General features: G+C 37.4%; 4 protein-coding genes, 1 long non-coding RNA gene and 2 pseudogenes across 26 annotated transcripts; 2 read left to right on the top strand and 5 right to left on the bottom strand.

The window, feature by feature from the left end:
• Positions 1-18751: 18751 nt before the first annotated feature.
• On the top strand, positions 18752-57807 carry ACADL (acyl-CoA dehydrogenase long chain). The gene is made up of 11 exons (XM_032354668.1): positions 18752-19039; positions 24300-24455; positions 26503-26640; positions 28193-28357; positions 34008-34074; positions 36431-36595; positions 37250-37351; positions 38338-38451; positions 48800-48927; positions 51124-51210; positions 56976-57807. The coding sequence occupies exons 1-11, from the start codon at positions 18963-18965 to the stop codon at positions 57067-57069; spliced, it is 1293 nt and encodes a 430-aa protein (XP_032210559.1). The 5' UTR covers positions 18752-18962; the 3' UTR covers positions 57070-57807.
• A 16069-nt stretch (positions 57808-73876) lies between these two features.
• Positions 73877-211865, top strand: KANSL1L (KAT8 regulatory NSL complex subunit 1 like). Of its 7 annotated transcripts, none has more exons than XM_032354659.1 (17): positions 85976-86864; positions 89320-89432; positions 92906-94022; positions 108972-109113; positions 117145-117342; positions 121385-121506; positions 139619-139823; positions 188312-188477; positions 191329-191436; positions 200310-200438; positions 202094-202168; positions 203247-203365; positions 204130-204254; positions 206207-206258; positions 207505-207617; positions 209193-209361; positions 210200-211865. In XM_032354659.1, exons 3-17 carry the CDS (start codon positions 92935-92937, stop codon positions 210428-210430), a joined length of 3042 nt encoding a protein of 1013 aa, XP_032210550.1. In that variant the 5' UTR covers positions 85976-86864; positions 89320-89432; positions 92906-92934; the 3' UTR covers positions 210431-211865. The 7 variants fall into 7 exon arrangements, with proteins under 7 accessions (XP_032210551.1, XP_032210553.1, XP_032210552.1 ...); XM_032354658.1 differs by lacking the exon at positions 85976-86864 and adding an exon at positions 88784-88915; XM_032354660.1 differs by lacking the exons at positions 85976-86864; positions 89320-89432 and adding an exon at positions 73877-74046.
• Positions 89816-92936, bottom strand: LOC116597037 (annotated as a pseudogene).
• LOC116597223 lies at positions 105764-116738 on the bottom strand (annotated as a pseudogene).
• LOC116597224 lies at positions 193617-200312 on the bottom strand. The gene is made up of 2 exons (XR_004288503.1): positions 194160-200312; positions 193617-193944 (listed from the first exon to the last, which is right to left on the bottom strand). It is a non-coding gene; the product is annotated as an uncharacterized LOC116597224 (long non-coding RNA).
• A 614-nt stretch (positions 211866-212479) lies between the features above and the next one.
• RPE (ribulose-5-phosphate-3-epimerase) lies at positions 212480-228643 on the bottom strand. Of its 4 annotated transcripts, XM_032354665.1 has the most exons (8): positions 228406-228514; positions 227705-227735; positions 222808-222848; positions 222214-222293; positions 217317-217456; positions 216792-216926; positions 216008-216094; positions 212480-213697 (listed from the first exon to the last, which is right to left on the bottom strand). In XM_032354665.1, the coding sequence occupies exons 5-8, from the start codon at positions 217452-217454 to the stop codon at positions 213575-213577; spliced, it is 483 nt and encodes a 160-aa protein (XP_032210556.1). In that variant the 5' UTR covers positions 217455-217456; positions 222214-222293; positions 222808-222848; positions 227705-227735; positions 228406-228514; the 3' UTR covers positions 212480-213574. The 4 variants fall into 4 exon arrangements, with proteins under 4 accessions (XP_032210556.1, XP_032210555.1, XP_032210558.1 ...); XM_032354664.1 differs by lacking the exons at positions 222808-222848; positions 227705-227735 and having other exon boundaries at positions 228406-228643; XM_032354667.1 differs by lacking the exons at positions 222808-222848; positions 227705-227735; positions 228406-228514 and adding an exon at positions 228554-228641.
• Positions 228644-232004: 3361 nt separating this feature from the next.
• UNC80 (unc-80 homolog, NALCN channel complex subunit) lies at positions 232005-460316 on the bottom strand. 13 transcript variants are annotated; one of them, XM_032354642.1, is made up of 65 exons: positions 459720-460316; positions 458710-458758; positions 455870-456026; positions 454224-454525; positions 445300-445423; positions 442366-442439; positions 435829-435968; positions 412881-413142; positions 411658-411792; positions 409301-409517; positions 408484-408660; positions 407190-407458; positions 405735-406103; positions 400713-400859; positions 396558-396705; positions 394394-394542; positions 392051-392217; positions 391205-391303; positions 387559-387773; positions 386274-386380; positions 384028-384124; positions 374983-375155; positions 357003-357215; positions 353493-353664; positions 350523-350656; positions 344203-344368; positions 338838-339041; positions 336729-336829; positions 327065-327265; positions 320103-320210; positions 317905-318043; positions 308224-308405; positions 307576-307707; positions 305387-305573; positions 304647-304778; positions 302865-303008; positions 299976-300076; positions 298888-298974; positions 294994-295177; positions 291174-291268; positions 289460-289549; positions 288651-288752; positions 286517-286697; positions 284661-284929; positions 282651-282785; positions 281045-281183; positions 280068-280164; positions 275209-275379; positions 272038-272130; positions 270568-270603; positions 270006-270224; positions 261503-261703; positions 259217-259340; positions 258112-258237; positions 256776-256899; positions 255840-256049; positions 252507-252691; positions 251767-251932; positions 250269-250448; positions 246633-246771; positions 244092-244148; positions 236779-236860; positions 235761-235872; positions 234970-235169; positions 232005-234153 (listed from the first exon to the last, which is right to left on the bottom strand). In XM_032354642.1, exons 1-65 carry the CDS (start codon positions 459809-459811, stop codon positions 233887-233889), a joined length of 10056 nt encoding a protein of 3351 aa, XP_032210533.1. In that variant the 5' UTR covers positions 459812-460316; the 3' UTR covers positions 232005-233886. The 13 variants fall into 13 exon arrangements, with proteins under 13 accessions (XP_032210533.1, XP_032210539.1, XP_032210536.1 ...); XM_032354648.1 differs by having other exon boundaries at positions 353529-353664; XM_032354645.1 differs by having other exon boundaries at positions 387565-387773.
• Between the last annotated feature and the right edge of the window lie 29240 nt (positions 460317-489556).

The following is a 489556-nucleotide window of genomic DNA, read 5'->3' as shown; positions in this document are numbered from 1 at the left end:
AATGTTGTGTAACAAAGAACTACAGAACTTCAGAAGCCTACAAATAAGCATTATTACTCACATGCCTGGGGTCTGCTGGGAGTGGGCTTTAGGAAGGCTCTGATCCTTCTCAAGGGCTTTCATGGCACAACAGGAGAGCAAAAGAGGAATCAGAAACACTGAAGTCTTCTTGAGGCTTTGATTCACTTTCTCCTAATTCTATTGGCCAAAGAAAACCACATGGGTTGGGGACATAAAATTTCAACTTTTTATAGGAGAAACGCTGAAGTTATAAACTAAAAGATGTAATATAAAGAAGGATGAAGAACTGAAACCACTGACACAAACAATCTACCACACCCATGAATATCCCATGGGCAGAGAGGGAGAAAGATGATATTCCAAGGAAAACATGAATGTTATTAACGGAAGAAGTGTGGATAGATTCTCGTTAGCAAAGTCAACAGATGACCACTTCTGTCATGATAAAATACAAACTCACACAGAGTGTTTGATTGTGGGAATGTAAAGAAAGCAATGTTTGACAAATGTTAGAAGTAGAATCATTAGTATTTGAGGACTATATTTAGAAGTGAGAGAAGTTGGCCCACAGATTCATACCAAAGTAAACTAGAGAACATGACACATCAGACTTGGGAAGGTTGCACAGGAAGGGGAATGAAGGAAATGGTAAGTTTGGTTTTAAGCCTATGTATTGACTGGTGAAGAAAAAGAAAAGAAAATTGAAGTGGAAAAGGGATAAATGGAAGACAGTTCATCTAGCTGAGTCTGAAATATAAAAAGTCCAGAATTTTCAGAAGGTGTACTTTTAATTTAATCTCAGGTCTGTATAGCCAACTCTTCATCATTTTTATTCCAAAGATACCTTCTGGTATCTTACAAGATGAGTTTCTAGAAAAATCATTAGCATTTTATTTCTATTGACAAGAACAATTATGTTCCACCAGTATCATAATATCTTGAAGGGCCCAAAATCATGTGATGTTTTCAGGATAGCAGTAAGAAAATATTTAATTCAATTCAATTCAGTGTTCATGTCATGTTTATTTTATTAGTGTCTGATTCCCTTTAAATGAGAAATTAGGGTAGGGATTTTATTGTGAATCTCTATTAACCAGGATTTTTTTTTAACCAGAACATCTCTAAACTATGACCATCAAGATAAGTGGCAATCTGATACCACCTTTTTAAAAATAGATGTCTTTAGTTAGGATAGCTTTCTGCATTTTACAGTTAATACCCTAAACCATATCTTGTATCAGATTTTCTTTACTCTCTTCTGCAGGTGTGATTACAGTCTCTTCTTTTTAGTTCTACCCTCAAAGCAGTAGATCAACTTTCTTCTAGAGAATTCATCATTACAGGTAGTTCAGAGAGATTAAGAGGAAGAACATGAGAAGCAGAATCACACAAGCTGGGATACTTGCTAGTTATGTGACTTTAGGGGAATGACTTAATCTTTCAGTGCCCTGGTTGCATCAAAATACTTCTGCCTTTCATGTCTCATCAAAGAGATATCAAACCCAGATGCCTTCTTTTTTTTTTTTTTAAAGATTTTATTTATTTATCAGAGAGAGAGAGAGAGGGGGAGAGAGCAAGCACAGGCAGACAGAATGGCAGGCAGAGGCAGAGGGAGAAGCAGGCTCCCTGCTAAGCAAGGAGCCCGATGTGGGACTCGATGCCAGCACGCTGGGATCATGACCTGAGCCGAAGGCAGCTGCTTAACCAACTGAGCCACCCAGGCGTACCCCCAGATGCCTTCTTAATCAGCAAAGTGAAAATCAGAAAAATATCTTCATTGGTAAAATCAATGACTTGCTCATCATTGTAATCATTAATCAAATATCACTGGGAAAATTAGTGGTGTTACAGATACGTATTGGCTAAAATATATCAGAGGTGCTTCCCACACTAAACAAAGAGCTAGCTTTTTTTATTTCATAGTTTGAACAGTTTTGTCCTTGCTTGCAAATACATGTCTAATAAATATCTGTATAAGTGGTAAAATTTTGTCTGAGGTTTGCTTTTATTATAATCTGCCATCAAAGTATGAGGAAATAGACAAGATTCACCCACCTCAAACTCTTCCATGTTCACTGTTATCTGACAAAAAGAATCTTAAGGATTGTATGTGGCCAAATAGATTAAAGTCCATTTGCAACAGTAGTTACATTGAGTAAATATTTTTTAAAATAAAGTATAAGCAATTAGTTTCTAGTTTCAAAAGTCATAAAATGAAGAAGCCATGTTTAGTAACCCCCAATAATACTAATTTTAGATGGTGAGCCAGTATTTGCTGCTATTGTAATTTTAAGGGACTTTACTGGCCAGCAATTTAAATATATTATTTGTGATCAAAGTTCCGTACAACAGGTAGTGTAAATTATTTTTGTTTTTAGGAACCAAGCAAAAAATACATATGGCTAACTTCATCCCTTGACTACATTCTTGTTTAAGTTCTAAAATCTGGGGATGCCTGGGTGGCTCATGCAGTTAAGCATCTGCCTTTGGCTCAGGTCATGAACCTGGGATCCTGGGATTAAGCCCCACGTTGGACTCGTTACTCAGCGGGGAGTCTGCTTCTCCTCTTCCTCTCTCCCTTCTTATGCTCTCTCTCTCTTTCTCTCTCTCTCAAATGAGTAAATAAAATGTTTTAAAAAAATAAATTCTAAAATTTGGAATCACAAGAGTAGGGTAAAAACTTAATGGAATGAGTTTTTGCACAACTCCCAGAGACCAGGAAAATTGCCTTCCATAATAGGAAAAAAGTTCAGAGGAATTAAAAAAGAAAGAACTCTTATTTTTCCCCACAGGAGTTTAATTATTAAACTCTGGGGATGTTTTTCATACAATTTTAACTTGGCAATTAGTACATTAGGAGATAGGCAACCTCTAAAGTAATTTTATACAGTATTGGATCAAGGTATGTATGTCTTATGTACATTAAATAAACATTGAGAAACACAGACCTCATTTAATTGAGTGAACCTTCAAATCTAGTTACCTTCATATTTACATCTTGCTTTATATATCATGAAGATACTTTGCTAAATATCCCTGAAGGTAAATACTTAAAATTGAGACACTGGGACAATATTTATCAGTTCTCTGACCAACAGTTTCAGCAGGTAATGTGCTAGAATTTTCATTAGCTGCAAACTAATGTAGCATTAGATAACCTGTATTTCCCCTAGAAGTAGCTAGGTGAAAATTTCACAATGCAAATGTAATTTGCATCTAGGCCATAGGTTCTAAAAATTCCATTTTGAAAGACAGACAGTTGAATGTTAGGAGGCTTCAGCTATCCTCCAAATGAGAAGGTTAAGAAGAAAATATTTTAAATGTTTTAAGGATAATTGTGTTTACTATAAGCCAGCTGATTTGCAAACATTTCATTTAGCTTCACCAACAATCCTCTGCAGCATCATTATTTCAGTTGAGAAAACAGATCTGGGAGAAGCAACCTGCCCAGGGTTCTACAGATAGTATTTTCCAGAGTAGAGAGAGCCCATTCGCTCTTCTATAGTTTCTCTTTACTTAACATACTCTCTATCTCTCTCTCTTCTGTCTTCCCCTCAAGGTCTCCTATTCCCAATCTCCTTTTCAAAATTAAAGTTCAGGATAATTAAAATAGTAGGTAATTACCTCATGAACAGGTACATGACTTATCTCCATTGCACAATCAGCATCTAATTTACATGTTTTGGTTTACTATTTACTTCCACAGGGTTAAGAAACATGTTTTGTTCATTTTCCTCAATGAATGACTGAATGGACAAGCAGACAAATGGAAAAGAAAGTCTAGAAATACATCCAAATATAAAGGGAATGCAAATGATACAGATGCATCAGTAGAAAAGATTATTATTCCTGTGAAAATGTTTAGTCACCTGAGGGGGGGAAAAATGTATCATTATGCCAAAATATGTTTTTAAGAGATATCAAAGATTTACATATGAAGAAAATGAATCTATAAAAATTCTAATAAAAACCATGGAAGAAATTTTCTGTGATTACAGATTGGGGAATTCTTTTTTTTTTTTTTTTAAAGATTTTATTTATTTATTTGACAGACAGAGATCACAAGTAGGCAGAGAGGCAGAGAGAGAGAGAGGAGGAAGCAGGCTCCCTGCCGAGCAGAGAACCCGATGCGGGACTCGATCCTGAGACCCCGAGATCATGACCTGAGCCAAAGGCAACAGCTTAACCCACTGAGACACCCAGGCGCCCAGATTGGGGAATTCTTATCTATTCCTTTAAGACACAGCAGTTCTTTGCTAGTTAATAAAATGGCATTACACTCTTTTTTGGGGAAAATGTATGTTTATGTACATATGTACCTAGAGTAAAGGGAGTGGGGGTGAGCAGGTAAGTAAAACTGTGAGAAAGGGGTGATAATTCTTCTTTTTTTTTTTTTAAAGATTTTATTTATTTATTTTGACAGAGAGAGATCACAAGTAGGCAGAGAGGCAGGCAGAGAGTGAGAGAGGGAAGCAGGCTCCCCGCTGAGTGGAGAGCCCCATGCGGGACTCAATCCCAAGACCCCGAGATCATGACCTGAGCCGAAGGCAGCGGCTTAACCCACTGAGCCACCCAGGTGCCCCAAGGGGTGATAATTTCTTGAACAGCAGACAGACGCCTCTCTTAGTCTGAAGGGAACAATGAACAGACATGGTAGTAAACTTGAGAAGGGACATGGAAAGTTGAAGGAGTTCCCAGAAGATGAAGGTTAAGTGCAGGACTGCCAATTTCATAAAAATAAATAACATTTTTAAGGGGCACCTGGTGGCTCAGTCAGTTAAGCACCTGCATTTGGCTCAGGTCATGGGATGGAGCCCCATGTCGGGCTCGGCAGGGAGTCGACTTGTCCCTCTCCCTCTGTCCCACTCCTGCTTATGCTCTCTCGCTCTCTCTCAAATAAATAAATAAAATCTTTAAGTAAATACATAAGTAAGCAAATAAATAAATAAATAAATAAATAAATCTCTTGATATAAATGCATAATTCATGGTCCAGATGGTTCAGTCCGTAAGCTGGCACTCATCAATATTAGTTTGTAATTCTAGATTAATTTGACTAAATATTTTCAATTAAGTTTCCTAGCCTCTAAGAAGTGTATGCTAGAGAAGCAATCTTCCCAGTTTAAGATGAGACTTTAGCAGAGATGCTCTCAGTCGTGATATTCAGGTCTCTATAGGAATTATGCCAGATTTATCTACTCAAAGCTTTAAAAAATTGTCAAATTTAGACTTGGTCTAGTTACTATAGCAAAGGGTGTGTGTGTGTGTGTGTGTGTGTGTGTGTGTGTGTGTGTGTAAACACATACATACCGGTGATTCATCACTTACATATAATACCCAGAACTCAACCCAACAAGGACCCTTCTTGATGCCCATCACCCACTTAGCCCATCCCTTCACTCACCTCCCTCAACTCTCTGTTCTCTGTATTTAAGAGCCTAAACGGTTTGCCTCCCTCTCTGTTTTTATCTTACTTTATTTTTCCTTCTCTTCCACTATATTCACCTGTTTTGTTTTTTAAATTCCATATGAGTGAAATCATCTATTTGTCTTTTTCTAATTTATTTATTTCACTTAGCATAAAACACTAGTTCCATCTACATTGTTGCAAAAGGCAAGATTTCATTCTTTTTGATCACTGAACAATATTCCATTGTGTGGGTATAGATGTGTGTGTGTGTGCGCGCGTGCGCACACATGTGCGCGCGCCGTATTTTCTTTATCCATTCATCTGTTGATGGACATCTGGGCTCTTTCCATAATTTAGCTAATGTTGATAGTACTGCTATAAACATTTGGGTGCATGCACACCTTTGAGTCAGCATTTTTTATTTTTTTAAAAGGTTTTATTTATTTATTTGACAGAGAGAGAGATCACAAGCAGGTGGAGAGGCAGGTAGAGAGAGAGAGAGAGGAGGAAGCAGGCTCCCCACTAAGCAGCGAGCCTGACGTGGGGCTCAATCCCAGGACCCTGGAATCATGACCTAAGCCGAAAGCAGAGGCTTTAACCCACTGAGCCACCCAGGCGCCCCTGAATCAGCATTTTTAAAATTTTTTTTATATTTGAGAGAGAGAGAAAGCATGAGCAGGGAGAGAAGCAGAGGGAGAAGCAGGCGAAGTAGGGAGCCTAATGGGGGGCTCAATCCCAGGATCATGGGATCATAACCCGAGCCAAAGATAGTCACCAACCAATTGAGCCACCCAGGTACCCCTGAATCAACATTTTTGTATCCTTTGGATAAATACCTAGTAGTGGAATTGCTGGATTGTAGGGTAGCTCTATTTTTAACTTTTTGAGGAACTTCCAAACTGTTTTCCAGATTGGCTACACTAGTTTGCATTCTCCCCAACAGTCAAAAGGGTTCCCCTTTCTCTCTGTCCTTGCCAAATCTAATTCCTGAGTTGTTAATTTTAGACATTCTGACAAGTGTAAGTTGGTATCTCATTGTGTGGTTTTTTTTAAAAAGATTTATTTATTTATTTGAGAGAGAGAGAGCAGGGACAAGGGCAGAAGGAGAGGGAGAGAAGAGAATCCTTAAGCAGATTCCCTCCTGAGCACAAAGCCCAATTCAGGGCTCAATCCCAGGACCCTGAGATCATGACCTGAGCCAAAATCAAAAGTTAGATGCTCAACTGAGCTACTCATGTGCCCCTCTCGCTGAAGTTTTGATTTGCATTTCCCTTACGATGAGTGATGCCGGGCATCTTTTCATGTGTCTGTTAGCCATCTGAATGTGTTCTTTGGAAAATGTCTATTCACATCTTCTGCCCATTCCGTAACTGGATTATTTGTTTTTGGGGGGGGGGGGTGTTGAGTTTGATAAGTTCTTTAAAGTTTCATTTATTTATTTTAGAGAGAGAGAAGAGAGAGCTTGAGCAGGGGGAAGGCAGAGGGAGAAAATCCTGATTCTCAGACAAATCAGCAGACTTCCCGATGAGACTGAGGCAGGGCTCAGTCCCTGGATCCTGAGATCATGACCTGAGGTGAAATCAAAAGCAGGATGCTTAACTGACTGAGCCACCCAGGTGCCCCAAGTTTGATAAGTTCTTTATAAATTTTTGATACTAGACCTTTATCAGATATGTCTTTTGCAAATATCTTCTCCTGTTCTATTCCTTGGCTTTAGTTTTGTTGATTGTTTCCTTTGCAGTGTAGAGGCTTTTTATCTTGATGAAGTACCAATAGTTCATCTTTGCTTCTGTTTCCCTTGCCTCTAGAGACCTGTCTAGTAAGAAGTTCCTGCAACCGAGGTCAAATAGGTTGCTGCCTGATCTCTCCTCTAGGATTTTGATGGCTTCCTGTCTTACATTTAGGTCTTTCATCCACTTTGAATTTATTTTAGTGTATGGTGTAAGAAAGTGGTCCAATTTCTTTTTCCTGTATGTCGCTGTCCAGTTTTCCCAATACCATTTGTTGAAAAAAACGGTCTTTTCCCCATTGGATGTTCTCTCCTGCTTCGTCAAAGATTAGTTGACAATACAGTTGTGGGTCCATCTTCTGTGTTCTCCATTCTGTTCCATTGGTATATGTGTCTGTTTTTGTGCCAGTACTATACTGTCTCGATGACTACAGCTTTATAATAGAGCTTGAAGTCCAGAGTTGTGATCCTTCCAGATTTGCTTTACTTTTTCAACATTACTTTGGCTATTTGGGGTCTTTTCTGGTTCCATACAAATTTTAGAATGGTCCCAGCTCTGTGAAAAATGTTGGCATTATTTTGATAGGGATTGCACTGAATGTGTAGATTGCTTTGGGTAGTGTAAACATTTTTAACAATATTTGTTCTTCCAATCCATGAGCATGGAACATTTTTCCATTTCTTTGTGTTTTTCAATTTCTTTCATAAACGTTCTATAGTTTTCAGCATACAGATCTTTTACCTCTTTGGATAGTTTATTCCTAGGTATCTTATGGTTTTTGGTGTAATTGTAAATGCAATCAATTCCTTGATTTCTCTTTTTGCTGCTTCATTATTAATGTATATAAATGCAACAGATTTCTGTACATTGATTTTATATCCTGTGACTGCTGATTCATGTGTCAGTTCGAGCAATTTTTTAAGTGGAATCTTTCAAGTTTTCTATATAGACTATCATGTCATCTGCAAACAGTTAAAGTTTGGCTTCTTCCTTGCCAGTTTGGATGTCTTTTATTTCTTCTTGTTGTCTGATTACTGAGGCTAGACTTACAGTACCATGTTGAACAACAGTGGTGAAAGTGGACATCCCTGTCATGTTTCTTCCTGATCTTATGGGGAAAGCTCTCAGTTTTTCCGTTGAGAATGATATTAGATGTTGGTCTTTTGTTTATGGCCTTTGTGATGTTGAGGCATATTCCTTCTCTCCCAACTTTCTTGAGGGGTTTTATCAAGAAAGGATGCTGTATCTTGTCAAATCCTTTTTCTGCATCTATTGAGGGGATCATATGGTTCTTATCCTTTCTTTTATTAATGTTGTGTATCACACTGATCAATTTGAGGGTACTGAACCACCCCAGCAGCCCAAGAATAAATCCCACTTGATCATGGTGAATAATCCTTTTAATGTATGGTTGGATTTGATTAGCTGCTGTCTTGATGAGAACTTTTGCACCCATGTTCATTGGAGACATTGATCTGTAATTCTTTTCAGTGGGGTCTTTGTCTGGCTTTGGGATCAAGATAATACTGGCCTCAAAGAGTGAGTTTGGAAGTTTCCTTTCCATTTGTATTTTTTGGAACAGATTCAGAAGAATAGGTCTTAACTCTTCTTTTAAGTGTTTGGTAGAATTCCTCTGGGAAGCCATCGGTCTTGGAGTCTTGTTTGTTAGGAGATCTTTGATTACTGATACAATTTCTTTGCTGGTTATGGGTCTTTTTAAATTTTCTATTTCTTCTTGTTTCAGTTTTGGTAGGATTTTATCCATTTCTTCCAGACTGTCCAATTTATTGGCATATAATTGTTCATAATATTCTCTTATAATTGTTTGTATTTCTGCAATGTTGGTTGTGATCTCTCCTCTTTCATTCATGATTTTATTTATTTGGGTTCTTTCTCTTTTCTTTGTGATAGGTCTGGCTAAGTGTCTATCAATTTTGTTAATTCTTTCAAAGAACCAGCTCCCAGTTTTGTTAATCTCTTCTTTTTTTTTTTAATTTCCATATCACTTATTTCTGCTCTAATCTTTATTATTTCCCTTCTTCTGCTGGCTTTAGGCTTTATTTGCTGCCATTTTCCCAACTCCTTTAGGTGTAAAGTTAGGTTGTGTAGTTGAGCCTTTTCTTGATTCTTGAGGAGGGTCTGTATTGCTATATACTTCTCTCTTGTGACCTTTTTTGCTGCCACAGGTTTTGGACTGTTGTGTTTTCATTTGCTTCCATGTATCTTTTATTTCTTAATCCTGGTTAACCCATTCCTTCTTTAGTAGGATGTTCTTTAGCCTCCATATATTTGTAGACTTCCCAATTCTTTTTCTTGTGGTTGACTTCAAGTTTCATAACTTTGTGGTCTGAAAATATGCATGGATGATCTAATATTTTTGTATTTTTTGAGGCCTGATTTGTGACCTAGTATGTGATCTATTCTGGAGAATGTTCCATGTGTACTCAAGAAGAATATGTTTTCTGTTGCTTTAGGATGGAATGTTCTGTCTGTTAAGTTCATCTGGTCCAATATGCCATTCAAAGCCTTGTTTATCTTCTGCTTAGATGATCAGTCCATTGCTGTGCGTGGGGTGTTAAATTCCCTGCTATTATTGTATAATTACCAATAAGTTTCTTTTTTTTTTTTTTAAGATTTCATTTATTTATTTAACAGAGATCACAAGTAGGCAGAGAAGCAGGAAGAGAGAGGAAGGGAAGCAGGCTTCCTGCTGAGCAGAGAGTCCGATGCGGGGTTCGATCCCAGGACCCTGAGATCATGACATGGGCTGAAGGCAGTGGCTTAACTCACTGAGCCACCCAGGCGCCCACCAATAAGTTTCTTTAAGTTAGTTAATTGATTTATATATTTGGCTGCTCCCAAGTTGGGGGCATAAATATTTACAATTGTTAAATCCCTTTATTATGATACAATCAGTAGTCTTTGGTTTAAAATCTAGTTTGCCCAATATAAGTATGGCTGTCCCTGCTTTCTTTTGATGTCCATTAACATGAAAGATGGTTCTCCAGTCCCTCACATTTTTTGAGGGAGAGAGCATGGGGATTGAAAGGGACAGAGGGAGAGAGAATCTTGAGCAGTCTGCAGTATGCAGCCTGACACAGGGCTTGATCTCCTGACCTGGGCCGAAATCAAGAGCTGGATGATTAACAGACTGAGACACTCAGGTGTCCCTCACCCCCTCACTTACTTACTTTCTTTCTTTGTTTTTTTTCTCCAAATAGATTAACTTTTTAAAAATTAGATTAACTTGGGTATGTTCACAAAATGAAATGTTATACAATAGAAAAATGAATGGATTACAACTGCATCGAACATGAGTGATTCTTAGAAACATAATAACAATTATAAAAAGAACTGATAATAAAAATGTTTATATATGCATGTATAATAATTTTATTTTTAAATTTTTTTAAAAAAAATTTTTATTATTAACATATTATCTATTATTTGTTGCAGGGGTACAGATCTGTGATTTATCAGTCTTACACAATACACAGTGCTCACCTCAACATATACCCTCCCCAGTGTCCATCCCCCACCCACTTCATCCCTCCCACCTCCTCCACTCCAGCAACCCTCAGTTTGTTTCCTGAGATTAAAAGTTTCTTATGGTTTGTCTCCCTCCCTGGTTTCTTCTTGTTTCATTTTTTCCTCTCTTCCCCCCAGAATCTTCTGCCTTGTTTCTCGAATTCCTCATATCAGTGAGATCACATGATAGTTGTCTTTTCTCTAATTGACTTATTTCGCTTAGCACAATACCTTCTAGTTCCATCCACGTCATTGCAAATAGTAGAATTTCATTTTTTATGGCTGCCTAATATTCCATTACACACACACACACACACACACACACACACACACCCCACATCTTCTTTCTCCATTCATCTGTCAATGGACATTTGGGTTCTTTCCATAATTTGGCTGTTGTGGATATTGCTGCTGTAAAAGTTAGAGTGCAGGTGCTCCATCTCCTCGCTTTCAATCTGGAGATGTCTTTGGGTCTAAAATGAGTCTCGTATAAGCGGCATATCGATCGATCTTGTCTTTTTTACCCATTCTGACATCTTTTGTCTTTTGATTGGAGCATTTAGTCCATTTACATTCAGAGTAATGAACTTAGTGTCATTGTATTACCTGTAAAGTCACTGTTCTTATAGATTATCTCTGTTCCTTTCTTGACTTTGTTGCTTTGTTCTCTCTTTCCTGCTGAAAGAGTCCCCTTTAATATTTCTCATAGAGTTGTTTTAGTGTTCACAAACACCTTAATTTTTGCTTGTCTTGGAAATGATTTCTCTCTCCTTCTATTCTAAATGACAGCTTTGCTGGATAAAGTGTTCTTGGCTGCATATTTTTCCCATTTAGCACATTGAATATATCCTGCCACTTGAGTCTGGCCTGCTAAGGTTCTGTGGACAAGTCTGCTGCTAACCTATGTGTCTACCCTTGTAGTTTAATGAACTCTTGTCCTGAGCTGCTTTCAGAATTCTCTCTTTATCTTTGCATTTCCTAAGATTTACTATGATATATCTTGGTGTTGACCTGTTTTTGTTGATTTTGAGGGGCATTCTCTATACCTCTTGGACTTAAATGCCTATTTCCTCCCCTACATTAGGGAAGTTCTCAGCTTTAATTGTTCAAATAGACCTTCTGCCCCTTTTTCCTGCTCTTTTTCTGGGACTCCTATGATACAAATATTACTGGGCTTTGTGAAATTGCTGAGTTCCCTAAGTCTCTTCTTTTCAGCTTCATTCTTTTCCATAATTTTATCTTCTGTATTACCTATTTGATCCTCCGTTTCCTCCATTCCCATTGTGATGACATCTAGCTGATTTTGCTTGTTAGTTATAGCATATTTTACTTTGGCTTGACTAGTTTTTAGATCTTTTATCTCTATAGTCAGGGCTTCTCTGATGTCTTCTATGCCTCTTTCAAGCCCAGCTACTATTCTTTTGACTGTTATCCTAAATTCTTGTCAGATATATTGCTTATATCTGTTTTGAGCAAATCCCTGGCTGTTATTTCTTCTTGATATTTTGGGAAGAATTTCTCCATCTTGTCATTATGTCTAAGTTTCGGTCTTTTGCATATTATGAAACCTTGTTATATTCTCTACTCTTGAGAGTAATACTACTTAAGAAGGAGTCAGATGAAGTCCAGGGCCTGGCATTTCGAGAAGTGTTTCTGGCATATGCTGTGTGTGCTCTGCTGTTCTGATTACTCTTTCCCAAAAGTTAATCCTTTAGTACAAAGTTCTTCCTTGTTTGCAGTGGGGAGTGTCTGGATCTTGAACCACTTGTGCTTCATTTTATTTATTAAGATAAGCCAGGGCATAAAAAACACCTGATTCAAAGAAAATAAAAAGGAACAAAAATGCAAACAAATGGACAAAGAACTATAAGCCTGATTCCAGAGAATAAGAAAGAAGTGGGGAGGGGGGGAGCTTGATCCAAAAAACAAGAAAAGGAAACAAACCAACACATAAACAAAAAAACTACAAGACTGATTAGAAAAAAAAAAAAGAAGAAGAAAATAAGATAAACTGAAAGTATAAAAGATTAAAAATTTAAAAATTTTTAAATTCACAAAAAAGGAAACCTATTTCTACCAGAACTGAAGCTGACACTTGGAAGCACTCTCTGATCAGTAGACTTGTTATATGTTGAGGGTATAGGTCTTCTGAGGGACAGGCCTGCTGCTCTGGCTCAGTCAGACCTGTCCCAGTAAAGATATACCTGATGAGCACAAGGGGCTGGGGTTTGGTACAAATGACTCCAGCCTCCAAGGGAGGTGCTGTGTTTCTCTTTGAAGTCCAACCATGCTGATGGCCAGGGAGTGAAAAATGCTGTCACCTGTCCTCTCCACCTTGGGGAGAGGAACTCGTGGCTACTGCCCTCATAGAAAAGCAAACAATCTCCTCTCCTGTGTCCAAAGCTTTTGTCAGATCCCTGCCCTCAACTCCTGTGTCCACCCAATGACACACCCAGTGCCACAATTAGTTTCTCTGGCCAGTGGCCAGGATTCAAAACTTCAAATCTTAAATGGCCTGGCAAGGTGCAGACCCACTCCTCTTCCCCAGAGAAGAGACTTGAAGTGCATCCAGAACCATTCTGGACCAGAAAAACAGTCACATGGTGTGTGCAGGTTGGCTGGAGTCCATTGTGATGCACAGCAAAAAGCTCTGACCAGGTTAACCTCCCTCAGTGCATACCTTTGCCCCCTGCTGTTGAAAGCCACTCAATGGCTCCTGGCAGCCCTTATGTCGCTGGAGAGGCAAAATACACTCTTCCAAATGTACTCCAGGAAGGGGAATGTTTTCTCCCAGTGAGACCCAGAGGATCCCCTCACGGCATCTTATTGTTTGAACCCTATGCAGTGCTCTCTCTCCTGCTCTCTCTCTCAGGGACTTCATTTTGCAAAAAGGGATCACTCCCCTTCACAGCACCATGGCTTCTCTCTCTCCCAATTCACAGCTCTGAACCTTGCATCTGCCATGTTCTCTCCCTCCAACAGTGCAGACTGTTTTCTTAATCCTTAGATCTATTTCCCAGTTGTTCAAAATGATCTGATGCTGATCCAGCTGTGTTCAAGGAACAAGGCAAGCTCAGGGTCTCCCTACTACTCTGCCCTCTTAACACTTAAGCCCTCCTGTTTTTCACAAAGGACATATATATGCTTAAAAAAGGGGGGCGTCTGGGGGACTCAGTCCTTAAGTGTCTGCCTTCAGCTCAGATCATAATCCCAGAGTCCTGGGATGGAGCTCTGCGTTGGGCTCCCTGCTCAGTGGGAAGCCTGCTTCTTCCTCTCCCATTCCCCATTTGTGTTCCCTCTCTCGCTGTCTCTCTCTCTGTCAAATAAATAAAATATATTTTTTAAAAGGGACATATAGGGGGCACCTGGGTGGCTCAGTGGATTAAAAAAGGGACATAGATTCAGACATATATTCTTAGAGAAATCTTACCATAAGGGCTTATCTTACTCTCAAAAAAATCATCTATGCAGAGGAATTATTCCATATTACACAAGCAAAATGGCTTAACAATCTTCCTTCTGATACTGTCCAGGCTTCCTATAACAGCATTACCTACTCTTAGATTTATTTAGTCTAAGACTATAATATATTAAAATGTGTATAAAACTTCTCTACTTAATTAGATCACTTCCGCTTTTCATGAGAGGACTTACTTCTTCTAATGACCTCCCTATAAAATAAAGAACAGAGCAGCTCTAGAATATAAATTTTATGATCTTTTTCACATTGAGCAATGATTTGTTTAAAAATGTCTATCACTAATATTGTTATTATGAATGTGGCCCAGAGGGGATAAATTTAGAAGGAAGATTTCCAAGCTTGAAATTTAAACAAATACACTCTTAATCCTGACAATTAGATTTTCTGCAAAAATTGTTTTGGCTAAGATACTTAAGTTACTTTTTTTTTTTTTTAAAGAAAATGTTCCAAAATGTAAAATACCAATTGATTTTTCCCTCTTTAAGGGAAAAATATATATATGTATATATATATATATTTCAGGCAAATTTAGAAAACAAATTCCAAAGGCACCTGGGTGACTCAGTCTGTTAATCTTCCAGCTCTCAGTTTTGCCTCAGGTCATGGTCTCATGGGTTGTGGGACTGAGCCCGCATGGGGCTCCAAAGGGAGTCTGCTTGTTATTCTCTCCCTCTGAGATTTTATCTTGTGTAATGTTGTGCCCTCAACATTCTTCTGAGAAACTCGGAACAAGTATTTACAGAATAAGAGAACTGAGAATGAATAAACTTTGCTCACCTGGGCCTGGCTTCTATTTCCTACCACATCAAATTTAATCTCCTTGATATATAAATAATATATAATTTATATATTTTTTAAATTTATATATATATAATTTATGTATATATTATATTATTATAATATATTATATTTATATATATTATATTATATTTATATATATTATTTATATGATAATAAAAATACTGACCAACAGTAACTGAACTGAACTGGACAAAAGTAACAAAACTGAATGGCGACAATGCAGCAAACCTCTGTGTAATATCCTTTACATAAACACCAGAACATTTAATCTCCACAATGACAGCAGACAACCCGTAAGGAACAGAGATTTAGGATTAAACCCGGGTAGTCTCATGCCTAAATCTATACAATAAGCCCTATGTCCCAGGTTCCCTCCCAGCTATTACCTATCGGCTGAACCTGAATTCCTACTTCTTCCCAAGATACATTCCCCAGTTGGACTGGTTTCTTTACTGTTAAGTATTCTTAATTTTATTCTAAGCTCCTCTAATAGCCTTCCTAATTTTGTTCTAAGCTCCCTTCTGTTAACTCCCATACCTCCAAATTCAAAGTATATGCCCTAACTGGAATATTCCCTGATTACTCCAGCCCTAATTTACATTTCAATTATGTCTGACATGAGATTAGTTAATAAAAGCATGCCATGGAAAACTCTCAAGTAAAAAAATGGGACTTATTCCTGCCAGGGAGCTATAAATTACTCCAAGCATTCATGAAACATTTAGTAATTTGACTAAATTAGCTCTGTATTTAGAATCACCTTTATTCTTATTCCGCAAAATCAAACATATTAACTTTATGAAACATTCTAACTTTCCAATGGAGAAACCTGTTGGACACCATCTTAACCAAGTTAAGATATTAAAATTAAGGTGGTTCATGGGACGCCTGGGTGGCTCAGTTGGTTAAGCAGCTGCCTTCAGCTCAGGTCATGATCCCAGCGTCCTGGGATGGAGTCCCACATCGGGCTCCTTGCTCAGCAGGGAGCCTGCTTCTCCCTCTGCCTCTGCCTGCCATTCTGTCTGCCTGTGCTCGCTCTCTCCCCTTCTCTCTCTCTGATACATAAAATCTTTAAAAAATAAAATAAAATAAATAAAATTAAGGTGGTTCAAATTATCCTCACCAAAAATGGGACAAACTAGCATCAGGGATGGTCTGATGCAATATATTGAGAAGGATGTCACACTACTTATATACCCATTCTGCCATAAGGAAAACTCAAAAACCAAACTAAGTTATTTCTAAAAAATACTTGGCTTTTGCTCTTTAAAAAAAAAATGTTAATGTCAAGATTTATCAGACAAAAGGAGCTGTGCCAGGTTCAAGGGTATTAGGGAGACAAGATAACAAAGTATTCTGCATTGGACTTGTCAAAAGTTCAGAAATAGCCAAAGCAAAACCAGTGAATCACTGAAGTAATTAGTAGAAGTTTTTTCTGCGCACACAAAGAACAGTTCACAAATGGGAAATATTTGAACCAAAACATGGAATGAGGCCCTGCGGTATATCGTTATAAAGCAGCTTAACAGTAGACACCCCCCAACCAGTGTCACTTTCCAGTTTCAGTTGCCTGTGGTCATCCCTGAAGGTCAATAGTAGCCTAACTCTACATTACAATGCCTCCTGTCACTCACCTTACCACATCTCATTACATAGGAATTTTAGCATTTCACAACTCATTGACTTCACTGCCTGCTTGCTTCAGATAGCTCCCCCATAGTTCTGCCCTGGCACCTTCCCTTCCTCTTGATAGGAAAATGAATTTTTATCTTTTTCAAGTCTTCTGCATCTGAAATTTCACTATTAGAGCCAATTATTTGTGTTAAAAAAATTTTTTTTGTCAAATTGATTATCAAAGGCCATTATTAAAAGTCACCATCATCTGAAAATGTAAGTATATTAAGTGGAGGAGAATAAAAACAGCTAACACTTACAGAAAGTCGTATGCAAAGCCTTGAGCAATGGTGTCCTAGTCCGGGTCACAGATGTGGTCCTGGTGGGGTGGAGGCTGCAGAACTTGCCAAGGCAAGGTGGGGGATGAGAGGTGGCTCCTCATCACTAACTGGGCTTCTTGGTCCAAGACACGAAGATAAAGTTCTCGGGGTGGCTCAGTCGGTTAAGTGTCTGCCTTCAGCTCAGGTCATGATCCTAGCATGCTGGGATCGAGCCCCACATCGGGCTCCCTGCTTTTTGGGGAGTCTGCTTCTTGCTCTTCCTCTCTCTCCGTCCCTCTCCTCGGCTTGTGTTCTCTTTCTGTGTCAAATAAACAAATAAAATCTTGAAAAAAAAAAAAAAGAAGAAGAAGCAGACAAAGTTCTTGGAGTTCTATTCTTCTCCCCGCCATTAAGGAGTCTGAGATCATCAACTTTTGGGGGGAGGTATGTCTCTCTTTATAGATTGGGCCCATACAAAAGGAAACCTGTGCTGGCCGGTGGATTGAGTTCAAGACATTTATCACTCTCCAGAAACACAACAGCCAAAGTTGGTTCTGGGTGTGCTCCAAGGAGAACCTGCCTCTGCCATGTGCAGGGCCCACCTCTCCATGGACACAGGGCACTGAGGTTCCCAGGAGATCATCAAGCCCCACACCATCTCTTGAAATACAACAGGCCTCTGTCTCTGTGCTGGCATGCCTCACCCCTGCCCACAGAAGCTCGAACATCATCTGGACCCAAGAAGCTGCTGAGGATAACTGCTATCGACAACCGCTACACCTAGACCAAATGTTGCACTGCCACCCAGGCCAACTTTGCCAAGGTCGCCTTTTATGCCATCTCCAAATCTATAGCTATCTCACCAACACACCCGTAGTAAGAGACCCTGTTTACCATGCCTCCCTATCAGTTCACTAGACTGCCTAGTAAAGACCCACAGCACAGTCTCTGTGCAGAGGATCCAAAATCCAGCTGCTGCCACCACACAATGTTTTTATACAAGGAAATTAAAGTGAATCAATCAAGCTTGTAAAGCAAAACAAAACAAACACTGGTGAGATGTGCTAACTATCCAGAACCCTGGACCTCATCATCAAATATTACCGCTGCCGCGGTTCGTCTCACACCACACTGAGGCACACTGCCTCCGTAGTATTTTATTATTATCATAATAACTAACATTATTATCATTTTTATTTCATTTATTATTATTGTTTTTCAGGGGCTCAGCAAGACCCTGCAGAAAAAGGTCTGTTATCGCCCCATACTGGCAGGAACTTGATCAGCCGATGATCATCTGGAAAAAACAATAGTCTGAAGCTAGTAAGTACCCTGGCACAGCCTCCTCATGGTGGTGGTCCCTAAGACACCCCCCCACCCCCACCCCCCAGGCATCGAGTCTAGAATTTTGGCAAGCCTGCACGGAGCCCTGAGCTCCCCCTGTCTGCTAATATCGTTCACATGCTTCTGTTTGGAATGAACGTCCCCCCCTCTTTTTTAATTCTTGATATTCTGCAATCAGTTAATGTGGGCTTGATTTCCAACGCAAAACCTCGTTTTCGGGCCTTTTTATCTCCTTCACTATTAGAATGGTCTCAATGCCCTGCCTTACCTCCTTAGAATTCCACGCCGCCAACTACTTGAGTTCAAAATCCTTCACAGATTCCCTACCCCTAAAATACCAAGTCCATACATTTCAACAGCTCAGACTATCACTCCATTGAAATGTCAATTATCAAGCCGTATTTGGTAAGTTGAGGGAAAAAGGGAAAGGGCAAGACGGGAATCCCGATCAGAGACGACTCGGTTGGCGGCGCCCCCAGAGAGGAGTGTTGCAGTCTCCGACACGCTCCACCCGCCCGCCCGCCCGCCCGCGAGGAGGCGGGCTCCGGAGGTCGAAGCTGTCATCAGACTTCGACTCCTCAAAGGCTCGCGGGACGCTTCGCAGGGCCCGACCCAGCAGGCCGGTCCCGCGGAGAACCGAGCCGCCCGCCCCCGGCGCCGGGGTCTCCGAGAGTCGCGTGCGTTTCCCCGCCGCCCTCCGCCGTCGTCCCCGCCATGGCTGCACGCTGGTTCCGCGGCTCCCTACGCCGGTGGGGCTGCCGCTGCGCCCTGCCCTCGCGGCCGGCCGCGAGGTGACTGCGGGCCGGGGGGCTCCAGCGGAACTGCCCGCGCGGGCTGCGGGACTGTGACTGGGCGGGAGGAGAGGGGAGGGGAGCGGAGGGAGAAGCGGGGAGGGGAAGGAGGGGTGGCAGAGAAGGGGCTGAGGCACTGGGGAGGGTGGCGGGGGGCCTGGAACGCTGCGGGCCCGCGTCGGCGCGGTGCGTGAGGGGCGGCGACCTGGGCGGTGGGCGCGGGAGGCTGCGGGGGTGGGGCTGGGCCTCGACCTGCGGCGCGCGGAGTCGGGGTGGGACCGACCTCGACCGGGGCGAATGTGGGCTTCGGGTGTGTCCCAGGGGTCGCGGGAAAACCCAAAGCGGGGTTCGCCGAAGGCTCATTCTCCGGCCCCCGTCTGGCGTGTGGGATTGTAGCACCCGCCGTGGGGGCGCGGGGGGTGGGGCGCCGCGCCTGGCGAGGGACTCGGGCTGCTGCCTCTGGCCTTAGAACCTTGGCGAAGGGCCGCGGAGCAGTGGCCCAGGCGCTTGCAGGGTAGTGAGTCTGGGGCTGGGGCTCCGCGTCGCAGACCTGGAGAAAGAAAGGGTCAGGCGTCCGCGATGAAGCCTGCTGGCGAGAGTGCCCCCGAGAAGGCAGCCCAGGACTGCAAAGACCTGACGTCCGCCCCACCAGACAGTGCCACTGAGCCTTATTTAGTAAATGCTTTAATCAATTAAATCAGAAGAGTAGATAGTTTGTCAGTGGCTCTGTGATTATTAAGGTGGTGTTTATGAGATCAAAAGCTTTAGATACGGACACATAAAATCCATCGGATGAACTGGAAGCGTCCAGGATTCACTATTTAGGGAGTAGGACATGAATGGTAAATTAGCTCATTACAACATTGGTGGAACTCTCAGGTGCTGTGGGAGTGGAAAAATAACCTGTTCCTCCTGAGGACCGTTGGGAAGACTTCACTGAGGAGGTGACTTGGCTTTAGGACGCACATACTTTTCTGAGCTCTTCCCCAGAGTTTCGTAAGACTGTGACTTTCAATTTTTTGTTATCGGGACTCTCACACTCCTAAAGTTAGAGGACCCCCCAAAGATACTTTGTGTGTGTGTGTGTGTGTGTGTGTGTGTGTATGTGAGGGTTGTACCTACCTATATTGATATCAGTGGATAACTACAAAACAAATTTTACAAATGTTTAGTTAATTAAAAGTAACAATAGAGGGTGCCTGGGTGGCTCAGAGGGTTAAAGCCTCCGCCTTTGGCTCGGGTCATGATCCCAGAATCCTGGCACCGAGACCCACATCAGGCTCTTCTGCTCAGCGGGGAGCCTGCTTCCTCCTCCTCCTCCTCTCTCTCTCTCTCTACCTGCCTCTCTGCCCACTTGTGATCTGTATCTGTCAAATAAAATCTTTTTTTTTTTTTAAGTAACCATAGAGATTACGGTAAGTGAAGTAAATCAAACAGAAGGATACTGTACGATTTCATTTATACATGGAATTTTAAAACAACAAATGAAAAAAAGAACTCAGATACAGAGAAAAAATTGTGGTAGGGGGGAGGGTGTGGAAATGGGTGAAGGGGGTCAAAAGGTACCAGCTTCCAGCTCTAAAATAAGTCATGGGAGTTTAATGTACAGCATGGTGACTGTAATTGGTACTGTATATATATTTAAAATTTGCTAAAAGAGTAGACCTTAAAGGTTGTCATCACAAGGAAAAAAATTATGTGGTGATGGATATTAACTAGATTTATTGTGTTGATTATTTCACCATATATAAAAATACTGAATCATGTACATCTGAAACTATATATATCAATTATATCCTGACAATAAGTAAAATAACAACCCATGATGTGTTACCATAAATATCATTTTTAAGAACAGTAGCTTTTAAAAAAAAAAAAAGAAAGAAAGAAAAGAGACATCATTTACATTGTCTGGCTTCGTAGAAGACATCTCAGTTCTCATATCTGTTTCTGCATTACGTGTATTGGGATAAATTATTATGGCTGAAGTACAGAAAGAAAATCTCATAAATTCTGAAAAAGGAGGACCTGAGGGACCCTCTGAATAGGTCAGGGACTACAGTTTGATTATAGCAGGCTTCTTAATGTGCAAGTGAATTATTCAGGGAATTTGTTGAAATACAAATTCTGATTCAGTAGATCTGGGGTGAGGTCTGAGTTGGTGTATTTATAACCAATTCCCAACTATCACTGAAGGTGCTGGAGGAGACTGTCTCCCTTTTATAATGTAAATGATTAAAAAAAAATAATAGAACTTGGCCTGTTAAATTAGAAGTTTATTTTTGTTCAGTACAGATTTCCTGGTCTTTATAAGGAAAAAAAGGGCCAGTGTATTCAATAAAATTTTCTTGGTCTTCAGGAAGTGGATGGTCCAACATACTGACTGTAAACTGTCTTGATTTTCTTCCACGTATTCTCTCTTAAACGCTTTTGACTGACCTGAATTATCTTTATTTTTCCTGGCACTTCTTTCACTCTCTAGCGTCTTGGTTTATTTTACTTCGAGATATTCCAAAGGTTTCTTTAAGATAATATGGGATATAAAATTTTACAATAGAGGGAGACTGGAATATAAATCCCACCCTGTTATTTGCTAATTATGTTGACAAATGATTCTGTGTTTCAGAGCACCCGTTTCCTAGTCTCGGCACATTTTTGTCTTGAGGGAAAATTTGAAGTATGGAAAAGCTATGTGGACAAATGTGTGCGTTATAGTTTTGTTAATACTAGCAGGAAATTGGAACCAATCATTTTGTTGGATTTCTTTTCCTTTACTTCTTGCTGTTCTTGGTCGCTTGGAAGAATGAAGAGGTAGACCAGACCTGCGGAGTCGTGGGCAGCAAAGCAAGGTTTACTGACCAGTAGTGAAGTTTATTGAGTGACGGTACAATGCTGCTACTGGAGTTTCTGAGTCTAGGGGGTTTTATGGGCTTGTTGGAGGGCTGTTGTAATCTGATTAATTAAGTCTCCCTGCACCTGGCATCATCAGGTTTTTTTGTCACATGGGAAAGAGTGGAGGCTTCCTTCTGAAGTATTGTGAAATCCTTTCAAGTGTGGTTTCCTCTTAGGGCGGAGTTCCCTAGTCCCTGCTGCCTTTCTTCCAACTATCCTTCATCAATTTCAGTTACGGGATAAAGTAAACTTTGGATGTCTGTTTGATAAAACAGTGTAGTGATAGGCAAGACCCCTGCACGTGTTGGTGCTGTTACCTCTGACTTCATCTATTACTGTTTTCACTCAATCTACTTTGGGCCTCCTTGCCCTTTCTAGCATATACCAGGTACCATCCTGCCTGACACCTTTTGCTCGAATTGTTTTCTTGTCCTAAAATTCTTCTACTCCCAAAATCTGCTTGGCTCTCCACCTTGAGGTGTTTGTTCAGATCTCATTTTTCTAACTTAACCTACCTTGATTGCAGGATTTCCCTCCTGCAGGCGTGTCCCAGCCTTGTCCCAGACACACACTCTGAACCTTGCTCCACTTTTCTTTTCCATAGAACTTACCACCTTCTCCTTTATTCTATAATTTGCTTCTTTATTATTTATCGTTATTCAGTCTCCCCTTCTAGAAATGGGAGCCCCAAAACAAGAATCTTTATTTATTTTGTACACTCTTGTAGCCCAAGGTACCTGAACAGTTCTGGTGCATAATGAGTACTCAAAAAGTATGTGTTGACCAAATGAATGAATGAGCCGTTAAAAATAATGATTTGAATGACTGAGTAGTAACCATGAAGGCAAAAGGCAGACTTATATATAAAAATTGTAGCACTGCCTGTTCACAGCCAAAGATTACCATTTGAAAAGCTTCTCAGTTATATTAATAAACTTCACTAAAAGTTGCATATGAAAGATAAATCTAAAGCAAAATGACAGAAAATGCATATTAAGTGTATTACTTAGCTTATGCTGTCATAACAAAATACCGTAGACTGGATGGATTGAACAACAAACTTATTTCTCATAATTCTAAAGGTTGGGTAATGGAAGATCACAGTGCTAACTCTCTCTTCTTTTTATAAGGCCACAATTCTCTCAGATTAGGACCCTCCTTATGACCTCATTTAACTAATTACCTTCTCAAAGCCCCGTTTCCGAATACAATCACAGTGAGAGTTAGAGCTTCAACATGTATTTGGGAGTGACACAATTCAGTCCATAGTATTAAATAAAAATACATAAGCTAAAACAAAGTAATCCATATCTGGCGGCAGCATTGGGGGTGGGGGGGGTGGGGGGGGGTGGGGAAGGGGAGGTTGAGACAACCTAATTGCCGGTAAGCAAAACTACCTTTTAAACAAAAACACTAAGGAGAGGAGGGGGAAGGAAGGAGAAAAGAAAAAAGAACGAGAGGAAAACAACAACAACAACAACAAAAAACAAAAAAAAAACACCACGTTCCATCTAAGGAGGAGAGAAACTCCAAACAGAATTTCATGCAAAACAGAAAAACAACCTTTACTAAAATTTGCATATAGGATAAAAAGCTTTTAGATATGAGTTTGAAAATATGCAAAGTGATACACAGATTTTCACACTCTTTTAGGAGTGCCTCAAGGGGGAAATAAACCTGAAAACCACTGACCTAAAGGAACTACAGAGCAGTCTTATCTTAAGGTTAATAGCAGGGACAAGGAGAAGGAAGGGTCCGTTTTTGAAGATCTTGAATAATTCTGTGTTAATCCTTACAGAGATTCATGGACTTTTTAAAAAATTTTCACCAGGTTGCCCTTAATATGGCTATAACATCCCATAGTTTATATCTTACATACCTGCCATTTCAAATTGTATGATTCTGAATGAAATATTAATTTGGGTTCTGGAAAAAATGTTAATACTATCTTAAACATCATAGTAACATGAAAACATCAATATTATTCTATGGTGGTATTTGAGTTTTACATAATTTAATTCACATCGTGTGACAACACTGTTTTACCTCAGTTCAGACCTGTGGTTAGTCATTGACACTATGTCCTCACTATGGGTTTGAAAGTGAAGAGTGAGTTGAATAAAGACAAACTATTTGATTTCATCTAGATGAGGTAGATCCTATCAAAAGTGGTAATATTCAAATTTGAGCAGATCTATCAAATTTCAGAGCCTTTCTACCTACTTCTGTAGTGTGTCTGGGTCGGGGGGGGAGAAATCAGTGTTATGTGTTCAGTAGAAATAACCTTCCATGCTGTTTAGCGGCATTAATTTGTATATGAAGAGTAACAAATCACTTAATTTTCTTAATGTATATGTATATTTTTTAGATATTCTCATTCTGGAGGAGAAGAACGTCTAGAAACTCCTTCTGCTAAAAAATTAACAGATATAGGAACTAGAAGAATCTTTTCTTCAGAACATGACATTTTCCGGAAAAGTGTAAGGAAGTTTTTTCAAGAAGAAGTGATTCCTTACCACGCAGAGTAAGTGGCACGTTTTCTTTTAAAGGAATATGCGTAAGGGGAACAATAAGAACCACTTCTTAGATAGTGCTGCAAGTTGTTCTACAGAAAATATACTGTGTTAATTGCTCTATTAACCTTTCGCTCTCTTAACTATAATGCTGTAATACTTAACTGTGTAACCATAAACTTAAGGATTCTTAAGAATTCTGAGATTCTTAAGCTAGTCCAAAGCTATTTAAATAAATTTTAAAATATACAATTGAAAATAAGACTATTTTGCAAATTCGCAACTCATTCTAAGAGTAGTAATACTCTTAAATGTCAATTAAGTAGCTAAATAATTAATTACATATTTTTTTCCTGCTTCATTAATGAATTAAAATATATAAAAGCTTAGCTGGCCAGCATAATGCAAATCTTGGTTGGCAATTGGCCACCTTAAAGTATTTTATTACTGGGCTGTTTATTGATTAACTGATTAGTTACTGATCCTGCTTTGTTGACCAAAAACCCATCATTTCTATGAAAATAGAATTTTGCTCTATTTCCAAAATTCAGTCACTGTCAGCACTTTACTACAATTAAAATGTTTTTTTTAAACACTGTTGGGGCATACCTAGGTGGCTCAGTTGGTTGAGCAGCCCACTCTTGATTTCTGCTCTAGTCTTGATCTCAGGATCAAGCCCTGCCCACCCCCCCATCAGGCTCTGTGCTGAGCTTGGAGCCTGCTTAAGACTCTCTCTCTCACCCAACATCCTCCCCCACCCTGCCCCTTATATGCTCTTTCTTTAAAAAAATAAATAAATAAATACCTTCCATTGAGACTTGATTAATGCTTTCTCAGTAAAAATGACCAAAACTAGCTAAACTTAATGTTAGCACTAGTCTTTGGTGAAAAGCAACTTTCTTTAAAAACAAAGAAGGGCCCCTGGGTAGTTCTGTCAGTTAAGCTTCATTCAGACTCTTGACTTCTGTTCAGGTCATAATCTCAGGGTCCTTGGATCAAGCCCCATGTCGGGCTGCTGCTGAGCATGGATCCTGCTTAAGATTCTCTCTCTCTTGGTCCATCTGCCCCTCCCTCTGCTCTACTGGCATGTGCACACTCTCTAAATAAATAAATAAATAAATAAATATCTTTAAGAAAGAAAGTAGGAAAAAGTTTTGCTCTAGGAGATTCTTTTTTGTTTATTGCCTTACTGATTTGAAACTTCGTTCCAGAAAAATTGTTGGTGAGGATTTGAAGTAAAAATGGTAGAAGTTGACAAATTTTAGGTTACTGATAAAACTATTTCCCAAGGTAATTTAGGCAATGATTACATCAAAATGTACATGGCAATCAAACTCTTTTCATTTAAAATTTCTTGAGGTATCTGTGTATAGCTTTAATCAGCATCTGCAAAAATATACCTCATACTTACCATAGCTAAATACCACTTAAAAAAATAAAAACAAAAGTTCTCAGATTCTTTATCTCCGACTTGCCATCTCTTTCCTCATTATCATTTTTTCCCCATTCTCATTTTTAAAGAGGAAAAGCAGAGGTTGCACAATCTTACGCAACTCTCTAATCTTTTCAGTTCATTTGACAGCTTAGCTGCAAGATGTTTCTGTTTTCCTGTTGTTCCTCCTTAAACTTAAGATTGCCTGCTCCTGTCACCTTTTTTCTTTGCTCATCCTGGTAAATTCAGCACGTTAAGGAAATATACAGAGGCCAGTTGCCTTTACAGGAGAGTTGGGCAAATTCCCATGACAACGTGGCACAACTAAGATTCCGTCCTAAGGGTACCAGTTGAGAGAAACTGTCCCCATGAATATCAGTGGATGTAATTTGCAGGTCCGATGAATAGTCAAGGGAGGAGAGTCGGGCAGGTGAGAAGTAAGGAAGACAGCAAGGAGGAGGAACGATAAAAGAGTCAGATGCAAATAGGAAGTGATGGCCAATGTCAACAATAATTGCCTCAAATGAAGGGAACATTCCTGAGCAATATCATTCGTAAGTTCAAATTATGATCATTAAAGTAACGGGAAAGAAGTTTTTCTGATTTTAAAATGTTGCTGTTTGCAGATGGGAGAAAGCTGGAGAAGTGAGTAGGGAGCTTTGGGAAAAAGCCGGAAAACAAGGACTGCTCGGTATCAATATTGCAGAGCGTCATGGTGGTGTTGGTGGGGACCTTTATTCAGCAGCTGTTGTTTGGGAGGAACAGTAAGTATGCAGACATTGGAAGTGGAGTCTTATTTGTTGCTCACTTTCCTGAGAAGAGGATGAATTACGCTTTCTAATCTTAAATATTGAGAACAGTGTAAAATGTGAATGAATAAACCCTTCATGTGCTCTTGTGCATTTTTTTTTTAATGTGGGAAGATAGGCAGATGCCCTTTAAATTGTTAAAATAGGTGCTGTTGAAAATTAAAGAGAGCCCTTCATTTTTAATTGCTTCATGTTTACTTTTCTTCTTTTAAAAAGCTATTTGGGAAAAAAAAAAACAGTAGAAAAATATTTCCATCAAATATACTTAAAGTTTAAGAAGAAATCTGTATGAGAAGAAATACAGATTTCAGTTGATGAATGGGCACAGAATTTGACCCAACAGTTCATCAAAACAAAATTCAAATAGGTTCTTTTGGATGAAAAAAGTTCATCCTTATACCAATCAAATGCTAATTAAATTAACCTGGAGGTGTCATTTTGAGTGTTTGCAAAAGTCGGTGAAAATTCAAAATCATAATATGCATTGCTGACAAGGTTGAAAATGAGATACTCGTGCTATTAGTGGCCTTATCAATTAGGACATCCAATACTTTGGAGATTAAAAATGTGGATACATATAAAAAATGGAAAATATTTCTGCTTTTTTTTTTTTTTTTTTTTTTTTTTTAAAGATTTTATTTATTTATTTGACAGAGAGAGAACACAAATAGGCAGAGAGGCAGGCAGAGAGAGAGGAGGAAGCAGGCTCCCTGCTGAGCAGAGAGCCCGACGCGGGACTCGATCCCAGGACCCTGAGATCATGACCTGAGCCGAAGGCAGCGGCTTAACCCACTGAGCCACCCAGGCGCCCCAATATTTCTGCTTTTTGATCTAGGATGCCACTTTGGGGAATTTATCTTAGGGATATAATTTTGTAGAAAAAAGAGGAGCTGTGTGCAGAAATCATCATCATGTTAGATCATAGTCTTCCAAATACGGAAGTAATCTAAATATCTGGTAGTGGGAGAATGAATAAGTAAATTCTATCACATAAACAATTTTGAATATTTTACAACTATTTCAGATTATTCTTTGATAGCTAGGTTAGAAAGAATGGCTGTTTCGTGTCACATAGTTAAAAAAAAAAAAAAACAGTTAAGTACAAATTCACACCATGTCTGCAACTATGTTAGAAGATATCCTTATGGAAAAGGTAATTTGCCAGAATGAAAATAGTTGCTATGTTAGGGTAATACAACTGTAGGTGATTAATACTTTTAAATATTTTATCTTTTAATTCATTAGACAAGTATTCATGGAACTCTATTAGAGTACTATTAATTGTGTTAGAGTCAAAAATTAAAAGATTAATAAAAGCAAAGAGAGAACATTTTCAGGAACTTCCTACGTTTGTGCAGAGACAGGCTATTACCATACAATGTGATAAGACTTAATAATTTTTGTTGTTTATTGTTTGTTATTATTTCATTAAAAATCAAAAAAACTGAAAGCAGAACAAAATAATTATTTTGTGCTCTAAATTTTCTTTTTCTTTTTTCTCTTTAAGAGCGTATTCGAATTGCACAGGCCCAGGTTTTACTCTTCATTCAGATATTATCATGCCCTATATTGTAAACTATGGCTCAGAAGAACAGATTAAACGGTTCATCCCGCAGATGACCAGTGGGAAATGTATTGGTGCCTTAGCAATGACAGAGCCTGGGGCGGGAAGGTAAAGCAGCATTCATTTGGTTTTAAATTTCTGGAAGCACTGCCCAACAGCAAATATTTTCTTATGATTCACTTCATACAAACCTTTGAACAATACGGAAGGAGGAGTACAAATGTGAACACAAGCAACCTTAAGTAACTTCAAACTCCAGTAGGAAAATAAGACCTTATCATATGTGAGTAATAATAAAACATTTATAATATATGCCATTTTGAGATATTGATATGAGGTAATAGCCTACCAAATAAAAGGGTAGGATATGAGTTGAATTTGGAGCATGGTGAATTTGCATTTGAGGTGACATTCACATGGAAATGTCCAGAAAGCTTTTCGAAATAGGTGTTTGGAACTCTGGAGGTGGATGGGGGTGCAAAGAATTGACGCAATGGGAACGAGTAAGATCATTTATTCAGTCATTCGAAGGTTACTGACTAAGTGCCTTTAATGTGCCAGTAGTGAACAAAACAGACATGTTTGTTGTGCTTACTGAGGAGAATGACAAGAAACACATAAATAGTAGATCCCTAATTATAAATTGTGATTAAGTACTATGAGGGGAACATGGTGCTGTGCTAGAGACTGTATGAGACTGTATGACTGTAGAGCATGTATGTTTGTTGGAAGAGGGAAAAATGAATTTAGATATGAATGTCAGAGAAGACCTATAAAACGTGGTTATATGTAAACTGAGGTGTGACAGCTTTGTAATATAACTTAAAGTTTGGAATTGTAATACTTCCAGTTTTGTTTTTCTTTTTCAAGATTGCTTTGGCTATTCTGGGTCTTTTGTGAATCTGTACAAATTTTGGGATTGTTTGTTCTAGTTCTGTGAAAAATGCTATTGGTATTTTGATAAGGATTATAGTAAGTCTGTAGAAAATTCTTTAGATAGCTAGTATAGACATTTTAGCAATATCTCTTCTTCCATTCCATGAGCATGGAATGTCTGTCCATTTCTTTGTGTTGTCTTGAATTTCTTTCATCGGATTACAGGTCTTTCACTTCTTTGGTTAAGTTTATTCCTATTTTATTATTTTTGATATGGTTGTACATAGGATTATTAATTTCTCTTTCTGCTGCTTCATTATCAGTGTATAGGAATACAGTAGATTTCTGTACGTGGATTTTGTATCCTGCAAATTTACTGGATTCATTTATCAGTTTGAGTAGATTTTTGGTGGTCTTTCAGGTTTTCTGTATATAGTATCCCGAAATTGGCAAATAGTAAAAGTTTTACTTCTTCCTTGACAATTTGGATGCCTTTTCTTTCTTTTTGTTGTTTGGTAGCTGTGGCTAGGACTTCCAGTAATATGTTGAGTAAAAGTGGTGACAGTAGATAACCTTGTGTTGTTCCTGACCTAGGGGAAAGCTCTCATTTTCCCCCATTAAGTATGTTCACTTTAGGTTTTTCATATAAGGCCTTTATTATGTTGAGATATGTTCCCTCCGGACCTACTTTGTTGAGAGTTTTTATCATAAATGGATGTTTTGTGAAATGCTTTTTCTGCATCTGTTGAGGTGATCATATGTTTTTTATCCTTTCTCTTATTGATGTGACATAGCACATTGATTGATTTCTGAATACTGAACCACCCTTGTATCCTGGGAAGAAATCCCACCTGATTATGGTGTCAAGCCAAATATGGGGCTTGATCCCAGAACCTGGAGTTAATGACTTGAGCCAGAGGCAGACGCTTAACCATCTGAGCCACCCATTCATTTTGAAAGTATCTTGTTGAGGATTTTTACATCTGTTTTTATCAGAGATACTGGCCTGTTGTAGTTCTCTCTCTTTTTTTGTGATGGTGGTGGGGGGTGTCTATCTAGTTTTGGTATCAAGGTAATACTGGCTTTATAGAATGAATTGAGAAGTGTTCATTCCTCTTTTATTTTTTGGAATAGTTTGAGAATAATAGGTTTTAACTCTTCTTTCAATGTTTTATAGAATTTGCCTGTGAAGCTGACTGGTTTTGGACTTTGGTTTGTTGGGAGTTTTCATTATTGATTCAATTTCTCTGCTGGTAGCTGGTCTGTTCAAATTTTCTTTATTTTCCTTCTTCAGTTTTGGTAGGTTATATGTTTCTAGGAATTTATTCATTTCTTCTAGCTTATCCTCTTTGTTGGTATATAATTTTTCATAATATTCTGTTACAATTTTTTGTGTTTCTGTGGTGTTGGTTGTTATTTTTCATTTCATTTATGATTTTGATTATTTGGGTCATCTTTATTTTATTTTATTTTGATGAGTCTGGCTGGAGGTTTATCAATTTTGTGATAATTTTTCAAAGAATTTTTCAAAGAATTAGCTCTTGATTTCATTCATCTGTTGTGTTTTTTATTTTTAGTTCCTGTATCATTTATTTCTGCTTGATTCTTCCTTCCTTCTGCTCTTTCGGGCTTTTGAGTGTTTTTCTTTTTCTGGCTCCTTTAGGTGTGAGGTTAGGTTGTCTATTTGAAATTATTCTTGCTTTTTCCAGTAGAGTACTGCTATAAACTTCCCTCTTAGAACCACTTTTGCTGTGTTCCAAAGATTTTGGACTGTTGTGTTTTCATTTTCATTTGTGTCCATGTGCTTTTTGATTTCCTCTTTGATTTCTTGGTTGACCCATTCATTGTTTAGTAGCATGTTATTAACCTCGGTGAATTTGTGCTTTTTCTAGATTTTTATCCGCATGGTTATTTCCAGTTTCATAGTGTTATAGTCAAAAAAGATGTTTGAGGGGCGCCTGGGTGGCTCAGTGGGTTAAGCCTCTGCCTTTGGCTCAGGTCATGATCTCAGGGTCCTGAGATCAAGCTCCGCATCGGGCTCTCTGCTCAGCAGGGAGCCTGCTTCCCCTCCTCTCTCTCTCTCTCTCTCTGCCTGCCTCTCAGCCTACTTGTGATCTCTCTCTCTGTCAAATAAATAAATAAAATCTTTAAAAAAAAAAAAGATGTTTGAACTTTTTGAATTTGCTGACATTTGTTTTATGGCCTAATATGTGATCTGTTCTGGAGAATGATGGCTGCCTTACATCCAGGGTATTCTGATACCAGCTGTGTGATTGTGGGCAAATCTCTGTGCCCAAATGTCTGTATCAGTGATACTTATTTAATAGGGTTATGGTGAGGGTCTGAATTCTTGGTAATACTACGTAGTATATTTTAAGACCATTTTTCATATTTCATATTTACCATTTAAAAGTTTTTTTTTAAAACCACAAGCTGAGTTGTGTCATTACCTTTATTACCTTTGATATGCCCCTATACAGAAGAATTACTTCAATAAGCCATGTGTAGACCTTAGGAACTAATATTTCATATTGACTTACGATGAAAATTATGTTAGAATACAATAGCATGCAGCTTTACAATGTTCTTTATAATCATCTCTTCTTTTACTGAAAACCAAATTAAAAGTTTTAGGTCATTTAACTCATCTTTCAAACAGGTGGCCTTGTTTCCAATGTCTGGTGTCCCCAGGATCACCTCCAGGTTCAGTGATTTGCTAGAAGTCACAGGATTCAGCTTCTAATTGTATTCACTGTAATTTTTTTCAGTGAAAGAATACAAAACAGAATCAGTAAAACTAAAAGCCTCATGGACTGAAATTCATAGAAAACCAGGAGCAGCTTCCAAGAGCTCTCTTTTAATGGAGTTCCATAGGACGTGTTTAATTCCTTTAGTGACAAGTTCTGAGAATACTTATGAAATGTTATCCACCGGGGTAGGTCATTAGACACTCAGTACCCAGAATTTTATTGGAAGTTGATCACATAGATAGTTTGTCCGGCATGTGGCAAAAGTTGAGATGCCAAAAAGCAAACAAGTGTTTAACATAAATCATTATTTGTTCAAACAGTTTAGGTACATAGTGCATTACTCTTCTCTGATCTGGGAATGGTGGGAACCCTCCTGCCAAATTCATAGTTACCAACCAAAAGCCAAACTTATAATCAGGCCTTTTGAAGGATGCAGCCTGAGACCTATTTATTTATTTGTCAGACAGAGAGAGAGAGCACAAGCAGGGGGTGAGTCAGGCAGAAGGAGAAGCAGGCTCCCTGGTGAGCAAGGAGCCTAACACGGAACTCTATCCTAGGACCCTGGGATCATGACCTCAGCTGGAGGCAGAAGCCTAACCGTCCAAGCCACCCAAGTGTCCCATTTGAGTGCCTGTTATATTCAAATATATTCAAATATATTCAGTATGCTATGTGAAGGGCATATAAGCTTGATCTACAGCATGTTCTCAGAAGGTTTGAGTCTGATAAGTGGGGTAGGCAAGAAAGAGAAGATCTTTTTAATTAGTCACTGAAATACAAGATAAATGCTGTAAGAGAATGTGTTCTTTTCCTATGATTTCCATAACAAATTACCCCAAACTTGGTGGCTTAAAAAGACAGAAATTCATTCTTTCACAGTTCTGAAGTCCTGGTGTCCAAAATTAGTATAAATCAGCCCAAATCAAGGTATCAGTAGGGCTACACTTCCTCTAGATGTTCTAGGGCAGAATCCATTCCTTGCCTCTTCCATTTCCTGGTGTCTGACACCATTCCTGGCCTTGTCATCTTATCATTCCAACCTGCTTCTGTGGTAACATTGCTCCTTCTCCTCTGTGTGTTTAATCTCTGTCTGCCTCTCTTTCACAGGGACATTTGCGTTTAAGGTCCCTCCATCAGATAACCCAAGATAATCTCCCCATCTTGAGATCCTTAAATTAATCTCTTCTGCAAAACCCTTTTTCTATGTAAGGTAACACTTCACAGGTTCCAAGGATTAGGATAAGTGATGTAGATTCTTTATACATGATGTTATTTTTGTAGGATATTTACAAAAAATTGGAAACTACCCAAATAAATTGTTCTAAAAAAATCATGATAAATCTATACAATATAATTCTATGCTGATGATATAAATGATCTTATGGAAAAGCATTAGATCTTATTTGGAGGTCAAAAGCATATAATTTTATAAAAATACATACATGTGTGTATCTGTTTCCATTGAAAAAATGATGGAAGGTTGTATTTTTAGAAATGTTTATTCCAGGAGATAAAATTGTTTTCAATTTTTTCTTTTTTTTTGGTCTGGAATATTGTCTGTGCCTCTCATATTTCAATTGTGAACATTTGTTTATTTTATATTAAAAAATAATCTATTCTGCTTTTAGAGCAGGCTTGTTAGAGGAAGCATTTGAGACATAGTCTTTTAAATAGCTAAGTTTTACACTTGATCTTAGCCAAAAGGCCGAGAAGTGGTTGACTAGCTAAGTTTTGATCAGCAGAGATAGGGGAAGGACCCAAGGTGAATGGAGGCGGGCAGGTACTTGGTGGCAAATAATCTCAAATATAGTGGGCTTTAAAATGTCATCTGAGTCTAATGTGGAGGTCTTGAATGCTACTTGGAATTTTTATGCTCTATAAAAGCTGGCTAGTTTATGTAATCTTAATCATATACATTTGTATAATTGGTTTAGAAAATGATACATCAGATGTGATTTTTCAGTGCATTTGTATGAAATTTCTAATATTAGAAGTCAGTTTCTATCATGGTATAAACAGTTTGAATTATCACATTATAGACATACTTATGTAAGATCTGTTTGAAAATGCAGTTTTTAACCAACTAATGAATTTCTTTTCATTATTCTTCACTTTTTTTTTTCCAATTGTAGTGATTTGCAAGGAATAAGAACAAATGCCAAAAAGGATGGAAGTGACTGGATCCTCAATGGAAGCAAGGTGTGTAAAGAGAGGCTTCCACAGCCCTTCTCTCCTCAGTCATGCCAAGAGTCACTGTCTTAATGCTTACTCATTGTTGATTCTCTCAGATCTATGGACTCAGGAGAAGAATTTTTATTCAAGTTTTGTCTTGTAGGAATTTTGCAACATTTGTATTACATGAGATCTGTGCCTCTTCTATGTTCTGTTTGTCATACTGTCCTCACTAATAGGGCAAATGTTTTAGCTTCCAAATAGCCCTTCTCAAGCCACAAAAGAGAGGGGAAAGGCTTGTATTGTCCAAATATGAGACAAACACTGATTAATAAACTTGATATTCATGAAAAATTGGGACAAGATTTCCTTTCTTTTTTTTTTTTAAGATTTTATTTATTTATTTGACAGACAGAGATCACAAGTAGGCAGAGAGGCAGGCAGAGAGAGAGGAGGAAGCAGGCTCCCTGCTGAGCAGAGAGCCCGATGCGGGGCTCGATCCCAGGACCCTGGGTGAACCACCCAAGATAACACCACTGACTGCTTCCAGATCTCTATTAGACATAACAAAAAATTGAAAGGAAGCAAAAGTAAAGGAATAAGTAAGTAAATATAGTACATCAATAAGATGACCCAATATGCACCTATTAAAGCATCAATACGAAGTTTTTAATGGTATAGAAAATAATTACATTAAGTGAAGAGATCATATTAACATTTAAGTGAAAATGCCTATAAATTTTAACTATGTTAAAAGAAAAAAGACCAGAAAGGAAATTCATAATGCTATTTGTATGATGGACTCATGGAGGATTATTTTTTTCCTTTTCTTTATCACAGTACACTATCTATATAACATCTACAATGACAATTTTAATATAATGATATCTACAATTTCTGTTATACCAGAAAATAAAATATGAAAATAAAAAAATAAAAAATGATGGTACTCATTAGGGATACCACCAGCCCTATTAAAAATTTTGACTGTTATGATTAGGAAAGAAATTGAGAAAGCCTTTCTTACAGAGAGAATTCTGTTATAATTTTATAAGAAAAGGAGATCAGTCATGGTGGAAATACTTATATTCTGTCAGACTGTTGCAGAAATGGTTCAGAATCTATTAACACTTTTCCACAATTATGGCCAAGCAAAACTGTTGAAGAACTCCATTCAATTTTACCAAATTGAAATCAGCATTAAGTGAACAGTTTTGCCCTGTAAACAGTTCCTTCTTTCCTTTCATTCCATTGTTTGTCTTTATGTATAGTAATGTCTGTTGGTATATGTCTGAGGCCTCGATTTAGAGCATACAGGCACTAATCAAAACAAAAAAAGGCACTGTGGGCAATTCAGCTGTGGCAACTACACAGATGGCCATTATTATCTTAAAAAGATATGATACTGGGAGACCTGAAAGGTTTTTGAACAAGTGGTGTAATGGAGCAACACTGTAGAAAAAGTAGTTTTGCCATGATATATAGAATTTATTTTCAGGAATACATTTTTCTCATTTAGTCAACAAATATCCTTGAAGGCCTTCTGTATGCCAAATGCTATTCTAGGCACTAATGGTAAGTATATGAGTAGGAAATAGTCCCTTCCCCCAAGGATGTCCTTATACAGAGAGATGTACAAAGAGGGTCTTTGATTATTGTGTCAACATATAACCATGTCCCCCTTCACTTGCTATCGTGTAGACAAGGCTCATGTCAGTAGCTTATTTCCCATTATTTGTATGTATAGCACTGTGGATTTTAGAATATAATTGTTCTTTAATAGTACAGTGTCATTTAAAACAGATTCCCTTTTCTCATCTGCAGCTTCTTTCTAAAATACAGTTTATCGGGCACCAGGGTAGCTCAGTTGGTTAAGCGACTGCCTTCAGCTGAGGTCATGATCCTAGAGTCCTAGGATTGAGTTCCACATTGGGGGAGGCAGGACTGGGGTGTCCCTGTTCAGTGGGGGTCTGTTTCACTCTGTGCCCCTCACCTGTCTTGTGCTCTTCCTGTCTCATTCTCTCTCTCTCAAATAAATAAAGTTTGTCATTTTATCATTTTTATAGATGATTCTGTTTTAATTTGGAAAGGACATAATAAGCTCTGTTCATTGTTATTTACAGTATTAGTTGTAGAATGAAAATGCACTGGGTTCATTCTTTGAAGCATTGGGTTGTTTTCCTTGTGCTCTTTAATAACCTTCTATAGGTTTTAACACTGCAGATCCTTGGCTAGTGTACAAAGAGAGGCATAAAGTGTGTCTTGTCTGATTTAGTCTTCTTGAATATACTTTCTTTTTTTTTTAAATATACTTTCTTCCAATCATAACTTATACATGGATCTGATACATTGTGGAACATCACAGTATATTTGGGGTTTGCAGGTATTCATCTCCAATGGGTGGCTGAGTGACATTGTGATTGTAGTGGCAGTCACCAATCGTGAGGCTCTCTCTCCTGCCCATGGCATTAGCCTTTTTCTGGTGGAAAATGGAATGAAAGGATTTATCAAGGGAAAAAAGCTACAAAAAATGGGACAAAAAGCCCAGGTAAGTCATACTATAAATTATTAATTATAAATAATTGAGCTTATTCCATTATGACTTAATAGAACTCTGTAGTTCTATAATTTTGATGTATGTATATCAAATCATATCTTCTTATGCAAAATATACTAAAATATACTTTTCAGAAATGTTAAGAGAGATTTATTCCATTTATCTAACTGTATCTCTTTCTGTTATTCAGCAGCAGAAGTGAATCAAGGTATTTTGAATATCTGTTTCATTAATGGGAAAATTAATTGTATGTTGATAGACCCACTAAACTGATTGAAGAAAATTTATGAAATAAGAGGAGAAAATATTTTTTTATTATTTGGTAATTATCTGGTAGTTTTTTCATCATCAAAAAAGAAAAACATGTTTTACTTTGCATTAGAAACCTTTAGCTCTTGGTACATCTAGAACTGGACAAGATTGGAGCTAGAATGACAGTATGTTGTGAGAAAGCCACCAGTTTTTGGAATCTGGTGAATCTGGGTTTGTATACCTGGTTTACCACATCGCAATATTAACCACTCCAACTTGACTTCCAGTTTTTGTTCTTCTTTTTGTTTTCTTAAATGAAAATAATCATTACCTCATTGGTTTTTTGGGAGACTTGAGTGAAATAATTCTGTTCTTAATTTTGTGATCCTTTAGGATACTGCAGAATTATTCTTTGAAGATGTCCGGTTGCCAGCTAGTGCCCTAATTGGAGAAGAGAATAAAGGCTTCTATTACCTCATGAAAGAGCTTCCAATGGTCAGAATTATTAAAGATTCCATCTTTTGATTAGATAATGAAGTCAAATGCTATAACATAGAACTATGGAAATTCACATATATAAAACTTATGATATAGTCAGTCATTTGAGTATAGCTTAAAGTTGTAAAAAACAACAACAACAAAAAACACTTGAGTTTTGTAGGCTAGGTAAGTAAATAACTAAACTCGGATATCCGATCAAAGCTTATAGGTGAGTGGGGAGATTATGTATTTCATGACTATGATACCCTCTTCGAATGCTTTTAGCTTCTTAACTACAAGTCAAGAATTCTTAGCTCCTTATAAGGAATGGTCAGCCAAAACATTTGGCAGGATTTTTTGTAATACCTGAGAATCAAAGGAGAAAGTTGTTGAGTTCATACCCCATAAGGTCAGCCCTCACCTCTGTGTTTTTGGTGTGTGCTAGCTGAGCGTCACTGAGTCTCACATACTAGCATATGAGCATAGGTGCATATGCCTACTAACTGCCTCAGCCTGGGCTAAACATGAAATTGGGGACAAGGCTAGAAACACTGCCATAGAAATAGAATAAAGAAATCACCAGCAAGGTGGATTTAAACTGGCTGTGGATACTTTTGCACTAATAGACAGAATTTAACCTGTACCCTTTGAGATGTTGATTTTCACAGACCAATTAGGACATTAATGTGCAGAGATCAATAAAAATCAACAATTTCATATTTCTCTTCTCATTGATGAGTGATGAGAAGGAATGAAATAAATTATGTATATATCTATAGATAGTAAGTACAGTCATTTATAAAAATAAAGGATTTGTTTTAGAGAATTATTATGGAGATGTCAAAATATTCTGATAAATCTCTGTGGGAGCATTTTCTTGTAGAAGTAAGAGATTAATTTTTAGGAGTTTCATAAATACTATGAGATTTATTATCATTGAAATCATGTGAAAATCACTTGTGGAATTAGAATGATGCTTAAGACCTAATTTTGGGTTCTAGGAAAGGCTAGTGATTGCTGACTTAGCAGTTTCAGCCTGTGAATTCATGTTTGAAGAAACCAGGACTTACGTTAAAGAAAGAAAAATTTTTGGGAAAACAGTTGCACAAATGCAGGTAAGCTTGTCATCATAGTTTAGTATTAAGTGACATGAATCTAAATATAAATATGGAGTAATTCTCATAGCGGTAGTATTAGAATCCATGGAGGTGGGTGAGGCTGTTGAGGGAAAAAGTAGAGAATAAGACAAGAAGAGGTTCTAGGACCGAGTCCTGTGAAAAATATAGGATTTACAGGTAGAGTAGGAGGAGATGAACCTGCAAAGACAACAGAGAATGAATGGCTAGAAAGAAAAAAGCAAATTAAGCAAGTAGTGTTCCAGAAGCTAAGAGGAAAGATTTCAAGTAAGCAGGAGTGGGGCCAATGACACTTAGAGGGAAACTAAGATGAAGGTCAAGAGTACCCATTGGAAGATGAATGGATAAAGATGTGATAGACAGATAGTGGAATGAATGTGATACACACACACACACACACACACACACACACAGGAATACTATCCAGCCATCAAAAAGATGAGATCTTGCCATTTGCAATGACATGGGTGGGACTAGAGGGTACTATGCTAAGTGAAATAAATAAATCAGAGAAATAATTATCATATGATCTCACTGATAATGTGGAATTTAAGAAATAAGGCAGAGGATCATAGGGGATGCGAGGAAAAAATGAAAGAAGATGAAAGTAGAGAGGGAGACAAACCATAAGAGATGCTTAATCATAGGAAACAAAGGGAGGGCTGCTGGCGGGGGGCATGGAGGGATGGTGTCACTGGGTGATGGACATTGGGGAGGATATGTGTTGTAATGAGCACTGGGTATTCTATAAGACAGATGAATCACAGACCTGTACCCGTGAAACAAATAATATATTCTATGTTAATTGAATTTAAATTAAAAATAATAATTAATTTAAAAAGACTGTCCACTGGACATAGTGGTAGGGAAGTTATTTCTTAGGAGCCATTAATGGACTGGAGTGCAATGTTGCCAGACCAGAGTGGGTAGAAGAATAAATGGAAATGAGGACGTAAAGATACTCATAGCAGACAACTCTTTCCTGAGTTCGGTTGTGAATGGTAGTTAAAAGAAGGATGGTTATTAGGGAGTAAGAAGAGAATGGGGGGTGCAGAATTTGGGGATCAAGTGACATATTTGGAGATTATTAAGTTTTTGTTATTATTATGTTGAAAATGCTGGAAGCGCATTTTAATACCTAGAGAAAGGATTTAGTTAAGAGAGAAAGATTGTAGATATGAAGAGGATAATCAATTGGGTCTGATATTTGAGAAAGTATTAGGATGTGGATGCCAAAGCACATGGAAAGACAAGCCTTCCCACCCCCACAGCAGAGATGTTTCCTCCATTGATAGAAAGGACAGGTAGGGGTTCATTCAGATACTTACCTCTGTTGGTAGAAGATCAAAAAAGCTCTTTTATGAAGGCTTTCATTTCCCTTAAGTAATATAGGGCAACTCAGTTCTTGAAGATCAGCTGAGTAAATGGGGCATGGAAGTGTCCATGGAGAGGAAGATTTGAAATACCCCTTCAAACTGAGAGACTGAACTAACTTGAAAAATATAGTAAGGCTGCTGGCAGTGTTGAGGACTCTGGTGAGGTTAATGATCATGGGTTGTTAGTGGTACCTTCTGCTTCTTTGTGTATTAGATTTACTAGAAGGGTTTAGTTATCCAGGATCAAGCACAGAGTAGGTGGATGATTGTTTAAGGCTGCATTTTGCAAGGAAGTTAAAGGTATTTGCCAAAGAACTCAACATATGGTGCCCATAATCACTGACCATGCCAATCAAATATTAGACCCTAGTTTCTTCTTAAATGAACAGTTTATAAACAAGGAAGTCATAAAATTGATTGAACATTTTATCAGCAAAAAATCTGGAATTGAAAATCTACTTAAAGAATTTGAAGTGGAATGACCTATTAGATGATGGGCTTTGTAAAGGGCAAGGCAAAAATGAAACACTGGTAGGCTTTTAGGACCAGCATTACAGAAATTGACTTCAGGCGTGATTAAGTCCTAGGCTCAACTACTTGGATCTCTGTGGTCTCGTCAGGTTGTATGTTCACTCTCCAAAGCATTTTCTTATTTGCAAAATGTGAAAAATATCTGTAACCTGTCTTGTAGAATTGCTGTGAGGATTAGATGGTTCACCCAGAGTGCTCAGAATATTGCCTGGCAAAGTAAACACTCCCTAAAGTTTACTATTTTTCCCTTACCAAGTGTCTTCCTCCATTCTGTTCCAGTGAAGGGAACCTTTTCATCAAATTCTGGCTCCTGGTCTGGACCTACCTCAGGCCATTTTGAGAATTATTTGCTACCTGTGTGTTTATCAAGTGAACATTTTCCAGGGTGCCTGGGTGGCTCAGTTGGTTAAGCATCTGCCTTCGGCTCAGGTCATGATCCCAGGGTTCTTGGATCTAGCCCCACATTGGGCTGTCCCGCTCAGCTGTGAGTCTGCTTCTTTCTCTGCCTCTGATCGCTTTCACTCTTTCTCAAATAAATAAATAAAATCTTCACTTGATCTGAGAAAAGAAAAAAGTCAACTTTTTCCATTCTGAAAACACTTCTTTATATTCTTTCTTATTGACATAACAGATCTAAGAATAGTTGGTCTGAATCTGAATCTAAAATGAGACACTTTAGAAAACAACTTATTAAAATGGTATGGTTTGACTTGCCTAAATTGTGATTTCCTTTAAAGTAAGGATTTTATATTTTATATTCCTTTTCATTTATGTATCATTAATTCACACATTGCAGTGATTCTTAGTGTTTGTCCTCTTCCCACAGGCATTTAGAACTGTCAGGAAGTAGAGTACACAGCCAAGGGGAGGATGGTGTTTGGTATTTGATATTTTGGAGGCCAGTATTGTTAAATGTCCTGTAATTCAGAGATAGATTTGGAGAGCAACTAATTGTCTCACTCAAAATGCCAATAATCTCCCTTTGAGAAATAGTGATATACATAATTTATTCCTTTTTGTTTCTCTGAACAAATATGTACTGACTGCCTTGTAAAGGTTGTATACTGAAATATAATATGATAGGTATGATTCTAAAAATACATATTATGGATTCCTCCCAATGTGAAATATTACTCTGTGACTTTCTGAACTCTACCCAAAGTACTTTATAGGCATACCTAGAAAATACTGCCAGTTCTGTTCCAGGATATTGCAATTAAGCAAGCCTAATGAAGTTTTTGGTTTCCCAGTGCATATCTTTACACTATACTATGTCTATTAAGTGTGCAATAGCATCATGTCTAAAAGGTGTACTACGTGCGGGACAGCTGGGTGGCACAGTCAGTTAGTTAAGCATCTGACTCTTGGTTTTGGCTAAGGTCTGATCTTAGGGTCATGAGATCTAACCCCGTGTGGGGTTCTAGGCTCAGTGTGGAGTCTGCTTAAGACTCTTTCTCCCTCGCCCTCTGCTCCTTCCCCCTGCATATGCGCTCTCTCCCTCTCTCTCTCTCTCTCTCTCTCTCAAATAAATAAATAAATCTTAAAAAAAAAAAAAGGTGTGCATACCTTTATTAAAAAATACTTCATTGGGGTGCCTGGGTGGCTCAGTTAGTTAAGCTGTCTTTGGCTCAGATCATGATCCCCGGGCCCTGAGATCGAGTCCCACATCAGGCTCCCTGCTCAGGGGGGAGCCTGCTTCTCCCTCTGCCTGCCATTCCTCCTGCTTGTGTTCTCTCACACCCGCTCGCTCTCTCTGTCAAATACATAAATAAAATCTTTAAAAATATATATTGCTAAAAATGCTAGCCATCATGTAGCCTTCAGCAAGTGGTAATCTCTTTGCTGATGGAGGGTCTTGCCTCAGTGTTGATGGCTGCTGACTGGTCAGGGTGGTAGCTGCTGAAGGCTATGCCTTTTTTTAAGACAACAATGAACTATATGTGTTGTGAGCGCTGTGCATTGTGTAAGACTGATGAATCACAGACCGGTACCCCTGAAACAAATAATACATTATATGTTAATAACAATAATAAAAAAAAATAATAATTTTTTTAAAAGACAATTAACTTTGCCACATCAATGGACTCTTCCTTTTACGAACGATTTCTCTGTAGCAAATAATACTTTTTGCCTACATTTTACCCACAGCAGAACTTCTTTCAAAATTGTAAGCAGTCCTCTCAAACCCTGCTGCTGTTTTATCAACTAAGTTTATGTAAAAATCTGTATCTTTTGTTGTCATTTCCACAGTCTTCTCGGCATCTTTACCAGTAGATTCCATCTCCAGAACAACCACTTTTTTCTTTCATCCGTAAGAAGCAACTCCTCATCTGTTAAGGTTTATTGTAGGATAGCGCCAGTGCAGTCCTATCTTCAGGCTCCACTTCTGATTCTAGTTCTCTTGCTGTTCCCACCACATCCACAGTCACTTTGTCCACTGAAGTCCTGAATCCTTCAAAGTCATCCAGGAAGATTGGAATCAACTTCTTCAAAAACTCCCACTCATGTTGATATTTCAGCCTCTTCCTATGATTCTTGAATGTTCTTAATGACCTTTGGAGTGGTGGATTCTTTGGAGAGGGTTTTCACTTTACTTTGCCCAGATCCAGCAGAGGAAATCACTGTCTATGGCAGCTACAGCTTTATGAAATGTATTCCTTAAATAACACAACTTGAAAGTCAGAATTTCTCCTTAATCCATGGGCTGCAGAATGGATGTTGTATTAATAAGCATGAAAACCACATGAATCTCATTGTGCATCTCAGTCAGAATTTGGGTGATCAGGTACGTTGTCAATAAGCAGTAATATTTGAAAGGAATTTTTTTCTTCTGAGTTCAACAGTAGGCTTAACATATTCAATAAAATCAACCATGTTGTACAAAGATGAGATTTTATCCAGGCTTTGTTGTTCCAGTTCTAGAACACAGGCAGAGTAGGTCTAGCATAATTCTTAAGGTCCCTAGGATTTTCAGAATGGCCAGTGAGCACTGGCTTCAACTTAAAGTCACCAGCTGCATTAGCCCCTACCAGGAAAGTCAGCCTGTCCTTTGAAGTTGGAAGCCAGGCGTTGACTTCTCTTTTCTAGCCATGAAGGTTGTAGATGGCATCTTCTTGCAATATAAGGCTGGTTCATCTGCATTGAAAATCTCTTGTGTAGTGTGGCCACCTTTCTTAATGACCTTAGCTGGAATTTCCGGGTAACCTGCTATAGCTACTGCATCAGCACTGGCCAATTCCACTTACCAGTCTATGTTACGGAGATGGCTTCTTTCCTTAAACTTCATGAATCAACCTCTGCCAACTTCAGACTTCTTCAGATTCCTTACCTTTCTCAGTTTTCATAGAATTAAGGAGAGTTAGGGCCTTGCTCTGGATTAGGTTTTGGTGTAAGGAAATGTCGTGGATGGTTTGATAATCTATCCAGACCATAAAACTTTCTCTATATCAGCAAAAAGGCTGTTTACTTTTTTTTTTTTTTTTTTAAATCATTCACATGTTCACTGGAGGAGCACTTTTAATTTCCTTCAAGAACTTTTCCTTTGCATTCACAGCTTGGCTAACTGGCACAAGTAATATAACTTTCTGCCTGGCTTGGCTTTTTTCATACCTTCCTCAGGAAGTTTAATCATTTCTAGCTTTTGATTTAAAATGAGAGGCATGTGACTCCTCCTTTCAGTTGGATTTTAGAGGCCATTGTAGGGTTATTAGTGGGTCTCATTTCAGTACTTTTGTATCTCTGGGAATAGGGAGAGGGACAGAGATAGGGGAAGGACTGGTCAGTGGAGCAATCAGAACACACATTTATCGATTAAGCTTACCATCTTTTATGGGCGTGGTTCGTGGTGCCTCCAAACAAGAAGAATAGTAATACCAAAGATCGCTGATTACCATAACAAATATAGTGATAATAAGAAAGTTGGAAATATTGTGAGAATTACCAAAATATGACACAAAGACACCAAATGAGCAAATGCTGTTGGAAAAAATGGCACAGATAGACTTTCTCAACACAGGTCACCACAGACCTCCAATTTGTTAAAAAAAAAAAAAATGCAACTTCTACAAAGTGCAGTAAAGCAAAGAGCAAGAAAATAAGGTATGTCTGTAATAGCTTTTGCTTCTGAAATCCAGCCACCACCAATTTCATGCCTTTAGCCCTGTTATGGTTACTATAAAAAGTGAACCTTGTGGAGCCTGGGAGGGCATAGTTGGTTAAGTATTTGATTCTGGATTTCAGCTCAGGATCTTGAGCTCAAGCCCTGCGTCAGGCTCCGTGCTGAGCACAGAGCTTGCTTAAGACTCCCCCTCTCTCTCTGGCCCTCCCCACCCTGTACACACGCTCTCTCTCTCTCTGAAATAAATAAATCTTTTTTAAAAATTCAAAAAATAGGGATGTCTGGGTGGCACAGTCAGTTAAGCATCTGCCTTCGGCTCCGATCATGGTCCTGGGGTCCTGGGATAGAGCCCCACATCAGACTCCTTGCTCAGCGGGGAACCTGCTTCTCTCTCTGCCGGCTGCTCCCCCTGTTTGTGCTCTCCCTCTCTCTCTCCAACATAAAATAAAATATTTTTAAGAATTAAAAAATTCAAAGTGAACCAAATTATTTCCATCTCCTTGGAAATCTACATCTCCTTTTATAGAACTCATATTAAATTACGACAAAGATGACTATGATATTACCCAGATTGTCTGTAATTCAGAATGTTGTCTGATTTGACATTGGACCTTGAAGGAATAGGAAATTGGCATAATATTTTCCCATAGAAAAAAACAAAGTTTCTAATATATGTATTTTATTAATATATATGCTAAATAAATACATATATTTTGATAAAAAAAAATAAAGATCGTTTCAATCTTTTTAAAAGGATTTGAAAAGGATTTTATTGCCTCCTTTCAAAGGTAGTTTACCAAAATGTCACTAGATGGCAGTAGCATCACTTCCACCAGTATACTAGGACTACCTGTAGTATGGTTTTCTAAGTAAATATGTGTATGTTCTTAGATTTCTGAGACATTTCTTTTCTTTAAGATTTCATTTATTTATTTGACAGAGACAGAGAGACAGTGGGAGAGGGAACACAAGCAGGGGGAGTTTGAGGGAGAGAAGCAGACCCCAGTTGAGCAAGCAGCCTTGTGCCGGGCTCGATCCCCAAGCCCTGGGATCGTGACCTGAGCCAAAGGCAGATGCTTAACGACCAAGTCACCCAGGCACCTCCCAGATTTCTGAGATATTTCGTCTAATCTTTCTGTTTTATTGAAATAAGTATCTTTGAATAATATTTTTGTGCTCAGTCTTGGAATGTATTCAAAGAAGATGAACAACTAATATATTGCCTATAGCTCCTATCCTGGAGCCGGGTACACTATTGTTCTAGTTATTAAAATGAAATAGAAGACCTTTAAACATCATATTATACCTAGCCAAGTGTCATCTTATGATCATTTAACTATTCAGTTTCCTTATTTTCTCTATGTTATTCTTGAATTTTGAACATTGGGGCCTCTCTGCCATTTAGCTATATTCCACCAAAAAATCATATTCTTTTTAGGATGGAGACCTATCATACTTCAGTGGCAATTATAGGATTTTCATTTCCTTTCATTCATACTCTGTGTTTTGTAAATGGAATATGGCCTAGGTAACCTCTCCAAAGTGTATTCCAGGTTCCATAATTCTATGATTCAAAGGGTTATGTCGTTCAGAACTCTGAAAGATACTCTGATTTACTCATTAAGTTTTGAGGATTTTCTTTTTAAATGCTAGCTGCACTATTATCTATTAGCAATTATTAATGAATGCTTGAAAATACTGCTACAAGTGTGTTGATCAATTACAAGAAGCACCTTGCGAATAATGCGTGGTATAGTTATTAGCCACCACCCATTACAGAATAATTTCTGAAAGCCTGAGGCAATGTCTGCAATGAAGAGCCAGGACAATGTGATGCCAAGAATATACAAGTATTTAATCTCTTTGTCCCCCAGAGAGTAAATTATGTATTCTTGGAGGCATTCATTTCTTCCAAACTGTGGACTTCACTAAATGTATTAAAGCAAGAGTTCTAAATGAGCACATCCTGATCTGAAATTTAACTTCAGCTTCTGGAAGCTCCCAGCATTCCTAGAGAAATAGCTCTCAGGTGGGGAATTGGGCTTAGAGATCCTGATTCTCTCACATTGTAAATAGAGCATAAATTCTCAAGTGTGCCATTACAGTGGGGAAAGAGCAAAAGTATCTTAAGAATTGTCAGATTGTCAGGGTACCTGTGAGGCTCAGTCACTTGGGCCTCTGATTTTTTATTTTGGCTTGGGTCATGATCTCAGGGTCAGTGGGATCAAGCCCCACATTGGGCTCTGCTCACAGTAGCGAGTCTGCTTGGGATTCTTTCCCTGTCCCTCTGTCCCTTACCCCTGCATGAGCACATGCATTCTCTCTCTCTCAAATAAAAATAAATTTAAAAAGAAAAAAAAAGAATTGTCAGATTCTTGCTTATTTTCCATTGAAAATAAGTGTCATTGAACTAAACCAGGAATAGGCTTAGAGGGAATATATACTCATCTGTTTTCAATGTATAGAACATTTTTTCCCCCACTTTTTTTCATTTCTTCCATCTTTAAGTTTTCTGTGAGTAGTCTTGGATGTGTGGTGTGGAAGTAGGAAACTTTGTGTTGATTAGACGGTAGAGGTTTGGTGTAATTAAATATACATGAATAGAAAGGGAGATAAACAACGTAAGGGAAAGAGTGAGAGGGGAAGAAGGTTTTGATGTGACCCAGCATGTTCTGAATCAGAAGCCAGGATACTGAGGTGGGAAGAGTGTGATGCCAACCTTCCTACTGCTTGGTTTTGGAACCATTAGGTGCCAGTCATATTGTCTGTTTCTAGAATAGGGTGGAGTAAGGCCAAGGGAAAGGCAGTCAGTTGGGTTTTTCATTGGAACGGTAGTTCCGTTGATACACCTCTGAGGAATCTCTTCCTCGTAGTGCCTGTTCCTCCTGACACTCAGATCTTGCCTGGTCCTGGGTCTTAATTATGTTCCTTTTCTACTCTTTTCTGGAAATAGAAAGTACCCCAATTGTCCCCATCACTATGATGCTAAAAGGCTCGCTTTTGTAGTTTGAGAATTGCCGTAGCCAGTAGGAGTGGCAGAACCAACATTCTCTTGAGAATCTAGTCCCTAAAGCCTTCCTTCTGGGGACTCAGTCATGGCTTTGAACTTACCAGTGCATAGGTAGGGCACATTAATTTCTAGTTTGAGTTTAACTGCGCCACCTCTATCACTAACTTCCATGCCTTTTAATAGTCACAGCAAAGATCTCACTCATTAATTCTATAGAATGATCAAAACTCTGTTCTATCTGAATTTCCACAAGGAAGACAGAGCCAGCTGACCATAGCTGGGCCTTGAACCTAAGAGGTCAACTTGAATGGGGTGTATTTCAGGGGGTTACCCAAAGTGGAAGGCTAATATGTCAAATCCAAGCCAGTTTCCTGAAGGAAGTTCAAGAGTTGGTGCACCAAGGAGACCAGATGTGAACTCAGAATTCAAAGTATGAGAGCCAAGAATCTGGAATAAAGACAATTTGATTGAAGTAAAAGCAGTCAAAAACACTTGGGAACAGAGAGAATGACTTCAAAGGCTACTATAGGTTGTCTGTGTCCAGCAGGAGAAAGTATAATATATCACATTGGCCATTCCAGACCATTCAGTTCAAGTTAGAAACTAGCTATATGTAGGGATATCCATAGAGATATATACATAGTGGAAAGATGTGGAAGAAGTTGGAGGCTACTGGACTTTGATCTCTTTGCATGCTCTGATGCTTTTATTCTACATTCTGTAGATGCAGATTAAATACTTTGCAATATAAAATAATGTCTAATAAATATTTTTAGCATTGTCCTTCCAGCTTGTCACTTTATTATTTTATTCCAAGACAAAGAAGCAGAATAATGTGTATACTTAATTTCATTAATAGAGACAAATTCTTTATAAAAAAGAAGAAAAACACGAATTCTTCGTGGATTTAGATTCTGGAGGAAAATGGGTGTTTTCAACAGCTGTATTAAAGGACTATACCACCAGATGGTGCTCACCTATTAAAGCCATGCTGTTTTTCAAGCAGTTTCCCTAAATGGTCTAAATTTTAAATCTAAAACATGAGATATTGTTTATGTATTTATCTCTTTTTTCCTCTTTTAGTAAAGGTTTTTCTAGCAATGAATATAGTGTGTTTTAAATTTAAGCTATTTAGTTTAACATGCCTCTTTGGGAGGAAGAAAAAGAACTGGTAATTCCACTTTTGTTTTGCTCTAAAGATCTTCTATTATATAATTTTTGATATGCTAGGTGACTATAAATATGCTCTTTTTTATGCTCAATTTTTTTCCTCTCATTTCCTTCAAACTCAAGACAGTACAACATAAGCTAGCAGAATTAAAAACACAAATTTGTGTAACCAGAGCTTTTGTGGACAGCTGTCTCCAGCTGCATGAAAAGAAACGTCTGGATTCTGCCTCTGCCTCCATGGCGAAATATTGGTATGCATGCTTCAATAATTAAAACGTGGTGTTTGCACAGACTGTTATGGAATTCTTCCAACTTTAAACTCAGCCTTGAGGGTCTTAAAAGAAGAAGGCTGTGAAAATAAAAACTAACAATAAGAACCAACTTAAAAAAAATATACTGGAAGGTCCCATTAAGCCTATATATAATGTGCTAAAAATTACTCAAGTTGATTTAACTTTTAGCTTGCTATTGAAAATAAGATATTAAGATACTGAAGAAGGATGACTGATTAGTTCATTCAAGTACGAGTTTAATTTCAAATTATCTGACAAGTGGCCCGTAATGAGACCAAACAAGAATAGTAAGACTTAGAATCCTGAGCTTGAATCCCAATTCTTTCATTAAGTAACTGTAATTAAATTTAATTCTTTCTGGATCAACATTTTGATATCTGTGAAATGAGTAGATTGGATTGCATTTCCCTAAAGTGTTGTCTAGATCTAAGAAAAATTTCCAAAAAATTGATTATCCCATCAAATGTTGCACATTCTCTATTAAATGAAAGGGAAAATGTCCTATAAGTCTTGGAAAGACTTTTCACTGCTATTAAAGATGAATTGAAAAATAAATAAGTAAATAAAGATGAGTTAATTGAAAAGAGACTCCTTGTATTTTAGGATGCAAGAACATAGTTTAAATCAGATTCTGGAAATGGGTTTGGTTTCCTGTTTTAAAAACAAACATTCCCACATCTCATTAGCCCAAAAATAACTAGAAAAAAATTCCTGTCATTATTCATTAACTTGTGTTCAGTTCAATCAGAAATAGAATGAGGAAATATGCAGGATAGCTCTTTATGTAATAATTCCAAAATAATAAAACTGCCAGGTTGAAGTTGATGTGAAATTACTAGGAACTTGTACGTTGGGGGAGACATTGGACATTTACATTTATAGCAAGTTCTTTGACCAGTTGAAAAAAGTGTAAAATATTTTTAGATAATTTTAGAAAAGGAGATATTCAGGCAGCTATTGACCTTACTGATCTTTGAAAACACTAAGTTTAAAGACATACTGTTACTTCACATTGAAGCAGAGGAAGCAACTAGTTATAACCCCGTAAATATTTCACTAAAATACTTACCAAATACAAAAATGTATAGAATTCCAAACATGGCTGCCCCCCTGAGCCCTACCTGTTAATCATTATATTGCTGCTCTTATATTAGGAACATCCTCACCTGTCCTGTGACTTGAGTTAAAAATTACTTTAAATGAGAAAATGTGGTTATGCTTACTTTTACTTTATGTTTTCCACTATTGAAAAATAGATGGAGCTCTTGTCTGGCTCAGTCAGTAGAGCATGTGACTCTTGATCTCAGGGTCATGAGTTCAAGTCCCATGTTGTAGGCAGGCATTACTTTAAGAGGAAAAAAATAAAGAAAATACGTTGAAAAACATTTTGAACTTATGTTTTTATCTTAAGATGAATAAAATCTCCATCAGTTACCTTATGAATTTTAATGGTAGTTAAAATTATTATGATAGATCAAGAATATTTCTCAAGTATTTCATATACTTTGGGAATAATAATACCCAAATAATCTTTAACAAGTTTCCTATATGATGGTGTGTACCTTAATAGTAGTCTTCACACTTAGGTTTTTACTTTTACTTTCAGCTTATTTCTGAAAATCCCTAAAAAATTTTTTCACAGTTACTGAAATTCAATATTGTAACCTTCAGAATAAAATAAATTCAGAATTGTAAATTCAGAATTGTAACCTTCAGGTAGAATTGATGTCTTTGGAGAAAAAGACATATTACAAGGCAAAATGAAATAGAGGGGCTGTATAACTATTTAGTTACTTGGATCAGACAAAGAATCTAAATTAATTAGACCAAAATCAGGTTTTTACTTTGTCCTTTTCAGGCCTAAAGTAGCCAAAACCTAATAGTCTATGTGTTCCACATTTATTTCTAGCCTTACCAAAAACCCAGCCAGAACTAATTGGTGAACAAAGTATTCATTATGTGAAAATTGTCCAGAGTTTTATTTCATACATAATTTATGTCAATCTTCTCTGGTTGGCTAATACGTCTAATTGTAATTGTTTGATAAATGTATGTATTTAAACAGCCATAAATAATTTGTTTTCCTGATTGTGAAGCACTTTGTGAAAATCCATTTCAAATGTTCCTATTTTGCTTTTTATTTCGGTCATCTAGGGCATCTGAGTTACAAAACCATGTGGCTTATGACTGTGTCCAGCTCCATGGAGGTTGGGGATACATGTGGGAGTACCCAATTGCAAAGTGAGTATGATGTAAAGAAAAAGGAAAATTTCTTTACTGTACTTTCTACACTGAGTGTAGAGGAAAAAGATGTAAAATCTTTGTGTTTGTCATCTCACTACAGAGTGTGTTCAAGCAGATGAAACAGCTTCATGTTATCAGCTTGCTACTAGGATTTTATCTTTTTTAAAGAAAGCACACAGAATTGTAAAGTATGGCTTTATTTGGATCATTATACAGAAGGATTAATATCACTTTCTTTATGGTCGAATGATACTGTATTTTATTGGTTAACTATAATTATACAGGTTATTTTGACTCTTTTACTATGACAATAAATGCTGCAACAGAACACCTTTAAACATTAGTCTTAGATACATGTGTTTTTAATTACAACAGGACAGAATTCCAAAAGTAGTATTGCTAGTTCAAAAGTATACATATTTTTAATTTTAATACATTGCCAGATTATTTTCTCTAGTTAGTTGCAACTCATACCCAAATGAAAAAAAGTTTGAGGACAGCTTATCTTCCTAAACTGTGAATGTCATTGTTTTTTAAAACTTATGCTGATGTGGGACGCCTGGGTGGCTCAGTTGGTTAAGCGGCTGCCTTCGGCTCAGGTCATGATCCCAGCGTCCTGGGATCGAGTCCCACATTGGGCTCCTTGCTCCGCAGGGAGCCTGCTTCTCCCTCTGACTCTGCCTGCCACTCTGCCTGTGCTCGCTCTTGCTCTCTCTCTCTCTCTGACAAATAAATAAATAAAATCTTTAAAAAAAAAAAAAAAAACTTATACTGATGTAACAGGTAGAAAATAGATTATTATTCTTCCTTTAATTTGCATTGACTATTAATTATTTTAGTTTCCTGTGGTAAGAATATTTAACATCGGATCTACCCTCTTCACAAATTTTTAAGTGCTCTATACCGAACAGGTAACTATAGTACAGCATGGCACTACAGACCTCTGAAGCCTACTCATCTTGCTCAGCTGAAACTTTAAGCCCATTGATTAATAACTCCCCATTATCCCCTTCTTTTGTTCCTGGCAACCATCATTCTTCTGTGATTCTATGAATTTGGCTATTTTAGATACCTCATAGAGGTGGAATCACATAGTATCTGTCTCTCTGTGACTGGCTTAATTCACTTTACAGAATGTTCAAGTCCATCCAAGTTGTCGCCTATTGTAGAATTTCCTTCCGGTTTAAGGTTAAATACTATTCCATTCCATTTTCTTTATGCATTCATCTGTGCATAGACATTAGGTTGTTTCCACATCTTGGCTATTGTGAATAATACTGCAATGAACATGTGAATGCTAATATCACTTGGAGGGCCTGATTTCAATTCTTTGCAATAAATACCCAGAAGTGGGATTTTTAAAAAATCATATGGTAGTTCTTTTTTTTTTTAAGAAATTTTTAAAGGTTTTTATTTATTCATTTAACAGAGAGAGAGAATACAAGCAGGTAGAGCAGCAGGCAGAGTGGGAGGGAGAAGCAAGCTGTGTGCTGAGCCAGGAGCTGGATGTGGGACTTGATCCCAGGGTCCTGGAATCACAACCTGAGCTGAAGGGAGCTACTTTACGAACTGAGCCACCCAGGTGTCCCGGTAGTTCTATTTAATTCTTTGAGGAGCCTCCATACTGTTTTCCACAGTAGCTGCCCCATTTTGTATTCCCTCCAACAGTGTGCAGAGTTCCAATTTCTCCACATTCTTTTAAACACCTGTTTTCCTTTGTTGTTTTGTTAATAGCCATCCTCACAGGTGTGAGGTGATATCTCACTGTGGTTTTGATTTGCGTTTGCCTGATGATTGGTGACAGTGAGCATTTTTTCATATACCTGTCAGTTATTTATGTCTTCTTTTAAAATACCACTTTTTATTTTCATTTTGTTTTTTAAAGATTTTACTTATTTATTTTAGTGTTCACGTGTTCTCATTCTCTCTCTCTCTCTCTCTCTCACACACACACAAATGGCAGGGCAGGGACAGAGAAAGAGAGAATCTCAAGTTAGCATGAGCCAGATACTGGGCTTGATCTCATGACCCTGAGATCATGACCTGAGCTGAAACCAAGAGTGAGATATTCAACTGCTGAACCATCCAGGCATCCCTAAAATATAACTTTTTAGAACTAAAAAAAAATTGGCACTTAAGAAAAAAAAAATATGAAAAGGCTTAAGTTTTCATATCTTAAATATTTGATTATTCATTTTGCTCTAGAAAATTTGCTCTTATTTAGCAAAATTTTCAGTTTATAAAACTTTCTCAAGGACATTTCCTTTTTTCTTTTTTTTTTTTAATTTTATTTATTTATTTATTTATTTGACAGAGAGAGATCACAAGCAGGCAGAGAGGCAGGCAGAGAAAGAGAGGGAGAGAGAGGGAAGCAGGCTCCCCGCCGAGCAGAGAGCCTGACGTGGGACTCGATACCAGGACCCTCAAGATCATGACCTGAGCGGAAGACAGGGGCTCAACCCACTGAGCCACCCAGGTGCCCTCAAGGACATTTTATAACTGAAACTGGAAAGAAGTCCAGTTGAGTTCTGGATCTGAGAATGTGAATGCTATGGGCTTCTAAAACCTTTTTCTCTTCTAATTTTAATCTAAATACAGACTATCTGAAGAGGAAAACTATCAAACTAGTATTCAGACTGACTTTCAAATTTATTGTTTTGGCAAACATAATTGAAAACATTTGATATACTTATGGTCTTTAATAAGGAAAATTAAACATTTTAGTTAAGTTACATTAAGAACAGAAGCTCCAGCGTTGATATAATCTACTAATTTTCTGTAGCTATTGGGGCAGTTCAGAAGCTTTAATCACAGGGTATGTATAATTTATGACCTTTTATAAAAACTCAGCATCAGCAATGCTTTTCTTTTCTACATTCCCAAGAATGTAGATATGAAGTAGCTAAATCATAGGAATACATATACACATACACTCATATATATACACTCTTATATATATGTATATGTATGTCTATATCTTGATCTAGATATAGACACAAATTTTTTTTTGTTAATCCCTGGACTTGGATTTTGGTATATCCTTCCAGAACTATTTCAAATGAGCCTTAATCAAAAGCAGATTTATTTTTTTATCTTTGTATAGTCATGAAATCAGAAATAAACACTGAGTTCTGCTAGCACAAATTAAATCATCATTGGAATTTTTTTGTGCATTTTCATGTTTTACTCACACTATTAATGCATCTTATTCACAATATTCCCCATGGTAAGAAAGTAAGACCATAATGCATATCTATATTCTTCTACTTGACTGTGCCATTACAACTTCTGCTGGAAATGTAGACACATATTCTCTCAGTGTTTGTCTAGTCTAGTTCAGGTTCCAAAGAGGGCATATGAGGTGAAGACGAGTCCCCCATCCACATGGCCCATGATCAGAGTGCAGAGTAAGTCTTGCTCTCTGTTTTTTCAGAGGCCATTCCTTCAGGTCAGTAGCAAGCAAATACTGTAGCTTGATGGCTTACTTGAAATGCCTGGTTTCAATTTGAGAGACTTATATTTCCTTTTAGGAATACTAATCCCTTTCTTGGCTGGTTTGTTAGTTCAAAGATAGTATGAACTTTTAAACTAGACTGCTATTTCTCTTCCCCAAAGACATGAGGAAAGAACTTTTCATAAGTTAGGAAGAAAGAACAGTAGATAATATCAAAAAGCTGATTAGACACATTAGGCAGTATGTGGTTGCAGGGCACAGACTTTGATTTGAGGGGAAAAAATCATTCTAATTGTGTTTCTTATATCCTTGGATTAAGCTGTTTTATTCATGTGTGTATGTGTATGTGTTTTGAGTTTTGTTTGGGGTTGTTTGTTTTGCTTTTTTGTTTTGTCACTTTTTTAATTTGTTTATTTTTAAATAACTGGTCGTAAGCATGTGAACTTGTTTCAGTCTTACTCATTAGGCTTGGGGTCTGTGAGAAGTGAGGCATGTTGAGCTAGTCATTTCAAGACTCCTCTGCACTGCTGGGGAGAATAGCCTGAGATACAGAGCTTCATCCCTGTGTGGTGAAACATTCCTTCTGCTGCCCTTCTCTGTTAATTTTAGTTGATGACTCAATTTAATTAGTAATCTATAAAAGGTCTACTGATCTCTGTCTTTACCTTACTCCATTGGAACTTCCTTAATGTGGAAAAAAAAAAAAAAGCCCAGTCTGAAAATTTCTAAAAACATTGCTGAAGTAGGCTGAAATGCTAGGTAGGCTCTCTACATGCAAGTGCTGGGTTTTGTGGGCAACCATGGAAGCTGTTCAAAAGAAAAAATATATTTGAAAATGCAAATGTCTTCATATTTCAAGTTTCATCAAAAAGTAGGTATTGAGACTCTAAAATTCCTTTCTAATATACTAAATCAGTAAATATTTACGGAGTGCTCACTGTTTGCAAGGTACCATGATAAAGAGAGTCCAGAATTGGTCATGTTCCTAGAGAACTGGCACATTTAGTTTGTCTCAGGTGTTAAATTAAAAACAAAAAACAAGGACGCCTGGGTGACTTCATCGGTTAAGTGGCTGCCTTGGACTCAGGTCCTAGGATCCGGGGGTCCTAGGATGGAGCCCTGCCTCAGGCTCCCTGCTCTGAGGGGAGAACCTTCTTCTCACACTCCTTCTGCACCCCACCATGCTCTTGCTTGCTCTCTCTCTCTCTTTATTTTTTAAATAAATAAGAACAAAAGAATTCTATGCTTGAAAAAAAAAATGCCATTGAATTTGTCTACTAGGAAAGTCCAAAGCTTATAACTAGTCCTGCATGCCCAGACCAATGAAAATATTGTGAAATAATAAAAAAGATACTTGCCACAGTGGCAAGATACCTACATTCTCATTCCAGCCTGCCAATTATGTTATGTGACCAATAAATAGCAGCCATTAATTAGTACATGTATAACTGCTCTGTACCACAGTTCCTTTACGTGCAAAACTATAGTAATATTTATCCTCCCCGATGCCAGTATAAAGGTTAAAGGATATGAGAGGATAAAGTCGGAGGATAAAATGAGATGAGAATAGGTAGAAACAAGTATACAGTATCATGGTTGCTATCATTCCCATTAAAAGTGAATTCCTCATAACATTTTTTCTTTTTTCCTCTTTTTTTCTTTTCTTTTTTTTTTTTTTTTTGTGGCAGTAGACTTGGGCACTCAGTATTTTAATCTCATACATTACTGGAGTGAGTGACTATTAACCATTTCCAGAAAATAAGTTACTTGTTAACTTTGTGGGAAGTAATCTTTTCTAAAGCATCAATTTATACTCCTGATGCAGCCTTGGTGGTGGGAATCTAAAGAGATATTAGGAAATAGATACATTCTTTTCTTCTCTTTTGTTTCTTATAAAACCAGTAGATTTCAACTTTTTTAAGGGAACATTAAAGATAACAAGAAATTAAGACATTCTGTCCATTCTAAACCTGACATAGCCTTTTTTAGAATGCTATTATATGGGCTAAGTTTTACAAAATTAAATCAAATGAAGCATACAAATAAATGTTATTTTGAAATTATAATCTCATCAAGCAAACTAAAACAAAGCTATACAGATGATCAGTATCTTAATAGACTTTTCTAATTATACAAACCTAGGTTGAATGACGTAGTGAACAAAAAAAGGAATTTATAAAGAACTTTGTTATTTGGATTTCATTAAATAAACACTTTAAAGTAACTAATAGTTATGAGTTGATAAGACAAAACTTGTCATTTCCAATGTCTTTTCTTTACTCATTCAGTCATCTTCTGATTTATTTAGAGCCTATGTGGATGCCCGAGTTCAGACAATCTATGGTGGTACCAACGAGATAATGAAGGAGCTGATTGCAAGAGATATCATCCATGACAAGTAGATGTCTGCCCACATCCTGGAATCCTATTACAAATAATCTGGTTTTAAATCTACTCAAGATGAAATGCAACCTGGCAAGGGAGGAAATGCTAAACATGTTTTTATATGCTCTCTCTATAGGAAGAGAAATCAAATATGAAATTAATACAGTAGTAGGAAAAACTTTGAATTCGAAGATTCTGAAATTCTCCAGCATAAGGTTTAACTTTTCATTTTTTACATAGCTAAAAGGCAACCATCTTCTGACTCTAGAAACCTTGGTTTTTGGTTCTCCCTGAAATTCTAAAAAAGCATAATTGCTTTCAAATTGGGGGATCAAGAGTTATGTTACTATTACTGTTTATAGTAACATTAATAATAGTTACAGCACATTGACTTGAAAGGGAAGGATAAATATACAGTGTAAATGCTTTCTACCACCCTATCCTAACTAACCCTGTTTTTAAGCAGTGGCATCATTTCTTCAAACAAAAGCTTCTGCAGGGTCCCTGATGAATGAAGTACTAGTAGCCTTTGTAGAAGCAGTATCTTTCTGCCTTGCTGCCTTGGAACTGCTAGGACTCAAGCTGAGCATTTGCCCAGCCCCACCCAACTAGAGAATGTGGTCACTTCTCCCATTTACCACCTGGGATTTCAGCAGATTTCATCCCAGTTTCATTTATAGGCAAACACAAACCAACTCGTCATCCTTTAGTTTCAATATATTGCTATACTTTATAGGTATCGAAACAGTGACTTTTATTTTGGAACAGTGGTTCATTAAAAAACTAGCAAATACTTTGTGTCTTCTGTAAGCCAAACTGAAAAATATGATGGCTAATAAGTGCATAAACAAATAAGTTGCAACAAATAAAGGAGGAAGTACATCAATAAACAAGAAAATTTCAAGTCATGATACATACAATAATAAACTAATCATTTAAAATGGAAAATGAGGGAGCACTTGGCTGGCTGGTGCACTCCACAGACCATACAACCCTTGCTTTTGGGGCTGTGAGTTTAAGCCCCATGTTGGGTATGGAGATTACTTAAAAATAAGATCTTTAGGGGCGCCTGGGCGGCTTAGTGGGTTAAGCCTCTACCTTTGGCTCTGGCCCTGGTCTCAGGGTCCTGGGATCGAGCCCCACATCAGGTTCTCTGCTCAGTGGCAAGCCTGCTTCTCCCCTCTCTGCCTGCTTCTCTGCCTACTTGTGATCTCTCTCTGTCAAATAAATAAATAAATCTTAAAAAAAATTTTTTTTAAAGTGAATGAGATGGGAAAGTGAGAAAACATTTGATTTGATACTTAAAAGTATTAGCCAAAAACAAGCCATGTCATCCATGAAACAATGAATAAAGATACTTTTAAAGGAAACAAATAGAGATATAAACTTCGAAAACGTAAACATTTTATTTGGTGCTGTTGGTATTAAACACTATTTTTTAAATGCAACCATTACAACTGGGTAGAGCAGAGGGAAAAGAAAATACCTTGATGTCGTTCTTTCCTAGAATTCTGCACCTTTGATTTGCTCTTGGGTAGAAGTTTGTATGATTGCCACCTGGAGTTCTTGTCCGTGCAAAATGGGTTTAAAATAAATTTCCATTAGATTACAGTATTCGTGGTTTTCATCTCCCCCCATTACCAGGAAACCAATATAGGATTAAACTGACTGACCCGGAGCCTCTCAGCCCCTTTTCCTTCCTTTCTCAGTCTTACAGAAACTTTATTTTGGGAGCATACACATAAAAAGTACATTGGCATAGTAGGAAAAGCCTACTATATGGATGGAGAGGGACAGTCCTGGATTTGAATAATGACTCTACTTCACAGGAGCCCTTGGACCTTGGGCAAGTTCTTTTAATGTCTCAGGATTCTTTCAGGTGCAAATGACAAAAGAAAAGTTTATTCGTACTATTGTGAGCACAAACTTGTGTGTGCCAGCTTAAAAGGATTGTTGGGGGGCAGTAGGGTGGCTCAGTCAGTTAAGTGCCCAACTCTCGATTTTGGCTCAGGTCATGACCTCTGTCAGGGTCATGAGACTGAGTCCCCAATCCACGCTGGGCACGGAGCCTGCTGAAGATTCTCTACCTCCTCCTCCCCACTGGCCAAAAATAAAGATAAAAGGATTGTGGAGTAGTTCAACAATCTAAAGAACCATAGGAAAGAGGGTCCCAGAGGCTTGATTTGGGGCTTAGCAAGCACTTAAACCGTAACCATGTATTTTGTTCCTTTTTCTATTATTATTACTATTTTTTTTTTTTTTTTTTTTTTTGCAAATAGGTTTAATGGACCCTGTAGAGAAATTTCATTGCACAGTCTGTTAAAATGACCTTGGGCTTCTCTGGGCCTACAGCCTTCAGCACAATGTCATTATAAGGTAGAGGAAAGGTGCATTATGATTGACAATCTCATCAGGAATACACAGACAGGGGGAGGCAGTTCCTGAAGCGAGAGTAGTTTTATCAAAAGCAAAGGAAAAGAAAAGTCTGCTGGGAAGACCTAAATCATACACACATAAAGCTATTACAGTCCACTAGAGCTAGGAATAGGTTTCGGTAATTTATAGATCGCAGAGAGTGAAAGGATTTCTAAGATAGGATATTTCCTTGGCATAGTGTCTAGGATGTTTTCTACCTCCTAGATTTATTTATTTTGTCTTGCCAACTTCTCTCTTCTTTGGGGACCCTAAAGAGGCATGTGTTGTATCATGGGCTTAAAGCTGAAAGCAAAAAAAAAAAAAAAGTGGGGAGGGATTCAGAATGTGTTTCCTAAACTTTGATTTCGTTTTCATTTCTTAAATAGCTAATCTTTGTGTTTTGCTTGTGTGACTTTGATTGTTGTCCCCTAGGGAGGGAATTTGTCCTCATGTCTATCACGCTGTGCTAAGTGCTCAAGAAATGATAAATAATAATAATGCTCAAAAGAACAGACTGGACCAACACAGCAAGAGAGCTACACTGTGTAAATAATTAATGAGAATCAAAAAGCCTGAGTAATTTTGTTTTTTAGCTGAGGTTTTTAGAATCATAATTATTGCTCTAAAATTTTCACTCTTTATTTCTTTGATGGAGTCATTGAAAATGGTAATATATAAAAGAGACTGTCTTAATATGCTATTTTAAAATCTAGCTGCAAATCTTTACTAATCTAGTAATTTTAGGAGTTTATTGCTCAAGGTGTAAGATTTCTAGGAGGCTTTTTTTTCCTTGGGTCAGTATTATTTTTGGCACACACAGCATTTATTTATTTAGAGTCACTGGAAAGATTTGACATTGAGATGGAAACCAATCATATCTACTGCTTTATAATAAATGTGGAAAGGAAGTTCTACTCTGTTTTTGAAATCTCATTTCCCATTTCTAAGAAAAATTGCAGAAAACTTCAAACGTATTCAAAAATAGTAAAGATCATAACATGAACCACTAGCTTCAACATTTGCCAATGTATCTCCCCCACTTGTTTTTCTCAATTATTTTAAAGCAAATCCCAGCTTAATCTTATTTCACCATACGTGTATTTCTCAGAATACATATCTAAATGATGATTTTTTAAAATAACCACAAGTCCATCATCACAATTTAAAAACAAATTTAACTTACACTTCCAAATTGACATTAAAGTTTTCTTGGTTGTATAAAGAATGCCTCTTCTAGTTGGTTTGCTCAAATCAGGATCCAAACAAGGTCCACAAATTGCATTTTTTTTTTTTTTTTTGGTCTCTTAAATCTCTTATTTTGTAACTGTTCTCCCTTCTCTCTTTTTTCTTCCTTTATAAATTTTATTTTTAAATTAACATACAGGAAACATGCCTGGTTTTGATATACATACATAGAGTAAAATTGCCTTTTTTGGTTCTCTAAATTTAGCATGTAAATAGATTCATGCAACCCCCACCACAATCAGGATACAGAACCGTTCCATTACCCGCCTTCTAGAAATACCTTGTGCCCTTCATAGTCACATCCTCTCTGTACCTCTACCCCCAATCTGTTCTGTTATTCCAGTTTTGTTGTTTCAAGACTGTCATATAAATGTATTCGTACAGTATGCAACTCCTTGAGAATGGCTTCATTCTCTTAGCAAGATGAATTTAAGATTTATTCATGTTGTGGGAATAGGGTGTTCCTTGTTTTAGTGCTAAATGCCATGTCACTGTATGAATTTACTGCCGTTTGTTCATTCATTCACTTGCTTAAGGACATTTTGGTTGCTGAGATTAAATACCCAGGAAATGAATTGTAAGGTCATGAAGGTAAATATATGTTGAACTTTCTAGGAAATGCTGAGCTGTTTTTCCAGAATACCTGAACCATTTTGTTTTCCATCAGCAGTGCAAGAGTTCCAATTGCTCTGCATCTTGTCTAGCACTGTATTTTTTATTTCAGTCATTCTAATGTGCAGATAGTGGTATTGCCTTCTGGTTTTAATTGGCATTTCCCTAATGCCTCATGATATTGAACAGCTTTTCAAGTGCTTAATTTCCTTCCACATATCTTCTTTGGTGAAGTTTCTACCCAGATCTTTTGCCCATTTTTTAGTTGCATTGCTTGTTCTTCTCAAGCTTTAAGAGTTCTTTATAGATTGTGATACTGTCAAGCACAAGGCAAAGCCAGGCTGTAAAGAAGCCAGTAAAGAAGCAATGAGCCCTTTTTTGACTCAGTTTGCTGCTTACATAGCATGAAAAGATGAGTAGTTTAAAGGTACCAGCTCTCTGTGGCCTTTGTATGGGATGACACTGAAATGTAAGAGGCCAAATGACGTTAGCAGGGATGATGGGACACTCTGTCGCTGAGGATTCCATTCCATGCCGCTGCTAATCACTTTTATAGCTGTATGTGTGCCTTAATGCTAGGGAGGCAGAAAAGCCTCATACCCCCTAAGAATCCTGAAACTATGAGTGACGGTTCATGACAGCCTCCCGGGTAGATAGGGAAGCCAGTGAGAAATGGTCTTGTAGCAGCACCTCTTCAGTCTCCCATGCTCTCATGTTCCAGGAGGACCACAGGGCATCCTGTCAAAGATTCAGCTGCTGTTCAAGACTTGCCTGTGTGGCCTATGTGGCAGCATGCAAGGTGGTCAGGCTCTGGCTCTTCCCCAGTAGATTCAAGTCCTTCGTCAGATATGTGATCTGTAAATATTTACTCCCTATTTGTAGCTAGTCCTGAAATGGGTTTCATAGTGCCAAAGCTTTTAATTTTGATGAATTCAAATTGATAAATTTTTTCTTCTGTGAATCGTGAATTTGGTATAATCTCTAAAAACTTTTTGCTCAAATTCAAGTCATAAAGATTTTTTCCTGTTTTCTTCCAAGAATTTTGTCCTTTATATTTTTTCATTTAGGGATATCTGGGTGGCTCAGTCAGTTTAGGGTCCAACTCGATCTCAGCTCAGGTCTTGATCTCCAGGTCATAAGTTCTAACCCCACACTGAGCTCCATGCTGGGCGTGGAGCCTACTTAAACTACAAAAACCAATGTATTGTTCATTTAGATCTATGTTTCATTTAGTAATTTTTTATAAAGTATGAGACTTTTGTCAAGGTGCATTTTTTTTTTTTATTGTAGATGTCTGATTCTGCCAGTACCACTTGCGGAAAAGAATATTTTCATTGACTAACCTTTGTACTTTTGTAAAAAAATCAATTAAACCATACTTGTGTGGCTTTATTTCTGGACTCTGTTCTGTTTCATTGATCTATATATCTCCTTCTTTGCCTTAGAGTGGCTTTATGGAAAGTCTTAAAATCAGATAATGGGATTCCTCTAATTTTATTCTTCTTTTTCAAAATTGTTTTGGCTATTCTAAGCCTTTTCCCATTCCATACAAATTTTTGAGTCAACTTTATATCTACAAAATATCCTGGTAAGGTTTTGATTGGAGTTACAGTAAATCTGTTGATCACTTTGGAGGGATTTGCCATTTTTACTATGTTGAATCTTCCAATTCATGAATGGGAACAACAATTTATTTAGATCTTCTTCGATTTATTACTTCAGCATTTGGTAGTTTTCAACATAGAGATCCTATATGTGTTCATTATATTTACAATTTCTTTTTTCTTTCTTTTTTTAGGGGGTGGCAGATTGTAAGATTGATGTTTAATTCTGGCTTGCAGTTTTTCGTGTTTTCGTTTTAAAGAGAGAGGAGGCAGGGAGGCAAAGGGAGAGGGAGAATGTTCAGCTAGGCATGGAGCCTGATGCGAGGCTCCAGCTCAGGATGCTGAAATCGTGACCTAAGCTGAAACCAAGAGCATAAACGCCTGAGCCATCCAGACACTCTGGTTTACAGTTTTTTATTGCCAATATAATTATTGTTTATTGATCTTGCCTCCTATGATCTGCTAAAGTCATCTGTAAATTCTAGGGTTTTTTTGTTTGTTTGTTTGTATTTTGGGTTTTTTTGTAGATTCCTTGGAATTTTCTACAAAGGCAATAATGTCATTCACGAATAGGGACAGTCTTATTTCTTTTTAACTGTAAAGAAAAAGAGAAAGACAATTTCTGTATGTCTGTCTCTCTCTTTCTTCCTTTCTTTATTTTTTCCTTCTTTTTTCTTTTTCTTTCTTTTTTTCTTTTCTCTGACTTTTTTCTTCTTTCTTCCTCCCTCCCTCCATTCCTACCTTTTTTTTTTCTTATTGTACTTACGAAGACTTCCACTACATTATTGCATAGGAATTGTGAAAATGGACCTTCTTGTTTATTTCTGATCTTAGAGGGAAAGCATTCAAGCTTTCACATTAAATAAGGTTTTAAGTAAATTTTTAGTAGATGCCCTTGATCAGGTTTAAGTGATTCTACTGTATTCCTAATCTGATGAGAGTTTTTACCATTAATGGATGTCAAATTCTGTCAAATGCTTTTATACATCATTTGATGTGATCATCTGGTTTTTCTTCTTTGAATTATTAATATTATGGATTACATTGATTGTATTTTTTTTAAAGATTTTATTTATTTATTTGACAGAGAGAGATCACAAGTAGGGAGAGAGGCAGGCAGAGAGAGAGGAGGAAGCAGGCTCCCTGCTGAGCAGAGAGCCTGACGCGGGACTCGATCCCAGGACCCTGAGATCATGACCTGAGCCGAAGGCAGCGGCTTAACCCACTGAGCCACCCAGGCGCCCTACATTGATTGTATTTTGAGTATTGAACCAAACTTGTATTTCTAGTATAAACCCCATATGGTCATTTTGTGTTACGATTTTTACATTGCTTTGTACTATTTGGTATAATTTACTGGGAATTTTTGCCTCTATCTTCATTAGGAACAATAGCTGTAATTTTCTTTTCTTGAACTATCTTTGCCTGGTTTTATTATGGTAATGCTAACCTTGAAAAATGAGTTGGGAATTATTTCTTTTTCCTCCATGCTATTAATTTGTTAGAAGAAATGTAGTCATTTCTTTTGTAGAACATCCATCATTGATTTGCCTGATTGATCTTTCATGGTGATTTTTAATTTATTTCTTTATTCCCTATGTTTCCTATAAACTGATAGAGTGAAAGGTTTGATTAGATTCAGGCTCGATATTTTTGCCTAGGAAACTTAATAAATGGTGCTGTGAATATTCCATTGCATGGTACTAAGAAACATATAATATCTCATTATCTTACTTTTAGAGATACTGAGATTGATCAGTGGATTCAGATAGTATTAGTCTGATAATTCCATAAAATACCCTGTCAACATCTTACCTAATGGTTTTAATATCCACTGATAATTATTTATAAAATCTGTGGTTTCATTTGGGGTTGTAAAGGATGATTTTGTAATATTTAACTACATTTGCACTGATTAACTTTCATAAAGAAGAACTTTCAACTTTTTGGTTAGTCTCTGTGTGCGTTGGGTCCTCTAGTAATCAGAAGTGGAGACACAGAAGTGCAAGAGGTTTTTCTGAGAGGTAGCATCTGTGAAAGATGAAAGTGGAAGGAAGTCATTGGACAAGGGGAAGTCACTGGACAAGACCTTAGACCATGAAACAGATCTGACAAAGTCTTGCAGAGTCCAGTGAGGAACCCTGGAGTTAAGACTGCCCATTAGAAGTGTCCCACATTTGTCTTAAATGGTGAGCCCCTGTTTCTTATGCTCTAATCAGTCATTGTCCAAGGACTGCTTGAGGAGAGGGCGGCCTCAGCTCAAAAGCTAATGTGGATCCTACAGCTGCTCACAGCTAGAGGCTAGGTTAATTGTGTTCCCTACAACAAAGAGGCAAGTTCTTTCTTGAAGGGAGATGAGTTGTACCTCCATTCTATTTCAGGATGGCTGCCACATCCTGAAATAGAATTTGTAAATAAAAGGTGATGTAAATTCTTGATTTTTGTTTTCTGTTTATTGGTTTTTAGAGTAATGAGTGGGTATCCTAAGAACCTCCAATGGTAAGGTCTTTTTAGCATCAATAAGACTTTGGAAATGTTGATGTATTTTGGTTAATTGCAGTCATTATTCTTTTCCATGTGTGAATTGTTTCATCTTAGGCCAATAAGGTTTGCTGCAAGTTTGTTCCAGTTTTTTTTTCTTTTTTTATTACAAAAAATGTCAAACATACATAAAACTACAGAGAATAGTGTAATGAACCACCATGTATATATCACCCAGCTTTGACAATTATCAACGCATGACTAATCTTTATTCATCTGTTGCACTATATACCCCTTTCATGGATTATTTTAAGATTTTTTTAAGAGAGATTTATGTATTTATTTTATATACAGAAAGTGCATGTGAGTGGTGGGAGGGGCAGATGGAGAGAGAGAGAGAATCCTTGAGCAGACGCCCTGCTGAGCACAGAGCCTATCACAGGGCTCAATCCCAGGAACCTGAGATCATGACTTGAGCCAAAATCAAGATCATGACCTGGTTGCCCAACTAACTGAGCTATGAGCTATCCAGGCATCCCATGTCATGGATTATTTTATTTCATTTTATTATTTTTTAAAATTCTATTTAAATTCAGTTAATTAACATATACTGTATTTTTAGTTTCAGAGGTAGAGGTCAGTGATTCATCAGTTGTATAGAACAACCAGTGCTCATTACATCGTGTGCCGTCCTACCCTATCCCTCCAGCATCCCTCAGTTTGTTTTCTATGGTTAAGAGTCTCTCATGGTTTGTCTCCCTCTCTGATTTCATCTTGTGTTATTTTTCCCTCCCTTCCTCTGTACTCCTCTGTTTTATTTCTTAAATTCCACACATGAGTGAAATCATATGATAATTGTCTTTCTCTGATTAACTTACATCACTTAGCACAACACCCTAGTTACATCCACATTGTTGCAAATGGCAAGATTTCATTTTTTGATAGCTGAGTAATACTCCATTGTATGCAGATACCACATCTTCTTTATCCGTTTATCTATCAATAGATCTAGGCCCTTTCCATAGGTTGGCTATTGTGGACATGGCTGATACAAACATTGGGGTACTTGTGACTTCTCAGATCACTACATTTATATCTTTGGGGTAAATACCCAGTAGTGCAGTTGCTGGGTCATAGGGAGTTCTATTTTCAACTTTTTGAGGAACCTCCAAACTGTTTTCCAGAGTGGCTGCACCAGTTTGCATTCCCACCAACAATGTAAGAGGGTTCCCCTTTCTCTGCATCCTCAGCAATGGAGCCCATCACAGGGCTGAATCCCAGGAACCTGAGATCATAAGGAACCTGAGATCATTGTTGTTTCCTGATTTGTTAACTCGAGCCATTCTGACTGGTGTGAGGTGGTATCTCACTGTGGTTTCAGTTTGTATTTCCTGATGCCAAGTGATATGGAGCATTTTTTCATGTGTCTGTTGGCCATTTGTATGTCTTCTTTGGAGCAATGCCTGTTCATGTCTTCTGCCCATTTCTTGATTGGATTATTTGTTCTTTGTGTATTGAGTTTGAAAAGGTCTTTATAGATTTGGGACACTAGTCCTTTATCTGATAAGACATTTGCAAATATCTTCTCTCATTCTCTCAGTTGTCTTTTAGTTTGGTGAGACTGTTTCCTTTGCAGTGCAGAAGCCTTTTATCTTGAAGTCCCAATAGTTCATTTTTATTTTTGCCTTTGTTTCCCTTGCCTTTGGAGACATGACTAGCAAGAAGTTGAAGGGGCAAGGTCACAGAGGTTGCTGCCTGTGTTCCTATCTCACATTTAGGTCTTTCATCCATTTTGAGTTTATTTTTGTGTATAGTGTAAGAAAAAATGGTCCAGTTTCATTCTTCTGCATGGGGCTGTCCAATTTTCCCAACACCATTTGTTCAAGAGACTGTCTTTTTTCCACTGGATATTCTTTCCTGCTTTGTCAAATATTAGTTGACAAATAATGTCACAGAGGTAAGGACCATCATGGATTATTTTCAAACAAATACCAGATATCATGTAATGTTGAAACATTTTGACATGACCCCATTATTTCTTATGGTGCCCTTGCTCTATGGCACCACAAAATTTCCCATACCCATCTGCATTAGAGCTGAAATCAGCCATTTTTGCAAATATCCCTAGTTTATTTTAGTGAGGTTTTTCTAGTTTCAGAGTACTATCAAATTTATTTGTGTTTTTTTTTAAATTTTACCTTCTGCTTAATAAAATCCATCTTGAATATATTCTGATTAGTAAAAATTGAACTTTTTCTTCAATCTTTTCCTTAAATCTTTTTTTTCCTTAAATCTAAACTCAACAGAAGTTTATCTTAACATATCCCAAGAGAGGTTATGTTCCATTTTATGTAGAAAATTATATTAAAGAATATAGAAACAGAAATCCCAAATCAAATTTGACTTAAAAAAATGAGGGAAGGGCTCATTAAACTGGAAAGGTCAAAGATAGAACAGACTCCAAACTGGTTGACCAAACAGCTTAGTTTTGTCACTAAGGACTCACTTTAATGGTTTCTTTCCATCTCTGTGTTCTGTCATTTATAGTGTAGGCCTAATTTTATTTTATTTATTTTGTTTTATTTATTTTTTTAAATTTAAATTCAATTCGCCAATGTATAGTACATCGTTAGTTTCAGATGTAGTGTTCAATAATTCATCAGTTGCATATAATACCCGGTGCTCATCACATCACATGCCCTCTTTTAGGCCCATCACCCAGTTGCCCCATTTCCCCATTCAGCAACCCTAAGTTTATTTCCCAGAGATAAAAGCCTCTCATGATTTGTCTGCCTCTTTTGATTTCTCCCCATTCAGGTTTCCCCTCCCTTTCCTTATGATTAAGAGTCATAATCTCTGCACTATTTCTTATATTCCACATATGAGTGAAACCCTGTGATAACTGTCTTTCTCTGATTGACTTATTTCACTTACCATAATACCCTCTAGTTCCATCCACATTGATATAAATGGTAGGTATTCATCCTTTCAGGTGGCTGAGTAATATTCCATTATACATATAAACCACATCTTTATCCATTCATCTGCTGAAGGACATCTTGACTCGTAAAGGGCTGGTAACCAAGATCTGTAAAGAACTTAACAAACTGAACACTATTAGCTTGTTACATTTAGCAGCTCTGGTTATAGATACTTTGCTTTGGGAACCAGTGGAAGCCATTGCCCAACCAACATCTGTTCTCCTTTTCTCTCTAAGTGATCCTATATTATTCCTGATAATCCCTGTATTCTTCAAGGTGACAATGTGTTCAACTTCAGTTGTATTTGTTAGTCTCTCTAGCAACTAGGTATATCCATACGACCAAATTGTAGAATTCTGAAGAGGAACTTCATGAGAGGGAGAGAGAGACTTAAAGGTCTTGTGTCCTTTCCTTATCTGCTGCCTAGGAAGTGAATACAGTGACTGTTGTTCCAGTAGCTATCTGGGACCCTAAGATTACCTTGAGAATGGACATCAGGACTGAGAATGGCAGAAGGAAATAACAGAAAGCAGCCTGGGTCCTTCATGATCTTGTAGAGCTGTTATATCAGCTTATTGCTATTTACCTTTAAACTTTTTTTTAAACCATATTTCGTTAACTCTCAAGGTACAATTTTTTTGTATTATTAAAGGCCACTGTCAGTCAGACTGATAAAATGATTTCTTCTTGCATCAGTACCAAGGTCATTTTGATTTTGGAAATGATAAATTCTAAAGAAATAAAATATGTTTCAGAATCAACAATATATTTTATGAGAGCGATAATTAACCTTTGTATTTTCTTTTAAGATTTTATTTATTTATTTGTCAGAGAGTGTGCGTGCGGGACTTGATCCCAGGACCCTGGGATCATGACCTGAACGGAAGGCAGGTGCTTAACCGACTGAGCCACCTGGGTGTCCCAACCCTTGTACTTTTAAGGTATCATTATTTTGGCTTTTGGATACATTTCATATGGATTATCTGCATCCTAGCTAAGATAGACTGGTTTTTAATTTTTCTGTCTACATTTTGGACCGCCATCTGAGAATCCACATGGCAGATGGAGAAAGTGTAAATCAGGCTGTGAGGACAGTGTCCATCTCTGGGACAAGTGAAGATGGCTCAGTCCTTCCCAGTGTCCTCCAGTCAGTCACCACTCCTGCTGGTGGAGCAGCCCCTGTCTAGAACATGCCAGATAAAGGCAGACATGATCTTTTTTCTGCCATGGATTCCTGGCAATTTTATGACGCTTATGGACACTTTCCAGAATGTCTTTTAAATTAAATCCCATTAAACTATATTTCAGTACAAGTTTAAAGAAAATGCTCCTTGAAATTCCTGAGTCAACTTTCATCAGAGCCCTTGTTTTAAAAATAAATTTTACTGAAGTATAATTCTCACACATTGGCATGTATCTGTTTTAAGTATGTTTAAGTATATGTTTTGACAAATGTATGAAATATGTATGCAATGATCAAGATGTAGTTTTTCCCAACATCCCTTATATTTATCCCGGTAAACTCCTCCTGTCCCAGGCCTAAGCAACTGCTTTCTGTGATGATATGTTAAATTCAAATTTTCTAGAATTTTATAAAAGTGAAATCATGTAATATTTAGTCTTTTGAGTCCGAGTTCTTTCACTCAGCATACTGTTTCAGACTTACCTATATTGTTCTGTGTATCAATATTTTTTTTCTTTTTTATTGCTGAGCAGTTATTCCATTATATGGATTGTCCCACCATTTATCTTTTTACTGTATGGTGGATCTTAGGGTTAGATAGATCTTAGGGTTGTCTCTAGTTTGGGGCTATTGTGAAAAAAGGTGCTCTCGATATTCATATACATTAGGAGTCATTTTTTATTCCTCTCCAGGCATGGGCCAGGTCTGACCACTCTTGTATCCTGCCTTGGTTCTAAGAATCTTATAGCTCTTGCTACTTACCTCTGCTCTTTGCTTGTCTGTTGACACTGGCCAGTTAGAGCTAAATCTATCTTGAGTAGGAGTTATCACCTTTTTAGCCTTGCTACTTCTCCAGTCCCACTTTCCAAACATGACTATAAAAAGAAAGAATTAAATATACTAAAATATAAAAGTGGAGGACAGTTGCCCTGGGCATGGAAATTTGAGGAGTAAATGGTGCAGACTTCAAAACCAGTTTTCTATTCTAGGAAAGGTGGTGGGGAAAAATCTCTGCTTCTGGAGCAGGGTATGTCTGTCTTCAAATCCCATATTGGCCACACTTTATTAGTGTGAGAATTTGGATATATTATTTAACCTCACTGAGTTGTCTTTTTTTTCTAACCTGGAAAATGAATGTAAAACCCATTTTGCAAAATGTGAGAATTAAATGCATGCCTGCCCTCAACAAATATGTTTTGGAAGTATACATGTGCCAGGCCCTGTCCTTGGTTCTGTGGATATAGCAGTGAGCAAAACAGCAGAAGTTCCTGACCTCATGGAGTTCACATTCTACCAAGGGAGATAAAACAACAAAAAACAAAAGAATAAAAATCTGTGTTGTTAGTTGGTGGTAAGTACCACGGAGAAAAACAGAACAGGGAAGGGAGATAGAAAAGGATGTGTTTGTTACAGCTAGGCTGTGAGCTGCTTAAGAGTAGAATATGATCTTTTTCCTGTATCGCTAGCATTTATCATAATGTAAGCTGTATATTAAGTGCTGCACACGTTTCTTGAATGAAAAGAGTTACTGAATAAAAACCAGTGTTGAGGAGAGAAGCTTATCTCATGAAATCACTGTAATACTGCTTACCTGGACACATTTATATGCTTCTAGACAGGTAATAATTATGTCAGCAAGAATGGTGCCCTTCCCTTCTCCTTGTTCTTACTGGTTCTGTAAGTCTCCTGGCCATTGTTATATTTTTTCTTAGAAGTCAGAATACCTTTAATGTACCCTCTTTATAATAATATACCCTTGATCAAAAAAATTAACTATATGCATTTTTTCCAGGCTTTTGCTGAATAAGTAATATGGAAAACAATTTAACAAATGGTTCAGTATGCCAATTTCATATTAAGGAGCATTGATATGCTACAATTTCTGGAAAGCCAGCATACATATGCTACACATATTAAAATATTTAGGGTAATGTTCAATGCCAAGAAATAATGTCCTTAATATTTGGTTAACTGTAGTAAAAAAAATTGTGCAGTGTCATCTCATACATATAAAAAAGATAGTGCTTTTCTTCTTTGGGCTTTTCTACATTTTTATAACCAAGCCTATATTATTAATGATTTCCTATTCCCCAAGTTTCTATTATTTTTAAAGTATCAAAAACAATATAAAAAATGAGAAAATTATGTTTCTATGATGGCAACAGAGGGAGAGGGAGAAGCAGACTCCCTGCTCAGCAGGGAGCCTGATGCAGGGCTTAGTCCCAGGACCAGGAATCTTGACCTGAGCCAAAGGCAGACACTTAATCAACTGAACCACCCTGGTGCCTTCCTAAGGCTGTTTGGTGAACAAACTAGATAATGTGTGTAAAAATGCTTCCTGAATTATACTTGTGTAATTACAAAGCTCAATACCTGTACCTTCTTCTACAAATAACACCAGGGCAGGAATCTTGTTTATGGCTTTAACTCCGATATCCATCACAAAACATGTGTGCAATAAATATTTGGCAAGTATATGAATACTTTGTTTTAGTAACTGATAATTATTTCACAAAAGAAAACTGTATCCTCCAGTAATTTGATGGCACTACAATTCCTTCAGGTTAAAATCTGAATTCCTGTTATTCAAGATTTACTCAATCTAGCTGACATGTACTTTTCCAGCTCAATAATATCATTAACACAACCTCTACTCAAATTCAAAAAAATACTATCTCCTGATTGATGCCTTCTTTCTTCTCTGTCCAAAGTCTTTAAAAACACCCAGCTGAAATAAAAAAGCCTTCCTTAGAACTATCTCAATCCTGATTTGACTTCTCAGACTGTTAATCTTAAAAAAAAAAAAAAAAGTTTTTTTTTTAAAGTATCTCACTCATTTTTGCATTTCTGTCCCCAGGGGCAGGGACAATCTTGAATATAGTCAATATCCAGTAAATATTGCTGATTTAACTATTTATACAACACATCATTTGCTTACAAATTTTATTCCAAGGAAGGTGAATCAATTTCCTGAAACTTCCCTTACTCCATAGGAAGGTGCAATTATTGTTCTGAGCAATCTTCAAAAAGTATTCTCTGCTATAAATGCAGCCTGTCATAAAGTTATTGCAGTATGTCCCAATGCACTAGAAAAACCAGGAACAGGCGGTTATTTTCTAATCAGTAATCCGTGTCATGCCTTATGGTTTGTTATAACTCCAGTTCCTAGGATTCCCCCCTGCCTACTCCGACCATCCGATGTCCTTCAATTAATAAGGTTGAAATAATGGCAATTGTCTTTTTGGATCTAAAATTCGAGCGCGCTTTATTCCCTAAATCATTTCATGTGTAAAGTAGGTGCTTAAGAAAGGCTGTAGTACATCATCTAAAGAGCTATATTTAGTGCTCAGTTTATTTAAAAGAGAGAGAGAGAGAGAGAGAGAAAGAGAGAGAGAGTGTGGCTGGGGAAATGGCCGGGAGTAGTTTAGTGGTGAGTGGAGCCAGGTGCGAGACTCTCAGAAATGTTTTTATGTGTCCCTGGCCAACTATCTTCGCACAAAACCCCGTTTATTTATTTGACTGCGCTACTGCAGAAGAGAGTTAACTCCAACGCCACTCAAACCAGCTTTGCACAGATTTTAAAATGCTTGAGCAGGCGGCTCCTGATTTTTACCATAAAACGACCCAGCCGGATCCAAAGCAGATTTGTCACCCTACTTTAGATCCTCTGGGGGGTGTCGTACAGAATTATGGCTTTGGATTTGAGCGCGGAGCACACATACAAGCAAGCCCACAGAGAAGTACAGATTTGGCAACTGTGACAAAGCTTTGTTAAAACTTGCCCCTCGAGCCGGAGGGAGGGACTGGACACCAGGAGCCCGCGCAGCCCGAGCGCGGGCGGTAGGGCTTAATGCAGCCCGACTTTCCCCTCTTTGCTTTCCCTGTCACGGTAGCACAGAAATAGCAAAGCAAGGGCGGGAAGTCACCCGCCCGTATTTTTGGGGTGGGTGGGTGGTGGTGGTGGTGTGTGTGTGTGTACGCGCCCCCGTGATTTTTGGGGGGGTGGTGTGTGTGCGTGTGTGTACGCGCGCCCGTGCGCGCGCCTCCCGCTCGCAAGGGAAGAGGTAAGGAGGAAGCGAGAACGACCAAGAACCCACCCCCCAAGGAGCCGCCGCGCCTCTGCACCAGGGTTCGGGCGTCGTGCTCCAGCCACTTCCAGAACGCTCTCAGCCGCCGCTGCAGGCCCCGCCCCCTGCCGGGGTTTCCCCGCCACCCGCACTCATTTGCATGGCGCTTCCCCTCCCCCGCTGCCATTGGCTGGCGTTGCGCCCCGCCCACTGCCCCTCCACCACGGCAGGGTTCCGTCCCCGAGCCGCCCGGAGCTGCGGGCAGCGGGCGGACTGTTAAACCGCGGCGGCGGCCGGGGCGGGAGCGGGGCGCGCTCTGGAGACGAGTCAGCGGCGCCCCGGGTGGGGGGAGGCGGGCGGGCAGCTAGAGATCACCTCAGCAGCCCCCACCACGGCCGGACCGAAGGTGCGGCGGCGGAGGGGAGCCAGGGCGCCCCAGCAGGCGAGTGGCCGGCGTCTCAGCGGCGGGCTGAGGGGGGTGGGTCTCCTCTGCCGGGGACGGCGGCGGGCGGGGAGGGGAGAGCGGAAAAGACCGCCGGGTGGACTTGCGGGCCAGGCAGCCGAACGGCAGCCCCTTCGCCCCCCGAATCCTATGGGCTGTTGGACTCTGGGTCCCGGCACCGGATCGCGCTCTAGGGCAGGGGTCGGACGGCAGCCAAATTTAAACGGCTAAACCTAACAGCCTTGGCAGAAGCTGAGGGGAGGGGAGAGGAGGAGTGGAGGGAGGGGTGGGGGCGGACCTAGGAGTGGTCACGTGGAGTCAGGGGAGGGGCTTGGCAGGCCTCCCTTTTGTTTTGGCTGGCGCGTGCGCAGACGGCAGAACACGTGGTCTGCTGGGCCCGCCCCTTGTTTTAGCGGCCGCACCTCCTCGGGCGCGGTTGTGGTGTCTGCTGTTTTGGGCAAGCTCTGAAGCGGAGGCGTCTGTGTGGGATGCGACCCTTGTTTTCTTTATTTTATACTTTATTTCAGGCAGCGTTGTTTTGGTGTTCCAGAATTAGATGGGGGTGGAGAGGAGTTAGAGAATTAATAAGCAGTGGTGTTTCCAAGTTTGTGTCTCTTCTTGGTGTTCTGAAGGGGCCGACGCTGCAGGAAAATTTGAGGCTATGTGGTGAGGAGTAGCAAGAAAGAGAAGGCTGTTCTCTGGTCATTAAAGAAAGGAAGCGGTTAGCTTTGCATCCAGGGAGGGAGACACTGGGATGGACCTTCTTGTCTTTCACGTTGAAAAGGATTCGTTTTTGGTTGGTTCCCCGCCGGCTCTGCGGCGCACATCCACTCCACCCTTTCCCTCGGATCAGCTGTGAGCCGCCGCGGGGGGCTGCGGGTGGTGGAGATTGAAGTGTTTTTTTTTTTTTTAAACTGAGGGAAGCACATTCCTTTTTGATTCCCCAAACTCTAGTCAGCTGGTGAGATTTAAAAACCGTAACTTCTTTCGTCTTCGTTGGCTTCACTTCGCGCTGAGTTTGGTTCTGTAGGAATGTTTTAAAAATACAGGATGGGGCAGTTTTGTTACCAACGAAACCTTGGTGGTCGGTTTACCAGTACTGCAGACAAAACTGACAGTGTTTTTGGCTCGGAGAAAGTGGCTTTAAAAAATAATTCACTCTTGGAGAACAACCTGGTGTTCTGGAATGTGGAGGGCTTGAAAAAGAGGTTGAGCTTTGAGTGGTTTCTACTGTTTCCAGTTCTCCACTGGCCGTTTCCGTGGGCAAGTCACAACCCCTCTTTTCTCGATGTTTGTTGCGTCTTGTAAATAGTTTCATAATACTGTCCCTGCTTTAAGACATTGTTATGAGAATAAAATACCTTGTTAGTAGAAGTAGTTTACAATTTTTACCAACACTGCAAAAATACAGAAATTGCGAATTGACAGGGTTTATAGTAAAAGTCAGTAATTTTTTAAAAAATAATCCAGCATCCTGGAAGAGTATAAACTGAGTGAATCATGAAATAGGATATATTTGAATATCTTCAAAATCTCTTGTAGTGGCTATTATCTTTGATTCTCCCTCAGTTTTCACCTATTTATTCAGATCAGTGTCAAGGTTGCCATCATTTATTTGTAGATAGATTATCATTACTTCTCTTCCCCAGCGCTTCTAGACTGTTTTTAGATGAAATTTTTCTTAATCCAGCCCAATTCTATCACATTTTATTTTTTACATTTATCTTTTGTGTGTATATTTTATATGCCTTTCAAATAACAATTGCTTATTTTCTTAAATAATTTAAAAATAATTTGGAAAATAAAGATGAGTGCAAATAACAATACAGTTTGCATTTCTAAATATTTATGTGTATTTGTGAATTTTTCCTATAACGGGGTTCATGTGTTATATTTTCATTTAATTCTACCTCATAAACGTTCGCATGTCATTAATCTTTGAAAAATTATATTTGGCTGCTTAAAATTGTATCATGTAAATATATTTTAAATTTTTCCTATTGGTAGATGTTTGGGATGTTTTTGATGTTTTGCTAATATATAAACTTCATGATAGAGAATTGCCTTTTACATAAATCTTTGAGATTTTTTTTTTCCCCTTAGATATGTAAAAGAAATTACTAGGTCAAAATCTAAAAGAAATTACCAGGTCAGAGTCTGGGATTGTGTGTGTGTGTGTTTAAGGCTCTTGAACATCACCAAACTACCTTTCAGAATGTTGTATGAATTCATACTCGTATATGAGCCAGCCTCACATTATGTTCTTGTTCATCGTCTAGTGTTCGTATTGAAAGAGAAAACCTTGCTTTAATTTGCATTAAAATTTTTCCACTTATGTCTGTGATATATCTGTTTTCTTAATTTACTGTAAGCTGCTTCAAGGAGAAGAATATATTTCGTATATGACATGTTGCAAATCACAAAGTGGGTGCTCAATGAATACTTGCCAATTGGCTTATTAATACTTACCCTTTTGACTTCTGGAAGATCAGGAAGTGCTGTCTTTTTTGTCTTACTCGGTTTACCAGTACGTTGTTGGCGATATACCTTTATTGTTGATTGATTACTTTGAGTGCTTCTGCCTTCAGATAGGGGCCTCACTGATCTCACAGTTGTCTACTAAAAGGTCCAGTGACTTTTCATGTTCAACTGCTGCATTATCCAAGAGTTTTATCCATTTTTTAATGCCATTTGTCATGATAAACTATTTCATTTCTTTTCTTCATTTATCTATCTTGTATGGAATTTCACTCTGATCATTCTAGTTTCACGTGTAGCCTTTTCTGTGTAATTTTTTTTAAAAAAACCTGTCTAAAGTTCCTTTGTTTTATTATTTACATTGTTCCTGACAGTCCACCTATTACTGTCTATAATATCTTCTACTGCCTTTGACTTAACCATGTAAACTTTGTATATCATCTGTTATTTTTATTTTCATTTATTCAGTTATTTTCCTTTCATGTCCTTTTGTATTAGTCTGTACAGTTTTAGATTGTAAAGGAGGCAGAAAGCTTTTTTTTTCGGGTTTAGAATTGTGTTAAGGATTGTTTACCAGTTGGGTTTCACAGGTTATAAACTTCAAGGAGTGGGGCTTGTTGCAAGAGAGTGACAGGTCATAGGGAATTTGCAACCCATTTACTGACTTTAAAGCATATCATCTTATACCTCTATCCTAAAAGTCCTCCGACTGCATCGTGGGACTAAAAGGGAACACTGTACATAAGGAGGACTGAATCGCCAGTACAATCTTACATTACTTGCTCTATATTCAGTTTCAAAAGGCGAGGAGGGTGTATCATTTCCATAAGATTTGTTTGTTTTTCCTTTTAAATTTTGTTTTAAGAGAGATTTCAGTGAATTGGGCTCCATATTGTATGTAGGATAAATAACCAGCAAATGTTAATAAAAATGGTAATATTGTACTTGCCTGTGGACAGTCTATAATGAAAATCTGAAGACAGTAATGAAAGTCTTTAATACTTGGTAATATGTTTAGGTTTTTGGAAGCGCATTTTATTTCTGTATGGATGTGACAGTTCCTAAGTATTACAGAACTGAGAGAAAATGCATTCATTTATAATATTGAGGTTTTGTTAATATTTGTAATGAGCTTTGTACTTATTATCTGGTTTCGGTCCTATAAGACCAAGAATGCTTAAGCATGTTTTTCGAAGTAATTTTTTAAAAAAATTTTTGTGTAGATCATTAATCAGTGTTTAACAACATGAAATTAAATTGGAGCAAATATAGTATACTTCAAATGTACATTTCTGGATCCAAGCAGATGTACACACACACAAAAACAACTGTTCATTTATATTCCTGTGAGTCATACACTTATAACTGAATAGTAATAATTCTGCTTGAAGTATGATCTGTTTGATGTATTATGTGGCCACCCAAGTGGCTTTATCTTTAATTAAATTCCTTTAGTCTTCAAAGAGAATTCCTTTTTAGGGATAGTTTTCAAAGTGGAAGAAGTTCTTGCTGTAAACATTACTGAGTACAAAGTACTGAGCCAACTGTACCCTGGTCATGCCAATTACTGCAGTGTTTTCTGTTGTAAATTGAGAAAGCCCATATTTAACAAAGAAATCTTGAAAACATGACACTTTGAAAATGAAAACGTACACATTTGTATTTATACCTTCCATTAATTCCTATATATTTGAAGAGTAATACGATACCAGTGTAAACTCTTCTCTCATTACTTCTACTGTTTTAATTAGATTTTTCCTTTGAGTTACAAATTAACAATTTGAGTCTTATATTTTAGTAATGTTTGAAAGAGCCTGTCATACTTTGCTAGGGGAATGTCTTTTTTTCTTATTCTTCTTCTGTTATTCTAATGGATCAAATGTCTGAAACACATTTAAGTTGTAACTGTGGAAATAATTTAGTATTTGTCCCTATTCAGGCTTGTCTCCTCTCTCAAAATTCTGTTGGCCATTTTTATTGCCTAAAACTTAAGGATGTATCTGCCTTCATGATAATGTAGTTCCTAGTTTATGTTACTGCATTTAAGAGAATTGGGATTATCCAGATTCCAGTTGAAAGAGTAAATTTAATATTCACGGTGGATTTGAATAGGCTATTTTCCACGGACTGTATGGAATATACCAACCCGTGCTAGAATATAAATCATAGTTAAATCTGGAGCAGTAATATAGGGGGTGGAAAATCAGATTTGGCCTTTAATTTTTAATGTTAATTTTCAGGAGGAAGGGTGGTTCTTATCTAAATTATCTAGATTATCAGTTTCAATTCTGAAGATAGACTAGCTTAGCAAACTTTTGATTTTTTTTTTTAGAATGTATGCCAAATATTATTTGGTACATATGACTTACATATTGTAAAGACCTGATTTACGTGTCGGGATCAACTCAGTGATAATTAACATCATAATTATCTCACTATGTACATGCGATTTTTGAGGGATGACATAATATTTCTGTATCTCATGATGTCTGCAGGCCCATTTTACATTTAATGCTAAATTCATAAATATGTATGATTCATAAAAAAAGATCATGTTTCTAATGGAAACATTTTATATGCATCAGGGCAAAGCTCTTTCTTTGTGGTAACGTAACAACTGATTTCTTAATTCACAATGAATGTATGTGTTGGATTAAATTGTAGACCAAAAATTAGAATTTATGATAAAGACTTTTTACTGAACCAGTTTGATTTATATAATAATGAAGTTTAATATGGATAAAAAGAAAAGACAAAAAGTTTTGATTCTTTGCAGTTTTAAAATGTTTATTATTTAAAAGCATAAACCAGCTGGCCTGGCTGCAATTTTCTCTCTGGTTGGTATTTTTTTGTGAGACTTCTCAGATCTGGACACTGTTCACTGCAGGGTTATTTACTTGGTGGATTATCTGTAAAAGATTTATAACAGATTAGTTTTTGTTTTGTTTTTTGCCACTTAAAATTTCTGGGCTGAGTATGTGCTAAAGAATTTTTTCATTAATTAATTAAAACTGGAATGTAAGTTGAAAACTTTGCTGTAAAACATAGAAGTGAAATTCATGCTCAGGAAATATAGTTGACTTTTGGAGTATCAAGAACATTTGCTTCTTGACAGATAATTAGGATAATCTGACTAATTCCTTTCTTTGAAAGGGTACTGATATGGTTGGTTTCTTAGCTTGCAGATCCTGTTAGTTTAGTATTTCAGCTCTGTATTTGTGGCCAAAAAGAGTTTTTTCCCTCAGTTTTGTCCATTACAGGTTTTTTGAAGTCATATATACGAAATTCTTAGAAGAGGGACCTGTTTTGCTGAGTATCTTAGGTGTATATGAAATAAATGGTGCCTGGAATAAATAGAGTACAGTATTTTAGTAGCAAGAAAGAATTTCTTAGTTTAGCTAAGATCCAAATACTTTTGCACAATTATGTGCATGATTAGAAACTGAATAATGGGAAACCAGAATAATTAGAAACTAAATATTCATAAGAAGATCAAGCTGCTGCTTTGAAAGCTTTTTAAGTATTTGTCTTTTCCATATTTTTGAACATTTTGAAATATTATGGGTGCCTAAAAATACTAAACAGTATGTTTGGCTAAGAACTTTAGGGACTGATATTTTAGTTAATGGCTGATTCCTGTTTATTGGGGGGACTGTATACTTTATACTTTGTACTGCCCAGTACAGTAGTCCTTAACCACATAGGACTATCAAACACTTGAAATGTGGCTAGTTGAAATTGAGTTAGTTAAATGTAAAAAAAATTGGATTTTGTGACTTAACACACATACAGAACATAAAATACTTCATCAAGATGTTTTTATATTGATTACAGATTGAAATAATATTTTAATAAATTAAAATTAATTTTATGTTCTTTTTTTTACTTTTAAAATATGTCTAGTAGCAGATATAAAATATGTAACTCACATCATATTTCTGTTGGACAGCAGTGTTCTATACTAATATTTCCTAACTTTAAGACTCCTTTCATAATAAAACATCCCATGAACCTCCTTTCTAGACATTTAAAAATATAGTTGGCGCCTTACCAATGTGGGGATTAGGTGTGCTGACGCTTCATACAGTTGAAAATTTATGTATAACATTTGACTCCCCCCATACTAATAGCCTACTGTTGACTGGAAGCCTTACCTATAATACAGCTGATTAACACATATTTTGTTTGTGTATTATATACTCTGTTCTTACAATAAAATAAGCCAGAGAAAAGAACGTGATTGAATCATTAAAAAAATGTGTTTAGAGTATTGTATTTATTGAAAAAAAATTCTGCATATATAAGTGACCTGCACAATTCAAACCCATGTTTTTTAAGGGTCAAGTATAATTTTATTATTTTTGAAGCTATTTATTGAAGAAATATTTGCTAAGGGCCTGCTTGCTATGTGCCAAACAGTGTTCTAGGACACAGCACTGAGTAAAAACATTCAAACCCTGCCTTCATGTGGCTTTTGTTTTAAATGAACCATTGTATTAAAATTGTATTACATAAATTTGTTGTAAGTATACAGCAGATTTATGTAATACAATTTTAATACAATGGTTCATTTATCCAGTGATATATGCTGTTTAATTTACTTTTGGCATTTGTCTTGTTCATGTTCTCTGACCTCTCTGGATCTGTGGTTTGATGTCTGACATTAAAGAAATTCTTCGTTGTTTCTGCTTCATGTATTTCTTCTTTTTTTGTCTTCAGCTTCTGGTATTCCCATTAAATGTAAACACACTTTGTAGTTGTCCCACACTTCTTGGATATTCTATTCTGGCTTTTTGTTTGTTTGTTTTTGTCTTTTTCTCTTTACTTTTTAGTTTTGGAAGTTTCTCTTGACATGTCCTCAAGCTCAGAGATTCCCTTCTCAGCCATGTCCAGTTTCCCAATGAGTCCATCAAAGGTCTTCTCATTTTTGTTACAGTATTATTGATCTCTCGCTAATTCCTTGTTTGATTCTTAGAATTTCCATCTCTTTGTTTATATTATGTATCCTTGCATGTTGTGTACTTTTTCCATTAGGGGCCTTAGCAAATTAATCAAACTTGTTTAAGTTCTTTTAAATTTACAGTTTCATGATTCCAACATTCCTGCCATATCTGAGTCTGGTTCTGATGCTTGCTCTGTCTCTTCAATCTGTGTTTTTTACCTTTTAATATGCCTTATAATTTCTTGTTGAAAAAGAGGACATGATGTCCTGGGTAAAATGAACTCCAATAAATAAGCCTTTAGTAAGATGTTGGAGAAGCATATTTTAGAGAGAGCATGAGTCAGGGGAGAGGAAGAGGGATAGAATCCCAAACAAATTCCTGGCTAAGTGTGGAGTTGACATGGGCCTCAGTCTCAATAGCCTGAAATCACGAGATCATGACCTGAGCTGAAATCAAGAGTCAGATGCTTAACTGACTGAGCCACCCAGGTTTCTCCTTGGAGAAGCATTCTGTAGGCTGATGGTTAGGCCTGTCTTTTAGGAAGCCTGTGCCCCTGGGCTGTGAACTGCACAAAAGTCTCTTAGTTTTTTTCCCTTTTTATGTAGGACAGGATGGCTAGATGGGGCTGGGGTTGGCCATTCTTTTAATTTACTTTTAACTGAGAAAAAGCAAGGCTTTTCAACAGATTGCTTAGAGAGTAATATATCATGTGTCACTTTGTTTTCCTTATTTTATTAGACTTCATTGTCAAATTTGATAGAGCTGCCCCTGTTTTCTTAATGTATTTTTAAATACTGCAGGATTTCAATTGCCATGTACTCTGGAATTTCCTTCTCACTGACTGGTCTTTTAGGGCTCTTATTCTTTGGTAGCGCTTCCTCCTTTACCTCTCCCCAAATGTGAATGAACCCCAGGCCCTGATAGTGGACTCCTTTCCCTTCTTTACCTGTACTCTCTCCCTAGATAAACTCTTCTGGCCCTTTGGCTTTAAACACTATAACCAGTGACTCCCAAAAATGAATCTCTCTGAATTCTTGCTTGAACTCTAGACTTGTTTATCTGACTGCTTCCACTTGGATGGTTAATAGGTACTTCAAAATCAACATATGCCAAACAGAACTTTTTATTTTTCTCCCTCAACCTTCTGTCTTCTCAAGTTTTCTCCGTTTCAGAAAATAGCGTCACTGACTACTCAGTTGCTCAACCCAAAAATCTAAGAGTCATAGGTAATTGCTTCCTTTACCTTAGGCCCTATAAAATCTTGGTTGTCAAAAGTTTTGTAAATTCTACCTTGAAATGTATCTTAGATTCATCCATTTTCATTTCTACTACTACTACCTCACCAGTCCCAAGGCACTGGTACTATCTCTTGTTTAGATTACTTCAAGCAGCTTTTTAATTGGTCTCCCTCCTTGTTTTCTTGGAAGATACTTCCATTCTTTCTCCTAAAGAAACCTTTTCCTGATAGAACAGCTAGAGTAGTTTTTTAAAAATATAAATGTAAATTAGATCATGTTACTACTTTATCCAAATACCTTTAGTGGTTTTCCTTTGACTTACATAAAATGTCTTGGCAACCATTTGCCTCTCTGATCTTATTTCCTCTTACTTTGTCTCTCTGGCTCATTATATTCTAGATATATTTGTTGTTGTTGTTTTTTTCCACAAACACACCAAAATTATTCCTGCTTTAAAGCATTTTATTAGTTGGCTTTTTTCCTTGGAAGGCTCTTAACCCCCAAATCTTGGTTGGTTTATTGCTATCATTGCAGCTCTCAGAGCTTATGTCACCAACACAAGGCCTTCATTCATCTTAAAATCCAAAGTAACTCCTGTCAGAATGTTGACAGGCTATATCACTCTTTAGTTTTTTATAAGAACACTGGGGAACCCTTTTTACTTGTTTCTTTGTTTGTTTTTTGTCTGTTTACTGTATAGTTAGCTACCATTTGCTAGCATGTAAGCTCTCTGAGAATAGAAACTTTATCTTTCATGTTCACAGTCATCTTTCTAGTAACTTAGAGGGTGTTTGTTATATTTGCTCAATTAATATGTATTAACTGAATTGCCAAATGTTCAGTTTTATACTAAATATATATTAAATGGGGGTTACAAATCTAGCTTCTGTCAAAAATAGACAAAACTATATTTATGACTTAAGGTTGGCCATTTCTTCATTTTCTGCTTTTTGAAAGCCAATTTTTCTATTTCTTTTTTTAAACTTTTATTTTGGTAATTTTGGGAAGTTTTTGTTTTGTTTTTAAAAAGTGAAATAAGTTTTCAGCTGCCATTCACAAGCACTTCTCTATAAATAACATGTTGTGGTGTGGATAGTTTTTATACTCAAATGAAAACCAGATGACTTGACTTGTAGCTAGATAGGCTAGATAGTCTTACTGTCTTATTTTTTTTTAATTGACTTCTGAAATACTGGAGACACCTTTAAGTGCTATAAAACAATTGCGATTGTGTGGAATGCACTTTATAGAACTAATGGAACTAATTTTTTAATGTGTTGACATTTTTTGTATTTGGTATTTGTAACCCTTTAAAATTTTTTAAGCCATTTTTTTCCTTAAAAAGGAAAAAAAGCAACCATCATTAAAACTCTGTATAATAAACATTAGAAATAGATATCATTCCAAAAGCGTTGCAAGAAAATTACAGTTTTTTACAGTTCACATCAACACATCCTATAATATGTACTCCCAAGGGGAAAAAAGCTACAGTATTTTGAACCCTTGACTGCTGCCATAGTCTGAAAACTCAAGAACATGGACTTTGAGGTAAATCAACATCAGTCACTATTGAAGTCAATTTGCAGAATTCATTGTTTTATGCTTTAAGTCAGTATTCCTTATGTATTCTGCCTCTAACCAGTTGTCTGTTATGCATAACAATGAAATAGTTAGTGATGAAAAATAATTACAGTTTAAAACTGTGTAATGGTTGAAGCCATCACTTAAGCTAACTTGAATGGTAAACTCATTATCTTTCCAGGAGCACATTTGGTTTCTACTAACTTGAATATATATCTTATACATAAATTGTTATGTTTTAAATAGTTTCTTATGTTTAGTATTTAATTTTGAGGAAGTCTAGTTAATCAATTTTATAAGTAATGGTTTTGATGTCCTATTTAAAAAAATCTTTGTCTAACCCAGTATCATAAAGATTTTCTTCCGTGTATGTTTTAGAAGTTTTCTGATTTTAAGTTTAACTTTTAGGTTTATGATCCATTCTGATGTGACCCTTTTTATATAAGGCATATCCTATGAGATATGGGTTAAGTTTCAGTGTTTTGAAAATGGATGTCTTATTGTGTTCTAGAGCCATTTGTTTCAAATTAGTCTTTTTACACTGAAGTGCCATTATATCTTTGTCAAAAATCAGTTGACCATATGTGTGCTGGTTTGTTTCAGAGCTCTCTATTCTTTTATTGATTTCGTGTTCATTCTTTTGTCAGTGCCGCATTTATTTTGACTAAGTAGATAGGTAGTTTCAGCTTTGTTCTTTTTCATGTTTTGGTTTCTAGTTCCTTGCCTTTTCCATATTAATTTTTTTTTAATTTTATTTATTTATTTGTCAGAGAGAGAGAGTGAGCACAAGCAGGGGAGTTGCAGGCAGAGGGAGACACAGGCTCCATGTTGAACAAGGAGCCCAATGTTGGGACTCTATCCTAGGACCCTGGGATCATGACCTGAGCCAAAAGCAGACGCTGAACTGGCTGAATCACCCAGGTATCCCTCCACGTGAATTTTTGAATCAGCTTGTTGATATTAGCAAAAAATTCTGCAAAGATTTTGATTGGGATTGTGTTGAATCTATAGATTTTTAAAGAAGAATTGACATTGAAACAAAGTTCGATAATTTAATCCATGAACACAGCCTATCACTCCATTTAGGGTGTTCCCTGTCACCCGAGTGTCCCTATTTTTTAATTGTTTAATATGGTGAATATAAATTATTATTTATTTATTTTAAGAGGGAGTGAGCAAGTGCGAGTGGGAGTGGGAAAGAAGGGCAGAGGGAGAGGGAGAGAGAATCTTAGGCAGACTCCACCTTCAGTGCAGAGCCGGATGTGGTGCTCTATCTCACAACCCTGAGATCATAACCTGAACCAAAATCTAGAGTCAGTTGCTTAACCAACTGAGCCACCCATGGACTCCCAGTGATTGTTTTTTTAAAGTAATATCGAGCCACAGTCGGATTGAGTGGCTGAGTCTAGATTTTGGCTCAGGTCATGATCTCAAGGTCGTGGAATCTGGTCCCCTGTTGGGCTCTGTGCTCAGTGGAGAGTCTGCTTCAGGATTCTCTCTCCTCCTGCCCTTCCCCCTGCTCATTCACTTTCTGTCTAAAATAAATAAATCTTAAAAAAAAAAAAAAAGATAAAAAAGGGTGTCTCGGTTGTTAAGTGTCTGCCTTCAGTCCAGGTCATGATCCTAGTGTCCTGGGATCAACCCACATTAGGCTCTCTGCTCAATAGGGAATCTGCTTCTTCCTCTCCAGCTCCCCTGTGTTTGTGTTCCATCTTTCACTATTTCTCTTTGTCAAATAAATAAATAAAATCTTAAAAAAAATATTGAGCCAGTATGTACTAACGGAAAACCACATTTGGTGGTGAGGCATTATTTTTATATATTGCTTTGCTTGTAACATTTATTTTAAAAATAATAATTGAAATAGGTGTTATGATTTGTTACTACTTAAATCTTGGAACACATTTCAAAATCGTGACTCACTTGTTTGTTTATTAATTCAATCAGCAAATAGCTGGCAGTTGTATACCAGGCATTGTTTTAAGTGCTGGCAGTTGGAACCTTGACCAAAATCTAGGTCTGCTCTTAAAATAAATTCCTCACTAGAATGTAACAAAATATCAGATCATGGCTATCAGGAACAATAAGCATTATAAGGGAATGGAGTGTCATGAGTTGAGTGGCTATTTTACATATATTAGTCAAGCTGAGATTCTGATGAGGGGATTGTAGAGCAGAATATGAATGGAGGGTGCCAGCCGTATTATCTGTGGAAAATTGTTCCAAGCTGAGAGAATTGCAAGTACAAAGACCCTGAGGCAGGGACTATCTGGTGTGTTTCAAGAATAGCACAGAGGCCCGTGTTGCTGGAGTGTTGCTGGAGTGTCCCTGAAGTAATCAGGGACCTGATAACGTAGAACTTTGTAGGCCGTGGAAAGGGCGACTTTGGATATTATTCTGAGCATAATGGTAAACACTTACTTATTCACCAGATATTTACTGAGCATCTGCCATATGTCAGATACTTTTTCACGTTGATGGTCCTTGGAGTTATTGTGTGTTCAGCTCTAGACCAGCAAAGCAAAGCAAATATTGCAATAAAGTAAGTTAAATGAATTTTTTGCTTCCCAGTGCATGTAAAAGTTATGTTTATACTACACTGTGGTCTATTAAGTATGCAATAGCATTATGTCTGAAAAAACAAGATACACTTGACTTTTGAACAACATAGGTTTGAACCCTCTGGGTCCACTTATACGCCAATTTTTTTCCCCCAATAAATATAATGCTGTTAATGTACTTTATCATATGATTTTTGTAACATTTTCTTTCCTTTAGCTTTAATGTAATAATACACTATATTATACATATAAAATATGTGTTATTTGACTGTTCATATAGTTGGTGAGGCTTCTAGTAAAGTTTTGGAGGAGTTAGAGTTATACATGGATTTTCAACTGTGTTGGTGGTTGGCATCTCTAACCCCTGCATTGTTGAAAGGTCAGCTGTACATAACCTTAATTAAAAAATAGTTTGTTGCTAAAAACTTTAACTGTCATCTGAGCTTTTGGTGAGTCATAATCACTAATCAAGACCACTATTACAAATATAATAATCATGAAAAAGTTTGAAATATTGTGAAAGATTAAAAAAAAAAGAAATATTGTGAGAATTACAAAAATGTGACACAGAGACATGAAGTGAACATATGCTGTTGAAAAACAGCACTGATAGATAGACTTGCTTGATGCAGGGTTGCCAGAAACATTTAATTTGTAAAATAATAAAAACAAACAAAAAACCCCACTATCTGCAAAGTGCAATAGAGTGAAGTCTAATAAAAAGAGGGATGCACATAGTAGTTAACAAAACAGTCAAAAATCCAAGCCTTTATAGATCTTTGGAAATGTTAATGTTAAGTGTAGTGTATGTAATATGGAGGAAGTCAGAAATGGTAGAGTTTAGAGTAATCAATTAGGATACTTTGTTATATGTAATGATCACATATTTCAGTAATTTTAAAAATTAGGATAATGCGCTATGTTTAATGATAAAACTAAACATTAAATGGGATTTATTCCAGGGAAACAAGGATGATTCAATATTTGAAAATCAATCACCATGTTATATCCCATAAAATAAAGACTACATGAACATAATTCAATCTCTTATTTATAGGAGACATCAGAATGCATGAGTTTCTTTTGGTTGTAATGTAGAAAGACTTTCAGGCTGAAATTTTCATAAGGATACACTTGGGAATATAATATAGAGGAACTTCTTGGTATCCTAGTACTGGAACTAGAATGGATGGGCTTTCCCGAGACTAGAACTCAAAAGTCTTCATATCCAAGTGTATTAGTTATCTATTGCAATGTAACAAATGGGCCCCCAATTTAATGTCTTTATTTCACAGCTTCTGTGGGTCAGGAATCTAAGCATGGCTTAGCTGGGTGCTTCTGGCTCAGGACTTCACACAAGGCTACAGTCAGTGTGTTGGCTGGGGCTTCTGTCATCTGAAGGCTTGATTGGGGAAGGATCTACTTCTCACATTACTCACTTAACTTTTGTCAGGCTTTAGGTAGTTGCTGACTGTTGGCCAGAGACAGGAGTTCTTTGCTATGTGGGTCTTCCAGCTCACAGTATGGCAGCTGGCATCACAGAGTGAGAGAGGGTGACAAGATGGAAGCCACAGCCTCTTTGTAACCTAATCTCAGAAGTGATATCCCATTACCTTTCCTGCATTCTGTTTGCTAGAAGCAAGTTAGCAAATCCAGTCCATACTCAGGAGGAAAGGATTACATAAGGGCATGAGTACCAGGATATGGGGATTATTAAGATCATTTTAGAAACTGCCTATTGTACCAAGTAAGCCCTAGAGATCTCACCAGAGTTTTTTGTGTGTATTTTATTCTAGTTCTCTACCATAAATGCCCCTAAACCAGTGTAAATGTACATATTTTTTGGCTACTAATTATAGTTCTTGATTAATATTTATTTATTTATGCCTCTTATTTTTAGTTTTCCCTTAAATTTAGTTTATCCAGGGCTAAGATGAACTCTGCTGCCTCATGATATTTTACCTTCTGCCCCTGCTGTTATCCACTTTGAATATGTCCCTAGAGCCTTGTTCAGATTTTTGGGAGAGAGAAGGTAGGTAGGGAGGGGATAGAGTCTAGTGTCTTTTAAATATGCCTACTTCATCTGTGATTAACACAGTTTTCCTTAGGAAGCAGATAAATATCTAAATACTATTGTAGATGTTTATTGAGTAGAAGATAATAGAATATTTCTCATAAAGTTAGAAAATTTTGAGATATACAGATTTTGGGGAGAGAATTATACAGAAATCTCTACTTCATTTTTTGAGTATAAAAAAGGCAAACATCTCTCTATATTTTTAAGTCAGTTCTATGCCCATCATGGGGCTTGAGCTCATGACCTTGAGATCAAGAGTTGCATGCTTTACTGATTGAGCTAGCCAGGTACCCCCAAACATTTATATTTTTATCACACAGAATTAATAACCATTAACATTTGTTCATTTTGCATTTAAGTCTTTTTCACCCAGGTAACAAAGTTTATAGTTGAAACTCAGCTTCTCTTAAACCACCACTCTTTGTTCTGTTTTATGGATCTTACCTGATGTGCAACTACTGTTACAGATTTGGTGGGTGTTTTTCTGGTTCTTTTTTTTTTTTTATTATTTGACAGAGAGAGAGATCACAAGTAGGCAGAGAGGCAGACAGAGAGAGAGGGGGAAGCAGGCCCCCAGCTGAGCAAAAAGCCTGATGTGGGGCTTGATTCCAGGACCCTGAGATCGAGACCTGAGCCGAGGGCAGAGGCTTAACCCACTGAGCCACCCAGGTACCCCAGGTTCATTTTATATTCTTGCAAACACATAAACACACATGCACATGTATGTGGTGTGGTCTTGTGTTTGTATTTTTTTTTCTGAATCAGTAGAGGTTTTATTGAATCTTTGAAATAACCACAAGTAAGTCTGAAAAATCATCCAGTATACTGCTGTTTCTGTAGCTGGACAACCAGATCTTATTCATCAGCTTGCTAAATTGTTCCTTTTTGAGAAGCATGGAAAACATCCAAAAATTTTCTGATATCTTTGTTTTTAACTGTTGTGGCTTGCTGAATCAAAACAGCTGAGTTTGATACAAGTTCGGTGTTACTTCAAGAATTAAGTCATCTTTCTGGACTTGAGATACTGAACAAGCAACACTTGGCCTCATCCAAACTCTGAGGATATATTTTTCACCCAAGAAATTTTCAGTTTCGACAGGAGAACCATTCTTTTGAATAGCAATGTTGATGGGGAAATGGGCATACACAGACCTCATCTTGTGGTAGAATTTCATTGTAATGCCCTTGCTCATGTTCTGTACATGACTGTAGATAGTGTGAACAACTGCCAGTTCTTTTCTGTTTCCCCACTATTTGTCATCTTGGAACCTCTTCTTTATCTTTCCAAGGAGATTGAGGTTTTTTTTTTTTTTTTTTAATTTTTTAAAATTAGAACGAGCAGTGGGGAGGGACAGAGAGAGAGGGAAAGAGAGCAGACTCCCCGCTGAGCAGGGAGCCCTATGTGGGGCTCCATCCCAGGACCTGGAGATCATGACTTGAGCCAAAGGCAGGCACTTAACCAGTTGGGCCACCCAGGTGCCCTGAGATTGAGTTCTGTATTGATGCTCTGGGACCCTTCACAATAAACAGTGTGTCCCTTCAGGGCAATGTTGACATTTTCTGGAATGTTGACAGTCTGATGGCTGAGAATGATCTTTATTCTCACAGTAGATGGAGCAAAGAGAGCTTGTATTTGTATTTTATTTATTTGGTAGTATATTGTGCCATTAAAAAAAACTTTATATTCTTTTTGAGGTTTGTCCATGTTTGTATGTATATATAGAGTTAGGTCATTCTTTTTAGCTGCTGGATAGTATTCCGTCTTGTTTTATTATCCATTCTCTTACTGTTAGATATGTAGGTTGCTTTGAAAGAATAGTTTGCTGTTAACGAATAGTGCTATCTTATGCACCTATGACAAATACATTTTCTTTTTTTTTAAAGATTTTATTTATTTATTTATTTGACAGAGAGAGTGAACACAAGCAGAGAGGATGGGAGAGGGAGAAGTGGACTTTCTGCTGAGCAGGGAGCTCAATGCGGGGCTCGATCCCAGGACTTGACATTATGACCTGAGCCAAAGGCAGATGCTTAACCACTGAACCACCCACTCACCCTGACAAATACATTTTCTGCATTATTGTCAAATGCTGAATCAACTTATAGTCCAAATAGATTTGAGAAATCTTACAGCATTTTCATAAGTGGTATTTCAGACTTAGAACACAATTTTCTTTTTAAGTTTTATTTGAGAGGAGAGAGAGCGACAAAGCATGAGTGGGGTGGAGGGGCAGAGGGAGAGGGAGAAGCAGACTCCCCATTGAGCAGGGAGCCCAATGCAGGGCTCTGTCCCAGGACCCCCAGCTCTGTGACCTGGGTTGAAGGCAAATGCTTAATCAACTGAGCCCCTAAAACATTGTTTTCAATTTAGTGATTGGAAAACTAGTCTCTTACTTTATTAATCTATAATTCCTTCATTACTAATAAGATTGAGTATATGTTAATGATCCTTTGGATGTCATCTGTGAAGTGCCTGACCAGTTTGCTCATTTGTAGGAGTTCTTTATATATTCTGGTATGAATTCTTTTTTATTATATATATTGCCAAAGTCTTCTTTCTATAACTTGCTTTTAACACTGTGTATTTTGGGGGCATCTGGGTGGCTCAGTGGGTTAAGCTTCTGCCTTTGGCTTAGGTCATGATCCCAGGGTCCTGGGATCGAGCCCCATTTTGGGCTCTCTGCTCAGCAGGGAGCCTGCTTCCCCCTACCCCTCTGGCTGCCTCTCTGCCTACTTGTGATCTCTGTCAAATAAATAAATAAAATCTTAAAAAAAAAAAACAAACCACACTGTGTATTTTTCTTTTCTAACTGCATTGAAGCCTTTGTAACTTTTTTCTCTTTTATCATTCTTGCTAGTCTTTGTAAGCAGTCCCCTTTTGGTTTTGTGTTTTCACATAAAAATGAAGGTTATAGAGTTACAATTAGCACCTGGGGACATACAGAATGGGAGTATGGGCATTTAAATGACTATTAATTGTCATGTGTTGAAACAAAAATTATGGAGTATCATTCTAGAGTATCTTACAAAACTCATAATTATTAATGGTATAATTTTTTTTTCACTAGCCTTCAAAATTTTCAGTGGTAGAAGGTTAGTTTTTTCAGTGAATCAGACTGTATGGCCTTATGCTTTTTCTTTTGATAAAATATAATGGAGTTTGTTTAATTATGGGATAAATTTTTAGCAGTCATTTGTTATAGTCCCCACTATCTTCCAGGCAGGAGTAAAAGCTTTTATAAGGTTAACTTACACTTATCTGTTTGTGAAAAGGGAAAAAAATTATTGCAGATATTTTTCACAAAAAACTTTTTTGCATTGAAGATTTAACAAGTTTTTGTGGTATTATTTTTAACAGTTGTGAAATTAAACTTTTTTGCTTGTAGTTTAGTTACATCTTTTCACATTATTTAACTTATTTTAGTTAATATTTATACTGTTCTGATTGTGAAATTTGAGAAATGGAGGTTTTGAGCAGCTTTTATAAAGGTAAATAGTTCTTACTTTGGCTGAAGGTATGGGATTGGGTCACATTTTCAAATATTTTAATTTCCAGATTTCAGGTTGGAATTTTTTTCTTTTGCTTTTCACTAAACATTATCCAGGAAAAAAAAAAAAAGAAAAGGAGAAAAGGGAATCTTGAAATATAATCGCAGTACATCCACAAGTATTTGTCTAATACTTATTGTTCTAGGTAGTTTGTGTGCACTCTTAATTGGAGTTTTTGGTATTGGGCCCACAGTCAGAGTCAAGAATAGTTTAGTCTTTGTTGAATTCCTTATGAATTAGGAAAGAACATAGATATTGTTAGGAGTTGGGAAATAAAGGAGGAGTTTGGTTCCATTCACATTTTAATCAGAAACATTGAAAATGTTGCCCTTGGTAAAAGTGTAAGCATAAACCTTTTTTCTAGATATTTGATCATTTGTTTTTACATTATTTTAGGATTCCAGTAATTACCTGCAGGATTCGCCATGACCCCAGCTCTGAGGGAGGCAGCAACAAAGGGTATCTGCTTTTCATCTATATCAAGTACCATGGAGTCCGACAAGATGCTATGCATGGAAAGTGCAAGAACTGTAGATGAAAAGCTCAAGGGAGACACTTTGTCTCAGATGCTGGGATTTCCAACTCCTGAACCTACTCTTAACACTAACTTTGTGAATTTAAAACATTTTGGCTCCTCTCAGTCTTCAAAACATTATCAGACTGTTCTTTTAATGAGTTCTAATTCTGCATTAAATAAATACAGTGAGAGTTACAAACAAAGGAAATTAGGGGAACCCAACTGCAATAAGCTGAAAAACATACTGTGTAATGGCAGCAACATTCAGCTTAGTAAAATCTGTCATTCTCATTCTGAAGAGTTCATCAAAAAGGAAGTGCTGTCAGATACCACAAGCCAGTGCATGACAGATGTACAAATTATTTTGGATTCAAATATAACCAAAGACACTAATGTAGATAAAGTACAACTGCAAAACTGCAAATGGTACCCAAAGAGTGCACTTTTGGATAAAGTTACTGATGCTGAAATTAAAAAGGGTTTATTGCACTGTGCTCAAAAGAAAATTGGGCCTGGCCACTCCAATGTGCCTATTAGTCTCTCAGTTGCTGAGAAAGAGGAGGAAGTGAACGCTCGTTTACTTCATTGTGTAAGTAAACAGAAAATTTTACTTAGCCAGGCTAGAAGAACTCAGAAACATTTGCAGATGCTTCTGGCAAAGCATGTTGTTAAGCACTATGGTCAACAAATGGAATTTTCTCTGAAACATCAACTCCCCCAAATGAAGATCTTTCATGAACCTACCACAGTTTTGGATAGCAGTTTATCTAATTGCACTGAAATTAATCCAGAAGTCAACATGTTGACTGCAGAGAATAAGTTGTGGAGGGATACGAAAAATGGCTTTGCACGGTGTACAGCTGCAGAAATCCAAAGATTTGCACTGTCTGCTACAGGGCTGTTGTCTCATGTTGAAGAAGGTCTGGATTCTGATGCAACTGATAGCAGCTCTGATGACGATTTGGATGAGTATACCATTAGAAAAAATGTGGCCGTGTAAGTGCAAGATTATTATTAGACCTTTTACTGTTCTGTGTATAGCAGCAGTTTTGTCTTGATTCATGATACATGAAAAGGAAATAGGTTTTCTAAAGTTTTAATGCCATAATCTTTAAGGTATAAAATTTGGTGAATTTTTAAAATATTTTGTTAAGATACTGTGTGTGAATATATACATAATATTTAAAAATAAGTTATCCAACTGTTCTATCTAGGGAAAAAACCGTATAGGGATAGTGAAAAACCATATAGGGGTAATAATACTTCTTTAGCTAGAGTAAGCATTTTCTCATTCTTGAATAGAGTAGGCTATAGACAAGGCTTAAGATTTTTATGTTTAACCAAAATGCAAAAAATTTAGTCTACATATTGGGGAGCCCATATTGGCTTTAGGTTTTAGAAGTTATCAGTTGAGAGTATATATAAAAGTTGATCTGTTTTTGTTTTTTTTTTTTTAAACAAAGTATTTATATACTTGTATTTATATACCTGTTGAGTTCTTTCAGCTCAGGTCTTTACCATTAATTTTTGATGAATTAGTATAACCAAAGCAGGAAAATGTTAGCTATTAGATACCTATTGAATGCTTATTATGTGCTGGACCTTGGGGATTCGGTTGTGGGGAAAATATCCACAGTCTCTGTTGAGAATCTACTTCAAAACTAAAACAAAAACAAAAACAGAGATAAAGTAATTTTATGTAACATGCTGTGTTAATACTCCAGAATAGCCCTATCTGATAGAAGTTTTCTGAGATGATAAAAATGTTCTGTAACTGTATTACCACATAGCCTCATATGGCTATTGAGCACTTGAAATGTGGCCAGTGTAACTGAAAAGAACTGAATTTTTAAACTTTATTTAATTTGAATTACATTTTTTAAAATAGATAGAACAGTTTTTAGTCTAGCTTTAGGGAATCTGTTAGTGTCCCTAACTTGAGGCAAAATACCGTGTACGTATTTTGGGAGGAAAAAGTCCATCATTTTTATCAAATTGTGAAAGATGAGTAAGAATTATTACAGAATTAGAAGCTGAACACATTAATTTTTACTAATAAGTAGAAGTATATCAATTTCTATGGTAAAAAATAAGATGTAAAACAAAGTGGGCATTCTAGTCTTTTGGTTTTCTGTTATCACTGTGTTTGAAATGTGTTTGAATGTGGGAGCTAATATTGAGCACATATTTTTTTCTGACTGGCATTGTGATAATCACATGATATATTATTTAATCCTTTCAACAACCATGGGAGGTGATTGTTGTTATCCTTATTTAAGAAGAAATAGTCTTTTTTTTTTTTTTTAAAGATTTTATTTATTTGACAGAGATCACAAGTAGGCAGAGAGGCAGGCAGAGAGAGAGAGACAGAAGGGAAGCAGGCTCCCTGCTGAGCAGAGAGCCTGATGTGGGACTTGATCCTAGGACCCTGAGATCATGACCTGAGCTGAAGGCAGCGGCTTAACCCACTCACTGAGCCACCAAGGCGTCCGGACACCACATTTTAAACCTTAAAACAAATCTTATATACCAAGCATATAATTACTGATTGGCCAAGACGTTTTAAGATTTGCATTGACTCCTTGAATTTAGTCAGAGAACACTAATTTGGGACATTTAGGTAAAACATACACAAATAGGAAGATTCAAAGTATTAATTTTTTTATACAAAGGATCAAGCAGTGTACATCTCATTTCTTTTCTTGTCAGTTTTGCCAGTTTATTGATGAAAACTGAAGTAAAGTAGCCTGGAAAAAAACTAGGTTTAGGCTTGGAAAGTTTATTTCTCATTCTGTCTTTCTTTTTTGTTTAATCAGTTGGAATGCTCTGGAACACCAGACATGCATTTTAGAAAATAATGAATCTAAGAAGTTTAATATTAAGATATATATTTTTAGCCTTTTGCATTATTGACCATTTAATATTAGGATGCCTTAGTTGTTAAGGCTCATATCTGTATTTTTAGATTCTCAGGTTACACTCATCTGATCAATTCAAATCAGTAATACAAAATTCATATAACTTCAAATTCTTTAGTTCACTGATTGTTTAGGTTTTTGTTTTTTTGCTATTTGAACTCTGTGCATTTCTTGATTTTATATACCTCCTGCAAAATTGGATATTAACTTTGTTTTGAATATTTTTACTAATGTGACTAGATTTCTTGTGGGAAAAATTGTTTCTCAACATTTTATTAATTTTGATGCTTACTCAATTTTGAGAATAACACAACTTTTAAGTATTTGTATCTTTTGATATGAATGTAAAAATGGTTTCTGTTTTTTTAAACTGGAATTCTGTCTCAGGTTAAGTTCATTCAATAATTGAGTACATTTATTCTGATTTTTTTTAAGTTTATTTTTTATTTTTTTAAGATTATTATTCTTTAATTCTTAGAAATTGGCTTTTCAAATGTAGATGAATATTTTTATGAATGAAGTTCAGAATTAAACCTTAAATATAAAACAGGTAAAAATATACATTTTGTGGACCTAAATTTTTGAGTGCTAACATAATTAAATTTTCATTATCTCTACTGAATATGAATAGACTTCTCAATTTAATTTTAAGGTCCACAATGGCAAATACAGTTGACTTCGACTTAATTTTAATTAACTGAAGAACCAATACTACTTTTTCTGTCATTGCATACCTACTACCTCGTGTTGTCTACTTTTTAGTGTGTGTGTGTTTGTGTGTGTGTTTTAATTTATTGACTAATTGAATTTTTCTGTATTTGAATATGCAGTTTTGAAGATACAAAAATTAGGTTTGGCAATCTATGAAATTTCTCTCCAAGAAAGATATGTTTATCTTTTCATCTTCCATTCTGTAGTTTATTTTTATTTTGTTGCCCCACTTTCTTCCTTTGTCTCTAGTACCAAATTGGCCACCAGATATATCTTACACATCTTAGAACCAGTGTGAGTGTGTATTCAGTGAATGAATGAATGAATGAAATACAACATGACGAAATATAGACCTTTAAAAGTGACTGTTTTAATATTTAACATATGTAACTTTTAAAAATTGGTAAGTAAAATTTATTATATTTATCTTAAAAATCCTAGATTATATTATTATAAATGCTTTCTATTACCTTTTTTTTTTTTTTAAACCCTGATAGGAAAACAAATTCCTTCATTTTGGTTAGGAAATTTAGCTGTGAAGGAATATAATGGTTTTAGGAAATTGGAAAGCACTCACATTAGCCCTTACCATTATCATTATTTTATTTTTATTTTTAAATTTTAAAAAGATTTTATTAATTGGGCAGAGAGAGAGAGATAACACGCACAAACAGGGAGAGCAGCAGGCAGAGGGAGAGGGAGAAAGACGCAGGGTCCCTGCAGAGCAGGGAGCCCAATGTGGGACTTGATTCCAGAACCCTATGATCATGACCTGAGCCGAAGGCAGACACTTAACTGACTGAGCCACATAGGCACCCCACCATTGTCATTATAAACAAACAAATAAATATTTTTATATGTATATATATATTTTTAAAATATATATTTGACTTGCCCCTTTACCCTTCAAAAATGTAGGCAGTGGATTAATTCATAATGCCATTACTAATTCTCTTAAAAATAACTTTCGGTTGAGAGACTAGTGTGCATTAGAAAAAATTTTTAAAACATTTTCCTTTGGAAAGGAAAATAGGATTTTAGGGTTTTTGTAGGTTTGAGATATAATCCTTATACTATAAAAACAGAATCACCCCCTGTGTCTGTTCTTTTGGTGAAGCAGCACAAGTTTTGGACCTCCTTATGTTACAGTCATGGCTGCTTGCTCTGTGACCCTGAACAAAGATTAATACTATTTTTTTTTTTTAAGTTTTTTAAAAAGTCATCTCTGTACCCAGTCTGGGGCTTGAACTCACTACTCTGAGATCAAGAGTCACATGCTCTTCTGGCTGAGTAATCCTGGTGCCCTGAGATTAATGTTATTCTTAAACCTTTGAATCAGATTCCTCTTTGATCTGCTACTCATTAAAGATTTCTGGAGATAACTACGTAGATGAAGCATTAAATATAAAGTGTCTATACATAATGTACTGATTTGAAAGCTAATAAAGAGTGTCTTATCAAGCAATTTACTATTGTGAGAGACTGGAGCTTAATTATTCCATGAGAAACTTGGGGAGCCAGCATAAAATACATGGCTGAGAGGTGAGGAAAGTGGTGCATTTGTACAGCAGGTCATCAGTTACTAGATGAAGATTGTATCTGGTTGTGTCCAATTCCTTCACCCTTTTGTTCTGCCATTTGGGTGACAAAGCAGGCTCAAGTAACAACAAAAAAGCCCTGGGTCAAAGAAATGCAGGGGCTGGCATTTGGAAGTCAGGTCTTTGTATGCTGAACTGGTAAGTGTCAGGGGATATAGGTCGGTCACTGATAGGCTCTGCTACAATTATGTTCCCTCTCATCTGGTGGTACAACCTTAGAGTTCTAACATTTCTCATCTGGGAAACGATCAGTTACTTTCGTCTAGGATGCGAATGGGAAAACTCACAGATGTTGACACAGACATATTCTGATCTTCCAGGGTGGTAAAAAAGGAAGAAACATGGTTAAGTCTTATTTTATTTGAGGAAGACGGACAGTATCTTCCAAATTACCCAGGTTTTTTGGGTGTGGAGAGAAAAGTCTCTGTTACCCCAAATTAGTCCCTATATATTCAAATTACCTTGAGTTTTTACTTTGGTGTTAATTGGCAGTCTGTTTTTTAAAGGTTGTATTTATTTGAGAGAAAGAGAGAGCATGAATGGGGTGAAGGGGCAGAAGGTTGGGGAGAAGCAGACTCCCCGCTGAGCAGGGACCCTGCTGGATCCCAGGATCCTGAGATCATGATCTGAGCTGAAGGCAGTTGCTTAACTGAGCCACTTAGGTGCCCCATTCACCAAGAAAGGAGAGAACTCTTGATATTTAGTTGGAAGCTCTCAGATTAATCTTTCTAGATTGAAAGAAAATGAGTAGTTTCTTGCAGACCTACAGAAATGAGTACTCATAGTTTTCTTTGTGCTTTCCTATTTTGCCAGTGGAAAGGAAAAGAAGTTAAAAAAAAAAAGTCAGATGATGAATTTCCCATTGAGGAACTGGATAAATAGGAGTATAAACTAATTGTGACATTGAGAGTAAAAAGACTAATAACATGCCATTAATTGCAAATAAGAGTACCTTTATATTTGTATAATGTGAAGTTGACAAATTATTTTTATATTTATTTTTAAATTCTCTACACTTAAGAAATAGATGAGAAAAGTCTGTTTTTGTTACATTTTACTTGAATGGGACACAGAGAAAGTGGAATGAAAAACAGTCCTAGAGAACTTACAGTGATGGTCGAGTTACAGTTTTTTACAGAAGAGCAGAAATTCAAGTGCTATTGCAAAATGGAGCAATAGCTACAAAATGGTATATTGTGGTGTCTGGACATTGTTGAGCAAAGTAGTACTTCAATGAAAATAAGCTCATTATTACATATATATATATATATATATTTTAAATAAATTTTAGAGCAGTTTTAGGTTCACAGCAAAACTGAGGAGAAAGTATAGAGAATTCCCTTGTCTCTTAACATGCATAAGCTTCCCCATTATTGACGTCCCCTACCACAGTGGTACTGTACAGACACGTTATTATCACCCAAAGTCCATAGTTTACAGTAGGGTTCACTTTTGGTATTACACATTCTGTGGGTTGGATAAATGTATATGGCATATACCTACCATTGTAGTATCATACAGAATAGTTTCACTGCCCTACAGATCCTCAGTGTTCTGCCTTCTTACTCTTCCCTCCTTCCAGTCCCTGACAACCATTAATCTTTTTACTATCTCCATAGTTTTGCCCATTCTAGAGTTACAGGGTTGGAATTTATACAGTATGTAGCCTTTTCAGATTGCCGCCTTTCTCTTAGTAATATGCATTTAAGTTTTCTTGATGTCTTTTCTTGACTTGATACTGTATTTCTAGTGCTGAATAATATTCTGCTGTCTGGATGTACCACAGTTTACTTATTTAGTCACCTATTGAAGGATGTCTTGATAACTTCCGGGTTTTGGAAATTATGAATAAAACTGCTGTAAATACTTATGTTTTCAGTTTATTTGGATAAATACCAAGAAGTGCAATTCCTGAATTAATTAATTAATTAGTTAATTAAAAAATAAAAAAATAAAATAAAACACAAACTTTTTTTCAAAAAGATTTTATTTATTCATGAGAGATAGACTGAGGCAGAGGGAGAAGCAGGCTCCCCGCTGAGCACGGGGTCTGATATGGGACTTGATCTGAGGATCCTGGGATCATGACCCGAGGTGAAGGCAGATGCTTTACCATCTGAGCTACCCAGGCGCCCTACACACACATTTTTTAATGCCAAGACCAGAGGCTGCACACATTAATTTGGCTCACATCTGATTGTTAAGGACCTAGTGAGATATGTTAAGGACCTAGTGACATATACCTAACTGCTGGTGAGACTGGGAAATACGAGCTACCATGAGCTCAGCTGTAACTGAAAGGGTTCTGGTATAAAAAAAGAAGACTTGGGGTGCCTGGGTGGCTCAGTGGGTTAAAGCTTCTGCTTTCAGCTCAGGTCATGATCCCAGGGTTCTGGGATCAAGCCCCGCATCGGGCTCTCTGCTCAGCAGGGAGCCTGCTTCCTCCTCTCTCTCTGCCTGTCTCTCAGCCTACTTGTGATCTCTGTCAAATAAATAAAATCTTTAAAAAAAAAAAAAAGAGGAGACAGAAAACAAGATGTCTATTCAGTTTACCTCTTTGTCACCCAAATATCCAGACACTCCCTTCTCATAGAGAACACACATCCATTCCTCAAGGATGACAATTCAAAGCTATATTCAGTCAGTGGAGTAATGGCCTTTTAGTCATGTCCATATATTGTTAATTATGATGTGGTGACCTATAAATGAATAGACAAGTTTCCCAACCCTCTTATTCCTCTTGTTTCTTGTGTGTATATAGGAGTAGAGACAGGAAAGCTGCAATAAAACATTCCCACTAGGAAAAGAAAATGAAATACACATGATAGGTCCTTACAGTAATTAAGAAGACATCTTCTGTAAGTGCAGCAAGGTCTTGGTAGAATCCTAAATTGGTTTGTCTTTTGTCCTCATAGCCTCTTGCCTTTGCTGTTTGGGAATTATTCCTTATCCATTTTCCTTTGTGTTTATATCTGCAATGAATGTTGGAGAGTGTACCCTTAAGTGGAGGCTGTACTGCATTCTCCCCTTGTCTCCTGTTGGGTATTTGGGCTTCCCAGGTAGAGGATGTTAAGTTTGTGGTATTTTTTTCCTATAGGAGTTCCCTCAAAAATGTGGATTTCCATTCTGTTTGCCTCTAGTCACATGTGAAAGTATCACTGCTAAAGATCTCGTTTTTTTATAGCCGTTGAGCCTGTAGACTAGTTAATTCATTATTTTTCTCAGACCATCCTACTCTCCTGCATTCAGTGACTGCCACCTTGAGACCACCCGAAACAGTGCATTTGGCTGGGAATTAGTTTAACCTTTGCTCCTAAGTTCGTTCTCAGTTGTGCGGCTTAGAACTTTTAATGGAATACATTTTTTTGCTGCCAGTTATGGAGAAGCAGTTGGTTCGTTTTCACATTCCTTGAAGGCCCTGTATTATGGATTAGTTAAAATGTCATTTATTTCCTTTATTTATATGTCCCTAGCTGTCAATGCTTGATGTTATACAAGGATTTTTATTTTTTAAAAAAATTTTTTAAAGTTTTATTTATTTATTTTAGAGAGAGAGAGAGCAGGAGGAGGGGCAGAGAAAAAGAAGCAGACTCTGCACTAAGTGCAGAGTCTTTCATGGGCTCCATCCCACAACCCTAAGATCATGACCTGAGCCAATATCAGGATTCCCATGCTTAACTGACTGAGCCACCTAAGTGCCTCTGTTATGCAAGGGTTTTAAAAACATAGTTAAATAAATGTAGTATTCATACAGTCTTTTACCTATTCAAGGATAAGATTTTGGTTTGGGGTTCTTTCCTCCCTCTTCCTTCCTTCCTTCCTTCCTTTCTTTCTTTCTTTCTTTCTTTCTTTTTTTCCTACTTAAGGATAGTAGACTCTTTCAACAAATGGTTCAGGAACTAAATATCCCCCTCCGAAAGAATCCAGGTTCTTATTCTCACATACACAGAAATTAACTTGAATTGGATTATAGGCCTAAAAGCCAAAACTCTAAAAGTCCTTGAACTTTTAGAAACATGAATGAATCTATGACTTTGTGTTAGGTAAAGGTCTCTTAGGACATGAAGATATCCATAAAAGGAAAATTTGATAAATTGGGCTTCATCGAGATTAGAATCTTTTTTGCTCAAAAGATACTATTAGGAAAATGAAAGGCAGGCTATAGACTGGGAACTACAAATATTTCAAATACACGTAGTCTGATATGGGCCTTATGACAATAAAAAGATAACCCAAATAAATAGGAGCCAAAGATTTGAACAGTTACTTCATTAAAGGAAGTCATAATCCATTGGGAAGCACTGGAATCTTGTAAAAATATCCTCTACATCTGGAATTAGCAAACTGAGGTCCATTTACCAAGGCTGGCCCATTGTCTATTATACTTTCTTTAAAAAAAAAAAAAGTTATTTTTTTAATTGAAGCATAGGTGATGAACAGTGTTACATTACTTTCAGATGTACTACATAGTGGTTCCACAGTTTTATACATTATGCAGTGCTTACCACTGGTTAAGTGTTGGTACCATAGGTCACCATACAAAGTTATTACAATATTATTGACTATATTCCCTGTGCTGTACCCTTTTTTATGTCTATGACTCATTGTTTTAGAACTTGAAATTTGTGCTCTTAATCCCCTTAACTTGTTCTTCCCATCCCCCAACCTCCTCTCCTCTGGCAACAACCAGTTTGTTCTCTGTATTTATTAGTCTGTTTCAGTTTTGTTTGTTAAGTTCTTTTTTAGATTCTACATGTAAGTGAAATCATATGGTATCTGCCTTTCTGTACCTGACTTACTTCACTTAGTATAATACCCTATAGCTCTATCTGTGTTTTCAAAATGGCAAGATTTTGTTCTTTTTTATGGCTGAGTAATATTCCTGTGTGTGTGTGTGTGTGTGTGTGTGTGTGTGTGAGAGAGAGAGAGAGAGAGAGAGCGTGCACGTGCAAGTGAGAGAGAGGGAGAGCCATATTTATCCATTTACCTATCAGTGGGCACTTAGGTTACTTCCCTATCTTGGCTATTGTAAATAATGCTATAGTAAATATAGGGGTACATATATATCTTTTTGAATTGGTGTTTTTATTTTCTTTGGTAAATGTCTGGCAGTGGAACTACAGGATCTTTCTATTTTCAATTTTTTGAAGAACCTCCATACTATTTTCCATTGTGGCTGCACCAATTTACATTCCTACCAACATCATGAGAGTTTCCTTTTCCCCATATTCTGACCAACGTTTATTCTTGTCTTTTTTTTTTTTTTTTAAAGATTTTATTTATTTATTTGACAGAGATCTCACGTAGGCAGAGAGGCAGGCAGAGAGAGAGAGGAGGAAGCAGGCTCCCCGCTGAGCAGAGAGCCCAATGCGGGACTCAAACCCAGGACCCTGAGATCATGACCTGAGCCGAAGGCAGCGGCTTAAACCACTGAGCCAACCAGGCGCCCTATTCTTGTCTTTTTGATACCAGCCATTTTGACTGGTGTGAGGCAATATCTCATTGTGGTTTTGATTTTATTTCTCTTATGATTAGTGATATTGAAACAAAACTTCTTTGAAAAAAATGTCTATTGAGGTCGTTTGCCCATTTTAAAATCTGATTATTAGTTTCTTTGGTGTTGAGGTCATTTGCCCATTTTAAAATGTGATTATTAGTTTCTTTGGTTGTATGAATTCTTTATATATTTTGAACATTAACCACTTTTCAGATGTATCATTTGCAAATATCCTCTCCCATTTGGTAGGTTCCCTTTTTGTTTTGTTGATGGTTTCCTTTGTTATACAAAAGTTTTTAGTTTAAAGTAGTCCCAATACAATATTTGCTTTTTGTTAAGTCCAGTGACCAAGAGATAATTGCCTGTGTTTTCTTTTAGGAGTTTTATGGATGCGGGTCTTACATTTAAGTTTTTAATCCATTTTGAGCTTATTTTTGTGTATAGTGTAAGAAAATGGTCTAGTTTCATTCTATTGCCTGTGGCTGTCTAGTTTCCCCAATACCATTTATTAAAGAAACTGTTTTCCCAATTGTAAATTCTTGCCTGTGTTTTCATAGATTAATTGATCATATGAGCATGGGTCTATTTCTGGACTCTATTCTGTCCTTTTGACTTATGTGTCTGTTTTTGTGCCAGAACCATGCTGTGTTTCGGTTACTGTAGCTTCATAGTATAGGTTGAAATCTGGGATTGGGATCCTTTCAGCTTTAAAGTGAACCTTGAATCCATCCTCTTACCTTCTTCTCTTCTTGATCCACCCTCCCTTCTTCGTTAATGGCATTTTCATTTTTTATTCAGTGTTTTAGTTAGATTGGGCTCTAGAGTAACAATTAACCTTGTAATCTCAGTGTTTTGTTTTGGTTTTGTTTTTATTTTAGATTTTATTTGTTTATTTGTCAGAGAGCCCAAGCAGCGGGGAGCGGCAGGCAAAGGGAAAAGCAGGCTCCCTGCTGAGCAAGGAGTCTGATGCCAGGTTGGATCCTGACCCCAGCTAAAGGCAGATGCTTAAACAGCTGAGCCACTGAGGCGCCCCTAAGCTCGGAGGTTTAACACAGCCAGTGTTTGCTGTGGTTTACGTAAAAGCCAGTGTGGTTTAGGCTGATCTCCCACATCTTGTAGAGATGCTGTCTGCACTAGTGGCTTTGAAGGTTGATAGACTGGAAATGACTAGGTCCCTAGCTCATAATGCATTGGTCAGAATTAGTCACATGGCTCCAACCTAAGTGCAAAGGCGGCTGGGAAATGTAGGATAGCACATGAACTATTTGGAGATCACACTTATCTGTACCACACACTGATTACTATAGTTGCATCCTAACCGATTTCCTCATTTCTTCTCATATCGCACTGTAATGCTTTCTCTACCTAGTAACCAGAGTGCTTGGGGAAAAAAAAAAGCTTTTTTTTATTGCCTTGCTAATAATTTTCTTTTTGGGGGCACCTCGGGTGGTTTTGTTGGTTGGGCTGCTGCCTTTGGTTTGAGTTGTGATCCTGGAGTGCTGGGATTGAGTCGCCTTTCAGGCTCACTGGGGAGCCTGCCTCTCCCTCTTGTGCTGCCTGCTGCTCCTCCTGCTTATGCTCTCTCTCTCTCATTATCTCTGTGTGTCAAATAAATGAGTGGAATCTTAAACAAACAAACAAACAGAAAACAAAAAAAAACCCTTCCTTTTTGCATAAAATCCAACACTTTACCATTAACCTGTACAGTTGCTATGTGCCATAGCCCTTGCCTTTCTCACTAATTTCATGATTGGTAGTTGGTGTTAAGTATTATCTATGAATAATAGATAATAGTATCTATTTTAATATTTTTTCATTTTAACGGTTTTTATTTATTTAAAGATTTTATTTGAGAGAGAGCGTGTGCACGCCCGGGGTGGGGTGGGAGCAGGAGAAGCAGACACCCACCCCCAGGGCTTGATCCTACGACCCTGGGATCACGACCTGAGCAGAAGGCAGAGGCTGAACCAAATGAGCCACCCAGCCACTTAACAGTTTTTATTTAAAGTTGTATATAAGATTACTTTATTCCCGTATCTTCTCAATTGTTTCTTCCCTATATTTGCCCTTTTCCTTTCCTGCTTGGTGAGATTTGGCTTTATCTTTTTGCAGTCTTTGTCCAGTTTTAGTCTAGTGATAACCATCTTGCTAGGCTGAGTGCCCACATGGACAGTTGTGCCTTTTGCCTTCTTGTATATTCGTTCAGTGTAGATGACGTATTTCTTCCTGTAAACCTGGACTACTTTGCCCATTTGCTCACCTTTGTAGTATCCTCACACAGCCTGTATTTCATCCTTTTGGATGGGCATGGATGGAACATTGTACTTCTGTCTCAGCTTTTTAGAAAAAGGGGAAGACAAAATCTTCCTGCAAATGTGGGGAGATGCACTGAAGTGCTCTTTACAGTTCTTGCTCTCATCAGAAGTCACAAAGGGGTTAAACTTCATTGTGGCTGCTGGCACTTCAACAATGGCCACAAAAAGGAAAAGCTAATATTATTTTTTTAAGGCTTGTTTATTTGTTTGTTTAAGTAATCTTTATACCCAGCGTGGGGCTTGAACTCAAAATCCTAAATCAAGAGTTGCATGCCTCTCTGACTGAGCCGGCCAAGTGCCTCTCCATTTTAATATTATTTTGAATAAGCATTCTCTTTTGTTATTTTCATAACTATAAAAATATGATTTAAAAATGTGTCAAATTTAAAAGCACAATAATGACTATAAGCCAAATACATAATGCATGTAATATATAAAACATAATACATATAGACAGAATATATAATACTAAGAGAATTCTTAACCTATATGAAGGTCTCCTCAATCATATTGTGTGCAATTAGAATCTTAAGAACATTTCTTGGGGCACCTGGGTGGCTCAATTGGTTAAGTGTCTGCCTTCAGTTTGGGTTATGATCCTAGGATCCTGGGATCAAGTCCTGCATGGGGCTCCCTGCTCAGCAGGGAGTCTGCTTCTCCCTCTCCTTTTGCTGCCCTCCACCCTGCTTACACACTCTCTCTCTCAAGTGGATTAAAAAAAAAAAATAACTCTTAGGGACATTGATTTAATGTAAAATACTGTTATAATAAATATATTCTATACAGTGAAGCTATAATAATTTATTCTGTTTCTCTGACAAATTGTATTTTATTTCTGTAAGTTTTTATTTAAATTCCGGTTAATGTACAGTGTATTATTCATTTCAGGTGTGCATTTCAGTGATTCAGGTGAGCAGTTTCAGTGCTCATCACAACAAATGATCTTTTATTATTTTATTTTAAAAAATATTTTTAAGTCGGGGCGCCTGGGTGGCTCAGTGGGTTAAAGCCTCTGCCTTCAGCTCAGGTCATGGTCCCAGGGTCCTGGGATTGAGCCCTGCATTGGGCTCTCTGCTCCACGGGGAGCCTGCTTCTCTCTCTCTGCCTGTCTCTCTGCCAGCTTGTGATCTCTGTCTGTCAAATAAATAAATAAATAATCTTAAAAAAAATTTTTTTTTCAAGTCCTCTCCCCACCCGACATGGGGCTCAGACTCACAACCCCAAGATCAACAGTCACATGCTTTACCAACCGAGCCACCAGGCACCCCAGTAAATTATTTTTTAGGATAAGTTTTCTCTGCCTTAAGTTTGTATGGGAGACATTCAATTATGGTTCAAGTGTAAAACTAATGGACAGTTTTAGATTCCTAGCAAAATTAAGCAGAAAATGCAAGAGTTCCTATATATTCCCTGTCCCTACACTGATAGAACCTCTCCATCATTATACTGCATACAAAAGTAGTGCATTTGTAACAATCTATGAACTTAAACTGATAAATAGTTACCACTTAAAGTCCATACTTTACATGAGGATTCACTCTTGGTGTTGTACATTCTATGGGTTTTGACAGTAAATGTAATTTATGGGCAAGTTTTTCATAAAGTTTGTGTTCTGCCATGAAGCATTTGTTGGTTTTCATTTTTATCTTCAATTTCTGTCATGTTTTCTTTTGTAATCTGAAGCTCTTAATTAATTATTCCAAATAACTGTTTTCTATTTGGAGTGGTAAGAATATTTTCATAAAGTAATTAATTTGTTATCTTACAAACTATGGATTAGAATAGTATCCTTGCCAAAAGATAGAGGAGCTAGGGTTCAACCCTTATTTTCAAAAATGCATGACAGAAAAGTCTATATAAATTCTTATCTTTGGGCTGTGAATCCTGGGAATCAGGTTTATTTTTTAAATCTATTTTATTATTATTAGTTTTTAACTTATTTGTCAGAGAGAGCAAACAAACAGGGAAGCAGCAGGGAGAGGGAGAAGCAGGCTCCTTGCTGGGCAAGGATCCTTATATGGGAGTCGATCCCAACAGCCTGGGATCATAGCCTGGGCCAAAGGCAGATACTTAATTGACTGAACCACCCAGGCATCCCTCACCCGACCCCCACCCCACCCTTTTGTTTTAAAGATTTTATTTATTTATTCAAGAGAGAGAGCACAAGCAGGGCAGAGGGAGAGGGACAAGCCGGCTCCATGATGATCAGGGAGCCTGATGTGTGGCTCGACCCCAAGATCCTGGGGTTACTACTGGAGTTGAAGGCAGATGCATAACAAACTGAGCCACCCAGGTGCCCCTAGGAATCAGGTTTTTATAAACTATTTATCTTAATAAATATTTCAAGGCCTATATATTTGGTATACTTACTTGAAAGGTAGAGCAGCCATATTTTTGATACTTTTTGATAATATATTTAAATTGAGTTTAGGTGTTTAATTAGCTAACAGTGACTACTGTTTTAACAAATAAAGATTGCATATAATAAAATTGAGTACTCTGGTTTATTACATAGATTTATATCTAGCACAGTTCAAGTGAGTTATCTGATACTTCTGCTTACATATAGAAGCTTCATGTAACAGTTTTTACATGGTGTTAGTAGTATCATTACTGTGTCCTTTCATTTGGTAGCCCACTCCTATTTCAGCCCTTAATAAAATGTTAAGTAGCAGAGGAGATTATCTTATTACTGGATATGTAATAATAAAAACAAGTGTTTATGGGATAGATAGGGAAGTTAAATATTTTTCTTTGATAAGAGTTGATATGAGGTTCTTTCATGTAATTAGATGTTGTATAAAGGAATTTGGATTATATGACAGGAGCCAAAGAATTTATTAAAGTGGTCTGTGAAAACTTGATTGCCTTTGTTCTTTGACTAACAGTGTTTGTCTCATTCACAGTAACTGTAGTACTGAATGGAAGTGGCTTGTGGACAGAGCGAGAGTTGGCAGCCGATGGACATGGCTTCAAGCCCAGATTTCAGAACTAGAGTACAAAATCCAGCAACTAACAGATGTTCACAGGCAGATTCGTGCATCCAAGGTATTGTTTGTATTCTTGTATTTTTTTTAAAAATTACTGTTTTAGTTTCTCATCTCTGCACACAGTGTAATTGTTACAAGTCTTTATAAAAGTATAGCTGATATTACCATTTTTAATATATCAATTGCTTTAAGTTGAAGCTTTCATTGTAATATCTTTGTATTTTTTATGATCATTTTATCATACTTGAGCACTTCAGAGCTTCTTCATTGGATTCCAATTAAAAGAAATTAGGAGAGCCCTCAGCGCAGCGGGCAGCCTGTCAGTCTCATAAAAGAAATTAGGTACACTTTTATAAACTTCTACTTTGGTGGCATTTATTTTAACATATGTGAGAAGTCTGAGTGTATTTTATTGAATCAGAGTTTTTGTTTTGCTTTAAAAAAAATTATAAACACATAAAAAGCTCTAGAAAGCAATATAATGAAAACCTTTGTATCCACCTCCAAATTTATCAAGTGTTAAATTTTTACTGTTTGGGTTTAGTTTTTAGAGTAATAAAACATTACCTGTACAGTTGAGGTACTCGTATACTCCTTCCTGATCTCATTCTCTTTCCTCATGCCACTGTAGCCACTCTCTTGATTCCAGCATGTTTTGGTATTTATGTTTTTAAACTACTGGCACATAGATGTCTCTGTCTGTAACTAGTATTTATTTTTCCATTATTTCACAGTCTGTATTAATGACCTATATATTACAAACTCTTTTGTGACTTGCTTGCTTTTGTTCAGCATAAATTTATAGGTCCTGTACGTTACTTAACTGTATGAATGGGATGGAATTCTATGAATACAATGGAATGTTTATCTCTTCTCCTATTTTCTATTGAAAGACATATACATTGTTTAGTTTTATGCTAGTAAAAACAATACTGTAATGACTATCTTTTTTGTGTTTCTTTGTCAACCATGGAGAGTTCTTGGTATATGCCTAAGAGTGATGGCTCTTAGGCCTGGCTGTCTTCATCTTCCCAATACTTAATGATGTGATTGGATAGTTAATATTCCCATTGGCAGTGCATGAGAACTCTTTTTTTTTTTTTTTAACACATCCTTGCCAACATCTAGTAATTTTTACCTTTTAATTTTTCCAGTGTAATGAGTAAGAAATATTATTTTTATTATTGTTTTAATTTAATCATTCCTTAGTACTGAGAATTGGGTCTTGATATAATTGACCACCAAATGTTTTTTGCTTAAGAATTAACTACCTTTTGTATTCACTCTTTTTGGTGGGACAGGGAGAGGGCTGTGGTTGGTGGAAATGTGTGTCTGTGAATTCTTTTTAAATTTTGGAGACTATTCTTGGTCAGTTATAAATATTACAGATCTCTCATTTGTAGCTTGTCTTTTCATTATTTTAGTATATGTAACAGAAAAGAATGCATGTTCTGTATGTGTTCAGTATAGAATTCTTTGTTAAATTTGTTGACTTTATTGGTTATATCTGCTGTATATTTATACCTCTAGATCTTTCCTTTTGTGATACACATTTGTTAAAATTTTCCCCCATCATTGTGAATTTTTCAGTTTTTTCTGGTAATTTGGTTAGTTTTTGCTTCTTGCTTTTTGTTAAATAAAATTTTTTATTATTCTAGGTATTATTTTTATAAACTATGAATAGTTAGTTTCAAAAATCAACTCTGATTAGTTTTGATTTTTTATTTGTCCTTATTCTCCTCTTTTTTATTTATGTCTTGTTATTTTACTTCTCTTTTTCAATTGGTAGAATTTGCTTCATTCTTTTACCTCTGCTGATTTAGAAACTGTTCATTATAGCTTTATTCTTTGTCATTACTCCTAATTTTTAATATACTTCTTAATTAAAAGTAATCCTAACAATGATTAAAAAGTATTCAGTATTTTTATATTATTTATTACTTAAAACATGGGGATTCTAACTCTTTCTTTTTTCTTTCCGCACCAACGGTCAGAATTTATTTAGGCTTATTGTCTAATCGGGTAAATGGTGATTTTTAAAGAACAAATTGAAAAAAATGTAATTACATATACACGATAGAAAATTTAAAAAGTACTAAAAAATATACTGTGAAACAAGTCTCCCTTCTACCTCTAGTCCTCCACTTCTCTTCCTGAAAGCATTAATAATAGCAGTTTATTATTATCCAGAGATACTCTAAATATATTTGCAGAAAATATAATTATATATCATAAATGGTAGAAAATTAAATAAAATTATTGAATAGTTCTTAACTTTTCCCAATCTGTGATTTTTTTTTTTTAGTGCTTCTTTTTATTTCTGGACTATCACTTACAGAGCTAGCTCAAAAAAAATAATTCTAAAAAAATATTTACCTCACATTTATGTTTTTCTTTGGATTTGAAAAACCCACTAAAATGTCAGGTATATGGTAGACTTCGGGATGCAAAGATGAAGAGGGCCTTCCTTCAGAGGGAATTCAGTCTAGTTACAGACAGTCTTATTTTCAAATAGAGTTAACAGGATTCTAATACTTTCTGACTTTTCATTGCATAGATCTACTACAATCTAGTTCCTTCTTTTTTATAGTCAGTAATTATATTTCTAACTATTATATTATTATATTTCTAACTAATTTTATTTAAAAAATATGCTTCCTGGGGCACCTGGGTGGCTCAGTTGCTTATACATCTTCCTTTGGCTCAGGTCATGATCCTGGGGTCCTGGAATCAGACCCTGCATCTGGGTTCCCTGCTCAGTGGGGAGTCTGCTTCTCAATCTCTCTCTCTCTCTCTCTTTCTCTCTCCCACTCTTTCCCTCCCCAGTGCTTGTTCTCTCTCTCTCTCAAATAAATAAATAAAATCTTTAAAAAAATATCTACTTACTATTTTTGTGTTTTACCTAGAGGACCTTTGTTGTCCTCTAGGATAATGTTGACTGCACTGTTAAACAGGGTTGTAGTCATTCCCTCATTCTGGCCCTTGGGAAGTGAGAAAAGTGAAAAATAGTTTGTTTTTAGGTGGGAGGTGATTTGGAAATTGTAGTACTCTGTGTCACAGTCACTGTCCCAAGTTTAGGCACATATTTCAGGAGGGAGAGGTAAATAACACAGCCTTATAATGAGAAGTTGTGTGCATAGCTAGAATTCCAGTAGGAGTAGGGTTTTGTTGTAAAAAAGAAGAGGAAAGTGGATATTGGGAAGTTTGCAGTCTCTTCTACACTGCCTTTTCTCTCTTGGTTTACCTTTTACCGAAATACATTCTTAATCATACAGTTATCCATGTGGTTAGTGGAATAGTACCTAGGGTCTGCACATAAATAAAGTTTTTAGGCGCAATCATGAGTTTATATTCTGGTAGGGGAGAGAGACCATGTAAATAATTAATTGTAATATAATGAAATTGGTATAATGATACATGTTTTTTAATAAGATATACAAGTAGCATAGAGACAATACATAAGTCTTATTTTAGGGATTAGCAGTTCTGAGAAAACAGAAAAAGAGGTGATACCTCGGTATAATTTTGGAAGATAAATAATGGTTTGCTTGATGAACCAGTGGAGCTGGAAAAGGGCATTCCTTGAAGGTTTGAAGACATGAAACAACATAATATGTTGTGGGAGTGACAAAGTAGAATGGTATTCAGAGGAGTGGAAAGTATGAGTTGTGTAAGGATGGAAGAGGAAACTGGGAAGGAATGAACTGTAGAATTTGGTGGTGATGTGTGTAGATAGAAGGATAGACATGAAACTTTAGGCTTAACCTGTTTTGTCTGTTGGATTTGGGGGAACTCTGCTCAAGAATAATTTTCTGATAGAAGTAGTTACTGTTTCTCTTTTTTTTTTTCCCACTGAGCCACCCAGACACCCCCTGTTTCCCATTTTTAACTATCTTCATTGAAGGCTTCAGTTGTAGTGATCTCCCAGTTCTTTCAGGATCACCAGATAATTTCTCCTCTCTGATCATTTACTTTAGAGGATATAATATCATGAGCATTTTTATAGTAAATAGAGTTCTCAAAAAAAGTCAAATTTAAAACACTTTGGAAATTTCCAAGAAAGATTCCTAGTTAAATTGATGACTAAGGTTTATACTTGAATCTACACAGTCTGGTTCATATTTTATGACTCGTGTGTTCTAAACAGTGCTATGTACTTTTAAAAACATTTTTAAAAGTTCATATGTTTATATAATATCTAGGGGAATTATTTTTAGGAAAGAAATCTAAACTTCTCAGTAATAATTTATATGGCCTTACATTTTTCTTGGTTCAGGCTAGATGTGTATCTGGCCCTCTGTTTTCTTAAGAATCACATTATGTTTACTTTATGGAAAATGTCTTTACAGTATTTATTTTAGTATCTTCTCCTTACATTTCTTGGGAATTAATCAGGATGTTTAATTGCTTATTTATGTGCAGTTTAGTTGAACTATAATACTGAATAGAGAAAATAGCATTTTCATTGCTCTTCTGGCTTTTTGAGTTATTGTAATTAAAAAGTTGAGAAGTGTAGTTAACATTCTCTTGAATGACCTATTTAACTTATCTTGAAAATTTAAAAAAAAATCCTTTCTTCTCAGTTAAATTTGAAATACAGAGAAAGGAAAGAGGTTGAGAGACATTCTTTTGTAAATATCCTGTTTAAATAAGTGCTAGTTGGTAACCCTGGTCAGGAAACACTGAGTCAGTCTATGAGTAGATCTATACATTTTGGGTTTTTAAGCTGTCATTTACCCCCTTTTTTTGACATATTGGGATGGTCTAACTTTTGCTAAAAGTTTTAGAGAAAAGAAAGTCCATATTAGCAACATTCCTTCCTTGTTCTTCCAGCATTTTGGCAACACATTAAAACTTCTATGTTTCTTCTTTTCTTTGTTTCAACTTTCACTAAGACAATAGCCTCTTGTCACTTTCAGAAAATATTAAAATAGGTGGGTTTTTTTGGTTGAGAAGCTGGCTGTCCTTCTCAATATCCTATATTAAGTGGTTTCTCTTAGATTTCTTTTGTTATCTTGTGATAGGGTCTTCTACATTTTAAATTGTAATTTTGTGCATTTGAAATTTTTCATTTAATTTTTTTTTAAAGTTTAATACTTTAGTTATTTATCAGAGAGAGAGAGCATGAGCACAAGCGCGGGGTTGGGGCGTAGGGGGAGGGAGCTGCAGGCAGAAGGAGAAGCAGGCTCCCCGCTGAACAAGCAGCCCAAGGTAGTACTTGATCCCAGGACCCTGGGATCATGACCTGAGCCAAAGGCAGACTCTTAAGTGACTGAGCCACCCATGGGTGTCTCATTTAAATTTTTTAAAAAAATTAGCTTTGGTGACTGGAGGTTTATAAATACTGAAGGTTTGCTGAGGTCATTATTTTTTAATTACCATGTCTTCTCTATGAAGACCTGGGAGTGGGATAAGGGTCTCTTTAGTGTTACAGTCAGGAACAATTTTCTTCTCTGGAGCAGTTGACTTGCTTTCATCTTACGCTAGAGCTTTCATTTGTCTCAGTTACTGCAATTCATCTTACTAAAAAATTTTCTTGCCTTTGTTATTATTTACCTTGTTTATCTATGATTAGACTATTCTTTTTCTTTTTTTTTTTTTTTTTTTTTTAAAGACTATTCTTTTTCTGAGCATTTTTAAAAATTCAGCTTTATTCAGGTATGACTGACAAAATTGTAAGATGTTTAAGTGTACATCATGGCGACCCAACACACATGTATTCTTTTTTTGGTTTTTAAGAACTGAAACTGTCTCTGTAGTGTCTTTAAAGGATTTAATCTATTCCCCTTTTCACTCTGTTCTTGACCATTTGTGAGAGTTTTATCAAGGGTAACAATTTAAGGAGAAAAAAAATAAATTATGAACTTGATTATGAATGTCTTCCTAATTCAGTTTTTTCAAATATTACTTTGCATTGAACTAACTGTAGCAGACCACTCCTTCTAAAAAACACAGTATTCTAAAGGTTTGAAAATTGACCTTTTGAAATTCAGAATCAGTTTTTTTGGTATGTACAAGATTATTAGTAAGGGTTGTAAAACCAAGCTAATTCATAGCAGCCTGTCCCATAAAATAAACTGTAATCAAACCAGTGGGAATCACAGCTAAATTGATATGATGAAAACTTGTATTTATTTTGCAAGCAGATACTATTTAAAAATCTAATGAGACACTTGTACATGTTTTGAATGGACATTTCAGATACTTTCAAAAGCTTTTGAGATTGATGATACTATATCTAACAAGTCCAACTTTTAAAAAAATATTTATTTATTTGAGAGAGAGAGCACGAGTAGGAGAGGCCATGGGAGAGGGAGAAAGAGTGTTAAGCAGAGCCAGACATGGAACTTGATCTCATGACCCTTAGATCACAACCTAAGCCAAAACCAAGAGTGAGACGCTTAACAGACTATGCCACTCAGGTGCCCCAAGTCTACTTTAACTTTTAAAATATCAAATAAAACAAAAATTAAAAAATACATTTCTTCAGATTTCTTGGCAGCCATTTTTACGCATTCTAGGAGATAGTTATTGAGATGGGATCAACAGTTGGAGCTCCTTCTTTCTGTAAAAGTTACTAGCACTGTTATAAATGTAGGTGAAAATAATAATAACAATAATAATACTTTATTCATTACTTTTACTATATTACTTTTGTAGTAATATATTACTACAAAATAATGTTTGACACCATATCTGAATATGTTCATGCTAAAGTGATATATTCTCCAAATTATAGTGTAAATTAAAACTACTCATCTATAACATAATTTATAGGCAGTTCCAGTCCTATAAACAGCACTTATATATGATATAAGCTGGCCGATACCAGTTTTTAAATTTGACTCGTCTTAAAATACTGTACACTTAAATTAATGTTTTAGTCACCTTTTTATTACAGGAATATAATATTTTAGCCACATTTCCAACTAGCCTATTAGGAGTTTATTGGCATTTTGCTAAATAACTGTGTGTGTGTGTGTGTGTGTGTGTGTGTGTATACACAAGTGGTATAAAGGATAGAGAGGGAAAAAAGTTTTACTGTAAGAACTGATAATGAAACTGTTAAGATCATATCTGTGCATACTTTTTCTTCCTTTCTATTCTTTCTTCATTGCCATTGAGAGACATAAGGGTAAGAACAGCTGGAGTGAAGAATCGGGGGAATATGGGAGAGTATTTAGCAAGCCAGTGGTGTGTGTGTGTGTGAATGGTAGGCAGGGAGGGCAGAGGCAGCTAGATCCCAACTCTTTCCTCTAGTTAACTTACATTTAAGAAAATACCCCATCACAGTTGAAAACTTATGTCTTTTGTTATTAACTCATCTACCTTATAAGCAACAATTTAACTGGACTAGAGAATACTTTTTCTCAATAGTGCAGTCCTGCCCATGGTTGCTGGCTGGCAGCAACAGAGTTGGACTACTAAGAGTACTCTGAAAGCAGTTTGTAAAAGTCAGAATGTTGTTTGGATGTCTGTAAGTTTGGTATGTTAACTTATGAAACTGGGAGTACTCAAATGGAAATGCTAGTGACCAAAATGTCTGAAGATTGTATGAGGAAGTGTTCTAAATTTCAGTGTGAAGTGTTCATATTCTGCATATAAGCCTTGATTTTAAATATATCATGCTTGCGGTGCCTGGATGGCTCAGTCGTTTGGGTGGCTACCTTTGGCTCGGGTCTTGGTCCCCGGGGTCCTGGGATCGAACCCCGCATCGGGCTCCCTGCTCAGTGGGGAGCCTGCTTCTCCCTCTCCCTGTGCTTGCTGTTCTGCCTACTTGTGCTCTCTTTATCTCTGTCAAATAAATAAATAAAATCTTTAAAAAAATGTATCATGCTTTTGCTGCTAATAACTAAAGCCAATAAGAAGAAAAATAACTTCATATATACAATGTATGGCAATATTTTACAAGCCTAACCCATCAGACATACATGTTGCTTTAGCTACACATGTTTTAAATCAGCCAATTTCTTACAGTTAGACTCTACTTTCAGGTGATAAGAAACGTGGTTTCAAGTGCATTGTAACGTTAAAGTTGATTTAGCAGTCAATTTATTTTAATTTCATCTCTTAATTGCTGTTTGCCTAGGGGATAGTGATCCTAGAAGAATGTCAACTTCCAAAAGACATTTTGAAGAAACAAATACAATTTGCTGACCAGGCGGCTTCATTAAATACTACAGGGAATCCCCAGATTCCTCAAGAGAGTCCAGATCCTTTACCAGAACAAGATTTTGAAATGTCACCAAGTAGCCCAACACTTCTTCTTCGCAATATAGAAAAACAGGTAATATGACGGAAGAGTTAAGATATGAGTGGCATGAAATGAGTTTTATTCAGTTTTATAAATTTATTTATTTTATAAATAAACCTGTGTGTCTGCTTGGGATATTCGTTATTAAGGTTTCCCATTTTACATTAAATGCAATTAAAATTTGTAGTATATGATGAGTCTCTCTTATAACATTGATACAATTACAGTTATTTAAATATATAAAACATTGGTACACAGCCAGAGGATGAGAACTCGTTTGTACTAGGATTAGAATATCTTTTTTCAAGCAAAATTGTTCATCATTGGACTTTCTTTCATGAAGAAAGAACAGTGATACCATTTAATAGATCTGAATCTACTTATAGATTAATAGATGTGATCAATTTATTGATAGAGATTTTTAGTGAAAGAGATCAGAATATGAATTCTTTCGTTAAAAACGTTCATGTAAATAAATGGCGACTAAGCCCCTAACAAATTATTTTGAGTCTAAAGCTTTTCCTAATACTGAAATTCAATTATGGATGACTCAAGAAGTTTAATTACCCTATCTGTCCTTTGAAATCACACCATTTATTTTTATTTAGACTTTGGTGGCTCCTGAACAAAGCTGGCTTTGTAAGAGTTTGTTACCTTACAACCAATCTAAGTCTGCTGAAATATACCTAATTGGGATCACAGCTACATAGTTCCCTTGTTTCAGTGAGTAAGGTGGATTCATGCCTGCTCACATCTAATTTTTCTAGGTTTTTCTGTCATATATTGTGAAATAATTTAGTACCAGGTTACTACTGTTTTATTCCTGGTAAGTCAAAGTATGGTGCAATACCTCTCACCCCATATTTGTTCAATTTACAGTTGTCTAGAGTTTTTTTTCTTAGTTGCGTAATTGCACAAATTCATAATCAACATACTTTTATGAATACTTTATAATCCAGAAAGTTCTTTTTAAATTATCTAGTGTTAAATTCGAATGCACTTTACCATATAAATGGTGTTTTAAATAGTGTTGGTTATGTTCCCACTTCCCTCTCTTTTCACCACCCTTTGAGTTTGGCCCCAACTGTTTGACCCCAAGCAAATGTATTTGCTTGGTCAGTGAGATCTTCTGTTTTCTTTACCTGTAGGTCACTGCTTATCCTTTGGAGAGAGATTTTTTATATTCTTTCTTTCTCCTTGGTAGCAACAATTTGTTTTATTAGACCTGAGTTAACATCGGAACTGGCTAATTTCCAGGGTCCAGTGCAAAATGAAATTACATAGCTCTTTGTTAAAAACAGTTTTGAGGAGATTTAAGTCCATGACAGCAGGGCATTAACCAATCATGGGATCCTTCTGAGGGCAGCCCTGTGCAACTGCTCAGGTTGCTTCCCCATGAAGTTGGCCCTGGATATTATGTTTATTTTTGGTCCCATTGCTGACAGGAGTGCTAGAGGCTTTGAAAGAGAAGGGAACCAGGACTTGTGAGAACAATGGCAATGGCTTTGGATATAGGAAGTGTAGAGCAAAAGGATAAGAAAGGGACAGCAGTAATCTCTTGTAGAGGTCATTACTAAATTGCCTGTGAACAGATCATTTGCTCTTGTAGCATATGCTAGTAATGTTTTTATAGGCCAATTAAAAACATTGTTTTCAAATACTTGCTGAAGAGGGTTGAGAATTAAGTGTCAAGTTTAGCAGGCTTGATATTACACATATTTTTCTCAAGATAACCTGTTGGTATGTAACTGTTCACTGATCTTAGTGGACCTTGAGTACAGATCAAATATTGGATGATTTAAGTTAATTTTGTTAGGGGAATGTTTTGTTTACCAAACAAAGCTTATTTATGTATCTCAAAAGCAATTAAAAAGTTGATAATTAAAATATAAAGGCACTGTTAAGTTATAGAGTGGTATCAGTTTTAAAAAATAACATTGATTTATAGTATTAATATAGACATATTATTAGATAATGTATTTTGTTCAGAAATTAAAAGGTGACTTTCTTTTAGAACTTTAGGTAATTTTAAAAAAGTTTCACATGGGTGTGTTTACATTTAAAACCTTATTATCCAGTAGCTAGTAAGTGTTTTAACTTTCAAGTTTGATTAGTTTTTGCTTTCAAAGTTTAAATTACTCCTGTCCTCATTTATTTTTTTCTCATTTTTACTCTGATTTTCTTATGCCAAACATGGAATCAGATATTTGAGGTTTTATTGGGCTGGATTGGTTGGTGGCTAGGCTGTTCTTCTGGACCAATTATTCACACATACCTAACCAGTTACCTCAGGGGGGTTAGAAGATTTTTAATGATACTTTTGGCAATGGAACAATGAGAAGACTGTATCAGTGTTTCAGACTGAAAAATATGAGATACTTTATAAATTTCTTTGTATGACTAAACTAATGAGTGCTTACTAAGTATATCAAGAATCTATTTGTATTGATTTGAAAATGATCTTTAATCTAAAAATGAAAATGAGGTCATTAGGTATGTATTATTTTTCAAGAAAGTAAATGGTGAAAACATTTCAGGGTCTTTTTCAAGACTTTGAGGAATTCAATTATTAGATACACTGATTATTATCTCATTATTTCTAATAGTGAATTATTTTCATATAAATGAAAATTTTAAAAATAATTATTTCATATACCCCTCTATTTTCTTTTTTTTTTTTATATTTAAAAAAAAATTTTTTTTTTTAAAGATTTTATTTATTTATTTGACAGACAGAGATTACAAGTAAGCAGAGAGGCAGGCAGAGAGAGAGGAGGAAGCAGGCTCCCTGCTGAGCAGAGAGCCTGATGTGGGGCTCGATCCCAGGACGCTGGGATCATGACCTGAGCCGAAGGCAGAGGCTTTAACCCACTGAGCCACCCAGGCGCCCCACCCCTCTATTTTCTAATGGAAAGATATTTCAATTAATAAAAATGGTGAAATAGGACCACATATTTTAAAAAATAAAATCATACATTATTAAGTGAGAAAACCAGATCATAGAAAATTTATATGACATGATTTAATTAAAACAGTGTGTGTTTGTGTGTGTGTGTGCGTGCGCTTGTGCTTGTGTAAGTGTACGTGTGTAGATGCATTTTGTATGCACTTATGCTCACATAGACTCAAAAAGACTTAGTCTAGAGGGATGGTTATATACTAAGATATTAGCAATAGTATTTCTCTGTGTAATATGATTACACATGATTTTCTTTTCCTTTTTTAAGCCTTTTAATTTTGCCCTTTTTTGTATAATAAACATAGACTATGCGTGTAATGAAAATAATTGTCATTCTTTTGTAGAAACATACTGTTTCCAGTGATGAAGCCTATGTTTATTATAATTATTGTAGGTTATTGTTTTGAGAATAATTTTATAAATCTATTATTTATTATGTATTAAACTTAAATATACATAATATAGTTATGTACAAATATATTATGTATATTTAAGTTTGGAATAAGGATCAATGGAAATTTGAGTACCTAAACAAACCTGATATTTTTGAGTTAGGAAAAATATTGAGAAACAGCGTGACATTGGATTCAAGCCTAAATTTGAATCCTAGCTCCATTTCTTACCAACTTTATAATCCTTATTCAAGCTGCTTAATCTTTTTAGCCTTCAATTTCCTCTGCTGTAATTGATTTTAATAATAGTAATACCAGTAGTTCTAATATTAACTACTTTGCAGGTTGGTTATAAAGATTAGAAATTATCTATGTTTAGTGCTTTGCGTAGTGCCTGGCATATAGTAGTCACTTAGTAAATTATAGCTATGATTTTATTGTTATTAACTTAGCTGCCTTAAAATATTATGTAGATGCTGTTAGCTAAATTCAAATGTTTTAAGACGATAGGATGAGTAGATAAAGGAACTGTAATAAAAGCAGATACAGAAAAGGAAGAGTACTTTAAAATGTAGATTTATTTATAATAAGTGGAAAAATCAGTAGTGGTATAAATCATCTTCGCAGATTAAAATATTTACTAAGATATAAACATTTGCTAACGGTGTGAGAACTAACTCAAATTTCTTGCTTAGGTAGTAATAAGTTGGTGTTTTTCTTGCAGAGTGCACAGTTGACTGAGATCATCAACAGTTTGATTGCCCCTCTCAACTTGTCCCCAACTTCATCGCCCCTATCCTCCAAATCCTGTAGCCATAATTGTCTGGCTAATGGCATTTCCAGGAGGTAGGTATCAGTGGGATATTTTGGCTTCTAAATTTGGCTTTGTTTTGTTTTATTTGTTTATTTATTTATTTATTTGATCTTTTAAGTAGTTGCTTTTTTCTTCTTCCTTAAGCACTGTTAGAGTACAATCAGTAGGTCGTGAACATATATAATTAATGTAACTAGAAACTTGAGAATGGGAAAGAGTGTTTTCCAGGATATAAAATGTTTCTGAAAAAAGAAAAATAGTGATACCATTTGCTACAGAAGTATTGATTTTTTAACATACCTTCCATTTTGTACGTTTCATGTTCTTTAGCTCCATATTGCTCTTTTAATACATTTTAAGAAAAAAAGACCCTAGATATAGCTTGGGTACAGAAGACTGGTAGATATCATCCATAAAATTCAGCTTTAGTTTCACTTAATCATTTTGTATCTCAGCTTTTATAAGATAAAATTCTTCTCTGAATATAATTAGTAATTACCATAACCTTTAGCAATTTATCATATCAGTGAATACACACACACATATACATGGTATCCTAAATTCTTTTTTGTGAACAGCCTTGTGTTCTTTTATTTTGTTTTATTTTTCTATTTTAAAGATTCAGTTAGAATTAAAGATACTAACAGAATATATTTTTTAATTTTTTTCAAATAAAATTGTAATGTGGGCCTCTTTAACTACCATGGAAGACTAATGTAATTTGGCAATGGGGAATATTTATATTAATAATTATATGATTTATTGTTAAATTTTGTTTAATATAGCATGAAATGAAAATTTATACCATGGCAAAAGTTATGTTAAGTAGCTATCACATTCTTCATGAGATTAGTGGATATAAACTGAGTCCTAAAGTAAATACACTGTTATTTGGGTTTTAGTTCTGATTTGTTATTTTGAAAATCTAATTTTTAAAACTTCCAATGTTTCATTTGTGCTGGGTCATTTATTCACAGTCTGTCACAGAAGAAGTACTGTTGCTTTTGTTTTACTGTTTATTGATTTTATATATTCATTCCTTGTATCACTGATGATTCACTTTGAAAGCAAAGAGCCTTACATATTGTATAGGGCAACTCTGATACCTTCATTTAGGAGAACATATGCTAATTAAGAAAATAATAATTTTATAAAAGGAACTCATAAATTACAAGTTGAGCCCTTAAACACCATTAAATTGGTGTGGAAACATCGTGATTTGAATCAAGCTGATTTTAGGCAGCGTTTTGTTTACCTAACCAGGCGTTACACTGTTAAATACATATGTATTTGTGTATCTGTGTAGGTATATCATTTTAGTGTACTTGCCTATATTTTTGGTTATTCACACAGTATTTATTGCATAACTATTTTCTGTATGTCATATAGTCAAAACACTAGGTTATAAAGATGAAGACAAGTCTCCACTTTTAACTAGCCTGCAGTCTCATAGGTGAAATATAATTATTTAGAATGTATAATAATAGAGGAATTGTGTACAGTTATTTGAATATCTGATTTTATTAACTTTCATAGTTGCAAAGATACCCATAAAGATCCGTGCTTCCAAATGAAAGAGATGTTAACATTTGCCTTATTTACCTAACATGAACCTTTTTCAATTCTGTTTACTAGTAGTTCACAGGTTCTTCTTGAAATCTGCTAGTAATTGCCATCTTTCCTGATGTCAGGTATTTGTTCCTACAAATTAACTGGAAGGTTTATTTTTGAAAGTTTTAACAGGGGATTAGGAGGGAAATGAGAAAAAAAAATGTTTATAGCAGGTTTAAAACCTACTTAAATTCTTTGATAGATGAGATAAAAATTTGTTCTCCAAATTTTTGAAGTATTCTGATACGTGTTTTAATTAATTTTACTAATTTATTTATTTTTGGCAGTAATCAACATGTTTTCAGAATGCTTTTTATATAAATGAGTTCCTTTTGAAAAGCATTTATTTTCAAAAAGCATTTTCACATTTGTTTTCAAAATATATTTCTCTTGAAGAAAAGATTTCATTTTCTAGCATTGGCTAGAAAATGTAATATAGCTACCTTTCATCAAAGAGAAGGTGAGCAGGGTGCCCGGGTGGTGTAGTCAGTTCAGCATCTGATTCTTGCTTTCAGCTCCAGTCATGATCCTCAGGGTCTTGAGGTAATGAGCTCAAGCCCTGCCTCAGGCCCATTGCTGGGCATGGAGCATGCTTAAGATTTTCTTTCTCTCCTGTTCAACACCCCCCCCCAACCACCACCAAAAAAGGTGAGAAAATTTAGAATATTAGGGTTTTTGTATAAAATATTTGATTTATCTTTAAGTTGAATAATTATTTTTTAAGTGCTTTGTTACCACAAACTGTGGGATACTTCTAGTTTCATTAAAATTTTTGTAAAAATTCTCTTTATGATATATATACTATAATATACAAATCTATTTAACCAGGAACAGAGAAACTGGAATATTTTGAAGATAAGAGAGTAGTAACTTTGAAGGAAACGTAGAAAATTTTGAGGATTTGTGGTGGTTGTGTCAGGTGCTAAAGGGAGGTCTGAAAAATGTCTCTTGGTTTTGCCAGTTATAAATTGAGACTGTAGCGCAAGCAGTGTAGTGGTATGATGAAGAGGGATAGAGTGGGCTGATAAGAGAACTGGAGATAAAGTAGAGAGAAGGAGTCAAGATTACACTTTAAAAGTTGCTGACTCTAAAGGCTATAATGAAATGGATGTACAAGATCAAGAAAGAGATTTTTCTTTTTAAAATAGAAGAAATGTGAATATTAAAATGAAGGGAAAGAGCTAGAGATGGTAAATGAAATATATATCATAAAGTTATGGGGGGATTTTATATAAGGTGGAAATACACTTGTTCCTTTAGAGTGGCATGACAGAGGTTAAGATGGGTATAGATAAAGTTGTTTATAAGTGGTTGTTGGCAAATTAGGAGTGGGAAAGGAAGCTGTAGGAGTTAGATGAAGGTTTGGATAGACACTGACCAGTCAAACATTTCCTCTTCCCTTCGTTTCCCTTCCTTTTCCTCCTCCTTTTTTTTGTAACATGAAATAGCCTACCCCTGGAGAATGATGTTTTGTGGTTTCTAAGTTGTTTTCTTTTTTTATTTTTAACCTCTTAACTATATTGCAAAAAGTGCTTAATTGATATTTGTAAAACTAAGAATTTTAAAGTATTCTCTAATTGAACTTTTTATAAAATAAACAAGTACCTAATAGTGAAATTCTGTAAATTTAATAGACTATTTTACAGTACTCACATTTGAGAATATTACCATAGATTTTGAAAATTATATGGAAACACGATTTTATAGTAATAACGAAAAAGTTTTGGTTTAAAAATATCTCTACTGAAGGGAGGTGAAATTTATCTATTTATGAGCCTTTTGCTCCTGGGAGTAAAATGTTAGATAAGGCCTAATTTTATTTCTTATATCTTTGTGTTTTTCCAACATCGTTTTTATTTTTTTCTTCACATGTAATTATATATGAAGAAAACATCTTTAAGAATCAGAGGTTTTCAAGCCTAAGTGCTTAGTTAATGTTATTCAAACTTGACCCTTAACCAGAAAACACTTTCTGAAGATGTCCCATTAAGCACATAAATACTGTTCATTTTATGTATTTAAGTAAAAGTGAAGGTAGGGAAATTAGTCATTTGAGTAAGAACTTTTAAAATCCTGATAAAATGTATGTAATACAGAATTTACTGTTTTAACCATTTTTACATTCAGTGCAGTACATTCACATTGTTATGCAACAGTCACATTCACATTGTTGTGCAACAGTCACCATCATCCATCTCCAGAACTATTTCCATCTTCCTAAACTGAAACTCCATACCCATTAAACAATAAGGACCCATTCTTCTTCACATTCCTTGGCAACCACCAATCCACTTTGTGTCTCTGTGGATTTGACTACTCTAGGCATCTCCTATAACCAAAATCATACAGTATTTGTCCTTTTGTGAATGGGTTATTTCACTTAGCATAATGTCATCAAGGTTCATCCATATTATAGCATGTATCAATATTCCCTTCTGAAGATGGAATAATATTCCATTCTATGTATAGACCACATTTTGTTTAGTCATTGATCCCTGGGTGAACATAGGAATAGCTACCTTTTGGCTATTGGGAATAATGCTGCTGTGAACATGAGTATACAAATATCTATTTGAATCCTTTATTTTTCTTTTTGTTTGAGTCCTTGCTTTTAATTTTTTCGACATATGCCCAGAAGTGGAATTGCTGGATTGAATAAGAATATTTTATTGTTTATTTTGAAAGTAAGAAATTAGTGAATATTAATGATATTTCTAAGCCTAAAGCTAAGAAAAAGCAAGAAACCAGAAAAGTAAGCAAAACGTAGCATCTGTGTTTGTCTGAGGCCAAATTCTGACAAAATTGAGTAGGGTTTTAATAGCTTTGTGAGAAAAGAAAGAGAAATCAAGCCAAATCAAAAATCAAATGAAGTTTTAATAGGTTGTGAGGTTAGAAGAAGATAAAGCTGAAATAAATCAAAATATTGTCTATGGTAGGGAGATGAAATGAAATCCTCCTTCATGGATGACAGCCTTAGAATAAATGTAAATCAGAAGGAAAACTGTTTCCCTTCCCCATGTAGGGCACCATGGGGAAAGTTGCCTTGGTGCTGAGCAGAGCAGAAACAAAAGAAAACAAACCCTATCTATCTTTGAGATAGCCTGACCATGGTGGGGACTTTCACATGGATTTTCAGTTCAAATTTGCATTATTGAGTCATCCAAGGAATCCCTAGGGTAAAATGGTTTTGGAATAGGTGATACTGTAAGGTAGATGGCAGAGGCAAGTGTAGCTTCTCTCTGGAGGAAGGCATCATCTTTCTTAGCTCTAGGAAATTCTCAGAAATAGTTTCTCAAGGCAGTGATCAGCACACAGTTAAATGTAATCAGATGTATGAGAGAGTGATAAGAGTAAGAATAAAAAGATAATAGCAAAAAGAGATCACAAAGTTTTCAGATATTAGAATTATCAAACACTGATTATTTTTTTAAATGGTGCTTAATTTGATTTTAGAAATAAAAGGTAGACTGGAAAATATCTTCAGGGAAGAAACTGTAAAAGTTACATAGCACATTTGAAAAAGGTCCAAATAAAATTTCTGAAAAATACTGGCATTAAAAACTTAAGTGAGTTTGGCAACATTGACACAGTTGAAGAGAGAACATATAACACAGAAGCTAGATTAGAAGAAAAGTTCCAGATTGTAGGTAAAGAAATAAAACTATGGAAAATAAAGAAGAGTCATTTAAAATTTTGAGAACATACTGGGCAGGTCTAATATAAGACTTAACTGGAGACCTGAATGAAGCTAGAGAATGGAACAGAAGCAATATTTGAAGAGAAATTGAAAAATTACCCAGTCTGATGAGAGACACCAAATTCAGGAAGCCAGACACAGATTCTTAAGCAAGACAAATAAAAAACTCTCTAGAAACAGGAAATGGTTGGGCGGTGGGGGTGCTGGGCGGGGTGTTGGAACAAAGACAAATGGAACATCTAAAAGCAATAGCAGTGGTGGAGAAGGACGAAGACATCACCGGAACAGTTATTAACAGCTGACTTCTCAAGAGTAGTAATGAGAGCCACAGTACAGTGGAATGGTATCTTCAGTGTGTTGAAAGGAAATAACTGCCTAGAAATTCTATACCCAGAGAAAGCATCTTTAAAGTCTGTCTTTAGACAAATCAAAACTAAGGAGTAGGTCACTGGTAGACTCTAATTATAATGATAACCATAAAGGCTCTGTTTCAAGCAATGGAAAGTGAGGATGCAAGTAAGATGCAAGAAGGAACTAAGGACAAATGAAATAGTAAATAATTATATGGATATATGTAAACAAATAGTAAAACGTGTCTAGTGGGGCTACTAAAAAAAAAACCCATGGCAACAATAGCTCACATGTCAGGAGGAAGGTAAATGGTTTTAAATTGTTCTCAAGTCATTAGTTATTCAGGATACTGGTAAAAGTACTGATTGTGATTTAACTTTTTATCGTTCTATGCTAAGTATGAAGAGGAGGTCCACATGGTGGGGAGGAGGCTTCATAGGTGCCAGTAATATTCCATTTCTTGGCCTGAGTGATGATTATGGGACAGTAGAAGAGTAGAAGAAGCATTGCTTCATATTTATAAGTTAAACATCAGATAGACATTTTATGGACTTATTTATAGGTATCTTATATTTTACAATCAAAAAGTTCAGAAAAATAGGGCTCAAATTATGTGCAAAAGGGTGAATAGAAAACACAGTGGCCACTATAGGTTTGGGAAAAAAAAATGGCATTATTATCCTAAAACTCTGAGCAAAATTTGACTAGTTGCACACTGTTTAAATAATAACCATAGGATATCAAAATTTTAAGACAGGAAGAGGAATATATTTAATTTGTTGAAAGGGAAACAATTCTTACTTCAACATGTTACTTTAAAATTTAGTGATAAAGAATGACCTAGTTTTTGATATTAGAACCCTTGCCCTTTTCTTTATCTGTCAAATCTGTCTTAATCTAGGGTGTCTGTTCTTTTTCAATGAAAGTGTTCATACATGTGGGAAGCACATGAAGACTGGCTAAAGACAAGGACATACAGCTGTAGTGTAAAATGTCTCCTCTGATCTGAAAAGTACTCTTACATGTACTTGTGAATTTTGAGTTGCATACTTAGCTGAGATGTGTAAATCAGTACAAATATCAGAACTAATAATAGCAATATAATAGGAAGTTACAGAATATAGATACAGATAAAAGGTATATTCACCTTTTGAAGTAAAGGTAATGATAGGATAGGAAAGTGACAGGAAATTTGGTAATTTGCTGTGATAAAGGATATATATATTTACCTTATAGTTCTTAAAAGTCATTGTGTTGTCTAAATATTTATATTCTCTTTGCTCCAAGATTTTATCTTTTTTTTTTTTTTTTAAGATTGTATTTGTTTATTTGACAGAGATCACAAACAGGCAGGAGAGCAGGCAGAGAGAGACAGAGGGGGAAGCAGGCTCCTTGCTGAGCAGAGAGCCCAATGTGGGGCTTGATCACAGGACCCTGGGATCATGACCTGAGCTGAAGGCAGAGGCTTTAACCCCATGAGCCCCCCAGGTGCCCCAAAATTTTACCAAGTATTAACCAACATTTGGCAATTACTCAGTTTCCACTCTTACCCAATTTTTATAATCATACTTTCTTAAAAAGTACATGTTAGTTTGTTAAAATGTAGTATACCACAACACAGATCATTGAGAGTTAAGTATGTCTTAGAGTAAACATATCAGATATTGAGAGTAGTATATGATTATATGAGAAGTAAATAAGACAGTATATACAGAACTCTTATAACAATGCCTGGCATATAAGAAACAGCTAATAATGTTAACCACTGATATTTTTATGTAAGGACATACTATGTTAAAACTGTATATTTTAAGTATGTATATTAAAATTGTAGGCATTCTTATTTCTTTCATTTTATGGCATTATACTAGTTACTGATTTAGAACTGTTCTTACTTTAAAAAAAGAAAAAAGTGCTTCCAAATGGCCTGAGTTATGATGAGGATTTTAAGGGATGCCTGGGTGGCTCAGTCAGTTAAGCATCTACCATTGGCGCAGGTCATGATCCTGGGGTCCCGGGACCAAGTCCCACACTGGGCTTTCTTTTTAGTGGGGACCCTGCTTCTCCCTCCACCTGCCGCTCCCCTACTTGTGCTTTCTCTCTCTCTCTCTGGCAAATAAATAAAATCTTTATTAAAAAATGACAAGGATTGTAAGGCCTATGTAGGGCCAGCTGTTACTGAACATTCATTACATAGGTTCAGGGAATCAGAGGTACCACCTCTTTCTCCATCATATCTCTTGGGGAGATATAAAGTTGCTGTCCTGACTTTGGTCTGCCTAATTTGGTAAGGGACCCTGTAATTAAACCAATTACTTGAAAATGCAGGGTAAACACAGTATTGGGTTTTATCCTCAAATTACATAAAGTATCTCTTCACAAGACTATCTTGGGACATTTAATCCCCCCCATTGTAACTTGTATTCATTTTCAATCAATTATAGTGTTTTTTATGATTTAGTGGTTTTGAGATAACTTGTGGTTATGCATATAGCATTTACATTTTATATATTCTTTTTGTTTTAGACATTTTGTGACCTTGGGCAAGTCATTTAATCTCTTCACATCTTATTTCTTTACCTTTAAATTTACTGGGACACAAATATTTATAAAGTAGCTTCTAGTACTAATATTCTTCAATTAATGTTTATTTTTGAGGAATTCCTTTTTTTTAAACAAGTGAACAATAAAAACAGAGATTTCAAAACAGCCTAAAATGTATCTTTTTGTCACATGACTCTTGTGTTTTCCTTTGGATGTAATCATTTTATGTTAGTACAAATCAAGAGATTTAGTGAATAGAGAAAAATTACTTTATTCAACATGCCTTAGTTAACATTATAGCATAATCTAGAGGCTAGTATGAAGGAGGTATTTAAGACAGTATGAGGAATGGGGATTCTACTCAAGTGCTAGAAACTTTCATATAAACCAAGAATTGTTTAAGAAAATTTATTATATACTGCCTTTCTTGGATGATACTGAAGTTAATTAAATTTTTCTTCGATTACTCAGGCTCATGACTGGCCACATCCTCAGGGAGTATGGAGATAATAGCTGTATATCTGTAAAATAATTTACTTGATAGTAAATATCTACTGAGTAGCCTCAGTGTGCTAGATATTGGATTGGGCAGGAAGGATACATGTTGAACAAAAACACATTGGTCTTTGTACTTAAGGTATAAAGTGTGAGTGGGGAAAAAAATGACATCAACCAAATAATAATAGAAATAGATGCATAATTTTAAACCCTGATCAAGTGCTATGAAAAAACTCATTGTTAAGAATATTCCTTTGGTGGGTGCCTGGGTGGTGCAGTCAGTTAAGTGTCCGACTTTTGGTTTCAGCTCAGGTCATGATCTCAAGTCCTGATCTCAGGGTTGTGGGATCAAGTCCCACGTTGGGCTCTGCAGCTCAGAGAGTTTCAAGCCGAGTTGGCTTGAAACTCTCTCCCTTTCCCTCTGCCCCTGCCCCCCATTTTCTCTCTCAGATAAGCCTTAAATAAAAGGGGGAGTGCCGGGGTGGCTCAGCTCGTTGAACGTCTAACTTTTTGATTTCAGCTTAGGTAATAGCCTTAGTGTCATGGCATCAAGCCTTGTGAGATTGTCTCCCTCTCCTCCTCCCATGCTCATGCATATGCTCACACAATCTCCCTGTCTCTCTCAAATAAAATAAACATTAAAAAATAATAATAATAACATCCCTTTGGGCGGCGCCTTGGTGGCTCAGTCTGTTAAGCATCCAGCTCTTGATTTTGGCTCAGGTCGTGATTTCAGGGTCATGAGATTGAGCGCCATGTCAGGCTCTGCACCCGACATGGGGCCCTTCTTAAAATTCTCTCTTCCTCTTCTCTCCTGCCCATCCCTGTTTGCGAGCACTCTCTCTCTCCCAAAAAAAAAAAAAAAAAAATTACAAAATCAAAAATATCCCTTTGGAATCAGTCGAATCTGAGATCAGTCCCAACTCTGAGCCAACTTTGGTAGCATTGTATTCTTGGGCAACTTTCTAAATCCCAGTTCAGATGAAACCAAACAGTTTGCTTCCTGGATTGTTGTAAGGATCAAATAAAATAACAAGTGTGAAGAGTATTTTGTTTTGTTTTGTTTCGTTTCATTTTGTTTTAACTTGTTCATTTTCTGTCTTCCTGGATGAAAATATAAGCTCCATGACAGCAGGAACTTTTTTAGTCTGACTTATTAACTGCTCATTTCCTAGCATCTAGATCAGTGTCAATCACATTATGGGCATGAGTAGATATTGGTTGAATGAATGAAATGTCTTTTAAGATTTCTTGCAGGTAATCAGCATTCCATAAAAAAATATTTTGTACTCATTTCTCTTTTCTCCCCATAGTCAGATTGATATTTTCAGCATTGCTCTCATGGCTATCTCCTGCAGTTCTGCTTTGTCTCATCTAATTTATTGATGGACTAGAAAATCAGGTAACAAAAGCGGTAGAAATATTTGTATTATAATAAGAGACATTCTCTAGTAAAAAAGAAGTCCTCTCCTAACAGTAACAGGAGTGAACTTTTGTGTATGAACAGTGAGGTTTTTGGGTTATTTGAAAGGATTTTGTGATTTCATCCATATTCTGTATACTTGGGATTGCCAGATAAGTAATCTCATAGGTGAAGTATTACAGTTCTTCTAACAAAGGGTACTCATTCTAGCTTGATATCATATTATATCATAATTTTTGTGTATAATGAGGTTAGAAGAATTTTAAGATTTTAATATTTAAAGGTTGGCCACCTATTCTGTATATTAATTTTTAGGGGATCACATAAAGTTTATTGTTGGATATAATTTAATAAAATTTTAAGGTGATTTTTATAATATTCTAATGAACGGTTCTCTCACTATGTCTAAAGTAAATTCACCTGGTTAATTATTTTCCAGGCTACCTATTTGCCCACTTGTTATTCATTAATTCCCAACCCCCACCTCTTGTTCAATGGCAGTATCTCCCAGAAGTTAGAATTGTTTTTCTTAGCTTTATTAATCTTGGCAGCAGGGTCTAAGATGAATCACCAGGAACTAAGCAACTGACAAGATTGAGTCTTCAAACAAATGAGGCATTACTTTTTATCATCATAGAGATATTAGTTTTTAGATCTTGTACTCTAAAATAAGATAAAATGTTGTAAATGGATCCTTGCTTACCCCATGAGGTATTATCTCAGAGAAAGTGAATTTCTATTTGAAGTAATATCTAGATTTTTATTATTGTTGTTTTTTTTTTTTGCCTTAATGAGACCCAGAACATGATACAAAATTAAATTCCAATGAATCATTGCCATGCTATTTATTTTCACTAATGATAATTATCTCTCGAAGTGCAACCATTCTTTCTAATTGGATATCATAATTGAAAAACTGCAGTTAAGCTGGCAAACTAATTACATAGAAAGTAATTTTTCATCCTTATAATATCTTCAATAGTCACTTCTCAGAAGGAAACACTGTTAGCTGCATATTCTAGGCTGAAATTTTCAGTATAATTTTGGGTTCATTTGAATGACATTCATTATCTGCTGTTTTTATCTCTGGCTCTTAAATTCTTAAGCTCTTAAGTTTTTTATTTTTATGCAATCTTTACACCCAACATGGGGCTCAAATTTACAGTCCTGAGATCAAGAGTTGCATGCCCTACTGACTGAGCTAGCCAGGTGCTCTTCAAGTGATACTTTTTAAAGTATTAGGCAAAGAGACTAGGACATCAATAATGGCAATTGTATTTTTCTGAGAATTGAGACATGAAAGTTTGTCAAACATTTCTAGCTAATCTGTAGTTTGGGAGATACAATTCAGATTCTTCAATATAATCTCTGAGCTGTTTTTCTCACATATAATTTGTTCGAAAGTTTGAAATGGAGACTTTGTTTTACTAATTACTATTTTTCATTTTAAAGTAAAATTTGGAGAGAGATAAAAATAGCAGTTAGCACTGTAATAATCTTTTTTTTTTCTCTCTACCTTTTATTATATAAAACTTCGACATATAGAAAGCATAGTAAAGTGAATTAACATATTCCCAGCTTTAAGAATCTCCAAGATTTTGGGCGTACCTAGTTGGTTTAGTCTGTAGAGCATACGACTCCCAATCTTGGGAATGTGGGTTCCAGCCCCACATTGGGGGTAGAGTTTACTTAGAGAAAAAAAAAGAAGAAGATAAGAATTCCCAAGATTTTCCTAATTCATTTCAACTATTTCCCTTCCTGACACATTGTTTTCTATGGACTTTTAAAAAGCAAATTGTACTGATTGTTACTTTAACTTGTAAATACTTCTGTATATTTCTTTGAATCAGCTTTTTTTTTTTTTTTTAAACATACCCACTTTGGTATTATCATCTGCTTATTAACTTTTATATTATTAGCTATAATTTGTTGCTATCACAAAATTCTCTATTCATATTCAGGTTTCTCCAGTTGTCTCAAAATTATCTTTTTATGGGTAATAAAATACGGCTTTTTAGTCAGGATCCAAATAAAATTCATATTATTACATTTGGTAATTATGTCTCATAAGTATCTTACTCTGATACTAGTCATTACTAGTATATGATTACTCTGACACTAGTTATTACTTATTCTGATATTAGTCATTTAAAAATCTGTTGGAAGTCCCTAATACAGGGGCATCTAATTATCACAGTTGGTAGGGCATGTGACTTTTGATCTCAGGGTTATAAGTTCAAGCCCCACATCGGGTATAGAGATTACTTAAAAATCTTAAAAAAATAAGTCCCTAATACAAAAATTTTTTTAAAAGACTGATTTTCAGATGACATTTTTTGTCTAGAAAAACAGTACAAGCTCATTGTAGGAAAATTGGAAAACTCACAAAATACTAAAAAGAAAGTAGAAATCATATTGCTCAGAGTATGTTTATTTTCTATCACATTTATATATTATTTTCATAGTTGAGATATATTAGAAGCAGTTTTAGATCTTATTTTGATATATCAAAGATGTAAAGATTTATAGATATATCTTTAATTCTTACACTAAAGGGACTTGTAATTTGAGTAAGGGGTATAGTTTTTCTCCTTAATACCTAAAGTAGGGGAAATGGCCTGGTAAATGTATGGTTTTCTCTGTACCAGATAATGCCTGTTATCGTGATCCATTGGTCCTTTGAGAGAGTTGTTTTACTTTTGACATTTGGAGGACAAGTAATGCCCATAGGAGACCATTTTAGTAAGTTTATATAAGCCCTATTTTAGGTAAATTCTTTAAAATTTCTTTCAAATGGCAGAGGTTAATGCCATCCTAAATGTCATTGAGTTATCTGAGTATGGGATGCATTCATTTTTCCAAAAACTATCAAGAGAAAACAAGATAGTAAATTCATTTATTAGCAGGATGTTTGACATCAGGGACATTTGGAGAAAGTTCTTGCTATAGATTGAATTCATCAAAGAACAACTGATGAAAAGGAGAGAATTGAAATAGAGATTACTAATAATGCAAAAACAGTGATTTTTAGATGTGTAGTTTTATAGATATTTTAGTTTCCTAGGGTTGTTGTAACAAATTACCACTGAGTGGCTTAAAATAACAGGTACTTACTCTTTCACAGTTCTGTAAGCTAGAATTTAAAAATCAAGGGGTTAGGGCCGTGTTCTCAATGAAGGTTCTAGGGAAGAATCGTTTCTTGCCTGGCTTCTCCTGGTTGCTGGCAGTCTTTGGCGTTCCTTGGCTCGGAGCCCATCTCTCCAATCTCCACCTCATCTCTTTATCCACGTGGCATTATTCCCTGGACGCGTCTCTTCGTTGTCTGTCTCTTTTTATAAGGACATCAGTGAGTGGATTTAGTGTCTACTCTAATCCTCTATGACCTCATTTTACCTAATTACATTTGCAAAGACTGTATTTCCAAATACAGTCACACTGTGATGTTCTTGGTGGGTGTAACTTTTGTGAGGACACTCTTCAACCCAGGACTATGGGTTGGGTATGGGTATTTGTATGTGAATATATGGGAACTGGGGGTTAGGAGTGGAGATATAAGAATCTTTTTGAACTTTCTGTAAATTTTATTTTATTTATTTTTTTAAGTAGGCTCCATGCCCGGCTTGGAGCCGGATGGAGGCTTGAACTCACTACCCTGAGATCCAGACCTGAATTTATCAGGAGTGGAACACTTAACTGACTGAGCCACCCAGGCACCCCTCTACTCTTTAAAAAGTTTATTTAATATGAGAATGGGTAAATATGGGAGAAATATTGAAAACTACTATCCTTAAACAGTATTTTAAAATAATACATTAAAAACTTATGTTCTGTTCTTCAAAAGATTAAAATAATCTCATAAAGTCTTTTTTATGCTTTTATGGTTCTAGCATTCTGAATTTACAACCAAGCCCCAACGTTTCTTATTTACTAAAAATATTTGAGCACAGCATTATAAGGTCATTATTCTAATTATTCCTGTCCTTCTAAGAGGATAATTTGGTTTAGGCAAAAGGTTATTAAATATTTGAATAATTTACTGTGAAGAACTCTAGATTGTCTTTCACTGGGTTTGTGAAAGAAAGAAAATAAATATCAAAATTAAACTGTTTTTCCACATCCTCTACCATTAATACTGCCACTGAGATAACACCAAAAAATTAGTTAATCCATGCCCCCATATATTCATATTGTTAGATTGTTTTATTTATTAATATAAGTGTATAATGTTTGCAGGAATTGATTTTGGTAGTGATTTACAGTAGAATATCTGGTAAAAAATGAAAACTTTTGGGACTTTGGTTCCTATAGTAATCAAGAGTATAGGACTGTACTGTAAAAAAAATTCACTTGAAGTTTTCCACTCAGACTCTGTAGCAGCAAATTGAATACTTGTTATTGTCCATAAATATCTTAACTGCTAGGATTTTCTAGGATTGTAATAGAAAACCAGTTATTTCAGAAAGTCATTAAATAACTATTAGAGAATAGTGTTAATATAAAGTATGAACTCAGAAATTTTTATTTTTTTAGATAAAGCTCTCAGTTGTTTGCACGTTTTAGATTAGAAGAAATTTTTAGACTTGATTGATGCCCTTTTACAAATGAGAACATCTTATAGTTCTTATCTCCTTATTCTAAATTTACGATGGACATACTTGACTATACAATAAGATACATCATATCTTACTACCAAAAACTACCTTTTGTAAACCAGATTTAGGGATAGAGGATGAAATGCAAAGCCCTATCTCTCTCTCTCTCTATATATATATCTATATATAGATATATAAAATATTTCTAAAAGCTTTTTTGTAGTCTTTCGTTTAGAACCTCTTCTGGTTTTTAGGTTATTTAAAAGGTTCAATGTTTACTCATTCACTAAACTAATTATATAGGTATAATGTGTTTTATATAGGCACTATATAAAGCACAGAGCTGGAATGTTAAACCAGCCAATATACATATGTGTGTATTTCTCTATTCACTCAACAAATATTTATTGAGCATCTCCTGTATGTCAGGTGCAGTATCAGGAATTTCTTGATACAAGGGTGAACAAAACAGATACAGCCCCTGCACTACTTACAGTCTAGAAAGACATTAATTAACCAGATAATCATAGAGATGAATACAAAATATCACTATGAAAAATGCTTTGAAAGACAGATGAACAAGTGCTGTCAGAGCTCAAAAGGGGATTTGATCTAGTCTTTGGAAAGACGAAACAAGAGCTGAAAGACTCTAAGAAACTGACTTTTGAACTAGGAGCCACATGATTATTGGAAATTAAGTAGTTGAAGGAGGATGTGAGAAGTAAAGCAGAGATAACATATAACAGGTCTTGTACTGTAGAGAGTGTGAATTACTTGAAATGAAGGGAGGTGGTGTGGCTAGAACACAGGGAGCAGGGAGGACTGCGATGCAAGATAGTCAGGAGACTGATGGCAGGTGCCAGGCCAGTCAGGGCCTTTTAAACTTGAAGTCTTTTTCTCCAGAGTAATGGGAAGGCTTTGACAGATGGCAGTATAGGGATGGGAGGAAAGGGAATGAAAAGGTAATATTTGTTTTCCCAAAAGATTGATAATAGAAGGAAATGAAGGGGGGAAAGTGTGGATGAGAGAGACCAGTTAGAGGCTCTTGGAGTACTCCTGGACAAAAAGAGCTTGAATTAGGGGAGTGATTGTGGAAATGGAGAAAGATGTCAACCAATTTTCACTGTTCTCCTCTCCTCAATTATTTAATTCATTTTAAAGCCAAATCATGGGGTGCCTGGGTGGCTCAGGCATTAAGCGTCTGCCTTCGGCTCAGGTCATGATCCCAGGGTCCTGGGATTGAGCCCCACATCGAGCTCCCCACTCAGCTGGAAGCCTGCTTCTCCCTCTCCCACTCCACCTGCTTATGTTCCTTCTCTCGCTGTGTCTCTCTCTGTCAAATAAATAAAATCTTTAAAAAAAAAAAAAAAGAAACTTGAAAATACAACATTCAGTGAATAAATGGCACATTTTCTTTTTACCTTTAACCCAAACTGTAAGCCTCTAGCCGATTCAAAAGCTGTGTCCTGTCAGTCAATAAAGAGAAGGTGGCTCGTTTTCTTTAGGGCTAACTCTTCTGTGGGGAGGGGAATAAGGTCTCATTAACAGCTAAAGAATTACAGAGGGCAGAGTTAAACTGTGCTTCAGAGTTAACTCCTGGAATGAAAAAAGCTCTTCATTTTCTCTGGACGCTATGGAAGCAATGTCTCTTGCCTAAAGATGTTTCTAACTTGCCAAAAGAACCTCTTTTTGTACCTATCTTCTTGGATTCTAGCATCCTGACTTGACTTCTTACATCAACCACCTTCCGAAAACTGTCTTCTGCCTGACCTGACTTCTCTGCCAACCACCTACCCTACCCAGTGCCTCTTTTGATACTATCATCTGTAACTTCTGCTCATGCTTGACATGATAGCCCAACTCCCTGGCTGTTTCTCAAGAGCAGACTGTTACTTAGCACTGATACACTTATTACAGAAAATAATGTCTAGGATTTGAGATTAGACCTGTTAATTTGAGAACAGTGTTGTATTAAACCTTTCTTAGATCTTTAAAATGCTTACTAACTGGGACTTAAGACTCTTTTGAGTAGGTTTCTCTGAAGACTAAAGTTAAGATTTTAGGGCGCCTGGGTGGTTCAGTCTGTTAAGTATCTGCCTTCGACTCAGGTCATGATCCCAGGGTCCTGGGATCCAGCCAAGTCTGACTCCCTGCGCAGTGGGGAGCCTGCTTCTCCTTCTCCCTCTGCTTGAGCCCCCCAGCTTGTGCTCTCTCTCTCTCTGAAATAATAAAGTCTTAAAAAATATAAAGTTCAGATTTTAAAATGAAATAGTTATTATCACCTCTTTCCCCCTATACTGGTATGGCCAGTAGTACATACTCAAGTACTGTTGGGTGTATTATAGTCACCAAATTCTGTATTTAATTCTCTTTGGTGTTACCAACAAAAGTCATTCAGGTGCTTTTATTTCTGATTTCTTATTACTATAAAGCACTCTTAAGTTACTTTCTTTATCCATAAGCTAGGAGAATATTTTATAGCAGCCATAAATATGATTTGAAACTAATGATGCTGCTATAGAAAAACCAGATCTTATATTTACGGTTAAACACCAATTCTACTTAAGTTAAATAACTTACTTAGAATGTATGTTTATTAGCAATACAACATATGGCAGATTCACTTGTTGATATTAAAATAGTAAATTGACTAGTTTCTGTTTATATAAATAAGGTTGAAATCGGTACATTGTATGTAGTGCCTGAAAAACTTAATTATTTTATATATAGTATACAGGTATAAATGAAATGAAATTTATGTGGCACTGAGCATTAACTTCCTTCTGATATTCTGATTTTTAAAAAATATTTAAATATGTTTAAAAATTAATATGAAGAATGTTGATGACATTAATGTGCTTATTTTTGTATATAGTGTGTGTAATCTATTTCACTATTTTATAGTTGTGGCTTCTATATCATCAGAACTTTTAAAAAATTTCTAAAATATAGTAGGATTGTATCTTTGTTTCAGAATTTACTGAAATGGTATGTAGTATTTATTTCAGAGCAACTAATGATACAGTATGGGATTTTAGCCTTTTGTAAACCTATAATCGTACGTAGTTTCACCCATATGCAAGAAGAATATGATGTAAATAGTTGCAGCACCGAACAACAGGCATGAATTACTGATTTACAGTGAACATGTACATCGTACCTGTGAACTCATATGAGCATTTCTGACCGATGGGATATTTGTTTTACAGGAGGAAATAGAAGTAGAAATTATTTTTACAACTTGAATATATATAAATCCCCGTTAATACCCATTCTTCTGCCAATTGTTACCACAAAATTGGCTAAAATTAATACTCTTCTGTCATAATAGATCAAGGCAATTTACATTTAGTTTTCTTTGTCTTTTTTGTTTGTTTGTTTGTTTTGTTTTATTCTCTCTACTCCCCAATTATTTCATGGCATTTCAGTGCTTCAGAGAATTTAGATGAGCTCTCTTCCTCCAGTAGCTGGTTACTTAACCAGAAGCACAATAAGAAAAGGAGAAAAGACAGGACAAGATTGAAATCTCCGTCCTTGACTATCATGAGTACAGCTGCTCGAACAAGGCCACTTCAGAGTTTCCACAAACGAAAACTCTACCGATTGAGCCCTACTTTTTATTGGACTCCGCAGGTAAGGCTGCCTATGGGAAAATGTGAACAAAGATTCTGTCATCAATGTGTTTCACATACAAGAGGATACGGATTATACATGATTGTTTAGAATAATTACATCTAGAAACCTTTAAATATATAGTTTATAAGACATAGCTATTGACAATAATAAGTGGAATTTAATAAAATTTTTAACATGGCAGTGTATTAAAATTCTCACATCTCCATTTTTTAAAAATACCTTTTATGCTTAAACTAATTTGGAGGAAAATTACATATCATGGTGGTTTAAAATTTTGCTAGTAAGGGTAATAAGGAAATCACAAGTGTACTACGTATTTGTCCTTTGCTGAGTAAAAAAAAAAAAAAGTAAAAATCTTCATAGCTGCCAGTTATTTTGTAGGAAATGGCATCACTCTCCTTTTTAGGTTTAGTATTTGTTAATCCTGGAGAGAATGTTTTTTCCTTTGTCTGGAATATAAGCAATGCAATTTTATATATCCATGCTGATACTTTTTACAATTAAAATATACTTCATTAAAAACGTGCATTTTAGCAATGAATTCTGTTACGCTGGAAAGAAAACAAAACAAAAACATGCATATTAAAAAGCATATTTTTCATTTGTTAGCAGAATGTTAAATGTACATCTTTCAATACATACCTAAAACTGTGATAAAAGTCAAGATGAGTTACCTTTAGTTTTTGTTATATGATGTGCTTTTTAGGAAAGTTTCTTAATGGGAAGATATTTTTATTTAAAGTTTTTACATACAAAGTCATATTTTGTTTAATGATTTTTATTTAAATATGCTATACGAACTAGATAAATAATTTTTTTGAAATCGAGTTTGTAATTTCATAATTATACATAGAATTGCTTATTGAAAATGTTGAACGTATGAGTATGCCGTAATAGTCTGACTGGAAGGAATTTGCTTGAGTAATTTAGGGGATTTGTTAGATGTTACTAGAATATATTCTCTGAGATTATAAAGATTGGCCTTTATTCATCAAACAAAGGAAGAAATGATTGTGAGATTATTGTTACTAGGAGACTATATACTTTATCATATTCCACTCATTGAACTAAGCATTTTCAGTACATTATTTTGTTATTATCTCAAAATGTAACTGTGAGATGTAGTTAATTCTCCTTTAGATGCAGAAATTGAGGAGCAGAGAGATTAAGTAATTTGCCCCAGGTCACACAGCTAGTAAGCAAAATGTCTGATTCCAAACACCATGTTCTTACCCGTTGTATTGATAATGACAAAAATAAACCAAATCTTTTTTGTTTTTGAAATCCGTTTAGACAGTATATTTGGGGGTATGGGAAGGGGCCTATCTGGTTAGAGGTATTAAGAAGTGCATCCTAAAATAAGGGTTTTGAAAGATAAACAGACTTTTGAAAGGTTATGGGAGAGTTAGAGAAAGAATTTTAAGCAAATAGGAATAGAGATGAAAAAAATGGTGGAAGAACAGGTGCCCCACTCCAACTTACCCTCCAAATTGCGAGGATATTCAGTTGCCAGTTATTTACCTTTCTAAACTTAATAAATGTCCTTTCTCTCAGGAAGCCTTCCTTGACATCCTCATTATAGGATATTAATATAGCACCTTGTTATAAAAATAAGCCATTATTTTAGTGTAATCATTTATTTCTCTGTTTTCTCATTACATTGTAAATTCTTAGAGAATAGGGACTGTGTATTTCTGAACCTACAGAGCTTTGAACAGTAATTGTCCCAATAGTGTATGCTCAATAAGTAATTTTTTGATGTATGAAAGAATGTAGTGGACACAGGAAGATATTTAAAAGGTAATGGAGAGTGAGAACTTAAAAGTTCACTTTGTGAATTCACTTTGTGAAAAGGTCTATAACAGTAAGTAATATCTAATAGAATTTTCTCGTAATGTTGGAAATGTTCCATAAATAACTGTGCTGTCTAATATGGCAGTAACAAAATACATGTAGCTATTAGCACATGAAATCTGGCTAGTGCAACTGAGGGACTAAAATTCTGTTTTACTAATTTTGATTTAAATAGCTACATATGGATAATGGCTACCATACTTGATATGACCAGTCTAGATTCATACTACCCTCACAGCAGTGAGTACATAATGGCACTCATTCTTGATTTCTAATACCATTCCCAGCTGAAAGGAAACAGAGGTCTTTGGAGAAATGAGTGATCTCCAGATGTGGGGAAGAGAGGGTATAAGATGAGCTTGGAATATCTCAATGTTAACAGAAAGCAAGGAAGTGTTACTGAAAAAAAAAAAAAAGAAAAAGAAAAAAAGAAAAGATGGGGGCATGTCAAAAGAACTGAGAAGCTAGTTTGAAGATGCTACCATTGGCCAAATTTAGGGCTATTTTGAACATCCAAATAACTAAGGACAGTAATGAGCCATTGAGAAAATAGGAAACCATGCATCCATACTGCTGACAGTCAAATTGATTGATAGAAAGGAGAAAGGGAGAACTTTCCCATATGGTAGAATGCTGATTAATAAGTATGGATTGAGCACAACTGCAGAATTATTGCAGTGATCATTGTAAAGACTGACGGGAAAAGAATCATCAGTAGATGATGAAGACTAACTTAGGTCATGAGAAGAAGGATACAGCTGCAGTATGCAGTATTTTGGCCAGGGATACATGGCCTGAATTTAATTATAAGGAAATATCAGACAAAGCCAAAGCCAGCAACATGTTATTAAGAAACCGTGAAAAGTGGCCTGTATTGCTTAAAAAGAAAAAGTCAGTATCATGAAAGTCAAGAATGACTGAGAAAGATTGAAAGAGACTTTTAAAAGATACATGACAATTAAATGAATATTTGATCCAGATCAGAATTCTTTTGCAGGGAGAGGGGATTTTGGGAAAATTGAGAAAACTATGCCTTTGGTGGTAGATTATATAAAAGTATTGTTCAGTTTCTTAAATGTGATAACTGTTTTGCCATTATATAAGAAAATATCCTTATTTTAGGAAGTATACATTGAAACATTATGAGGTAAAGTGGCTAAGACATCTATTTTATTTATTTATTTTTTAAAGATTCATTATTTTAGAGAGAGGAAGGAGAGTGCAGAGGTGGGGAGGGGTAGAGGGAGAGAAAGAAAGAGTCTTAAGCAGACTGTGGGCTGAGTGCAGAGCCTGGCACAGGGCTTGATCTCATGACCCTGAGATCACAACCTGACCTGAAACCAAGAGTCAGATGCTTAACTGACTGTGCTACCCAAGTGCCTCTAAGGCATCCATTTTATGTAATAAATTAATTCCTATGCATTTACCATGGTACTAGTTATGTAGCATCCTTGGTAGAATTGAGAAAAGAATTTATTTTCTATAACACTTAATTCTGTAGCAGAATACTGGCTGAGAAAAGCTTCTATAAAGGCAATGGAGAAATTGGAGTTATGCTGCAATGTAGCATCTAGTAATTAGCTGATCACCACTCTCATGGCAATAAGTATATGTGTGAATTGCAGGGAAAAAATCATCATACTGGTAAAGGATTTAGCAAGACTTCTGGTTTCAACTCCCAACACATAAAGAGCCTGGAAGTCATCATTTCTAGCCTTACAATAAGAAAAAGTGAACAAACTGAAAATCAGTGCTTTTCATGGACCCATCAAAGAAATGAGGCTACAGTACAAACTGCTACCCTGAATTATGGAGAGGAAAGTAACTCCAGAGAGCCACAGCCAAGATGTGCTTACCTGGAGCAGAAGCCACAGCAACCATACATTAGTTGGTAGGAACATCTAACTGGTACTTTTGATGAATTACTGGAGGCTGAGTATGGATTAGACTAGCTTGAGAGTGAAAAACTGCTAGGGACTGTAGTTTTAGAAGTCCCTGCACACATTCATGGACTTTGCCTCTAGGTAAAACCATTAGGTTCTCACAGTGAGATCATCAGCGGCTGTGACGTGGAAGGGGAAGGGATAACTTATGAAATGAGGCCAGAAATTGAATACAGCGTTTTCTTCTAGGGAAAAGACTTCAGTAAAGTTATAGCTTACCTGGGAGAAAAGCATTTTTTCCACGGCTGTCCTCTGTAGGCTTCATTCTGTCTCACCTAACAGGCAGTGTGGTGGAAAGTAAGAAACATTTGTTAAAGTCACAGACCCACTAAATGACTAAAATTTGATCATAAGATTATAGTAGATGATGCTACTGTAGGAGGTGTGCGTCTCCTTCCCTCCCTCCCTTCCTTTCTTCCTTTCTTTCCTTCCTTCCTTCTTCCCCTTCCCCTTCCTCTTCCTCTTCCCTTCCCCTTCCTCTGGATTTTCTCTTTCATAGGCTCCGTGCCCAATGTGGAGCGTGAGCTCACGACCCTGAGATCAAGAGTCAGAGTCACTGCTGACTGTACCAGCCAGGCATCGCTGGTGTGGTTCCTTTCCCCCCACTTAGCCTCCACACCGACAAGAATCTGGTACTGTAACGGTAGGTTACAGCTGCAAAGCATAGACGTCTCTGAAGAGGAGTAGTTAAGGAAGTTAAAAGTCAACAGGGGAGACAAAAACAAAGACACTAGAGGAATTTTGAGTCCTCTGGCATTTACAACTATAGCGGATATTACACATAGCCCGCTCTTAGCCAGATTAACATAGTGCCTCACGATAAAATTCTGTTTACCTCAGGGTGCCTGGCTGGCTTAGTCGGTGGAACTTGTGACTCTTGGTTTCCAGTTGTGAGTTCAAGTTTCATATTTGGTGTAGAGATTAATTTTTTTTTTAAGACTTTATTTATTTATTTGACAGAAATCACAAGTAGGCAGAGAAATAGGCAGAGAGAGAGGAGGAAGCAGGCTCCCCGGCGCTAAGCAGAGAGCCCGATGCGGGGCTCGATCCCAGGACCCCGGGATCATGACCCGAGCCGAAGGCAGAGGCTTTAACCCACTGAGCCACCCAGGCGCCCCGAGATTATTTTTTTTTAAAGTTCTGTTTACCTCAGATCCTGTTACCAGATATATCATATAACGCTTTAACAAAAAATTACAAAGTATGCTAGGAACTGTGAAGAGACAAGGAAACTATCGGAACCAGGCTTAAATAGGACAAAGATGTTGAAATTCTCTTAAAGAACTGTGGTTAATACATTGAAGTCTTTAATGGATTCAGTAGAAAACATGTATAGGTACTACAAGCAAAAGAGATGTAAACTTTTTAAAAATTCAGTTAACAGATAATGTTTATCACTTTCAGATGTAGAGGTCAGTGATCAGTCTTCTATAATACCCAGTGCTCATCACATCACGTGCCCTCCGTAAAATCCGTCCCCCGGTTATCCCATCCCCCCACCTCTCTCCTGTCCAGCGACTCTCAGTCCGTTTCCTATAATTACAAGACTTTTATGGTTTGTCTCCATCTCTGATTTCATCTTGTTTTATTTTTCCCTCTGTTCCCATGATCCTCTATTTTGCTTCTTAAATTTCACATATGAGTGAGAGCATATGATAATTATCTTTCTCTGATTGACTTATTTCACTTAGCATAATAACCTCTGTTTCCATCCACATCATTGCAAATGGCAAGATGTCATTCTTTTGATGGCTGAGTTGTAGTCCAGTGTGTGTGTGTGTGTGTGTGTGTGCCATATCTTCTTTATCCGTTCATCTCTTAGTGGCCATCTGGACTCTTTCCATAGTTTGGCTATTGTGAACACTGCTGCTATAAACATTGGGGTACAGATGCCCCTTTGGATCATTACATTTGTCTGCATGTGACTGTCCAATTATCCCAACACCATTCATTGACGAGACTGCATTTTTCCATTTGCTATTCGTTCCTGCTTTGTTGAAGATTAGTTTACCAAAGAGTTGAGGGTCCATTTCTGGGTTCTCTGTTCTGTTCTATTGATCTCTGTGTCTCTTTTTTGTGCCAGTACCATACTGTCTTGATGATTACAGCTTTGTAATATTCTTTGAAGTCTGGCATTGTGTTGCCACCAGGTTTGGTTTTCATTTTCAACATTCCTTTGGCTATTCGGGGTCTTTTCTGGTTCCACACAAATTTAAGGATTATCTGTTCCAGCTCTATGAAAAACGTTGATGGTATTTTGATAGGGATTGCATTGAATGTATAGATTGCTCTAGGTAGCAGAGACATTTTAACACAATATTTGTTCTTCCAGTCCATGAAACATTTTTCCATTTCTTTATGTCTTCCTCTATTTCTTTCATGGGTGTTCTGTAGTTTTCTGAGCAAAAATTCTTTGCCTTTTTGGCTACGTTTATTCCTAGGTATCTTCTGGTTTGGAGTGCAGTTATAAATGGTATCGACTTCTTGATTTCTCCTTCTGTCGCATTGTTAGTATATAGAAATGCAGCTGATTACCGTGCATTGATTTTATATCCTGCCACGTTGCTGAATTACTGTATGAGTTCTAGAAATTTTGGGGTGGAGTCTTTTCGGGTTTACACATAGAGTATCACGTCATCTGTGAAGAGTGAGAGTTTGACTTCTTTGCTGATTCGGGTGCCTTTTACTTCTTTTTTGTTGTCTGGTTGCTGATATGAGGACTTCTATTACTATGTTGAATCATAGTGGTGATAGTGGACGTCCCTGCCATCTTTCTGACTTTAGGCGGAAAGCTCTCAAGTTTTCCCCCACTGAGAATGATATTCACTGTGGGCTTTTTGCATATGACCTTTATGAAATTGAGGAATATTCCCTCTGTCCCTACATTGTGAAGAGTTTTACTCAAGAAAGGATGTTGTACTTTGTCAGATGTTTTTTCTGCATCTATTGAGAGATTCAGGTGGTTCTTGTCCTTTCTTTTATTTACGTAGTGTATCACATGGATTGATTTGCAGATGATGAAGCACCCTTGCAGCCCAGGAATAAATCCCACTTGGTCATGGTGAATAATCCTTTTAATGTACTGTTGGATCCTACTGGTTAGTATCTTGGTGAGAATTTTTGCATACACATTCATCAGGAATATGGTCTGTAATTCTTTTTGTCATGCTCTTTGTCTGATTTTGGGATCAAGGTAAGGCTGGCCTCATAGAAGGAGTTTGGAAGTTTTCCTTTCATTTCTGTTTTTTGACACAGCTTTAGAAAAATAGGTATTAATTCCTCTTTAAATATTTGGTAGAATTCCCCTGGGAAGTCCTCCAGTCTGGACTTTTGTTTGTTGGGAGGTTTTTTTTGTTTGTTTTTTTGTTTTGTTTTGTTTTTTGGATTCCTGCTTCAGTTTCCTTGCTGGTTATGGATCCGTTCAGGTTTTCTCTTTCTTCCTATCTTAGTTTTGGTAGTTTATACGTCTTTAGGAATGCATCTATTTCTTCCAGATTGCCTAATTTGTTGGCGTAGTTGCTTATAATATGGGTTTTTTTTTTTTTTTAGATTTTATTTATTTATTTGACAGAAAGAGATCACAAGTAGGCAGGAAGGCAGAGAGAGAGAGAGGAGGAAGCAGGCTCCCTGCTGAGCTGAGAGCCCAATGTGGGGCTTGATCCCAGGACCCTGGGATCATGACCTGAGCCAAAGGCAGAGGCTTAATGCACGAGCCACCCAGGTGCCCCTCATAATATGTTCTTATCGTTGTATCTCTTTGATGTTGGTGGTGATTTCTCTCTTTCAGATATGTGATTTTATTTATTTGGGTCCTTCTTTCTTTTTGGTAAGTCTGGTCAGGGATTTATCATCTTATTAATTCTTTCAGAGAATGAGTTCACAGTTTGATCTGTTCTACTATTCTTTTGGTTTCTATTTCATTAATTTCTGCTCTAATTTTTATTAATTCTCTTCTCCTGCTGGGTTTAGGCTTTCTTTGCTGTTTTTTCTCCAGCTCATTTATGTATAAGGTTAGGTTGTGTATTTAAGACCTTTCTTGTTTCTTGAGAAACACTTGTATACATTTCTCTCTTAGGACCACATTTATTGCATCCTAAAGGTTTTGAACAGTTGTGTGTTTATTTTCATTTGTTTCCATGATTTTTAAAAAATTCTTTAATATCCTGGATGACCCACTCATTCTTTAGTAGGATGCTCTTTAACCTCCATGTATTTGAATTCTTTCCAACTTTCTTCTTGTGATTGAGTTCCAGTTTCAAAGCATTGATGCAGGGAATGATCCCAATATTTTGAGACCTGATTTGTGACCCAGTATGTGATCTACTCTGGAGAGAGTTCCATGTGCACTCAAAAAAATGTGTATTCTGTTGTTTTGGGGTGGAGTGCTCTGGCTGTATCTGTGAAGTACATCTGGTCCAGTGTGTCATTCATAGCCCTTGTTTCCTTTTTGATCTTCTGCTTAGATGATCTGTTCATTGCAGTAAGAGGGGTGTTAAAGTCCCCTACTATAATTCTATTATTAACAACATGTTTCTTTAATTTTGTTATATTATATGGCTTATGTATTTGGCTGCTCCCATGTTAGGGACATAAATATATATAATTATTAGATATTGCTGGATAGACCTTTTAATTATGATATAGTATCCTTCTGTATCTCTTATTATAGTCTTTGATTTAAAAATCTAATTTGTTTGACATAAGAATTGCCACCCCAGCTTTCTCTTGAAAGAATACCATACCATTAGCATGATAAACTGTTTTCCACCCCCTCACTTTCAATTGGAGATGTCTTTAGGTCTAAAATGAGTCTCTCATAGACAGTATATTGATGTTTCTTGCTTGTTTTTATCCATTCTGATACCCTATATCTTTTGACTGGAGCATTTAGCCCATTTACATTCAGGGTAACTTTGAAAGGTTTCAGTTTAGTGCCACTGTATTACCTGTAAAGTCACTGTTTCTGTATATTGTCTCTGTTCCTTTCTGGTGTGTGACTTTCGGGTTCTCTCTTTGCTTAATGGATCCTCTTTAATATTTCCTACATGACTGGTTTAGTGATCACATATTCTTTTAATTTCTGTTTGTCCTGAAAGGTTTTATCTCTCCTATTTTGAATGACATCCTTGCTGGATAAAATATTCTTGGCTGCATATTTTTCTTACTTAGCACCCTGAATATATTATGCAGTCTTTTCTGGCATGCCAGATCTCTGTAGATAGGCTGTCTGCCAGTGTAATGTTTCTACCCTTGTAGGTTATGGGCCTCTTTTTCTGAGCTGCTTTCAGGATTTTCTTTGTCTCTGAGATTTGCAATTTTCACTGAAGTGTTGAGTTGTTGACCTATTTTTATTGATTTGAGGGGGATTCTTTGAAAATCCTCCTAGACTTGACTTGTTTCCTTCCCCAGTTTAGGGAAGGTCTCTGCTCTAATTTGCTCCAATATACCTTCTGCCTCTCTCTTTCCTCTTCTTCTAGGATCCCAGTGATTCTAATATTATTTTGCTTTATAGAGTCAGTTTATTCTCACTTCATGATCCAGTAATTGTTTATCTCTCTATTTCTGAGCTTCCTTATTATCCATCATTTTGTCTTCTCTATCACTAATTCTCTCTTCTGCCTTATTTATCCTAGCTCTTAGAGCCTCCATTTTTTTAATTGCATCTCATTAATAGCCTTTTTTATTTTGACTTGATTAGATTTTAGTTCTTTTATTTCTCCAGAAGGGGCTTCTGTAGGGTTCTCTATGCTTTTTTTTTTAAAGCCCAGCTAGTATCTTTATAATTGTTATTCTGAATTCTAGTTCCTACATCTTACTTATGTCCATACCGATTAGGTCCCTGGCAGTCAGTACCGCTTATTTTTCTCCTTTTTGAAGTGAGGTTTTCTGTCTTGTCATTCTGTCCAGAGAAGAATCGATGAATGAGAGGAGAAAAGATTAAAATGGCAACTATGACTGCAGAGAAATAGACAGTAAACAAATTAGAAGAGACTTGAAGCCAGAAAAAAAAAAAAAAAAAAAGAATGTAATCAGGTGAATAGAACAGAGCAATAGATGAGATTTTGGGTGTATTTTGGTCTGTTTATTAGAAGAAACTGCATTCCAAAATTGTAAAGACAGAAAATGTTATGTATATACAAAAGTAAAATTAAATACAATGATAGGATAGAATGTAAGTGTAAAAGTGAAAATTAAAAAGATTTTAAAAAGTTGATTAAACTTCTTGAAGAAGGAAAGAGAAAAAAATTAAAGTTGAAAGACTAAGGACTCATGGGGGGAAAAAACATGAATTTTATATACTATTTTCTTTTAGTGCTGGAGTTTTGCAGTTCTGTGTGATCAGTAAATTCCGTCTTAGCTGGATGTTCTTGCTGATCACTTTAGGGGAGAAGCCTGTTGCGTTGATTCTCAGGCATCTTTTTCTGAGGTTGAATTGCCTTGTGTATGCCGGGGGTCCAGGTTAAGTAATCTGTACCAGATTGCTCTTTGTGGCTTTTGTTCCCTGAAGGCCTTCTGCACTGCTTTAGAGGATGAGAATGAAAATGGCGGCCTCCCAGTCTCCAACCCAGGCACTGAAAGCTCGGGGCCCCACTTCTCAGTATACCCTCAGAAAATCATTGAGTCACTCCTGTCTCCCTGCTCTTTGTCCACCCTCCATGGTCACCGAGCCTATGACCATGCATTTCTCTCTCAGGCCTACAATCCCATTTTGAATTCTCCAAACCCTGAAGACTCCTGTGGCTTTCATTGGCATTACTTTTCCCGGACATGGTGGGGTTGTCTCACTGGGGCTCTGCTGCTTACTGGGCCCCTGCTCGGAGAGCAGTTGCTGGACCATGCTGTGTTTCACATTTCATGGCATCCCCAAGATGAGAGCCCACTCTTGGGCTCATTGATTGAAACCAGCTTCCCTGTTTCAATGACTGAGAGCTCTGCCACTCTTCAACCCCAGTCTTTCTGTTACCCTGAGAATCCTGTGATACACTGTCCTACAGAGGATTCTACCCTGCTTTGCCACCTGAGCACCTTCTTGTATGATTTATCTTCTGATCTGTTGCCTCGGATTTATTTCTCTGCACCTCCTACCTTACAGAAGTTGTCTCTATTTGTAGTTGCAGCTGTTCTTTTCTTAGATTTGTGGTTGAGTTTGCAGGTGTTCAGAATGTTTTAACAGCTATCAAGCTGAATTCCTGGGACCAGAAAAAACCTAAGTTCTCCTACTCCTCTGCCATCTTGGACCTCTTGAGAGATGTAAACTTTTAAGAATCAAAAGTAAATGCTAGAGATCAAAAGCACTGTAACCTAAATGAAGCATACCTTTCATAACCTCATCTGTAGACTGGATATGACTGAGGAATGAATCAACAAGCTTGGGTAAGGCAAATAGAAACTTCACAAACTGAAATCCAAAGAGAAAAATGAATGAAAAAACAACAGTGAATCTAAGATTTAGAGGGTATTTCAGAAGGTCGCTCATGTGTAATTGGAATACCAGGAAGAGTAGAAGAATGGAGCAGAAAAAAATATTTGACGTAATAATACATTAGAATTGTCTAAAGCACTAAACCACACATCCAGAACACTCAAGCAGAACATTAAGCAGGATAAATACAAAAAAAAAAGAAAGAAAGAAAGTGAAATACCTAGGCATAACAAATTCAAACTGCAAAAAACCAAAGACAGAAAATCTTGAAGAAAGGCAGAGGAAAAAAAAAAATGATATCTATAGAAGAATAAGTATATGAATCACAGCTGAGTTCTCATCAGAAATCATACCATGTAAAGTGAAAAGAGAATAGAATGAAATCTTCAGTGGGGGAAAAAATGCAATGGGCATAATTCTGTCTCTCACACAAAAGATATTTCCATGCCCTAACTCCTGCTATTATGAATGTGACTGTTACAGATTGAATCATGTCCATCAGAATTCATATGTTGAAATAACATAACCCCTAGTATGTGCCAACCTCTAGTATTTCAGAATGTGAGCTTATTTGTAAATAGGGTTGTTGCAGATGTTATTAGTTAAGATGAGGAGATTAGTATGGGCCCTAATCCAGTATGACTGATGTCCTCATAAAAAGGAAAAGTCAGGAGTAGATGCTTGTACACAGTGTGAACATCATGTGGAGATGAAGATTGAGATCAGAATTACTCTTCATTTAACCAAAGAATGTCAAAGATTGGCAGCAGAAAAACAGCAGCAAGGGGAGAGGTGTGGGACAGATTCTTCCTTTTAGTCCTCAGAAGAAACCAATTTTACTGACACCTTGATCTGAATTCTAGCCTCCAGGAATATGAAAAGTAAGTCTGTTGTTTAAACCACATGGTTGTGGTACTTTGTGATGGCACACCTAGCAAACTAATACATTGACCTTATTTGGAAATAAGGTCATTGTAGATGGAATTGAGTTAAAGATCTTGAGATAAGATAATTTTGGATTTAAGATAAGCCTGTGAGCCTCTGAAGGAAATAGAGAAATTAGAGGCATAGAGACACAGAGAAGAAGGCTATGTGGGGATGGAGGCAGAGACTGGAATTATGTTAAAACAGCCATGGAACACCAGGAGCCACCAGAAGCTGAAAGGGTCAAGGAACAATTCTGCCACAGAGCCTTTACAGGAAGTTCAGCCCTGCCAACATCTCAGTTTTGGACATCTGGCCTCCAAAACAATGAGAAATAAACTTGTGTGGTTTGAGCCACCCAGTTTGTGGCAATTTTTTTATGACATCTCTAGGAAACTAATAACAGAATTTGTTACCAGAAGTTGGGGTCCTGCTGTAATAAATGATAAAACTGTGAACATGATTTTGGAATTATGTAATGGATAGAGGCTGAAAGAATTTTGAGGTGAGCCTAGATTCTGTTGAGAGTTCCAAAAGAAATGAAGAGGATGGAAGGCAAAGGTGCTATCATGTTAGAGAATACATACATTGTCATGAACAGAATGTTACTAGAAATGTGAGCATTAAAGGTACCTTTGATAAGATTTTAGAAGGAAATATTAGAAACTGGAAGAAAGATGACCCTTGTTATAAGGTTCTAGAAAACTTGTCTGAAAATATTCTACTTTTGAATGGAAAATAAAACTTGTAAACATTGAACTCGTAGATATTTAGCTGAGGAAATTATCAAGCAAAGTTTGGAATTTATAGTGTAGTTTCTCTTTGCTTTTTATAATAAAATATTAGAGGAAATAGATAAATTGGGGAAGTACTTGTTAACTAAAAAGGAAACAGAACTTGATAATTTGGAAAATTTTCATCCTGTTGCCAAAACCAAACAAAAATCATATAGCATCCTCTGGAGAGAATCCAGGGGTTTGTCTAGACAAGTTTTTGCCAGAGAGGTTAGGCATGTGATGCAGAGATCCAATCAACCATCTTAGTAGAAGTCAAAAAACAATGGGGTTATCCATTATTATTATTATTCCTTGGGGGGAACCCTCTTGTCTAATGACAGGGATCCTCTTGATATATAGGAGAGACCCACAAGACTTTTGAGAATTTTATATTGACAGAAATAGACTAAAAGGAGCAGAGACTGGATGAAATGAAAGTTGTTAGATACCCAAAAGTTTACAGGCAGGAAATGGACTGAGAGAGCTAACTACTCAGCTGCAAACACATACTGACATTCACAAAAATAGAAGGTGAATCATAGACCTGAATATGAAAGGGAAACAATAAACCTAGAAGAAAACATAGGAGAATACCTTCATATTTGGGGGATAGTCATATATCTTTTTTTTAAGATTTTATTTATTTTAGAGCATGGTGGAGGGGCAAAGGGAGAGGGATAATCTCAAGCAGACTCCCCACTGAGTACTGAGCCTGTTGCAGGCAGGGCTCAATCCCATGACTCTGAGATCATGACCTCCGCCAAGATCTAGAGTTAATTGCTTAACCAACTGAGCCACCCACGTGCCCTGCGATAGTCATTCTTAAAACAAAACAAAACAAAACACTTAAATAATTGTTAACTTGGGCTTTGTTAAAATTATTAACTTATTTACATTAAAAGCATTAATAAAGTCAAAATATGCACTGGAGAAAGATAGTTGTAGTGGATACACCCAAGAAAGATTTTGTTTCTTGGATATATACATATACACTTTAAATAGCTAAAAAACAAGAAAAAGACAAATAGCCCAATTAAAAATAGTTACATACTTTAAAATAATTCAATTAATAAATTCTATGTATATATTACCACAAGAACTTCTTCTAAATAAAAAAATTATAGGCATAAAATTTTAACAGATCTTTCATAAAAGAAGATAGTATGGCCAATAACCCTATGAAAATGTGCTTAAAATCATTACTTGTCAAGGAAATGCAATTAAAGTTACAATAAGATATCACGATATGCATCTACTCTTCTAATTTAGAAATTCCACTTTTAGGAACTTTCCAGGAGAAATGAATACATATGTACACAAAAAGACTTGTATAAGAGTGGTATAACAGGTTCTTTATTCACTGTAGCCCCAAATAGAAAGCAATCTAACTGCCCATCACCTGGGGCACCTGGGTGGCTCAGTCAGTGAAAGCATCTGCCTGGCTCGGGTCATGATCTCAGGGTCCTAGGATCAAGTCTGTTTCACCCTCTCTCTTTGCCCCTCCCCATTTATGCGCTCTCTCTCTCACTCAAAATCTCAAAAAATGTCCATCAGCAGGAAAATTATGGTATATATACATATAGCAGTAAAAAGGATGGACTGATACAAAAATATAGATATATTTCCTAGACATTATGTTGAGTGAAAGGAAAGAGTACATAGTCTATGATAAATACAGACAAAACTTACTGGTATTTATACAAATAAGGATTTGTGGTAACTTTAGTTGGGGGGTGCTGTTGATCAGCAAAGGATGTAACCAAGGTTTCTAGGTTGTTGGAACTGCTTCCTATCTCAATCAAGGTGGTGATGGTGGTGGTTACCAGGTATATACATATGTAAAAATTCATCATGTTATATATTTTCTTCATCATAGAAGTAGGCATGTGGCTCGTGCTACACATTCAGAGTTACCTCATTCGTTTTTTTTTCATCATCTACTGTAGTATAATAAACCATTGCGGGGCGCCTGGGTGGCTCAGTGGGTTAAAGCCTCTGCCTTCGGCTCAGGTCATGATCCCAGGGTCCTGGGATCGAGCCCCACATTGGGCTGTCTGCTCAGCGGGGAGCCTGCTTCCCCCTCTCTCTCTGCCTGTCTCTCTGCCTACTTGTGATCTGTCTGTCAAATAAATAAATAAGATCTTTAAAAAAGTAAAAATAAAAAAAAAACATCGCAAATTTGAGTTGTTTAAAACAATTATCTTTCATGTCAATTGCCTGAGTTGTTCTTTCAGTTTTACCTAAGATCTCATATAGTTGCAATAAGATGGTATCTGGGGTTGGAGTCATTTGGAGGCTTGAATGGGCTAGTGACCTTGACTTCTTTTTCTCTTTATGTAGTCTCAGGCCTTTTCATGTGGTCTTTTCACATTGTTTCTTTAGCAGGGTAGTTTTATATTGTGACCCAGGCATTCAAAAATATAAATATGAAAGCTGCCAGTTCTTCTTAAGACTTAGGCCTAAACTAATATGAAATTTTCTGTTCAGTTTATTGGGTAAAGCAAATCAGTATGGGATTTAATATGGAAACAATTATTCAAGGGCAAGAATATTGGGAGGGAGCTGTGGTTCATTGGAAGCCATCACTGGAGGTTTACTACCACAATCCATTCTGTGGTTCCCATTTATTGACCTCTCATACGTAAAAAATACTTACTCGCTTCCCTGAAGTTCCTTGTGTCTCATCCCATTACTTCATTAAGCTCAGGCTTAACGTCTTGAATTTTATCATATTAAATCATGCCCAGGTATCTGAAAAAATACTTTTTTAAAAAAATTTTATTTAAAAATTTTAAAAAAGTAAATTCTACCCTAATGTTGGGTTTGAACTCATGATCCCAAGATCAAGAGTCACATTCCTTACTGACTGAGCCTACCAGGCACCGCTGAAACGAGACTTTTAAGGTATAGGTCCCTCACATTTGCTTCTTTAGGTATAGATCCTCAAATATAGTTCCTCTGGATTGAAAGGCTGATTTGTAAACTAATGTAATTAAATTACTTCCTTTACACATACCCAACATAACAGTGAGATAGGAATAATCAGAATAGACACTGCTCAGATGGGAAAATGGGAGGAATATAGCAGTTCTGAAATACAGAGGCCCATGTTACAGATTTGTTGATGTGGGTCTGTTTCTCTGGAAGTGGTTTTTGTAGCTGTTATGTCTGCTTTCTGAGCTCTTGGTTACATTCTGTCATCTTTTCCATTTAAAAGATTCCCCTTTTTGCATGTTTTAGTTTTCTCAGTACACTTCCTGACTGAAAAAGGCTGAAGGCCCAGTCCTTTTAATTTTGAACTCTTTCTTAGTCCAAGTTCAAGTTGTTAAAACTTTGTAGATTTCTTATGTATCACATTAAAATAAACTCCACTGAACAGAAGTCCTATCTGCAAATATCTTCAAGACAGATCCTTCTGAATTTTGGACTTTGTGTGGAGGGTGCAGTGAGACAATATGCTTAAGATACTTAGAAGCACTTTCATCTAGCAGAGAAGATCATTGAAAGTCTCCTTTAAGATTCTTAGAAACCACAGAGTACCTGGCTGGCTCAGTTGGTAGAGATTGTGACTCTTGATCTCAGAGTTCTAAGTTTGAGCCCCATGTTGGGTATAGAGATTACTTAAAAATAAAACCTTAAAAATCCTTTGATAGAATTCTGGACTGAAGCCAGGATTTATCAACCTGCCTCAAACCTTTCTAAGGTTTTAACAAAGGGTCTTGCAGTCCTGCCTGAGAGATCTTGATTCTGAAGCCAGTTTTGCTGGCCAATTCCCTCGTTTTGGTCTGTGCGTTGATATCATTTCTTACTGTGTGAACCTTTTACTCTCTGGAGTGGCCAGAAATGGGAAACAGTCTTAATTTTTGAACCAGCTGGTCTTGGTTCTGTTTTTCCCCTAAGTTCTTTTTGAAAACTTAATAGCTCCATTTTGATCACATTCTATTCCATCTGTAATTTATCATAGATAATTAAATGAAGCTAGTTGGTACTTTGAGCATACTCTGCCTAAAAACTTCCTTAGCCAGTTCTATGAATTCATTATGAACCCTTTTTATCCTCCATATTTCCACAGGCAACTCTTAAAGTACTTGTTCTGCCAGAGAATAAAGATGAGAGAAAGAAAGATACAAGGATTAGAATGATTATTTAAAATTCTTGTTTGTAGAGGCTATGATTCCTTTGCTGGGCAAAATTAATAAAAAGCATAAATGAGTATGCATTTTTCTTGATTTTGCCCTTTTCACAATATCTATGAGAATGTCAAATATCATAGCTAAAATTTATTTAAAAAATTATGTGCGAAGCATTGTTTTAACTTATAAATGCTTTATTTGAAAAATAGCTTTATTTCTTATTTAATATACCCCGTCTTATATGCAGAAACTGATGTGTCACGAGGAATGAAAAGATAAACATATTTAGCACTATTTGAATAAATGGAAGTACATTGTAGTTTTCTTTTAAATGTTAATGCTGAATCTTAACACTACTTCTTCCATGAGTTTCAGCAAAGCTCCTCTTTCCTATGAAATCCTGGTGCACAGCAACAATTGTTAAAATCCATGTAATTTCTAAAGCTATTTTAATTTTTTTGACTTTTTTAAAAAGATTTTATTTATTTATTTGACAGACAGAGATCACAAGTAGGCAGAGAGGCAGGCAGAGAGTGAGAGGAGGAAGCAGGCTCCCCACTGAGCAAAGAGCCGTATGTGGGACTCGATCCCAGGACCCTGGGATCATGACCTGAGCCGAAAGCAGAGGCTTTAACCAACTGAGCTACCCAGGCACCCCTTTTTTTGACTTTCTTATTCTTTTAGCTGGATCACATATTTTGCTGTCTAATCTTATTTGTTACTATAACACTTTATTCTTGGAGAATGTATGCCTTTTTATGCTTGATATAAGATTGCTTGATCTACCAAAAGTGTAGAAATATCTTCAGATTCAGGAAAATGAATTGGCATGCATTAATAAGATATGAATATGTTTTCCAGAATGATACCCTAGTATAAGTCTTAAATGTAAATGTGGCCACAAGTTTACTTTCAATTACAATTTCATTTTCAATTAAGAATTTTAAAAATGTTTATATGTCCATAAATGTTTCTTCAACTCTTATTATTATTAACGTATTATGTCTTTTTTACCCCAGGGGTACAGGTCTGTGAATCATCAAGCTTACACATTTCACAGCACTTATCATAGCACATACCCTCCCCAGTGTCCCTAACTCAGCCACCTATCCCTACCGCCCCACCCCCCAGCAGTCTTCAGTTTGTTTTGTGAGATTAAGAGGGTCTTATGGTTTGTCTCCCTCCTGATCCAATCTTGTTTCATTTTTTCTTTCTCTATCCCCCACAACCTCCCATCCTGCCCCTCAAAATCCTCATATCAGAGAGATCATATGATAATTATCTTTCTCTGATTGACTTATTTCACTCAGCATAATGCCCTCTCCACCCATGTTGTTGCAAATGACAAGATTTCATTTCCTTTGGTGTCTGCATAGTATTCAATTGTATATATATATACACCACATCTTCTTTATCCAATTCACGTGTTGATGGATATCTAGGTTCTTTCCATAGTTTGGCTATTGTGGACATTGCTGCTATAAACATTTGGGTTCATGTGCCCCTTTGGAACACTACATTCCTATCTTTAGGGACCCAGTAGTGCGATTGCTGGGTCATTGGATAGCTCTATTTTCAACTTTCTGAGGAACCTCCGTACTGTTTTCCAAAGTGGCTTCACCAGCCTGCATTCCCACCAACAGTGTAGGAGGGTTCCCCTTTTCTGCACCCTCGCCAACATCTGTCATTTCCTGACTTGTTAATTTTAGCCATACTGACTGGTGTGAGGTGGTATCTCATTGTGGTTTTGATTTGTATATCCCTGATGCCAAGTGATGTGGAGCACTTTTTCATGTGTCTGTTGGCCATCTGGATGTCTTCTTTACAGAAATGCCTGGTCATGTCTTCTTCCCATTTCTTGATTATATTATTTGGTCTTTGGGTGTTGGGTTTGGTAAGTTCTTTACAGATTTTGGATACTAGCCGTTTATCTGATATGTCATTTGCGAATATCTTCTCCCATTCTGTCATTTGTCTTTTGGTTTTGTTGACTGTTTCCTTTGCTGTGCAAAAGCTTTTGCTCTTGATCAAGTCCCAGTAGTTCATTTTTGCGCTTGTTCCCCTTGCCTTTGGCAGTGTTTCTAGGAAGAAGTTGCTACAGCTGAGGTTGAAGAGGTGCTGCCTTGTTCTCCTCAAGGATTTTGAGGGATTCCTGTCTCACATTGAGGTCTTTCATCCATTTTGAGTCTATTTTTGTGTGTGGTGTAAGGAAATCGTCCGGTTTCATTCTTCTGCATGTGGCTGTCCAATTTTCCCAACACCATTTGTTGAAGAGACTGTATTTTTTCCAGTGGACAGTCTATCCTGTTTTGTTGAAGATTAGTTGACCATAGAGTTGAGGGTCCATTTATGGGCTCTCTATTCTGTTCCACTGATCTATGTGTCTGTTTTTCTGCCAGTACCATACTGTCTTGATGATGACAGCTGTGTAATAGAGCTTGAAGTCTGGAATTGTGATACCACCAACTTTGGCTTTCTTCTTCAACATTCCTCTGGCTATTTGGGGTCTTCTCTGGTTCCATATAAATTTTAGGATTATTTGTTCCATTTCTTTGAAAAAAATGGATGGTATTTTGACTGGGATTGCATTAAATGTGTAGATGGCTTTAGGTAGCATAGACATTTTCACAATATTTGTTCTTTCAATCCATGAGCATGGAACGTTTTTCCATTTCTTGGTGTCTTCCTCAATTTCTTTCATGGGTGCGTTATAGTTTTCTGAGTACAGATTCTTCGCCTCTTTGGTTAGATTTATTCCTAGGTATCTTACAGTTTTGGGAGCAATTATAAATGGGATCGACTCCTTAATTTCTCTTTCTTCTGTCTTGCTGTTGGTGTATAGAAATGCAACTTATTTCTGAGCATTGATTTTATATTCTGACACTTTATGAGTTCTAGGAGTTTTGGAGTAGAGTCTTGGGTTTTCCACATAGAGTATCATATCATCTGCAAAGATTGAGAGTTGGACTTCTTCTTTGCCGATTCCGATGCCTTTTATTTCTTTTTGTTGTCTGATTGCCAAAGCTAGGACTTCTAGTACTATGTTGAATACCAGTGGTGATAGTGGACATCCCTGCTGTGTTCCTGACCTTGGCGAAAAGCTTTCAGATTTTCCCCATTGAGAATGGTACTCGCTGTGGGTTTTTCGTAAATGGCTTTGATGATACTGAAGTATGTACCCTCTGTCCCTAAACTTGGAAGAGTTTTGATCAAGAAAGGATGCTGTACTTTGTCAAATGCTTTTTCGGCATCTATTGAAAGGGTCATATGATTGTTATTCTTTCTTTTATTAATGTATTGTTTCACATTGATTTGAGAATGTTGAACCAACCTTGCAGCCCAGGAATAAATCCCACTTGGTCATGGTGAATAATCCTTTTAATGTACTGTTGTATCCTATTGGCTAGTATTTTGGTGAGAATTTTTGCATATATGTTCATCAAGGATATTGGTGTATAATTCTTCTTTTTGATGGGGTCTTTATCTGGTTTTGGGATCAAGGTAATGTTGGACTCATAGAATGAGTTTGGAAGTTTTCCTTCCGTTTCTATTTTTTGGAAATAGTTTCAGGAGAATAGGTATTAATTCTTATTTAAATGTTTGGTAGAACTCCCCTGGGAAGCCATCTGGCCTGGGCTCTTGTTTGTTGGGAGATTTTTGATGACTGCTTCAGTCTCCCTACTGGTTATGGATCTGCTCAGGTTTTCTGTTTCTTCTTGGTTCAGTTTTGGTAGTTTATATGTCTCTAGGAATACATCCATTTCTTCCAGATTATCAAATTTGCTGGTGTATACTTGCTCATAATATGTTTTTATAATTGTTTGTATTTCTTTGGTGTTGTTTTTGATCTCTCCTCTTTCATTCATGATTTTATTAAATTGGGTCCTTTCTCTTTTCTTTTTGATAAGCCTGGTGAGGTGTTTATCAATCTTATTAACTCTTTCAAAGAACCAGCTCCTAGTTTCATTGATTTGTTCTACTGTTCTTTTGGTTTCTATTTCATTGATTTCTGCTCTGATCTTTATTATTTTTCTTCTCCTGCTGGCCTTAGGCTTTCTTTGCTGTCTTTCTCCAGCTCCTTTAGGTGGAGGGTTAGGTTGTGTACTTGAGACCTTTCTTGTTTCTTGAGAAAGGCTTGTATTGGGCGCCTGGGTGGCTCAGTGGGTTAAGCCGCTGCCTTCGGCTCAGGTCATGATCTCCGAGTCCTGGGATCGAGTCCCGCATCTGGCTCTCTGCTCAGCAGGGAGCCTGCTTCCTCCTCTCTCTCTGCCTGCCTCTCTGCCTATTTGTGATCTCTCTCTGTCAAATAAATAATAAAATCTTTAAAAAAAAAAAGAAAGGCTTGTATTATTATATACTTTTCTCTCAGGACCACCTTTCCTGTGTCCCAAAGATTTGAACAGTTTGTTATTTTCATTTGTGTCCATGAATTTTTTACATTATTCTTTAATTTCCCTGTTGACTCATTCATTCTTTAGTATGATGCTCCTTAGCCACCATGTATTTGACCTCTTTCCAACTTTTGATTGAGTTCTAGTTTCAAAGCATTATGATCTGAAAATATGCAAGGAATGAGCCCAGTCTTTTGGTAGCAGTGGAGACCTGATTTGTGACCCAGCATGTGATCTTCTGAACGGTGTTCCATATGTACTAGAGAAGATTGTGTATTCTCTGGCTTTGGGGTGGAATGTTCTGAATATATCTGCCATGTCCATCGGGTCCAGTGTGTTATTTAAAGCCTTATTCATCTTTTTTCTTTTTCTTTTTTCTTTTTTTAAGATTTTATTTATTTATTTGACAGACAGAGATCACAAGTAGGCAGAGAAGCAGGCAGAGAGAGAGGAGGAAGCGGGCTCCCCGCTGAGCAGAGAACCCAATGCAGGGCTTGATCCTAGAACCCTGTGATCATGACCTGAGCTGAAGGCAGAGGCTTTAACCACTGAGCCACCCAGGCACCCCCTCTTTTTTCTTTTTTTAAGATTTTATTTATTTGACAGAGAGAGATCACAAGTAGGCAGAGAGGCAGGCAGAAAGGGAGGAAGAAACTGGCTCCCTGCTGCACAGAGAGCTTGTTGTGGGCTCGATCCCAGGACCCTGGGATAATGACCTGAGCCAAAGGCAGAGGCTTTAACTTACTGAGCCACCCAGGCGCCCCACCTTACTGATCTTTTGCTTAGATGATATGTCCATTTCAGTGATAGGGTGTTAGAGTCGGCTACTATTATTGTATTATTGTCAATGTGTTTCTTTGATGCTGTTATTAATTGGTTTATATAGTTGACTGCTCCCATATTAGGGGCACAGATACTTAAATTGTTAGATCTTGTTGGCAGACATGATATGGCAGACAGGTTGGCAGACAGGTATGATATATGGTCCTTCCTCAATTCTTATTATAGTCTTTGGCTTAAAGTCTAATTTACCTGATATAAGGATTGCCACCCCAGCATTCTTTTGGTGTCCACTAGCATGGTAAATTGTTTTCCACCTCATCATTTTAAATCTGGAGGTGTCTTTGGTTCTAATATGAGTTTCTTGTAGACAGCATATGGATGGGTGTTGTTTTTTTATCCATTCTGATATCCTGTGTCTTTTGATTGAGGCATTTAGCCCATATACAGTCAGGGTAACTATTGAAAGATTTGAATTTATTGCCATTGTATTGCCTGTAAGGTGACTGTTACTGTATATTTTGTCTGTTCCTTTCTGGTCTATTACTTTAAGCTCTCTCTTTGCTTAGAAGACCCCTTTCCATATTTCCTGTGAGGTTGGTTTGGTGTTTGCAAATTCTTTTAATTTTTCTTTGTCCTGGAAGCTTTTTATTTCTCCTATTTTCAGTGAGCTGGATATAGTAGTCTCGGCTGCATATTTTTCTTCTGCATATATCATGCCAGTCCTTTCTGGCCTGCCAGATCTCTGTGGGTAAGTCTGCTGTCAGTCTAATATTTCTACCATTGTATGTTACAGACCTTTTGTCCCGAGCTGCTTTCAGAATTTTCTCTTTGTCATTAAGACCTGTATGTTTTACTGTTAGGTGATACAGTGTTGACCAATTTTTATTGATTTTGAGGGGGGTTCATCACTAAGGAAATGTTGAAAAACAAAAATAAAACGGGGGGCATCACATTACCTGATTTCAAGCTTTACTACAAAGCTGTTATCACCAAGACAGCATGATACTGGCATAAAAACAGACACATAGACCAGTGGAACAGAGTTGAGAGCCCAGCTATGGACCCTCAACTCTATGGTCAAATAATCTTCGACAAAACAGGAAAAAATATACAGTGGAAAAAAGACAGTCTCTACATTAAATGGTGCTGGGAAAACCGGGCAGCTATATGTAGAAGAATGAAACTTGATCATTCTCTTACACCGTACACAAAGATAAACTCAAAATGGATAAAAGACCTCAATGTGAGACAGGAATCCATCAGAATCCTAGAGGAGAACATAGGCAGTAATCTCTTCGATATCAGCCACAGCAACTTCTTTCAAGATATGTCTCCAAAGGCAAAGGAAACAAAAGCGAAGATGAACTTTTGGGACTTCAAAAAATCAAAAGCTTCTGCACAGCCAAAGAAACAGTCAAGAAAACAAAGAGGCAACCCATGGAATGGGAGAAGATATTTGCAAATGACAGTACAGACAAAAGGTTGATATCCAGGATCTATAAAGAACTCCTCAAACTCAACACACATAAAACAGACAGTCATATCAAAAAATGTGCAGAAGATATGGACAGACACTTCTCCAATAAAGACATACAAATGGCTATCAGGCACATGAAAAAATGTTCATCATCACTAGCCATCAGGGAGATTCAAATTAAAACTACATTGAGATATCACCTTACACCAGTTAGAATGGCCAAAATTAGCAAGACAGGAAACAACATGTGTTGGAGAGGATGTGGAGAAAGGGGAACCCTCTTCCACTGTTGGTGGGAATGCAAGTTGGTGCAGCTTCTTTGGAGAACAGTGTGGAGATTCCTCAAGAAATTAAAAATAGAACTTCCCTATGACCCTGCCATTGCACTCCTGGGTATTTACCCCAAAGATACAGATGTCGTGAAAAGAAGGGCCATCTGTACCCCAATGTTTATAGCAGCAGTGGCCACGGTTGCCAAACTGTGGAAAGAACCAAGATGCCCTTCAGCGGACAAATGGATAAGGAAGATATGGTCCATATACACTATGGAGTATTATGCCTCCATCAGAAAGCATGAATACCCAACTTTTGTAGCAACATGGACAGGACTGGAAGAGATTATGCTGAGTGAAATAAGTCAAGCAGCAGAGAATTATCATATGGTTTCACCTATTTGTGGAGCATAACAAATAGCATGGAGGACATGGGGAGTTAGAGAGGAGAAGGGAGTTGGGGGAAATTGGAAGGGGAGGTGAACCATGAGAGACTATGGACTCTGAAAAACAATCTGAGGGTTTTGAAGGGCAGGGGGTGGGAGGTTGGGGTACCAGGTGGTGGGTATTATAGAGGGCATGGATTGCATGGAGCACTGGGTGTGGTGCAAAAATAATGAATACTGTTATGCTGAAAATAAAAAATAAATTAAAAAAATAAAAAAGAATAGATGAATGAGAGAACAAAATACTAAAAGGGCGCAAAGACCCCACCCCCAAAAAATATAGTTAGCAAATCAGAAGAGACCTGAAGGGGGGGGATTATAAGTAAGTATATATATGTGAGTATATATATACATATATATATATATGTATATGTGTGTGTATATACATATATATATGTATGTGTATACATATATACACATATACATATGTGTGTGTATATGTGCGTGTATATGTATATATACATATATACGTATACTTCATGTAAATGTATATGTATATATACATATACACACATGCACACATATATATATCTCTATATATAGATAGATCTATATCTAAAACATACAGACATATATACGTATATATTTTAGATTGGTGGATAGAACAGAGCCACCCACTTGATTTTGGATTTATTCTGGTCTCTTAGAGGAAACTATCACTCACAATTTTAAAGAGAGAAAAACATATATATACAAAAATAAGTGTAGATGCAGTGAAGGAATGGAATATGACTGTAATGATGAAAATTTAAAAAGATTCCAGAAAAGGAATTGATAAAATATGTTGGTTGGAAAAAAATAAAAAGAAGAAAGAATGTGATCAGGCTTGAGACTAGAAGAAAGCCATGTGCTAGATTTAGGGTATATTTCAATCTATTTGAAGAAATTGTATCCCAGAATTTTAAAGAAAAAAAAACCTTATGTATGCAAAAATAAGGTTAAATACAAGGAAGCAATAAAATATGACTATAACAATGGAAATTTAAAAGATTTTTTTATCTTTTTTTTTTTTATATTTTTTATTTTTTATAAACATATTGACCCAGCAATTGCACTATTGGGTATTTACCCTAAAGATACAAACGTAGTGATCCAAAGGGGCACGTGCACCCAAATGTTTATAGCAGCAATGTCCACAATAGCCAAACTATGGAAAGAACCTAGATGTCCATCAACAGATGAATGGATCAAGAAGATGTGGTATATATACACAAAAGATTTTTTTTTAAAGGTACTGATAAGGTACAATAGTTAAGAAAACCTTAAAAGAAGAAAGAGGAAAAATTAAAAAAAACTAGAATAAGAAAAAGAATTTAAAAAGTTTAACTTTGAAAGACTGAAGGATCATGGGAAAAAATCCATGAATTCTATGTGTTGCTTTCCACTAGCTCTGGCCTTCCGCAGTTTTCATTGTTCGATAAACTTAGTCTTGGCTGGATGTTCTTGCTGGTCTTCTGGGGAAGGGGCCTATTGCAGTGATTCTCAGATGTCTTTTGCCAAGGCAGAATTGCACGCCCTTGCAAGGAGCCAGGCTAAGTAATCTGCTTGGGTTTGATCTCGGTAGCTTTTGTTCTCTGAATGCTCTCCATATAGCTTTGGAGGACAGGAATGAAAATGGCAGCCTCTGGCCCAGCGGGAGCCAAGAGCTCGGGGCCCCACTCCTCAGTGCACCCTCAAAGAAAAGTAATCAATCCCTCCTGTCTCCCTGGTCTCCATCCACACACTCCGCTCACCTGGCCTGTGACCGAGCGTTTCTGTTCTGGCACATGGCCCATTTGGAGTCTCCAAATGCAGCAGATTCCTGCCATTCACTCCTGCACCACTCCTCCCAGAGGAGGATGGAGGGAGTCTCTTTGGGTCTGTCAATTGAGGGGTCCCTGCTCGAAGAGTAGTGGCCTGACTGTGCCTCGGATCACAGTTTAAGGTAACCCCGAACTGAGAGTGCACTCCTCGGCTTTGTCTCTGTAGCTGGCTTCCCTGCTCCAATACCTGGCAGCTCTGCCACACTCTGACACCCCCAGTCTTTCTATGACCCTGCAGGTCCTGAGACCACACTGTCCCTGTGAGGGCTTCTCCCCTGCTTAGCCTCTGGAGCGACGTCCCTCAGTGGAGCAGACTTCTAAAGGTTCTGATTATGTCCTCTGCTGCTCCACCGCTTCCCAGAAGCTGGCCCCTCCCCCCGTAGTCTATCTTTCTGTCACTTTGAATTCACTTCTCCTCAACATCCTCCCTTTCAGAAAGTGGTCGATTTTCTTTTCCCAGAATTGCTCCTCTTCTTCTCTTCTGTCTTCTGTTGAGTTTGTAGTTGTTCAGAATGGTTTGGTAACTATCTAGCTGAACTACTGGGACCTAATGCTATTTCAGTCTCCTACTCCTCCACCATCTTGCTTTCTCTCCCATCTTCAGGTCCTTCATGGTAAGAGTATGCAACCTCGGCCCCTACCCTGTCAGTATCTCAGACTTACGTTAACAGGAGCCACCCTGATAAACTCCCGGCAGAGGAGTTCTTTAGCCCAATAGGACAGAAGGACAGACTTCTGGCACCCAAGGTTAGAATTCTAGATACAGTTTTTTATAGAAACAGTTGTGGGAAACTTGACATAAAGAGTTTATATACAATGACAATCATAAATATAATTCTATTCTAATCTACTTTTAAAAGATTTATTTATTTGAGGGGGAGGGAGGTGCTTTATGAGAGAATCTCAAGCAGACTACCCCTGCCCCGTGACCTAGGAATCTTATGGCCCTGAGATCGTGACCTGAGCCAAAAATCAAGAGTTGGATGCTTAACCAACTGAGCCATCTAGGCTCAATAATTCTATTTTAATTAGAGTAGTGATTTTACTTTATTAATAGGTTTTAGCTAATAAAAATAAGTCAGCAAGAATAAACTGAGAAATTTATTTAGTTGGTTAGATTAGAGGCTGCTTTATATGAAAATGACAAAAGTGTGGATGTTTTGTCTCTGGAATAGGGAAAGTAAGTGGTTGAAAGCCCAAAGTTTGATTTGGTTATGCTCCTAACCACCTTCCTCTATATTGGAGGCTCACAGTGATTGTGATTATTTCTTCCCCATTAATATTTTCAGCTTCTGGGTACAAATTATAAATCTCTGTATTGTAAATGCCAATATGTCATATGGGCAAAATATTTAAATACATGAAGCTTTATTTATAGAACCCCTACTTGTCTTTTATCACCCATCTTCCCCCATGGTATCTCCCACTCCCTTGGTGTCTAGTGCTTTTATGTAAGTGTACTGCTTACCCATAGTATTCTTTGTTTCCTAACTTACTTTTTTTTTCTCCTTGCCTTTTTGCAAATATAACTAACCTGTGTTGTTTCTAGGTGACCCTGCTATCTCTGGTAGAGATTAGCTAATCTCGAAAGAATACTGTTTGCATTTTGAGAAGTGCTACAAACGTAATGAATTAAATATAAATTAGTCACATTTGGAGTATGATATGCTGGTTGGGAAACTATTACAAGCAGAAGAATTTTTTTCATTTTTCATAAATTTTAGCATGTAAACCAAGAGCCATTTCATATAAATTTATGGTAACATCTGTATTGGGCCTAACATGCTTATAAATTGAGGTAGAATTTATAATTAATAATAAATATAGTAATCCTTATGAATAAGGAAGAAGTATTCCTATATTTTATCTATCTATCTATCTATCTATCTATCTATCTATCCCTTTACCTATTTTGTTCATTCTCCCTACTCCCTGCCCCTCTGGCAGGCATTAATTTGTTCTCTGTATCTATGAGTCATTTTTGTTTTTTGCTTATTCTTTTATTTTGTTTTTTAAATTCTACATATAAGTGAAATCATATGGTATGTGTCTCTGACTGACTTATTTCTCTTAGCATGATACCCTCTAGATCTATCCATGTTGTTGCAAATGGCAATATTTCATTATATTTTTCTGGCTGAATAATATTCCATATTCATATACATACCTTATCTTTACCATTCACCTATGAGTAGACACTTAGGTAGCTTCCACATTTTGGGTATTGTACATATTGCTTAAGTAAACATAGGGATGCATGTCTTTTTGAATTAGTGTCTTTGTTTTCTTCAGGTGAATGCTAGGGAAGGGGAACTACTTGGTTGTATTTTATTTTTATTTTTAATTTTTTGAGAAACCTCTATATTGTTGCAGCAATTTACATTCCCACCAACAGTGCATGAGGGTTCCCTTCTCTCTACATTCTGACCAGCACTCGTTATGTATTTTTTTTAATAGTAGCTATTCTAATTGATAGGAGGTGATAACTCATTTTGGTTTTGATTTGCATTTCCTTGATGACTATTGATCTTGAATATCTTTTCATGTATCTGTTAGCCGTTTGTGTATTTGTCTTTGGGAAAATATCTGTTCAGGTCCTATGTTCATTCTTTCTAAAGTTTTTAATTCCACTGTAGTTAACATCCACTGTTACATTAGTTTCAAGTGTATAATACAGTGATTCAGCAGCCCCATATATTACTCAGTGCTCATCATAAATGTATTCTTAATCCCCTTCACCTCCCCTCTGGTGACCATCTGTTTGTTCTCTAAAGTTAAGAGTCTCTTTTATACTTTGTCTCTTAATTTTTTGTTTGCTTTTCTTAAATTCCACATGAGCTAAATCATATGGTATTTGTCTTTCTCTGCCTTATTTTGCTTAGCATTATACTATCTAGGTCTGTCCATCTTGTCCCTCTATTCATTTTTAAAATCATACTTTTTGTTATTTTGGTGTTAAGTTGTATGGGTTTTTTATATATTTTGGATATTAACCCTTAAGAACTATTCCTATTATAAATTCTGTTCTTTATGTATTCTTTCAAGCCACTGAAGAAAGGCAAATATTCCCCATTTCTCTCCTGCCTACTGCAGTTAATTGGTAGTGGCTGTTGGCTGTCCATAGTGCTGTTTGAGAGAGTCTGACGTCTGGGCTTGGGAATGGAATACTATGGTGAATTTTGAATTTTTGCCACATATGAGGGAAATAATGGTAGCAGAGATGCTATATATTATTTGCCATTTCTGTATTAAAATGTGATTATATCACCATTAATATATTCCAATGACTAATTACTTTCTAGATCACTTAGAAGGTAATACATATTCAAAAAAATGGTAATATATAAATATATGCAGTGTTTTTTGTTTATAGATCACTTGCATATGGAATTCAGGAATTGCTTAGCAAATGGAAATAATATAACTTGAGTTTCTTAAAAATATTAGAGAACCTGAGCCAGTGCTAGTTTGCACACTACTTAATAAATCTAAAAACATCTGTTAAAATGTTAAATCTTACAATAGTTTTGTTTACTTTCATAAATTTTTTGACAAAAGAACCTCAAATTTTAAGTTTGCTGATTTTTTTAAAAACAGTTATTTCTAAGGAATATAACATTTTCATTATTTCATTTAAAGTTTGGGGTTTTTTTTTGGTTTGTTTTTTGTGGTTTTTTGGCCCACAACACACATTCTTACTATTCCTAGGCTGCTTTATTACTTTCTTCTTGCCTTTCCTCTAGAAGGGCTATGTAAATGAATAATATGGATGTATAACCAGTCCTCCTGTAGATTTCTTTGAAATTAAAATAAGTACACTGTCCTTTTCATGACCACGACTGAGTCTTTACAAAGATTAAAGTATTTAAATTATCTTACTTATTAGATAATTTACATACAGTTTCAGTAATACAGAGTTCTTACTTTTTAACAGAGTATCTTTAGAAGAAGATACGCAAGTTTTCTACTGTTTTTAAGAAAGACTTTAAGTTTTAGATATTCTGCTATGATTCTACTACTAATGCTGCTGTACTTTAGCAGTTATATCAGTACTGTTGCTGATAGACCTTAGGGCTGGTCATTTTCCAGTTTTATTAGTCAAGATGGTTCTTACTGAGTTCTGTGTATACCTTCCAGCTTCTTGCTTATGCAATGTCAAGCATACCTTTCTTCCTTAAAAATAGAATTCTGAATTATACACAGTGTGGCAGTGTGTCCTGCTAAAAGTACACATCTTTATAAAAATGATAGAGAAAAACAGGGTAACTTTATGTCCTTAAATTTGAAAAATAATCTAAAATATAATATAAAATAAAAATATTAGAATATAAAATGTCCTTAAAAATATGTAGCATATCAAAGGTGAATACAGAAATAGAAAGTCGGAGTAGTTTATAACCATTAAAGAAGTTGAATCCGTAATTAAAATTGTTCTCACAAGAAAACTTGAGATTAAGGTGACTTCACTAAACATCAAATGCTACTGAATAATTAAGGAAAATATAGTTCCAAACTTATACAAACTAGAGAAAAAAAATAGAGTCTAGTATACTCATTATATAATTAACTAATAAGGATAGTAAGAAAAGGAAAATTTTAGGCTGATCTCTGTTCTGAACAGAGATGCAGAAACCCTAAACCAATTCCTAACAACTCACTTAGATAAAAGTAGACTTAGGTAAAAGAAATCATTCGATTAAGTAGTACAGAAAACAAGACTTGATAATATTACTTGTATTCTCATGATTAAAAACTCTGGAATAGAATATTACTTTTAAAAAATATTTATTTTTAAAATTTTATGTTCCTTTTTTAAAATTAAAAAAAAAATTAAATCTCTACACCCAATGTGAGTCTCAAACTTACAACCCCGATGTAAAGAGTCACATGTTCTACCAGCTGAGCCAGCCAGATACCCCCAAAATACACTTTTTTTTTTAAGAGAGGGAGGGAGTGAGGATGGAGCCGGGGGTGGCAGGGGACAGGACAGAGGGAGAGAGAGAATACAGGCAGACTCCTCACTGTGTGTGGACCCTAATTTAGGTCTTGATCTCATAGCTGTACAATCCTGAGATCATGAGCTGAGCTAAAATCAAGAGTCGGACACTTAACCAACTGAGACCCAGGCACCCCCCAAAATTACCCCCCCCAATTACTTTCTTAATCTGATTTTTAAGAAGTCATCTATGAAAGTATATATTAAACATCACACTTTAATGGTAAATACTGAAGGATTTGCCTTTGAGACCGAGAAAGACGCAGGGTGCTTGCTATTGGCACTTGTATTCTGCCTTTTACACACAAAGAACATCCAGTACAGTTGAACAACAACGAAACATACACAATTTCGAATTGAAAAATTAAAATGGTCACTTGTAGATGGTTTATAGAAAATCCAAAAGAAGAATTATTTGAATTAATGATCAGTTTATAAAATTATTTTCCAGCAAAAAGTAAAATTAATTTTTAAAGATAACCATTTATAGCAGTATAAAAAATTATCAAGTACTTTGTAATATATCTAGCCAGAGATGTAAAAATCCATTACAGAAAAATTTATAGAACTTCACTGAGAGATATTCAAGAACATCTAAATAAATGATAAAATATATTCATAAATAGGAATACTGTTTTATTGCAGGTTCATTCTTTCCACATGAGTCATAGCTTTAATGCAGTGCCTATCAAAATCTCAAAGGGTGGTTTAAGTGTTTGGTTTTGCTTTTTTGTTGTTTTTGCTTGCTTTGAAACTCAACAGATTCATTTTAAAATACATATGGCGGGGGGGCGCCTGGGTGGCTCAGTGGGTTGAGCTGCTGCCTTCGGCTCAGGTCATGATCTCAGGGTCCTGGGATCGAGTCCCGTATCAGGCTCTCTGCTCAGCGGGGAGCCTGCTTCCTCCTCTCTCTCTCTCTCTCTCTCTCTCTCTGCCTGCCTCTCTGCCTGCTTGTGATCTCTCTCTGTCAAATAAATAAATAAAATCTTTAAAAAAAATAAAAAAATAAAAAAAAATAAAATACATATGGCAACATAGAGGTCAATAATAAATAATGACAGACACTCTCAAAGAACACAGCAAGAGGACTTGTTCTACCAGATACAAAACAGTATTTGAAAGCTATGGAAATTAAGATTGTGGTATATTGGTACAGGAGTACAGGGCTAGACAAATAAATAGTAGAGAGCTCAGATACGGACTCACTGAATATGGGCACTGGATTTAAGATAGGTGGTACTGGACAGCAGTGAGAAAAGAGTAATCTCTTAAGTTAATGTTGCTGGAAAAATTGATTATTCGTATGGGGAAAATGTAGTGGGGTTTCTATCCCTTACTATATGCAATAATCATCTAGAGGTGGATTATAAAATTAAATATGAGAGGAAACTTTTTTTTAAAAAAAACATTTTATTTGACAGACAGAATACAAGTAGGCAGAGAGGCAGGCAGAGAGAGAGAGAGAGGAAGGGAAGCAGGCTCCCTACTGAGCAGAGAGCCTGATGTGGGGCTCGATCCCAGGACTCTGGGATCATGACCTGAAGCCGAAGGCAGAGGCTTTAACCCACTGAGCCACCCAGCCACCCCAAGAGGAAACATTCTTAAGGCACCTGAGTGGCTTGGTCAGTTAAGTGTCCAACTCCTGATTTCGGCTCAGGTGATGATTTGAAGGTTGTAAGATCGAGCCCTGTGTGTATTAGGCTCCACAGTTGGCATGGAGCCTGCTTAAGATTCTTCCTCTTTTCCTCTCCCTTTCCCCCACCCCACTCAAGCACTCTTCCTCTCTCTCAAAAAAAAAAAAAAAAAGGTCCAAAAGGAAACATTAAAAGACATTTTAGAAGCTACTATGGGGAGTGTATGATGGTGTCAAAGTAGGAAAATGTCCTAATAGGCCATTAAGTTACACAATTAACTACATTAAAATGGAGAATTTCTATTGAAAAGTCAGAGTCAAATATAAGCAACCTTATGGGAGAAAATATATGCCACACATACAACCATACAACCAACATAGAACTTGTAGTAAGATTATGAAGAATTACTAAAAGAAAAAAATTGTCAACCAGTTAAGAATGTGTGAAAGAATTGAACATGCCACTTCACAAAGAGATTCTGCCCCTTTAACAAATATGAAAAAGTAGCTACTTCACTGCTAATTTAAAAAAAAAATGAAGATTAACACAATGGAGATTACTTTATGCCCACTAGATTGGGGACATTTTTTAAATAAAATAATATCAAGTATTGGTGTGGATATAGAACAATGGAAGCTCTTTGTCCTGATGGGAGAATAAGTGGTACAAGCACTTTGATAAAAATTTGGTATTTTCTAGCTAAATTGAAGATAAACATACTTGTAATTTAAGATTACACTTCTAGAAAGATATCCTATAACAGTGTATGATTTTGTGCATCACCAGGACATGTATAATAGTGTTCAGAGTGGTAGTATTTGTGATAGCTACAAACTGTAAATAGTCCAGTGGTCCCTTAATAGTAGACTTGATGAATAACTTTGAAATATTCATATAATGAAATTGTTTACCACAGTGTATTCAGAAAAATGCAACAACATGGATGAATTCCATTTACATTAAGAACAGTTAAAAATTAAATCAATACTGTTTAAGATCGCATAAAAAAGTAAAAGTATAAAGAAACAGAAGTTAGTAGTTATAAATTAAGATAGTGGCTACCTGTGGTGAAAAAAGGGGGTTTACAATTAAGAGTTACTTAGGGACATTTGGAGTGCAGGCAGCATTCTGTTGCTTGGTCTGTTTAAGAATTACATGTGATGCGGCGCCTGGGTGGCTCAGTGCGTTAAAGCCTCTGCCTTTGGCTCAGGTCATGATCCCAGGATCCTGGGATGGAGCCCCACATCAGGCTCTCTGCTCAGCAGGGAGCCTGCTTCCTCCTCTCTGTCTCTCTGCCTGCTGCTCTGCCTACTGGTGATCTTTGTCTGTCAAACAAATAAATAAAATCTTCAACAACAAAAAAAGAATTACATGTGATGACTTTATAATTATTTAGTACATTTACACTTAAGTTTTAGATAACTTTCTTCTTGCATTTAAACATTTTAAAAGCTTTAAACTTTGAAACAAGTAAATGTTTAATACATATGATTCAAGATGAAAATTTTGAAAAGGTATAATTGACGTCTCTCTTTCTCCCTATTCTTCTTATTCCTGCCTACTTTCCAACAAGATAACCAACAAGATAACTATCTTCTACTGCATCTTTTCATTTATTTGTATATACATCTAGGTGAATATATATGTGTATAATTTGCTCCCACATTTGAACAGAAAGAGTAGCATATTAACTGTTAAGTACCTTCCCTCTAGTAAACAGTAAATCTTAAGAGATCTTTTCACATCAGTTTGTATTGAGCTTTCTTATTCTTTTTTATGGTATTCCAGTGTGTGTATTTACTATAATGTATCTAGCCAGTCTGCCGTTGCTGAATGTTTGGGTTATTTACAGTGCTTCCTTTTGCAAGCAATGATGCAATTCATTATTTCATATCACCTATGAGTTTGCATTAAAAACTAATTTATCGAGGTGAAATTCACATTACAATTATTTCAAGGTGAACCATTTAGTGACATTTAGTACATACACAGTGTTGTGCTACCACCACCTCTGTCTAGTTCCAAAAAACTTTCATTGCTCCAAACTAAAGCCTGTTATTCTTTAACCAGTTTCTCCCCATTATTCCAAATCCCTAGCTCTGGCAACCACCAATCTCTCTTAATGGATTTATCTATTCTGAATATTTCCATAAGTGTAGTCATACAACATGTGATCTTTTGTGTTTTTTTTCTCTTAGCATAATGTTTTTGAGTCTCATCTAGTTGGTAAAATTGGTACATCATTCTTTTATGGTTGAATACTATTTCATTGTATGTATACACCACAATTTGTAAGTCATTTCATCCACTGATGGACACTGGGTTGTTTCCACCTGTTGGCCAATGTGAATGGTGCTGTGATGAGCATATATGTACATGTACTTGTTTGAATAACTGTTTTCAGTTTTGGAGGGCTGTCCCTAATAGTGGAATTGCAGGGTCATATGGTGTCTGTGTTTAAGTTTTTGTGGAACCACCAAACTCTTTTCTGCAGCAGCTGAACATTACTGCCGACAATGTATGAGGTTCCTAAATCTTCTACACTTGTTATTTCTCAACAACACTTGTTCTTTTCTCTTCCCCTCCCCTCACCCTTCTTCACATCCTAGTGAGTGTGATGTGGTACCTCACTATGGTTTTGATTTGCATTTCCTTAATGATCAGTAATGCTGAGCATATTTTCATGTGCTTGTTGGCCAGTTGTATATCTTCTTTAGTGAAAACTCTGCTTTTCACCCATGTTTTAGTTGTGTTATTTGTCTTTTTGTTGTTGAGATTTAAGAGTCCTTTATGTATAGTCTAGATACTAGACTTTTGCCAGATAAAGAATTTGATATATTCTCCCTTATTTTCTCCCATTTGTAGGCTCTCTTTTTATTTTCTTGACAGTGTCTTTTGATGCACAGGTTTTAATTTTAATGAAATCCCGTTTATCTATTGTTTATTTTGTTTTTCATGTTTTTTTGTTTTTTTTTTTTAAATCTGAGACTCCATTGCCTGACCCAAGGTCATAAAGATTTACCCCTGTATGTTATTCTAAGATATTTATGGTTTTAAGCACTTACATTTAGGTCATTGATCCATTTTGAGTTAAATTTTGTATATAATGTTAGATAGGAGCCCAGCATCATTCTTTTGCTTCCTAATTGTGGATCCCAGTTGTCCCAGTACCATTTGTTAATGAGACTATTTTTCTTCCATTGAATGGTCCTGACATCCCTGTTGAAAATCAATTGGCCATCAAAGTATGGATTTAGTTAGAGATTCTCAGTTCTATTCCATTAGTCTGTATATCTATATTATCAGCACCATAATGTTTTGATTTATGTAAATTTATACTAAGTTTTGAAATTAAGAAATGTGAGTCCTACCACTCCATTTTTTTTTTTCAAGGTTGTTTTGGCTATACAGGACCCCTTACATTTCCATATGAATTTGAAGATTGGCTTTTTCAGTTCTGCCAAAAAGGCAATTGGAATTTTTTCCTATTCATTAATTTTTACTGCGGTATAGTTGACATGCAGTATTGGTGAGTTTCAGGTGTACAACAATGATTTGACATTTATATACATTTATATATAAAATGATCATAATAAGTCTAATTATCATCTGTCACCATGCAAAGTTATTACAATATTATTGGCTATATTTCCCATGCTGTACATTGTATCCTCATGACTTATTTATTTCATGACTAAGTTTCTACCTCTTAATACTTTTCAACTGTTTCACTCATTCTCTAGTCCCACTCCCCTCAGGCAGCCACCAGTTTGTTCTCTGTATTTGTGGATCTGTTTCTGTTTTAATGTTCATTTATTTTGTTTTTTTTTTAGATTCCACATGTAAGTTAAATCATATGGTTTTTTTTCCCCCCGACTTAATTTCGCTTAGCATAATATCGTCTGGGTCCATCCATGTTGTCGCCAGTGGCAAGATTTTTTTTTTTTTTTATGGCTGATTAAAATACTCTGTGTGCGCACGTGTGCGTGTGCACGTGCGCGTGTGTGCACACAACATCTTTATCCATTTATCTACTGATGTATGCTTAGGTTACTTCCATATCTTGGCTATTGTAAGTAGTGATCTAATAAACCTAGCAAGTGCTCATCTTTTCAAATTAGTGTTTTTGTTTGCTTTGGGTAAATACTCAGAAGTAGGATTGCTGGATTATGTAGTATTTCTATTTTTAATTTTTTAAGAACCTCAGTACTGTTTTTCACAGTTCTCGCACAAATTTACATACCCCCAACAGTGCATGAAGGTTCCCTTTTCTCTACATCCTGGCCAATACTAGTTATATATTGGCTTTTTAAATACTAGCCACTTTAATTGGTGTGAGGTGATATATCTTATTTTGATTTTGATTTGCATTTCCCTGATGATTATTTTTTTTAAAGATTTTATTTATTTATTTGACAGAGAGAGAGAGATCCCAAGTAGGCAGAGAGTCAGGCAGAGAGAGAGGGGGAAGCAGGCTCTCCGCTCAGCAGGGATGCTGAGGCAGATGCGGGGCTCGATCCCAGGACCCTGAGATCAGCGGCGTAATCCACTGAGCCACCCAGGCGCCCCTCCCTGATGATTATTGATGAACATCTTTTCATGTATCTGTTGGCCATCTGTTCTTTGGGAAAATGTCTGTCTGGGTCCTCTGACCATTTTTTAAACAGATTATTGGGGCTTTTTTGTTTGTCTTTTTGGTTTTTTTGGTGTTGAGTTGTATGAGTTCTTTATATATTTTGGATATTAACCCCTTATCAGGTCTATCATTTGCAAATATTTTCTCCCATTCAGTAGATGTTGCTTTCATTTTTTGATATTTTTTCTTTGCTATTTCAAAGCCTTTTAGTTTGATATACTCCCACTTGTTTATTTGTGCTTTTGTTGCCCTTGCCTGAGAAACAGATCCAAAAATAACATTGCTAAGACCAGTGTCCAAGAGTTTATTGTCTATGTTTTCTTTAAGGTGTTTTATGGTTTCAGATTTTACATGTAGGCCTTTAACCTGTTATGAGTTTACTTTTGTATATCGTATAAGAAAGTATGTCATTCTTTTGCAGGTACCTGTTCAGTTTTTCTAGTACCATTTATTGAAGAGACTATTTTTTCTACCTTGTATGTTTTTTGCTTTGTCATAGATTAATTGGTTATGTAAGTGTGGTTTTGACCCTCTATTCTATTCCATTGATTTATAAGTTTGTTTTTGTGTCACTACTCTACTATTTTGATTACTACAGCTTCGTAGTATCATTTGATACCTGCATGCATGATACCTCTAAGCTTTGTTCTTCTTTCTCATGATTGCCTTGGCCATTTGGGGTTTTGTCTTTCCATAAAAATTTTAGGATTATTTGTTCTAGTTCTTTGGGAAAAAGCTTTTGGTATTTTGAGAAGATTGCATTGAATTTGTAGATTACTTTGAGTAATATGGACATTTAAAAATAGTAATTCTACCAATCTATGAATATGGTCTTGATCTCAGGATCATGAGTTCAAACCCTACATTGGGTTCCATGCCCAGCATGGAGAAAAATGGAATATAAAGTAGAATAGTATTACATTGTATGATATCATAGTTGTGACCATATCACAGTTTTTTATACATTAATCAGCTCTTGGACATTTGGGTTGTTTCTGGGTTTGGGCTATTATGGTATCATAAGTGATGCTTACTTCGGGTTTAATTCACCTCCATCTCTTTTTCTAACTTCTTTTAAGGTAGAAGCTTAAAAACATTGATTTTCATTCTACTTTTCTAATATAACACAGAAAGCTATAATTTTCCTTTTGAACACTGCTTTAACATCCTATAATTTTTGATATGTTTTAATTTGAAATATTTTCTAATTTCTCATATGATTTCCCCTTTGATCCAGATTGTTTTGAATTTTGTTTAATTTTCAAATATTTGTGGATTTTCCAAATATCTTTCTGTTACTGATTTTTTATTTAATTACATTGTGATTACAAAAACATATTCTGTATTATTTTGGTCCTTTTCAATTTATTGAGATTTGTTTTATGGCTTGTCCTATAGTCTATCTTAGTGAACAGTGCATGCATACTTGAAAAGAATATATATTGTTTTATTTATGGGTTTTTCTTTAAACATTTTTTTTTAAGATTTTATTTATTTATTTGACAGAGAGAGATTACAAGTAGGCAGAGAGGCAGGCAGAGAGAGAGAGGAGGAAGCAGGCTCCTTGCTGAGCAGAGAGCCCGATGCGGGATTCGATCCCAGGACCCTGAGATCATGACCTGAGCCGAAGGCAGCGGCTTAACCCACTGAGCCACCCAGGCGCCCTCTTTAAACATTTTTTTTTTAAGATTTATTTATTTATTTATTTGACACAGAGAGAGAGATCACAAGTAGGCAGAGAGGCAGGCAGGGAGAGAGAGGAAAGGAAGTAGGCTTCCCGCCGAGCAGAGAACCCGATGCGGGACTCGATCCCAGGACGCTGAGATCATGGCCTGAGCCGAAGGCAGCGGCTTAACCCACTGAGCTACCCAGGCGCCCTTCTTTAAACATTTATTAGGTTTATTTAGTTGATAATGCCAGTCAAGTCTTTTATATCCTTACTGATTTTCTTCCTATCTGGTTCAAATCTCCAGTTATAAGTTTGGGTTTGTCTATTTCTCTTTTTAGTTATTTCCATTTTTGCTTCATATATTTTGGTTTTGTTAGTACCTGCATAGATGTATAGTTTTATTTTTATGTCTTTTTGATTTGACCCTTTTATGCTTATGTGTTTGTCCATATTCTGGAAATCTGCTTTCACAAATACTAACTTAATGATCAGTGCTTGGGTGGTATATCTGCTTCCACACTTTTACTTTAATTTATATATGACTTTAAAGTGGTTTTCGTGTAGACAGTATATGTTAGGTCTTTTTTTTTCCAATCTGAAAGTTTCTGCCTTTTAAGCAGATTATTTAGAGCATTTATATTTAATGTAATTATAATATAGTTGGGTTTAAGTCCACCATTTTGGTGTTTATTTCTCCCATGTGTTGTTTGTTCTTTTTTCCTGCTTCTTCTCCTGCCCCCAAGTTAATTGTTCTTAGACTGGCCTTTTTGCTTCATTCTATGGATGTGTAGATTACTATTTGACAAATGATTAAAAAGCACCCCATGTAGATTTCTGGAGCCCTTTCTCTGAATAGCTTCCTCACTTAGGGCACTTTCTTCTATAAATTGTAGCTACCATTCTCTCCCCAGAGTTCAATGTCTCTCTTCAAATCAGGTAGACTGTCATACTTTATTTGGACCTCCCCCCACCACCGCCTTGTGCCAAAATCTTAGGAACATACCTCTATCTAAAAAGCTATTAGATTTTTAAGATCATGTCATTTGTTTTCTTCTCTCAGGGATAACATTTATATGCTGCCTGGTGTTCCAATTCTGAAAAACAGTTGTTTTTCAAAACTGCTGAAGTAAGCAGCATAGCTGTACCTCTTCATGGACAGAAATGGAGATGACTTTTTTTCTTTCAAAACTAATTTTTTTAATAGCGTATCTCATTTAGCTATTGTTTAATCTCTTTCCTCCACAATAAGTTTGAAAAGTGTATTTATCTCTTTCAAATGTTGGGTTCCTTGAGAAGCACTGCAATGTCTCTGACTTCTTATTTCATTCTTCACTCTACTATAGTATGGTGATCAACAAAAGCATTTGTTTGAAAAAATTTTTTAAAGGTCAGAGTCATCTCTTAGTTGCCATATCTAATGCAGAACTTCTGCTTCCAGCAATGTGGTGGAATAAGTTCTTAGGAAAGCCTCCAGATACAAAATATTAGAATGTAAAATATAAAAAAATATTTTATGCAATGCATGGCTAATCTAACTAGAAAAATGGAAATCCTCAGAATTGAAAATGAAGGGAGGGAAAGAGAAATTTTTGTTTAATAGAGATGGACTGGAGCTGAAGCCTAGAACATGGGAGATATGAGGAGGCATATTAGAAATTCTGCATAAAGCCAAGGGCCTTCAAATGTTACTCACTTTGTTAATGGGTGAACTAGAACTCAAACCTACAACACAGAGATTCAAAGAGCTTGCCTTCGTCTGCCTTAGACTCTGACTAGAAATGGAAAAAATAGTGTCTCCATAGAATTTATAATAACAGATTAGGCCTCTTATATCCTTAAAGTCTGAAATCATGCTTCAGATATGACTTAAGTAGACAAAAATCGGATTTTAAAATAGATAAGTTCATGTTCCAGGCTGGCAAACTTCCAGTGTTACAATTATCATATACAGAATGTAAAATCAAGTTATTTTTAAATGATTTTATTTATTTGAGAGACAGAGTGAGAGAGAGAAAGCACGAATTGGGGAGGGTCAGAGGGAGAAGCAGACTCCCTGCTGATCAGAGACAATGTGGAACTTGATTGTGGGATCCGGGATGATGACCTGAGCCAAAGGCAGATGCCTAACCTGACTGGGCCACCCAGCTGCCCACATAAGTTCAATATATTTAAGAAAAACAAGTTAGGGGGTGCCTGGCTGGCTCATCAGAAGAGTATGTGACTCTTGATCTTGGAATCATGAGTTTAAGCCTCATAATGGGTATGAGTATATAGACACAACTGAAGAGAGAATGGTGTATTGGGGAATAGATGTGAATGAAATAGATGTAGAGAAATAAGAATTGGAAAATGTAAAAAGAGATGAATAAATGTGGAGGCTAAGGAGAAGATACAACATATATATGTCTTCAGAGAAGGAAACACCCAGGAGAGCTGGCTTCTGCAACCACTTTTACCCTAGAGCTTTGGCAAGATTTTTGAAAGTTGGTAGACATGCTAGTAGATGATACCAATGGGGGATGCTCTTGGTGGCATTTGGGGAGACCTGAATCACATGGCTAGTTTTCACCTCAGAACATTTTGACCATTGTTCTTCTCAACATTTGCTGAATACTGGGGCTGCACAGAGCAGTAGGACACTTAAAAACAAATGAAAAAAGCCACTTAAAAGCAGGGTGATGTTCAGTTTACCCTAAGACTTTTTATCTTCAGGTATGAAGAGTCAGGAGAAATTTTATAAAATACATCAAACACTTAGTTGAAAACCTTGAAGGGCCAAGAGCAAATCAGATGCATTAACCATACTAGGGCTGCAACCCAGACTTAATTGAGGAACACTCGCATTGGATTAAAAAGGAGAAATCTGCACTGTATCTACTTAGCAGTAGGAGGGCAAACTCTCTCTAAAGAAAGATTACATCATATGGATACTTTTGATTTAAAAAAATACCATTTGGCATTCAGTTAAAGATTACTAGGCATTGCTGGAAGCCTGGACGGCACAGTTGGTTGGGCTTCCAACTCTGAGTTTTGGTCAGGTCATGATCACAGGGTTGTGAGATGGAGGGAGCCCTGTGTCTGGCTCGGCACCCCACATGGAGTCGGCTTGAGACTCTCCCTCTCCCTCTGCCCTTCCTGCTCTTTCTCTCTCCCTCTCTCTTAAATAAATAAATCTTTTAAAAAAATTACTAGGTATTGAAAAGATGAGACCACATGGCTAGACTTCAGGAGGAAAAACACAATAGCATCAGACTGTTGAGTGATTTTGATACTTGAATTAGCTGCTAAGAACTTTAAAATTAGCTGCTAAGAAATTTAGAAGAAAATAGAGAACAATTAGAAAAAATAGAGAACAATTAGAAAAAATAAACAGACTCTTTCACCAGATAGCTAGAGTCTGCTTTTTAAAAAGAGACTCCTAGACACATTTCAAACTGAAAAATAACAACATGTGAAGTAATACCTCACTAGATGAATTTAACTACAAATTAGATAACAAGAAAGTCAGGATTAATAAACTAAAAGACTTCTTAATATAAAATACCAAGTGGAAGCATAGGGATAAGAAAGAATTTTAAAAATACAAAAACCACAGCAGAGAGGAGTGTGCAACAGTGAAAAAAATCTAACCATTTATGTCTTTGAAGTCTAGGAGAAAAAAGAGAAGAGAAGAGGGTGGAAGTAACATTTGAACAAACAGTAATAGAATATTTCCCAAACTAAAAAGAGACATTAACCTGTAGATTCCAGAAGTTCTGTGAACCTCAAAAAGAACAAACATATAGAAACTATATAAGGGCATATTATGGCAAGCCTGCTAAAATGAAAAACAGAAAATTTTAAAAATAATCAGGGTAAAAAAGACATACTCTTAAATCAGGGCAACAATAAGACTTAACTACTAACCAGAAACAGTGAAAGCCAGATGAGATGAAGGTATCTTTAAAATGCTGAAAGAAAAAAATGGAAAAAAAAAAAAAAAACCAACCTAGAATTTGTGTAGTCACAAAAAAAATCCCTTAAAAACAATAATATACAAAACTTTCAAATAAAGAAAAGCGGAGAGAATTTGACACCAAATCTACATATAATAATAGCAAAGGAAGAAGAAACATGGTCTTAACTGGAAACAAAGAATTGTAGGAAGGAGCGAACAGCAATAGAAAGGATAAGTATAAGGGTAATATAAATTTTGACTGTAATACTAATAGTAATATATTGTAGTGTTTTGAATATATGTAGAACTAAAATGGCAACAACAATAATACAGAAAGAGGAGAGTAAACGGAGTATTCTAATGTCTTACTGTTTTCAGGAAATGATAAAAGAAATAATTTGTATTATTTTCTAAAAGCAAACATATTAAAAATGTACATTTATAATCTCTAGGGAAACCACTAAAAAGTACAAATGTATAAATCTGATTGATCCCAAAGAAATCAAGATAGGAATCAATGAAATATAAAACAAACATACATACACAATAAATCTCATAGACAATATAGAAAGTAAACAAATCTAATTGCTGGTTCTTTGAAAAAAAAAATTGATAAACCCCAGCAAGATTCTTCAAGAAGAATCCAAATTTGGTTTGACATTCGAAACTTTATTAATTAATTTACCACATTATTAAATTTAAAAAGGAAAACCAGGTGTAATCATTTTAATGGGTTCACAAAAAGTATATGGTTAAATTCAACATTAATATATTAAAAAAATATTTTGGTAGCCTATGAACATATTCTGATAAAGAGTATGATCCCCCCTAAAAAATCTACAATTATTCTTAATCTATATAATTCTTGATTCTTAGAAATTAAAAGCATTTCCTTTATAATGTGGTACAAAAGAATGTCTTCTTCGGTCATTTCTAATCATCCCTAAAATGGTGAGCCCATCTAGAACCCCCTAAATATGATAAAATAAAATTTTAGAATATAGTGAAAAAAACTGTCACTATTTGTAGATAATATATTTGGATAATAGAAAACTAAAAGAAACTACAAATATATTACTAGAAAAAAGTTTTTTAAAAAAGAAAGTTTAGCAAAGCTGTGGGTTATGTTCAAAATATAAAAGTCGATTTTATTTTTATATTCTTTTACAGTTGAAAAAAAAATACTAAAGTGCCTAGAAAATTACAGCTAACAAAAGCTGTGAAGACTTTTAGAGAAGAAAATGATAAAGTTTTATTGAAAGAAATTACAGAGGACCTAAATAAATGATATATGTTATATTCATGGGTTGATAACCTTTAGTTATGATACCAAAATCAAACATCTCCTAAATGATTTACAGATTAAATGTAGAAAAGCTCTGCAGGTTTTTGGTGGAAATTAAGCTGTTTCTAAAATTTTGCAGAAGAGTGAAAGCCAGTAATAGCCAAGACACCCCTGACAAACAACGTGGAGAAACTTGGAGTATCATATATCAAGATGTAAACACTGTAGTAATTAAGACACTGATTATTAGGATAGACACAAATGGTATAATATTAGAGATTCCTGAAATAGCCTGACACATACATGGAATGTGGTGTATATATATATAACAGGTAGCATTGTAGATCAATTAAAAGAGGATGTTCAATAAAAAGTGCTCAGTGAGTTGATGATTCATATAAGAAAAAATCAGTTTCAGGTAAAGACCTAAATACAAAAGGCAAAACCTTAAAACATAGGGGGAAAAAAAGTGGAAGTGTATCTTTTGACTTCAGGGTAGGGAAAGACTTCCTCATACAGACACAAAAAAAAGTGCGAACTATATGTAAAGGAAACATTTGTTAACATCTTTTGATCAAAACACATTGCAAAGAAAGTAAAAAGAGAAGAACAGACAGGGAGCACTGTATAGAACCTACAAAGGATTTGTAATTTTCTAGAGTGTGTAAAGAAAACATTAAAAATCAGTAAGAAAAAGACATTCCAAGAGAAAAATCAGCAAAATATGTATTTCCCAAAAGAAGGAAAACTGAATGACCAGTTTTAGGTATGAAAAGGTGGTCAACTTGTAAGCAGAACAATGCAAGTTTCAACCATGAGATATTATTTGTATGCTCTGAGATTTGCAAAAGTAAAATCTGACAGTATGCCTGTTGGCATGAATCTAAAGCAGTTAGAGCCAAGGTCTGCTTTGTTGGAGTGTAAATTTAGGTAAGACTACTTTGTAATACAATATATCATCTAGTGAAGTTGAATCTGTGCACTCATGGGTTTCTTTAACCTCGCATTTCCATTTCTAGCAGCATACTCCAGAGAAATTCTTATGGCCATGTACCAGGAGACAAATAAGTTACTCATACTAGCATTGTTCATAATAATAAAAAGTAAGAAATACTCTAGATATTTATAAACAGGAGAATGATGCATGTATATAGACAGTATTCTGTCTATATACATTTTAAAGCATACAGATTTTAAAAAGTTATATAGAATTATGTATGTTTATGTGGAAAAACTATAAAGGAAGTTAAGGAAACGGTAAAATTAAAATTCAAGATAGCAGCGACTTCTGGAGGTCTGAGAGAAAATATGTGATTAAGGAGGCACACTGTGTTAGCTAAGATACAGGTTCAGCTGCATGTGACAGAAACCCACATAGTGACATAAACAAGACACAAGTCTGTCTTGTAACAGGTTGAAAACATCCTAGGCATGACAGGTTCTGCATGGTTATCTAAGAGCCAGGCTCCTCTTCTTTGGAGCTCTGTATCCACGTGGTTATGGTGGCTCACCACCAGTTACATTTCATGTGTAATGTGGAAGAATGGAGGAGTAAGTGACCTTAAAAAGGAAGTCGCACTTATGACTTCTCTTCATGGTCTTCTGGCTAGACTGTATCTATTGTATAGTAATTTTTCGATCCATGGAGACTTGAAAAATGTGCCTAGCTGAAAATCAGGAGTTCTAGAAGAGAGAGAATGAGAGCACAGGTATGGGGAAGAAAGCAGCAATTTCTGCCACAGGTTCATGCGGCTAGGACAGGAGGGGGAAAGCACAATGATATTGGTACTGTTCTGTTTCTTGGAATAGGATGGTGAGTATAGTTTTTTAAAATTTTATGCCTTCCCTATAAATTATATACTTTTGTATATATGAAATGTTTCATTATTAAAGCTAAAAAGCTTACTGGATACTTTTTAGCTTTATTTTGCTTGAATCTTATGCAGCATATGGTACTGTTGATCACAGTACCTCTAGACATAAGAATTTTTATTGTCAAGAATCTCCTGGTCTTTCTCTTATTTTTCCATCCATTCCTTTTCAGCCTCCTGGGCTTCACTTTCTCTGCAGGGAACAAAAAGGCCTTTTCCTAGATGCCCCTCACTTGTCTCCATAATTATTTAGGATAGTTTCAAATTGGCTAATGGGTTTCCTGGATTTGGAAAAATTTCAAGAGAAAACTAATTATATGGTAAATATTCAGATTTTATCACCTTTTATTCATAATGCTCTAGCCATATATGGAAAAGGGAGGTTAGCGCATTTTTTTCTTTGTAATTTTAAATATTTTTTATACCTTTCTGAAGTACATCATAAAAGGGTAAATAATTCTAGTGTGAGTCCAGAATACCAGCGTATCTTGTAAAGGTAAGAAACAGCAACTGTTCTCATAAGTATATACATAAAACGTCATTAGAATAAATCTTGGAAATGACTCACATTATTATAATCATGTATAAATGTGATATCTTTTTATAAAAACTCAGCCGTTTATTTGACCTCCCAGAACGACTGCGTTTCCTAACCCTCCTTGCAGCTAGGTACGACTATCTGACCTAGGGCTTGGCTAGTGGAATGTAAACAGAAGTCACTACATGATAAATTTTGGCATATATTAACAGGAACTGGTTTTTTTCCCCAGTGAAGTAATCTCAGGCAAACATGCATTTGAGAATTTGTATTCACTTAAATTTTTATTAAGGCAAGTAAGATTAAATTCAGTTAGTTAGTATTCACGTTTCAACCATGTGTCAGGGACTTTGTCAGGTTTCTGGGAATACAGGATTGAACAAATACTAATCCCAGCCTTCAAGGAGCTAATAATAGTAGTCCAGAGGAAGTCTAGTTGAATGCTATGATAGATATGCCTAAGGTGCTATGGAAACAGAAATTGCCGAGGTTAGCTAGGAATCTCAAACTCAAGAAAGTTGACAAACCTAATGTAAGTTTATAAAATAAAAGCATTTAAAAATAGGATCTAAAGATCATTGTTGTTATAAGCATTTTAAATATCAGTTACATTAAAAACAAAATGAGTCCAAATATTATTATAGGAGGTAGAGGCTAAGGGGGAGGGAAGGAGAATAAATGAGCTCTGTTAATTTTTAAAATATTTTATCTATTGTTTAGATCTTTTTTGTATACTAATTTTCTAACCTTAAAGGATAATTTAAAATCCAGGGTTTTTAAAAAAGATTTTATTTATTTTTTTAACAGAGAGATACAGTGAGAGAGGGAACAGAAGCAGGGGAAGTGGGAGAGGGAGAAGCAGGCCTCCTGCTGTGCAGGGATTTCCCCCCCCCCACCCAGTGTGGGCCTGGAGCCCAATGTGAGGCTCGATCTCAGCATGCTGGTATCATGACCTGAGCCGAAAGCAGACGCTTAGCAACTGAGCCACCCAGGTGCCCCTAAAATCCAGTTTTTAAACAGAATATGTATTTGTTAATATAGCAACATAGCTTTTTTTGATTTAGCAGTGTGGTTTTCTTAAAATTCCTGGACTCAAATCTTAACCTTATTTTCAGAAACACAAACTCATGTAGCATATAATGTGTGTTTTATCTATCTTTTTTAATGTATTAAGTTAAATTTTACTTAGTATAAACATGTACAGTGCTCGTAGTACTGCACAATAATTCCAGTGTAGACATTGTCTGGCATTGGAATTTAAGGCAGGGATTCAAGTTTCATTCACTGACTGTAACAGATTACAAGGAAGAAAACAGTTTGCACAATTCTTAATCTTAACATAGCACCTGCTCTTAGCAGTTCTCACCATTGCGGCATATAGCTATTTTCTTTTAACCCAACATTCCTCAAACTCCTTTCTCTTTCTTTTGATTTCATAAACTGGGGGGAAGACCCGTTTTCACAGACATTGCTCTTCCTCTTGAAAATCTGAAAAGAGATTAGTGAAATCTCATCATATTTATGGTCTTTAATAAATAAACCTCTCATAAACCCTTTTCGTTTTCAAGCTTTTTCTCTAAGGTGACGTATTAAGCCAGGACTTGCTAGTGTCATTCAGATACTGTACTCTGTAATTATTAAACCCTCTCTGACTCAGTTTTTAAGCAAAAATGAAGTTTTTTTTTTTCTTTGCAGACTTTGCCTTCAAAGGAAACAACGTTTTTAAATACCACACAAATGCCTTGCTTGCAATCAGCTTCAACTTGGAGTAGCTGTGAACACAATTCCAAATCTCAGATACTAAGAGAACATGTATCAGAATTGGACTCCTCTTTCCATTCTGTACTGTCGTTGCCATCAGGTAAGCCTACTTATAAAAAAAAAATTCTAAGTAAACTCTGAATATTTTCTGTGGTGAAGTCTAATCCTATAGATACAAGGAATCTAGAATAAGATTTTATCAATTATTTTGCCAATGGATATTAGAACTAATATTTACAAACTAACAGTTTTCATAGAGGAATTAATGCTGTGAGTTAATGTTCTGTTTTTGCAAGTTGATTCTTAAATTCATTGGAAACCATTTTGAGTTATATTGGGAAATAATTAACTTTTGATCTTTTCATTGTTAAATTTTTAGAATTTTATTGATAAAATGACTATGCTGTTGAAATGTTTCTCAGTAAATCAGTTTTATTTTTCCCCCTAATGTGTTGGTTTGCATGGATTTTTCTCTGCTATATAATATTCTTCTGCTTATAATCAGCATTGAGTTTCCTCAGATAAGAAATTGCCCATCTTTAGGTATATCATCTTTTGAACCTCGAGAAAATCTATAATCTATAACTGAGTGAATGAGGCACACACAGCCCCATACCCTTTTAAGTTTCTAGTTCTTGGTCTTTGTTGGAACTGTTCCAGTTGTTTTTCTTTTTCTTTTTCTTTTTTTTTTTAAGTTTTTTTGTTTGGTTGGGTTGGGTTTTTGTTTAGTAATCTCTATGTGCAGTGACCCCCACACTCAAACTCAAAACCCCAAGATCAAGAGTTGGATGCTCTTCTGAGCCAGCCAGTCACCCTTCCAGTTGTTTCTATATTGAAATGAAATAAATACAAGGGTCAAAGAAACAGTCTTCACACTGGTTATATCAGGTTCTTCTCTTCAAGGGAAGACATCTCAGATGGGCTTTTGTTTCCTTTTCAGCTTTTTTTCCCCATCATCCAGGGACTGCTCCTTTTTGTAAAGCACTATTTTCTGTACCTGTTCCTGTCCTGAATCCTGAATCTTAGTTGTTTTTTTTTTTTTTTTAATCATTATTCGAGTGGTTCCTTAGCTACAACATATTTAGAATTAAGTTCCTGACAGGAACTATGGTATTCTGTCTTTAAGAAAAGCTTAATAATAGAAACAAACAGTGATAAGTATAACAATGGTAATGCAGCTAACATTTGGGCTTAGTATACCTGTAAGCACATTATATCTTCTTGTATAATTCTTCCATCATATTTATCTTCATATTTTCCTCTTTATCTTATATACAAAAAAACTGAGGCTTAGAGATGTTAAATTATTATTCCAAGAGTATACAGCTAGTAAATGAAGGAGGCAGGATTTGATGTGAGGTAGACCTACTCCAGAGCCACACTCTAACCTTACTCTTCACCGTCTGTTTTCTCCTGCTGTATTTATTTCTCTGAAGATATAATCCTGAGAGCTGGCATAATTATCCTTCACTTAATCCTCTTATGTCCCTTCCAATAAGTTAAGATTAACTTCCCCACCTATTAATTGGGTTATTCATTTCTTCTTGCATTCATTTAACAATTACCTACAATTTACGGAGTACTAAGAGTATAAATACCAATAAATCCCTCAAAGTATTTGCATTCTCATTTGAGATAACTGAAATGTAAATTAGTAAGTGTATTAAAGTGTTATGAAATATTCTTATAAAACCCCAAAGGTCAGAATGTGGGGACTAAGGAAGGTATATGGGTGGAACAAGTTTCTTCACTAGTTACATCATATTTTCTCACAACTCATGAAGAACAGTGGTAGAATAGGTGATATTTTCTTTATAATAGTAAGTGATATTTCTTCGGAGAAATAAACTTATGTTTTGGTAATTGGAAAATATTGGATTCCTGAAATGTTTAAATAACATATTTGATTTGTAATCTTAGTTTCATTTTTGTACAGTCATATTATAGTAGTGCTAGGATTGAAATCTTTCCTACCTCTGTTCTGGCCCTTTGGAGGACACTCCATTTTGAAACTCATGAACCTTTTTTTTTTTTGTATATTTTTCCACACTTGAGTTGGATCTATTATTAAAATACTTAAAGGATAAAGACTTTTTGTTTAAAATCCAGACCTGTTTTGGGTATATTCTGATTTATGTGTTCATAACTAGTGTTTTTTCCAGTAGCAAAACTTTCAATATAGTAACTGCTTTATAAGATATTTCTTGTTGTTTCTTAGGGAGAAGTTTAGGTGTCTCTATTAAATACTTTTGAAGATGTTTTTGTTTTTGTATTCTTGAGGAAAAAAACTTTCGTAAATGTGAAGCACATATACTTTATTATTTAGCTCCTCTTATGGTGGTGAGAATAGAGAATATAGGGAATTGACATCTAAGTCTCTATTTAAAGGAAGAGAGCTAGTCTGTAAATGTGTTTTAATCTTTGTAAAAACATATTTTGTGATTCATAATACTAGTAAACTAAGAGAATGTGACACTTAGTATTTTTATCAAAGGTAGCTTCTGAATTATAGTGGTTTTTCTCTCAAGTACTTGAAACATATCTTTCAGAACCCTCATTATTTCAAATGTAAAGTTTGTATGGACAGGGTGGAGTGGCCTTAGAGTGAGCCAAGTCTGGCTGTATGTTTTACTCAAGACCTTTGGATACATTTGTTTTATCTGGGAATAGTACTTAATACTTATAATTTTGATCATCTTATCTATTATTTTGGTTTATGAACTTAGTCATCATTAGAGTTTTTATTTAGTGCATATAATCAGTGATTTCCAAAATACTGCTGTCTGTATGCTTGGAGGAAGTATTTTGCCACTTCTGATAGCACATTTCGAGTTTTTGCTTATTTTTCTAAGCATATGTGCTACTTAGAGAAAGAAAGCAATCTTAATATTAGAATCCATATAAAATGGTATTCACTAAAAGTACCTTTTTTTTTTACTTTATTTTTCCAGATGTGCCTCTTCATTTTCACTTTGAAACATTGTTTAAAAAGACTGAAATAAAAGGAGATCTTGCTGAAAATAAATTTGTAGGAGACTGTGTCATATCTCCATCACCTGGTATGTCATTTACAAATCTTGTACTTTATATGTTTTTACATCTTTCAGATACTTACTGTTTTTGCTTTCTAAGGAAATAAAATTTAACAAAGGAACAAAATGTAAATCCTTAATTTTTAATATTCACTTTTTACAAATCACACACATACACAAATAGAAAATACATAGGAGTGATCTTAATAAGAAATATGATACTTACTGAGTGAAAATTATGAAATATTATTAATAAATATAAAAGGAAATCTACACATGGAGAATACAGCATTCCTAGATGATGGGAATTAATAAGGATATCAGTTCTTCCTGTTGGTATATATGATTAATGCAATGTAACTTGAAATTTTAATAGAATTTGGTTAACTTAACAAACTACGTGTAAAGCCCACTGGGAAAGATAAATGGGAAAACACAAAAGTAACTGCTGGAAAAAGTATTAAGAGAATCTATCCTAACCACATATGGAAACATAACAAAAATCTGTAATAGCATAGATTTTGTATGCATTTAAGGAAGTAAATCCATGAAGCAGACTATATAGCTTATGCTTTATTATATAAGGGAAGAATTATAAATCAATGAGAACATGGAGAATTATTCAATAAATAGTAAGTCTTTGGGGAGAAATTTTGTTACATAATTGTTTCCTACAATATATCAGAATGAATTCTAGTTCATTTCATATTCTAGTTCATTTCATATCTAGAAATAAAACACTAACATTACAAAATAAAACTAGAAGAACTATAACGAAATAGTTATGAGTATTATGAATGGGGGCAGGGACATTGTGCTTGGAAACAATCAGAAGGAAGAAAAACATCAACATGTTTTGACCATCTACAAAGCGAAAATCTTAACATCAAAAAAGCCATATAAACTAAGAAAAATTACTTCCAGATGAATAATCATCTACCTCAAAATAATTATCTACCTCAAAAACTTAAGAGTCAGTTCATTGCCTGTTAGAATTGGAGTTGTGAAAAGTAGATTTGAAAATAAATTTACAAAAATCAGCTTTTATAAATACCAGTAATAAGCAGTTAGAATATGTAAAGGAATTTTACTAGACACATTAATTGAAAATATAAAGTATCTAGGATTAATTAAACTTAGTAAGGACCTACACGAAGAAAACTTAAAAAGTTTACTGAGGAACACAAGAATATGTACCTATAGAGAGAAATAACCCTGTTCTTATCAGAAGACAGCATTGTCTGAGGCACCTGGGTGGCTTAGTTAAGTATCCAGCTCTTGATCTCAGGGTCAGGAGTTCAGGCCCCACGTTAGGCTCCGAACCTAGCATAGAACCCACTTCTTAAAAAAAAAAAAAAAAAAGGACAGTATTGGAGCTTAAGATGTTATTTTTTTCCCCAGTTTATAACATTCATTAGAATCATAGAGGTATTCTTTCTTTTTTAAGATTTTATTTATTTGTCAGCAAGAGAGCACAAGCAGGGGGAATAACAGGCAGAGGGAGAAGCAGGCTTCTTGCTGAGCAAGGAATCCAGTGTGCGACTGGATCCCAGGATCCCAGGACTCAGGGGATCATGTCCTGAGATGAAGGCAGATGCTTAACTGACTGAGCCATCCAGACATCCCAGTATTCTTCTTTTCTTTTGGAACAAAGTTATTCTAAAGTTTACCTGGGAGAAAAAAATGTTGACTAGCTAATAAAATTTTTTAAAGAAAAGGAAGTGCCAGGTAACAATAAGGAAGTAAAAAGGAAGTGCCAGGTAACAAAATTATAAAGCTATAAGCAGTATTTTATTGTGGTGTTGATGGAAGCCAGATCAAGGAAACTAAATAGACTAGAGACAGACCCCTCTGGCCACTATATGATAAAAAGGAGGTTTTTCCTATCAGTGTGGGAAGGATGGCCTCATCAATAAATAATAACAATAATTCTTATGAAGTATTCCTTAAACGCCACTACTGGTTGAAGGGCTTTATATCTGTTGGTTGCTTTAATTTGTACAATCCTGTAAAGTGAGTATTATTATTATTTTCCTTGACTAATTTTTGTATTATCATTATTTTCCTTGACTAATTCTCCCAAAGTCACTATTCAAAGGTTTGAATAGTGATATGGTCAGAATTCAAGTCCAGGCACTCTGGTTCAGAGTCCATGTTTTAAACAACTAAGTTTGTTCTAAAATCAGTGGATTAAACAATGACTTTTTGGGGAAAAAAAAAAAAAGAGCTACTCATAATGCACATTAATGTTCGTCCATCTTCAATTTATTTTAAATACATTCCAGATGGATTAAAGAGTTAAATTTTAAAGTCCTGACTTAAAAGAATTAGAAGAAAAAAAAGATGTATTTGATGGTGATAATGAAAATCATAATCATAAGTAACATTTACTGAGTGCTTATGTGTAGATACTCTGCTAAATATTTACTATTTTTTCCGATTATATTAAGACATTTAAACATTATAATAATTCTGACAAGATGTATGTAGTGAAATCAGGACCCTCAAATATTAGGTAGCATTAAGAATACAAACCTTTGGGGCACCTGGATGGCTCAGTGGGTTAAGCCGCTGCCTTCGGCTCAGGTCATGATCTCAGGGTCCTGGGATCGAGTCCCGCATCGGGCTCTCTGCTCGGCGGGGAGCCTGCTTCCCTCTCTCTCTCTCTCTGCCTGCCTCTCCATCTACTTGTGATTTCTCTCTGTCAAATAAATAAATAAAATCTTAAAAAAAAAAAAAAGAATACAAACCTTTTGGGAAGTACCGTGAAATTAATTACAATGCCTTTAAATTATGTATTTTTAAAATAAGCTCACTGAGGAAAAATAACAATTTACTTGTGCAAATGTTTACTAAACTGTTAGCCCTGAATTTTGACCGAGTAAATTCATTTTCTGGTAACCTAACCTAATGGCAAATACAAAACCACCTTTATGTACAAATCTATTCATTTTACTATTATTTGTGTTAATGAACAATTGGAAATAAGGTAAAGAGTGTAACTGAGATATGGTTAACCAACACAGTGGAACGTGTACCTTTTAAAAATACCTTTAAAGTTCATGTAAAGGTAGAAACATCAACGAATGTCAAATAACAGAAGAGGACAGAAGTGTTTTACTTTTATGTATGGTACAATTATAACCACGTAGAAATGTTCATTCTTCAGTAAACCAAATGGAATGTGTGGGTCTTTTGGAGATCCTGACTTGAACAACTCAGCTGTACACATTCACACAATTTTTGAGATCATGAAATTTGAACACGCATGGCTGTTGGATATTAATGAAGTTTGTTAGATGTAATAATACATGTGGTTACATAACACACACACACTCTTTATGTTTGTTAGAAATTTAAACTCACATATCTTTTGTTGGGATTTGCTTTAAAACAGGCTAGCAAAAAAAAGTTGGGGATGGTCACCAGTGTGTAATCACTGATGATGAATGATAGGTACAGGGGAGTTCGTTCATCTCTTCATTTGTGTTCGTTGAAATTTTTTCACAGTAAAAAGTTTTTAAAAAATTGAAAGCGCTAAGGTCAAGGAACAATTGTCTATGCTTAGGGAAAAAAAGACCAAAGAAATACAGGAAAATATAGGTTTATGTTCAGATACTTTTTCATGATACAATTCTACTACTTGAAATTTATACTGAGGTTAATTTTAGAAAAAGAAAAAAATGTGTGCATGAAGGTGATTAGTTTAAGAATGACCATAATAGAAATACCATGATGATAACAACTAGCTCTAACAGCTAGAGGATAAATGATATTATCTCTAACCAGAAGAATGTTAGGTAACCATCTGAAAAAATAACAATGGGTGAATTAATAAAATTTGAGAAGTATAATTGTACACATATTTAAATGAAATTACATTTGAAATGTGAATATGAATTATATGCATTTGTATGACTGAATGAAATATACAAAAATGAAATTATATGCTGTTAGATAAGTGAGATTAGATGGTTTTATTATTTCTAATGTTATTTTCTAAAATTAAAAAAAAGGGCAGTGTAAATGTGTTAGGCACAGAAATAATAGTAGCATATCAATGATGTAATGACATGGTAGTAATGGGGAATTAAGAGCTAGGAAGAGAAGACATTTGAGATGAATGGTGCAATATTATTAGGTGAATCAGTGAAGTATATTGTATTTATCCCAATCTCTCCTCCCTTATTTTCTTTCCCGACCACTCCCAACTCAAATTAAGCATTAGATTTCATACTATGTAAGGCATGTCTGAAATACTGGTCATCACTATTTGTTGTTAGTGATTTCTGTAGAATTAAATAAAACTCTAGAGCTCAACATTTATCGACCATTTACTCTGTGCCAGGCAGACTGACGAATCAAAAGATGAATCACAGAGACTCAAAGAAATTATAATGTATTAAGAGGAAGCAGACACACAAGTTAACTATTAAAATGATGTGGGCACAGATATGATAAAAAAAAATTCTAAAAAGAAGAGGGAGAGTGTAACTCACTGCCTAGGGGAAGACAACGGGAAGGAAGCGGGTAAGGGTGATGGGGAGGGGGCACAAGGAACTCAGAAAGATGGTGATGCCAACTGCAGCTTTAAGTACTTACTTGGAATTTAGAAGAAGAGTAAAGTGTTCCAGATCATTCATTCTCAAACTTTTATGTGCAAACAAATTACTTGAGGGATGTTGTTAGAATGCAGTTTTTGCTTCAGTAAGTCTGGAAAGGGGTCTGACTCTGCATTTCTAACAAGTCCTAAGTTGTTCAAATGCTGTTGGCCCATCTTGGTTTTAAAATGGAAACAAATGTGATTCGTCATGGAGACAAAAAACGGTGTGGCTTTCAAGTGTATACAAAATGCCTGGTACTATAGGGTAAATTGTATGAGGGGAAGTAGATGGATGTCTGTGTGCCTTCCACATAGCTTTTATTTATCCTCTGTTATCCAGAAGAATTTCAAGAATGTACAGCTGACTTCAGATAACAAGTAGGGAAAAGAAAAATTGTAGTGGGTTGAAGAGTAAACTGTTAGTTGCCAGTCCTGAGGAAATACCAGGCAAAGCCAGTTAAGGGCCTGTACTCATCAAAATATGCAGCCATGAAAGACAAGACAGTGGAACTGTTGCAGATATAAGAAAACTTTAGACACATGACAACTAAATGCAGAATGAACAGAATTTTCTATAAAGAACATTATAGGAATAATTGGTGAAATTTAAATGAGTCCATGGTTAATGGTATTAATTTGATTGACAGTTGTGTGGCCATGTAAGAAAATGCCCTTGTTTTTGAATAATACACGTCGACAAATTTAGAAGGAAATTGTATATCAGCAACCTAATCTCATTGGAGTTCAGAAAGATAAAGTAAATATAAATTTAACATTTGTGGAATTTGAATAAAGGGTATATGGACTACTTTTTACTATTGCAAGCTTTCTGTTAGTCTGAAATTATGTCAAAATGAAGTTTATATTTTAGAGTGGACAGAGAACAGTGGCACCACAACCCCACACAAGCCAGACCTAGGGCTCAAGCTTCTCTACCTACACTTCCTGATACCTAAACCCACTGTCAATATAATCTTACTCATTTGTCTCAAACACAGCCTGCTGCATTTCCACCACTTCCACAGTCCAGTCTAATGATCCCTCATCTATACTGCTGACAGCCTGATCAGTTTTTTCCCTCCAATCCCTGTAGCTAATGATCTTTGGAAAATGTAAATCTACTTATAACACTGTTTCCCCACCTCCACTCCTTAAAATGTCTGACAGAGGGAATATTATAGGAGACCCCTAAAACCCTACTTAGGACAACCCCTACCTGTTCATGGTTCTTTCTCATTATACTTCCTTACTCTATACTACTTGCTGTTCCATTGCCCAATTTATTTGTTGTTTTGGGCCTTTGTACGTACCATTCTCTCTTCCTTCCCCTTGCCATCAGTGATTTCTGTTCATATTTGAAATCTTGTCACTTTGCCTGGGTACTTCTCCTAGAGTTCTCTTGTTTCATACTCCCATTAACTTCTTTAAATAGTACTTCTCTTTTCTGTTATGCATTAGTTATAGTTTTTGAGATGCTTATAAACTTCATTAGTAACAAGGATCATGACTGTTTTTGCTCACCAGTGTCCCAAGGGTATAATACAGTGCCTGGCATGTAATCAGCTCTCTATAAAGTTACTGAATGAATAAATCAAAGGGAAGAAAGGGAAGGCAGGAAATTGAGACACTAAGTCAAGGTGTGTTTTAGGATAGAATCCAGATTTTGGAGAGCAAGAACTGAAAGGCTAAGAGGGTTGTAAGTAGGTGAAGAGCATGTGCAGTCTGATTTTGAATTGTCCTGTATTTCCTACTGTGTCAAGAGTCCACCGCAACCTTATGATACTAAGGAAAAAGTCGTATAAAGAAGACTAAAGTAAAATTAAGTAAAAAGTGCCACCTTAGGAAAGACTGAAGTTTCTTCAAAAAGGTTAATTTGGTTCTAGAAAACACGCAAGATGGTGAATTGCTTTTAGAAGGGTGAATTGACTGGTATTTGTTTTAAAATACTCCAGAAATGTTCCCATTAAAACAGAGAGCATTACTGGGACACCTGCATGTATTAGGCATATTAATTATTTTAAAACCTCTCACAATTCTAGTTACACCTTTCTAGAAATGAGTTTGAAATTATGCCTGCCAATTCATTTGGTTTTATATTTAACATCTTTCTCTGCATTCTTTTCAGTGGTAAGAAATCTTGGGGGCCATCTAGAGTCCTGCCATTTTCCCTGAGCTCTTTAATTATTTTATTTTATTTTATTTTTTTTTAAGATTTGAGAGAAAGAGGCAAAGAGAAAGGGATGTCCCAAGCAGACTCTGCACTGATCTTAAAATCTATCAGGAATGGAGCCAAAACTGAGTTGGGCACTGAACTGAAGCCACCCAGGCACCCCTCCCTCCCTGAGCTCCTTAAACTCACTGTTGTTTTCCATCGTTTAGTTTTGCTTTGTCAATTTGATCCTCATGACTTTGCAGTAATCTTTTTAATCCCTTTTCTGTTAACTTTTAGGGTATCCTTGTTGTGAAGTGATGTATGATTAGGATTTTTTCCTTCCCCACTTGACACTCAAAGGAGTTCTTAAAATCTTAATGGAAAAATTTTTGTCTATCGTTTCTTCAACTTTGCCTCATTGTTATGTTGCCCCATTTCATCCTTTTCTCCCCCCATATTTTCTACCACTCTTTTCCTTCACTTGTACAGTTCCTCTGCCAACCCACTGACTGTCATGTTCAGCCATGTCCATTCTATTACTCAGACCAGATAGTTATGGTTGTTTTTAAATTTGAGCAATTATATTTTCCATCTCTGAGGTCTCTCTTAAGGAACCTTTTGCCTATTTCTTTTGGCAATGTTGTTTTTAAAAGACTTGTTTGTATTCTGTGAATCCATTCACGGTTTCTGGGTGGTTATTTGTTTGTACTTCATTTTTTATGGTGCTGTGCAGACTTCTGGAGTTTTGTGTTCTCACCTTTAAAGTTGATATTGACTATTAATACTTTCTGCCACTGTTATTTATGAGATCCTTTTCATAGATGGCACAGAAATTTGCACTCGGTAGTATTTTCAGAAGCAGTTAGGGATGGGCAGGACATATTTCAAAGTGAGGCACTGGGCATTGCTTTCTCTCTCTCCCCATCCATTTCTCTGCCCAAGACAGAAACCAAAATTTTGTTACCTATTAAGGCAAATAATCTCAAGGAGTGTGGCTGAGGAGTTGGCATGTGTAGTTACCCTATCAGATAACTATCCATCTAGGTAATTGTCCTGCACCATTTCCCTTTCCTCCAGGTCTAGAGCACCTCTGATGATCCTATTTTTGTGGCAGCACTTTCCCACATGCTTTTTTGCACTGCTCTTCAAATTCCGTATGATGTCTTTCAGAGATTCCACACAAATTCTGCTTTACTTACAAGTTCCCTTTTGTGGCTTGCTAATGGGGATATATATATGCAGATCTAGACATGTCTATGTATAAATCTTTTGTCTATTATTTTTAGACTGCTTTGTCATCTTGAAATCAGAATCCCAGTTATTGTTAGTAGGCCATCCGTCCCCACCCCCCACCCCAGTGTTGGTGAGATTTGGCACTTCAGCCTGCATTTCTTTTTCATCTCTAAACCCTTCAAAAATGAAGCCAATTTGGTTATTAAGCCAGCACTGGAAATACGGGGTTCAGATAGGCAATAATAATAAAACTACATTTATTGAATACTTACCATGACAGATATCCTTCTAATGACTGTTACAGGGATTAACTCATTTAATCCTCATTAAGCCCATGACAGCTGTTCTAACTCCTATTTTACAGATAAGGCAACTGAGGCACAGAGCTATTATATTAAGTGACATAAAAGTTTGAGAATACCAGTGCTTTTAAAAAGTGAAAGAATGGTGCTGGGTACTGTCAGTTTGATGAAATCTGGTTCTTGCTCAAGAGGCCCCTATTTATTGTGATTTTGTAGAATCTTTATCCTGAATTACTTCCAGATTTAAGGGGGAGGGGGAGCTAATTAGGGGTTCAGATATATATTCAGATTATATTCAGCCAAGATTTACAGACCGGAACCAACCAAAGATTCTGTAATTGAGAAGACTTTGGAAAAGGTCACCTTTCCTTTTCATCCACTTCAAGTAATGGAGCAACTATAGGAAATTGGATACTTCTTGAAGATGTTTTTAAGCAACCTTATTATTGGTATTTTCAGTTTAGGAACATTCCATTTTGATATATAAGTCTCTCTCTCTCATATTTATTTTGAACTGGTGAATTAATGTTCTGCAATGTTTTAAGTAAAAACATTAACATGTTCATTATGTGTTAAGGAAAAGTTCACATTTCCTTTCTATTTGTTTTAGTACATAATACTTCTCTGAATCAATGGAGAAATGGATATTCTCCTACTTGCAAGCCTCAAATAAGGTCAGAATCTTCTGCACATTTGTTCCAGGGAAGAAAGAAGAGACACTTGAGTGAAACAGCATTAGGTAGGTTAAAATGAAGACATATGCACTAGTATTAAAAACTGAAAATAAATTATCTTCAAAGAACCTCTGCTTCATGGAAATTTATAATCCAGAATAGTCCCTATTATACAAAATATCCATGGTCCTATGAATGCTAGACAACACATTCATGTAGTCAATTCAGAATTATTTGTGGACTGGGCATCCATCTACTTAATGACAGGGATTTCCTTCCTATATTCCCTAACTAGGGTTATCTTCTCCTGACTGTCCTGCTAGACAGAACTTAAGCCAGCATCGTGTTCTGGACTCAAAATATGTCAGTAGAGTTGCCTTACAACCATATCTAGTACTTAAATGGATGTCATGTTCACTGTCCGTTCACTGACGCTCCCTTAGGAACCTATAGTTCCAAGATGACCAACAGGTATCTTTGAAACTAGAACTCTCCTAGTAATACAAAGTGGGGTTTGTTGGAGGGATTTAGGACTATCAGTTTCCAGAGTTATTGCAAATAATGATTAAAAAATAAAACTTAACAGAAAATATACATTTTAAATGGCAACATATTTACACTTTGTTCCTGTTCATTGTTCCAATAGACAGAACACTATATACATTAGTCAAGTGTTCCCCAGATGTAGTATGTCAGTATACCCAATATTTAGAAACTGCATTCAAGATGTACTGGACTGTAATTATACTTAATGGATTTAACATATTTATCACTAATATCTCTAGAACTGCCACCGCATCAGCCCATGTCCCTACCTGATAATCACTACCAGATAAGCTAGTATGGTGCAAAATTAAACTCCTAGCCGCAAGCAGAGATTGCATTGTGCTTTTTAGTGCCATAATCTTAGAGACAACCAAGACACCTTAGCTTTTGAAGAACTTACATACATGTACAGATCTTCCTCTCTTGATTTACGACATGGTGACATTCCAATAAGCCCATGATAACTTGAAAATACCTTGAGTCAAAAAAGTATTTAATAACACTAACCTACCACCCATAGCTTAGCCTCAAATGGGCTGAGAACACTTACATTAACCTAAGTTGGGCAAAATAATCTAACACAAGCCTTATTTTAAAATAAAGCACTGGGTGGGCCTGGGGTGCCTGGGTGGCTCAGTGGGTTCAAGCCTCTGCCTTCATCTCATGATCCCAGGGTCCTGGAATTGAGCCCCACATCGGGCTCTCTGCTCAGCAGGGAGCCTGCTTCCTTCCTCCTCTCTTCTCTCTCTGCCTGCCTCTCTGCCTCCTTGTGATCTCTGCCTATCAAATAAATAAACAGAATCTTTAAAAAAAAAATACATATATATATATATATATATATATATAATAAATAAATAAAATAAAGCACTGAAGGACACCTGGGTGTTTCAGTTGGCTAAGCAGCTGCCTTTAGCTCAGGTCGTCATTGGGATTGAGCCCCGCATTGGGGCTCCCTGCTTGGTGGAGAGTCGCTTCTCCCTCACCCTCTCCCTGTCACTCTGCCTACTTGTGCTATTTCTGTCATATAAATAAAATAAAAAATAACAGTAATGTGTTGAATATCCCATGTAATTTATTGACTACTGTACTGAAACAGTATGACTTGTTGTATGGGTAGAGAATGGTTGCAAGTGTACTGATTATTTATCTTCATGATCACATGGCTGACTGGAAGTTGTGGCTTGTTGCTGCTGCCCAGCAGAAGTATCCTGTTGCATAATGCTAGCCCAGAAAAAGGTCAAAATTCAAGGTATGATTTCGACTAGACGCCCTGTCACTTTTGGACCATCATAAAGTTGAAAAATCCTAAGATGAACCATTGTAAATTGAGGGCTGTATATGTATCAACACACAGAAGAACTTGTCTCTCTTAATAAAACCCACTATGAATTCACATTACCTAAGATATAAAATGTTTCACTTGAATTGATCTAACTTCAAGTTTGATGGAAATACAGGAAGAGAAATAGTAAGATGCTATACTACAAGAGCTAACTAGATAACTCCCTAATATGCAGAACACCTTAACAAATGTCGTGAAAAACAAACTCTTCCAGACTGCAAGAAACCTAAAAGACAATAACCAATTTCAGTATATGGATCCTGATTTGAAGAATCTACTAACCATAAAAGACATTTTTTAGCAACTAGAGAAATGTAAATATGGACTGGGTATTAGATTTTACACTACATAGGAAAATGCTTTTTAAGTTCAGAAGTAAAATAAGGGTGGTAAAGTGAATAAATAAATACATATTCACAAACAGGGGATCAAAACAAATGGAAAAAGGAAACATGGAAGAAACAGAAAATACCAAGAATAGCCACAAAGTTCTAATCAATATCCTGAGTGAAAAAGAGAAATTCCATCTATAAAATAAGGACAGTATAAATGAGTGACAGACCAAGAACTTTCAGTAGAAAAAGTCTCAAGTAGAATGGTCTGAAGATCAAGTTAAGGATATCTCCCAGAAATCAGAACAAAAAGTCAAAAAGAAAATGAGAAAGTAGAGAAAATTAAGGGCTAAGTCTTTGGAGGTTAACTTCCAAATAATAAGCATTACAGAAAACATGAACAGAGTAAAGAGAAGGGATGAGATTTTTAAAAATGAGATGTACTGGATAAAAACTTGCCAGGTCCCCTGAAAGTGGAAATAATTGTGACAGAACTGTGGGTAAGATTTCTTTTTCATTTCCTTAAATTTCTGATACATAAATTTTAAAAAAGAAAATCAAACATAAGGAATTATGTTACCTAAGCAGGAAAGTAATTTTAATACCTATTTAATGTTAATGTATAACATTATCCATGGTTCTTTCCATGTCAGGAGAAAGAACCAGATTTGAAGAATTTGCTTTTCAACGCACAGAACCAGGATCCCATAGCAATTTTACTGCTGTTACTAATGTCAATGTTATATCAAGAACCCAGAATTCATCATCACAAGTAGGTTTTTTTGCATACTGAACTCTAAAACTGCTTTATACTTATAACTAGCTGATAAACTAGAATATTTTGTTAATCTGTAAACAACAGCCTTACTTTGCTAGCACATATTGGCTTATTTAGGAATATCTTATTAGGTAACGATAAATTTGATTAAACCTTTTTTTTAAACTAGTGAGCTAATTACTCAGTAATCCTTGATTATGGCATTTTATTTTCTTGTGTGAAAAACTATTATTAACTGTTCCTACTCCTTACCATGAAGCTTAGTAAGAATCCAGCACTCATATTGTTCTTATGCTTTTATCATCTGGTCAGAGAACAGAGGTTAGAAGGCAAAAGGATTTACAAAAAACTCTAAAGCTCAAGGACCAGGAACACATACATGAAAATTATAAAAATGATCTTTACTAAGTTAACACACCAAGTATTTTCACAGTCTTTCCTAATAAGGAAGTGTGTTTGTTAAACGGTCATTTTCTTGATATTTAGGGGACTTTATGGTAACCTTCTTTGATAAGAATTTTGAAACTTAAGGTATTCGTATTTTTATGGTCTAATAAATAAGTTTATATGTATGCAGACACAAATGTACACTGCATACCTGCCAGAAGGAACTGTGTTGTTTTATACAAGATAAGCAGTGTTCTTGTTTTTGTTAACATTTTATACTCAGGCCTATCATAACATATTTATAAAACACGTTATAGTATGCCTCACGAGAAGAGGGCGTTTTATAAAACTACTGTGACCCTACTTTGCAGAATACTGCACGACGGAGACTGAGAAGTGAGAGCTCTTACGACATAGATAATATTGTGATTCCCATGTCATTAGTTGCCCCAGCTAAGTTAGAGAAACTCCAATACAAGGAAATACTTACTCCAAGGTATGTATACTTACATCTTTCTATTTTCTTTCTTCCTTTTCTTGAATAAACTTAAATTTTCAGACTGAAGTTAAAATTTTAATTAATTAAAGGAAGATGCTCCTCTCTCCCTTCTTCCACTTGTAAAACCATGGAGGGAAAATGGTGAAAAAAACCTTTATATTACTCATGCTGGAAAAAAGTGCCATATATTATCACTTTGTCAATTTTTATGAAGAACTAGGAATTCCTAAGACTGACTGACTCTGCACTCTTAAGTCTTTTATATAGTAATATTTAGTTATTACATATATATATATATATACATATATATATATAAAAATATGGCACAAAAAGGTACTTTAGGGATGTAAATAAGTATAACAACAAGTAATCCTTGATCTTTAAAATGGAGTTTTGCACAAGATTGCAAAAGCGTTCAAAGAAAGCAACTACCTTTGCAAGGAATATTCACATTATAAGACGGTAAGACTTGTCAAAACAACAAAAATTATGATTTTGAGGTATTGTTGCCAAGTCAGCAACAGATTAGTAGGAAGATCTGGGAAGACGTCATGAAGAATAGTTTATTCACACAGGGAAACCGCAAAAAGGTACACAGACAAGTGTGCAAGGCTAAACGGGAGAGAGATTTTGTGTAGCGTGATGAAGTTATGGCTAGAAAAGAAATCAGTACCAGATTATAGAGGTCCCAGAATGCCACACACAGATCTGCTTCCTACTGGCACTGAAGTTAGTCAGTTGTTTTTTTAAAGCAACAATAAAAGTAGTTTTTTAAGAACGTGAATCTGGCAGCAGGAAGTAGAAGAGGTTGAAAACAGAGATAAAAGCTCACTGACAACTACAGTAATTCCTACCATCTCTATTCTAGCTGATTTTCAAATTTCCTTATCCCTAATTACTTTGAGGTATTAAGAGCTCTTAAGAGGTGCCAGGGTGGCTCAGTTGGTTAAGGGACTGCTTTCAGCTCAGGTTATGATCCTGGAGTCCTGGGATCAAGTCCTGCTGGGCAGGCAATCTGCTTCTCCCTCTGCCCCTGCCCTTTCTCATGCTCTCTTTCTCTCTCTCAAATAAATAAATAAAATCTTTTAAAAATTTTTTAAAAAGCTCTTAATACTGTATAAGGTATATGAGAAATCCTACAGAGAATCTGTTGAGACCTTCTACATAAAAGAAGTAACATTTATGGTTATGATGTTCTGCAGCAATGATGTTTTTCAATTTACTTTGGAAGGCTGGAGCTGGCTGGTTGGGTTGGTTGGTTAAATACAAAGGAATTCTGTGGTTCAGTAGTTAAACCGGAGAGACCATGACGGGTGTCTTCACACAAATTGCCAAATGCTCAAATCAGATCTCTCTTCCCCCCAACCTCCCCAACCCATACTCCGTACTCCACCCCGCCCCCAACTGTCCTCCCGCCTCCCTGCCAAGCCACTGTAGCACCAGCTACTGACTGAATTCAAAATTGGTACATTCTTAGGTATAGAATGCAGCTATGCAGAAGAGACCGTTTACTCTAAGGCCAAAAGTCTCACCTTCTCATCTTTTTTTTTCATAACACAAATTGTTCTCTTTAAAAAGAAAAAGTATGGGGCACCTGGGTGGCTCAGTGGGTTAAAGCCTCTGCCTTCAGCTCAGGTCATGATCTCAGGGTCTTGGGATCAAGCCCCGCATCGGGCTCTCTGCTCCACAGGGAGCCTGCTTCCTCCTCTCTCTCTCTGCCTACCTCTCTGTCTACTGGTGATCTCTGTCTGTCAAATAAATAAATAAAATCTTTAAAAAAAAAAATAAAAAATAAAATAAAATAAATAAAAAGAAAAAGTATGAAAATACAACCATTTGAATTAATGGAAGCCCCGAGAAAAGAAAACATTACTTCATTGGCTGTGCTTAGAGAATATAATTGCTACTCTTAGCTAACAAAAGCTGAAATTGGTTTGTATCTTCAACAGCTGGAGGATGGCTGTTCTTCAGCCTTTGGAAGAATACCATGTAGGTGAAGAGGTAAGTTTCCTTTCACTTATGGATAATTGCACTTTATATATTATGAAGCCTGCTTAAATTTGGTATTTGAGGAACTAAAGTGAAATATATAAGCTCCTTAACATATACTGATTTTAACATATACTGATATTTTTTCACTTATGAAAACAAAATTCTTCATTAAGGATATTAGTTTCATAAGGAAAACGTTTTTGTGCAAATTTGCAAAGACAATTTATGAAGAAATGTAGTAAAAACAAAAATCATTTGCTTACATAAATTGCTGAAATACTGAATTTACATAAATATCTATATTCATTCCCAGTATTAGTCATATTTTCCCGCATGAAGAGATTTAGTCTTAATATTTAAGCCTATAATACCATATTCAAAACGTTGGGAGCAAACGGCTTTTGATTTTGGAAACCTTTGGACTTGAGAAAGTAATGTGAACATGATAGATACATCACATAAGACATAGAGGGAGTCTAGAATAGATTGTTTCTCAGAAAATAGTTCTAGAATTTGGCCAGATCAGGCTATGTCACTGAATGAATTAGGAACACTTACTGTTTCAGAGTTCAAGAACTGCAGGAAAGGGACGGAGAGCCTGTATGGGTAAAACTTCCATTAAGACAAGAACAATTTCATGGAAAAATACCAAATAACCAGACTAATTTGAAGATGATATTCTGCAGTAGCAATATAATATAAGGCATTTTCTGTCATAATCTTTCTAGGCCCACGGACTCTGTTTTACAACCTCCAATAATAACTTTTTAATGCCCTCCCTCCTTTAACGTGCTCTTCCCTAGTTTAGAAGGAGCCTAGCCAGGAAACCCAGATTCTTAAACTACTACCACCGGAGTCTTAGAATTCCAGATAAGTCATTAGTTAAATGAATTTTCTTTCCTCAGTTTTACTTTTCTTTGCTATTAACATTCCTAGAACAGTATATTCCATAAAGAGCAATCAATATAAACCTTTGAATGAATTAAGCATTAAAAATTTTTTAACGCAAAGCACTGTGAACCTATCTGTAATCTAGATAAGTCTACAAAATGACAGATTAGGGAAAAAGTTCTCAAAGAAAAAACAAAAAGTTAACTCCCCGTATTTTGGAATTTGACGCTCATAACACTTGTTCTCTGAATTTAGATTTACTTTATAATTTTCTTCCTATTTTGTTCTCTTGATGAGGAATTGACACCTGTTCTCATATTTCAAAATGTTTCTGATAAAAGAAAAACTTTATTTCTAATTCCAGGTAGAAGATCTTTCTGATGAAGTCTTCTCCCTAAGACACAAAAAATATGAAGAGAGAGAGCAAGCCAGATGGTCACTATGGGAACAAAGCAAGTGGCACAGGAGAAACAGCAGGCAGGTGTTATCAATTTACAACCCCAAACCATGAAATCCATGTAGAATCAACAAAAATTCTGCGTGACTAATGAGAGATACCTCTAAAAATGAATAACATCCGTTATTTTTTACTAGAAGCAAAACACAGCATTTACTGAGTACATTCAAAATATATTTGGCTAATTACAGTGATGAAATGCATTTCTATATTTTCCTCCATTATTTCCTCATGTTTATTGTTAGCCTGAGGAATAGATTTAATTCCTCAAATAATGTGGAAATCGTCCCTAGATAAAGTAGGTCATTTCAGTATACTCTAACAGCAGACCTAACACTAGGGATTAGAATCTGGGTGATCTATTTTAACATAACCACTTAAAAAACACGTTCTTAAAAAAATTTTCTCAAGAAACATACCTAGTCTAAAAAGCAGATGGTCTAAAATACTTTGAAAATATGACTTTGGGGGGGAAGAAAACCCTAAAAACATAATTAGTAATTATGTATTTGAGAAAGTCCATGGTATTTTATATTTACATTTGATTGTGTTTTAATATAGCCAAAACACACAGAGCAAGATCATGTTCAAGTCTGGTAGTCCACTAAATTTAGTGTGGAACTCATTTACTTAGTGCAGGTGACCCCTGAACACAGGTTTGAACTATATGAACTATATGGGTCCACTTATACATGGACTTTTTATAGTACAGTCCTATAAATGTGTAACATTTCCTTTTTTCTAGCTTACTTTACTGTAAGAATATAGTATATAATAAATATAACATACAAAATATGTGAATCGCTTGTTTACATTATCGGTAAGGCTTCCTGGAGAAGAGTAGTAGGCTATTAGTAGTTACGTTTTGGGAGAATCAAAAGTTACATGCAATTTTTGACTGCATAGCAGGTTTGGTGCTAACCCCTGTGTTATTCAAGGGTCGGCTGTATTTTTCTTTGCCTTTTTTTTTTTTTCTTTTTAAAAATTTTATTTTTAAGTAATCTCCCCAAACCCAACTTGGGGCTACAACTCACAACCCAGAGATCAAGAGTCACAAGCTAGACCAATTGAGCCAGGCACCCCTCAGCTGTTGTTTTTAAAACACATTTCTCTGTTTAGGTCTCAAAATACCAGATTTGTATTAGATCCTTATTCTAAGAGCTGTTTTCACACACACACACACACACACACACACACACACACACGAGACTCAGTTCTCAACTTTCTCCACATTCCAGAGATACAACTTTCTGGAAGTATAGAGGAAAATGTGAATCAAGAGAATTCTCTGGGAACTCAGACTGTAGAAGTCAAGTAACTGTCCATTCTCATGTAAAAAGAAAACAATAACAACAAACCCCAAACTCAAACCCACTACTACAATTTGGCAAATTCATAGAGTATTATTTCTAAGATGCTGTTTAAGTCTTTGAGGTAACATCAGCACGATCAGCAGATGAATTTTTAAAAATCTTCTGAGCAGGACTGTTTAAAGAAAAGCTATGAAATTCAATTGATTTAGTAACACCTTGGGGTTGTTCATAAAATGTTAAGACCTGAAGAAGTAACAAATATTTTCTTGATTTTCTTGCTAGAGCCTACAGTAAAAATGTGGAAGGACAGGACTTGCTTTTGAAAGAATACCCTAGTGACTTCAGTGGCGGCCAGCACTGTGCTGCTGGAAGTCCTGCTGAGCTCTCTTCAGAGAGCCAGGATCTTGGTGCACAGGGCTCACCTTCGTTAAATGAAAGTCAAGAAATCAAGGTAAGTGGAATATATACAACTAGTTAAACCTCCTTTTAAATGCCTTTTAAAAGTGTGTGTAGAAAGTGCTTGTTGCAAATTATTATGTAACAAATCAGAGGGTATGTATTCAAGTGTTCTAGTTCCGTCACTAATACATACTTTATCTTTTCCTTAAAGTGTAAGTATCTAGTTTCACATACTCACTTCTCTGAAGCGAGAATTCTATCCAAGTTTCACTACAAAACCAACCTATTAGAGAGAGCAGCACCTTGTCTGTGACACAGTAAATGCTAGCTGCTATTTCTCTTCTTTTTCTAAGAGATTTTTACCTGTCTCCCCATAGATCCAGTTCTTACCTCACAGGGAGTGTTTTTCTAACACAGCATCTATATGTTTTTGCACCGTTCTTCATAAGGAGGTATTGGAAAATAACAAGATCTAGAATGGAGATCACAAACTATAGAAACTAATAGGCAAGCCGTAGAAAGTTTGGGGAAGGTAGAGTCAATAGGTGTCTGTAATAATTATGGGCCAAAAATGAAGACATGAAAGTAGGAAATCAAAACACACTTGAAAGAGGCTTTCTGAACATACTCTGATGCTGAAAATGACAACTGATGCCCTACAACAGTGTCTCCTCTTTGTGGAAGGGCACAGTGAAAACCTAATTCCCAAAGGTCTTTAAGCAATTCCCAGTAACGACCCATTTGAGTTGCTAGATATTCAGGTCGAAATGAGTTTGCATTTATGTGCTAAAGAACAAAACAGGAATTACAAAATTGACATTTAAGGATTATTTGATACGTGAATTTAAACAAATCAGTTGAAACTTAACTGAAAATGTTCTCTCTTTCAGTCTTTGTGGTGGGAACGACGGACTTTTCCGCTGAAGGACGAAGACACAGAAGCCTTACTATGCCAGGATGAAAAGAAGGATCACAGTGAAAGTTTGAGCCCAGCCTCCCGTGGTGAAATCTTCTGTCCCACTGCCCCAGAGAACAGTCAGCATCCAAAAAGGCAGGCAGACGAAATGGAAGAGTACAAACCTTTTGGTCTAGGACTTACTCATATTAAAAGAAATAGGTGACAGGGAACAGGTTTAAAAAAGTATGTACGTGAATGGAAAACGGGGGGAAAAAAAAAGCCCTGCTTTCCATCCCCCACCCCTTCAGTCACAGTTCCAGAGTAAGAGCATGTACTGCATGTATTAATCTTCGATGCTGTTATAAAACAGGCAAGGTAGGTCTTTTTCCTTCTTGAACCACAGGAATAACTAGCTTTTCACCTACAAGACAAGTGCTAGTCTTTTGTGTTTATGATGCAAATCACAAGCACCAAAAAATTAACTGCTGCAATCTGTTGTTAAATCACATTACTGGGTAAATGACTTTTCAAAGACTGTGTGTGTGTGTGTGTGTGTGTGTACACACACATCTACACACACACACACATATACACCTGTGCATCAAATGACAACTCTTTCCTGTACATTTCTATGTAATTTCTAGGGTGATTCATTAAAATTACTTCAGAAATATATTATACACATATGTGTGTATAGCGTATACATACCTATATACACAATCATTTTTAAAAACACTGGCAGCGACCACTCCACTTGAAAATGCATGTATGAACTACCCCATGAAATGTAAGCTGTACCCTAAACAAAGCACAGGTTCCAGTGATAATAGGTATCTAAAAGTCTTGGCTAAGGGGAGATAATTTTTTAAAAAACACGTTTAACCAACAGAAGTTATTTATGGAAATTTCTATACAAGATAACACAATATGCCTTTATCTAAAATCACTGTTATCTGTTAGACTAAGGGTTACTTTCCATTCGCTCCTAACAGATGAAGGAAGACAAACAAAGTAGAGTTAAATATTGGTCTCTTTGAAAACCTGAATTTTATCTATTTTATGTATCTCATGGAGAGAAGACACCAACTTAAAATAAGCAACAGGAAAGTCCTATCAGTATATAACAGTATAAAAAACTGTTGTATTTCTAGTTAATTTGGTTATTCCTTACTCTAGCTCACTCAATTCAAATAAGCATCTATTCTTACTTGTATCCTAGAGTGAGAAAATTTTTCAAAGGATAACGCTTCAATACTGAATACAGGAGGGTACATTAAGGAAAGTTCCTTTTGAAGCTAACACATAACTTTCTCTATGTAAAAGCTGAGGCAATTTCTCTCATATAAAAAAAAAAGGTTATTCAAGTTATACTACCCATAGAACTGACAATCCTGGCCATCTGGCCTAGTCGGGGGGGGGATTTGACACTAAGTTTTTTGTTAGGGATTGGAAATTATACTAGTCCCTTTAAGGAAGGAAAAAAATGCAAATTCAATACTGACAAATTTTTGCTGTAGTTTTACTGTACATTTATTTTTAAAAAAGGAAACAAAAGCCAGACAAACCCAAGTTGTCTAGGCAAATAAGCTCAAATCTTTGTCATGTCCGACATTATAATCTTCTATGTAAGTTTTTTAATTAAAGTTATTTCTATATGCCTCGTGTGGTCTGATTTGATTAAACGCCACCTATTCATGGCACAAACCTTTCCTAAGTCAAAATAAAAGGACGAATTTTTATCTTGTAGGATAGAAAACACCAAGGAAGCTCTCATGTGGAAGCGTTCATGTTCTCATTTTTCAAACCTTATTTCTTAAAACTCATAGTAGCCTAAAGAAGTTTAATGATACTAGTCACCTGTTTACTTCCTGCCATACGTATTATATAGCAAGAGTATTGGCAAGAATGAAGTAACAGATAACACATTTGTGGTCAAAGTATAATCTGGGACACAGTTTTAAGTATTTAGTGTACGGATTAACTCTGTACCTTGTCATCTTTTGGCCTACCTCGTCTTTGCTGGATTAATAAAATATATATCCTTGGGGTCAAATCCATAGTATCCAGAATATCCTCAGCCATCTGGTTCTGCTTTAGCGTAAAATTAGACTGCAAATAAGACAATGTTACATAAAAGAGGCTTCCTTTGCCTATCTACATCCCAAGGGCTCCATCTGTTTAAAAAAAAAAAAAAAAGTACAAACCCAGAACTGCTGTGCCCCACTGGGTTCTTTCAATGGGACCAAGCTGTTGCTGAGCTCTAGTATCTTCATTTTTTAAATGGGGACAAAAGTGCCTGTTCTGCTACTCTTAAGACTGATTTATGCATTTAATGAGCTTATATTGAAGGACTTTATAGGCTACAAAATATAAATGACAGCTACTTTGTATTGAGCATCAATTCTACTATAGTTCTGGAAATAGTAGCAGAAGTTTTACAGATAGCATATGATCTCTTTTAATGCTCAATATAACCTTACATGGTTATTATAATTATATTCAATGTATAAATCAGTTAACAGATACTTAAAGAGACTGGTTGATTTGATTTGCTGAAGTCAAATAAGTCAAATAGTTGGAAAGGAGAACAGTCCAGAATCAACTCCATAGTACTTCCAAATAGAAGCTTTCCTTTCCTTTCTGCTCAAAGCTAGCACAAGATTATTGTTAAGAAAAGGAATGGGTGGGATCACTGTATAACTTGCCCCTCCAGCAGAGCTGACAAAGAAAACAACTTGATAAAATCTGTATTTGTAATTTTAGAACAGTCCACCTGAAATCCCTTGGCTTCATACACTGTTTTTACAGTTTTTATGCATCAAATATAAGGTGCAAAGTAAAAGACCAATGTTAAAGAAGCAAGAATACAGTGCGCCATCCTAAGCAGATTCAAACTTAGATTTTTCACAAGTTCCATTCTACTCATGTTATCATGCGCACAGACAAATCAAAATAACACGAAACAGGAATAAGGACTTCCTTTGCTTTGGAAAACCAAGAAAAGAGAAGACTTAAAATGCAGAAAAAACCATTTTTTTTCATAGTAGCTAGTACACCTTCATTAGGCTTTAAGACACACTTCTGTTCATAACCTTAATACAGCCATATTTTTACTTTATAAAAATCAAGTCTCCCAGTAAAAACGGTATTTTACCACACTAATCTTTAAATTCTATCACTAAAAAGGTAGTTATACACACCAATTTCTAACCTCTTGGAACGTTCTGCAGAATAGATTTTAGTCACTGGAATGAATAGCTGCTCAGAAAAACAGCACTGCTTCAACTGTGATAGGATTCGATAGTCAATATTCTTGTCTTCCAGTAAAAAAGAATTCATGAGCATAAACACTGGACTCCTTGTGGTTTCATCGATCAAGGGAACGTTTCTGAGCAGCTTCTGAGCAAACATTTCTTAACAGGTTGATCACAGATCTGGGGTCATCGCTCCTCATAATGGCACTGCCAGACACAATCATGTTAGCTCCTGCCTGGAAGAAGTAAACATTCAGGTTATGCTTCAAAGGAAGATGCACAGAGGCTTAAAACAGAATTTCTGGACTAGAGTATCTACCCTTGCACTGTCAGCGCTTGAACATACGAAAGCTACCTTGAGATGACAGACTTAAGCAATCTAGTTCAATGAAGATAAAGTTGAAATACTTACCAAGTGAAGATACCAAGTTATTTTTAAATGGGTTTATGAAATCACAGACTTGTTTGTGACCACCTTTAAAATAAGCAACACTGTTGCACCTTTGCTAATATTTAGAAAAAGCTGTAAAAACCTTTAATCCTCAGTTCTATTAAGGTTACTCCAAAATATGCCAATGCTGACCCAGCTATTAAGAAAACAAAGTATCGAGGTGCCTGGGTGGCTCAGTGGGTTGGGCCGCTGCCTTCGGCTCAAGTCATGATCTCAGGGTCCTGGGATCGAGTCCCACATCGGGCTCTCTGCTCAGCGGGGAGCCTGCTTCCCTCTCTCTCTCTGCCTGCCTCTCCATCTACTTGTGGTTTCTCTCTGTCAAATAAATAAAATCTTTAAAAAAAAAAAAAAAAAGAAAAGAAAACAAAGTATCTTTTAATCTTTATGTAGTTGACCCTTGAACAATGCAGGGGTCAGGGGTACTGACCCACCATGCAGTCAGAAATCCACGTGTAACTTTTGACTCCCCCAAATCTAACTACTAATCACCTCCTATTAACTGGAAGCCTTACCAATAACATAAATAGCTGATTCATAAATACTTTGTAAGTTACATGTATTATGTACTATATTCTCATAATAAAGTAAGCTAAAGAAAAGAAAAATTGTTAAAAATTATATGGGAAATACAATACTGGAAAAAAGGACCCATGCAGTTCAGACCCATGTTCTTCAAGAGTCAACAGTATATGAATTGGTAGACAATTACTGCTAAAATGTGAAACTATAAAATATGGCAACATTAAATTTTCTCATTTTGATGTCAGAAAGAATGAAACACGTTTTAATGCATGCTTCACTGCATCCCACAAAGGCTTTGAAGGGTTTAAGAAAGACTTTTGAGATACTTCTTAATGTGGAAGCCAAGAAATCACAGAGAAAAGCATATAAGGTAAGTCCAAATTTAGTTCTGAGCTCCCTGGATTTGACTCGAGGAGGGAAAGCCAATCTGTCCTGTGATCTGCTTCCAGAACAAAGTACCAGGAAGCTACTGGGAGAGGCCCTGGAAGGGAGGAAAATTCTCCCAAGAGACACTGTCATACAGCACACTGCATCTCCAAAGACAATTCTCATAAAATGAAAACAAGCATTAGTTTTATAGGGTTACAGCGTAACATGTAAGCAGGAAAAGCCCAGCAGCAAAAACACAGTTCAGTAAAAAGTGGTCAAAGGATATATGCTCACTAATTGTTTGGTCCACTCCTCTTTCGTAAATATCTCACAGCCAAGCTTTTGAGAAGTACCAGGCAGAAAAGTATGGCATTTATACAAAACACTGAAAGTGCAGATAGAGCAGGTCCCTTAACAAAAATAGACCATATAAACTTTAATGGCTGCAGTATTACCGAAGGGGCTGGCACCCCCCACCCCGTTTTTTAAAGGATTTATTTTTCAAAGAGAGAGCATGAGCAGGAGGGGCAGAGGGAGAGAGAGAATCTTAAGACGACTCCACACTGAGCGTGGAGCCCAACACAGGGCTTGATCTCACAACGCTGAGATCATTTGGCTGGCACCCTCTTATGAAACTGAGGGCCTAACCGGCTTGGCCAGTTAACTTGGGAAAACTCATCCCACCTCTACATAGAGAATCCTAACCCTAACGCTAACCCTAACCTAGATTTCCACCAGAAACAGCTCAGTTCTTGCAAGGGACAAACTAGTAACTAATACACCTCAGTTATACAAAATAACCATCTTTTCCCCTTATGAGCAGGTATGTTTTCTTTCGGTGTTTTGGAAAAATGTCTTACTCCAAGGCCTAGAACTTAGTAATCTTGGAAAGGCTGGCATTAAGCATATTCTTTAAAAAAACAAAACAAAACAAAAAAACAAAACCCAGAAACAAAAACCGAAAAACTTCCTTCGGCATCACTCAGATAGCTGGGACTTACTTCTTAATGAACGTATAATTGAGAATATATCACTTACTGCTCTTCATTTTCATAGTTTTACATTTGAATAAGAAAAGTGCTCTTCCCAGAAAGAAAGGCAATTTAGGAAATGAAGGGGAAATCTCTTTGGCGCACAAGACAACATCCTACTAGACACATTTGAAAGGAAACGGGTCTGGGTCACAGCTGCGGAGCAGTCTCACCTCTGCACATTTATGGATAGTGTCAGGGCCTACTCCACCATCGACTTCTATGTCCAAGGATGGGAACTGGGTCCTCAACCAATGAACCTAGATATACATGAAAAAACAAGTGACTCCTATGGTGGATACATGGGGGGGAAACAAAACCAAATAAACAAAAAATCAGAGAGCCATCATCAGCCGCTGCAACACAACTCCAAATATCTCACACAGTATTTATTTATTTGTTTACTTACTTATTTAGTTATTTTAAGTGATCTCTATACCCAACGGGGGGCTCGAACTCAGAACCTGGAGATCAAGAGCTGCATGCTTAGCCAGGCACCCCATCACACAGATAACTTTGTATGAATACAAACAACAATTGGGGATACTTTCCTTTTTCATATACTGAAACAAATTCAGTTTCATAAAAGCAAGGCTTGTTCTGTTTGGGAAACAGCATTCAGTCTGTCATGCCTTTGCAGCGAATACACCTCATGCCAATAAGACAAACACAAAACCCTCAATACGCAATGAAAAGAGATCTCCCAAGAGGTCTGAAGGCTACAAAGGTAACAGCTTTGAAAGAAAATGTCAAGATGAAGATGTTAAATTTTTCTCCTCATTTCCAAACCTCCATCTTTTAGGGCACCTGTCACACCATATTACAGTGACCTGTAGGCCTCCCTCCCACATCACCTTCAGAGCGAGACAGGTCTAAAATACACAAGTGGTTCAATGTACACTTACTGAATGAGCACAAACAACAAAAGCCTCACCCCCAAATGAAAGAGTTTTTTACCTTTGGCATCATATCTTCCATGAATTTCTGCCCTCCAAACCCAGGTTCCACTGTCATAACCAAGGCCATATCTATCTGATTAGCCCATGGTGCCAAATACTCAACTGTGGTTCCCGGTTTGATGGCAAGGCCAACCTATAATAACAGACAAATTTGCTACATCACATTAGCAATTCTTTACATATTTTATAACTGTGTACATCAGACCCAGTAGAAGTATCTACTCTTAGAGAACAGAACAGACACAGACAGGGAATGCATAAATTATTCAGATTATAAGTACTTTTTTAAAGTCAACAAGGCTACCCCAATGTAAATGTTTCTAAAAGGCAGTCATTTTCAGGAAACATGAGTGGAATCTAGAAATCCTGTCTCCCAAACAAGTTATACTTAAATGCTGGTTTCTCAGCTGAAGAACAGCTGCCGCAGTCCAGTCTGGTCCACCGATCACTTCTTGTCTTCCACCCAAACGTCCACAGTGACAGCGAACAGTAGAGAACGTTACAGTCACTGCTGCCTTCTCACCTTCATCCCATTCTCCCGAATGTCTTTAATCAATGCCCCTGGGTTCTCAGTAGCCTCAAGATGAAAGGTGTATTGATTGGCTCCCGCCACGGCCATTGGTTTGACCCACTGTTCCGGCCTGGACACCATCATGTGCATGTCTAGAAAGGAAAGACACAACTCCTAAATATTACTGAAAGGAAACTACCTGGCTCAGATAACTGAAGCCAGCCCACCGTTTTTGCTGCTTTGGATAATGAACTATTTGGCATTAAAGTAATTCTTAAATAAATACCTTTCTGTATAGCTAGACAGGGCTTTGGTTAAACTCACTTACAAAAAAAAACCCTACATTTTTCCACCCAAAGCATATGGTGCTGTATATGACAAGAACTAGAACTCAGGAAACCTAGGTCCAGGAAATGCCACTCTAAAGAACTTTTAAAAAGTCCTATTATCTATGTAGACTTAGTTCCTCATCTATAAAATAAAACAGCTAAATTAAATGATTCTACCAATATCTTAATGGGGCACTTACTGCACCATTAATTGCTCGAGGCCCCAGGGACAGTGCAAAAACAGATGGACAGAAGCCTCTGCTGACATGGGGCTTACATTCTTAGTAGGGGAGACACACCATAAAGAAAAGAAGTAAACACAGGACACAATGGCATGGGAGTTAATACAGCCAGTGTGGCCGGCTGCGGGGCCGGGGGGGGAGCCCTGCAAGGGGAGGGGAGAACAGGTAAGGTCAAAGGGGCACAGGGTGAGTAGACTCAGGACAGAGCTCTGAAGCCACTGGGCTTTACTCTGAATGAGACGGGGGGACATGGTGGGATCTTGAGCGAAATGACAAGATCTCACGGAGAAGGCCACGGCAGTCACCCAGGGAAGCAAGCACGACAGCAGCCACCGAGGCTGGTGAGAAGCGGCAGGCTTCTGGCTCTGCAGCACCGGCTGGCCAGCCGGAGTGGCCGTGGGCTACCACGGCGGCCGGTGAGGGGGCAGGGGCCAGGAAAGCGTGGGAGGAAACTGCAGGTCTGACTGCATCCTAACCAGAGAGCTCATCACAGAGACAGGCTAGGGGAAACAGGGTGGCCTTCCGCAGGATCCGGACTTCAAACACAGGAGCAATTAACGAGAAGAAGGTGGCTTAAAAGAGGCTGAATCAAGAAATGCTGCTGTCAGGAAGAAAACAGTAAATATTCCTCTGCCAGATGGGTGTGCTAAGAAGAGTTGTCAGACTGTTTGTTTTTTGCCAGAGGACGCATACTTGATAGAGCTGAGCTCGAGTGAAAAAAAAAATTTCTAGTATTCCAGAACTCGACTAAGACCATAAAATGCAATACTTTGAAAACTATCAGGAAAAAGAGAATACTGCTTGACAAATGAAGCCAAGGTTAAAGTTTGTATTTCCAAACTAACAAAAGTAACAAAAATAAAACCTAGATTAATAGGTAAAACATTGTTTTTAAAAGACAGACTCTATTTGGTGTTTATTTCTTTGTGTTCTAAACAATAAACAGCAAGGGAAAAAAAAATCAGTCTGCTTTAAAATATCTAGTTTACTCGTTTCTTAAGTTACCAGACTGCTATGTTGTGCACTCTCCAGTATGCAGGCCCCATAGGCAGCCCTCACTGGACAATCTCCAGTGTTCAGAGAGCCACGGGTCAGTGGAACTGCCTATAGTTAATGTACTGAGGTCAGCAGTTCTCAAACATTCCGTCATCAGTCTTCTGTTAAGAATTACTGATGATTCCTGAAGTGCTGCTGATGTGGGCTATATTTATAAATATTTAAAATGTATTAGAAATTCAAACTCAGGGCACCTGGGTGGCTCAGTGGGTTAAAGCCTCTGCCTTCAGCTCAGGTCATGATCTCAGGGTCCTGGGATCGAGCCCCACATTGGGCTCTCTGCTCAGGGGAGAGCCTGTCTCCCCCTCTCTCCCTCTGCCTATCTCTCTGCCTACTTGTGATCTCTGTCTGTAAATAAATAAATAAAATCTTAAAAAATATATTCAAACTCAGAAATTTTTAAGTGTCTACTTATTAATTCACTTAAAAATAATAAGCAATAATAAATCTATCACGTTGATATAAGAGTGACGCTATTTTACACTTTTGTTAAGTTCCTACTGTCTGGTCTGACAGAAGACCTCTCTATTTTCACATCTGCTCTGAGTTCAGTCGGTTGCATTATGTTGTTTTATGTGAAGGGAAAAAAGTACACGGAGAAGGGAGGGGCACATTGAAAGCCTTTTCAGACTAGTGCAGATATTCTTCTATTTCTACCTCAAAACTTGACAAGTAGGACTTTTATAAAGGTTAGCTGCAATGTGGCATCTGTAAACTCTCCCAGGGAACTGTCTGCACTTTGTTACACTGAAAGCTGTGGGCCTATCCTAATACACTTTAAATGGATCTTTTAAGTACCAGTTCACTGACTGACACAGATCTTCCAAAGAGTGACACATTTCACTATATTCTATCAGAAAATCCCACTTGTTAATATCACTACAGATTTTATCGGAACAGCTGTAAATAGCAGAAAGCTAATGACCTCACAGAGGCAGACACAAGTTTTTCAAAATTCCAATTTTCACTTGCAAGCTCTAACTTTATCAGTGGAAACAAAAATGAGGTATCGCCCTTGAAGTGACAGGCTAACTCAGTTATTTCAAAGAAAATGGCAGTAAGATACCGGAGTCTGATAACCACAGTTCATCTGCCGGCTGTTCATTCAAGTGAAAATAGTGTTGGTGAGAAAGGCGGCCAGTCAGTTCACAACTCAGGGTGGTGCAAGTGCTTTTCCTCGAGAAAACCATCATCACCCCATAGGCAGGAGAAATGCTTCATATGTACTTCCCATTCTGCCACACAGAGTAGTAAAAGAAACTCACCTAAGTATCAAGATTTACTATAGTTCATAATCAGTACTGATTCTTCAAGGATATTTACTATGAAATATCAAGGATATTACTATGATATTTACTATGAACAAGGATATTTACTATGAAGGCTGACGAAGAGTAACACAGAAACTCCTTGGATCGTTCAATACCATTGCTCTGATTCGGGCCACACAAACTCACCACCACTTTTGTACTATCAGTATAAAAAATGGCAAATAACACTATCTTATGAAAACAGTGTTCACCTCCTGTTCCATCTGCAAGGGATTCCTGTGGGTGCTCAGACCATACCCGAAGACCACGGATTTAGATAACCGCAAAACAAAAACAAGAACAAAAACACAAAACCAACAGATTTTCCCAATCACTTGATTGCTTAATGGTTATTTCTACTCAATACTGAGATTGAACAGTTCAGAACTTTAGCAGTTATACATGCAACTTGTGAATTATTTCTTAGAATATACACACGAATCAGTTACCCGACAACGACCGAGATCCAAGAATTAAACAAAAAACACACTATTCTTAATATAAGAAACAAAGGTCACAAACCCAAACATTAAAGCATTTGAAATCCATTCATCTTTACTGCAGACCCACTTCTAGACAGACTGATGAGCAAGTTTATTGGCAAATAAACTAAAAGCAGAAAGAAAAAGCAGACTGCGTGTGGTCGTGTCAATAGGGTTGGTAAGACAGGCACAAACACAGGAGACACAGACAGCAATGAGAAGTGATGCCAGGAGTCCAATAAAAGAGAAAAGGGAAAAAATAATTCGTTTAAATCCATACAAAGCCAGATGCACAGGACTCTGCAGCCATGGCACAGCGGGCACAAACAAGGTTACTTATTGTATTCACCTCTGATATTCCTAAGGACAAATTTTTCTTGGTAAATTCATTTTTTAAAATGTAATTAAAAAGTTTAGATCATCAGAGGATTATATTCCATTATCTGAAAATTTCAAAATGGTGAATGTGCTAATCGAATACGGTTTCCCTTCTGCTACATAAACTGATAAGGCACATTTTCTTTCGTGCAAAGTCCATGGATACCATAAGGCTCTGCCCGAGAGACACTTCCACCAGGACGGCCACGGTCCACAAATGGCACCGTTCAATGCAGCAGTCACCAGACTCACGTGGCTATCTAGAGCCTTGCGATATGGTTAATGCCACCGAGAAGCTTCATCTTTCATTTCTTTTAATCTGAAGGAACTTAAATTTAAATAGCCACATGTGGCTAGTGACGACCATATAGGGCTGCGCAGCTAGAATCCTTCATAAAATTGGTCCATAATCTACCAAAAAAAAAAAAAAAATCTAAGTTTAAGCCACGGCTAACTTCATTTAAAAGAGCAATAACAACGTGAGGACTAAATCCATGTTTATGAGAAATAACCTCCAGGTTACTGGGTCTTCTTAAAAGTCTTAACTCTCCTTATCCTACAACATCACAGTGGAACATACACTGGCCCCACTTGCAGAAACTCCAATTTGCATGAAATAATTGGTTTCACTTCTAAATTCGGATGTAACAATTACACTAAACTCCAATTTTCTGTCTATGATTACCTTTAGGAAAGCCATAGTAAACGAAGTAGATTAAATTCCTGCTCTAAAGGAGTTTACAGCTAGAGAAAAGTAATCTGACTGAAGGAAGTTCTAGAAAGAAAATTCAAAAGGTGACAGGGTAACTGGACAAAGGTTAATCTAGGATGGGGTGCTCAGAAAGGTCTCTCTGAGGAAATGCCAATAATTCAGGCCCAAAAGATAAGGCAGAGCCGGCCAAGTGAGCAGTGTTCCAGGCAAAGAGATCAGCGAAAACTGCCAAGGCCCTGAAGCAAGAAAGAGTCTGGCTTATTACAAGCAGCCAGTGGAGCCTCGGCACAGAGAGCAGGCGAAAGGGTTCAAGATGAGATTGGAAGCTGAGAAATAAACCGTCTCCTTTTCCTTTACTCGAGCAACACATCCGGCTTCCGACAGCACAACACCCACTTACCAAAGAAAGGATCCTGGCCTAGCTGCTTTCGGAGGCTTTCTACCACAGGGTGCCCAAAGGTGATGTTGGGAACAAAATGCCTATAAGACAAACAAAATCTTACTCTGAAAATGTTTTTGACTCAGTTTCTGTATTTATCTCAAATGTATTCTCCTGGGGGTTAGGAGGATCATCTGTGATTGCAGTATTTTTCAATGCAGTATTTAACATCAACAGTATTAAACAATACCAAAAACATCTCGATAATTTCAGCTTTACAAAGGAGTTATTTCCTTGATATGTCAACAAATCCTAACAACGGCACAAGACTTAACTCTGTAATTCATCATCCAACAGGTAAAAATGGAAGGAAGACAACCAAAACCCAAAAGTTATGACTTGCCCAAGTCACACACTAGTTAGGAAGTTCTGGACTTTAACATGGGTCTCAAACCCTCATCTGTCACAGGATGCCTGTGGCTACTTCTAACCCACCTCTATCACAGGGCACTCAATGACAATTTAACATTTCTTAAAGATTATCAGCAAAGAAGCTTGATGTGTATATTAATAACCACCATTTCCGGAGGGTTTACAACATGCCAGGTGCTGTACCTTCTTTCATTACATCTTCAAGACAGCTGTTCTATCTCCACCTGAAGAGCACAGGATAAATAACTTCCTTAAGTCACCCAGTTCATAATCTGTGGCAGCACAATTCAAACGAGGTCTTCCTCACAACTGACCCAAAGTCCTTCACACCATAACCTACTTCAGGTAGTCCTTCTATAACTAGCTCAATACAGTGTTTAGCAAAACTCCCTCTATACAAGGACACGCCTGGGTTTTATACAGAAATACGGGAATTCCTGCCTACCTAGAGCAGCTTACCATCTCAGTGGCAAGGGATGGCTCAGGCCTCAACAGAAGCCATGACCCTGCGGTCCCAGCTGGTGGTGACAGCCAACTCCTTTCAAATATATCCAGGTGGCCCGTGCAACAGGAGCTCACCAAAGGACTGTGAATTTAAGTGATGGTGGCACTACAGAACCCAGGAGGTTAAGAAGTATTCCTTTTTTGCTCTCACTTTACCTTCTTATCCGTGGAGAAACCCTGAGGGAATGGCAGAGTCACAAGATGGAAGGAGACAATGTCCCCGAATTTCTCCATGGAGGGACGTTCACACTCAACCGGCGCAGGACCGAGAACCAGCTTTTAATACTGATCCACTGAACTCTGGGCTTTGTTGGTTAAAAGTAGTAGGTAGTACCCTACACGAGGATTGCAAGGAAAGCGAAACAAAAACTGGGCAATATGAAAGTAATATGGCACTTGAAAAGAGGGGAGGATCACAAGATTTACAGAATAAAGAGAATTTGTAAAGGTGGGAAAAGAAATGAAGCAAAGGCAGAGATAAGCAAGTCAGAGTCAAAGAAGGAGAGGGGGTGGTCAGTTTGGCGAGCATGAGAAGAACAGGAGGCCGACTACGTCACATTAAGGGTATCGGACGCCAGGCTCGGTGGTTGTGGACTCCATCCTATGGTAAATGTGAGGTGAGGTTTTAAAGCCAGAAGCAGGCAGGCTCAGTCCATGAAGCTTGTGACTTCTGCTCTTCTCAGAGCTGTGAGTTCGAGCACCACAGTGCGTGTAGAGATGACTTAATATGATAATGATAATATTAAAGCAAGAAGCAAATAAAAAATGAAGTGCAAATAATGAAACAGGATGGTGGACCGGGCAGTCCACTGGAAGAAAGGAGGTGGGTGTTGGAAAATGGCAAGAATACTAAGAATGGAAATGAAGACAGACAGATACACACGACAGGACTGTTAACTGATCAGATTTGTAGAGCTGAACAGAGAATACACCATGATCAACACCTTAAGCTTAGAGGACAGAGTAAGTGCTCACAAAAAAATTAAGACTGACATGGGCCAGCCACCATTCTAAGCACGCTCGAAATGTGAACTCATTAAACCACACGAGGGGGTAGGTACTCCTAATACCTGTACTTTATAGACAAGGAAAAGAGGCTCAAGGTCACACAGCCAGTAAGTGCCAGAGGCAGGCATTAAACACAGGCCATCTGGCTCCAAAGTTCAGGTTCTTAACTATCATGCTCACCTGCCCATCTACTGACGACTAACCAAAAAAAAAAAAAAAAAAAAAAAAAGAAAAGAAAGTTCAGGGGAGGAGGAGAGGTCAGGAATCAGGACACCTCTAAGGGGACCGGGTAAGGTGGACACCAGGTAAGTAGGGACACCTGCAAACACTGTGGTCCTTGGAGGCTGGCTGTCCAGTACTTAGGAAATCATTCTACTGTTTACTTAAGAGCAGTGACTGCCTGTGCTACAGATAAGATGCTTATTGTGTTTACTTAGAACTTGGAGGTGAGGACCAGGGAAGCAGACAGTGAGGCTTATTGGATATTATACAACTCTGGGACAGAAGATTTGTATTTTGTTCCCTGTTCTTGTAATTTGCTGCATGGTCTTGGAAGGGCTTTTGTTGCCTCAACTTTAGGCTGCCTTTATAACCGAAAGAGACTGTCTACTTTCACATGTATCTACACACACACATCTTGAGAAAAACAGGAGGAAAAAAACAAATATACCTTTTATTTATTGGGAAACAAGAATAAAATATTACCTAAAACGACTGATCCTCAAATGGTTGGACTAACTGCACTGATGATACACTGGGTTCACCTCGGCCACTTGAAGGACAGAAACCTACCGACACCCTCAGAAGAAACAAAAGACTTATGGTTAAGCTGAAACAAAAAAGGCAACAAACCCAAGCATGTAAGTCAGGGGGTCCTAATCTGCCTGACAACAGTAACCCTGGGCACACCCCTCACGAAAGTATCTATCAGCCCTCCTCCAACCCTACGACACCAAAGAGGACCTGAGAATCTAAATTCTCAACAGATTCCCCTGGGAGTTCTTAGACTAGCTTGGAAAATACCAAATTACTTCACTATCATGAAGAGAAATCTCATCAAGGAAGCCTGTTTCACCATTATATTGTCTTTTTTTCCCTTAAAGGTACATACTAAAGTCTGCAAAGAAGAAAACACAATAAAAAAGTATCTTTTCCCCCCACAAGAGACTTACTGAGATTAAGCTATAATTGGTTCCCAACACAGGAATACAATTATTTTCTCTTTCATCAGGTATCATCATGAACCTTAAACTTTGTAACTGTCATACAATCGATTTCAGACAGATAAAACCTTTACCAGATCTCCCAGCAAGGCTAAGATGCTAAGAGGACGACTAAGGCTGATGTAAAATGTAGCAAGACTGTAACCAGAAAACACTTCCTCAGAATCAGGAAACACAACTTCATGTGCCTACTGGGGCTGGCAGAAAACGAGGAGCACAACAGGGCAGATGGGCAGAGGAGACAAATGAAGAACATCCACGAGCCTAGCTAACGGTGGCTACCATTCAGCTCCAGCCCACTGTGGCCTCATGAGACTGGGGACCCACTACAGGCAAATCTCTGGATGTCTGTCAAAGGTCAGCAACCCAGTACTAATGTGAAATCTCCCCAATTTTAAATCCTGGTGACCCATTTAGAAACTGCGTATTTCCTCTGTTCCTACACTCAGGACCAGCACATTTCTGGTCACTGCTGGTCATGACAGGTGTATATGCATCCTAATTTTCTTTTCTAGAGAACTCACCTGTCCTTCTTTTCAAGTATCAACCATACTAGTGCACCGCCCCCACCCCCACTCCCTCAGTATTCCCAAAACTCATTCCTGACTTTCAAGATGAAGACATTCAGTTTTAATTAGTAGAGAAACTGGAGGCTGCAGAGAGAAACAGGTGCATCCAAATTGTAATACTGGAGATTTTTTTAAAGGGACCAGGAAAACGAAAAGCATGAAGGCAATCTCTGGAGGGAAGGTAAGTTGTGGCTGGCCACTTTGGATAAGGGAATCCACACCCCCACTTTCATACACCTGGTCTAAGAAACCAGCCAGCTTTGCCTCTTCTGGTAGGACATCAGAAAGAGGCTGACCATCCCTAAATTAGTTTCCACTTCTGCAAAGGGGGATAAAAATACCTCTTAGCTCAAAAAGTTGTGAATGTTAAAAGGGAAAGGGCTTTAAAATGGTGTTTGTTGGATTTAATTTTGTCAAACCAAGAGGTTACTTGGTAAAGAGGGAAAGGCATCAATAAAAAACAAATACTTTTATCTTAATAAGCTCCAGGTCTGCCATAAGGCTGGGAGGGGTCAAAAGTGATTCACTTAGAAAAACCTCTATTATGACAGAACCAATCATTCATTCAGCCAATTATAACTAAGCCTGTCATGGTGCTTTACCTGAGGAGAACTGAGGTGAGCCAAAGAGACCCTGCTTTCAGGGAGTTTACAGCGTTAGCAGCAGAGACGTGAAATAAATAACAAAAATAAGTCTATAGTTACTCTTTGAGGAAAAAGAATGTGTGACTCGTTCTCTACAAGCTCAGTTCCCACAGAAGACAATAGTTTCTGAGACAACACAAGCTGTTGCCTGTTCTAATCCTGGCTCCTCTATTTCCTAACTAGGAGACCTCAGACAGGTGACTTGACCTCTTTATGTCCAATTCCCCACTGTCCCATGCTGATGCCAATAACAGTACCATAAGGTTGTGTGAGTTAAACCACAAAGAGCATCAGAACAGAAATAGTTAAGTGTTCAAAAATATTAGCTACTACTGTTATCATTAATATTCCTAACCTGTGAACAGAAACAAATTTTTTCCAGTTATTTAAACATGGTCAAAACTTACTTAAAAACCAAACCGCTTTGCCTATTAAAAAGACAACACACGTACACTTGTAGCCCGCTCTATCCTCAGGTAGGTATCTCCGACACAAAATTGTGTCCTGGACATGAAGTACACACTCCATTCAGTTACATGTAAAAGTTCAGAACTTTCCAGAAAAGCAGAATTATGTCTATGATAGTGCAACAAAAATCAAGTTTCTGTGAGAGATAATACTTACTAATCTCACACACTCAGCCTAGAATTCTTGGTGTTCTAAGACCAAGATTTCGCCATTACCAGCTGGGATACTGATAACTGAATGAGATGCAAAAGGGAAACAACAGATTTAACCAGATAGAACAAAGGAAGACAAAACTCTTGTAACAGGAGTGACATTAAAAAGAAAAGGAAGTCACTGATCGTCTTTTGTAAATAACACAAATTTCCAAATTTGCATGTGATCACACAGGAGGAGTTTCACCTATTTAAAATAAATTTATTTTTCTGCCCCAAGCCAAGGTAATGGCTGTTATCAGGCTAGTTATCAGCCGGGCTCAAAAAAACTACTTGGCGAGCCCAAGAAAACACAATTTGCAACTCTGTCACAATGTTGTGTAATCCTGAGAGAGTCCTACTGTTTTCTCTAGGTTCATTTCCACATTTTACAGCCAACTTCAAGAAACTAGCATCATCCTGATTCTGAACAGTATTAGGTGCTGTAACTACAGCGCTTAAAAATTACTTACAAAAAACTGACCTCCCTGAAGAGCAGGGTGCCTGAAGAGAAAATAAACAGGAACATCAAAATTCGAACAATGATACAACAACTAATAATTACAGAGGATTTACTGTAGGCCAGGCACTGTGTGCTTTACGTGTTAGCTCATTTCATCTTCCAAAGCTGCCTAAGCGGTACGTTCTATCATCACCCCCATTTCTCACAGAATGAAACTGAAGCTCAATGAGGTTAAGTGGCTTGTCCCAGGGGATCCATCCCATGGCAGAACTCGGGCAATCGGGCCACCTCACTACAGGCGCCGAGCTCTTGGTCGTTACCCAAACCTGTCTCCCCAGCTTTGCCACTAACTAGCTATATGAGCTTGGGCAAGTCATGCCTATCCCCTTGGGCCTCAGTTTCTCTAACTGAAAATGAGAGACGTGTCCTGGAGGTTTACGACTGCGACCCGCTCCCAAGGGCTGGGAGACCACACGTTACGTGGGGGGAGGGGAAAAGGTGGAGGTTTGGGACGCTGTCGCAGCCCAGGATTCCGCCTCGGGTCCGCTCCAGGAAGGGCCTTCAGGACTCTCACCCCAGTCCCTTTTTCAGTACCGCGTTTCGAGGGACGCGCTCCGCGGTACAGGGAAGCCGTGCACCCAACAGGCACTCAATAAAGGTGCGCCGAGCCCGCCCCGCGCGGCAACCCTGACCCGAGCCCCGCGGAGTTACCCGTCCATTACATCCAGGTGCAAATAATCGGCCCCAGAGTCCAGCATCCGGAGACACTCGGCCCCCAAATTGGCCAAATCGCTGTTAAGGATGGACGGGCCAATCTTGCAGCCAGACGCCATGGTGCTGATTCCCCAGAGCAAGTTACCCACGAGTCTCCCGGTAAGACGAAAGTGTTACCCCGATTGGCTGCGCAGTTTTAGCCCCTTCCCGGTAGAGTCTTCCGGACTCCACCGGAAGCAGCTGCCCGCGGGGAGGAAGTCCCGCCTCCCCGGGGGTCGGGGCTGTCCGCCCAGGGGGTTGGGGGCGGGGCCTCGCCTGCAGGCCTGTTCTTTTCTTTGACCTTCCTTCTGGCAATATAAGCGTTTTAGATTTCCCAGTCCTCACAGAATTTGAGGAGTTTGTAGATTTTTTGATTTACATCCTCTGCAGTTCCCTTTCCCCGGCTCTTGTTCTCACTTCACTTTTTGCTTCCCTATAGTTTGCATCTGCACTTTCCTCTCCTCTCCAGCTCTTGAGCTTGCCTTTAAAAAACACAACAAAGGGGGCTGCCTGGGTGGCTCAGTGGGTTAAGCTCTGCCTTCAGCTCAGGTCATGATCTCAGGGGCGTGGGATCCAGTCCCGCATCCGGCTCTCTCCTGAGCCTGCTTCCTCCTTCTCTCTCTCTCTCTCTCTCTCTCTCCCTCTCTTCCTACTTGTGATCTCTGTCAAATGGATAAAATCTTTAAAAAAAAAAAAAAACGCATAACAAAGGGGCGCCTGGGTGGCTCAGTAGGTTAAGCATCTGCCTTGCTAAGGTCCTGATCCCAGGTTCCAGCCCAGAGTTTGAGCTCCCTGCTCAGCTGGAGGTCTGCTTCTCCCTCGGCCTCCCCATCCCCCACAGGGTTGTGCTCTCTCCCTCATGGCTCATGGTCTCTAATAAATAAAATCCTTTCTTCTCATCTCCGTTCCCTTGAACTCCTCTGAAGAGGGGAAGGAGTCAGATTTAGGGCAGAGTCCTCTCCCTTCCAAGTGCTAACTAGGTAACCTGGCAGTCACTCCCCCCTGTCTCCTAATTCTCATCTGTTAGGATCCTCCCAGTCTTTAGGGTTGTTACAAGGGTTAGATAAGTGAATCCAGGTAAGGCAGCCAGTTTATGATATCGGGCTCAGTACAAAATGTGGTGGTTATTATTACTATTCTTCTGGGCTTCCAGCCCTCATCCTTACCTAGTTTTTCCCTCTCAGTAATTCGGTGACAAATTGTAATATTTATTTACTATCCAGACACAATCTGGAAGAGGATAAGAGTGTCTGTTTCTCTGATAAATGTGTCAAGGTCATTGTGTCAGGACCAGACGAAATTAAACCACTTGGGGGGTGGGGGGGGGGAGATTTAGCAAGAGCATAGCTTAGATTATAGGGAATGGGCACTTCTACTCTATGCAAAAGGCAGCTGATGGTAACTTGGCTTCCATGGTGGTTCTGGCCACATTCAGAGGGCAACCAGTTCGTTCATGTTCCTCCCAGGAAATCTACCAGTTATTCCAGTATGTCACAATCTGAGCAGAGAAATCAAGCTGGGTACCCATTTTCCCAAGTGGCCCATCCTGCTTTATTTGGAAGGATATTGGTGGAAAGCTTGAGTAAAATGGAACTCCACCGGAGCTGGAGGGAAGAAGTGGAGAGTGTCTAAGTGAAAGGTGACTTGCAGCCAGACTGTGGGGGTTAAAAAGAGACAACAAGGCACACCCATGCAAACTGAACACTTTTCTGAATGAGCTAACCTATTCCCTATGTCAAGAAATGAGAAATGAAACTTAATTAGGCATCTTGAATGTTTTTAGCTTTATTTTATTATATGTGCATATTCAAACACAGAGGTCTTAATATCTTTCATAAATATCTTTCATAAACGTTTCAGTATTTATTCATATGCATTTTTTTCCATGCTCTTTGGTCATTCAGTATTCATAACAGACTTCAAAGTCATCTGAGGGAAGTTGGCTGTGTAATCACTCTTTCGTTTTTACCTATAAAATGGCTAATAAAGGATTTGCATCCTGCAGTCACAGTGGCTATTGAAAAATATGGAGGTACATTGATCTGTAATGCTAAACGATCCTGAAATAATAGAAGCAAATTTGTCATAAGCTTTTCCAAATACATTCTGCCCTTGTTTTTATTGTCCTGAGTGTCAAACCAAACTTTGTTTCTGAAATGCTGCAGTTTAGACCCACTAAAGTAATGAGGAAGTGGGACTTTCTGCTCACTGCCAAGACAAGGCCAAGGAATTGGAAGTGTGAGGTCATAGGGCAACAGCATAACTCGGTGTGATAGCAGCAAATTCCAGAGACTTCATAAAGTATCCTGTATAACTTGAGGAAGGGTATTTAGTTTGCCTTTTGGACTATAATTCCATTTATCACACTTTTTCCCTGTTGGTCCCTTTAAATACCCTCGTCTCATCTTAGACGGGCTTAGAGCTAGGCAGCAGAGTGAAGAATGTTCTTCACTGGCTAAAGGGACAGACACTAAAGAAAGGAGGAGATGTCACCCTGCCTAATGTTCTCTTGCAGGCCTGAAAGAGCAAGCCAGTTAGTACCAGCCTGTACAACAGGCCCTAACCAGACAGCCAAACACCATATACTTTTTTTTTTTACCTTCACTATTGTCATGCCCAATTATGCCTTTTGATACTGTGGTTCTCAGTGACTTGTCCCAATGCACTCAATAACTCAGTTTCCTTTTTGGAAAAAATCAAATAACTTATATAATAGAATTATATAAAGCAGCAAATACTGAAAAATGAAAGTAAAATGTTTTGTTATAGAAAATGCTGTATCCAGGATTTGAACTGCTTTAATTGAATCCAAGTAGTATAAATCTATACCCACTATAATGGGTGATACATGTTTATTCTGAGGTCTCTCAAAAGATAATTTCAGAAGAAGCAACCTCTTGGTTCAGTCCAATTTTTTATACATGGGTGGTAGGTACCTGTGTTGATTTTCCTTTAAACAAGATAAATATCATTAAGCATCAAAACTTAAGAAATAATCTAGTATGACCAATCTGTATTTATCATATGCAATAATTTTTAGTCATATACTCAATAATATTTTCATTACAAAAAATTGTTATCTTGAATTTTTTTCTGATCTTCCCCAACTGTTTTTTTTTTTTTAATTTATTCTTTCAAAGTCCAGGTAACAGTACTCCTGAGAATACATCTTGAGACAATCTTATGCACATACATATAAATACTTTATCAATTACACATAAACATTCAACACATTACATTCAACACATTTAAGGGCACCTTAAAGGGAACAGATGCACACATCTGCAAAACCTCAGTAGTCCCAGTATGAAAACATTCCCACTCTATAAGGCCCTGTTTCTCAGAGTGGAGGCTTTTTTTGCAAGGTGCAACAACTTAGCTTATTAAAAATGTTTCCAACAGACTTCCATAACACTAGAGTGGAGGAGTCAGGCTGAAAGGCAGACAGGCCAGTATCATCATGTTCAAAACAGCCCAGTACTTTCTAAGTACACATAAAGTTATTTAGAATTCTCAGATATTCAACAATTTTCCTTGACCCCTTTACTTTTTAAATATTTGATACAATTATACGTGGAGAATTTGGATCAAGAATCAAAAAACTGGAACAAAGTGCACACATATATAGAGACTCATATAGCCCAGACACTCGTAATTACCAAACATAAGGCCTCTAACACTAATTGAGCAGCATAATTTTTAACAGGCAAAATACATCAGCTTAGAAAGAATCATAAAACCACTTTATATGTATATTTCTGCACTTGAAAATTAATTCAGCATTAAGTAAATATTCTGAAAATTGTGTAAAACATTAAAGGAGGCCATACACCACCTCTATTTTCTCAAGCTTTCGATTTGAAATTTTTCATTTTGTCTGTTATCTTTAACGCACAGATATCTTTCATTCTCTCAGTAAATGGGACCAAACCCCCAAATTCTATTTGAAAGTATAAATCACAACCTAAGCAATACCTATTTAATAAGCAATTCTGACAAAAAAAATAACTTTCCTTTGTGATTTGGGTGACTTCAGCAGGTCTTCTCTCTTTATAAACATACTTTTCATAGTCAACATAGTTGAAGTTGAAGCATACAGAATGTGTTTTCAATTCATTGCAATGTAATCAAAAGCTGTAACTTTAGTTGGAGTACTAGAAAAATGCACGTGGGCATACACACACGCGCGCACACACACACACACACACACACGCATACATACCCCACACCAATTTAGGTACATATATGGATTTTTATAAGTTTAGTAGTTATGTAACAGTTTTCTAATGTAAACTGTTAAAATTTTGAAATTCGGTTTTGAACTCTATGATGCCAAGCCCTACTACAGGATTAGTAACACTCTAGATAAGGCCTCATGAGCCTTCTAAGTTTTATGCTTTTCTTGACATAAAATACACAAGCTGACTGTCTATGAAGAGATTGCTCACTTTATAATTTTTCCTCATAAACGTAGATGTCTAAAGGATCATAGGAAAATTGTTAACATTGAGAAGAAGTTATTTTATTGAACCAACTCTAACAATAATCTTAATATCTGAAAATATGCCCTCAAGGGCAGGCACAGGATACTGAATCATATCTTCCAATATCTCCTAATCTTGGCATTAATGTGGTCGTGGCTAGAAGTAGGAATACCATCTCTTTCTAGCTATTAATTTACATGTAGTTTTCATCGTAGTATTGGCTGTTTAGGTTCTTAATTCAAAATTATGTCTGATTCTTTTTCAGAATATTTTCTGTCTAATGTGGTTGTGAAATGGAATGATCTTAGGGCATTAGCATTTTGATTTACAACATGCAATGTAAATGGTGGTTGAAAAATAAATATTGAAAAATCCACAGCTTTAAAAATAGTATTTTTTTCCTTCTTGTAAATGGCTGTATTGTTGATCAAAGCAAAAATGGCTGCAGGCTTATTTATTAGTCTTCTCAAACTAATATTTTCCTTATTGATTATTTTTATGTAAATTGCTATTCATACAGCCACCTGATTTAACACTTTTGAAACTATAAAAATAAACATTTGCATGAGATGTATAATGTGAGTAATCTCAAAAATTGCATTCTCTTTAGAACATATTATTTGTTAAGATTCCTAAGTAAGCAGCTCCATAATAGTATATATTTTTAACTGCTCAAGGCTTCTTGAATCATAAATATTGTGCAGTGAAATGGCTCTTTCCTCTTAGTCTTCCCTGGTTTTTATGGTCTTCACACAACCAAATTATCTTAGCCATTGATTTTTTTAAAGATGCTTATGAAACGTGCGCATTAGCAGCAAAATCTACTGAGATTTGTGTCACCCGTTGGATGTAAAGTGCTGTGTTTTCATCTTTTCCAAGCGAAAGTGTTCACCTTTTAGCAAAGCGATCCCTCCTACATCTTGTCTACACCTGCCACTCTTAACAAGATATGCAATTAAACGTGAGACTCATCTAGGTCTCCGTCAGTCTCCCCCAGCTCGGTGGGCGTAAGCGTGAACTGGCTGGACAGCAGGGGGTTCTCCATGCCGTGTTCCTCGCTGATGTGGAGGACGGTGTCTCCGTGCTGTAGGAGGATGGATGTCTCAAGGCCTGTGAATTCATCAGGGTCTGAGAGTTGCTCAGAGAGGGGGCCGTGGGCTGGAGCACCTTGTACTTCTGCGTCCTCTTTCTTTTCTCCTTCTTCGGCGGGGAGGGGCTCACTCTGTCATCAAAAGGATCATAGAGAGGCAGGATAAGCGGGAGGGAAGAGGATCAAAAATGTCATTGTCTACCTGAAGCTGGGCAAGGAGGCACACGGCCAGTCCCAGCTCTAGCTTCGGCATATGCAAGCTTATACGAATCCTTTAGCCATACGGACCCCTTCCACCTTGCAAGCCTGTTTCCTAAGCTTTAGCATGACTGTATCTTTTTGCCCTGCTTACCTTGGAGACTGTGAGGATAAGAGGAGATGATGATGTTACAAGGCTTGCTAACCATTAAACACTCTACGAACGTGTGTAGTAATATTGCCCCTTAGCTTTCGTTAAGTGCCACTGGGAAGAACATGGGGCCTACGGGAATTTGTTTATAAAAATTGGAAGAAGAAAAAAAAATCAAAACAACAAGAATAATATCAAAAAGATGAGGAAAAAGATTGGAATAGAGGATTCCTCTCATTTCATAGGCTAGAGACAGCTATTTACAAGGTTCCAAAGGGGAAATTTATTTTCCTTTTATATTGAACTATCTTTCAACAGGTGTCATATCATGGTTTTCAATAGTTATTTTAGTTGCAAAATATTTTCTTTTGGGTTTTTCATAACAAAGAATCCCAAGATTTCTCTTATTCCTTCTTAAGTAGATATATTCCTGACCATATGCATGCTCTTGTTCATGATAACAGGACTGTTGTCCGTCTGGGTAACAAAAGGTTATAGACCCAGACTTCCACTATATGGGATAAATTTTCATACCCACGTTGTTCCTAGGCACACTGTATGCAGGGGGCAAGCCTCGCCTGTGTCTTTAGAGTCCTCACCTGCCTGGGAGACAGGCTGTGAAGATCAGCAACTACAATGGCAGGGGAAGACGTGAGGACTGGTTTGCCCATTCCTTCCGGCTTCTTAGATGGGGCTGGACTGCAGCCTTGTGGCTGGCCTGTGGCGGGAAGAGTTTCTGGAAGGGTGGCAGCTGGCTCCGGCTGAGCCTCAATGAAGGTCACAGAACGTTTCTGGTCCGCTGTAGGTCAGAAGTAAAGCAGTAAATAGGGAAAAAATATATATATTGTCCAGGGCTTAATAATTAGCTTTAACCTGGCTTTTCTTTGTAAAGACACTGCTGGCTTATTAATAAAGAAGAGCATATTTGACTACTATGTATATGTTTTGATTTCACCTTCTTACAAAGAGTAGAATTTGGGTAGAAAAAATCAGTTTTACATAAATGGCTTAAACAAGATTTCCATCAAGCATTAGGTGAACTTGGTCATCACTCATAACAGCCACCAACAAGACTTAAAAGTTCCTATCATTCGTTTCTTTGTCTTCAGTAAGACATATAACAAACTCGGTTCCTGACTTGGGTAAAGAAAACCACAACCTGGTAGAATCAAATGTCATAGCATTCGTGGTTTACACTGGACTCTTCCATTTCCCTAGACTTATGGGGTTGCAATAGGGTAGGAAAGGTGAAAAGCAGTAAAGACACTAAAGTGGCCTGGGAAACTTCTTCCCTAATACTGAGCATGAGCTCCGGGTCTGCAGACCTTCCTGACTGAGTTCCATGACACGGAGTCAATGATATAGTCAGAAGGGACACAGGAGGCCTCACCAGATGGCTTCGTTTTAGGTTGAATACTCCTGCGAGTGGTTGACAGCCGAGCCCCGTGGCGGTTTTTGGGTTCAGTCTGTGTCTTCTGACGTGACAGTAGAGGACGTCTTAGCTAAAGAGAATAGGCAGAATAAAGCTGGCAAGAGGGCACTAACTGCCTGGGAGAAAGCTGTGTTCAGAGAATTCTGACTCTGGTGTATTCTTTCCTTTAAGGGTTTCCGTGGATACCTGTATTCGTAGCTGATAAAATAAACTTCTTTCTGTATATGGAACACTGAGTATTTGAATCTGGCATTCCCTTTAACCAATTCTATCTCCCGATTATTAGTTCTTTAGGTATCCACTAATTAACATAATTTAAAATAGTCAATGTGATAATTTCAGGATACAAAATTAATAAGTATTGCTTATCAATCAGCTTTTGCTCATCTAAAAGTTGTAGCTAACCGCATGCTAACTCTCAAGGGGAGGTTGTTGAAAAAATTTCAGATGCTGAGAAAGTGTCTGGTATGCAAATGTTGGGGAGCTCCAATCGAAGCGACTGTACAAAGTCTCATTGAAATTTGTATGTAGAAATAGAGGGACCCCATCTGAGGAAATCTGCAAAGATGATCTTTACTTTGATTTTGATTTTAACCTGAATCATTAATCTTGAAATGAAGAAGAAAGGTCTACTGGATCTATGCCTCTATAGAGAAACAGGCCTTACATCAACTTCCTTACAAATCTTCCTTGCTCAGAATGTTTGGTTGGGAAAGAAAGTTTCTGGACAGGGGCAAAGAGAATTATAGGCCTGCTTATGCAACTAAGGAATCAGCTTTAGCAGTAAGAAGACTCAAAACTAAAATAGAAGCCAATCTCTCCGCTTGCCCAAGTACTTACGTTTTAAAGTTGCTCTGTACTGCTTATTTCAGGTGGGGAGAAGGCAAAATACGGTCTTCATATACGTGGGCATTACAAATTAACTAGAGCTTCCGTTTCATAGGATGACTCTCCTGCCCTTTCTGGGTCTGCTTACCTGCCTCAGGCCCCTCTTCCTCCCCAACGGCTGCTGAATGAGGAGGTTCTGTTGGCCAGGTTCACTCTGGACACTTGCCACCCTGTCAAGCATCAACAGTGTTAGTGGACCGCAGAGAGGGTACAGACGACCATCCTCGGGTGGGTGTTAGCCAAAACCACTTCTATGAAACAGTCACTTCAAAGATACTATTATCTTTGAAGGAAGTTTGGGAAAGTATCCCTGGGATGAAAGATTTCAAGGGTTTGGAGGGAGGACGAGGCCTCATAGCCCCAAGCTGCCAAAATTGAGATTTTGTTTTTAGTCACTGATGCCATGTCTATCATCCAACAAAACATTGGTTCGATCACACCCCTGGTTTGGAAGCCACCAAAAGGTTAAAGATGTCACATTCTAATCTCAATTTTTTTTTTTCCAAGGGGGAAGGGAAAAGGTGGTGACAAACAAACACAAACAACTCTATCACATGAATGGGAACACCTTGGTTAAAATTTCAATTTAAATGAAAATAAGATGGACAGATATCAAACACATCAGACACAGAATCCATTTGGGTGAAGGGGCACATTCAACACATGTTTGCAGCCTGAAGTCTCTGTGACTACTGAGTAAGTGAATAGTCACATGGGTAGACAATTAAATGTTTTTAGGAAAAGATTTTAGATTTAGAAGGCCGGCAAAATAATCAAGCTATCAGAAGAACTCAGAAACTTATCAATCGAGTAGCTGCACTCAAACACATTGTGCAATTTATAAAAAACAAAAAGCTGCTCCCCCCAAATTTACTGTGTATGCGTGTATTTTATATGCAAAAATGATTCCTGACCGTGGTGGCTACTTCAGTGTTGGGTGAGGCTGAAAATACTCTCGTGGGCGCATGATCCGTTTTCATTCTGCATGCATGCATAATAGGCATTTATAATGGGAACGGCGGTGGAGAGAAGAAATGTTTTGTGCCCCAGAGAACACTGTAACCCAATGGATGATGCCATTGTGCTTATTTGGTTAATGGGCAATTAATTTCTGTTTTGCCTTTGCAAAAGGAGAGTCATCTACAAATTGTCTTTAGAGTAAAATATTCCACAGAGGAATCCAGAGTCAGCAACAGTCCAGGAAAAAGAAAGACTCTATTCATTCATTTCCATTAAAAAAAAAAAAAAGAGCTATCTAAAATATCTAATTGCAGTTGTAGAGAAAGAAATTGGTGGCAGGATAGACAATCAGATGTTTTCCCTGTTATGTTAACAACTGGTTAACCGTCACGTGGGTGACAGTCATATCTGTCATTTGTTTTAAAAGTCTTACTCATATATCCACTAGAAGAAAATCAAAGATTCCCAAATGGAGTATATTAAAGTTTTTATGAAATAAGGATGTCATTATATCATAATTATACCATTTGGGATACACAGTACAAAATTCCATAAGGAGTCCCCCAAACAGATGCTTTTTAAACTTTCTTGTTCTCGTTAATATCAAGTTCAAAAGATCAATATACATTATTTTTATACATATGTGACCTTCCTATGAAGATGGAAAATTATTCAAAGGAACAATGCAATAAATTCTGATAATCAATCCAGACTATGTTGCTGGCATGTTTGAAGTGACATCTCCTTATTAATTATATATTTTAACATGTGCTTTAAGTTCAAGAGTATTCAATCACCATATGCACAAGAGTAGAAACAAGTTTCTCCCAAACACCAAGCAAAGCTTTCTTTGGGATGGTTTCTTCGTTGACATCTACATGTTACCTCAGTTCCCTTGGCCGTAAAGGGAGGTTAATACTTACCACCTACCTCCCATTAAGGTCGAGAAAAGAAGTTAGTTGATGTAAAATGGTTGGAACATGAAAAGGGATGTATATAGCATGCTTCTTTGTTTGACGTTAGCTATTTGTAATGAGTTTATTGCTTCTAGAACGCTAAAAGGAAGTGGGTTATAAAATGTTTTGAAAATAATTGGGCTGAGAAAATGAAATTGAGGCAGTCCACTTGTCTTGTTTTTAATTCAGTAATCCGGAGGTTGTGAGGAAAAAATGGTGCAAGAAAACAAATACACGTTCCTCGGGGAGTGTTAAATGTCAAAGCATAATGGGAGTTTCATGATGGTTATTTTGAGAGAGGATCATAAGCATCAAAATTTTCTCTATGGATAGAGAGGCTTATATCTAAGAAATGAATCAAGTTTACAGCTTCAGTAATTAGCTGTTCTATATCTAAATGATAGAGCATTTCATCAGTGGAATGCACGTATCAAAGATGAAATTACAGAACATGTCCCTGGAAATAGCATATCCCTGCTAATACATTATATTCTCCCCGAAAGAGATGTACTGGGGACATCAAAGTCCGGCTTAACTATGTGCAGTTACGGCACATTAATAAAACAGCCAGAAAAGTTCAAAATGGAAGTAATTCTTGCAGAACACATTACTTTCTCTCAGGTCTATATCAAATTGCATATAAAAAGTAGTTTCAATTTAGTTTCAAATTCTCTCCAAGTCATGTACTATTTTAGTCATCTGTAGGATTTATGATTTGTGACCATAAGAATGTACAGTACTAAAACCAGCCAGGAGAAGACCAAGGTGTTTGCCCTAAGTGCCTCTCTAAAGTAAACTGCTTTCTTGAAAATGTTGATCTTGAGAATGAGAAATGGTCGATTTTCCACAGTTAATAATTGCTTAAAACGATAAAGAGAAAAGGAAATAAAACATTCTCAATTGAAGCTAAAATTATCCTTTGTATTTTGGAGTCACTGAAAAACATCACTATGGCAAACCATACAATGATCCAGATTTTAGGGAAGGACATGCATTTAGGGCTTGTCAGAACTTGACTCAACTGTCTACGAAAAACAAAAACACCTTACCCAAAATGCAAGGAAGTAATAAGCTAGTGAAGTTCAGACCATGTTAGGAGAACAATTTTCGGCACAAATTACCTCTTTTTCTCTGTTTCAGCCTGAGGGCCTGGAGTGTAGTGTAGAAATATGTATGCATCTCCTAAATAGATATATACCTAATGGTACTTTTAAAATACTGGATAGGTGGATAAGCATTCAGTAATGTAATAAAAATGTAATAATAATTCATATTATTCATCTAAAGTTACCAAAAGTGTGTAGATTGAGACATAGATATATTTCATAAATAAAAAATTTAAGTGGATGCACTAGGTAAGACTAGCACATGGAAAATGAATTCATATTTTCATTACCTCTACCTGTGCTTTTAGGTTCAATTTCAATATGGTTAGAGAAATATAGAGGTGGAATACAAGACACAAAGCATAGCCATTTACCCTGAGTGACTGTCTTATGATGGGAATGCATAAAGCCAGCACCAAAGGAGCCATAAACCATTTGTAGAGAACAGGGAAATAAACAGGAGACAAAATTCGACTTTTCCCTTTCCCCATAAAAGATCATCGTTTAAAATTTACTTGGCCTCCACAATGTCGCAGAGTAACGATTCCTGTCCCCTCAGAAGTCCTTCTAGCTGGACCAAGAATCAAATTAACATGAGACAGAATAACAGGAGAAAATCAAATTTCATAGGTTTAAGTACGGAGAATCCACATAGACATGGACATTCCAAAGACAGTCAGGCAAAATTACATCTCCATGTCATTCCGAACTAAGGAGAAGGGCTTGGGGTAGGGATTTCAGAAGAAAGGAAGGCACTTTGCAGGGTGACAAGAAGAGCTGGTGTTTGGTAATTTGATGTTTGCCCTACCTACCATACGGATGGGTCCACTCAGATAAAGTTGATCTCGTTTAATAACCCTTATTCTGGGAAAGTCCCTTAACATAGAGTCTGCTGTGTGGATAAGAGAAGGACAGAAATTTCTCTCGATGCCACAGGGTCTCAAGTGCTTTCACCTCAAAATAATCCATATGCCCAAACGGCAGACTCTGGGGGAGTCTGTTCTGACCCCCCCTCAACAACATCGAGAAAATGCATTTTAAATGCCACAGAATTTAGAGATTAATGGCTAGAATCAGAATAAAAAGGGAGGATCATCTGGATCTCAGATAGCCAGTAAGAGCTGAGGCAGCATTGGCAAGGACATATCTGTGTATCACAACACATATTTTCTTAGCCGGTCATTCTCAGTTACACGAGAAAGGTTTAAATATTTTTCTAAGTCCTTGGAATGGACTTGCCAAGTTTTCATACTTTGGAAACGTGGATGATCATGATATGGGTTCTACTAAATAGGTTATTTTTATTTTGTCTCACCCAGGCTACATAGTCTTGTTCAAACTGGAGCCACATTCTTATTTTTCACTGGGATTAAAACTACCCTTACAAAATCAAATAACATTATGATCTCTTTTTTTAAAAAAAAATAAGAGTTGATTGTCAATTCCTGTCTTTCAAAGTATTCTAACGTGTTCGAACAAAATCTGATTTTCAAGTATAAACATCCAGGCCAAGTGCTTGAGTAACTTCTGTATGTCTAATTCTTCTGGAGAAAACACGATGGACAGTGTGTGTAGCTGGGGGCAGGAACAGGGACGGAACATCTGCAGTGAGTTTATATGCCTCTAAGAGTAATAGTCTCAACAGAAGAGGATGGGATACTCTTTTTTAATGTGTTAATTTCCAAAAGAAAGAATCTTTGCTCCATAGAATGGTGCTTCTAGGAGGCTGATACCTCTTATGATAAATATTTAAAAGAAACCAGATAGTACAGGTTAAAAAAAAATCCTGAAAGAAATTTTCAAAAGGTCTACATAATTTTTATTGGTTTCTACCTATTCGTCGGGTCACCCTAGTTATTCTGGTCTCTTCCTCATTTGTCCCTCAGGCCAACTTTTCCCTTTCACCTAAAATAAATGCTCTTTCAAAAGCAAATCTCCAGAACATTTGCCAACATGTGGGAGTTAGGAGAGAAGCAGGGTGTATTACTTTCCTTTGGGCATGATTCCTGGTATTCTTTTTTTTTTTTTTTTTTCTGTAAGTAGGCTCCACAACCAGCATGGATCCCAACGCTGGGCTCGAACTCACAACCCTGAGCTGAAGACCTGAGCTGAGATCAAGAGTCGGACATTTAACCATCTGAGCCACTCAGGACCCTGCTTCCTGGTTATCTTTAAGGTTTGGAGCCAGATTTTCCTTAGGACTACTTTGGGTGTATTTTAGGTCCTGAGTGTTCAGATACGTGCTCAATATAACTGCCATGGTTGATCCCCACTGTTTCTGTAGGATCCGAAGAGTCTGCAACATAAAGAAGTTTCATGCCAAATATAAGAATGTCTGGAAACCAAATATAAATAAGTGCATATCCTATTTTATAAACCGACCTCTTAGTAAATACCAAAAGTTCCTCTCCTCCAAAGAGAACTTGGTGACATGATGGAGTTCAAGAAATACAATTTGCAAGGTCTGGCAAAGGTGGATGTGCTACTGGCTGATGGGATGCTTCTGCATTAACAGAATTATTTAGAATCCAAGTGAACACCTCGTCCTCTCTTTCCTTAATGACCACCACCGAGTGTGGGCAAGTAACACCCAGAACCAAAACTCGCCAGTTATAGGAACAACAGATCAACAACAGTTGGTCTAAAACAGTCTCCGAAGTCCTGACATGACTGACTAACTCAGTTGTAGATAAAAGCTATAGTTTTGGCACTGAAACAGTCTTATGTAGCAAGAACGTTGGGTTTATTCCCACTGGTGCAGGATCCAGGGCAGACTGGTTCTGATACTGTCAAGTTCAGCAATTTGAACCCTGAACCTGCCAGAGAGGTCCAAATCCTTTAGAAAGTTTATAAAAGTCAACTCAAATTCCTGCCTTCTGTCACCAAACCCGGACTAGTATTTTTACTTAGCAAGAGTAGAATTTGGCCTAATTAGAAAAGCCCTGGGACAAAGTTGGCCAAATGGAAGTCAACAAAGGGCTTAATCTTTTCCACACTCGGAGGGACATTATAGTTCTCTTCTAAGCGAGGTTCATCTATCTCACATGTAATTTTAAGCATCAAACAAATGCATTCTTTGAAAGTAGTGGTCCTGGTGCTAGACTCAGTTCCAATCTCTTCAACCACTGTGAGCAATGAAGGGAAACCATCTTGAGGACTGTGTTGTACATCCACACCCCCACAGCTCTTGATAATGGACTTGAGTCTGCACTCTGCAGCACGTCCACATTTACCAACAGTAAGAGACTGATCTGTCAAGGCAAGGGCTCGCAAACACAAATGAATGCTGTGAATTATGAGTCTAGTAAAAAAAAAAATGATACACCTGATGATGGACTAAATTTCCCATTTTCATTTGCCAAAGAAAATGTGAAATCTGAACAAGATGCAAAGAAAACAAAAAGAAAACGAAGAATATCCTGTCACAGGAACAGCCTCTCAACATTTCCTCATCTTTGTGATAAAGCAATAAACGTATTGTACGCACTATGTAACGCAGACCTGGAAGGGAATGTTTTCTCTTGAGATGGAACTAAGGCATTGTTAGAATGAACAAGAAGCATCACCCCTAATGAGGATTAGTTGAGAGGTGTGAATCAACAGCACAAGATTAGGAATGTTTGACGTGGTTTATCTGAGTGTTAAAGGTGCAGTCCCCCTTTCTGACTCCTTAAACCAATAGTCAAGATATCTTATTGTCTGCATCATAAGACTTCTCTTACTTACCAAGAAATGTCCGTGTCTGACATTTCATGGCAAGTTTTGGAGTCATCTTTGTGCTGGGACAGACGTTCTTTTTATCAGTGTTGTTTGAACAAGCTACTATAATAGCTTGCCACATGGCATGCATCAAAGAGAGGGAATTATAGAAATTATATCGACATCACATCTCTTATTATAGCAGCATTGTTTGTTTTCTTACCATCCATGCTATGAACTAAAAGACCTGTCTGGATTTAATAAGGGGCTTCTTGATGATGGGGAGTTGTATTAAAAGACTTCTGAAAAACAATTCTTAAGGGATATCAGTGTGGGAGGGAATGATTCGATGGGATGAAATTAACATTTAGCATATCAAACTTTTTAGACATCCATGGGACAAGCCCTTAAAAGAACTCCACGGATTTTTTTTTTTTTTAAGTAAGTTTTTTAGCCATTTGTGATTGAGCTCTGAAACTGAAAATGAAGGAGGCTACACCTTTGACTTCCAGGCTCTTGTGTTCATGAGCAACAAAGGGCAAGAAATGGAAATAGGTATCAAGACGGGGGCGGGGGTGGGAAGGGGCGAGAGGAGACAGAGAGACAGAGAGACGGAGGAGACAGGGAACAGCTAGTTTCCCAGCACAGACACCAATAGACAGGTAGCGTTGACACTGTACCTAGAGAGGCTGCCCTCGGCGGCCAGGCCCTGGGAGTCATCGAGGACATTAGGTTCACTGCAGGAGGGGTAGGGAGATGAAGCATTTAGGGAAAGAAAATGCAAACAAATAAAAGAAAAAGAAAAAAAGGCATGCAATTTTCTGCTTCCAAGAGCCAAAAATAAATAAATAAATTTAACAGAACAAGAAGGAAAAGGAGACAGGTAACCATTTCACCTTGTGCTGGGTTTGTCAAGACATAGGACTCGAGGCAATGGGGGAGGAGGGACTTTGGGTGGGTGCGACTCTCAGAGGAGTGATCTGTTCATTGGTCAAGAGTTAGGACTTAAAAATGAGCTCCAAAGGGACACATGAGCTCTGAAATGCATTGTGGAATGAATCCATAGAAGATGAGACTATCGTTCCTTTGGTGACCATTTGTCTGAGTGGTTATTACTTTCCATTTGTCTTATGATGTACGTGATTCTTCATCGATCAGGACGCTGCTTCTTTCTCACGTGTTGTGACATTATCACACAGAAGCCACTTACCATGAATTGCCACAACCAAACTCTTGGAACTGATGCCATTAAGAAAAGCAAAGAAAGAGCTCAACTTCCCTTGCTAATTTTGCGATGAAAGTGCAAGTCAACAGCCAATGAGAGGAAGATAACCCTAGAAGAGTCACCTGGAACTCTCATTTACCTCCTTACTCCACCGTCTAGGGACTGAATTGAATGCCAAAAGAAGAAACCTGTCAGGTTGGTGAGAGAATAATTAAATAGTTTACTGAGTTCTTTGCATGCAGCTGATTTGGGGATTTGTGAACAGAAATTGTGTCATAATTTCTCTCTCTACTTCACTACCTAGCCTCAGGCTAAGCAAGCACCCACAAGGCACTCAATAAATACTTATTAAATTGAAAGGAATGAAAATATTTAGAAAGATGGAGTGCCTACCCTACCAATTGTTTACCTAATTGGACACTATAGAAATGGTTTCTGTGTCCAGACAGAGGGTCCCTTTCCCTAATGCACATAGACATTACTACCTTCACTAGCCTTCCAAAATATAACTCAAACCGAAAGGCTTAACTATATGATTTTTCTGTATTTCCAGCATATCCACAAGAGAATAAACTTTCTCCCTTGAAACAATTTAACCTCTTAATGAATATGTACAAAGGGAATGGATGGTCTGGTTAGTTTAAGGTAAATCGCCAAAAACCCTCTATGCTAAATTCCTACAATTCCTTAATTTAAATAAAACTTTTACAAGAATTGCTAGACACTTTTCTTTTATCCTTGATAGAAGCTTGCACATGCTAGCAATTAAAAATGAATTGATAGTTACCAAAACTAACTGCTTGTATGACTTTATATCCTTTTTTGGGGAGATTTTATAGTTTAGCTCTAGTTTTGTTCATGCATTTTATTTAAAAGACCTCCTTTTTAAAGATAAATTACCAAAAGGTAGGTAAAACAATCTCTAACAATGATAGTAACCCTTATCCATTGTTAATTTTTGTATTAACCAAGTAGTACATAAAATATTGCTTTCTTACAAGTATGAAATTTACTTATTAGTCATTTTTTAAATCATTTTCCCCTAGTTTTTAATATTCTCCAAAGTTAGACTTTATTTCACAAATTTTATTTCATTGGTAAAGTTCATGAACTATTTGCTAAAGGATTTGGGCATAGGGTAATTATTTCTGCACAAAACTTATTTTATCTGGACATTAGAATGTACTATGATTTTTATTATTTTCCATGTATGAAGTATACCACATTGAACCTGTAGATATTAAAAATAAAATAAGCTAGCCAAAAACACATAAGGCCAACTCTTTGAAAGAATTCAGTTTCTTAAGTGAAAATATCATTGGCTCTGAAAAAGACAATGTTTTGACTCTTACATCAGATCATTTTCTATATTTGAGACATATCTATATCTATATATCTTGGAACTTTTATGTATGTTCTTATAGGTCAGAGAACACATAAAGAAAATGTCTTACAGTGTTTAGTCACAGAATCATGGAACTAGAGAGAATGTACTGTAAAGATCACTTTAGCCGACCTCCTTCTTTCACAGAGAAGAGCACTGTTGGCCCCTGTTAAATGACCTGCCCAAGGTCACACATAGTGGCATAGGTCCTTTTTTGCTTGGTTAAGCATCACTACCTCCAACTAAATACTTGTGACCTACCAAAAGTCTAAACTTCACCACATATATCAAGCTAGTCCTACACACTCGCCAGGTACTCATTATTAGCTTAGCTAATGATATAGGTGAAATATGAAAATGTCACTTGACAACCAGAAGAAAAGACTTCTGGAGAGTTTTTAAGTTGAAACAATGCCTGGATCAGAAACTGGGACCTGGCTTAGAAAACTCTCTGCAAACTGTTGCCTGCATTGAAAAGTCCTTTGTTGAATGGTCTACAGAAAAACACGAGCGTCAGCTTCTCTTTTGGCCTTTTTAGAACAATAAAAGTGAATTTTCGGAATTCTACCTTTGCCCCCAAATGCAGAGTATAAGATATCCATGGCTCTTTACCTTTGGCTGGGTAACATGCCCACCTCAGCCTGAGGTGCAGACATGCTAGAGACGTGGCTGGAGAACCGCCTCCTTCCAATGGCACTCAGGAGGTAAGCTTCTTGTTCACTTACCACACTGGGCATGCTTACAGAGTCATCTGATAGGGGACAAAGGAATGCAGCGTTATAAAACTACGACCTCAATCAGAAGACCCAAACAGAGTTTGTACTTGGGTTCCATCCTTGGCTTGGATTTCTACCTTAGGGTACTCTCTAAAGCTAAGTTATCATAATGTAAGACTCCCACAGGTCTGAGTTTTTAATCTGTACAAAGGGACAAACAACTTTTCACGTCCACACATCTCCCACCCTCCAACAGCCTTCATGAAATACATGTAAACATCTTGTCCATTTTTACAAGAAAATTATTTGTGAAAGACAAGAGGCATCCGATTTCAGAAAAGCTGGGCTAAAAATTTTTAAACGTTCTGAGAATAGTGCAAAAAGGAATATTGTTACTAAGTGAGTCAAGTATATTTTTTTGACACTGAAAAACTATATTCAGTACATTTAATGATTTTTAGACTGCTGAGGGCAAGACTATTTCAGATTGTTTTAGGGTAAATATTTAAAAGCGTATAAAATTAAAAAAACACAAATGCTTATTTCCACTTAAAGTCTTAAACTTGACACAGACAGTCTTATTTTCTTCATGAAGTGAAAACCAGTATCTTCAAATCCATATGAAAGTTAGCTTTAACACAGTATTTGTGACAAGGTGGCCTCATTTTAAGTGAGTTAATGTTGTTTGTTGCTGAACAGTAAACATATTTTTATTTATTTTTTAAAGGTTTTATTTATCTATTTACTTGAGAGAGAGAGAGAGCACACACACAAGCAGTGGGAGGGACAGAGCAAGAGGGGGAGGGAGAGGGAAAGAATCTCAAGCAGATGCTACTCTAAGTGTGACACAAGCCTTGATCCCAGGACCCTGAGATCATGACCTGAGCCAAAACCAAGTGTCAGACGCATAACCAACTGAGCCACCCAGGCACCCCTGAACAGTAAACATATTTTGATTAATGTAGCATTGTGGTTAACCTATGCTACCATACAAGGTCATCTGACATCTTTTATTTAAAATACCCCAGGTGGTCATATTTCTAATGAAACTTCTTTCAAACCAAAAAGGTGTATATGAAAAGTGCCAGAAATTTTAATTTGTTACTAATGACTGACTTGAAGTTGATTCATGTTATAGAATGGCTTTCTTTTTTTAGATGTGTTCACAGAGAAGGGAATAAACAAAGGTGCCTTGAAAACATGAAAAACATGGTAACGTAAATAAAGCCATTTCTACAAAGTCCTTTCCCATATCTCACTGATTTTTCCTCCTATTTAAACTCATAAATCACTTCACAGTCTCTCAATATTTGTTTGATGATTAATTACATGCTGCTTTCCATTCACCCTTTTATTAAATGTTCTTTATTGAAAATGTCTGTCATCTCCTCTACAGGACTCGATCTAAGATCTCAGAGAACATATTTTTTCTCATACTTCCTTATACCTCATCTTGTACCTGTTAGGTCTTAATATGGGTTTGATGACAGAATGGGAAAATAGTTTAAATGAAAGCAGTCAGCCATTTGGCTTTTATACCCAGCCCATATGAATTACTACACACCCACATTAAAACCACACATTTGTTAGCAACTCTGTTTCCACTGGGTTGGTTGTGATGTCCAAGAGCAGAGATTATAGCCAAAAATTGCATGCTCGTCAGTGGGTATAAGTGAGGGCTCCCAATCAGAGATATCTCTTTTTATTTCCTCTCTACCTTTCTTCCATATCTCCTTCCTTCTGGCTAGGAGGTTACCTACAAAAGATATTCAGCTCTACTAAAGATAGGTGGTATCATTTCCCAGAATTAAAAAAAAGAAAGAAAGCCTGCTGGGAGACATTACTTCACTTAGAAGAGCCACTTAGAAGAATAGATATTACTAAAGTTTTGAACTATTACTAGGACTTACTGAATATAAAAACTGCTGATCCTTATTGCTCTCATTTTGTTTTCTTGGTCAAGATTTTTCAAGTTTTCCCATTACAATTTTAAGGGTATTTCCTTGCACAATGAGCAGGGTAATTTAGAAACAAGTGTATCTGTAGGTCAGGTGAAGGACAACATGATCTTCACTTCATTATCTGATTAACCCTGATACCAAATCTGGAAATGTGGCTGCATTTTTTTTTTTCTTTTCCTCTCCTCCACATCCAACTCTAATAGGGAATTAAAATACTTTCATTCATTTTAGTTAATTAAAATTCCAAACTCAACTCCTACTTTTCCTAATTTAGTTTAGAATGGGGCTTTTTGTTGTTTGATATGGAGAGCCTCTGGGTGAAGACCCAGATTTTGTCTTCATTCTTAAGGCACTGACAACACTCTTTGTTAAGTAAATGTTATACCAGAGTGTCCTTTTTTTTTTTTTTTTTAAGATTTTATTTATTTATTTGACACAGAGAGAGAGAGAGAGAGCGCACAGGGAGGGGGAGCGGCAGGCAGAGGGTAAGGGAGAAGCAGTCTCCCCACTTAGCAAGAGCCAGATGTGGGGCTCTAACCCAGGACCCTGGGATCATCACCTGAACCGAAGGCAGGTGCTTAACTGACTGAGCCACCCAGGCACCCCTCAGAGTATCTTTAAGTCACAACTAGAAAATAATCAAGGCAATAAAAATAATTAAATGACCGTGGTGTTTAATTGGAACTTTCACTCTTACTTTTAAAACCTACTCCTATTAAGCATACATATAAAACATGTTCTTGACTGGTCTCATTTCAGGACTCCAAATCTTACGTGTAAATGTTAGAAGCTCCTGGACCACCTCCATCATTGGGAACACTCTTGATTCAAATTTGGGGTGTATTTTCCTTTTGGGTTGTAGTCCCTCAAGACAGCCTATTGGTTTATGCTCTAGAAAGTATAGCCAGCTGGTCTTTTCTGAGTCCTGAGTAGATGCATTGCTTAGTTTTCCTTGCCTGATGGGGACCTGTGAGTGCTAGTTAATCCTCTTAGCAAAATGGCCAGGAGAAAGGGGAATAAACACTTCTCTTAGTTCCTTAAGTACAATTTAAATGAGAGTAGTAGAAAAGGTTGAATTTATAAGCTCCAGGTGTAGGGGTCCCTTAAGATTTACTTTTGTCTGAATTCCTTCCAAATGACCAAGGCAATTGAGGAATTTCTAGAAGAGTGGGCAGTAGGAATCATGGAATCAGTCACAATTCCATTTTATTTTATTTTATTTATAGATTTATTTGTTTTAGAGAGTGAGAGAGCACCAGTGAGAGGAGGGCAGAGTGAGAGGGAGAGAGAATCTCCTGCGGACCCCCCACTGAGCACAGAGCCCAACACGGGGCTTGATGCCACGACTCTGAGATCATGACCTGAGCCGAAACCAAGAGTCCGACACTTAACCGACTCCACCATCCAGGTGCCCCACAATTCCACTTTAAATCCTTTTTGTAAAAATGACCAGGGACCAGTACTGAAAAAAAGTCAGAATGGCAGCACTCCTTCCCAAGACCTCATTTGCATGGCCAACCAGGGTCCCACATGCCACCCCCACAGTTACCCCATCCTGTGGAGTGACCTACTTTCCTCATCTTCCTCATCAGTCCTACTCAGGGTGTCTTGCGAAGCCTGCTGGGAGGGCTCACTGTCCTGCTCCCAGACAGTGCCAGTGCCCGTGTTGGAGCGGGACATGGTGGCCAGGCTCAGGCGGTAAGCGGAGGTGGATGTGCCCACAGTACTGATGGACGTCTTCCCTTGGTAGGCTGGGGGTGGAGAGACCAAAGGAGAAGCATGGTGAGTGTCTCAAAAGAAAACAAATGCTTGCTTCAAACTCCTCCCTAGTATCAAGGATACCTGTGTTTTTTAGGAAAGGCCAGTTACATAGTGTGTCCCAGGTAAGCAGTCTTTTTAAGATAAAGTAGCAAGTGGAAGTGAGATTTAAAAAAGAAAAAGAAGAATTGGCTATTGATTTACTCATAACTGAACAGTTTCCTTAGGGGAATATAATAATGTAAAATGCTTTGACATTGCTTCCTCTCTCATTGCTTTCGATTTGAAATGTGAAGGCTAGAAGAATGCAAAATAATTTTGACATGAATTGAAGCTTCCATCCTGGCAGATTTTACTGAGGAATATACCTTCCTGACACAAGCATGTAGGAGGAATAAATGCATTGTCTGATAGGAACTTCTCAACCACAATCAGAATACATAAAACTGTGCTCGCATTCTCTTCTCCTGGAAATTATAACTTACAAATTATCCCCTTGAATGTGTCACGTTATTTCATTATAAAGCAGAATATTTGAAAGGCACTCTGCAGATTTCACTAGGATTGTACTTGTCAAAATATATCGGAAGCAATAGTACATTTTAGGAAGGAAAAAAAAAAAGCCACACGGATGATAGTCTACTTATGGATAATGACTGCCCTCTAATGGCAGATAATGATTTGTTTTCCCTCCTAGTAATTTCCTGTTAATAACTGTTAAGAAGTAAACAATGCACCCTCAAAAGAAAATCTTTTAAATAATGTAAAGGAAGGACCTCCTGACCTGCCAGCTCTAATTAAACCATTCCTCCCCCGATCTGTAAAAGATCAAGGGTTTGTAAGCAATCATTCTAGTTCCGTGTGCAGATACTTTATTCTCTACCGAGTTTCAGTGTCCTCACTCCTTAAGCGGACTCTCAGTTATGCACCTTGCGGGCATCTGTGTGGATTAAGTGAAATAACATCTATGAAACCATCTAAAAATAACAGAGATTTAAAGAATGCAAATTCCTCTCCTTTCCAAATAGGAAGCGAAGGCAAGCATTTCAATACTTTTTTTCTAGTTAAATAGTCAAAAAAGAGCTTCACTACTGAAATGAAGATTGGGAAAAAGAAGTTTAGAAAAGAGCAAAATTAAAATCCCATGATACCCCTTGCTTTGTTGGCACTGATCGCATGGTCCAATCTGCCAGCGAACTTACATGACTACCTCATCCGTGGTTCCAGAAAGAGTGGTGACCTGGATGGGCATTCTTTGTAGGTGCGAGTTCCATGAGGCAAACCGATGCAAGATACCCCCCGGTTACTCACCTGAGCCACTATGAACTGCCTCTTTTAGGATTTTGAGTTCACTGTTGAACTCGGCGATGAGGGAGCTCTTGCACAGCGGGCGTGGGATGAAGCGTCGCTCCAGCTGGTCGGCGATGTGCTGCCGGGCGGAGAGCTCTTCATGATTTTCTGCTGGTTGGGCCAGAAGCTGAAAGGAAGGTATGGATTCTCAGGTCCTCAATTTGCTCATCTGTAAAATGGGCTACTTATTGTACCTATTTCATAGTTGGTTGTGAGGCTGAAATAAGGTAATGCAAATGAAGTTTTCAGGACAGTGCGTTCTATAGGAAGCTCTTAATACATCATTTTGAATCAGTGCTCCAGGAAATTCGGGCATGAGAAGAATAACACAGTAGCTGAATACTGAGGGAGGATGGGGGGTATGTTTTAACTGTTCCACCTTTTCTAGGTTTATTTAATTTGGGTCTCTGTCATGTCACTGAAGAATGGAGGACATCCCCCAGATCCTACCCTTGGGCCAATTTTTTTCCCTTTCTTTTTCCCTAGGGGGCAGTGGTGAGTCCAGAGAGGGCAGAATTTTACAGACTATTAAGACACTCTCAGTGCGAAGGTACTGGTAGACATTGGAGCCTCTGGGATCCATTTTTGAGCTGTTCTCTTACAAATGCAGTATTAGAAGTTCCTCCTAACTAGCTCTCCTGTGTCCCGCGAACACCGTGCGCATCCCCGGGGCTCGGCACCTCTTGGAGAAGCACACACACCTTGCACTGGATGAACGGCCGCAAGAGCACGAAGATGGGGATTCGGGTCCGCACGATGAAGTCGAGAAAGTCCCACAGGGCCAGGCCCCCCACCTTGCGCAGAGCCATCTCCTTCACCTGGAGGCTCAGCCAGTACCACTGGCTTCCCAGCTGCCTCTCGAAGCAGACGAGAATCACCTTCAGCGCTTCACACCGGGAAAAGAGAAAAGTAAGCCGGCACCCTGGTGCTGCCGAGGAACCCAGCCCACATCCACAGCCCTTTATGCGTCAGAACATTTTCTGAATTTCTCAATTGTCTCCGTGTTCCCAAGAACCTCGATGCCCTCCTAAGAGAGTGTTCGCACATCAAAAGTCAGGATTTTTTCGTTGTTGTTGTTTGGATTCTGATCAGGAGAATATAGCTCCCTTTCTTAAGTACATTTAACTACTATTTTGCAAAACACAGAGCAAAGTGGTTCACGGAATGGAAAGGGAGATGCTTCCTAAACATAATGTGGGGTTAATATTTTGCTTTCTGAAAGTTCTGTCACAGTGGCTTAATGGTAATACCAGCATACCACTCATATCTTAAACTAAAACATGGGTGAGTTAAGTGATTTTTTTTTTCTTTTAAGCATGGAGGGAATATATTCTTGCTATTTAAAGTAAAATCAAACTATGCAGAAATGCACACATTTAGAAATAGAAAAAGGTTTTCCCCTTCCCAGCTTGCTTTCTTACCCCACCACTCCCCAGAGGTAACCAGGAAAAGTGTTTGAGTAGATCCTTCCAGATTAAAAAAAACCTCTCTCCCTTGGGGCGCCTGGGTGGCTCAGTGGGTTGGGCCGCTGCCTTCGGCTTGGGTCATGATCTCAGGGTCCTGGGATCGAGTCCCGCATCGGGCTCTCTGCTCAGCGGGGAGCCTGCTTCCTCCTCTCTCTCTCTCTGCCTGCCTCTCTGCCTACTTGTGATCTCTGTCTGTCAAATAAATAAATAAAATCTTTAAAAAAAAAAAAAACCACCTCTCTCCCTCCTTTCCCCCTCACATTGCACATCACGCTGATGACTAAACCCTGCTGGATTTCTTTTGCAAGATCTCTTCCTTCCTCAGAGTCTGGAAGCCTGTCACAATCTACATTTATTTATTTTTTTATTTTGTACGAAGAAGATTCCCAAACATTGTGTCAGGACAAACCAGAATATTGTTAGGATGTCCAACGTTCTTGCAGGAGCCTCCTCTGACCCCTCAGCTGTCCACGTGATGTCTGCTATGGGGCAGTCAAGGGAAACCGGGCCTTCCTGATCCTGTCTTAAGGCCCGTCTCAGCAGCAAGAAGACACAGAAACCCAACTCCTTACAACCCTCAAAGTCACACACACCTTTATATACCAAAATAGGTGTATTTAGGACATTTCCGGGGGGAAAACGTGCCATAGATCACACGGAGAGATGTTGTAAGTCTCCCTTACCCTTGTCCTCAAAATCTCACTTTTCACAGCCATGGTTCATCCCAGTTCCTTTCCCCCGACTAAACAAACAAATGAAAGTGGGGGGGGGAAGCAAAAAAAAAAAAAACCCCAAAAACAAAAAAACAAAAGAAAGCAAACAAAACAACAAAACAAAAACACCTCCTCCTCTTTCCTACCCTGATCCCAGGGACATTTCTCCTGCTGGGTGCCTGTTAGCCCTCTTTGGGTCTCTGCCTTTCTGCTTTTCACCTTCACCTTCATCAGCCCAACTCAGAAGCAGGATAACAAAGCATTCAAGAGCAGGGACTCTGGTGCCAGATGGATTTGGAATTTGGCTCTGGCGTTTATTAACTGTGTGATTTTAGGTAAGTTATTCAACCTTTCTGGGCCTTTGCCTCTTCAGTCCTAAAAGTAGAAGAACATTTACTTCTTAGAGTTGTTTTAAGGATTCAAAGTATAGAAAACACTGCTTGGTACACAGTTAAGTGTTCAAAATAAATGTAAAAGTCAATTTGAAACAGAGGTCCAGGAGCCTGGCCAAGGAACCAAAGGATCCACCTTCATTAAAAAGGCAGAAAGTATAATGACCTGAAAACAATCACTCGTCAAGTGTTTTCTCCTAGCCTTGTCTTATGTGTTAAGCCTTTTGTTTCCATCATCTTACGTGCAGTGCCAAACCTTACGCAGGCCTTGGTCCCACAATCTAGATTTTATTGGAACCTTACATTCTCATGGCTTTGGCAACTCAGCCCCACACTTGTCAGGTCCTGTGCAAATGCTTTCTTATTTCTTTTGTTTTCATTTTCATTTTCATTGTCAATCACATGATTTTCTAATACTCTTCTTTCTTTCTTTCTTTTTTTTTTTTTAAGTTATCTCTAGGCCCAATATGAACTCACAACCCTGAGATCAATGCCATACTGACTGAGCCAGCCAGGCATCCCAAATATTTCCCCTTATGATACAGTCCAAACAATTCACACACGCCAGACTCCAAGGACCTGTTTTTACGAGTGTGTGTGGTTCATCTTACACTCCCCATACCAAGATCTGCTTTGATAAATTGAAAAATGTCGGGCACGGTCTTTTCAACTTGGTGCTTTTGAGATTTTCTACTGCCAGGGCTCCTTATTCTCCATGCTATGGCAGGAATAGTCTTCTCCCCCGTGTTAGTTTAATTAGGGCCAAGGAGCAGCCCTCCAGTGTTCCATGGGTCAGGATCAAGTTAAAGGTAGGGACTGGGTGATGGAAATGTAGGAGTGAAGCAAGAAAGAAAGCGGTAAACCTCTGAGGGGAGAACAAGTTGACTGGCCTCTCCAGAGTGAAAATCAGGATGGATAATTAGAGATTCTATCATAAGAGAATAAAAATAGCTAGGAAAGGGATGTAGCACAAGGCCGCCATGTCTTGCTGTCCAGGTTGTAGACTGCCCTACTCTAGGGGCTCCATTCACATAGATGACAGACCAGTGAGTCCCAGGCGCTATGTCCCTATATACTAGTGGAGCCTACATCTGTTAACCACTATCAATGATAATCTCAGTAGTGATCTCCTCCTTCAATCAGGAAGGAGGAATTCTTACTGCAGATGCCTTCCTTACATGCCCAGATGCTGTGAGAAGAACAACCAAGAAATTCAGGCACCACAGATAGGAAAGCACTTTGTTCTTTGGCATATGTTTACTGGCATGCCTGTATCGACTCCTTTGCAAGGGTGATGCTTCTTACTTGCTCAAGTGGCTTCTTTAAATACTTTCCGGATTGAGGTCTTTTAAAATCGTTTTGAGTCGAGGTGTAACACGCTCAGTGAAGTCCTTACGTCATACACATACATGCACAAACACACGTATATGGGGGTGGGCGGGGAGTGTGGGGAGCATACCCACCCAAATACGCGGCTTGGCTGGTGGACTCGGCCAGCCCCCCCTCCCTGCGCAAGTCTTTGCCCGCGTCCCCAGGGGTGGAGCAGTGGGCGGGGGAGCTCTCCAGCATGAAGTTCTTGCTCCTGGAGGTGCTGATGATCCGTGGCGGCAGGAGCACGTTAATGACCGTCTGCAGGAGCAGCTGCACCTCGGGCTGCTCCAGCCATGGGCTGTCTACGGGGCAGCGTTCGGAAGACGGAAGCGGAAAGAAAAGCAAGTCATGAGCTAGGCTTTGCACATCAGACCCAGAAAAGTTTAGCTCTCTTTCCAGTTCCAAACTAGAACACTCTAGAAATTTGGGTGTTTCCCCACCAAGTATAGCTTCTCCTCTGGACAGACACCGCATTCCTGATACTGGGTGTTCTCTCCATAGTCAGCAGCCAAGGCCGTATATATTCCTAGCCAAATCTCTGCTTACCATTTCAATCTCCTTTCTCTTTTCTGCTCAAATACTCACAACGTATCGTTTCTACATTTGAGATAAGCTTTTCCTAAAAAGAAAAATCCTCCAAGAAGGAAAGGTAATGAAGACAGATTGAAATGTAACAGCAGTGGCAGGGTTTAGACTGACCCGAATGGCAGGAAATGATAAAGTCCATTTACTTGTCAATTCACACCACACTGTATTTCAGTGAATACCATTTTCTTAACGGAAACAGTGGTCTCCCGATTTTTGCTGTATGGAAGGACAGGTCTTCTAGGAACTGGAGCAGGGAAACTCTTGACCCAGGGTGGCTAAATGGAAGTGAAAGAAAAATTCTCTTTCCTAAGATAACCCTGTTTCAATCATTTGGATCGACTTCAGTGACGGCCTTCTTGGGGAAAAAGAATAAGAAACAACAGCCTGACACTTAAGAAGACACCACAGTGATAAATTTCCTTTAGTTAAATTAATCAGACCTTTGCTTCCAGATCCTACTGTGAGCACAAATGGGACGAGTAGATTTAAAAGCATCCCCTCCCTTCGCTCTTGATTGGTGAATGGGGAGATCACATGGCTTAAGGGAAAATCTTCTTTTAAAGCCTGTGCAGCAATAATAGAAAAAAAAAGATTAATTGACCCCCACACCCATTCGGTATGTTTGCTTTTTTCACAGCATGATGGAGACGGTGACTCCCTGTTGGCTGCTCCTGGAAACTCTTGAGTTCAATAGCACAACATATGAGATTCGCTCAAAACTGATACTTTACCATGTGCTTGCCATAACTGACAGTTATAGACCTAAAGAAACAGTAACATCTTGAATATTAAATGTAAGATCGTAATACTTTTGGCTTGGTACAAAAACAACCGCATATCCCCTTTCATTGGCTCCATGTGTCCACCAAAAATATTTTAGCAGTAAAAGAGAAAGAAGAAAAATGAGAACTTGCCATCTGTTCCATTTGGGAGTTATTTAAAAGCCCTCTGACCTTTGCACAAGGCCTTTTTCAAACCAGAAAGGAATAGGTAATGTAGAAAGAGAGAAAGGAGCTCTGTACACAGGTTGTAAACATGGATCACTTTAGGGATCATCATTTCCCTTCTGCACGGTAGCCAAAACTCTTGCTTAATTTTTTTTCTACCATCACCCATCCTCTGGATGATGGACCATCAAGCTGAGTAGACAGATAATGGATGCGTCGTTAATTACACCAGTTGTGTATTTCCCATCAGTCACAGAACTTTCTGATGATCTACCACTCTCTAAAGTTCGGTGACACACAGAAAGAGGCAGGGGAATTGGCAGTATGCACTTCTCGCCTTGGGAACGATTGTTTTCATTTTTAGAAATAGAATAGCTGGGAGATGAGGAAAAAAAAACAACAACAACCACAATATTCAGCCCACAATCATTCAAGTAAATTGATATATTCAAAGCCTAGTAGTAACATTTGAAAGAATTTCATATTGCAATTCTTTCTGCAAATCATTTAAAACCAGACTCTGAATATTACCATTGTGAGCTGATTATCTGTGAGCCATTATTTTCCGAAGGTTTTGCCCACATCTGAAATGACTTCAGTGGCAGGACTACACGACTCTGCTATTTTTGAGATCTCGAGAAGAATTACAGAAGCACAACTTAGGGCCAAGCTCAGGACTGAAGCTCCAAACCTGTAAAAGTTTGGAGCCGTTTACACTTTCGTGTCACAGATTTTGCCCAGCCTTTGCAGAAAAAGCAAAGAGAACACCATGATCTGGTGCCTCAACCAGCAACTCAACGAGCGTGACAAACAGGTAAGGCAGTCACACCTGTATCTGCAATGCTACAAGCCGGACAACAGCTGTGCTGAAGGGCAGAGGTGGTGAGAGATAAGGGCTGAGATGAAGAAGGGGTAATCCGTCAGCAACACTGGAAGGTCCTACCACTCCCATCACCTGAAATACAAACAGAGCACATGACCAGCCTTGACTACTGGAATTTCATTTCAAGCGACCGTAGTAAGGGAGTCTCATTCAATAATCATAATGATGATAATAAAATAATAATGAGAATCATAATAATTTGAAGGTTGGACATGTTACTTTCAGTCTGTTCTGGTCGCCTTCTTCGGAAGGCATGTAATGTCTGGAGTCCGATCGAACGTGACACTGGATTCAGCCAAGGTTTTGTAGAATGTTGTTTGTAGCTAACTGTGCGTATAATGAGAGATGAACCAAAAACTATGCTAATCAGGAGACTGGACATACTTACTGGTGGATTCAAAGGAAGGCAGTCCACAGTTCGTTAATGGAGCAAGAACTGACAACAATGATGATGGCATAGCGCTATGTGCACTGGGCATTCCAGCTATAGAGTTAGTGCTCAACTAGCTAAGCAGCAGATCCTACTCAATGAAATGCTCTCACATGACTTCTACATCGTACAAAACCTTGTGGGGACCAGACTCTAGATATTACATCAATGATTAAAATAAATATTATTTTTTTCTTCCCATAAATCCTAGACTGGCCGACTCAGAATGTCATTTTGCACTAAAACAGGAAAAAAAAAGTTCTCTTTGCATTTTAAAGTCCCCCACCCCAGACTACCTCAACTTCTAGCCAATTGTGCAGTTTCCACCACCCCACTCTCCAACTGGCAGCCCTCAACTCTCAGCGCAACGGGAAGAAGCAAATTGTCAAAGTAGCGCGTGGGAAGCAGCACACCAAAATCCCATCTGTGTAGGGATGGGCCCTTCAGCTCCCCACGCACCACCTTGAAATGTACCTCACTATTTTCAATGTCGCCTGAGCCGTCTGTTTTTGTGGGTAGGTAGGGGCACAAAGTGGTTGACCTGTAAATCTTCAAGTCAGAGAAATCAATAGCAGAGTGACATTTTGCAAAGTTTCATAAGATTGCCACTTGGCTACTCACCAGATTGACACAGACATTGATCAGTGACCTAAGGTGAGGCAGGAAGGATATGATTGGCTGCCTCTGAAGTGTCAAACAAACCCCTTCAATCAAATTGCTGGCAGGCTCCCACTCAACCTGTCGCCTGGAATACAATATAGGAGCCATTAGCGGCGTGGCTCCCTTCTGGAGTCAGTCTGAAACAAGTGAACGAGACAGTGATTCTGACGCCATCTAAGACAGGACGGGTGTCTGAGACGACAAAGTGCTTCACACGGGATGAAGTTTACCCATGTTGTTCCAAAAGCACAGAGCACACTGGGAAGGGAAGAAGATACTGAAAACGTAGCAGAGGCACTCCTGCCCCACTCGACTAATGAGACAAAATCTATTGAAGAAAAAACAGAGATGATGAATGGGTTGCATTTTAGGTTCCCTGGTTTTAGCTTTGAGAGAGGGTAGAGGACTGAATTTTAGGAAACCCATCCGAGGGGCCATGACTCCCAAGAGAACTAATCTGACCACAGGCTGCATTTCTGAAATCTACTGATCGCACTGCAATTGATCTCATCAGATTTTATACCAGTATACAACTGATCAGATTTATATGGTTTAACTCCTGCCCAAACCATGACATTACAAGAAAATAGTTCATTTAAAAAGTGTTCCTTCTTGGCCTCCTAAGAAATGATATTGGGGGGGGGGGCTACTTTCTATGGTCATATAAATGGTATAAATCTAAACCCAATGAGATGAACATGGGATTTTCTGTAATAAAAGCCAGTCTAGTCTGTAATTGTCTCAGTACCAAAAAAAGCCATCCCCATGGCACCCAAATAAACAGGTTGGGTTTTACTGATATAACAACACTGTTTCTAATATCCTGGAAGCAATTTCTAAGCTCACATTTCCTACCAAAACAGACTATAATGACAAAATAGAAAAGTTCATAAATGAGGAAATACCGGTATCCTGATTATCAAGTAACCCACAAAGTAGGTTTCAGTCAATATTTCCCTTGTTGAACTGAGATCACCATAAGAAATTAAATTGAAGGCAACCTCAAATTCTTAGGATGCCCCCCCAAAAATTACTTACAACTGACCCCTCTACTGTTAGAAAGCATGATGTTCTTTACAATTGGGTTTAATGTATGACAAGTGACTCAACCTGTAGAGATGTTTGACATCTTTATGTAATTAGTTATTTAAGAAAAAGAATTTATTTTGACACACCCTTGTAAGAATTATAAGACTGGCTCTTTGCCAATAGGCACAAATGTTCCATCGGAACCATTTTAAAAAAGTAGGTATGCTCTAAGGACAGACATTTCCATGCCACTGAAAAAAATAACCAATGTAGGCATTCGTCATCCCATTATAAAAGAATATAGGAACAAAATATCAATTACTGGAATGAAATCTTTCAATTTCTTTTTTACGCTTCCAACAACTCCTGACTGCTGCAAAAATGAACAAGAACACAGGCTAAAACCTGGAAAAGTTCCAGCAAATTGAATGCTAAGCACTACAAATTCTTGGGCAAGAGTTGCATGGGTTTTGGGTTAAGTTTAAAGGGACAGAAAATGTTCTCATTAACCCAAACTTGAAATTCGTCAATTAGTGGGTTTATTAACATTTAGCCAAATGAACTGTCTGTTCCTGGGTCTCCAGATTGGACTCAGATCTCCAGGTAGTCTGATTCCGAGGCATCCTGGCATAGACAGGGAGGCTATCAGTAGATATTTCAGGTTACTGAACAGAGATCAAAGGGTAATCACGTTAATTTTGTACCATCTTGAATTAGAAGGAATGGTGAAATTTAGGTCTTTGTTATTAATCCTGGGATTTTCTTTTTTCAGCTGCTACGTGGCTGCTTATTGTTAAGATGCGTCATTTCTCTAAACTGGTACCTAAAATACTATGTTAAAGCCAGTATTTTTTGAACCCTGAATTAATTTTTCTTTTCTCCTCAGTTGTTTTATTTGTAAGGCACACCCTGCCTTATTTCAAAAGAAATTGAAGGATACTCACTGAATTTCTTATGTGTGTCAGATGAGGAACATGATAGCTAAGATATGAACAGATTTTTCAAGATGAACAACATATAATTCGAAAGAATTGATTATTTCTTCAGAATGTAGACCCTGCTACTTATACATTCAGATACCTGGTTAGCTACGCACATACACCAACAGAAAACTTTCAAGTCATCTGTTCAACTCCAGATTGCGCCAGCATCTTAAAAGATGATAAGCCCTCACTCTGAAGCTTGTAATAGTAACAGCCGACTGAGAGGCCTCCTTACCTCAAAGTAGGCATCTTATGAATTTTGTTGAACATTCTATCCAATCTCTTTAAAATGAGGATTAGGGCTGGCCTCACTGCCTCGGCTGTCCAGTCCGTAATGGGCAGCATCTCCATGATGTAGCGCCGAAGCCCGCGGCTCTCCATCGTCTGGGTGTCGTACGGCGCCAGCTTCAGAAGGGAGTGTGCGATTTCTGCCAACCTACGTGTTTTTGTTGTTGTTTGAAGAATAAGCTTAGAATGTCACAATGAGAATTTTCCCACGCAGCAGCATGCTAGACACCCTCCTTCCAGCACACCACCTCCCTGATCTAAAGACATTCTTCCCTCTGCCTTCTACCCCTCAGCTCTTCCTGCATCTACCGATATATGCTGGACACCTGTGCATATATATTAACAGAGAACCGCGGACTATTCTGGAGGGGAAGTGTGAATAGTAGTATCTGAAGAAGAAATTAAAATCCAGAGAGATTAAGTCCAGGTCAAACACATCTAGAGAATACGTATACATGCATATGTATATGAGGATATATGCACAGAAATACATACCCACATACATATACATAAAAGGTACGTATATGGGGGTGCCTGGGTGTCTCAGTGGGTTAAAGTTTCTGCCTTTGGCTCGGGTCATAGTCCCAGGACCCTGGGATCGAGCCCCACATGGGGCTCTCTGCTCAGCAGGGAGCCTGCTTCCTCCCCTCTCTCTGCCTTCCTTTCTGCCTACTTGTGATCTCTGTCTGTCAAATAAATAAATAAAATATTTTAAAAAAGGTACATATATACACATATATGTACGCTAAAGAGAACCCAAACTATAATGTGTAACAAAATCACTAATATCAAGTGTCCAAGTAAGTTTCATGCCTTCCTAGCTCCCTCATTGCCCATAGTCAGTCAGAGGCGTTTTATAAAACATAGTATTGGTTTTTATTGGAGCCGAAGGAGTTCTTCAAATTCCTTTCCTTTCCTTTCCTTTTCTTTGAAGTCTCTTCTCTTTTTTTCTTATACATCGATCCTCCTACTCTGCTGTTTTTGTTTGTTTGTTTGTTTTTAAATATTTGACTTAATTGGACTGTCTGAATGGCTTTGGTTTGGGTTGTCTCTCTCAAATTTTCTTTCTTTCTTTCTTTTTTTTTAAAAAAGATTTTTATTTATTTATTTGACAGACAGAGATCACAAGTAGGCAGAGAGGCAGCCAGAGAGAGAGAGAGAGGAGGAAGCAGGCTCCCTGTTGAGTAGAGAGCCCGATGCGGGGCTCGATCCCAGGACCCTGAGATCATGACCTGAGCCGAAGGCAGAGGCTTTAACCCACTGAGCCACTCAGGTGCTCCTCTCTCAAATATTCTAACTCAGTTCCATAAAGGGAATGCAAAATGGAAAGCACGTCCTCCAAGTGTAGCCCAGGGTCTGTCACCCGACATAAGTCCATGCTCTGTGTCCTAAGTACAGGACTCCCAGAGAGTGAACTGACTTAACAGGACTGGTTCCAGGTAAATAAATACAATGTCAAAGCTAGACATGGATGATCAACTTCCAAATAATACAAATATAATGGCATATATGGTCTTACAAAGTCAACTGGATTTAATTTTATATGAAGGAGAAAGCATTTTATTTATTTTTCAACCAAATTTTTCGTTTTACTTAACTTCAATTTTTGTTCCATAGAGTGCACATACAGTGTTATGCTAGCTTCAGGGGTACAACAGAGTGATTCGGCAATTCTACCATGATAAGTGCTCTTGGTCCCCTTCACCTATTTCACCCACCCCCCACCCTCCCCTCTGGCAACCATCTGTTCTCTATAGCTAAGAGTCTGTTATTTGGTTTGTCTCTTTTTTTCTTTGTTCCTTTGTTCCTTTTCCTTTCCTTTCTTTTCTTCTTCTTCTTCTTCTTCTTCTCTTTCACAGAGAAAGAGGGAGAAAGAGCAAGTGAGCAGGGGTGGGGAGATGCAAGGGCAGAGCGAGAGGAAGAATCTTAAGTAGGCTTCATGCTCAGTACTGAGCCAACTCAGGGTTTGATCTCAAAACCCTGAGATCATGACCTGAGCTGGAATCAAGAGTGGATGCTTAACTGACCGAGCCATCCAGGCACCCCACTTTGTTTCTTTCTTTCTTTTTTATTTTTCAATTCTCACCATAGCACATACCCTCCAAAGTGCCCACTTTGTTTCTTACATTACACATATCAGTGAAAGCTTATGGAATTTTTCTTTCTCTGACTTATTTCGCTCAGCATTATACCCTTTAGATCCATCCATGTTGTGGCAAATATTCTTTTTTATGGCTGAGTAATATTCCATTATAGATACCACATCATCTTTATCCATTCATCAATGGATGGATACTTGGGTTTCTTCCATATCTTGGCTATTGTAAATAATGCTGCAATAAAAAGAGGCATGCATTTATCTTTTCAAATTAGTGTTATCATTTTCTTTGGGTAAATACCCAGTGGTGGAATTACTGGCTCACAGTAATTGAGGAAACTTCACACTGTTTTCCACAATGGCTGCACTATTTTGTGTTCCCACAAAAAGTGGTGGGGGTTCCTTTAAGAAAAAAGCATTTTAGGGGTGCATGCCTGGCTTGGTCAAAGGAGCATGTGACTCTTGATCTCAGAATTGGGGGTTTGAGCCCCAAGGTTGGTGTAGAGAGTATTTAAAATCTTTAAAAAAAAGCATTTAAAAATTTTACGATTCTTCCCTACCAAATACATTGAGTTGTTGCAGAATGTATAGAAGATGATATTAAGAGGCAATGTATACCCATTCATGGTAATATCTTGCCGTATGATTTGTATGCTGTATGATTTGAGCTTAATCTTCTTTAAAAAAAAAAAACTCATATCCTAAAAAAATATACCCAAGACTCTTATCACAGTGGCTGAAATGTCGATATTCTTTAAGGTACTGGAAATTCCTCTGAAAACAAATTAAGAAGGGTAAGTAAGCCACTCTTACCAATTATCTGAATCTTTGGCTCAAATCAGGATATGCCTAGCCAGGCATTCAAAGTATCCTACGAAGTGGAGGGAAATTCTGATGGGAAAATGGAATAGAGAGGCCTAATGTTGCCTAGAAGAGCACTTGTATGTGGTGCCATCAGGAGGCATCCATATGTTGACGGTTTTCAGAACTGTTACTAAAAGAGGATATTCCAGATAACAGGACATCAGAAATCAGCTTTTCTATTTTTTCTTACCTTTTTTTTTTTTTTAAGACTATTTTTCAGTAATCTCTATACCCAACATGGGGCTCGAACTCACAACTCTGAGATCAAGAGTTACATGCTCCACTGACCAGCCAGTCAGGTGCCCCAAGATTTTCAGTTTTTTGTTTGTTTTGTTTTGTTTTTTAAAGAAAATGTGCTTGGAAAAGCCCAGAAGGTATAATCCTCAATCTTAAAGTTGAAAGAGATCTTAATAGTCCTGAGGCAGTGGGGTTCCATATATGGAAACCCTGACTGGATCTTCTTACTTTAAAAAATTCAGCTTAAAGTAGAAATAAAGGGTATCATTTCTCAGGCCTCACCCAAGATTTAATAAATATGGCCCAAGGATTAGGTCCAGAAATCTGCATATTTTTTTACCTTAATTTTGAAAAACTTGAACATGTATATACAAAGGTAGAGAGGCAAGTATATAATGCACCCCTCATGTACCCATCACCCAGATTTAACAATGTTCAGCTCATAGCCCCTCCAGTTTCATTTATACCCACAATCTCCCCCTCCCCATTACCCTGAACTCCTCTGAAGTAAATCCCAAGCATCAAATCATTTTATCAGTACATATACTTCAGTATGTGTCTCTAAGGTTAAGAGCTTAAAAAAATTAACCATAATGCAATTATGACAGCTAACAAGTTAAAAATAATTCCTATAAAAAGAAAGATATCCAGTCAGTTTTCAAAATTCCTGCCTTATTTCATAATTCTTAAGTACACTTTTCTTTAAACAGATCACAGTAAAATAAGCCCCATAACATTTCAATTGATTGATATTTCTCTTAAGTCTCTTCGACTATGTAGGTTCCCTTCTTCTGTTTTTTCTCCCCCCCCCATGTTTTTATAATTTATTTCTTGAGGAAATGGGCTGTTTGTTAAGTAACATTTTCCACACTCCAGATTTTGCTGATTGAATCTCATTATCATTTATTTATTTATTTAAAAAAAATTTTTTTTTTAAAGATTTTGTTTTTTTATTTATTTGACAGAGAAATCACAAGTAGACGGAGAGGCAGGCAGAGAGAGAGAGAGAGGGAAGCAGGCTCCCTGCTGAGCAGAGAGCCTGATGCGGGACTCGATCCCAGGACCCTGAGATCATGACCTGAGCTGAAGGCAGAGGCTTAACCCACTGAGCCACCCAGGTGCCCCTAATCTCGTTATCATTTAATCTATCCCATTGCTTCCAGGTTTAATCCAATTGGTAGTTACACTAGGGGTTAGATTAGATTAGGTTTGGATTTCCTAGCAAGTGTATTTCATAGGTGATGTGTCCTTTCACCAGGAGGCACATGATTCCTACTTGTCACTCTTCATGGTGTTAGTTGCCACAAGTGACCACGGCACACATCCATTAATTCATTAGAAGTAGCACACCAGCAATATTGTGTCATTCCTTTTCTCATGTATTATCTATAGCGTTTTCGTAAGGTGAAATTTCTCTTTGATTACTTCAGAAGAGATAGGACAAATGCTTTAAAGGACTTAAGGTTTAAGAGCCCTAGGCCATTCCGACAGGCGCTCTGGTTTAGGAATCACAGTCAAACCACTGTCTCTCGAACACATGGACTACTCTACCATAACTTCATCTGACTAGTGCCACGGATGGAGAATTCACCACTGCGTAAGGCTGTTCTCACCATCCATGGAGGTCTACACTCCAAGAAGCTCTTCTCATATTAGATTGCCAATTCCCTCAGTTTCTTCCACCTAAGCTTAATCTGGAAGCATGAATTCAACCCATCTTCTCCATGGCAACCCTTCATTATCAGGAACTAGTTATTGTCTTGTCTCCAGACTGAACATTCACATTGTCTCCTGGAAACTGTGTGCATGTGCATGTCTTAAATCATTTTAAAAGCCTGTGTGTTCTTCTGTTTATCTCTTCCTCACAAATGTGTCATGCAGAAAATTCTTTAATTTTTCGGTTGTTTGAATGACAGATAAGAGCGTATCTCCATGCACACATTTCTTTTTCCCTTATTATTTTACAGATAACATTGAGAAATGCCTGAGAAAGGATCAATCTATTTTAAGCATGAAAAACAGTATTTAGAACTGAATTTGAGTCATTTTACGCATTACTACCTGAATTTCTCTAATCTCTCTGGTGGTAAAAATGAATTTGCATTGAGCATAACACAAACATTTCCTTTAATATAGTCTTTGCTATACCAGCACATGGATAATCCCTTGATAAAAAAAATATTCCTAAGGTCATTTCCCAGTGAGAACACAAGAGATTTTCCCATTGAGAGGGAGAGTTGAAGAGAAGGAGGCAGGGAGGGTAGGGAAGCAGGGAAGGGGAGAGAGGGCGGAGAGATGGAGAGAGAGGGACAAAGGGAGGGTGGGAGGGAGAAGAGAGAGAGAGAGAGAGAGAGAGAGAGAGCAAGCTGGACTTACAGATCTCATTATCCTGCCATATATATGTACACACACACACACACACACACACACTGCCGCTTTGGCAGCTCTGGTTTGGGCAAATGAAGCATTAAATTCCCTTAGCACAGAGACTCTATCTAATCAGAGATCCCTGAAGTCAGCCATATATTTTGCTAATGCAGGAGTACAGATTGCCTCTTGCACTGCCTCTTGGTTCTCTGGCTTGAATCAGAGACTTCATGTAAACATCTCCTCTATCTCTTCCATTATGCCATTCCTGTTTTTATCAATCTTCTTTCCTTGAGTGATGCTATCCATTCTTACAACTTTAAACAGGACCTATGTGCCCATGGTTCTGACTTTTACATATATCCAAATGTATATTTAATTTATAAGAAAAAAAATCTATATAATACCTTTTGGTTGGTGCAAGGTCAAAGTATATGGGTGTATCCCTACTTAGCAACATAGAATATCTCTGTTTGGCCAGAGATCATGGCAGTTCCTCTTTTTTTTTTTTTTTAATCAAAGTCTTGTTGTGAGAAACAGCATTAATAGAGGTCACTTAGTCTGTTTCCTGGCAATAAAAGTTCTGCCTCTCCTCCAATAGGCAATGAAAAAATTGTGCTTTTGAAAGACAGTATCTTGGCTTCAGATAGGTTGGTCTTGATTAATTGCACTGTGATGTTACGCCAACCTTCAGTACTGACAGGCTTCCAACCATGCGAAACTAACACTTTATCTCCACAAGGGTGTTGTTCATTCCACCACTCTTTCCTTTTAACAAACACCAACCAGGAGACATTTCTTATCTTTGTATTTTAGAAAAGCAATTTTTTATCGAATAGCTAGGTGTTTTTTAGCTTATTGACACTGATTTTGTAATAGGTCATTTCCTCCTCATTGCTTTGAAAACTTGGAAGCTCAAAATCAAATTTAAGTTCATGAATGGCATCTAATCTGATCAAATCATATAGATTTCCTGTGTTAATATCATCATAAACATAATTATTTCCTTGCTAATTTTCCACTTTATTCTGACTCTCTAACTTGTATATTCTATCCCTTTGTTTAATTTTCAAAGTTGCCTCAACTGTTTTCTAAAATGATAAATACATAGATATATACACGTGATCTAGAGTACTTGCAACAATGTATTGTAGTTACTTTCTTATGTGTGCTGCTTGTGCTAGACTGTGGTCATGGGAAGACCCAGGACTTTATTTTACATTCCCAGTGTCTAGCATAGAATTTGGGCCATATTCATTAGCCTTAGTATCTGTTGAACTCTATTAACTCAGTGCCAGGGCACTGAGGTCAGTCATTTGAACTATAGCTCATTTAACCTTTAACAGGGTCTGGCCTCTAGAGGGCGCTCCAGACCTCTCTAACTAACACACTCCCCTTCCTCCAATGCCTTCAGAAGTATAGTTACAAATGGTCAAATTATAGGGCAGTTTCTCACCCAGGATCCTGATCTCCTCTTATTCTCATCCATTTTTTAGGAATCTTGTCCCTTCACTCCCTCAAAATGGCAACGGGCAGTTCTCACCCTCTGACCGTAGGAAAGTGATGTTGCTATGTTCACAGGATTATTTGGTTCCCCTAGCCATCATCAGTGGGAAAGGAGGAGAGATAGACTGACTGAATGGAACACTGGGTTGCTATGGCAATAGCCTCGTCCTACTCCAAACCTTCCTACCCTTTGCCAGTGTAGGTGCTGAAATTCTCCATGTGAAATAAGCTCTTTCCCATTTCTGTATGTTGGGAGCACGAACACACACGAAGCTCTGGAGTCCTGGGTGTGTGCCAACAATTCAGAATGTGAAATTAGCTGGGAAGAAAAAGAGTCCGTCTACTCTCTACATTTATGGACTCTCATTTTCGCTTACTTAGTACTTTCTAAAATTTTCAAGGGATAATTTTAAGAAAAAAGTTGATGGCAATCAGGGAATCAGCACGTTTTGCCAAATAGCAGTGTTAATCCTGAATGGCTAGAACCTCACTCTCCCTTCAGCTTTATAAGTTTACTAAACTTTTTGAGTGAATATTTTGCCACCTACGGAATTTTCCTTTCAAGGAGTTTCTATGACCTTTTACAAATTGTTACAAATTTGCATAGAACATCTAGAATGTTTCTTTTAAGAATCTGAGAATATACACACAGCCTTCATGATTTATCACAACAAGTGAGATAAGACAACACAATAGGAAGAAGGAAATACGAGTGCACAGACTAGCAAGTCTAGAGCCTCTCCCTGGTACACCCACAGTAAAACTTTTTAAACAATGACTGGCCTCGTCCAGATTTCCAGCAGGACATTTTTTGTTTGAAACACTGGAAGGTTATTACGAACAACGTGTGTAAAAGGGATCAGAGAAAAGTGTGGCTCAGAGTTAAAACTAGCTCCCTTCCCTACAGGGCTCATTACTGAGTCCCCAGGTAGTACAGGAACAGAGCAAGCCTTTGGGCAGAAAACGGTAGCGAATTTTTTTTCTTGTAAGCTGACAGAGAGGAAACACAGTTCTTGTGAAAATTTAGAATCTGGGCAGTAAATAGTACTCAGATGAAGGCTACTTTTCTAAGAATTTAGGTGACAAAATTTCCCTTTTACTCTCTTTTATTGAGGAGTAAATACATGAACTATGCTTTTCTGTCTTTGAGAGTACTCTCCCCCTGTCTATCCTGAGATCCTTTTTGACAAACTTAATATACATTTTCCTGGATGGCCCTATATGATATGCATCCAAGCCCACCCCCCCCCACACACAAAAATCACTCTGAATACCCAAGTTCTTATCCTGAGAGACCTCTCTCCCCCTGACACCCACACCCCAAAACGCATATCCCAACACTGTCCACATTCGGAAGCAGGAAAAGCAGGGACAATACCTCATGTGTGACTTCACATCCAGCAACTCCAGGGCGGTAACCCGTGGCTCCCCAGCCAGATTTTGCAAGATCTTCAGCCTGGGCCCGCAGTGCTTGTAAAATTCGGTACAGATATTCAGCAAGGACTCCCGAGGCCTTCGGAACTCCTCCCGAGCAATGCGTTCATCAAGTTCCTCTCTGGGAAGGCCTTGTCCTTCCTCCAGTAAGTGAAGATTTTCCCTGGGGAATTACAAAAATTTAACCGGGGGTCTGAAAAAGTGCGTGTGTGGTCACTGTGAGAGAAGAACCTCACACTGACGGAAAATGTACGATTCCTTATATTACGTATCGTGTGCATTCATGAGGAGAACCTTGTCTACAGGGTAAAGAAAATGTGCCACCCTAGAAGAGACTGCCATCCCAAACGGCAATGGCTTTACGCAAGCCGCTTCCTGAGGATTTACCCAGAAACAATATGACATGCATTAATGAAATGAAATCTTATGGAACCGTAACCCAGCTCAAAAGACAATCATTACAAGACGTCAGAATGCGTACGAAATCAGAGCTTGTCTCTCTGTACCTGATAAAGTGCAGTTTGGCGCCTTGTTCCTGGTACCTGGGAATCAGAAGAACAGTCTGCATAACGATGAGAATCAGAACAGTCTGCATAACGATGAGGCAAGCACAGGGGCCCTGTGGTGGGGCTTCCTGGGGACTGTTTCTTGTGAGAAGCCCTTGAAGCTACACATACTGCTAAGCTCACCAACGCACATGGACTAATCCTAAAATATAAAATCTTCGTCTTTCATTTGGCCACCACACATGCTGCCAATATAGCTGCTGCTATACCGTCCCACTGGTAGAGCATGCGTAGAAATACATACTATAAAAACACATACAAAGTCATGGAATGCAGCCAAATGAGGGGACTTTTGAAAAGCTTTGAAAGCAGCATGAATCCAAGTTATAGTTTTAATACCATGTGCTCTGTTTCTGGGGATCAGAGGAAGAAATATGGCAGACTTCCTTTCAGTTCTGGAAACTTACCGCTTGAGGATGGATTAATAACAGGACTTTAGAAACTCTCTTTTCCTGTGTACCTTTTATCAGATACTTGAATCTAGCCCCTGAATATCACTTACAATATATTTGTTTTTTCTTGATATCTGAGAAATTGAGGCATGAGCTAACCATCACATCAGCTAACTTACAGTTGGGTCTGATATTTGCTTTATTTGTAATATAAATGATGAGTAGGGAATTAACTTTACATAAAGGATGATACATTCTTAAAACTGTGCTTCAGAGAGAATGGAAAATTGCAAAGTTTCTCCTTAAGATTTCCCTACTAACTAATAATTCCATCCTGGGAAAAAAGAACTTTTTCTCTACCTGATTTGGGGTTTGCCCTCTCTTAAGCCTTCCTTGGAGGAAGAAGTTAATTAAATATTTGTGTGTGTGTGTGTGTGTGTGTGTGTGAGTGTGTTAGGGTATTTAGTGGTTAACACGGACAGTATGAAGCTGTGTAAGTATTACTAGTATAGCCAGTAGTCTGAGTTACAGCAAAACAGGGGCTGGTGTGGGGGAGGGAGGGGTGATTAAGTCAAGGACCACGAGAGCATCATTTGAGGACCCAAGTTAAAATTCGGATGAAATGCCTGTGGAAAATCTGCCCAGATGAAAGAAAGTTGACCCCGTATAACTGCCATGGGAATGAGAAACCACCCCCTGATTATTATTGCTTCATTGCCTTTTTCTTGGAGGCAAATGAAACAACACTGGAATAGATCAAAGACCACCCAGGCAGCAGAAAACATCTTGCGTGTCCATGCAAACAAACCGACACTGTGCCGGTTTACAAAGGTGGCTTGGATTTCTCTCTGACGGTGTTAAAAGAAGCCTTGTAACTTTAAACTCTCACCTTCCTTTCTTTTCCTTGGAGGGTTTCGCACTCAATATTGACTATTTCAGGATTCCTTGCATTCCCAATGGCTGAGATTCGGGTTGTATGACATAGAGAGACCACAGGAGAATAAGGCCAGTGACTTACCTAGTGTTCACCCCAGACGACATGGTGTGATTGGCTGTGGTGGTTCCCTTATGACCTTGGTCACACCTGCTCATCTGTGGGGCTGTCATGGGCCTGTGATAGGGACAGGAACCGCCACAACAAAAGAAAAATGGAAGTGGAGACATTTACAAAGTCCTCAAGTGACAGAAGCTCACATAAATTTTAAATTACTCACAGAGTCTTAAAAAGAGACTATTGTAAGAAAAAAGAGAGAGAGAGAGAGAGAGAAAGACTGTTGTGTTGGTTTTTTTTTGTCACACTCTTGCTGTTTCTCTTCTGAGAGGTACTTTAAAGGGATCATGGATTCCCAGGGGTCCGTTAGCATACCATGATTTAAGTTCTTCTGCTTCTTAGTTCTGAGGTATAAACTATGACACTTCAAACCAGACATTTATGAACTCAGGCTTCTAAGTCTTTACGATTCAGTGAGAGTCAAGAGCTCCTTTTTCAACTTGATAGATTACTAGGAAGTTAACTGTTCTGGACTGTAAGTGAAAGGTAAAGATGTACATAACATTTTGGCCACTTACATTGTAATCAGCTACCTTATTTTTCTGAAAAAACTATCAAAGAATGAAAGAACCCTTCTAGGCAAAATTATACTTAAGACTACCCAGAAAAATGAGTAAATTCGTATCTATTATAAGTCAGTAATTTAGATGCTCAGAAATAGATCTGAATCATCTCACAGCTTTTATATTTGTAGGGTTTACTTTAAATCCTAGGTAATCTTTGTCTCTCTGTTGACCTCTGAGAGCAATGGAAGTGACGCAGCTTTCCAAAGAAGTCTTGTATGAACTCTTTCAGGCTTGCTTTTATGATGCTCATTTTCTGTATGCTGGGTGTGGCTGGAAAGTAAGCTTTTAATAATCACACTAGACCTTCTCTTCCTGTGCCATTGTTGTGGAAGAACTTAAAGAGGGCCCCGGGCCCCTACACTCCCCTGGTATCACCCCTGTGATTATGAACTTTTACACTGCCGAAGGGAAATTATCTGGGTAGGTCTAATCCTACTGCATCAGGCCTTAAAAAAAAGCAGTTTTCTTTTGCTAGGAACAAAGAGATTTGAAGCATGAGAAGGACTCAGGGCGCCATTGTTGGCTGGAAGACAGAAGGGGCCATGTAGGAAGAAAGGCTGGTACCCTCTAAAGTAGAGAGTGGCTGTGGCTGACTGGAAGGAGGTGGAAACTCAGACCTAAAGCTGCATGATGCTGGGTTCACCAAAAACCTAAATGGTGTTGGAAGTGGATTGTTTTCCCCAGGGCCTTCAGATAAGAGCCCAGCTTGACCGCCATCTTAATTTCAGCCTCATGAGACCCTGAGCAGAGAAACCAGCTGAGCTTGCCCAGTCTGGCCTATGAAATACAAGATGTTTGGTTTTATGCCTCTGAATTTGTGCTAATGCATTACATAACAACAGAAAACTAGCATTAACACAGTAGTAATATGCTTCTTTGTGTGTGACGATCAATATTTGTTCATGAGTAAAGGAATTAGGAGAACAGAAGTGAAATGGGGCTCTTCTTACTTGTAAAAATGGCAAAGCCAACCTTATTCTTGGCTGACCAATGAGGTTAGTTCTCCCTTCTGTCAAGAGAATGTTAAATACACTGGAATATTTAGAGTCACAGAATTTTAAATGTCAGTGCTCCATCCATTCCACTCTTGGTGGAATTTTGGGTAAGTCAATGTTGGATAAGTTAGTTGACCTATTCTGATAAAAAGAACAGATAGGAGGAAAGCACTGAGATTGTATGATGTGAGGAGAAATAACAAAGGCAGCCCGTGGGAAGACTTGGTTAGTCTTCTCTATTCTAACTGCATGAAGATGCTAGTGATAGAACCAGAGAGGCCCGGAAGGAAGAGTAAAAGTAGCATTTCTCCTTAGGATATTCTTCCTTCTAGGACTTTCAGGAAACCAACATCAAAGCATTAGGAGTGGGTCCCATTGGAAGAGGCAATTTGCCATGGCTCCCTGTTCTACTACTGTTTCCCATCCCCTCAGCCAGGTGCATATGGGCCCTTCAACAGTGGTAGTCTGCCAAGGGCCTTTGGGCTACACTCTTGCTTGCCTAGGTTGGCAATATAGCCCATCATTAGAAACTAAATATACACTGACTTAATGAATCATAATCTCCTTCCCTCTCTCACTTGCTGGTACATGCTAGAGAAGTCCTTCCTGGATGGAGGGATTTCAGCTACTTCTCATTAACAGGGCAAGATGGGGCAGGAGACGGTGGTGCCTTTTGGTGGGAGTAAATCACAGACAGAATTTAGGGTAAAAGGATGTGGCCAAATGGGATGGAGGAGTAGAGACACCACCCGAGGGAGAAGTCATCCCCACCTCTGCTCCGGGGAACAATATCTCCTAGCTCATTCTGGACGGGAACAGAGAAAGCAAGCCAGGTATCTGCACAGCTTCCTGCCTCCTCCTCTTCCTAGTCCTCTCACTCTGTCTGCCCATCCTCCCTCCCATCTCCGTCTGGCCTCTCAGCGCATTCTGCTTCTGCATCCAAGACCCATGCGACAGGGCTAACTTCTTGGTACTTTGTCTAGGGCTGAACTCTGGTGTCAATGTACCTTTCTATTCCCAAATTCCTCAGGCCCTATCCCAGCACCACAGAGCTTTGCCCCACAGAGGATCTGTTGAGTTCTAGCATTAGAATAAAATTCTGTTGTTTACTTTTGTTATGTAGTTTCTGAAACTACAGACAAAAAAACAAACACAACTCTTTACAAGCAGTAAAATAATAAAAGGCAGCTTAGTTGGAATTACAGATATTTCATGTCTCATAAAATAATATAAAAGCTAATAAAAATATGGATCACATTTTCACATTCACCCCATTAGCCCTTTTACAAAACGATTCGTTCACCACTGGGTTAAAAACGCCCCGGACTGTTTTAGGTGCATGCAGATGTCTTCTTGGTATCATCACTATTGTTATTATTCATCATTCAGAGTACTTAGCATTATTTATCCAAACAACTTGGAGAATGTTTGCAGTTTTAAGCCACAAAGGGCTGGGTTTGGGCAGGTGTGTGTCAATAAAGACAGGGTTTTAGGGATTTTTAGCTGCCATGTTTTTCTTCCTCTTTCTGGCAGCTACGTACCATGTGAGGCTCTGACTATTTTCGTGATGGGATTACCTGGTGAGGACCTCTACACTGTACAAAAGGGCCTGCAGGGACGTTGCCAGAGCAGCTGTGGCTGCAATCTCCTCTCGGGCAGCAGGCACCGTCTCCACTTGTGATGTCTGTCTCTTTAGCTTCTGTAGGTAACAGGGAACTAGAGCTTCCAAGACCATCAGCATCTGAAGACTTTAATCAGAAAGCCAGTCACTTGGGTTGGCTGGGTTATACTTGGGAGCAATTAACAGCCTGATTCTGAGACCCCTTCCCGCCCCACCCAAGCCAAGAGTTAGTAAAGCTGCTGGGAAGGTTGACCGACACCAATTAATCAATTGATTCACTAATTAATCGAGCACCCAGTAAAAGCTGAGGCAGTTCTGCTTGCTTTTTGGGAGAATATGTGGGGAGGGGAAAAGTAGCGAAAGGACAGCTGGTGGAGAGACCATGGAATGGTTGGCGGAGCTGTGGCTCCGTCTAGAGAAGTCAGCGTCATGACGATCAATGTGGCTGCCACTCGGGGATTTGCTAAGAGTGATTTTCAGCTGAAACAAAATGTAGACAAGATAAAACCCTTCTCTGGGAGGCTGGCTTCTTAAAGGTTAAGCAGTTTTCAAGAAAAGAGTCTGTGGAAACAGCGTCTGTGATGCAGGTTGGAAAATGGCTGCTTACTGGAGTGAATAATGAAAAATCTCAACGACATCTTAGTGAGAGATACATGTTAAATGTGAGTACATAGAAACACTGATGGTAAAAGTAAGAACAAACACCAGCCAGACTTATAAAGCTATAATAATTAAGACAGCATAGTATTGGTGCAAGTGATGAGGGATAGAAGCAGAAAGACGTTCACCTTTAGCCCAGAAGGCTGACCTAGAGCCTGCATAGGTCCCATAGGTATCAAACACAGGCTGGTTGCTACATTCTTAAAGGGTCTCGTGACTGCCTATGTGTCTCAGCCGTAGTTAATACCGAACTGAATGAGAAGTACCAGAGAAATCTTGCAAAAGTAGTTTTATGAGAAGTTCAAAGAAGGCATTTATGATCCAACATTCCCTGCGTGTCGTCCTCCCCTTGAGCATGAAGCATATAACCACCAGCGTCGTAGAGCAAAAAGTACAGATCTATTTGCGACAACATGGATGGAACTAGAGCGTATCATGCTTAGCGAAATAAGTCAAGCAGAGAAAGACAACTATCATATGATCTCCCTGATATGAGGAAGTGGTGATGCAACATGGGGGCTTAAGTGGGTAGGAGAAGAATCAATGAAACAAGATGGGATTGGGAGGGAGACAAACCATAAGTGACTCTTAATCTCACAAAACAAACTGAGGGTTGCTGGGTGGAGGGGGTTTGGGAGAAGGGGGTGGGATTATGGACATTGGGGAGGGTATGTGCTTTGGTGAGTGCTGTGAAGTGTGTAAACCTGGTGATTCACAGACCTGTACCCCTGGGGATAAAAATATATGTTTATAAAAAATAAAAAATTAAAAAAAAAAAAGTACAGATCTTTCTGCCCATAGGTCCTGTCCCCTTGCTACTTAAATAAACTCACTAAGTTGCACCTTACAACATCTCAAGAATTCTTTCTTGGCGGGGGAAAAAAAAAGAATTCTTTCCAGGCTGTTGTACTCTCTGACCCCATAACACAAGGAGAGACAGACAGACATGTGGAACAAAATAAGGAGTCTGAAACAAATCCACAGATACTTGATTTATAACAAGAATGACACTGCAACGCAATGGGAAATGCTAACCTTTCCATAAATGGTACTTTGTCTATTGCCTATTAGTATCTATATGGGAAAAAGAAATCTTGACTTTTACTTTATATCACACCAAAAATTGAGGGTAAAAACAACAAAGCATTTGGCAGATACTAGAAGGGTATATATTCATAAGCTTGGGTTAGCCAAGATTTCTTAAGGGGACACAGAAAGCACTAAATAGTAAGGTAAATAGTTATACATTAGACCACGTTAAAATGAAGACTTCTATCCATTAAAAGATAATGTTAGGTGAGTAAAATTATAAGTTACAGAGTAAGAGATGTTATTTGAATGCATATAACCAGCGGTGTGCAGGAGTGGACATTTAACAGGTCAAGGCAGTCTATATATGCAACTGTTTCCAACCCCATGTTCAACGATGTCAGGCTGGTATCCCATACTCAGCTATTTCTAGATATTAGCAAATTACCAATGCTATGTATCAGGGACTCTATTCCCCCAGAGAGCTGGTTATTAAATGTTTACCAGCACCTCAGTCCATATAAGCTCAAAGGACTTACATCAGATTCTTTGGACAAATTCAACATATCAAATAAAATAAACACTGATAAACTCATTTAAAAATGGGTGGAAGACTTCAATAGGCACTTTGCGAAACTAGTTATCCAAATTGCATTAAACATCGGGAGAGCTTCCAAACCTTCCAGTTTGGAAGAGGGAAATGCAAACTAAAACACACAATGAGATATCAATATCACCCCCCAAAAAAAAGCTAAAATAAAGACTGAGTATCAAATGCTGATGAGGCAGCAGAGTATTGGGACATGCACACGCCACTGGTGGAAACGGAGATTGACACAGCCACTTTGGAAAACAAGTAATATCTACTAAAGCAAAACATACAGATATTCCATGACTTAGCACAGCATTTTCACCTACAGAAATACAGACACATGAGCTCCCAAAGACGCATACAAAAACATTTCACTGCAGCAGTATTTGTAATGGCCTCAAATTGGATATAACACAGAAATCTGTCCATGAGAAATCAATTGTGGCATAGACATTAAATACTGGAGAACAAACTGGTGATGCACAATGATGTGGGGGAAACTCATAAAGTAATATTGAATAACAAAAGCGGGACATTAAAAAGTACCTACTATATTATTTCACTTGAATAGAGTTCAGAAATAGACAAAGATGATTTGTAATGTAGGATAGTGGCTCCTTTGATTTTTCCATTTGAGTGGTCGTTGTGTAGATGGGTTAACTTTATCAACATTGGTACAACTATAAAGTTATTATTTTTAAAAAATTTTTTTGTATAAATGTTGTATTTAAATAGAATACATTTACTCTAAAAATTTAAGTACAATAGGGACTCGGTGTTACCAGTGCTGAAGTATTATAAGAATTGTACTTGTTCCTTGAGAGAGATCCCAGGGGACAGCTGCTTAAGACACCTTGAGTCTACGCAGAAATTCAGGAACCCCTCTGACAGAACAGAATAGCAAACTAGGGAGGATAATTCTTTCTTTAATTTTAATTTAACGTAACAAGATTGGACTTTGGCCTTTAGCTCACAATGACAAGAGAATTTGATTGTGAACTTGAATTCCTTTTGATTTCAGCGTGTTTCGATTTTAACTTGAGAGAGGATTTCATGTCTCACCAGAAATTTGATAATGGAAAAAATTTTTAGTTAAATCTGGGGGTTTTCTAGGTCATTGGCATTTTGACATTGGAGGAGATTTCTGCATTTTACTACTGCAGTGTCTGGATATCACTTCCTCTCACTGCAGATCCTCTGAGACATCCTACTAACAATGTACTTGGACACACTTGGAATAGGAAATAGGATAGGGAGTGTTTCTGTACCCACAAATAGAGTGGGCTTGGAGTTAACTTGACACAGGGTTTCAACCCCTGTCACGCCATTTACGGAGCTGTGATATTATAGGAGGAGCCCAAGGGACGGAGGAGAAGGACAATCATTATAGACTGCAGGTTTGCTCCCTTGAGGGCCATAGCCATATTTCTGGTCGACCACAGGCATGATATTGAATCCCCACTGATTAACACCAAAAAAAGCCGGGAATCTTGGGGTTGGGGGTGGGTGGATATTTCTTACTCATTTTTCATGCAGAGAGAAATCAATTAATCTGAGTCCTGGTCCCTCTTTGCCCCTTTCCTCATTTTGTTCTAGGGGAGGGAAAAAGACTAATCTGAGAGAAAAACTGACAAAGATATACTGGCAAAACCAGCTCCGCTGTTTTCTTTCTTTTTGCAAGAGCTGGCAACAGGGTAGGACTTCTTCCCTCCACACTGAATTTTCAAGGCGGTCCCGTTTCCAGCTTGATCCTTATACGAAAAATATGATAGCATGTAACCTGTGATTTTGTTCATGAGCTAGATATTACAGGAAAAGATCAAAGTGGATTGAGAAGTAGAGAGGGAGAGATTGCCCAATATTGATATAATTGAGGATTATATCATTAAGAGAGTTGATTAAGCCAACCTCAGGGTGCATTTAAAGGAATGTAGCTCTATTATTTTTAGGGACCTATAAGTACATAACAGGGGGCTATCCCTGATTCATCTGAATTACTGTCTCTGTCTTTAAAAGGTCTCTTTTAATAGCAAGATGAGACTGATTTCCATGTTGCGTATCAGTGCATAAATCAGACCAAAGCCAACGTCCTGAAGTAGGGATGACACCTCCCATGTGACTCCTTTGTGTTCCTTACACTTGGCGCAATGACAGGCAAGATTGATCTTCTTGCTCTTTGTGGGAAAGGAGTTCTTATTGCTCCATGAAAAGCATTTTCTTCAGTAATTTAGTGGTTTGCCCTGGAATTTTGTTTGCTATTAATTTGTATCACATGTCAGGACAGTATTTCCTGAACAAGACTAAATATCTTAGCTGCTGCACAAATTCCAAATTTTAGGTATTTTACATTAATGAAGATTTACTGTATTTTCCAGAACCTGTACTATGGTAAGTTTCCTAGATGTCGTTATTGAAAACATCCTTGCCAGAATATTACAAGATGATATTAGCAAATGTAACCCTTGTGTCCGCTCACTTCTATTTTCTTAGCCATGTTTACTTATCACAAGGCACAGAATAAAGGGCTGAATTACCTTCTGAATGACTCCGGAGCATATGCCACCACAGTCACACAGAGTTTAATGGCCTCGCTTATAGAGAATGTCAGGTCTTCGTTTCCATAGCAGAAATCTGAAGGGACAGAAGGCCAAGGTGCAAAATCAGAGTGGAGTCCGCCAGGGATAAAGAAGAAATTATCACTCTTAACATTCCGGTTAAATTTTATAGCCATTTCTCTGTCAGATTTTATTCCTACACTGTGAACACGATTAATTTCTTCATCTAAAGGGACTGAAAATTCTGTTTCCCAATTTTGAATAATCAGATGAAAAATAATAGTGCTTTTTGGGGGGTAGTTTAGAAAAAAATCTGACCTACTAGATGATATCCAAGGACATGCAGATGTCTAAGACATGAGACTTTATCGTTGAATTCTCTCTTCTACACATTCCATGATCATAAAAGACCATTTTAGAGAGTTACTCACCTAGAACTGTCTGGAAAAACCTAATTTTCTGAACACTGTGTTACTAGAGCAGTGTAGTATCAGACACCGTTTTAATACAATTTCCATGGTAGAGAACTCCATACTCTTTAGGATTTTCAAGAAATTAAAAAAATTTTTTTGAAGATCTTGTTTTTTTGGGGGTGGGGGGGAGCGAGCGAGCGCTTGCAGGCAGGAGTAGAGGGGAAGGGAGAGGGCCAAGCAGACTGTGCAGAGTACCCAGCCCACAGCACTGCTTGATCCCTGCCTCTCAGAGCTTGATCTCTGAGATCTTGACTCCAGCGGAAACCAAGAGTTAGATGCTTCATCTAACAGACTAAGCCAGCCAGACACCTTTAAGATTTTCAAGAAATGTAAGAAAAAACAGGAGATAAGAAATGTACTCATTCAATTTATACCACTCTTCCATTTTTCTTTCTGTTTTGATTTAATATAGAATTTAAAATAGACTCATTAAAAAAAAATTACAATCTACAAAGGGAAGGTCAGGGCAACTTCTGTTTTTACCTAATGATTTAAGAGGCTTCTCAGCTTTGACCAGCTCTAAGATGTCTAATATGTCAGTGGCCTCTCCTTCTAGGGACTGCAGCAGGTCAAACAGGCACTGGGCCGACACGCCTTTGTTGGGTCCGTTATTGGCAGCATCCTGTATGAAGAAAGGCTATTTTAGTTTATTGATTTCTGCCTTGGCATTAATGTGGTTTGATCAGGAGTTCAAATCTCACATGCACCACCACTGATAACAATTACATCGATTTGGCATGCAGCTCCCAGGATCCAGCAGTGCTGCTACATGATTTTTGGAATGAACACTGGGCTCTCAAGGGATGTATTGTATGTTGATCTGGTACAAAGAGATATTTGTACAAACTCCTAAAAATACAGCAATATGTAGACCTCCAGAACAATTCATGTAAATGTCTCCTCTGGTCTGCAATGGAAGGGCTCAGCATTCCCAAAGGGGCTTTTGCAATGTAGGAGTTGAACACATCAAATATGTCTGGGGAAATAGACGTTTATTTTAATAACTCTGGGCATTTTTCAGGTCTTGTTTGATAATATAACTCTCAAATGGAGATGCTTGCCATTTAAAATCTTGCTATTTAAAATGGCTTTGATTCATTAAAACAACAAATCCCTCTAAAATTCCTACTATGTGCAATGTACAATTCTATATACTGAGGTTATAACAAAACAAAACCAAAAAAGGCATACAAACAAAACAACTAAAAACAAATCAAAAGCAAACAGAAAGACAGATGAAGGTCTTGCTTTAATGGAGCTTAAATTCTATTTTGGGGTATGGTAGAGATATATATCAGTGCAACACACGCATGACATGTGATGTGGTATAAGCATTCTGAAGAAAAAGAAAAGCAGCGTGAGTGCTAGACAGTGATAGAAAGGAATGAGACTCAGGAATCTCTTCCTTTTTATTAACAGAGTACAAAAAATTGGGGAGTTGGCCTATCTATATCCTACAGGCAGAGATGAGTGTTGAAGAAAAATGAAGAGAAATAATTTATGATTCGTACCCCACCAGTTGAAGAAAGAGAGCTGAGACACTGATTATACAAACAGACAATATAAATTAACAGGTCATATATAAAAATAGAACTCTGATCTATAACCTGTGGTAACCTGCCCAGGAAACCAAATCATTGTCCCCAGTAATCCGCCCAGGAAGCCAGCTTGCTACAAGTCAGGTTAGTAGGAAGTCAGACTACTAGCTCTACTGGAAACCAAACAATAACCCGTTTAACCATTGGCCCCCAAATGGAGGACTTGATGACAACTGACAGATTAGGGAATCCTTCCTTGTTCCTGCTTTCAACTAGACCAATCAGAGAAAGACAAATATATACCCTTAGCCAATTAAATAGGATGGCTCACATCTAGTTAGCCTGCTTACAGCTCCCCCCCACCAACAGCCTCCAATCAGGGCATACCTGATTTTTTTCTCCACCATAGAATTTTCTTACTCCTCCGTCTGCCTTTGAGTCTTTGCCAAGACCCAAGTGGCGAACTCCCTTGCTACAGCAAACTCTAACTAAAAGAGCCTTTGCTTTTCTCATGGGGTTGGCCTACATTTATTTCCCCAGAGCTCACTTACAGGAAACTCCAGGAGAGGGGCCACACTAGCAAACAGCTGCAGCACAAATGGTTTTCGGTGTAGAATGTAGAACTGGTGGCAGGCAAATTCGATGGCTTGACGCAACTGGGGGTTACTTTCATAATCGGAGTACACCTGTGGAAAAATGCCACATATTCAGAAAATGCCTCAACAGCATATCAGAGTTGTGTTTGCTTTTAAAATTCATAGTTATGGAGGGGCACGTGGGTGGCTTAGTCGGTTAAGTATCTGACTCCTGATTTTTGGCTCAGGTCATACTCTCAGGGTCCTAAGTTCAAGCCCCGTGCCAGGCTCTGTGCCGAACATGGAGACTGCTTAAGATTCTCTCCCTCTCCCCTTCCCTGCCCTCCCCCCGCCTGCCCCTCACAGTCTTTCTCTCTCTACAAAAACAAAACAAAACAAAAACAAAAGACCTCATAGCTATGGGAAGCGTGGAGAGAAACGGCTAATTTAATACGCTGGTAGATGGGAGTATAACAGAGTATAACCTCTTTTGTGAGAAATTTGGTAATAAACATGAATATGTTTTTTCCTAGGGAGTTTGTAGCTAGGAATTTATCTCAAGAAAAGAACTGGACAAAGGTACAAAGATGGATAGACAGGAATTCCTACGTAATTTTGTTTACAATAGTGGAAAATTTCAAACAAATGAAACTATTCATAAATCGGGATAGGTTAAGTGACTTATGGTATATGCAAACAACAGAATATTATGTAGCTATTAGAAGGATGCTCTAGCACTGAATGTAGCTACATGAGAAAATGCCTGTGATACTCTTAGTGTGGTGTGAGAAAAGCAGGTACCAAACTCCAACATGTGGTATGATCCAACTTTTGTTCAAAAAAAAAAAAAAAAAAAAGGCAGGATAGAGTGTAAGGATTTTCAAGAAGTATGAATAAATGGTTATCTAGGAAGGAGGGTTATGCATGATCTTTGTTTTCTCCTTTAAAATTTATCTTCTGGATTTTATAACAAGCATTCATTATTTTTAGAAATCTGTAAAAAAGTCATAAAAATAGAGAAAATTTCAGCTATTTAAAAATAGGAGAGGCCTGATACTCAAGAAAATGTCTTGCCCCTGTAGATTGAACAAACCCTACTTTGCACAAGCATGAATTACTTTTATAATTAAAAAAAAAAATTCTTTAGTTATTTGACAGAGAGCTAGAGAGCACAAGTAGGCAGAGCGGCCAGCAGAGGGCGAGGGAGAAGCAGGCTCCCTGCTGAGCAGGGATATGGGACTCTATCCCAGAACCCTGGGATCATGACCTGAGCCCAAGGCAGATGTTTAACCAACTGAGCCACCCAGGTGTCCCCAGTTTAATAATTTTTATTAAAACTTCCATAGAAGTAGAGGACTGCGATGAGCCCCTAAGCTCTGTCTGAACTTCAGCCACTACTCCTAAACATAGCCAGATACACATGAGACCTGAGTACATGGAAATTGGTCCTGCTGACTTAACCTCCTGCAGTCTCAGCATAGCAAGTTTAATAGCAGCAGAAATCTCGATTCAGAGATCAGAAAATCTCTCAGGAGAAACATCATCGGGACACTTGCCATACATTTGAGTAAAGAGAGCAGTGATTCCCAAACTTCTAGGGCATCAGACCCCCCGGAGGTCTTGTAAGAGTCCAGATGAACGGGCCCTGACTCCACAGGTTCTGCTTAAGGAAGTCTGGGGTGGGGCCCAAGGATGTGTATTTCTAACAAATTCCCAGGCAATGCTGATGCTTCTGGTTCAGTGACAGCACTTTGGGAACCCCTCAAAGAGTGGATAGAGGAAATAGGAAAGCCTCTTCCAGGTCTGGGATATCTCAGGATAGATAGAACAGGGTATTGTGACCTTCCGGAAAATTCTGGGGAGATTTCACTTGGTGCTGTCGACTGCCACAAAAGCAGATAACTCCATCCTTTAAAAGTCTTAGTACAGGTCTTGTTGACCTGCCGTAGGGGCAGGTGATTTTCTGGAGAGGAGGCTGAGCCACACCTGCAGCATGGTGGGCAGGATCCACTGGTAGCCGCTGAGAGAGAACAGGTGGTTGAAGTGCACGGCGCTGTTGATGACAGTGGCAGCGTATTGCCGGAGCAGGGCGCTGTCTTCCGGGTGGAGGATCAGAGCCCCGTTGAACACGTTGAGGAAGAGCATGATTTCATCTCCCCAGGGAAACTCACTCGGCATGCCCAGGAACATCTCTTCTAGGAGCTGGATCCACAAGCTTTTCTGAAGAGTGTCGAGGCCGAACAGCTCCTTGCCAGCTGTGAGAACATGAAACAGCAGAGACAGAATTAGCCCCACGCCAATCCTGTCGGCGTGGGAGGACGAGCCCAGCGGAGGGCACTGCTGCTTCCCATTTGTTCCAATCTGGGATGTGAAGATGTGCTGAGGAAATGCTTCCAGCACACGCTGCTGCCGCTGGTCTCACACTCCCTGGTTCTCAAAGGACTTCCATCATCACCTCTTTGATTCGACTCTGTAGGCAAGACACGGCTGGTATTTGCAGCGTGTTGCTACTGCTTCAACTGTGGCTTTGAGAAAAAAGTTAGTTGTTGCAGAAAGGAAATGGCAGGGCTGGGTCTGGTTCTAGATCTCTAAACTCCTGGACAGACTAGAGCTCTTTCTACCTTTTGCTCTGGAGCTTCTGGCTGGAGAAGACATTGAACACTGGGAGGCTAATTGTGAATATCTTAAGTTAATAAGTGAGTCACCCTGCAAGGCTTCAAAGAGAGTCTCTTTCTGTCTCTCTGTCTCTAACTAACTCTCCATTCAGGTGTAACTCAGAGTAAAACAAACATGCACAGATCTCTAATGGAGAGTTCCATGACTTTTGACAAAAATACACACTCATGTAACCAACGCACTAGTCAATATATAGACCATTTCATCATCTCAGAAAGTTCCTAGGAGCTCCATTGCACCCCCCCAACTCAGAGGAAACCACTGTCCTGATTTCTGTAAATGAATTTTGCCTCCTGAAGTTCATATGAACACCTGATCTTCACTTAGTCAAGTAATAATACCTACTACTACCTACCCTAACAATACCATACTACTGCTTCAACTGCTTATGGAAAGAAGATGTGGTATATATATATATATATATATATATATATGAAAACTACTCAGCCATCAAAAAATAAAATCTTGCAATTTGCGATGACATGGTGGATGGAACTAGAGGGTACTACGCTAAGCTAAATAAGTCAATCAGAGAAAGACAATTATCATATGATCTCACTGATATGTGGAATTTAAGAAACAAGACAGAGGATCATGGGGGTGGGGGGAATAAAACAAGACAAAACCAGATAGGAAGAAAAACCATAAGAGACTTTTAATCATAGGAAACAACCTGAGGGTTGCTGGAGGGGACAGGGGTTGGGAGATGGAGTAACTGAGTGATAGACATTAAGGAGGGTACGTGATGTAATGAGTACAGTATTATATAAGACTGATGAATCACTGACCTCTGCCTCTGAAACCAATAATACTTTATGTATTAATTAATTGAATTTAAATTAAAAAAACAAAAGCCAAACATCCCTGCTTATGGTTAGTTAAGAACAGTGGTCTCCGTTTGATCCCTGGAATAGCATCATCGGCATCACCTAGGAACTTGCTGAAATTTGAGTTCCTGGGCTCCATTTCAGAGCTACTGAATGAGGAACTGGGGAGGGTGGACCCAGCAATCTTTGTTTATCAGATTCTCCAGGTGATTCTGATGCCTCAGGCTGAGAAGCACGGGCCTAGAGAAACTTCGGCTGGTAATGATGCTTTCCAGCTGAGGACCAAACAAAGGCATAGGAAGCCCAAGAAAAAAATGCATTTTTTTTTTTTTTTGATACCTTGGGGATCACTGAAGAGTGAAAATTCAGCGTCAATAGCACTTCGGGGGAATGAGGGTAGTCGGAGGAGGTCTTCCTGGAGCATGGAGACATGGGACTGTTTGTGGGCTGTGGGGATCTTCTGAGTCAGGGAGATGAGAAACAAAACCCGCCCGACTTCCTCCAGCTTCCGAGTGAACACCTGGCAGCAAACAAAAGCAGGAGCAGAGGAAAAGGAGAATTAGCAACCCTGAAATTAAAAGGAGTGAAGATCTTGAAGTCAAATCTTTCATGGCAAATGCAGCTGATTAAAAAAAAAAAAAAAATCAAGGGGGGGCAGTGTTGAATTGAGGGAGAAATTTTTTTTTCTTTACCCCACCGAAAGAGCAAACAATGCTTGATTGACTCTTACTTCCTGTACCCGCCTGTTCCACAGAAGGAAGTGTTTCTCAGGGGTTTGCAGGCTGCCGGAGCACAATGCAAGCATTGTCAGGAATCCTTCCATATTAAATAGAGCCCATTTGTCTGGATGTCACACTGTGGAAGATTTTTTCCAGCAGGAGCCAGTCAGTAAGTTCCAAGTGCCTCTACCATTTCCACTGATGCCTTAAGCTGTTCTGGGTTTTTCTCTTAAAAAAGGACTGAAATGGGATCCAGGCAGAACCTATCTTGGGACAAAAGCTGATGGGACCTAGATAGCATGGACAGGATTCTCTTGGTCCCTTCTCTTTGTTCCTTTTCTATTGATGATGGGTGCGTAGGGGCTATCATGGGCAGTCCAAAGCTGCTGAGGAAGCTCCAGGGCCAGAACCACAGGCTTGAATATTACAGTTTCCCTGCAAAACTCAGAAAGAAATCTTAAAATTCCAAATTGGAGTGTATGTAGAACAACAGCTCCATTTTATGCAGTTTAAAAACATATTCTTAAACATAAAAAGAAAACACTAATGAAGTGCTATGTTGATTACGGTTTTAATTCTTTTGCTGCCAAAATCAGGGGCTGAGATAACTTGGGGGTAATTAGTTTAGAAATTATACAGTTACGTATACTTAAGACCCAATACCTCACAGTTTGTAATACTTGCTTCTTTCCACTGCAGTTCAGGTTGTTTATGCTAACTATATTTTTAATTATTTAAGTGGTCTAATTCTATGCCATTTTCATTCATTTCATGAAGTTATTTTGAATCATTTGATGTCAAAATAACCTTGATATGTGCAGAGAAACAGAAAAGATAAATTATCCCGAAATTCTTGTTTAGACATTTTATTAAAAATAAATTAATGTGGGGGGGTGCCTGGGTGGCTCAGTCAATTAAGGTCTTGGATTTTGGCTCAGGTCATGATCTCAGGTTCCTGGGATGAAGCCCCCTGTTGAGTGCACTTGGTGTGGAGTCTGCTTGATAGTTCCTTCCTCCCCCCTTAGCCTATCCTTCCTACTTGGGCATGTGCAAGAGTGCACGTGCTCTCTCTCTCTGTAATAAATAAAATCTTTAAAAATAAAAAAAAATGAATTTAACACAAAAACTATAATAAAATTGTATCATTATTCAAATTGTGGACTACTGTTATATTTCTCATACAAATAGTGAATTTCTTTATTTTGTTCTACAATCATATATTTAAGTACAACTGCTTGATTATGTCTCCTCCTGTTTTAAGGGAAATTAGTAAATGCCTGAGGCCAGGTGACCAGTCAATGGCAGAGCTAAGACTGTGTCCAAGTCTCTGCAGCTTAGCTCAGTGCTTTTCCCAGGCATTATACATTGATCCCTTTTATTTTATTTTTCCCAATTAGTGTAAACCTCTGTGGCAACTTTCTTAGAGTGACATTTGTGTACTTCCAATCCTGGTTTACAAAAATGTGAAAAGAAAACTTGGAAACCAGGAGATAAATAAATTCAAAGATTTCTAGCGTTTATACCCAGTGATTTGTCATAGCATTAATCCAAGTGAGTGTTCCTTGATCCTTTTACATTATGATCCAAATTATGAAAACTAACACATGATTTTTGGGAACTATTGATTGAGGATCTACCCATCCATTCTCTCTGGAGAGGACTGAATCAGAATCTCAGGATTGGCAACACATTCACTGATCATCTATCCCAATGACTTGATAAAACCATATAATAAAATAGAGGAGGGCAGGCACCTGCTTCTGAATGAGCTCCTGTCCTTTCTCCGGATGCATATGCACAAGGTTCAGCTGTGGGGATACCGATCTCCGGAAAGGATAAATATCCCGAACATATGTCTGTGGCAGGATTACACAAAGAGACAAAAAAGAGTTCAGATGATTAAATGTTTGACTCTCATTTCCTCTTTACCCAAATGTCAAGCAAAGTTATGTATTTTCTAAAGGTTTTATCATTTATGCTTTCCAATTCTATAAAATCCTAGGGAAGAAAAATCCCCACCTCAGAAAAGCATCAAACCACCTAGGCTTAGCATCCTTTCCAAACACTAGGGTGCTCCATCAGGAGCAGAGGAGCCAAGGGCAATTTAATAAAGGACATTCTGGAGGAAGAAAGTCATTTTAAAATGATGGCCTTGAGGTGCCCTTTGATCATTAGGTCAGGTCACCAGGGTCACACTCAACATAATAAAAAAAAGAACAAGGACATAAAAATTCCAAGCAGACACACATACTTAATATATGTGCAACTTAATTTTTCATCAGGAGGTAGTAATAATGAATGCTTAACTTGCCTTATCACCTTTAATTATTGCAACGTAGGGCAGATACTATTATCATCCTCTTCATTTTACAGACAAGGAAAATGAAGGGCACAAAGGTGCAGTGGCTCGTCCAAAGCTACACTGACATAAGCTGGTGTCACCGAAGGGGCCGTACTCCCAACCTCTGAACAGCAATGGCTCCCCGAGTGAGAACAACATTCAGGAAAGGCATGACAAGTTTCCGACACAACTCAGCAGGAGAGCATCACTGCCCAGTCTCACCTTATTGTAGTGGATAAGATTCCATCTTTTGTCCATGAGAAAATAATGGGTTGACTGAGATTCTGGGATATTAAAAAACTCCAGACATTCCTAGAACAAGAATAAACAAATGTTTATGGAGAACATACCATGTGCCAGCTAGTATGCTCGAAGATACAAATATCACGAAAACAAAGTAAATTTAAGGATTCTAAGGATTGGGGCGCCTGGGTGGCTCAGTGGGTTAAAGCCTCTGCCTTCAGCTCAAGTCATGATCCCAGAGTCCTGGGATCGAGCCCCGCATCGGGCTCTCTGCTTGGCAGGGAGCCTGCTTCCTCCTCTCTCTGCCTGCCTCTCTGCCTACTTGTGATTTCTGTCTGTCAAATAAATAAATAAAATCTTTAAAAAAAAAAAAAAGGATTCTAAGGATTATAGATATTGCATACTTTTTATATGTATATAGGTATGGATACACATTGGATTTGGATACACAGTTGCCCAAAGAATGACATAATAGAGACTGGTGGTGTAATATAAACCATCTGCTCTCCAAGTGCTAAAAGATGTACAATTATAAATTCAGACTGAAGAGTGAACTGTGGAGGCACAGTGGCATCTACTGGTCTCAACGCCAGGAAGAAAGCATGTTTGGTAACGCCATTAAAAATAACACAAGCTACAACACATTGAGCCATTATTGTATACTGTTTTCTGAGCTCGATGCCCTCCATGTCAGTAACTTGGATACCCTGCACTAGTACCCCAGTACTGGTGAAAAAGAATATGAGCCTGGAGAGGTCCTGTTCGATTTAGGGCACAATGGTTATGGTAGAATCAGGGTTGGGACTTAACTCTGTTTGCCTTCCTGCTACTCTAGTATTCAGTGTGAGTAGGAGAATGGAGTGGTTGTTGAAGTTTGCTGCACTGGGCCTTAGAAATTCTCTGGCAATGTCTGGGTAAGGCCCGAAGGAGGCATTTTGTACTGAAATAAGATATACACGTTTGGTTCAACTGAATTTTTCAGAGGCACTTCCTGCTTCTGTCTGGGCTTGGAGCTGTGTTCTAGGAAATCAGCTTACTGAAAGTTTGGAATCCAGATCGATGGGGAATCGCTGTAGTACTTTACTTACTACCTTACCTTAAAAGCCTTACCCGTTTGTGTAACAATGGATTGTCTTTCTGCTGAAGGGCACAACTGCCATAACCATTAAAGATACTTTCTTGACTCACCTGATTTATTCTCAGGTATATTGTTCTGCTTCTTCGCTCATTTTTGTATGTGGAAGTCAGACAGTATACTGTGCAACTAAGTGCCAGAGAAAGGGTCCCTGGCAGGATCAGCAGCTCCCAGATCCTGTCCTAGCTCCTTCCGTGTGCAACCTGAGGGCCCCTGCAGAACCACCCCCAAGTGATGCCAGGGAGCTCTGAAGCAGGAATCGACAGCATTCCCAGGGGAGATAGTACACATGAGAGTGTCAAGTTCTGCTTCAGTTGCAGGAGGAGCTGGATGAATTTGTCTACCTGAACGCAGAGCTACAATGTTGGCAGGTGTGGGGAAGATCACGGAAGTAAACCGGGGAAGTACACGGTAGTGGAGCAGATTCTACAAGGGGTAAGTCAATGCACATATTCATTTGAAGATAGGAAAATATCATTTAATTCTAAATGGACGACCAGTGAAGTGGCCACAGACATTGTGCGTTAAAAAATCATTTCTGTCAAAAGCTATTCCTACCTTGAGCAGGGCTTCGAACTGAGTGTCTTCATGGACTGGTAACTGAGTTGGGATATCACACTCATTCTGTCCGTGAACGACCAAGGTTTTGGTACCTACAGAAGGCAAACACAATCATAAGCTGAACTCCACTCTAGTCAAATTTATCTGTAAGGCACAAAATATTAAAATATTCTCAGTGGGCTGGTATTTTTTGTTATTGTTACTCTTAGTGACTGCTTAAGGTAAATAAATTATGTATTGGACTAATATCACTCTTTTCTAGTCAAAATAGATGTTTTAAAAGTATTTATCAATTAAGTAACAAAAGCCACCATTTATGGAGTTCCCAATAATTTTATATGTATTTTATGTGCATAATACTTAAATCTCACAACAACTCTATGATATGGGTATTATTGTGCTTATTCTACAAATGAGAAAACAAAGGAAACGGACTTGTAAGTTCTTACAGGTAAGAGCTTATAAGTAATTTAGTCAAAACCATATTTATTTATTTATTTATTTTTAAATTAATTTAGTTATTTTCAGAAAAACAGTAGTCATTATTTTTTCACCACACCCAGTGCTCCATGCAATCTGTGCCCTCTATAATACCCACCATCTGGTACCCCAAACTCCCACCCCCCCGCCACTTCAAACCCCTCAGATTGTTTTTCAGAGTCCATAGTCTCTCATGATTCACCTCCCCTTCCAATTTCCCTCAACTCCCTTCTCCTCTCTAACACCCCTTGTCTTCCATGATATTTGTTATGCTCCACAAATAAGTGAAACCATATGATAATTGACTCTCTCTGCTTGACTTATTTCACTCAGCATAATCTCTTCCAGTCCCGTCCATGTTGCTACAAAAGTTGGGTATTCATGTATTCATCCTTTCTGATGGAGACATAATACTCCATAGTGAATATGGACCACATCTTCCTTATCCATTCGTCCGTTGAAAGGCATCTTGGTTCTTTCCATAGTTTGGCGACCGTGGCCATTGCTGCTATAAACATTGGGGTACAGATGGCCCTTCTTTTCACGACATCTGTATCTTTGTTTTTTTGAATAGAAGTTAAGTTTATTTGGCCACTGCAGGTCACTGTTAGAAACCATACATGAAACACCTCCCACAACATTGGCTTCTCCCTCCCCCTCCCCGGAGCCTGAAGAACACAGCATCTGCAGGTGGGCAGACTGGGACCTGAAACTGTTCCTCCACACAAGCCTCGGGTTCTCAAGCAAAACATGTGAGTAACTTCCATCACTGTTTGTTTAGGTATGGAGCAAAAACAATGATGCCTATTTTGTAGTGTCCTTTGAGGATTAAACAAGACGATGGATAGATCTTAAATATCTGGCCCATGGTGTGACGAAAGGTGTTATGTGAAGACTGGTGACTGGGGGTAAACTCCATTCTTCCCACAGCAGGGCTCTTCCCCCAGGGCCCACTTTTGTCGCACTAACCTCTGACTGAAATTTAACATTTTCTTCCACTGTGAATGCAGGCAACAAATAACATCACTTTTGAGATTGGTCCAGAGGCTAAGCCTATGGCTGTTGGGACATATTGCTTAGATTTATTGGATGTTTCTTCTCTCTTTCTTTCTTTCTTTCTTTCTTTCTTTCTTTCTTTCCTTTCTTCTTCTTCTTTTTTTAGCTATAAATATGGTAGATTTTATTTTTTTGATTTAATTTGATTTTTTTCAGTGTTCCAAAATTCATTATTTATGCACCACACCCAGTGCTCCAAGCAATATGTGTCCTCCATAAGACCCACCACCAAGCTCACCCATCCCCCCCGCCCCTCTCCCTTCCAAAACCCTCAGATTGTTTCTCAGAGTCCACAGTCTCTCATGGTTCATCTCTCCCTCTGATTTCCCCCAATTCAATTTTCCTTTCCTTCTTCTAATGTCCTCCATGTTATTCCTTAAGCTCCACAAGTAAGTGAAACCATATGTTAATTGATTCTCTCTGCTTGACTTATTTCACTCAGCATAAGCTCCTCCAGTCCCGTCCATGTTGATACAAAAGTTGGGTATTTATCCTTTCTGATGGAGATGTAATAATCCAATGTATATATGAACTATATCTTCTTTATCCATTCGTCCTTTGAAGGGTGTCTTGGCCCTTTCCACAGTTTGGTGATTGTGGCCATTGCTGCTATGAACATTGGGGAAGAGATGGCCCTTCTTTTCACTGCATCTGTATCTTAAGGGTAAATACCCAGTAGTGCGATTGCTGGGTCATAGGGTAGCTCTATTTTTAATTTTTAAAGGAATCTCACACTGTTTTCCAAAGTGACTGCACCAACTTGCCTTCCCACCAACAGTGTAAGAGGGTTCCCCTTTCTCCACATCCTCTCCAACACACATTGTTTACTGTCTTGTTGATTTTGGCCATTCTAACTGGTGTAAGGTGGTATCTCAATGTGGTTTTGATTTGAATTTCCCCAATGGCTAATGATGATGAACATTTTTTCATGTGTCTGTTAGCCATTTGTATGTCTTCTTTGGAGAAGTGTCTGTTCATGTGTTCTATCCATTTTTGGATGTGATTATCTTTTTTTTGGGGTGTTGAGTTTGAGAAGTTCTTTATAGATTGGATATCAGCCCTTTGAAAGACACATTTATTTAGCACAAGAGTCAGAATTCAAACCCTAAACATGGCAACAGGTACTATATCCCTGTATTTTAAATGAGATGATCATGCAATAATGGTTGAGAAAATATAAACAGAGATATTAGCAAAACAATGACAAGCACCTGGAATGCAGTTTAAATTTACATTTTCTGTATTTTACTTGGCTAGGGAGTTAGTACTTATTCTACTTCATTCATTCATTATAAGTCTTTGTGAATGTCATGATATACCTTGACTTTTAATGAGCTGTTTTTAAGTCTGTGAATGACAACATGAGCTTCTTTGCTATAATAAAAAATGATCACCTTGTTGGATAACCTATTGAACACATAAATACACAACTTCCATTTATGGAATGCTTGCTATGAGTCAGGTATGATAGCAAGTATTTTATCTACCTAAACGCATTGATTACTCATGATTGTGCCATATGACTCACATCCTTGTTTTATCCATGAGTAAAGAAATCTTGAAAAATGGTGTACTTTTTTTTTAAGCTAATACTAACTATATTAATAAATGACAGTAATGTGATTTTAATGCAGACTTCTACACTGCCGTAACTTGTGTTCTCATCTTTATAAAATTGTGTCTTTCTCTTTATTTTAATACACAAATCATCTCATATTTTCTTAGTCACTGAACCAGGATAAAGCCTTGGAAGAATTTCTATCTTAAGGAAAAGCAAACTATCAGGAGTGAAAAAGACCCTTAGCTCAAGTTTACATCACACTTCATGTTCTTTTGTTGCTCTCCTTTCTTTCTTCCTGCTTGTCCCTTTTCCAAATCTTCATAAAGCCGTCTCTTTGGAGTTTACAAAGATCTGGGGTCCATGCCATGCAAACAGTATTGTTCCCCTTGTGGTGCCAAACATTCATTCAGAAAGACTCCCTGTTCAGCTGGCCCTGTGTGATAGACTCAAATACATCTTCAACCCTGGCTGCTCTTCAAGGACGGATGCACGTGGCTCGGTTCTGATGTCTCCCCTTTCATCTGGCAACTGCTGACTTTTAAAGGGTCTATTGTACTTCTTCAGATTGTATTAAACAAAAATTCTTTGAAGCCCTCAACACCAGGGTCAGGACTCTTGACAATCTTCTCAGAATGAAAGAGGCAGCTGGTCTTTAAAAGGTTTATTTATATGCTTAAACAAAGAGAAAAGTTATGTCACCCAATAGCAGTAATGGGTTACCTGGCATGGAAGCAGTCACCAGCAGCTTTACCTCGCACTGTTCCTTCTTCATGGTCTGCTTGAGATCCTTGAAGAAGAGGCCCTCTACATAACCCACCACCTCCCACAGGAAAGTCAGGGTGGCTGAAATGGCATCCATCCCCCACTCGCAGGGGGTTCGCACGAAGTACATGATTAATCCCACCTAGAAGAACAGGAAGAGGTCACAAAACCATGAGAACCCTGAGCAAACATTCTCATTGGCTCTTTTTTTCTTAATCAAATATTCTTTTGTTCCTTCATATTCTCTGTTCAATGGTTCCTCTAATTCTTTCAGTGGCCGTGAGCAAGAGAGAGCAGAACTGGAAAGCCAACCAGAACAGGCTGACATACGTTTTTGTGTATCATGGGAATGCTGATTTAAGACAAAAGCAGAAGATTGTTTTTCCAGGCTTCAAGTCACTTGGTAGTTCAGGTACTGAGGCCACTCCAAATTGAGCTCTATGTGACGTTTGCTGAAACAGTATTTGCAGATTGGATTATGTCTAACCAGTGAACCAGTGAACACTGTCCTTGGCTGAATTGGTGAACTTGACAGATTTTTCTTTGTGTCTCCTAAAATCTTGAAAATCTCTGTGTCCTTTTGTACATATTAAAATGTCTCATCATAAGGTAATTTTTTTTGTTAATACACTATATTAGACATTCTCCACATTGAAGTAAAAGGTGGATTGACTAATCGAAATATGTATTTTAACAAATTTTGATGAAATTAGTTTTAAGTACTTTATTCAACAGTGCACAACAAAATCATAAAGAAATAACATCAAAGTTTTCCCCCTCATGGCTTTATCGATTATATCTTGAAAAATTTAATCCTAGAAATCTTTCCAGTTATGTGGAAAGGATCAGCCTATGGTGTTACTAACCTAACCTGCTTTGGTGGTTCTGAAGGCTAACCACCCTAATGAGGGCCAAACCTCACCTCTAGGAGAAATCTATCAAAGATTGGAAAAGGTGGTAAGTCCTATTGGGTTTGTGTGTGTGTGTGTGTTCTGTGTGTTTTTTTGTGTTTATTTTTTTAGCGTGGGTGCAAAAAGGTGATTTTATTAAAGGACGGGGACAGTATCCGTGTTCAGAAGGAGCTACTGACCATCCTGTGGGTTTAAAGTGCCTTGATCTAGGTGCCTAGGTGGCTCAGTGGGTTAAGCCTTGGCCTTCGGCCCAGGTCATGATCTCAGGATCCTGGGATCGAGCCCTGCTTTGGACTCTCTGCTTGGTGGGGAACATGCTTCCTCCTCTCTCTCTCTGCCTGCCTCTCTTGCCTTGATCCATCATAAATGAGGCTTCCTTAAAACTCATGCAGTACATCAGATTCCTTCTCTGTATTTCACATCTTTAATGCATCTGGTGATATCTGGGCTGGTCAGGGTGGGCCTTTCTTGTGAACAGTAGAAGAATGAAGTTTGAGATGGCAGGCATGCTCACAAGTTGAGGATTTGGAGATTTATTTCCTTAAAACTATCTAAGCACCTAATCCCTTTAAAAGTTTTCATATACCCTGAGATGGGCTCAAACCCCAGGGTGGAGGTCACTGGGTCACAGTTAAATAAATAGTCCCCAACAAAATTAGAAGAGATGGGTCACTGCTCCCAACATGCCCACTATACATATCCTTAAGTCATTAGAAAAGAGAGATACATGATAAGGGTAATGGTTGAAAAAGGAATTTGTCCTTCACTGTTTTACCATTCTGACTATAAGGCCCCTCCTCTAGTCCATTCAAAGCATCCATATACTTGGGATTTGGGGAAAGATTAGGGTTTAGAGAGAAATGAAAAATAGGAATTTATATTCATGTAAAACAAGGTTATACAACAAAGCCAAAGCGTTGCCAGATCTTTTCTCTATTAGCTTGTCAATTACCTAGATGGGAGGATCTATGTCTGCCATTAAGGCTTATTTAGAGTTGACAGGGAAGAGTATGGAAGACAGGAAATGAAATGTCCATCTTCTTTTCCCAAGGCTGGAGGACAATGGAGAGCAGTGGTCCAGGTGAGCATCTCCCCCACCCAGGGACCCGAGGGAATGGGCAGACACACTGAAGGGACTTTTGCCTCCAGTCTCTGTTAGGGTCACTGACAGAAGTTTACCTCAGAGCCTTTTGATACCAACTGGAATGCTACACAAACATGGTAGGGCACATATTTAACCTGAGGAAGGCCCTGACATATGGCTTTGATAACCTACCTTTGGTTTTTCTGTTGTGTACATAGGACCAAGAAATACCAGAAAGTTTGACCAGAGAACTTTCTGGATAGAATCACCACAGACTGGTGTCACTGAGCCTAATGCTGTAGCCAGGGATCTCCCTAAGCTGGAGCCATAGGGAACATGCAACCAGAATCTAGAGGGGTGTTTTAGCACCAGCAGGAGCTGAGGTGAGGTTGTCTCTCAGCAAGTGCCACTGGCGGCCCATAGACTGAGGTCATCGCAGCTGTGGGCTCTGGCTTCCACCAGCCAGGCATCAGATAGAGAACATTATCTCACAAAGGGAGGAGCCAGAGCAAACATTGAACAGGAGACAGAATGCTGAACAAATGTAGGAGTGCTGACAATACTGACTCTAATGTTGGCCCTCCATCTCATTCATGTCCCTGCAGTGACTTCCCTTGTTGCTATGTGTCCCAAGTCCCTTGGAGGTGAAGGTAGGCCCTGCCCAGAATGCGGGAAGGCTACCCTTATTCCTCATCGCCATGCCCTTGCTCTATAAAAGCTGTGGATTAAGGCCTGGGCTTTGCAGAAAATAGCTGTCTAGCCCTTGGATTGGTGTCTTCCCCCCTTCCCTGTCTGAATACAGTTCTGTATGAATGGCATAGAGTGGCTGGCTTTGTTTTTCCATCTCAAAGTTCTCTGTCTGGAGGATGTTTTGCTGCCCTCCCTCCACCTCCCAACAACAAAGATCTTTTCTCTCGCCAACCCCACAGAATGTTTAGAGATGAAAGAAGCTGGAAGGGAGGAGAATTCCTAGAGACTAAATATTTTTAGCCAAGAGAGACTGAACACTATCCAAAGTTACTATTTATATGTTTTTATCAATCTGAACTTGGGACTGGATTGGACACTTATTTATATTCTTTCCCTTGTCAACCAGCTGGTGGGCACTCAGGAAGAAAGCCAAATCAGCCATAGATGAGAGAAATGCATTACACATTTTCTCTGCACGTAAGAGGTGTAGGGTTAAGTCTTTCATTCTGTTACAGATGCATGTGGATACCTCTTCTCTTTCCCTACCTGCCAGGAGACTGACAATCGTAAGGGAGAGACAAAATTCCTCCCAATACAAACATTTACGTAGCCATCTGTCTGGATTAAGGTGCAGTTTCAAAGAAGAGGCATCAAGCTAATAACCCCCAACTTGAATATTCATTTAGGGTGTAAGGCAGAGATCCTATAGAAACTGGAATATTCTGGAGGGTTCAGGAAGGAGCTGTCAGGATGGTTTCAAGCAAAGATAGCTGCTATGGAAAAATACACTCACAAATACTTTCCATCTAGGGCAACATTTGCCTCTGTGTGTATATATTTTAAAAGTGACATAGGAAAAAGGAAAAATGACTAGAATGACATACAAGGTTTCTCAACAGAAAACCAAAATTAAGAACCAGCATAAGCAAGTTGTATAATGCCAAAGGAAGATAAAGATGACACTGATATTGGCTGAGTGCCCACCACATGCCAAGTAGTGTGTCAGGAGGGCCTTCCCCATACGAACAATGGTGAATTTAGCTGACCATGATCTACCTTCAGTCACATCATTAATGGGAATTTATTGGCAAAAATTCCCTATGGCCTTTTCCCTCATGTTGCTGCTTCCTAATTGGGAATGAACACTTACTGGAGGTGAAAACTCACCAAGTAGTTGAAGAGGATGTGAGACGTCTGAGCAGGAAAATCTCCAATATTTAAGAGAAGTTTGCGCAGCATGTACATTAACTCATCCTGAAAGAAGAGAATTTCTACATCTCACTCAGTGTCCATACTAGAGGAAATAAAATTAATTTCTTAAAAAATGGGGAAGGCTCTAACTTTTCCCTTTTGTTGGTTTCCATTATGTTCAACATTTTAATGTAGTATATGCAATACTTATTAAACAGCATTTAAACCAACTATAATACCTTCTCTTAGGGGCTAATCTATGAAATCACTGAACAGTAGTTAGGTTTTTTTAGATAAAAATTTAGACTCTGTCTATTGGTCATAGACAAATCACAGGAGAGCAATACATTTACTCAACTCTATTTGCTCTAATTTCCAGGTGTGATGGAAATGTAAGACAGACCTATCTTGAGAAGCCATTAAACAAATGTGGTTTAATGAACTTCACAGGTCTGCTTCCTAGGTTTTGAGTCAAAGAGGTAAAGAGCTAGGTTGAGAGAGGATAAATAGAGATGTGAATAATTAACCTTACCTTTCAGAAACTAAACTTAATCTTCCAACAAAATAGAACCATAACACAAAAATGAACAAATACTATTTAATCATCAGTGTTTTTTTGCTATTGCTCAGAAATCTACTTTTATTTGGCATAATCTTCTTATAAGTGGTCTACTAAATTAGATCTTTGTGATTAGTGGACAGTTTCAACTATTCTAATAATCCTACCTACATCACAGACTACCAAGCAATCAAATTCAGGAAATGTACCCATTACTGAGAAACACTATGCTGAACTGAATCTTTGACTAAAAGACTGAAAGTCTTTCTGTATCTTGGGGCCATCACTGCTCTTGTACCAAACACATATGGAGACAATAGTCAATGGACTAATTTGAAGGAAAGCAGCGGTGTAGGACTGTTTATCATTATCATTACCTAAAGCATGTATTTGTTCTGGGTCAGAATTGATGTTCTATGCATAGTGCTGTGAAGCCCACTGTTTGCTTTTAACGGTGTTCACACACATAGCTACATGGCTATACTCTAAAGAAAGAGGAAATTACTTGTCTATTGCTGATGGTCAGTTTTTCCAGAAAATGTCGAAGAACTGTTGATGGATCTTCAATTAGACAATTCCATAAGACTTGCTGGGCCACAGCACTCACTTCAGAAGAGAGAGGACATTGAACATTTGTCTTAAATAGAGATAAAGTGTTAATACACTATTCAAACAATTTACTAAGTTTTAATTAGTCTCTCTTTTTTTGCCTTAACAAGATTCTGTGAACTCTTTTTTGTTGAAAGGTAGATATTTGTTTTCTTTTCTGCTTATTTCTGAACATTTTCATCTATAAAGAAAAGGTAACGAAAAGTATAGGATGGTCTTGAGATTTTAGAATGGCTTTTGTAAAGAACACACTTGTGAGGTACAATGGTGTATCATTCACCCTTAAAAGAAGGAAATCTTGTCATTAGTGATAATGAAGATGGGTTCTGAGGACATTACGTAAAAGGAAATAAATCAGACAGAAAAATACAAATACTGTATGATCTCACTTACATGTGGAATCTAAAATAACCCAAACTCATGGATACTGGTGGTTGGAGGTGGGGTGTGGTAAATAAATGAGAGTGGTCCAAAGGTAAAAACTTCCAATTATATGGTAAATAAATAAATCCTAAGGCTATAACATATAGCCTGGGGACTACGGTTAACAACATTGCCTTACATATTTGAAGGTTGCTAAGAGAGGAGATTTTAAAAGTTCTACAGAAAAAATTGTTGCTATAGGTGGTCATGGGTAAACTAAACTTATTGTGGTAACACTTCATAACATACACATATATCAAATGATTACAGTGTATGCCTAAAACTAATACAATGCAATATGTCAATATTTCAATTTTTAAAAAGAATGCATTAGTGAATCTTTGTTTTGGAAATTACCCTAATACTAGGAATGGTGAGTATTTATCAAATTGGTCATATTTCAATGTTGGTTATATGGAGAAATTTCTAAAGTAATTATTTGGTGTTTAGGAAATATGTTTTGGTTAAGAATGCATATGAATTAGAAATGATCTTTAATTGTTTACCTGGAGGCTTTAAATAGTATCTCCCTCAGTGAGATAAAGTAGTTAAGCCAGTCCTAATTAGGCTCCCACTTCTAATGAGGATGTCTTAGGATTAAATAATTTTTCCTAATGTGAAGAAAGTGTCTTCTTCTTTGGGGAGAATGATCGGGTCAAGACTGCCTGGAAATGCCCAAGCTAGGGAAACAGGTGTGTAGAAGTGAGTGGAAGAGAAGCTGGAGAATCTTCAGTCTAAATGGTTTAATTAGTGTTCTAAACTAGAAATATAGGATTTAGCATAAATTTGTCATTCAGCCTATATTTTAAATAAAGGTTACCAATATTTTGCTTCCCAAACCAACCATCCAATTAAAAATATGAACTATATAAATGAATAATATTAACAAGAGATATGTAAATATAAGTTTTAACTTCCATGTGTCTATAAATAATTAAAATAGGTGTGGGTTTTTCTTAGGTTGAAATCGATTACAAAACTATCTTTGCACACTATTCTTGTTCTAATTGCTGAAGTAGGGCAATTTAATAGTGAAAACATGAAAAATACAGAAAGACGGAAAAGTAGGACTGGTAAGTCTACCAATGACAGAAACAACTATAAACATTTTGCAGTATGCCTCTTCATATATGCAAAATATATAGGTACACATTTTAAAAAATAATATGCAGAAAATACTCTTTGGTACTCAGTTTTTTACTTAGCAATATTAAAAATGTTAATATTAATATTCTTCTAGAATGTGATTTTAATATACACAGAATGCTGTCATATGGAGGTAGCATGATTAATTGTTCATTGGACATTTAAACTCTTCTCTAAAATTTGTTTCTTTTTATATAATATACAATGTGAGGCATCCTATTTAGACCCTTATATGGTTCTAATCATTGCCCTAGGAAATGGCTAGAAGTCAAAATCTATATCAAAGGGCTTTCACACTTTGAAGGTTTTTGACACATACTGTGACACTGTTCCAGAATGCTTGTACTGAGCTCCACACTCCCATCAGCAAGGTGTGAGAATTCTTTTTTCCCTGAATCTTTACCAACTACAGATATTTTCATCTACGATAGCCTTTATATGGTAGCTACACTTGTAGTGAGCAGGGGATAACATACAGAGAAGCCGATTCACTCTGTCATACACCTGAAGCTAATGTAACACTGTATGTCGACTCTATACAAATAAAAAAAAATGAAAAAATATTTGCACTTTTTTAGATGAAATGTAAAATTTCATTGTTGTCTTAAACAACAATGTTGTTTACAGATCGTACTGACCATTGGTCTGTGTATTTATATTTACCCATTTTTCTATTGGGGTTTAAAAAACATCATTATTGAGCTCTAAGGCTTTTAAAATAACAACATTAAAAATACTGGCATGTTGTCTATCCCTAAGATCACTCAACTTTACCCCTCATTTATCTTTTCATTTTGCAACTATTCTCTTTAGGTAGTATGTCTGGAAAGGTAATCAAGCAGGAGAGATGGTATTGGTGAGCTAATAACTAAGTGAGCTAATAACTAAGATTTTCTAAGGTGGCTAGAATTACTACTTGAATTTCATGTGGCCAAATAAATGTTATTTGGTTCTCTGGTCCTCAACAAGACTTCCGGAATCCAAGTATTTATTTTAAATACAAGTTTTTGGTCATAAATGTAGTGGGACATGGAGATGAAGACATTGATAATGTTAGTAGAGTGTACTACAAATCTGTAAATGTAATATGTACACAAAACAATTCAACATGTGACCAGTAGTTACTGTCTCCAAGAGCACCCCACTATCCTCCAACTGGTAACAGCTTAAATATTTTATTAGAGTTATTGACGTTTTTGCTAATCAAAACGGATACCTGCGACTCCATCTTCCCGCACTTCACCATCCTCCATTAGATGAACGATGGGGAGCACTGCTGCACAGATGCATGCTGGGAACACCGCTTGAGGAGGCTGAGGCACATGGTGGTTTGGTGTGTGTTCAGTGGTGTGTTCCTCATCTGAAGAGAGAGAGATCATTGGGATGCGTTTCTCATTATTGTAATTCTAATGCAACATTTCTCAGTTCGAACTTTCCTATTTAACCTTCTTTTGGTTATGGGTATCTAGGTGTCTCAGCACCATTTGTTGAAAAGACAATTCTTTCCTTACTCGATTTTCATGGTACCCTTTTCAAACATGAAACCAAAATGAATGTGATGGTTTAGTTCTTGTTGTTCAATTCTATTCCATTGATTTACTGTCCAACCTTATGTCAAGACCACACAATATTAACTGCTGCCACTCTGTAGTAAGTTTTGAAATTAGGAAATGTGACTCTTCTCGCTTTGTTCTTCATTTCCAAGATTATTTTGACTATTCAAGTGTGTTGAATCATCATACTTTTTGGTAGGAATGTAAAGTGACACAGTTACTTTTGAAAATAGCTTGGCAGTTTACCCCACAAAACTTGTACATAACTGTTATAGTAGTGTAATTTAAAATAGCCAAAAAGTGGTAACAACCCAAATGCCCATTAACTGGTGACTTAATAAACAGTGTGGTATAGCCATATAATGGGAACATTATCTGGTAATGGAGAACTGATACATGTGACCACACGGAGGAACCTTGAAAATATTCTGACTGGAAATATCCAATCACATAAGGCCACATATTGTATGACTCTATTTATATGAAATGTTCAGAGCAACAAATCCATAGAAATAGAAGATAGTTTCTTGCCACCAGTTGGAGAAAGGGTGGATGAGGAATGGCAGTTAATGGGTATAAAAGGTCTCCTTTTGGGATGATGAAAATATTCTAAACTATTTATGGTTAGAAGTGTAACCATTGCATAATCACTGCATAATATTGTCTAATAACCAATGCATTGTATATTTTGAAAGGGTAAGTTTTATGGTACATGAATCATGCCTCAATAAAATTATATCTGTTATGAAAAATATAATTGAGACTTTGGCACAATCCCTGTAAGTTGTGATTAATTAGCACTGGTCATTTGAAGTTCCTAAGGGTTACACAGCCAAGGGTTTCTGTAGAACTTTTTAATAACTTTATAAATCAGTGATGAAGTTGTGTAATCATAAGCAATGAGTCCCAGACAGTTATTCACTATTAGAGAAAACATATTTTTTAAATTTGTGGAACTGAAGTGTATCATATCCTCCCCCCTCCAGAATCAGCTTTCATTATAGGAGTAGCATGAACTCTGGTCTTCCTTTGATCGTTAAATTATTCCAGAACAACATCCTAAAGCATCCTGCTCCATCCCAAGTAGATTGTAAAAATACTGATGTGTGTGTCCCATTCTTCGGAATCTTGATTTAGTCTTGGTTGTAGCCTGAGTATATTTTTAAAGCTCCTCACTTGATTGTAATGCATAGCCAGGGTTGAAAACCCACAGCAGTATGATTGTTGGCAATGTAACTAAAATGGAACCAATTATAAAGGACAATTGCTAGATAAAAAATATTTTTTAGACTACCACTCAATCTAATACTTATTTTTTGAACTTCAAGTCCTGAGACAAGTTATTTAATGAAGACAGTGAAGTGTAGTAAGAATACTAACTGGCAAATGTTTCAAAACACACACGAGTCATGAGGAATAAATAACATATTTCTAAGAGGACACACCTTCAGCACTAACAGCTGAACGCACAGACCAGACCGACCCTCGGCGGAAGGAGTAATTCCTGTGGGAAGTGCTGGAGGTACAGGACGGACTCACAGACAGTCGACGGGATGCCAGATTGGTGACTTCTTCTACTGGCAAAGAAAATGGGGAATGTGACCTTTGGTTTTGTAACAAAGTTGTCATCATCACAGCTATAGTTGCATCACATCACAAGTGTATACTGCTCTCTGAGCATAAGACTCAAGTAATTTAGAGTGTACTTAACAAATAGAAAAAAATATTTCAGAAACAGAGACAGAAAATTCCACAAAAACAGAGAAGAGAATCACTGAATTAGAAGGGTTCATAAATTATTTCTGATGCCAACCAACAAATTGGTTGCATTTGTGAAGGTTGATAGTTAATGGAATAACCCCATTTTTAATGACGAAAGATTGACTGCAATTACGTTAATACACACTCTGAATTTAGCTGTTCTCTGAATCATAATCACTATTGGTCCATTATCATATTGGATCATTCAATGTGACTACATCGCTCCTCTAGACAGGCCAACTCCAGAAATGAAGAACATAACAGCTTTCCTCTTTCTTTTGCTAGTGTCAGGAGTTGAGAGACACACACACAGAGGGGTGCATATCACCTCACATCACATTAAATCATTAATGTTCATTTCAAAGCCAGTCCTTTCCATTTCCTGCGCCTTAGCCCCCCAGGATGTCCCGTGTGTAGGGGGCACCTTCTTCTTCTGGCTCTGAGTTGGGCGTGCAGGTGGGCTCGTAACAAGCCTCCTGAGTGATAGGGATGGCGGTGATGAGGCTGGCTTCTCTACCAAGACGTTTCTTCTCTTCCTCCTGTTGCAAGTTCTTTAAGATGTGTTCTGCTCTCTGATGGGAGCGGGACACAGCCCGGGCTGAAAAGGATTTCTATGGAGACATGAAGATCAATTTATTTTATAGAAACTGTTCTGCAAGGTCACAGCCATAAAGAGTGTTCCCATAGAATTACACAAATGTGGCACTTTGCAGAAAATGGAAGGGCACCCATGATCTAGTTTCATGGCCATTTGTTTTTTTGTTTGTTTGTTTTTCTGTCAGGTTTCCAGGTTGTGTGTAACTAAGTTATTCATTTTCATTCAATCAGGCTAATTCTTCAAGAATATCTTTAAGTTTTGGGATTTCACCTTTAGAATTTGGGGTGATATCAATGATCCTCTCTAAACATTCAAATCAAATAAAAAATTTTAATACTCTAGTCCTTTCCACAACTTGTTGAAATGGTTTTAAATGAAGGACATTTATTTCACAAGGTTAATAAAAGGGAAAGAACCACAGAGAGAAGGAGGAATGGGATATCTCTCATAAACCAAATAGTTACATGATTTATTTCATATTTGTATCTCAGGTATCTACCACACCATAAATACTTATAGTAGATAAATAGGGTGACACACTGCAAATACTCAACAATATTTATAGGAACAAAGTGAATAGAAATTATGAGAATTGATAGCAATACTAAGGTTGACAGGATCTTTACATAAGACTAAAAGTTTCCATTGATAAAAGATTCCAGAGCAATTAAGGGCATTAGGTGGGCCACATGGCAATTTATTTGCAGATCAGGGGCTAAGCTGATTTATTATATTAAGGTAAAGTAATAATTGTGGAATGAGAGAAAGAAAACTGGATATACAATCTGGGGTCTTGGTTTCAAATTCCTTGCAAACTTGGTATACAGAGAAATTATATTCTCTATCCAATAACCAATATTCATTGGCTCAAATGACTCCATTGTCTGTACAGGAGACAAATCCAAGATCCTTACATCAGTGATTCAGATGCTGGATTTTCTGTATAAACATTTTTATGGATAATGAGCTCAAACAGTTCTTCAAAGAAAACTACAATACCTAGCAAATGTGCAATGTACAAAAATGTTCAACCTAACTTCATATATTCAAGTGACTTTTTAAAGAATTGCGAATAAAAAAGTCAATGACTTTGTGTTTTGCCACGCAAAGTGGCATTAAAAAAAATACTAGCTAATATGAATCAAGATGACACACTTTCCTTTTCTATTGTATATGGGTAAAATGGTAAAATCTTCCTGGGGCTATTTTGGGTGGTGTATCAAAAATCTTTAATATTTATATACTAATTATCTTAAATTCCATGGGAATTTGTAAAGGAAAATAGTCATGGATTTGTGCTGAAGAATATATCTATTTTCTTTTCCTTTTTTGATTTTCCATATTTTCTCCATTACTCTTGTAATTCATAAAATTCAGCAGGTGAAAAATGCACATTTTGCACTCCTTTCTTTCAAAAAGCACTTATTCTTGGTTCTTGTCTATGAATGGACAGTTCTCTTAACTTAACTGTTGGTGAATTCTATTACATGTAGCACTGATATATTAGAGTACAAAAGACCTGAAGTCTCAGAGGGATATTTGTGATGATGATACTAATGATCAACAAAGTGAAGAACAGACCAACGTCCAAACAAGGAAATAAGAGCTGCCAACTCAGTTCTTTTTCTTATTCATCCAGGGTCCATCTCATTACCTTTTGGGTAGCTTAGATATTACAGGTTAGGTGAATATCTTTGCTTTATAATAACTAGAGACAAAAGTGCTACACTTGGACAAGAAATCAATGGCTAATGCTTTTAACAGTTGTGAAAGGTGGCTGCTACTGAGATCATAAAACAAAACTGTGTTGGCTTAGATGTCTGCAAATGCTCACTACTCCATATTAGTTCCTTCTATTCTATTCACAAGAACAAAAATTTTTCATGGCTGATTCTCTGTGCTATGACATTCTGATGACAAGAAGGAACAAATTTTCTCATGCATTCATTGTCCTTCTCTCTTACATGGACACCACAGAGCCTGAAGTAATGAGAAAGAAAGTGCCTGTTACTCACAGACTGGTCTTCATTAATGGGGTCCTGGACACTCCCGCTGCATTGAGGGACCCAAGGGGGGTCAAACATTGGGACAGATGGCATTCCAAGCACTGGTGAGGGCAGGGTGAAGTTTATACTGGGAGGCGGGATCTGTTAGTTGATATCAGAAGAATGAGGTAAGACGGAAAATAAGCTAGAATGAGTAGAAGTATAATTATGAAATCATCTTGTAGAGTACATGATGTTACAGAGCACAGGGTGAACGTCTTTTGGTCTCAGTTTTATCATTAAAAAAATGGATGGTTTCAAATATATGATCTCTATTTGCGTTAATTACCCCATCCTCCAAAAAATATCTATCTGTATAAATATAACAAAGTATCTCAAAGATTATACCCCAAACTTTTATAGGCATACCTCTGGGATGGTAGTGGGATCTTGAGGTTTGTAGAAACTTGATTTTCATACTCTACCACTCTTTTATATTTCAGTATTTTTTAAAACAAGAATTCATTCATATATGAGTTAGCTTTACTTATATAATCACAGAGAAAAAGAAAATGAAGCATCCCCTGGGCCATACACTCTAGATTTGAGGTTCAAGGATTTAAACAAGCCTTGGGTTGAGTTTGCAAATCTAATTCCTATGGCGGAATTATCCCTCACCTTGAAAATCTGCTGTGCTCCTTCCTCCATCCGGGGCCAGACCTGGTAGCGAAACCTCCAGAGTGTGTGGAATTTGAGAACGGCGTTCAGCCTCTGTACTGTCTCTGGGTGGTGGAACTCGGACATCAACATGTCAGACACAGCCTCAGGGACTTTCACCGCACACAGCAGGAACATGGCAGCTAGAGACAGCCAACAATTCATCAGCTACACGTCTTTTAATTTTGATTGATTCTGGGGGATGGGGAGAAGTGGGGAGCTGTTCCTATCTCCTGGAAATCACTCCTGAGCTAAGGGAACCAGGCCACCAGGACTGGTAAAAGCAAATCTTATTTCAGCCATTGAAAACCAAACATGATCCTTTGTGCTACCCACCATCTTCCAATATCCGGCGAGGGCAGTGACAGCATGATATTTCCATAGAATACCTCATTCCAAGCAGTCTTACTTTGGCTCACAGTGAAAAGTGAATGTGAGAGGAAGCAAATGAAAAAAGGAAATAATATACCAAAATATCCTTTTTAGAAAATGCCAAGAATCATGTCATAGTAATCCTGGGATAGTGCATAAAAATGACCATTAAAAACTATCCCAGCTATATTAAAAATAAAATTCACATTGTACATATATTAGAAACCACCACCCTTCTGAGAGAATAGAAGAGACCCAGAAGCCAAAAGGGATTTCATGAATCATAATACCATTGCTGTTTTTTTAATTTTGGGAAAAGTCAAATATCAATAAGAGAAAGGCCAAGCACAACAGTAAGTTACAAAGTTAATGAATAATGGGGCAGAAAAATACACTCTGTAGCATAGATGCATGAGTCAGTGTCCATCATAAAAACACAATTTAAAATCTCTCTTGTAGTTTTCTTCCTGGATCATCAAAACATACTCAGACAATTGTGTCAGGACAGCTGGTGTTGAGTGCCACCTCTGAAACCTCTCTGCTATGTGCTCCTGGGAGAGCCTTTCCACGTCTCTCAGCCTCTGTTTCTTTAGGGCCAGAATGTCAGTGATGGTGATGATGAAGATGATGGTGATGATGATGGTGATGGTGATGATGGTGATATTTGCCTCCAAATTTGTTGTTAGAATAAGGACAATAATGCATGAGAAAGAGCTCTGTGACGTGAAGAGTACGAGAAGCTTCTAACACCTGTCTTGTTTTCTGGAGGCAATGTGACATATGGGAGGGACACCTATGTGTGAAGTCAGAAGGCCTGGGTCTGGTGTCCTGGCTCTGCTGCTTCTGATCTGTGTACACTCAGATAAGTCCTTTCAACCCTCTGAGTTGCCATTTGCTCACATATAAAGTGGTTATTACGAGGGTCAAGTAAGACCATATGTGTGCTATGGTTCTATTAGAAATGTTAGCTCTTGTGACAATTAGTGCCTGATAATCCTTTTCTTTATCCTATTAGTTTTTTAAATTCCTACTCTTTCTCCTTTCTTTACTTTTCTTTAAAACGTGCTCTACTCTGTCTCAATTTTTATTCGCCATGGTCTCTCTTTACATCATTGCAAGCTGGAGTTCTATCGACTTCAGTCCCTGTCCTGAAGCAGTTTTCTGGTGATGCTCACTAATCAGCAGATCCACCGGCACTTTTTATAGCATTTGTTCCCTTTCAGTTTTTAACATTTTCATGACCATCTCCCTGAAGAGCTATCCTTTGCTTGCACAGTTTGAGGTTGAGTTCTCCTACTTTTCTGGTCATTTTCCAGGGTTTGCTGCTGAGCACTGCTCTTCCTGTCCTCTGAAGATAGAGAAGGCCAGTGACTTAGTACCCAACTTTTGGCTCTTTATTCCACAGATTCTTCCCCCAGAAATCCCATCCATGCTCACAGCTTCAACTGTCTCAAAGAGCAGATTTTCCCCCAAGGTTATCTCGACCTTTGCCCTTTTCTCATTAGCTTTAATGTCATGACACCAAAGATTCATCTTCTAATCATCTGAAACCAAACTGCTTTACTTGTTGCTGCCATATTCAATACATACTCTATATACAACACTACTCTTTTTTTCTAGAACCCATGAATGGTTTTCTACAGTTCAGTGGAAAGTCCATACTCCTATGAGTGTCATTCAAGGGCTGTTACAATCTAGTCCCACTCACTTGTCTAATCTCATGGACTGGAGACCCCTCTACAAAAGCCATCCCAGTCTCAATTCCTCCTCAGGCTTTCCAAAGAAGCCCTATGCATTTCCACACCCCATGAGGCTTTGCACATGCCATCCTCTTTCTTCTAGCTTTCTTTAAAGCCCAATCTACCTGTTCATATCTTCCATGGAAGTTTCCACGGCTATCTCTTATTTGAGAGAATGCCCTTCCCTGATGCTCTCTCAGAACATGTGGTAGAGAAGAAAAATCCAAACTTTAATGCAAACAAAAATATTTTACAAAGACATTTGTTGTAATGTAGTATAAAAAGCTGAAATATCCCTAAATTTCCATTAGTAGTCTAGGTTAATTGTTATGACCATTCAACGAAATATTTGGTGGGTATTAAAAAGAATGAGGTGAATCTTTTAGCTAATGCTAAAAAATTGTCTCCTCATTTGGGGCTGTCCAATTTTAATTGATTTTTGCTCAAATAAGCTCTACAGATGTTTAGTATACCCTAGTTTATTTTTTAACATTCTAGTGTTAGAAGAGGGAACTGAAGGAGATGCTCACAATCAGGCATGCGTACCTTTGGAGCCCCTGACATTGCAAACTTTAACTTCTTTTTTTTCTGAGAGGCAGAGAGAGAGAGAGAGGAGTAGGAGCATGGGAGGCGGGATGGGGGTAAGCAGAGGAAGAGAGAGAGAGAGAATCTTAAGCTGGGTGTGGAGCCCAACACAGACCTTGATCTCAGAGTCCTGAGATCATGACCTGAGCTGAAATCAGGAATAAAACCAACTAAGCAACCCACACTCCCTGGCATTTCTTTTTCCATATGGGGTCTGAAAATTGGTCAGAATTAGACTGAGTCAAAGTGACTTCTGAGGACTGATTCAGATTTAGAAATTTAGCTGGTCTGGAGTCACATTAGGTCTAACCTAAACCAGACTGGTCCAATATAAAGCCTCAGGTGAATAAATTTTGTTTTAAGGCTGAACAAGTAGGTTTACTTTACCAAAGATAATCTTGAATGACAGTGGCCACTGTGGATAACTTTTAACCATTTTAAGAGAAGCCTATCCATTTATGAAGTGCCCTAGAGAGAAAGCTGTCTCAGCCAGGCACTTACTATACTCGTTGTTGGGAGGGAAATAATCTTTTGCATCATCTTTGCCCCCTTGTGTGTCCATGGGATTGCTCAATACTGCCAGAAATATTTGCAGTTTGTCCTAGATGAAACCTGACAACTTATTCAAAAAGATTTTTTTTTTTAAGTAGCTCTGTGGTAGAAGTTGGCCAAATTGGAAACTGATATTCAGAGCCTGATAGGAATTTTGGTTTTAATGCTTCTCTCCTAAATCAAAATGAAACTGTGTGCCCAGAGGGAAAGTAAAACATTCTGAAGCCATTGAGGAAGGATTTACTAAAACATTCCAAAGAAACAACTGTAAGTCTAGAATTTAGAAATCTTTTGATTTCCATCTTAGTTGAAGATCTTCTCCAGGATATAAAGAAGCGATTTGAGGATAATGGAGTTAGATGGCTGGGTAAGTATCTTGACATTTAAATTACATCCCGGTTCTTTGAAGAATTACCAAGTGTACTTGTCTAACAAATCAAGTCTACAAAAACAGAAATGTAGACTTAGAAACAATTCAAAGCCCAACTATCCTTTTTACCAATCCCCAAATCCCTATTCATCTGAAAAGGCTTTCAGATATTGTAAAAAATGTGGATTTAGGAAACAAAAGCCCTTCTTGAAGAAATTTATATCCTCTCTGTGCCTTTGAGATGTAAATGTTGTATTTGGTTTCCCCCAGGAACCTAGGACCATCTCTTGAAAGGCAAACTTCAGGGAGGTAATTTTTTTTTAATTATTAAATTTTTTATTAACATATAATGTATTATTAGCCCCAGGGATACAGGTCTGTGAATCACCAGATTTACACACTTCACAGCACTCACCATAGCACATACCCTCCCCAGTGTCCATAACCCCACCACCCTCTCCTTACCCCCCTGCCCCCAACAACCCTGTTTGTTTTATGAGTCTCATAAATCCCATCTTGTTTCATTTTTTCCTTCCCTACCCATCAAACCTCCCACATTGCTTCTCAAATTCTTCATATCAGGGAGATCATATGATAATTGTCTTTCTCTGATTGACTTATTAGGGAGATAATTCTTATCAGGAAAGTATATAATGGGCCACTCCTCATGACCCCAGCACAGCTGTTTTGCCCTTGGCTCCCATCCCTTGCTTTAATAAAACCATCTTTTTGCAACAAAGACGTCTCAAGAATTCTTCCTGGGTCGTTGGCTTTGAACACATACATCTTTCCTACACCAATGTGATCTAGAATAATCTTTGATAAAGAAAAACTAGTTTAGAGGAACCTCGTGGCTCAGTGGGTTAAAGCATCTGCCTTTGGCTCAGGTCTTGTGGGATTAAGCCCCAAATCTGGCTCTCTGCTCAGCAGGGAGCTTGCTTCCCCCTCTCTCTCTGCCTGCCTCTCTGCCTATTTGTGATCTCGTCTGTCAAATAAATAAATAAAATCTTTAAAAAAAAAACAGAAAAAAGAAAAACTAGTTTAAGTTTGTTCATTTAGTTAAAACAATACTATCTTTAAAGTTATCAGCATTAAATATAATACTTTTATTCTAATAGATTTACTAAGAGTCAAAGGAACTCATTCTTGCTGTTGTAGAATTTATCAGCAAGAAAGATAACTTAAAGTGATTAGCTGCTCAATGTCTTAAGAAATTTTCATGTGTAAACATAATTGTTAAGAATTAAGTAGATGTAAGATTTACTATGAAGAAGAATATACTTCTAGAAATTGTAAAATGTATTCATAAATTTGTCAATCCTACTATAATATGCTACTATACTAGTCCACAATTGCTTTCTTCTTAGTTACCACTAGGAATAAAGGATTCTCAGGGTTAAGAACCCTAATCAATATGTGTAATTAAAACTACTTAGAAATAATAAGGATGAAAAATAGGTAAATAAAGTAAAATGACCATTTGTTCCAGATTGAGGAAGATTAAAAAAAACATAGAACAAAATCTGAATGGGCATGGAAAAAAATTATAGAAAATTGGTAGAACAGGAATCTTGGAAAGTAAATTTTACATGTGATTATGCTGACTAAAGTTGGGACAGATGTGTTTAAGTTTTTAAATGATGAGTTTTAATATTAAAAACAAACTGGTAAAAAAGTTAGAATTTGGTTTTGTCTCAGCTGAAAAAACAAATTTTGACTATTGGTCTGCTTTTCATAAAAGATTGTGAAAAGTATTTTTCAACCTTTTGGGTAATCTACCTGGAAAGCAAATGTTTTGTGTCTTACCAAAATAATTTACTGTGCTTCACGTTGTCTTTATCAGGGTCTTTGATCACTTAAGAAAACCCATTTTTTTTTTTAAGATTTTATTTCTTTATTTGACAGAGAGAGAGAGAGATCACAAGTAGGCAGAGAGGCAGGCAGAGAGAGAGAGAGGAGGAAGCAGGCTCCCTGCTGAGCAGAGAGCCCGATGCGGGACTCGATCCCAGGACCATGAGATCATGACCTGAGCCGAAGGCAACGGCTTAACCCACTGAGCCACCCAGGTGCCCCCCCCATTTTTTTTTTTAAGAGAGAATGGAACTTGTGTGGGGAGAGGGAGTGAGGGAATCTTAAATAGGCTCCCCACCCAGTACAGAGCCCCACATGGGGCTATATCTCAGGACGCTGAGATCAAGACCTGAGCTAAAATCAAGTCAGACACTTAATCCATGGAGCCACCCAGGTGCCCCTATATTTGCCTTTAAAATCTATTATGGCTTTAGTTAAATAGGTAATTAAGTATTATTTCATAGTGATCTGAGATCCTATTTACTCAAATGTTCAAACCTTTTGACATTTTGGCAACGTCCCCAAATTGAATTCTAAATGAAATCTCTTTGATTTCAAAGTAACTTGAGTTTTCCCAGAGGGTCCCTAGAAAACCTCAAAGAATTTGTCTCTCACCCTGTAAGAGAGATGTTAAACTAGGTTTATTTGATGTGTTAAATTATGTGGAAGCACTGTCAAGTGAGAATTGACAATAAACTTCTGAAGTTATAGGTATATGGAAATATATTATTAATAAGGTTATTCGGAAATGGTTCCAAGTTTCTAGAAAGTTGTAAATACTCTCATCCAATTAATATCCTAAATTATTGTGTACCACAGACATAACTATGTTCCTTTATCAAATGAACTTTCATCAGATCTTTAATCATGGCCACTTTTTTAAAGGTCTTTCCATTTACAGACAGTTACTGTTTTACTCTGATGCTTTTATAAAGTGCTTCATCTTCAGAAAGATTCATGGTAATATCATAAAATTGAACTGGTTAAGAATTTCCAGAACTAATGGAAAAAATGACCCAAATAGAACAATAATTAATGATATGAGATTGAGTGGACTGATGAAGGTGATTATAATTATTTTAACCCTTTTTCTTTGAAACATTGCTGGTTCCTTAATGTTTAATTTTTCCAGATTTACGGGAATGTTTGTTCTCTTTTCTCTTAATCTATCTATGACTTACAGTAGTTTTAAAAAGTATATTGCTATAAAGAAAATGGAAACATTTACTTTTTCTCCTTAGCTGATTCCTCCAGAACTCAGAAATTCAGTGAGCATTCTTATTTTCCTGGCAATATAATTATCTGCATAAGTTCAATAAGAATCTGTTTTTGAATAATAGGGAAAAACTGGAAACTTTGGTTTTATTACCAAGGCTTTGATTAATGTTCTATTTGAGAAGATTTATAAAATCAGATATGACCAAACTGTTTGAAGGGACTAAGGTTGACTTTATGGAGCCAACAAAAATGCATTGGAAAAACTGGCCTGGTATCTTGCTTACAGGATTCCCAGCAGCCTTATCAGGTGACTAAGGAAGACCAGTTCCTGGCAGGCCCAAGAAACTCAAGATATCCTGGGGACCTCAAGAACAGAGGAATTCAGCCAAATCAATAGGTATTTTAGGTGAAATCTGATGGTGAGTCCTTCACTTGGTTTCTTTGCCTGGAGATGTTTTTAAAAGTTCAATCTAAGATTCCTTATAAAAAGCTTTAGCAAAACAGATTTGAAAAAAGCCTATAGAATCAATCACTATTCCTACTGTACTTATATAAATAATCAGGCCATGTTTAATGAGGCTAGACATATTTTAGCAAACAAATCAGCATTCCTATGATTATCTTTGATCAAAATGAGGGTGAGTGTAGAGAAAAAAAAAGTGTTTCAGTAAAAAATTGTAATACTTATAGATATCAGATTCTACTCCTCGTCATTATTTTTGACATTTTGTTATTTATCTGTACACCCAATTGGATCTTGAATTCTTCGAGTTCCTCAAATATCTGAGGAATTCACCAAACTAATATTTCCCACCTTCTGATTTGGAATCACTAAGAACAAAGACTGCCCTTGAGCATTCTTGGAAGGGATAATACCAGCTCCTCCTTACTACTACCCAGATGGCAGCCAAACTTCAGGGACTTGAATGGTGGGTCTACATCCCTCATTAGAAAGAGGTCCTCTGAACTCTTGAAGTGTACACCATCTGGAGATCTAAAACTAAAATTGACTAGGGAGGTTCCTCCTCAGATGCAGATGGCATCTTGGGGACAGCCCTCCCAAGGTCACAGAGCAAGAGCACCATCTCCAATATTAAATCTTCATTCTTGTTGCCTTTTTGCTATTTGCTTTTCTCTTTGTTAATGAGCAGGAGAGACAGTGCTCCTTAACTCTGGCAACTATGGCTGGATCTACTGCTAAGGCCCTAGCTGTACAACAAAATCTCTATATTTCTTTGCTAATTGGTTTTAGATAGTAGAATTGCTTTACTTCTCAACTGAGCACAGAATCTGCTGTGCGATAGTAAAATACTCCTTGTGGCACCTAGATCAAAGCCTCTGGTATTGTACCAAATATAAGAAATTAACAAATAAGCCTCTGGATAGAACCTGTATATTCTTTGCTATATTTGATGACAGCTGGTTTGGTTCATGGGACCCTGGCTGAGAAGCATCCTTCAGTCTCTTGGCATTAATTCCTAATAGTTGTCATTGTAGTCTCCCTGGTGCATTGCGTTCTCTCAATCATCTTAAATGTATGTTCTCAACCATCAACCATACATTACATGGTCACACAGTGAAGAAGTGTCCAAAAAGATGGACAATGAGATGAACAAAAAAAACCCCAATTATTTTATGGATCTGACATCATAACCCATGAGTTTCACAATGAGACAAGAGCAACATAAATCATACCTGAGAGTGGCACTAATACCAAATTTTTGGATGATCTCTCATATATGAGAGGATGACCAAAACGGGGTAATTGTTAAATTAATTAAATAAGGAGACCATTGGCATCATGAGGCTTTAATCCTGTGGTGACCTATGTAAGGTAAAAAAATCTAAGCCTGGAAATGCCTTGAGGGTACAAATCATAGTGCTAAGGACAACCAATCACAAACAGTCAACCAGGCTTTTAGCTATAGACGGTCAATAGGTGCCTTACTCTGCTTCTGTCCTTTTTCTACAAAAGCCTCTCCCTGAGCTCCTGTTAGCAGAGTGCTTTAAAGCACTTCTAGTATGGTGCTGTCTGGTTTGGGTAGATTTTTCTTCACATAAGCTCTTAAAAAAATCTTCTAGATATAAAGGAAAACTGCAAAGTTCAAAAGTCTTTATGGTATGTCCTATTTGTGTGAAAAAGGAAACAAAACATACATTGGTACTTAGGCATATATATGAATGATATATTTTATATATATGTGTATATACATATAGACATATATACATATGTGTGTATGTGTATGTATATGTATATATACACACACATATATATGTATATATATATGATCCTAGAAAGATTCCTGAAAAACTTAAAAATTGTCACTGAGAGTGACTGAGAGTCATGGGAAGAGAAAATACTTTAAGCTTCATACACTTCTATATTGTTTGAATTTCTACTACATACATTTTTGCAATTAAAACAACTCCATATGACTAAAAGTGTGCATACAAGAAGTGGAAAAATGTGAAGAACCCACATTTTGCATGTACCTTTTACTAGCTATGTGGCTTTGGATAAGTCACCTAAATTTCAACAGATTTGTTTTGACATTGTAATTTAGACATAAAACATTACTTGTAATTTGGACATAAAACATTACTTGTATACGATTTCATACAGTTAATGATGGGGGTTCACGGTAAATCTGGGAAATCATAACACACAAAAAGAATTTCTCTTTTGTGAAATGTAGTGAAAATGTCGGTTCTGGGAAAAATAATTTTTTTTTTAATAATTTGGCAATGGCCTCCGAGAGACATGCTCTCTTGTGCAGAGTATGGGGTAAAAAGTAAAGGGTGTGCTTAGCACTTCAGCCTCCCTCCCTAGAGTGTAAGGCTCTAAGGTTCTAGCAATTGCTATTGATCTGACCTCGCAGTGAAAGGGAATGGATGCACTTCTTTCGTAAACACTGGGATTGGGGGCGACCAGGGTCATGAGTGATCTTTTCTTACCTGCTGCCCCGGCCATGTGCTCATCCATGCTGAGCAGGAGTTCCCAGGCAGCTGGCTGGATGTCTCCATACATTTCTTCTGTCAGAATTGGTGCTGCCTTGATTAGCAGAGATAAAGGAGCAGGTGACAGGCTCATCACCTGGGAAAAGATGGAAATCACATCTGAAAGCCTTGGAAGCCACTGATTACTGTACTCCTCTTGACACCCAAGTACCACCTCCCTTCCCTGCTTTTCTTAAATGACCTTCAAATACGTTCTAAAATGATGGCATATTTATTGGCATGGTGTAGGACAAACTTCACATCTTATTTGTCAATGTGAAACTATAAAAGATACTAATTTTTTTTAAAGAATTTATTTATTTGTTTGACAGAGAGAAATCACAAGTAGGCAGAGAGGCAGGCAGAGAGAGGAAGGAACAGGCTCCCCAATGAGCAGACCGCCCGATGCAGGGCTTGATCCCAGGACCCTGAGATCATGACCTGAGCAGAAGGCAGAGGCTTTAACCCACTGAGCCACCCAAGCGCCCCTAAAAGATACTAATTTTATCATGCTTTCACCACAAAAATATCTTGCAGCTACCTAAGGAATAAACTGTAGAATAAGCTCTAAGAGAAAAGAAAGACTCCAGCCAGAATATTTTCGTGTTAGTAGACTTTTAAAGCTTCCTGTTTTCCTTCCTTTTAGGAGCTGATGGCCCATGGCAGCCAATGAGGAGCTTCTAATTTAGAAGGGAGTTCCATTCCGAGAGTTAGTTTTCTAAGCCAGTAGTCCTGGATGAAGTTGTCCCTTTGAAACATTGTATATTGTGGCTATTGCCCTAGATTATGCCACAAAAATCCTATTTAACCTATTTATTTCTATTTATTTTAACCTATTTATAATAAATATAATATATTTATTTTTTTAAAAATTTATTTACTTATTTTAGAGTGAGAGCTCGAGCGTGAGCAGGGCAGAGGGAGAAGGAGAGAGAAAGAATTGTAAGCAGACTAGCCACTGAGCACAGAGATTGAGGCAGCACTTAATCCCATGACCCTGAGATCATAACCTGAGCGACAACCAAAAATCAGATGCTCAACCACTGAGCTACGCAGGTGCCCCCATTATTTCAGATAATTCAGGTGATTAGGGTAAGTTGTGGACAGTCTAGGTCTTTAACCATTTTGAAAACTTTCCAGAAGGGGCATCAGGGTGGCACAGTTGGTTAAGTAACAGATTCTTGGTTTCAGCTCAGGTCATGATCTCATAGTCATGAGATAGAGCCCCACATCAGGCTCCGTGCTCAGTGTGGAGTCTGCTTACAATTCTCTCCCCATGCCCCTCCTGCTCGTGCTGTCTCTTTCTCTCACTCTAAAACAGAGAAATAAATCTTTAAAGAGAAAAAAACTTTCCAGAAAAACAAGTTATTTTTCACAGGCACCCCCTCTCCCACCTTGGGGAATGTGTGTAATGATTTAGACCTTAAGTTGTAATAACAATATAACAATGTGTCTTGCTCTTGATAAGAAGATAAGTGTATTATCTCCCTCTTTTTTTAAAAAATTAACATATAATGTATTATTTGCTTCAGGGGTACAGGTCTGTGAATCATCAGTCTTACACAATTCACAGCACTCACCATAGCACATACCCTCCCCAGTGTCCATAACTCACTACATTGGAAAGAACTCAAATAATGGAGGCTAAAGAGCATCCTACTAAAGAATGAATGGGTCAACCAGGAAATTAAGGAAGATAAGTGTACTATCTCTTTTAATCCATGCAATAATCCTTTGAAATGGGCCTAGTGTTATAATCCCCACCTTATTTATGTATGAGGCAGCTAAGACCAAGAGAAATTAAGCGACTTTTTCTAAGGTCCCAGAGCCAGAGTGGGAGCTGTGGGATTTGAACTCAGAAAGTCACATTCTAAGAGTGGGGAGCATCACTACCCCGTGCTGGTGGGGATTGGCTCCATGGAATTGGGAGAGTGGGAGGAGGCACAGTTCCAGCCGTGTCTCTGTGGAAGCCGGCTGGCTAACAAGAAGGGAATTTTTTGGTTTGCACCCTTGGTGGCATTCTTCCCCACCAATTAAAGGGGTCTTCATGCTAACTGTGCGGAGCGGCACTGGATGTCTCGAGCACTGTAAATGGGCTATCTGGCACCCCCTCCTGATTACGGCTCCGTGAACGTTTCTGATCCAGCTGTCAGTACCTGCAGTCTGATGTATTTTAGCATCCCCGAGTCCTTCTTCCCTTCCAGGTTGGCCTCTGAAACTCTCTTCTTCAGAGAAGGTGTCCGCAGGCATGACTTCTCTGAACACTGCAAAGAACATAAGATAGGTGATGAAGAGTGTTGCCTTCTCTTGAAGGCCGGCAACACTGTTTCCCCCCAAATTTTCCAAGTAACTGTCTTCATCTAATGGGAGGGACGATGTAGGCCTTGTAGGCCCACACCTTCCGAAAGTGGTAAAAACAGTTAATTTTGGAATGAAAGGGAGCTCAGGGATCTTTAGCTACAAACTCCTCTTTTACCAAGATGGAAACTGGTGTCCCAAGAAATGGAATACCTTGACCAAATGACAAAGCCGGCTGTGAGCAGAAATCAGAAAGGACGAGGGCCTTCTGATTTCCATTTCAGAGCAAGTTATATTCCATGAAGCTGTTAAAGACACACGTCTTTTAAAAAATTAAGTCAGTTAAAACCCGCTCTCATAGCCCCTTTACAGGATTGGATGATTCACATTGGGCATTTGGTCATAGGAGAAAGAATATATTTGCTAAAAGAATGTTAGGAAGTTAAAAATAAAAGACTCATCAAGAGAGTACAGGTTCGGAGCACTTACTATCTAGGCCAAAGTTGTAAGGTAAAATGGTTTCCTTAGAAAAGCCAAAATCATCAAAAAACAAAAAACAAAACCACGCTGGTCTATAGGAGGCAGTAGCTCTTTTTTCAAATTGTCTCCTGAACCAGGGTCCAGAATAAAACTGACTTCTGTATAAGCACGGAGGAGACGGGTTTCTTCCTCCAACTCCCTAAATGCCAAGGGATGCAGGGGACAGAGCAGCTGAGAGAATGATTGGTCCTAATGGTGACAGGCTGTTGTTTATTTACCCGGAGTCTTGATTCCCCTAGTTGTGCACTGTGGGCTGTGCAAAGAGGGAATCCATCCTTCCACACAGAATAAACGCTCATTTGTTTTTCCAGTTCCGTGTCAATGAAACACTTTCTCCCTCAATGCTGAGGAAAAAACGGAACTCCTTAAGAATTTTGAACAGAGCTTCCCAGTGTTATAGATGGAGATATTAGGAAAAAAAGACAAATCTTAAAAGTACACGAATGTTCCAAGAAAGTCTTTCAAAACTCTGACAAAAAGACCCAAGACAATGCATCTGGTGTGTGACTGGTATGTAATGAACTTTTAGAATAAATCTACTTCGAAACAAATGAATCCGAGCTCTTACTGTGTTTTCTAAAGATAAAAATGTGGAGGCACATACTTGGGAACATGTATCATTTGAGGAGATAAACCCTCAAATGATGCATTGCATTTTTTTTTCTGTGAATGTATAAACAATATACAGCAAGACCCACGCCTGTTTTATAACTTAGAATCTGTTCTAAAATCACATGGCAAAATAAAATAAAATAAAATGAAATAAAATAAAATCAAATGGCCATAATTTTTCATATAAATGTAGGTGTGTATTTGGCATCCTTTTTAAAAAGTCAAGGTATTTTAAAAGGGACATCTCTCTTATTCTTTTTATAAAACTATATGTGCAAATTTCCAGAATGCTGGAAAACACAGAAAAACTTGGAAGAAAAAAACAGAAACCCCTATAATCCTTAACCAGTGATAGCTGTTATTTTGTTCCTTTCAGACTTTTTTTCATTCTGTGTGTCTTAGCACAATGGTGAGGATGTCCTATATGTAGTGCCCAAATTTTAAGCAACTCATTTTATTAGGATCTTGTGATATTTCCCCAGGTAACTAGATAAGATTTTCAAAATAGGATTTAAAATATGATTTTCAAACTTTGTTAATATTTTACCTTTTCTTCTCTGGCTGGACATTTTATCTTTTTCAGGGTTACTTTTGAATAATATCTCTTGGTTAAATTATAGGTTTTTTATCAGGCAGATACCAGCTTAGAAGAAAAAGGGTGAACATTCATGTTTGTCTCTGACACTCTGGGGAATGTAGGATTCTGTTTAATCTCGTTTACTAGGGACAGAAGGTATATGTCAAGCTTCTCAGTATGTATCAAATATTTGGTATTCATGCATACTTCCCTAGGATGCATTATGTGTTCTGGTGTCTCATCATCATTAGGATGCTTGTGTTAGAGGAAAGGGAAGGGAATTAGCAGGGCTTTCACTCTAGGGTGATGGGCTAGTGATTCTTCAAGTGACTTGCTGAGGCTTGAAAGATAGGTACCAAAGATGCATACTCGTGTGACTGGCACTTGGATACACTGTGAAAGTCCTCAAGTGTGACTGGTGTGACCTCTACTGGTGTGACCCCTACTCAGACTGACAAGCCTAATATCAGTTGCTTTTTGGCTTTTATAACTCGATGTAAAACTTGGCCAGAAGAGAACTAATTCCTGGATGCAGGAAAAGGCTAGTTCTGAAGGCATCTTTTGTTACTAGTGTTTCATGGAAGAGTAAGAAATTTCATTGGACTATGAGTTGCCTATGCTGGTTGGAATTACACATCAAGCTGGGACATGTAAAGAAACCCAGACTAGTAATCCAAGACCAAAGGACAGAATGTATCACCAATAGAGGATGGCATTCATTGTGGAGTCAATCTACCAATGGGAGGCAGCTACACAGCCCCAGGAAGTGGCAGGGATCCCGGGGGATGCTTGTTGTGGTCTGGTGTAGATCTTGGACCACTGACATTTTCTTCTCTCTGTATGTCTTGGACATACATTCATCATATTTGGCTCTGTGACTTCTCTCCTCATTCTGACCACTGTTGATCAACTTTGTAATCCAAAACCAGTCCTTTGACTGACCAGGGCTTTATCCAATGATGTTTGGATCACAAAGAGAAAGAGTGGAGCCCACCAAACTCCTGTCGTATGGAATTAAGGGACACAGAGTCTGATTCATGTACTGATGGGTGCTGGGACTGAGAAATGATGATGCAACCTAGAGATTTTCAGGTCACATACAAGATGAACAAAGCAGGAGTTGCTGGTCAGGGGACAGAGATGAGGAAGAAGATGGAGATGCAGAAAGAAGTACAGGTGAGAAAGTAGGCTGATTCTGATATAGACAGCAGATTTGGTTCCCATTCCTTTGGGACTTGGCTCTTTAGGTTGGTCCTTGGTTTCATGACATTCTGCTTTGTCCTTTGAAGAAACTAATTATTTGAACAAGTTTCTGTGGGTTTCTTGCAAGGAAAATTATTGACCAGAGAGACATAATAATTATTTTAAATAAAAAATTGATTTATTCATTTAATAATTCAAGAGTGTTTCTTAAGAGTTAACCAAATGCCAGGAACTGGGCTAACCTTTGGGGATTTACTGCGGAGCAAAACTCCCTTGATGTTTGGCCCTCATGGACAACGTATCTTACTAGGAGAGACTGATAACAAACAAGCAAACAAAAAATCATGGTATGCATAAAAGTAGACAAATGCCACGAATGAGGAAGCATTGTGGAAATAATATGGTATTTAAAATTCAAGAAAACTGGGGGTGCCTGGGTGGCTCAGTGGGTTAAGTGTCTGCTTTCAGCTCAGGTTAATATCTCTGGGTCCTGGGATTGAGCCCCCCACATTGGGCTCCTTACTTAGTGGAGAGTCTGCTTATCCCTCTGTCCCTCCCCTGCTTATGTTCTTGTGTGCTCTCTCTCAAATAATAAAATCTTAAAAAATAAAAAAAGGGATAAAATTTAAGAAAACTGGAGTCAGTTTACCAAGCTCTCTGGGAAAGAGATCTTCCTGGAAACATATTTCATGCCAAGAGAAGTCTAATTATTTCCCCAAAGGTAACGTAGACCTTTGGGCCTCACACATCTTTGACATGTGAATTTGAACGGGGAGACATTCTAGCAGATGAAATCAAGACCTACAGCCTGGTTTTGGTCTCATAGTAGTGTTTTCCAAAGCTTTGGAAAAACATTAGTCCTGCAGGAAATCAGCTAGCCCCTTGCCACTTGCTTTGGCTTCACAGAATTTACTGACACTGTTCCCTTTTTTTTCAGGCACGTATCACCTTGTACCCTTTTAAACTTTTTGGGTGAAAGGAAAAAAAAAGTTGTTTTATCTACTCCTTTTCTTTCATCAGGAAGCACTTACTGAAAATATACTCTGTTTAGAACATGGCATTGGACAAGATACATATATAAAGGAAAAATGAAAGAATATTTTGGTGAAGGTAATATACAGTATATAAAAACCCCTCAAGCTTGGAAGTGCACTAAAATAGACTAACAGGATGTACAGTGTGTCTCTGAGCATTGAAATGTAGATTAGCAGATTGATCAGAGTTACATGGGTTACAAAATGTACTAGCTGCCACAAATATATTCTGCCATAAAAACCAATTCAAGAGGAAACAGGAATGAAATATCAATTGCTCATAAGGCTCAATTTTAATCAGAATCACTGCTTTTATTCTTGATGTATTGCCTACTCTATTTTCAGTTTGGCCCTAGAAATGTGGGCATTATTCATTTATGTGACAGATTCAGCCCAGGAAATGGAAACATCATGAGAGATCAAAACAGAGCTTGCACAGGAGGCTGGCATTTTGAAAATAAAATGTTTATCGCAGCAGACTCAATGCATTTTTTCAGCTCTTCACCTGCATGACTAATTTAAATATGTTAAGATTAGAGGCCACTGAACTCTTGCTTTACTTTCTCTTTGCCTTCCTAAACTGTAAGCATGCCTGAGGTTGGCAAGCCTCTTCTGCCGCCTCCGGCCAGCATCCCTGGTGGGCTAGGGGCAGAGGGCACTCATAAACTAGACAGCCCACTCGGCCGGCCGTTCAACCCTTACTGTCCCTCCACTCTAAGAGGAACTCTGGTTGATACCGCATAGGAAACAGTGTGCAAGACTTCCCCGGAAGTTTATAATTAAGTGGCAGAGGAGAAACAGGGAGACAAGGGGCCCCATTTTGCAGGCAGATTGATCTTAAAACTCTCAGAGCTTGCCACTTCTCACGGGACAAAGACTAAAGTATGGATTACAGGTGACGGCATAGTTGGAGCAGTAAGGAATCTCAGAGTATGTAGGGTGAACAACGAACATTAATTCCAACATACGTGGTTTTCTCCTAAGAGAGTTTTCATGTGAAGAACTTACTTAAATAAAAATATATCTACATATCTGTATACATATATACACACATGGCTATAGGTACCTATATGTTTCTTTTTATGACATCATTAACAGCTCAGGAAGTTACCCACGTTGATCTAGTCCCAAGATTTTCCTGCAGAATATGTGTAGTCTGAATACCATGAGATACAATAGAGTATCTCTAATACTTCAACAGAGCTTTAAAAAAAAAAAAAAAAAAAGCTCTGGATTTGATATTCCATATTTCTAAATAAAAGTCTAGCTAAGTACGTTACAGTTGTGAACTGTGACCGTTTCACCCCTCTGAGCCTCCAATTCTTCATTTGTAAAATGAGGAGTACAGTATCTCTTGCACAAAGTTTATAAGAATCAAAAAGCACTTTGTCAGTGATACATACCTGTGTTACAGCATTACTTATATGCTTTGAAAAAAAATACTGAAAGATCCTATCCTGGATCTTTCATAAGTGTGCAAACAGCACACTTATGCATGAAATACAGGTTTTTTTTTTTTCTTTAGGATCTCTTGTACTACCCCGAATTTCTTCAATGAACTGTATTATAATTTAAAGAAAAATTCCTTTGTGAGTGCTGAAACATTACAAATTGCTGCATGACTCAACTGCATATTTTTTGTTATTGCTCATATTCTCCAGTTGCTTGATTTGAATTTTATGACCCTCCCTCCCCCGCACCAAACCCGGCTTGCAAACTCCTTAGGGAAGGATCCTCTGATTCTACTTATTTACTTTTTACTTCTCCCAGAATACCAACAGCAGGTGCACAATGAATGCTCACTGAAATGAATAGGTATTATATCAAAATCTCTTTGTAGAACCTCTTGTGAGGAGCAGCTGCAGGGGCGGCCAGCAGCACGGGGTTAGGCGTCTTGGCCATCACGCCTATTCTGGGGCAGGTGGGTGACCCAAGTCTTTCCCGGCAGGACCACGGCAGCCCTGGTTACTGTCTTCATCTCCTGCCAGCTCAGCTGTTCAGTGTACTTGTCAAGAAAGAGCAGCTGAATGCTTGGAAAATGTAAGAGTTTCTTTAAGGAGTTTCCTTTGGTCTGATTTGACCTAGATTACTCTATTATTTATCTGTGAACAATTGGGCCATTTATTACTTATTCCTTAATAAGAAACTGATAAACCATGTCAGTTTCCTATTACTGCTATAATAAACTACTGCAAAATTCATGGTGCAAAACAACACAAATGTATTATCTTACAGTTTTTGAGGTCAGATCTAAAATGGATTGGCAGGGCTGGGTTCCTTCTGGAGGCTCAAAGGAATCATCCATTTCTTCATCTTTCTAGCTTCTAGGGGCTGCCCCATTCCACAGCTTATGGCTCTGGATCGCTCCAACCTCTGCCTCTGTGTCCCATCTCCCTAACTCTGACACTCATACCTCCTTTTTCACTTATAAGGACCTACATAATGACAATGATCCCACTTGGATAATTCAGAGTAATATCCCCCTTCAAAGATTCCTACCTTATTCCCTCAGGCAAAATCCCTTTTGCCACATAAGGTAACCTATTCACAGGTTCTAGAAATTAGAATAAAGACCTCTTGGGGAGACATTATTCTGTCTACCACCATGACCTACTCATCACCCACACCCCTATGAATGCATATTCATTTCCAGAAATAAAACAAAACCTGGGAAAAGATACCACGAAGATAAAGCACCTGTCTTACTTTGTTCACCTTCTACCTTTGTTCAAAACCGCACAGATCTGTAACCTGGTTTATACACCTGCAATGGCCTGAAATTTGTATTTAGAGAAGATTGCTGGGACATCATCTTCCCTATCAGAGGCATATAACCAGGTGATGGTTCACTCACCTCTTTCTGTTTCTTGCCCCGGAGAGCCACACTGCTGCTGCTGTTACTCTCCCGGAGGGAGTCCACGGTATCTCCGTAGAGTAGCTTGATGGCTCTGACCAGCCGAGCGCAGGAGCGGCTGTGGTGCAGGTAACAGTGAGGGTGGCAGTAGTCGACGTGGGTGCAGATGAAGCTCTGCTGATTGCACAGCAAGATCATGACCTGGAACACACATGTTCCTGAGACTCAACCAAGCCATCAGCGTTGAAACCACGGTGAGTCACTGAGTCCCTCAGGAAAGCAAAGGGTTACAACTCTTTATGTACTTGGCCTCTTGGCTCTCTCCATTCACACTTGACAGAAAGAGATTTTTGAAACAAGAAAGGTTAAGTGACCTCGAAAATTTAAACCAATTACAGTGGAGCATTATGATTTCCCAACAGTTTCAAATGAAGATTCTAAACTTAAAACAACCTTATTTTTGCAGCTTGTGTGTTGTGGAAGGAGTCAGGTAGAAGAGCAGCGACTGGTGAGAAATTCTCTGCCAAAGGATTTGGCTAGCCTTTGACAGTCCTGGGATATCTTTAACTCCAGCCAACCCATGTGGAATTGAAAACACTTCTGCATCTTCTACCTTGGCCTATAACCTTCAGCTGAGCCTGAACCTGACTACAGAGCTTCATTTCCCCTCTCTACAAATTAATTTTTCTCCAGATTTTCAGCCAGTCTAGCTCTTGGAGTTCGATATGGCTCAAATCCTCCCATCACCTAGATTTCCCGAGTGGGATTCAAGAACTCAGTTGTTTTAGAGTATAGGTTCTTTTAAGATAAGGAATGAAGACCTTTGAGTTTGTAACTTCTGAAGTTGCCCTCCAAAAAAGGCAATAGTATTCTAGTGTCCACAAGGCTAATTAAATATCCATAGAGTAATCTTCTGAATGCATCCATCCTTCATGAAACCAGTACCTACCCCAACAGCTAAACTGTGAGAGACTATGTGCCATACTGGATGGAGAACATAAAGTAATTCTACGTGGACAAGGCCAATCAAACCTATTACGCAGGGCTGCCACATATTTCCTCAAGAATAAGAGGACCTATTTACTCTGAGACAAAGAAAAATAACAATAATAATCAACTCTATACTCTGTCAAACTCAGATAACAATATCTCACACTCTTCAAAGTTAAAAAAAAAAATAGGTGTGGTCTGAGCAGAACATCCAGATCTCTCTTGAGATTCAGTGAACATCCCTGCTCTTCCTGTATATACTGATGTAAGGGAGGGTACATATAAGAACCGTAAGGTTTCCCTTGTTTTTCTCATATCTGGCTGATAAAGAGAAATACTGAGAAAACTTAGCAACAATAACCAAAGCCAAATAAACACACAAATGACCATATGATCAGACTTTAGTTTACAAAGATTCTGATTTGGTACAGTATCTGGGGTGGAGGTAACCTAGAAATCTGTAATTTTAAAAATTATGCACAGGGATGTCTGTTAGGTAGATTTCTAAGATGCTCCCCAATGATCCCACCTTCTGGTATTAATGCCTTTGTGAAACCACCTCTTGTTGAGTATGGGCTGCCCTAGTGACTTACTTCTAACCAACAGAATGCAGCAAAGGTGAGGAGATGTTACTTCTGTGATTAGATTGCATAAGACGCTGACTTCTTTCTTGTTACAAGACTCTCTTTTATTGGGTTTGCCATGTTGGAAAGGTTCACAGAGCAAAGAAATAAGGATGGCCTCAGGCCAATAACCAGCTAGAAATTGAGGCCCTCAGTCTAACGGTTCTTGAGTAACTGAGATTCTACCAACAATCACACAAGCTTGAAAGCAAATTCTTTCCCAGTCAAGCTTTCAGATAAGACCCCAGTTCTGGCTAGTACTTTGGTGTCTTGTGAGAGATCCTGAAGCAGAGGGCCTAGCTAAACTGTTCCAGGATTCCTGAGCCATAGAAACTATGAGTTAATAAATGTGTTTTATTTAACATACACACAACTATATTAATATATGTATTTGAATATATTTATTTGATGTATAATTGCATTTAACCCAGGCGATCGGGACTTGAAAGACAAGATGTGGAAAGGGTGTTAACTGATGTAAGCACAGTGTGGGTACATGCCACATTTCTCTTTCAGGCATAAGCAGTCAAGGGGGCAGGCAAAGCTTTAGGCGATTTCATGAGAACTGGAAGATCAAAGTTGGAGTTCAGAATTGCCAACGGGAAGAACTGAGTGGACAGTAGAGAAGGGAAGTTTGGAGAAATGAGACTTGGCACTTGCCTTCTAGGCATTTGTTGATTGAGTAACTAAGTAGTCAAGCAGAAACCAGCTGACAAGCAGAATGGAGATTTTGGCAGTTTCACTGTGATGAGGAAGTAAAATTGGAGTTTCTGACCCATCAAGACTGGGGGCACACCCAAACTCTCACTGGGAACCTTGGAATGCTTCAACTGGGAGGTGTGTGTTGGGAGGGTGGGAGGTGGCTGTTGGGAGGTGGATAGCAATACATCTAGTCAAGTCAACTTCGTCCTTATAGGACTGCGGTGATCTTTACTATCTGCCAAAGTATAGGGTGAATCCTCTCTGGAGGGAGATAGCATCATTGGGAACCTCTATAATCCCATGTTTTGTTTTGTTAATTAATAGTCTTTGTTTTAGAGCAGTTTTAGGTTTATAGCAAAATTGAGCAGACTGTACAGAGAGCTCCCAAACACCCCTTGCCTCCACACATGCACAGCAGCCTTCACTATCAACATCTTTCCATCAGAGTGGTACGTTTATTATAATCCATGAATCTACATAGAAATGTCACTATCATCCAAAGGGCTTAGTTTACATTAGAGTTAGCTCTTGGTGCTGTACATTCTATGAGTCTTGACAAATGTATAATGGCATGTATCCATCATTGTGCTTCTACAATTTTTCACCCACCATACCTGGTAGTCAATGAAATCACTAGGCATATTAAGGAACAAACTAAAAGAATATAATAGATTCATATATTGGAGTTAGCAGTTATGGATTTTTAAATATGTATGATCAAAATGAAAATTAAAGAATATTGTAACTGAATGGTAATGAACATAGGATGTATCAAATGCATGATACAACTAAATTTCCTAAGGAACATCTATAGTTTTATATATAATATAAATCTTGATGTAGTATCTATATCAAGAAATTAGGGAAAGAATATATGTTAAACTCAAAGAAAGTAGAAGGAATTAATAAAGGTAATAGGAGAAATTAACAAAACAGAAATCAAATATTCCCTGAATGACAAACCAAAAGCTGATTTTCTGGTTAATAAAACTGAGGTACTTCTGGCAAGACTGATTTAAAAAAAGAAAGAAAGAAAAGCTATAACCCATGAATACTGGGAATAATAAAGGTACATCATTGTAGATCTTACAGAACTTAAAAGGATTTTAAGAGAACATTATAAACACCTTTTTGCTAAAAAATATAAATATTTGGATTAAATTAACAAATTCCTAGAGGAAAAAAATAGATTGCTCAAACTGCTCCCAGAAGAAATAGAAAATCTGAATGGTCTGAATCATATTACATACGTTGAATTTATAATAAAAATCATCCTACAAAGAAACATTTAGATCAAGATTTCTACTTAAAGAAACAACATTGGCTTACACAAATACTTCAAGGAAAACTAAAAAGCATTACTAAAGGAAATCTAAAAGGTGGGACATAAATTAATAGAGGGACCGACCACTTTATACATTAGAAGATTCAATATAATAAAGATCTCAATTCCTCAATATTAAATGATGCTTATATTCAATATAAGGCTGATTTAAAAGCTTTTTAATAGAAATTGGTAGGTGAGGGCATCTGGGTGACTCAGTCAGTTAAGCATTTAACTGGATGTTGGCTCAGATCATTATCTCAGGGTCATGAGATCGAGCCCTACACTTGGCTCCTTGCTAAGTATGGAGCCTGCTTAAGATTCTCTTTCTCTCTCTCCCTCTGCTCCCCACCTCCTGCTCACTTGTGTTCTCTCTCTCTAAAAAAAAAAAAAAAAAAAAAGAAAGAAAGAAAGAAAGAAAGAAAATTACCAGGTGACTTTAAATGGAAGTAAATATGGCCAAGAATAGACCAAGCCACCTTGAGGAAGAACAAAGTTGGAGAATTTGCCCTTATATGAACCAAAAAAATCACAACATAACACAGTTTATAACATAAGATATCAATTATATGCATTTCAAAAACAGACAAAACTAATCTATGATGTTAGAAGTTAGGATGGTGGTTACTGTTAGAAGAAGGTAGTGACTATTAGAGGGCATGTGTAGGGCTTCTAAGGTATGATAATGTTCTTGAACTGCTGGTGGTTACACAGAACATCACTTTGTGAAAAATTTTTGAGCTGTATACATAGGTTTTCTATGCTTTTCAAGATGTAGGTTGAACTTCACTAAAGAGTTTACTTTAAAAACAGCCTCAGAGACTCTCAAAATTAAGTTCTGGGGGTCAGCCAGTTGTGAAGACACAGCACTGTAAACTCTGAGGAGGGTCTTCTACCAGCCAGCCCTTACCTGACCCTACCAGGAAGTCAGGTGAAAATGAGAGGAGATGGCAAAGAACATACCTAAGATGGGTAACAGTGCAGGCTGTACTCTGCTAGGTGTGAATCTGATGTTATGTTTCCTTAAATTTCTCATTCTTTCCTCATGCCCAGCCCAAACCTTCAACTCTAATCCATGCCCAAAGTTTCCCTGAAATCCCGTCCTGCCTATGACCTCTGAAGAACCCTTTGAGGTGTAGCCTTTGTTGTCTTAAGATCTCCATGTTCTGGTTTACAATGAGATCTATACAGACACAAGGCTGACGCTATGACCTTGCTCTTAGCATTTGTGGTAACCTGTAGAAAATTGATGGTGATGCTTCTTCTGTGGTACCTAGGCTGTCTTGGTCACCAATCTGACCTGACCCCTCAGGGTTTTCCCTGATTTACATTGACCTACAAGCCATCCATAACAAAGAGACTTTGGTTTTAGTTAAGCTTAAACTGGGGGGAGGAGTCAAGATGGCGGAGAAGTAGCAGGCTGAGACTACTTCAGCTAGCAGGAGATCAGCTAGATAGCTTATCTAAAGATTGCAAACACCTGCAAATCCATCGGCAGATCGAAGAGAAGAATAACAGCAATTCTGGAAAGAGAAAAACAACCACTTTCTGAAAGGTAGGACTGGCGGAGACGTGAATCCAAAGCGATGGGAAGATAGACCCCGGGGGGAGGGGCTGGCTCCTGGCAAGCGGCGGAGCAATGGAGCACAAAATCAGAACTTTTAAAAGTCTGTTCCACTGAGGTACATCACTCCAGAGGCTAAATCGGGGCGAAGCCCATGCAGGGTCAGCGTGGCCTCAGGTCCCGCAGGGTCACAGAAGGATCGGGGGTGTCTGAGTGTCGCAGAGCTTGTGGGTATTGGAATGGGAAAACCGGCTACAGAGACAGAGCCAACAGTAAGCTCGCAGCTCGGGGTTACCTTGAACCAGCCATAGGCTCAGTGAGCTCGGAGCATGGCCGGAGGTCAGGCAGATGGGAGTAACTGGGCGCTGTTCTCTGAGGGCGCACTGAGGAGTGGGGCCCTGGGCTTTCGGCTCCTCCCGGCCGGAGACCAGGAGGTCGCAATTTGTATTCCCGTCCTCCGGAACTCTAAGGAAAGCGCTCAGGGAACAAAAGCTCCTGAAAGCAAACCCAAGAGGATTACTCAGCCTGGCCCCTGGTAAGGGCGGTGCAATTCCGCCTGGGGCAAAGACACTTGAGAATCACTACACCAGGCCCCTCCCCCAGAAGATCAACAAGAAATCCAGCCAAGACCAAGTTCACCTACCAAGGAGTGCGGCTTCAATACCAAGGAGAGCAGCAGAATTCCAGAGGAGGAGAAAGCAAAGCACGGAACTCATGGCTTTCTGCCTGTGATTTTTTTTAGTCTTGCATTAATTTAATTTTTTTCTTTTTAATTTTTTTTTTCTCGCCTTCTGGTAAAAATTTTTTTTTTAACTTTTACCCTTTTCTTTTTTAACGTTTTTTAACTAGTTTATCTAATATATATATTTCTTCTTTTTTATATTTTTCTTTATTCGTTTTCTTTTTTTTAATTCTTTTCTTTTCTTTTTTTTTTCTTTCTTCCTTTTTGAACCTCTTTTTATCCCCTTTCTCCCCCCTCACAATTTGGGATCTCTTCTGATTTGGCTAAAGCATATTTTCCTGGGGTTGTTGCCACCCTTTTAGTATTTTACTTGCTCCTTCATATACTCTTATCTGGATAAAATGACAAGATGGAAAAATTCACCACAAAAAAAAGAACAAGAGGCAGTACCGAAGGCTAGGGACCTAATCAATACAGACATTGGTAATATGTCAGATCTAGAGTTCAGAATGACAACTCTCAAGGTTCTAGCCGGGCTTGAAAAAGGCATGGATGATATTAGAGAAACCCTCTCGGGAGATATAAAAGCCCTTTCTGGAGAAATAAAAGAACTAAAATCTAACCAAGTTGAAATCAAAAAAGCTATTAATGAGGTGCAATCAAAAATGGAGGCTCTCACTGCTAGGAGGCAGAAGAAAGAATTAATGATATAGAAGACCAAATGACAGAGAATAAAGAAGCTGAGCAAAAGAGGGACAAACAGCTACTGGACCACGAGGGGAGAATTCGAGAGATAAGTGACACCATAAGACAAAACAACATTAGAATAATTGGGATTCCAGAAGAAGAAAGAGAGAGGGGAGCAGAATGTATACTGGAGAGAATTATTGAGGAGAATTTTCCCAATATGGCAAAGGGAACGAGCATCAAAATTCAGGAGGTTCAGAGAACGCCCCTCAAAATCAATAAGAATAGGCCCACACCCCGTTACATAATAGTAAAATTTACAAGTCTCAGTGACAAAGAGAAAATCCTGAAAGCAGCCCGGGAAAAGAAGTCTGTAACATACAATGGTAAAAATATTAGATTGGCAGCTGACTTATCCACAGAGACCTGGCAGGCCAGAAAGAGCTGGCATGATATTTTCAGAGCACTAAACGAGAAAAACATGCAGCCAAGAATACTATATCCAGCTAGGCTATCATTGAAAATAGAAGGAGAGATTAAAAGCTTCCAGGACAAACAAAAACTGAAAGAATTTGCAAACACCAAACCAGCTCTACAGGAAATATTGAAAGGGGTCCTCTAAGCAAAGAGAGAGCCTACAAGTGGTAGATCAGAAAGGAACAGAAACCATATACAGTAACAGTCACCTTACAGGCAATACAATGTCACTAAATTCATATCTCTCAATAGTTACCCTGAATGTTAATGGGCTAAATGTCCCTGTCAAAAGACACAGGGTATCAGAATGGATAAAAAAACAAAACCCATCTATATGTTGCCTCCAAGAAACTCATTTTAAGCCCGAAGACACCTCCAGATTTAAAGTGAGGGGGTGGAAAAGAATTTACCATGCTAATGGACATCAGAAGAAAGCAGGAGTGGCAATCCTTATATCAGATCAATTAGATTTTAAGCCAAAGACTATAATAAGAGATGAGGAAGGACACTATATCATACTCAAAGGGTCTGTCCAACAAGAAGATCTAACAATTTTAAATATCTATGCCCCCAACATGGGAGCAGCCAACTATATAAACCAATTAATAACAAAATCAAAGAAACACATCAACAATAATACAATAATAGTAGGGGACTTTAACACTCCCCTCACTGAAGTGGACAGATCATCCAAGCAAAAGATCAGCAAGGAAATAAAGGCCTTAAACAACACACTGGATCAGATGGACATCACAGATATATTCAGAACATTTCATCCCAAAGCAACAGAATACACATTCTTCTCTAGTGCACATGGAACATTCTCCAGAATAGATCACATCCTCGGTCCTAAATCAGGACTCAACCGGTATCAAAAGATTGGGATCATTCCCTGCATATTTTCAGAACACAATGCTCTAAAGCTAGAACTCAACCACAAAAGGAAGTTTGGAAAGAACCCAAATACATGGAGACTAAACAGCATCCTTCTAAAGAATGAATGGGTCAACCAGGAAATTAAAGAAGAATTGAAAAAAATCATGGAAACAAATGATAATGAAAATACAACGGTTCAAAATCTGTGGGACCCAACAAAGCAGTCTTGAGAGGAAAATATATAGCGGTACAAGCCTTTCTCAAGAACAAGAAAGGTCTCAGGTACACAACCTAACCCTACACCTAAAGGAGCTGGAGAAAGAACAAGAAAGAAACCCTAAGCCCAGCAGGAGAAGAGAAATCATAAAGATCAGAGCAGAAATCAATGAAATAGAAACCAAAAAAACAATAGAGTAAATCAACGAAACTAGGAGCTGGTTCTTTGAAAGAATTAATAAAATTGATAAACCCCTGGCCCGACTTATCAAAAAGAAAAGAGAAAGGACCCAAATAAATAAAATCATGAATGAAAGAGGAGAGATCACAACTAACACCAAATAAATGCAAACTATTATAAGAACATATATGAGCAACTCTACGCCAACAAATTTGACAATCTGGAAGAAATGGATGCATTCCTAGAAACATATAAACTACCACAACTGAACCAGGAAGAAATAGAAAGCCTGAACAGACCCATAACCAGTAAGGATATTGAAACAGTCATTAAAAATCTCCAAACAAACAAAAGCCCAGGGCCAGACGGCTTCCCCGGGGGAATTCTACCAAACATTTAAAGAAGAACTAATTCCTATTCTCCTGAAACTGTTCCAAAAAATAGAAATGGAAGGAAAACTTCCAAACTCATTTTATGAGGCCAGCATCACCTTGATCCCAAAACCAGACAAGGATCCCATCAAAAAAGAGAGCTATAGACCAATATCCTTGATGAACAGAGACGCGAAAATTCTCACCAAAATACTAGCCAATAGGATTCAACAGTACATTAAAAGGATTATTCACCACGACCAAGTGGGATTTATTCCAGGGCTGCAAGGTTGGTTCAACATCTGCAAATCAGTCAATGTGATACAACACATCAATAAAAGAAAGAACAAGAACCATATGATACTCTCAATAGATGCTGAAAAAGCATTTGACAAAGTACAGCATCCCTTCCTGATCAAAACTCTTCTAGAGGGCACATACCTCAATATCATCAAAGCCATCTAGTTAAGCTTAAACTGAATACAATCCAACAGAATACCAATCCTGTGAGAATTCAGAGGTTCAGCTGAAGTAGACGCCTATGGCCGGCCTTTCTTTCTTTCTTTCTTTCTTTCTTTCTTTCTTTCTTTCTTTCTTTCTTTCTTTCTTTCTTTCTTTTTTCTTTCTTTCTTTCTTTTTTAAGATTATTTATTTATTTATTTGACAGAGAGAGAGAGATAGAGAGAGAGAGAGATATCACAAGTAGGCAGAGAGGCAGGCAGAGAGGGAGGGGGAAGCAGGCTCCCACTGAGTAGAGAGCCCGATGTGGGATTTGATTCCAGGACCCCAATATCATGACCTGTGCCAAAGGCAGAGGCCCAGCCCACTGAGCCACCCAGGCGCCCTGCCTACAGTTTTTCTTAGGGGCTAAATTGGATTGATGGTTTTTGTATACTCTTTTGTCCTCACTCCAGTGATTTTCTCAGTGCCAAAAGAAATTGATCTCAGGTCTTTCTGAGATTCCTACTTACATGAAGCCATGACATGCTCCTGTGGTAATTTTCTTCTGTGCCAGCAGTACTCATTCCCTCTGGCTCGATGCTGGGCTCACTTGCACTCCAAGGACTCCCTTCTTCAAAAGAAAAATGCCAAGAAAGGTTATATTGTTTGGTTTCCCTGGAGTGTATGTTGGTATGGTAGAGTTGCCCATGCTTTTGAATCCTAGGGCAGACTACCATGGCCCAGTGTGTTAACAGGGCATAGCATTGATTTTAGTGGAGGAATGTTAATAGGAGCTGTTCCCTTCACCACCAGATGAACAGGCAATTGCAAAGACATTTATGATCTCTGTTATGGTGGCTTCCATTTTGAGACATGGGAGCCAAGAAGAAACAGAGTCAAGTCCTTGAATTGCTGAGATGAGCAAGTTATCAATTACGTGTGCCCAAATCCACTTCAGACTGCCCAGACCTTGCAGGTGTAGTTAAGTAGGGACACCAAGCAACTTGCAGTGGCCGTAACCATACTGCTGTCTCTTCTGCTGTTGTGACTAAGGCTAGTGTCATGCTCTCAACAACCCCTAAGTTCGCCATCAGAGCTAGATTAAAAAAAAAAAAAAAAAAAGGATGCTTTCTCAGAAAAAGAAAAAAAATACCAACTAAGGGAATTTATAAGCAACTGTGGTCAATTGTGGACAATCCTTGACAATCTTTTTGTCTAAACTCTTCTCTGTGGAAAAGTCTGGAGACATCTTTCTCAGGAATTCACTACATTATCTACCATACAAGAAAGCTTTGCCCTCAAATCTAAAAGCTTTCCTGGTCATGTCTGTGACAAAACCATGCCTCTGGGCTGCCTATTTTGATTCATCTGGTCAAGCTGAACTAACCAATTCAAATAATTAATTGAAATATTTTCCCCCAAAACTAACTGTTGACATTCTTACAACTTCAGACCTGCAACAAAAGAAGTCACGGGTTTTTTTTTTTTTTCCTATTCTCTCCCAAAATAACCTGAACCTTACCTAATGCATAAATTAGATATTTTCAAAGGTGAGGGTGGATAGGTGTAGAAATACTTCCCATTTTAGACTCTCTTTAATTAGATATACTTAGCTTCTATTTCCGTAGACTTGATTGATAATTTATCTGCATTTACTGACTGACTTCTGAAACAATTTGCCAAGAAGGGAGACTTTTCTATTTTGCTCCTCACACAGGCACAGAAGGGCAAAGAAAATGTACTTTAACTTCTCCCTGGTAGCTAAGTTCTAGGCAGCTGGTGAGTCCTGTTGGCATACTTTCATACTCTTTTTCTTGCTAGTAAGATGACCATTAGACTCATCAGGCTAACACTTAGAGATTCAAGAGTCTCTTTGGATCCTACAGGGATAGCCTTCACTTCCAGTGCTTTGATAGTATACAGAGCTCATCCTCAGGTACTTAACATACTTTATCATTAACCCTTAATTCATCTTTAGAGCATCTTTTCAGGGTAGGCGAGGAAGAAATAGAATTATTCCCACTGAATAGTTGGAGAAAACAAACCCTTGAGACATTAACTGACTTCCCGAAGGTCACTGTCAGGTCTCATCATCCATCTTTCCTCTCTGAGACTTTTGTTCTTTTTACTGTGAAAGAGATTTTAGAACACAGAGGACCTTTAGCTAGCTGCCCTCACGGGAATTTCTACATTTTGCTCTCCAGGCCCTCATCACAAGAATGGATGCACAAACATCTGGATTTCAAAAAACTGTCTTGCTGTTTCAGTGTTTTCTTTCCCTAATGTAAACTCTCTCTCCTCACTCCTCAAACTGTGGCCCTTGAAACAGCAGCTTTAGCTTCACCAGAAAACTTCTCAGAGGCTCCCACCCCAGACCTTGCCCAATTAGAATGTGCATCTTGACAAAATTGCAGATGACCTGTGCGTGTGTGTGTGTGTTAAGGTTTAAGCTCTAATATCTAGCATCCTTTAAGCCCTGCTCTAAAGGATGGTATGGTTTGCAGACTGAATGTGTGGTCTAGCCTGTGTCTCTGCTCTTCAGCTCCTGATGTGTAAGAAAATGGGCTTCAGCCCTTTCGAGACTCGGGCCCTGTCTTCCTACCCCCCACGTCCCTGTGCACCCCACTCCTCTGTGTTACCTATGTCAGTGACAGTGTCCCTGCTCTGGGACAGCTGCAGCTCCTCAGCCTCGGACTCTGAGTCCTGCCGTGGTAACTTGCTGCTCTTTAAGCTGCCGACCCGGCGAATGCTGGATAAGGAACCCCCCTTCTTCACCTGGAAACTGCGGGTTCCTTTAATCTGGAGCAGGCGGGAACCTCCTATCCTGATCTTCCTGCTGGGAACTGTATTGAAAGAATAAAATAGGGCTTTTTCCCCTTAGGTTTCCCCAGCCAGTGTTAGATCCAAGCTCTCCCCAACTTGTCCCTGAACAGCCTCTTCTCTGCTGGCCGGGATGAGCAGCATGTCTGGACAAGGAGACTCTCCCCAGCCCCCCGCCGGGCAGCTTTGTTAGGCAGGCAGTATGCTGGGTCCACCAGGAAGGGCTGGTACAGCTTCATTCTTGGACACATAGCTCATCAGTGCTGGGAACAACCTGCTCTCTTTCCGGCCCAGGGTTCACAAGCATGAGTGTGCCCTTGCAGCAGCATGATCTCGGACTGTTAATACATTCATATAACATCATTCCTTGATTCAACAGAACCACAAACCATTTGTTTTTGTCTTTCTTTTGAAATGGGACTTGCAGAATTATGGGAATTATGCAAACCCCTTCCTGTAAACCCCTTCATTTTGGAATACCTCATTAAGGAAATAAAAACAAGAGGCGCTTCTCTCTCCAACAGTCAGCAGTGGGTTCCGCTCAGCTCCTCAGCAATGGCACTAAAGGATCTGTTTTCACTGGTGGGCTTTGGGTGAACATGAGTGTGAAACAGTTCCATTTTCAGTGCACCTAGTGATGTCAGAGCATCCTTCTTTCAGGCAAAAGGCTGGGTGGGATGTGAGTCCAAATGTTGCAACACCCTGAGCCAACCTTACAGTCTATATGTACCATGAAGAACATGCATTATTCATCTTTAGTGTTCTGGAAAAAACAGTCATCAGTGAGGAAAATAAAAGGGTAAAAGAAACATGTTTAAACTTGAAACCTACTTTTTTTTTTTCCAAAAGCATCTTTATTTCCCATAGTCATTTACACTCCTACATCCTCTTCCTTTGGAGACTTGGTGTTGTCACACATTGATTTGGTAGGCCAGGATATAAAAAATTTTCAGAGCTTAGTCGTTAAAAAGAAGGGGCCATTATTTTTTGTAAGATACTCTTCTTACCAGAACAAGACTTCTTGTGAATTATTTAAGGCGTGGATATTAATATTTTTAAAAGTTCCAATCAGGAAGATTGCATTTTAGTCTGGGTTTCTCACTCATAGGAGAGTATTTGAGAGAGGTGGTGCAGTGCTACAAGATGATAATTAAATGTATACTTTCAATGCCATATAAAGGAGCCCAGAAGGATTCCTGTTGAGTAATGTGCAAGGCTTAATCTCTGATTTACTCTTGTGATTGGAAAAGCTTAAAATCATCACCAAGGAGCTGGTGAAGGCCTTGGGGAGCTCCCTGAACACATCTGGACAGAATTTTACATCTGGATAGAAATTCTTGCAGCCCGGCCAGATAAATTCCACAAAGACTATAGACTATCGTGCTCCATTTTAATTATAGCACAAAATTCAGCTGCTGCATTTTTCAATATTATTTTTAGGCTTAGATGAGGCTTTAATGACCTACCTGATATACATTTGAAATAGGATATTATCATTTTTTTAAGGACTACTAATGCAATCTTATGTCTAGATAGATTGGGAAATAGAAAAAAAGTTTGAGAGATTTCTTCTTTTTTCTTTTTTCCTTTTTTTTAAAAACAGATACTCGCTTGGTGAGTGCTATGAAGTGTGTAAACCTGGCGATTCACAGACCTATACACCTGGGGATAAAAATACATTATATGTTTATAAAAAATTTAAAAAAATTTAAAAGAAAAGAACAGATACTCTCTTTTACTCTTTGCCTGATTTCATGATACCTTTAACCATAAAAATTTGGGAAAGTAACCCCAAATTAATGTGACTTGAATGAAATTTGATTTTGAGAACCTATTCTACTACCAAAGATAATTGGACATATCCTGCCGGGCTAAAATCAGTGTTCAGAATTATGACATTGATTATTTACAAAAGACACAGCAGTTAGAAATCAGATTTGATTTTGCACCTAAAAACCTGAAAACCAGCATTAAGTGTCAGCTTCTACCTCCATGACAACATGAAATACAAAAAGTGAATACAGTATGAACATGAAACGAATACATCTAAATTGGATAAAACATCTTTTTCCCTTTTCTCTCACCTCACATTGTCTCCATTAGCAAGTCCTGCTAGCTCGACGCTTCGAAATTTTCTAGGATTTTGAAAGCCCCATTACTTATTCCCTAGACTCGTGTAACTGCCTCAGAGCACTTGCTTACTCCTACTCCCACAGCTTGACTCACCTTTTCAATACATAAATCATAAATACGTGTATTACCTCACCTTTCTAGTCAAAACCCACCAACAACACTCAGACATACACAGAATTAAATTTCTAACCGTAGCTACAGATCCTATCTATTTGCTCTTTGCCTACCTATCTGACCCCATTTCCTGCTGGTCTTCCACGTCATTCTGCTGCCAGTGTGTTGGCCTCTTTGCCCTTCTTGGAATGCTCCATGCTCATTCCTGCATCAGAGTCCAGTTCTCACTGTTGTGTCTGCTTGGAAGACTCCTCCCTCGGCACTCGGCATGCCTGGTCCCTTCACTTCATCTAGGTCTCTGCTCACTGCCACTTTTGGGGTCCTTCTCTGACTACATCCCTCCCATTCCAGGTCACTATCAACTCTCTGACATTCATTTGTTCTGCTTCTTATCATTTGTCTTTATTTGAAAGCCCAGTCTTTAACGTTACTCACTATCATGAACTATTAGCTAATAAAAGCTAAAATATATGTGGGAAATGTTTCTTCCTGTTCATCGATGGACTCTGGGAACCTGACCTGGCATATAGCAGGTGCTCAACAGATGATCATTGAATAATCAGACACATCTTGGTGTCTGTATTTTGGAATACCTGTCTTAGTTTGTTTTTGGAATGTAGGTAAAATGATGTGGCAGACCTTGCTTGGGGATTTTAGGCAGACATTTTTAGTTTAAGGATTATTTCACATTTGTTTTCCCTGGCAGAATCTGAATTGTCCTCAGGTTGTTTATTTCAAGAATAACATTTTTAGCTTTTATAAAAACAGATGGTATAAAATTTTAAATGAAATTTTAATAATCTCATTTAGGAGAGTCCCCCTGGCTTTAGCAGCTGGTATCAACTTATCAAAGGATTAAGGAATACTGAGGAATCTTCAAGAAGATTTTGGCCAACCAACAAAGGACATTTTATGAATATGTTCTCATTTTATTTATAGTTTCACCTTTCTGTTAATTTATTTCATATATTAACATAGCTGTTCTATGAGGAGAAAATATACTAAGCATTTCTGTTTTTGAACATCAAAGGAAATTTACATAAGTAATAGTCATGAAATTAAAGTGTTCCTAAAAATTGATTTGATGTTTTATTTTTTTAAATGGTGTAGGATTTACTCTGCTTCAAGTTTAACCATCTCTGTATCAGGAATTTTAATTTCAGCTACTTTAAGCAATAATTAGCATAATAACTTTGAATTGGCAAAAAAAATCCCCTTGGGATATGTTTAAAAATGTGATTTTTTCATATACAGTTAACGTTATCTGAAAAAGTAATAGTTGTAAAAATATTGACTTGACAATTCTTCATGCTCAGAAATTGTTAAGACTTGGCTAATAAGCTCTTGTTTCACCATGAATTCAATACAATAGAATGATTATTTGCATTTTAAAAATATTATGACAACAATCTGACCTTAAAATATTAAAAAATTTTTCCAGTGTACATCCATTCCTTAGAAGATCTTAAAGATTTTATATTTTCTCTATCTAGGGCTATTCCTTCCTGGAATCATTCATTCTTTCAGTTATCCAACATTAATTGAGTCCTTTTCTATAGGATACCAGAAAATACATAAATGCATTAAATTGTCTTTGACTCTTAACAAATGTACTTAAGTTCTTATAATCAAAATTTATTAGAAAAACATTGAAGGGCAGTGGGATTTAAGAACTAGTCATATCAGATAGAGAAGTTTACACTTTAAGGAGTCCTTGAAAGCAACTTAAAACTTGGTAATCTTTAACTTATATTTCGAATTTACCACATGGATTCTAGTCTACAGGCTCATGATATAAACAAATAGAGACAGAGCTGACAATTCTTTATTTTATACCAATTTTTAGGAGGTACTGTGTACCAGGTACTATGTTTATACGTGGCTTACATTATCTCAATGAAAGCTTCCAATATCACAGTACTGTAGGTGTCATTAACCTAATTTGAAAGAGGAGAAAACTGTGGCTTAGAAGGTAAGTAACTTGAACAAAGTCATACAACTGGTTGTTATAGCTTACCATTGTAAGATGTAGTTTTTTCACATTTATCACACATTGGAAATTGAGATTTGTCTTAAAATTGATGCCATCTTAGGATTACTAGTGCCAGAGAGCAGTTGTGACACATTTGTTATTGTTTCTGTCCATGTGAACATCTAAAGCATCAGCAACAAAATGTACAGAATGATGCCAGTGTCTTAGCTCCAAGGAGCCAAGTGGAAATTGGGTGAGGGAGTGTGCGAGGTGGTAAGTCAGATGTGTTTGGTTGGCAATGTTCTCAAAGCAGTGAGTGAGTATGAGGGTAGGCTAGCTTCATACAAGTATTTCCATCTCTATTTTACAGATTCATTTAAGAAATGATGTAGTACAGACAGTCTAACAGCACAAAGGGCATTATTCTAGAGGAAAACATGGACACTGACAATGCTGAGTTGAAAAGTGATTAATAAATTCGAACCTGGAATTGAAGATCATTTAGAAAAATTTTCACCAGTTTATTCTATTTATATGTTTCCTTCCTTTGGCTGCACAAAAATGATATGTATGGATAATTAAAATCTGCATCTAATTAAGTCTGAAAGTCCTCTTTCAGTAAGAATGAAACACAGACTAAATGATTAAAAGGTATTGCATATGGGCTGAGTGGGAAGTATTTTTTCTTTCTTATTGGCATGTGAAATAATGGTTCATCTGACAAGTAACCAATGGCATCAGTGGGATATGGAGAGTTGGTGAGCTGGAATTAGACCCAGCAACTTTTCAGACTGTCGTGTCCAGCTCATAACTAACAAGGTTTCCTACCTCATTAAGCGGACACAGTACTGTATGTAGCCAACAGTTTTGGACTTCTTTAGGTATATAAATCTATAGTGTGGATTCCAGGCCAAATATCCTACCAGAGACACTGAAACATGAAAAGAATTCTTGCTTTTCCATACCTTTCTTCTCCTCGGCCCCTGCATCTGATTTAAGGGTGTGGCTACTACTGTGGAGGGAATCTTTGGAGTCTTCATTTTCATCCAGGACCCCAGCAAAGCTTATCTTCCTCTCATATCTGTGCCGGTCCAACTCAGGATCCAAACGAAGTCTACAGCTCTCCAAGTCCTGCAATGTTAGTGAGGAAGGTGTACATGAATGTGGGCATCTCCTTAACACTGCGTAGGTCTTGTGGAAAATCTCCTTCCATTTTGAATTGCACCCAGCTGAATTTGCACAGAGCTGAACTCCTCTTTCTATAATGCCAATTTCACATTGTGGCCATGAAAGATGCTTCTTGAATTAAAAAAAAAAAAATCTTCTCTAACTCATTGATTTTCCCTTTTCCTCATGTTTTATCTTTGAAAAGCATGCACCTTGTTTAAAATCTAGAATTAGCTTCCTCAGGGTGCCTGGGTGGCTCAGTGGGTTAAACCTCTGCCTTTGGTTCAGGTCATGTTCTTAGGGTCCTGGGATCGAGCCCCGAATTGGACTCTCTGCTCAGCGGGGAGCCTGCTTCTCCCTCCCTCTCTGCCTGCCTCTCTGCCTACTTGGGATCTCTCTTTCTGTCAAATAAATAAATAAAATAAAATAAAAATAATGTTTAGAATTAGCTTCCTCACCTTTTAACACTTCGTTCACAGTTTAAACTGCATTTTTGGCATTTATCTGTTTATTAAATGATCATACACTGAGTATTACTGAGAGACAGAATAGAAGCTTAAAAATCAGACTTGGAGGCAGAATAATGCCTCCCCTCAGCCCCCAAGAGGTCCATGCCCTCACCCTAGGAATGGGTAAATATGTTACTTTCACATTGCAATAGGGACTGTGTGCAAGTGGATTTAGCTTAAGGATCTTGAGATGGGAATTCTGCTGGATTAGTCAAGTGGGCCCAGCCTAATCACACGGATTCTTAAAGCAGAAAGCTTTTCCAAACTGTGATCAAAGGAAGATCTAACTATGGAAGAAGAATGAGAGAGATATCAAATTACTGGATTTGAAGATGGAAAAAGGGACCATGAGCCAAGGAATGTGGGTTGCCCAAGAAGATGGAAAAAAGGCAAGGAAACAGAGCCTTCTCTAGTGTCCCAGAAAAGAGTACAGCTTTCTTGATACCTTGACTCTAGCTCACTGACACTCTTGTCAGACTTCTGATTTCTAGAACTGTAAGGTAGCATGTTTTTGCTGTTTTAAGCAGCCAAGCTTCTGCATAAATAGAAAATGAGTAAAGAAGTGATATTGGAGTCTTGTGAGTATTTAAAGGTAGCTCAGCAAACAAGTAGAAATGGGCAGTTCAGACTTAAGAAGTTTCATATACGTATGGTGACTAACATAGCACAATTAAAAAAAAAAAAAAAGAAGTTTCATATGTGAGGTCCAGAGGCTCAAAATATGACCAGGCATTGGAGGAACTGCTTCCTCCCTTCTAGAAGTACAAGAGGAGTCCCATGACTATCTGCTTATGAACAGTGTGAACCCATACCCTAATGTAAGCCTTGGAGAGGGGACGTGTTTGGTTGGAGTTTGGTCAATGAGGCCCCAAATTGAAAACTGACCTAATTCTGTGAATGCAGATTTATTCAATCAGAAGATCATATCTGTAAATCTGTAAAAAAAAATTTTAGAGGACCTGATAAAGGAAAAATATATAAAATGCTGATTTTATTTCTATAGAGCATTTTTCCTAAATATGATCGAAGTCCTCAGATTCATATAGATATGGAAAACAAAAACATTTTTTAAAAGTTCATTTTGTACCAAGATAGAAATTTTATGTTTTCAATTGTTATTAATAAATGAAACTTTTTAAAAAAAGATTTATTTATTGGACAGAGAGAGAGAGAGAAAGAACACAAGCCGGAGGGTTAGATGGAGAGGGAGAGAGAATCCCAAGCAGACTCTATGCTAAGTGTAGACCCTGATGTAGGGCTCAATCTCACAATCCTAAGATCATGACTTAAACCCAAACCAGGAATCCGACACTTAACCAATGGTGCCTGCCACCCAGGTGCCCCTAATAAATGAAACTTTATAGACTTTACACAGTGTTTCTTCTTTTCCTTTTAATTAAGAAGAGACATTATACTTTGGTACCAGAAAATTAGATCACATCTTGAAAATAAAAGAACTACATGGAATGCATTTACCATTGTCAAAAAATATTCTAAGAATACAATTGTTCCCCTGAAATTAATTCCTTTTAGAAAAAAGTAGAAAACCTAAAATACTTTGTATTTTGTTAACCAAACTTAATTATATAAATTTCTTACTTGGGATAAAAAATAATATAACAACTATGATTCTCAAAAGTCATTATCTCTTTTAATGTCTTCTTTTATCCATTAGTCAAAATCCCATCTCTCTTTCAAAACTATATTCAAATCTGCCTTCTTACAGAAAGATTCTTCAGTTTTTTCCAGCAGCTTCTTTGGTCAACCATGGCCCTTCTGCCTCCTTCTCAGGGCCACTCTTATATTTCACACCAGGAGGTAATTTTTTAGGTGTTGGTTCTCCTGTTTCAATATATTTATCTCTGTATTACCCCCTCTTCTCTAACTATGATACCACCTTTTTTTTTTAAAGGATTTTATTTATTTATTTGAGAGAGAGACAGTGAGAGAGAACATGAGCGAGGAGAAGGTCAGAGAGAGAAGCAGACTTCCCGTGGAGCTGGGAGCCCAATGCGGGACTCAATCCCAGGACTCCGGGATCATGACCTGAGCAGAAGGCAGTCGTCCAACCCACTGAGCCACCCGGTGTCCCTCCACCTTTTGTTCATAGTCTTCCTCCCAATAAATATGCATCAGTTAGTCTTGGTATATGTAAATTGTGTGCTTCTAATTTTTTAACTTTAGGAATATTTGGAATGCAGCAATATATTTTTTTATAAGCTGATTTGTTTAAGTCCATCAGCATATTTGGTATAGTCACAGCACAGTCTTTCACCCAAGGATCCAATATGTTGCTTTCTCTAATGAATGAATGTAGATGACAGACTTCCTCAAGGTTTATTATTGTAGACTCATCTATCCATTGGATCGGAATTATTTGTTTTAATTCAAGTTGTTTAGCCACTGGTTATTGATTTTACTAATTCAATTGGTAAACATTTGAATAGACCAGCAATTTTATGAACAAAATTATCTCTGTTATTTCTTTATTGTTCTCAAGTTTGGAAGTTGATATTTTAAAAAAGATTTGATTATTATGTTATTTTAGATTATAAATCCTGTAAAATGCTTTTTCCTTTTAAAAATATATTATTTATTAGTATGGTTTATGAAAACATTGAATAAATATATTACCACAAGCTCTTTAAAAAAAGCACATTATTCAAGTGACATCTAGGGGTCTGGGAAAAAAATTTTATGTTGGTAAAATTATTTTTTTATCAACTTTTAAAATCTTTGATATCATTTTGCCTTTTCTTTTACCTCTGTCCCCCAACCAATCCAGTGAGTGGCCTCCAGAGATTTCCTGACCCTATCCAAAAAACAACTATGGTTAAACTAATTAACTTTTGTTTAGATTATTGTACTTTTGGTTCTTTTGCTTTCTCTTCTACATTTTGGTTGTAACTAGGACATTTTTCAAACAGAAATTTCACCCTTTTGGGAAGGGTGTTACGGCAATTTCTGCCAGACAGACTTTTTCTCTTGATAGAAAGTTTACATCCCTGATTTTCTTCCATCCTCAAACCACAGATTCTTGAATATCTATAGCTTCTACTGTGATTATTTTGTTACCTTATACTTTTATTATTTTGAACATTAGGATATTTATTATTTTTACTGTTATTAAAAATGTAACTGAACTAAAAAAATTGTTTTCAAGATCTGTAACTACCCTTGCAGGAAGCATTTTGTTAAAACTTTATAATAGTTCATTTTGATGGTATTTATGCTTAAATTGTTAGACTCACTGTTTAGTACAATTTCTTAAAGAACAACTGCTGAATTTACAGGTTCTGTGTTGGTAAAACAGTTTCATTAAACTCACTGTTTATAGTAGGTTTGAATATAACTCGAGGTGTGTGTGTATGGGTTGTTTTTTTTTTTCCCCCATCAACTAAAGTTAGATTAAACATGAGAAAAAGCTTCCTATTTACTTTATAAAGGTCACATCACAATATAATGTGTACCTACCCTGGACAATAAAAATCCCAATGTAATGAATGAAGGATCTCTAAGGCCTTGTTAAAGGTGATGCAGCCGTGAACACTTCCCTCGCCTTGACTGAATGACTGAAGGCTCTGTTTTAGCCTAATTTCTTGCCATTTTCCACTCGTCTGCTATTGGTTCTACAGTACTTTTTAAAAGTTTTGATAGATTTTTAAATGCAATTTACTGTAATAATAAGGAACATTAAACTCTAGCTTTATAGAATTGAAACAGAGAACAAAAATAACTGAATCAAACTTTAAGACTCTTATTTCTTTAAACCCCAATGCATCAGAATGGTGATCAAATAAAAATTTGAAATATGAAAAGGAGATAAGTGCTTTTATGAACGTTTCAGTATAATTAGAATGTACAAAATAGCACTAATAGAGATATTATTACAGATCAGATATTTCATTCCACTTGATTTTAAACACATGTGTTGACCTTGCACTGATTTTATAGAGTAGTTTCAATATAATAGTAAAGGAAACATTCAGAAAATTAAAAGCCCAGGTTAATAGGAAAATGGAATAAGAACAATAGGAGAAACTTCCTTTCTCACAGCAAATAATGTAGTTTCACAGTCCAAATTCCTGTATGTTTCTCCTGAAAACATACATTTTACCCACAAATGTTTCCAACTTGAAAATACCCATTTTATGTTTTAGAGTGTGAGGGAACAAGTTTTCCAAATATTGGAAAACCAGAGGTAGAGGCAGTGCTCAGGGATAATAGCACCGATTCTTTTGTTTCTCCCCAGGGATTGGGGTATGGCTTTGTTCATGCCTAGCGTGGTTAAAAAAGCAGGAGAGCTGGTGAACTATAACATTGGTGAAAATAGAAGTGCATAGATTGTGTAACACTTTTTCTGGTAGAGTAGTCTAAGTCTTGTGTAAGGGGAAAATAAAAAAGAATTTGTCTGGTTTCTCAGCTCTGGCTGGATGTTGTAATGCAAGAACCACTGGAAAGTTGGTGCCTCTTAGAGAACTAAGGGCCAAGGAAAAGCAACTCTGAGATGTGCCCATCCCACACACTCTGTGAAGATGCCTGGCCTCTACAGAGTGTTGGAGTACTCTGCTAAACAAATCAGGCCTTGATGGGTGCAGAAGTATGGGTGTGTACATGCGTGCGTGTGTGTACGTAGTCTTCTGCCTATTTGTACCTGTACGAAGTATGGCAGGAATAAAAATATATGTTCAGAGATGTTTACATGTTAAATACTTAAGTCTTTCTGCCCATAACTTAAATGAGAAAATTCACTGGAAGCACATTTCTATATGGATTTATGAGCTGTTAAATTTTTATGACAAAAAAATCCTGTCAGTAATTTCTAAAAAATGCTGGCCGTAAAACTCCGCATAGTTTGCAGAGTAAAGGAACCTAAAAGCATATGAGAGAAGATTCACAAGGAAGTAAGCATTGCTAAGAGAGTCACTCAAAATAGAGACCAAAGGATACTGAGGAAGTAGGGCCTAGGCACGTCTCCTGTCTCACATCACAGAACACCATGAAGCTCTTACTTTTGTAAATTGCCATTTATCGACTGCAACTCCACTGCCTTCTGGAACACATCCTTCTACTTTGGATTAAAATAGAGATCATGTAACACCTGTTAGCTAAATAGCCAATCCTGTATTAGTTAGTTTAAACTGTGCCAGCACCAATCATAATTCTTTTCAAACAAGTTATGTAATCTTATGGTTTTCACCTTTAGAATCCTACTCACAATTCCAATTTGGAGCACACTCTTCATTTCCATGGACTCTGTGTCTCCCAGATGGCTAGCTCTAAGATCTCTTCTTGGTGCAAATGGTCTTAGACATTCCTAGCATGACTGACAGTGATCAGTCTAATATTTTACTCAGTGGTGCTATCTTCAGTAATTTTAAGGTCAACTTCAGAGTTATTATTTTTCTTTGGGAGGACTGTTTTTGTTTGTTTGTTTTTGTAAGAGGAAAAAATGAGATTTTTATATATGAAGATCCCTTGGTTGAATTTTTTAAGTTATATGATACATGTGGCCATTTGGCATTTGAGGGAACTGTGGATACTCAAACCCTAGCCACTTATCGGGCCTCTCTGAGTAGCCAGATTGTTAATACCCATACTTTACTTACCACCAGCGGCTCAGTGCGTGGTCTGGGCAGGCAAGAAAAGGTTTCTCGCAGGAAGGTAGTGATCTCCAGGAGAAGCTGGCACGCTGCCATCTTCAAGGCAAAGGGACAGCCACATTTAGAGGGGTTCACAGTACCTATGGAATGAAAGAGTTCCTTCATAAATAAACACACCAATAAAAAAAATACAGAGAGGCACAGTTTGATGGACAAAGCTACACATGTCCAAAATGAAATTGTATATGAGAATGTTACCTATTCATGTTCAATTGACCTATTCCATTTACTGCAATCTGTGCATTACCTATACCTCCCTCTTCCTCCATTTTGTAATTCAATTTAGTGAGTTCCCTGGGATTGAAATATCAATCAGTAAGAACGAAATTATTTTCCTAAGGCTCATAGAGGAACAAAACACAGCCCACCAAGCTAGAAAGCCTCTTAACAGAAACAGAAATGGAAAGCAGTCTTGTAAGATTTTCACATTGCTAATTTAATCAGATGTAGACTATGTACAGGGTGGTGAACTAGCTTTGGCACTACAAAAATCTCACCAGTTCATTTTATGAGAGATATTTTTGTTGAGGACAGTGATGCCCAGATGTGTTTCTGCAGCAGAGGTGCAGAAGGTGCAGATCAAGGCATACTTGATCACCTCTATCATACACTTTATACAAGTTAGCCTATCATATTAAAGCATAGCTACACTAGAAGTATGCAAATACTCTGCTTTGCTCTGAAGAATACCAGCCTTTGAGTGAGTAGAATATTGCCTCCATCATAGACCCAGATTTTGCTCTAAAGGCAGATAATGGCCAAGGTGAACCAGAGACTTTTAAAATTCTTAGGATTAGTTCTCAGATACATGTCGTCACTAAGCCTGCAGAAATAACACTGATTGCTTATCAGCATTCAGAAAAGAAGACCAAAGCAATATTGAGTTCTGCCTCTCTTAAGAGAAAGAATATACTTACCTATTTTGAATCAAGACATCAAGCAATCACAATATCATTACATATCAACATTCCAAAACATATTTCTAAAATATTTCCTGTGTATTAGGTTTTCTTAATTGAAGAGGATATCTATATCTATATCTATATCTATATCTATATCTATATCTATATCATCTATATCTATCTCATGGCTTATACTGAGAATGGGTGGAAATTATGTTCTTTCTGAAGATACTTGATTATCATTTCCTCATGAAAACCATTATTTTTTTTCTCCAGGGATAAATCATGGATAGGGACTTCCTCTTACTAAGGACCAAAGAGACCAGCTCCTCTAGAATTTCTAGACTGATACTTACTTGAGCTATAATTATTTTTTTAAGTGCAAGATGAGCTATGAAATGACAGGAAAGTGAAACTAAGCCAGACATTCCAATCTTATATTCAATGGAGACTGCATAACTCTAGAAATTATCTGGATGTCCAATAGTTTTTAAATAACAATCTAACAATAAATATTCAGCATAAGCTTCTGGATTTGTCCCGAGGTTATCATCCACTCTTCTGGTCATTCCTATAAACAATGGACTTGGTCTTAGTCCAGACATTTTCATGACTATCATCTGAAATATTGTTAAAATGAACAAGGATGAGTCCTACATGCTCTCATCAAATAGCTTAAGTACCAGGCATAATATGTTGGTAAAGGATACTTATGTAGTTTCATGGAAATTAAAGTTCATTTTGGCCCATGAGAATGTATCCATCTAACACTGCTTCAGCTCCTCTCCGTTCTGAAAGACCCCTAGGACATCCAGGGCAGTTTGGGGATGGCTTCAGTAGGCCTTTATTCGGTTCTGCATTTGCTGGATAGTCCTCAAGTGGTCCTAAGGACCAGACTCAATTCCATTCTCCATTCTACAATTCAGAGGCATTCCAGGATAGTCTAGACTTATGAACTTGATGGAGTCTTTGAGGGTGAACATTCACTGGTAGCTGAAAGACTGATGTCAGAATGTGGTGTTTTGTCAACAGCTAAGTCAAGAAAATTGGCTCTGATATGATAAAGGCTGAGAAAGGGCAAAAAGATGAAGAAAAAATAAAAAACTCCAAAAAAAAGAAATCCTTGGTATAAAAGTGGAAAGAAGGCAAAAAGTTTTCTTTTATTATTATTTAATTATGCACACTGTTACACCCTAGGCATCCTTTTACATTTCTTGGCTGGAAAGATGAAGTAGGCTTGGCATCGCTTAACTAAGAACAGTTTTTAACATAATCAGGGAGTTTGAATTTCAAATCACTACAGAAAGACAAGAGAAAGAGGCCTCACTCTCTTCCTCAGATAATATTACTAATTCCAATACCATGGAGGAACTGAATGGTTCATAAAAGGCAGTGGTACACATACACAACAAGATTGTATGGTGTAGAACACATGTATGAACAAAATGGTGTTGAAGAGGAATGCACAGGAATCTCTTTGTCTCTATTCTTCTATGGTGGGACAAGCTTCTAATTTTAACAAATAAGTACAGCAGATACTCACTGTCTAACCACCCGAATTATTTACTATTTTAAATTCATGTTAAATACAGTAATTATTCTAAGCAATCCACTATTTTAATCATCTGAGAAGCAGTTCACGTTCAAGTCTACTTGGTATATATATAATTTTTAATTTCCAAGAGTCATAAAAAAATGTAAAACCTGATTAATCCTCTGCTGGGTCAGTAATTTACTGTTATATTTTCTCAGAGAGGTCTAAAACTAATTTTTATATTATAGTATGAGTCACAGACTATAAGGCAATGGAGCTCTGTATCGCCTGCAACTCCTTGTCTCTGTGTATTGTCTTCTCATTCTGGTCCTCATCTTCTCTTTATGGGGCTTTATGCACATGCATTACATCCATGCACAGGGAATAGGGGAAAAGGTGCAGTGGGGAGACATGGGAAGGTGGTAAGAATGTGAAAGAGGAAAGAGGAATATTAAGTGCTCCTAAAGCAGAGATTCTTACAAGCAGGGGTTCTTGTAGTAAAGGGAGTCGCCTTACTGTCATCTAAAAAGTCTTCCTCCTCATCCTCCTTTCTCAGTCTCCTCTTGGTCTCCTCATCATAAATGAGACCCAGCAGGTTGGCGGGGCTCTCACTTTCCCCGTGGCACAGCTCATTCAGCCGGACACCAATCGCCTGCCATGGGAAGAAAAAAAAAATAGCATCAAGTATGTCAGACTGCAAAATAGGCTCGTACATTACAGAGGTAATAAGCAACTGTAATGGGCAATGTATAAACTACTAGGACACATGAAACCAAGAAACTGATCCTTAAACATACAGCAAAAGCCTCCTCTATGCGCCATGGTGGTATTGCCACCATGTTTCCCTATGTGGAAACGCAGAGGTGGATGGCACTGATGTCATCTTCATCTCCAAGGTCATTTAAAGACTTGTAGGAACCTGAACAAGACCTTTGTGTTCTCATACAAATTTTTTTGGGAAACTATTTCCACTTACTTGAAGGTCATTTGTTTTATAGGTTTCCTATATGGGAGTATGCAGATGTTTTTAATAGAGGATTTTGTTATAGTTAAAAACAAACAAACAAGAACTCACAGTTCCTCAGAGTGTTTATGATTATGCTGTTTTATGAGAATCTCACTGCCATGCTAATGAGTCGGAAGTTGACATGAATTCTAGTACAGCAGTTTTATTTACATCTGCCATTAGATACACAATTAATGGTTTTTTTTTTCAATAGACTTTGTTCCCTCACTCTATGATACTTTATGTACTAGTAAGAAACACTAACTATTCCTTTGGTAAAGTATCCAACATCAACATAGAACCAATACTTGCTATCTGTTCTTCTGAATCATCGTGCACTACTGTCTGATTTACCAAAAGGAATTTTCCAGAAAGAGACAAAATATGCCACCTCTTTCTGATTCTTTTATTTTCCAATTATATACTGTGTGCAAGACAGGAAGAGACATGTGCTTAGAAAGGAGAGTCAAAAGCTAAAATGAAAACTGAACTTGGGGTTTGAGAGCTTGATTACTCTGTGCATTAGTAAGAACAAAGTTCCAGCTAATTTTCTTCTTCATTCCTATATTACTTCTTTCAAATATTTAGAGAAATTGCTAGACCTGGGCATGCATGAAATTAGACTTTCTATTATAAACTGACAAAGATATGTCTTCAAATGAAAAAACAATTTGTTTGAATGTCTTGGCTATCTGGAAGCAAAAATTTCTCCTTAAACTCTGAAATTAAGTGGTAAGTAATAAAAACTCTATCAAAGAGAAAGAAAGCAGCGTAAAAAAGATATCATGACTTCCTAAAAATTCAACCACTAACCTGAGGAGTTTAAACAAATGAAACAAAACATAAAAACAAAAACTACTACTTCAACAGAAAAACCTTGTCCTGATGCTACTATTTTGGAGATCTTCTCTAAAGAAGGAGATATGCAATTAGGAATCTGGAGTGGAGCCAATAAACGTAATAGTGAGATTCAAAGGGGAAAAAAATCTGCATGAATCATTCTAGGATATTGACACTGAGCAATTTAAGTTAAAGCCACAGTTCATAAAGCTTAAAGGGTTGCTCAGAAAATGAACTTGTCTTGGATAAAACTAAATGTCTGAATAATAATTTAGAGCTCTATGTCTCTTCCAAGGCTAAAAAAAAAAAAAAAATGGCTTGACCATGTTTGTTCCTTTCTTCATTCATCAAATCTTTATTAAGTGAAGTCATGTGTTAGGTATTAAATAAAACAGAGTTGAATAAGTTGTTACAGTACATCAGTATCTTTGCTTCCTGTGCCCTAGTAGATTATAAACCTTCATTTAGAAGTTTCACTGTTTGGCAACTGGGAAGGTTAGAGAGGTTGAAAGTCTTGCTCAAGGTGGCTCAGCAAACTGTGATCTGAGATTCGAATGCAGCATGTCTGCGTTATGCTCTTCCCTTCAAGGAGCTTACAGTCTCTTGGGGGAGGCAACAACACATCAAATTAACACATTAAATATCAAAAGAGATGAAAACACTCTCAATAGTTCAGAAGATGGACAGATTAGATTTGGTTCAGGAAATCACAGAGTGTCTCTTTGCAGTAGATTTTGAAGAATTGGCTAAAGGTTAATGGAGCTAATGGCTAACTTTGGCTAACGGTGAAGGGGAGAAGTGAACACTCCAGATGGAGAGTTCCAAAAGATCCATCAAGGAAGTGCACTGACATGTTCAGAGACTGACAAGTGAGCCACTTGGTGCAAGCACAATTTCGTGACAGGAAATCAAGTGCCCGAAGGCTGACAAGGTAGACTGGGACTAGATCTCACAGTTCTTGAAGCTGAACTTCATTTCGTATTCTAAAGCAGGATGAAAGGTAATGTGTGCATGAGGGAGAACACTTATTCATTCAAGAGACTCAGTGTTAACTGCCTAGAAATGCACGAACCATGTAACCTTTCAAAAATTAATGTAATAACTTATTATCATTGAATACCTCTTAGACACAAAGGATTGAGATTAATGGTCTTTTAGATATATTAGCTCATTTGACTTCATCATCCATAAGCTTGGTATGTTTTGAATACTAAGAGAGAGCAGTGATGCCAGACTAAGCAATTTGGGTTTTATCCCAAGGGAAAAGGAGAGCCACTGAAGCATTATAAGTGGGTAAGAAACACCATCTGATTTGCATTTTAGTCTAATCACTGTGAGCGCAGCTTGGAGAATGAATTAGAGGGGGCAAATCTGGAAGCCAGGAGATAAGTATGAACGTTCTGCTTTTAGATGGGCTCTGCCATATGGAGATCATTTCACTGACAGTGTGTAGGATGGGTCAGATGAGGGGAGACTGTGGGAAGGAGACCAAATAGGAAAATATCTTAGTCATCCAGATGAGAAGGAATAAAAATATGACCTAATACGACCTTGGGAACATAGAAGAGGTGGAATCAGTAAGGGAAGGAAGGTTGGAATATGTTCAAAGGCTATCGTCTTTGAGAATGCTGGTACCATTTGTAAGAATAGAAAGTTCAGGAAGGCTTGCAGATGGGGGTGTGTTTATATGGGAAGAAGAGTTTTGCTTTGGTCAGATTGTGTTTCAGGGTATTAAGTGACTACCTCCGGAGTGCAGTTGGCAGTGTTGCCGTGGGATCTGAATGGTGCTATGGATAGAGAAGTCTGTGCCACTGGAATATATGTTACAGTTGAAAACACAGGAATAAATGTAGTCCTGGAGGAGGTTATGCACAAAAAAATTATAACAAATTCTGGGAATGTCTACATTTATGGAGGGGGGCAGCGAGGAGACAGAGGACCAAGGAAAAAGAGGAGATAATGTCTAACTTCCTAGATTTACTGGGAAGATAAAATGAATTAAAGTTTATTTCCTTTAAGATGTTTTGTTCAGCGCCTGGTACATAACAGACACTTAATAAATTGTCTCCCAAACAACATAAACACAGAACTTTTTCACTTCACTCAAGTACCCCAACATTTAGATAAGAAAATCAAAAGCTCACGTCTCCCCATTGGTAGAAGAGCTTGGCAGCATTCCACTGCAGTTTCTGGTTCCGTTTGTTGCCCACGATGGGAGAGCGGCCCCTGGAAAGTCCTTTCTTGGTGATATTCACATGATGCCCTTTCATCCACTCTGGCCAGTTGCCACGGTTACAGCGGTGAACAAACCGGGCACATTCCAGGAACAGAGCTGCTCTGGCTACCACAGGAGCTTCCTGAGGATGGTTATTAAGGAAAGAATGATGTGGGATTAATGAAAAATAGGCTGACCTTCATGGAATTACTATGTACTCTTAGTTTCTCTTATTCTCCATATCTTGATTTAGGTTAGCAATATTTCCCAGGATAGTATTATCATGGTTAATGGTAGTGGGAATTCTGGAAAATGAATCCTTAAAGGCAAATTAGGATATGGAAGAATTAGATATTTTAAGTAGATTTCTGTGTTTAGTTTTCCCCTTTTGAAGAATCACAAGTAATTTCATGACTCTATCTTTGCATAGTTAAGAGGCAGCTGGGATTTGAATGTGAGAGCAAGATGATTTTCAAAGAATTTTTCAATATGAAACTGTTCTTAAACCTAAAATTTTAACCTGAAGCAAACAAATATTCAATTTCTAGAATTAGTCTTATGCTAATCAAGGGAGTCAATAGTGTTTTTGTTCCAAGAATAAGCTGTTATTTATGACCATCCACATGTTCCAAAGAAGTACTCTTTCTGTTTCTGCTGTTTCTGCACATTTTGGCTAGTAGAAAAGGAAGTACTTATTAGAGTTTGTTGAGTTAGTCCTTTTTCTCCTTTGTCGTGAATAACAGATCAATTTCTGCTTAAATAGGCATGGTTTCAATTGAAAATGTTTGACAAAGAGAAAATTATTTAATTGATAAATGCATTTATCAATTAAAAACATTTCTTCAGCAAAATAGAAATATGGTTCCATCTTGTCATGTCAAGACGATGTCATGTCAAGATTTTTATTTGAAAAAAAAAAAGAAAAAGAAACAGCTTTTAGTTGATACCCAGAAACTGGTAAGTATCAGCTACCTACTGAAGTCTTTACAAGCTAAATAGATAAATAAATTAGGGAAGGAGCATGAAGTTTCCCTGGAAGGTCAACAGGTCATAAAAAATACACACATCAATAAATAATGTGTATTTTAACTTGTGCCTGCTTTAAAAAAATACATCACACCATTAGGCATCACCTCAGAGTTACGCAATAATCATATGTTGATTAGTAACCACAGGTTTTCAAATTGAAACATTTTCCATAACTTCAAACAACAATATTTTTAATGCCTTGATCTACAATGTTAAACTAGGGGCTAATATATAGAGAATATCAATTACATGCCAGTTAGTTTTTATGAGTTGTAATTCTTAATTATAATAACAAATCTCTGGTCTAGAAATAATATCTTCATTTCAATGTTTTTAAAAAATGAGATATAATTTTTCTACCATCAAACAGTGGGGAAGAGGTGACTGGAGGATTCAATACCAGGTCTCTCTAATGCCCAAATCTATGCTAGTTCCCATTCAGTTTCTGTATTGTCTTAATATACATCTAAATCTTGGCAAAAGATGATTTCTAGAAGGCATGTAGAAAGTTGTTGTTTAAAAATGGGGCATTACAAAAGTTGGGTATTCATCCTTTCTGAATAAAAAAAAAATTAATTAAAAAAATAAAATAAAAAAAAATGGGGCATTAATGTCATGTAATGTTACTATATGATCACATCATTTTCCTATTTAAAATTTATTATAGGGTCCATCTACATCAATAATAACATGAATAAAGATACTCAGCCTTTGTTATCTGATTCATCTCCCTTTCTATCCCTCTATCAAGTACTTATGATCTAACTACATCAAACTGGTTATAGTCACCCAAATATGATATCTTACACCTTTTCATATGTTCTTTCCATCATTTGTGGGAGATGTTAAACCCCTTTCCCATATGGCAAATTTCCACTTTTAGGAATAAGATATCTCCTCTAAGAAGCCTTTCTTAATCTCTTTTCTCTCAGGCAGAGTTGATTATTTCATACTTTGAGTACCACAGTATCTCAAGCACACTGAATGATTCAAGTAAGTTAGCCCTTTAAGCATTTTCTCATTGTCCACAACTAAAAGGAAGCCATCAAGAATTCCAATGAGATATATTTATGTAGGAACTTAACTTCACAAAACATGTGATGTATTGCTACTATTTATAAAGTTAACTTATGTGAAAAGGCAGAATACAAGATGAATGCTAATGGTGAGAACCTATCTTTCATAGACTGCGGGAATAGACTGCGGAGGGTAAAATGACTTCTTCATCAAACCTATCAATATTGTGGTACCATAACATACAGATTAAATGCCTACACTCTTCTCCTGAATTAAATATTTATTTTATTAAACATTTCAGATATGCTAATCTGTGTCTGGAAAATGTTTGAACATCTGTCCCTGAAAACATATGGAAGTCTGGAGGGCAAGGTGAGCCATGGGAATTTATTCTTTAGCCCATCACATTTTGACACATTCCCAATACAAAGCAATGGGATTCATTGCTTTAATGTCAGGACAACAGAATTACTGCTGAGGTAGCATTATGTCATATACTCTGGATCTCACAAGATTATCAAGGGCAAAACTTAACCCACACAAATGTATGAGGCAGAGGACCTTTTTATTGCCATTAACTTTAGATGACAATAGATGAATGAGAAATCCAAATTGTGCTTTGTGAGTTTTCCTATGTAGATTGGTTAGCCGTCTTCAGAAAAAAAAAAAAAATGGTTTTAGTTGCTTAGGAAGGTCAGGGCATTTTGAATGAAAAGCAGTTTTGATTTTCTGTTCTTCAAAGCAAGTTATAATAAAACTCAGATATTACACCAGTTACTGACCCTAGGAAATCCTAAAGTTTGGAAATGAAATTGAGATCAATATGGAAATAATTCCCATTACCTGAGGCAGCACAATCTTAAAGGGAGGGGTGATTATTACCTGCCGAATTTGATCCATGTAAATTGTAAAACCAGGTAGCTTTTGGAAATGTTGCTTTCTGCATTAAGGGACATAGAGTAACTCAAATATTGCCTTATAATCATAATCCTCATGAACCTGGTAGATGAAAACAGGCTTGAAACCCTATAGTCAAGATGGCACTGAATACTAGTACTTTCTGGGGGGTATTACAGTATATTGTACTGTACAGACAGTGGAGGGAGTTGTTGAGGACTTTACAAAACCAAGAACTCTACTGTGCATCCTCGTAGAAGACACTTAGCAGTAAGTACAGACATCACACTGTGTATGAAGAGCATTCGAGGCATTCTAGTGTAAATGTGGCTATGGGGAACTATTTCCTTTATAAATTCCTTTCAAAGTATAGTTTAGAAAGTATTGATTCTTAGGGGCAGTATTATTGAATACCTTGGACAACAGATTCTTCCTGGACACAAAGAAGAGTCAATTTTTCCTCTTTTGATGGAGCTTACCTCTTATAACTCAGCACAATCTGAAGAAGCAGCAAAAAATGGAGACATGACAGAATGGATAAGGATGGATTCACATCACAGAGAAAAACAGCACAAATGGAGAAAAATGAATCAGAAGAACGCTGCATGGATGAAAAGAACCACAGAGTATCAGAGCATAGTCAAAAGCGAACATCTAAACAAAATTTGATACCATTGGTATACCACAGAGAATTTTTACTAGTGGTCCTGAAGGAAAAGTAGGCATATTTAAATTTTTTTCTTATTAGCATGTCTGTAAGATCACCTTTTTATGTTCCATAATGCCCTGTGAGGCTTCAATTCAGTTATAACACAACTTCACAGTTTTAGACAAGCAAGAATCAATTTTAACTGGGATGATTTGATTGACCTAAAATATGAGGTTAGATCATATGGAATTTGTAAGCTTGAAAGTAAAAAATAGTTGAATACTAACAATTTCATATGGTTTGCTCTTACATAAGGTCTTCTCTATAATGCCTACAGAGCTGTTCAGTTAAAGTTACAAAATGTCCTAAGAATGTCATTCCGCAGCATGGTTTTCTCTAACATTCTACAGAGAGAAAACTTCAAGTGCTGGCTACTTTTCCTTGACTTTCTTTGTCACTTTTTCCTGCATTTTTATCAGATCATTATGTATATTGAATGCTTCCTTTATGAAAGTGAAGGCAAGAATTGGAACACTAATTCAAACAGCTGTGCTTTATTTTGCCTGGGGACTTAGAAAATATTGTTACCAAGATACGATGGTTAATTGAAGGTTATAATTGTAATATATTCCTTTCCCTGAAGGACTATATCTTAACTTATTATGTGAGAAGAAGCCCTGATTCTGAAAACTCATATAAAAACACTGGACAGGAACTAACTATTTTAAAAGACTGAATATTTTATGTTGGCCCCTGGGGAATTACATAATATTTTTATTGCCTTACCATAAAATCTAAAGCTCTTGCTGGTTCAGGATACCTACTTGTTTAAAACTAGTGGGACTAGGCAGTTATTATGGATCCTAGTATACAATGGAAGCTCATTTGCTAGAGGGCATGTGCTTGTGAGTCAGTATTTATTACTTAGCCTGTATTGAATTCTCTGCCTGACTGAGATCATTAAGTAACTGACGGGCTGCCTCTGCCCTTGCTCATTCCCACAGTAGCTGCAGGCAACTGATACCATTCAGTTGTAAGGCTATAGGCAGGTATTATTTTTTAGGACATGGTCTAGATGACTTGCCATTTTAACAGTTACACAGATCACATTAATATTTTGGGTAAATATTATAAAAACCAAATGAAGTCCTCTGTTTCTGACAATATGATGGATTAGGTGTAAAAACTTCTTTTGGTTTAGACATCTAAAAATTCTGGATAAAATATCCCCTCACTTCTTCATCTTGTTTTTGCTTTTGTTTCTAACTTGAGATAATAGACAACTGGAGAGAAGAAACTACAAGAAAGTGTAATTCTGGGCGGAGAAGAGAGACAGGTGTGAGCTAGCATAAGAATAATTACCGTGAGGGTTTCTATTGACTATGGAGAGGCCAGACTATGTTTTCGATGGGCCATGAGTTAATTTCTGGTCCAAGCAGAGGGGGAGGTCAGTTCATTTACCCCTATGTAAAGTCCAGATCCCAGGTGGGAGCCACCTTCAATGGATGAATAGGAAAACGATCTACCCATAGAAGTAGACTTGCCTGACTAGGTTTGGTTCTGGGTAAAACAGAAGTTAAAAAAAAAAAATTCTTTCATAAGAACTCTTAGTCAAAATCTCACATTCTTGTATAAGTTTGGACTAGACTGGACACTATTTCCATGCTCCTTGATCACCAAAAAGAGTTTAAAAAATGGTCTTGGGTTTCCAGATACCTGAGAAGGGAAATGGAAATCCTCTCTGGAGGAATACTTTAAAGCAGTACTTCTCAAATCTCCAAACTTGAATGTGCATTAGAGTCACTTTTGAATATATAAAAAAATATATATTTTTTGTTCTCACTACAGAGATTCTGATTCAGTAGATCTGTTGAGGGTCTGAAAATGTGCATTTCAAACATGCTCACAGATGATGATGATATTGCTGGTCCAGTAAATAACACTGCGTTTAACACAGATCTTAAGGAATTCCTTAAGATCTGAGAAGTTAAGTTCACATAAAAAATACATTTAAAAAATTCACCATGAGTAAAAGAAGAAACAAAAAGTATAGAATCAAACCCACAAAAAGAGCAATTATTAGAATTCTAATGTATCGAATACATTTGAAGATTAATGTAAAAAAAGATTAATGTGGATATTGTATGAATGATCTAAGTATGATGAATTAAGTTATCAAAATTGAGCAGGCACTTTTAAAACAAGAATCAAATAAAATCCTATAAGTAAAAAGTAGTATTTGAAATTTCAAACACAGTGTATAGATTAAAACACAGATTAATGGTGCATAAACAATGAATTTTGGAACACTGGAAAAAATAAAATTTAATTTAAAAAAACAGATTAAATCACTTTTTTTCCCTCAACTTCAGCACTACTGACCATTTGAGCCAAGATAATTCCCTTTTTATGAAGGGTGCACTATGTATTATGAGATGTTTATCAGGATTTTTGGTATCTACTCAGGAGATTCTAGTAGCAATCATCAGGCTGTGACAATGAAAAATTCCTCCAGACATTGTCAAATGTCCCTCAGTAAGCAAAATTACTCATAGTTAAAGACTGAGGGATTAGACAAAGTTAAATGGAAGAGATATCTCAGAAACTTACTCAGGGTATAGAGAAACAGAGAAAGAAACAAAATAAAGAAAGAAAGAAAGAAAGAGAAACAAAGAAATAAAAAATATGAAAGAGAAGTTATCAAAAACAGAGGATAAACTGGTAATACCTATCATAGACCTTTTCAATTTATAGAAGTAAGGATTAGATAAAATGTGAAAGACATAATCTTGGAAGAGATAATAGTTAAAATATTTCCAGAATAGACATAATATGTCAATTACATGATTCAGGGACTTTATGAACCTCAACTAGGAAAAATATGTTAGTAAAATCTCAGTGAAACTGCAAAATATCAAAAGAGAAGATATTAAAGGCAATAGGAGGGGGGTGGCAGATTATATTATGTATATTCCTATACATAATACAATGTCAATTAAGCCAGAAGAGAATGGGACAATACCTTTGAAGTACAGAAAGAAAATTTTAGCCTATAATTATAATTCCAGCAAAAGTATCTTTCAAGAATGAGACCAAAGTAAAGACATTTTCAAGTAGATTAGCTGAGAGAACTACTTCCTTCCAAATGATCATCACTAAAGAAACTTCTAAAAGGTCTCCTTCAAAAGGGTGGATCTTAGGAGGAATGTAAGAGATGGAAGGAGAAATGGTGAGCAGAGAATATGCTAAGCTTTTGGGTAAATTTAAAAATAATTTTCCTCAAATTCAACAAAAATAATGTTTACTTTGTCAGTGTTAAAACAAAAACAACATAGAACTAAATCTCAAACAATAGTTGGGGTTAAAATCTTCTACAGTATTTTACTGTTTGAGATAAGAATAAATATATTAATTTTTAGACTTCATTTAAATTTAAGTACGTAAAAGTATTAAGAGAGAATGATTTGTAAGCTAGTGAAGGAAAATAAATAACACAAAGCTAAACCAAATCAATAGAAATAAAACTAAATCCAACACAATCTAAAAAAGGACATGGAATAGAAACAAGAACAGGCATGCAATGAAATAATGAAAAGAAGTGATAAATAAGCAAAAAAAAAAGGAAGTGAATCTATATCATCAATCACAATCTGTGCAAATGTACTAAATTTCCCAGAGGAAAAAGTTGTTAAAGTGGTATAAAAAATTCAAATATCTGTTTTTTATGAAAGATATACCTAAAACACAAAGATATAGAAAAAGTAAAAATAAAAGATCAGCAAAAAAAGACATACCAAGCAAATGTTAAACATAATTAAAATGGTTTCAGCTGTATTAGTATCAGAGAAAAATCTATCTTAAAGTAAAAAAATTACTAGAAATAATCTGGGTCATCAGATAATAATAAAATGTTCATAGCACCAGATATCTGTCACACTTCTAAACTGCTGCTAAATAAATAAAAATGGTCAGAACTACAAGTATAAATGTGATAAAATTTGCCATCAGAGTGAAAATTTAAACACAACTTAGTAATCAACAGATAAAGCAGTAAGAAGTAAATAAGAATGAGATTTTTAATACAAAATGCAGTACCCAATTATTGGAGACTACACATTCTTTTTAACCACAAAGGGGACATTTATGAAAATTGATAATGTTCTAGTTCATAAAACAAGTCTAAATTAATTCCAAAGAATCAGTAAAAATGAAGTAACGAATCAGGAACAAATGGGTGCCTAACAAAAACTTGGAATTTACAAATTGAAACACACACATATACAAGTAAATAGCCTATGGGTCAAAAAGAAATCATTAAGGAAATTAAAAATGATTTTTAAATAAATTAACAAAATAAAAAATACAGTTTATCAGAATTTAGAGTATGTAGTTAAAGCAGTATTTAGAGGGAAATTAATAGCTAAATGCCAATTTTGAAAAGAAAATATAAAATTACAAGATAAGCAATCAATCAATAAGCTAAAGAATAAACCAATGAATTCGAAGAGAAGAAAATAAAAATAAGAACAGAAATTAAAGAATTTGAGAATGAAGATAAAACAGACTCAACAAGGTCATGAAAAAAGACTAATAAAATTGACAAATTTCTGGCAAGCCTAAAAAGAAAAAACTCTCACAATTCGAGGAATAAAAACAGATAAAATAGCTACAGATACTGCCAAAATTAAGAACTAAGAAGAAAATGTTATGATATTTTTTTTGACAACAAACATGAAAATGTAGGTGAAGTTGACAAATTATTAAAAAAATTAAAATTACTTATGCTAACTCAAAAACTAGAACTTTTGACTAATCAATTCAGAACTGAATTTCATTTATCTCTAAATTTATCAATGGACTCAATATAATTCCAAGAAAAAAAAATTTTCATGAAACCTGACAACCTAATTGTAAAATTTGCCTGAAAGAGCAAAGAGCCACGAATAACTTGGGTGATGCTAGAAGTTCTAGCTATTAAACAGAATAGTTTGACTCCGGGTAGAAGGGGAATGGAACAGGAAACAAAACAAAACAAAACAAAAAAACCCCTCAGAATTGCACTCATGCATGTATGGAAACCTGACACAGGATAAAGATAATACAATGAATGAAATGAATTATCTACACATGAGAGAATAAAGTATGAACTAGTAACATATTATGCTAAGATCACTATTTTCTATGTGGGGAAAAAAACGAAAGAAAACAATTTCTTACAGCAATCACACAGTAAGTTTTAGTAAAGACTTCAGTATGAAATGTAAATTAAAACTTTTAGAAGAAAATATAAGAATATATTTATTACCTAAGGATTTCTTTAAAAAGTTGTTTAAAAAAAAGAAAAAAGCTAGCCATAAAGAAAATCTTAATGGGTCAAACTAAAATTTTCTCTTCACTAAGATTTAGTATAAAGAATAAAATAAAAATAAGCAAGAAAGTGGGAAATAATACCACATAAAAACAGAAAATGGATTCTTACTGACATCTATACTCTCTTTTAAAATTATCAATACAAAGTTAGATAATCCTCCAATAAAAAGATAAACAAAAGGCATTAAGGGATCGTTTCCCAAAGTGAAACATGAAAGGTAACCAGACCCATGAAAAGACATTTCAGACTTTAGATTGAAATATAAAGTGTTTTTACTTTAATTCACCAGATTGTTAAAAATTAAAATGTTGGATAATACAAACACTGACAAGAACACAGAGCAATAGGAGTTTTTATTACAGCGTTGGTGCCAATAATTGTTGCAATTATTAGGAAACACACTGTGGAATCATAGAATAAAATTATGACTCACTAATTCCACCCCTAGGTGTATTTAGAAAACTGTGAATCAAGGCCCATAAGCAGTAATACTCATGAAGACATTGTACAAAATAGCCAAAATTTGGAGAAAATAAAAACGTCCACCTAACAGAATGGATATATAAACCGTGACATAATCAAAAACAAATATCATTCATTAGTGAAAATCAATACATTAATGCTAAAAGCATCAACAAAGATGAACTCAAACTTAATGTGGTGCAAAAAGAGGATAGCATGATTTAACGTAAATGAATTTCAAAACCAGGCAAACAAAGCAAAAAAAAAACCAATATATTTCGTAGGAATAAAAGCTCATGTGATAAAATAAAGCACAAGAAAGATTAAAACAAAGTTCAAGAGAGCAGTGTCTTGTAGGGGGTAGGGGACATGCCGTTAGGGAAGGGAATTCAGGGGACTTTAAAGAAAGTGGAAATGTCCTATTCTTTATGGTAGTGGTGGATATGTGATAATTTTTTCCCCTTAAACTCAATGTATTTATGAAATAGATTACTTTCGTGCTACATTTCATAGTTAGGACCCCCTTTTTTTTTTAAGATTTTATTTATTTATCACAGAGAGAGAGCACAAGCAGGGGGAGCAGCAGGCAGAAGGAGACTCAGGCTCCCTGCTGAGAAAAGAACCCAACACGGAACTTGAACCCAGGTCTTTGGAATCATGACCTGAGCTAAAGGCAGATGCCCAAATGACTGAGCTACCCAGGCATCCACATAGTTAGGATCTTTAAAAAAAAAAAAAATCAATAATATAGAAATACCACTAGCATCAAGTGAATAATTTGATGATTTAGTTTTGGTTATTATTGAATTGTATAAAAAAAAATCAATAATATAGAAATACCATTAGCATCAAGTGAGTAATTTGATGATTTAGTTTTGGTTATTATTGAATTGTATCAACCTTTCTCATGATTCAAAAGAGAACACAATATGATTTTGCTTTGATAGTTCCTCTTATGCAGATATTCCCATTTTCTTGAAAGAGCTAATCTGCATTGATCACCAAGTGGACTTGTGATGGTAAGACCCTATAACGGATTAAATTTGATGTAGTGAACCTGAAAGTATGAATCTACCTATGGTAACCAAGGTTGCATTTTCACCAGGAGACTTTCAGTTTATGTCTGTTTAACTGGTAGAATTATTGACAGCATCCCTTTTCACTCTCCAAAGTGTCCCAGTTTGCAGAAAAATTATATAATCTTTCCTAAAGCTATCAATTTATGAGGCTATGTAATTTACCATGAATTAGATTTTTTTCCACCCACAGACTAGAGAGAACTCTACAGTATCACCGACTTTCTTGATTTCATGGAATTGTTCTTAACACAAATTATTCATGTTAATAAGTTAGAAGTCATTATATCTACACATGTTGTGTATTAAATCGAATAAAAGGGGATAGAATATTTCACCCAAGATACATAGAGAACAGACAGAAGTGCCTTTTGCTTGAATTGTTTAATTTTTCTATTTTTGTTTGTAGATTACATAAACCTAGAGACAAGATGAGTTTTTTTCTAAAACATGTCTTTTCCAAAATGCCTTGCACTCGTGTCTATTAAATTGTACTAAAGAGAAAGAGTGAGAGGAAGAGCTGTGCCAGACTTAAAATTAAACCAATTATCCCTAAGGTGAGTAGTCCCAGCAACAGAGACAAGAGACTTGTTTAAAACAAAACCTGCAGATTGGCAAGACTTTGAAAGTTGACATTTCTAATATTTCTTCCATTTAACAATACTTTTTAATTCTGAAGAAAATCGCAAACTTGAAAAAGTCACATTTACATTCTGCGATTAAAGCAATAAAACAATGAAAGCTGATCTGGAATAAAATTATGTCATAATGCAGAAATTGCATTTAAGCTGCATTTAAAAATAAATGCAACACCCAACAAAAGAACACATTAAAGGAGAGACGGGAGAAAGAGGCATAAGGGAATGCGATGGTAAAGGAGCACATTTATTTTTCCCTCCTCTCCCAAAGCCCACCCAATGAAAAGGCAGAATCTATAAGGATGCCTACATCTGCATCTAGATCACATCTGTGTATCTATCCAACGATATCATTTGTATTTATACCTACCTTTCTCTACATTTCTGCATTCGTATTTTTATTTGATAGAAATAGAGATACCTCTACTTATATTTACACATACATATATATGCTAAAAACCACAAATGCATTGTAAAACATATAAAACATATTTTTAACAGTGAGACATTTCTGAAAGCCAGGAAGCAGATGAAATCAGATATTAAGTGAAGCCAAATACGGAGGAAACAAAAACCAGAAATGTATTTAATGGAAGACATTTGTGACAGAGTGATCTGGAGACACTCTCAACCCAGGTGAACAAGTTTGAAGAACTGTGGTTTTTGTACCTGTGCAAAGGACAGTAAACACAGAATGTACTCATTCAAGCACGTAGGACATGCAGCTCTTCTCAGTATCTTTGTCAGAATTCATCAGTGACTTCAGTTCCTTCTTTTCTCCATACTTGAGAAAATGGATTTAAGTGTGCCCTTAGTTGGGAGCTATTCCCTGGGCTGCTTCCTTTCCCCTCATATAAATAAGGTAATAAATGTGAAGGTGTTTTATCAACTATCAAGTACAATGAAAATGTTACTATTGTGATCATCTACCACCCCTGCCTGCACTGCCACAATTACCACTGTCATTACCTATCCCTCTTTTTATTCAACCAAGTTCTTTTTTTTTTTTAAGATTTTATTTTCTTATATGACACATACACAGAGAGAGAGAGAGAGAGCACAGGCTGGGGGGGCCTCAGGCAGAGGGAGAAGCAGGCTCCCTGCTAAGCAAGGAACCCAATGCCAGACTCGATCCCATGATTCTGGGATCATGAGATGAGCGAAAGTCTGACACTTAACCAACTGAGCCACCCAGGCATTCCTTATTTATTCATTTTAGAAAGTGAGAGCAAGTAAGGACAAGTGTGGATAGAATCAGAGAGAGAGAATCCTCAAGCAGACTCCCCATTGAGCATGGAGCTCAATGCAGGGCTCGATCCCACAACGCATGAGGGGATCCTGACCTGATCATGATCCTAATGACCTGAGGTGAAACCAAGAGTCGGATGCTTAACTAACTGAGCCACCCAGGCTCCTCTACCACACTCCTTTAAACCTTTACTAACTCTGAACTCTGGAATTCTAACCTTTGCACACTCCTTGGCCTCGACCTAGAATCAGAGACTCAGGTATGGAAGCAAATCATACAAACCACCCACTTTTTAAGGCCCCTGTACAATGGCCCCCACTGAATGCAGTCAAGTGACAAAGAGCTCATTACTTCTCCATGGAGCTATCTCCTCACTGGATGTCTACAATCATAAGAAAAGGCTTCTTTATTTTGAGACTCAAAAGACATAGCTTCTTGGCATCAAACGCCTTTATTTTATTTCTTACCATAAGACTTTTAACATTGAGAAGGTCCAGCAGTGCCATAGTAGGTTCCAAAAGAAAGGAAGAAAGGAGATTCTAGTGATTTGGTAACTATCAGGCCATACCCTCGTTTGGGGGAAATAAAATATTATTTTAAGTTTTCAATGGGTTTCAATCCAACTTAGTGGTCAGAGTAAAGCTATAGTGAGGAACAGAATGTGCTTATATCTGGAAACCCGTGTAATCTCATCTCCTTGAAAATGATAAGCATTATAGCTGCTGGAAATCAAATAGGTATGAAAACCATTTGGTGAGGGGGAATGAAATCTCAACACCCGAGAGATTTGATTATCAAAGTATTCATCAATATTCCTCTTAAAATAATCTCCATTCAGAAAAAAGTACTAATTTGTTTTGTTGGGATTATTTTTCAAATCCTCATTTGCTTTCTCTGTTACAAGCCTCATATTCCTCCCATGGATACACATCTTACATAAATCCTAAGTATTCCACATAGGAAACAATTACTACGTCTGTTTTTATATCATTAGTAAAAGTTAATAAAAGTAATTATTCCAACTACTTGACTAAGGAGTCTCATTTTGCCAGGTAATCCTTTTGCCATGAATTCATCATGTATGCATGTGTTAAGGAAACTTTTTAATAGATCCAAATGTTTTTGGACATTAAAAATAATTTATAGTCTTTATTCTGCAGATCTTATTAATCTAAGTGCATTTTCAATGTATCAAGGGATACTCATTCTCACTTAAATAAATAAAAAATATAAAATATAAATAAATAAATAAATATATATATATATATATATATATTTCATATGTATGCATGTGCCTCTTTCTTACAGAGAAAGCATATGCTACTGCTATAAGAATCCTGAACGGAATCTGAAGATTCTGCTTTGAACCCAGTTTTACTTTATTTTTTTTTAAAGATTTATTTATTATTTATTTATTTATTTATTTGACAGACAGAAATCACAAGTAGGCACAGAGGCAGACAGAGAGAGAAGGGGGGGAAACAGGCTCCCTGCTGAGCAGAGAACCCAATGCGGGGTTCGATCCCCCGACCCTGGGATCATGACCTGAGCCAAAGGCAGAGGCTTAACCCACTGAGACACCCAGGTGCCCCTTGAACCCAGTTTTAGCACTGACTGGCATATAGGACCTGAAGCAAAATCACCTTGGCTCTTGGGGCTTCTGTTCTGTCATGTGGAAATGTTTAAATACTGCTCAGTAAAGTTCATTGTATGATATATATTTATGTGCAGATTTTAGATCAGTATCTCTGAAAAGAGTGTGGGGCCTACCTAGACTTTTCCAGTATGTCAAGGTCAACCCGTTATTTCTGTCATCAGGTGCTTATTTGACTAATAGTTATCCAAAGGTTGTCATGCCATTATTCTCCAAGGTGTATGGCCAGCTGTGCCTATATCTTTCTATCAATTTTTCAACTAGTTGAAGTAATATGACTTGTCATTAACATTTTCTTTAATCTTGTTAGGCAACTGCTTGAGAAATTTGATACCGTGTTTTGTCTTAAAATCTTCCAAAAGAGCTATGAGTATTTGAGACAAAAGTCGACGTGACAGCACCTCTGGAACATTATAGTTTAAACCACATATTAAGTGCTAATGCATAATTTTACTGTGAATTTCACAATTGTTCAACTAACTTCTGTCATTTTCACTTTCTTACTTATATTTAAGTGATCATGTATAAAACACAGAATTTATTATTTTTGCATGTTTTAGTGATTTCACATAGTTTTTAATAAGACAGTCAGTATGGTGGAGTACTAAATATAGGGTCTCTGAAGACAGACAGAGGTCTAATCTGGCTCTATCCTTGGCTGGCAGTGTAGCCCTGGCCTATTGGTTAGTCTTCTGAGCTTCAGGGTTTTTCCATTGGAAACAGTAGGTACCCAATAAATGTTAATCATATGTTTATTCCCCTTAGAATACTGTACTAAGAAGTCTCTACAATAGATCACTTGGCAAATCTAATCTTCCTAAGGAAAGATTCAAACAAGTTGAGTTTGTTGCACCTATTAATAGTTGGCAACATGCATGGCATATGGGAAATTCTCAATAGACGTGAGTTGAGTTAGTTAATTAATTAATTAGTATATGATGAGTGTCTTAAGCTACACTGACTCTGGGTTTTTAAAATTCCATCATCACCTAGCCATGTGGTTTAATTAATATGTAGAGAACTGCCCCTCCTCTGTGACTACATCCAGTCCCAAATTACTTATTCACACGGAGAGGCCAAGGAGCACTACTCACCATTACTGCCCGCCCACCATCACCCTATTATTATGACTTCCTTCTATTCGCTGATCAAATCCTGATGCTCCCACTACTAATCACCACCATGTTCCATACATTGTCAACACTTCCTAATCATTACAAATTTGATAGTTATGATACAGGAGTCTATGGACATGTTAATGAGCATTTCTTAAGTGCCAATAAGATGGGGCATACTTTATTGGGTATGAGTATTTTGGATGAACTGCTTGTTCATGTACTCACCCATTATTTAACTGTTCAATTGTTCACTCTTTTCCTATGAATTTGTTACATTTATTTACATATTTTAATCTGACCCTTTTTGGATAGGTCAACAGTGATTAAAGAAGAATCACTGTGTAGCTCAAAGGAAGGACAGGCTAGTTATAATACCTTCACTTAAAAAACCAAGGGACTGGCTCTTTGCTTTGTAAAACTCTCTTGCTTTGGACAGGCATCTTGTTCTTTGATTAAGTGCTACCAGCCTCAGCTCTCCTGGAAGCTCATGATTCCCCACATTTACAGTCACCATAGCATACATCAATACACACTGAACATTTTGGAATTTACTAACATTCAAAAAGGCCAATATCTGGGAATGGAAAACTGACTGAAAAATCTTTTTTATTATTATTAAATATTTTATTTATTTATTTGAGAGAGCAGACACAGAGAGGGCATGAGTGGCCAATGTTGGGGGAAGGGGCAGAGGGAGAGGGAGTAGCAGGCTCCTCAAGAGCAGGAAGCCTGAGGTGACGCACTCTCAGGACACTGGGATCATGACCTGAGCTGAAGGCAGAAGGCAAACCCTTAAGAGACAGAACCACCCAGGTGCCCCCGACTGAAAAATCTTAAACAACAAGTCATTATTTTGGGTGATTACAGTGGTATTTCTATTTCATGTTTAAGTGAAGTCACATAACTTGCTGGTCACTATCCTGAGAGCAATACCTGTAAATATCACAAAAGAATGTAATAAATTACATTATCAGGCTTGGTTGATTTTCCAAGGTAAAATATGTGTGGTCAAGGCTCACTTATTTGTGTGTTATAAAATCTGGAAAAGGGATCATTTGTACATAGGCTTAAAGTTTTTTGTTGTAAAAAAACGTTTACTTTAGTTTTTATTTTTTAAAAGAGAAAATAAAAGACTTTTATTCTTGATGTTTTACCTGGTATTTTGTACTCAGTATTTATACAGTGTAAGAAGAGTTTATTAAACCAGAGATAAATAAAGGAAATGAAGACACTGAGTACAAAATGCATATCTGAGCCTAGTTTACCTGACAGAAACCCTTTTTAAAATAGATCCACTTTGGGATGCCTGGGTGGCTCTGTTAGTTAAGTGTTTGCTTTTGGCTCAGGTCATGATCTCAGGGTCCTGGCAGGGAGCGCTGCATCAAGCTTCTTGCTCAGTGAGGAGCCTGTTTCTCCTTCTCCATCTGCCTGCTGCTCCCCTGTTGTGTTCTCTCTCTCTCTCTCTCAAATAAATAAATAAAATCTTAAAAAAAAAAAACAAAACTAGATCCATTTTATATTCTTTAATCCCTTACACATGTATAATAGTATATGATGTTCAAAGCACTTCTGCACAATTAAATTCAACTGATCTTTTATATCTTTCCTCCAGTTGTTAATTAAACCAAGACTCAGAGATGTTTAAGTACTAATACATGACAGACATAAACTTAATAATAACAGAACAATAATAATGGCCAACTTTATTAAGTGGATACCTCATTTCAGGCAATCTGATCAGGGCTTTCTATTTAATGTGTTATTTAGTCCTTATACTTAGCTGGAGAATTTATTATTATTATTCCTACTTCCATTTTATAGACATTCAACTAGTAAATGTCAGAGTGATTTTAACCCAGGTAGTCTGATTCCAGAGCCCTCACATCCTTTTAATCATGATGCTATACAGCCTACTTCCCAGTGAATATTTATTAATTTTTCTCTTTTCTTCTTTTACCTCACCAATTTTCTTCCTATTTTTACCATTAATGCTGAGGGAAAAAAACCACAATGCTACAAAAATCTATAATCATCTCAATAAATGCAGAAAAGGCATTTGACAAAGTACAACATCCATTCATGATTAAAAATATTAAAAAAACCCAAAACTCTCAACAAAGTAGATTTAGAAGGAACATTCCTCAACATAATAAAGGTCATATATGAAAAACTCACATCTAACATACTCAATTGTGAAAAAACAGAGCTTTTTCTCTAAGATTAGGAACAAGACAAAGATGTCCAGTTATCACTTTTATTCATCATAGTTTTGGAAGTCCTAGCCATAGCAATCAGACAAGAAAAAGAAATTGGTAAGAAATTGGTAAGAAATAAGTAAAACTTAAACTATTTTGCAGAGGGTCTGATACTATATGTAGAAAACCCTGAAGATTCAACCAAAAATCTACTAGAACTAATAAACGAATTCAGTAAAGTCACAAGATACAAATTTAATATACAGAAATCTGTTGCAGATCGAAAATGCACTAATAATTAAGTACCAGAAAGAGAAACTAAAAAACAATCCCATTTATAATTGCACCACAAATAATAGCTAGGAATAAATTTAACCAAGGAAGTGAAAGACTTGTACTCTGAAAACTATAAAGCATGGATTAAAAGAAGAAACAAAAAAAAACAAAACACCTAACTCCACAGATAGGGTCAGGATTAGGGATTCATGCTTTCGTCTCTTAGCAGTATCAATTGTAACGGGAGACAGAGTAGACAAACTCTTCCAACAACTTACAAGATCCAAAGCAGCTGCCAGGATGGATGCATCAGGAATTGTCCCTGGCTCACAGCAGTTTAACAGAAACTGAAAGCGCTTCATGCCTTGTCGTATCGCTCCAAGATTCACCACGTTTTTGCTTTTTCCACCCTCTTGATTGGAAGACAGATGGTCATCAAAACTGTGGCAACCTGTAGGATTTTTCCATGGTGGAAGAATGAAAAAAACAGAGTATAACAGATCACAGATTGAAAAAGAGCTTCAAAGTTATAACATGTTTTCTGCAGTGTTGGCCTGAAAACGTTCTCCCTGACTCCACATCCTTCTTTTCCATCCTAATGCCTGACAAGACTTTTGGGAATCTGGTGACAAATGGCATAAGCAAATGCAGAATTTTACATAAATACTTAAATATAGGATCTGATCATTTTACTTATGGTCTCCTCTTTAATACTGACAAGAGCTCTCAGTATATTTAAAATGATCCTTCCTATAAATGCTATTTTTATCAAAGATGAAATTATTGTACAATTTCGTATCTGTTACATAAATTGATATCAAGGTCAATAACTTGGTGTCTCAGTTACAATACAAAGAATCACTGACTATGGGAGTTGTAAAGAATCTCAGTATTTGGTTATTTAATTCCAGGATTTCCAAACCTAGCTATGTATCAGAATTACCTAGGAAGTTCCTGAATTTCATCCAGACTTTCAGAATCAGAATTTTTAGAAGTGGAGTATAGGATTTTGTGCTTTGTAAGCCTCCCAGAAGATAATGATGCAGCCAGTCTGACCCAACACTGGGGTCAGAGATTGGGGAACCACTGATCCCTCCCCACACTTACTTTTCCATAGTTTAGCTGCCCATGAATAAGAATCACTTTGGAGCTTATTAAACACAGAATATCAAGTCTCATCCCTAGAGACTTTGATTCCATGTCTGTTTTCACAAACAGTCCTTGTGATTTATTGATGTAGAATGTCTAAGAAACATACATTAAGAAGAAATGATACAGAATATGATTTTCATCATTTTTATCCCTAGGTACATTTCATTTTCTTTCTTTTTTATTAACATACAATGAAATTGTGTTACAGGGGTATACGTCTGTGATTCATCAGTATTACACAATTCACAGCACTCACCATAGCACACACCCTCCCCAATGTCCATCACCCATCCCTCCTACCTCCCTCCCCTCCAACAACCCTCAGTCTGTTTCCTGAGATTAAGTGTCTCTTATAGTTTATCTCCCTCTCTGGTTTCATCTTGTTTCATTTTTCCCTCTCTTTCCCTATGATCCTCTGTCTTGTTTCTGAAATTCCTCATATCAGTGAAATCATATAATAATTGTCTTTCTCTGATTGACTTATTTCGTTTAGCATAATACCCTCTAGTTCCATCCATGTCATTGCAAATGGCAAGATTTTGGGGTTTTGATGGTTGTATAGTATTCCATTGTTTATATTTATTACATCTTCTTTATCCATTCATCTGTTGATGGACATCTAGGCTCTTTCCATAGTTTGGCTATTGTGAACCTTGCTGCTATAAACATTCAGGTGCATGTGCCCCTTTGGATCACTACATTTGTATCTTTGGAGTAAATACCCAGTAGTGCAATTGCTGGGTCATAGGGTAGCTCTATTTTCAACTTTTTGAGGAACCTCCATACTGTTTTCCAGAGTGACTGCACCAGCTTGTATTCCCACCAACAATGTAGGAGGGTTCCCTAGGTAGATTTTTAAAACTTAAACAACTCCTGAATTTTCTATAGCTTCTAATATATATTTAAAATGTTTTTTCTTATTTGAGGGTATTGTGTTGAGTATAGTTTTTATTTTTTTTTTAAGATTTTATTTATTTGACAGAGATCACAAGCAGGCAGAGAGGCAGGCAGAGAGAGGAAGGGAAGCAGGCTCCCTGCTGAGCAGAGAGCCTGATGTGGGGCTCAATCCCACGACCCTGGGATCATGACCTGAGCCCAAGGCAGAGGCTTTAACCCACCGAGCTACCCAGGCACCTCTGAATATCGTTTTTAAAGCCATACCCAAGCTCCTCCTCATGATTCTGAAATGTACCTCTGACACCTAAGAATATACCCCTAGGATGAGAATCACTGACTTAGAGCTTGCTTTAATTTCTGCTCAAACCATTCATTTGTGGTTGCCAACTCTTGGTTCTTACTGAGGAGTCACAAATCTGATTTCCAGAAATGACTTTCCCATCTTTTCCATTATGAATACCCTGATCCCTTCCACCCAATACCCTACTTTCCTACCTGCTGCCTCAGCACAAAGGCACATGTATATATATGTCTGGGATTTGTTTTAAAAAAACATTTGAAAAGCATAAACGGTAGATGAAACAATTATGGAAATTTTGATCATTATTGCAAATGGGTGATGGATATTTGGGATCCATTAGACCATTCTTTTTACTTTTTGTCTGTTTGAAAATTTTCCCAAGTACAAAAAGAATGCCTCATAATATAATTAAAATATCACTGGGGAACCTGGGTGGCTCTGTTGGTTAAGTGTCTGACTTCAGGTCAGGTTATGATCCTGGAGTCCAAGGATCAAGCTCCATGTTGGGTTCCACACTCAGAGGGAAGTCTGTTATTCCTTCTCCCTCAGACCCTCCCCCTGCACCTTCTCTCTCTCACTCACTCATTCTCTCTCAAATAAATAAATAAAATCTTAAAATATTTTTAAAATTTTCTGTATTTCATTTCTTATGGGTATATTTCCTTTTCAGATGCAAATATTCCATATTTAAAATTCCATATTCAACACCCTCAGTATTTTTTTTTTCCAATTAGTGTGGCACATTTTGTATTAACTGCAAAAGGAAGTAGTACATAATGAATCTGCTGCTGGAAAAAATCTGAAAGTATCTCAAATGACACAAAGTGCGTGTAGCTAAAAACTACAGATTAGAAACAAACACTTCCTAGACAGACTTGTTTCTAGACAGCTGCCTTTCAAAATGCTACTCTGTTATTCACTGGGCAATATCAAAAGTACCAGAACCAGTAATTTCCCATGATTTCTCCTACCTATATGTCACTTTATGAATCATTTACATATAGCACTTTAAGTTACACATATCAGAGGAAATCTCTTCTGTTAAAAGAAATTATTAACCTTAGCAGTCCCTGAAACTTTGAATTTAAGATAGACCCCAAATATTTTTCTTTTTAATGAATCCAGTTGTTTTGTTATTTGTTATATTAATTAAGATTTACAATACATTAGGTGATAACAGCCTCAAATCTATGATAGAACTAATATGTATGACAAGGTGTATGATCAATAAACATTCTTTTTTGAAATATTTTATTTATTTATTTGACAGAGAGAGAGACACAGTGAGAGAGGCAACACAAGCAAGGGGAGTGGGAGAGGGAGAGGGAGAAGCAGGCTTTCTGCTGAGCTGGGAGCCCAATGCGAGACTTGATCCCACCACCCTGGGATCATGACCTGAGCCCAAGGCAGACGCTTAACAGTCTGAGCCACACAGGCACCCCTAAATTTATTCTTTTTTTTTTTTAAAGACTTTATTTATTTTTTTCACAGACAGAGATCACAAGTAGACAGAGAGGCAGGCAGAGAGAGAAGGGGGAGCAGGCTCCCTGCAGAGCAGAGAGCCCGATGCAGGATTTGATCCTAGGACCCTGGTATCATGATCTGAGCTGAAGGCAGAGGTTTTAACCCACTGAACCACCCAGGCACCCCTAAACTTATTCTTTTTTAAAAGGTTTTATTTATTTGCAAAAGAACAGAGAAAGCATGTTTGGAGGGGGAGGAGGCAGAGGGAGAAACAGGCTTCCCACTGAGCAGGGAACCTATGTGGGGCTTGATTCCAGGACCCTGAGATCATGACCTAAGCTGAAGGCAGAGGCTTAACTGATAGAGCCATCCAGGTGCCTCAACAAAGTTATTCTTAGTCAACCAATTTATTAAGGATAGCTGCCATCATTTTATTGAAGGAGACATTAAAATAAGCTTTTCATCTTTTTTCTTAGTTATTTATTTGACAAGATAATGAATTCTAAAAGAAGCCTATTTAATATTACCAGAAGTGCCATTTGATCAAAAGAACTTCAGAAACAAAATGGCTAAGGAATCTAAGTAAAATAATGAAAGGAGAAGTGATCAAAACAATCTTTGTCAGGAAGAACCTATATTTTTTGCTTCACAGAATAATGGATATTGATTACAGGTATGAAGATCAGTAGAATCCTATGACTGCAGGCATAAGAATCATGCTTGTAACTAAAAGCTATTTATAATGGAAAATTTCCCTTGTATCTATATAACATTAATGGATAACCATGTATTCGCTTCCACTTTTGAGCACTTAGTATGTGTTAAGTATTATATGAAATGTTTTTTCATGTGTCTATTAGCCATTTGTATGTCTTCTTTGGAGAAGTGTCTGTTCATGTCTTCTGCCCATTTTTTGATGTGATTATCTGTGTGTGTTGAGTTTGAGGAGTTCTTTATAGATCTTGGATATCAGCCCTTTGCCTGTAGTGTCATTTGCAAATATCTTCTCCCATTCCGTGGGTTGCCTCTTTGTTTTGTTGACTGTTTCCTTTGCTCTTGATCTTGATGAAATCCCAAAAGTTTATTTTCGCTTTGGTTTCCTTTGCCTTTGGAGACATATCTTGAAAGAAGTTGCTATGGCCGATGTCAAAGAGGTTACTGCCTATGCTCTCCTCTAGGATTTTTATAGATTCTTGCCTCACGTTGAGATCTTTTATCCGTTTCGAGTTTATCTTTGTGTATGGTGTAAGAGAATGGTTGAATTTCATTCTTCTATACATAGATGTCCAATTTTCCTGCACCATTTATTGAAAAGACTGTCTTTTTTCCACAGTATATTTTTTCCTGCTTTGTTGAAGATTAGTTGACCATAGAGATGAGGGTCCATATCTGGGCTCTCTACTCTGTTCCACTGGTCTATGTGTCTGTTTTTGTGCCAGTACCATGCTGTCTTGGTGATTACAGCTTTGTAGTAAAGCTTGAAATCGGGCAACGTGATATTTTATAATTGGTTTTTTGTAACAGCCTTATAAATCTTTAAAGATGATTTTTTTAAAACGTGAATGGGAGAAAACAGAGCGTAAGAACACAGAGAGAGAGATACAGAAAGAGAGGACAGGTTAATTAGCCCAGTTTAAGTTCATGCAATAGAAAGTTATGAAGTCAGGATTACAATCCAGACCTGATGACCACAGCCTGCCTTCTTAACAGTATGGCACATGGCATCCCCAGAATACCCAATTGCTTATGTTGAAGGTCAGAGTTTTGTAAACTGCTGAAAGTAGAGGTTAGGTCAGAAAAACTTACTGTAAGAAATAAATCGACATTGTATATTTTACAACCTGATTATAAAATTGTTCCCAGTTGGCATTCCAATTCACAGTTTACAATATGTACTACTAAGAGAAATGTTGAAAAGTAATTTGACTGTAAAGTGTACCTCCTATCCATCTTTTATTTAACTTACTAGAATATAAGAATGCCTCTTGGTTTCCTTGGACTTAAGGATTGATTTTTTAGTCTCAGTATATTCTATTTACTATTTTTAAATTAAATTTACTGAGGCACATTTATAAATTTATATAGAATACAGTTTTTAGAATCTGTCAAATTTTAAATGTATATTTCAAAATATAGTATTTCTTTAAGCACCATTTCCCATGGAATTTATGGCAGAATTGAGCACATAGAAAATATTCAGTAAATTTTAATGATCAATTAAAAAATTCGGTTTAATAAAATATCTTCCCTCAAGGATAACATGATTTCTAAAATGAAATATTCTTAGTAAATATAAAAACATGGAAGAAAAAGATAGCTGATTACGAATGAAATTTCAGTTTTGTTAAATGTTCAGCAGAAGTATTTTTCATTTTTGAAAACTTTAGATTTTAAAGAAATTATTATTTTTTTTAAGATTTTATTTATTTATTTGACAGAGAGAGAGACACAGTGAGCGAGGGAACACAAGCAGGGGGAATGGGAGAGGGAGAAGCAGGCTTCCCACCAAACTGGGAGCCCAATGTGGGGCTTGATCCCAGGACCCTTGGATCATTACTGGAGCTGAAGGCAGCTGTTTAATGACTGAGCCACTCAGGTGCCCCAAGATTTTAAAGAAATTCTATTGGCTATTGTATTCGATCTTAACTCAGTGAAGTTTGAATACTATATTTAAATTGAAGGTAAGAATGTTTGATGTTTGTTTTCTTTAACAACTTTAAAGAAACAGAGATAATATATGATTAAATTGAAATAAATGAGAAAGAAAGGACAATATATCTATAATGGATACACAGAAATCATTTACACATATGGATTGGAGAGAGACAGACAGACAGGGAGAGGAAAAAAGAGAAAGGGAGAGGGAAAGACAAAACAAAGGCAAAAGCAGGCCCAGGGATAGATTTGTTCATTTGGCCAAGGGCAATAGTTGTAAAATACAATATACTAAGATAATGGTTTTTTCCTTTATTTATTTATTTTTTTAAGAATAGCTGAGGATACCTAACTAGTGCAAGAGATTCCAAAGGAAATTTTTTAATAAACCAGAGAACATGGGCAAAGAATGATGGTGATATGCAAGCTATCTTCTCTTGCCAGTCAAAAAGCACATGAAATAGGTATTAATCTTAGATTTTATAATTTTGTCTTCTAGATACACAGAAAGAGACTGTATTATTTCAGGTTTTGCTGACACAAACTGATCCCAGAGTTGGACTCTATGAATGTTCCATATCAAATCTTTCCTATTTGTGAAAATAAAATACAAAGAGGATCTTAAAATAAAATACAAAGAGGATCAAATCTGGTATCTGCAGGAATCATGGTAAAAAAAATCTGGAATAAAAAGGTTTATGGGAATGCTAATGATAACATGTTTAGAACTAGATTAAAAATACTGGCCTACTCCTTGAAGAAGGGGATGTAAAGAAATCAAAAGGAAAGTAAACAAGTCATTTATGCTTTCATCTTTTCCATCAATGAGAAAAAACCCACAAACAAGCAAGTACAGAAAAGCTTCTTTAAGGAGGCACCAAATGTGAGACCCCCTACCCTGAGTTAATTCTCAGTTCCATGAAATTACACTCCAGTGCACAGAAAGAACTTAAAGAAGTAATCAGACTACTAGCCAAATGACATTCAGCTAATACAGCATATACCTGCAGAATACTCTTTAATTCCATACTTCATTCTCAAAAAACAAAACAAAACAAAACAGAACAAGACCCCACAAAAATCCATTTATAATACTGATGGTTCTGAATGCTAGGTATATCTTCTCTGAAATATCATGAGGAATAAAAAGACTCCATAAAGACTGAAAATGACAAAGGTCTTCGTTGTTAGGAAAATTCTTGAAGCCACAGACTAATAAGTTTGATGTATGCCCTAACCAAATTCTGTAAGAGATTAGACCAATCTCTTTTTTAAGAAACCAGAGTAATCATAGGAATCACCGTGGTTTCACAAAGAATACACTATTGAACTAAGCTGCATATTTCCTTTAGAGTGATAAGGACATGAGTTTTTTTGGTAAAATCTGATTTTTTTTTAAAGATTTTATTTATTTAACAGAGAGAGAGGTCACAAGTAGGCAGAAAGGTAGGCAGAGAGAGAGAGAACAGAAAAGCAGGCTCCCTGCTGAGCAGAGAGCCGAATGCGGGGCTCAATCCCAAGACCCTGAGATTATAACCTGAGCCAAAGGCAGAGGCTTAACCTACTGAGCCATGCAGGTGTCCCAAATCTGATGTTTTTATGAAATGAGAAAGCATTTGCTAATTGCTAGTAAATTAAGTATGTTTGGCTGAAAAATCATACCCACAAATTGTTAATTAATAAAAGTCAACTAGAAGTGTCATAGGAATTGTATCTTTGTATTTGTCCTGGTCATTAATAATATCAATAGTTTGGATGAAAACCAGGGAAGTGAATCCTTATAGCACAATTGCAAAGAAGAAAAGATTCCAAATTCAATTTGTTGTGGGTTCTGACTCTTAATTTTTTCCTGGGCATGTGAATTAACCACCTCCCAAGTTAATGAAACAATAAATTTATTTTGAGATGAAGAATTAATAATGGCTATACAAAAATATAGCATTATATTCATTTATGTGGAGGTGAGTAGCAAAAGTTAATCCAAATTCAATACAAGCCAACTATAGGATGTAAAACTTGATAATGCAACTTAAATTGTGATCATACACTTGCTAGATCCCTGGAGCTTAATTGTTACACTGTTTATCACACTGATAAAAGTCACATATGATGCATGCATTCCATCCGAATCTCCACATTTTGTAAAGTATATCATCTAATTAGAATGCACTGTAAAATGGAATCAGGATGGTGATAGTTCTGGAAACTCTTCCATGCAAGGAGAAAAAATAGGAGTCAATGATGTTCAACCAGCAGAAGTGAGATGAAAAAAGAGAATGTGAAATAGATAAAAGGCTAAACTAGCTGTGTGTGTGTGTGTGTGTGTGTGTGTGTGTGGCCACAGATATCATAACTGGGACTAGTGAATTAAAATTATAGATGAATATATTTTCAAGATATAAGGGAAGACCTAACAATTAAAACTCTTAGTTCTGGAACTGGTTACTTTGTGAAGTAATAGACTCCTCTTTGGTGGAAGTATTCAGAGGGTGACTGGCCACCTCTCAGGAATATAATGTGCAGAATTCTTAAGTAGATAGATAAAGGGAAATCTTAAGGTTCTTTAAAGCTCTTAGATTTTAATAAAGGACAGAGAGCTGAAGAAGAAGCTCTCGTACTCTTCTTTGTAAACCTAATGTTCACTATGGAATGAGGAACACAATAGGGCTCCATAAATGTCTGTTGAACCAAATTGATAAAAATGAAGAAGCTATATATATAGTAGTACAACACACACACAAGAAAGAAATGAATAAGAAATCAATGGAAATAGAAAATGGACCATTTTATCTGATCAAATATTTGTTCTGTATGATGAAAATTGGATGTAATTCTTAGACAGTACGATATTTACCAAGACGTTTGAAGAAATTCTCCTCTTCATCTCTTCCATTTTCCATTCCACTCCCTGGGCCACCTTCAGAAAGCTTCACTGCACTGGTAAATTTGACCTGAGGGTAAAAAGGCAATTCTTTGTTTTTATACTAAACCTTGCTTTTGAAAAATAAGTTATTTAGAATATGAAGATTACTTTAGTTCTTCTGACTTCCACATCTGGTTAGTCAGTCAGTATGGTTTATTCCTATGTACCAAAGAAAACAAGACTTATAACTAATTTGAAAGAGAGTCTAGTCATAGATTGAAAGTAAATACTATGTACCAAAGAAAACAAGACTTATAACTAATTTGAAAGAGAGTCTAGTCATAGATTGAAAGTAAATAATCAGGCAACCTGAAAATAATTCAGCAGCTAAATGAGATGTTCTTAGAGATGTTTAATTTCAATAAAATACAAACTCAAATTCATGAACAGCAAGCCATATTTATCCTTTACAAATAGCATCACAGTTGAGAATGAGACCAAACCGAAAGATAGGCAAATAGAAAGTTTCAAATCTTTATGGAAAAAAAAACAGTATAAATTAATTCATAAAGTACCCTATAATTAAAGTGAAATAATGTGCTTTGGGTTTTTCCCTAAGTATTTAAATGTGCCCTTGATCTTGCCCTTAGGCCAAGTGTACTTAAAATTTTCAGCATGCAAGGAAGCTATGTGAGTAAGCCTCGCATACCTTAATATTTGGCCAATATTTTAGCAAAAGGATGTGAAGGAGGAATTATATTTTCTAAATGTCTTATGAGGCTGATATATTCTTTATATAATTTCAAAATATTACCATTAAAATAGATAGAAGAAAACTGGTTTTAGTGAGATTCAAAGCAGAAAGATTATAAACAAATGATTTAGATATAAAAAAAATGTAACTCTTGCCATAAGCTGGAAATTATAGTGACCAAGACCTGTATCATGCGCAGGGAATGCTCTTGTAGGAAATGGATTTCACTGAGAATCATTACCTTTTCCAAATAGTATGCTGTTACAATACTTAATAGTATTATGAAGAAGCACTTAATGGGAGAAATCCTGAATTTCTTTATCCTTTTCAATAGGGAGAACTGTTTAAGTACTCACAAAAAGTAATGGAAAGAGGATGAAGTGCATGCGTATGTGTGTGTGTATGTGTGTGTTTTAATACATAAAGAGAATCATTAGAAAATTCTGCATCCTTGGGTAGGAGCTTGAAATGTCAGGAATTTCACATGTATGTTAAAAGTTAAAAATAGTTGAAAAATACCAATTTGGATGCCTTTCATTTCTTTTTCTTGTCTGATTGTTGTGGCTAGGATTTCCAGTAGTATGTTAAATAAAAGTGGTGAGAGTGGATACTCATTTGTAACAACATGGATGGTTCTAGAAGGTACAAGACTACATGAAATGAGACAGTCAGAGAAAGACAAATATCAAATGATTTCACTCTTGTGGAATTTAAAAACAAAACAAAACAAATAACAAAAAAAAAGGGGAACAAATAACAGACTCTTAACTATAGATAACAAAATGGCAGTTAGTAGAGGTGGTTCCCAACGGGAAGTGGGAAGGGTGAAACAGGTAATGGGTTTTTTGTTTTTTGTTTTTTTTTTTTTAAAGATTTTATTTATTTATTTGAGAGAGAGACAGTGAGAGAGAACATGAGCGAGGAGAAGGTCAGAGAGAGAAGCAGAATCCCTGTGGAGCTGGGAGCCCCATGCGGGACTCGATCCCGGGACTCCGGGATCATGACCTGAGCCGAAGGCAGTCGTCCAACCAACTGAGCCACTCAGGTGTCCCAGGTAATGGGGTTTAAGAGTACACTTTTCATGATGAGCACTGGGTACTGTACCAAATTGTTGAATGACTATATTGTATACCTGAAACCAATATAACACTGTTAATTGTTAATTATACTGGAATTAAAAATAATAATAAAAATAAAGCTAAAACATTAAAATAGATGGGAATTAATACCTATGTACATATCTAGATCTGCATTATAATTTTATGTAAATTTTTTGTTACTCTTTTCTTCCTTTCCATAATAGCCTACTACTTAGATATCTTAGTTTTCATTGTTCATTTAAGTTTCTAAACTTTGCTCAATTTGAAGAAAGTTTCTTCAACTCTTTCTTATTTGGCCCTTCCATGTGTTCAACATTTCTTGGTCCTGACATTTTTCTACCAGCAAATCCAACATTATCTTTTATAAGTGATATCCTGTTTACCTTGGAACTTTGCCTGATGAAAGAGAGGCGGTCCACAGAGCTGATGTCCAGAAGGTCCTCCACACCATCTGCTAGGCCTGAGAGGGAGGACCGCTTCAGCCAGTTTCCTATTTAATAATTTTTGAAAATTTAGATCAGTATAGCATTTTTCTCCCAAATGAATTAAACAGAAATGTCAGCATGTGCTCAAAAAGCAATGAAAATTACATGGCTTGCTGTACACTGAAGTGAAAACAAATGGTTTTCAAAATGTATATGCTTTGAATATTGGATTATAAAATGATAAGACTGAGTAAGACCAGAACAAAATGAATTTGGGCCTCTTTGGTGAATAAAACCACAATCCATCCAGTTCTCCTTGACACTTTTCACATCTTCTGATAAGTCCTATTGATTTTACTTCCTAAGCATTTATCGAATCTGTCTACTCTGCTGTACATGGCCAATCACCCAGTCCAAGTTTCCATTACTTATGCCTGGACTACTAAACAGCTTTCTAATTGGTCTCCCTCAACCAATATGCTCCCTCCAGTATGTTGCCCATGTAAGTGATCTTTTAGAAAAAGCTAACCTGCTTGCATTATTCCCTTGCTCAATATCCCAGCTGGGCTATGTAGGGCTGTAAGACAAAGGCCAACCTTACCTGCAAGGTCCACATGCTTTAGTCCCCATTGCTCTGTCATAATCCTGCAGACGCTCTTCTCCTTGTCTCGTTTCTACTTTCCTCACTTCCTACCCCCTCACTACTTCTACTCCCTCACTATTCCTAATACTTTTACAGATTTTATTGCTACCATTTAGTACACTTTCCTTCTTCATTCCCCTAAGTACCCTGAAGATCTTAGTATCACTTCCTCCAGGAAGCCTTCTCTGATCTCTGCCTCCTCCTCCCCATTTAGGTCAGACCTTACTGCATACATTCACAGCACAATATATATTTCCTTCATAAAATTTATAGCTTCCAACCACACTTAGTTGTAGGATTATCTGTTTTACTGACCATCACCCCCAATAGATTTTAAGTTCAGCAAAGTTGGGCACTGTGTCATTTTGCTTATCGCTTAATTCCTGATGCCTAACATCATAGTGTTTGGACACAATAAGTGCACATAGTTGGGGTTTGAGAAATACCTGCTGAAAAAAGATGAATGAATGAATGAGCCAGCTTATGCCTTGTGACTTGAAGGCTTTCCTTTTCTCTACCCTATCATGCGTTGCTTTGATTATGAGTTGATTTGAGGACATGGCAGGGAATAAGAGAATCCATAAATAAATACAGACATACTTTTACCTATGGGGAGTTTAAGTTTCTTCCGGAGGGAAATTCTGCGGGACCGTGAGCGGGTGCGACGGTCCGAGGTGGTCCCTGAATGGGCAGTGGTGCATTCCGAAGTATCCTGTTCAGACTGGCTGCTGGTGTCACTTGCCGCACTCTGGGATTTGAACATCTTGCGCCAGAAATCCTTCCGCCCTAGGTTGCCCCCTTGCATTTGTTCATCGCTGAAAGCAAGCAAAGGGTGAGTTAAATGTCTGACAACACATGGGAAATTCTCTTAAATTTCTTTCAACTTCCTGCCAGTGATATTTATGCAATTCATGCAGGATGATCTTTGATGGGCTGGGATTTAGGATGAGTCAGAGGGGAGTGGAAGGAGTGAGACCAAGGTTGACTCTGAGGTCTTCCTGGAGACAGTCATGTCTCAGCTGGCAAATAGAGGTAATCATTTTTTCCCCAGCTTTAATAAAAAGACCAAATATTATCACAGGTATTCATCTGTGGGTGTGAGTCATAATAGTAAGAAGCACTTATGATGTCTAAATATTTCATTTTTTTTTTTTTAAGTTCCCAGAGGCTTGTTCAGTACTGTATGTCACTTTCCAACCCCACCCCAGCATAGTATAATTCTCGGCACTAAATAAGCTCACAAAAGATATTTGAATAAATGACTAAGTGAAATGTAACCACACTCAGGGGCTGCATCATTCTACAACTGTTTACTAAATTATTTTCATTGTGCCTAATGATTTAGCTTTCTCAGGGCAAAGACGCTTAAGTAAGGTTTAAAATCAAAAATTTAATCCAACTCAATATGCCAAATGAGGACACATCCAAAGGGATTTTTGACCAAGACATTTCACAAGAGGGAAAAGACAAGTGACCAATAATATGCTGAGGTTAATCTCACTAGGAATTGGGGGACAGGGAAGTTCCATTGAAATGGGATCCCTATTTTCACTCATTAAATTGGTAAAGATTAAGGGAGGGGGAAGAGAAAGCAATTGGTGACTGTCATCCTACTAGTGATGAGATAGATTCAACCTCTCTGGAAGGTAATTTAGTAATATGGTATCCAAAACCATTATCTACAGCTATGATAGGGAAATCCAATTCCTAGGAAGTCATCCCAAGAAAATGATGGAAAAACATACTAACATGTAGATAAATACAAGATGATCAAATGCCTGCTGAGGTATTATGGGTTAACACTGAAAACTGGAAGCAATCTAATTTTAAACTCCAGAGAAACAAATAAATTATAGAATTTCTATCTGATGGCATATTCCATAGTCATTAAAATCCTATTTTAGAAGATGACTGATATGGGAAATGTCAAAGGCAGATAGCAAAGTTAGAAAGCAGTTAATCAATGGGTGAAATAGGATAATTTCATGTTAAATAAAGTACACACAAAAGCATGTGTCTGTGAGTTTGCTTGTACACATGCTCAAAATTGTACCCAGCACACCAGAAATTTATGGTGGTTATCTCCAACTGATAGTATTTCGATTTAAAATGATTTTTCTTTGTTTTTCTGTTTTGCTACATTTGCCAACTTCAGCAACATATATTACTTTAGAAATTTGGGGGGAAAAGGTCACAGAAGATACTTAGTAATATGTGATGAAATTTGTTCATGAAATTTTAGGTAATGATTTGTCTATAGGCTTTGGGATTGAATCCAGACTCTACTCGAAATTCAACAGTACTGTGTAAAGCAATCATTTTCTGGAGACACTTATATGGAGTTTCAAATTTTACCTCTCAGAATCTCATTAGAGTACTAAATACATTTTATTCTTATTTCTAACCAGAACACTCTGGTTATCATATATGGTATGAATTTGTGAGTTTAAATCAGTGTTTCAGGATTTGACTTCTCAGTTGTTTTATTTTCTTATCAAATGATCACAGTGTAAGAAACATTTCTTGCCTTTGGGGAATGTGGGACACAATGATGAGCGTATGACCACATGGTCTACGTGGTACAACATTTCAGTAAGATTTACATTAACTTTGTCCAGTGGGCGTGTATCGATAATGAGTTTCAGAGAATGAACATATAAAACTGATTTTCAATTTAGTTAGTGTGACTTTTATTTAAGGAGGAAGAAGGAGAAGAGAAGGGTCTGAAAGGGAGGGAAAGGCAGGAGGCAGGATAAAGGAGGAACCAGGATCATCCACCTACCTTTCCTCAGTCCTACACAGGGTATTGGCATGCTCCTCTCCTAGGCCCACTCTGATCAGGGAAAAGCTCTATATTTAACATTCCATGACATCTCTCCAAACGGAAATTTTTATGTAGAAGTATATTAAAACATGTATCTTCATTCAAGGGTCAAGAACAGACCCACGCTAAGGACCCACGTGAAGTGCTGTGATATCGGGCAGTGTTCACAGAACACTGAAGAAGGAAAATATTTTGCCATCTGGAAAATGAGATCACCTGCGTAGAGGGTTTTATTTTTAAAATCCAGTTTACTTATTAGATCATTCTCATTGAACATAGTAGCTTGATTGTTGCTAGTGCTATTTTGGGGTGGAGGAAGCCCTCTGTCCTTTTTCTGCTCATACTCCATATGTAAAGATTTTTAATTAGTCTTGTGGCTACTCAGCTATAGAACTTTGCCTTTTAAAATAAGTCTTTTCATTTAGAGCCTCTGTTTGACTTTTTACTATGTCCTTAAAGATTTCTTGGAACATCACATTTAAGAAAGGAAGTTAAAGGAAACAAACAAAAAAACCGTAATGGTAATTTCACAATTTTTTCCTTTCATTGATTGTCTGCCACTCATTCATTCATTCATTCATTTATGAAATAGACATTTCATGATGGTGATTTCCTTGACTATAGAGAGGGTATACCTTAAACATAGAATACCCTGCAGAATTTCTGATAATCATTCTGCAATCATTTCATAGTAACCAAGGTTTAGGGAAATAAAATTGTGTTTCTTAAGTGATGTTCATATTTTAAATACGGATCACACCATTTGTGAGTAAATAGTTCTCAAAAAGAAGAATGAAGACAAATGAGCCTTGCATAGAACTAGGCTACATGTTTAGTGTCTACAGTAATTCTCTCATTTTCTGGAGGCACTAATTTTAAGATTCTTTTGACTTTGGCATTATAAAAAGTGAAGATAAACACCGTTTGGAACACTGGAATGGATCTCAGGAGAAGACCAAGGTGAAATGGAATGGTCTGTTTTATGTTTTAGCTAAATCTGAGCACAAGAGTTTATCTTACTTTTTTTAGAAAACCTTCATCAAGCACATTGACAGCCATTAATACTTTTAAATAACAAAAGTTATAAGTGATTTTAAGCAAGAAAGTAGATGACACCTCCTCCCCACCTGGTTACACATGCTATTTTTCATGATTTACCTGCAGGAGTATGCACGAGAAGCATATGGGGTAAAGACTGGAAATGGGAAATGCTGTTAGGGAAGCTTCCCATAAGCATGAGGTTGGTTATTTATGATTTGGGTCTTTAGAGTTTAGTGGCTTTGGGAATGAAAAGTAAAGGGCAGAAGCAAGGCAAAGTTCAAAGAAAATGACAAGCAAACAAACAGCAGTTAGGAAAACGGAATTTCTTACAGTAAGAAGTGCTCAGCCCACAGCACTGGAGGGAAAATCAGTGCTACTTACTGCTCTGGAGTCTGTGAGGGGCGACCAGACATGAAGCTACGACATTCCTCAGGTGCAGAGGACCCCTGGCCTTTATCCACAATGCTTCCCGCTTCTGACCTATGCAAATGGTGCAGTCCACCAATCAAACAGAGCAGGACACCACTCCTCAATACTTCATATACTTCATAAAGCAAAACACTCCGTTATCGACAACATATATTGCTTGCAAACCCTATGTCATCATGAGTCTATACAGTATGAAATTTTTATCCTACCATTTGATTCATGATCTAGCTGCTTTATTGTCTAAGAATACCACCATCAATGCAGAGTCATTAACTACAAGCAGAATTTTAAATTTAGGAGTTTCTTTTAATCTCAGTAAGTGACATGTTTTATGGAATGGGCATACAAAAAACGTATATTTACTAGAATGAAAAACAACAGGGCACTGCTCAGCTATTTGTATTTTTCCATGTTTAAAATATTACTTACTAAACAGGAGGATATGGTATCAATAGTTGCTTTTCCTCTTTGGACAAAAATGTAAATCATCTATGGAGAAGACTAACACACAGATAACATTTCACCATATTGTTGAGATCTATGAAGTAAAGGTCAATTATATGCAAGCCTGAGATCAACTGAGCTCTGATTTATAGAAAGGCAGGATATGTTTGATAGTAAACACATCCTTTTTCTAAGCTGCAGCTGTACTGTCACCAGTGATACTATTTATACAAGATAGTTCCACCAGCCCTGCCCTAGAGTCACACACCATCCTGGGAACCACATATACAGTACAACCAATTACATTCTACAGACATAAGGCCAACACGAATATTTATAGCTTAAGTTTCTAACCTTTTACTGCCTGCAGTCTTAGATTCTGATTCATTCTCCTCCATCTTCTTCCCTGGTGCCAACTTCTCAGCACTGTCAAGCAAAGCACTGAGGGCCACTCTTCTGAAGACATTTCCATGAGCCTCTTTGATAAACTGGACCAGCTGACGAATGTCACAATACAGCCCCTGTTTAGATGCAAGAAGGAAAGTATGGGGAAAGTTATGTGATTAAACAGTTTTCATAGGAAGAGAGGGAGAAAGTAATCCCCTAGGCTTAGATCAGCGTGAGAATCATAAAAGGAAGACATTTTACTACAGTGGACCAGATGGTACCCGGTCTCTCTCCATTGCTCCTATGGCAACACTACCAAGAACCTTGCCTGTCATCTTTAGTATGAAAAAGGATGGTTACCATGTTCCATATTCAGAAAGTTGGCTGTATCATTAGAAAGACATCAATTTACACTTTAAACCACTGGATTCCCAAGCTTTAATTTTTTCTATTATGACTTCTGAAGAGATGCCTGCAAAAAAAAGGCAATCAGAAGTTTGTTTAGACTAGAGATTTCAGTCTCTCTTTAGCTTCTCCAAATTTTCTGTATCACTGTGATAAAATATGCTAAGTCCTCTAGACACTTCTAACAGAGCCTGATTATTCAAGGATAGTGTATTTTGCTGGACATATTTAACAAATGTGTATGTTGAAGCCCATTTGAACATGAACTTGACTATGAAGTAAAGATGATGCAGGGCTATTAAAACCAATACGTTGATGAGTCCACAGTTAAAAATATGTATAGGACCTTTTTCTCTTGAGATATTAACCTTTTCACTCAGCATTTCCTCCTCTCTCTTCAAGAAGGTGGTTACTGCATTCTTTGCCTTCGGAAAGGTTCATGGCAAAGCAAGACACAGAAGCCTAAGAAACACTTACCTTGATAGCTTTGGTTTTCAAAACCTAAGACCACTGGAACAATCATGCCAATGAGCCTTAAAAGATCAGAAGGAACAGTAACTGAGGAAAACATGGAAAGAGAGTTTTTTCGGTCCTCTGGGCAGAAAGATCTTGTGCTGTCATTGTATTCTTTGATAGCTTCCCCGTAGAAGGGACAAGACACCAAAAAACAAGGGTTCCAAATTCATCAGAGTGCCCAACCCTAAGCACCCAGCAGAGAGCAGTAGTGAAATAATAGGTATGGACTGATGGTTGAGATCCATGGAGTTCTTGGGTCCTAGGTCCTACTAAAGACTTGGGATCCTTGCACCACTCTGTGAAGTAAAGAAACCCCAAAATGTTGGGATTCGACTTTCAGCCGTTCTGATGGAATGGGAGTTCCAAGTCAAAACCAAGATGATTTAAAGAAAATTAAGAAATACAATTATTTCTTCTATATATGATTTTGCAGACTAAAATGTATAAAAAGTGCTCACATGTATTATAATAAACTTTTCAAAGTACTTCTTGCCATGAAAAATTAACTGCATGGATGGTGTCCATGTTTTTCTCAGACTCTAAGAACTTTACCGAGGGGGCTTTGACCGCTAGCAAAATTCAATTCCCTTTGGTTTAGGGTTTAAGTTTATCTCAAGTTACGTGAATAGTCTCAATGGCTAAAAAGCTTAAAATAATTCCCTGATTTAGGTAGCTTAGCAGATAGTGTCAATATGTATAAATATGCAGATTTCTACATAAAAAGTCCCATCACGTAACATTTGGTAAGATAGTGAAATATAAGTCCTTTACTCCCCAGAGAGAACTGAATTCATCTATTTGTGTGGATTCATTAGTCTTTTTCATATCTACTTTTTGTATCCCAAACCACAATTTCCTTGGCAGCAATTAAGCACTAACATGTTATAGCCCCGTCCTTCTCTCACAGTTCTGGTGGCTTTAGTGGTTTAATTAACACAGTCATTTATGAGGAAGTAACTAAAAAATTACAATGTTCTATAAAAGAAAACAAAACTAATTTCAGCAGCAGATTCACATTAATTTTTTAAAGTATGCTTCAAAAATGGTTGGTTTAATATTCTTTAATATTTCATGAGCTAATAGGCTGTGTTGAGCACAGCCTTTCTCTTTAAGAACTTGAAGTACCTTTCAACTATCTCAGCAACCACCACGGAACTTATGAAGTGGAAGAGGAAGATATGTCAACTTTCAAGTGATTTAATGAGTAACAAGGAGAAATGTGTTACTGAGGCTCTACCATGAGCTACTGGTCACTTTGGGAAAACAGAAATTTTAACTTTAAGGTACGGACTTTAAGACTTCAACTTGTCTTTCTCAGGGCCACGACTGAGAATTTTCTTAGAGTGGAGACCAAAGAACTCCTGTGGGAAGAAGAGGTGAACTTCTCACCAGATTCTCAGGGCTGTGCAATTCATGCGTGGTTGAAGCGCAGCGTGTGATAAGGGACTTAAACATGGCGCTGACGATGATGCCTTCCACGTTTTGAGCTGTGGATTTGTTGTCCACCGTGGTGAAGTTATTTCCAAACCCAGCCTTGTCTGGAATGCAAAGGCACCAATTCAAGGCAATGTTTCCATTAAGCTACACAGGTTAAGGAAGTAATGAAGTACATAGCACCCAGGAACTAATGAAGGGCTACATGAAATACAGAAATAAAAGATTAAAGATATCGCTAGGTTTAATCATCTTTATGCAGACTTGGAGATAAACAACTCATAGTCTCCCTCAGAGTCTTTTCTAGGTTATAGTCCATCATGTTGTGGAATGTTTCTATTGATAATCTGAGCAAAGTTATTAATCTGTCATTGGAGAGAGAATTTTTTTGATTCAGCCTTTCTGGGGGTGAGGAATGCTGTCTTCTCAGTGGAAATCCTTCAGTCATTCAGAAGTAGGGGTGGGGTCAACCAGGTAAACAGGGCAGGAGGAGGCAGAGGCAGTGAGGGGTGCCTGGTGGGGGGGTATTCACATGGGCACTGGCAATAAAAAGGAGACTAAGTCCTGCCAAGAGCTGCATAGAACTTCCATCAGCTTCTTGCTCCCAGACTCTGTAGGTATATGGAGAATGAAAACCTTCAACCTCTCTTAGAGCCACTTCCTTATGACTCATTGAAATGTGAAATGCCAATGAAATGAGGCCATCACTCTCTGGTAGCATTTTTTTTTTTTTTTTTTGGTCAGTTTTTCACATATCCACAGACATTTTGTAGGGGACACATGAGATATTCCGGAGCCTTGCCAGAAGATTTCTAATGACTGTGAGCCACCAATGGACTGTAGGGTCCGGGTGTATGCATCTCCAGAATAAATCAGATAAGGACCTGTGTGTTTGGTTGGCTGATTCACCATGAGCCTCTTCTCAAGAGTCCCAGGGGGGATTTGTCACCTTGAAGTAATACACTTTATCACCAACCTTTCACTGTCTGTGTCAGTTGGCAGGGGATTATCCCTAGATTTTACATCATAGAAAGAAATCTTTTGGTCTATGCTTGCAGTTTCTATCTCAGCTAGCTTAAAAAAGAGAAAATAGGAATTTCTCTTACAGTATCTCAACTCTAATTCCCACTTTATGATTTTTAAAAATTTATAATGTGCTCAGCTTAAAACTTCTTTGAGGATATACATTATTTTAGGGGCTCTATAAAGGAACAATATTTTTTTAATGAGGTCACCAAACAATAAAGCCTGGGATACAAATAGGGAAATTGGTCCAAATTCATCAAATAGATCTTCATTATAGATTAATCAACTCTCATACATGTATCATATAAACCACAAAAGGCTATAGTAAGACATTATTTCTTCCAGGCTCTAATCAAAATGTATATGTTACTCAATTCAGGCTTCATACAGCATTTCATTTCATTCCTCTATTTGCATTTGAGTGGTATTGAAGGTGTTTGGTTTATTATGAATGCAGTTGGTGTTCACTGGCCCCTTACACCACAGGTCTCTTTGGTGGGGTTTTCTTAAAGCCATGAAGTATAAAATGGTGTATGGGGCTATCTATATATCCATTTGCCTGTTTTTTAAAAAATTCAGTATATATGTAGGTATAGATGAGCATATCAAAATTATACTACTATTACGTTTATATATATCTTTTCTTTCCTATTTTATTTTGTGAAAAAAATCTCCAAGGACTGTGCCTGGCATATAGTAAGTACTCATATTTGTTGAACTAATGAATATACTCCCTTGTTCCGTGATTTCTGCCTCAATTGTCATATAACAGAAAGTCATGTGAAAGAGAGAAGAGTGCCATGAGTGATGGCTTGAAGGGCCAGCTGTGAGGATGCCACAACTTTACCAAATCCCTTTTGCTGAGGATAGTTGTCATCACAAAGCTTCCAAAAATGTGTCATCAAAGACAATGTGCGAGCTTTTCTTATTGATACTTTATTATACACACACACACACACACACACACACACACACACACACACACACACTCTTTCCCTCTAAATTCTATCCCCACATATTCAGGGTACTTCTGAAACTCTACCTGCGTCACCTCATAGCGATCTCTCCTGGAACATGGCACAGCTTTACTTACTGTCAGTGACAGGCTCCATACAGAATCCTAGCAAAGCATGCAAGAAGTCCACTACATTATTGAGAGAGTCCTTGTTCACATAGTCCCTCATGGTTTGTCGGAATTGCATCTTATCGAGCTTGTATAGCTTAGTGAGGCAGTTCTGGGCCTGCAATGAAGGAAGAAAAGTGGAAAAAGTCACAGGTACCAGCTTAAGCTAGGGATACCATTAGTCTGAGACAGAAGCCTGCAGAAGGCAAAGGCTTCCATCCATCCCTGCTGGCTGCTGCAGGCCAACCCTGCTAGTCCCTCTTGTCTGAGCAAGAGAGGGGCAGAGATAAGCTGAGCAGTACGAAGGACTTTACTCTGAGAAGGGCTGCCCCAAGTAAAACCCAAGGCTAATGTCTAATGCTGGTGCCAAAACCAAAAACCAAAAACCAAAAAACAAAACCCCTTAGTCTTTTCACCAAGATCAAGATTTTAAGATCTCAATGAAGAAAAGCTCAATGTGTCAAAAATTAGGCAGGTTACAGAATTGGTCATTCAGGTTTGAAAAACCTCAAAGGCTTTGTGTAATGGGAAGAAGTGTGCCACTCCTATGTTCAGCTACTTCGAACTTAAGTAGATTTAATTGAGGGGGCAGTGAGAGGGATGTAGGAAGTAGGTATCCAGTGTCCTCTTATCTGGCTAGGAGGGGAAGATCCTTGAAGCAGGGGGGAGGCATAAAATACAGGCAGGTCTCATTTATTTCTTTATGTGTCTGTATTTGAATGTGAGAGTTTGATATTTAAATAGAAATTAGCCTTATAGATGTGAAAACCAAGCAACCATTGGCTAGACCCTAATACTCACAATTATATTGCATATGATCCAGCAAATAATTCTGCCATCTGGCAAAGGGAAAGAGAATAATTCCACAACAATCCCATAATAATCAGAACAAATGAAGGCACGGTCATTGGCTGCAGAAGGCCGCAGACAGAATATGCGGATACTCTCTGGTGTCAGCCAAAGCCTCCCAGCCTTCTCCTACTATGAAGAGAAAAATCACATGTGTTCAGTGCTTTGCTGTTAAAACCTGTTTCTTGCTTGTAAGTACATAACCTTTGACTTTCACACCTCGTGATTTGATGAGCATCCAGTACTATAGCGGAGGAAGCTGGGGCTCACAGAAGGCAAGGATTTTGTCCACGTTGACACAGTTCACAGCAGAATCAAAATTTGGACTCAGAGTCTTGCCCTTTACTGAGGTTATTTCTCTTATGATACAGTAGTCCTATGAAGAATCCAGATAATGATTGGGGCAAACATTATTTAGGTACCACCCACTTTCCAAAAGAACTTATGATGGTGGATGAATGAATAGAGATTGGTTGCTCTCCTGAAGAAACATTCTGTGTAAGAGATATAAGGAAGTCCATGACAAAGGAATGAAATGGGGAAGTAACAGAAGACTATAGGTTGAAGGAACAGGCTAAGGAAAGGGAGGTGATTGGGTGAGGACCACCTTAACTGAGGATGGAAAACTTTGGACAACCAGGCACAATCTTGAAAGTCAGATTGGAGAAAGCAATCCGTAAGAATTCAAACATACAAGGTAGGCCCTTAATGGTTTCCCAGAAGAAAAGTTAAGTTATATCATTACTTTAACAAATCAAGGATCAGAGAAAGATTCTGGAAAAATCTGAAGAGAAATAGAAAGATTTTCAAAGGCCAAAACTTGGAATTCGCAATAACTTTCTTGTTATGACCTTGCTGTAATCCCCCCATCTGTATCCCAAAGTCAGGTGAATTGATAATTGTTTTCATTCTCCCTTTACTAGGTCCTAGAATAATGAGAAAATAAGTGTTTTTATTCCAGAGAGGTTATTGGTTGCTAGATCTTAGTCAAGCTCCTTTTTTTCCCTTACAAAATAAATGTTGCTTGTTATAAAATTATGTTTTCAAAGTATTTACTTAAAATATTTCCTGCATGAAGTAGTATTTAATTATTATCCTATAAAGAATTAGCAAAGATCTTCATTGTTACACTTACAAAACAATTTAAACTTCTGAGTTGGAAAGTATTGAAGCACAAATTATCTGATCTCTACAAAATATACCAAAGGCACCATAATTTCAAATCCATTCGTTAGAGGCTATTAGAATGTCAGAATGAGTTCCATGGGAAGTTTAAGCAAGAATCAAATCAGACTATCAAACCTTAAGCATTTTGATTCTCAATGAATATTCTAAATTTCTCCAAGAGATATAAAGCTGTCAGAGTGAATTTCCTTTCAATAGTATGGGACTACCTGCAAATGATTAAGCTAAAAAAAACACATGCTGGAATTATTAAGCAGTTTGACATATATCATTAATCTTCTATCTCTTCCTCTCTTCCTTCCTTCCTTTCTCCCTCCCTCCCTCCGTGTTTTTTTTCTCTCTTTCTCTCTTCCTTAAAGAAATATAGAGACCCTGATCTGGTAGAAGAAATACTCCTAACATCTTAAAAGTTAAATAACTTCTGAAAATGCAATGTTTTAGAGATTTGTAAAGAACCAGCTTCTTGAAATAGACTTTTCCAGGGATCATGTCTCAAGTTTGTATCTCTTGGACAATGTGTTTGCTGAGCAAGGAGAGGCAAATATAGTCTCTATAATGAATATGAAGCTGGACTACAAGAGAATGGTAGAGTTGCCCTCTAAGTCAGGAAAGCTGAGAAGGCAGGTGAAAAATTGTCTGGACAGCCTGATGGGAAATGTCCAGTAGACTCATGAGGAAAGCATAGTGGACGACTAAGCAGCAAGTGATCTCTCAAGTGGCTTCTGATCACCTGTCCTATTTTCTCCAAGTCTAGAAAGACAGGTTCTGGTGTCAGAGCCAGTGTAGACCTCCAAGCAAAGCATGACACTTATTATATTTAATGTGCCATTTCATGGAATTGGTCTTCTGTATGAGGAGTGATAATAACCATGAAGGCATTTATTCATACTGTGATAGAATTAAAAATCAAACAATAAAAATCACATACACATGCTCAAAGATGGGGCTGATTTCAGCTTTCTATTGCCTTATTATTATTGTTATTTTGATTTTTACATTTTGGGCCTCAAAATCTAGATCTTGGTCAAAGTTGTCATGGTTCAGAATTTAGAAGTTAATTACTGTGACTATAACCCCCCATATACAATCAATGAATATAATACAACATAAAGCATATAAAGGACAGAGACAAGAATGGATAGATGGGTAGATGATGGGTAGATGACAGAGTGAGAAAGAAACCCAGCATGCTAGTACTGTGTGAACATTTCATGACAAAAACTAATACCAAGAAAAAATGGATTGGCATTAGATGTTGACATGATCCTAAAACTCTGCCGTCATATGCCAAAGGGTTTCCTGGACTCAAATTTGCATAAAACCCTTATTTTCAGGAGGATATTTTCTTACAGTTTCAATTCAAATGTATGTATGAGGCAACTGTCCCAGCGTGGACTTGCTATGGAGGTGGGTTATTGCTCAAGAGTGAAGGGAAAAGTAGCAATCAGCTGAGGCAAGCGAAAATGAGCAGGAGTAAGATCATATTCCATGACAGAATTGTGCTTTGCAAGCCCAAGCGCAGAGTTTCAAGTTTCACACAGTTCAAAGGGACATGATCTCAAATACGAAGGAGTCAAGGTTCATTCTCAAACAAAGCAGCCAGAACATGACGGGCTACTTTTATAGTCCTGTTTTGTCCCAATAAGGGCCATTTTCCATACCTATGTAAGAATGACAAACTGAGTTCTAAACTTTGACCCCATTCTTTAACATAAAATATGTTTCTATTGTACCCAGGCAAATGATCAAAAAGTCATTCGTCACAGCCCCTCAGAGGCTCCTTAAATACATTAATCTTTGCCAATGTCTTGCAAACTTTAATTCACACATTCCAATTATACACCCTTTCACCAACTGGGAGTTGGCCTGCTTAGGCAGAAGGCAGACGTGTTTTCCCAATTAAGCTTTCCTAGGCCTGGGTTTTTGAGGTCTTGAGATAGGTTGTGGGAATCTTCCCACTCTGAATCATCATTAATCATGCCTATGCAATGCAATATTTTTCAGGGAACACTGACCCTCATTGTCAAAGGACTCATTTTTAAATTGGAGGCAGGGAAGGAGAGGAAATGGAATCTACTGTAATTCTCTTACATTCTCTCGGAATACCTGGTGTCTCAGACGATCTCCAGAGAGCCCTCGGTGTCCTTCTCCGCAACCATAGGCACATCCCAAAGACTTCACTATTTTAATGAGCATGGTCAGAGCAAGCCTATGGTTGCTTACAGGTGTACTTTCATCCTAGAAAAGTCACAAAGCCCTTTTGGTACTGCCATTCTATTTTGTGATTAAACTGAGTTTTATATGTTTTATGGTGAGCACGTACAACTTGAAAAACAGAATTGTCAAGGGCTCGACAAGCACGTTAACCTTTCTAAAATCCAGATTGCCTTTTAAAAGAAAGAAAAATGTGCATTTTGATCATCCTCTAGGGCTAAAGGATATAAATGTAGACCTCTTGATTAGAAAACATGCTTACTGTATCCTTTGCAGACTATTAGAACCACCTAGACAGACAATGGGGACTATCAGTGATGAAGACAAATAGATTTTCCCAGAAGCTACCCCCATCATCAGGTTTCTGATAGTACCACCAGGAAAGGATTATTGCTAAATTCCTGGAACTGATAAAAGTCTGGAACTTTGAAATCACATGGCAACTTCTGACATTTTTAAGGGACTTTCTAATTTTATATTTTCACAGTATTGTAATACTCACGTACCAGCAAAGTGAGAATATAAAGAAATTTGTCAACACTCAGCTTGTTTCTTCCTTTGCGGGTAAATAGGAAGCGTTCCTGAGATGAATAATCAGAATGGTTATCATCCTCTCTTTTGCCCCATTTAATCCTTGCTGTTACTGAAGGACACAGCTTCCAGAAAAATGAACTTCTGTGAATTATCTCCAAAGAGGCAGAAGGATCCTAATAATTTCCCTTTCTGTATCAGTTTAATGTGCAGAACAAAGGAAATAATGGATAAGCACTTTCATTGTCATGTGGAACAGGTGGCTAAGCAAATGATATCATACACTGAAAGTACTCCAGTGTGGGCAGGGAGTGAAAGAGATGGTGTTACCAAGACGACATCCATGATATGGAAAGGTAGACTCCCCTCCCCTAAAGTTACGCAGTTGCTCCTCCTTTTCTAATCTACAGCCTCATGTAGTGGATGCAGTGCTGAGATGCCCTCTGCAAAACTGAGCATTCTCTGAGCCCGGAAGTGTTGCTGGCTGACAGCTCTCTACTGAGATCCTAACTAGCCATTGCTCTTAGCTAAAGGAGAGTTGCCTCACCTAAGGTTAATGCTCTTCCTGGTAGCAGTATGCTTCCAATGGCTGGTCAAAGGCATGATTCGGGTTTAGGGGTATAAGTGTGGGCTCCTTTTCTCCACCTGGAGATTACTTTTAAGGAGTCATCCTTGCTTTAGAGCTCTCCGTGTGATGAGCTGGTCTGTTACAACTACATTGTAGTTCAACTTCTCTCTCTACCTCATCCTGCTTCTTTTACAACCTCACAATTGTTGATTCTGAGAGGCCGCCTCAGGAAACTTCCTGCACACACATCTCCACATCTCAGTCCATTTCCTGGGCACTCTGTATACCCGACGGTTGCAAATGGAAGACTCAGAAATTATCAATAGAAACTTACTAACTTATTTACTATATATACAGCAATTCAGAAATGTTTGGATTCACATCTTAACTCCATAACCCTGGGCTGGCCACTTAACCACTGTGTGCCCTACAAAATGAGAATCATAATAATATATACATATTTTATATTTATTTTATATGTATTTATATGTATTATATACATATTTATTTATTTATTTATTTATTTATTTATTTATTTCTAGGTGTGGGATACTGCTCTCTTTTGAGACTACTTTGTGCAAATTAGAAAAGGCATTCCTGTGGGTAGATGAGTTAGAAAAAGATGAGCCCTTTCAGTAGATGCATCTCTTGGTTGAACAGTTCAGTGAGCAGAGTATAGGTTGGATCTCAGTCCTTCTTGACTCAGCCTTAGCCACGAGCCCTTGTGTGGTGCACTGACTGTACAGTTAAAGGCAGTAAGTAGTGCCTTAGATAAGTTCACCCTGGGTAGTGCCTGATTTGGAAGATAGGTTTATACCCATTTTTAGATTACTGTATGTTCCTTTAAAAAAAAAAATTCCTAGCTCCAAAAGCTCTTAGTAAATATCTATTCAGGTTTGGCTTTCTTTACACCTTCAGATGTCCTTAGGATTTAGGTTCCTCTTACAGGAGACATCAGAAAAATGTACCAAGCTACAGACAGAAATCAGGACAGATATTAAATAACATTTCAAGCTCTCAGTATTAGTTAGTGACATATATAGAAATAGAATTAGATCTTCCTTTCTGAATTAATAAATTCCCCATGCTTCTGGTATTACTACACTGTAAAATTAGATAAACTCTCAGATTCCACTGAAAATAACAGAGATTTAGGGCAGAAGAGACCTGTGTGAATCAGAAATACATGTACTTAACCTATGGTTAGGTTTTATTTTATAAATTATTTGTTCTACAAAGAGTACTTTTTTCCAGAACTATGAAATATTGATTACTTGATGGTTGTTTTGAAGACTACATATCTGACTTCAAAAAAATTCCATCTAACCAAGAGTGATAACTTCTGTTCAAATACTGTTTACATTATCAAGTATCTAGGATACTAACTGGATTTTAAATTGGCAAGAGACTTGCAAGTCTACAAAAAGAAATCATATGCAGATACCAGTTGGGTAAAATTTTAGAACTAAAAGTAAAAATGTAATACTAATAACAACTTCAGAAATTCTTAGGATACATAACAAAGCCCCCTTTAATTTAGTTCCAACTGTCTAAGCGTTAATAATAAAACCTTATCAAAATTTCACAACTCTTTATTTTTTTTCTTTCTATTTTCCCTTGAATATTATATTGGATAAAATACCATCGATTATCTCTTTGAGTAGCCAACTTATATTGAAAGATAAAACATGGACATTTAGTAAGAGTGAGATCTGAGGATTTTTGGATTATCCTCAGCAATGTATGAAGAGGTAAGAAGCTGGCAACCTTAAGCACTGGAAGATACTGTCAAAATTGGAAAATACACTTGGGATTCTTGGGTAGCTCAGTCAGTTAAGCGTCTTCATTTGGCTCAGATCATGATCCCAGAGTCCTGGGATCAAGTTCCCATCAGGCTCCTGCTTGACATTCAAGCAGTGGTAGAGCTAATTTCCTGGTCATGTTATTTCTTTAGGGTAGTATCTCTGTTATACTATATGACCATCACTCACAGTCTGTCAAGAATACCTTTTCTCAAGATTTTCAGGATCTGACCAGTGAAGAGCCTGCTTTTCCCTTTGCCCACTGTTCCCCCTGCTTGTGCTCTCTCTCTGACAAATAAATAAATAAAATCTTAAAAAAAAGAATTGGAAAATACACATTTATGATTAAGTCAGAGGAAGAAAATCCTAAAGAAAGGATTCAGGAACCCAAGAATATTGGGAAAGAATATTTGGATGAGAGACTTAAAATATTAGGAAGATAGTAGACAATGAGATGAAGAAACACAGATGATCGATGCACATTAAAAATGGATCAAGTAGGATTAGAAAGAGATAGAGAAGAAATTAAAAGAGGAAGGAGCACCACAACACTTATTCATAGTTTGGATAATTATGTAGATGGTAGAACTCTGCACACGTCATCTTACACCTGTAAACACTTGACCTTGATGTGTACATCCTGACATTAGATATTCAAATCTTCTGTTGATTTCCATTTGTTAACAGTATTTTCCAACAAAAACCCTGAACTGAAATCAGTGTAAGTTATGTGAATTCAAACTATGGTAATTCTTTTTTCTTTCTCTCTCTCTCTCTCTCTCTTTTTTTTAAAGTAGGCTCCATGCCCACCATGGCACTGAGGAGCCCAATGTGGGGCTTGAATTCACAACCCTGAGATCAAGACCTGATGAAATCAAGAATAGGACACTCAGCTGACTGAGCCTCCTGAGAGCCCCAAGCTATGGTATTTATTTAGAACTCAAAGTAAAGAAAAAAACTAATTTTTGGCATTAAGTGCAGAGATCATAAGTGAGGTGTTGCCAAGGCAAAGGGAATTAAATTCAGGAATAATCAATAATAAGAAAACTAAAAACATAAGTTGTGAAACACTGAGATATGAGAGCACCGAGACTAGTCTTTGAAAGCAACCAATTAGCTGAACAAAATTCTTCTCTTTCTTCAACAGTGATTGAGATCGGCTGCCAAAAAAACGTGCTCCTTAGATCAAGAGAAAAAAACATCATCTTGTGGAAAAATTATACAGCTCGTTATGGACTGAATATATTTTCCCCAAATTCACATGTTGAAGCATTAACCTGCAATGTGATGGTGTTTGAAGATGTGGCTTTTGGGAGGTAATTAGGATTAGATGATTTCATGAGAGTGGGGCTCTAGTTTGATGAGATCAGTATCCTTATAAGAATGGACACCAGAGGACTCTCTCTCTCTCTCTCTCTCTCTCCTCTCTCTCTCTCTCTCTCTCTCTCTCTCTCTGTGTGTGTGTGTGTGTGTACAGAAAAAAGAGGCCATGTGAGTATACAGCAAGATGGCAGCTACCTATAACCCAAGAGAAGAAGCTTCAGAAGCCTCGCTGACACCTTCATATTGATCTTCCCAGACTCCAGAAATGTGAGAAGAGAATTTCTGCTGTTTAATCCACCCAAACTATGGTATTTTGTTATGGCATTCTGAGAAGAAAAGAGTTCTTGATTTGGTCAGACCCTGAAAAATTTGAGAAAGAGGCTATTCTTGACAGACTGTGAGTGATGGTCATATAGTATAACTGAGATACTACCCTAAAGAAATAACATGACCAGGAAATTAGCTCTAACACTGCTTGAGTGTCAGTGGTTTTTGAATTGAGAATACCATTTCATCTAACCATTTCTACTAATGCCTGGTGAGAACCCACTGAAGAGATTTCTAGGCTCACGACTTTCTTTAGGGACTAGTTGTGATCAAATTCTTGGCAAGCAAGCACTGGAAAGAAATTAGGGGCAACATTTCTCGAGAACACAGAAGGTGGTTCACTCATACCTTCTCTTGGTTCTTATCATTCTTCTCATAAGGTCCACCTCCGCCTCCGCCTCCTCCTCCTCCTCCGTCACCTCCTCCACCACCTCCATCTCCACCTCCTTCTTCTCCTCCACCATCTCCAGCTCCACTAACGGAAGGGCCCCCGAATCCACAGGGTGAACTTCCAGATACACCTTTGAACTGGAAGGTTCCCTCACTGGCTCTTTTTTCTGTAGTTTCATGTTCCTTGTTTTCACTCTTTTTTCTGTTCTTTTCTACACAAGGCACCACACCAAGTTGAAGCAAGCATTCCACAATGTTTAGTGCTACATCACAGATGCGAGAACTGATGTCATGATTCAGGACAAGATAAACAGCCTTCAGAACCACCTGGAGGGAGAGAAAAAGATGAACAGAAGGTGATTAGTTTGCCTGAACTATCTCTTCCTACATAGATTTTGTTATTTTGTTTAATACATTTCTTTTAGGCTTTTCTATGTACTTAAGCATAAATAATTGAGGTAATTTTCAAATGTGCCTATTTAAATAGCACTGGGACCTTGTGTATGTGCTTAAGTATAAGTCACCCAAAGACATAAAATGTATGTATGAAAAGAAAATATTGTATATTATCTCACTGAAGTATTCCAAAACTTATCATAATACTGTTAATAGGGATACTGAAGAACAGTGAATTAATGGGACCATAATTTTTCACCTAAATGGAAACTGGTTCAACTGATTTTTTAAATCAAAGGGTTTTAATCCTCTGCCTTTCACTTTCTGTCATAATAGATAAAAAAACAATGATTCCCTCATCCACATAAACGAGAAACATTTAGGCATTCACAATTGTATCATTATTGACACCTCAATTTTAAATGCAAAATATTTGCATGTTTAAATTATGTCTTTTCATTGATTTTAATATATTAAATTATTTTCTGAGCCCGTTTTCTTATATGAAATAAAAAATGTTGTGAAATATAATCGTAAACTATAACAACCCTTTCATTTGCTAATAACTATAATCAAGACAGGCGTTCTTGAGAATGCAAGTTTAAATCTTTTAATGGGGTTCTATTCATTTTCCCTTGCTACCCAGGAGGTTTGTAGTCATGTTGCTTGTATAATAAAAGAAAATAAACTGAGAACTTTTTACTCTTAATTCTAGAGAAACGAGACTTAGCCCATACTCGTTTATGTGTATTTTACATAAGCATATTCAAGATTTGTTAATGTTTTTGGATTATAAAAATATTCTGAGGTCAGATCACATCGAATGTAATGCTTGAAAAAAAATAAAAAGGGAAAGTTGCCTTGGTGATGGTTGACACATTTGTGAAATTTTTTATATGGGTAGCCTTTTCATTTTAAGGTTCAACATTGCTAAGAATCTATTTTATAGCATTATAAAAACTGGATCAAAGAGTCATTATCTTTCAAGCTTTGGTAAGAGAAATTCTAGCTTCTTACTGAAAGATCAAGCATGCCATTCTTGTGGACAAAGTTATTAGTCCCATCGATATGCTCCGTGTCCTCTAAGTAGCTGTAGTTTATGCAGGAGTCTGTGAGGCTTCGGGGCAGATTTGCACATGCCAAGGGTTCATGTGGCATCTCCGGGATAGGCACCTGGTTGCAAAGCTTCCTCATATGCTCACTGAAAAAGTCTGCGTAGCCTACGTTGAACGATGCCAAGGTGGTGTTGAAGGTTGCAACTGTGATTGTGGAGATCTGGGATCGCACTAATAAAAAGAAAGCAGTGTCTTAATTTTCCCCATATTAGCTCATGACATCATGTCAGGCAGTTACACTCTCATGGTCACAATCAGAGCTGAGGCTGTTGTAGATGTTTGACTTGGAGGCTCAAAGCTATTCTCAATTCCCACAAAATGGCCTTGGGTCAAGTCCATGTGACATTTGGCAAAAATGAAAGTTACAGAAAATGTGAATTCCAACTGGCTTCCTTAAGACCCAGGCTAGAGTTTAACTTTTGTTTAACAGGTGGATTTTACCTGTTACCATTACTCTTAAACGGCAGATCCTACTGATACAGTAGTATCTATGCATATTCAGGATTTACTAATGCTTTTAGCAACTGGTTTAGTTGAAGTATTTCCCCACAAGTTTGTGGCTGGTAAAATATTTGGTTTTATCTAGCGTATTTAAGCAACAGCAAATAAGCAAGACTTTTTTCTCCTTTGTTCAAGAGTAATGGAACATAAATTTGTGGTGGAAGTAACTGGTATCATCAAATACTTGACACATACTCCAGGGAAAAGAGGGGTTCCATTTTTGCTTGTAAGTTAAGAGTACAGAATGAGAGACCAATTTGGCTTCCACCCAGACACACATGTTTTCTCCACATGAAGCATCTAAGGCACTTATTTGAAAGAGCAGCTGTCTGAAAAAGGAATCCATGGCCCAGGAAGGCAGTGACTTTCCTCTCATTGAAGGTAGATAAGACCTTTCGAGGGACATCATACAGGGGACCATGGTACTGAATATATAACTGTCTTCTAAGTCTCTTCTAGCCCCATGGGTCTATGACCTTTTGAAAACAAAGATGAATGGCTTCTTTCCCCTCTAAGAGGTATGGTGTTTGCAGTGTGCCATCAAATAGCTTTGGCTACAAAGGAAATCCCAAGAATGGCTCGCAAGTAAATTACCCAGCAATGTAATACATGAATGCAAGTTTTTAAAAAGTAGAAGGAGCCAGATTGCAATGAAAATGGAATATGGAGTAAAAACAGGAAACAGGAAAAGGAACCTGAAGTCCCGCCTGCAGGTGCCGCCTCCGACCCACCTTCCTTGACAGTGTTTTCTCCGTGGCTGTTGGAGTGATCTGGCAGGTCACTCACCAGGGTGTGGTGGGAGTGGGAGTGCCTGGCACTCAGGCTCTCCATCTCCGTGGCTGCATCTGAACTGCCCCGCCGGGTAAATTTCCCTGAGATGGACAAGAGTACCATGAAAGAATTTAAAAATGAAAGATTCTCTGCTGAGATGTTGTCTTTCCAAAGGACAGCAGGGAGGATAAAGGGACATTAGGAAGTGCCTGAGGCACAGCCAAGTAGCAGACATTGGACTTGTTCTGGGAATAGTCAGGGTCAAGAGGATGGATGAAGCTGTCTGTCGTAAGATCAGCCCCAATCTAAGCCAAATGTTAGAAACCATATATGGAGTCCCAGAAAACTCTCAGTTTCTGAATTTAAGCTGGCTTTCTAAATACGCCATCCAGGAAAGGGGGAGAAACTTCTTTTTCTTTTCTTTACATTTTCTTTTTCTAATATCCAAATTAAAGTCTGTTTTAGGATTCACGATGAATCCTAATGCACAAGACCCTTTAAGGCCATGTTTCCACATCTAAAGTCCCTAAGAAATAGGGCCATTACCTGCCTAATTATACACAGTTCTCCCATATTTAATTAAATTATCTGCATTCCTTTGGTACTAGAAGCTAGCATCTGGGTCCACATTTCCTGACTAAACTGTTCAAGAAAGATGCAGATTTGCCCCGGAGCCCTAGATCCAGATTTCTAAACAGGTCACTCAAGCTCTGCCCTACTTTGAAAACTCCTTGTGGTCACCTAAAATGGTGGTTTGCCAGCCTCCTTTTTCAATGCCTCGCCTGTCTTCACCAAGCCCAGAGAAACTTCCGAAGGAGAATGTGCTTCGGGTCGGGGACACATCCAGATGGTCCTCGTGAAGCAGGAATGGCACCCCCATTCTTCGGGGCCTCCTCTTCCCTGTGTGGTGGAATGGGATTGAGCCTTTCCTCTCTCGGTCTTCTTTGCGACTCTTGAACTATGAGGATGAGAGGTAAAGGGTTAGGCACAGGGCAAATAATAATAATCTGCAGTAAAATACAGGAACGTTCCAGGAAGAAGAGACCAGAAAGTCCATGAGTATCATCCAATAGAGATGGGTGAAATTTCCATAATGCATTAGAAGAGTGAAAGACACAAAACAAAATGTAACATATTCCCTGGGTCTTTCTGCTAGCTTGTGTTGTCCCTTGACCAGTGGGATCAGTATCAACTGGGAAACTGTTAGAAATACAAATTGCCAGGTTCAACTCCAAATAAACTAGATTTAGAAACCTTGAAGGTAAGGTCTAGCAGTTGTGTTTTTTTTTTTTTTAAGATTTTTATTTATTTGACAGAGAGAAACACAGAGAGGAAACACAAGCAGAGGGAATGGGAGAAGGAGAAGCAGGCTTCCCACCTAGCAGGGAGCCTGATGTGGGGCTCGAACCCAGGACCCTGGGATCATGACCTGAGCAGAAGGCAGATGTTTAATGACTGAGCCACCCAGGTGCCTCATCAGCAGTTGTGTTTTAATAAGCCCTGTAGGTGATTCTGATAAATGCTAAAATTTGAGAACCATAGGTTAGAGTATAGGATTCTAGAGTCACCACTTGGACCAGCCAGTTATTATTGGTTTCATTTTTCCAGGATTGAAATCAATTTTTCCAGCCAGACAACTTCAAGTGTGTGCCACTGTCCATAAAGTTAGAAGATACAAAGCATGAATTGGTACAAACCCATTACTCCTGTCAAACAAGTTCAAAATCCAGTAGAAATAAGAGTTAAGAATTTCTTGAGATGCTTTTAAAATATACCAACGTCGGTCTAACCTGCAGCAGTTCTGACCTAATTGGTTTGGGTGCAGGTCTGGGCACAGCAATTTTTTTGTCTTCCCAGAGATTCTCATGTGTAGTCAGTCCTGAAAACTTATTCCCCTGGATTACTGACATTTTTAGAAAAACTACAGCCATTGCCTATCATTACATTATCAATGAAGGTAGACATGACTGCTTGCATAGCAACACTCTGAACTCATATGTAAGTTAACAATATGTTCTGTGTCTTCCATGAACACAGCTGAACTAATCATTTTGAAAAATAGAAAATGAAGCTACTACACATACATTATTCTACACATTATTTCCTAGCTGATTGGTTCCATATATTTACAAAAAGAGAGAAGGAACGGTAGATTCATAAAAGCATGACCTAGTTTGAACAAGACCTGGTTTTGAGTTTGGACTCAACCTTTCACAAACTGCTAAAATTTCCAAGGCTTAGCTCCTTTCTTTTTTTGAGAATAATTAACATTCATTGAGTACTAAGTAAGTACCAGGCCCAGGGAGAAATTTACAGGTATTATCTCAATCCTCATAACCTTTTGAAGTAAGTATGTTATGTATCCAATTTACAAATGAAGGGACTGATATTTAGTATCGTTTGACCAGGATAACAGAGGTTGAAGGTGGCAGAGCAAGAATTTGAACACTGGTTAGGTGACTCCCAAGCGTACACTTGACTTTGCTTTAAATTTTTTATTTTTAGAGGTCAGTGGATGCAGAGTAAATGTTTATTGAATGGAAACCTATGAGATGGCCTATAAAAAGTTGCGAGGGTAGAAAATTTAGTGATTTGTTGTGAGGATTTACTACTTTATTTACAGAATTTTGTTTATTTTGCTGTCTTTAAACTAGAGATGACCTCAAGAATAAATGTTCCATGATGATCCCATCACTCTGAATAAGACTTCAGTAAGGCTCATTTTCTTGGGTGCAAAATGTAGAAATTTAGGATCTCATTGGATTAAATGAGAACCATTTATATAAAATCCTTGATAAAATGAGAGGAACCATACAAATATAAGTCGCTATCATGGCTACCATAACTATCTCCACTACCACTGAAAGCACCCTACACACATCATCAGGATTGAGCTTGGTAACATTAAGAAAGGGAAACATTCATGCATACAGAGGGACTCACACAAAGTCATGCTGCAAACCAGTGCTATAAGTGGGGGCTGACCTCTCTCCTCAATGTTCCTTTCCCAGCCTAACCCATTCTGTAGCATGACCTCATGTCCTACTGATTTTTTTCCAAGTACCAAAATATTAGAGAGCTTAAATGGTTCTACTCACCTTCTTAAAAATGTTCATGCCAAGGTCTGAAGAAAGATCTGGGACTGCAGACCTACGCAAATTGGTCAACGAAACCTTAGAAAAGGCCTCAGGGCTAAGAGATTTTTCCTCTTCATTACACTTCATGGTGAGGTCCTTAATAGACAATAAAGGCAGACTTCACAATCAAGGACTTGTGGCTTTATATCCAAAGACTTTTCTTATTGAGATGTCATATTTTTAACAGGGGTGTGCCTAATGTTTTGATATCTATGAACTGTTTAACTTGTAGTTCTAGACTTTTAGAATCCATATCCTGCTTTGGAGGAGATATGTTATATATTAACTGTAACCCCTGTTTGGAGTTTTTAACAGTGAGAACATGAAGCTCCATATTTGGGAAAGCCAACAAAGGTATCTCGTTTTCTCTTTCCATTAAAAAAAAATTTTTCTGTTTAATGGTTCACCGAAAGAGATTTTTATTTTGGGAAGAATCATCTACTAAAACAGAGTATCTCTCTTTTTCACTCTAATACTGCTCATGTTTACTTTCAAAATATATAGACATTTTCAGATATAGCCAATTCATAATTAATTAAACCAAACAACTGGGACACACTGCAAATCACTATTTTTCTCTACATATCCAACAGACATGGTATCAATGAGAAAGAGGGAAAGAAAAAGTGGTCAAGCTGGTATTAGCACATTCATTTATCAAAAAGTGATTTTCAGGGGGATGTCATCAAATCAGAATATGGTCAGTTTATTTTTCCAAACATCTATAATAAATAGGAAGACTATATGTCCCAAGGAAATATTTCTAATTATGATATTGAGGTGCTAAAAATTTTGAGCTATGCAAACGAAGGTAAACCATGTTCAGTAAAATGCTAGTGTCACACATTTCATGATATCAGTAATCAACAGTTGTATGAGAGAACTCTCTATTGATTAGCACTTCAGTTGGGAGATTTTCCATTATTCTGGATCAACAGGGCCTTAACTCTAGATTAGTGTGAGTTAGAGGTATTTAGATACCCTTCTTTGAATGGTAAATTAAATGCTAAAAAAGAACCAAAATTATCTAGCAATAAAAGATAAAAGGGAAAGGATAATAACAGCAGAGTAACCCACGAATAATTGTCAGCACTGGAATGAAGAGATGGATGAGTAGGAGAAAAAGAGAATCTGTTATGGCCAAAGTTGTTGATTCAAAAGACAATGCACTGAGTTTCTCTTACTTGGGTTTTGTGGGTGTTCACTAGTGAGGGAGCTGCTGCCACCATCGAGCTGCTCCTGGGTCTGGGCAAGAGAGGAATATCTGGCTCTGGAGGCTTTTCAGGCTTCTCTTCCAACATGTGCCGCAGCCTTTGTAGATAGTACATCAGAGACCACTGAGTGCCTTCCTCAGACCAGTGGGGCTGGAGTAGGCAGCGAAGAACAGCAACATCAAAGTAGGTGGCATAGCGGGACCTTTGGCATGGAGGTATCACAAGAGAGGCTCTGTTTCCAATGACAGAAAGATGATTATATTGGCAAACATCCCAAGGGGTGACACAACATGGTTTATAGCTTTACTTTTCTCATTTGTTTACTTATTCATCCACTTATTTTTTGTGTAGTTTACTCTACTATACCCACAATGGGTCCCACTCTTTTCACTTTTGCTAGATACTTCTCAGAAGTAGAAAAGTTAGAAAGAGTTTTGAAGGATAACTAGGAATCAGCTAGGCTAAGTTGAGGATGGGGCAGGAGGGTAGATCAGCATTTCAGTCAGAGGAAACCATGCCTACAAATGTGGGGTTAGAAAAAGTCATGAGTTTTGGGTAGGTGGGGGAGAGTAAGCAACTGGTATTAATTGGTGAGTAATTTGGGTGGTGGGTGTTGAGGAGAGTCTATAGAAATAAATGAGTTTCAGGTTGTGACTTCCTTTTATACAATGCTATCTGTTTGGGGTTTTTTTTTTAACCTTGATATAAATGGGAATATTTGTGTACCTTACTGGCTATCTTAATCAATTATTGGTGTTAATACCATGTAAAAGAACCAGAGAACCTACAAAGTACTAATAAGCAGAAGTTACATTATGAAGAAAATTTTCAAAATTTTGAAATCATTTTGAAAACTCTATATATTCATATAAAATGTAAAAACTAATTTGAAAAAAATCTCAAGGTTCTGAAATTTTATTACTCAATTTAAACACATGATACAGTTACTATTTAGTGTTTAACTTAATTACACTATAAAATAGGTTTAAACAATTATTAAATATACTACATCATCCTAGGTACCTTAGGGGATGTGAAGATATATAAGTTTAACTTCTTCATCTTGAGTAACATATGGTCCAGGGAATGATAGACAATAAATAACAAATTATAAACTGAGAACTCCTAAGATCCAAAATGAAACCTTAAATCTAAAATCTAAACTTAACTCCCAAACCCAGTTTCTTCCTGAGTTAGGGGATACAAAAGGGAAATTTTTGTACCCTGCTATCAACTAGCAAATGGCACAACCCACACATGAAGAACTTAAAAAAAAAAAAAAAAAAAAAAAAGCAACCATTAAGAAGTGAGAAGATTTCCTGAAATTTCCAGACCATATTTTTTGAACTGAAGGTTATGGCTCTTGATTGGTTCAAGAATTAATTCAGAAGTATATGACTACTATTGAAATGTTAACTAGAATAAAAACCATCAGAATGCAACAAATGAAATAAGGATTTGTATGTTTAGAAAAACCTGTTTCACTATAATTGTAATTAGTAATGACGTAAAATAGATTTCTTACCATGGGCTGCAGTAAAAAGTTCAAATATGTAAACCCAGACCACGTCTGGCACTCTGGAGATCATTTTCACAGTCTTTGTGCTCTCCTAAAGCACATGTTGCTCTTGGCTCTTTCCACTCTCATTAGTAGTATTGTCTGGTGTGTTGAGGGGCAATTGCTTATGTACACGGTGGTTTGACAGTCAATGTTGTTTTGTAGTCTAATCTTGAGTATTTTGATTGATAATTAGGAAACTACATAGAAGTTAAAACCACATAGGGTACTACAGTACTAAACCCTAAATAAAATTATTTAACTGAATTGGCAGTCATATAAGGAGAAGCTTTCTACAATCATCTAAGTTCCCATATATGTTACGCTAGAATTTATCCTGTTTCCAGGGAGATCGAATACTCTTTGAATATCAACTGCATGTCAACTTTCAATCCATAAGAAAGTCCCATAGATTCTCCTTCCTACCACTTTTTATCAGCTCCACAGACACCAACATCTTGTATTAGGCTTATTGTAATTACTTCCTACTAGTCTCAATGTTTCTTCTCTGGTTCCTCCTCTCCTCTCCTCCAACTCTTTCCATAGTTGATAAATCATTCTTTTTTTTTTTAAAAGACATTATTCATTTATTTGACAGACAGAGATCACAAGTAGGCAGAGAGGCAAGCAGAGAGAGAGTGGGGTGAGGAAGAAGGCTCCCTGCTGAGCAGAGAGCCTGATGCGGGGTTTGATCTCAGGACCCTGGGATCATGACTTGAGCCGAAGGCAGAGAGCTTAACCCACTGAGACACCCAGGAGCCCCAGAAAGATAAATCATTCTTAAAATAAAATACAAGCTTCTCATAGTGGTCAACATGACCTGCAAAATCTGCCTGTGCATACCAATCCAATCGAACCTCATTACCATGTTTGCTTTGGTTTACCAAATATTTATTCACAGCTTCTTAGATCAAAGAGTATCTTTTTTTCTTGCTGTGTGGAAATGGATCTGAGACCTTTAAATATTTTCCATTGATTGCTGACATGACGTCAACTTTGTCAGTAGATGAAATGGAAAAATGTATTGTAGGAAGAAAGAATTTCATGTTCTTGCCCTATTGTATTTTCTCAACACATTCCTGCAATGTGTGTACAACTACTCCAGTACCAGGCTCCTGTAGTATTTGTGGGTTGTCTAGTGCTTAACTACTGCAGTATACATAGCTTCTGCAGCATGGGCATTTTTTCCAAGGACAAGGCTTCCACAGCACTCAGTTTTCCCTTTGCTCAGCTCCCATAGTGCCTAATACCCAGCAGCACCAACTTCTTATCTTATCAATTCCTTTTTTAGAATTTTTTCAATTTTTATTTTTATAATCATATTCCACCCCTTCATTGTGTTTACCCTTATTTTTGTATATGTGTGTGTATGTGTGTGTGTGTGTGTGTGTGTGTGTGTATATGTGTGTGTGTATATATATAATTATTTTTTTTTTCCTTCTTTAAAATTTTGGGAGGTAGTTTCTTCTAACAGAACAAAAGACATCCCAAATCAAGTGTGTCACCCTGTTCTATTCTCTCTCTCTCTCTCTCTCTATATATATATATATATATATTTTGTTTTCCCCTCCTTTCTTCTCCCGCCCCCCCATTCTGGGTCTCTGCTGATTTGATTAGTGTATATTTTTCTGGGGTCATTGCTATCCTTTAGTATTTTGTTCTCTCATTCATCTATTCTTATATGTTTAAAAATAACAAGGCAGAAAAACCTCAAGAAAAAGAACAAGAGGCAGTACTGACAGCTAGGGACCTAATTGATACAGACATTTGTAATATGTCAGAACTAGAGTTCAGAATGATGATTATCAAAGTGCTAGCTGGCCTTGAAAAAAGCATTGAAGATACTAAGGAATCCCTTTCTGGGGAATAAAATCCCTTTCTGGAGAAATGAAAAAAATGAAATATAACCAAGTTGAAATTGAAAAGCTATTAATAAGGTGCTATCAAAAACAGAGGCTTTTACTGCTAGGATAAATGAAGCAGAAGAGAGAACTAGTGATATAGAAGACCAAATGATGGACAATAAACAAGCTGAGAAAAAGAGAGATAAAAAACTACTGGCTCATGGGGGGAGAATTCATGAGAAAAGTGATACCATAAAGCAAAACAATATTACAGTAATTGGAATCCCAGAAGAAAAAGGGGGGCAGAAGATATATTGGAGTAAATTATAGCAGATAATTTCCCTAATCTGGTGAAGGGAACAAGCATCAAAATCCAGGAGGCAGAGTACCCCCCTCAAAATCAATAAAAATAGGTCCACACCCTATCATCAAATAGTAAAACTTACAAGTCTCAGTGACAAAGAGAAAATTCTGAAAGCAGCTTGGGACAAGAGGTCTGTAACATACTATGGTAGAAATATTAGATTGGAAGTAGACCTATCCAAAGAGACCTGCAGGCCAGAAAGGACTGGCATGATATATGCAGAGAACTAAACAAGAAAAATATGCAGTCAAGAATACCAGCTAGGCTGTCATTGAAAATAGAAAGAGAAATAAAAAGCTTCCAGGACAAACAAAAATTAAAAGAATTTGCAAACACCAAACCAGCTGTACAGGAAATATGGAAAAGGGTCCTCTAAGCAAAGAGAGAGCCTACAAGTAATAGACCAGAAAGGAACAGAGACAATATACAGTTAACAGTCACCTTCCAGGCAATAAAATGCCAATAAATTCATATCTTTCAATAGTTACCTTGCATGTAAATGGGCTAAATGCCCCAATCGAAAGACACAGGTTATCAGAATGGATAAAAAAAAAATACCCATCAGTATACTGTCTACAAGAAACTCATTTTAGAACCACAGACACCACCAGATTTAAAGTGAGGGGGTGGAAAAAAATTTACCATGCTAATGGGCATCAAAAGAATGCTGGGGAAGCAATCTTTATATCAGATAAATTAGCCTTTAAGCCAAAGACTATAATAAGAGTTGAGGAAGGACACTATATCTTAAAGGGTTTGTCCAAAAAGAAGATCTAACAATTTTACATATTTATGTCCCTAACATGGAAGCAGCCAATTATATAACCCAATTAATAACAAAATCAAAGAAACACATTGACAATAATACAATAATAGTAGCGGACTTTAACACCTCCTCACTCAAATGGACAGATCATCTAAGCAAGAGATCCACAAGGAAATAAAGGCTTTACATAACACACTGGACCAGATGGACATCACAGATATATTCAGAACATTCCATCCCAAAGCAACAGAATACACATTCTTCCCCAGTTCACATGGAACATTGTACAGAACAGATCATGTCCTGGATCACAAGTCAGTCTCCACTGTTACCAAAAGATTGGGATCATTCCTTGCATATTTTCAGACCACAACCTTCTGAAGTTAGAGCTCACTCACAAGAAGAAAGTTGGTAAGAACTCAAATACATGGAGGCTCAAAGAGCATCCTACTAATGAATGAATGGCACATATTGCATGGAGCATTGGGTATGGTGCATAAACAATGAATTTTGGAACACTGAAAAAAATTTAATTTAAAGAAAAAAGAATGAATGGGTCAACAGGGAAATTAAGGAAGAATGTAAAAAATTCATGGACACAAATGAAAATGAAAACACAACTTTCAAAATCTTTGGGACACAGTAAAGGTGGTTCTAAGAGGAAAGTATAAAGCAATACAAGCCTCTCTCAAGGAACAGGAAAGGTCTCAAATATACAAGCTAACCCTACACCCAAAGAAGCTGGAGAAAGAGCAGCAAATAAAGCCTAAAGCCAGCAGAAGAAAAATCATAAAGATCAGAACAGAAATCAATTAAATAGAAACCAAAAGAACAGTAGAACAAATCAATGAAACTAGGAGCTGGTTCTTTGAAAGAATTAATAAGATTGATAAACCCCTGGCCAGACTTACCAAAAAGAAAAGAGAAAGGACCTAAATTAATAAAATCATGAATGAAAGAGAAGAGATCACAACCAACACCAAAGAAATATAAACAATGACAAGAATATATTATGAGCAACAATACACCACCAAATTTGACAATCTGGAAGACATGGATGCATTCCTAGAGACACAAAAACTACCAAAACTGAACCAGGAAGAAATAGAAAACCTGAACAGACCCATAACCAGTAAGGAGATTGAAGCAGTCATCAAAAATCTCCCAACAAACAAGACCTCAGGGCCAGATGGCTTCCCAGGGGAATTCTACCAAACATTTAAAGAAGAATTAATACCTATTCTCCTGAAACAATTCCCAAAAAAATAGAAATGGAAGGAAAACTTCTAAATTCATTTTATGAGGCCAACATTACTTTGATCCCAAAACCAGATAAAGACCCCATCAAAAAGGAGAATTACAGACCAATGCCTTTGATGAACACAGATGTGAAAATTCTCATCAAATGCTAGCCAATAGGATCCAATAGCACACGAAAAGGATTATTCACCATGACCAAGTGGGATTTATTCCTGGGTTACAAGGTTGGTTCAACATCCGTAAATGAATCAATGTGATACAATACATTAATAAAAGAAAAAACAAGAACCAAATAATACTTTCAATAGATGCTGAAAAAGCATTTGACAAAGTGCAGCATCCTTTCTTGATCAAAACTCTTCAAAGTATAGGGACAGAGGGTACATACCTCAATATCATCAAAGCCATCTATGAAAAACCCACAGTGAATTAATTCTCAATGGGGAAAAACTGTGAGCTTTTCCCTAAGGTCAGGAACATGGCAGTAATGTCAGTTACCACCACTGCTATTCAACATAGTACTAGAAGTCCTAACCTCAGCAATCAGACAACAAAAAGAAATAAAAAGCTTCTGAATCTAGAAAGAAGAAGTCAAACTCTCAGTCTTTGCAGATGATATGATACTTTATGTAGAAAACCCAAAGGATTCCACTCCAAAACTGCTAGAACTCATACAGCAATTCAGTAAAGTGACAGGATATAAAAATCAATGCTCAGAAATCAGTTGCATTTCTATACACACACAGCAAAACAGAAGAAAGAGAAAATAAGGAGTCAATCCTATTTACAACTGCACCCAAAACCACAAGATCCCTAGCAGTAAACCTAACCAAAGAGGCAAAGAATCTGTACTCAGCAAAGTATAAAGTACTCATGCAAGAAATTGAAGACACCAAGAAATGGAAAAATACTCCATGCTCATGGATTGGAAGAACAAATATTATGAAAATGTCTATGCTACCTAAAGCCTTCTATACATTTAATGCAATCCCAATCAAAATATCATCCTTTTTTTTTTCAAAGAAATGGGACAAATAATCCCAAAATTTATATAGAACCAGAAAAGGCCCCAAATAGCCAGAGGAATGTTGAAGAAGAAAGCTAAAGTTGGTGGCATCACAATTCCAGATTTCAAGCTCTATTACAAACCTGTCTTTGTCAAGACAGTATGGTACTGGCACAAAAACAGACACAGAGATCAGTGAAACGGAATAGAGAGCCCAGAAATGGATCCTGAACTCTATGGTCAACTAATCAACAAAGCAGGAAAGAATGTCCAATGGAAAAAAGACAGTCTCTGCAACAAATGGTGTTGGGATAATTGGACAGCCACATGCAGAAGAATGAAACTGGACCATTTCCTTACACCAAACACACACACAAATAGACTCAAAATGGATGAGGGGCCTCAATGTGAGACAGGAATCCTTTGAAATCCTTGAGGAGAACACAGGTAGCAACCTCTTCAACCTCACCTGCAGCTACTTCTTGGTAGACACATCACCAAAGACAAGGGAAGCAAGGGCAAAAATGAACTACTGGGACTTCATCAAGATCAAAATCTTTTGCACAGCAAAGGAAACAGTCAACAAAACCAAAAGACAATTGACAGAATGGGAGAAGATATTGGCAAATGACATATCAGATAAAGGGCTAGTGTCCAAAATCTATAAAGAACTTATCAGACTCAACACCCAGAGAAGAAATAATTCAATCAAGAAATGGGCAGAGATTGCCTTCGGCTCTGGTCATGGTCCCGGGGTCCTGGGATCGAGAGAGCTCTCTGCCTGCCTCTCTGCCTACTTGTGATCTGTCTGTCAAGTGAATAAATAAAATCTTAAAAAAAAAAAAAAAAAGAAAAGAAATGGGCAGAGGACATGAACAGACAGTTCTGCAAAGAAGACCTTCAGATGGCCAACAGACGTGAAAAAGTGCTGCACATGACTCGGCATCAGGGAGATACAAATCAAAACCAGAATGAGATACCACCTCACACCAGTCAGAATGGCTAAAATTAACAAGTCAGGAAATGACAGATGCTGGAGAGGATGCGGAGAAAGGGAATCCTCCTACACCGTTGGTGGGAATGCAAGCTGGTGCAGGCACTCTGGAAAACGGCATGGAGGTTCTTCAGAAAGTTGAAAATAGAGCTTCCCTATGACCCAGCAATCACAAGACTGGATTTTTATCCTAAAGATACAAAAGTAGTGATCTGAAGCGGCACGTGCACCTGAATGTTTATAGCAGCAATGTGCACAATAGCCAAACTATGGAAAGAATTTAGATGTCCATCAACAGATGAATGGATAAAGAAGATGTGGAAGATTATTCCATATACAAAATGAAATACTATGCAGCCATCAAAAGAAATGAAATCTTGGCTTTTCTTTTTTTTTTTTTGCAATGATGTGGATGGAACTAGAGGGTATTATGCTGAGTGAAATAAGTCAATCGGAGAGAAACAACTATCATATGATGTCTCTATTATGAGGAATTTGAGAGGAAGGGCAGGTGGTTGTGGGAGGTAGGGAAGGAAAAAAAGGAAACATAATTGGATCAAGAGGGAGACAAACCGTAAGTGACTCTTAATCTCACAAAACAAACTGAGGATTGCTGGGGAGTGGAGGGTTAAGGATAGAGTGGCTGGGTTGTGGGCACTGGGGAGGGTATGGGCTATGGAGAGTGGTGTGAAATGTATAAGCCTGATGATTCACAGACCTGTACCCATGGGACAAATAATACATTATATGTTAATAAAAATAATTTTTAAAAAAGATTTATTATTTTTGCTGATAAAGAATGATCATAAATCAGGAAAGAAAAGACAAACAGATCAAATGGAAAAGCACATGGAAAGAAATTTCACTGAGAAGAAAACCTAAAGAGAGGCAGAATAGAGAGAGATACTTAACTCTGGTAATAGTCGGGGAAATGTGGGCTTAAGTCACAATCGCCATCCATCAGATTTGTGAGACTATAAATGCCTGAACATAGGAAGTATTCATGAGGGTGTGACTAATCAGAAACACTCATCACTGCTGGTAAACTCAGAGTACAATTAGGTGATAAGTAGTAAATTTTCGACTGTCCTCATCATATGATCTAGAAATTCCATTACTGAGGGAAAGTATCTTAGGGAAACTCCTGCCCATGCACACAAGAGGACATGTACAAGGTGTTCATGGCATTGATTTTGTTAGAGTAAAAAACTAGAGAACATTCTGAAAGTCAGCCAAAGGAGAAGCAACAAATGAATGTTTGCACATATTTGCCAAATATTATTTATGTATTATATGATGTGACAGGCTAGGGTGCTTATGTTCTATTTACCAATGTGATTGTTGTATTAACTTGTGAAAAGACATAAAAATGAACACTTATGTGTTGTATAATTTCCTGTGTTTCTTTTTTTTTTTTTTAAGATTTTATTTATTTATTTGACAGACAGAGGCAGAGAGGCAGGTAGAGAGAGAGGGGGAAGCAGGCTCCCTGCCGAGCAGAAAGCTCGATGTGGGGATTGATTCCCAGGACCCTGGGATCATGACCTGAGCTGAAGATAGAGGCTTTAACCCACTGAGCCACCCAGGTGTCCCTTTCCTGTGTTTCTTTAAGAACATTAACTAAGACCTTGAATTTTATCAATATGACTAAAAATCCACTATTCACATATACATAAAGTAGATCTATATAAAGTACATCTATCTATACCATATATATTGTATTTTATATTCTATATATCATATACAGATACACTTCTATATAACACACATTTTTATATGTAACAAATACATAATACATGATTTTAATACTTGTATATATGTTAAATGTGTGTGTGTATGTGTGTGTGTGTGTATGTTTTTTGCCCAGATTAGTCTCATTGTCCTCAAGATGATGTGTTATGTCTGTTCTTTCAAAGTATTTTGTCCTCTATGTTTTCATTGTGTAACCATTTTAATAAAAAAGCTGAGTCTCAGAATTTTATGAGTTGCCAAGTTTTCATCAGAAGCATGTGGGCTAGATTCAAATTTCCGGTGCCCATCCCAGGCAGGAAACCTTTTACTTTGATTTGCCTTCAGTCCCCCATTTCCAGACCCCATTCCCTGTCCATCCTTCTTTACCTCCCTACACCGTAAGTCTGATCTATATATACTCTACCAACTGATCCCTGCCTCTGGATCCTAACTGGATTTGGCAAAAGGAAGCTCTCACAGGAGACTGACAGCAGAAGGACAGTGGTGTCTTACACAAGCCTCCTTGTTTTCAGAGGTTTGCCTAAGGCTGGCCCTGTAATCTGGGACTGGCCTAGGTCATCAGTAGTCACAGTTCTTGTTAGTCATTCTCTCTCCACAGAGTTCTCCACAACTGCTCCCTCCTTTTGCCTCTCCCGGCCCCAGAGCTGGTAGTCTTCCTGGAGTACAGGCACTGGAGTACCTGTGGTTTCCCTATATCCCGTCCAAAGCTTTGTTATTAACTCCTTTTTAATCTTGTCTCAGACTGACCAGTATACCACTTGTTTCATCCTGAGATTACATGAGGAAACTGGTTAATTATATCCCCAAGCTCAGTTGGAGGGAAAGAAATAACATTGATTCTCATTTCTGCCATTTTCTTAAGAGACTTTTGCCACACTTCCTGCCACTTCTCACCTCCATTTCTTTCTTAAAAAAGCATGGACTACCCCACATCTTTCAGCCTGTCTTTATACCAGAATAACAGGATTTTCCCCTCAATGCTACCATCTTGGATTTCTAAAGAAAAGACAAAGTACAAGGTTATGTGGCAACCAGCTGGGTAATTTTAGGTCCTCAAGTATTTGTGACAGTCATTGGCCTTATGTAAGAGCCTGTGAAAGCTATTGTTTCTTGACCAGGCTGCTGTGATTATGGGAGATGTTAGTAGTTTAACAGAATTATTTTTCCCCCATTGGACTAGCCATCTTCACCCTTTACTTCCTGCCCCATACCTCAGTGTCCCCAAATGTTCCAGTTTGTAAATTAGATTAGGGAGTTCCATAAATTATTTCAAATCTCAAGAGCAGTGCTCCATATAATGAGATACCAGTGGACAACTTCTTTGAGAATCCCAAGTGGATAGAGAGAAGAGAGTTTATTAAAAAAGCACATTTCCAGGTCTTACCCCAGACTCACTAAACCAGAATTGTTGGAGATAGAGACAATTCTTAAACACTCTTAATAAGATTGGAGGGCAACTGCCCTAGAGAAACATGTAATGTATGACTTTTGCACTTTTTAGGGCAACATCCAAAACAATTTCTATATGGAAACACTAACTGAATGATATATTGACAGCTTTGTCCCCAAGGGTGCCAGAGAACTAAGTTTATGTCTTTCACTACATAGAAAATGTATTTGATGAAAGTAATTATTAACTGCACAGTTGAGTCCTGTGGTCATTAACTACTTCCTGACAAATCATGTCAGTCAGAAGATGGACTGCACAACAATAAGACTCCACCAACATAAGGCTGTGATCGAATACTAAAAAAATTTCTTAAGTAAATTCACATTAAAACTGCCTAATTTTTAAAGAGTCTCCATCTGAAACAACAATGAAGTTGAGGAGCATTCATAGCAAATATTTATAACTCAAAATACCTTCATTTTAGGTGTTATTCAAGGACAAGTTTATTTGTCTTAAAGTGTGAGGTATCCTGGGGTGACTAGCCAATAAAAAGCAAGAATCATCAATAAATGTTTAATTTCATTTAAGAAAGTATTATCAATCAGCTTGTCATTACTCCAGAAAAACTAATCTTAATTAACAATCTAATAAATATGTGAGTCAAAAATTTATGTAACTGGAAAAAAATGGTATGGGGACTATCATTGTGTGATCTGATAGAAATGTTCTAACTCTAATATTCTATTATTCTGTAAGTCATTTTGTAGAAAAAATGAAAAGTATGAAAACAACTTGAAAAAAAGTATACATACTAAAAGAGAATGATGTTTAAATCTTCCTGATGAGTTCATTGATGATTTTTACTTTTAAAAAATACTTTATACCTTTAAGTTTTTTTCTATAATTAGCATATACCTCTTTTATATGCATAAAATAAATAACATATTATGACAAATTTTTTGACTATCATAAAAGCTAAGAATTTTTAAATATGTTTTTTATGCAACTATGGCATCAGGAAACCAAGTTATTATTAATTAGGGCTAGGGGATGTTAGTAGAGAGCAACCAAGGCAGAAAAATACTCTAGAAATAACAATCTGTGGAGATAGAGAAATGTGGAAATCAGTTTTGACCTTACACAGTATTTAACAAAGCAGAAATTAAGTCTGTGCATATGGTAATTAAAGATGAAATCTCACATTAATTTTAAAAACTAGCTACCTGCTCACTGATTGCAGAGTTCAGGGAAGAGTAATGTTCTGTTCAGTCAAGGTCAGGGCAAAAGAGATGATGAATCGTATTTGCTTGATACAAGCAGACAGCTTCTGTTTCTAAGATATTTGCATTGCTTTGTTATTGAAGTTCTCTTCATTTCTGATTAATACATGAACTCTTCCAACAAAGACACATTAAAATTAGCGTTTTCTGAAAGGTTTACCTTGTGCATCATTTCCATGGTAACCAGCTACTGCAGCTAAGCAAAGAGAAGACCTAATTCATTCTTCTAAAGTGACACTGATTCATGTCTAATTCACATATGTAGGCGTGGGTGTGCTGTGGGTGACTGTGTGTATGTATATGTCAAGAAATGCATATGTATATAGATGTTTGAGTGTGGTAATCTCAGAGAATGGAAAAAACAACATCCATCCACAAACAGCAAACCTTGAACCTTGTAGTTTGTCAATATCATATGCAATTTTTATTTGCAAATTTCCAATGCATGCTCTGGCTGAGAAAAATTATGTAAGAAATATAAGCTTCTGGATATTTTACAACCTCAACATTTCACCATGATATTGCTTTTAATAGTTTTTGAAAGTCAGGCCAAATATAGTATTTAAGGTGGAAATTACTTACATTTAAACTTTTTAGAGTTAGTATAGAATATAATTAGTGAAGGAGGAATATGAGAACGGTCAACAACTGATTGAAGAAAATGTATAGACACAGTCATAATTATATCCAAAATGATAGTGACATCATCACCATTACTGTTTGTTTAAGAGAGCCTCCAAAATAGACTCCAATGATCTCTGTTTCTTGGTATTCACACCTTCATGGGGTGCCTTCTCTACCAGCATTGGTATGATTCATAGCATATAGCAGAAGTGATGGCATGTCAACTGTAGGGATTAGTTTTAAAGACATTGAAGCATTGATCTGGGTTGCTCCTCCTCTTTATGGGATACTTTGTTTTGGAGGAAAACAGCTGTCATGTCATGAGCAGCCCTATGGAGAGGCCCAGATGGTGAAGAACTGAAGCTTCTAGTCAATAGCCATCTGACTGATCTTGAAAGCAGAGTCTGACACCCAAACTTCCAGATGACAGCACCCCTGGCCAACATCTTGACAGACCCCGAACTGCAACCACTTAGCTATGCCCCTTCTGGATTCATGACCCTCAGGAACTATGTCAGAGGATAAATGTCTTTTGTTTTAAGTTATTGAGCAATTTGGGTAATTTGTTATATAGCAATTGGTAGCTAATACAGATTTTCATACCAAGAAAACAGCCTAAATTTGGGGACTATTTTTGGAATCAGGCAGTAGGCAGAGGCTGTAAAGACTCCGAAGAGTGTTAAAAAATGAAAACAGGGGCACCCTAGTTCTGGCTCAGGTCATGATCTCAGGGTCCTGAGATTAAGCCTGCGTCAGGCTCTGTGCTCTGTGTGGAGTCTACTTCAGTTTCTCTCTCCATCTCCCTCTGCCCCTCTTCCCCCCACTCTATGCGTGCTCTGTCTCTAAAATAGAAATAGTCTTTTAAAAAAGTGAAAACATAAATTGTCTTGCACAAATTACTAATAGAAATCCTGAACTTTAAGAAGGCTGCTGGTAAGGGCTTAAAGGGAAGTAAGGAACATGACATTGAAAAGAGGAGGAAGGAGGATCCTTGTTATGTAGTGGCAAAAACTGCCTGCTGTGATATGGAGCATTAAAGAAACATGCCTAACAAAGTTAGTGACCTAAGATTTCCAAATAAAATGTTGAAGGTGACTTCTGATTTTTTCCTGCTGCTTACAGGAGATTGAAAGATAAAATACATGCCCTAACTAAAGAACTAGTAAAGAATGATGAGTTCGGATTTAAAGATTTTGAAAATTCTCAGCCTCTCCAGATGGGAAATAATACTAAAGTTAAGAAATGGTTTCTGAGAAAACATCAACTCTAGGGCATTTCTGGAAAAACATGGTATAAAGATAAAGTCAAAGGTGGAACTTTAAAATCTTTTTAGGATATCAGAATGATTGAAGATCTTGCTTCAGAATGTTATTCCACCAGGCAAAAATTCCTCTAAAGGTTTTGAAAAACATTATTCACATATAAAAAAGAGGGGTGGTTTGGTGGAGACTTTTAAGAAACTCAAAGGTGTTGTTCTTCAAACTTTCTCCAAGCTTCAGAAAGGATTATCTCAAAGAGACTTGTCTATTCTAGTGGACCCCAATAAGATTCACAGTGGACTCCCAAAGTTTTTAAAGAAATGTAACAAAAACACTGCCAAAGCAGTATAAAGTTAAAAGCTCTTGTATTTTTCAAATTTTACTGGCAGTAAGCAAGCTGAGAGAACTATTCAGGTATAAACATATCTGTCTGTCTTAAAAAAGGGAAGTTGATATAGAGCATGGGATCATTATCCCAGTGGGCGGAGCTAAGAGGCATAAGCAAGAATAGGACTGAGATCTAATCAAAAAGTTTCCAGTTTTTGGCCAACTTGATCTCAGAACACCTACGGACCAGTGCCTCCATGTTCTCCCTTTGAATAGACATTCCACAGCAGTTATCATGTACCCATCCAACCATTGTATGTGAGTATTTTGGGTGCAGATACCTTATCTCTTTTGTTCACAGGTGCACAGATTGAGATGATGAGATCCGGACTTTGATTTCATACTATGATTGGAGGAGATTCTGGGCAACCTTGGTGAGAGTAAGGTATTTTACATGTGAAAGAGATAGGAATCATTGGGACCAGAGGACAAACAATGGTAGCCAGATTCTAAGACCTCTCCAATGACCCTCACCTTGGTATACTCATGCCTTTGTACAGTTTCTTCCTAAAACAAATATGTTGGTCAGTGTGACCAACAGAATATGGCAGAAGTCATGCTATGTTACTTCTGAAGTTATTATAAAAGACTCCCTCTCTCTCTCTCTCTCTCTCTCACACACACACACACACACACACACACACCAACACACACACACACACCCTGTTCATTTCATGTCACAGCATATGCCATATTGTGAGTAGCCCCATAGAGACGCCTCAGAATCTGAGGCATCCAGGCACAAGCCACATGAGTGATCTTGGAAGTAGATCCTCCAGTTCAATCATGCCTTCAGATGGTTATGGTCCCAGCCAACATCTTAACTGTAACCTCCAGGAGACCCTAAGCCAAGAAAGACTGCAACCCAGCTGGTTCTGGATATATAACCCTACAAAACTGTGAGATAATATATTTGTTGTTTTAAGTCACTCAATTTCAGAATAATATTTTATGCAGCAATGGATAACTGATACACTGGTATAAGTTCAACTAGAATTCTTGGTAAGTCTATCAAAAATGCGTAAGTATATAAAATCACATCTCTTATCTTACATTGAATAATTTCTCATTTAGCAGAAAAAAGGACAAATTAGAGGAAGGCCATGGAAGAGAAGTCAAAGAAAATGTCTAGAAAGGTTTAGACCTACCTCTTCATGAGGGAGTAGAGAAGACTGTGGACCATGTGACTGGCTAAACTGGGCTCAAATCTAGCTCTTCTTCCTGTGTGTGTCCCTGGGGGAACCATTTAATCTCTTATTGCTTCAGTTTATCATCTTTAAAAGAGCAATAAAGTCTTTGCATGGCTGTTGTAAAAATTGAACTCATTCACTTATTTAGTACCCTTCAGTAAAGGTCATGTGCCAGGCACTAGCAAGAGCAGGGAGTATCAGAGACTTGGACTCCTCTCCTGTGTGTGGATTTTACCATCTAGTGGAGGACTTAACTATTAGACAAATAGTCACACAACTATTTATATCATGTTTGCTACTCCTGCTGTAAGAGAAAGAATGGAATTATGCGGAAGTGTTAAACATCTGCCAGAGCCTCTCCAGGGAGTAAAGGAATGATATTTAAACTGAGTTATAAAAGAACAGGAATTGGTTAAATGGAGAAAGACGGAAGAACGATACAGACAGATGGAATAACAGGCTCCAACTCTCAGATCTAAGGGAAGTTTGAAAGTCTAAAAAAGGGCTGAAGTTTAGTCACTGAGGTGTGGGTAGAAGCATAATGTTAGACTAGAGAACTGGACAGCAGCCAAATGATGTGGATCCTTGAGGGGGTACATCAAGGATTTTGAATTTTATCTTGATAGCACTGGATGGCATTAAAAGTGTTCAGGAGTAGGAGTGTTGTGATTTGTCTTTTATTTTTACTCTATATGTTCTGTATTGGATGGTGACAAGATTTAATAAGAAGAGATTAATAAGTAGGCTACTGCAGTACTCCAGATACAGGGAGATGAGTGGCTTGAATGATGGTAAAGAGATACATGAAAGTAAGTCAAGTATTTTTATATATGCTTTTCTCAGCCTTCCTTATCTCAAAAATTCAATCACCATTCATGCAGTTGCTCAAGCCAAAAATCTCATAGTTATGCTTGATTCCTTTCTTTTTCTCACTCCCTAGATATGGTCAGATCAGCTCTAGCCTGTATTTTAACCCCAATTCCAGTCTCATCTTAGCCTTTCCACCTGTATTATTCCCACTCTGACCAAGCCATATACTCTCTCACTCAGGCCATTGTGATAGTTTCCTAACTAGTCTGTGTCCCTTTTTGCCTCCCAAGTCTATTTTCTATAAACCATCTGGAATGACCTGTAAAACATACAATTTTGTTAATGTCATTCCATTGATCCAAGAACTCCAGTGGTTTTTCATCACACCTGGGATAGAATACAAACTTCTTAACAGTCAGAAGGCCTTCTGTGCAATTGGACCCTTACCAACATCTTTGACCTCTTTCCCTACATCACACTCCCTTGCTCAGCACCACTCCCTAGTCACACTGGCCTTCTTATTGAAACATGCTGAGTTTATTCCTATTTCAGAGCCTTTAGACTTGTTCCCTCTGCCTACATTGTTCTTTCCAGATCTTCCTGAGGCTGTCTCCTGCATATCATTCAGGTCTCAAAGAGAAAGAACCTCCCTCCCATCCTTTCCCTTTGCTTTTGCTTCATAGTCTTAGAGAAGTTTACAAATAGTTTTACTAACCTACTCTTATCTAACTACCTTTTGAGGAAATGAGCTCTGAGCTCTTTAAGGACAAAAACTTTGACACTGCTACAACCTATGTCTAACATATGCTTAAATGACATGAATCAGAAGAACAAATATTATTAAAATATCCATGCTATCTAAAACAATCTACAAATTTAATGCAACCTCTATCAAAATAACAACACTCTTTTTCACAGAACTAGTACAAATAATCCTAAAATTTGTGTGGAACCACAAAAGACCCAAATACCCAAAATTTTCATGAAAAAGAACAAACCTGGAAGTATCACAGTCCCAGATTTCAAAATATTCTTCAAAGCTATAGCAAACAAAGCAGTATGGCACTTGCACAAATATAGGCGAATGGATCAAAGGAACAAAATAGCTCAGAAATAAACCCATGCTTACATGGTCAGTTAATCTATGACAAAAGAGTCACAAATATACAATGGGGAAAAGACAGTGTCTTTAACAAATGATGCTGGGAAAACTGTATAGCTACATGCAAAAAAATGGAAGTGGGCCACTTTATCGCACCATACAAAAAAATAAACTCAAAATGGCTTAAGAACCTAAATGTGAAGCCTAAAACAATAAAACTCCTAGGACAAAACACAGGCAGTAATTTCTTTGACACTGGCCATCAGAACATTTTTCTAGATATGTCTCCTAAAGCAAGGGAAACAAAAGCAAAATTAAATGTTTGGAACTATACCAAAATAAAAGGCTTTTGTACAGAGAAGGAAACCATCAACAACTAAAAGTCAACCTGCTGAATGGGAGAAGATATTTGCAAATGATATAGACAACAAGGGGTTAATATCTAAAACATATCAAGAACTTATAGCATTCAATACCAAAAAAACCCTAATCCAATTAAAAATGGGCAGAGGATCTGCATAGACATTTTTCCAAAGGCAACATACAGATGGCCAGCAAGCACATGAAAAGATACCCAACATCACTCACCATCTGGGAAGTGCAAATTAAAACCACAATGAGATATCACTTTATAGTTGTTTGAATGGCTAAAATAAAAAAGAAATAACAAGTGTTGATAACGATGGGGAGGAGAAAAGAACCCTCATGCTCTGTTGGTAGGAAGGAATGTAAATTGGTACAGCCACTGGGGAAAACAGTACAAAGACTCCTGAAAAAATTAAAAATAGAATTACAGTAATTTCATGTCAGGTATTTACACAAAAAAATGAAAACATTAATTAGAAAAGATACATGCACCCTTATGTTATTGCAGAATTATTTATAATAGCCAAGATATAGAAGTGACCCAACCATCCATCCATAGAATGATGAACGGATAAAGAAGACATGGCATATATATATATACATATGTGTGTGTGTATGTGTGTATATATATATACATATATATGTATATATATGTGTATATATGTATATATATGTGTGTATATATATGTGTGTGTAGATGTATACACGTGTGTGTATATATGTATACACATATATATGTGTATGTATATATACATACACATATATACACATATATATGTATACACATATATATGTGTATGTATATATGTGTGTATATACATATACATACACACATACACATTCATTCCACACAGTGGAATATTACTCAGCCATGAAGAATAACGAAATCTGGTATTTGCAACAATATGTGTGGAGCTAGAGGGTATAAGGTATAATGTTAAGTGAAGGAAGTCCATTGGATGACTGGTAGTTGCCACGGGGGAGGTAGGTGGGGAGATGGATGAAAAAAGTGAAGGCAAGTAAGAATACATTTATCTTGGACAGTAAGAAATATGTAGAATTGTTGAATCATTATATACCTAAAACTAATAAAACACTATGTTAATTATACCTCAATAAAATTTTTTTAAAGATTTTTATTTATTTGAGAGAATGAATGAGAGAGAGAGAGAGAGAGAGATAACATGAGCAGGGAGGAGGGGCAGAGGAAGAAGAAGAAGCAGACTCCCTGCTGAGCAGGGAGCTCAACATGGGGCTTGATTCCAGGACCCCAAGATTATGACCTGAGCTGGAAGAAGATGTTTAACCAAGTGAGCCTCACAGGTACCCCAGTAAAAAAAAAAAAAAAAAAATTCAAAGACAAAAATAAATGCACAGACATTTAGACAACATTATAAATGTAAAGACACTAGTTTTGTTTTAGCATATAAAAGATATCCAAAGAAAGGTAGTTGCAATTGTTTAGTCTGTATCCAAAGAAAATACCTTTTCCCTGATTCTGATTTAATTATGCCCTTGATAAATTTGTTAGTGAGTTACTTTTGCCATCAAGTAAAATGGAAGCCTTGGTATGTGTATGTGTGTGGGGGAATCCTTTACCATTCTACTTTTGAATAAATAGAAGGTTAATATGGGAATAGTCTGTACAAATTCTAAAGGACAGTGGTAAACAGACTTAAAGGAACCATCCCTGATTCCCATTCGATAGTAGTCACATGCCCAATAATCCTCTTCTCCTGAGTACAGGCAGTACCTGTGTCTGTCTGTCTTTCCTTCCTTCCTTCTTTTTCTTTTCTCTAGATTTTTACTTACTTATTTGAAAAAGAGAGATAGCAAAAGAGAGCATGAGCAGGGAGGAGAGGGAGAAGCAGGTTCCCTGCAAGCAGGAAGCCTGATGCAGGGCTCAATCCCAGGACCCCAAGATCATGACCTTAGCTGGAGGCAGATGCTTAACCAACTGAGCCACCCAGTCGCCCCAGGACCTGTGTCTTTTTTATAACTGACAAATACCATAAAGGTGATTAATGATCATGTTATATTGTAAAGTCTCTGTATTAATAGACTGGAATTAGAATTTCTCTGCTGTGCTGTAAAGGTAACTATAGAGAGAGCGGCATGGCAATGAATTGTGGGCAGCACCTAGAATTTGTGAGCAGCCCTCAGATTAAGACTCAACAGGAAAACATAAACCTCAGTCTTCTGCCAACAACCCGAGGGTGCTTATATGTGGAGCTTTCCCCAGTCAAGCCTGTGATGAGACCGCATCCCATCCTGACATCTGCATTTTAACCTGGTCATACCTTACAGCAGAGAGCCCAGCTAAATTGTGCTTATACTTCTGACACACAGAAAGAGTGAGATAATAAATGTATGTTGTTTTAAGCCTGGACATTGTAATTTGTTACACAGCAGTAGAAAACTAATATAAAAACCATAGACAGAAAATATGGAAAAGCAAAATTTGGTCAGATATAAGGACACACAACTGATAAATTGTTGAACACTACAACTGAAACTAATGATGTACTATGTGTTGACTAATTATATTTAAATTTAAAAATATATAAGGAGGACATGATCTTAAATAGAGCTGTCTAAAAATGAAATGAACTTCATCCAAGAATACTAAATTCTTCATTGCTGGAAGGGTTTAAGTGGTGCAAATGTTGTAGTGCATCAGATTGAATTGGTGATCTTCACAGGGCTCTTTCTACATTAAAAATGACATGATTTTAAGTACTCAGTATCACAATGACCTAGGACAGTAAGTCTTATAGATAAATACAAACAATCTCTGCTTACACAACTAATGTTGCTGTCAACATTCGTATTCTCACTCAGCAGATCATTTAACTGGGCCATTTGCTTTAAAAGTACAAAATAAAGATACAAAGAAAAAACTCTTTGCATATTATTTTTTTAAAAGCACAATATAGTAGTATTTGGGTTAAAAAGCAATTATATTCATAAAACTTCATGCTTTCAACAATTCTAAGAAATCATTAAAAAAAAAAAAAAAGACACTATACCCACTAAAACCACTATAGCCTGGTTCTGGTGCCAGAAGGAGGTAGATAAAATTACCAAATGAAAATGTAAGACAATACTGAGAGAAAATGTCTGTGGATCTATCTCTGGATAAAGGACTTGTATCCAGAATATATTAAAAAAAGAAATTTCTGGGGCGCCTGGGTGGCTCAGTGGGGTAAGCCTACGCCTTCGGCTCAGGTCATGATCTCAAGGTCCTGGGATCGAGTCACATATCGGACTCTCTGCTCAGCAGGGAGCCTGCTTCCTCCTCTCTCTCTGCCTGCCTCTCTGCCTACTTGTGATCTCTGTCAAATAAATAAATAAAATCTTAAAAAAAAAAAAAAGAAATTTCTACAACTCAATCATAAGGACATAAACAACCCAGTTAACACTTGGGCAAAATATTTGAATAGACATTTCTCCACAGAAGCTATTCAAATAGCTAATAAGCACCTGAAAATGTACTTAACATCATTAGTCACTAGGGAAAATATGAACTAAAAGCACAATCAGCTCTCACTTTACACCCACAAGGATGGCTACAGTAAAAATGGCAGGAACAATTGCTGCCAAGGAGAGAGAGAAACAATGAGCCATTGTGCATTTTTGATGGGAATGTGAAGTGGTACAGCCATTTTTGAAAAATAGTTTGGCAGTTTCTTAAAAAATTAAGCATAAATTTACCATACAACCCAGCAATTTTGCTCCTACAGATCTACTTAGGATACAAGAACTGAAAACATAGGCCTGCCCAAAAACCTGTATGAGAAGGCTCATAGCAGCATTATTCATGATAGATGAAAAATCAAAACAACCCAAATATTCCTCTACCAATAAATGCAGAACTCCAATGTGATATACCCACACAACAGAATACTCTTTAGCAATAAAAAGGAAGGAAGTACTTGCATATGCTGTAATGTGGATGGACGTCTACAGCATTATGCTAAGTGAAAAAAGCCAGATGGAAGACCATATATGGTACATGGCCGTTTCTTTGAAAATTCCATAAATTCAAGTATATAGACAGAAAATATATTAAGTGATCATCTGGAGCAGGGTGTGGGAATGGGCGAGACTGAAATGGGCACAAGGGATATTTTTGCATGACAGGAATATTCTGAAATTGGACTTTGGTGATGGTTGCATGAGTCTATAAATTTGCTAAGAGTAAAAAAAAAAATTGCTTAGAGTCATTGAATTGTTCACTTTAAATAGGTAAATTTTATGGTATGTAAATTATACCTTAATAAAATCATTTTTAAGAAATGCCTCCTTCTAAAATACTAGCTACTAGATAGTAACCTTATTTGAAAGTAAGGAAACACAAATGCTCTCAGGGACTCCTGCCCTCGAAGTGTAGGATCTAGTTGGGTTCAAAAGCAAATCACATGAATTCAGGCTTCCGTCATTTTGGTGGGGAACAGGAAGAAGACAATTGATGTTTGTCCCAAGGGAAAGTATTTGGAAGCAAGTTTACCACATACACAAGTTAACAAGGGCAGTGTTGTAATGTTTGCAAAGAACAACCTTCTCAATTCCCTATGGGTACTTTAAAAGCACCCATTTTAACATGAGGACCACGGATATAAAGTATCCTTACACAACAGATGAGCAGATCCTTTCACATCCCTGCAGCATGATATTTGATAGCATAATTTGACTTCTGCATTTAAATTTTAAAATACCATCTAACTTAGACACCTTATTAGCAGATAGGTCTTTCCACTTCCACCCAAGTTTGTTTAAATGAGAAACATTCATAGCACATTTCTGGAATTATTAATCAACTTAAACCATGACCAAGAATATGTATACACAAATCATGCACTGACACATTCTAAGGAACAGAGACTATGTAAGTAACTAAAAATGCATATTTAACTTTTGGTAAATAAGGAAAAACATTTTTGTCCCTAACATTGCAATTATGTACCTGGAATGAGATGGGCCTCTTTCCTGGGAAGTCTGGGAGGACAAACTTCCATCGAAGGAGTTTCCTCGGTGGCAGCCTGAAATGGTGGCCTTGGGTGACATGGGATCTGACTGGAAAGTTTCACAGACCACCTGGAGTCCCTTTTGGAGGTGGAGATAACAAATTAGTTCTTCTTTCTTTCTTTTTTTTCCTTCAGGTATATCTTCTATCATTAACTACCATATTACATACATTGTTTCTTAAAATTGAACATTTTTCTTTATAGCAGAGCTAACCACAAGGTCAGAGACCAAATGATTTTGTGTTCATCCAAGAGCAAATGGAAAAAGACTTCTAGAGAGCCATGTATGTTATTTTAAGCATTCAGCTGAGTACTTTCATAAACGTTATTTCATTTTGCTCTTGATTCTTTTCTTTTTCATCTCCAGATACCCAGGATCTATAGAAAAGTTACAAACTACCAACTCATCAAAGATATGCCAATACTGAGATGAGCTGAGAAAGGCCTGAGCTGGAAGCCAGGTTAATAAGAGCTGATCGAATTGAAGCCAGAAAATGAGAATCGAAGCACAAGGTTCAGGTTTTTCTGTCACTCATTGAAGGAGAATGGGATACATTTTTTTCAATTGAAGATGATGACCTTTATTCTGATTTGTTAAGCACAAATGCAGCCATTCTCTTAAAGAGTAGCTTATTTTAATGACATTTAGCTAATATATATAACTCTGCTCAGATAAGAGGACATTGTCTTTCGATGGGTTTTACAGATAAAATTCTTCATTATGTAAAAAGACCCTCAAAAAATTATCATAGAATTTAAGTCCTCATCATATCTATTTTCTTATGTAAAATAAGAAAACACTGTCCAACCATGATGCATAGAGAGACAAATACAGCTAGAAAGTTCATAAATAAGTCCACTGAACCAGATCAGAGAATCCCCTAGTATGAGCATACATGTGTGCTTCATGTTAGGTAATTTGGGCAATAAATAATAGATGAATCTGAACCTTGCAATCAAGAACCTAGAGTTAAGTTTTAAGATGAATATAGATTATAATAGCACTCTCAATAGAAATACAATACAAGCCACAAACAAGAGACACATATCTAGTTTTAAAAATCGTAAACAGCTGTGAAATTTTAAATTATATTCTGTTTAACCCCAAATTATCACCTCAACATATAATCAATATAAACATTATCATTAAGATATACATTCTTTTTTCATATTAAGTAGTCAAAATCTGGTATATATTTGATACTTATAATATATCTCAATTCAAACTAGCCTTATTTCAAGTGTTCAAGGGCCACAATGGGCCTCATGGCTACCATATGGGGCAGTGCAGATTTAGAGTAATTAGACAGATTAATTAGATATTAATGGGTGCTTAGAAGAAAGATAAAATTTAGACAGGCAACAAGGAGGAAAGATAGCAATCCACATAAAGGAGACAGTCTGAGCAAAGACCCAGAGGCTAAAGCACATGCTCAATATATTAGAAGCAGTGCTTAACTAACTGAAGGGGTAAAGAAGGTCACTTAAGAAAAATGATGCCAGATGGTAGAAGGTACAGAGAAACAGGGAAAAGAGATTGGTCTGGAGGTGACGGTACAAGAAATCCACTATAGGTTCCGAGGGAGAAAGGGATATAGGGAAAAATGGCAACCTTGCCTATAATAAGCCTTTGTGGAATGATGAGTTAATAAATAAATGATGCATTAGGAAGATTAGTCAGGCATTTTTTAAAACAATTTTTAAATTATTTTTATAAATATATAATGTATTAATTGCCCCATGGGTACAGGTCTGTGAATCCTCAGGCTTACACATTTCACACCACTCTCCATAGCGCATACCCTCCCCAATGTCCGTAACACAACCACCCTCTCCATATCCCCTCCCCAGCAGCCCTCAGTTTGTTTTGTGAGATTAACAGTCTCTTATGGTTTTTCTCCCTCCCAATCCCATCTTGTTTCATTTTTTCCTTTCCTACTACCCCTCTCCCTCTCAAATACCTCATATTAGAGACATCATATGATAGTTGTTTTTCTCTGATTGACTTATTTAGCTCAGCATAATACCCTCTAGTATCATCCACGTTGTTGCAAAGGGCAAGATTTCATTTTTTGATGGCTGCATAGTATTCCATTATATATACCATATCCTCTTTATCCATTCATCTGTTGATGGACATCTAAGTTCTTTCCATAGTTTGGCTATTGTGGACATTGCTGCTATAAACATTTGGGTGCACGTGCCCCTTCAGATCACTACTTTTGTATCTTTAGGATAAAAACCCAGTCGTGTGATTGCTGAGTCGTAGGGAAGCTCTATTTTCAACTTTCTGAGGAACCTCCGTGCCGTTTTCCAGATTGCCTGCACCAGCTTGCATTCCCACCAACAGTGTAGGAGGGTTCCCTTTCTCCACATCCTCTCCAGCATCTGTCGTTTCCCGACTTGTTAATTTTAGCCATTCTGACTGGTGTGAGGTGGTATCTCATTCTGGTTTTGATTTGTATCTCCCTGATGCCGAGTCATGTGCAGCACTTTTTCACGTCTGTTGGCCATCTGGAGGTCTTCTTTGCAGAAATGTCTGTTCATGTCCTCTGCCCATTTCTTGATTGAATTATTTCTTCTCTGGGTGTTGAGTCTGGTAAGTTCTTTATAGATTTGGGACACTAGCCCTTTATCTGATATGTCATTTGCCAATATCTTCTCCCATTCTGTCAATTGTTGACTGTTTCCTTTGCTGTGCAAAAGCTTTTGATCTTGATGAAGTCCCAATAGTTCATTTTTGCCCTTGCTTCCCTTGTCTTTGGCGATGTGTCTACTAACAAGGAGCTGTAGGTGAGGTCGAAAAGGTTGCTACCTGTGTTTTCCTCAAGGATTTCAAAGGATTCCTGTCTCACATTGAGGTTCCTCATCCATTTTGAATCTATTTGTGTGTGTGGTATAAGAAAATGGTCCAGTTTCATTCTTATGCATGTGGCTGTCCAGTTATCCCAACACCATTTGTTGAAGAGACTGTCTTTTCTCCATTGGACATTCTTTCCCGCTTTGTTGAAGATTAGTTGACCATAGAGTTGAGGATCCATTTCTGGGCTATCTATTCCGTTCCACTGATCTCTGTGTCTGTTTTTGTGCCAGTACCATACTGTCTTGACAAAGACAGCTTTGTAATAGAGCTTGAAATCTGGAATTGTGATGCCACCAACTTTAGCTTTCTTCTTCAACATTCCTCTGGCTATTTGGGGCCTTTTCTGGTTCCTATAAATTTTAGGATTATTTGTCCCATTTCTTTGGAAAAAAAAAAAGGATGATATTTTGATTGGGATTGCATTAAATGTGTAGAAGGCTTTAGGTAGCATAGACATTTTCATAATATTTGTTCTTCCAATCCATGAGCATGGAGCTTTTTTCCATTTCTTGGTGTCTTCCTCAATTTCTTGCATGAGTACTTTATACTTTGCTGAGTACAGATTCTTTGCCTCTTTGGTTAGGTTTACTGCTAGGGATTTATGGTTTTGGGTGCAATTGTAAATGGGATCAACTCCTTATTTTCTCTTTCTTCTGTTTTGCTGTGTGTGTATAGAAATGCAACTGATTTCTGAGCATTGATTTTATATCCTGTCACTTTACTGAATTGCTGTATGAGTTCTAGCAGTTTTGGAGTGGAATCCTTTGGATTTTCTACATAAAGTGTATCATCTGCAAAGACTGAGAGTTTGACTTCTTCTTTCTAGATTCAGAAGCTTTTTATTTCTTTTTGTTGTCTGATTGCTGAGGTTAGGACTTCTAGTACTATGTTGAATAGCAGTGGTGGTAACTGACATTGCTGCCATGTTCCTGACCTTAGGGGAAAGCTCGCAGTTTTTCCCCATTGAGAATTAATTCACTGTGGGTTTTTCATAGATGGCTTTGAAGATATTGAGGTATGTACCCTCTGTCCCTACACTTTGAAGAGTTTTGATCAAGAAAGGATGCTGTACTTTTGTCAAATGCTTTTTTAGCATCTTTGGAGAATATCATATGGTTCTTGTTTTTTTCTTTTATTGCTGTATTGTATCACATTGATTGATTTGTGGTTGTTGTACCAAACTTGTAGCCCAGGAATAAATCCCACTTGGCTGTGGTGAATAACCTTCTTAATGTACTGTTGGATCCTATTGGCTAGTCTTATAACCTTCTTAATGTACTGTTGGATCCTATTGGCTAGTATTTTGGTGAGAATTTTCACACCGGTGTTCATCAAAGGCATTGGTCTGTAATTCTCCTTTTTGATGGGGTCTTTATCTGGTTTGGGGATCAAAATAATGCTGGCTTCATAAAATGAGTTTGGGAATCTTCCTTCCATTTCTATTTTTTGGAACAGTTTCAGGAGAATAAGTATTAATTCTTTTTAAAATGTTTGGTAGAATTCCCCTGGGATAGTCGGGCATTATTAAGTGATATTTATGTGAAGCAGGAGAGACTAGAGGTAGAAAAATCCAATTAGGTGGTTCCAACTGCAATCTAGTTATGAGGACCTGGATTTAGAAGGTAGTTTCGGGTGTAGGGAATAAAGAACACACCTGAGCAACATAACAAGATAAAACAGTATGACTCAGCAAGAAATCAAATTGAGAGGAGGAAGGAGAATGAAATAGGAGACATATTTGTTGTCTCTAAGGGGTCATCCGTTATAAGACATCATTATTTTATGTTCAATTAAGAAAAAACTCTGTTAATTAAACTAGGATCCTTACCAGTGAGGACTTTTTCTAATATATTTATTAAAAGCACTATCTTGGGCTTATTTAGGCATAGTTTTTGATTATATATTCATCCTGTGTATATGTAAAAAGGAAGATACAAGTGAAATAAATTGGTAGAGGTACTCTTGAAATTTCTAAATTTAAAATTAGAGTTTTTGACACATGTTTTTCCACAAAGTAACTTTCTCTGTGTCAAAAATGTTATTTCTTCAAAGTGTTATTTCTTAAAAGAGTGCTCTGCTATTCCCTCTGACATATTCTTCTAAGTCACTGATCCCGATGCTGCAAAGTTAGATGCTGGAAATGACACATTCATGCTGCGCAACCTTATGAAAATGACAACTTATCGATACTGCTACCAGGCACAGAGGTTTTACGAAACCAAAGATCATCAAACATGTGATTTCAAATATTAAAAGTGAAAAAAAAATTTTATCTTAGAATAGATAAAATAAAGCAGATAAATCACAGTGTCTGTACTTAGTAAATGTTCAGGAAACAGTAGATATAATAGGACTCCAAAATTTGTGGTTTTGAGGGGAGAAAGGATGATGGCCCTACTGAGAGTAATGCATCGGTTAGAAAGAGGATCCAATGTTGCCAGAAAGCAGAAAATTATATTTTGCAAAAGTTGAATTGGAATTGAAAGTAGCTCGTCTAGAAATACACTAAATTAATGGCAGTAGACATAACCATGTGGTTTTGAACTACCCTAGCCCTCATTTCTTTCTTTTCCAAACCAAAGAAAGCATGAATAAAAATTTCACAGAATTATATTTTTTTATTATGCATATTCTCTTTTATTTGGATTCATCTTGATGTTTTATTAAACTTTAGATTTCTTATTTCTTTTTTTTAAGATTTTTTTTTTTTTATTGGACAGACAGAGATCACAAGTAGGCAGAGAGGCAGGCAGAGAGAGAGGGGGAAGCAGGCTCCCCGCCGAGCAGATAGCCTGATGCGGGGCTCGATCCCAGGACCCTGGGATCATGACCAAGCCCACTGAGCCACCCAGGCGCCCCTAAACTTTAGATTTCTTAAAGGATAAGACTATCTATACCTAATGCCTTCTTTCTCCTCCCTCCTCCCACCTGCTCCAGCATTATCTTAGCCATATTACGCTTGCCTAAAGAATATTAAGGAGATTTTTTTCTTTCTTTTTAAGATTTTAAGACTTAATTTATTTGTCAGAGGGAGACAGAGAGAGAACACAAGCACAGGGAAAGGCAAGCAGAAGGGGAAGCAGCTGAGCAAGGAGCCGAATGCAGAACTCAATCCCAGGACCCTGGGATCATGACCCAAGCCAAGGGCAGATACTTAACCGACTGAGTGACCCAAGCATCCCAGATATTAAGGAGATTTAATAATTGAGAACAAGATGACCCTTTAATTAATGTAGGAGAAATAATGATAACTAACACTTATGGAATGTTATACACTAGCCATTGAAGTAAAGCACTATTACACACTAACTGTTGGGATAGAGCGCTACTGATCACACACGAGTCATTGAGAAAATGCCACTGATTACCCACTTGCCACAAAGATAAAACACAGTTACACATGCTCCTGTTTCAGCGCTCCCACCCCGGATAAGTGCCTAAAGTTATTTTCCATATTTGACAGAAAACCGGAGACTACTTAATGTTTTATATTCAGGAACAGGAACTTGTTTTGAAAGCAAGTAGTGTCATTCTAGAACACGTTTTATCCTTCATCCTACACTACAGCCAGGAAATGACACCTCCTTTCTTCCCACGATCACAATAAACTCACCTCTCGATGTCTTGCATCTTGATTTGGTGATTCACAGGTTTGACTTTGACTGTTGATAGGAGAGCTTCTCTTAGCTGCCAAGATATGGGAAATACCATCACAAATTTTATAAGATTATGATAAATAAGCTCATTTTATTTCACCAGTGCATTTCTTTAAAAAAAAATCATTTTAACATATCAGTATCAGCTTGAAAGAAAACATCTAATATACTATTTTGTAAGAAGAGTCAAATAACCAATTAAAAACCCTTCACATTTCTAGGTTATCATAACAATATAGATTTGTTCATCTATTCAGGCTGATTCAATGGGCTATGGTGCTAAAAAGTTGACAATACTAAAAATAATAATAGTTAACATCTATATAGAACTAAGTATCTGTCACATCCTTTAAAAAACATTTTTTTGTATACAGTACTCCTCTCTTATGTGTGGAGATCTCTTCCAAGTGGATGCCTCAAACTGTGGCTACTTCTGAACCCTACCTATACTGTTTTTTCCTACACATACTTACCTATGATAAAGTTTAACTTATAAATCACACATAGTAAAAGATTAACAACAATCACTAATAATGAAATTGAATGATTACAACAATATACCGTAATAGAAGTTATGTGAATGTGGTCTCTTTCATTCTCTTTCAAAATACTTTATTGTACTGCATTCACCCTTCTTCTTGTGATGATGTGAGATGATAAAATGCCTATGTGAAGAGATGAACTGAGGTCAAGGACATAGGCGTTGTGATGTAGTATTAATTACTGACCTTCTGATGATTTGTCAGAAGGAGAATTAAATCATCTGTGTTTGGACCATGGGGAATTGAAATTGCAGAAAGTGAAACCACAGATTGGGAGGGGGGGAACTACTGTCTCAACTCATTTAACCCTTACAATAACCTATCATAACATATGGACTACTATTAGACCCATTTTACAGATAAAGATACTAAGGCACAGGGAGTTTAACTTGCCCAAGATCATTTGACTCTCACTTGAAGGTTCAGGCCCAGGCTTTCTGACTCCAGGGTCTATGCCTTTATGAGCACATTAAGCTCACATCAAGCTTCCCCTACGGCAAGATTCAAATCAATTATGTCTTTTCCTGAGGACTGGGAACAGTGGGAAGTGAAGCTGGCTGTGCCACATGAGAACTGTGAGCAAACTGATGCTGAGAAAGGGATTTACTGAGGTCACAAAACAATAGACCCAGCGAGCGTCACCTACATGCCACTGCTTTCTTTTCTGGCCATGTGTCTGAGCTGAGTTCAATTTCACTTCAGAAGCTGGGCACTGTTTCACCTCCACAGGTATCAGGTATATGGTAATGAACCCACTGTGAATATCATCCAGAAGCAAGGGAGGGTAACGTGAATAGCCCCAGTGATTCATGAGAGACACGATTTCTTAATAATTTTAACACATCTGTTAAATGATAGTTTATGTATTAATGAGAGAGAGATGGAGAGAGAGACCTAAATGTGAAGTGACCTCTTTATTCAAAAGGAAAGCGATGACTTAAAACTATGAAAAAAAATTTCTTAGTCAACATAAAGATGTCTTTTTCAGTAATAGTTTTGTTTTACTGTAACATATTTTATTTTCTTCTTATTTCTATTGTTTTCAGTTTTTTAACCTTGTACATCCATCTTCACTTTCAGATGGTTTTAATTTGATGAAATTAACCTCATTCCCTCCATGGAATCTGAAGTCGATCACTTCTGGCTATGACATTTTTATACAGTTAGTCTCTTGCTATTCGAACCTTATGACAGACTGTTACTCTTGAATTTACAACTTATGTCACTAGTTAATGTATTGTACACATTAAATATGGAATTAATCTACTCTTACATATGAAAAACTTTATCTTTTGTTTGAATTACAATAGTAAGCATGATTTGTCACTATAAGCATCTTATCACATATATAAATAATATGGCACTCTTTTTTATAGAAAACACTTTAGCATATTATGTACCTTGCAAAGTTATGTTAAATTATAGGGGGAAAATATATAAGAACTTCTTGATGGTTTCCTTTCCCTTATGAAGCTCTTTACATGCATAATCTTCTACTGTCTACAGAAAAATCTTGGGAACTAAGCAAATGATAGAGATATATTTATCTCGTGCATCTATAGATGTGTACCACATAATTTATCTCTTTCTAGATGTTATTATCAATGCTAAAAGTTTGGTTGGAAATAGAAAGTTGGAAGTTATGAAGCTATAAAATGGGTACCTTAGGTGGATTCTTACTTATTCCACACTATGAGGCCATATAAGGTTGTATTTATTTTCTCCATTTTAAAGAAATAGGAATACTCAGGTTAGGTAATAGCTCAGGTTAGGTATCTAGTAAGAGATAGATCTGGAATGAAGCATCTGCCTTCCAGGTACTTTTCAAGCTATCATGTGTTAGTCTTTCTACAACTCACCAATAAGATTATTTTATTAGACATTTCCTGTAGTGAAACATTTTGATAGCAAATAAACATCAAGACAAGATTATTAAGGAGCTGTTACTTTGTCTACCATAATGATGATTATGATGATAAAATTATAACTACAGCTTATTCACTTACTATGTACCTGGCATTCTTCTCAACAATTTTTCATAAATTCATTCATTTATTCTTCATAATAACCCATATGTACTAGCAATATGATATTTTAACTCCTGTTTTACATATGAGGAAACTGAAGTGCAGGAAGTTAAAATAACTTCTCCAAAGCCACACAACTCAATGACATGTGCCCCGGTTTAGTTTCTCATCCTGTGAGAGAGCCCTGTGCCTGGGGCACTGACATTCTCCCTGGAGGAATTTTTTTCCTCTTGGTTTCTTAAGGGCGAATCACTCCATCACCTTTACTCCTGCATGTGAGGGCATCTGCTACCCCTGTTCCACCGGACATCCAAGTACCAACCTGTAATGATGTTCCTGATGGGCTTCACCAGTGCTGTGAAGCCGGAGACCTCGGGCTGTCTGTGCTCCCACATGGGCTGCCATATAACAAGCCCACTGGCCAGTCGGAAGGTCAGGTCAGATTCCTGAGGGAAGAGAAGATGTATATCTAATACCGGGCCCAGTCACTGCAGTGATTAGTATCATTCGTAAGATCATTGTCAAAGTAGGTTGACCTTCTAGACCCTCTTTCATCCCTCAGATGAGTGTTTCCAGGGTAAACCAGTAGCCCTAAGTTATCATCACAATTACTATGGAAACCACGGTGGTCTGCTTTTGGCAAAATTAATAATTAAAATGGAGCTCTGGACAAAGCATGAAACACAAATTATTGTTTTCTGTTAGCAGTGATCAAGGCCTGTTTATTTCAAGAGTCTTGGCAGATCTCTTGTGGTTATCATTATTATTCCTCTTAATTATTTAATTGTCCTTCTTTCTCCCTCTTAAATCAATATCCTCAGATACGGCTATTTTGACTTTCTGTTCTCCTGGCCATCTTTTGACTTTGCTTCATGGAATCAGGAACATATATTTAGACCTTCCTAGTATATTGTTTTGTAATGTTACCTTCTCAAAAATCTTTAATTTCTTGAGGGTCTATCAGGCATTCCCCCCCTTCCAGAGCACCTGGCATCATCACAATGCTTAACACAGCATTAGAAATTGGGTACACAATAGGAGCTCAACAAGCACTTGCTGAATTACACTGACCTTACAACCCATACTCACTCAGTTTATCTACAATTTAAAGTCTCTTCCAGGGAGAACATTCTCTGCTTCATCATGACATCATTTTGAGAGGTTGAGATGCTTAAAATGCAATCTCATATTTTTTAAGTACAAATATATGACACTCTGAGATTAAATTTTAAACAACTCAGCCACGAACTAGAATTAAAAGTAAAAGAAAAAAGAAATAAAATAAAGAAATTAAACAACTCAGCCTCTCAAAAAGAAAGCAATGGAAGCAGAGAATGTGATTACAGATTAATGAACACAACGGAGACCCAGGAATTCACTTGGGGCAGGGATTTGCAACCCTAGCTTACATATTATAATCACCTAAGGAGCTGTTAAAACATAGGAGGTCCAGGTCTCAACTCCTTCCCTTGCCCAAAACAATTAAATTAGAATCGCTCTGAAGTTCTCTGCTGACTTTCACATGTAGCCATGGTTGAAAACCACTGATCTATGGGGCACTTGTGTGGCTCAGTGGGTTAAAGCCTCTGCTTTCAGCTCAGGTCATGATCCCAGGGTTCTGAGATTAAGCCAGAGATTGGGCTCTCTGCTCGGTGGGGAGCCTACTTCCCCTCCACCCCTGCCTGCCTCTCTGCCTACTTGTGATCTCTGTCAAATAAATAAGCAAAATCTAAAAAAAAGAAAGAAAGAAAGAAAGAAAGAAAGCCACTGATCTAGAAGAATAAGAAGTAGGAATAAATTGGGAAGAATGAAAAGTGATCCAGCAAATGGTGAATCATTGTGGCTCAGTGTCAAGGAAACTTCAGCAGGAAAGTCTGGTGAAATCCACACATTGATACAGAGAAGCTTCGTCTGTAAGCTATGGACTGGGATGCTGGGGCTACAACAGGGGCCATGATGGGAAAGCGTCTAGAACTCCCTGTGAAGGTATCAGGAAAGTACATAAAGCACTTAGTCAAATTCTGTCAACATTCATTCTACAAATATTTATACACCACCTACTGCATACCTGGTACTACTCTACTCTAGGCTAGAATAGTGAACAAAGCATATAACAATCCCTGTTTTTCTAGGTGCAAAAGAAGAAGTAAAGCAGGCAATGGGTTGTATCTGCAAGGTGTTGAAAGTTTAGATAGGATGGCCAGGGGAAATCCTTGTTGTGAAAGTGGCTTTGGAGTAAAAAGATCTAAATGAAATGAAGGAGCTGCCACGTAGATATTTTCAGAAAAAACTTTCCATGAGAAGGGATCAGCAAGTGTGAAGGTCCTAAATACGCCTGGTCTACCGAGAATAAGCCAGGAGACTGTGTATCTGGAGTCAAGTAAATAGCAGAAGAGTAGAATGAAAAAGTAAGGTCAGAGAAGTTACTGAGTTCCCAAATAATATAGCGCCTGATAGGTCATAGTAAGGGCTTCAGCAATTACTGAGTAAGACGGGGAACCACGAGGGTTCTGAGTAGTGGCATGACATTACTGGATGTAGGCTTAATAGGATTACTGAGGCTATTAAGAATCGTTCGAGAAAGGGCAAAAGTGGAAAGAGAGAGAGTTTCAGAAGCTATTATTATCATTAAGGTGGAAGATAATTACAGGAGAGAGTTTGTAGAGGGCGAAATGAGCAGTGGTAGATTCTGGATACATTTTGAACACACAGTCTACAGACTGGAAGTGGAAGGTGTGAGGAAGAGGTATCAGAGGTTTTTGGCTTTGACAAAGATAGGCAAGATGAAGGAGGAGCAGGTGTGGGATATCGGGAGTCTGGTTACAGACGTGTTAAGTTTGAGATGTTTGTTAGACATTCAACTAAAGATACTGAGTAAACAGCTTGACAGGCAGATTTAAAGATAAGGGAACATAATATTATGCATGGTGTTAGATCCAGCAAGCAGGGGATTAACAGAAAGCAAAGTTTATCAGGTTTGTTTCCAGAATTCAGGAAGCCAAATTTCAATTGACCCGGTTTTGATAGTTTCATAGCTTCTGAGCTCAGTCCTTTTCCATGGTCCTCATAAGTAATGTTGGGACAAAATAAAATCCAGTGGACATTGCATCCAAAGGTAAGCTCTCTTATACTGAAACCTGGGCCTTTAACACTGGCCCTACCAATGTTAGCACTCACTGAGAGTTATTATTTTGCTTTTATTTATTCTGCTTTCTTTGATATATTTCCAAATAGATTGTATACTTATTGGAGACCAATTGAGATCTTCTGTGCATTTCTTGCATTTCTCCTTGAGCATCAATACAGACTTCTGGATTAACTGAAGATAGTTTACATTTCACAAGTAACACAAACTAAATCAAATTATTCTTTAGACTTGAATACTTGCAGAATGCATGGCCTTTTCTTATGTTGCTATGTTCCTTTGTAAGTCCTTTTAGGTTGGTTGAATGCATAAGCTCTGGGACCCTAATTTCTCTTCTGGAGTCCCCTTTCGTGGGTCATGTAATGCTATGTATGCAGTCATGGCCAAAAAGTTGATAGCTAGAAGAGACACTATCATTCAAGCAGCTGTGGGGCAGGGGGTCTAGTAAGGTCCTTAGAAAAAATGGAAGACACAGACACTAGTAGAATCAATAGCTCCACATCTCAGTTGCATTTCTTTCTTTCACCGAAAGCCTGTTTTCTTGATGGCATGAAATTCTAAATATGTCCACGAGTAGTTTAGAGAAATCAAGTTTAAAAATTAATATTATTTTAAATTTTAAAGTTCTTTACTTCAAACATATGGATTTTATAAAAACCTCATTGAGGCTTGGATTTTTATTCCTTGCTATTTTGCTGGCACTCTGAGTAGTACCTCTCATAGACTAGGCACTCGATAAATATTTATTAAAGGAATAAGTACATATGCAAATAAGTGCACTAAATTCCTTAGTTATAATAAATACCCAGAATTTTTTACCAAATTAAATATAGTTGAAAATAATCTATTTGACAGAATTTTTAGATTTATTTCATGTGACATATTTGAGGCAGTTATAAATTAAAATCAGAGAATCAATGTACAGAAACCTGTTGTATTTCTATACACAGATAATGAAGCAGCAGAAAGAGAAATTAAGAAAACAATCCCATTTATAATCACACCAAAATAATCAAGCGCCTAGGAATAAACTTTACCAAAGAAGAAGAAAAAAAAAAAAAACAGTACTCTGAAAACTCTAAAACACTGATAAAAGAAATTGAAGAGGACACAAAGAAATGGAAAGATATTCCATGCTCATGGATTGTTAAAATGCCTTTACTATCCAAAGTAGTCTACAGACTTAATACAATACCTATGATAATACCAACAGCATTTTTCACAGAACTGGAACAAACAATCCTAAAGTCTGTATGGACCACGAATGACCCTGAGGAGCCAAAGCAATCAGGGAGAAGAAAAACAAAACTGAAGGTATCACAATCCCAGATTTCAAGTTATACTACAAAGCTATTGTAATCGGAACAGTATGGTACTGGCACAAAGACACATAGATAAATGGAATAATATGGAAAACCCAGAATTAAACCCACAATTACATGGTCAATTAATCTATAACAAAGGAGGAAAGACTACGCAATGGGAAAAAGACAGTCTCTTCAACAAGTGGTGCTAAGAAAACTGGACAACAACATGCTAAAGAATGATAGTGGATCACTTTCTTACACTAAAATAAACTCAAAATGGATTAAGGACCAAAATGAATTAAGGATCTGAAATCACAAAAATCCTAAAAGAGAACACAGGCAGTAATGTCTCTGGCATCAGACATAACAACATTTTTCTAGATGTTGTCTCCTGAGGCAAGGGAAATAAAAGCAAAATTAAACTATCATGACTACATCAAAATAAAAAGTTTCTACACAGTGAAGGAAACAACCAACAAAATTAAAAGACAACCTACTGAATGGGAGAAGATATTTTCAAATGATGTACTGGATAAAGGATTAGTATCCAAAACATATAAAGACCTTATAAAACTCAACACCCCCAAAATAAGAAATCCAATCAAAAGATAGGTAGAAGACATGAATAGACATTTCTCCAAAGATGACATACAGATGGCCAATAAATATGTGAAAAGACACTCAACCTCACACACCACCAGGGAAATGTAAATCAAAACCACAATGAGATATCACCTCACACTTGTCAGAATGGCTAAAATCAAAAACACAAGAAAAAAACAAGTGTTGGTGAGGACGTGAAGAAAAAGGAACCCTCTCACACTGTTGGTAGGAATGTAAACTTGTGCGGCCACTGTGAGAAACAGTATGAAAGTTCCTCAAAACATTAAAACTAGAACTATTCTATGATCCAGTAATCACACCACTGGGTACTTATCCAATCAATCAATAGTTCAAAGGGATACATGTATCTCTATATTTTTTGCAGTATTATTTACAATAGCCAGATTATGGAAGTAGCCCAAGTATCTGTCAATGGATGAGAGGATAAAGAAGATGTGGTATAGAGACATGATGGACTATTATTCAGCCACAAAAAAAGAGTGGAATCTTGCTGTTTGCAAGGACATGGTTGGAGCTGGAGAATATGGTGCTAAGTGAAATAAGTCAGAGAAAGACAAATATATGATTTCACTTATGTGGAATTTAAGAAAAAAAATAAGTGAACAAAGAAAAAGAGAGAGGGTGAGGCAAACTAAGAAACACTTTTAACTATAGAGAACAAATGGATGATTACCAGAGGGGTAGGGGTGGGGCTTAGGGGATGGTGAAATAGGTGACAGGGATGAAGGGGTGCACTTGCTGTGATGAGTACTAGGTGATGCATGGAATTGTTGAATCCTTCTGCTGCATACCTGAAATCAGTATAACACTGCATGTTAACCATACTGAAATTAAAATAAGAACTTACTTAAAAGAGAAAAACATGCATTGAACGATACACTGTCTTATAGAAAGATGAGTCAATTTATATTAATTTGCTAATTAATGAGTTAATTCATTCAACAGATATTAAGCCAATAACATTGTCTGTGTAAGTGCTGATAGGCAACTCGAGGGAGTGGGGTTAAGAAAAGGAATGCCAAGTGGGACAGCACACAGGGGTTGGAGATGACAACTTTGTAGAAAGACCAGTCTGGATGGTTATGTGGTTTTCCCCCAGGAGCAAGCAGATATCTGGGGCAGGGGTGGAAAAAATGGATTTTGGTCATGACTTGGGGCTAACATTTTGAAGGGCAAATGCAAAGGAAGGATAGGGAAAAAGGCCATTGACGGTGCTGGTGAGGAGCAGTTCACATGTGTATGGTATGGGTAGGAAAGTGGAGACAGACAGGGTCTGATAAGCAGCAGGCCAGTGAAAGACTGAAGGCAGTGATTCTCAGGGCAATTCTCATCCCCTTCCCACCCACTGGGGACACCTAGCAATGTCTGGAGTCATTTTGGCCATCACAGCTCAGAGGGAGGAGGTGCTCCTGGCATCTGGTGAGTAGGGGCCAGAAAATCTACTGATGTCCTACAAGGCACAAGGCAATGTCCCACAAAAAAGAATCATCTGGCCCAAAATACCAACAGTGCCAAAGCTGAGAAACCCTGGTCTAGGGGTTGTATATTCCCTATCTACATTTAAAAAAGCAAACACCTTGCTCAGAAGGAAAAAGCCTTTTGGAGAGATTTATTGACTCATTAATATTTTTTTATTCCCTATAGCATCTGGAACAATATTTCCTTCATAGAGATAATAAAATGATGAAATAATAATATGCTAATAATAACAGTTTATTAGGATTTAATCACTGTACCATGTTTTATATGCATTGTCTTATTCCCTTATAAATTCTCTAATTACTTCCTCATAAATCTTCCAGGTTATAAGTAAAACTTGAGGGTCTTGAGCCAGAAACTAACTGTTTAGTCTCTCCTGGAAAAGAATCTGGCTCCCTTTCTATTAATAATACAAAATACTAATAACGAAAAAATGCCATCACTAAGAGCAACTCACATTTGTTAAGGCTCTTTTATGTATAATGTTGAGCATTACCATGTTTCGTCACAGTACCTCATAAAACTATTTGTATGTCCAACTAATACTTGAGGGAAACTGAGGCTTCAGTTTCTAAGCCTCATAGTCACATAGTAGGAAGCAGCAAATGTGTGATTCAAATGCAAGCCTGTTTCCAAAACTTGGACTCTCAGTCATGTCTTCAAATAAAATTACAGCCGTTCCAGTCACTTCTGCACCTCCACATTTTTTAATCCAGAGGATATCTGTCCACAGGTAGAAATCTTTATGGGCTCATTATTTAAAGAAACCTTCTTTCCTGTCCTCTCCATTTTAAAGACGATGTACCTACATATAATCACTACTTGTGGCACCTGGTTTATTCAATGAGTCACCTATCAAATATTTATTGAGTACCCCATTTTTGGCAGACACTAGACACTGGAAATACAGTGTGACCTTGACAGGCAATGTCCTTTTGCTCAAGAACTCTGTTCTAGGGGGATAAAGGGCAATAAATATCCAAACAACCACAGAAAATAATTTTGGATACTTGTAAGTGCCAAGAGGGAAAAAAGAAAAAAGGATAGTCATGTGTTAGTGACACAAAAGTAGTCAGGAAAATTCTTTCTGAGGTGGTAACATTTGGGTTGTGAGTAAACTGATGAGACAGATATGGCCATAGGAAAATTTAGGGGAGGAGGCAGAAGTCGTTGTTTCAAACAGAAAGAAAAACAAGTGCATTATTTGAAAGCAAGAATGAGTTTGCGGGTGAGCCCCACTGAACTTGGAGGTTAGTGAAGGAGAGAAAGGCTATTGACACAGCAGGAGATGGGGCCAAGAAGATGGGCAGGAGCCTGGACCCGCTAGTCCCATAAGCCAGGGGATGGTCTAAATTAATGTTTTTTAGTAAGTGTAACCATCATAAAAGACTTTTTAAAATGGAAAGTCAAATATTTTAAAGCAGCTATTTAATTTGATTTCACAACATTTGAAATTTTTAGTATGTTTCATGAGCAATGTTACCCGTGCATGAAAAGCGTTTTGGAAATTTACAGGTAATTTCAATTCTATTCCTGGCAGCAATGGGACAGTGTCAAATGAAAGTGAATTTTAACTAAAACTAAAAGGAGTGAAAAGATTCACTTCACTCTCCTAATAGTGATTATTAATGGTCTTACAACCACCTACATATACATATGTACATACACTCACATACATACATAAATACATATAATTCGAATCGTTTATTAGGATCTTATTCTATTAAAGAACACTTGAGTATAACCATTTCTTCTTTTCTCTTAACTCAGCACTCAGAGGGTATATCATAATTTTCATTTACAGAAATAACAAATACATCTTGATTTCTCTCCATGTGTGGGAACTAGCCTCACATATATTCACCCTCTGTTAGAGGTATCCACAGCAGTATGCAATGGAGGATCCAAGAAGTTAAGTAGTATCACCATGATCACACAGCTAGAAAGTGGTGTGTTTTCACATAATTTCACATAATTTCAAATCATATTGTCTCCTTCAGACCCAAAGGGTACTTGTCTATAGTTACATTGCAGTACAATTGATTTCCATATCATCCTATGTTTTGTATTTTATGCCTTAAGAAATATTTTGGAAAGCAATTCTCAGCTTGTACCACACTGTCTAGAAGTCCATGGCATAGAAGACATTTAGAACTTCTGCTCTAGACCTGCATTATATCAGACAGCTTACAAGGTACTGTAGAAATACAAAGGAGATAATAATGACTTAGTCTACATGGGGAGTTTCAGAGGAACAGCTTCATGGAAATGATGACATTGAAGTTGAGGTTTGAGGAGTCATCAGACGAACAGAAGAAAGAAAGAAGGCAGAGCGAATGGCAAAGGTATATTCAGGGAATGGCTCCCAGAGCTGGATCATGAAGATGCCAGTAGAAACTGGCAAATGATACATTAAAAGTTCCTTGACCTTATGTGCCATGTTTAATATGCTGGACATGATCTTGGGGCAGAAGGAGAACCATTGAAGATTTTTAAGTAGATAATGATATGCAAGGAATTGTGTTTTGAAATCATAATCAGTGGTTTGATAATAGAAATAAATCTCTCCATGTCTTGGCTTGCCACAAAATCTTCTAAGACATGGACAATCAAATATGGAAATATGGAAACACCATTTAAAGCCCACCTCACCTCTATCCCCCCTCAGCCTAACACTAGCCCTCTCCTTACCTTGATCCTGTGTACCAGAGGAGCAAAGAGAAACACAAAGAGCTCCACAGTGGCCATGGAGTTCTGGAAGATCTTCCTTCGGTTGTTCTCTTCTTCATCGTTGGAGCTGCTTTGGCAAGGCTGCCCTGGTGAACCCTGGTTTTCTACCTGGTGGATGAATGCACTGCTGCTGCCACCCCAGCTGGAGCCACGGTCTGTGCCCCCAAACCGTTCACTGTTGCAGTCCTGGGGGGCCTCCAGGAGCATCCAATGAAGGGTGTGAAGGAGCTTTGTCTCAGCAACACCCAGTTTATCTTGGTGGCCTGCATGGGGACAATCACATAGCCAAGTTAAGACAAACTCTGCTACTAGAACAATGGATATCAACTTTGGGTATGGAAAGAACATCCTTGCTTTGCTCTGCAGCTTGATTTCCTGGGAGACACTAGCATTTCTCCATTTCTCTACACTTCTTACATCCACGACTGGAAGGGCTCATTCTTTTTCTTTCTTTTTTTTTTTTTTAAGATTTGTTTATTTATTTGTTTGTTTATTTGAGAGAGAATAAAAACAAGAGCTCACAGAGGGAGAGGGAGAAGCAACCTCTCCACTGAGCAAGGAGCCAGATGCAAAGCTCAATCCTAGGACCCTGGGATCACGCACGACCTGAGCCAAAGACAAACACTTAACTGACTGAGTCATCCAGGAGCCCCTGGAAGGGCTTAGGGCTCATTCTTGTCTTAGGGCTTCCTAACTGGTTACAATCTCTGCAGAATAGCATAGTGTCATAGGAGGAGAAACTGCACACATCCCCTCTCTTCAGGCAGATACCCATATATATCTCCAAATAGGCAGTGTGGTGGTGAAGAATCCAGGCTCTGAAGATAGCAACAACTTTACTTTAGACAGGGTGACCGAGAAACCCCTCTCTAAAGGTAAATTTTGTGCAGAGATCCAAAAAAGGGCAAAGAACTGGATGGAAAACAGCACATGCACGAACATGGGGTGGATGTTAGGATGTGTTATCATGTGAGAAAAGCAATTTCAAGAGAATCTTGAAAAAAGGAAGAGTCTCTATGCACATGCATACACATACATAGAGTACTATAAAGTGCAAGAGGTCGCTTTAGGATTTGAGAGGCCTAAAGAGAAATCGGATTGGAACTCATCTCAGAGAGGTGATAGGCTTCAGCTTCCCTGTAATGTTTTAATGTTTAAAAGGAAAATATATTCACGTATTACTTGTAAAACTCAAGATTTAAGAATAAGAATGCTGGAGCGCCTGGGTGGCTCAGTGGGTTAAGCCGCTGCCTTTGGCTCCGGTCATGATCTCAGGGTCCTGGGATCGAGTTCCGTATCAGGTTCTCTGCTCAGCAGGGAGTCTGCTTCCTCCTCTCTCTCTCTCTGCCTGCCTCTCTGCCTACTTGTGATCTCTCTCTGTGTCAAATAAATAAATAAAATCTTAAAAAAAAAAAAAGAGTAAGAATGCCAGTTCCTTCATTGGTAAGATGGAGATCATAGTGGTACCCACGTGAGGGGGCATTTATGAGAACTGAATGAGATCACGTGTTCAGTTCCTGGAAAAAGAGTAAGTACCCAGTAAATGTCATTAGCATGAGTGTTGACAGTTACATGCCACGGAGAAGGAATGAGGAAGAAGAACCAACCTAACTTGTTCCTGTTTGAAAGCAGGGTTGCGGTGCAGTGCAGGACGTGAGGCAAAGCAGCTTGCACCAGCTCCCATCTGGAAATGCTCTGGATGGCTTCAGAGAGGGCTGGAGAAAGGCCATGCAGCTTGTTCTCTACCAACACACGTTCAAAGGACTGTGGATGCCGAAAAAGAAGAAAAAAAAATGTGTAAAATAAGGAATTGGAGATTCTGTCTGACGAGAAACTGGAGATCAAAGTACTACACCAGGATGCAAATAACTGCATCAAGTTTTTTGAAGTGCACTCACATTGCATTTCATGTTGATGACCAATGGGTAATGATCATTTCTTTTTAACCATTTTTAGGTTTTTTATTTAAAATATAGGACTTGAATTATTAAGTGACTTTTATTTTCACCAAAATGAGTGTCATCTAAAAAAAGAGCACAACACCACATTTAACTCATGTAATATGTTATAAAATGTTGCTGTGGCATCCAAAGGGGCTGTCACATTTGCAGAACACAATGAAATGTCTTCTGTGAAAGAGTCTTGAGGACAGAATTTGTTTTGATGTGGTTCAACAAGTGTTAAAATAAGATACAACTCTTTCAAGAAATCTGATTTGGGGGTCTCTGAATTATTTCATGTCCTAAGCAATAAGTACATTGTGTCTAAGCACAAGACATTTCCTTGCCTAATGCCTGTAACCCTGAAGATACTTCATATACCTTTGAATAAAAGACGGAAGAAAGGGTAAGGAGAATGATGGGAAATAAGCCATAGCTTTGCTGGTTTATTCACTCTTTCTTGGCCAGGGATACTTTCAGAAAGTGAAACATCACAGAACAAATTTGACCTACTCCCAGTTTTTGTTGTTGTTTTTATTTGAATGGGGGGGGGATATCGCTCTAAGGGGTTAGGGAAGTATAGCTTCCAAATATTTAAATAAATTTAATAGATATTTGACTTACATGAATTGAACCTGATTGTTACCTGATGCCCCATGTAATCAGGAAAACTGTGGAAATATGCTACAGAGTGATCATAATACAGGTTCCAAGTATTCAAGCTGTATTATGGGTACTATTAGCATACCAGAGAAAAAGACATGGCTTAATACAGATATTCTCTGAAGAAAATGAGTTACTTTTTGAATAAAAAAAGGAAAATAAGAAATCCATCTTCATAATGAAAAGCATGGTGATGTTTTGGTAAGGAGTGTAAAAAGATAATGGTTTTTTTGTGTGTGTTGTTGTTGTTGTTGTTTTTTCTAAACTGAATAAAGACATATCCAAATGATTTTAAATTCTTCAGCCCTCAGGTATCTAAGTATTCATTAAGTAAATGGTGAGTATGTTGAGCATTAAAAGATTATAAAGAATTTACAGTCTTGTTGAATACATTTTAGAGGATGAGTTGTATATTTTATAATTGGGTGCTCTGGGTACTTAATGTCATTTCCTTCTTAAATGTCACTAATACAGCTCTTATTATTTTTTAAACCCTGAAAACTGCTTTCTACATTTTTATTTCTCTGTGACTTAGTTGTTTGATATTGTATGACTACATTAAAAATGCCAAATCTTTGCCAAGGACAGGGAAAATTCAGGATTATTTTAAGTTAGTATAATTGTAAGCATGATTTATGGAAGGCTCAGTGATTTCTTAAGTGTCAAATTACTCTAATTTGAGCTAAGTACAACAACAAATTCCATTAAAAAGTCCTTATTAAAAGATTATATTTTAAAAATATCTCTGTGGCAACTTTGAAGGGCAGGAGATACAACAAAACAAATTCCTATTTGAATGTGTGTACCTGCATGCAAACTCTCTAGTTGGCTCTCATCATTTTTAAGGGCCATAACACATTTCAGAACTCCTCACTATATAGTCATCTGTGTAGTCATTTGCAAATTTTCATGGCAATGCCTAAATGGGTAGGTTTCCACTTTTAGATTTTGATATATGAAATGTGAAGATCCTTATTTGAGCTCCAAATTCTAATGAAATTTATGAAAAGTTCATCCCATTTTTGCTTCATGATTTCATGTTTTTTGTTTTTGATTTGTGATTGGGACCTCTTTAAGGATATATGATTCCCTTAGACTCTCAGGACAAGTGCACTCTATAAGGTATACATATTAATAGCATTATTCTCATAATTACTTTATATCATCTATTTTCAGACTTGCACAAAACATGCAAGACATCAAGTTCAGAACTGTATATGACTTTGAGTCATTCATAGGCCCTCATCTCATTAACTTCCACCATAATAGTCTCAATTTTGTTGAGCAAAGAATGGACTTCTTATATTTGTCCTGCAAGGCCCTTGACCACTTGGTTCTCTGTAATCTCTCCATCCTTTCTTCTACTGCTCTACTCCTATCCACTCGGGGATAAGGTGCTTTAGACTCGCTATTCCCCTTTACTCTTCCCTTATCTATTCCTCCCTCCCTATTTGCACAGTTTTCTCTAACAGTCACATTAGCAGGTAAGCCTGACCTATCCACTGCTCTTAGCATGGAATCCACTCCCTCCCCCAATCCCGAGCTGCCGGTGCCCCCAGTCTCCGTTCCTTCTTCATTTTCTCCATAGTGCTTATCACTATCTGGCTTATTATGTATTTTACTTATTTGTGAGTGGCTTGACTTCCTCCCACTAGAATGCAAATTCTGTATTTTGATTATTGCTCCATCCCATCATTTAGAACCCTGCCTAATACATAGAAGGTGCTCAATAATATTTGCTAAATGAATTAATCTATACAGTCAGTTTAATTTAATGCCTTTCTTTGGGTTGAAATGACCCCACAGAATATGGAAACAATCATTAAATGTTGAATATCACATACCACACATGAGGCTTCATATTGCTTTCCCAGTTTAGGCCTCAAAAATGCACTGAAAAATTAATAGAGATAGTGGTTATAAGTAAAATTATTAGCATCTTTATGAAATATTTTTGCAACGGATAAGATACAGTGCTACATAACTCAAATTTCATGCCTCCCTATAGCTTGTTAATGAGCAGGTGTTGAACAGCTGACGACATTTGCTTTTACATGTGTAATTACATATATGAAAGAGATGTGGATCTCCACATTTTCTGCATCCACTCTTATCCTGAAGACTTTTTCCTAATCAGATTCCAAATTGCCAATGGTCAGGAGTGGTGTATTGCTCATGTGTATAATTATAACAAAAACTAAAAATGAACAGTTTGTGGGTTGTGGTTTCCAGAACCCAATTTTTTATCTGATAAATTTACAAAATAATAATAATAACAATAACAATAATAATAATGGAAATCTTGTTTCTTGTTTATTAGAATAGGTTTCAGAGATCCTTCCAGGAAAAAAAAAATGCTTATCAAAAATCATCTTCCTCAGGGTCTTGAACCAGGAAGACTATATTGGCTGAATCCGAGCAAAAATGGTTAACAAGTGGGCATAGCCGATATTCGCCAAACAGGAGCTGGAAAAACAACAGGTCACCGGCCTGGAATTACAGCAGGAGATGGAGCGGAAATTGGACGCAAGAGCACAACCAGTCATAATTATCTTCCCTAGTTCCCCGCCCCCTCTTCCTAGGTTTTCTGCCCTCCCACCCCCTAAATAATGTATATATTTATTCAACTGCCAATCTGCTTGTCGACAAACTTCACGGAAATATTTTTTTTTTTTTTTTTAAATGCGTGTTTTAAGCAGGTACAGAGGGCTTGCTTTCCAGCCCCAGAGAGGGAGCTGCAGGCTGTGGCGCGGCCTCAGCAGCAGTGGCGGCAGCGGCAGCGGCGGTGACCCAGGCGGCCCCAGGAGCGTCCCCAGCCCAGGGTGGCCCGCGGCGTGCCCTCTGCGCCCCTCACCTGGTTTGCCGCCACAGGAAGGTCTGGATGGGCAGGGGGATGCCGCGGCCGCTGTCTTGCTCCTGGCCCTCGGAGCTCTTCCTCTTCACCATGATGGTGGCTCCTGGGAGTCCTACTGCAGGACCCAGCTCTGGCTCCTCGCTAGCCGCCGCCGCCGCCTCCTCCTCCTCCCGCTGCTCTCCCCAACTCTCATCCCCTCCTTCCCCGAGGCTGAGCCGGCTCTCTCCGCCCTGATCCCCCGTCCCTCTCCCCTTCCCCCGCCCCTCCCCGCCCGTGGAACATGGCTGCGGGAGGAGGGGAGGGCTGGAGGAGCCGCGGAGCGAGGAGGGGGGCGCTCCGAGGAGCTGTCCGCCTCGCCGCCCCCGCGCCCGCTCCTTGCTTTCAGTACCTCCCACTGTGGACAGCAGCCCGCGCGGGCGGGCCGGGCGGCAGAGCAGAGCCGGGGACAGGGTGAGCTGCAGCGGGATGGTCAAAAGGGTCCACACTCCGCATTGCACGCGGATCCCCTCCCGCCTCTTCCACCCCCTAGGATTCGGCTTCCTTCCCTGCGAGCTGCACCCCAGGAGTGTCCCCTGTCCTGCTTCCCAACCTCAGCATCCGAAGTATTGTCACGGTCTGGGGAGGAGGAGCTTTGGGAAACCGCAGAACAGTCACCAACCCTGGCATCATTCGCACGTCTAGCAAGGAGGTCAGGAGTCCACCCTTGGGTTTTAGCAGAAGGAGCACATGAAAATTATTAGAAGTGTAAACAAGGAAGAGGGCAAGCTTGGCAAGACAGAGAAAGCTTGAAAGTTTTCTAATGTGAGAACTGATTTTAAAATGGTAACCGCAAGAATTTTACTTTATTTTGCTAAAGCAGGAATATCCACAAACTAACCAATTGTGGGTATCAGTTAATTATAACTCGAGAAAGAACATTTGAATCATGCTTTTAGGAAATGCTGTTTATTATAGTCCATGAATGTACTTGGACGATCCTGTTCATCCCTTCCATATCTGCCATTTTCCTTCAGTTGTCATCGTCAAATGTCTGTATAATTTATCGATGGGTTACTGTTGGGCTTTTAGGTGTTTCACCTAGCTTCAGAACAAGTAGAGATGGGGATGAAGCAGTTGGAATAGAAACCCATTGCTGTGAACCCAACTACCTGAAAACAAACAAACACAGTCACACACCTGTTTGAACAAAGATATTGATGTAATAACACATGGAATAGAGAATGAGACCCCGGGGCCAGATCTCATGACATAGAAATATTTCTTGTATAATTAACTATTTACTCTTTTACTCCATATAGAGAGAATTATGTGGTATTTTCAGTCACGAAATTAAAATATCCATTTAGTTTCTTGAAGTAATATTTTAATAGGAAGTTTGAAACAAGGAAAGACATCTTCTAAATACAATTTATTCAATACATATTTATTGAGTCCATTTTATATGCCAAGAACCATGCTGCATAGATGGCTGTTCTTAGGGAACTCACAGAATTGAAAGGAATATAGACATGTACAGAAAAGGGTACCATGGGAAACATGACACTGATTCACTTATAAGCAAAGGGACAAGGCAGAAAACATGGGCTGGAATTGGATGGAAAAAAGGTTTTGTATGGCAAGCTACAAAGTTTGGATAAGAAGACTTTAAGTAGGGCAGTAAAAACCTTTGTTTCCATTTACGGGCAATTGATATGACTGGGATGTAGAGGTCATTTTAAATAAACAAGCATTGGGACGCCTGGGTGGCTCAGTTGGTTAAGCAGCTGCCTTCGGCTCAGGTCATGATCCCAGCGTCCTGGGATCGAGTCCCACATTGGGCTCCTTGCTCAGCGGGGAGCCTGCTTCTCCCTCTGCCTCTGCCTGCCATTCTGTCTGCCTGTGCTCGCTCTCTCTCTCTCTGATAAATAAATAAAATCTTTAAAAAAAAATAAATAAATAAATAAATAAACAAGCATTGTAGATGGGAACCTCAGTCTGAACTTTAGAGAAATATTTCATGAGATGCTGAACCAAGGCCATGACAGCAGAACTAGAAATAAAGAGATAAATTTGAATGATATTGCAGAGGTGTAATTAAGTAAGATTCAATAACCAAGTGGATATAGGGAAAGAAAAATATACAGTGGTTAAGAGCTTAGATCTTGAGCTAGACAGTTTTGTCCCTAGAACGACCTTGTCCTAGATATAATACCCTGGGAAAGGTTCCTGGCCAAGGTCTCCAAATAATCATACATTTCCCATGGAGTTGTGTGAAGATTAAATGTTAATACTTGTAAAAAAAAATATTTAAGAGAGTCCCTAATCTATACTAAGACTTCAATAAAAAAACAAACCAAGCTCTAGGTTTTCTGATTTGAGCAACTGAGTAAATGATGATCTCATTTGAAGACAGAAAAGTTGATAGGGAGAATTATGTTCTTATTTTAGGTCTGTCTATAGGAGCATTAATGAGTTTTCCTTAAATCTTTATTGGAAATGTTAGTGGATATCACGAAGAGACAGCTAGGAATATGGGTATGTGGTTCTGAAGAGTTAGCTGGTAGGATAGATCAATTTCTGTGGTTAACACTGTAAAAAAAAAAAAAGAATTGAAACTATGGAAGTAATTAAAGTAATCCAGGAAAATATATGGAAAGAAGAAAAGAAAAACAATTTACAAATCTAGCAGACATCAAGTTCTGTCTATTGCCACAAAGAATGTTGTTGAGAGTTGATAGCATAGAGTAGGATAGTAGGATAGGCAGAGTTCTAAAATGGTGCCCAAGATTCCCATCCCTGGCTTATATATATACCTTTTAGCAATTAATCAAATACTTATCCAGGTGCTGCTGTGAAAAGATGTATATAAAGCTTCAGGTTTTAAAATTTATTAATAAGCTTTATTTCTTTTTTTTAATTTTTTATTTTTTATAAACATATATTTTAATAAGCTTTATTTCTTAAAGCAGTTTTAGGTTTACAGAAAAATTAAACCAAAAATACAGATAGTTCTCATCTATTCTCTCTCTTCCAGTCTAGTTCCTTCTATTGGTTATTTTTTAAAGTTTTATTTATTTATTTTAGAGAGAGAAAAAGAGAAGGGGGTTGGGGGAGGGGCCTAGAGAGAGAGACAGAGAATGTTAAGCAGACTCCTTGCTGAGTGTGAAGCCCAGGGAAGGGCTTGATCTCACAACCCTGAGTTCATGACCTGTCCCGAAATCAAGAGTCACTTAACCAACTGATCCACCCAGGTGCCCCTAGTTTTTTGTATTATTAACAAACTTACATTTGTGTAGTACATTTGTTATTACTGGTGAGCCAATATTGATATATTAACTAAATCCATAAAGTTCATTTTGTCTATTGTACTGTTATGTAATATTTGTACAATATTTTGCCAAATAATGTCACACACTCATCATTATGAATCATACAGAATAGTTTCATGCCCTAAAAAACTCCTCTATGTTCTTCCTATCCTCCCTCCCTGATGCCTGGCGAACAGTAATCTTTTTACAGTCTCTCTAGTTTTACCTTTTCCAGAATGTCATATAGTTGAAATCATATAATATATAGACTTTCCAGATTAGTATCTTTCACTTAGTAAAATGTCTTTAATTTTCCTTTATTTTTTAATTTCCTTTATTTTCTAATTTTTGTGGTTTGATAGTTCATTTCTTATTGCTGATCAATGTTTCATTGTATAGATGCACCATAGTTTATTTATCTGTTCATCTAATGGAGGCCATCTCAGTTGCTTTCAATTTTTGGCAATTATGAATAAAGATGCTTTAAACATTTCATGTGCAGGTTTTGGTGTGGATATAAGTTTTTAATTCTTTTGTATAAATACCCAGGAACACAATTGCTGGATTGCATTTTAAGACTATGATTAGCTTTGTAAGGTCTGTCAAATTATCTTCCAAAATGGTTGTACCACAGAATTAAAAAAAAAAAAAAGAAAGAAAGAGAGAGAGAGATGTGAACATATTTATAGTCCAGAATTAAAGAGTCCCAGAAGAAGAAAATGTTGAGGATATGTGAGAGAGGGGATAATAAATTAAAAGTTTCTGGAGGATACTATATCTGGTACACAAAAGGATTAATCACTCTTTGGTGAAAGAATATTTCTAAGAAGGGAGACAAAAAAGGAGAACAGTAGAGGTTAAATCAGCAGAAAAGGAAGGATAACCATATGATACAGTTCACAAATGACAGGATCATCTATGGAGAAAATCCAAAGGTATTGACAAAAAATCCTTCTTGAAACTAATATGTGATTATAGCAAGTTTCAGGATTCACAGTTATTATAACAAAAGTCAATTGCTTTCTTATATACCAGGAGTCAACAAGTGGAACTAGAAATTAAAAACATAACACAAATTATATTAGCACCCCCTAAAATGAAATGTTTAGGTATGAATCTAAAAAAATATTTATGTACAACATCTGTATGAGGAAAACTACAGAACTTTGATGAATGAAATCAAAGAACTAAATAGGGAGATACTACATGTTCATGAGCAGGAAGATTCCATATTATCAAGATGACAGTTCTTCCTAACTTGATCTATGAAGTCAATGCCATCCCGATCAAAATCTCAGCAAGTTATTTTTTGGATATTACCAGACTGATTCTAAAGTGTATACAGAAAGGCAAAAGTCCCAGAATAGCCAATAAAATATTGGAGAAGAACAAAGTTAGAGGATTGACACTACCCAATTTTAAGACTTACTAGGACAGTAACCAGGACAATGTGGTATTGGTGAAAAAATAGACAAATAGTTTAATGGAAAAGAATAGAGAGTCTAGAAATAGACCCACATAAATATAGTCACTGATCTTTGACAAAAGAGCAAAGGCAATAAAATGGATCAAAGATAATCTTTTTAGCAAATGGTGCTAGGGCAACTAGACATGCACATGCAAAAGAAAAAAAAAAAAAGGTCTAGACAGTGACCTTATACCTTTCATAAAAATTAACCCAAAGTGGATCATAGACCTGAATGTAAAACGCAAAAGTATAAAACTCCTAGAAGATAGTAGGGAAAACCTAGATGACCATGGGTGTGGCAACAACTTGTTAGATACAACACCAGAGGCACAATACATGAAAGAAAACAATGGATAAACTGTACTTCATTAAAATTAAAAACTGCTTTGTAAATGACAATGTCAGGACAATGTGAAGATGAGCCACAGACTGAGAAAATATATTTGCAAAAGGGATATCCGACTGAGGACTGTCCAAAACATAAAAAGAACTCTTGAAACTCAGAAATAAGAAAACAAATAACCCAATTAATAATTTAAAAAAAAATTGGCCAAGGACCTTAAGAGACACCTCACCAAAGAAGATAGACAGATGGAAAATAAGCATATTAAAAGATGCTCTACTTTAAAAACCACATAGTGCTTCCTCAAAAAGTTAGAACTACTCTATGATCTAGTAATTACACTGTTGGTATTTATCCCCAAAATACAAAAATACTAATTCAAAGGGATACATGCACTCCTACATTTATTGCAGTATTTACAATAACCAAATCATGGAAATAGCCCAAGGGTCCATCAATTGATGAAGAGATAAAGATGTGGCATATACATACAATAGAATATATTCAGCCACAGAAAAGAATGAAATCTTTACATTTGCAACAACATGATGGAGCTACAGTGTATAATGTTATAATATATATATATATATGTATATATATACATATATAATGTATACAGCTACAGTGTATAATGTTACGTGAAAGACAAATACCATATGATTTCACTCATCTGTAGAATTTAAGAAACAAAACAAATGAACAAAAAGAGAGACACAAACCAAGAAATAGATTTTTAACGATAGAGAACAAACAGATGGCTACCAGAAGGAAGGTGAGTCGGGGAGGGAGGATGGGTGAGAAAGATGATGGGGATCAAAGAGTACACTTACTGTGATGAGCACTGAGTATTGTGTAGAATTGCTGAATCATTATATTGTACATTTGAACATAGTATCACACTGTATGTTAACTATGCTGAATTAAAAATTTTAAAAAACTTAATAAAGATGCTTACTTTATATGTTATCACAGAAGCTCAAAACAATAGTGAATTATCACCATATATCTCTTAGAATGGCCAAAATTTGAAGCACTGTCAACACCAAATGCTGATGAGGGTGTGGAACTAGAGGAACTCTCATTTTCTGCGGGTGGAAATGCAAAATGGTCCAACTACTTTGGAAGATAATCTGGTAGTTTCTTACAAAACTAACATACTCTTACCATATGATTCAGCAGTTTTGTGCGTTGACGCATACCCAAGTGAACACATACCCAAATTTCCAAATTTATGTCTGCACAAAAGTCTGCACATGCCTATTAATAGCATCCTTGTTCATAACTTCCTAAGTCTGGAAGCAATAAAAATATTTTTCAATAACTGAATGGATAATCAAAATGTGCTACAAAGGACAAAGGAATATTATTCAGCACTAAAAAGAAACAAGTTATGAAGCCATGAAAAGACATGGAAGAAACTTACATGCATATTACAGAGTGGAAGAAGCAAGTCTGAAAAGGCAGTATTCTATATGATTCCAACTATTTGATGTTCTGAGTAAAGCAAACTATGGAGACAATAAAAAGATCAGTGGCTGCTTGGTATTGAGGAGGAGTGACAGATGAATATGTGGGAATGGAGGATTTTTAGGGCAGTGAAAATATTTAGTATTATATTATAAATGATGAATACAAGTTATTGTGTATTTGTCCAACCTATATAATGTACAACAAGAGTGAACCATAGGTAAAATATAGATTTTAGGTGATTATGATAGCTCAGTGTAAGTTCATCAATTGTAACAAATGTAGCACTCTGATGGAGATATTAATTATGGGGCGGTGTGAGGACATGTGTGTAGGAGTGAGAGATATGGGAGAGATCTCTGCAACTTCCTCTCAAATTTTATGTAAAGCTAAAACTGTTCTAAAAAGCTATGTTTAAAAAAAGTCTGATAATATCAAGTGTTTTCAAGAATATGTAGAACTTCCATGATTTTTGAAGACTACTTTGGCAATATCTAGTAAAATTGAAATATGTGCACCCTTCAATCCAACAATTCCCTAAGTAGACCCCGGAGGACGTATCACATATGTGCATAAAAGGATAAAAACATCACTCATCACACTAACATTTTAGCAGTGAATTCTAAACATGTTATGCACATCCGTGTACAGGAAAATGGAGTAATGACCTAAGACACACTCATATAAAATAATATATAGCACTTCATATGTATGACTTATAGCTTCATGTAGTGTTGAGTGAACAAAATAACTTCCAGAATGAGCTCATGATATAATACCATTTATTTTAAAAGCTTAAAATACACAAAACAGCGCTATATATTTTATGCATACACAGGCACAATTATTTAGTGAAAATATTTTCAGCTATTACCTTGACCTGAGCTCCACAGAAAGCAGGGCTTGAAACCATGCTTGTGTGTTTCTTCTTCTTAGAGAGTGCGATCCAAGGAAGTAGAAGTGAACTAAACATAAATAAGGTGGAGGAGACAAAGCTAAAAAGATGGTATATTGCAAAACTGACTACTAATTTGTATCAAATGCAATAGATTACTTGATTTGCAAGTGGTCCTCTGAGAACCTGCTTCTCAAAAAAACTGCTTCTCAGAAGTGTGTCTGTAGAAGGAAGGGAGAAGAATTTATATGGAGGTTGGGTTTGCTCTGTGGGGTGTTAGTCCCTCCACACTCCCTGGACATACACATGTGAGGTCAGAGAGGATCCTACAGCATCTTGTACCTCAGTACCAACAGGGATTCCTGGGACATTAGTAGTACATGTAGCAAGAGTATCAGGCAAGGTGAACTTGGCAAGAGTTCACACAGTATTGGTCTCTCTGCAGAAGTGGCTGAAGCTGGAGCCGGTGTTCATCGGCTCTAGAAACAGATGCGGCCAAGAGGATGTGAAATGGCACAAATAAAGTTCAGATATATTAACACCCCATTTCAAGATCCTTAAGAGCAAGGGCTCTGGAACCTGACTACTTGGGTTCAGATACCAGCATTGCTGCTCACAAGCCATGTAACCTTGAAAATGCTACTTAACATCTCAGGGGCATCTGGTGGCCCAGTCAGTTAAGTCTCAGAGTCCTGATTGTGGCTCAGGTCATGATCTCAGGGTCCTGAGTTGGAGCCGCACCTTGGGCTCTGTGCTCAGCAGGGAATCTGCCTGAGATTTTGTCTGTCTCCCTCTTCCTCTGCCCCTCCCCCTCCCAATAAATCAATAGATCTTTAAAAAAAAGAAAGAAAGAAAAAGAAAGGAAATGCCACTTACCATCTCTGGGAGTCAGTATCTCCATTTGGAAAAAAAAATGAGAATAATAAGAGTAGCTATTTTGCAAGGTTGTTCTGAGGATTTAATGAGTCAATATAGTTTCTGGTTACAACTGTTACATAACAAATGATTAGTCCAAATCTTAGCGGCATAAAACAACCGATTATTGTGCTCATGATATGTGAGTCAGGAACGTGGGAGGTCTCAGCAGGGTAGCTCTCATTTAGAGTCTCTCATGCAGTTACGATTAGTTGTGGATTCCGACTGTAGTTACATGGACACTTGAATGGTCAGTATGCCCAGGAGGGCTTGTGCACATCGTTAACAGCTGAAGCTCGTTGGCAACTGGTTGCTCAGCCCACGTTCTATCCACTGGCCTCTCCTGAGTGACAGTCTCAGGATGGTTGGACTTTTGATAGTTTAGTTCACCAGGGGGAGTATCCCAAGGGGACCAGGTGGAAGCTTCACAGCCTTTTCTGGTTTCGCTTCATGTAGCAATACTGCTGCTGTGGTTTATTGATTTAAAAAGTCACAAGGTTTCCTTGAGCACTGAAAGGAGTGGCATAGATCCCACCTCTTAATGGCAGGAGTGTTTAAGAACTTGTGGACACATTTTAGAATAGCCACAATATAGGTAAGCTCTTGTCACAGTGCCTGTTCTACTCTATCACAAGTCTTATTCTTTTGACACAACATAGCCTCTTTGCCTTTTGAACAAACTCTTGTGTAGCTTAGTTTTCTTTTCCATTCTGTCTTGATGGTGCAAATCCATGGTGTTCCTTCACAGAGTGATACTGACAGAGATGGATAAACCACTGTTCTGGGAATTCTCAGTCGATGTCCTAAAAATATTGAATTTATGTGGAGAAGATGGCTGTAGCATTTACATTTACATTTTTCTTTTCCACTTGGCATCTTGTTAGGGCTTGTTTGTCAACACATCCGAGAAGCAAAGAGTAAAGGGATATGGAATGGCTCACAATACGGACAATGAGGGTGGACACTAACTCTGGACATGGCTTGAGGATTCATTAGTTGAAATCTTAAGACATGAAGGGTCACTCCTGAATAGGTCAGATCTCTGTTTTGACTTCAGTATCAGTGGCTTCACCAATGGAAGGCACAGCACAGCCCTCTGCTTCCCGTCAATGGTCTGAAAGCTCTGTTTCAGGAGTACAAAACCTTTTTTCTGCTATGGATTTAAAATGAAAAAAAAAATCTTAAAATAAAAAGAAGATGCCTATTGTCATCTAGTAGGTGTCAATATCTTAAAGCTTATTTTTGTTTGTGTCTACTTTTACAAACAATCATGTTTTCTGTTTAAAGAGTATGAAAGCTTCACGGTACTAGAAGCCATGTTTGCTGAGTCACTGAGTGTTCATTTTCATTTAACATAGGGGCGGCTTGATATATTTTTAATTCGCAGGCTTTATTATTATGCACACTTCTTGTCATGATGATGTTGATGATGAAGAGGTGTAAGTCTCCACTTTATATTATACTATAAGGAAGGAAGCTTTATTTTATGAAGGTGGAGACACTGAACAGCCCCTTGGAAAACTAGCCTTCAGTTTAATTTTCTTTCTGATGTATAAAAAAAAATCTATTTAATAAAAAAAACTTCTTTTATACTATTACCACATGCTAAAGGAATGAGGAGATCCGTGTTTTCCGGGAGCCTAAACCATTTCTGCCCAGGGTCAATTTTGAAAAACTAAAAGGATTGATTTCAGAAAGTATATCTTTTTAAAACGTAGACATGCAAGATCTGTACTTAAGTATTCTGTTGACATTTTCTTACTAATGAAAGGTTTGTTTGTGTGTGCCTGGCTGAAATTTCAGAAATACCTTAATTAGCGTGCCCTGCAGTAGGTGGTGATGGGCACTGGTGTGAGAAGAGACAGGGCTTGCCTGCTCCTTAGGAAATAGCCAGGGAGAAAGTCTGGCTGCAGCACTCCATCCCCTGCCGCTGTGCCGCCCCGTCCCTCACTCTTTTGCTCCTTCATGTGTGTGTCCTCTCGCAGGGTGGCAGCTTCTAGCTGTGTGTGTGACTCAGTCATGTGTCAGCCACACACACTCCAGACCCTGGGGTCTTCAGCAGAGAGAGCTTTCTCTGTTCCACAGTGAATATAATGATTATTGCTTGCACTCCAAACTGCATCTACGAGTCTGCTTCCAGAGGACACAGTGGAGCAACCATGGGCTGCGCTTCCTCTCCAGAGGAGGAGGGAATTTGATCTGCAGAAACATTTGCAACTTGATTTAAAATATCAGCAGACTCTTTTTTTTTTTTTTAAGAGTTTATTTATTTATTTGACAGAGAGAGATCACAAGTAGGCAGAGAAGCAGGCAGAGAGAGGAGGAAGCAGGCTCCCTGTTGCGCAGAGAGCCTGATATGGGGTTCGATCTCAGGACCCTGGGATCATAACCTGAGCTGAAGGCAGAGGCTTTAACCCACTGAGCCATTCAGGTGCCCCAAATTATCAGCAAATCTTAAAAAACAAATAAAAACAAACAAAACAACAACAACAACAACAACAACAACAAAACCTAGCAAATTCTGACAGCTCACAATTTTCTCTTTGAAAAAGGCAAGCACTTACGATTGATAGACCAGTCATTCCTATCAAGGGATACAAGCTCATGCAAGGCTTCCAAAGTCCATATCACAGTGTTCTTTTCAGTCACAGACATATCAAGAATCATCTCTTCTGTTTCCTGATCCAAAGTGTGCATTGGAATCCATAGCCCTTTATCTGATTAAGAAATAAACCACACATTTATCAACCCTAGTGGTGACTAATTGGATTCTAAAAGAGGTTAGTAGGTTTCCTGAAATGGATGGTTCTCAATCCTAGTGATTAGAATCTTACCAAGAGAAATCTAAAATATATTAATATCTAGCTTCCATCTCTGATCAATTAAATCAGAATCTTTGGGGGAACTGGAAGTTTCTGAATATTTTTGTAAAACTTTTCAGGTGACTCTACTATACAAACTTGATTAAGAACCCCCATGCTCTAATCCACCTAAAGTCAAAATATGTGTACAGTAGAAAAAGCAGGTAAGTAGCTCAGGCCATTGAGGAGAGCTGAATACATTACAGGCACATAATGACATTAATTTAACTTTTGTTATTTGAGTACAGAAAAGACGACACAAAAGACTGAAAAACAAGAAGTAAACAACTCCAACTGTCATATATATATATAGGATTAAAGAAAGTCCTTTTATCACTAAGAAAAGTAGAAACAAATGTCGTAAAAGGAAACACAATCTACTATTGGCTATATTCAAGCCTTTGATCAGTATTTGATCATGGAATATCCTCATCCAAAATGAATTTCATGGTTAGTAGTAATTAATGCTCTTTACCTCCTATGAGAAAGAACTCAAAACACAGTTTGCCTACTTTAATCATATTCTGAAAATATGCCCAATATTACAACAATATGTAACTTTTAATGTTGTTTTGACCCTTACATGCTAAGTCCCTTTATTATTTTTACAATCATATGCATGATTATTTTTACAGATCTCCTCCAAATCCCATAGATCTACATAAGTCTTTACCTACTGTAGGAGGGAAATAAAAAATGCTTCATGGATCAATCAGTATTCCTTAGTCTGGGCTTACTTGGTTGAAAGAAACAGACTGACTCAGACTAGCTTAAATAAAGAAGGATAATATGAGGAAGGAAATCTCACGAACACATAAGTTGTGATTAAGTCTTGCTGAAATGGAAATAGGGTGGGAAGAGTGTGAACCTCTTCACACTCTTGTACAGTACTTTCCACTGCAGCTGAGGAGTTCGTGTCCTGGCTAAGCTAGGGACTGCTACTCTCCATCACGTGGCCAGGGGTTGGCTATTTTAGAAGTTCAATAATCAGTGATAAAGTCAGGAGGAAAAAAGACACATTCTAACCATGATGATGACTGCAGGGACTCGGGCCTCGGGGGTGGGTCCCAGGCTCACGTTGAATCTGAGAGTGAAACAGTGAGGGACAACTCCAGGAAAAGAGCAGCAGGAAAGGCAACTGCTTAGTTTCTTCAAATAAAGGAGGATCCATCTGGATTCCAGGAGAGGAGGGGAAGCCTGGCCTCACAGTTAGAAGCCTTGCTTGTGTTCAATTTATAGTTCTTTCATTAACTTGCTATATTCTGTATAATCCTGGAAAATTAATTCATATCAGTTTTCTCCCTATAAAATGTAGCAAGAATGTATACCCCCCACGATTATTTTAAGAATTAAATAAAAGGTTGAAAATGCTCAGTAAATCCAAAACCACCAGACAAATGCAAAGGAATTTTTATTTCAGTGTACCAGAATGTCAGGTTAATTATTGTAAGGAAGACAGTACAAGGTAACTGCTTATCAATAAGTATCAGCTTGGCGGTCCATTTTAACTCATGTCTCCAATATATTAATACAACACATCATATGTGAGCTTTCCAGAACAACTGAGTAATGTTGACCATTACTTAACTGCTCTCACATGAAGGAAGGGCACCATATGGAGGATTCCAAATTTACTATAATTTAGGGAAAGCTGAGATTCAGGGAGGATAAATCAGTTAAGTCCACACTAGCAGTAAATTCTACAGCAAGATTTGAAGTCGTCTTGTGTCATGAAAGAATACAACTTTTTACTCCAGGCTAAAGGGCACCAGTCTCTTCAATGATTGATTCTGCTAGTTATGCTGTCTCCTCCCATGCCTTTGTTAGATGAGAATTAGGAAGCATAAACCACATAAAAACACATTACATCTATCCAAATTGGAGTGGGCAAACTACAGCCTAGGCCAAATCAGCTCCTTTGGCTGTGTAGGGTAATAATAGTCATATATATATATATATATATATATATATATATATATATATACACACACACACACACACACACACACACACATACACACACACACGTACATGTATGTGTATATATATATATATATTTTTTTTTTTTTTTAAAGATTTTATTTATTTATTTGACAGACAGAGATCACAAATAGGCAGAATGGAAGGCAGAGAGAGAGGTGGAAGCAGGCTTCCCACTGAGCAGAGAGTCTGATGCGGGGCTCAATCCCAGGACCCTGGGATCATGACCTGAGCCGAAGGCAGAGGCTTTAACACACTGAGCCACCCAGGTGCCCCTAGTTTTTATATTTTTAAGTATGAAAATAAAAAGAATAAAAATATGAGACAAAAATATGAGAATTTCGTTATATGAAATTCAAATTTCAGTGTCCACAAATAAAGTTTTATTGGAACACAGCCACAGGCATTTGCTTACTTGTTGGTGTTTGCTTTCATATTCTAAGTAGAGTTGAGAAGATGGAGGGTATGGCTTGTAAAACTTACACTGTTATACTAAACCTATTTTGAAATTGTTAGAGAACAACTTCACAAACCCCTGATCAAATTACTGATTGCTTTTAATGTGTTTACTTGAAATTAATTGATCAGACACTATTTTCTTATTATCAAAGTATTTAAATTAAACCAAGTGTATGTATACCACATTGGCAAAGATTTAAAAAAATTGAAGTAAAATATTCCTCTGTTGTGGGAATAAAAAGTAGGACACAGTTACGAGAGACAGTGTGGCTACATGTGTAAAAAACCCCTCTGAAGTTAGATACACCCTTTGACTCAACTCCACTGATAAAAATTTTGCTACAAAAATAATTAGAGATGTGTGCAAAGATTTGGACAATCAGAATCATATATAAGAGTGAAAATCTGCAAACAGACTAAGTGTTACTTTGGTAAGGTATAGTATATCCACCAAATGGAATATATTAAAGTCATTTAAAAAGATAATGCACACCTGTATTTATTGAATTGGAAGATGTTCATACTACGTGTTTAGGGGAGAAAAGCATGATATATAAGAACATGTATAGTATGTCCTTTTGGTAAAATTATCCTGTGATATTTCATTAAACATAATTTTTAAAGATGAAAAATGGAACAGAAAATTTAGCATTTACTGAGTATCAAGTACTTTCACAGACAACCCTACATTATTATTTCATTTGAAATTCCCAACAACCCTAGAGCTACTCACTAATTTTAATTTAATCACATTTTAAATGTACCTACAAATATCTCTATTTTACAAGTATGGAAACTGAGGCAGAGAAAAATTAAGTAAATTGCCCAAAGTTACATAGTGCTTTGGGAAGCCCTAAGGCCAGGATTAGAAAGCTCATGTTCTTTAAATTACATAACACAATTTCCTTTTAGCATTAGATTGAAGGTTTTATTTTAATAAAAATCAAACTACACTTTAGTACATTCTTTTAATATAAATAACTGATGCCCTACCTGGGATATAGCATACTGTAGTGGGAAAATTATGGATTTTCCAATCAGAGAGATTGAAGTAATCCACTGCTTAACCATTTACTGACTGTGTGAGACAAGTTATTTAGCCTTATGAGTCCCTATTTCCTTAAAATAAAATAGACACAATTATATTTATCTAAGAGTTATTATAAAGATTAAAAGAAGCGGTGTATCGAAGCACATCAGACATACTGGAAAAGCAACCAACTTTGATTCCCTTAAACATATAGTAAGAAATAAGAACCACAACTGGTTTTGCATGCGAACAGCAGAAAGTACTAAGCAGTGACTATGTAATTTAGTTCTGCTTTTTTTAAAAAAAATTATTTATTTATTTGATAGAAACACAGCGAGAGAGGGAACACAAGCAGAAGGAATGGAAGAGGGAGAAACAAGCTTCCTGCTGAGCAGGGAGCCCCAGGCGGGACTCTATCTCAGGATGCTGGGATCATGACCTGAGCCAAAGGCAGACACCTAATGACTAAGCCACTCAGTCGCCCCTTAGTTCTGCTTCTTAAGACTGGTTGTCAATAGTTGGTAACTACTAATTTGTAACAGAGATGACTAGTTTGTCTTTTTTAAGGAAACATCACTAAAGAAAAAGGCTGACTTCTGACACACATAGTAGTCATATTCTGAGCCCTTGCTCTAAAATGGGGATAGTCCCTGTGTTTACAAACAGGCACACTTCACATCCAGAGGTTTGACCTAACTTGATATTTGTCTGCTGAATAAAATATATTAGTTGGCAAGAAAAAAATGCAATTCTTCAAAAAGAATGTTATGGGAAATTTCCTTTCCAATAGTGTTAGGACTACAGCCTAGTGGGTTAAAAAAAAAAAAAATCCACCAATAGAGGAATGGTTGCTATGGGTTCCTCTGTAAGTATCATGGCTCTGGTACCAGAAATAGCTGAGCCAGCCATTGGTTCATACACAAGAAAACAGGCGGTCAAGTGTCTTGTACAGATTGAAACACTTTGGAGACAACAAAGGTGTTTCATCTTGTCTCATATGTGTTGTGCTGTGCCACACTTGCTAATTTTAATCTCTATTTTCCTAGCATGTTTTTTTTCCTGAAACATGCCAGGCTTCTTTCGGTGTTTACATCTTTCACAGATGTCACAGCAAAGATCTTTCTCTCAAATGTATGAAATTGATGCTATGAAACCTGAATGTCTCTAGAGAAGATTGATGAGAAATTTGCTATAAAAATGAAATGACATTAGATGTGGATTTTATGTTCAGAAAGAAGTATTTTACTTATTCTATATTTAATCCATGGTCTCAAAAGAAGTCATGAAGTCCCCTACTTATGCCTTAGTATTTAATATTTCATATGGTATCATTTTTTTTATTGGTGAAAAATGACCTTGTAAAGCATAGGTAAATGCCCCATTTCCTCTAGGGGATTTTTCTTGCTTTGCAATTAGTTGTGTTGCTGTGAATATACTTCTCTCATCAACCGCCATTGTTCCTCTGGCCATCTAGCTCGGAAGAGCTACAGGCCTGCTCTCAGAGTGAGCCCACCGACTCAGTTCTCCTTTCCTTCTGGAGTCATCAGAAACATGTCTCATTTACCAAGAAACCAAAAATGAAAACTAACTTAATTTTAGAATAGGCACATCATAATACGTAGAATATTAAGTGTGCTCATATCCATGTGTGTGTAAAAACTGGAATCAGATCAAAATAGAATTCAAAGGCAAATATGTATGAGCGATTGCATGATTGTCTAAGGCATTCAAGTCTATTTAGAGAAGAAATCACAATGAGTTAGGAAACCGGAATTAATCTACTGTGGTTTTCCAGGCAGGCCCTGAAGGCAGAAGGTTTTAAACTTCTCACTCATCATCCGCTACTCTCATAATGTGTAAATGAGAAAACTCAATAATTTTCATCTACAAATCACAAATTACTCTGCAAATCTAATTGGATAAATTAAAACACAGGATGTAAGTAAAAACTATTATCTTCATTCTCGTGGTTAAAAGGTTTAATCAAAGATTAACAAATGAATCAAGAATGAAACAGGTATTAATTACTTTCTTTTAACCCCTGATATTTTTTGAGTTGCTTCTTTACCAAAGCCAGCTTACTCTTGAAAATTTTATTCATGCTTTTTATTATATGAGCAAGTAAAATCTAGCTCCATTGGTTAGAAGTCAGTGTCAGATTTAGCAGCCAATGTGCCAGCAAAATAGCAAATAAATGCAGGTGCTTGTGAAATAATGGAAATAATATGTGGCTTTCAAAATAGCCATTGATTCAGTGTAGAGAAATGCCTTTCCCCCATTGACAATGTTGACAAACCCTGTGTGCCCTGGATGAAAGGCATTTCAAGAGGAAAACGTTGCTCTTTGAATTTCTGCAAGCTCTGAGTGGGGAAATTCACTTCAGATTGTCCTTTTGGGGCTGGAGAAGGTTTGATTTTGTTTTGTTTTTTTTGGTTTTTGGTTTTGTTTTGGTTTATTCTTACCAATGGCTCAGTTATGTAATTTGCCCCAGGTCATATAGAAGTGAAATGAAGTATAGCCCAAGAAACCTGTTCTATCTTCAGCATTCACCATTGTTCTGCAAAGTCACCAAATGATCTATTTTAAAATTCAACGGCTTCTCATTTCTCACACTTGGCAGACTCTGCAAATTTTAACACTATGCAACATCCACTCCTGTGGCTTCTGTGACATTTTCTCTTAGTACCATCCCTCAAATGGCTGGTCTGCAGTTTTTAATGATCACTTGTTTTGTCTGCTTGCCCCTTATATATAGGAATTACACAAGTGTAATTTTGGACTTTTTAAACTCTTCTCTCCCTTTTGTGAGCTGAGTCTGCAGGAGTTCATCCATTCTCTAAGACTAGTGTCTTCATTTACATGTTAGGAATTTTTCAAAGCTCTGTTTCAGATCACAAGCCTTGGCAAATGAGAGGAGAAAAAAAGGTCAAGTATTATTATAACGTGGCAAAAGTAATAACTTTGTTCTGGCCTTTCCTGACTTGACTTTAAGAATGTTTTTCCTAGATGATTTGATGTTTTGTCCCTAAACAAAATAAATGGAGCCAAAATGTCTAATAGATACATGTCAAGAACACAAAAATCAGAAAAAAAGGACCCTTTCCCCACTTAAGATGAAATGTCATAGGGGCAATAAAGCATTTAAGAATCAGCACTGATAGGAAGAGTTGATTGTAAGACAGCTGCACCAGTGTAAGGCATGATATGGCCTGCATTCTACTAGACTCAGATGAAGTTCAGAAATTCAGCTCTTCTAACCATCCCTAAAACACACAATATCTGCAGGGATCTGGAACAGGCCAGTCATGGGCCCGAGTGGTTACTAACATCACATGCACTGCTGCCTAGATCTACTCTACGGGTCAAGGCCTAAAATCAGAATGACCCATGCCCTGGGATGAACAGCAGAAGCATTGTTCATTATTGATTTACATGATTGGGTTAAAGATGATTGGAGCAAGCCACCCTCCTTTTTTTTATTTATCTCCCCATCATACTCCCAGGCTTGGGATCATCTAGAATCTGAGATGATATGCATATCATCCTTTGTCATGATTCTACTAAGATCCAGATGTGAATTAACAACTTTCTGAGACTGCCTCATAGATATTCCACTGACAACTCATTTTCTCTACCAGCATACTTCACTTCTTTAATTGTATTATCTTATCTACTTGGTTACCTAAGCTATAAACTTCAAATGTATTTCTCTTTCTCTATTAACTAACACATATCTCATGGTCTCTAAGTTCTGTGCCTTTTATTTCTATTTTTAAGTGTTAATTTAAATTCCACCTAGTTACCATACTGTGTGATATTTGTTTCAAGTGTGTAACAGAATGATTCAGCACTTTCATACACCTGGTGCCCATCACCTATGTGGCCCATCTCCCTCCCCTTCCTTCTGATAACCACCAGTTTGTTCTCTATATATGGAAGAGTTTGTTTCTTGGTTTGCCTCTCTCTCTTTTTTAAAAATTAAATTCAATTAATTAACATGTAGTGTACTATCAGTTTTAGAGGTAGCGGTCTGTGATTCATCAATCTTATCTAATACCCAGTACTCATTATATCACATGCCCTCCTCAATGTCCATTATTACCCAGTTACCCCATCGCCTACCCCCCTCCCCTGTAGCAACCCTCGGTTTTTTCCCTATGATTAAGAGTCTCTTATGGTTTGTCTCCCTCTCTGATTTTGTCTTGTTTTTCCCTCCCCTCCCCCATGCTCCTCTATTTTGTTTCTGAAATTCCACATATGAGGGAGATCATATGATAATTGTCTTTCTCTGATTGACTTATTTCACTTAGTGTAATACTCTCTAGTTCCATCCGTGTCATTGCAAATGACAAAATTTCATTTTCTGGTGGCTGAGTAGTATTGCATTATATAATGCAATGTACACCCCCACCACACACACACATTTTCTTTCTCCATTTATCTGTCAACGGACATCTGGCCTCTTTCCATAGTTTGACTATTGTTGACATTGTTGCTATGAACATGCAGTGCAGGTGCCCATTCAGATCACAATATATTTATTTATTTATTTATTTATTTATTTATTTATTTATTTGACAGATAGAAATCACAAGTAGACAGAGAGGCAGGCAGAGAGAGTGGAGGAAGCAGGCTCCCTGTTGAGCAAAGAGCCTGATGTGGGGCTCTATCCCAGGATGCTGGGATCATGACCTGAGCTGAAGACAGAGGCTTTAACCCACTGAGCCACCCAGGCACCCCTATATTTTTATCTCTGTGGTAAATACCTAGTCATGTGATTGCTGGGTCATAGATAGCTCTGTTTTCAATTTTTTGAGGAACCCCCATACTATTTTCCAGAGTGGCTGCACTAGCTTGAATTCCCACCAACAGTGTAAGAGAGCTCCTCTTTCTCTACATGCTTGCCAATATCTGTCATTTCCACACTTGCTAATTTTAGCCATACTGACTGGAATGAGGTGGTATCTCATTGGAGTTTTGATTTGTATTTCCCTGATGCCAAGGGATGTGGAACATCTTTTCATGTGTCTGTTGGTCACTTGTAGGTCATCTTAAAGAAAAGTCTGTTCATGTCTTCTGTCCATTTATTGATTAGGTTATTTGTTCTTCAGTGTTGAGTTTGAGAAGTTCTTTATAGATTTTGGATACTACTCCTTTATCTGATAAGACATATGCAAATATCTTCTCCCATTCTGTCAGTTGTCTTTTGGTTTTGTTGACTGTTTCCTTTGCTGTGCAAAAGCTTTTGATCTTGATGAAGGTCCAATAGTTCATTTTTGCCCTTGCTTCCCTTGCTTTAGAGACATGTCTAGCAAGAAGTTGCTGTGGCCAAGGTTAGAGGTTGCTGCCTGTGTTCTCCTCTAGAATGTTGATGTATTCTTGTCTCACATTTAGGTCTTTCATTGATTTTGAGTCTATTGTTGTGTATGGTGTAGGTCCAGTTTCATTCTTCTGCATGTGGCTCTCCAATTTTCCCAACACCATTTGTTGAAGAGAAGTTTTTCCGTTAAATATTCTTTCCTTCTTTGTTGAAGATTAATTGACCATAGAGTTGAGGGTCCATTTCTGGGCTCTGTATTCTGTTCCATTGATCTGTGTGTCTGTTTTTGTGCCAGTACCATATTGTCATGATGATTATAGCTTTGTAATAGACCTTGAATTCCAGAATTGTGATGCCATCAACTTTGGTTTTCTTTTTCAACCTTCCTTTGGCTATTTAGGGTCTCTTCTGGTTCCATATAAATTTTAGGATTATTTGCTCCAGCTCTATGGAAAAAGTTGATGATATTTTGATAAGGATTATATTGAATATATATAGATTGCTCTAGGCAGCATAGACATTTCCACAATATTTGTTCTTCTACTCCATGAGCATGGAATGTTTTTCCATTTCTTTGTGTCTTCTTCAATTTTTTTCATCAGTGTTCTATAGTTTTCTGAGTACAGATCCTTTATCTCCAGTTAGGTTTATTCCTAGGTATCTTACGGTTTTTTGGTGCAGTTGTAAATGAGATAAACTACTTTATTTCTCTTTCTTCTGTCTCATTATTATTGTGTAGAAATGCAACTGATTTCTGTGCATTGATTTTATATTCTGCCACTTTACTGAATTCCTTCATGAGTTCTAAATATCGGTGTGGTGTCTTTTGGGTTTTCCATATAGAGTATCATGCCATCTGCAAAGAGTGAGAGTTTGACTTCTTGGCTGATTCAGATGCCTTTTGTTTCTTTTCATTGTCTGATTGGTGAGGCTAGGACTTCTAGTACTATGCTGAACAACAGTGGTGATAGTGGACATCCCTGTGTGTTTTTAGGAGAAAAGCTCTCAGTTTTTCGCCATTGAGAGTGATATTTGTTGTGAGCCTTTTAATGAGGCTTTTATGATATTTAAGTATATTCCCTCTATTCCTATACTGTGAAGAGTTTTAATCAAGAAATAATACTATTCTATGTCAAATATTTTTTATGCATCTATTGAGAAAATCATAAGGTTCTTGTCCTTTTATTAATGTAGAGTATCACTTCATCGATTTGTGGATGTTGAACCACCCTCACAGCCCAGAATAAATCCTACTTGGTCTTGGTGAATAATTCTTTTAATGTACTGGTTGGATACTATTACTTAGTATCTTGGTGAGAATTTTTGCATCCATGTTCCTCAGGGATAGTGGTCTGTAATTCTCTTTTTTTGGTGGAGTTTTTGGTTTTGGGATCAAGATAATTCTGGCCTGATAGGAAGAGTTTAGAAGTTATCCTTCCATTTCCATTTTATTTGGAAACAGCTTCAGAAGAATAGGTATTAATTCTTCTTTAAATGTTTGGTAGAATTCCCTGGGAAGCCATCTGGCCCTGGACTCCTGTTTTTTGGGAGGTTTTTGATTACTGTTTCAATTTCCTTGCTGGTTATGAGTCTGTTCAGGTTTTCTGTATCTTCCTGTTTCGATTTTGGTAGTTTATACATCTGTAGGAATGCATCCATTTCTTCCAGGTTGCCTAATTGGCATATAGGTGCTCATAATATGTTCTTATAGTTGTATTTCTTTGGTCGTGATATCTCTTCTTCCATTCATGATTTTATTTGGGTCCTTTCTCTTTTCTTTTTGATAAGTCTGGTCAGGTGTTTATCAGTCTTACTAATTCTTTCAAAGAATCAGCTCCTAGTTTCACTGATCAGTTCTACTGTTCTTTTGGTTTCTATTTCATTGATTTTTGCTTTAATCTTTATTAAGTCTCTTCTGCTGGGTTTAGGCTTTATTTGCTCTTCTTTCTCCAGCACCTTTAGGTATAAGGTTAGGTTGTATAGTTGGGAACTTTATTTCTTGAGAAAGTCTTGTAATGTTATATACTTCCCTCTTCGGACATTTGCTGTATCCCGAAAGTTTTGAACAGTTGTGTTTTCATTTTTGGTTGTTTCCATGAATTTTTAATTCTTCCTTAATTTCCTGGTTGACCCACTCAATCTTTAGTCGGATGCTTTTTAACCTCCATGTATTTAATTCTTTTCAGATTTCCTCTTGTGACTGAGTTCCAGTTTCAAATCACTGCGGTCTGAAAATATGCAGAGAATAATCCCAATCTCTTGGTTCCAGTTGAGACCTGATGTATGACCCAGCATGTGATCTATTCTGGAGAATGTTCCATGTGCACTTAAGAAGAATGTGTATTCTGTTGCTTTAGGATGGAATGCTCTGAAATATCTGTGAAGTCCATCTGGTCCAGTGTTCCATTCAAAGTCCTTATTTCTTTGTTGATATTCCTTTTAGATGATCTGTCCATTGTAGTGAGTGGGCTGTTAAAGTCCCCTACTAGTATTGTATTATTATTGATGTGGGTTTAAAAAAAATATATTGTTATTAATTGTCTTATATAATTGGCTGCACCCATTTTAGGGGCATAAACATTTACAATTGTTAGATCTTGTTGTATAGATCCTTTAATTATGATATAGTGTCCCTCTTCATCTCTTATTATAATCTTTGATTGAAAATATAATTAGTCTGATACAAGGATTGCCACCTCACCATTCTTTTATGCCCATTAGCATGATAAATTGTTTTCCACCCCCTCACTTTCAATCTGGTGGTGTTTTGGGGTCTAAAATGAGTCTCTTGTAGACAGCATATTGATGTGTCTTGCTTTTTTAAAATCCAATACGATATCCTGTGTCTTTTGATTAGGACATTTAGAATACTTACATTCAGAGTAACTACTGAAAGATATGAACTTAGTGCCATTGTATTACCTGTAAAGTCACTGTTTCTGTATATTGTATCTGATCCTTTTCTGGTCTACGTTATTTTGGGGCTCTCTCTTGACTTAAAGGATCCCCTTTAATATTTCTTTCAGGGCTGGTTTAGTGATCACAAATTCTTTCAGTTTCTATTTGTCCTGGAAGCTTTTTATCACTCCTATTTTGAATGATATCCTAGCTGGATAAAGTTTTCTTGACTGCATATTTTTCTCACTTAGCACCCTGAACATAACACGCCAGTCCTTTCTGGTCTGCCAGATCTCTGTGGCTAGGTTTCTGCCAGTCTAACGTTTATAGCCTTGTAGGTTATTAACCACTTATCCCTGAGCCACTTTCAAGATTTTCTTTTTGTCTTTGAGATTTGCAAGTTTCACTACTATATGTCAGGGTGTTGACCTATTTTTATTTTGAGGGGGGGTTCTTTGTGCTTGGACTGGAATGCCTATTTCCTTCCCCAGATTAGGGTGCTATAATTTGCTCCAATATACTTTCTGTCCCCATTTCTTCTGGGATCCCAATTATCCCAACATTGTTTTGCTTTATGGTATCACTTATCTCTGGAATTCTCCCCTGGTGACCCAATAGTTGCTTATCTCTCTTTTTTTCTCACCTTCTTTATTCTCCATCTTCGGCATCACTAATTCTCTCTTCTGCCTCATTTATTCTTGTATTTAGAGCCTCCACCTTTTATTGTATCTTATTAGTAGCCTTTTTAATTTGAACTTGATTAGATTTTAGTTCTCTTATTTTTCCCGAGATGAATTCTCTAGTGTCTTCTATGCTTTTTTCAAGTCCAGCTAGTATCTTTGTAATTGTTATTCTGAACTCTAGTTCTGACGTCTTACTTATAACCTTACTGATTAGGTCCCTGGCAGTCAATACTGTTTCTTGTTCTCCTTTTTGAGGTGAATTTTTTCATCTTGTCATTCTTGCAGAAAGTGATCACTTTTCTATTTGCAGAATTGCAGCAATTCTTTTCTTAGATCTCCAGTTGAGTTTGTGCTGGTATTCAGAATGATTTGATAGATATTTAGCTGAATTCCTGGGGCCAGATAACAGGAAGGTCACCCACTCCTCTGCCATCTTGGACTCTGCCCTATGCCTTTTGTTTCAAAAGTTCCTTAAGCACCTTCCTCCTCCTGGTCTTTACTACCACTCTCCTGGCTCAGACATCACTTCTCCCTCGTTTCCTCCAGCTCCAACCTCTTCTCTTCAGTCCAATCTCCCCATTGGTGTCAAAATTGCTCTTCTAAAATTCAGATTTGATCATGTCACTTCTCATCCTTTTGAAAGCCTGTAATGATTTCTCTAAGTTACACAATTGAATCCAAACTTCTGAATAGAAGATCCCAAATATGTCTCCAAGGTTTCCCCACCCCCCAAACCTGGCCCAACTATAATCCAGATATATCAAATGATTTCATAGTCTTAGAATGTATCCTTCACTCATGCCTTTATTTGTTTGCTTTAGAAATCTGCTTCCAATCGCTATCCTTCCTAAACTCTCTTTTCCCCTTTAGATTGCATGCGAACTTGAGTTTCCACCACTTACCACTGTTTATCATGGCCTGTGGTTTATTGTTTGTGATCTGTCCCTCTCACTTGACTGTCTGATATCTTGAGTGCACTTGACCAAAATGAAGACTCACACTGTTTGTGCCATTTACTTTCTATTTCATTTATATTTCTATTTTAAATGGTACAGACATTATGAGATCACGCTAGCAAAAAGTATAGAAAAGAAGACAGAATGTTATAATTAGATCATTTTGGCCCGAGAATCTACTGAAGGGATAGCCTGATTGACATCAGGACTCAAAAGTGAATAAAAATTGCCCCTTCCCATGTATAGATTTATAAGAGAAATGATCTCCAGTACTTTGTTTCTGTCAGATTAAGAAAACAAAAAGGGGACATAGGGAGCTATTTGGTGAGAGGAGATTGATGAGACCAGGTCTTTGGGCAAAGATGTCATGCTGTGAGTCATACTTTACTTTTGGGGGAGCTATGGGGAGGTGATGCCTTCTAACCTGAGGCTTTAATAAAAAGAGTATTCAAACACTTGGAGAGATTGAAATTTGTTCTCTGATGTTGGAAGACACTATATTTCTACAGACTGGGGAAATCTAGTGGCTAGTGGAGAGCAGATGGCTCTGGTTATGTGGCCTAAGAAGTGCTGTTGAGTTGGAAACTGTCTCCACTCCTAGAGTTAGCAAAGGAAGTAATATAAAGTGACCAGAGGATGGCCATGCAAGAGTTTGGGGGGAGCTGGAGAAAATCATTTTATGCTCCATCCAGTAAGGTTGCCTGGATAGGAGACCAGCCTCAGCAGAAAGAAACTGGAAGTATACTACAGGATATCCTCTGAAAGAGAGAAAAACTAATTAAAGCACCTTCCATTACTTGTCTTACTCTGGTTTATACCAAGAAGGAGCAGAAACAGCATCTGTGTAGAAGTACTATACCCTACTCCCAAAGTAGGCTTGTAGCCCGAGGTAAATCCATACTGGGAAAAATTATAGATCTTATACCATCAGCTTCAGAGTTCTGAAAGTTCCCTGAGCTGGACATTTAAATTTCTGAATTGAGACTCTTTTCTTATAATTGAGATTCTTTATATAGCCAGAAGAATTTTATTATCTGAGAGTGACTAACAAGTCACGAGTCTGCCCAAGTCTTCAGCTTGAGGCAAAGAAAATTTCTTCCACTGCATAATGTTAAAATTGTAAGAGACAAAAATAAATCCATGTTTTGATCACAGTTCATATGAGTCATGCTTGTTCAACACAATGGTTACACAGGAAAAGACAAAATATTGGTACTTTAGTGCCCATATAATGAGTGGTTTCTGATTTTTCTACCATTGAGGCAGAAAAATGGCTGAGAAGTCCTCTTGGTATCTATTTGGGTCTTAGTTTTCTGATGTTAATGAAAAAAAATCAGATCTTTGTTTACTAGTATGAAAAATCAAGTAAGAATATCTGAAGTGTACATTCTACTTCCAAGGCTTAATCAGATTTCTCATAGTTTATGCTATGAATTGTAGATTCTTGTTTCCTAGGGAAAATTTAAGTAGCATGACATGCTTAAAATAAAACCAAGAAATTTAATTCAATTATTAGTGTCATAAAAGAGAAAGAAAAACAGCCTTTAAGAGAGCTGCACAAATCTGGAAGCAAGGGTGTTGTTAAAATATTTACCATCTGTTAAGTTAATACATTAGAAAAACTGATTTTATTCTCTAAAAAGTGTAAATTATAAGATGGTTTGTCAAGGGATGTGTGTTTTAGTACAAATAGCTCATCCAATGTACCTAATAATTTCCAAATATATTGTTGACTTTTAGAAACTATTGGTTGATCTTTATTTGATGTAAATGTCACTTGCTAACATGCTTTTTTACATGAGCCGTGACTTGACATGGAAATGGCATAAAACTGTTCTGATGATTCCCCATTTAGTTGATTATTATTGGGTAACTTGTATTTATAAAAAAGAAAATAAAGAAAGAGAGCAAGAACTACAAAAATCAGAAAACAATTAACAAAATGGTAATAAGTACATACCTAATTACTTTAAATGCATAGGTTTTAAATGCTCCAATCAAAAGACATTGGGTGGCAGAATGGATAAAAGCAAGACCCATCTATCTGTTGCCTATAAGAGACTAACTTTAGACCTAAAGACACATGTAGACTGAAAGTGTAGGGATGGAAACAGATACACTGTGCCAATAGAAGCAAAAAGAAAAGAAAAAGCCAAGGTGGCAATACAAAATATAAAACTATAACGAGAGACCAAAAGGGCATTTCATAATGATAAAGGGATCAATCTAAAAGGAGAATGTAACAGTTGTAAATATCTATACACCCAACAATGGAGTACTTTAATGCAAATATTAACAGACACACAGGGAGGAATTTATAGTAATACAATAATAGTAGGGGTTTTATTATTTATTTATTTATTTAAAAAAGACGTTTATTTATGAGAGAGATAGAGAGAGAGCGCACACGAGTGGGGGAGGGGCAGAAGAAGTAGAACCAGGCTCCCCACTGAGCAGGAAGCCTGATGTAAGGCCTGATCCCAGGATCCTGAGATCATGACCCAAGCAGAAGGCAGGCACTTAACCAATTGAGCCATCCAGATGCCGCCATTGTAGGGGACTTTAATACCCCACTTACATTAATGGATAGATCATCCAGGTAAGAAATCAATAATGAAACAGTGTCTTTCAATGACACACTACACAGGTTTTACCTAACACATTTATAAAACGTTCCATCCAAAAACAACAAAATACAAATTCCTTTCAAGTCCACATGGAACATCTTCCAGAATAGATCATGTTAGGCCACAAAATAAGTCTCAATACATTTAAGAAGACAGAATATCATGAATCTTTTCCAGCCACAATAGTATGAACCTAGAAATCAATCACAAAAACTAGGAAAAAGGCATCACAAACATGGGGAGGCTAAACAACATGTTACTAAATAGTCAAAGGGTCAATTAAGAAATCAAAGAGGAGCTTGAGAGGTCAAGATGGCGGAGAAGTAGCAGGCTGAGACTACTTCAGCTAGCAGGAGATCAGCTAGATAGCTTATCTAAAGATTGCAAACACCTACGTCCATTGGCAGATCGAAGAGAAGAAGAACAGAAATTCTAGAAACAGAAAATCAACCACTTTCTGAAAGGTAGGACTGGCGGAGAAGTGAATCCAAAGCGATGGGAAGTCAGACCCTGGGGGGAGAGGCTGGCTCCCGGCAAGCGACGGAGCATCTTAGCACAAAATCAGGACTTTTAAAAGTCTGTTCCACTGAGAGACATCACTCCAGAGGCTAAACCGGGGTGAAGCCCATGCGGGGCCAGTGTGGCCTCAAGTCCGGCAGGGTCACAGAAGGATTGGGGGTGTCTGAGCGTCGCGGAGCTTACAGGTATTAGAACGGGGAAGCCGGCTGCAGAGACAGAGCCGACAGTGAGCTCACAGCTTGGGGTTACCTTGAACTGGTCGCAGGCTCGATGAGCTCAGAGCGCGGCAGGAGGTCAGGCAGATGGGAGTTACTGGGTGCTGTTCTCTGAGGGCGCACTGAGAAGTGGGGACCCGGGCTCTCGACTCCTCCGGGCTGGAGACCGGGAGGCCGCCATTTTTATTCCCGTCCTCCAGAACTCTACGGAAAGTGCTCAGGGAACAAAAGCTCCTGAAAGCAAACCCGAGCGGATTACTCAGCCTGGTCCCTGGTAAGGGCGGTGCAATTTCGCTTGGGACAAAGACACTTGAGAATTACTACAACTGACCCCCAGAAGATCAACAAGAAATCCAGCTAAGACCAAGTTCACCTACCAAGGAGTGCAGTTTCAATACCAAGGAGAATAGCAGAATTCCAGAGGGGGAGAAAGCAAGGCATGGAACTCATGGCATTCTCCCCATGATTTTTTAGTTTTGCAGTTAATTTAATTTTTTTTCTTTTTCAATTTTTTTTTCTCTTCTTCTGCTAAATTTTTTTTAACTTTTACCCTTTTCTTTTTTAAAGTTTTTTTTAACTAGTTTATCTAATATATATATATATTTTCTTCTTTATACTTTTTCTTTATTCATTTTCTTTTTTTAATTGTTTCTTTTCTTTTCTTTTCTTTTTTTTTTTTTTTTCTTTCTGAACCTCTTTTTATGCCCTTTCTCTCCCCTTACGATTTGGGATCTCTTCTGATTTGGTTAAAGCATATTTTCCTGGGGTTGTTGCCACCCTTTTAGTATTTTACTTGCTCCTTCATATACTCTTATCTGGACAAAATGACAAGACGGAAAAATTCACCACAAAAAAAAGAACAAGAGGCAGTACTGAAGGCTAGGGACCTAATCGATAGAGACATTGGTAATATGTCAGATCTAGAGTTCAGAATGACAATTCTCAAGGTTCTAGCCTGGCTAGAAAAAGGCATGGAAGATATTAGAGAAACCCTCTAGGGAGATATAAAAGCCCTTTCTGGAGAAATAAAAGAACTAAAATCTAACCAAGTTGAAATCAAAAAAGTTATTAATGAGGTGCAATAAAAAATGGAGGCTCTCACTGCTAGGATAAATGAGGCAGAAGAAAGAATTAGCTATATAGAAGACCAATTGATAGAGAATAAAGAAGCTGAGCAAAAGAGGAACAAACAGCTACTGGACCATGAGGGGAGAATTCAAGAGATAAGTGACACCAAAAGATGAAACAACATTAGAATAATTGGGATTCCAGAAGAAGAAGAAAGAGAGAGAGGGGAACAGAAGGTATACTGGAGAGAATTATTGGGGAGAATTTCCCCAATATGGCAAAGGGAACAAGCATCAAAATTCTGGAGGTTCAGAGAATGCCCCTCAAAATCAATAAGAATAGGCCCACAGCCCATCACCTAATAGTAAAATTTACAAGCCTTAGTGACAAAGAGAAAATCCTGAAATCAGCCTGGGAAAAGAAGTTTGTAACATACAATGGTAAAAATATTAGATTGGCAGCAGACTTATCCACAGAGACCTGGCAGGCCAGAAAGAGCTGGCATGATATATTCAGAGCACTAAACGAGAAGAACATGCAGCCAAGAATACTATATCCAGCTAGGCTATCATTGAAAATAGAAGGAGAGATTAAAAGCTTCCAGGACAAACAAAAACTGAAAGAATTTGCAAACACCAAACCAGCTCTACAGGAAATATTGAAAGGGGTTCTCTAAGCAAAGAGAGAGGCTACAAAGTGGTAGATCAGAAAGGAACAGAGACCATATACAGTAACAGTCACCTTACAGGCAATACAATGGCACTAAATTCATATCTCTCCATAGTTACCCTGAATGTTAATGGGCTAAATGCCCCAATCAAAAGACACAGGGTATCGGAATGGATA

Source organism: Mustela erminea, chromosome 8 (genome assembly GCF_009829155.1).
Source record: "Mustela erminea isolate mMusErm1 chromosome 8, mMusErm1.Pri, whole genome shotgun sequence".
Classification (NCBI taxonomy): domain Eukaryota; kingdom Metazoa; phylum Chordata; class Mammalia; order Carnivora; family Mustelidae; genus Mustela; species Mustela erminea.
The sequence above is the reverse complement of the archived record's forward strand: the minus strand, read 5'-3'. Positions and strand labels throughout refer to the sequence as shown.

Bases quoted from the DNA above. Each gene is read 5' to 3' on its own strand.
- ACADL (XM_032354668.1), top strand. From the start codon at position 18,963: ATGGCTGCACGCTGGTTCCGCGGCTCCCTACGCCGGTGGGGCTGCCGC. The intron at 34,075-36,430 runs GTGTGTAAAGAG...TGGGGTTTGCAG, and splicing joins GGATCCTCAATGGAAGCAAG to GTATTCATCTCCAATGGGTG. The intron at 36,596-37,249 runs GTAAGTCATACT...GTGATCCTTTAG, and splicing joins AAATGGGACAAAAAGCCCAG to GATACTGCAGAATTATTCTT.
- UNC80 (XM_032354642.1), bottom strand. From the start codon at position 459,811: ATGGTGAAGAGGAAGAGCTCCGAGGGCCAGGAGCAAGACAGCGGCCGC. The intron at 282,786-284,660 runs GTGTGGCTCAGC...ATTTTTCCACAG, and splicing joins TCCTGCCCACCATGCTGCAG to GTGTACTCCGATTATGAAAG. The intron at 234,154-234,969 runs GTGAGGACTCTA...TTTTGATGACAG, and splicing joins ACAGCCTGTCTCCCAGGCAG to AGTGAGCCCCTCCCCGCCGA.
- KANSL1L (XM_032354660.1), top strand. From the start codon at position 92,935: ATGACCCCAGCTCTGAGGGAGGCAGCAACAAAGGGTATCTGCTTTTCA. The intron at 188,478-191,328 runs GTAAGCCTACTT...TTATTTTTCCAG, and splicing joins TGTACTGTCGTTGCCATCAG to ATGTGCCTCTTCATTTTCAC. The intron at 202,169-203,246 runs GTATGATTTCGA...TTTCCATGTCAG, and splicing joins GAAAAAGGTCAAAATTCAAG to GAGAAAGAACCAGATTTGAA.
- RPE (XM_032354664.1), bottom strand. From the start codon at position 228,527: ATGGCGTCTGGCTGCAAGATTGGCCCGTCCATCCTTAACAGCGATTTG. The intron at 216,927-217,316 runs GTGAGAAGGCAG...CTGTTATTATAG, and splicing joins TTCGGGAGAATGGGATGAAG to GTTGGCCTTGCCATCAAACC. The intron at 216,095-216,791 runs GTAAAAAACTCT...ATGTATATCTAG, and splicing joins TGGAAGATATGATGCCAAAG to GTTCATTGGTTGAGGACCCA.